Source organism: Oryctolagus cuniculus, chromosome 9, assembly GCF_051225735.1.
Source record: "Oryctolagus cuniculus isolate XC-2025 breed Fujian yellow rabbit chromosome 9, ASM5122573v1, whole genome shotgun sequence".
Classification (NCBI taxonomy): domain Eukaryota; kingdom Metazoa; phylum Chordata; class Mammalia; order Lagomorpha; family Leporidae; genus Oryctolagus; species Oryctolagus cuniculus.
This window is the reverse complement of record NC_142875.1, coordinates 119,137,295-119,624,843: the sequence shown is the minus strand read 5'-3', so window position 1 is coordinate 119,624,843 and position 487,549 is coordinate 119,137,295. Positions and strand designations below refer to the sequence as shown.

The following is a 487,549-nucleotide window of genomic DNA, read 5'->3' as shown; positions in this document are numbered from 1 at the left end:
ACACGCACACACACACACACACACACACCAATCAGGAAATCTTTTTCAAAAGTAGTTTAAGGTCCTTTCTCTGGGCCAGGTTCTACTGTACACTGTGGGGACACAGCATAAACTTGGAAGAAGCCCTACTCTCAAGATGCTTATCTTCTGTAAGGAGTAGATCATTAAAAAAAAAAAAATCAAACATTAAGAGATACACCAGGCACCAATATGAGCATCAAGAAGACACAAGAGGGGGAGGGAGTGGACAGTGACTGCAGAGCTGCCTTAGCTGGGGTGTTTGGCTCGAGTCTCTGAGGAGGAGGTATGGAGCTCCTTCATGAATGAGGCATCATGGTGTGCATAGGCTTAGAAGCATGGCAACGAGTCTGGATTTCATTCTAGACAGGCGATTTTCCCCAGGAGAGTCAGAGATTCTGACATGCTTTTGAAAAGCCCTTCTGATCACTGGATGAAGGATGGACCGGAAGGATCTAGGAAAGAGGCAGGGATGAGTGAGTATGGAGTGTTGTAGGTGGGAGGACAGCGTGGCAGCAGCGATGTGAGAAATGGCCAGTTGCAAAATATAATATGGTATTAGGCTAACCTAACTAATAACATGAGGAGACTCAAAAGTCTGTGGAAACATGGGATGAAGAAAGGGGCGGGAGTTGTGGCCAAGTGGGCAAAGCCGCTGCCTGTGCCTACTGGCACTGGCTTGTGTCCTGGCTGCTCCAGTTCCTGTCTGGCTCCCTGTTAATGGCCTAGGAACAGTAGCACAAGGTGGTCCAAGTGTCTGGGCCCCTGCCGCCCATGTGAATGAAGCTCCTGGCTCAGCCTCTGCCAGCTGTTGCAGCCATTTGGAGAGTGAAGCAGCAGATGGAAGACCTCTCTCTCTCTCTCTGTTTCCCACCTCTCTCCCTGTAACTCTAACTTTCAAAATAAATAAATAAAAATCTTTTAAAAAGATGGAATTCAGAACGTACTATAGTTTGATGATTTGTCTCCCAAACTCATGTGTTCATTTATTTATACACCAGAAAAGCAGAAGTTAATGGTACTAAGAGTGTGGAAATTTGACCCAATTATGGTGCTTAGGATATGGGCCTAGTAGGAGGAGCTTAGAGCCTTGAAGTATGCCCCTGGAAGGTAATTCCTAGGAGAGGGCTGGGGTAAAAGCTTCAATTGGGCTCGGCTGTTGTCTGATGGCTGGCTTGCCATGGTGATTCTTCTTGGCAGGTGCTCCACCATTCGCCATCCCCTGGCTCACGTGATGGCCTCACCAGTGGAGCCTGTCAAATCTTGGACCAGGGACACCCAAAATCATGAGTCCAAAAAGTCCTTTCCCTATAGGTAGCTTGCCTTAGTTATTTCTTTGAAGAGACAAAACACTAACTGAAAAGGTAGGTTTGCTTTGGTGCAAAGTAACTGAAATTCGTGTGTAATTTTTTCATGGTAGGCATTTCTTCATGAACTTTTTGAAGATCCCTTCTGTAGGAGTAAAAGACAGGAAGGTATATATGATAAAGCCTAGATTTGGGGCTAATCCACTGAATATCTGACAGTGGCATTTATTTAGAAGAGAAGGCTTAATGGCAAAATGATTTGGGGAGGGGAGAAGGAGAGACTGGATAAGGTTTTGACCACACTGCAGCATCTATGAGACACCAAGTGGCTGGATCCTAGAGCTCTCTGATACCTGCTGTGTTCCGGGAGACTGACTCAGATTAGATTTTCATAACAGTATAGAAACGAGCATTTCTGTGATGAATGACTTGGGGATCTTGGACTTCAGAGAGTGGCTGAGATAGTTTCAGAAATCAATCAAGATCGATTGATCAAGCAAGTCAGACTACAGGAAGTGTATAAGCTGGTCATTACTTGGCTTGCTTCCATTTAAACAGTTCAGTGATAATGTATATGATGTTAAAATGGCCTTAGCCTTCTCTTTTATTTTCATAAGGGTTTTATTTGATTTTCTTGATTTGTGAGAGGCAGACGGAGAGCTCTCATCTGCTGGTTCACTCCTCAGATGTCCCCAGTGAGCCCCTCTTTGAAGCTGGAAGCTGAGAACTTAAACCAGGTCAGCCACATAGGTGGTGGGAACCCAGCTCCTGCAGCCAGAGCCAGGAATCACACCCAGGCATGCAAGCACCTTAACCAGCAGACCAAACCCACCCCTCATGAAAGAATTTTTATAACCAGCTTTAAAATCCCTGTTTGTAAGCTCACATCTTGGAAAAATGATTTTGTCAAAGCTGATTCTGTACCCAAGAGTGCACCTCTGACAACAGCACCCAGGAGTTGTCTTCATGCACACAAATAGAACTGAATAAGTAATTGGGTTTTTTTTTTTTCATTAAAGAGGCCCAAAAGAAACCAAAATATCCTTAAGTGGTTACTTACCTTTTTTTCTTTTACCTACTAAAAAGATCAGATGCGACCACGCATGCAATCCACCACTATCTACATTTCAGCGACTCTCACCTTAATTCACTCCCATGGATTGAGTCTGTCCCTGGAAGCCTGTGCAAAGTTCACAAACACACACAGAAGACTCTAGTAAGTTCCCTCCAGTCCTACTGCCCATCCTTTGCCCATTTCCTTTGTCATTGGCCAGGGAGCAGAAGCGATGGCCAGACAAGCTGGCCAGGTGCATGAAATCACCTGGCTTCCTGGAGCCCTGGGCCGCCCATTGCCCCGGTAGCCACGCCCACGGGGTTTCCCCTTTACAGAAGTTGGGGCTCTTTCCGCTGAACTCTGACCCAGCTCTTTGCATTGTCACTTCCTTGGTGCTTAGGACACAAGCTCACTTGCCTCTCTTCTTGGAAACAGCCTCCCACAGTTCTCCAGTGATTCCCTCCCTCGCTCCCCCCCCCCCCCCCATTAAGTTCTCGGCCCTCTCACTTCCCTTTATAGTCAATGAGTAATTGGTAAATCCTGGTCATTCTTCCCAGCATGCCTGTGCCTTCAAGGCATCTGTCCCCACCAGTGGTCTAGCCCCAGCTCTGGGGGCAGCCTGCTCTATTCGTCCCACACCTCGCCTTCCTTACTTGTCATTTCTCCTGCATCGATGACACTGACTCTGCCCCAGTTTGCTCTCCACACTCAGCCTTGGGGGCCTTGTATCGTGAGGTAAGTGTCTGTTCCCACTCCGGTTTGTATCTGACCCTTTGCCGGTTAGGGTCCGTGTCCGTTCATTTTTGAATCCTCTGTCACTCCTAACTCAGGACAGCAGAGTAGATGTTTACCAGTTTGTTGTGTGAATTGAGTTCATGGACCAGCTAAATTTCTCCCCTTTCCAGGGAATGGAGTTCCAATACCACAACCCACCTGGGTCCTGTTTTTGTAGTCTGTCATTACGCCATGTCTACATTAGGCAAATCTGGTTTTATTTTTTCACATAACCATATATTCCTTCCTATTATTGTGTAATAATAAAACATCATGTAAGTGTTTTCCCAATTTTACTGTCACCTGACAGAGACGGATTGGGAAGCTCTTCCGGGAACTGTTGCAGTATGTGACACACAGAAATTGTTCAATACATGTATGTTGAATGAAAAAAATGAGGGGCCGGCGCCATGGCTCACTTGGTTAAGCCTCCGCCTGCGGCGCCAGCATCCCATATGGGCGCCGGGTTCTAGTCCCAGTTGCTCCTCTTCCAGTCTAGCGCTCTGCTGTGGCCCGGGCAGTGGAGGATGGCCCAGGTGCTTGGGCGCCTGCACCTGTGTGAGAGACCAGGAGGAGGTGCGTGGCTCCTGGCTTTGGATCGACGCAGTGCACTGGCCGTAGCAGCCATTTGGGGAATGAACCAACAGAAGGAAGACCTTTCTCTCTGTCTTTCTATCACTGTTTAAATCTGCCTGTCTTTAAAAAAAAAAAAAAAAAAAAAAAAAAAGAGTAAATGAATGAATGACTTAAACATTAATGATGGCTGGTGCTGCAGCTTAATAGGCTAATCCTCCGCCTGCGGCGCTGGCACCCCAGGTTCTAGTCCCGGTTGGGGCGCCAGATTCTGTCCCGGTTGCTCCTCTTCCAGTCCAGTTCTGTGCTGTGGCCTGGGAGTGCAGTGGAGGATGGCCCAAGTGCTTGGGCCCTGCACCTGGATGGGAGACCAGGAGAAGCACCTGGCTCCTGGCTTTGGATCAGCGTGGTACGCTGGCCGCAGCGCACCAGCCGCAGTGGCCATTTGGGGGTGAACCAATGGAAAAGGAAGACCTTTCTTTCTGTCTCTCTCTCTCACTGTCTAACTTTGCCTGTCCAAAAAAAAAAAAAAAAAAATTAATGAACACACTCCTATCTCTTTATCCACCAGTTCAGACTACTAATCCAGTAGGAATGAGTGCTTAAAGACATTACTTTTGCTTTTCTTCCACTTTCCAAATCAAACACATCATAGTATACTATTGTTTCTTGCTTTTCAATACTGGTTGAGCATGTCCAAACCATAAACATAAGATCCAAAATGTCCTAAAGTCCGAACCATTTCGAGAGCTGACAGAGGCTGCAAGTGGAAGACTCCAGCACCTGAAACTATGTGAGCCATTGCAGTCAAAGCACAGGTGCACTAAAAAGATTAGGTCAAATTGCCTTCAGGCTGTGCATAAGGCCTATATGAACTGTAAGTGAATTTCATGCTTGGCTTTGGGTCCTGGCTCCAAGATATCTCACTATGGATATGCAAATATTCCAAAGTCTCCCCAACCCCAAATCTAAAATCTGAAGCACTTCTGGTCCCACACATTTTAGATAAGGGATACTCAATCTGTATCTATTAACCCAGCTTGAGTGTAATGAAAGACTTCAACAATCCCCCTTCAAATACAGAGGTTAGCAAAGGTCAACTATAAATGATAAGAATAGTGTGCAGTTGCCACCGCCAAGTAAATCAATCTGATGGAGAGGTTGCTGTGTTCAGAAAACATGTGTGTGTGAACGTTTTCTCTCATTATTGGCAATTTCTCCATGTAATGTGTAAGACTATAAAATAGTAATGTGCTTTCTCTGTAAGTAGCTCATTAACACATTTATAAAATGCCAATTAAAATGAGGTAACTGAAAAATCTGTGGCAAACAGGAATAATGTAGCATTTAAATAATATTCACGGTATTTGTTTTCTCTTGATGTGCAGATACAGAGCTGGATGACAATTTTTCAGAGTCAGCAGAGGATTCAATTAGAAATCGCCATCATGGCTACTTCGGATGGAAAGCTGAATGCTCTGTGAGTAAGATCATCAACTCTGCTCGCTCCACAAGTAGCCAATTAGGAAAATAATTACAGGCAACACTGCCCCATTTTGTTTTCAAAACCATTGTTTAATTAATAAAGATATTAATATATTGTAAAGAGCAAAGAAGAGAGTGAGAAAGAGAGAGAGATCTTTCCTTTGCTGTTTTACTCCCCAAATGGTTGCAAAGGCCACGTCTGGGCCAGTCTGACTCCAGAATCCCACGTTCTGACCAGAACTCAGTGCAGGTCTCTCACGTGGGAGGCAGGGACCCACGCACTTGAACATCACTGCCTTCCAGAGTGCACGTTAGCAAGAAGCTGGAATTGGAAGCGGATCCAGGCCTGGAGCCCAGGCATGTTGACCTGGGATATGAGGACCCCAAGGGACATCTTAGCTGCTGTGCCCAGGGCCTGCCCAGTGTGTCCCCATTTAGATAAGAGCAGTTTGGATTATTAACCTTCCACTCTGTGAGGAGCATAATTGTGAGTTATGCCTAAATAGGTATGGGCAAATAAAGTTGAGAATTTAGATATTTTATATATATATGTTTTCATGTATTTATAATCATTAGTAGTTTAAAATTTTTGTGACTATTGGTATGTAGCCACGAGAGTTTTCTAATCCCTGATTGCTGATGGGCTGTATCATTATGCTAAAGCTGTAATTCATAACAGGAGTAGAAATCTGAGCCAGTCTATGCCTGTGATAAATGTGTGTATATTTCTAACAGGTGATTTTTTTCAGTTGAACTTGCGGTTTATTTCCATAGTTTGTATTAACTGACAGCATCAGATTTGCTTTCATAAAGATGAGAAAACACAAATGCTTGGATGTTTTCAATGATTGCTCCTTCATTTTCTGAAATCTTCAGGGTCTACCAGGATCTGTCTGAGGGTACTTCAAAAAGTTTGTGGAAATGCAAAATAAAGAGATAAGCATAATTTGGTGCAAAAGTATTTTCAAATCCATCCATAGTGTTCGCATAGTATGTGCTTTCTATGAGGTTTTTGAAGAAACCTTTGTATGCATGTATTTAAGAATATTTTTTGCACCAGATAAGCTTATCTTTTAATCCCCTTCTTGAAGAGAAGATTGGGGCAGGCAGGGAGAGAACGTCCTTGTGATGTCTGGCCAGCTGTTGGGCAGAGAGGGCATTTTTCTGACTAGTTTGGCCCAAAGAGAATTTTAATAAAAACCATTAGTATGCCCAGCTAAATCCTGCTCCATGGCACGTCGCTGAGCTGGGAAATGATCTAGAGACGCTTAATTGCTTTAGACACAAATATTTTTAAATCATCATACTGGTAACAAATCAATAACGTTAATATTCATATTGCTCCAAAAGGCACATCTACCCAATTCAGTCAGTCTCTCAGCCCATTCTTCTTTTGCTTGCATAACAAAGGCCAAATGTATTCTGTTCTGTGACTTGAGCTTCTGATGTCAGGTGGGGTTATGAGACTTGTCCAGAGGAAAGTTCCTCTCTTGAGATTCACAACCTGGAGGAGGAATCCCTGGAGCTTTCTACAAAATGCAAATGAACCTGAGGCCCACAGGGTAATGAGGCTACAGTGACAGCCCTTGTCACCGCACTCCTTCTAAGCTGCCAGTCAAGCGGCGGGCCCCGTGTGGCAGGAAAGGCGGCTGCTGGCCGTGCCAGTCAGGCTCCTTTGAGCCTATCCTGGTGGGGACAGTCACCTGAAGACTCAACCAAGCCCCTGGCTTCCGTCTTAGGGGTCAGCTCCCCAAACTGCTGTCGAGACCCAGGTTCCTGCTAGGAAATGCAAGAGGTGCAGCTCAAACAGAACTTGGGCAGGAATGTTTGTATTCTGTGAGTGAGGGGCGTGTGCAAGAAGACCCCCGAGAGCCCGTCCATGCTGGCACTTTGCTCACGGCCTCAGTTGGTTCCTTCAGAGCCTCTCCTCCCAGTAGACAGGAAGGATGAGGCATGAAAGAGTCTTCTCACCAGCCACAGCGCATCCTGTATTTAACTCCACTTCCTCCTCTGGGGCTTTCCTCCCATCAGGACTTGCGGCACAGGTGGGTCTCCCTTTAGGAGCCTTCGCTTCATGTCTTCCCAGGTGATCTAGGATGAGCATTCCTTACAACAGATGCCAGGTGCAGAGTACTGATGAACGAGCCAGGCATTGTTGTCATTTCAGAATTGGAGTCCAGAAGCCAAGGATGACAACTAGATCGGAGGTGGAGGTGGCAGGGATGGGGTGCAGGGAAGAGCCCCAGAGACCACACAGGGGAGGCAGTACACCCAGACCACAGCTCTTCTTAGCAGGAGTGCACCTGGGTTGCCTCCACAACCCATCGCGTCCCAAGTTGACACCGTGCTATAATATTAATATGTCGTGAACTGCAAAAGCCCAAATGTATCACTGAGAGTATTGTTGGTCCCCAAGATGGAGAGGGAGGACTTTGCAACTGTGCAACGCACAGATGTTCTCTTGAGCATGGCACGGACCCAGCCAACACATTATCTGTGTCCTTGCGTGCCCTGCCACTCTGGAACAGCGTGTGGTGGGGGGGGGAGGGGAAGGGGCCCCACAGAGACCCCAGGGAGCAATAAGGGTTGAGGACCTGCAGTGGAGGTGGCCTGTGCAGATGAGCAGGTGTGTGTCGGGGCACGGTGGCAGGGATGAGCCCCCCAGGCCTGCAGGTAATCAAAGTCTCCTATGCCTTTGGCTGGCTAGGAAAAAGGGCAGCGGGTGGTTCCTGAGCCCAGGCACCATCCCTGCGGCTGTCAGAACACTGCTTCCCCCCTCCTCCCTTTCCAGAACATGGGACCTCCCTAGGTACCTGCCTTTAGTGGAAAGAGTCTTAAAAGATAGTGTACCTTATGGTCACCGGGTGGAATGTTACGAATGTGTAAGTTTCACACTACCTCGGAGACCCTGATTCAGTCACTCTCTGATGGGATTCGAATGTATATTTTTAGATTTATTTATTTATTTGAAAGTCAGAGTTACACAGAGAGAGGAGAGGCAGAGAGCGAGAGAGCGAGATAGAGAATGCACAAGCACAGGCTTCCACCTGCTGGTTCACTCCCCCAAGTGGCTACAACAGCCAGCCAGGGCTGGGTCAGGCTAAAGCCTGGAGCCGGGAGCCTCATCTGGGTCTCCCATGTGGGTGCAGGCACCAAACCACTTGGGTCATGCTCTGCTGCCTCCCAGGCAAATTAGCAGGAAGGTAGATAGGAAGCAGAGTAGATAGGACTCCAACCAGCCACTCCAGGATGGGATGCCGGCATTTTACATGGCGCCACATTGCTGACCCCTGGAACAAATCCTTTGACAATGACTAGAGTTCCTGTGGTCCTGAGGGACTCTGACGAAAGGGACTGAGAGCCCGCCCAGGCCATCAGCCATGGTCTCTTCTGCCCCCTGGAAAATTCTGTCTTAAATTCTGGGTCTGCCGCCTCATGTGTGCCCTTGAGTAGACTTTAGACTCTCTGCCTCAATTTCTGCATCTGTACAACAGAGGGAATAAAAAAAATAAAACAGGGTGGTTGTGAAAATTAAGACGGTAGAGAGAGAGGCCATTTGTATGGCTGGTGGGGCCACGCTGGGACAGCGTTGGTCCTTTGTCCTGGCTGTGGTCCCCTGCCAGGTGCCAGGGCGCCAGCACCAGCTGCTGACCTGTCCTTATTCGGCCTCAGCCTCCCCACCCCCCAAGCTCACTGTATGCCCACCTCAACCCTCAAACGCTGTTGGAAGAAAAACTTGACTGCCACGTGATGGGTGAAAAAAGACTTAAAAACCATTGCGGTTTGTGAAGAATTTCCTATCATGCATATCGAGGCTTGGTGCCTAAAGTTTAAACAATGAATACATGTTATTGAATCTCACTGTTTCCAGGCAGCTGAAGTCTACATTTTAAAAACGAGATCTTTGGTGGCACCTAGTGGCCAAAGTGTCAATTACCAAGCCTTAAAAAAGACTGGAGGGGCGGGCAGTGGGCACAGCGGCTTGAGTTCCAGTTCTAACTGCTAGCTTCCTGCTAGTGTGCACCCTGGAAGCAGTAGGTCATAGCAGATGCACTTGGATCCCCCTCCCACCCATGTGGGAGACCCAGATTTAGTGTCTGGCTTCCAGCTTCAGCCTGGTTGTCCTAGGTGTTTGGGGGAATCAATCAGCAATATGGAGATCTCTCTCTCTCTCTCTCTCTCTCTGTGTGGCTTTGAAAGTAATTGACGGCAGCCTGTGTTGTGGCAAGCAGGCCAAGCTGCTGCCTGCAATGCCAGCATCTCATATGGGCACTGGTTCAGGTTCCCACTGTTCCACTTCAGATCCAGTTCGCTGCCAGTGAGCCTGGAAAAGCAGCAGAAGATGGCCCAAGGACCTGGGCTCCTGCACCCATGTGGGAGAGAAGCTCCTGGCTTTGATCCAACCATAGCCCTGGCTGTTGTGGCCACCTGGGGTAGTGAATCAGCAGATGGAAGATCTCTTACTCTCCCTCTCTCTCCCTGTAACTCTGCCTGTCAAAGTAAATCCGTAAGAAGATAATTAATTAAAAATACAGTAGATGAAGTAGTTTCCTTGGCATGCAAATAATACTGCATTTACTTAAGACTTTTGAGAGTGGTCCAATAAAGAAGCATGAAATGGTGCTGAATCAAGACCATCATTCATGATATGCGAACAAACTGAAGTTCTGTAGCACTATTTGTTTTTTAAAGATTTATTTTTTATTTATTTGAAAGAGAGAGGGAGAGACAGAGAGAGAGAGAGAGAGGTCTTCCATCTTCTGGTTCACTCCCCATGTGGCTGCAATGGACAGAGCTGAGCTGATTTGAAGCCAGGAGCCAGGAGCTAGGAGCTTCCTCTGGGTATCCCACGCAGGTACAGGGGCCCAAGGACTTGGTCCATCTTCTACTGTTTTCCCAGGCCATAGCAGAGAGCTGGATCAGAAGTGGAGCAGCTGGGACTCCAACCGGCACCCATAGAGGATAGCCACAGCACTGGCCCCAACGTAGAACTATATTTTTAGCAGTTGAACTTTTCCAACCAGTTCAAGTAGACAATAGCATGAGGTCATCCAAAGTGACATCCTTCTAAAAATGCTTTTTTTTTTTTTTCTGGAGAAAGTTGTTTGGATCAGCATGTGGCAGGCAAAGAGAAGGCCAGACACAGGAGAGTCTAACAGACTGTCAAGAGGTCATGGGAGAGGCAGGGCTCTGGCCCAGTGGTTGAAGCCACCATTGGGGACTCTGGTGTCTCAGGCCAGAGGACCTGGGTGTGAGTTCTGGCTCCACTCCTGATTCTGGCTACCTGATCACGTGTACCTCGGGAGGCAGCAGGGCATGGCTTGTCACTACGTGGGATACAGTTCCTGGTTCTAGCTTAGGCCTGGCCCAGCACCTGATTTACAGGTATTTGGAGGAACAAACCAGCAGCTGGGAGCTTTGTTTCCGAATACAATAAACAAATAGAAATATTTTATTTATTTGAAAGTATGGTTGGGGGCCCATGCTGTGGCGCAGCAGGTTAAAGCCCTGTCCTGAAGTGCCGGCATCCCATATAGGCGCTGGTTCTAGTCCCGGCTGCTCCTCTTCCGATCCAGCTCTCTGCTATGGCCTGGGAAAGCAGTAGAAAATGGCCCAGATCCATGGGCCCCTGCACCTGTGTGGGAGACCTGGAAGAAGCTCCTGGCTCCCGGCTTCAGATCAGCTCAGCTCCGGCTATTGCGGCCATCTGGGGAATGAACCAGAGGATGGAAGACCTCTCTCTCTGGCTCTACCTCTCTCTTTAACTCTTTCAAATAAATAAAATAATAAAAAAAAAAAAAAGAAAAGAGATGGTATAGTGGGAGAGAGAGTAGGTGGGAGAGAGAGGTTGGGATCTTCCATCTGCTGGTTGACTCCCCAGATGGCAGCAACAGCCAGGGCTGTATCAGGTAGAAGCCAGAACTCCACCTGGGTCTCCCACATGGGTGGCAGGGACCCAACCACTTGAACCATCCCCTGCCGCCTCTAGGGCTCATTATAGGGAGCTGGATCAAAAGCCAGTGGCTTTTTCAGAGTGAGTGCTTCAAAATCAGATGCTGGCCGGAGCCGCGGCTCTCTAGGCTAATCCTCTGCCTTGCGGCGCTGGCACACCAGGTTCTAGTCCCAGTCAGGGTGCTGGATTCTGTCCCGGTTGCCCCTCTTCCAGGCCAGCTCTCTGCTGTGGCCAGGGAGTGCAGTGGAGGATGGCCCAAGTGCTTGGGCCCTGCACCCCATGGGAGACCAGGAGAAGTACCTGGCTCCTGCCATCGGATCAGTGCATGGTGCGCTGGCTGCAGCGCACCAGCAGCGGCGGCCATTGGGGGGTGAACCAACGGCAAAGGAAGACCTTTCTCTCTGTCTCTCTCTCTCACTGTCCACTCTGCCTGTCCAAAAAAAAAAAAAAAAAAAAAAATCGGATGCTGGCTTTGCAAATGATAGCCTCACCTTCTGTGGCACACACTAGCACAAAGAAAACATTTTAAGACTTAAGGGTGCTGGCGCCGTGGCGCATTGGGTTACTCCTCCGCCTGCAGCGCCGGAATCCCATATGGGAACCGGATTCTGTCCCGGTTGCTCCTTTCCAGTCCAGCTCCCTGCTGTGGCCCGGGAAGGCAGTGGAGGATGGCCCAAGTGCTTCGGCCCCCGCATCCACGAGAGATCAGGAGAAAGCACCTGGGTCCTGGCTTCAGATCGGCACAGCTCCTGCTATAGCGGCAACTGGGGAGTGAACCAATGGAGGGAAGACCTTTCACTCTGTCTCTTCCTCTCATTGTCTGTAACTCTACCTCTCAAATAAATAAATAAAATCTTAAAAAATTTAAAAAAAAGACGACTTCAGAAGTCACACATGGCTCTGTAAATAACAGGAAATTATTAGCATGCTAAACTTGGCAAGTTAGGTAGAAGTCAATTAGCTAGTACCCATCTCAACGTGGTATAGAGTATTTTGTATATTCATTCATTTACTTTGAAAAACGTTTCTTGGTATCTTGGTTGAGAAGCAGACTGTGGAGCAAAGCTAGTGTGCAGGAAGGCAATTTAAAGGTGAGCTCTTGGAAGGAATCCTACCCGAAGGGCTGGGACTGGAGGGAAACTGGGGAGAAGCAGAGATGGACTCCTGTGCAGAGGAGCACTGAAGCCAGCATCGCCCCTCACTGCTGTCCCTCTGGGGGCAAGAGAGCAGAGTTTTTTCCTTTTGCATCCAAGGGAGGAAGCTTGGGTGAGTCAGTTCCAAAGAGGGCAGGCAGCTGAGGCTTTTGTGGACAGCACCCCCTACAGCTGGGGAGGAAGTACTACAGCCTCAATGGTGACCTGCAGGCCTATCAGTGTCCACTCTGCAAAGCAAAAGGGCAATGGCAACGCGACAGGCTTTCCATTGCGCCGGAACTTAAGGGTTCACAGCAAACAAATGACCGCTGAGAGCCGTGCTTAGGGCTGGGACGGAAGAGCAGACTATGACAACAGGGTCGGAGGGAAGAGAGGAAGAGAAATGTTCTCACCTCAGTCCGTTTTACTATCAGGGTAGCGGGCAGGAGGGATGCAGACGAGAATTCCGATGGCACAGAGGCACTGTTAAGTTTTCACATGGGGACAGGACGCACAGAGGAGACCACTGAAGCGGGGACAGCACAGATCGAGTTGAGAGGACATTGGTCATTCCAAGTCCACAAAGGGATCAAGCATTTGCTTTCAAAGGTCACCCCAGGGTGGTCCTACGCCTTGGGTCTCATCTCTTACCGTTTCCTTCTAGATGCTGTAGATCCTGTACGCAGTGGCCGGTTCCATTCTCCGAACACAACATGTTGACCTCATTCTTTGTATTCCCCTTTGACACCAGTGAGATTGGCTGTAGTCTTTAGGGTCCAGCTCCAATTTCACCTCCCCCAGAAAAGCTTTTCTGCCTTTGTGGGCCTTTCTCTACCATTATTCTCAAAACAAAGGACAGATTCCTTAGTTTAATGCACAAAGCCCTGTATGACCTGGTCTGTCTTCTTTTACCTCTTCAGACTCATCTGGTCCCCCTTCCCTGATACCCGTCTGCCAGCCTAGGTGGTAAACTTGTGGATTAATGACGTTTTTCTTTTCAGAAAATACCCTTGAGTCTGGAGCATGGTGAAGAGTTCATTGTTACGATGAGAAGAAGTAAACTGTGTACACAAATACAATTTCTGGTAGTTATACACCAAAGAATCATACTTGAATCAGGAGGGTTTGCTTTGCAAGTTCACTAATGCACTAAGTCTGCCTTGTTATCTGGGAGCCAGTCACCCCTCGAGCCTTAAATGCCCACATTTGCCATAAATGCATGCCCATCTCTTCTACAGGGCATAGAACTCCAGAATTGCAAGGGAAAATTAAAGGAGTCTATTATCCCCAGTTTATAGTCACATAAATTAGCATGGGGGCGTTGAGTGACTTGAAAAGCATCACCTAGCCCTTTAGCCACAAAGTTGAAACTAGAATCCAAGTGTGTTTATTGCTCGTAATAATAATGTACACTTAGAGGCCCTGTATGAGTCAGGTACTACTCTAAATATGTTACTCATGTTTTCTCATTTAATACTTTATTATCTTTAATTAGAGTAAGGAAGTTTCTCTTGTGACATTTCTGTCCATCTTTCACTACATGCATCTAACACCTTGCTACTAATTATTTCTTTAAAAAATTACCTTTTAGATAATTTAAGGATAAGAAACAAAGATATTATATTACTTATTAATGTATTTTCTTTTTAACTTTAAAAGTATTTTTAAAAATAGCTGGTAAATCTTTTTTCAAAAAAGATTTATTTACTTGAAAGGTAGAGTTACAGAGAGGCAGAGGCAGAGAGAGAGAGAGACAGAGACAGAGAGAGTCTTCCATCCACTGGTTCACTCTCACAGTGGCCACAATGGCTGGAGCTGAGCCAATCCAAACCTAGGAGCTAGGAACTTCCTCTGGGTCTCCCACGTGGGTCCAGGGGCCCAAGGACCTGGGCCATCTTTCACTGCTTTCCCAGGCCATAGCAGAGAACTGGATAGGAAGTGGAGCAGCCGGGTCTCGAACTGGCACCCATTTGGGATGCCAGCACTGCAGATGGAGACTTTACCTGCTATGTCACAGTGCCAGCCCTATAAACATTTTTAATTTTTAAAAGATTATTTATTTATTTTAGAGGCAGAGAGAGACAGACAGACAAAGGTCTTCCATCCACTGGTTCACTGGTTAATTCCCCAAATAGTTGGAATGGCTGGTGCCAGGCCGATCTGAAGCCAGGAGCTTCTTCTGGGTTTCCCACATAGGTGCAGGGGCATAAGTACTTGGGCCATCTTCTACTGCTTTCCTGGGCCATACAGAGAGCTGGACCAGAAGCAGTGCAGCCAGGACTTGAGCCAGTGCCCATAGGCACTGAAAGGCACAGAAACAAGAAGGGATCTTCCATCTGCTGGTTCACGTCCCAAATCATAGCAATGGCCAGGGGTGGGCCAGGTTAAGACCAGGGGCCAGGAATTCCATCCCGGTGTTCCCTGTGGGTGGCCAGGGCCCCAGTACTTGGGCCACCTGCTGCTTTCCAAAGCGCATTAGCAGGAAGTGGGGCAGGCGGCAGAGTAGCTGGGTCTCCAACTGCGCTCTCCATTGTTGGATATAGGCATCCCCAGTGGTAACTTGACTGCTCTGCCACACACCTGCCCTGTGTACTCTTTCCCTAAGGCTCTTCGTGTCAATTCAGGTTGTAACCCATAGCATTTTCTCTTCTCCTTGAAGAACTGAAGATTTTTTATCGGACAGGTTAGCTGGTGATGAAATCCCTCAGCTTGCCTGAGAAAGTCTTCTTTACTTTGGAAGGAAATATTTACTGGATATAGGTGTTTTTTTTTTTTTTTTTTTCTCCAACATTTCGAAGATTGCACTCTGCTCTTCTTGCTTAGTTTCGGAAGAGCGGTCTGCTATGATTCATATTTATTCCACTATTTTTTTTTTCTCTCTTGGTTCCTTCAAGGTTTTCTGACTTTGATTTCCTGCAGTTCGAATATGATATGCCTGGTTGTGGGATTTGGGTTTGAATCCTTTGATAGTTGGTGTTTCCTGGGATTCCTGGCTCTGTGGTTTGGCACCTGTCAATTTTGATTCTTTGCTATTGCCATGTCTAATATTTCTTCTAACTGCTTCTGCTGTAAGAGGGTGCTTGAAAATGTTAATGGGAAAATGGAATTAAGAGATAAGGCAGGATTTCCATGAACTTTTTGAAGACCTGCATATTCCCATTACGTTACACTTCTTGCTTATCTGTCGTGTCCTCAGTTTCTATTATTTACTTTGAAATTCTTTTAGTTTCCATCTCTCTACTGACCTTACCCAACTGTGGGGAGCAACTGAGACTAGACCTAAGTTACTGGAATTAAGACTTATTCTATGCATCTGCTCTCCCACAATATGGCGCTGAGACCAAACAGCCTCTACGCAGCTGCCTCATCAGTTTGACAAGCTGCAGGAGCTGATCCTGCTCCTGACTGGAGGAGAGCAGCATGCTCGGCGTGTGGATAGCAGAGTTGGGATTGGTGGAAGAGGACTATAAAGGAGGAGAGAGACAACATGCACCAGGAACATCTGAAGGAACACCTGTGAAGCCCCCGAGAGAGCCGGCCGGAGGTGTGCCGCTCCCCCGCGGAAGTGGGGAAAGTGGCAGGGGGAGCCGCCCTTCCACGGAGGTGGAGGGGTCGGTAGCCAACCTGGGAAGGACCAGCAGCAAACCCGGGAAGGGCCGAGCAGACAAAAGAACAGCGCAGGGTCCTGTGTCGTTCCTCCATGAAGAGGGGGAGTGACACCCAACTGTGTCTTGCATGGTGTTATTTTCCCATTACCATATCCCTTTACACCAAACCATAGCCTGTTACACTCTGCCTGATGACACTGACTGTGTGGTATCAGTCCAGACAGGTGTCTGCTCTCTCTCCAGGGTCTGCTTATTCTCGCCTTGGCTGCGTCTGATGATTTGTTGCTGCTGCTGTTGACCACAGATAAGTTACATGGGGTAAAGCTCCTGAGATGGTCAGGTTTTCAGTGTGAAGACAGATGTTAATCTTGCTGGGAGCTGGGCTGCATTTCGCCTTGTTCTGCAGCTCCACATTCCCCCAGTGTCCTTGTCTGTGGCTTTCAGTGCTCCTTGTTTCCTGTAGAGGAAGTCAGAGTCTTAACAGCTGTTTAGGCTACAACCCCGTTAGCAGGCCTGAGACTTGCTGGGAGATGGGCGCATGCCGGGCTCTGAGTAGGCCTGTGTCTTGGGAGGGTGCTCAGTGATGTTTCTGTCCCCCCTCCAGGGCCCACCTTCTTCCCACGCTCTCTGTTGTTTCCCCTGGCTACTTCCCTTGACACCTCCTCTCCTGACCGAGGGTTTTCACTCTAGCTGAGAGTGGGAAGTGGGCTGGGGTTGAGCAGAGTCCCCTTTCCAAGCCAGGGTGAAGTCTCACTATCGCCCTCTGGAGAGAAGGTCTTGTTCCTGGACAGTAATGAGCCCTTCCTTGGGGAGAACTTGGAAGTTTCACGGTGGCTCCTTTCCTTCTCCTGCCAGTGTCAGGAGTGAATTTTCTTGGGTCCTCAGACCCTCTCTGTGAGAACCTGTGTCATTCCTGTTGTCTACTCCACTCCCCTGTGATAGTGGGCAACAGCCTCTCATTCTTGGATTTGTTCACACTCAGCCTCCAGAAATCCATCAAAATGAGTAGTCAGGTGTCTGCATCGTTTGTCACGTGCAGGGACTTCTGCTCTGGTGCTACATGGGACTGCTTCCCACCGGTGTGGCCACTGGGCCTGTGGCTTCAGTCCTCCAACAGGTCCAAGTCAAGTCACTGTCTTCACTTTGTTCAGCCCCTCCTTCCCTCCCTCCTTTCCCTTTCTCTCTCTCTTATTTATTTATTTATTTGAGAGTCAGAGTTAGAGAAGGAGAGGCAGAGAGAGAGGTCCTCCATCTGCTGGTTCACTCTCCAGATGGCTGCAATGGCCAAAGCTGTGCCGATCCGAAGCCAGAGCTTTTTCTGGGTCTCCCACGTGGGTGCAGGGGCCCAAGGACTTGGGCCATCTTCCACTGCTTTCCCAGGCCATAGCAGAGAGCTCGATCGGAAGTGCAGCAGCTGGGACTTGAACTGGCACCCATATGGGATGCTGGCACTGCAGGAGGCGGCTTTACTCGCTGTGCCACAGCACCGGCCCCATGTTTATTTCTTGTTGTAAAGATGGGAGTAGCAACTTGCGTATCAGAGTTAACTGAGATTTCCCTCTGTGGGTGCACAGAGAACAGTGAGGCCTGAACTGTCTTCTCACACTTGGGTTTTGGGGTGGAAATGAAACCAGGACTCCAGGGTAACCTACACTCACCCCTGGTAATTACCCTGGGAGGCTTTCAGCAGAAGCTTTCTGAAAAATGAATGATTGACATTGACAAAGGTGAGACTTGAGAACACTCCAGTGGAAGCACTGTTGGAGAACACTCCGAAAAGCTTGATGGGAGTGGAGAAACCTGCAACAGTCGGTAGGAACTACGGTTGGAAATACCAGGGCGTGTACCACGTTGGCACGGGAGCATGTTTTATTCACGAGAAGACTGTGAGAAGGGTCACAGCACACACAGCGGTGCTGGGCCCTGGGCTGGCAGCACCACTCCAGACGTGGTGTCTGAACAGAGAGAGACAGGAAAGCTGGGGAGCTCCCCCATCTTCTTGGTGCAAAAATCAGGCATCTGCGAGGTGAAGCCCAGGGTCTGGCCGACTCCACGCAGAGGGACTGCAACCAAAACTCCCAGGACAGCAGTGGGCCTGCAGGTCAGGTCTGGAAGAACACGCACTGAGCTGAGAACTTTGGGGAGTGCATAAAGGAAGGGCGTGGGAAACATGAAGTCAGCGACTGGAACACCAGGAAGGTGAGAGTAAAACCGGGACAAGCTGTAAAGGAAATGAAAGTTGGAGGCGGTTCCTTTTCGGTCAGTTTCTGTCTGCTCTCTGGGGGCGACTCTGAGCTGAGCGGATCTGCCAAGTTCCGTGGAGGACTTCGGCTCAGAGCGCAGCGAGGCCAAGCAGCCTGCTCCTTGGCAGGGTTTCACAGGCACACTTCCTGTGGTGGCAGGAGATGCAAACGCTCCGTGGGAAATGGTCAGTGTTGATGAGACAGTGTCGACATCAGGTGGGGTGGTCCGTGTTGGCTCTAAAACCGTGACGTTGGCACCATCAGGACACAAAATTACCCCTTATCTCGGAGGCAACTCAGATGATTTACTCCACCTCCTTCATATCAACAGAGAAGCTTTGCAGTATGTGAACACACTGATATATGTATCTATGTGCTCCACGTACGTATATAAAATACACTCATAGGCCTCACACTTGGCACCCAGTGGCTTGCTTCTAAGATCACACGGCCAGCGTTTAATGGAAATAAGCAAACGCTTTGTAAAGTTCTTCTATAGCAACCAGGCAGTTTTCATCAAGTTTGTGAAATGTGATTTTATTAATTAATAGAAGGGCATGTCTTACTAGACACACTGTCCCCAAATAAATAAAATCCCAGCATTGTTGAAAGCACACAAACACACAGTTTTACAGGGTACAATACAAAGTCAATTCTGATGATGTCCTTACTGGCATTGACTAAAAATCTGAGAAAGACTAGATCAATCTCTAAATATTTCATTATCTCGCGGAAAGAGAAAAGGAGAGCACGATTATTTCATAGGTTTCTGGAATGATAATTGGAGAAGACTTCGCTTTTAAAAGGTAGTGAGATCACAAATCAAATCACACCTTCTGCAACATTACAACATGGACTGTACTGAATCAAAAATGAAAGCAAAGTGGCTGACAAAGGCTGTGTTCTTTCTTTCCCAACGTGGCACTAATTTCTATTTTTGGCATGAATTATTCACCTTTTCCATGAGTAGGAAAATGTGCTCGGCAAACTCGCGGATGGCGCCGCGGCCACCGTTGCTCTTGCAGATGTACGCGACGGTCTTCTGGGCGGCAGAGCAGGCGTCGGCAGGCACGGCGCTCAGGCCGGCCCTCTTCAGGCATTCTTCGTCAGACACCTCGTTGCCTAGGGGGAAACACGGGGCTGAGCATTCTGGGAGACGAAGACACTGGCAACTGCATCGTGCAAACAGCAGAAATAACTCTGGGTATCTGTGACCCAAGTCACTGCATCCTCAGAACCTCAAGGATTGGATGGAATAAAGCAAAACTATTTTAAATATAATGGAGGTCTAGAGTTTTTCCTAAGAATCTATAGGACAATGGACTATACTTTTCTGCTCGTGATACTTTTTGTTTATGATTATTAATAATGGCAATCAGAAATTCTATACATAAGCTACACATTGTTTAAATGCTTTATTAAGGCAAATTTCAAACATGTAAGAACCCCAAGTTCATCTGAATAATTATCAATGTTTTAGATAATTTACCTCTTTTTTTTTTTTTTATCCCCTACACCCTCATTTTCTGGAAGAGAGGGAGAGGAGGGAGTTCCAGGACATCATAGTTTACACAAAAACTCTGGCATTTATTTTTGGCAAATTTATAATTTTAAAAGGATGTAATATCATCAAATGCACAAAACTGACAATAATTCCTACTGTCATCTAATAACTTAATACATGTTTGCACACCTTCAATTATCTCAAATTGTCTTTTCAAGTCGATTTTTGAGTCAGCTGGAAACTCTGCTAAGTGCTTTACCCAGATTATTTTATTAAGCCCTATAATAGCCCCATGACAATAGGAGGGTACTTCAAAAACTTCATGGAAAATTCAATTAAAAGATTACTTTGATGTAAAAGAATCTGAAATGCCTGCATGGTTTTTGCTGATACACACTGAACGAATCCTCTGAAGACACTTCCTGGGAAGCCCTGACATCTCGCACTTAGCAGAGAGGAAAATGGCCTCCCCTGTCAGAAGTGGGCCGCCAGTGGTGCCGCCTGACTCGCAGCACACGCTGGCCAGTGCTCGGCTAGGCCACGCCCCTACCGCCTATCGGAGCAACCCCAGCAGGGCTGGCCCAGCGTAATGCTTGGTCAGCACCGTGACTTCCTGTTTCCGCAGAGTCGAGCCAACTTGGGGGAATTTTCTTTCTTATTTATCTAGAGAAAGAACGAAAGGAAGGGCAGGAAGAAACCCCTGATTCTCCTTACTGTAGCTGCATAAAAGGATACCAACCGAGGTAGGCTACTTCCTTCCAGCACAGGCCCATCTCTTTCCTCCATTCGTCTACCACGGCCAGCTTGTCGGAAACACTGACTTCCATTTTGCAATCCAGTTTTAAAGAAGACAGTGTCTGTTTTGAGCAGGCTCTCTCTGAGATGAGCCTCACCTAAAAAAGGAAAAAGCGAATCTTTCACAAGGAAATAATACCCTGTAAATAATCCAAGTCACAAATGAGGAGTCTGTGCTCTTCTGAAGGACAAATTCAGTAAAATCCACTGTCATCTTAGTATGATGATGCTTTAAGATGGACAGGATTAGATCTACAGGTGAGAAATACAACATACAGTGTCTGACCCTATCTAAGGTGGTTCTTCAGTTCTGTTCTTTTCTCTAGGAGTCGATAATCTCTCCCTTATACTTAGCAACCCAAATGTAAAATTTCTAGTGAATTATTATTACATTAGCTCTCATTTAAAAATACACTCAAAGTTAACAATACACTATATTGAAACTCAATCTTTCATTCCCAAGTATAAGCTCCATGTAAAAAATCTATAGAGGTGGGCGTTGTGGCACAGCTTCTAGGGGTGTCTGCATCCCACATTGGGGTGCCTGGCTGAGTCCCTGCAGTGCTTCTGATCCAGCTTCCTGCTGATGCTGACTCAGGGAGGCATAAAGTGATGACTCAAAGTGGCTGGGCCTTTGACACCGATGTGGGAGACCTGGATGGAGTTCCTGGCTCCTGGCTTCACCTGGCCCAGCCCTAGCTGTTGCAGGCATTTGTGGAGTGAACCAGAACTGTCTTTCTCTCTCTCTCTGTTGTTCTGCCTTTGAAATATAAATATAAATATATATATATACACACACACACATATATATATATGGATGTATTTATTTTATTTACTTGAAGACAGAGGTGTCTTACATCAGCTGACTCACTCCCCCAATGCCTGCAACAGCCAGGTTCTGGTTCAGGACAAAGCCAGGAGCTTGGAACTCCAGCTGAGTCTCCCAGGTGTGTTCTGGGGCCCAAGGACTTGAGCCATCTTCTGCTGCCTTCCCAGGTGCACGAGCAGGAAGCTGGAAAGGAAGTGGAGCAACAGGGACTAGAACCAACACTCATGAGATGCCGGGCTCACAGGTTGCAGCTTACCCTGCTGTAACAAAGTGCCAGCCTCAAAACTTAAAAAAAAAAAAAAAAAAAGCTGTAATATATTTGCCTTTCCAGGAATGTTGACACCTGTAACCTAAGAAATTTTTCTTGATACAAGATCCCCTGAGAAACATTAGAGAGCTCTTACTTAAAAGCACTATGTTTGTCCTTACTGAATAAACAAGAAACATTACTCACTAATTGACAAATTCCTGAGTTTACTCACCTAACAGTAAATCATATAAGAATTCTCTAGGGATATAAAGGCTACATTTCAGATACTCACAAAAGTTAATACAAACAATTTAAATTTCTTAATTCCTTGTATATTCTTGACTCTGAATCAGAATCTTATAACACGTGGCTACATTCAGGCAGCACGTACCTCGATCCCACTTTTCTTTAATAAACTTATCCCGATAGCATCTTTAACATCATAGGATATTATTTCTTTTTGGTCTCCTGATACATAAATGTGGCCATTGGTGAGACATCCATCAATATTGCAAACCAAAAGTTTTATCTCCTTAAGCTTCTCTTTGCCAAAATAGCCAAATCTAAAAGAAATCAAAATGGACCTGTGAGTGCGCATACAGTACTGACCGTGCCTTCTCACCAGGAAACTCCAGTGACCTCTCTGCAGTTATTTGAGACCTCACCCTTCAAGTTTACCTCATATCCTCTTCAACCTAGTGCTAGACTCAAACCCAGTGTGGCCTCCAATCAGACCCCACGTTTCTCAGCTTCCTGAACAAGCCACCTGAAGGTCTGTGTCTGTACATGTCTACAAAGAGCCTACGATGGGTGGAGTACCAGAAATCAGGACAATTAAACACAATCGACTAAAAACAGTGCCGGGCCCTCGTGCAAGGCCTCCAAGCCTTCTCTTTACCTTAATACTCTTTGCTCTGCAATAGGCCAGTCGATATCCACGTCAATATCCACACTGTGCTCAGCTCGCATTTCGTAGTATGCCATTTTTCCACCCTAAAGACGGTACAAAGGCCAGGCGTGAGCACTGTTTTAACATTCATTCACGTACATCAGAAACTGAATTACAATACAGAACAATGAATTCATTTCTACAGGACTAAGAAAACTGAATCACCCAGTAAAAACACCTGACATCCAACAAACAATTATGGAACGTAAAGCTCACACAAAACAACATTTTTTCCAAATTCTATCTATCCAGTATAAATCCCCTAATATTCTCAAAATAATTTTATATTTTCAGACAGACAAAGCAGAAATAATACCCACTGACTAGTATTCTACCCACAAGGGATTTTCCTGAAAATCCTTGAATTACATTGCCCTTTGTTTCTGGAAGTATACAGGTTTTCCAGAACTTCTGTTCCAGTTGGCAATGAACAAGACAGGAGAGGAGAAACAGGTGCAGCACCTACGGTACAGGTCACCTTGGTGCGCTAGCTCAGAGTGCACGGCAGTGGTTCAGGCTACAGGGGCAAAGGCAGGGTTAGCCTCTTCATTCCAGAGTTGGGGCTGAGAGGGGAGGCCTTTTCCTGGGACAGGAATGATCCGAGGGACCAGATCCGTTGCTGGAAAACATCATTTTGCAGACGGGCTGGTTTCTTCACAAGCTGTTCACCACGTGAAACATCACGTCTTTTGACACTTTAGGAAATGGTCAGACCACAGTCCCCGAGACCAGAGGAGGTGCATCCGCCGTGTGCAATCCAGTCCTCGTGAGCATTGGCGCTCGGCTACCCCGCCTGTCCGCTGTTGGCTGATACACTGACTCAGAAGACTGGAAAATTGCTTTCCTCTCCTCCTTGCAGCCTGAGTCACATCAGCATTTTCATTGCAGGGCGTGGGGATTTTCTCCTTTTTTAATGTTATCTTTTGAGTAATGCTGACAGTACCGTTTCCTAGCTGTTTCTGCCTGGAGTCAGTTTTCTCCTCTGTACACCACGGACGGGAGTGCACACTGGATTCAGCAGCTATGCAGCTTACATGACATAAGCTATGTCAAGTGTTTCACAGGGCCCTCGGAACCCATGACGTGCTAAGTAAGTAACAGCTGTAACTAAAATCATACTTATCTGGAAATCAAACTGTACACACAACAAGTTTAAAAGGATTTTGTAAAATGAAGGCACAAACCTGTAAGTAACCCATCTCTATCAAATGTCTTTTAGCAAAATAAAATGAGCCGTTTTCATATAATTCTCCATCCCAGTCTTGTCGACGAGGTCGTTTAGCTGGATTCAAATTCAGAGGCTCTGTCACTTCACGAACTAAAAGAAGCAGCTACAGTAAGTGCACACTGTTTTGAATACAGGGTTCATTTAGTAACTTTTGAAAAAGCAAGTAAAAATGAACCCGTGGTGGGTGTTTGGCCTGGTGGGTGGGTGAGATGCCATCCGGAATGCCCTCATCCTGTATGGCAGTGCCTGGGTTCAAGTGCAGCTCCACTCCCAATTCCAGCTTCCTGCTAACGTGCACCCTGCGAGGCAGCAGGAGATGGATCCTGACACCTGTGTGGGAAACCTGGGTGGGGATCTAGGCTTCTGACTACAGCCTGGCCTACCCGTGGCCATGGCGGGCATTGAAGGAGTGAAGGCATTTGGGCAGTGAACCAGCGGATGGGAGCTCATCTCATGTGGTCTCTCTCTGTCTCCATCTCCATGTCTCCCACATAAATTATATTTTTTAAAAGTGAGCTCAGAATGCAGAACATTTCTGTATTTAGATAAATAACTAAAAGGATATACTTTAAATGATAAAATCTCTATTTTGATGTTGTGTCTATGCTTTCCAAGAGCTAGTAACAGAAAAATATTTTATAAAGCAATTCAGAATAGTTAAGATTTAAACTAATTATATTACTGCGTTAGGAGGATGTCAAGGCAAGCTTAAAGTACTTTGGAAAGAACTGAACTGATTCAATAACAGACCCCTTGAATCTACTGCTCAATGTGTCTATAGAGATGTGTGTATTATTTGTTCCAGTGTGGTTGAGAAATCACTTTCAGAAAATTCTTACAGAAAACTGTATTTCTTCCCATTCAATTACTGCAGCTTTATGGAAATGCCTGTCAATTATACATTCTTACCAGTAGTTTAAAATATATAAAAATAATGCATCTTTTATTCATTTATTATGCTTGACAGGGAAGGCCCAGGAATATCAACGTCAATGCCTATGTCGTGCTGTAATAAACAATGTCTTTGGTGTTGGTTTATGGAGACTCCCTCGCCTTTGTACTGATTTTTCCCCAGATTTGTGGTGGGGGGAAGTGTGTGGGTACACAGAGGTGTGATGCGAGTTCACACACTGGTTATTCTTCAGCCTCTGAGCTCACTTCTAGCTGTCACTTCTGTATGTAAAGGTTTCTAGGAATGACCTCTATTTAGTCTCTCATCAAGCCATTCTGTTCTACCCGCCCGGTGTTCAGTACAGTTAAGACACTCAGCAAATCTGTCGCACTTTGCAGGCACTGGACAGGATGCAGTGAGCTCGGCTCGCTCCGCTCGGCTAGCGTGCGATCTAGGGGTGGAGACGGGCAACAGACCGCTCCAGTGGGGCTGTGAAGGGAAGCAGAGAGAAGGGCGAGTCCTGCCCGCACCAGTGGCTGCTTTCTCCCTGGAGGTACTTCTGGAGCACCAGGAGAGGCTGAGAGGCAGATCCCGCCGGGCACAGGCACAACGGCCCTGCTGGGGTGAGGAGAAAACTGAACAATCTTTAGTGACCTCGTGGACTTGGGTCACAGATTGTCACTGTAGGTTCCCCGCACACAGAGCAGAGCGAGTTCTGTGCACTCAAGGATCCCACCCCCGGGTTTCTGCTGAGTGTGCTGTAGCACGCGAGGCCCGGGGTGGGCTGGCAGCCAGGGTGGGATCCTCAGAGTCCTGCGGTGCGGGTGGTGCTGACAAGGGTGGGCTGGACGAGCATCAGCAATAGTCACGCGGCCTCTCTCAGGACAAGGGACCTACACTGAGAGGGGACCTGAAGTGAGCGCTTCAATCCACTCCAGATCCTAACTGGATCCAAGTGATCAGCCCCCGAAGGAGTACCTCCCTGAAGGAAACAAGGACTCGAGTCTTTATGTCAGGTGTACAATAGCATACGAGACACAAGCAGCGGCAGAAGGATGTGACTGGCAATCGAGAGACAAAGCCATCAAGGCACATGCACAAATGCATCCGATGCTGAGATTTATAATCCGAGACTTGTAAATAAGCATCACAAATGTGTTAAGTTAGAGGAAATGACTTGAAAATGGATGAAAGATGGCAGGACTTCAGCAGAGAATGGACTCTGCAAAAGAGAGATCTCAGATGCACACTACAGAACGGAAAAACAGCATCTCAAACAATTCCCTGGGTAACATTTAGTGTAATTTGAGGAGTGAGCCAGTGGATGGAAGATCTCTTTCTGCCTGTCAGAAAATGAAAAATACTGCTTTTAACATTTAACAGATCCTTCCTGCAGCTTACTTGAGATTTGGTGAATAAGTTCAAAATTTTTTAACTGCAGCTTAACATAGACCCTCAAAAACAAAACATGTTTACTGAATGACATCCGGAATAAATGCATTCATTGACAATTTATTGGTCTTGATAACAATTACATTCTGGAGTTCGGAAAATCATTATTTTCAAAATCATTGTTTTTCAGTCTAATTTCATCTTCCTGGTTTTCTTAATGGCTCTTTTATGAACCTTCTCCAGTGTCTCTGCATTTTCTTTTTGTTTAAAGATTGATTTATTTTATTTCAAAGTCAGAATTAGAGAAGGAAGGACACAGAGGGAGAGAGATCTTTCATTCGCTGGTTCACTCCCCAAATGGCCACAACAGCCAGGGCAGGGCCAGGCCGAAGCCAGGAGCTTCTTCTAGATCTCCCATATGGGTACAGGAGCCATCTTCGACTGCTTTTCCAGGCACATTAGCAGGGAGCTGGATGGGAAGTGGAGCAGCCGGGACTTGAACCAGTTCCCGTGTGGGATGCCAGCACTGGAGGCAGCGGCTTAACCCTCTACGCCACAATGCCAGAGCCTCCCTGTATTTTCTTTACCATCTTCTGTAAGACACACGCATTTGAGATAAGGCAGCTTTCCTATATGCAACAAACGTCAGTGCACCGGACAGAAACTCCACTGCTTTTCCCCAAATATGTTTCATTTGCCTATTTGTGAGTGATTCTATTCTTTATTATGTATTTGGCTAGTTATCTGTTTGGAAATCAGGCTCCTACTAACCCTATGGAATCCTTCTCATACAAATATCTCGGGTTACATATCTGAAGAAGTGATTGCACAGTTTCGTTTCTGAGGTTCTCCAGAACTCTCTGGTGGATGTCTTCTATTCTCACATGATCTTTGAGGAGTTTATCAAACAAGTCCAGAACAAGCACTAACTGTTTGATTTACAAAAACCTTTTCATCCATTCTTAAATCACGTCCTGTGATTCCTGTAGCCCCAACCCTCAGAGGCAAACAGAAACAGGGTGAGAAAGTTGCCTTGTCAAGAATAAAGCAATGCATGACTTTGGGATCACTGTCCTGTGTCAACCACAGGATTCAGAATGGATGATAAACGTTACTGCCTTCTGCTGTTAGGAAGTGAGTAGCCCCTTATGAGATGAATATCCCCTTATTTCACTCTGTTAACTCCTAACGAGTGTTTACATGTCAAAAGCATTGGCTGAATAAATGAGCTCAAATGAAGATTGGTAACAGATTACCTCCTTTCTGAATTTCACTCCATCGAAACTGATGGCGTCTCACAACAGAGAAAACAGAGTCGTATCCCTTTTCTCGAATCATTTCTGCCACTTTTTGAAGGTCGGTGGGATGTAAACATGGAGAAGTAGCTTGAATGTTTCCTACGATGTCAACCTCTTAAGAAGACCAAAGAAATAAGAAAGACAACAAAATGAAGTTTCTTGCCAGTCACAGTTAAGATCTTAATTTCAAGTGTTAAAAAGAGTCTTGTGAGATGGTACACAAAATTGGAAATTGCATAAAACTTTGAATAAGCTATTAATCAAACTCATACCATTGTGGTAATTAAGAAATTCTACGATGGCATCTAGTGAGGTAGAACTGTCTTTCGAGGTTTCAGAACTTCTTCGGTGAACTTGTGCACCAAACTGTTTGGCCACATTCTCAATTTCATCATGGTCTGTTGAAACCCATACACTGTTCAGATATTAAAAAAAAAAAAAGTTAACAGCCAAATCACCAGAAGAAACCACTAATGATAAGGGGGGGGGGGAGTCTGTAGCTTCCCTGTTTGAATGGTTTTTGTACCATTAACATCATGCCAAAGATCCAAAGTAATAAAAAATGTCAAGATACATTTTGTATGTAAATTCATGTCAGAATAAAAATGTAACTCTAGCTTATTACAGTTTTTTTTGTAGTGTATGGCTATTTACATAACTACTTTTTATGTAGCCCTTGAAAGTTTTACAAAATTTAAAAAAAGATACTGGATACTTTTAAGATTACCAATATGTTAAGTAAAATTGCACTAGAAGCTAAAGCCAAAGCAACTTCAAAAAGATCCTGCTTCTTATTCGCCATCCAAATCCAAAACTTTAACTACAGTATTTTAATATATTTGTTAAGGAAAAATAGACTTGCCTTGGACAAACTAAAGCTGCAAGGTTCCAGCTTAGAAGAGAGTTAAAGGTGCCTAAGTCTGGACTCAAAACAGTGAAATAATCCACCTCTTTTTTACAAGCAACGGACAATAGGTATATACACATTGGAACAACGAATCACCAAGTGACAGCCATAGTTAACGACATGCAGAACATGATTTGATTGGTTCTGGAGAGTTTAACTTCACATGCGATTAACCACAGCTTACTTACACAGCTGCCCATGTAAACTTTACACAATGATAACCAACAGTCTCTATTAAAGTTTGTCTGCCAAACCTCCACAAATTCGTACTGCCAGAAACAGAAGACATGACTATTACCTAGCCATGATGCTTCAACAGTGATATTATGTTGACCTACAGTCTGTTTATTTATCCCAGTAGTCAACATCTATTGTGGGCAAGAAGAACTGCAAGTTTCATGGGTCTAAGCTCATTTGTTAAGCAGAAAAGAAAGTGAGAAACTACAAAAAAGCTTCTAACATCTCTGAATTTCATTTATTGGTATTTGTCAGAAGGCTTAAATCAAGGGATAAAGTTGGAAATAACAACAACAAATTTTAAGGGAGCCTGGTAAACAAGATGAGCCACTGGCTGGGGCTCAGGAGCCTCTGGACATCTCCTTGTGTCAGTGTGTGAGGCAGAACACAGGAAGCCCCGTTTGCTTCCCTTTTGAAATGTGACAGAGTTTGGGGACAGATCTTTCTCTGGAGAAAGGTCACAGTAAATGCTATGTGGAGTGAAGTACTGATGCAAACCCAGTGTGTGTTTAAAACGGAGAGGTGAGCTGAGGATGATGTATGGTCATGAGAACATGGTAAAAAGCAATGAATAAAAGCAAAAGACATGGGTCTTTGACATCTAATTTATCTCATTAATTGAAGCAAATCACTAAAGTCATTTATTCACTGTCCTATTCTTTACTGCAATGAAAAATTCAACACTAGAGGGTTCTGTGATCTTTGTGAAGTGTTTGAAGGGTAAATAACAAGTAATAATAGACGTTTTGGAATAGGCCTGTTGGCTCGCTTTTCTTCCTTCCTCTCTTTTTTCAGTCATTCACAAAGTGTTCACTGAATGCCTAACTTGTCCCAGGAACTATTCCAGATGCTGTGATATAATGGCGTATACAATGCAGTCCATTTTCTTGGGCAACCCTTGCCCTTTGGATAGAGGCTGAGGTCAAAGCAGTGTTGTAGTTCCCTTTAAACATTAGAGGGAGAGAGGCCAGGAGCCGACTAAAGGACCACACTCCTCACAGTGCTTTCCATTTCACAAAGAACGTGTATGGTGCCTGCTGTCCAACATGGGCCCAGGCTGTACCTGCTAGGCGGATGTGTGGAACAGTGAGTGGTTAAAGAGCATGGGTTCCGTGGGAACAAGTTCAAAACCTGGCTCTACCACATACCAGTGCTACCACCCCAGAGAAACGCATCATCTCCCTGAGCCTCAATCTGCACTAAAATTTAGCTGCTGACGATAGTGGGCACCTCATATGGTTGTTGCGATGATTAAACATAAACTGCTTGTCACAGAATAAACGCTTAATAAATGCTATCTACTCAAAATACTAAGATAGAAATGTTAATAAAGAACATCTGCACTGTCCCTTTTAATCCTCACACTGAATCTGTCAAAAGGAAAACCAGAGTACTACTTCCAGATCTTTCAAGGTTCACTTGCCTAATTCGTCTGTATTACGTAAGGCAAGGACACTATGAATTCAAAAATGTGAAAACAGCATCCTCTTTGTGTGATTAAAATATAATGACCATCCCTTATTAAAGAGACTAAGTGAGTAGATAATTTCTTTAGGCTTGGGGAGCCATCAGATGAGAATCAGCAAGTGAACCAACAAGCCTAATGAAATTACAAATTAAGTGGAGTAAATGGCAAAGTCTAACCCCAATGGCTTTAGCCTCGAATGAAGTCATACTACATCCAACAGGAAGAACAGGAATATCAACCCCAGCGCCTGTGATGGGTATTTCAAATCACAAACTGCCATTTTAGGAATAATAACACAGCACAGGCCTTTCATGAATTATAAATGCATGCCCTAGAAATCAAACAAGAATTTGTCTGTTTTTCACAAGTATGTTATGCAAGATTTTAAAAATCAATTTATTCGGTCGGAGGTCTACTTTCACAACAGCGAGCCACTGTTGAAAATTAAGCTCTTAGAAAGGCAGCCCTTGCAAAAACTTTATTAAATGAAAACTAGTTGTTTCTTGACTGTAAATTATTTTCGTTATTAGGCAAAGACAGCTTGGATTCTGAGCAGGCCAGAAAAATATGCCTCAATTAAGTGAGGTCCTGGGTTTGAACAAAATAACCTCCAAGGTACTTTCAGGCCCTGGAAACACAAATCAGCTAGCTACAATTTTTTTCATTTCTCTCCTGAGAAAGGAGAGGGCTGGAGACTGGAAGAGTGCTCCCAAGTCCTGCTGTAGTCAGACAGAGTCAAAATCAAGTCAACAATTTTTGAAAACACAAGGCATACCAGGAGGAGTAAAACAGGAACCACCACCCTAAGTGGCAGCTGTGATGGCCCAAGTAATTGGGTCCCTGCCATTTGGTCGGAGTTCTGGATTGGGTTCCTGGCTCCTAGCTTCAGCCCCAGCCCAGCCGTGGTCATTGCAAGCATTTGGGGAGTGAACAGCAGATGGGAGTTCTCTCTTTCTCTGTTTCCCCAATATTTAAAAGCATGAGTTTAAATAGCACCTGGTTGTAAGATTTTTAGGTAGTACAGTAGGGGTCGTCTCAGGCCAAATCTAACCCTCACCTCTGCCTGCTTCTGTAATGTTTAATGCAATGCAGCCAAACTTATTTATGCATTGTTATGGCCACTTTGACAACATACCACTGCAGAGCTGAGATGCGGCTACCATACAACTTACTAGTGGTCTGCAAAGCCTAAAATATTTATTATTTACTGCTAAAGTAGAGACTAAAGACCTATTTCCATTCATTCTTCCATGCCAAAAGCATGCTGGTAATGGAAAGAATTTTGAAGATCATTACAATTTTCCCATCAAGATACTGTGGCTGAAGGAAGAGCTGAAGGTTTTATAAACCTCCGATACAGGGACAAATGACAATGAAGACTACAATGCAGCAGGCACTAGCTGAAGGGCTGAACACCTGTGATCTCACTTAACACCCTAAGCAAGCCTCAGGTAGACACTGAAGTCCATCTTACCCATGAGGAGAGTGAAGCGGAGAGGTTAAGTGATTTACTCAAGACTGCACCGTTAGTGCACGGCAAAGCTGACCCTGAAATCCAGTTTGACTGCAGGGTCTGCGATGTTACATACACAGCACTGGAAGGCACAGTGCATCTTCGCTGAGGCCATCAGTAAAGGCCTCATGGGAGGCTGATCCCTTCTTTAAACTCTCCAGGTCCCTAGAAGGAACGCCAGCTAGCAGGCAGCTGTGAGCCGTGAACAGAGTACAAGCACACTACCTCACAGCAGTGTGACTTAAAGAAGGCAAAGTTAGAACCACTAGGCCAGTTTGGCTAGTAAGGGGAACTATGCAGTTTTCTTCTAATCGCTAGGAAGTCGTATGGTAAGAGATGCCATAGTGGCTAGAAGTATAAACTGCTATCCCTAGGCTGAACTTACACTCCAGGCTAGATGCTACAGAGAAAACTAATCCTTGAGTCATTTCTTGATGGAGTTTTTGTAAAAGTACATTTTAATAAACAGAAAATAAGTAATATATATACATATTTCCCAATCGTTTTCCAGCAAAATCCCCAATGTCTGCTGGGTTTTGACTCTCAGAATCCACTCCCCGATACTTTTGGTAATGGAATGCCAATTTTCCTTTTGACAAACCCATCGTGCTTGCACGGTGGGTCCCACTGCTGGCTCCGGGAGTGGAAGATGTGGCTCAAAGGGACCAATGAAAAGCATTGCTGCTACCGTGACTGGTTCAAGAGTAAGCAGGGAACCCAAAGAGATGCCAGTGAGATTTGTTAAAGCTGTGCGAACAGCTCTTTCTGACTGCACTGCAACCTGGATGGATAGGAGGGAGTGCTGTTAAAGACTAACAAAGCCAGATGCTAAAGTGGTTAGGAGAGGCTGCACCCTGTAACTCCTGCAATAGGGAAGATTCCATTGTGGACTGGATCCAACAGTTCCAGAAAGTAAAAGCCTGAGACCTTCTAAAGGCTGGTGAGTTAGCCCATGATTGGTCACCTGGCTTTATCAACTGGTTGTTCTTCTGGTGGAAAAAGAAACTTGATGGCCGGGGCAATCCTGTAAATTGAAACAAGGAGCCCACCAAAGTTAGGGCCTTATCTTCTCTCAGGGCTGGGGAGGAGACTGGGACTCACCTCCAGAGTGTCTGTGTCTCCCAGATGCTGACCACATTAGAGGGAGGTGAACTTACATCTCAAAGGGCAGCCAAGGTGTCTGCAATTGCAAGCTTTCTAAAGTGACTGCTCTAAGAGGTGGCTGAGGGGCCTGTCTACGGCCAAGTTTATCTTGGAACAAACAGCAATGTCTTCTGGCAGCACTGAGGCTCCTAAGGCAGATATTTTAACGAGGAATGGGATCATCCTAGGGACAGGGCTTTAAGTTTCTAGAAGCCAGGCAACAGTTTGGTCAACTTTCTTGGTATGGACTGGTTGTTATGTGCCAGGGCAGTTCTTAGTACAATCAAATGCCTGGTGAGTGGTGATTCTAACCAGAACCAAACCGAGGACTCTGTGACAGCACACACCCACCCCTTACCCTGATTTATTTTTCTTAAAAAAATCTGTCACCACGTGCCATAGCATACATTTCCTGCCTCTACTATAATGCAGACTGCATAAGGCTAGGGACTGACCCCACTGCTACAACAGTAGCCTCTGGTTCAGGACACAGAGCAGTGCCTGCCACACACTAGGCAGTCAACAAGTATTTGCTGAACGAAAGAACCCGTTTTTTGTCCTTGAATTTGTACCTGGCACAAGCCTTACCCTCCTTTTGTGAAAGGTGTTTCTGGAAATTCTCAAGCAACCCAAGAATTGTCTTTGAGAGCTTTGTTTTAACCTGCTATGAACAGGACTATGATCTCAAGTTCATTTAACAAAATTGGGATTTTACTACATGACAATGGCCTGGATGCAGACGTCTCTCAGTCTCTGTTTTTCAGTCTGGATCCTTACTAAGGTGGCAAAAAATTCCAAACGTCCGTGCCTTCACGAGGACAAGAATCACATCCCATTCAGCTCAACATTCCCCTGCATGTGTACGGCGGAGACCAGGGTTCTGTGAATGCTGACGGAATGAAAACAAACTCCCAGTGCTGCCCTATCTCTCCTCCGCACGCTTCCCACCACTGACTTAGTGTTATCTTCTGGGTGCCAGCTCCTATTTGCCTGTCCATCCTTCCTTTAGGTTAAAACAGTCAGAAAAGTCATAAATTTTTATTTTTGGCATCTCCTTTTGAAACAAAACTGGTTATGTGGAAATCATTTTTACTCATATGAACAGGGGTAATGCACTATGGGTAATTAACGCGTTTCATAAACAGTCATCTCTTTAAAAAAATCACATCAAAATAAAAGTCTACAGAAACCAACAGATTCATTAGGTTGAGGCAACTGTGTGTTGTTAATGCATTCCTGGCAAAGAATTTTATCTCCTTTCTTTTATGAATGACATCAGCTTGTAACTCCCAAGCGATCTGACATGCGCCCATGCCTCTCCATGACGCGCTATAAAAACTGCCCTTCGGGCAGACAAAGTTAAAAGGGTATGGCAGGTGCATTCGCAAGCCTAGCGTCCAACAACCCGCTGTGCACCGCCCCGCTGTCTCCCACCTGTGACACACGTAGGGGGCTTCCTGGATTGTGCTGAGTCACAGGCAGACAGCTGGAGTCTTTTTTTTTTTTTTCCCCAAAGGTTAGGAAAGGATCTCCAAGCTGAGCTGAAACTAGCAAGCCCGGTCAGCAGGCTCCATTCAGGAACCTCCAGTTGCCCTCGCCGATCAGCCCCGAGCAGCAGGGGGGCCCCGAGGCCGGCCTAGACGAGTCCGCTCGGGACCCCGACGCCGCACGGGGGCCGGCCTGCAGGTGACAGGTGGCAAGGGGCCTCCGAGGCGCTCAAGGGCGGGGACTGCTTGGGGTCAACACTCGCCGCGGCTACCGAACCAGGAAGGGGCCGGAGCCGTTCGCCGCCCCGCGCTCAGCCCGGCCCCGGGCACCCCCAACCTTGCTGGCACGCCCCTTCCAGCAGCGCTCGGCCCCTGGCGGGCGCTGCAGGCCCCCGGGAGCCCCCTCTCCCGCGGCAGCCCGACTCGCGCTCCCGACCCCCGCCCAGGCCGCGCCGCCCACTCTCGCACATGCGCACCTCTGGAAGACCCCCGAGTCCAGCGCTGCACGCAGGACCCAGCCAATGAGCGGGACCCCCGCCAGGTGCTTAATGTTCTTCAGGGGGATGCCTTTGCTGCCGCCCCGGGCCAGCACTAGGGCCGCCAGGTGCGGGGGCTTCTCCACCCCTCGGCCCTGGCCGCCGCGGGAGTTGCGCTGCAGCTTCGGCGGCCGGCCCCGGGACGGCCGCCCCCGCGGATTGGAGACGGAGGTGGCGGCCCCCTTCTCCACCGAGTCCATCTTCCTCCCACGCCTTCTCCCCAGCTTCTCCACATCCGGGAGCTCGTCCCCCGCCACCTCAGCTCGGCGCCGCCCGATCCCCGCCCGGCCGCTCGCGCCGGCGGCTGCTCCTCGCTCCGCCCCCGTCGCCGCCCCCCCCGCGCGGCGCACGCCGGGAATTGTAGTCCACGGCCGCCTCGTCCGGGCAGAGCAGGTGCTCTCCTGGTGATCCCAGGTCAGAGCCCAGCCGGGGGAGTCCTGCGGCTTCGGGATTTCTGGGGGTGCTTGAAAATGTCTACAGATGTGTAAAATAAGCAAAAGAGGTCACTTATGTTTTGCTAAGGAACTTCCCTGATTAACAATCACAGTGGTGGGTTTCTTGCGGCCCACCCAGATGCACCCTAATAGGAGTCAGTATTCGGTTTTCACGTCGTTTTTGAAATGTGCGACTGTATCCTATGCTCCTGCCTAAGGTATTCTTCTCAAGACATTAGCTCATTCAAACGTCCTTCCGGCGCTTTAAACCCAGCATCTTTAGAAGCTCAATTCTCTGGGCCCAAACTGCTTTTGTCTCTGTACCTCATGTCTCCATCCCCAGCTACGCAGCCGCGCAAGACGCTTGGAAGTCAGCTATGCTGTTCCTCTGCGATGCAGTGCACACCTGTTGCCCTTTGATTTTTAATTTTTTTATCTGCTAAAAATATTTTCCTTGCAGGAATTCTTGGTGAGGCTGTTACCTATTTCTGTTACCTTGTGGTACCCAAGCCGGTCCAAGTTACCTCAGCCTTCTGAACACAGCTGTGGTCTCAGGACAGCCGGTTGGACTCCTTTCCAGAGATTCTTGGAAAGAAAGGCTCTTCCTCTTTCCGCGATTCTGGGTGCTGAGGCTCTCTGAACCTGATATCTCAGAGCAGGGGGCAGGAGGGTGCCGCTGGTCTCAAGGGGGCTGGGACACGGATGTGCACCCTGAGGTGAGCCTCCCTGCAGGACCCAGGCATGCAAGGAGAAGAGACGGCGATGCAGCCATGATTCACAGGCACACACAGACATCTCTCTTTTTTATAGCTTTTGAAGCGGGTCAGCGTAATGTGCGTTTTGATTTTCACCACTTTTGCAAGTTTGTATCTGGCAGTAGAAGTCCAGCAGGCATGGAAGGTAGTGTATAGCCTTCTCTTCTCAGTGCGGGTAAGGGCCTTTCCCAAGGGAGCAGAATAAGCCTTGTGTGTTGGGGTCCACGGAGAAGGAGAGAGACAGACAGACAGACAGAAACAAACAGGAAATACATGTCTTTGCCCATGAAGTCACTGAGGGCCCAGCTCTCCCTGGGGCCGGCTTTGGGTGATGGTGTTTCACACAGATATGGGGAAGGAGAAGGGTGAGTGGACACAGTGTGGGGCCTGGATAAGGGGGCCGGCACCGTGAACCACCCAGCACCGCAGGCCAGGGGCACATTCGCTCCTTCGATGGGGTCTTTGCAGGTGCGAAGTCATAGAGACGTGGACCGTGATCTTTTGGTAACCTGATGGGGGAAGGTGCCTGCTCCTTGGTGCACACCCAAACCTCCTCTCCTGCCTCCCCTGCAGCAAGAATCTTGGTTCCCACTAATATTACACCTCCTGTTCCCCACGCCTCACGGAGGAGGCGTAGTGGGGCCCTGCATACTTTGAGTCCTGAAGCACACTGGTGACCTCGAAGCTGGCGACAAAACAAGTTACACCACTGTTGCTTATCCAATGGAATTTCAGAAGTTGTCATAAATTCTGCAAGATGGCACACTCCCCCAGGGGAGGGACTGTTCCTTCTCTGTGCTCTTTCCGCCCAGAACAATGCATGGGTCATAGTACAAACCTTGTGAACGGCCTCTCACAGTGCCTTCCCAGCCTCTGCCCACACGTCCTTTTTATATATTGGCAATCCTGCAATAATAAAAAATTTTGTATCTGTTGTGTTGTTACTGCAGGATTTTTTGTTAGCCTTGACAATGGCGGATCCCCATCTTGGAGGAGGACGGAGGGTGGGAGGGAGGGACGGAGGAAGAGAAAGTGTTTGTGTGGAGAAAGAGAGAGAAGTAGAAATGGAGTGTATCAAGTTCAATCCAGGCAGTTCTTCTGTCTGGGATGGCTGTCTTAACCACTGTGCCAGAGCACTTGCCTGCTAGATGACTTTTTAAAAAAAAATGTATTTAAGGTCCACAAAGTTCATGTATTTCATCGATGCAGATTTTGGAACATAGTGATAATTCCACCCTGTCCTCCTTCCCAGCCCTGTCTCACCCTTCCTTCTCCTGCCTCTCCTGTTCCCTATCTTAATTTTTACAGTGATCTACTTGCAGTTTACTTTATATTCATAATATTAACTCTAGAACATTCTAGACTAAGAGACAGTAATGCAAAGGGCGCAGAGGAATGATAAAGTGGGAAACTTGCAGTAGGTTATTGTGGCAGAAGTCAGAAGATTCTGGTTGGACAGCGGAACTAGCTGAGAGTATAGGGTACCGCACTGGCCAGGTTATATCACATTGAAGGTTAATGAGCTCAGCTTTCTCAAGGAAGGTAGTGAGCTGAGTAGGATGTGACTCTCTTCATTCTTTCAGCATTGTCTCTTTGTGACTACTGGGTGTATCCCGATACACACTGAATATGAGGGAAGTGTTCAAAATCTGGATACGTCATAAACATATAGCTAAAGAGGTTCTCCAGCAGTCTCGGAGGGAGACCCAAGTGGTATTAAGATCTTTGATCTAACTGTTGCGAGCTGGGGGCTGATACTAACTGAGGTAGAAAAACTATCAGGGGCCAGCACTGTGGCACAGCAGGTTAAAGTCTTGGCCTGCAGCACCAGCATCCCATATCGGCACCAGTTGGAGTCCTGGCTGCACCATTTCCAATCCAGCTCCCTGCTAATATACCTGGGAAAGCAGCAGAGGATGGCCCAAGTGCCTGGGCCCTGGAACCCTTGTGGGAGACCTGGAAGAAGCCCCTAGCTCCTGGCTTCAGCCTTGTCTAGCCCCAAGCATTGTGGCCATTTGGGGAGAGATCCTGTGGATGGAAAATCTGTCTGTCTGTCTCTCTCTCTGTAAATCTGCCTTTGAAATAAATAAAAATAAATCTTTAAAGTAAAGAAAAGCTACCAGCTAAGTTTTGGAGACAAAATTAGGAATTCTGTTGTGAGAGTTTCATGTGTTGTTGCAGGGGTTCGTAGTCGATTCTTTGTCTCACAACGATGAAGAATTACAATGAGGACAATAAAAGATGGGTGAATAAAGCAACTGAAAGTAGGTTTTATTGAGAAACAAAGACTCCTGCTTGTCAGGAGGGATCCCCAAGGGCGGGGCCCGTCAAAGTCTGGCTATTGGGAGCTTCTGCAGGGACTGTATCCTATGATCAATTCTCCTTTTTTTTAAAAAAAAGATTTTATTTATTTATTTATTTATTTGAGAGGTAGAGTTACAGACAGTGAGGGGGAGAGACAGAGATAAAGCTCTTCCTTCCATTGATTCACTCCCCAAATGACCACAGTGGTAGGAGCTGCGCCAATTGGAAGCCAGGAGCCAGGAGCTTCCTCTGGGTCTCCCACATGGGTACAGGAGCCCAAGGACTTGGGTCATCTTCTACTGCTTTCCCAGGCCACAGCAGAGAGCTGGATTGGAAGAGGGGCAGCTGGGACAAGAACCGGTGCTTATATGGGATACCAGTGCCGCAGGCGGTGGATTGACCTACTGTACCATGGAGCCAGCCCCGATCAGTTCTTCCTTATAGCTACAGGATGTCAGGGTTCTGCTTTTTTTTTTTTTTTTTTTTAATGTCTCTTGCATAGCGGTCACAGTTCCTGACCAGTTAAGTAAACTTCACCATATCACCCACTTGGGAGATGTGAGTTGAGAGATATCGTTGACATGATTAGTTAAGATAGATTATGTCCACCTGTCAGTTGCTAAGCACGGAAGACATGCTGTGGTGTCTGGTGTTCTGGTGTGGTGCCAGAGTGTAGTTTCTCATAGGCTTCCCTACAGGTGTGGCACACACTGTGTTCTCTATCAGTGGGTGGCAGGTCTCACCACCAGTAAGGAACACCTGGTTCTTTATTCCCACAGGGACCCTTCCTAACTGCCTGTCAACCCTTCTCACTCCTTACACTGTGAGGCACCTGGTAGGCTCTCAAAGGGATACCCAAGTGGGCTGTTGGTTGTATTGACTAAGAGTTCATGGGAGAGGTGAGGCTATAAATAGATCTTTGCAGTCAAAGACATACGGGTATTATTCAAAGTCATAAGACGGTGGTAAATACAGAAGATTCCAGGGGAGATGCACTAGGAATGAAAAACTGATGGAAAAGAAGCCCCAAGACTGAGCCCTGGGGTCTCCACCACCTAAGGATTAAGGAACTGATGAGAAGTCCAGAGCAGAGACAGGTAGAATGCAAAAAAAAAAAAAAAAACCAACACCAAAACAAAACAAAAACAACAACAACAACAACAACAACAGAGAAAACCAGTATGGTAGATTGAGGTCTAAATAAATAGAACTACAATTAAATCAATGCTGTGATTATCATGTGGGAGGGAGAATGCATTGTTACGTGTCCTTGTATGCAGGATGTGACCCTTATGAAAAACAGGCCCCTGGCTTGTGGTGGTACAAACCGGACTGGAAGGAGGACATGGAAAGAGACAGTGAAGAGCCCAAGAAGAGACGGCTAAAGAGTTTTGCTCTTAAAATAGAGAGGAGAGGGAGAGCAGGTGCAAGGTTAAGTGGGGGACCACCAGAAGTGGGAAAAACGCTATCTTCCTATGTAGATTAAAACGATTCAGTAGAGAGGGGGAAATTAGTGATCCAGAAGAGGGGAAGGATTGTGGCAGTGATTTCCTTGGTCAGATCACAGGGTATATGATCTAAGTCAAGGTGGAAACACCAACTTTTGTTAATAAGAGAAGATGCATTTCATGGCCACAAAGCTGAGGATCTGGCCTTTCAAAGATTAGGTCAAGACAGTAGGCCAGAGGAGGTTCTGCTTGACACTGGAAGAACAAGACAATAACATAGAATGCTTCTGGAACAACCCTTGCAGTGGTCAGTTCATATGCGTACACCTTGCTGCTGTTGAGGGAGAAGGGTCATCTTCTCAATTGTAATTGTCATCACATTTAACATTCACCAAAAACTTCTGTGGCATTCTGATCCCTGGGTTTTTACACGTATTAACTCTTTTCATCCGCACAGCAACCTTAATTGCTGGAAATCAACCCCAGTTACAGACAAGAAAAGCCTGAGACAACGATGTTTAACACCTGTTCCAAACTGACCAGTTAGCTAATGGTCAAGATAAAATGTAAAGGTAGAGTCTTGAACTCTAGAAGTTGTGCTCCAAACTCTGAGAACTAGTCTTAAACAACTTAATACTTACAGTCTGGTTTGTTGGGGAGAGGAAAGAACTGAGACAGCCCCCCCTGACTCAGAACAGACAGGATCTGGTAAGAGAGGTCTTCAGAGCATGTTCTCTTCTCGTGGATACACCAGGTACTCAAGCACAATGGTGCAGATGATATGGAGACTGTAGGGTCAAGGCCAAGAGGGGTGCTCATGCTTGTATCAATTCTCCTTCCCAACTACCTCCTGAAAGGGGGCTGATGAAGAATTCCACTGTCTACCGCATACCTGCTGTAGCAGCCCTAGGCCGGAATAGGTGTTCCAGTTGGAACCCTCTGAGATGCAATGACACAGGGGGTGTAGTTTCAGATCAAAGGGTGGAGAGAGGGGGTAGTCTGAACACAGTTTTGTCTCCAGATGTTGCCTGGGGCAGAAGATAGCTGCTAGCCCAGTCACACAGAGCCTAATAGACAGGGGCCAGCCCCATTCCTGAAGGAATCCTCGGGAGAAGGAGGCTCCGGAAGGAGGGAGTTATCTAAAGGGGCTGTCACTAAGTTGCCCTGCACCTGCTGCACATAGAATGGGACTGGATATGCCTGTTGCTTTCAAGCATGTAGGTCTAAATAAAACCCAGGGATCAGAAGCCAGAAATACCAGAGTGCCCCAGTTAACACAATGTCTGTTTCTCCCACTGCCATAATGTGGGATGTGGGCAGGGTTCTGGAGATTTTTCCACGGATAAAAGGATTCTACAAGAAACAGTGTCTGCTTCACATGCCTTGTACCTAATGGCCTGTGTGTTCTCACTGACCTTGAGGCAAATTGCTTATATTCTAGAAGTGTACATTTTCTCATTCATCTCAGAAATATGATTCTAATATTGACCACAGCATAAGTTTGTTTTGAGAACTGAGTGACAATGCATCAAAAGCATTTAACACAGCAAATAGCATATAACAAGGGTACAATACATGGAGTTGTTAAAGTATCCTAGGTAACACCAATGATAATGGTTAATTTATGAGCAGGTACAAACTATCATACTTCATAAGAAGACAACAGAAGGTTTTGTTTTCAGCACAGTGCCTAGAGAGGCCCTTTGGGTAGAAAACATGGAAGCCATCATATGGATGAAATGGAATTGGAGCGCCTGAAGGTGTTCTCCATGCTCTGCTGTGGTCCATTGAAGCACCTGTGGCTCCCTGCCTACTGCTGTAGCCAGGCTCCCACAGGGCCTCTGTCGGGGCCGCTTCCGAGTTAGGGGAGTGCAGTCCTCAGGGTCCTGTCAAGCAGGTGGAATGGGACTGTGAATGCGGCAAAAGCAAGAACTCAGAAGTAGGAACGAGCAGGAGAAATGCAAGTCTCCTAAGAGTCCTGGGAGGGATGGGGAACATCCAACTATTTGTAATATCAGAGTTTGGGAAAGTTTTATTTAAACTGTGACGTGCGAGATAGACACAGTACGCTCAAGAACTTTGAGGACTTATTCTCAGCTGACAGCTTAGGTTACAACGATTAGTGTGATTCCAAAAGGAATTGTGTTTGTGAGTGGTTGGCAGAAATGGTGTTACATCCTGATGTCCTCAGTGGACTTTGTTTTCCTGAAGGCATTTAGGTTTTGCAGAAGGATCAGTTGAAATGCTAAGGCTTAGAACCTGTGAGTGCTACCTTCCGTGATAGGAGGGGCTTTGCAGGGGCAAGTAAGTGAGGGCTCTCCTCATGAAGAGCATCTCCATCCTGCTATATGAAGGTGGGGGCAATGTATTCACCAAGGTCTTTATAAGAGGGAGGCAGGAGGCCTGCAGTCAGATGGGGAGGTTGTTTGGAAACAGAAGCAAGAATCAGAAAATGCCACGCTTTTGGCTTTGAAAGACCCAGCAGGGGACCTGAAGCCAAGGGTTGCAGGACAAGGTAAGGTAATGAGCCTTTGAAGAAACAGAGGCTGCCCAGGCCTTGGTTTGAGCCCAGTGACAGTGGTGTTGGTCTTGTGACCTATAGGTCTATAGGAAAATGCACGTGAAGGGTTTGCAGCCCTGAACTTGGTGGTACTCTGTTGCAGCAGCGGTACACTGACGTGCAGTGGGGTTCTGAGTGTTTGGCAAAAGGTGAGAGAGTGGAGAGGGCGGTGTGGTGGCTGTCGACTGCCAGCCCATAGGGGCTGGTGTCCATCCTGGGAGAGGAGGAGCCGTCGATGGAAGACACAAGGTCTGTCATTGTGAAAGAGCTGGAGGGGTGAGGGCAGACACACCAGTGCTTAGGACTCGGAACGAGACAGCGTGACACAAAGCAGGGTGAGTGGAGAGCTGGCGTCGCTCGTAGACCATGAGACTTCTGCTCTGTGTGGAGAGAAGCTACGGAGGCCATGATGGCTGGGGGCTGGAGGCATGGCGAATTCAGGAGAAGCCCTGGCACCTGTGGGAGGGGACTCGTTTGGCCTCCGCAAAGACGGGAGCCAAACACTTGGATTAGAAGAGCATCTTAAGAGCAGCTTTAAGAATCTTGATAGCCAGCGCCGCGGCTCACTAGGCTAATCCTCCGCCTAGTGGCGCCGGCACACCGGGTTCTAGTCCCGGTTGGGGCGCCGGATTCTGTCCTGGTTGCCCCTCTTCCAGGCCAGCTCTCTGCTGTGGCCCGGGAGTGCAGTGGAGGATGGCCCAGGTGCTTGGGCCCTGCACCCCATGGGAGACCAGGAGAAGCACCTGGCTCCTGGCTCCTGCCATCGGATCAGCGCGGTGCGCCGGCCGCGGCGGCCATTGGAGGGTGAACCAACAGCAAAGGAAGACCTTTCTCTCTGTCTCTCTCTCTCACTGTCCACTCTGCCTGTCAAAAAATTAAAAAAAAAAAAAGAATCTTGATAGATACTGCGGATTGCTTTCCAGGATTAGTATCTGTGGTGGTGGAGGTGAGTGGTAGGCCTTTGCTGCAGGCCTTTCCAAGGTGGAGTGGCTTTAGACCACAAATTGAAAGCGTGAGGATGTATCCTGACCACTAGGTGGCCCCGTTCCCAGAGGCTGGAGAAGGTATTGATTTCTACACCCCAAGGGCTTTAACACATCCTAATGGTTTGACGGGGCAGTCACCTGGGGACTTGGAGGCTTTGGGTGTTTCTCTCTCTCTCTCAGGTTTATAGGGCTATATTAATAGAGGTACTCCTCCTTTTGCCTTTTTAAATTTTTGTTTTAATTTAAGGTATAAAAGTTTCATGAATTTTATATATACAGATTTAGGAACACAGTGATAATTCCTATGCTACCCTCCACCCACCACACTCCCATCCTTCTTCTATCTTCCTCTCCTATTCTTGATGTTAATTTTTACTAAGATCTATTTTCAGTTAACTTTATACTTGTAAGATTAGCCCTACATGGAGTAAAGAATTCAACAAATAATAGGAAAAAAATACTGTCCCTCAACTGTAGAGACATGGGCTGTAAGCAGTTATTGAATCTCAAAATGTCTATTTCACTATTATACATTGCCTTTTTTTTTTTTTGACAGGCAGAGTGGACAGTGAGAGAGAGAGAGAGACAAGAAAAAGGTCTTCCTTTACCGTTGGTTCACTCTCCAATGGCTGCCGCAGCCAGCGCACCACGCTGAACCGAAGCCAGTAGCCAGGTGCTTCCTCCTGATCTCCCATGCGGGTGCAGGGCTCAAGCACTTGGGCCATCCTCCACTGCCTTCCCGGGCCACAGCAGAGAGCTGGCCTGGAAGAGGGGCAACCGGGACAGAATCCGGGGTGCCGGCGCCGCAGGTTGAAGATTAGCCTAGTGAGCTATGGCGCCGGCCTATACATTGCTTTTTAGGTACTGTATTAGTTACCACAGGTCAGAGAAAACATGCGGTGTCTGTCTTTTTGGGACTGGCTTATTTCGCTAAGTATAATGGTTTCCAGTCTCATCCATTTTGTTATGAAAGACAGGATTTTTTTTTAGATCATTGAGTAGTATTCCATAGTGTCTACACACCATAATTTCTTCATTTAGTTATCAGTTGATGGACATCAGGGTTGATCCCATACCTTAGCGTTGTGAATTGAGCTGCAATAAACTGAAGGGTACAGATAACTCTTTCATATGCTGTTTGGACCAATTCCCGGGTCTCTCCTTTACTTTCGAGTGTTTGCTCACCTGTGCCATAAATAGGGCCCTCTTATCTATGAAGTCATACTAGATAACCTAAGAGGATTGCAATGAGGAGGAAAGAACAGCGTAGAAATTCTTTGACCAAAAATTTTCTTTCTCATCTTTAGAATGATGGAAGGAAAGGGTTTATAAGGACTTACCACTGTCTTTTATTTTGTGTGTTGCTGGCTACAGTACATTCACTCATCTCTTCAACATTTGTTGAAGGCCTATTCCGAGAAAAATTTGAACACTGTGGTGGGTTACATAAATCTAAAAAAAACACAGGTCCAGTTAAAAGGATGTTAAGGTTTCATGGGTGAAAATAGATCTGTAACTTAATAAATATGACATGCTAAAATATATACTATAAACTATCTTCAACCTCATACCTTCATATAGATTTCTTACTTCCATATGGGGTACATTATCTTTGATTCAACCAACATTTATAATACTTTTTTACATTAGGAAAATGAGTTTCCAAGAAGTGGCAAAAATGTACTCTTAAAACACATTTTTATTTATTTATTTATTTTTTTTTTTTTGACAGGCAGAGTGGACAGTGAGAGAGAGAGACAGAGAGAAAGGTCTTCCTTTGCCGCTGGTTCACCCTCCAATGGCCGCCGCTGCAGCCGGCGCACCGTGCTGATCCGATGGCAGGAGCCAGGATCCAGGTGCTTTTCCTGGTCTCCCATGGGGTGCAGGGCCCAAGCACCTGGGCCATCCTCCACTGCACTCCCTGGCCATAGCAGAGAGCTGGCCTGGAAGAGGGGCAACCGGGACAGAATCCGGCGCCCTGACCGGGACTAGAACCCGGTGTGCCGGCGCCGCAAGGTGGAGGATTAGCCTATTGAGCCACGGCGCCGGCTCACATTTTTATTTATTTTTTACAATTACTCTTTTTTTTTGAAAAGGCAGAGTTTCATCTATCTGCTAATTCATTCTCCAGGTGGTGTGGTGGCTGTCCACTGCCAGCCCATGGGGGCTGGTGTCCATCCTGGGAGAGGAGGAGCCGTCGATGGAAGACACAAGGTCTGTCATTGTGAAAGAGCTGGAGGGGTGAGGGCAGACACACCAGTGCTTAGGACTCGGAACGAGACAGCGTGACACAAAGCAGGGTGAGTGGAGAGCTGGCGTCGCTCGTAGACCACAAGACTTCTGCTCTGTGTGGAGAGAAGCTACGGAGGCCATGATGGCTGGGGGCTGGAGGCATGGTGAATTCAGGAGAAGCCCTGGCACCTGTGGGAGGGGACTCGTTTGGCCTCCGCAAAGACGGGAGCCGTGTTTCAGGGAAGGGTCAGTTCTTCCCGAGGAGGGAATGCGCATTTGTGTGATCCTTGCTGTTTCTTCATTTGGCCGAGACACTTGGATTAGAAGAGCATCTTAAGAGCAACTTTAAGAATCTTGATAGATACTGCGGATTGCTTTCTGTTTGTTTGAAAGGGAGAGCAATAGGGTATTATCTGACACCCTGTTGTCCCCAAGTGCCCATGGTTGTCAGGAGCCGGGCATTCCATGTGTGAAACAGGGGTCAAGCACTAGGACCATCTTTTGCCTTTCTAGACACCCTAGCAGGAACCTGGATCTGAAGTGAGGCAGTGGGGACTTAACCTGGCACTTTGATTTGGGGTGCTGGTGTCACAAGCCACGGCTTAACCTGCTGTACCACACTGCTGGCCCTTACTTACTTAATTTTGTCCAGAATGGGTGCACCAGTATAACAGAGGAGTAAAAGCAGCAGATAAGCTCGAAGATTGCAAAAGCAGCAAGCACCAGTGCCATGATCCTAAGCAGAGGCTGGGAAGATGGAAGGCCTCAGAGCTGGCCCAGAGCACTGGGCTGTTCAGGAAGGCTGGGGGAGAAGCATCTCCCGGATGCAGGTGTCTGGACAGAGGGGCCCAGGACGTCACACGCTGTGGCACTCCCAGTGCAATGTGGGGCACAGCCAAGTGACTTCTTAAGGTTCCCTGATCAGGTGTCTAAGCGGGGCGGGACATGAGAAGACAGGACGTTGTTCCCCACCTGGCTCGAGATCCCATCTTGTCCCATTCTTACTCCTCCTCCCTTTGCTTCCAACCCCAAGGTCCATGAAGCTGCCAGACCACTATGTTTGGGTCTCCCCAGCAGTGAGACAGCCCGACTTCGGTGCTGCCCCATGGGTCCATGGGGGAAAAGGGAACTGAGGGAGTTGATGCTTCCTCTGGCCTTGGACTCTTGGTTGTGCCGGTCATTAAGTGGCTAATGGCTTAAGTCATTTGGGGCAGCTGCTTTACTCGGCTGCTCTGACGTCTGGCCAGTCAGCTCTTGCTTCCCAGTTCATTGATCTCCTGATGCAGTGAAATGCATCTTAGCATTCTGATTGCCAGAATTCGGAGAGAATACATTGCTGTTGTTGAAACCACCACATGTGTTTAAAATGACAGCAGCTATAGGTAACTAACTCACCAGTGTTTTATTGAGCATTTTTGTGTCTGATCTCCAGTTTGCTTACATACCTTTGACTGATTCTGGTGTTCAACTAATAATAAGTGAATGGAAAGAATTAGGAAATTCTCCACTTTTTTAAATTTTTTTTATTTATTTTTATTTTTTTATTTTTTGACAGGCAGAGTGGACAGTGAGAGAGAGACAGAGAGAAAGGTCCTCCTTTGCCGTTGGTTTACCCTCCAATGGCCGCCGCGGCCAGCGCGCTGCGGCCGGCACACCGCGCTGATCCGATGGCAGGAGCCAGGTGCTTTTCCTGGTCTCCCATGGGGTGCAGGGCCCAAGCACCTGGGTCATCCTCCACTGCACTCCCTGGCCACAGCAGAGAGCTGGCCTGGAAGAGGGGCAACCGGGACAGAATCCGGCGCCCCAACCGAGACTAGAACCTGGTGTGCTGGCGCCGCTAGGCGGAGGATTAGCCTAGTGAGCCGCGGCGCCGGCCCACTTTTTTTCTTATTAAATAAATAATGAAGGATTGGATTCTTGAAGGATTCTTTCTGGAAACATTGAGCAGAGTTTATTGGTATAATCACCCATTCCTGGGATTTTCTTTGTGTAAAGGATTTAGTACAAATTCAATCTCAGATTTTTAACTATTTTTTCCATTTCTATAAGGTGAACACATTTCTTATGTTTCATATATAAAGACTGAAGGTCATAATGATTCTTTCCACCCTATCCTCTCTCCTACCCATGTTCCCACCCCTCCTCCTCCTTCCTTTGTTACTTTTTTCTTTTAATTTTTACAATGACCTACTTTCAAGATCAACCCAGATTTTCATTTCTTGAGTCGGTTTTGGTAGTGTCTTTGTAGGAATTTGTTTTTCTATGAGAGTTACAAATATGTTATTGAAGTTTTCTTAAAGGTGGGATTTTTAACAAATATTCTGTTTGCCTTTTGCTAATTACCTTTTCTGAAATCATTTTTAAGTTGATGATGTCAGTTTGAGTAGCCTTATTTTTATCTTCTACATTGCTCATTATGTTTTCAGCAGTATATATTCTTCCTTGTGCTTCTTCCAGCTCACTTTTGTTCTATGGATGATTTTGTGTCTTCCCATTTCTGATTTCTCCTAGTTGCTGTCTTTCTGGTTCCTCACTAAATCTTTGCTGGGTTGCTGGATGTGTGTTTTTCCTCCTTTTCATAGAGGCAGTTGCTTCATCAACATTTAAAAATTTCTGGTGATAGTTTTATTAAAGTTTAATGCAGTGGGGCCAGCCTTGTGGCACAGCAGGTGAAGCCACCATCTATTGCACTGGCATCTCATGGGCAGTGGTTCAAGTCCTGGCTGCTCCACTTCTGATCCAACCTCCTGCTAATGTGCCTGGGAAAGCAGCAGAGGTTGGCCCAATACCTGCATGTGCTTTCTAGTATTTGCTAGATTTGTTACCTTTTTTAAAAATCTAACAGCCATCCTAACGGGTATAGAGTGATCTCTCCTTGGAGTTTTGATCTGAATTTCCCAGATGATGAGTGATGTCAAACACCTTTTTATGTTTGTTTCCTTTGGAGAATTGTCTATTCAAACCCTTTGCTCTTCCAAAAACTCATTTTTTTCTAAAAGCCTTAAATATTTTAAATATTAACTCCTTATGAGATCCTTGGTTTGAAAATACTCTCTGCCCTTCGGTAGCTTGCCCTTTGATTCCTGAAGATTTTCCTTGGCTGTCGGGCTTTCTATTCTGATGTGGTCCTACCTGTCATTTTCTGGCTCTCTTGTCTGTGCTGTTGGTTCCAAATCCAATAAATCATTAACCACATCAATGTCAAGAGTCTATTTTCTTTGTAAAGTTTTATAATTCTATGTCTTACATTCAAGTTTTGAATTGATTTTGAGTTGATGCTTATGTGTGGTAGAAGATAGCAGTCCAATTTAATTCTTGTTCATATGGAAAATACCATTGGTTGAAGAGAATAACCTTCCCACATTGTGTGTGCTCGGAACTCTGAATAAAGATCAGGAGATGATGAGCAAAATTGGCCTAGTAAGCCTTTACCTGTCAATTACTTCAAAGGTAAATAGATTGATTTCACCAACCAACAGACCAAGAAATATCACATAGAGCAAAAAGAGAAAAAAAGCTCAAGATGGTGCTATATGCTAGCTATAGGAGAGTAATTTTGGCTTTAAGGACACACTTGGGACCAGATGGGGGATGGGCACAAACATTCTATGCACGTGGTAAACAAAAGAGCAAGACTGGCTATGTATCAGAGAAAAACAGACTTTAGTAAAAGCTGTCATAGGAGACAGAGAAGGTCATTATATAATGACAGTATCAGGAAGACATAGGTACATGTATTGTTACACTCTCTAACACCAGAGCATCTAAATATATAAAGCAAGTATTAATAGAACTACGGGAAGAACTAGCATTCGCCATGGGATCCTTGGTTACTGTGCTTGCAAAAATGAATAGATTATTCAGGCAGAAAGCCAATGAAGAAACATTGGACCTAAACCACACTTCAAATCAAATGAACTCAACAGACTTACACAGGAAACTTCATGCAATAGCAGCAGAATACATATTGTTCACATGGAATCTTCACTAGGAACAAACACGTGTTTGGCTATAAAATAAGTCTGAGAAAATGAAACAAAAAGAAATCCTACCAAGTAACTTTTCTTACAACTTTGGTATGAAATTAGAAGTCTTCTGTTAAAACAGAAGGAGGATGAAAAAATTCACAGGTGAGAATCAAGTAACAGTGTCACTGAATAAAAATCAGAAGGTAGTAAAAAATCCCTGAGATGAAGGAAAACTGAATGCACGACACACCAACACAGTACAGAGTTAAGTGGTACAAAGGGGGAAATGGCTAGGGTTAAATGCATACATCCTGAGAGAAGAAATCTATGAACCCAACTGTAAACCTCAAGGAACTAGAAAATAGAACTAAGCTCAAAGTTAGTAGAAGAAAGGAGGTGATAAAGTCAGAATGGAAACACTAAAACTATAGTAAAGGTAAAACAAAAAACTTGTTTTTCATTGATTTTCAAATAAATAAATATTTAAAAGAGTCACACAGAGAGGGAGCAAGAGGTCTTCCATCTGCTGATTCACTCCCCAATTGGCTACACAGGCCGGAACTACACTGATCCAAAGCCAAGAGCTTCTTCCAGGTCTTCCACACAGGTGCAGGGGCCCAAGGACTTGGGCCCTCTTCTACTGCCTTCCCAGGCCATAGCAGATTGCTGGATTGGAAGTGGAGCAGCTGGGTCTCTAACCAGTGCCCTTATGGGATGCTGGTGCTTCAGGCTAGGATATTACCAATTGTGGCATGGTGTTGGCCCCAACACACATTAGTGTTTTTCAAAAAACATCGTTGCGGGGGCCGGCGCCGTGGCTCACTTGGTTAATCCTCCGCCTGCAGTGCCAGCATCCCATATGGGAGCCAGGTTCTATTCCTGGTTGCTCCTCTTCGACTCCAGCTCTCTGCTGTGGCCCTGGAGGGCAGTGGAGGTTGGCCCAAGTGCTTGGGCCCTGCACCTGCATGGGAGACCAGGAAGAAGTGCCTGGCTCTTGGCTTTGGATCGGCGCAGTGCCAGCCGTGGCGGCCATTTGGGGGGTGAACCAATGGAAGGAAGACCTTTCTCTGTCTCTGTCTCCTTTCTTTCTGTGTCTCTCTCTCACTGTCTATATCTCTGCCTGTCAAATAAATAAATAAATAAATAATTGTTGTATTGGCTTCATAAAATACCAGAATAAACTCCAAATACTGGGACTTAATAACTATGAATGTTTTTTTCATGACACATGATCTCAAGATCTTCATCACCAAATTTTTATGATATAACTGGATATTAAAATTTTAAAGGTTACAAAATAAAAAGTAAACAAATTTAAACCCACTGGAGAATATAAAATGGAGGAAAATCTTAAACTTTAATCCCATTGCCAGGTGTTAATTTGCAGACAAGAAATTAAAGTATTAATTACCTGATGATCAAATATAGGAAATATCAACCAAATTTGCAAGTCTTGTTTGCTAAAAGTTTAAATAGAAATTAATTTATTCCAATATGTGATTAGTGAGACTATATAGAAGGTATATTCAGTATAAAGGTGAGAAAGTGCTTAGTCTAATAAGCTGATAGAAAGGTCAATTTTAATTCACGTGCTACCTAAATCACATTTTTTATTAATATTGAGTGACACACCAAATATATAGAAATCATAGTTCATTATGTTACATCCATCAACTTGCGGGGTTGCAGGGTTAAGAGCTTCAACCATTCCACTGAATAGTTTTTAAGAAATAGTGAAATTTACACATACTCTTGTATTTAAAAAAAAAGTTATAATGAAAGAAAAGGCTGTTGGTTTGCCAAACAACAAAATCTTAACAATCTTAACTCAGAATACTTTGATCCTTGCCAAAGCATTCAGAAAAAACTGCCCATGGCATTTCATACACGGTTGGCAGTCTTTGTCATTTCTTCTCTCTCTGTGGAAGAAACTCCGTGTGTCAGGGTTCTCCAGGGAAATAAAACTGATAGGAGATTGATTCCAGGAAGCAGCCCAGGCTTCCACAGAGGCAGAGAAGATCTGCTCTGTCAGCTGTGTGCTGGGGGCCCAGAAAGACTGGGGATTTCCTTCAAGTTCAAATCCAATGTCCTGGGAATCAGGAACCAATAACACAGAGAAGTCCCCTTCTGAGTGTTAAGGCCAGAGAACAAGAAGCACTGCTGTTTGAAAGGAAGATAAGATCTGAGCTCCAGCAGAGAGCAAATTGACTCTTCCTCTGCCTGTCTGCTGTGTTTTTGGACCCTCAATGTATTGAAATATGACCATTCTTATTGGTGAGGGCAGTCTCTCTCTTCTCGCTCCTCTGTTCTTGCATGTGCAGGGTTTTTATTTGTTTGAGAAACAGTTACAGAGATAGGCAGAGACAGAGAAAAAGGTCTTCCATCCTCTGGTTCACTTCTCAAATGGCTGCAATGGCTGGAGCTGCGCTGATCCAAAGCCAGGAGACAGGATCTTCTGGGTCTCCCACGTGGGTATAGGGTCCCAAGCAGTTGGGCCATCTTCCACTGCTTTTCCAGGCCATAGTAAAGAGCTGGATTGGAAGAGGAACAGCTGGGACTCAAACCAGCACCCATATGAGATGCTTGTGGTTCAGGCAGAGGCTTAGCCCACTATACCACCGTGCTGTTCCCCAAGGGCGGTGTTCCTTAGGCTTTCTATTCAAATTCTAAGTTGTTCTGGAAAACCCTCATAGACACATCCACAGTTAATGTTTTACCAGCTCTCTGGGTCTTCTATAGCTTGCTAAGAGCATATAAAATCAACTATTCACTGGGCATCCATCAGCATTTCTCATAGTTGATCTTCAAAGACAATACCATGGTCATAATCTGATTTCACGTGTTACAAATACTCTGAACATGAATGAGAATGTAGCGATATCCCAAGATTGAGAGAAATTAATCTTTGATTCTGTTACTTATATACAAGTACTACAAAGTAAAATTAATAATGCTTAATATTGGTATAAAGTCAATATACCTTGCTTACATGCTAAGGCAACAAGGGGGAAAGAAAATCAGAATATTATATATGTGTGTTAGATACATATATATAACTATAATAAACTAAGTACAGTTGCAGTTCTTGCTGGCCATGTGGTTCTAGTAGGAATTTGGAATTATTTTCTGCTATGCGTTCTGTATTTCCCTCGTCTGCAGTAAGTTCTCAGCTGGTTGGCGTTCTTTACCTGGTGAGGGACTCAAAGCATTGTTTCTGAAGGGTCTGGGACATTCCATAATCTCGCCTGGATTGTGTTGTAGTTTTTCATTGTTCTTAATCACATACCATTGTTCTTAATCTTATACCAAGATACTCTAAGGGATCTCCTGTACTCCAGAAGTAACCCTCTTTGCTTCCATAATGAGTAGTAGTTTAATCTTATCCTTTTTTTTTTTTTTTTTGACAGGCAGAATTAGACACTTAGAGAGACAGAAAGGTCTTTCTATTGGTTCAACCCCTAATGGCCGCTACGGCTGGCGCGCTGTGCTGATACGGAGCCAGGAGCCAGGTGCAGGGCCCAAGCACTTGGCCCATTCTCCACTGCCCTCCCAGGCCACAGCAGAGAGCTGGACTGGAAGAGGAGCAACTGGGACAGAATCTGGTGCCCCAACTGGGACTAGAACCCGGGGTGCTGGCGCCACAGGCAGAGGATTAGCCAAGTGAGCCGCGGTGCCGGCCTATCTCACCCTTGATCATCAGGATCAATGGCTCTAGGCAACACCATAAACCCTGTGCTTGACTGTTCATTCAGAGGAATGAGACTCCTTAAAGTAGCCAGTGAGCTCATAACTTCAATTTCATTGAAATGATTATGCCTCTTGATAACAGTCTCCTCTCTCTATAACTAAGACCTACAGGCCAGTAGAGTTCATTGTCATGGAAACAGGAAGCAAACCTTCTATTAGTGGGTCACAAGGAGTTTGATTAGGTCCACTCCCATGTCCACCCCTTCATTCCTGGAGCCATGAATCCTGGCTATTGTGGAAACAGCACTGCATATGGTATGATGGTTCATGACACGTACAGCTTTCTGGAGAAGCTTGGCTCAGCCCTGCAGAGTATTGCCAATGCCCAGTTCTTCTCACTGGCATGTTTTCTTTCATCATTGTTCTTCAGGGATGTCCTTGAGAGGGGCTATAGTCCTGCAGCTGTCCTCTTTTCTTTGGTGTCTGTATATCACAAAGAGCCATTTGCAAGCCAGACCTAAGCCTTTTCATCCATTCTCAACTGGTTGTAGAGAAGAAGCCAAAAGGGCACAGGTGCTGTCTGGCAGAGTAGCAGAGGAGGGATCATGGTGTTTGAATCACTTCTTACTGTAACTTATTTATTCCACCAGGGCCTTTCTGGGCGTGAACATAAGCATACCACTGGCATTTGATGCAGGAATGTTACTGTGTGTATTCAACTTCAAAGTGTGGTGGATCACATAACACCCAGCTCATGCTGGGAAGCTCAGATGACAAGTAAGTTGGTGGCTTATGATTAAGCACTGAGTCTCTACTAATGTTCGGTGGCACTTTCTAAACAAGGAGAGTAGTTATTTGTGGATGATGGCAGAGCATCCTTCCAAAGTCCTACTGGCCTGTGCTGTGATTCACCTGTCGGGGCCTGCCTAAGACTGCCGACGGTGAAAGTTACTGATAGCCATCAGGCACCATTAGCTCTGCTGGATGCCATGGCCCAAGCGGCAGAGCAGCTTGTCACAGTCTGGACCTGCAGCAGATCTCTTCCCATTCTGGGCCCTGTTCGAAACCAGCAGCTTTGCAAGCCACTCGGTAAATGGGAATAACACACTCAGGGAAGAGTGTGCTGCCTACCAAATCTGAAGAGGTTCCCTAGGCGTGGTCTCCCTTTCTGGGTTGTAGGTGAATCCAGATGAAACAACTTAACCTTCACCTTAGAGGGGGTCGATCACCATGTCCCATGTTACTAAACCCCTGGGGATTTCACTGAGCTTGAGGTCCCCTGAATTTTAGTCAGATTTAAGTCCCACCCTCTGACATGTTAATGTCTTGCCACTGTCTATAGTAGTTGCTGCCACCTGCTCATGAGGTCTGATCCCCACGCTGGCATTGGCTTCAGACCTGAGTGGTAGCTTGGTGGGGAAGAAGGCAATCAGGATCCCTATGAACTAATGAGGATGTAGGGCTGGAGTTGGCACATCGGCCTCCAGGAAAGTGTCCATTTTGTGGGCTTTGGGTTCTAGTACTAAACATATTTATTGTTGTAAAATTCTGGGTTGTTTCCATAACTTACCACATTGTAACTTGCCTGTTTGCTTTGAAGTTTTGTTAATTCAATCTACAGACATCTTAAAAAAAAAAAAAAATTGCAGGGCCGGCACCGTGGCTCACTTGGCTAATCCTCCACCTGCGGCGCCGGAATCCCAATTGGGTGCTAGGTTCTAGTCCCCGTTGCTCCTCTTCCAGTCCAGCTCTCTGCTGTGGCCCGGGAGGGCAGTACAGGATGGCCCGAGTGCTTGGGTACCTGCACCCGCATGGGAGACCAGAAAGAAGCACCTGGCTCCTGGCTTCGGATCGGCGTAGCTCCGGAAGTAGCGGCCATTTGGTAGGTGACCAATGGAAGGAAGACTTTTCTGTCGCTTCCTCTCACTGTCAGTGACTCTACCTGTCAAATAAATAAATAAAAAATCTTAAAAAAAAAATTGCAAAGGAGCCTTCCTTAGAGATAACCACACGATGTCATAATTGAATTATGTTCACATTTTGAATGGCATGACAGGTTTTCTAATTGATTTAGTTTACCTAATAAAGCAAAATTGTGCAGTTTCTTTTTTACCCATTTGGTATGTTTTTAATTGATCTTTCAAACATAAAAAATCTTCTGGCCTCACACCATTTGGTGTGGGTGTTATCTCTTAGTTTTTAGATGAACAAGGAATTTTCATCACAACTAACTTCTTTGGTAAATGTTTGTGACTTGAATATGGAAGCTCAGTAACCTGAAAAAGGATTTTTATTTTATTTAAAGATTGTTAGTTTGGGAACACAAGAGCATTCAAGAAGTGTGTTTTTAAACTTCAAGTGACGGAGTGGGCATTTGGCTTAGTGGTTAAAATCTGCAGGTCCCATATCAGAATGTCTGGGTTCAAGCTCTGGCACTGATCCCAGCTCTGGTTCCCTGCTAATGTGTAATGGCAGGTGGTGGGTCAAGGGGTTGGGTTCCTGTTACCCAAGTGGGTGATCTGGATAAGGTTCCTGGCTCCTAGCTTCACCTTGGCTCAGTCCTGGCTGTTCCAGGCATTTGAGTGTAAGTCAATAGATGAAAACTCTGCCCATCTCTTGCTAAAAATGAATATGTGTAAAAGGATCCCTTAGAATTTGCAGTAGAATAGCTTGTATCCTGGAGCATTTTATTAACTACATGTACATGTGTGAAATACATTTGGCATATGATTTATGGATATGTGTGCATATATATAAAACACATGATTTTGAATTGAATATTACAAGCGTTATAATGACAATGTTGGTAAGCAAGGCAATTTGATTTGTGTAACACACAGTTACAGGCAGACTGATTAGGAGTTTTTAGGTTTTAATCCCAACAATATTTATAAAGCTCATATGAATTTTATATAGAAGACACTGGCATAAGAGGCAGCTTTTTTCCTCAGGGAACCACTGAAGGTGGGTAGAGGAATGCGAGTACCAACAGAAAAGTTAGAAATTTTGGATGTGTAAGGGGAAACAGATTACGGTTGTCTCTCCATGTGTATCAGTGTATTCAGCCAACTGCAGATTTGAAAATGAATTTTTGTAGGAGTTGCATTTGTACTGAACATGCGGTTTTCTCGTCATGGTTCTCTAAACAATAGGACATCTAATTACAGAGCATTTACCTAATTACGTTGTATTAAGTATTGTAAGTAATCTAGAGAGGATGTAAAGCATAAAAGAGGAGAGTGGACATTGAGTGTGGTGGTTAAAATGCCATTTGGGATGCGTGCATCTCATATCAGCGTTCTGGGTTCAAGTCCTGGCTCCCCTACTGATTCCTAATTCCTGCTAATGCACACCGTGGCAGGCAGCAGGTGGTGGCTCAAGTACTTGAATTCCTGCACCCTTGAAGGAGGTCTGATTCAGTTCCAGGCTCCTGGCTATTGCAGGCCTTTGGAAAGTGAACCAGAAGATGGGAGATTGCTATCAAGTAAAAAAATTTCACAGATGTGTACATGGGTGGGTACGTAGGTTGTATGTTAATGCGATGACATTTTATATATGGATGTTGAATATCCATAGATGCTGTAGACATTGGTGTCCACAGGGGGCAGGTGTCCTGAATCCAGTTCATGGGAATGCCAAGGGACAATGGAACATCCAGTTCGGAGGGTCAGGAGAGGTGCCAAGGAGCAGATGATCTTTTCAAATGGCCCTGCAGAGGAACAACAGTGTTAACAGAGTGATGAATGGGCCAGGAAAACGTAGATTGGAAACCACCGGGGTTCCTGTTGTGGTCTCATCAGTACCTTTCTGTCCTTGATCCTCTTCCTACAAGGCCTATTTTTCTGTGCTTAGTAATGTGACACAGGTGAAGTTAAGACCTTGTTTTTCTTTGCAGCACAATGAAATAGTAATGTGGGCTGCAGAATGACATAAAAATGAAATCGACCAGGAACTTCTGTAATATGATTTTTTGTTTTCTTTGGGCCATTCTTGTTGCTATGATTCACAGTTGGTTGCATGAGGCCAAAGTTTGCCTATCACTGCACACCAGAGCCTGCATAAAACAGAATCAATGAATATTTACTGAATCGCTGAACAAGTACAGAGAAGGAAGAGAAGAAAGCATTGGGATGTTTGCATTGTAATTTCTTCATTGATTCTTTTAACCTCATGTCTTTAAATTTTAAAAAATTCTTACATTTATTTGGAAGGCAGACATATACACACCCCTGAGAAATCTCTATTTGCTGATTCATCCCCCTACCAAGCCCTCAACAGTGGGGACTGGGCGTCAACAGGAACCAGGAACTTCATTTGGGTCTGCGATGTGGGTGGTAGGGATCCAAATACTTGGGCCATCACTGGCTGCTTCCCAGGGTGCACATGAAGGGTAAACGACTGCAGAGCAGAGCCAGGACTTGAATCCAGGCACTGCAGGTGGAATGCAGGCATTCCAAGTGGTGGCTTAACTGCTATATCAAATGCTTGCCCCTAACCTCAAGTCTTTCAAATTTGCCACTGGTTATCCCATCAACTAGTTGCAGAATCAAGTGTTGATGGCTGTGATGACTGTCTTTGTATAGATGCCGAAGCTTGTCACACAGAGGAAAGGGGTGGTTGAGAACCTGACTGTATCGTGCATCTCCTATCAGAGTGCCTGGGGTCAAGTACTAACTTCATTCCTTTAGCCCTCTGCTAACGTCTGCTCTGCGAAGTCATAGGTGATGCCTCATGTTATTCAGCTGCTGTCATTCATGTGGGATACCTGGATTGTGCCTCTGGTCCCAGATTCTATCTGGCTCCTCCCTGGCCATGGTGGGCATTTGCGCAGTAAACCACAGGATGGTTCTTGACATATCTTAGTCAAGTTTGTCCATTAATTTTAGCAAATGAATAAAATATTTTTGGTTTATTCCAAAGGTATTATAAATAAGGGAAAGTATATAGAGGAAATGTTGAATACGATATTTTGTTTCAGCTCATAAATATGTGAATTGAATGATAATGTTTGGATTCCAGTCAGCTCATTGTCTATCAGAAATGAGAAGAGTATGTACAGCAGAGTTGTTAACTTTGGTCCCTGCTCTTTTCAGTGTTCAGTTTGCAATAGCTCTGCTTTGTGGATAGTTTCCTATGAAAAATGGCTTTCATTTTCTCATACTTAGCTTCATAGATCAGATTTTTCCTTCATTACAATGATGTCCTGTGGGAGGTTATGTGAGGATATTTTCTGCTTATTTCACAAACTCCATACAGCTTTGAGTTGGTGTTACCTTATTCCCTAGAATTGCTTTTCCAATTTAATTGTGCTTTATAAATATGTAGTTGAATCTACTAAGCCGGGTCTATTTAAGGAATCCTATTTATTCTGTCCTAGGCTCGTCTTCCTTCTGTAGGATACTACTTGATAGACGTGAATGTATGTATACGTGTAAGATACATATTTCTGCCTTTTCCTAGATACATGATAGTTTATACACACAACTTTCTATCTTGTTTAAGAGTATATCTTATGGATGATTTTATAACATAATGAATGTGAATGTTCAAAAAAATGATTATGGAAACACATAGGAAGTGAGATTTCAAATAAGATTGATGGCTAGGAAACTTTTGGAAAGTATGAGTGATCAACAAATGTTTCTGTTTGTATAACAGTTGTTTATTAAAACCATATTAATTGGTATAAAGTAACATTTTAAGCAAACAAATGCTATAACAGGACATCCATCTACCTATCTATACAAGTACTTCAGTGCACTTGGTACATTTTTTTTAAATAGGGTTTTTGGGTTGACGAGTAATGTGTTGTATTTTTTCCTTATTGAAAAAATGCAGTAGAATCTCTAAGTTAGTGCTGTCACATATAATGTCAGATTTCTGGAAAGTTCACTGATCTGAGGAAGATACCTTTCTTATTTCTTTACTGTCATTTTCCAGTATGAATGATAGTGTAACTTTGCTATCCAACAGTAGATGGCACTATAAGCATGTACTCATTTTGGGCCAAATTAATTTATAATAAACTGTAACACATAATTTGTATCTAATACTTAAAATTGTTTACCTAATGTTGCCAAAAAAGAATGGACCATTTCCTGTGGTCTATATACTATTTCTGATTTACTCAGAACCTCTATTGAAAATTTGCTTGAAATAATATCAGAACTGTTAAGGGTTGAGTGTGCGTTTGATAGAAACAGTGTTAGTGGTACCACAACAGTGAAGTGTACACTTCATTGTAATTCAGTGTCATGAGTAATTTTAGCAATTATTTATTTAGCACAATTATCCAACACGCAGCCCATGTTCCTTAGGTACCGGCAAATGAACAGTCATCCCCTGTTTGAAAGAGCCTTTAATATTTTAAGAAAGAAATCAAAGGAGCTTCCGTGTCAGCATTAGGAGTTTATTGGGCTTCCTTAAATTTATATCATGATTTTCAAACATTTATGTTGAGTTGTCGCTGGTGCTTTTTCAAAGTTACCGATGACCGCATGGTGGCTAAATCCAGTTTTCCATTCTCAGGCCTCATTTTTGTCTGATGTAGCAGAGGTGTTGTACACGGCCAACAGGTTCATCTTGACTCCTGATTAGCTCTTGGCTAACTTCTGTTTCTTAAGGGAGTGTGAGTATACTGTCTTGCTGATTTCATCCAGGTTTATGGCTTTAAATACAAGTGAAGTTTCCATTTAAACTGGAGTTCAAAAAAACGAAATTGTGCGGAGAGGAATTGCTGCCTTATTTCCAGGGTAGCCCAATGCAGAAAAAGAACACCAGTTGCTAATCAAGTTACCGTTGAATTCAACAAAATCGTGGCTTGTGTGTGGGTTCTGAGGACCATCTCCATGGCAACCATGCACGTTTAAAATATGCAGCCAGACCTCCTCTTTAAATTCCAGACATGTATCCCACTCCCTGTTTCCCAAGTCTACTTACATATTTACTACAAATTGGAAATGTGCCCAGATGTTTATCCACACCCAAACCTCCACCACCACGGTCTTACTTCTAGTAGCGTCCACTCCACATCCTTTCCCTGGCTAAGATGGGAAACATAGAAGGTGTTCCTGACTCCCTCATCTCCAACTGTCAGGAAGTCCTGTTGGCTGCACGTGTAACACGTACCCAGAACCTGTTAACATCTCCTACCCCTTCCACTGTCGCTGCCTTCCATCAAGTCTTGAATTGGTGCAGCAGCCTTCCAACCGTCTGTCAACGCCATTCTGACCGCCTGGCACCCCACTTTCATCAGAGCTAAGTGGTCTTGTCCAAATGGCAATGTATCTCATTCTGCTGCTGGGAACCTTGCGGCGACTCCATACTTCACTGAGTGAAAGTCAGTGCTTAGAGTACAGGCTGAGGCCGAACAAAGCGAGACCCTCATAGAGCTCAGCTCTTGCTTCTCTCCTCTGTCTCCACTGCAGCCACAGTGGCCTCTCTTGCTGTTCCTTCAACAAAGCAGCAGAGGGCCAGGCCTTGGATGCCATCGTGAAGACCCCATATCCCGTCTCAGCATGCCTGCTTAGAGTCCCTGCTCCTCTGCTCCAGTCCCCTTCCTGCTAATGCGCGCCCTGGGAGGTAGAGTGTGACAGTTCAAGTAGATGGCTCCCTGCCTCTCAGGGGGGACACCTGGGTAGAGTTTCAGCCTCCTGCCCTCGGCCTGGCCCAGCTCTGGCTCTTGCGGGAATGTGGGTGGTGAACCACCAGGGAGGATCTCTCTGCCTCTCTATGGGGGGCATGGAGGGGTAAAAACAAACAACAAGAATATCTTCATAGAAGAGCTCCTGTCACAGGACTCTCCCGGGAGTACCAGCTGCTCCCTCCTCCTCGGTCTGGCTCGCTCCCCTCCTTGTTCGCCTTACTTCACTTGCACTGAGGGGTGCATTGAAGCTTATGTTACTGCTCCTCTCTTTATCCCTGGCCCAGCATCCCATCTCTTAACCCACTCGGTTTTTTCCCCAAGGACGCATAATCCTTGATGTAATGGATCCATCAAATACGAAAGTCATTTTACAAGGTTGTGGAAAAATGGAGTTGAAAGTGCAAGAATTTTGAAATCTGTTCATCTTGTGGTTTTCCCATAATAAGCATTTATCACAAATTATTGAAGATCTTTCATATGTATTTATAAACACTTATATTTATTTTATATAAAGTTGTATAGATGAACTCTATGGTATACTTAAATGGTAGAAAGCACTAATTATTTAGTAATTATTTCCTGAATCAAAGTGTAAGTTGGACAGGAGCAGAGATTACGTGATTTTTGAATCCCTTCTCGATTGGTGCTTAAGAGTGCCCAGCACATTCTAAGTTCTCAATAAATGTTTGTTAAACGATGAATGAATAAATGAATGGTGGGCAGACTGTACACTGCAATCTTCAGCATTTAGGGTGTCTCAAGGTTATCAGTATTCATTTAGAAACTATCATTCATATCTTTAAGGATGACTCATGGTCAGTTTTTTCTCTTAAAGCTGATTGATGATGGGCACACTAGGATGACATTGGAAAATACTGCTTAAGTGGCCTAGTTAAAAATAGAATGCACATAATTTAAGGTATGATCATTAAGTGCTTAATATTTGACTATTTAATCTGTTGCATATATAGACTGCCCAGTGAGGAAGATAATGGCATTAATTGAGTGACAGACATATGATACTATGTCTTTTACATGTATATTAACATTTATTCTTTGCAGCTCTGTGGCATAGAAATGCTGATTTTGCAGATTTGGAGATGGTGGTTTGGGAACATAAAAGTATGTGAGCAGCATTGTGTGTTTTCTGGTAGCTCTGTCAGGGTTCAAACCCAGGTTTAATTCCTAAGTTCATGGTCTGTTCATGACACTCAACATCATCCTACCTCCACTGTTATTGTCTTTAAAATTACTTATTCTATTGGAAAGGCAAAAACACACAGAAAGATAGGGTGCAATTGTCTATCTGTGGGTTCATCATCCAGAAGCTAACAGCATGCTGAGCCAGGCCACTGCCTGGGTCAAGGGGTCGAGAACTCATTCTAGATCTTGCATGTGGGTGGCAAGGACTTGAGTACTTGGGGCATCATCTGTTGGCTCCCAGGTGTGTGTTAGCAGAAAGCTGGTATTGGAAGCTTGAACCCAGGCACTCCAATATGGGATGTGAGTGTCTCAAGTGAGTCTCAATTACCACACCCTCCAACCTACCTCTTCCTTACGTTTTAATGGGAAATATATTTAAATATTAAAAAAATTAATCTGCTGTACCAATAACGGGTATAAGAAAAATCAGGTAGCCGGGTGATTTTGAACATTGATAGTCCAGAAATACTTCAACCACTCTACTCATTTGCAATCTGAACCCTCATCCAGGCTTTATTTTATTTTATATAAAAGTGGATTAAAAAGAAGCACCGCTGATAGGTCCCCCACATATCCTAGATTTGGATAAACGAAGGCAAGCTGTCTCAAGTGCTACTGTACATTTCCATCATCCCTTCCCAAAGAATGAAGCAATTTCATCCATACAATCAAATCGTTCGGACCAGCACGTAATCAAACTAACCACTCGGATGGCCAGTTTAGACTTTATTTTGATTCCCATAAAAAATGAACCTATCTCCTGTCCTAAATTTGGATGGGGGGGGGGAATAGAATGAGTTTCTTTCTGAAGTGGACTCTTCTTCCGCTCCCAGACCCTGGCTGATAGGCTGAAAGGGCAAAGACATAGTGCAGGCAAAGGTCATGTGTTGTTTTGAACAAGAATGAAATCGCCTAAGCACACAGGGGCTCCCTCACCTGGACCCCTGCTGAGCTCAGGCCCACCCACAGCCCGATGCTCCCCACGCCCCTGTGGAGCAAACCCATTGGCAAAGCTGAAGCTTGGAGTCGCACAGAGTTCTTGGCGCTCTCATGCCCTGCTGTGTGTTGAGCGACTTTGTGGGACTGGGGATGTTCCGCAGTGTTCTTATTTTGGGGTCACATGTCTTGAGACAGCTGGGGAGTGTTAATGACCAGGCCTCCGCGCTCAGGTCTGCACGTCCACTCTCGTCTTCTCAGAACAAGGGAAACTTCCTGGGATGTGGTTCTCACAACACAAAGGAGACACTAAAGCCTCGGAATAATCCTCAGTGGGAGAGGAGCTATTTTTCCATTTGGCTCAGGACCAAGTGCTGAAAAAACGTGAAACCATTGATTACACATTTCTCCTTGTGGCCAAAGAGTAGGAATTATACAAACACACAGGAAGAACTTATTATGTTTTTCCCACATTCTTTCTTTTCCCCAGATATATTGTTTAAATTTGAAAAGTCCTATGAAGATCCCGTGGGACTGAGGCTTCCCACATGAACGACTTTCTTGCATATAAAGAGATGCAATTCTGGCAGTGGAGGGACCGCTGTAAGGTTATGTAACAAACCCCCAGAAGTCCCTCCACGCCTTTCCGTGAGGCAGGGAAGAAGGAATTGTACATTCCAGTCCCAATGAGTCGATGACAGATGGCTCTCTGTGATGTTCAGGTTGGCATCCTCTTTGTGCCATTCCTGCCCAGGTCAACACGAAGGTCTAGTGAGACCAGGGAACCAGCAACAAGGACTTGAGAGATGGGGCAGTGCCAGGCACACCAACACCCGCGTGTTGAGATCGGTAGTCGTGGAGCTAAGCTTCCAAGGCACGTTACATGCAGGCTTGGCCATGAACTTCACAGTCTAGCAGATTGGGCCAGATTTTTTCACCAGGTGCCCCACAAACCAGAAGCAAGGATCATACCCAGGCATGGGCATCGTAGTGCAGTGAGCTATGCTGCCACTTGTAAATGCCAGGGTCCCACACTGGACAAAGGTTGGAGTCCTGGCTACCCTGGTTCCAATCCAGCTTCCTAGTAATGTTCTGAGGAGGAAGTGGGGCATGGCCCAAGGACTTGAGTCCCTGGCAGTCATGTAGGAGACAAGAACGGAGCTCCTTGTTTGAGCCAGTCCTCACTTAAGTTGTTGTAGATATTTGGGGAATGAACCAGCAGATGAAAGGTCTCTCTTTCTCTGTCTCTCTCAATGGCTCTTCCTTTCTCTGCCTCTGCAACTCTGCCTTTCAAATCAAAATAAATAAATCTTAATGCATGTTACAATATAAAACTAAATGTTATACATGCACACATGTAAACCGACATGTTTCACCTGTGTACAGATCCGTATAAAATCACATGTTACATACATATATGTGGGTTATTCAAAAATTTATGCAAAATTGACTAAAATGTTTGTTTTGGTGGAAAAACCTGAAATCCATGCCACTTTTTCATAATACACATTTTCTATGAACTTGTAGAAGACTGTGTGTGTGTATGAGTGTCTGCCTCTGTGCAGGTGTTTGTGTAATCATTGAAAAGCTGGAAAATCTCAAATCACTTGGTGCCTGTCCTGGATTAGCAGTGTTTTTAATACCTTCTCGTGCTGACAGGAGAATACTGGAAAAAAGCTCAGTTTCTGCTCTCTGGTTTATAAGATGTATTTAGCTGGAGCTTCCTGGGTTTATGTCTCGTTTCACGGCTTCCATAGCATTTGGAGGGAAAAGAAACTGCTTTTGAGGTCCTGTAGCTAAGACCACCTGTATGATTCCAAGGCATAGGGAAAGCAACCATTTATTGTCATCTTAATAACAGTGATGATATTGATCCTTTGGTACAGTTCTGTGTTTTTCCTCCCAGAGATTGCTCCGTGCTATTTACATTAAGGTAAGAATGTCCTTTTCTAGGTGGTACAACTGCCATGGGCCATGGCTGCAGACTTGCCAAAAGAGCTGCTTCACATGTGGTAGCCTTGAATTCCTGGTGGTAGTTCCCAAGGGTCCTGGCGCTGCTCTGACTCCTGGTTTCTTACCACCCAGCTCCTTGTCTTTGATCCTCTGAGCTGTACCAGTAGCTTTCCGGTAGCCAACGTTGCCTGTTGCTGCGATTGTTGTAGTTTTTGCTGCAGAGTTGCTAGCTAAACCAGGTGTCCTCGTCTCCTGTCCAGCTTGGCATTGATCTCACAGCTTGATTTTCTACTTCAGTGTTGTTGTTCATGGGAGCAGTGCAGTCCTCTGCCTGGGTTTGCTAGAGCTCCCCTTTTACGTCTGCCTCCTGCAAGGGTCTGTTCAGGCGGTGAATGAGCAGTGTGTGTAGAATGGATTCTGCTTGGTTCTTGATCGGGTCTGAAAGCTATGTAGTGACAGCAACCTCTCTCTCTGCCTAGCCCATCCCATGTGACGTGTAATTCACACTCCTCTTTAAATGCCCATGTGCCTTCAAAAACCTAAACGTGCATCTAAAGACTCAAAACTGGTAGGCTAGCAATGACAGAAAAGTGTTCAAACGTACTGCCTTTGTCAACCTTACCAATGAGTTTCTTCTGCTGTGATGTTTACATTAACCACAGTTAATGCCACATCTTGGAAGAGGGAGGAAGCCGCCAAGCCACCACTTGCTAGTGTTGGGATGAGCTGCAGGAAATTAGTGTTTCGGTCCACATGGGCTACTGTGAGTAGAGTGGTCCTCACACAGGTCACAGAGGAGGGTCTAAATGCTTTAGCTGCAGAGGCTTTCACCATGTGTTGTATGATGGAAATCTGCAATGATTTCTGTTTCAGTGTTTGGTAATGGGCTTTAGTAATTCGGCAGATACCATTTAGGCAAATGATGGGTTCTGAAAGGTAAAATGATACAGCCATTGCAAAATGAAATCCTTAGTTTTTTTTTTTTTTTTTTTTTTTGACAGGCAGAGTGGACAGTGAGAGAGAGAGACAGAGAGAGAAAGGTCTTCCTTTGCCGTTGGTTCACCCTCCAATGGCCACCGCTGCAGCCGGCGCACCGCGCTGATCCGATGGCAGGAGCCAGGATCCAGGTGCTTTTTCCTGGTCTCCCATGGGGTGCAGGGCCCAAGCACCTGGGCCATCCTCCACTGCACTCCCTGGCCACAGCAGAGAGCTGGCCTGGAAGAGGGGCAACCGGGACAGAATCCGGCACCCCGACCGGGACTAGAACCCGGTGTGCCGGCGCCGCAAGGTGGAGGATTAGCCTATTGAGCCACGGCGCCGGCCTTGAAATCCTTAGTTTCTAATGACCAGAAAAGCTCATTGAGCACATGCAATCTGAAGCAAACACTTGTTGACATTTACCATCACTGCCTGCATGGAAATCAAATAACACGATCTATTGAAGGAGCATCAGCAACTGCTTCAAAACAGCATCATTATTTTAAGAGTAATGCCCGAAGGCAATCGTTTGACAAAATCAGCTGTAATGTTCATTTATGCTACTTGTTCAGCTCAAATAACTTATTAGTTTTTCATCCTGTTTTTGATTTTGCCGATTGCCTTGTACATGCCTGAAAAGAGAAACAATATTAGATGCTAACAATCTTTCTAAAGTAAATGATTTATTTATTAACAGAAATGAAAAGAACATTCATATGAGGCATAAGAGACATTAAACCTTAATAATCTGATGTATGCTAAGTATTTAACAAATAAATAGGTATTTAAAATGCAATGGGGATTCCTTGTTTTTTTTTTTTTTTCTTTTTCCTTTTGCCAATCCTATTTTATTGACTTGAAAATTAAAAATTACACACTGAAAGATCTTAAGTTCTTTTTCTTAGAAATTAAGATTCTCAACATGCAAATTAATTCCTAATTTAATCACTTTGTGGGTTCCTTTATGTATTTTTTTTTGCCAGTCATTGAGCAAAGAATTAAGATAGAATTTGTCTTTAAGGATTGTATCCAGGCTTGTTTTCATTCCTAGTTCCAAAAAAGTCTTATTCTCTCTTGCTCTCTTATACGTAACGTCAGACTTTAAATTATAAATTGGATCTTAATGAACTAAGTTGAATAGGACTATGTTGGACAATTTTCCTGTGAATTTAGTCAGAAAATGGCTAAAGTTTATAATTAACAGATAATTACATGATTAATGGCTCATGGTTCTTCCTGTATTATCTACTTAAACCCCCTGACAAAGCTTCATCAAGATTTCTTACTTGCAGGAATATTAGCGAGTTAGGCTAGCCTAATGACGAAGTGGCCTACAGTACCTAATAAACAAAAGCAAATTTAATGACATGTAAAGGCATGGAAGCATTAGAGGAAAGCAACCAAGGGAAAGAGAATGGCGTTAGGGCACAAAGGGAAAAATGTAGGTTTTAACAGAAATCAAAGATTGCGGTGTGGCCACATTGTTCCCCAGTACCCTCAACGAAATAGAAAACTGAGAACCCAAAGGGAACTGCTAAGATTCTAAGGAGTAACACCAAAACCCTACAGTTTGGAGAGAAGCTGGCAAAGGAGGGGAGAAGATGGGGCGAGCACAGTGCCCATGAATACATCAAGTAAGGTCAAGAGCGACTTCCCCTGCAGCCCATCGGATGCCCTCAGGGAGCTTCCATGGACCGAAACTAAGATGGAGCAAGGGAGTGACAGTTCCAACAGGTCCCATGCTGTCTGATGGATGTTGTGTGACAGAGGATAACTGACTGCATCTTGGAAGACACCATGGGACCTAGGTGCTTAGCAAACATTACGTTGAGCTCCAGCTGGGTTCCTCTCCTTCCTCTTCACTCTCTCCTTCAGTGACAACAAGCATATAGACCATCTGCTACTGCATTTGCAGATAACAGGGGCAGGGGTGGTGTGGGATAACTGGGAAGTGTACTTTTACTCCCTCCCAAGAAAAATTGCGAAACTAATTGCTTACGGAAATGTCCCTCGAGTGGACAAAGCGTTGGGGTTGGCTTCTGAAACCATTTCACATAGCCACATGACCAAAGGAAGAATTTTGACATTCATTTTCCAAGTGTGTCAATACAACATGGCTGTGTTTTCCTAATCCCAAAGAGTATTAACACTGTTTCCCACAGTAGCTTTGACTTTTCTGATGTTTCATTCTAATCAAATTGTCATTATCATCCTTCTTGAGTAATGAGACATTCCCACAGTAGCAAAAACTGATGATTTTTTCAGATGGAGAAAGTACGGAAACAAATGAGTGGGAGAAGACAAACCAACAACTCGAACATTCTTGATACTGGAGAGGGAAGAACCTTGGCCAATTAACATGAACTTTACTTGGTGGAGAAGAAAGTGAGAGGAAGAAGGATGTATTCCTCATGGCTGCTTCCTGGGAGCTGAAAGAAAGGAAGCAAAAAACAAAAGACCACCAGCAATTCGGTTGTTGTCAGTACATCCTCAACTCATTCTTTCTCATTGCCCTTCTGTCAATGGAAGGAGCCTTTCAGATGAAGACTTTGTTACTAGTGGGTCTTTCTAGCAAAAGCACTATGTCAAGACAAATGGCTTTTTCTTAACAGTCCTAGTAGAGGATGAAGCTAGATGTCAAAAACGATTGGACAATAACCAGTGTTCTCCTCCTGGCCTTTCTCTTTGCTGCTGTAGCGATTTAAAGACTAAACCTGTGGGTAGTTTCCATCTCCACTGATGTAAATTCTTACCCATTTCTGTCACCAAAAGAAGAACAGAAAGGGGCAGTGGCCTCAGAACTAGGTGTCAATATGTTCTTTTTCTACAGGTTCTTTGTATAAACAAATACATCCGCAGGCCCATCCATGTGGGACTTACGGCTTCTTTAAAAACCACTTGATGATAATGCACCCTAAATAAGTGTGCTACACCAAAGGCAAATGAATAGTTTAGAAAATGCTTCCTCTGTAAATGTTCTGAGATGTTGACTGCAACTCAACAGTCGGAGAATGATGATTTTTGAAATTGGAGGGATAGGCATATGGTATAGTGGTTAAGACCCTGCTTGGGCCATGGGCATCCCATATCAGTGCCTGGGTTTGAATCCTAGATCTAATTCTGATTCCAGATTCCTGCTAATACACACCTCAGTAAGCAGTGAGGGGTGCCGCAAATACTTGGGTCCCTGCCACCCACGTGGCAGACTCAGATTGAATTCTGAGTTCATCACTTGGACCTGGCCCAGTCCTGGGTGTTGCAGGCATCTGGTGAATGAACCAGTAGATTTCTCTGCCTCTATTCTACCAATTCTCCCTCCCCCTCCTCCCTACCTCATGTCTCTGTGTCTCTGCCCTTCAAATAAATAAAAATAAATAATTAAAAAATAAAGAAAAAAATTCAAAAGATAAAAACTTTATTTCTCTTATTTGACGTGCAATTTCTCTTAATTATATTCCTTCATTTATCTATTGACAGATATCAGGTGTCGCTCCCCCATTTCGCGGAGGAACGACACTAAACCCTGCGCTGTTCTTTTGTCTACTCGGATCTTTCCAGGTTTGCTGCTGGTCCTTCCCAGGTTGGCTGGCAACCCCTCCACCTCCGTGGAGGGGCAGTTCCCCCTGCCACTTTCTCCACTTCCGCGGGGGAGCGGCACACCGCCGGCCGGCTCTCTCAGGGGCTGCTCAGATGTTATTCGGATGTTCCTGGTGCACGTTGTCTCTCTCCTCCTTTATAGTCCTCTTCCACCAATCCCAACTCTGCTACCCACACGCCGAGCACGCTGCTCTCCTCCAATCAGGAGCAGCTCCTGCAGTTTATTGGTCGAACTGGAGGCAGCTGCGTAGAAGCTGTTTACTCCTCTCCCAGCACCATATTGTGGGAGAGCAGATGCATAGAATAAGTCTTAATTCCAGTAACTTAGTCTAGTCTGAGTTGCTCCCCACAATCAGGGACTGTTAATTTCTGTTAGACACTGAGTATATATAAAGAGTGCTGAATGAGACAGAGTCTTTGAGCTCATGGAACTTCAAGTCTGCTAAGAGAAATGAAAATCAAATTGTCATGCAAATAACTATATAATTAACATTTGATAATTTCAATTCTAGATGTGTGAAATTTATTTGTATTGGTAGCTGTGCGTCTGAGATAAAATTAATTAAAATCTATTTCTACCTCATGTAGTATGGACCATCACTATTCCTTATTTTAAATTTAGGACAATGATATTCACCATGTATTTTTTAAAGATTTATTTATTTATTTGTAAGAGTTACACAGAGAGAGAAGGAGAGGCAGAGAGAGAGAAAAGTCTTCCATCTGCTGGCTCACTCCCCAGTTGGCCGCAACGGCTGGGGCTGTGCTGATCTGAGGTCAGGAGCTTCTTCCTGGTCTCCCATGTGGGTGCAGGGGCCCAAGGACTTGGACCATCTTCCACTGCTTTTCCAGGTCATGGCAGAGAGCTGGATTGGAAGTGGAGCAGCTAGCACTTGAACCAACGCCCGTATGGGATGCTGGCACTGAAGGCGGCAGCTTTATCTGCTACACCACAGTACTGGCCCCGGACCATCACTTTTCTTACCTGTCTAGTACCATCATGTTTGTATCATCCCCTTAAGTCTGTTGAAGTTTTAATTAGTGTATCTCAGGAGAATGCTCTCCCTCAGTCCACATCATGCCCCTTCCTTATGATTTGGCTCTCTCAGAATCCAGCTGCCTGTGGCTTACCACAGAATCTCCCAATACGTGTTGGCCAGGTCCTGCAGCTTCTTTGGGTGTAGAGTCCCTTTTCTTCCTCATCAGGGTGTGTCAGCTGGATCATTGCCCTATTGGCCATGAGTACAAGTGGCAGCAGGTCCTGACTGTGGCTCATACCCCATTGCAGGGGACGATCTTTGCACTGCCTTCCAGTAAAGGGGGATGTCAGACTTGAATAGGGAGGAGTAAGCACTTCTGAGGCTCACAAGACAATGGAGTGTGGTTACTCAGGAATTTGAGATGTCCTGGGTCTCTGTGTTAGGATTCCATTCTTTGCCATCCAGGGCCTGATCCTGGCCGCACAGAAGGCATAGTTGCAGCAGTGGGAGTTAAACTACTCTTATTATGTGCCGGCCTTGGTCTTCAACTTGTACTGACTACAAACTAGACCATATCAGAATCTCCTGTAAGCTGCAAGGGGAGTCCTCTGGCTTACAGATCTAACTTTTAGTGGACAATATCTTTCATCCACTAATACTTGTCCAAAATACGACCCAAGTTTGACATCCGATTTTCCTTTCCACGTGGTTATTGCTTAACCTATGCTTCTCAAATGCCAGAGAGACCACACAGGCTCGTTAACTTTCACCAAAATGTTGTTTCTCTTTATTAATACTGAAAATTTTAAAAGCAGCATGGATGCATTATAAGAACTATTTATGATGGGCCGGCGCCGCGGCTCACTAGGCTAATCCTCCACCTAGCGGTGCTGGCACACTGGGTTCCAGTCCTGGTCGGGGCGCTGGATTCTGTCCTGGTTGCCCCTCTTCCAGGCCAGCTCTCTGCTGTGGCCCGGGAGTGCAGTGGAGGATGGCCCAAGTGCTTGGGCCCTGCACCCCATGGGAGACCAGGAGAAGCACCTGGCTCCTGCCATCGGATCAGCGCAGTGCGCCTGCCGCAGCGGCCATTGGAGGGTGAACCAACGGCAAAGGAAGACCTTTCTCTCTGTCTCTCTCTCTCACTATCCACTCTGCCTGTCAAAAAAAAAAAAAAAAAAAAAAAAAAAAAAAAAAAAAAAAAAAAACCAAAAAACAAAAAAACACAACTATTTATAACTCAACCCCCAGTGCTAAAGTCCTCCTTACCAGATGACTGGTAGGTAATCCAGCTCCAAACTGGATTTCTGAAACAAATTTTATCGTGGTTAGTTCCCAAGAAGTCTTCTGGAGATGGTGGAGCAGGAAGTCGAGTAGGAAAAGCTCTTGGGATAATTCTCTATGGAAGGGAGACTGGGCACAGTGATAAACTGTGCTGTGCCATCGTCCCAGCAAAGGCCTCAAGTGACCCCGTGTGGACCTCTGAAACTGGCATGGCTCCAAGGAAGGGGGGCTAGGCTTCTGTGCCTCCGAGGCAGCCAGTCAGTGCACATGGCTACGCTGAGAAGGAAGGGTGACCTTGGGAAAGGAAGGGCTCTTCAATAGAGGCACCCATCAAAAACTCAGATGTGGGGCTGTTTCCTGGGAGTACTTCCAGCATTTCTGGAGATACATCCTTAACTCATGAAGGGTATAAGGGTGGTACATCATTTCTATTGATTACAGAGTGAGAAGCTTCTGGACATAACCCATTTCATAAAGGAATCTGGGCAGAGGCACTGGAGTAGCTGGGGATACCTCCAGTATGCTCCCTGCTGAACCAGGCTCCATCTCCAGCTCCTCTGCTGTAATTTCCTCATAATGGCAAAACAGTGTCTGTGTCCAAGAACTGATCTCCTCTTAGACTAGAACATCCATAGTGATCTGCTAATGATCACCTCAAGGATCCTTAAGGAGCTGCTATGTAGCACAGCCAGTTAAGCTGCTGCCTGCAATGCAGCATCCCATATTGGGGCACGGGTTCAAGTCCTGGATGCTCCGTTTCCAATCAGGCTTCCTGCTAATGCACCCGAGACAGTAGCAGAAGATGGCCCAAGTACTTGAGCTATTATCATCCACACGGGAGACCCAGATGGAGTTCTGAGCTCCTAGTGGACATTTGAAGAGTGAACCAGCAGTTAGAAGATCTCTGTTCTTCCCTCTGTCTGTCACTTTGCCTTTCAAATAAATAATAAAATCCTTTTTTTTTTTGTAAGAAAACGAATGCTTAAACAGTTTTCAGTCCTGGGAAAGGAAGAACTCTTGCATCCACCTTCTTCCTTCAATCTGCCTTGCCTTCTTTTCTGGTTGGCAGCTTTTTTTGTGGCACGTTTGAAGTCTCTTCGCTCTGAGTTGTGGCATAGGTCCGTTGTCAGTGTACCAGGCTTGCCGTGTGACCCGTACGTCGCATTTTGGAATTTAGAACTCCATTCAGCAAGTCTGACTCTGAAACCAAGAATCAGTAGATGATAAACAAAAGAAATCCAATTTGGCAATCAGCTGAGAGGGAACATTATGGTTCCCTATTGCTCTGAAATCCACTGTCCCACAGGAAGGAAAATCACATAGAATCAGTTTAAATGAAATGAACACACTTGTGCTTCAAGTTTTCTTAGTTGTGTAGTTGCTCCAATAGAAATGCTGCATACTTAACATACATATGTACTGGCCAATACACTTAAATTTAAACAAACCTTTTTACCTCTGCACTGTTTTCTATGTGCATTGTCATCCTCTGTCCCATTGGTATAAAGAGCATCCCACATGCCCTTCAGTCAGGATTAATTAGGTACAGTGTATTCCAAATAAACCAGGTAAAACACCTGCCAAAATTTGTAAGGCTACACGCAGAAAGAAATCATGTTGAAAATGAAGTTTCCATTTGCAAAATGAAGGGTCCATTGAGAGAAAACATCAGGGAATTTGGATATGATGGAAATAGGATGACTTAAAGCAGATTTCTTGAATACATGGATGTAAGATTAAAGAATAAGATACATTAGCCTCAGGGAAAGAGATAAAACTTTGACCAGATGAGAGAAGGAAATGGAGAGGGTATACTGAGATCTTAGAACAAGTTGGTTTCTAAGAAAAACATCTTCCCTACTTGCTGTTTCTAGATATTATTATTTGAGAATGAGGAAGGGAAAGCAAACTTTAATCTGCTTTTTCACTCCCCCCACATGCCCACAATGGGCAGGGCTAAAGCTGGGATTCGGAAATACCATCCAGGTCTTCCATGTGGGTGACAGGAACACCATTATGCTGCCTCTCGGGATCCTGCATCAGCAGGAAGCTGGCGTCAGATACGGAACTCAAATACTCCACTATGAGATGATGGCCATCTTAACTGGTGTCTTAACCACTACACATTTGTCCAGCCAACTCTTCCTGCTCTTTGAGTGGTGAATTGAAATCCCAGGTCTGTTTGCAAGTACTGAAGAGTGGATAGTAACCATTTTCTGGACTCCTGAAAGTGGCCTAGGAGACCATGAGCCTTGCAGAGAAGTTCTTTGTGAAATCCTGAACCTTGAAGGTGGATTAGCTGTGACTGAGTGAGGTCATTGGACTGGTGGGCTTGAGGGTGCTCCTACATAGTCACAATATCAGCTCTGTCCCAAACCTGATCTACGCAAACACATACACAGCACATCCTCAGATATCAGAAAGAAACATTTCCCAGTCCATCTTAGATGAACCGTTATCTAATATCTGCTTCTATTCCAATGGCCAGAAATAGCCACAGGCCACACCCAGCTGTGCAGGAGATGTAGCCTTTAACTGAACAGTTTGCCATGTTGAATAAAACCAGGGCTATTTTGAGAGAGAAAGGGAGAGTGGATATTAGTGTGCATAAGAACAACCTCTGCCATAAATAACCTTTACAATTACATGATTTTTTTTAACTCTTCTTTTTTTTAAACTTTTATTTAATGAATATAAATTTGCAAAGTACAGCTTATGGATTACAATGGCTCCCCACCACCCCATAACGTCTCTCCCACCCGCAACCCTCCCCTTTCCCACTCCCTCTCCCCTTCCATTCACATCATGATTCATTTTTGATTCTCTTTATATACAGAAGATCAGTTTAGCATACATTAAGTAAAGATTTCAACAGTTTGCTCCCACACAGAAACATAAAATGAAAAATACTGTTTGAGTACTAGTTATAGCATTAAATCTCAATGTACAGCACACTAAGGACAAAGATCCTACATGAGGAGTAAGTGCACAGTGACTCCTGTTGTTGACTTAACCAATTGACACTCTTGTTTATGGCCTCAGGAATCACCCTAGGCTCTTGTCATGAGCTGCCAAGGCTATGGAAGCCCCCTGAGTTCACCGACTCTGATCATATTTAGACAAGGCCATGGTCAAAGTGGAAGTTCTCTCCTCCCTTCAGAGAAAGGTACCTACTTCTTTGATGACTGGTTCTTTCCACAGGGATCTCACTCATGGAGATCTTTCATTTAGGTTTTTTTTTTTTTTTTCCCCCAGAGTGTCTTGGCTTTCCATGCCTGAAATAGTCTCATGGGCTTTTCAGCCGGATCCGCATGCCTTAAGGGCTGATTCTGAGGCCAGAGTGCTGTTTAGGACATCTGCCATTCTATGGGTCTGCTGTGTATTTCACTTCCCATGTTGGATCGTTCTCTCCCTTTTTTATTCTATCAGCTAGTATTTGCAGACACTATTCTTGTTGATGTGATCCCTTTGGTTCTTAGTCCTATCATTATGATCAATTGTGAACAGAAATTGATCACTGGGACTAGTGAGATGGCATTGGTACATGCCACCTCGATGGGATTGAATTCGAATCCCCTGGTATGTTTCTAACTCTACCATTTGAAGTAAGTGAGCTTGAGCATGTCCCGAATTGCACATCTCTTCCCTCTCTTATTCCCACTCTTATATTTACCAGTGATCACTTTTCAGTTAGGTTTCAGCACTTAAGAAGAATTGTGTATTGATTACAGTATTCAACCAAAAGTATTAAGTAGAACAAACAAACAAAAAATACTAAGAGGGATAACATATCAAGTTGCTCATCAACAGCCAGGGTGAGGGCTGATCAAGTCACCGTTTCTCCTAGTGTTCATTTCACTTTAACAGGTTTCCTTTTTGGTGCTCAGTTAGTTGTCACCTATCAGGGAGAACAAGTGGTATTTGTCCCTTTGGGATTGGCTTATTTCACTCAGCATAGTGTTTTCCAAATTCCTAACAGGGATCACTTTTCAGTTAAAATTTAAACACTTAAGAATAATTGTGTGTTAATTACAGAGTTCAACCAATGGTACTAGAACAAAAAAATACTAAAATGGATAAAGTATTACATTGTACATCAACCGTCAGGACAAGAGCTGATCAAGTCACTATTTCTCATAGTGTCAATTTCACTTCAACAAGTTTTCCCTTTGGTGCTCAGTTAGTTGTTGCCAATCAGGGAGAACATATGATATTTGTCCCTTTGGGACTGGCTTAATTCACTCAGCGTGATGTTTTCCAAATTCCTCCATTTTGTTGCAAATGACCGGATTTCATTGTTTTTGACTGCTGTATAGTATTCGATAGAGTACATGTCCCATAATTTCTTTATCCAGTCTACTGTTCTTGGGCATTTGGGTTGATTCCAGGTCTTAGCTATTGTGCATCTTTACAGCTGTAGAAGATCTATTCTTGAGTATATAAAGCCTGAATAAGTACATTCTTGTGAAGCTGAGTGTAATTGGAAGTGTGATGGTGGCTTTTGGTGGGAGAGGCTGGAGGATGGGACTGCATTACTGTCCAAGGAAGGTCTAGCTTTTGAGTGTTGGATTGGAAAGTGGTTTTTGATTGCTAATAATTGCAACTAGCCAAGTGAATAGGAGCAGTTCATGCATGAACAAACAAGAAGTATGTATCATGAATCAAGATTTGTTATTAAAGCAATATTGAATTTTATGATTCTTTAAAAACTGATTCTAAAATTCATTTGAGGGACAAAATGCATGGGAAAGCTAAAAAAATGGAAAAAAGAATACAGGGGAAAAGTTGACTGTTGGATTTTTTTTTACAGCACTTTAATTAAACAGTTTGCTTTTTGGAAGGAGAGATCAGATCCTACTCATAAATCCAGTGTCACAGGTTCATGAGTGAGAGCCGTTACATATTGTATGGGGTTGGAGTTGGAAGGGATTCAGCATTCACCCTTCTGTGTGAAGGAGAGATGATTATTGTTACGCGTGTTCTGCTACTTTTCCCATGACTTATCTAGGGACGTGTAGGTGTAGGTGTGTGTGTGTGTGTGTGTGTGTGTGTGTGTGTAACGTTATGTCATTATCACCTGCTGCAGCGGTTGTTGGTTGCCTGGTTTAACCTCTATCCTTTCTCTGTCTGCCTTGACCTTGCTGGGAAGCCTCAATGCAGTGGAAGTGGAGCCTGCAGCTCCTGGGAAATTTTCAGAGCAGACAGCTGCTGCAGGCCCTTTGGCCTTGCCACTTCCTTCCTGCTGCTGCAGATGCAGACGTGGGGAATGGAGTTGTAAACAGGGTGAGTGGGCGCGCTCCGGGAGTCTGTGGTGTCAGGCCTGGCCGTGCCCTCTGACCTTCCTGAAACCCTGGTACATTTAACCTTCCTCAGTAGGGTCTCTGTTACATGCGCTAAACTCAGTCTTAATGAAGACACTGTCCACATCTTGGTTGCATGCCAAGCGATTTGAAGAAGCAGCCACAGGATCTTGGGAGCAGAATTCCAGGCAGAATGCACTGTTTTTATTAAATTCTGGTGGCGAAGATACTTTGTCCCATGCATTGGAAAGCATGGTGTCCCTAAGACACACATTCATTGTATTTTACTATTACATTCTTACACAAAGGGAAATTACTTCTTTGAAACTAATCCCTTTCACCCTGAGAAATTTAGAGCTTCTTAGACTAGCACCAAAAAGAAAAAGAAATTGTATTTAGAAATATAAAATGGTATATTACAAACCAAAATTGTCTGGGATGAATTAGTATGATAGTTAAATTTTTAATCCAGAAAGCTTGTCTGATGACAGACACAGAAAACTATGCCATCCCTAAGTGTTTGTACTTCAGCAATGTTTTTGAAATTTTGTGTTATTTAGTGCAAGAAACAATCTTGTCTGATTTTTTTCTATATGGATTACTATCCTGAAAGGTGGGAATCCTCCATTATACTTGTTATCTTGTCTATCTTTCCATACATTCTTGTGATGAAACTGATAATACATTGTCATACTGTAAACCAGTTGTCCATGTGAGTTAACCCACCTGCCAGAACTTTGGCTAGTCCTCAAAGGAGTTTTTATAAATAATAGAAGGCTAAGAATAGGTTGTTTGCCTCCATTTAGAGCAGCATCAAGAGTCTCATTAAACATTATTTAAACATGCAGTGCATGACCAGAATAGAAATTACCAGAGGTGTTTTCTTCCTTGGGGACAGAAGAAACAGAAATGCCTTTTTCCTTTATTTCCCTTCCCCAACTCCAATAGACATCCACTTATGTGATGGATAAGACATTTTAACTTTTTTTTTTTTTTTTTTTTTTTACAGGCAGAGTTAGAGAGAGACAGAGAGAAAGGTCTGTCTTTATCCATTGGTTCACCTCTGAAGTGGCCACTACGGCCAGCGTGTTGCAGCCGGCACGCTGCGCCCATCCAAAGCCAGGAGCCAGGTGTTTTCTTCCTGGTCTCCCATACAGGTGCAGGGCCCAAGGACCTGGGCCATCCTCCACTGCACTCCCGGGCCACAGCAGAGAGTTGGACAGGAAGAGGAGCAACCGGGACCAAATCTGGCGCCCCGACCGGGACTAGAACCTGGGGTGCTGGCACTGCAGGCAGAGGATTAGCCTAGTGAGCCGTGGCGCCGGCTCATATGTGCATTCTTAACTTTTTTTTTTTTTTTTTTTTTTTTTTTTTTTTTTTTGACAGGCAGAGTGGACAGTGAGAGAGAGACAGAGAGAGAGAAAGGTCTTCCTTTGCCGCTGGTTCACCCTCCAATGGCCGCCGCTGCAGCCGGCGCACCGCGCTGATCCTGGCAGGAGCCAGGAGCCAGGTGCTTTTTCCTGGTCTCCCATGGGGTGCAGGGCCCAAGCACCTGGGCCATCCTCCACTGCACTCCCTGGCCATAGCAGAGAGCTGGCCTGGAAGAGGGGCAACCGGGACAGAATCCGGCGCCCCAACCGGGACTAGAACCCGGTGTGCCGGCGCCGCAAGGTGGAGGATTAGCCTATTGAGCCACGGCGCCGGCTTTTTTAACTTTTTTTTTTTTTTTTTTTTTTTTTTTTTTCATATGTGCATTCTTAACCTGACTTTGACTTTGGCTGACAGAGGGGACACTAAGGGTCTTATTTCCTCTCCTTTGCCCTCTGAGGATGGATCTACTTTCGCCACATGGGTTTTTCTGAGCTTTGTATAGTCACAAAGAAGGTGGAAGGGGCAGGACAAATACTGTGAAAGAGGAATGGGAGAAACGGATGGAAAGCAAGGATGAGGCTCTGTATCAACTTCACAGTGTTTGTGAATTACAAGTGTAGACACTGAGTTATTTTGAACGTACTGTTTGGTAGCTGGATTGTGTAATTGTGAACTATCATTCTTAGAGTTTAATAAGGTCATGGACATAAACCTCCTTACCCTTTAGAGAAGTCCCTGTGAATTAAACCCATATTTCTTCACTACTGACAATCCATGGATAAAAGATAATTTCAGGATCTCTCTACTGGGGATTCTGTCATGGCTCTCTAGAGCATTTGCGTATTAGCTGAGGCGATTTTCTCAAAAGATACTTCATGCACATTGTAACATTAATAAAATGATTCTTAGAAATATCGATTTCATCTTTTGAGTAGTACAAGACCTCTGGTGCCGGGAAGTTGATTTCTCTTCCTGTCACTGGTGCTTCAAACGGAAAGTCCTGTTCCAAATCTGAAGCCAGTGAGGGAGGAAAGTGAGGGGATGGGGGAGATTGAAATGCTTCGTTTCAACCTGAGGGTCTGAGCCAATAGCCTGGGACTCAGAGTGAAACGGGGACAACTGGAAGATGGAGCTGCTTGCAACTGAGGGGGCTCGGGAGGAGATGGGGGAAGTAAGGCCAGGCCTGGGGGCGTGTGGTGAGTGGTGAGGGTCCTGCCCGGCATGCCTACATTCTGTGTCGGAGGTCCTCAGTTTCGTTCTGGCTCTGCTGGCCAGTCCAGGTTCCTTCTAATGAGCACCCTGGGAGGCAGCAGGTGATGGCTCAAGTAGCTGGGTCCCCTGTGACCCATGTGGGAGACCTGGATTGAGTTCCAAGCTCCTGGCTTCAGCCTGGCCCAGTCCTGGCTGTTGTGGGCATTTGAGAAGTGAACCAGCAGATGGACACTCACTCTATCTTGTTTTCTCCCTGCCTTTCAGATAAATAAAGTAAATGAACAAATAAATTTAAAAAAACAGAGACTGGAAGTAAGTGGCGAAATGTTTAGAGGAGAGTTCAGGTTAATGTGCATTGTATAAAACAAGCTTTGCTGCAGCTGTCACCAGCACTGAAGGATCATGGGATTCATGGAAGTTCGGCAGCTCTAGCCTGTGGCAAAAGCACAAGGGCACAATGTCCAGGATTGCTGCGATGCTGGAAACCGCGGAGTGGCTTCCTTCTAAGTGTATTTGATCGACAAAACTCATTCTTTGAAAGAATATAAAAGGTATTAGACAATAATTGCACTTTGTAAAGTTAACTAAGTAATACCATTTTATGATAAGATGTTTAAAAAAATTGTAGGGTCACTATAAAAGGCACATCTTAAGTTTAAAATGTGTATTTAATAATTTATTTTCCACTCTGTATTCCAAAGCCTACTCCGTAGGAGACTGGTGCGCTTGCTCCTGCAGCAATGAACTAGCAGAGTACTACCTATGATGTGCAGAGATATATTTAATGTGTGGATATTATAATCCTTTCTGTAGTTACTTTTTCTATTAGGTACTTTGTAGCTTTTTTTTTCTTTTAGATAGTTTCATGAATATCTAGTATCTTAATTCAGCACTAGGGGGAGCAACAATGCAGAAGAAAAGTTATGAAAATGTGAATTTCACAATAATTAGAGAAATACCCAAAATCTTAAACATTCGGAGAGAATGGCCGAGAAGCAGGTAGGGTATCTGATAGGCGGCGAGCGTGAGTGACTTCTCTAAGTCCCCCGTGAAACACCGGCTAAGTGAGGGTGGTCAGTGGAAGCTGCTGATGACGCTTGGGAACACTTGAAGTCTTTTGAGGGAGCTTGTTCTAAGCCTGGGACTTGAGGTCTATAATTCAACAGCATCAGGTGACTAGGGCCCATCGCTCAGCAGGAATTTGCTGCCAGACTTGCCAATCAGCAGAGAGAAATCAAGAATAGTTCTCGTCCACACACATGACAATATTGACCTGGATTCTATCAGACACCTGAAAACAAAAGACTTTTAGAATGAATGATAATCATATAATGCAGAGAGAACATGCCATGTTGTTTTACCCTAGGAACATTTTTGGGAAGGGGTTGTTTTGGAAAAGTTCAAGAACATTTAAATGAAAGTCAAAGAAGTATGGGAAAATTGCAATACTGGGGAGAGAAAAATAGGAACATGTCCTCGTGCTTCATACAGGTTTTCACTGGACTCTGCCCCTAAAAAAGTAAGGAGTTCCTACCACATTCCTCAAATCAGGAAACAGGCTCAGATAATTAACTAGCTGATAACTACAACACATTTAATATTAAATACCAGAATTGATATAAATCATGGGGAACTTTGTTTTGATTGAATACAAATATTCAAAAGTGTGTATTAAAGAGAAGCTTGTAATTTTTGGCTTCTGATCTCTAGAAGAAAAATTAAGCATTCAAAAGAGAATTATTTATTGGGACCAGTGTTGTCACAGTAGGTTAAGCCTCCACCTGCGATGCTGGCATTCTCGATGAGCACTGGTTCTAGTCCCAGTTGCTCTACTTTTGATGCAGCTCCCTCTTACTGCACCCGAGAAAGCAGCAAAGATGGCCCAAGGACTTGGGCCCTTGCACCCATGTGGGACATTCAGGTGGCGCTCTGGACTCCTGGCTTTAGCTTGGTCATCACCCAGTGGGGAAGCATAGGTCATATGATTCTTGACTTGGATTAAACACTGTGGTAGCTCTAACGTTAACTTACTTGAACTGAGTTAATAAATACAAGGTTTTATTTTTAGAAGTTGCTGGTCCCTTAATCAAGTCCTTATAGTTCTTTGTGCCAATGCAGACAGTGTTGATGTCACTTTGGACAGTTTTGTGATGGGAACCTGTTGATGTGGACAAGGGGATGAGTTATGTTAACTCGGGTCCTCTCCTGCTTCCCTGGTGTTATCACCAGAGGAGACATGGGCAGTTTATGGCTGAGAACACAGAATGCTGGGAATTTACCTTTTAAGCATGAAGAATGTCTCTTGTTTCTGCTCCTGCAGTGTGACACACTCCGCCATTGGTTTATACTCTCTGATGAGTTACCCCTGTTACTGCTGTTGTGTTGTTTCACCTTTAAAATATAACAGTGCTTCTTCCCATCAAGTTGTTATTTTGTCTGCTACCAGTATCACCACATTAGCAGATGCTAACCCTATCATTCTCTTTGTGGATTTTTTTTTTTTTTTGCATCTTGTGTTTTACTTTATGTTCTTTGCTCTATTCCCATTGGATAAATAATGTTTTTTAAAAAGTTGCCTTTAAGAATTGAAAATGAATCTTGATGTGAATGGAATGGGAGAGGGAGCGGGAGATGGGAGGGGTGTGAGTGGGAGGGAAATTATGGTGGGGGAGGGAAGCCATTGTAATCCATTAACTGTACTTTGGAAATTTATATTTACTAAATAAATAAATTTTTAAAAAGTTGCCTTTAATCTTTTATTATTATAGGGTAAAAATGCCTTCTTTTTATGCATTAAGTAGTTTATATCTTTACTTTTGTTTCAAGCAATATTAAGTTGATAAAACTTAGTTTGTACTTCTCTACATTCAATTCATGTCATTGCTTCTAAAATTCATCTTGTTTAAGCTTTCACATCCCCTCAACTAAGCATTTCTGCTGTGGAGTTTGCTTTGGTTTTTGTTCGTTGTGTTTTTTTAGTCAATGAGAATTTAATTAAGCCCACATTTGCTTACCCATTTCATGGTTGCTGTATTCTACATTGTTGTGTCTCAGAACTTCCTTTTGAAGTCAGTTCCTTTTTTCAGTAAAAATTTGCTAAAAAAATCTTACAGGCATTGTCTGAAAATGTATTTTTTTTGGGGGGGCAGGCAGAGTTAGACAGTGAGAAAGAGAGAGAGAAAGATCTTCCTTCTGTTGGTTCACTCCCCTAATGGCCGCTACGGCCAGCGCACTGCGCCAATCCGAAGCCAGGAGCCAGGTACTTCTTCCCGTCTCCCATGCGGGCGCAGGGCCCAAGCACTTGGGCCATCTTCCACTGCCCTCCTGGGCCACAGCAGAGAGCTGGCCTGGAAGAGGAGCAACCGGGACTAGTACCTGGTGCCCAAACCGGGACTAGAACCTGGGGTGCTGGTGCCACAGGCGGAGGATTAGCCAAGTGAGCCATGGCGCTGGCCGAAAATGTCTTTATTTTATCCTCATTGAATGATATTTTAGTTTATGTTGCCTGTAATTTTCTACTCTAAAACATATGTATTATATTTTGCAAAGGCTGACAACATCACCCCTCCTCCCACATACATACAGGCAGACATTGGAGATATATATTCTATCTGTTGGTTCACTTTCTAAATGTCCACAATAGCCAGGGCTGGACCAAGCTGAAGCTGGGAGCCTGGAACTCAGTCCAGGTCTCCCATATGGGTGGCAGGGGCCCAACTACTTGGAGTCATTACCTTATGCTTCCCGTGGTGTGCGTTAGCCGGAAGCTGGAATCAGAGCAGAGTTGGGGCTGCAACCCGGGCATACCGGTGTGGACCGTGGGCATCCCCAGGAGTGTCTTAATGGCTGTGCCAAACGCTTGTCCCTATTTTTTTCCTTTGAGAATGTTGTATTGTCCTCTGGACCTTGTCATTGCCAATGACAGCACCTTCTGGCACTCTCGCCTTTGTTTCTTTGTACATGGTCTGTTTCTCATGTGGTTGCTTTTAGGATGTTCTCTCTACATTTGTGCAATGTCTCTGACAGACATGAAAGCTTGTTTTTCCTATGTAAGAATTGTGCTGCTTCCTGTCTTTGCTGATATCTGTGAACCACTGGAGATGTTGCTTCAGATTTTCTCTGTTCACACCTCTCTGCCATCTTCTTGGGAACAATCCAATGTGTGTCAGATATTACCATGTGTCCCTGTATCTCCTAAATTTGTTTTACCTTGTATATCTAGTTTTCTCCTCTGTATCCTGGATAATTTATATATTCCATCAAGTTGTCTTTCTGCTACATGAAGTTATTGGTTACAATAATATTTTAGTTATTGTTTTGGTAGACTGTTTCCTGGTGAGTTTTGTCATTTTTTCCTAGAGCATTTGTAGAGGTGCTTGTTTATTTTCCAGTGGTAATTCCCTGGGCATGTGTTGGGTCCTTTCCTTATCAGCGGACTCGGGAGACGAGGACTCAGGGATGGTGTTTGCTGAGGAAGTGTGAGTGGAGTGGGGGAAGCAGGACACTGTAGTGTAGGAAGCCAGGCAGGTGTGTGAGCCCAGGTGAAATCCCACAGACAGCGCGCTCAGCCTGATCCTGCAGGGGAGTCTGAAGGTTGGTTATGCCTCAGAGTTGTTAATGTGGAGGCAAGGGAGCTCGTGAAGTGTGTGGGGTGGCAGGATGTGTTTTGGAGGGTAGTTCTCTGACAAAGGAGATTCACGAGGTGCTGGTTGTTGGATTGGAAAGCACATCAAGGAGGGAACCCTGCACCTTGTCCCCTAAAAATGGCCCCAGGAGATCTGGGTAATGGACTTGACATTGACATTATCTGCCACCATGCCTCCCTGGTATGATTTTGCATTTGAATTTGCCAGGGGGATTCTGATACCATGTTGGTTTTTATGTCAACTGAAAAATGCAGGCTAGTTTCCCACTTAAAACTTACTGTTGGCCGGCGCCGCGGCTCACTAGGCTAATCCTCCGCCTTGCGGCGCCGGCACACCGGGTTCTAGTCCCGGTCGGGGCGCCGGATCTGTCCCGGTTGCCCCTCTTCCAGGCCAGTTCTCTGCTGTGGCCAGGGAGTGCAGTGGAGGATGCCCAAGTGCTTGGGTCCTGCACCCCATGGGAGACCAGGATAAGTACCTGGCTCCTGCCATCAGATCAGCGCGGTGTGCCGGCCACGGTGCGCTGGCCGCGGCAGCCATTGGAGGGTGAACCAATGGAAAAGGAAGACCTTTCTCTCTCTCTCTCTCACTGTCCACTCTGCCTGTCAAAAACAAAAAACAAAAAACAAAAGACAACTTACTGTTAACCAAGTTACAAGTCAAAGTGAGATTGCAGGTAAGGTCCTGGGTTGCTGAGTCAATTTTTTCCTTTCTTTCATTTAAAAATATATATTTGATAAGTAGAGAGACAGAGACACACATAGGTAGAGATCAAGATCTTCCACCCCAGCTCAAACCTGGTTTCCCTTGTGAGTGGCAGGAACTCAGCTGCTTGAGTCATCACCACTGGCCCCCAGGATGTGCATTTAGCAGGATGCCGGAAACTGGAGCAGAGCTCAGACTCAAACCCAGGCACTCTAAGATGGGATGTGAGTGTCCTAACCACTATGCCAAATGCCCACCCCCATAGGAATCTTCATCTCTCGCCCTACAGCCTAATGAAATGATGTCTTTATCCTGTACTTAATGTTTCCTCAGGGGCCTGCATTGTGGTGTAGCAGGTTAAGCTGCCACCTGGATGCCAGCGTCCTATATGAGCACTGGTTCAAGTCCCGGGTGCTCCTTGCTAATGTGCCTGGGAAAGCAGGGGGAGATGGCCCAAGTGCTTTAACTTCTGCCACCCAGGTGACCTGGGTAGCGTTCCTGGCTCCATCTGGCAAGTGAACCAGTAGAAGGAAGATCCCTCTCTCTGCTTCTCTCTCTCTCTCTCTCTCTCTCTCTCTCTGTAACTCTGCTTTTTAAATAAATAAGCAAATCTCTTTAAAATAGTTTGCAATTTTGGGTGGACACAGGTTCAGACATTGCTTGGGGCTCACACGTTCCATATCAGAGCATAGTTCTAATTCTGACTCTGCTTCTGACCCAGCTTCTTGCTAACTCATACCTCATGAGGCAGCAGGTAAGGACTTTAAGTTGTTGGGTCCCTGCCACCCATGTGGGGTATCTGGAACGAGTTCTGGGTTCCTGTCTTTGGTCTGGCCCAATTCAGACTGTTGTAGGCATTTGGGGAGTGAACCAGTGGATGGATATGAAAATAAATTTTAAAAAGTTCTCAATTTTGATCGAACCTTTTTTACCTCCTATCTTTTCTACCTCTCCTTTTCAGATCCTCCCAGAAATATTTTTAAATCGAATTTATTCTGGCTTTAATTCTCTTATAGTCTCTGCTTAGCTTATATCAGTCCTTTTGTCTTAGTGCTGTTGTTGAACTAAATGTTTCAGTGATGCTCAGCTTTGCAATGGTAGAAGTTGAAGAAATATGTGTGGAGTTAACTATTCATTGAATTAAGTGCGAATTCTGAACTTCATGTGATCCATTGTTCAATTTACCTGACATTTAAATGATAGTTGATGTCATTGGCACTCCCATGGTTTTGCTATATTTAGTGACAGTCACTATAACCAAAAGTGTTCAATGCCATTAACACCAAAACAATGAGCTCCCTCTCTGTTAGAAAAAGCTCAGGGAGTGACCCTACATTTTTCTTTTCTTTCTTTTTTTTTTTTTTTAGATCTTATTTAGTTATTTGAGAGTTACAGAGAAAAACAGAGATGGAGAGGGAGAGAGAGAGAGAGGTGTTTCCATCTGCTGGTTCACTCAGCAAATAGCTGCAATGGCCAGAACTGTGCTGATCCAAAGCCAGGAGACAGGAGCTGCATGTGGGTGCAGGGGCTCAAGGACTTGGCCATCCTTTGCTGCTTTACCAGGCACATTAGCAGGGAGCAGGATCGGAAGTAGAGCAGCCAGGACTCAAACCGGTGCCCATATGCAATGCCGGTGCTGCAGGCCAGGGCTTAACCCGCTGCTCCACAGTGCCAGCCCCAACCCTAGAGGTTTTCACATTGGTCTGATGAGAGATTTGGCTATGTCTGTGTAAGTTCTCTTCGTATTAATCCTTTGGTTTTCTGCTAACTTAATCCTTCCATGTTGGATCTCCTGTCTCTCCCCTCTTTCCGATGAGGTGGTTTTGTTTGTTTTGGTGGGAAGGAGTTCAGGTTCAAAGTTACAGTGACATTCCTGTCCTTCTCCTCTGAGTTTGGACACTGGCAATCTTATGAAACCTAGATGGTGTGGCTGTGGAGGTCAGTGATGGAGGAAAGCTGGGGAGAGGGTACAGAGAGCGCGGGCAGATCAAAGAGTTCTGGGAAGTGGAGTGGAGAGAAGTGGATATCCTCAAGAAGGCTAAGCAGGAAGCACACATCAGCACCACCAGCAGAAGAGGAGGTGAACCAATCTGTGCTCTCTGGCCCACAGATGTGCTTCCCTTCACTAGCACGAGAGTTAGTAGGGAAGCTCTTTGCTTTTTTTCCTAGAAAATAATAAATGATTCCTAAAATAGTCGAAGGAAATGCTGAAATGCTGCTTTGCTCAGTTTTCATTTTATCCCAAAGAAACTGGAAATTTCCATCTACTGAATAAGTGACCAGAATTCTGATTTTTTTTATCCTGTAAGGCTAGCATGAAGTGTTGACATAATTCTACCCTTCCAAACAGCTAGTGAAAATTAACTTGTCCAGTTTGTTAACAGCCCACATACAGCTGTATGAGAAATGTAGGGTCCCAGCAATGGAGCATTTTCTTAAAAAAGATTGATTCATGTGCTTGCAAGGCAGATTCACAGAGAGGGAAAACCAGAAAGAGATCTTCCATTCCCAGCAAGTAAAACTTTGAACAGGTGATTCACATGCTACCAGCAGGATTGCTAGTGAACTCTTCAAGCTACAGTTCCAAAATAGGAAGCATGATTTTGTCATTCTTTTTTTTTTATTATTTATTTATTTATTTTTTTTAAACTTTTATTTAATGCATATAAATTTCCAAAGTACGACTTATGGATTACAATGGCTTCCCCCCCATACCGTCCCTCCCACCCACAACCCTCCCCTTTCCCACTCCCTCTCCCCTTCCATTCACATCAAGATTCATTTTCGATTATCTTAATATACAGAAGATCAGCTTAGTACACATTAAGTATGGATTTCAACAGTTTGCTCCCACACAGAAACATAAAGTGGAAAATAATAGATGATTTTTTTTAAATGATGATGAAATCAGATCAGACCTATTGTCATGTTTAATCCCAGTGAGAGTCAAGTTGGGAATTGATAATTTTTTTTTTTTACAGAGGATCAGTTTAGTATGCATTAAGTAAGGATTTCAACAGTTTGCACCCCCATAGAAACACAAAGTGAAATATATTGTTTGAGTACTCGTTATAGCATTAAATCTCAATGTACAGCACATTAAGGATAGAGATCCTACATGAGGAGTAAGTGCACAGTGACTCCTGTTGTTGACTTTACCAATTGACACTCCTGTCTATGGCATCAGTAATCTCCCTATGCTCCAGTCATGAGTTTCCAAGGCTATGGAAGCCCTCTGAGTTCTCCGACTCTTATCTTGTTTAGACAAGGTCATAGTCAAAGTGGAGGTTCTCTCCTCCCTTCAGAGAAAGGTACCTCCTTCTTTGATGACCTGTTCTTTCCACTGGGATCTCACTCGCAGAGATCTTTTGCCAGAGTGTCTTGGCTTAAATACAAGTAGTTGAACTAAAAACACTATTAGTGTGACTGTTCCCATAATAGAATCAAATAGTTAGAAACCTCAAGAGTATTTCTAAGGACTGTAATATGCTGATTATGCCTAATTTGAGCAAAAATCTTGCATCAATAGTAGGTTATGGGACCCACCATTCTTTCAGGATGAATTCTGTAACTATTGTTGAAGACAGAGCAAGATTTTTTTGGGAATAACTGTTCATCCTTTAGGTAGTAGTTACATTCAGGTTTTTGTAGGGGAAGTTAAGCAATTGTGCTATAAAAGTGATCAGCTTTTTCAATTTCTTTCTGATAATAATTTCCCAATCCCTAGGAATTGGAGGAAGTGGTTATTTTTAAATCTTCACATGAACATGAAATACCTATGTATTGTATTGGAATTAGCTCTTCCATTTCTTTGATCATAGACCATGGTTAATATATTGATCTTCAGACGCCTGAACCCATTGCCTTTGCCTACAGTGTTTAGATTCCCATTATCAGATCTTCCCTATCTGCTCACCCTTCCAGCCTCTCATTATTACTTCTTCAGATTCATACTGATTGTATATATGTGTGTTCCTGTATACATATGTTTGTGTATACACAAACATACATACATATGTGTACATATATATTTTACTTATGAGTAAAAGCATGTCGCACTTGACTTTTTGTGACTTACTTCACTTAGCATAATAATTGAAACAAACCCTGAAGTAAAGGTAGCAGGTGTCTCAGCCTGCGCTTATGAGTCTTGACCATCCTAAGTTTTAGAATAGCTGCATAAATTGAGAAGATCAAGGCTGGGGTCAGAATGGAAAGGCTCTGTTTTTCTACCACGAAAGAACTTGCTCTACGGAAAGAGAAAAACACAGGACAGAAGTTTTTCAAATCCAATGTGTTATTGCAGAAGAGAGAGCATTTGCATTTGTCACTCAGGTTACTGAGCAGTCTAGCCAGCCTCAGTCTGAGAGTAAGGAAGTTGTACTTTGAAAGTCAGCAAAGTCACAGCAAGTTGTTATTCTCCAGCCTTTATGAGACACTGAATCCTTCTGGGAAAAATGGTGTCAGTGATACAGGGACAGAATATTGGCAGCATTGACAGTAGCTCATTGTTGATATGTGTGATGGTAGAGTGCTGGTTTCAGTGCCTTCTTTTCTTGGTGTTTACATCAGAGCCCCTGACTAGAAAGCAGAGCCCTTGGTCTTGGGCTACTTGGCATCACCTTTATGACTGCATGTAGGCAGTGACACTTTTAATGGGCACAGCGGTATAAATGACACCCTTAAGTTGGGTACAATTACACGCATTGTCATGGTGATGTAGACCACAAGATAAGGGAATTTACAGTATAGGTTCCCCCATGGAAATCAACAGAATGCTATTAGAACTCATGTGAAATACCTGCTGGATATAATTTAATTTATTTGGGAAGAACTTCTGCAGAATATTTATTGAGGAGTAAGTAGGATTGCAGATGTATTCTCTTCAAAAATTGTTTTTGTAATCTTTTTAAAATCAAAAATACTGTGACTCAGGAGATGTTGGTTATATACAGCTTGCTAGAAAAAGTTCATGGCAAATAGAGTTTTAAAAATAAATTAACTTTGGTACAAAAGAAAAAATGTGTTCACACACACACACACACACACACGTATAAGATTTGAGAGATGGGGCGAGGAAATGGGAGAGAGGGAAGGAGAGAAGGAGCTATCTCATCTGCTTGTTTACTTCCCAAATGCCCGTGGTTCTGGCCAGAGCCAGGAACTCAGTACAGATACTTCCCATGGGTGAACCCAATTATTTAAGGCATCACTGCTGTCTTCCAGGGTCTGAACTGGTGGGAAGCTAGGGTCAGGAGCCCGAGCCAGGAATCAAACCCAAGTACTCTGATGTAGGATGCCTACATCGTAACTGCTAAGCCAAACACGCACTCTTTTCTCAGCTTTTGAACGGAAGTCAAGCTCTTCTTAGCATGACCCTGCAGCCAGTGACTGAGCAGAACGATGCTACAAGGGGCCATAGCAAGGGCTTGACTGTGGGCAGTCTTTGCTCTGGAGCTCGCTGCCCGCTTGGCAGAAACTTGGTCAGGTCTATGTCATAGTTTGACTGCTCCCAGTCCTCCTTCCTCTTTCCTTTCGGGATGTTGCTCCCAGTAAACCTTTTGCACTCTTAACTGACCATGGCATCTACTTCTTAGTGAGTCCAGCAGAAAGGATGTTATCGGTTGAGAAGATTTGTCTCCCCAAAACTTATGCAGCTGTTTAAATTCTGATTTTTAATGTCACTGGTTGATGAATGAAGGGTGGAAATTTGATCTAATTCTGAGTGCTAGGAGGTGGGGCCAATAGGAGGTCTTTAGGTCATGGGTGGCATGTCCTCAGCAGGTGATTCACAAAAGAGGTTGACTATTATTGGAGTTCACTTTTAGCCTACATTCTCTCTCCTTCCTGGCTCACAAGTGATTGTGCCTCTGCACATACCTGTACATTAGACACCACACTGCGGGGACACTTGATCCTGTAACCTCCAGCTGTAAGCTGAAATAAACCTTTGATTTACTAAAGAAGCTCCTCTCAGGTTTTTTAGTTGAGGCAACAAAAAGCAGACAAGGACAAAAAGATAGCCCATACTGTCCTCATTCCCCCCAGGTCTGTGTTGGAATGTTCTACGCAACGTGAATCCTTCTGCCCTGAAACCCTTGTTCTTAATTGTTTCTCACATAGACAATCAAGTTGGTACTGAGAAAAGAGACCCAGTTTTGGATTTAGACTGCTGTGGGTTTGAGTCCCAATTCAGCCTTACACAACGAATATGAAATTGGACCAAGTGTTGGTTTCCTTTGAGCTGAATATTTTTCACCCTTCCAGTTTGGGGCTGAGGTAGAAACTGATGCCTCATTCAATAGAAAGATAGATGCTTAGACTTGATATGCAAGACAATTAAGCATACTCCTCCTTGATCCTGTGACATATGTCCCATTTCGTGTTTTTCATGGGCTGCATGGATTTATGGTTCTATATCCTTTAAGTTTTTCTTGTCCTTTATAAGAAAAACTTACCACCAACATGTATTAAATGAATGAACCATTATGCTTTCCTCTTGTAATTGTAAACACATTTCATGCCCTGTTAAATCTGCTTGCAAACTTTGCCCTTTCGCCAGTGCCTTTCTGGCTGCACTGTGCTCCTTCGTGGTACACTCTGGGCTGCTGCTGAGAGATGGCCTCCTTTACCGCCCTCCAGCCCGGCCATCCTGATGATCTTCCTGGACCACATATGATACTGGGATATTTTCCAGTATTTACAACATCTAGGCAATTGCCATTGGCTTGTGCCTGGAGGTAGAGGGAAAGATAGTCCATGGGGCAATAGCTGAAAGTCACAGTAATCTCTGATTGCAATTTTGCCACGCATCATCACATGTAGGAAACCTTCTCGAAAGACATCTGGAAGGAGTACCTCAAAGATGTTAGGAAATTAATCAAAGCAAATTTGGAAAACAGCAACCAGAAAGAGTAAAAGCCCTTTATGAGAGGAGCTCCAGGACAAATCGGTTACATCTTAGCTGATTTCAAAAAGTGCCAGTGCTTTACTTGCAGGAACACTAATCCCGATGGCCTGGTTGCTCTTGGTGGACTATTCAAAGATGGTCTTACCTTGTGAGGGGCATTGTGCATTGCTTTTAGGGTGGTTTAGAATCTGTTACAATGCCACTGCTTGTGATCCATATAACACCAGGACCCAAACAAATAGGACTGATGTTATCTTGAGCTCTTGATTTATTTTGATATTGATTTAAACTAGAGACATTGTTTTCAAGAAAAAATATGTAATTGTCTAATAGCAAAAATGCATTTAAACCCATTTGAGACAGTGGCTCTTGGCTTAATACATATTTCAGCTAAGTCCGTCTTGGTAGTATTTCTGGAGAATCTAGAGTGTTGCTGATTACTATTAGAAAGTGTAAGACTGTTTTCAGATAAGTGCTTCAGTGAAAACTACTGCTGGGAGTGGAATATCAAAACTCTTCATTCTAACTTGAAGTAAAGGGAAAGACAATGTTCAACCAAAAAGGAAACCTCCTGAAGTGAAATGGACAATATGAGAAACAGTGACTTGATCAGCATAGCCCTGACTGTTAATGAACAACTTAATACATTATCCCTCTTAGTATTTTTTTGTCTGTTCTACTTAATATGACTGTTTTAATTCTGTAATTATCACACAGTTATTCTTAAGTGTTGAAAATTAACTGAAATGTGATCCCTGTTAAACATAAGAGTGGGAATAAGAGAGGGAAGAGATGTATAATTTGGGACATGCTCAAGCTGACTTGCCCCAAATGGTAGAGTTAGAAACATACCAGGGGATTCCAATTCAATCTCATCAAGGTGGCATGTACCAATGCCATCTCACTATTCCAAGTGATCAATTTCAGTTCACAATTGATCATAATGAAAGGACTAAGAGTCAAAGGGAGCACATAAACAAGTCTGGTACCTGCTAACACTAACCGATAGAATAAATAAAGGGGAGAGTGATCCAACATGGGAAGCGAGATACTCAGCAGACTCATAGAATGGCAGATGTCCTAAATAGCACTCTGGCCTCAGAATCAGCCCTAAAGGCATTTGGATCTGGCTGAAAAGCCCATGAGAGTATTTCAGGCATGGAAAGCCAAGACACTCTGGAAAAAAGATCTCTGTGAGTGAGATCCCAGTGGAAAGAACAGGTCTTCAAAGAAGGAGGTACCTTTCTCTGAAGGGAGGAGAGAACCTCCACTTTGACTATGACCTTGTCTAAACAAGATAAGAATCGGAGAACTCAGAGGGCTTCCATAGCCTTGGAAACTCATGACTGGTGCATAGGGAGATTACTGATGCCATAGACAGGAGTGTCAATTGGTAAAGTCAACAACAGGAGTCACTGTGCACTTACTCCTCATGTAGGATCTCTGTCCTTAATGTGCTGTACATTGAAATTTAATGCTATAACGAGTACTCAAACAATATATTTCACTTTGTGTTTCTATGGGGGTGCAAACTGTTGAAATCTTTAGTTAATGCATACTAAACTGATCTTCTGTAAAAAAAAAAAAAAAGAAATTATCAATTCCCAACTTGACTCTCACTGGGATTAAACATGACAATAGGTCTGATCTGATTTCATCATCATTTAAAAAAATCATCTATTATTTTTCACTTTATGTTTCTGTGTGGGAGCAAACTGTTGAAATCCTTACTTAATGTATACTAAGCTGATCTTCTGTATATTAAGAGAATCGAAAATGAATCTTGATGTGAATGGAAGGGGAGAGGGAGTGGGAAAGGGGAGGGTTGTGGGTGGGAGGGACGGTATGGGGGGGAAGCCATTGTAATCCATAAGTCGTACTTTGGAAATTTATATTCATTAAATAAAAGTTAAAAAAAAGACAATGTTCAGAGTGGTTACAACATTTGAAGCGGATCTTTTCCAAGAATGAGCTTATGGTATTGTACCAGAAATAACTGTAGTTAGTTGCAAGTCTGTCCCAAAATGATGTTTCTAAGATTTATTTATTTTTCTGAGAGGCAGAGAGATGGGGAGTAGGCATCCTGTCTGCTGATTCACTCCTCAAATTCCCATAATGCCAAGTGTCAAAGTCTGCAGCTGAGAACTGAATCTAAGTCACTCATATGGGTAGCACAAACTCCATCACTTGAGTCATCACCATTGCCTCACAGGAAACTGGAGTCAGAGCTAGAACCAGGTATCAAACTCAGGCACTCTGATATGGGACATGGGCATCCCTACTGATGTGTTACCTGCTAAGCTAAATTCCCTCCTCTGAACTGGGTTCTTTTATGTGACATCAGCTACAAACCTAAATAGTGAACTCTGGAACAGAGTACACATTTGACACACAAAATGTTGTATAACTTCCTGTCCTTTGGCTAAGTGTTTTTATTGTAATTACTTCTGTTTTCCAATGAGGCAAGGTATGAGATATCGGCTTTTATAATTAATAGGTCAATTTTTACATGTGGATTTGTCTGTTGTACCACTTGCTGTGTTTTGAACAGACACTCCACTCAATTTAACTTCATATTTGTCTTTGTGTGTGTGTGTGTGTTTGGAACAACTACTTTATTTTTTTAATTTTTATTTAATGAATATAAATTTCCAAAGTACAGCTTATGGATTACAATGGCTTCCCCCCACCATAACTTCCCTCCCACCTGCAACCCTCCCCTTTCCCACTCCCTCTCCCCTTCCATTCACATCAAGATTCATTTTCAATTCTCTTTATATACAGAAGATCCGTTTAGCATACATTAACTAAAGATTTCAACAGTTTGCTCCCACACAGAAACATAAAGTGAAAAATACTGTTTGAGTTTTAGTTATAGCATTAAATCTCAGTGTACAGCACACTAAGGACAGAGATCCTACATGAGGAGTAAGTGCACAGTGACTCCTGTTGTTGACTTAACCAATTGACACTCTTGTTTATGGCCTCAGGAATCACCCTAGGCTCTTGTCATGAGCTGCCAAGGCTATGGAAGCCCCCTGAGTTCACCGACTCTGATCATATTTAGACAAGGCCATGGTCAAAGTGGAAGTTCTCTCCTCCCTTCAGAGAAAGGTACCTCCTTCTTTGATGACCGGTTCTTTCCACTGGGATCTCACTCGCGGAGATCTTTCATTTAGGTTTTTTTTTTTTCCCCCAGAGTGTCTTGGCTTTCCATGCCTGAAATACTCTCATGGGCTTTTCAGCCGGATCTGCATGCCTTAAGGGCTGATTCTGAGGCCAGAGTGCTGTTTAGGACTTTAATATAGTTACTTAAAGTGTTTTCCTTGGTGCTATTTCATAGAAACAAAAAATATGGGGAAGAATGAAAAGAGGAGATTTGTAGAAAATGTTTTTAAAAAATTTTTTTTAATTTTTGATCAATGTTTAATGGGTTTAGTGTGATTTGAAGATACAATCCTAAGAACATAATGATATTCTCTCCTCCCTCCCTCCCTCTGCTTCTTCTCTCCCACCATCTTGCCTTATCCTTTTCTTTTTTGTTTTGTTAATGAGATAACATATTTCAAAATGAAATTACAGTAAAAAGGTTTAATACTTCACCAAATAAGAAGTTTAACAGGTAAAAAGCAACAAGACCCTAGTTTAGTGGGATTATAGATCATGGTTCTAAATAATTTAATGGGAAAAATGACTGTTTCACTCATATACAGTAAAGTCATTGCAGATCATTAGAACTATTGTAATAGAATATTCTCAATTGATTTGACAAACTTATAAAACAAAGTTATTAAATATTTATTTGTGAGGGTTAGAGAGGGAGGGATAGACAGAGATCTTCCATCTGCCAGTTCACTCTCCAAATGGCTGCAACACCTGGAACTGGGCCAGATCAAAGCCAGGATCCAGGAGCTCTGTCCAGGTCTCCCATGTGGGTGCAGGGCCTAAGCACCTGGGCCATCTTCCACTGCTTTCCCAGGCAGATTAGTTGGAAGCTGGATCAGAAGTGGAACAGCTGAGACTCAGCTCCATGCCCATATGGGATGCCAGCATTGCAGGCTGCAGCTTAACCCACAGCGCTACAATGCCAACCTCAAAACAAAGTTTTACAAAACTGAATTTGCAGCAAAACTTACACACACATTAATTTCTTTTCTCTCTCTCTCTCTTTTTTTTTTTTTTTAATTTTAGCTCCCATCCCTATGTAAGGATAACATGCTGTTTTCGTCTTTCTGGGTCCAGATTATTTGACTAAATATGATAGCCTCAATTGCATCCATTTTGCTGCAAATGGTAGATGTTCATTCTTTTAACAGCTGAATAATATTGCAGTGTGTGTATGTACCACATTTTCTTTATCCATTCATCTGATGGTGGACACCTTGGTTGGTTTGGCTATAGTGAACAGTGCTGCTATAAACTTGGTGGTACAGGTATCTCTTTGATAGATTGTGCTCAAGTCTTTTGGGTATATACGCAGTAGTGAGATGTCTGGATCATATGGTAAGTCTATTTCTAGGTTTTTTTTTTTAATTTATTTGACAGATAGAGTTAGACAGTGAGAGAGACAGAGAGAAAAGTCTTCTTCTGTTGGTTCACCCCCGTAATGGCCGCTACGGCCGGTACACTGCGCCAATCCAAAGCCAGGAGCCAGGTACTTCTTCCTGTCTCCCATGTGGGTGAAGGGGCCCAAACACCTGGGCCATCCTCCACTGCCCTTCTGGGCCACAGCAGAGAGCTAGACTGGAAGAGGAGCAACCGGGACTACAACTGGGCGCCCATACGGGATGCTGGCGCCACAGGCGGAGGATTAACCTAGTGCACCATGGCGCTGGCCCCTATTTCTAGGTTTTTAACAAACCTCCACACTATTTTCCACACAGGCTTCGCTAATCTTCATTCCTACCAATAGCGTATAAGTGTTCCCCTTTGTCCACATCCTCATCAGCATTTCTTACTGTTTTAGGTTTTAGCCAGTCTTTTTTTTTAAAAAAAAAAAAAAACTTTTATTTAGTAAATATAATTTTCCAAAGTACAGTTTATGGATTACAATGGCTCCCCACCTCCATAGCTTCCCTCCCATCTCCCACTCCCTCTCCCATTCCATTCACATCAAGATTCATTTGCAATTATCTTTATATATAGAAGATCGATTTAGTATATGTATATATATATATATATTTTTTTTTTTTTTGAGAGGCAGAGTGGACAGTGAGAGAGAGAGACAGAGAGAAAGGTCTTTCTTTGCCATTGGTTTACCCTCCAATGGCCGCCGTGGCCGGCGCGCTGTGGCTGGCGCACTGCACTGATCCGATGGCAGGATGGCAGGAGCCAGGTACTTATCCTGGTCTCCCATGGGGTGCAGGGCCCAAGTACTCGGGCCATCCTCCACTGCACTCCCGGGCCACAGCAGAGAGCTGGCCTGGAAGAGGGGCAACCGGGACAGAATCCGGCGCCCTGACTGGGACTAGAACCCGGTGTGCCGGCGCCGCAAGGTGGAGGATTATCCTAGTGAGCCACGGCGCCGGCCCGATTTAGTATATATTAAGTAAAAATTTCATCAGTTTGCACCCACACAGAAACACACAGTGTAAAATACTATTTCAGTACTAGTTATAGCATTACTTCACATTGGACAACACATTAAGGACAGATCCCACATGAGAAGTAAGTACACAGTGACTCCTGTTGTTGACTTAACAATTTGACACTCTTGTTTATGGCATCAGAAATCTCCCTAGGCTCTAGTCATGAGTTGCCAAGGCTATGGAAGCCTCTTGAGTTTGCTGACTTTGATATTTAGACAAGGTCAGAGTCAAAGTGGAAGTTCTCAAGTTCTCTCCTCCCTTCAGAGAAAGGTACCTCCTCCTTTGATGGCCCATTCTTTCTACTGCAATCTCACTCATGGAGATCTTTCATTTAGGGTTTGTTGTTGTTGTTGTTGTTGGTTTTTTTTTTTTTTTTTGTCAGAGTGTCTTGACTTTCCATGCCTAAAATACTCTCATGGGCTCTTCAGCCAGATCCGAATGCCCTAAGGGCTGATTCTGAGGCCACAGTGCTGTTGAGGACATCTGCCAGTCTATGAGTCTGCTGTGAATCCTGCTTCCCATGTTGGATCGTTCTCTCCCTTTTTTATTCTATCAGTTAGTATTTGCAGACACTATTCTTGTTTGTGTGATCCCTTTGACTCTTAGTCCTATCATTATGATCAATTGTGAACAGAAATTGATCACTTGGACTAGTGAGATGGTATTGGTACATGCCACCTTGATGGGATTGAATTGGAATCCCCTGGCACATTTCTAACTCCACCATTTGGGGCAAGTCCAATTGAGCATGTCCCAAATTGTACATCTCCTCCCTCTCTTATTCCCACTCTTATATTTAACAGGGATCACTTTTCAGTTAAATTTCAATACCTAAGAATAAATGTGTGTTGATTACAGAGTTCAACCAATAGTATTAACTAGAACAAAAAAAATACTAAAAGGGATAAAGTATTATATTGTACATCAACAATCAGGACAAGAGCTGATCAAGTCACTGTTTCTCATAGTTTCCCTTTCACTTCAACAGGTTTCCTTTTTGGTGATCAGTTAGTTGTCACTGATCAGGGAGAACATATGATATTTGTCCCTTTGGGAGTGGCTTAATTCACTCAGCATGATGTTTTCCAGATTCCTCCATTTTGTTGCAAATGACCGGATTTCATTGTTTTTGACTGCTGTATAGTATTCTATAGCAATTCTGACAGTGGTGAGGTGTTACCTCATTGTGGTATTGATTTGCATTTCCCTGAAGGCTAGTGATGTTGAACATTGTTTCATAAATTTGTTGGCCATTTGCATCTCTTCTTTTGAGAACTGTCTTTTGAGGTCCTTTGCTCATTTCTCAACTGGATTGTTTGAGTTTTTAAGTTGCTTATATATTTGGGATACTAATCCTTTGTTGGATACGTGGTTTGCAAATATTTTTCCCATTCTGTTGGGTGTTGCTTCATGCTATTGATCATTTCCTTTGCTGTGCAAAAGCTTCTGAGTTTGATATAGTCCCATTTGTTTAGTCTTGCTTTTATTGCCTGTGCTTTGGGAGTCTTGTCTGAAAAGTTGTCCTTTACACCAATGTCTTGGAGTGTTTCCTCTCCATTTTCTTCCAGCAACTTCATAGTTTCAGGTCTTAAATTTAAGCTTTGCCAGCACCATTTGTTGAAAAGATTATCCATATTCCACTGTATTACTTGAGGACTTTGCCTGGTAAAAAATAAGTTTTTGGTATGTATGTGGATTAATTTCTGGACTCTATTCTGATCCATTTCTCTATGGGTTAGTTTTTATGCAGGTACCAAGCTGTTTTAATTACTACAGTTTTGTAGCATCCTTTGAAATGAGGTATTGTGATGCCTCCAGCTTGGTTTGTCTTGCTCAGGACTGCTTTGACTATTTGGGGACTTTTTTGATTCCATATGAGTTTTAGGATTGTTTTTTTCCAACTCTTTGAAGAATGCCATTGGTATTTTGATGGAGATTGCATCAAATCTGTAAATTGCTATAGGTTATGTAGACATTTTGATTATATGGATTCTTCAAATCTATGAGCAAGGAATATTTCCATTTTTTGTGTCTGATTTCTTTGATCAATGCTTGGTAATTTTTGTTGCAGAGATCTTTACCTTCTTTGGTTAAATTTATTCCTAAACATTTGATTTTTTGGTGACTATTGTGAATGGGATTTCTTTCTTGCTTTCTCTTTCTATAAATTCTTCATTAGTATACAAAAAAGATACTTTTTAATGTTTATTTTGTAATCTGCAACTTTAATGAATTGGTTTATCAATTCTAACAGCTTTTTAGTGGAGTATTTAGGTTTTTACATGTACAACATCATGTCATCTGCTAACATGGATAATTTGACTTCCTCTTTCCAGTTTTGATGTCCTTTATTTCTTTCTCTTCCCTAATTGCTGTTGCTAAAACTTTGAATACTTAATTGAAAAAAAGTGGCAAAGGTGGACATCATTTTCTTATTACAGAACTGAGGGAAGTGCTTTCAGTTTTGCCCCATCCAGTTTGATATTGGCTATTAGTTTGTGTCATATAACCTTATAATTTTGAGGAATGTACCTTGTATACCTAATTTGTGGAGGGCTTTTTTTTTTTTTAAATCATGAAAGGGTGTTGAATCTTATCAAATGCTTTCTCTGCATTTATTGAGTTGACCATAAGGTTTTTCTTCTTCATTCTATTGATGTGATTTTGACATTTATTGATTTGCAATTGTTGAACCAGTCTTGTATTTCTGGGGTAAATCCAACTTGATTGTGATGTATGATCTTGCTGATCTTTTGGATTTGATTTGATAGTATTTTGTTGATTTTTGCATCTGTGTTCATAAAGGATATAGGCCTGTAGTTTTTTTTTTTATGTTGTGTCTTTGGTTTTGGCATTGAAGAATTGCTGGCCTCATTAAAAGTTTGGCAGAATTCAATCCTGTTCAATATTTTAGAATAGTTTGAAGAGTACTGCAGTTACTTCCTCTTTGAATGTTTTGTAGAATTCAGTAGTAAAGCCATCAGTTCCCAAACTTTACTTGATGGAAGACTTTGGATTACTGCTTCAGTCCCATTGCTTTTTATGGATCTGTGTACATTGTCTATATCTTCTTGATATAATCTTGATAGGTTATATGAATCCAGGGATTTATTTATTTCTTCAAAGTTTTCCATTAGCATACAGTTCTTCATAGTAGTTTTTTATGATCCTTTGTATTTCCATGGTGTCAGTTGTAATCTCATTTTTTCATCTCTAATTCTGAATTTTTCCTTTATTTTCTTTGTCTTGCTAGAGGTTTATCAATTTTGTTTATCTTTTTTTAAAGAAAGCTTTTATTAATAAATATAAATTTCATAGCGACAGCTTTTGGAATATAGTGGTTCCTCCCCCCATACCCGCCTTCCTACTTCCATTCCCGTCCCACCTCCTACTCCCATTCCTGTCCCACCTCCTACTCCCTCCCCCATATCATTCTTCACTAAGATTGATTTTTTAATTATCTTTTCATATAGAAGATCAACTCTGTACTAAGTTTTCAACAGCTTGTACCCACACAGACACAAAGTATAAAGTACTGTTTGAAGACAAGTTTTACCATTAATTCTCACAGTACAACTCATTAAAGACAGAGGTTCTCCATGGGGAGCAAGTGCACAGTGACTCCTGTTGTTGTTTTAACAATTGACACTCTTACTTATGACGTCGGTGATCACCCGAGACTTTTGTCATGAGCTGTCAAGGCTATGGACACATTTGGGGTCCACAAGCTCCAACCTTATTTAGACAAGGCCATAGTCAAAGTGCAAGTTCTCTCTTCCCTTCATAGAAAGGTACCTCCTTCATTGATGGCCCCTTCATTCCACTGGGATCTCACTCACAAGGATCTTTCCTGTAGGCCATTTAATTGCTGCAGTGTCTTGGCTTTCCATTCCTGAAATGCTCTCATGGGCTTTTTAGACAGATCTGAATGACTGAAGGGCTGATTCTGAGGCCAGAGTGCTGTTTAGAGCACTTGTCATTCCATGAGTCTGCTGTGTGATCTGCATCCCATGTTGGATCATTCTCTCCTTTTTTAATTCTTTGTATTGTTATTAGCAGACACTAGGTCTTATTTATGTGATACTTTTGACATTTATTCCTATATTTATGATCAGTTATGCACTTAAAATAATCACTTTAACTAGAACAATGGCATTAGTACCTGCCAACTTAATGGGATTGTTGTCCCATGGCAAGTTTTTAGCTTTACCCTTAGGTGTAAGGTTCTAGGAGTATGTGCTGAACTGTGTATCTCCTCCCTCTCTTATTTTCACTCTTATTTTTTACAGGGATCAATTTTCAATTGGATTTAAACACTTAAGAATACTTCTGTGTTAATTAAAGAGTTCATCCAATAGTATTAAGTAGAAAAAGAAAATACTAAAAAGAATAACATAGTAAGCTGTTCCTCAATAGTCAGGACAAAGGCTGATCAAGTCATTGCTTCCCATAGTGTCAGTTTGGCTTCTACGGGTTTCCTTTTAGGTGCTTAGTTACTTTTCACAGATCAGGGAGAACATATGGTGTTTGTCCCTTTGGGACTGGCTTATTTCACTCAGTATGATGTTTTCCAGATTCCTCCAAATCCCAAATTATGGGATTTCTTTTTTATTGCTGTGTAGTATTCCACAGAGTACATATCCCATAATTTGTTTATCCAGTCTTCTGTTGATGGGCATTTAGGTTGATTCCATGTCTTAGCTATTGTGAATTGAGGTGTAATAAACATGAAGGTGCAGATAGTTCTTTTATTTGCCTATTTAATTTCCCTTGGGTAAATTCTGAAGAGTAGGATGGCTTGGTCGTATGGTAGGGCTATATTCATATTTCTGAGGTATTTCCAAACTTCTTTGATAGTGGCTTTGCCAGTTTGTATTTCAACCAACAGTGGATTACTGTGCCTTTTCCCCCACATCCTCACCAGCATCTTTGTTTGTTGATTTCTGTATGAAAACCATTCTAAATGGGGTGGGGTGAAACCTCATTGCGGTTTTGATTTGCATTTCCCTGGTGGCTAGTGATCCTGAACATTTTTTTTCATGTGTCTGAAATCCATTTGGATTTTCTCTTTTGAAAAATGTCTGTTTAAGTCCTTGAGCCATCTCTTAACTGGGTTGTTTGTTTCATTGTTGTGGACTTTCTTGATCTCTTTGTAGATTCTGGTTATTAATCCTTCATCAGTTGCATAGTTTGCAAATAATTTCTCCCATTCTGTCGGTTGCCTCTTCACTTTCCTGACTGTTTTGCTCTACAGAAACTTCTCAGTTTGATGTGATCCCAGTTGTTGACTTTGGCTTTGTCTGCCTGTGCCTCTGGGGTCTTTTCCAAGAAGTCTTTGCCTATGCCAAAATCTTTCAGGGTTTCTCTGATGTTCTCTAATAATTTGATGGTGTTGGGTAGTAGATTTAGTTCTTTAATCCATACTGAGTAGTTTTTTGTGTAAGGTGTAAGCTAGGGGTCTTGCTTCATACTTCTGCATGAGGAAATCCAGTTTTCCCAGCACCATTTGTTGAATAGACTCTCCTTGCTCCAGGAATTGATCAATCCTATATAAAGTTCCATGCACTGCTGAAAAGAGTTCTACAACTGTAGAATGGAAGTTCTGCAGATATCTGTTAGGGTCATTTGATCTATAGTGTCAATTAAGTTTGCTGTTTCCTTGTGGATTTTCTGTCTGGTGATCTGTCCATGCTGAAAGTGGAATATTGAAGTCCCCCAATACTATTGTATTGGAGTCTAAGTCTCCCTTTAAATCCCTTAACATTTCTTTTAAATATCCAAATGCCCTGTAATTAGGTGCATATACATTTACAATAGTTACATCTTCCTGTTGAATTGATCCCTTAATCATTATATAGTGCCCTTGTGTGTCTCTTTTTTCAGTTTCTGTGTTGAAGTCTATTTTGTTTTAAGATGGCTACACCAGCTCTTTTTTTTGGTTTCTGTTGGCATGGAATATCTTTTTCCATTCTTTAACTTTCAGTCAGCATGCATCTTTGTTGGTGAGATGTGTTTCTTGTAGGCAGGAAATAGATGAGTTTTGTTTTTAAATCCATTCAGCCAGTCTGTGTCTTTTAACTGGGAGTTGAGACCATTTACACTCAATGTGACTATTGATAAGTAATGACTTTGCCCTGCCATTTTCCCAAAGATATTCCTAATTTATACTTGAATTTCCTTTGATCATTACTGATTTTCTTCCTTTACCTTCTTTCATAATGTTGACCATGTTTCTGTGTGCAACACATTCTTAATCATCTATATACTTTCCTGTGCTCTGTCTTGTAAGTCTTATATTCTCTTCTCCCTCACCTATTCTGTTTTTAAAGCTCTCCACTGCATTTTTAAAATTTTTTTCTATTGAATTCTTCATTTCATTTTGATTTATCTTTAACATTTCAATTTCATGTTCTGTAGAATTCTTTGACATTTTGATTCCTCTTTAAGATCTCAATTTCATGGGAGAAATTTTCTTTCATGTCCTGCATGGATTTCAGTAGTTCATGCATTTACCTTTGATTGCTTCTGTGTAATCTGATCAATTTTTTGAGTTCCATTTCTTGGGTTTCTTCTATCTCATCGTCTTAGCAATCTAGTATTGAAGTGTTGCTTCTTTTGGGAGCATCATGTTGTCTTCCTTATCCTTGTTTCTTGGATTGGTGTATTTGTTTGGTATTTGTGGAGGTACATGTTGGCTGCTTCTTGTTCCTCTTCCTCCTCTTCCTTCTCCTCCTCCTCCTCTCCTCCTCCTTTTCTCCCCTCCTCCTCCTCTCCTCCTCTTCTCCTCTCCTCCTCCTCTTCTCCTCTCCTCCTCTCCTCCTCTCTTTCTCCTGTGGCAGCTTTTATTGTTGTACTATGACACTATAGCTATGTGGAATGTCTGCTTTCAGTGACTCTCCAGTATGCCTAACATGACAGATCCAGGTTTGGCATGGTAAATCTTTCTCTTTTTTAATCAGAAGGGAGGTATATTCTGCTCAGCTGAGCTCTTCTCCTCAATGGATCCAGTCCCTGAGCACTGGTCCCACTGGGTATAACATTCGTCTGCTCTGCCCCAAGGTCCACACCAAGGACCTGTTCAGTCCTCAGTGTAAGTTCAGATTCCACGGCAGTTTCTCTCACCAGGTAACCCCGAGCTTGTGGAGTCTACTGAGTCTGCTCAGAGCCCCAGCCACACTATGATCCCTTCCACACGCCCTCAATTTTTTTCATAGTTCTGGTTCAGAAGCTTCACTCAGTCACAAGTCCTAGCCCCCTGGTATTTCTCCCCACCAGAGTCAGGATTCTCCACTTGGCTGACTGCCGAGTGCAAACATGAGCTGGCACAGGTGTACATATGTCCCAAATGGCACCCGCTCTATTGGCTTGTCACAGTACACCTTTGTGAAGTGATTGGAGAGAGAGAAATGTGTCTGTCCTATTCTTTTTTTTTTCCTCCTCTAGTTTGGCTGGTACACTTTTTCCCATGGGGCTTCAAGCCTCGTTCCCTCTAGGCTGTTCCTGCTGCTTTTTTGACAGTGGCTTGGGCTGCTGCAGTCTGGTCTCACCTCACTTTCCAGTGCTGGTGCATAGGCTCTCAGCTGTTTGAGTCCCGAGCCATGGGTGCCCACGCCCTCCACATAGGTCTACCATGTCCCTCTAATTTCAGTAGAGTTTCCTCTGACATTTTTTTCCCTAACTCTTCCCTGAGACTACATTATCTCCATTTTTTAAAACTGTTTTCTCCTAGGCTAGAGAAGGAAGCTTGCTCCCTACTCTGCCATCTTGGAACTCTTGTTATCTTTTCAAAAAAGCCAACTTCTTGTTTTAATCTTTTGTATATTTTTTTTAGTTTCAATTTCATTATGTCTGCTCTCATCTTTATTATTTCTTGCCTCCTGTTGATTCTGGATTTGGTTAGTTCTTGTTCTAAGTCTTCAGGCTGTATAATTAGATCTTTAATTTGAAGGATTTCTCCTTTTTTACTATAAGCACTTAATGCTGTAGGCTTCCCTCTTAACACTGCTTTTGCTGTATCACACAGATTTTGAGATGTTGCATTTTCATTTATTTCCAGAAAGTTTTTGATTTCCTTTTTAATTGCTTCAATGACTTCATTGATTGTAGCATGTTGTTTAATTCCAAGTATTTGTGAGTGTTCTTGTTGATTTCTTGTTTTATTCCTTTATTCTCTGAGAAGATGCATGGTGTGATTTCAGTGTTTTTAAATTTTCGGAAATTGATTTGTGGCCTAATAAGTGCTTTATCCTAGAAAATGTTCCATGTGCTGATCACAAAAATGTGTATTTCGTAGTTGTTGGATGGAGTGTCCTGTAAATGTCTGTTAGGTCGATTTGCTCCATAGTGTATTTCTAGTATAATGTATTTTATTTATTTTTCTTTTGGGGTCTGAATGACCTGTCCATTGGTGAGAGCAGGGTGTTGAAGTCACCTACTATTATTGTATTGGAGTCTAACTTTCCTTTAGGCCTAATAGTATTTTCTGAATACATCTGGGTGGTCTTGTTTTGGGTGCATATATGTTTATGATGTCTTCTTGCTGAATTGAGCCTGTTTTCAAAATATAATTTTCTTTATCTCTTTTTACAGTTTTTTACTTAAACTCTGTTTTATCTGATATCAAGATAGCTATGCTTGTTTGCTTTTGGTTTCCATTTGCCTGGTATACATTTTCTCCAACCCTTCACTTTCAGTTTGTGTGTATTTCTGTGAAGTGAGTTGCAGGCAGCATGTAGTGGGGTCCTGATTTTTTTTTAATCCATTCAGCCAGCTTAAGCCTTTGGTGAGTTTAATCCATTCACATTCAAAGTTAGTAGACCTGCCATTTTGTTGATTGGATAATGATGCTATTTGCTGTGCTAGTGAACTTGCTGTCATGTATTTTCCTGATGCTTACCTTGAATGCAGGATGCCTTTCAGAATTTCTTATGAGGCTGATTTGGTGGTGGTGAATTCTGTTTCTGCTTATCTGGAAGATAATTATTTTTTTTCTTCACTTTTAAAGGATAGTTTCACTGGATTTAATATTCTTGGTTGGAATTTTTTTTCTTTTAAGACTTCGAATATATCATCCCACTCTCTCCTGTCCTGTAGGGCTTTGGCAGAGAAGTCTGATGTTAATCTAGCTGGTTTTCCTTTATATGTGGCTTGTCACTTTTCTCTTGGTGTCTTCAGGAGCATATCCTTGTCATTAACTTTTGATAATTTGATGACAATATGCATTGGAGAAGATATTTTTTGGTTGAGTCTGCTTGGGGTTCTTTGAGCTTCTTGTATTTGGATACCCATGTGTCTCTCAAGACCTAGGAAATTTGCAACAATTACTTCATTTAGCAGGTTTTCAATGCCTTTTTTCTTTTATTTCCCAGGAATGCCTATCGAATGAATATTTGGTTATCTAATGGTATCCCATAGTTGGCATAGGTTTTCTTCATTGTTTTTAATCCTTTTTATTTTTATCTGATTAGGCTGTTTCAAAATTCTTGTCCTTGAGGTCAGAAATTCTTTCTTCCTCTTGGTCTGTTCTGCTATTAAAGCCCTCAATCATTTTTTTTTTTTTTAGCTCACTGATTCATGATTTCATCTCCAGAATCTCTATTTGATTGTTTTAAAACGATTTATTTATTTATTTAAACGTTAGAGTTATACGGAGAGAGAAGGAGAGTCAGAGTGAGGTCTTCCATCTGCTGGTTCACTCCCTAATTGGCTGCAGCAGCTGGAGCTTTTTCCAGGTCTCCCACGTAGATGCAGAGGCCAAAGGACTTGAACCATCTTCTACTGCTTTCCCAGGCCATGGCAGAGAAGTGGAGAAGCCAGGACTCAATCCGTTGCCCATATGGGATGCTGGCGCTGCAGGTGGCTGCTTTAACCACTATGCCACAGTGCTGGCCCCTATTTAATCTTTCTTAATGAGTCCTATTTGATTAGTAATATTTCCATTCATGCCACTCATTGGTTTCCTCATTTCTTTCATCTGTCCACTTGCATCTTGTTGAGTTTCCTTAAAATCAAATTACTTTGAAATCTGTATCTGTGATTTCCTACATGTCCTTCAGTTCAGGATCTAATTCTGGAGGATCCCACATCTCTACATTGATATCTGACCATCTGTTGTATTCATTCCTTCTTTATGGGTAGGTTTTATTGTCAAAGAGTTTATGGTTTAGCAGGAATGCCAGGTATCATTTGGCTGGTTGCTTTGCCTTTGGTTCTAGGTGAATCTTGACTGTACTCAGGAGTACAGTCTCTTGAGTGATCTCTTTTGTCTTAATAAGTCAGCTGTGTCAATAAGTGACACAGTGGACTAGTTGGCTGCAGTACATAGGGATAGAAGTGTGGTTTTGTGATGAATAAGGGTTTCCTTGGGTGTGTATCTTTGATCTGCTGAGAGTTCTGTCAGTCTCTCTGGTGAAAGTGATAGCCAGGACTGTGTTCTTGGTGGTAAGGGGGACAGAGGTGGCTGCCCTTTGTCCTAAAGGCAAGCCCAAGTTCTGTGGGTATTTGTGGCACCAACTGCTTTGGTTCTAGGACTGTGTGATACAGACGGACCCTTCCTCAGGTCCTGCTAGGAGAGTATTACTGTTGCTCTGGCTTAGGATACCAATAGCCCTATAATACCAACTGGTCCCTGTTCTAGTCCTACAGGGTGACTATAAGGTATACAGGAGATTTTACTCGGGAAGGTGTGAGTTCAGAGAGGGTGGAATACAAGATATTGTATCCACTATGTTATTGTATCCAATACAAGTTATTGTATCCACTATGGGTGGATTCCAGTGGCACTAAGAAAGTTATAAAGAATTGTCAGTCATGGTGCTGCAGGGCATAGCGGGGTCATCACCCAGATCTCCCAAAGTGAGAGTGGATTTTTTTTATGGGCTGCTTCTGGTGTTCGCTCACAGCAGCTAAGGTGAATCCCGCTTGCTCACACACAGTGTATGAGTGTAGCTCTGGGGCTAATGCCCCAAGGCTCCCACAGCTGCTGGATGCAGGGGATCTGCCCTCTGTACCACACACTGCCCAGACTCTGTGTGATGCTGATAGAACAGAGCTGTGCTGTGCAACTTTGTGCTGCCAAGTGTGGTGCTTTACAGGCTTGGGGAGGGGAAGGAAGCAAGCTGGCTCCCTTGTTCCTACCTGGGCAATCCCTCAGTCCCCAGTCACTCTCCAGGCTGACGTCAGTGGGTGTCTATGGAACTTCCTCTCAGCTACAACTGTGAGCAGTAGGGCAGCTGGTTGTGCTGTGTGGCTGGCTGCAGTGGTGTCTCTGTCTTGTCTCCTCTTATCCCACAGGGTTTTCATTGTTTTTTTTTTTTTCATTTCTTTATTGAAAATTTCCATAGGTCAATCAGATCCTTGAAAATGGAATTCTTCCCTTGCTCTCTTCATATCCCAGAGCAGCTCACATTAGTGTGGCCATACCCTCTTCAGCCATCTTGGATCCTGATGTGGAAAATCTTTTAAGTAAATTTATTTTTTTAAAATGCTTTTCACTTTGCTGGCCAAGTTTAGACTAATGAGGTCATGACTAGAGAATAAATACAGGAAAACTGCAACCAAATGGAACCTGGCCTAAATATGGTTACACATTCCTAAATTATATTTTGAGAAGGGATCTTTGCAATGTGGTAAGTATGTATAATAAATAATCACCGAACAATATGAATGTCTTATAATTTTATGGTGATGCGCAGTTTGCCAAGGGCTTTAGCTTTCTCATTTTAATGTTGTATGAAAATACCCAAAAGGCTAAACAGTTCTTTTCAGAGTTTCCAGTCTTCCTTTTCTGCAACAGAAACATAGAAGACTGAAAAGAAATGTATAACAGGAATGTTAAAGTGAGTCTGGCTCAAGACATTAGGGTGGCTAATCTCAGAGATACCATATATCCATGGGACAGTCCTGCCCCAATTTCTGGGTAGGAGTGCAACTCAAGAGAAATAAAGTGAAAAAGACAACAAGATGAAATAGGCACAAGGAAGATGAGTGTTTGGTGCAGCCGTTGAGACACTACTTGAGATGGCCACCTCCCCTGTCAGTGTCTGGGTTCAAGTCCCAGCTGGGTTCCTGATTCAGGCTTCCTGATGATGCCCATTTGGGAAAGCAGCAGATGATGCCTCAAGAACTTGGGTTCCTGAATCCCAGGTGGGTGACCTGGATTGAACTCCTGGCTCCTGGATTCCACCTGGCGCAGCCCTGACTGTTGTGGGTGTTTGGAGAGTAAATCAACAGATAGGAACTCTGTCTCTCTGCCTTTCAAAAAAATAAAACAAGCACACGAATGGGAGTGTAGAGATAGTCCTTCCCAAACAGTACCCCTTGGTCCAGCCACTCGCCCTTCAGATTTCTCAAGTGTATTGTAACGTTTGCCCACTTTGTCTCTGAAACTGCTGAAGACGTGCGCTAAGGACATCAGCTGGCCTCCAGAAATCCCCTCTCACATTGTGCGGGTGAGGAGAACACTTCTTCCAGCTCTTCACCTTTGGGAGAGCTCTATTTAAAGTCTTCTCTTCAGAATCCCCTCCAGAAATCATTCTCTACTCATTTTTCTTATTTGTTTCCTTGTGGTCAAGGAGACTGTAAATGAACTAATTAGTTTTGGGCACCTCGATTTCGTTCTGCCTCATTGCGATACCCCATATCTGTTTGTCTTAGTGAAAACTTCAGTTGAGATAGTCCACTACAAGTGAATTTTTGAAAAAACAGTGGTAAACATGCACTGCTTACATGGATGAGTGTGTATCAGGAAGATTTCCCACCCCAAAATTCATCCTTGCTTTTAAATGCGTGGTTTCACATCTCATGAGATCATCACTCAACATTCAGAGTGACTATTTCTATATGAACTAATATATGACAAAACTTAGGAAAAAATTCACTGATGAGCAGCATCTAGGTGCCAACCCTAGACAAAACAAAATGTATTCCAAATATTTTTTAAACATTTAAAAGTCACATTCAACAGTCATGTGAAAAAAAAAAGTGGGGGGCGGACTAAGGCAACAGCAACACAGGAGCTCTTCCTTATATATTTTTTTTTGACTTTGAGTTGTTCCTTTGTCTTGGACACAGCCAAATTATGTCTTCTGGCCTCATTCACAGAGAAGCATAACTGTGTGTCTAGCTCACCCCAGTGGAATACCTGTCGCGTCAGGGACGTGGTGTCTGGGGAGCGTGTGTGCCTACTTCATACTCTTCCCTGTGCTTACATGGATGCCACACTCCTAACCCCAACGTTCTGGTGTAATTCATTGATATTTTGAGATTCGATGATGGCTTATAGCCCTTATCTCTACTGGTGAAGAATAGTGGTTATTTTTTTTTTTATTCATAACATTTGTTGAACTCTTTACTTAGCGTAGGGTTAACTTTATAAGTATAAAGAAAACTGAAAATAGATCTTTGTGAAAAAGGAGAAAGGGGATAAGAGAGGGAGGAGGAAGAAGGGTGGGAATGTGAGGGTGGGGGGTGGGAAGTGCCACTGTGTTCCTAAATCTGTAAATGTGAAATATGTATACTTTCAATAATGGAAAAGTAAAATTAAAAAAGTAGAATCTCAAAAAAACCCAAAACTTCATAGGCGGTATAACCTCTGCGTCAAACTTTGCGAATTCCCAAGTGATTGTAATGTGCACAAAGCTTGGGAACCATTGTCCCAAGGGAGAGCAGAGCTGACCACTGGAGGAAACCTGAGGCCTTGAGTCATCCCAAGGAGGAAAGCCATCTGTCCCTCAGCAACAGAAGCCTTGAGTTATAGTGGAAATGAAAACATAAGGCTTTGGTTTTTTTTTTTTTTTGAGAGAGTATCACCCTACTTAATAAATGAACATATTTATTTTTTTGAAGCAGAGTGTGTGGGAAAAGGCACACTGGAGGTTACAGTGCAAGTGCTAACTCACGTGCGACTGTTTGCATTGCCTTTGTGTCTGAAATGCTGTCTCTGTATTAATGTAGAGTTGAATGAAGGAAGGTGCTTTAGCTATTTAAGGTAGTGCGTTCTTAGTAAAGTATCAAAAGGAAATTCAATACTAGAAAGTAGATGTGTAACAGATGCATGTATAAGCTTCTATCAAAGAAATGATAATGTTCACCTGTTAGGTGGACATATATTGACTTTACACTAAAATTCAAGATCTTTATTATTACCAAAGCACTGACTCTTCAGTCTCTCTCTCTCTTTTTTAAGAATTATTTATGTATTTGAAAAGCAGAGTTACAAGGAGAGAGAGGGGGAGAGCTCTTCCATCTGCTGTTTCACTTTCCCAATGGCCGGAGCTGGGCCAACCTGAAACCAGGAGCCAGGAGCGTCTTCCAGGTCTCCCACGTGGGTGCAGGGACCCAAGGACTTTGGGCATCTTCTGTTGTTTCCCCAGACACATTAGTAAAGAGCTGGATCAGAGGTAGAGACGCTTTGGCACTAAAACTGGGGCCCATGTGGGATGCTGGCACTCTGGGTGGCGGCTTTTATGCAAGGTTGCACGGCATCTTTATGTGTCTTTTTACCTCTCTCTCCCTTGTACCAAGCCTCAGCCACTGCCCTTCATTGCTGCTTTAATGACATGGAGCCCCTGTTATCACAGGGCCTTTGCACAAGTTCTCTTGGCATAGTGTGTGACTATCTTCCCCAAGTCCTCTTACCTTTCACCTAGATTATTCCTTCTTACTTTCCAAGCTACAGTTGAAATGCCATCTCCATAAGAAAACTTTGCCAGTTGGATCTGATCTTGCAAGATTACAGTCTCATTGCACACTTTATCCTCGTGGTACTTACTATAATTTTAATTTTTAAAATGTTGTTATTAATGGTTTTCTTCCCTGTTAAAAATTGTAGGAAGATAAGAACTCTGTTATTGAATGCTATTTTCTCCTATCACCCTTGAGGCAGTTAGTAGCCTTCCAAACATTTGTGGAAAGAATAAACTCACCCAAGTCTTAATATTTTTCTTTAAAGAAATAAATGCTTTGTTTGTGGCTGGAAGAACTGAAAACATTATCCTGTTGATTTTCATCAAGATGTGATAGACTGGACTTTCTCTGACTTCAGATGGTTGTGTGTTTTCCAAAATGAATCATTGAAAAGGGAAGTGCACTCTTGAAACGGTTCACATTTGCAACAGAACGAAAAATTGTTACTACGTGACTGAGCAGTGTAATTTTCAGTGCTTATCTAAGCTTATTAAATGCCCTCAGGACCTATTTCCCAGATTAGCCTCTGTGATCTGCTATTCCAGGAACAACGTCATTTTTTGTTGTTGTTTATTTTGACTTTAACCTTAAGTCCTTTTATAGCATTTCCTTAGGAAGTCCATCTGTATTCACATCCTCAGTAGGAACTTTTGAATATTCAGTATTAAATACATGTGTATTTATCTGTCTTTGCAGATTCAATGGAGACATGACAATGGGAATGTAAATCTTATTTGAGTTTTCTGTTCTGTATAAATATTATGAATATCTTTCGTTTCTACCAACTGTGATCATTGGGGAAGCTTCTCCAGTTCGTACAGCTAGACTCACATAACTATAGTATGATTCAGAATAAAGTTCACTGCTTTGGAACAATTTACTGGAATGGACATTTGTCCTAGTGGTTAAGATGCTACTAGGGACACCTGCATCCTGTATCCGAATGCCTGATTTCGAGTCTTGCCTCCACTCCTCATTTCAGCTTCCTTCTAATGCACGTCATGGGAGGCAGTAGGCAACCGCTCAAGTAACTGGGTCCCTGCCACCGCTGTGGGCGTTCTGAATTGAGCTCCTACTTCCTCGCTTCGACGCCAGCCTGACCCTAGATGTTGTGGAGAGTGAACTAGCAGATGGTAACTCTCAGTCTGTCTATTTTTCTTTTCTTTTCTTTTCTTTTCTTTTCTTTTCTTTTCTTTTCTTTTCTTTTCTTTTCTTTTCTTTCTTTCTTTTCTTTTCTTTTCTTTTCTTTTCTTTTTTTTTTTTTTAAGATTTGCTTATTCACTTCAGAGGCAGAGTTAGGGAGAGAAGGAGAGACAGAGAGGTCTTCCGTCTACTGGTTCACTTCCCAAATGGCTACAACTGCCATAGCTGAGCCGATCCAAAGCCAGGAGCTTCTACTGGGTCTCCCATGTGAGTGCAGGGTTCCAGGAACTTGGGCCTCCTCTGCTGCTGTCCCAGGCACACTAGCAGGGAGCTGGATTGGAAGTGGAGCAGCTGGGACTCAAACCTGCACTGATACAGGATGCTGGTGACGCAGGTGGAGGCTTAACCTACTATGCCATGGTGCCAGCCCCTTCTGTCTTTCAAGCAAATAAAAATAATAAAACCAATATACTGGGATCAGAGTGCTATTGGACTCAAGCCCACTAGTATCCTGCCTGATAATTTCTCCAGAAACACTGCTAAGGGCCATTCATATCCATGGTTCCCACGACTGCGATCTGCACTGTTATTTAAAAGAGACTTGCGGGAAGGGGAGTATCCACTTCTCCATGGAAGTTGCTGTGGGTCTGTGGGAGCCAATACAGTGTGCAATATGGTAGGAGACCGCTTGATGGGAGTCCACTGGCTTTCTTGTTGTTGTCGCTATCCTGTGGGGTGGTTTATGCTTTGTATTGGAAGGGAGAAAAGGAGTTGCAGCCATGAAGATGGCTGCCTTCCAGTCTGTCTTGATGGGTGAGGAGTCTGCTGCCTGGAAGCCGATCGGAGACTGCATGGGGAAGTACTGTAAATCCATGTATTTTTTTTTTTAAGATTTTTTATTTATTTGAAAGGTAAATTTACAGAGAGGGAAAAGCAGAATCTCTGTCCACTGGTCCACTCCCCCCCAAACGGTCACAATGTCCAGGGTTGGGCAAGGGTGAAGCCAGGAGCCAGAAACTCCATCTAGGTCTCCCATGTGGGTGGCAGGGGCCCAAGGACTGGGTCTTCTGCTGATTTCCCAGGCACAGTAGCAGGGAGCTGAATGGGAAATGTAGCAGCCTGGACTCTAATGGATGCTCATTTGGGATGCTGGCAGAGGAGACTGTGGCTTAACCACCTGCACCACAGCACCAGCCCCTGCAAATCCACGCTGATGGTGGTGCAGCAATTCCAAAAAGAAAGGGTGAAGTGTCACTTTAATTTCTGCCATGAGTGGCTGACACTACTAGCCCTGTATTTGAATGATGCAGAAAATGAAGCATCTGAGAAGAACTGTGACACAGGACAGAATTCAGAGGTAGAAAACCACCAAAGATTATTGAGGCAGATGGATGAGCCAAAGTGAGGATACTTGAGTAGTTGGAGCAGGGGTGCATCAGGTAGGTATGTAGTAGAATTTGGTATGAGGTAAACTTTGGTGAGTAATTTAAATGGCAGAGTGACAACACTAATGGTCATGGGAGTTTTGTGTGTGGTAGACCTGTAATTGTAGATGCATTTTAGAAAAACTAATACATATGTATAAAATGGTTCATTTGGCTGGAGATTAATTATAAGATTGATCCAATAATCAGTGAGAATCTAAGGTAGGGAAGGGAGGTTGGGGACAAAGGAAAGGGAGAGAGCTGGAGGCAAGGCTTTGCTGAGTGCAATACAAATGATTTAATAATTGTGAATGGGACTGGCACTGTAGTGCAGTGGGTTAAAACCCTGGATTGCAGTGCAGGCATTCCATATGGGCACTGATTTGAGTCCTGGCTCCTCTACTTCCAATCCAGCTCCCTGCTAGTGTGTCTGGGAAAGCAGCAGAGGATGGACCAAGGCCTTGGGACCCTGAACAAATGTGGGAGACCTGGAGGAAACTCCTGGCTCTCGATCAGCTCAGCTGCAGACATTGTGGACTTTCGGGGAGTGAACCAGTGGGTGGAAGATCTCTCTCTCTCTCTCTCTCTCTCTGTCTCCCTCTTGGTGTAACTGTTTCAAATAAACAAAATATTTTTTTTCAAAATTATCTATTTACTTTATCATACACATAAAATAATCTTAAAATTGCAGTATGAATGAAGACTATAGATTATATTTTGTGCAGTAAAGAAAATTCTTTGGTTGATGTAGTCTTCATTCAAATAAACAAAATATTTTAAAAAATAACTGTGAGAATGGAGAGAGGAAAGGTCAGAAAAAAATGAGCGTGGATTCAAGACTAACAGCCAGCAAGGCCTGAAGTTTGAGTTACCAGTGCAAATAAAGAGAGAAGTTGGGAGGTGGAACTAGTCGATGAGTGGGAAAGATGCAGAGGGAAAGAAGAGCTATACTCTGGATAGTTAAAAATTTTGTGTTTCCTGCAGGGTACTCCAATACTATAAACTTTTTATTTTAATTAAATATTTATTGTATAAAGTACTTGAAAGTCAGAGGAGAGGATGTTCTTGTTGGCCAAGTCATTACATAGCAGAGTATCAAGCGGTAAGCAGCAGCACGTATGTGTCCCTGTCTGCGGTCTTTTATGAAGTCAGCAGAATTTAGTCATGGGGCTCTGCCCTAGTGACCCAATACAATCCAGTTACCTCCCAAGTGTCCCACCCTTGAACACCATGATTGGATGAAATTTCTTTTTCTAACATGAACATAAAACTATAGGGATCAAACCTTTTACACGTGGGCCTTTGGGAAAGTCTGTATCCCAACTATTATCCTAAATGTAGCAAATACAGTAGGGAATCCTTGTGGCTCCACACATAAGAAGGTTTTCTACTCTCTTAGCTCCTTCTCCAACCAAATTATATGCCATATGGTGTCATGTCCTCAAAATTTCAATTTTTGCTTAAGTTATTGATACATGATGATGGCGGCTTTAGTTTTCAACTTCACAGAGTCTGGACGAAGAAAGTACTGAAATGATCTGCAGAACAAATTGAAGCATTAACCACGTATTCAGTCAAAAGCTGGTGTTTGACTGTCAAGATGGTGATATCCCTAGTGGATGGCCAACTGTGTATAGAAACGAAGATCAAAGCTAAGTTACGTCTACCTTGATCCAAGACCTGCACTAGGCACCATGACTCAGCACCATCACCTGCATTTAAAAGTATTTCTGGAAGTTATCCAGGTAAATATGCAGATATGAGGCCATTATGCCACCATGGTTGTAAATTGGGGTGTGAACATTAGAGAACTGACACAGCAGAGTAAGCATGAAATATATCCTGGTGCATTGATTTGAGCTCAAGACAAAAAGACGCATTTTTTTCCCACACTCAAGGCAACCTTGATAGATTTAGTCATCAATGGATATTTATTACATTTAGGCAGAATGTCAGATGCTAGGAAATTCTGATTAGAAAACAAACACGTTTCTTCAGTGAGGATGATGGTGAATTATAGGCCAAAGTGTGAATTCTACATGTGTTTTTAAACTGAAAAACAGGATGACAAGAAATTTAGATCTGAGGTGTACTTGTTGGGGTTAAAGTGCTAAGTCCATGGAGGCGTACATTCCTCCTCAAATGTTGGGGAGGGAGACATACGGGAGGTGGAGATGTGTTAGTGCAGCCTGCATAGTTGTATTTACCGAGCAGATGCAGTAGTGCTGTCGTCCCTGCTCTGCCGTGGAGCTGCCTGGCTGAGCGCTTGGCTGCTGTTAGTGAATGAATACCATCTTCACTGAAACCAGTGATGGATTCCCGACTCAGACAGTGCTCTTGGCTTGTGGCCTCTGAGCACTGGCAGCGCAAGAATGACTTTTTTTAAAGGATATATTTATTTATTTATTTTGTGGTGGAGTTACAGGTAGGAAGAGAGAGAGACAGAGATCTTCCATCCACTGGTTCACTTTCCAAATGGTCACAATGGCTGGAGTTGGGCCAGACCAAAGCCAGGAACCAGGAGCTCATTCTGGTCTCCCATTTGGGTGCAAGGCCCCAGGTACTTGGGCCATCCTCTGCTGCTCTCCTAGGCACACGGACAGGGAGCTGGATAAGAAGTGGAACAGCCAGGAAGTGAACTGGTGCCTATAGGGGATGCTGGTGCTGCAGGCGGCAGCTTAACCTACTATTGCCACAGCACCAACCCTGAGAATGGTCTTTTTTTTCATTTGTTTGTTTTTCCTGATGAAAGTATGTTTATTTTCCTTTTATTTATTTATTCATGTAAAGAGAACAGATTTTATATATTTTGTATATACAGGTTTAAGAACATGATGATACTTCTTGCCCTCCCTTCCTCTTTCCCAGTCTTCATCTTCCTTCTTTTTCTTTCAATTTTTGCAGTGACATACTTTGAATTTATTTATAATCATAAGCTTGTGTTAGGAGTTCAAGTAGAAAGTTGGAAGGGGTTGCGGAAATATCTTTTTATCCATTTGCTTCTCCTATACCCTGAATCTAAGGCCTGGTTGGCTACACAGAAAACTGCCTTAAATACTCAGTTTAATTTTACAAGCTGTGTATGACATGCATGGTATAAAAAAGCACATATGCACAAAATACACACCTGGAGTTTTATATAGACCTAGATGAATCTAGGAAAGTGTCAAAAGTAGTGTTAAAATTCTTTAAATATCTTTTCTAAAATTTGGGCAATTATACTAGCAAGCATCAATGAGAAGTTACTTTTAGAATTCTTCCTATAAATTCTTAAACATTTGAATGTGTTAGAGGAAAGTCCAGTTCTGATGAAAAGAACTGAAAATTTTATGAAGGAAAAAGTAATTACATAATTTTTGTTGCTAATTAGTTTAATAGTATGTTTAACAGACTATGTGAGAAATATTTGTAAATAGCATATCAAGAATCAGTGTTCCAGTTGCAGTACCTAAGGTAGTTTAGTTTTTTTATTCATGTAATTAACACCCTTGAAATGTTTATCTTAACATTTCTGATGAAATACTATCAAAGACTCCAAATGTAGATCATGTAATGCAAATAACACCCACACTTTAAAAAACCTAGATTCATTTATTTTTATTAGAAGTGAAAATTGGTTCACTATTTTTAGTCTGAATAAATAAAAATGTGCAGTTTATTGAGGTATTTGATTTACCACCAACATTTGATATAACTGACAAAAGTGTAAATAACAGTGGGAATATTCATATTTTCTAAAAATCACTGTCCTTAGTACATTTGAAGAATGCAGAGGTCAGCCTAGCTTCCTTTATTTTACAAATATTTTAAATCCCCTTGTTTGTTACTTGTGCAAGTTCATTATTCGTGATGCACCCACAATGGGTTGACAGTAGCTCCCTCTGATGAGGAATTGAACAGGTAAGCTGCAGAGAGTTCAAAATTGATTTATGTTTCTTTCACAGCTGGTGTTTAAGACCTTAACTTGAAGCAAATGATCTTCAAAGCAATGCCACTGAATGCAGCCAGTGCATGGCTCATTCTACCTGTGAAGTCTAACAGTTGAAATAGATTCCGCAGCTGTTATCTCTAAACATCTTTTAAGCCTGGCTGGAAGAAGTTGCCTTTACTGTGCACATTCAAGGGGCCGTGTACATGACTTTTACTACTTGACGTCATTTACATGGAAGGTTCTCTCACTCCCCTCTTGTGCTGTCCCACCATGTCAATACTGAACTTGTGACAAGAAGTGAACGTCCTATCTGGATTTTCCCAAGTCAAAGAAACCAATGCTCGTGAAGCCATAATCACTAAGATTGACAGAAAACCAACGAACAGACCATGTGGCCGTACTCTAGGTACAAAATCAGTGGGCACTTGGATGCTGTTGCTTTCCGATGCCTTACTGTTCACGGAGCGGCACCTGAACGTTGGTCAGTATGGTCCTTGGGCACCCTCCAGTTGCAGGAGCCTACGCTCCAAAGCACAGACACCTGGACACATGGAACGCGGTTCCTTGCTGACCCACAGCGATATACTTCCACATTCTGTTCCTTTCTGAATCCCTTGGCCTTTCTTAAACCATAGCAAATCAAATCTAAGGAAGGACAATTGGGGGGAAACTCAGATTCCACTTGAACTCTTTCATATTCATTGATTTTCTAGATAATGCAGTAGATATTAAAACAACAGGGTTGAAGAAGACATATTTGCAGAGCTCAAGAGATTTGTATTTACTTATATGTTTTTATAATTGAGAAAAATGAATAAATATAATACAACATGTGTCTTAGAAAAAGACTGAGACTGAGACACATGTTGTAATGTATAACTGATACAAATGACAGAAGTGTAAATAACAGTGGGAATATTCATATTTTCTAAAAATCACTGTCCTTAGTACATTTGAAGAATGTTGAGGTCAGCCTAGCTTCCTTTATTTTACAAATATTTTAAATCCCTTTGTTTGTTACTTGTGCAAGTTCATTATTTGTGATGCACACACAATGGGTTGACAGTAGCTTCCTCTGATGAGGAATTGAACAGGTAAGCTCAATTCCATGGCCCACCCTCAGCTGTTGTGGTCATTTGGAATGTCAACTAGTAGACGGAAGGGTCCTTTTTTGTTTCTTTTTCTTTCTACATTTCAGATAAATATTTTCTCAAAAACCATAGGCTATTTAAACTAGCACAAGGAGAAACCAAAAATCTGAGTATTGACTTTTCTAATAAAGAAAATATGTTGTTAAATAAAAGCAGTTCTCCATGGAAAACTCCAGGCCCACATGAGTTCAACACTGAATTCTAACCAAAATTTAAAGAATAAATAATATATATATTTTTTGACAGGCAGAGTGGACAGTGAGAGAGACAGAAAAAGACAAGAGAACTGGTCTGAATTCATTTTATGAGGTCAGCAAAATTCCGATATTAAACCAAAAACAGAGTCCATAAACTCCCCCCCGAAACAACAGAAAAAAATAGACAGATGTCCTTCATTAAGAAATATGTAAACATTCTAAATAATACATTTGTAAGTTGAATCTGAAGATAGATAAATATTGCATGACCTTGGGAAATTTATCCCTGAATTTAAATGGTTTAACAACTTATCTTGGTTTATTAAGAGGATAAAGGAGAAAAATGTGATCTGAACAATAGACGCAGAAAAAACACTTGACAAAATTCAACCTTCACTCATAATAATAATTTCTTTCAGCAAACTCTGAATAGCAGGAAATGCCCATGATCTGATACAGATGGTCTATTCAAAGCCTGCACATGACTTACATTTTTTGACAAAGACTAAGTCCTTTCACACTCAGACTGAGACTAAGTCAATGAAGATCACCTTTATTCTTTCTGTTTAACACCCTACTGGACATGCTCACGGGTGCAATAAGGTAAAAAAAAAAAAAAAAAGTCATAGGATACAGATATGGAAGAAAGAAGTAAGGCTTCAATTAAAAGTGACATGATCATGAACATAAATCTTTACAGAAGTACTAGCATTTATAAATAAACTTAGCAATGTTGCCAGATACAAAGACATTTCTATAGAACATTAGTGAACAATTAGAAAATGATTTTAAAAATCATTCACAGTAGCATCAAATCATAAAATGTTAGGATTGATTTAGTGGCCTGTATGTAAGATCTATTCATTGAAAAATTCAAAATTTATTTGACAGATAAAAGAAGACTTTGATTAAATGGAGAGGTATGGTGTGCGCATGGATTGGGAAGATGTAATGTTAAGATTCCAGTTTTCTACAAGTTGACTTGTAGATTCAATACAGCCACAATCAAATTTTCAGTAGAATTTTGTATAAATTAAAGGCTAATGTTAAAATTTATAAGAAAATAAAAGGTTCATTGAGCAGTTCAAATAATCTTGAACATGAAGATAAGATCTGTAAAATCAGACTATGATTTCAAGACTTACTATAAAGTGATAAAGACAAAAGACTAGCGGGGATAAGCAGAATAGAATGTGAAGTTTAAGAGTAAATCTACACTATGGTCAAGTTATTTATTTATTTTTTGACATGCAGAGTGGACAGTGAGAGACAGAGAGAAAAATCTTCCTTTTCCGTTGGTTTACCCACCCCCTCACCCCCCCCAATGGTCTCTGCGGCTGGCGCACTGCTTTGATCCGAAGCCAGGAGCCAGGTGCTTATCCTGGTCTCCCATATGGGTGCTGAGCCCAAGGACTTGGGCCATCCTCCACTGCCTTCTTGGGCCACAGCAGAGAGCTGGACAGGAAGAGGAGCGACCGGGACTAGAACCCGGTGTACCGGCGCTGCAGGCAGAGGACTGCAGCCTATTGAGCCACGGCGCCAGCCTGGTCAAGTTATTTTTGATAGAGATGGTAAGGTAATTCAATGGGGAAAAGTTAAATTTGTCCATTTAAAAAAAACTCCAGTCTTTATCATACAAAAAAAGTGAACTCAGAGAAACTGATAAAGCTAACTTCAGAATAAATTATATGACCATGTATTTCTAGAAATAGATGTAGGAGAAACTATTTGTGATGGTGAGATAGACAAAGATTTCTTAGGAAAGTTAATGCATTAATTATGAAAGAAATGGAAATTGGTAATTGGACTCGATCAGAATTAAAACATTTTAAAGACACCAACAGTAAAATGAAAATGCAAGTCATTAGCAGGCAAGGAATATTTTGAGTATATATGGCTGGCAAATGGTATATTCAAAATATAGGAAGAAAGTTACAATTCAGTAATACAAAGATAAAGGTAACCTATGAAACAAAATGACCAGAAGCCTGAACAGACACTTCACAAAAGAAGTGTGTTAGTTTTCTAATGTTTTGTAATATATTGCCATAAACTGAGGGGATGTATGAGAATACCCACTGATTATGTCTTGGTTCTTCAGATTGGAAGTCAGGTGGGCCAGACTGGGTGCTTTGCTTAGGGTCTCTGAAGCAAAAATCAAAATGTTGACCACTGTAAGTTCTTACTAGTAGGGTTCATTTTCGAGTTGGAAAATCCACTTTTAAGTTCATTCAGGTTGCTTCTTGTGGTTATAGGAATGAAGTCCCAATTTTCTATCAGTTGGCTGTTCAGGGACCATGGTTGGGTTCCTGAGGCCACTCTGAATTCCTTGCTCTTGGTCCTCTTAAACCTCAGATCAAATATTCATGCATGTTCACATTTCACTTTCTCTTCTACCAGTAGCCTGAGAAAACCCTGCTTGTATAGTGTTCATGTATTTACATTAGGCCTATCTGAATAATCTATCTTATTTTCAGCTTTGAGGTATAGTTGGCAAAATTGTGTAGGTGGGCATTGAGCCCGTAGCAGTCAAGATGCTGCTTGTGTTACTCATATATTATATATTATATTAATTATTAGATCTTATCAGAATTGCAGCTCTGCTCCTGATTGATGCTTCCTGCTAGTCACACTCTGGGTCCATGTCACCTACACGGGAGACCTGGATTAAGTTCCTAGCTTTTGTGTTTGGCCTGGCCCAGCTGTTGCAGGCATTTGGGAATGCACCAGTAGATAGGAGATTGTAATTCATCTGTCTCTCTGCCTTTCAGATAAATTAAATAAATATAAAAGCATACATATTTTACATGTACAGCACAATGATTTGAATGGTGACCCTATTCAAGCTATTTAATGCCTCTATCGCCTCACATAGTTACTTTATTTTAATCCTTATGGTGAGAACACTCAAGATCTATATTCAGCAAATTTCAAGTTTACTATATGGTATTATCAACTGTGGTCATCATGCTGTAGGGTATGTCCTCAAAATTTATTCACCTTAAAACTGAAGGTGTGTAACATTTGAGCAACCTCTGTCCTTCCCACCCCTCTACACCTTAGCCACCAAACTCTGCTCTCAGTTTCTCTGAATTTCACTTTTTTCTTCTTGGATTTAACATAGTGTCTGTTTAGATGTCATACATTATCTATCTGTCTTTGGCTTTTTTTAATTAGGATTTCTTTTTTATCTTTGAATAATATTCCATTGTGTGTACATATAACATTATATAATATCATGCCTAAATAAATACTTACTAACCTAATAGTTTAATAAAATAAATATTATAATTCAGTGATTAAATATGTAATGTTACAAATAGGCCACATTCTCATTATCCATTTGTCTGTCAGTGGACACTGAAGTTGCTTCTATAGCTTGATCATTGTAGATAGTGTTGCAGTGAACATGAGAATGCAGGTATTGTCTCTCCATGACACTGATTTTTTGTTTCCTTTGGATTTATACTCAAAAATGAGATTGCTGGATTATGTGATAGTTCTATTTTTAATTTTTCAAGGGTGCTCCACACTGGTCCATAATGACTGTTCTAGTATTTTTCCACTAACAGTGCTGAAGAAGTCCCTTTCTGCACAAATATTTTCACTAATTCTGTAAGGTACATCTTGATCTTGTTGACTGTTTAACTTTTTTGTGCAGAAGATTTTTAGTTTGATGTTGTCTTACTTGTTTTTGGTTTTGTTGCCTGTGCTTTTGGTGATAATAGAAAAAAACCATTGCCAAAATCAACGTTAAGAAGACTCTCCTCTGTTTTCTTGAAGTATTTTTATCGTTTCATATCTAGCATTTAGAATTCAATACACTTTGAACTTACTTTTTGTCTATGTGTGACATTGGGGCCTAGTGTTAGTTTTTTGAATATGGGCATCTAGTGTTACCAACACCATTTATTAGATAAACTTCCCCTGTTGTGTGATCTTACACCTTTGTTGGAGGTCCTTTGACTGGAAACATTTTGGTTTATTCCTGGACTCTGTTCCATTGACGCATGTCTGTCCATATGCCAGAACTATATTCTTTACGATAATTTTGCAATTTGCCTGGAAGTCATGAAATGTGATGCCTCTAGCTTTGTTGTTCTTTCTAAAGATTGCTTTGGCTATGGGGTTCTTTAGTAATTCCATGTGAATATTAGAATTTTCTCAATATTTATAAGACACATGCAGCCCTGGTCTTCAAGCAACACAAAACCACATCCCCTGAGGGTGTGTTGAGCAATGTCTTATAGCAGCCATGGCTGTGGGCTACTTGAGAGTACCCTCTGCAGCAGACTGGTCTACTCAGGGCCAATAAGCACTGCAGGCTGTCTGCTGTGGATGGTGCTGAGGTCCTCAGTGGCTAAGCCTGCTGGGATCCTGCAAGGAGCCAGCTGCTGTGGACTGAGGTCATCCACGGTGTAGCTGATTCGGATAGCTCCTGCCCTTCTTGGTTCCCAGCCATCTGTAAACATTGCTAAGCCAAAATTCCTGGGGGCTCCTTCTGTGTAGTTATTCTCCTTTATTTTGTTAGTGCATGGTTGTCCAGTTGTTTTTTTTTTTTAAATTAATTTTTATTTGAAAGGCAGATTTACAGAATGACAGGGAAAGAGAGATCTTCCATTTGCTGGTTCATTCCCCAAATGGTCACAAGGGCTGGAGCGGGGCCAGTGTGAAGCCAGGAATCAACAGTTTATTCTGTGTCTTCCACATGTGTGGCAGGGGCCCAAGGACTTGGGTCATCTTATACTTCTTTCCCAGGCACATTAGCAGAGAGCTGCATTGGAAGTGGAGCAGTCAGGCCTTGAACTGGTGTCCATATAGGGTGCTGGTGTTACAGGTGCTGGCTTTATCTGCTATACCACAATGCCAGCCTCCCAATTGTTGTTTTTTATGGGGGATAGGTTGTAGTTATTATCCTTTTTGTGATCCACTGTGTTGATGCTACAAGTTCTTACTTGGATTTCTGAGATCTCTCAGGTCTATGTTTATAGGTGGATAGTTGTCTCTCTATATTTTTTTTTAGTCTGGGGAAAATAAGGCTAGTTCCTTCTACCAGCTTGTCGAAGTCACTCCTAATCTGCCTGTTTTAAAGTCAACTAATTAGTAACCCTAATATCACCTTCAAAATCTCTTTGCCATTTAAAGATAATTACTATCATGACAATAAAGCATCACAAAGCTCACGTAAATCATGTTAGAGTTCTGACTTCCATAAGAAGATAAATGGATTTCAGTAAGCACATGAAAATCTATGCTCAGAATCATTAGTCACAAAGCAACTTCAAATTAAAAGCATATTCCAGAACTTGTTCATATCCAGTAGAAGGACTAAAATAAAAAAATCAAAACGCTAAATATTGGCAAGATAATGGAACTAAAATTGTTAAATATTTGTAGAATAAATGTAAAATGCTTTTATAACTTTGGAGAATATTTTCATAATTTCTGCAAAGTTAGGTGTATAATTGCCACATGACCTAGCAAATCCACTGGTTGGCACTTAATCAATACAAAGGGAAAAGCTATATGTACAAAACTGTTCACTGTTTCACCACCCCGAAAGCTGAAAGAATCAAATGTTTACAGACAAGTGAGTCACAAACAGATTATTATATTATTCATGTAATGAAATTTTTCATCATCAAAGAATAAGCCATCAATACATACAACACCATGGACCAATCTCAAAGGGATGTTTAGCCAAAAAGCCACACATAAAAGAGTATGTACTGTATGATTCCATGGATGTAGCATTTGTGAACTAATCTTTAGTGATAGATATCCCGTCAGTGGTTGCCCTAGATGGTGATAGTTAGATTGACTAGTCAAAGAATTTCCTAGGGAGACATAAATATTCTATAACTTTTTGTAAATAATGGGTATGCCAGAATACCTTTAATTTTGTGCATACAATGTGTCATTTTATGTAAATTACAGTTAAAATATTGACTTTAATATATATATTTATACTTACAATAAACATATATGTTTCTGACAGGAGGAAGGATACTTCATCTTCATAGTTATTATTCTGGAATTTAGAGGTGATAATGGAGACAAAATAAAAATTATATTTTAAATTGGGAAAGAAGTGGATCACTATATACAGATAGTGACAGTAACGTGGTGACAGTACTGGGATTATTATTATTTTTTTTGACAGGCAGAGTTAGAAAGGTCTTCCTTCCATTGGTTCATTTCCCAAATGGCCACCACGGCCGGCGTGCTGCGCCGATCTGAAGCCAGGAGCCAGGTGTTTCTCCTGGTCTCCTATGCAGGTGCAGGGCCCAAGCACTTGGGTCATCCTCCACTGCCTTCCTAAGCCACGGCAGAGAGCTGGAGTAGAAGAGCAACAACCTGGACAGAATCCGGCACCCCAACCGGTACTAGAATCCCGGTGTGCCGGCGCTGCAGGTGGAGGATTAGCCAAGTGAGCTGTGGCGCCGGCCATTACTGGGATTATTGAGAAACGTTAGTAAACTATCTGGATGTAAGATAAATAAATCATGTACTAGAAAATATATGTAAGTAATACGTTTTTAACAATACAAAATGTGAAAACAGAAATTTGTGTGATAAACCTTTACAATAAATATATAGTTCTATAAAAGTTAGCAGTAACATGAAAACATGAAATTTCTTTGTAAATTGGTTTCTAGATTTCATGAAATTCCAATGAAATCTCCAAAAGAGAATAACTAACAAAATTTTGCAAAGAGTAAAAATAGGACTGGCACTACCAGGTTAAAATATAATTTAAAGCTATAGTAATCAAATAAGTGTAATAATTTTAATAGAATAAAAAAATTGAAAACCAGGTCAGTCAAGCTGACTAGGGAGGTCAGAAAAGATCTTTCTATGAAATCAGAATGTCGGTGGGATAAAGGTGGCATTGCAAGCCAGGTTAGAAGGAAAGGGTTATTCAGGGAAAGCTGTTGGTGTCATGAATAAAATATTAACTGAAATTCTCATCCATGACACATGCCAAAGTAAATTTCCAAACCAAACAACAGCAGCAAAGACCCTTAAAAAATGAAGGTTAATATTTATTAACCAAAACATTGGAATACGTGACAATAATAAAAAGCTGTTGATTTACCTACAAATAAGTTTCCTGTAGCGGAATGTTCATTGAGGGCAGAGACCTTGAGGGCTGCCACCACGACCCTCTGTGTCTAGCGCATGATGCACACTTTAATACATAAAGGATGAATGCAAACGTCTGTATTCTCTAAAGGCAGCATCCCTAGAATTTTAATGACTAATTGAGAAAAGATTTGTCACATACGATGCAGCATTAACATCCTTGTTAAAAGTTAACACAAATGATAAGAAACTTCATTAAGACCTGTTACGTGGTCAAGTATGAACAAACTCACCTAGGGGAAGTACAGAGAAGAATGTTGGGAAATGTTGAGTATTAATGACGGAATTCCATGTTATCTGTCAAATTACAGAATTAAATGTAATACATCATCTCATACAGTTAAGGGGAGTTAATACAAACTTTTTAGAAAAGTAACTTTTACATACTCTATCCACAGCCTTAAAAATATTTAGCCTGTTTGAACACGTGATTACTTTTCAAAGGATTTGTATTAAATTTCCTGCCATAAAGATAAAATTAAGCAGAGAAGTCCACCATAGGATCAAAATTTGGCAGCTACATGTCCAACAATAAGAAAATGGATTTTACATGATATAGTCACACCATGGAATACTATGCAGCCATTTAAAACATTTCTATTAAGGATCTAAAAACCACCTGAAAATAATTATTTTAAAAGGCACTATGAGGAGACGAATTATGTTGTGATACCAGCAATATTAAAATAGACGCGGGAGACACGGAGTGAAGCTACCAGGCTGAGGCGTGTGCGAAGGGGCAGTGATGCTCTGACTGCACTGATGGCCTCGCTGGGCACCACGTGCAGCCCATGACGCCTCAGGGGACGGATGAAGGGAGCTGGTGCACCTGGAAGTTGGGGGACTTGGCCAGTCATTCGCGAGGGCCAGTGTTTGATGTCAGTGAGGCTGCCTCCCTACTCTGCGACATTAACCGACCTTTGCTTAAAATACAACACCATGTTTTCAGTAGCTTCATGGCTGGGGGGGGAGGGGGGCTCGCTGGTCTCCCTTATAATTTTTTATGTGTTGCAAAGTTTGTACAATAAGCATTTTTAAAAATCATAAATGACCTTAATAATAGTCATTCTTTAAAAAATCTCTAATTTTATTTTGTGTGGTCACAATGAGAGTGCATGTTGTGGGACACTGCGCCCCCTGTTTCCAGCCCTCACTCTCACCCCCAGAAGCCCTGGGAACCTCTACTCCCCATTCTGCTTCCCTGGGGTCTCCCAGGCTTCCAGCTCCAAGGCCAGGTCCCCCTTCTTGTAGCCCCTCTGTCTGCCCTCAGGCGCCTGCGTCGTTCACAGCCCCAGGATGCAGTCTGGGAGACCCCTCCTTTCCCCCCCGCTTCCGGGGCCCCTAGTGGCCACGGGTTCAAACCCCAGGCACGGAAGGAGGCCTGGCATTGTAACGGGAACACAGAGCTCTTTCCAGAATGAGGCGCCCGCCGGGAAATCCCCTGGGTCTGCGCCCAAGACAGGGTCTCCGCAGCCGGGAAGCCGGGGTTCCCGTTCGGGGTCTGTCCATAGGGGTCGTGCGTGGAGGCTCGGAGGAGCCCCCGAACTGTGGACCCTCCCCTGTCAGATCACCCTTGCTGAAAACGGTACAAATTTCACGCCTTCTCAGTCCTGGCCCTTGGCTTTGATCAAAGAGAATGGCTAAGAACACCGGTCAGGGCTGGCATCCTGGGCTGGCCACGGAGCTCCTGCCGGGTCATCTATTTTTAAATGCGTTATGCGGAGAGTTGGGGGTGTCTTAGGCCGGCGGGAGGTGTAGGGGAGTGGCCAGCAAAGGGGGCACAGTTGGTGCTGCCCTGGGAACCGAGGGCCGCTTTCGGGGAGCGGCCGGCAGGACGCACCAAGTCTCCCCGGCGTGGCGTGAGCCTGCCTGGCTGCTGCGAGCCCTTGGCGTGCAGCCGCCGCCCCTCTTCGGAGCTCGGGTCCGCTCTGGGGGGCCGCAGCGAACCCCTTGAACCCGCTTCCTTATGTGGCCAATACAAGGGCGCTTGGAGAGCGCGGGGGAAAAAATGTCCGGGCGAGTACCTTGCGTGTTTGGACGTTTGCAGCCCCGACTCCCTCAGTCCTGCACTTCGAGTCTCAGTGCCTGCGCACGCTCGGGGCCGCACCATCCCCTGGGGGTCGGTTCCGGTTCGGGAAGCTGGGCCCTGCGGCGCTGGGGAGGGTCCCTGGTCGCGGGCGTTGCGCACGGGGCTTCTGCCCAGTTTCCTGCCTCGCGCAGTCCTCGTGTCCGCCCCAGCCCAGAGCGGTTTGTGCAATTTGGAAACTCGATAGGAGGCAGCAGCTGATCTCCCACTACCCTAAAAATAATCCGCTCCGGCGCCCTGCGCGTTCCGGCTAGCGGTGGAAAGCGCTGTTCTGCGAGTGAGTGAGTCCGTGTCTTTTCATTAAATACCGCTAAAAAGGTTTCAGGAGTGGCTGTGAGCCGTGGATTTCGCTCGAACATCGCGGCTAGCCCAGGCGCCGGCGGCGCAAAGCTCCTTCCCCCCTTGGCTATTTCTGGGGGGACCGGACAGGGCCTGGCCGGGGAGACGGGGCTTGGAGTCAGGTTTCCAGTTGGACTTCCAAAACTCCGCGGGCTCCGGCTGGAAGAGGACTGGAACCACCGGGAGGTGTTACTCCCTGGATTGCGGTTCCTGTATTCACGAAGTGGGTTTCTATCTCCTTGATCCCTGTTGCTGTTTGCTTTTGTAGGAGTTCTGCGTCCTTTGACAACTTAAGACGGGGTAGGAGGTCGATGTTTGGAAGGTTCCACAAGAGCGTCCGCAGGGGTCTGAAGCATTGTCAAGGTGTTGCCCCAGGTATTTATCCGAATTTTGCTTAATTTGTTCGGTTTGGGATTTCTAAACAGTTCCCCTTGCAGCGTCGGTCTATTTTAAGGAAACCTTTTGGTGTGCTAGAGCTTTACAGCCCCTGAAGAGAGAGAGGGTGGATTCAGTTCAGGCACTAAATCAGAAGTAAGTGAGCATTTTCGCTTGCGAATTTCCTACTTGGAATTATCACAGCTGGACATCTAGTCCTGATTTTGTGAGCCACGACTGGACTGAGTAGCTTCAAAGTTACTGTAGCGTTTGTAAAGATCGGCACCCTGAAAATGCTCTAGATGAAATCCTGACGTGTAAAATGCCGCTCTTCTGTCCTATAGCATAATGCAGGCAATCTCTAAATAACTACAGAATGAATTGTCGCGGGCGTGTGTGTGAGAATGAGCGCTTTCATGCTGCACTTGGCGTGTTCCCGTGAAAGTAGTCTAAGTTCTCTGGTTCAGCTCTTCTGTCAGAACTGACACTTTGAGCAGTAAATGGGATAGTGGTAGCTTTCATTTCACTTTGCTTCTGAAAGAGGAGTTGGCAAAAAGCAGTGGTGTACCGGACCTGATTTCAAATTTTCATATATTCTTAGAATTAAATCAGCTATTGATCATTGCTTCTTACAAAGAAGCCAACAGAACTGGCAGGTCAATGATTATGTTCATCAACTCTATCTGGATTTTCTAAGTGCTAAGCAGTGTGGAACGTCACAGAATGCATTTGAATGAATAAGGAATAGGGTGCTGATGGCACTGCTCTCGTCATGAAATCCTAAGTCAGATCATCAAGAAATATTTTCACTTCATGTTTTCTGTTCTGTAGACCACCCCTATGAGTAGAGTTTCACTTTTCTCTTTGTCTTTGAAGTTAATTCAGTCAAGGTCTCCAACCTTACTGACTGTCATAAACACTATAACACACCTCTGTGGGTTTACCCTGAGAGTGGACAGTGTTACAGTCTTCCTGTCTGGTCTCTTCTCCCGCTTCCTGGGCCTCTGTCACTGCTCAGTTGAACCACGTGGCTCTAGAAGGGGCTGGGCTGAAGGATGTCACATGATGGAATGCAGCCAATAAGAACAGTGATTGATCATGTTCCCAAAGCATTGCCAATTTACCTTGGGTTCTGGGAGGGAAACAGTGGTAACTGGAAATTCAAGAATTAGTTAGAAATTCAGGTTGAATAAACACAATGATTATCAAGTAAGGTCACCTCCATTGGGTTTTAAGATGGGCTGGCTTTAGTCCGTGTCTCTGGAGGTTGGCATCGATGAGAGAGGAAAGCTAAGGGTCAGGTGGAAAGGACAAAGAGGAGGTGGAAGAAAAGTTACAAGGACACCTGTGGTCAGGAGTAGGGACAGGGTAGGGGCTGGAGGAGATATGAACTGAGAGATTCTGAAAGAGAATTCATTCTAAAGCTCTTTCACTTAGGCGTGGGGTTACAGAGAGAGGAACTGGAGGGCTCCACACAGAAAGGTCAGGAAGTGGAAGGGCCAGCTGCCTGGCTGGATTGGTTTGCCCTGTGTGTAGGTGATAGGTTGGTTGCACTGTATCCCATAAAAGTGTACAGTATTGCATGTTAAGAATTCATAAAAATTTGCTTTAAAAAAGAGTGGACTCAAAGTTGCCTTTTATCATTTCTATTAATTAATGGAAATAGTCCTTAAAATTCCATTGCTAGCTGTATTTTTAATTTCAGTCATTTATTAGGTATAGAGTGTGTGTGTGTGTGTGTGTGTGTGTATGTGTTCTTGATTTCTGGTTTATTCCCCAAATGCCCACAACAGTCAAGACTTGGCCTGGCCAAAGCCAGGAGCGAGGAACTCAATCCAAGTCCCCCATGTGGGTAGCAGGAATCCAAGTACTTGAGCTGTCATCACTGCTTTCTGGGGTCTGCATTAACAGGAATCTGGTATCAGAAGCTGTAAAAAGAAATTGAACTCAGGTACTCCATTGTGGAATGTGAATGTAACACATACCTCTAACTATTATTTTTTAATTTTTTTTCTGACTTCAGGAGAAATGCATCTAATATACAAATATGAATTGGTAACTTCCATTTGACAGTTATTTTAAAATTGCAAGTTCTTTTCAATTATTTTATCTAACTTAGAGTCTTTATGGCAGTTCATAAGGATTTACCAAGTATATGACTTCATCTTGGGTTTCATAAAACTATAACGTTTATTTTTTAAAAAAGATAAGATCTCAACTATAGACAGTATATCAATGATTTATCAAAAAAGGGTTTATCAGAAATAATGCCCTGGGTGGATTCCATATAAGCATTCCAGCATTTCAGACTTAAATACACAGGTTCTGCTGCTAGTTGTGTGTCCATGTAATGTTATGTAGCACCTTCGCTGGAAATTTAATTCTGCGATAATTTAACCTACTATAGTCAATGATTTCTAACACTCTGTTTTTTTCCAGGAGAACTTTTGCTCGTGCCCATTGTTTAATCATCAATGAAAGGAAAGAGACAAAAGGTACTAAGTGAGTTAACAGGATTTTCTGCGAGCCTTTAAATGAGCTAACTCAGAATTCAGAGTGACATGAATGTAGGAAAAAAATCCAACAAAGTCTAGTGAGATTAAACTGACAGTGCTATTCGATGGAATAGGAGTAGGTATTTGCTTTAAAAACCAGCTTGGGGGTTGCCTGATGCAGTGGAAAGAACATAGTTTGTAAGTTAGACACATGGGTGCAGATCCCACCTTCTCTTCTGCTTGGCAAAATACTGAACTGATCTGAACCTCTGAACTCTGTGCTGTGAATTGCAAATAACACACTAACCTTAGGTGTTTTTTCTGAGGACAAACGGTAATGCATACAGTGTGTCCAGAATGTAGCAGGTGCTAGATGAGTAGTAGGCATTGTTGAGGTTTTCTGAATGCTAAAGCTCTTGCTGGCATTTCCTGATGGTATCTGATGAGGGAGACCCTTGCTGCTCTCCCATGTGGTCAGCACAGCAGGGAGAGGGATCCATTCAAAATCTAAGTCAGAGCACACAGCTCACAACCAGAGGCTCCATTTCACTCAGAGGAGCCGAAGTTGCAGCTATGACCTGCAGAGCACTGTGCGATCTTGTCTGCTGTTTGCTCTCTAACTCGTCTACTTCTCCTCTAACATATACAGATTTCCAATAGAAAGATACTTTCAAAACTTGCGTAGAGTGCATTTCATTGAACAATGTCTCTGACTGTGAGACCTTGATAATTTCATTAACTTGTCACTTGAGTTACATTTAACTTAATATTTGAAGTTAGCATTCTTTTTTTTTTTTTGATGTATTTATTTGTGACCAGCACTGTGGCATCATAGGTTAATCCTCCACTTGTGGTGCTAATGTCCCTAATGGATGCCAGTTTGATTCCCAGCTGCTCCACTTCCAATCTAACTCTCTGCTGATGGCCCTCGGAAAGCAGTAGAAGGTGGCCCAAGTTCTTAGGCCCCTGTGCCTGTGTGGGAGACCCAGAAGAAGCTCCTGGCTTCATATTAGCCCAGCTCTGGCCATTGCTGCCATTTGCAGAGTAAACTAGTGGATGCAAGATCTCTGTATCTCCCTCTGTCTGTAACTCTGACTCAGAAATAAATAAATAAATCTTAAAAAAAAAAGATTTGTTTTAAAGGCAGAGTACAGGGAGGAGGAGGAGGAAGAGGGAGGGAGGGTGGGGGACCAAGAGAGGGAGAGAGAAAGAAGCTTCCATCTGTTGGTTCACTCCCCAAATGGCTACAACATCCAGGGCTGAGTCAAGCTGAAGCCAAGGAGCCAGAAGCTTCATCCAGGCCTCCCGTGTGGGTGCAGGGGCCCAAAGACTTGGGCCATCTTCCACTGCCTTCCCAGGCACATTAGTAGGCAGCTGCATCAAAAGTGGAGCAGCTGGATCTTGAACCAGCACCCATACAGGATGCCAGGATTGCAAGTGGAGGCATACATGATGCCAGCCCCAAGGTTAGCATTCTTCAGAGAAAGTGTGACCATGTTGGTCCCTGTGTATTACTGTTTACTGCAGTTAATGAAATATTTCAGTACGTGTTTCTCAGTAAGTGAACATAGGCAAAGACTTGCTGTTGCACCATTTTGTGTTCTCAGCCATTGGTTTATGTTTTCTCCTCCTCTTTCTTGCACATCACAATTTTGCTTCTTTGACATCACTTTAGTCAGACTTCATTTTTTTTTTTTTTTGACAGGCAGAGTGGACAGTGAGAGAGAGAGACAGAGAGAAAGGTCTTCCTTTGCCGTTGGTTCACCCTCCAATGGCCACCACGGCCGGTGCGCCGCGCTGATCCGATGGAAGGAGCCAGGTACTTCTCCTGGTCTCCCATGGGGTGCAGGGCCCAAGGACTTGGGCCATCCTCCACTGCACTCCCTGGCCACAGCAGAGAGCTGGCCTGGAAGAGGGGCAACCGGGACAGAATCCGGCGCCCTGACTGGGACTAGAACCCGGTGTGCCGGCGCCGCAAGGCGGAGGATTAGCCTAGTGAGCAGCGGCGCCAGCCCAGACTTCATTTTGAAATATCAGTTTAGGTAGATATTAGTTGTATATTTTCCCAAGTAAAATAAATGACTTGCTTTTAAAAAAAAAGCTATGGAAAAGACAACCTTACAGATGGTATAGGTCTTTATAAGAAACTACCAAGTTGCTTTGGCATGAAGTTTTCTGCTTCCTCATTGTGAAATTAAGGGGGATTAATTTTTGCTATCATTTCTATTTAAGGCCATACTTTCATGAAAGAGAGTTTAATAACAAGATGATCTTTCTTTCCATTTTCTCTCTCTTCCAGAGTAAACCACATAAGAAGAAATGAGCCTTTCATTTTGTGGTAATAACATTTCTTCGTATAATATCTACGATGGTGTATTACAAAATCCCTGCTTTGTGGATGCCCTCAACCTGGTCCCACATGTCTTCCTGTTGTTTATCACTTTTCCAATATTATTTATTGGTAAGTAATCTAATGTCTTATATTTTATTACTTACTATTTATACGTCTTATTAGTGGCTGAGACTTAAAACAATGTTAATTCCTCCAACATGAAAGCTAATGTGTAAGAAATGAGTAAGCGAGTATTTTGTGTTTTCCAATTATGTATTTCTGGCATGTGATGTTCTGTAGGTACAGCAGTGGTTACGTGCTTCTGAGAGAATGGCCCTTGGGTAGCAACAGTAGTTTTTGTTTGTTTTAAAGAGGGAGAAAGACAATTCCATGAGATAGAGTATTTGCTTGGACTCAGTAGAGGGAGTAGAAAGTGGGTGAAGCAGAACACTTGGCTGCAGGGGCTGGTACAGTGGGCAGATGTCTCAAAGTCAAGAGGAGGGGCTGCACCGTGTGGGAAGCCTATATTTGCAGGCAAAAGATCAAACTACTTTGACCATTAATCCCCTAGAGAAATAACTTCTTGGGGCTCGTGGGGCTTACATAGAGAGTGACACCATTGGGCACTGGAAAGATGTGGAGCATGCAAGTTAAAGTAGGCATGATGGGCTGTGCTTTTGCTAGAAGGAATCCCCCTGCAAACATCTGGAAAGGGGTTAGTAATACAGTATCTTCTGTTACCTGACAGTTTACTGTATCCAATTTTTTAGGGCAATTGTGTAAAATTTCCCTTCCATAAAACAAAGAACCCTTAACTTAAAAATTACAGAATGTTTTTGATTTGTGAAATTGTGAAGATTGATATAATAAATGTGTATTAAACCTTTCTTGCATCTAAGACAATATAATAGTAAGAATAAAAAGGGATTCTGTATAATTTCCTAGTCTTGTTACTGGCCCCACATTCTACATTAGAATCCAGGAGGGAACCACTATTTTGAATTATTTGGTGTTTAATATTCTGTGCATGATTTTGTCCATAAAAATCAGAAAACTAATATATATAAACAAGCTATATAATGAATATTTTGGCCATAATTTAAATATTGAGAAAAATTTATATGTTTTAATTTATCTATTTAACAAATTTAATTGAGTGAGGGTGGTATCATGTGTTACCATATCCTACCAGAGATGAAAGGATTTGGTAATGCTTAGTGTATAGTAATTTATGTTAAACAAAAGTATAGACACTAAAGATGTGAGGACCAGAATGACCATTTGTAGAAACACTAGTTGTTATTTATGTCATTATTTTTAAGGCATTGAGAATATCCTTTGGCCAAAACTGACTGTTTTAAAGCCTTTAATTTTACAATCAATAATTCATTTTTAACTGAAATTTTCAGTGAATCACTCCTTTTTGACATCTGATCAGCTTCCTGAGAGTTAAGTCGTTCCTTTCTGGGGTCCCTGGCATCAAGGGTATTTGAATAGAGTGGAACTGGAGTGAACACTGCTGAGGGAGATAGACTATTTGCCCACTATTCCTGGACAATGTTGGCTCCTTGAGTTAGGAGAGATCAGAAGTAAATCTCAAGGAAGTGTTAGGTACTAGGAAAACTACAAAGTTACAAAAAAAAAACTTGGTCTTTGTATAGTATAAATTCTGGTAGCTGTATTCAATGTAGGGGACCTTCCAATGATGAAATACATTTGGAAACAACTAGGACCTGAATCGGCTTTCTTTTCAAGGAATGCTTCAGGGTGTTCTCTTCTGTCCATATGGAAATTCTTTGTGGCACTATTTCAAACACTAACCATCATTCATTCTTGAAGCATGCAGAGGCTTCTTTAAAGTAGAAAAAAAAGGGGGGGAAAAAAGTGAGTTCCTTTCCTAACACACCATATACAAGTTGGTGTTAACCCTACCTGCAGTTTTGAAAGGAAAACACTAAAAAGTATCCTGCATTGTTGCTACAGTGATACCCTAAAGATGAACCTAAAATGTACTCTCTCCTTTTCAAAGATTTATTTATTTGTTTGAAGGCAGAATTACACAGAGACACCGCAGCTGCTAGTTCACTCCACAAATGGCTTTAACAGCTGAAACCAGGAGCCTGGAACTTCCTCTGGGTCTCCCATATGGGTGGCAGGGGCCCAGGCACTTGGACCATCTTGGGCTGTCCTCCCAGGCACATTAGCATGGAGCTGGATTGGATGTGAAGCAGCCCGGGCTAGAACTGGTGTTGTATGCAATGCCAGTTTGCTTGTGGCAGCTTACCTTACTGAGCTATGATGCTGTCCCCCCGCCCCCCGCAATGTTCCTGATCAAGTTCAGAACTCATATCACTGAACAAAACTTGAGCTTGCTTTGAGAAAGATGGCAGTTCCTCTTGCTGACTGGTGCTGGCCCAGTCATAGGCAAGCATTTTTGTCCTAGGATACACGGATGACTCAATGTGGATGCACTGATGAGTTCTGTGTTTCATTTTGAAAAATTTAAGACACCAAATTTCTTTTGTCATTATAATTATTAACATTTCCTTTTGAGTGAATTGGAAGGCTATCAGTATGAGCTTCTGATAATGTGGGATAAAACCATGTGGTCCACAGAAGCATGATAAATGTTTAAGTTATGGGAGATGCTAATCACTCTGATTTGATCATTATGCATTGTATACTTGCATGAAATTATCACACTATACTCCCAAAATATGCACAATTATTATATATCATTAAAAATAATGAATAGACTTAATACTGTGTTGGGAAACAAAGCAGAAAAAATGTATATATTTTCACTCAGAGTGGGTGTTATTTCTGAACAACGCAACAAATACTGTTGTTAGCCTGGGGAATTTTGTAAAAAATAATTGCAATTGCTATTTTAAAAATATAATGAAAATAGACCAGAATCTCTGTTGCTACCATAGAACACACTAAGATTTCAGAAACCCCAGGAAAGCTTATCATAGTGTAAATTATTTCCATCATGAGAAAATTGTCCCTTTGTTTCTCTCCTTTTGACTTTGACTTTTTTTTTTTTCCAGGGTGGGGAAGCCAAAGTTCAAAAGTCCAAATTCATCACAACACATGGCTTCATTTTCCTGGACATAACCTGAGATGGATTCTTACTTTTGCGCTCCTGTTTGTGCACGTCTGTGAGATAGCCGAAGGCATTGTTTCAGATTCGTAAGTGGCTTGGCCTGCATGGTGTCCTTAAAGTGGACCAGTGGGTACATTATTACGGACAGTAGCCGAGAGTACACAAGATCAGGTGTAACTTCTGAAGCATAACTCATTAGAAATAACAATTATTACTCATTTTACCTGATAATCATGTGTTTTGTTGATCTTTTTGTGTTGCTCCATAATTTCTCTGATTACACAGGTTTGGATTCCTGGGACTTGTACTCATTTAAGTTACCTTATATTTCTGTGTTCCCTGTTCCAAGGAACCCTTGCAGGACATTATTCCTCTCTTTAAAAACTTTGATGTTTATTGCAGCTTTGAAAAGTGATTAAATAGAAAAATTATCAGTGTTGATGTATAGGTCTAATACGTGTAGCTCTATGTTAACATATTAATTAGTTTTCAGTTGATTTTTGTTTATTTATAAATGCTTCCATGTATTTCAAAAATGAGCAAAAGCAAATGAAATAGGCTTTAGGGAAGTTTGGGTTCTTGTAAGAATATATTCACAAATTGAGATAAGACATGAAATGATTTTAAAATGAGGATTCTTTATGAAATTCATGTTTTTGAAGGAATCTTGTTATCAAAGAAGAAAGTTTGTATTGGACAGTCAGAGTACAATGAATTATATTTATGAACTTAAACTTTATCTGGGGGTAATTCTTTATCCAACAGTAAGAGAAAATTATGTAGTGAGTAACTTTTTATCATGAAATTATGCTAAATGATACACCTTTCATTGAAGAACTTACATGAAAAGGCCTTAAAAATTTTATGAATTTTTAAAAAATTTTGCTCTTATCTCATAGAACCTCCCTGACATCTGTTTATGTTTTTCTGTTGCAATTAACAAGGAATGAAACTTGTAAGCTACTGTCATGGAGCCAACTATTTTGTAATGTTCTACAGCAGTTCCTTGCCGATATGGACATGTCTTAATTTCTGATAAAAAGAAAAATCAGAATCATTAATATGTGTTATCCCTCCACGTATTTAGAAACTTAATTGGCTGTTATCTTATTGATAACTGTTTAAAACCTTTTGGTGTATTTGCATTAACATAGCCAATTCTAGTCTTAATTAATTTACTTCCCTTCACATACAGGCTGACTGTATACTCGCATGCTTCTGTGTGTATGTGGGAAGTGGAAGTTAGATCAGTCCAATAGTTCTCAACAACTTGACATTCTGACATCGCGTGAGCAAGAAGGACTGTTTCCGTCCTCGTGGTTGATGGGTAGATTGAGTCAGACAGAAAACATGCTCTGAACTAACAATGATGTGCTAATGGCAAAGGCTTGTTTTATAACAGTAGTGATATAAGGGGCCCATCCTAAAAACAGATAGGCAAAAATATAACCCTGAACTTGTGCTGTTCCACTTTTCAGCTACAAGCTTCTTCATCTTATTCTTTTTTATCTGAGATTCTCAAAAGTCATCTTTCAGTTGCTTCTAAACCAAATATTTAGTGTTTCTCTCTCTCTCTGGAAATTGCTCCTACAAGAAACACTTTGAATTTTTTTTTTTTTTTTTTTTTTTTTTTTTTTTTTTTTGGACAGGCAGAGTTAGAGACAGAGAGAAAAGTCTTCCTTTTCCGTTGGTTCACTCCCCAAATGGCCGCTATGGCCAGTGCGCTGTGCCAATCCGAAGCCAGGAGCCAGGTGCTTCCTCCTGGTCTCCCACGCGGGTGCAGGGGCTCAAGCACCTGGCCATTCTCCACTGCCTTCCCGGGCCACAGCAGCGAGCTGGACTGGAAGAGGAGCAACGGGGACAGAATCCGGTACCCCAACCAGGACTAGAACCCGGGGTGCTGGTGCACAGGCAGAGGATTAGCCTAGTGAGCCGCAGTGCCAGCCTAAACACTTTGAATTTTAAGGATACCTTAATGGACACCTTTTTGTCTTTGTCATAATGACCCAGGTTGTCATTCCTCCCTTCTTGCCTTTTTTTTTTTTCTTTGAATATTTATTTGAAAGTCAGAGTTGGAGGTGGGTTCTATTTTTCCATCTACTAGTTCACTCTCCCAGATGGCTGTAATGGCTGGGGCTGGGTCAGGCTGGAGCCAGGATCTTAATCCAGGTCTCTCACTTGGACACAAGGGACCAAACACTTGGGCCATCCTCTGCTGCCCTTCTAAGGCCATTAGCAGGAGCTGGATTGGAAGTGGTGTAGCCACCATTGCAGACAGTGGCTTTACCTGCTAGGCCATAGCTGTAGCCCCCCTTATTTCTTACAGCAAGATCTTTATGAACTACTCTTGACTGAAAATATAATAAATGCTCATTAAAATTAGTGAAACAATGCAAGGTGTTCCTAATTGACTATTTGATTTGTTTTTTAGCAACACAGCATTTAAAGCTATTTTTTTTCTTTTTGGAACATCTTGGTCTTCAACTGTTTTATGTAAGCAGGATTCTCCTTTGTATTTATTAGCCATTTGTGACTCCAGCTTTAAGATAGGAATCACTTTCAGCTTGCTCTATGGCTTAAGTTAATTATTATTAGAGCATTCAGTTTGCAAAGTGATTACTTTGAATAATTTATTATATTTAATATATATTAGAATATTTCATAAACATACCCACACACTTTGTAGGTAGCAAAATTTGAGTTTGTTGATTACATTATCAAAGTCTTATGTGTTGATTTTTTCCATTCCTTTTAATATATTCTAAAAGCAGTGTATTAAAATCTGTACTGTGTTTTTGTTTGGATTGTTTCATCTTCTGTTTAGTAAATTATTTTTTCACCTAAGTGATGTAATGCTCTTGAATTTCCTTTCTAGCCTCTGATTAAAGATTTTCTGCTATAATAGGATTTGTTTTAAAAAGTTCATGGAGGAGTGGGTGTTCAGCCTGGTAGTTAACATTGCACATCTTATACTGGAGTACCATAGTTCAGTTCCCGTCTCCCACTCCAGCCTCCAGTTTTCTGTTAATGCAGACCCTGGGAGGCAGCAGTGATAGCTCAAGTAATTGAGTTCCTGGTATCAATGTGGGGGAGGCCTGCATTGGATTCCTGGCTCCCAGCTTCAGCCTGGCCCAGCTGTAACCACTGTGAACAAAGAGCTCTCTCTCCATCCCCCGTATCCAAAATAAAAATGTAAATAAGTTATTTTAAAGTTTGTGGAAAATGTTATTTACATGATAAGTTTATTTTGATATAAAATTTTTCAAAATCTACACATAATTTTCTGATACTTTCTCCATAAACTTTTTGAAGACCCCTTGTATGTATGTGTTCCTACCAAGCCATTGAGGCCTGCCAATCATACTCTAAAAAGAGCATAACCTAAGGAAATATTAAGGTTGAGTGATCATTCAAAATATGTGCAGTTGGCTGGCACCACAGCTCAATAGGCTAATCCTGCGCCTGCGGCGCCGGCACACCGGGTTCTAGTCCTGGTCGGGGTGCCAGATTCTGTCCCGGTTGCCCCTCTTCCAGGCCAGCTCTCTGCTGTGGCCAGGGAGTGCAGTGGAGGATGGCCCAAGTGCTTGGGCCCTGCACCCCATGGGAGACCAGGAGAAGCACCTGGCTCTTGGCTTCAGATCAGTGCAGCGCCGGCCTCAGCGCCCATTGGAGGGTGAACCAATGGCAAAAAAGGAAGACCTTTCTCTCTGTCTCTCTCTCACTGTCCACTCTGCCTGTCAAAAGAAAAAAAAATGTGCAATGTTGCAAATGAAGAAGTAACAAAGAAGTCTTAATAAAAATATAAGCCTGGTTAAAAGCTATGTGTAATCCCTAATAAAGAATGACAGAATGAATAAGATCTTAAAATAGATGCTGTTATCTTAATTCTTTGTTTCTGCTTTGTTTAGTGATATTTTGTCATTGCTTTCTAACTCATTGATTTAATTATGATGATGTTTTTTAGGACTGATTTATTTGAAAGGCAGAGTTAGAGAGGGAACAACAGAGAGAGAGAGAGAGAGAGAGAGAGAGAGATCTTCCATCCTCTGGTTCACACAATAAATGGCCACAATGGGCAGGCCTGGGTCAGGCTGAAGCCAGGAGCCAGGAGCTTCATCTGGATCTCCCATGTGAGTGCAGTGGTCCAAAGACCTAGGCCATCTTCTGTTGCTTTCCAAGGCACATTAGCAGGGAGCTGGATGGAAAGTGGAGCAGTAGGAACTTGAACTGGGTCCCCTACGTGATGCCAGTGTCACAGGTGGTGGCTTAACTCTTAGGCCACAACACTAGCCCCATGATGATTTATTAGTCTATTTAAGTTTATAAATTTGCTTATGAGTATGATTGTGATCACATTTTAGAAGCTTGTGTAGGGAGTATGCTCATTTTTGAATTTCATAAATATTTGGTAAGTGATTTTAAATTTTTTAATTAGATAATTCGAGAGTATTAGAACCATACCCTAATTTACTTTTTAAAATTTACTTATTTTCATTGCATTTAATAGGTGGGGGTAGAAGGAGAGATGCATCCCCCATCTGCTGGTCTGTTCCCCAAATGCCCACAACAGCATGAGCAGGGCCAGGTCAAAGCCAGGAGGCCGGAACTCCATCTGGGTCTCCCTGAGTCGGTGACAGGAACTTGTGCTATCACTTGCTGCCTCCCAGGGTGCACATTAGCGGGAAGATGATTTGGCAGTATTGGGCCGGGACTTGAATCAACAACTGTGTCTAGGATCCTGGCATGCCACGTGACCAAGCACATGGATCACGTTTCCTAATTACTGATGAAGCACTGTGTTCTACCTTTTTTTGACTCTTCTGAGCTATTTCGGGGAAGTGGTGGGTGGTGTTTTATCATAGTAGTTTGATATTTTCATTGTCGTGTCTTTATGGAGGATTGCAAATGATATCACTGATCATATTGTAAATGTCTGCAGTTAACTCTTAGTCTCCTTTGCATGGTTTTTGACACTTTGACAAATAGTAATAACTGAAACTTTTATGCTTCCCCTCAATCTGCTCATCCTGTTAGAAATACTGTCTGATCACACAGCTATTTACCATTTTATTGTCTACCTCTCCTTTGTTATCACCTTTATATACCAACACAGTTAAAGTCCTGTCCATCTTAAGAAAAAAATGTATTTTTTCCTCTGGGTTACTGCTGCCAAAACTTAGGTCAGGCCTTCAAAATCTGTCACCTGACTTATAACCAGAGTTTCCTAATTTCTTTCTCTCCTTCTATTTCTCCCCTCTTCCCCCTCCACAAATCCACACATTACTTAACTCTATCATCCCCATGAGTACCAGTACCATCTCTTTAAAACACAGACCATCCATATCCCTTACTGGTTAAAGTATTCTAATGTTTTGCAAGGTGAGAATCCAACCCCTTGCCTTGGCATAGAAAGCCTTTTATAATATTTCCCATATCAATCCATTTTCTGCTACTGTAACAAGTCCCTGAGGCTAGATAACCTAGAGAGAAAAGAGGTTTACTTTCATAGTTCTGGTTCAAGTACATCGTGCTGGCATTGGCATGGCTTGGTGTGTTGTTTTGTTGTTGCATCCCGGAACCTAACACAGGGTCTGGATGAGTAGATACAAATGCATGGAATGAATGCAATGGAGAAGTATGGAGTGGGTACTCAGCCTAGCAGTTAAGATGTCTGCCTTCTACATTGGAGTACCTGGGTGTGATTCCCAAGGCTTCCTCCTGGTTCCAGGGAGGCAGCAGTGATGGCTGGAGTAGTTGGCTACCTGCCACCATCATGATAACCTATATTGTGTCTGGCTCTCAGCTGCCACTCTAGCCCAGCCCCAGCCATCATGGACCTTTGGAGAGTAAACCAGTGAACGGGAGCTTTCTCTTTTCTGGCTCTCTTTCTGTCCGATAAATTTTGAAAAATAAAAAAAATTGAGGGGATAGTGCTGTGGCATAGCAGGTAAAGCTGCTCTTTGCAGCGCTGGTATCCTACATGAGCACTGGTTGAGACCAGCTGTCAGATCCAGCTCTCTGCTAATGTGCCTGGGAAAGCAACTGAAGATAGCCCAAGTCCTTAGGCCTCTGCACCCAAGTGGGAGACCTGGAAGAAGCTCCTGGCTCCTGGCTTTGGATCAGTGCAATTCCAACTAATGAAGCCATTTGAGGAGTGAATCAGCTGATGGAAGACCTCTGTCTGTCTCTCTGTGTCTCTGCCTCTCCCTCTCTGTATCTATGCCTTTCAAATAAATAAATTTTCAAAAAAATCAAGTATAAAAAAATCAAAAAAATTTGAGAAAACACTGAAGGCCATAAAAATCTAGGAAAACTGTCAAAGGAATAAACATTCTTTACACGTGAGTTTAAATTCAGATTTACCTACCTTCCCTTGCTTTAATTATTAAATTATTCAGCATTTTGCTCTGCTAAAATAATGATATTTCATTTCTATAATGATAGCTATGTATTTTTGTCATAAGCATTTTAAGATATTGTTCAGCCGTGTTTATCCAGGCCTCTGTGTTTGGATAAATCCATTTAATCAGAATTCCATCACCCAATCAATTCTTCCCTTACATATTGTCTTAGCGAACTATTGCCTGCTATGTTTTGAATGTCTTACCGCTGAGAGAGTTTTAATAAACACAATGAAAACCAAATGAGAAATGGGGAACCATCACCTTTGCACACTGCCCTTGTCTTGCTTTTCCAGACGGAGGGAGTCCAGGCATCTGCACCTCTTCATGCCTGCCGTGATGGGATTTGTTGCTACGACAACATCGATAGTCTATTACCATAATATTGAAACGTCCAACTTTCCCAAGTTACTTTTAGGTAAGTATGATTAATTTTTTTTTAAAAAGACTATTCTATTTTCTTTTGCTGAAGAGAGAGTTCTGCCAGAGTGGGTAGAGAGTGGAAAGCACAGGAGAATTAAAAGAACTGACTTTTCTACAGTCGCCTCTTACAGGTGGAGTCAAAGATAAGCTGAGGTCTAGGCTGTGAAAATTCCACTGCCCCAGGACATCTGCTGTCAGATAAATGACCCTCGTGAGGTATCTCGAGATATCGGAGTGTGGCGGGAAGCAGATGGAGGGAGTGTGTTGACTGGGGGCTCCCAGATGTATACCCAAGTGAAGGCCAGTGTTGTCGCAGGAGCCTCCCTTGCCTCCCCGTCCAGAGGAATTGGAGGTTAGGTGTTCCTAACCTCACTTTTGCCTTCGGTTAGAATAACATCACTCATCTGAGCAGTTATGTTCAGTAACTTGGCCAGTCCTTGTTTCCTGGGTGTACACTTCCCTCATGAGAGCTGCAGTTACAGTGTCAGACATGGATCAGGGTGGCCTTCGAGGGCACGTGAACCTGCTAAAATTCTAGGCAGAATGACGTGTTTGCGTGAATGGCTGCTTTCAACTTTCTAAGGTTCAGCTTTCATTTGCTGGGTTTCTTAAAAATTTTATTTATTTTCATGTATTTCAAGGACAGACCAAGATAGAGTCAGCCAGAGATCATTGATCTGTTGTTGGTTTGTTCCCCAAATGCCCACAACTACTGAGACGGGCCAGACTAGAGCCAGGAGCCCAGAATTCAGTGTGGGTCTCCCACCAGGAAGCTGGACTTGGGAGTGGAGCCAGGACTCCAGGCCTGGGCCTTCTGATCTGGGATGCAGGTGACCTAAACAGCATCTTCCTGTGTGAAACACCTGCCTTTACTTGATTGCTTCGTGATAGAAATGAAATGGACTACTGATGAAAATTAGGAAGTAATCAAAGCATACAAGCAGGATTTTGTTTATTTGTGTACAGGACATTGAAATTTAAAGTGAGTGCCATATTATATGATTAGAGAAAAGCAATCTAATAAAACATATATTAATTTGAAAGACATAGTGAAATCTGAATTATTCTAAGAGAAAAATCTCCAGTACAAAGTGGCAGGCAGACATCATCATACAAATCAAAATCTGTCAGAAAGACTGAAAATTTCCAAGTAGTGACTGCCAAAAAGAAATGTATTGGATTTAATAAGGTAGATATACATTCCTGAAAAATTGATAATTTATGTAATTAGAAAGGACATTCTCATCTTAATTTCAAACTTAGGTTTTGGCTGTCGTTGTTATGTAGATACAAGACAGAGTGCAAAATTTGATCATTTGGCTAGAAGGATTTATAAAGATGAAAGATAGTCTAAGTTTTTGGAGGGAAAAATTGGCTCTGAAAAAGTTACTCGTGTTTTGAGATCACAAGCTAGTAAGTTTGTCCCAATGTTTTATTATGAAAATGACCAAATGCACAATTGTGTTAATATCCTTTCCCTCTTGTTTTTATTTTTATTTTTTAAAAAACTATTTATTTGAAAGGCAGAGTTACAGGGAGGCAAAGGCAGAGAGAGAGACAAAGTCTTCCATCTGCTGGTTCACTTCCCAAATGGCCAGAATTGCCAGAGCTTAGCTGATCCGAAGCCAGGAGTCTGGGGCTTCTTTTTGGGTCTCCCAAGCAGGTCAGGGGTCCAAGCACCTGGGCCATCATCTTCTGCTTTCCCAGGCCATTAGAGAGCTGGATCAGAAGTGGAGCATCCAGGACAAGAACCAGCGTCCAAATGGGATGCTGGCACTGCAAGTGTCGGCTTTACCTGCTACCACCACAGCACCGGCCCCCTTCCTTTTCTTTTCTAAAAAGATTTATTTATTTACTTATTTGAAAAGCAGTGTTACAGAGAGAAAACTGTTCACTGGCCCACTTCCTAAATGATTGCAATGGCCAGGGCTGGACCCGGCCAAAGCCAGGAGCCAGGTACCTCCTCTGGTGCTCTCACAAGGGTGGTAGAGGCCCAAGGACTTAGGCCATCTCCGCTGCCCTCCCAGGTGCGTTAGCAGGGCACTGGATTGGAAGTAGAGAAGCCAGGATTTGAACCGGTGCCCATGTGGGATGCTGGCTCTGCAGGTGGTGGTTTAACCCTACATGCCACAGTGCCAACCCTTCCTTTCCATCTTCGAGGCATCCATCAATCCATATTAGTTTTGCTGCATTTCAAATTAGGTTTCTTTACCTGAATAATTCTTCATGCATACTATTCACTACAGTTAAAAATTTTTGTGAGATTTACACACTTAAAGTACAGAAATCTCAATTTGTTAAGTCCATTACACCTGTAGAACTCTGTCACAACATTGCCATTGTCCCCACAAGTTTTCCTAGACTCCTTCCCAGTCAGTCTCCACTTTCAACTCCTGTTTGCATCCATCACTGATTAGGTTTGCGAGTTCTAGAACTTTGTATAAATTGACTCAAAAGTACACACTGTTTAAAGGAAGACTTTTTTCTCTCAGATTAATCTTTGGAGGTTCATTCATAATGTAGCATCAATTAGTATTTTGTTGTCATCATTGTTAGATGATATTCCAGGGCACAAATATCTCACAGCTTTCCAGTCTCTTGTTTGATAGACACTTGCATTATTTCCAGATTTTGGCTACCATTAAAAAAAAAAGCTACTTGTATAAATATTCATATACAAATCTATTTGTAGATATATATATTTCTCTTAGTAAACACTTAGGATTGGAAATTCTAGGTCATGAATTAGATAGGTATAGTTTAAGTATTTGTAAGAAACCAACAGAGTTTGCCCCAAAATTACTGTGCCCTTTTGCATGCTCACTAACAATAGGAGGGAGATTCATTATTTCAGATATTCAGCAGTGTTTGATGATCTTGGTCTTTCTAATTTAGCCACACTGATGGGTGCATTCCAGTAACACCTTGCGGTTTTAATTTGTGTTTTCCTAATGACTAATGATGCTGAATACTTTTTGATGAGTTTATTGATCATTTGTCATCTTTATGGATTGGCTACTTGTTGTTTTTGTGAAGTGTTTATTCATATTTGTTGCCCATTTTTAATGGCATTTCATTTTCATTATTGAGCTTTAGGAATATTTTACACACTAGTATCCCATCAGATAAATATTTTCTTCCCAGTCTGGGGCATGCATGTCCAGTGGTTTAACAGGACCCTTTCATGATTTTTGACCTGTTTTAAACCAGTTGTGTATACAGTGCAAGGTAGATCACAATATTCTTCCCCCCTGGCCAAAAGGACGTCCTTGTGTTGGGCAGACTTTATATTTCCTATCAGATTGTTTTGATACTTCTGTAGAAAAATGAGATCAAATGACCATTTAAATGGGATCTATTTCCTGACCCTGTTTTCAGTTCCTTTGGTTTATACCACTACCATTCTGTCTTGATCACTATCTCTTTTGAAGATCCTTGAAGTCTTCTATTATAATTCATACATTTTCCCTTTATGTTATGGTTCTCAGTATAGAGGTCTCACATATCTTGTTAAAAAATTTTACCAATGCTTTATCCATTGCTATAGTAGATGGAGTTCTGTTTCAAATTTCATTTTTCTAGTTGTGTCCTTTTTTAAGTTCTTTGTAAATTGGTTTTTCTTTAAGGAAAATTTCCCATCCATTAGTTTTTCAGGATCACATCAAATGCTTGATAATTACTACAATTTGATTGTTTTGGTCACTATATAAAGCACAATTGATTTTGTATATTGATCTTGGATCTTACAAGCCTTGGGAATGTAGGTACTGCTTCTTTGCCTTGCTCTGTAGGGTTGTTGATTTCTCTATATAAACAGACATGTTATCTGCAAATAGAGACAGCTTTTTTCTTTTCAATCATTTTTATAGTACTTCTTTTCTTGCCATGTTGCCCTAGTTAGGACTTCTAGAAAAATGTCAAATAGGCTTTGTAAGAGCAAAATCCTTGCCCACTTCCGGATTTTAGGGGGAAATTATTAGTCTTTCATTATTAATTATATGGTAGCTAGGGATTTTTCATACTTGGTGAGTATTCCTTAGAACTATCTCAGGATATTTTTAAAAATCATGAATACATGTTGAATGTTAACAATTTTTCTGCATCTATTGAGGAAAATTTGTAGTTTGATAAATTGGAATAGTATGTCTGCTAGATTGTATTTGTTAAATCTCAGTTTATGTAGTGAAGGATATTGGTCTGTGATTTTTGTGTCATGTCTTTGTCAGGTTTTTTTTACATGTTGGATTATCCTAGTTTTATAAATGCTCTTTCTCTGTTTTCTCAAAGACTTTGTGCAGATTAGTTTTATTTCTTCCTTAAATGTTGAAAAGAATTTCACCAGTAAAGTAATTTTGGCATGAATTTATTTCTTTATTATATTATTTATTTGTTAGATTATTTATTTCTTTATTAGGTAGAGACTGTATTTCTTTTTAGTTCAGTTTTGGTAAGTTACAGTTTTCAAGCAATTTTCTATTTCACCTAAATTTATGAATATATTGTCATAAAGTTGTTTATGATATTGCCTGATTATCCTTTTAAAGGATGTAGGAAGTGGAAGATAGTTCCTCTTCCATTCCTGACATAGTAATTAATGTTCTTGATGTCTTCATAAATCCAGGTAGAGAGTTAATCATTTGTTGATATCTTTTTCAATCAAATTTAAGGCTCAACCTTGTTGACTTAATTGAGTTTATTCATTTTCTGTGTTACTGCTTTTTATTATCTCTCTGCTGTTTTCATCCTTTGTCTATTGAATTGTCTTTCTTTTCCTAGATTTTAAAGTGGAAATGAAGGTCATTGATTTTGGATCTTTTTTTTCCAGAAATACATATCCAAAACTATAGAGCTAGCCTCTGAATCTTTTTTGAGTTCAATTTTTTAATTTTTTTAAAAAAGGATTTATTTATTTGAAATATATAGGTCTCACACATGGGTGCAGGAGCCCAAGCCCTTGGTCATCTTCAACTGCTTTCCCAGGCACATTAGCAGGGAGTTGGATCAGAAACTGAGCAGCAGAAACATGAATAAGTGCCCATATAGGATGCTGGAGCTGCAGGCAGTGGCTTTACTTACTACACCACATTGCTGGCCCCAATTCTTTGAATTTTTAAATATGCAGTATTTTCATTAGAATTTAGCTAAAATATTTTCTATTTCCCTTACTGATTGTTTTAATGTGGATTATTGGAAATATGGTATCTCACTATGTGGATCCACCCAGAGGCTGCCTCCATTGTCTCTGTGCTTGGTTCATCCCTCTATGATCGTCCCATCCTGGTAAAGGTGGGCCTGTGCCTTGCTTCTAGCAATGCAGTCTGGCAAGGATGAAGGTCCCCAGTCAGTGGAGTGTGTTGAGACTGTAGCCCCATTCAGCACCTGCGTAGGAGCCTGATGAGACCCTGATCAGTGAAGCCGGAGGACCCACTGGAATCCTTACCCACTGAACTTGTGAGATAATACATTTGTGCTGCCTCCTCAACCCCCTACCCCCACCACCCATTTATTTCAGAGAGAGAGAGTAAGAGAGAGAGAGAGAGAGAGAGAGAGAGAGAGAGAGAGCCCTTCTATTGATTTGTTCTCCTAAATGTTTGCAACCAACCTGGAATGGGATGGGCTCATCCAGGGAGCTGAGATCTCAGTCAGGGTCTCCCATGTGGTAGCGAGGACATAAATATTTTGACCTATCACCTGCTGCCTCCCAGGGTACACATGAGCAAGAAGTTGGAATCAGCGACTTCAAACCTAGGCACTCCCATGCGGTACTCTAGGCTAAGCATCTACCCCTGTTTATGCTGTTTTTAGTTCTTAAGTATATTATAACTTGGTAATCTGTCACATAAAGCCAACAGATTTACTTCTCTTCTCTTTTAAAATTTAATTTCATTTTGATCTGACAACATAGTTTATATTTTTTTATTATAAATGTGTTGCTCTTTGTTTTCTGAGTGAGCATATAGTCTGTACTAGTACTACATGAATATAACAAGATATATATTCTGAAGATATTACATGTATTTTCATAATGTCAAATATCAATTTTTTATAAATATCAAATCATAAGGGGCTGATAATGTTCAGATCTTCAAAGTCTTTACTAGCTGTATATATATTTTTATTTTGCATCATTCTGAAAATTTTAACCTTTCATCATTATTAAATTTTTGTGTTTTCTAAATTTAATTTTTAATGATTTGAATGAGAGAGTCAACAGAGATTTCCCATCTGTTAGTTTGTTCCCCAAATGCCAGCAACAGTTGACTCCGGGCCAAACTGAATCCAGGAACCAGGAACTCAGTCTGGGTCTCCCAGATGAGGGACAAACTATTTGAGCCATCACCAGAGCCTCCCAGGATGCATCAGGAAGCTGGAATTGAAAAACCCTGGACCAGAATCCAGGCATTCCAGTATGGATGCACAATAGCTATATTAAACATCCACCCATACTTTCATCACTATTAAGTCTTTCTTATTTCTGATTTTTCTGTCTTGAAGTCTGCTTTGCCTGATACAAATTTAAGTGCTTCTGATTTTTTAGGCTTACTATTTTCATTGTATATCTTTTTCTATCCAGTTGTTTTCAATTTATTATCTCTTTATGAAGGATATTTCATAAAGCTTATGGGAATTGGAATTATAAGATGTTTATTTTGTTCTGAAATTCCTGCATATATTTTCTGTAATATTCAATATCCATGAACTTCCTAATGAAAAAATGTGTGTGATTTCAGAAACTTTGCATCAAAATAAACTTTTATTTTAATTCCATTTTCCATGTACTATTGGAAGGAACCCCATATCTGAGGTACATCTTTTTAGATAACAGTTGATTTGGTATTTTTTCCTAAATCAATGTGAAAAAAATCTTTTATATTTTTAGTTAAAACAAAGTGTATGTTGAGTTCATATGCCAGTGTTTGATACTTTTTTTTTCTGTAGTGAAGAGTTGTTTGGTTTTCTGTTTTTTTTTGTATACTTTTTTCTTTTTAAATTATAATTATTTTACCTATAAATCTTTTATTTAAGGTATACAAACTGCATGTTTTTCATATATATAAATTTAGGAACATAGTGATTCTTCTCACCCTACCCTCCCTCACACCCACACTCACATACTTCTTATTCCACTTTCTACTAGTCCCATTTTTATTTGTTACAAAGATCTATTTTTAATTAACTTTATACACATAAGATTAACTCTACACTAAGTAAAGAGTTCAACAAATAGTTTGAAAAAAAAAAAAAAGACTGTTCTTCAACAGTCAAGACAAGGGCTCTTCAAAGTCATCACATTTTGAAGTGTCAATTTTACTTCTGTAAATAACCTTTTAGGTATTATATTCGTTACCACAGATCAGGGGGAACATATGGTATTTCTCTTTTTTGGACTGGCTTATTTCACTAAATATATTTTCCATTTGAATTCATTTTGTTGTAAGTGACAGGATTTAATTTATTTTTTACCACTGTGTAGTATTCCATGGTGTACATATCTCATAATTTCTTTATACAGTCTTAAGTTGATAGAAATCTGGGTTGACTCCATATCTTAGCGCTTATGAATTGAGATGCAATAAACATAGGGATACAGGTAACTCTTTCATATGCTGATTTTATTTCCTTTGGGAAAATTCCCAACAGTAGAATAGCTGGGTCACACGGTAGGTCTATATTCACACTTTTGAGGTTTTTCCATAATGTCTTCCACAGTAGCGGTTCCAGTTTACATTCCCATCAACGGTGAATTTCTCCACACATCCTCACCAACATTTGTTGTTTGTTGATTTCTAATGAAAGCTATTCTTTTTTTTTTAAAAGATTAATTTATTTTTATTTGAAAGGCAGAGAGAGAGAGAGAGATTGAGAGATTGAGATTCCATGTGCTTGTTCACTCCCCAAATGGCTGCAAAGGCCAGAGATGGGTCAGTCCAAAGCCAGGGGCCAAAGCCTCATCCAGCTCTCCCATATGGGTGCAGGGACCCAAGGGCTTGGGCTATCTTCTGTTGTTTTCCCAGGTGCATCATAGGGAGCTGCATCAAAAGTGGACTTGTACCAGGGAGAACTGTACCAGCACCCAAATGGGATGCCAGCACTGCAGGTGGCAGCTTTACCTGCTAAGCCACAGTGCCAGACCCCATGAAAGCCCTCCTAACTGGGGTTATATAAAACCTCATTGTGATTTTGATTTGTGTTTCCCTGATGGTTAGTGATCCTGAGCATTTCTTCATGTGTCTGTAGGCCATTTGAATTTCCTCTTTTGGAAAATGGCTGGAAAATGGAAATTCCCATTTCTTAACTGCATTGTTTGTTTTGTTGTTGAGTTTCTTGAGCTCTTTATAGATTCTAAATATTATTTATAACATAAATAATATCTCCCATTCTGTCAGTTGACTGTTCACTTTGCTGAGAGTTTCTTTTGCAGCACAGAAGCTTCTCAAGTTGATGTGATCTTGTTAGTGAATTTTTGCTTTGATTGCCTGTGCTTCTGGGGTGTTTTCCAAGAAATCTTTGCCTATGCCATGGTCTTGCAGGGTTTCCTCCAACGTTCTCTAAAATTTGTTGGTATCAGATCACAGATTTAGGTCTTTGATTCATTTTCAGTGGAATTTTGTGTAAGGTATAAGGTAGGGTCTTGCTTCATACTTCCACATTTAGAGATCCAGTTTTCTCAGCACCATTTGTTTAAGAGAATGTCCTTGCTCCAGGGGTTTATTTTAGCTACTTTGTCAAAGACAAGTTGGTTGTAGATGAGTGGATTGATTTCTGGAGTTTCTATTGTGTTCCATTGGTCTATCTATCTCTTTGTTGCTAGCACCAAGCTCTTTTGATTATAACTGCCTTGTAGTATGTCTTGAAATCTGGAATTGTGTTGCCTTCAGCTTTGTTTTTGTTTTATAAGATTGCTTTAGATATTTAGGGTCTCCTGTGTTTCCATATGAATTGCAGCATTTTTTCTAGATCTGAGATTGTCCTTGGCATTTTGTTTGGCATCTCATGAATCTGTATATTGCTATCAGTAGTATGAACATTTTGATGATATTGATTCTTCTAATCGATGAACATGGAAGATTTTTCCATTTTTTGTGTCTTTTTCTTTCTTTAATGTTTTGTGATTTTCATTGTAGAGATCTTTGACATCATTGGGTAATTTATTCTGAGATCCTTGATTTTTGTTGTAGCTACTGTGAATGGGATTGATCTTAGAAGTTGTTTCTCAGCCATGGCATTGTCTGTGTATACAAGGCCTGTTTTTCGTTTGTTAATTGTATATCCTGCCACTTTATCAAACTATTTTATGATTTCCAACAGTCTCTTAGTGGAATCTTTTGAATCCCCTTTACATAGTATCATGTCATCTGCAAATAGGGGGAGTTTGACTAACTCCTTCCCAATTTATATCCCCTTGATTTCTCTTTCTTGTCTAATGGCTCTGGCTAGAAAATCCAGGACTATACTGAATAGTGATGATGAGAGTGGGCATCCTTGTCTGGTTCTGGATCTTAGTGGGAATGCTTCCAACTTTTCCCCATTCAGTAAGATGTGGGCTGTAGGTGTGTCATAAATTGCTTTGATTATGTTGAGGAATGGTTCTTCTATACCCAATTTGCTTAAAGTTTTCATCATGAAAGGATGTTGTATTTATTAAATGCTTTCTCTGAATCTATTGAGATAATTATATGGTTTTTGTTCTTCAGGTTTTTTTAATGTGATGTATCACATTTATTTACAAATGTTGAAGTATCCCTGCATAACAGAGATAAATATCCCATGATCCCCATGGATGATCTGTCAGATTTATTATTGGATTCGATTGGCTAGTATTTTGTTGAAGATTTTTGCATCTATATTCATCAGGCAAAATAGTTCTATTTCTGTGTTGTATCTTTTTCTGGTTTAGGAATTGAGGTGATGCTGGTATCTTAGAAGGAGTTTGGAAGGATTCCTTCCCTTTCAGTTGTTTTGAATTGCTTGAGAAGAATTGTCTGGTAGCTATCTGGTAGAATTCAGCAGTGAAGCCATTCACTCCTGGGCTTTTCTTTGTTGGGAGGGTCTTTATTACAGATTCAAGCTCTGTCTTGGTTATTGGTCTGTTAGGTTTACTATGTCTTCATGTTTCCAGAAATCTATCCATTTCTTCTAGGTTATTTGATTCATTGGCATACAGCTCTTTGTAGTAATTCCTGATCGTGTTTTTATTTCTGTGCTATCTATTGTTACATACATTCCCTTTTTCATCTCTGATTTTATTGATTTGGGTCTTCTCCTTTTTTCTTTGGTTAGTTGGGCCAATAGTATATCAGTTTTGTTTATTCTTTCAAAAAACAGCCCTTTGTTTTGGTAATATTTTGTTTTTCTTGGTTTTAATTTTGTTTATTCTCTAATTTTAATTTTCTTTTCTATCACTAATTTTGGATTTGGTTTGTTGTTATTTTTCTAGGTCCTTGAGATGCACTGATAGATTATTCATTTGGTGCCCTTTCAATTTCTTGATATAGGCACAAATTGCTGTAATTGCTTCCCTCTTAACAATGCTTGTGCTATATCGCATAAGCTTTGATATATTGTATTGTCTTCCAGAACTTTTTTGATTTCTCCTTTGATTTCTTCTGTTCATTAAGGAGCATGTTGTTCAGACTCCATGTGTTTGCATATGTTTTACAGATTCTTGAGTTGTTGATTTCCAGCTTTTTCCCATTGTGGTCCAAGGAGATGCATGACATGATTTCAGTTTATTGAATTTGCTGAGACTTGCTTTATGGCCTATCATGTGGTCTATCCTTGAGAAAGTTGCGTGCACTGGTGAGAAGAATGTGTCTCCTGCAACTGTAGGATGAAAAGTTCTGTAGATAGCCATTCGGTCCACTTGGTGTATACTGTCAAATCTCTTGTTTCTTTGCTGATGTTCTATCTGGTTCATCTGGCCATTGCTGAAAATGTAGCATTAAGGTCCCCCATTATTGTTTAATTGGAATCTATGTCTCTCTTTAGATCCATTACCATTTTTTTAAATAGCCAGGCACCCTATAATTGGGTGCATATAAGTTTATTATAGTCACATCTTCCTATTGAATTGATCCCTTAATCATTACATAGTTCCCTTCTTTGTCATGTAACAGTTTTGTGTTAAAGTCTATTTTAAGTTTTGTGTTTAAGTCTATATCAAGATGGTTACACCAGCTCTTTTTTTTGGTTTCTGTTAGCATGGAATATCTTTTTTCTATCATTTTACTTTCTGTTTGTGTGCATCTTTGGTGGTGAGATGTATTTCTGTAGGCAGCAAATAGATAGGTCTTGTATTCACTCAGTAAGTCTGTGTATTTAGATGAGAGAATTTAGGCCATTTACATTCATGGTTATTATTAATGAGTAATGGCTTGTTACTGCCTTTTCTCCATAAATATTCCTACTATTTACTTTGGATGTCTTTTATACTTTTACTGGGAGATTTTCTTTCTTCACATTTTTTCATAATGATGACTCTGTTTCTGTGTGTAGCACATCCTTAAGCATCTTTTGTAAGGCTGGACACATGAAAAAATTTTTGAATTTATGTTTGTTATGGAAGGTATTTATTTTACCTTCATTCATACAATGAGAGATTTTCAGGGTATGGTATTCTAAGTTGTCAGTTTTTTTCTTTTAAGACTTGGAATATATCTCACCATTCTCTCCTAGCCTTTAGGGTTTCTGATGAAAAGTCAACTGTGAGTCTAATTTGAGATTCTCCAGAAGTAATCTGGCATTTTTCTCCTGCACATTTTAGAATCTTTGATGTATATTTTACTGTTGAGAGTTTGACAACAATGTGTCGTGGTGAAGATCTTTTCTGGTCATGTCTATTAAGAGTTCTCTGTGCTTCCTGTACTTGGGTGTCCCTTTCTTTATCCAAATTAGTGAATTTTTCTGTGAGTATTTCACTAAAAAAGCCTTCTAATTCATTCTCTTTTTGCTCCTTCAGGAACTTCTAAGACCTAAATGTTGGGCCATTTGATTGTATCCTGTAAATCTCTAATACTGCTTTTAATTTTTCTAATTTCTTCTTTCTCTTCTTCTTCCTCCTCCTCCTCCTTCTTTTTCTTTCTCTTCTTTTTCTTTTTTGGTTTGACAATAAAATTTCCAAAGATTTGTCTTGCAGTGCAGATATTCTTTCTTCTGCCTCATTGAGTCTGTTAAGGCTTTCCACCACATTTTTTATTTGTTCTATTAAATTCTTCATTTCTAATACTTTATTTTGGTTTCTCTTTAAAATCTCAATTTCATGGGAAAAAATCTCATTCATGTCATGTATGGATTTCTTTAAATCATGGAATTGCTTCTGAGTAATCCTATGATTACTCTTTTGATTCCCATTTTAACAGTCTCTTCATTTTTACATCTAGTATTAAAGTATTTTGTTCTATTGGGGGCATCATGTTGTCTTATTCTTGTTTCTTGAATTTCTGCACTTATTTTTAGGCATTTGTGGAGATATTTGTTGGTATTTTTTACTGCTATGGCTCTTACCTTGAGACTGTGCCTTTCTGGCTTAGTGGAGTGTCTGTTCTTTGAAGGAATACCCAGAGGCGTATACTGGGTGTGGTGAGGGAGCTCTGTTCAGTGATCCAGGGTGTGGGGAGTATTCAAGTGACACCCAATTTGGGCTTGGTAGATCTTTATTTTTATTAGAGGGGAGTGTTTGATCAGCTCTGTTGGTGTAGTCTTACCCTTACCTCCTCTTCTCTAAGGCAACCAATGCTGGGGTGCTAGCCCCAGTGGGTGCAATATTCATCCACATTGCCACATGAAACACTCTAATGATCTATGTAGTCCTCATTGTGAGCACAGATCCCAATGCACTGACCCACCCCAGGTCATCAGCGAGCCCCAAGTGTGTGGAGCCCCCTATAGTGACTGCCCAGAGACCCAGTCATACTCTGTACCCTCCCACACAGCCACAGTGTTTCCACAGTTCTAGTGCACAAGGCTTCCATCCACAGGGTGCTGAGTATCTATTCCACCCTGCCAGTCCATCCTATCCACAGAGAGGCAGAGACGTTCCCAGAGCCAGTTGCCTGTGAGTACTCCACCCATGCAGCCTGAGCCCCAGAGCTTGTGATGTGCTGGGAGGCTGGTGGCACCTCATAGTCCTACGTGGACACCCGCTCCCTGTCAGTCCTCCTAGCCAGACTCAGGCTTCTCTGCTGGTTGCTGGGCATGTGGACACAAGTTGGCATAGCTGTTTCGCATGTCCAGAATGGAGCCTTCCCTCTCTCAGCCAGTTGCAGGCCGTCATTGTTGTGGGACTGGGGAGAGAGAAACCTGCCTCTTTTTTTTCTCTAGGTTGGCAAGTTCATTGTTCCCCCCAGGGCTGGGGCAAATTCAGGCCAGGCTCTCCTGTCTCGCAGCCATAGCACCAGTGGCTTGTGCTGCTGCAGTCTTCTCTAACCTCACTCTCCAAAGCTGGTTTGGGACTCTTGGCTTCAGGGGTCTGTGTTGTGTCTGTGCTGCATGTCCACAACCTCCATACAGAGCCATAGCATCCCGCTAACTTGAGTGGAGTTTCCATTGCAGTTTTCTCCTTAATTTTTCCCTGAGATTGTACTGTCTCTGCTTTTTTCTTTTTTCTTTTTTAAACTATCTCCCCCCTAGCCTAGAGCAGTAAGCTTCCTCCCTATTCTACCATCTTGGAATCTGGTACTTTTTTTAACTAAGGAAACTCTGTTCACCTTTAACCTTTTGTCTCTGATAGGGTTATCCAAACAGGATTTTCTTATTTATATGTGTTTCAGAGTTCTTCTTTATTAGTCCATATTCATCCAGTCTACTTTGAACTTTGGATAAAGTTCCTCACTAGAAGATTTCTAGGAAAATCTCGTGTTTGCTGCACAATGCTGGCTGTGGTTGTGAGATGGTATAGATCCCTGCCTTTGTACTCTGACTGCCTGGCTGGCATCTAACTTGACTTGGTAGCATCACTGTTGTCTGTGCTGTGCAGATGGAATGAGAGAAGGCTCATTTGTTGTATGCATGTTGCTCTGTGAAGCAGAAATCCTGCTCCATCACAACAAACATTCCATGACAATTGCAGGGTGATTCTGACATATGCCCTGGGGAGCTGACACACATTTAGCTACTGGAGACATCACAAAAATATCAACTTGTGAAATCTTCAAGTAATCAGGGCTCTTAAAAAACCAAGACCAGAACAGAAACCCCACCCCATTTTTTAAAAAGATTTATTTATTTATTCGAGTGGGAGAGTTACAGACACAGAGAGAAAGGTCTTCCATCTACAGATCCACTCCCCAAAATGGCCGCATGGCAGGGGCTTGGCCAATCTGAAACCAGGAGCCAGTAATTTCTTCTGGGTCTCTCACATGGGTGCAGGGGCCCAGGCACTTGGGCAATCCTCTGTTGCTTTTCCGGAACATTAGCAGGGAGCTAGATTGGAAGTGGGGCAGTTGGGACACAAACTGAAGCCCATATGTGATGCCAGTGTTACAGGTAGAGGTGTAGCTTACTATGCCACAGCGCTGGCCCTGAGAAACTCGCTCTTAAAATTGACAGAGTCGCACGTAAATCTGAGAAGTGTAGATCGCTCTCATTACATGTTTCCTTATATCTTCCTGTCTGTCTCACACAATTGGAGAGAAAAAACCCAGTATTTTAAAGTTAATACTCTTTTGATTCAAAACTCCAGAAGTACACTCAAATATGTTATTTTCTAGTCAAATAAAATTATGTGCAAATAGAGTACTTAAAATTGCCTTGTTATTAAAAATTGCTGTATTTATATTGACTTGTTAGTGAAATTTGTAAAAATATCAGGGAAAGATTACATGTTATTCTTTCATTTTCTTTAATTTTATTTTCCCAGCCTTGTTCTTGTATTGGGTGATGGCTTTTATTACAAAAACAATAAAACTGGTCAAGTACTGGCAGTCTGGTTGGGGGGTGTCAGACCTGCGCTTCTGCATCACGGGCATCATGGTCATCTTGAATGGGCTGCTGATGGCAGTGGAGATCAATGTCATTCGGATCAGAGTAGGTATCTAATAATCTTTTGTTTGATTGGATGAATTTAGGACCCCAACATTAAAGATCAGGCAACCAGAAGTCATTGGTACTTCAAAGACTGAGCAAATGTATGTGATTTAAATGTGTAAATCTAAAGTAGAATTAATATGAGAAGTCTCAATGTGCCCCTAGAATCTATTCATTCACAAATAATAGTTGAGTGTTTCTTCAGTGCCAAGTGCATGCTTGGTGTATGTTACAGATTAACCTGTTTCTCTCAGGAAGTCCATCATTCACACTTGTTCCTGATCATACCTAAGTTAAGCCAAATAATGCATCTCCAGAAGCTTAGGACTGAAAAGAAGATAATGTAATCCAGTGTGCTCATTTTACTGATGAAGAAACTATAGAGCTGGCTTTAGTTGTAGGTCCAGAGTAGTATGGTCAAGTTCCATACATGGTTTGTGGTCACAGAACCACTATGCTTTTTACCACATCACGCTGTCAGTCATGTTGTATGAGATATTAGTGAGTGACTTTTCAGTATTCATTTTTTACAGCAGACAACTTGAGTTTGCTGCAGGTGTGCTAAAATAAAAGCCACAGTGAGTGCAGAGAACAGTCTTTTAGCATCAGTGAAGCACACATTAACAGCAACTCAGCAATGACATTGTTAATGTGTTTAAAAATCTAAAGAATGTCAATCTTGACTTACTTGTTACTCTACCAGAGGATATTATAAAGATTAATTCTCAATAAATACTAACTTTGAAAAGGTCAGTTGATTATTTTAACTTTGGCCCCGTGTGTGTTAAATGTGAAAAGCTAGTGTTTAACTAGTTTATCTAGTTAACTAGTCACAACAAAAGGGGGATATTTCAAAAAATATTTCAGGAGGGGATGGAAGGAGGGATTAAAATGCAAATTTTGACGGCCTGAAATGAAAATATGGTAAAGACTGGAATTTTATTTTTAATACGTGGGGAAAGAATTAGACTAATATGGTGGAACTGTCTTGCCACAGAGATACGTATTCTTCATGAATCCTCAGAAAGTAAAGCCTCCCGAAGACCTCCAGGATCTGGGCGTGAGATTTCTTCAACCGTTTGTGAATTTACTGTCCAAAGCCACATACTGGTGGATGAACACACTGATTATATCTGCTCATAAGAAGCCCATTGATCTGAAGGCAATTGGGAAATTGCCAATAGCCATGAGAGCAGTAACAAATTATGTTTGCCTGAAGGATGCCTATGAAGAACAAAAGGTAACTGAGTGTGTGTCTTCCCTATCCATAGCTTTAATGGGTCTATTACGTATAGAGGTACCAAGCTCAAATAATTTCTGTCATTCAAGAACAAATTTCCTCTGTCTTACCTAGTAGTTTTGACTCCCATTCATTGGGCTGTTGAGGAAAGACTTAAAGAGCCAGTGAGGTAGAATTAGGTTATTTTGCATTTGGAGAGTAAGAATTAAACTCAATGATAGTGTGTATATTCCATATTACTATTAAAAAATACATGGCATTTTTATTAAGTATTTTCTCAAGCATCATGTTAATACTTAAGTTATATATAGGTTATTCAGATCATACTCACTCTTTGTTAAATAAAAGGATTTTAAGTAAAAACTTTAAAATAAAATTTTTTAAGTCAAAGTTTTAAATAAAAGAATTATTTCCTTATCTGAAGGACAGAGAGAGGCAGAGAGAGAGTGAGAGTGAGAGCTTTTTACCCCTTGGTTCACTCTCCAAATGGCTACAGTGACCAGGGCTTGATCAGGCCAAAGTCAGGAGCCTGGAACTCTGTTTGGGTCACCTACATAGATGGCAGAGGCTCATGAATGATCTTCCACTACTTTCCCAGTCACATTAGCAGGGTGCTTGATCAGAAGTAGAGCATTTGGAACTTGAACCAGTGCTCATATAGGATGCTGGCGGCTCAGGCAGTTTGCTTAATCCTCTGAGGCACAATGCCGGCCATGATACTGACTTTTAAAAATTAAAATTCTTAATTACTGACAAAAATTTGGATAGTATAGTTTAAAATTGGGAGTCTAAATTTTAAGTGCAAGGGTGGCATCTACCTACTCTATGTGTCATCCCATTTACCTTCTTTAATCTTTTGAAGATTTATTTGAGAGAGTTAGAGAAAGAGAGATCTTCCTTCCACTGGTTCACTCCCAAATGATTGCAGTGGCCAGAGCTGGGCTAATCCAAAGTCCGGAGCCAAGAGCTTCTTTGGGATCTCCCACGTAGGTGCAGAGGCCTAAGGACTTGGGCCATCTTCCGCTGCTTTCCCAGGCCATTAGTGGGGAACTGGATCAGAAGTGGAGCCACTGGAACTTGAAGCAGCGCCCAAATGGGATGCTGGCACCATAGGCAGGGACTTAACCTACTATGCTATGGTGCCGGCCCCATCCTGTTTACTTTCTAAAATTGGTTTCCTCTGGTACTTTCTTTGAATGTTAATTATTACTTTGAAAGCTTCAAAGATAAAAATGTGGAAATTTTCAGTTTGTCTTACTATTATTTTGGAATGTCACAGTATTAGATGTGTTTTGTATTGCAGTTATCTTCAAATCCCAGAAGACTTAAAAAATTTTAGTATTCACTACTACCCTGGAGAGAAAGTAGGGTATGGTGAATAAGTTACAAGTTTTTGGCTATTGTAAGTCAAGATCAACAAAGCATTTATGGTAAATGATGACACTGACTTTTGTTTTGTGGTAGACGTGAGTGTTATGAAATTAATATTGCCGGAAATGAGTACTATGAATGAACCTGAGTCATTTCTCTGGTTTCACCTCTGGGAAAAACATTGCATCATATTTTAAAAACTTCTCTGCTGAAGTAAAAATTTGCAGTATGGTGTAGGCATAGCTTTAATTTTCTTAGTGCTTTTAACAACATAGATCAGGGCTGGCGCCGCAGCTCACTAGGCTAATCCTCTGCCTGCGGCGCCGGCACACCGGGTTCTAGTCCCGGTCGGGGTGCCGGATTCTGTGCCGGTTGTCCCTCTTCCAGGCCAGCTCTCTGCTGTGGCCAGGGAGTGCAGTGGAGGATGGCCCAAGTGCTTGGGCCCTGCACCCCATGGGAGACCAGGAGAAGCACCTGGCTCCTGCCATCGGATCAGCGCGGTGTGCCGGCCGCAGCGCGCTGGCCGCGGCGGCCATTGGAGGGTGAACCAACGGCAAAAGGAAGACCTTTCTGTCTGTCTGTCTCTCTCTCTCACTGTCCACTCTGCCTCTCAAAAAAAAAAAAAAAAAAAAAAGAACAACAACAACAACATAGATCAGGTTGAATTTGGTACAGTAATGTCTTTTGTCAGTAAACTTTAGAAAATAACAGTCCTCTAACAGAAAATACATTATGAAGCACAACTGAGGTCCATCCCATTGAATTGGTTTATTTGTTGCAAAGAAAAATTTTATCCACCTCGTCCCCAAATTTTAATGATGGATATTATCCAGGTTTTGAGATCTGTACAGTTAACAGCTGTAAAGATGTGAAGCCATGAGTTAATTGAAGCATTTTAGGCATCCTTTATTTTGCCTTTCTTTTAGGAATACCTAGCAAACACAAAGTTACCGTAGTTTTTGGAAAGTGTTGACTACCATTCACAGAGATGGAAAAACTGGTAGGAAAAATAATTTGAGGTTGGGAAGATTCAGTTTGTTTAGGTTGTAATAGTCTGGTAGATAAACCTCTGGTGATATACATACTTCAGAAAATTTGGCTGGTGTGTCTATAACTTTAACTTCTACTGTTGTTCCCTCATTAAAGATTAACAGATGGTATTATTTAATGTCTATGAGAGACACAAATTTTCCAAGCCAAAAGAAATTAAAACTGTACATAGTTTTAAGTCTTTGGCATCATCTTTTGACAATTAAAAATAATAGAATCTCAGAAATTCTGACCTGTTTTTATTCTGTTGACTTCATTGAAATGCATTTAATACCAACTCTTAGTTACAATGAAAGAATATATAGAATTGTGTATTCTATACTGAAAAGGACTCATTAAAATTTCTCTAAACTTTAAGTTGTCATTTTATTTATGTATGTATTTACTTGAAAGGGGAAGAGGGAGGGAGAGAGGGAGAGTTATTGATTGATTATTCATCCACTAGTTGACTCCCCAAATGTCCACAACAGTTGGGCTGTGCCAGTCTGAAGTTGGGAGACAAGAAATCCTGCTGGGTCTCCCATAGAAGGTAGCAGAAATGAGTGTATTTGAGCTGTTAGTGCACAGCCAGCATATATCAGCTAGCTAGGTTAAAAGTGGGGCAGGGATGCACACCCAGGCACTCTGATATGAATTGTGGGAATCCTCACCCTAGACCCAAACACTTGCCTCTCTACGCTTTCAAAGTATTTTCAGGACTCTTGTAAGGAATTTGCATAGTTGCTGATATTAGTTGCTGCCATAGAAGATTTTACTTTGGTTTATCTGGTTTCACTTTCAGAAAAAAGCAGCAGATCATCCAAACCGGACTCCATCTATATGGCTTGCCATGTACAGAGCTTTTGGACGGCCGATTCTGCTTAGCAGCACATTTCGGTATCTGGCTGACTTACTGGGATTTGCCGGGCCGCTCTGTATTTCTGGAATAGTTCAGCGTGTAAATGAAACCCAAAATGGAACAAATAACACAACCGGAGTAAGTTTGTGATACTTGTCAAAGGAAGCATGTTACTGGCAGATTTTGGTGTAATGGTCACTTTCCATTAATACGTTCCTGTGAGTAGCTTAAGCAGTCTTACTGACAGTTTGAATGCTTATGTTAGGACAAAAATAATCATTTTTCTTGTATAGAAAGTCATGTGTCTATGTATTCACTGAAGGTAGCTGACCAACAAAATTATTTTGGGGATTCAATGCCCATAAATATTTGGTGAACCTCTGTATGCCAGAAATTATGGACAGAAATCTTGCATTCTTTGGATCTTCATAGCAATCTTTTAAAGAATTTTCAGCATGAGGAATGGTTGAGGCATATATTTAGAGGCCCATGACCAATGATATTAAAATATGATTTATAATATTGTACATTTCTTTTTTCATATAATAAAATTCATTAATCTCTTTGCTAATGAATAAAGCAAATAGTGATATATTTTATTATGCATTATATTGTTATTTGGGAGATATATGGTATATATTTTCACCTAAAAAGTTATGAGTTTAATGCTTTTTAAAAAAGGATTTTTTTTTTGTTTATTTGAAAGGCAGACTTGCAGAGAAATGGAGGCAGAGAGAGAGAGAGAGGTCTTCCATGTGCTGGTTCATTGCCCTAATGGCTACAATGGCCAGAGCTGGGCTCATCTGAAGCCAGGCGCCTAGAGCTTCTTTGGGGTCTCCCATGTGGGTGCAGGGACTCAAGGACTTGGGCCATCTTTTATAGATTTTCCAGGCCATAGCAAGGAGCTGCATTGGAAGTAGAGCAGCCAGGACTTGAAGCAGGTGCTGGCATTGCAGGAGGTGGCTTTACCTGCTAAGCCATAGCGCCACCCAAGTTATATGTTTAGATTACATTTATAACAATAAATGTATAGTATATAATTCAGTCAAATTTGTTATGAATATGTAACCTTTCATTTTCCATTCTTAAGAAGGTCTGGATCATGAACATTCTAGTTTAAAATAATTTATTTCCCTAGTTTCGTAGATACTAACTCTCGTTCAGATTGATTAACTCTCACTTTATATTCCTTCAATCTGATTGTCATGCTCATCTTTCCATCTGTTTAAATTTTGTGCATTATCATAGCCTATGTTAAATGCTGCCTCGGCAGCAAAGCCATTTTCTGATTATCCTACTTGAAATTTGCTTCTCCTCAGTATTTGCCTAACACTTGATTAACTTTAGGTGGATACTTTCTACATCTGCCGTCTTCATAATAAACCATGTTACTCACGGATCAGTTCATCTTTTTGGGTTGTGAGTTCTTTGAACAGAATGATTGAACTATTCACATTTGTACCTACAATTCTCAGCCTGGATTCTTGCACATATTCGTGTTTAATTACTATTGAAGTGAACCACATATTTTCACTGCTGAATGCACTTGCCATTTTTGGCCTTGCTACCCTAATTAGATACATATCTAAATTCTGCAGAGTACTGCCACCATCCTTGTCTCTTACACATATTGACCATGTGTTTTTCTGAGACACGGTAGAACTTGTGGCTTTATATGTATCTCCATGACACAAGTGTGAGGGACTAGAGGTAGAGGCTGAACTTTTGATGTAGAAAATGAGGAGTATCCGAATGGCCATAATGTGCTTAGTTGATTGTTACCTTTGCTTGCTTCTAACAAACATGTTTCCATATAAAACCATCATTAGAAACAAAGATGAAGGGATTTTACATATCTATGATTAATTTAGTCACATTCCTACTAAAATGAACTTTCCTAAGTTGTGTTTGGTTACTGGAAGAGTCACATGGGTAAAGTCAGTAATCTGATATTTTATACTTTGTAACTTACTTCACTAATATAAATTATGATACGGAAGAACTGGGAAAAGTCAACTTGTAGAATTATTCTGAAGTAGTAAGGTTGTGGAACTTGTATTTTATTTTCATTGATTTTACTGACAGCTCTCAGTTTTGTGGTTCCTAGTTCTACATTACAGTCTAAACTAAATTCTACTTTTTATTTTTCCTGCTTCTCATTTAGCTTAGATAGAATATGAAGCATTTTCCAAAAGTTCATGGAAAATGTGTTATAAAAATCTCTGCATAGATGTCAGTGTTTTTCAGCCAGATGGATTTCTTTTCTAAATTTCAGTTTCCCCTGAACTTCTCAATTATCTTTTCTTTGCAGGACAATGTATGCAAATTTTTAAAAATATGCATTGACCCCTTTTCTACAAAAGACATTCTAGCCATCTTAAGTCATTGGGGATTTTATTCATCACTACTTTTTTGTATTTGTGTACATTCTAGGGGAAAGCCAAAATTGCCTGTTGTGGCTCATTCTACTTACATTATGATGACTTTGAGTATTTATATGTGAATACCATATAGCTTTATTTAATGTAGACTATAGACTTGGTATACGAAAAGACTTGCTTAAATTTGTCTCTTTTTTTTTCTTTTGGGACAAGATTTCAGAAATTCTCTCATCCAAGGAATTTCTCGAAAATGCTTATGTTCTTGCAGTTCTTCTCTTCTTGGCTCTTATTCTGCAAAGGACGTTTTTGCAGGCTTCCTACTACGTAACCATAGAGACTGGCATCAACCTCCGCGGAGCTCTGTTGGTAGGTGCAAGCTTTGATTGGTCTTTGTGTCTCAAAAAGTCCATATCTGATCCAGGGAAAGGAACAGTAGTAGCTTCACTTTTTCACTTTTGCTTTTTCATTCCACTTGGGCTTTGATATTACAACAGCAACATTTGCAGGATGGAAGAAATACAGAGCTAATTAGAGTATTAACTTAAAAATAACATAACATGTTAAGAAAAAAATATTTAATTCTTGTATTTACTCATCCCTGATTCTGTTTGTTATTGAGCTTATGTTTAAAGTTGAATATATATTTTGATGATATTTCTAGAAAAAGGTATCTAATTGAGGACTAACAGTACACTAAAAAAGTAGACTTTGAAGGTGGGTATACAGGACTTTGTTATTTTTCAAAAAGTTTAAAACGTCTTCGATGAAAATAATTATAGTGCTGATGTTAAGTTTTAAAGTGTGTCTTGTTTTTTTTTTTTTGCAGGCCATGATATACAATAAAATACTCAGGCTCTCTACATCTAACTTATCCATGGGTGAGATGACCCTGGGACAGATCAACAATTTGGTTGCCATTGAAACCAATCAACTCATGTGGTTCTTGTTCCTGTGCCCCAATCTGTGGGCCATGCCTGTTCAGGTAGATCATGATAACTAAGATTCTCATTTGCAGAGGGGAAAAAAAAAAAAAATGAAGAGCAAGACAATTAGCTCAGTACTGGCATACTCTTTGAATGTGCTAATGTTATATTTGTTTTACAGACAGGTAAGCTGAGACTCATCAATACATTAAGAAAGTACAGTTAGGAATTTTTGCTCTACTGTTCCATTGCACAGTACTTAATCTCTGAAAGCATTATTTCTGTAATTATAAAATTGGAATAATGATAGTATCTGCTTTGTAGAGTTGTGGAAATTGTCAAGATTTAATGCCAGTATGTGTAAAGCATTTGCAACAATGTCTAGCATTCTGTGGTGATTGCTCCTAGTTGGTATTACTGTGTAAATTCTTCCAAGTCACAGAGCCAAGATTTGGCCCCTTTCATTTTGACAGACTCTCTTACAGCTTTGCTAAGATGGAGCGATGGATTTAATCTACTCCATAGCATTAATAGCTAGTATGTTATAAAATATCAGGCTTTTTAGGTGTTAGGAACACTGACAAACCAGAGGACTATTTAGATTTCTTTTTTGTAAAACAGCATTTTAGTAAAGACATGTGGTTAATCCCCTACCTCCAACTGGGTAAAAATGGCAAAAGAAATGGATTCTGGTTTTTTTTTTTTTTTTTTTTTTTTTGCTGTCGTCTTAAATATTTTTCGCCATCTGAAGCTTTGCATTCTGTAGATGGAGCTTAAACTGTAGACGTATTTTTTTTTAAAAGATTTTTATTTATTTATTTGAGAAGTAGAGTTACAGACGGTGAGAGGGAGAGACAAGAGAAAGGTCTTTGATCCGCAGGTTCACTCCCCAAATGGCCACAATGGCTGGAGCTGCACTGATCTGAAGCCAGGAGCCAGGAGCTTCCTCTGGGTCTCCCACGTGGGCGCAGGGGTCCAAGGACTTGGGTCATCCTCCACTGCTTTCCCAGGTCACAGCAGAGAGCTGAATCGGAAGAAGAGCAGCCGGGACTAGAACCGGTGCCTATATGGGATGCCGGCGCCGCAGGCGGAGGATCAACCCACTGTGCCATGCACTGGCCCTGTAGACATATTTTTGACAGAATCTGTCACCTATGTACCTGGGTACTACATTTATTAACAGTGTATAAAATAATAAAAGAGATATGCTAGTTTTTTAACTTTTCGTCTCATTTTTAAAGTGGAAGGAGGAGCCAAGTAGTGTAGTGCTTGGCACAAAAGTAAAATGAAGATATGTTTTGTTTTATCAAAATGTACTTATGGTAGTCCATTAAATAGCTGCCTGTGTTGTATAAATAAGTGCACTGAGAATCCCACAATGCACTGAATGACTGCTTTTGTGAGTGAATTCAGGGGAGACTTTGTTTAGATGAGAATTCCTAGTGTACCTAATTCACTTGCTAGCAAGCCTGTGTCCTTGCCACCAGAAAGCAGTTATGTTCTCATGGCATAGAGTATGTGCTTAAACTGTGTAGCCACAATTCACGAACTGAGCTTTTGAGCCATGATAAATTGAGCTCTAGGAAAAAAAAATATTTCCATGCTAGCAAAATCAATTCTTGAGTCTTTAAAGGAATACAAGGAAAGTGTCAAACCAAGGAGAATAGCCATATGGTTTAGGCTTGGATTTTGGTAAATAAGTATAAAAAGGGAAGTGAGACAGGGAGGTATTGCAACTTTGGGTTCTTACCAGTTCCAGTGAAGCCTTGCCTTCTTGGCATGACGTGATGATTGGATTCCAGATAATTCTACCAGTCAACAACCAGGCATCCTTGAAGTTAGGATAATTCAAAGAGAAAATGGAAGGTTGAGTGATAGCATTTTCCAGAAAAAATGCTCTGCCATTTAAAACATATTAAGTCTGCTTTAGAAGGTCAGGAGCATCATGGGCGCAGCCTGCAACTTCATCCAGTAAATAGATTTGACACCAGTTGCGCAGCTCATCATACTAAAAATAAATTCCTAGTGCTTAGCCTTCCTCAAATAAAAAATAGTTAGAACCCAGCTGTCACAGTTGAGTTGACTTCCAAATAAACTTAATAATTAAGAGGTACTACATTTCCATTAAAAATATGTCCTTTGCTGCAGCGGCTCCCACAGTCTCATTCGTGCCCATGTGTTTCTCTTGCTAGATCATCATGGGAGTGATTCTGCTCTACAATTTACTTGGATCCAGCGCATTGGTTGGTGCAGCTGTCATTGTACTCCTTGCACCAATGCAGTACTTCATTGCCACAAAGTTGGCAGAAGCTCAGAAGAGCACTCTTGTAAGTGACATCTCTTGGAAACTTGATGAGGAAGATACAGTCATGCTATTTCATTTTTCTAATATAGGAAGTTCCTACATACCACTCAGGACAATTTGGAAGTCATTGTATTTCATGTTAATCCTTAGGCAGTGAATGTGTGTTTCTTATGTTGCAAAAATAATTTATAGAAGTGGATTGGAAATGTAAGACTTGACAGTCTGAGAATTAAAATACCCGATTCACAATTTCTGCTGTTTTTAAGCGCAGTAAGGTGATGAGACTAGGGATCTCCTTCAGTCTCTTGTGGACAGAATACAGTTGAGTATAGTTGGAGGCCACTGTATGTCAGTTACTGATATGGAAGAAATGGATCAAGAGCTGAGGGAGGGGCCAGAGATGGAATGTCCCCAGGGGACTTAAGCCATGTGATGATCTACAGAGTGACATTGACATGTGTCCTCGGCAGCTGCTGTGACTCAATGTGTTCATGGTCAACTTGACAAGCCAGGAAGAGCCGAGTTTTTGACCCTTTCTGGCTTCAATTTGCCATGAAATCATTTTATTTGAGCAAGAATTGGCTTCTTTTAAAGAAGTACTTGCAAATAACAAATTGTTGACAGCATGTTTAGAAATAAAGGTTGATTAAATACGAGCAAGAATGTGTGTAAATCAGGCGTAAAATGCAGAGATGTTGCCACTGATGGAATGGTCTCTCCAGTTGGTCTTTCCACTGTGACAGTGAGTTGTCAGTCACACATTGGCTTTTATCACGTTTTTCTCTGCTGCTTCGAATGAGGCTGCTCCTCGTTGCTGCCTGAGCCAGCTCTGCTTTGTACTCCAACAGACAAGTACAGGAAGGTGTGGAAAAGGGGCACAAGTGGAGAGGCAAATGTCTTCAAACATCTGTCTCTCATTTAGCCATTCAGGCCATATTCATTCACTCACCCAACCATCACCTGATAGACACTTAAGACCTTGAAAAGTCAAAAAGATGGAAAAAAGAAAAGAAAGAACCGAGGCAGTTTCTACTTTTGCATTCCCCTTTCTCTTTGTGGCCCCCGCATTGCCCTTGTGATATTTAATGGATCATATTGTTCCTTGCTAGTAAGAACTTAAAAGAAATGTGTTAAAATCTCGTGAAGTTCAAGGTAATAGTCTTGATTTCAGCAACTGTATTATGAAACTACAGTGTGACTGCACACAATACTTTACTCTCATGTTCCCAGATCAGGAGCCAGCTAACTCTACTTAAATTTACATTTTTTTTCTTTTTCTAAGTATGATTGGTCATGCTGAGGAGAGAATAAAATGATTTGGATGTTAGGAGCCATTGTAGGTTCTCTATCATTTCCTTATATTATGTCCATACTATATCTGCTGACTTTATTCAAGGAAATCGTGGGAAATGAAAGATTCTAAAGCATAGCAACGTAGATACAACAGCTTTTAGAAGGAAATAAGTTTTGAGGCCATCTAATTAAAATCTTCACTTCAATACACTTGTTTTTGTTTATTTGAAAGAGAGATAAGGAGGGAGGGGGAGAGCTCTTAAGTCTTCTGATTCGCTTCCCAAATGCCAGCAACAACTGGGGCTGGGCCAGGCTGACCCAGGCTGAAGCCAAGAGCCTAGAACTCAGTCTGAGTCTTCCACATGGGTGACAGGGACCCAAACACATGAGCCATCACTTGCTGCCTCCCAGGGGCACATCAGCAGGAAGCTGGAATTGGAAGCAGAGCCGGGATCTCAGCACAGGCACTCTGATATGGGATGTAGGTAGCCCTGCTGGCAGCTTAACTGCTGTACCAAATGCCTTGACCTTCAACTTTTCATTTTAAAGTAGAGGGGTGGAGAGTTGACAAGGTGCAGCCAGTTAAGCTTCTGCTTGGGATGCCACAACTCACACAGGAGTCCTGGTTCTCCTGGCTACCCTGCTTCTGATCCATCTTCATGATAATACATCCTAGCAGGCAGCAGATGATGGCCCTAGTGCTTGGGCCCCTGCCATTCACAAGGTACCTGGGTGGAGTTCTGGACTCCTGGCTTCTGCCTGACCCAGCCCTGGCTGTTGTGGACATTTGGGGTGTAAACCATTGTATGGGAGATGTCTCTCTCTGTTGCTTTGCCTTTCAAGTAGATGCAAATAAATAGATAAACATAAAAAAGTTGATGGAAGCACAAAGAATTTACTTCTCCTAGGAATTTCATTGCCAGTAGAATTGAGCCTATCAGAAATCAAGATCTCCTCAATTCCTGTCCATGAACCACTCCTGCCTTTCTGACTTACCTGGATATAGTTTGAATTTTTATGTTTTCTTCATTTTTACAGGACTACTCTACTGAAAGACTGAAAAAAACAAATGAAATATTGAAAGGCATCAAACTTCTCAAGTTGTATGCCTGGGAGCACATTTTCTGTAAGAGTGTAGAAGAAACACGAGTGAAAGAGCTTTCCAGTCTCAAAGCGTTTGCCCTGTACACATCACTTTCCAGTAAGTTCTGCAGCTCTAAGGACAGGCAGTGTCAGCAGTAACCAACAAACACACAATTTATTCAGTTTAGATTGTGATCAGTGAGATGTTCTAGCCACTAAAGGAGGGCTATTTATTTCCTACACGTGCATTCTTCAATAGCCAGTACCCATGTGAGGTTAATGTTTAAAGACCGGGAAAAACACAGGTCTAAAGTCAAGTAGGCCTGAATTTGCTTCCTTACAAAGTGCATCTCTATGGTCTTGTGACTTTGAAAAAAAATCCTTGATTTTGTCATCTGTAAGATGAAGATGGTAATGATTTTATACCTGTAATTGAAACACTTATCAGTTACAGTTAGGCTGGGTAGCTGGTTTCACTGTACATTTTTTTTTTTTTTTGGTCTCCAGTATTTTAATTTTGGAAAATGTAGATGGTTACAGAAATTGTATCAGAAAAGTAATTGCCAACATTCATTGTACATTTTCTTTAAATTGATTTGACTACATTACTATTGATTTTATCCCAAAGACCCTGTAAAATTACCTGCAGTGTTTTTAACTGTCTTTTTGAGAGCACATATTAGAGTATTTAAAAAAGTTTGTGAAAAATGGAATTAAGTCAGCGCCGCAGCTCAACAGGCTAATCCTCCACCTAGCGGTGCCGGCACACCGGGTTCTAGTCCCGGTCAGGGTGCTGGATTCTGTCCTGGTTGCCCCTCTTCCAGGCCAGCTCTCTGCTGTGGCCCGGGTGTGCAGTGGAGGATGGCCCAAGTGCTTGGGCCCTGCACCCCATGGGAGACCAGGAGAAGCACCTGGCTCCTGCCTTCAGATTAGCGCGGTGCGCCACCCGCGGCGACCACTGGAGTGTGAGCCAACAGCAAAGGAAGACTTTTCTCTCTGTCTCTCTCTCACTGTCCACTCTGCCTGTCAAAAAAAAAAAAAAAAGAAAAGAAAAAAGAAAGAAAGAAAAGAACAAAAAGGAGTTAAAAGTGTGAGTTTATTTTTATGCAAAACAGTTTTGAAATCCATGCATAGTTTTTTGTAATATGCATTTCCCATGTATTACTAAAAGATTTTTTTGCTCCAAAATCAACTACATTTAATTCCATTTTTCATTGACTTTTTGACCCTCCGTTGTGTTTTCTTAAACATTGTACAGGAAGTGCTGCTCTTGAAAATTGAGGGGAAACATCATTTGCAGGTGAAAGAAGCAAAACTCCCTTCTTATAAACCCTACTTTCTAACACATTTCAAGAATTTTTGAATACTAAGTGTTGTTATTTTCAACTCTAGTTTTTGAAAACAATTATTATAGAAATACTGCTGGTTTTTCTCCCCCTCAGGGAGTACTTTTCCCCTGAGTACTCTCAAGGATGATGAGTTTGTTAGTTACTGCACATGAACTTAGCCTAAGTACTTCCACTAATATTTGTTTATCAATTTTGTGTGTCAGTTTTGCTTATCTCTCTTCTAATACCTTCAGTAACTTATCATTTGGGATGTATGTATATTTTCTCTTGAATCATAAACCTCTTTGGATCTTAGAGATGATAATTTATTTTGTGACATAGGCTACAGAAGCTAATATTTTCTCTAAATCTATCTCTTCTAGCCCTAATGGTTGATGTACCAGAATTAGGAAATTTTATTGTCCAGCTGGGCACTACTGCTAGTGTGCCATCAAAATGCTACAAGGCAGGATGATTTAGATCCACTTGCTCATATGAAGGGATCTTTCATAGAGAAGTTCATTTTGGCACAAGAAATTGGGAGAGCCATGCTTACTTGTATAGTAGTACCCTAAGCTGTGGCCCCTTCCATATGCCTTTTTCTGCAGTGGGCTGAAATTCCCATGGGGAAGATGGATGCAGCCATATTGTAATGTAATGATCATGACAATAATAGCAATAACAACAACAGTGGAAATACAGAGGGTATTCAGCAAAGAAGCTTTCATACGTCATCTCATTTAATCCTCACAACAGCGCAGTGATTTAGATTCTATTACAAACTCCAGTTTATAAGTTAAGAGACTGAAGTATTAATAATTGAAGTAACTTAAAGTTCCTCCAAGTCATCCAGGTACTAGATGGCAGAGGTAGAATTTTGTTTTATGCTGAAATTTTATGTCTTTGAAAGGCAAGGAAGGAAGGAGGGACGGAGAGAGAGACAGAGTCAGAGAGCGAGAGAAAGAGAAACACACTCCCATCTGTTGGTTTACTCCCCAAATGCCTACAGCAGTCAGGGCTAGGGTAGGCTTAAGTCAAGAGCCGGAACTCAGTCCAAGTCTCCTACATGGTGATAGGTGTTATATCTTAATGTTAGCCATTGCAAAGCACACCGGACACCGGAGTAAGGGAACGCCCTACAGACCGGAGTGAAGGGGCGGCGAAGGAAAAAGGGAGACTATAAGAGAGAGAGACAGAGAGGAGAGGAGCTAGCAAGGAGAGAAGATAGAGCAGAGAAGAGGAGAGAGGAGAGCAGAGCCAAGAGAGAAGAACCAAGAACCAAGAGACCAGAGGAGGAGGCTTGAGAGAGGAACTGAGAGAGAGCAGGAGAGAAGGGCCAAGAGCCAAGAGCCCAGAGGAGGAGGCTAGAGAGAGGAACCAAGAGAGAGCAGGAGAGAAGGGCCAAGAGAGCACATGTTCAGGAACAGGCCCTTTTAAAACTTTGCCTGAGGGTGGGCAGGGAAGCAGGAGCAGCGAATCCCATTAGGATGGGGGTGGAGCCTGGCTCAGGTAGCTGGGCCATGTGGCCACCTGGCTACAACTGCGCCAGTTTCCTAACAGATAGGGACTCAAGTACTTGAGCTGTCACCTTTACCTCCCAGAGTGATTTACTGGAAGCTGGAATCAGAAGCAGAACTGAGATTTGAACCCTGGCACTCTTAGAGAAGATGTGAGTGTCCTAAGTGGCATCCTAACCACTGAGCCAATTGAGTGACCCCTAGAGATCAGCTATTAACCCAGCTTGTCTGTCTCCAGAGTAAGACTTCGGTTAGTTTTTGAAGTTGAGATGTAAGAGGAGCAAGGGCAGACATAGTCTTAACAATAAGGTACCATAAAGATAAAAATCCATGTGTTCACAATAGGAAGCAGGAATTGTGAGTCATTGACCACAGAAAGCAAAATGATTTCGTCAAAGACGGTGTTCTTGATGGTTGAGAGCTTGAACCATGGGAGTTGAATAGTGCTGGCTGCAAATCCCAGTCCTGCTGCTTTGTAGTAGTGTGGCCTTGTGCCAAATACTTATATCCTTCTAACCTCAATTTCTTCATCTGTAATATGGAATAACAGTAATGCCTCCCAAGGAGGATTCCAGTAAAGATTAAAGTGGTTAGGAATGACACAAACGTTTATTGAGTACACACTACATTCCAGGAACTATGTCAATTACTTCATACTTATGATCTTGTTTAAAGCTTCTGGCTAATGGGCTAGTGCCCAGTAACCTCTATTCCTCAATTTCCTCCTTTAAAAACTGGTACATCAGTAACATTTTGATCCCAGAATCCACTGAGGAAGTGCGACATTGCTAACAAATATCAGAATAATAGTATTTGTACAGCACTATGCAGAGACTCTCTCTCACAGGAGGAAGGGGGTGAAAGAGGACTGTGCACCATAGTAGTTAACTCTCAGATCCTCGAGGGCAAGCTGACCAGGAGGTTCCGCAGCCCGTCAGCTGTCCACCTTGCTCAGTGACTTGGGAAAGTCTCAAGTTCCTCCTCATTAATGTAGAATGTATTAATAGTACTTTGGGAAATTAAATAAGGTAATGTTTTTTACGTGGTATCTACAAATTTCATAAAGCAAAGTCAGAACAAATCATATAGAATTGAAGATCCATTTCTATTTTTATAGTTGTACTTTCTACTTGAGATAATATTTGAAGGGAAAAGAAATTTTTAAAAATCGTTTTCTAGTCTTCATTGCCAAATGGTGATGAACTGTTTATGAGTTCAATTCATGGGTTAAGGCAGAAAGACTCGATTTTATTTTTCTCTCTCCATTTTGATAGAGTTGTATAAGGAGAAATAGAAAGAACTTGAGGCTTTTGAACCAGCAAGTTGTAGGTATTAATCCAACCATTATCATTTGCTACTTTGGAATATTGTACATTACCCACCTAGGAACATGGTCTTTTTTTTTTTTTTTTTTGACAGGCAGAGTTAGACAGAGAGAAAGGTCTTCTTTTTCCATTGGTTCAACCCCCCAAATGGCCGCTATGGCCGGCACGCTGTGCCGATCCGAAGCCAGGAGCCAGGTGCTTCCTCCTGTCTCCCATGCGGGTGCAGGGCCCAAGGACTTAGGCCATCCTCCACTGCCTTCCCGGGCCACAGCAGAGAGCTGGACTGGAATAGGAGCAACTGGAACAGAATCCAGCGCCCCAACCAGGACTAGAACCCGGGGTGCCGGCGCCACAGGTGGAGGATTAGCCTAGTGAACCGTGGCGCCAGCCCATTACCCATCTAAGTGGATTCCTCCTTACTGTGTGGAGTGTTGCAATCATTGTATATGAGAATGTGTATAAAATTCTATACTTCAGTAATTACAAGCTGTTGAGTGGGAGTTGAACAAGGTGGTGGCACAGGCTGGGGAGCCAGGCTGCAGGGTTTGAATGCCAGTTGTGTGGCCTTGAAATTCCCGTTCTCCATCTTTTTTAATAAGCTAGTGAGAATATGTATTTCCTGGTACAGATTGCTATATAAATGCCTTCTAATTAAATGGCAGGAGTAGTTATTTTTCATCAAGAGGAGATTGCTTAAAGATGTAGAATATAGATAAATTAGAATGATAAGAGTGTAAAAAAAACACACACTCTTAGAAAATAACCAAAGGAGAAACTCTGGGGCGGAAATGTGGCTGCTCATCTATGTGACACTCAGATCAGTTTGGGTTCCTAGCCCTGTGCTAGAATTGATGTTTGATAACTGAATCACATGTGGACCTGCACGACCTGATGCTGTTCCGTGTGCCGAGGTGAGGGTACTCGCTGAGGGGGGACGATTTTGAAAGCCTGGCTCTGTGGTGCCAAGAAACCAAGGCCCCAGTGCTTACTTTGTCAGGACCTGGCTCCAAGGATTATTTTATCTGGATGTTGTTTGTAACATTTAACAAGAAAAAAAAAACCCTAATTTTTCCATGAAGAAAAAACCAGTTTCCAGTGAAGATTGATCCGTATGTGGATCCCATATGACTGTGGAGGAGATACAAGTGGGACATTTTTCTAGACCGCAGACAAAATGTGATTTAACCCACTTTGTTCTGTCTTCAAGGAAAGTTAAAGTAACAATAGACGATTAGCTGAAGTTTCTGAAAATGTCTCCGTGGCTCTGCGAAACTAACATATTTATTTCTTTCCACAGTCTTCATGAACGCAGCAATTCCCATAGCAGCTGTCCTTGCCGTAAGACACGTTTTCTTACTTTTAGAAACAGAACCAAATCACTGTCTATAAATGCTTTATGGGCTAGGATGTGTGGGTGGCAGTGTATGTTGCCTCACTTCTGCCACTTGCCTCTCTGTGGTCTCCATCATGATAGTTCTAATCCATGCTTGCTTCATGGAGAGCCTTTGGAGGTTGGGATCCAGATACTTCTTTGTTGTAGGTGGCTACTTCCAGCACTGGGATGTGTAGCAGCATCCCTGGCTTCTACCTACTCAAGCCAGTAGCACACTCAGTCATGACAATCAAAAATATTCCCCGACATTGCCAAATATCCCCAGGAGGGCAGAATTAACAACGGTTCAGAACTAACCTGGTTCCTAGTCATTCAGACAACAGGATGGGCTCAATCAACGACCAGAAAGTGTAAAGTAATTACGTTACCTTTCACACTAAAACGGCAAGCCTTGCAGCTGGTATTATTTTTAGAAAATGAATATGTCTTCCCTGGACACCAATGCTGTAATTATAGTAAAGATCTATGACTGAGACCCTAAAGCAGCAGACCGTTCTCTCTTCCCATAGAACACTTAGTATTGGTCAGAAAGAGCCTGATTACTTGTTAAGAACTTCGGGTTTTCCATCCACTTATTGCCTTTACTCAGTCATTTGTCAGAAGTCAATTTCCTGCTCTGTTCATGGAATCTGTTCTGTCTCACAAGTCTGCTGGGCTGGCATGTAAGCCAGTAAGAGCTCACCCAGAACAAGGACTGTCTTAGGATGTCTTGGATAAAACAGCTGTGTTCATAGTTGTAATAGATGTACTGGCATGATACGTTGGGTTTGTAAACCTGAATAGAAGGCCAGGTGTCGCTTTCTCTAATGACTCTCTTCCCGTGCACAGACGTTTGTGACCCATGCCTATGCCAGCGGGAATAACCTGCAGCCTGCTGAGGCCTTTGCTTCGCTGTCTCTGTTTCATATCCTGGTCACACCACTCTTCCTGCTGTCCACGGTGGTCAGATTTGCAGTCAAAGCCATCATCAGGTATGCACTGAACTATCTGGAATTGTCTATGGATTGGTCATGGAAATAATGCATAATCAAAGTAGTGAATTTGAAAAAAAGTATGTAAAAGATCATTAAAGTCACTGTGTAGAAATAATCTGTTAAAATTTTGATATACTACCTCCCTTTTACTTCATTTAAAAATTATTTTAAATTTATGTAGCTTTTGACTCCTTGTTTCACTTGTTTTTATTATTTCCTCCTCATTAACATCTTACAATACATGATGTTTACTGGCTATGTGATTGGCCATTATCAGCAGTATTCTAATTTATTTAATGATTACCTTTTTATTAGATACTTAGAATGTTTGTTTTCTCCCTAATATACCTAACATTGAAGCAAAGTCCTTTTTTTATCTTTGAACTTTTCTCTGATGACTTTCTAGATTTTGTTTCTAGAAGTGAAGATACTGGTTCCAGAAGAATGCACATCTTTAAGGCTCTTGATGAATATGGCTACATTGCTTTTCACTGATACTGTGGTCAGTCAAGGGATATACATTTTTAAATACGTTTTTATGAATATGGCCATAATGTTTTTCAGTGGAACAGTACCCATTAAAATGTGCATCAGTAATGAATGAAAGTGTTCGTATCAAATGCATTTTCTGTTTTAATTTTAACTCAGCCAAAAAATAAAAAATAATCCAGGTTCATAGTCTCTGCAAATGGAAACATTGGCAAGATGTAGTATGTTGCTCATTTCAATATATATGCCTCTGTAGTGTTTCTAACAAGTGTAGATTTTTCTTAAAATACCCCATAATGTCTAACTACTAAAAATAGGTGTTGGTAAGGTGTTTGATGTAGCAACTAAGATGCCAGTTATGAGTGCCTGAGTTTGAATCCTGTCCGGTCCTAACTCCAGCTTTCTGCTAATGCAGATCCTGGGAAGCAATGGTGATTGGATTCCTGCCACCCACACAGGAGCATAGATTGATTGCCCTGGGCCTTGGGGACTTTGGGCAGTAAAGAAGCAGATTGGGGACACTGCTCCTCTCTCTGCCTCTCAAATAAGTGAATACAAATATTAAAAAATAGATATGATATAACATCTATATATTATATAGATTATATATCCATATACTATTATATATCTATATATTAATATATTTTATTATATTATATAATAATAACCATTTCCCCATCACATTTAGTAACACCAGGACATTGAAAAATATTGTGGGGAAAAATGGAACTAAAAAATGGTTTATTTTGATGTAAAAAATAAATTTACTCGAAATATCAGATGTATTTTGAAGTCCATGCATATCTGTGTCTTTGAAACGTTCATGGAAAATGCATCTTAAGAGAAAATTACACCAATTTCAAAATGATTTTGCCTCCAAATAAATTCACCTTTTAATTCATAAACTTCATGGACTTTTTGAAGCGCTTTTCTATCATTTAAACAAGTATGTTACCAAGCTGCTTTACACTGTACTGTATATACCATATTCTTTCATGTCCTAGACTGTCTTATAAACAAGGCCATTTTGAAGTAGTATTGGCTTTTGGCTACATGGTCTGCATAAACCTTATAAAATCGCAGCATGTTTCATAGGCAGCCATTATTACCTTTATATCTAATATTTGAAAGAAACGCCAACATGTTTCAATAATGAGGGAAAATTGAGGCCAAAAATATATGAAGTAAAGTGTTGCCATTGACAGCAACATAAGGTTTTTTACAATGAGAGAATTTTCCCTGTGTCTAAGTATCACTGAGAAAACTTGTCTTCAATGTTCCGGTTGGAGGCAACAGCTCACATTGGCTTTACCAATGGCTTAATACCAAAAAAAAAAAAAAAACATTAAAAAGCATATGAATTATCTTACATAAATCCAGTTCTGATAGGATAGATAGTATCCTAATACAGTTTCTGTCTGATTCCCTAAAGCATGTCATTGTCATTACTAACCAGCTTGCAAAAGTTGAGGCCCTCCAGTCTCATCTGGCCACGTTTTCTTTTCTTATTGTCCTGCCTTTGGAAACTGCTGTTCAAATACCGAGTTTTGAAGCACTGCTTCCAAATTAGGCAGTGCCCTGGAAGGGAAGCTACTCTAAACAGTAAAGTTGATAAATGACTGGAGTCTGCTATTTTGGTCCTTATTTTCATGTTCTCCACTTAACGACTGTCCCTTTTGTGGTAGCACTTTCAATTGGAATTTGACTTCGCACTCTCAACGGAGACAGAATGCGGTTGATAACTTAGAACAGATAACTCCTCTGATATCAAGATGTTAGCACAGGGCAAAAGGACAGTAACAGTTGATTTGAAACAAGCAGACATCCAAGAGTGGTCCCCAATCCACAATGATTAGTTCTGTTCTGATAGATCCTAGGATGGTTGAGGGTAAATAATATCCCCTCCATGTGTCCGGTTAGCACCCTGTCTTCCATGCGTCTCAGGGAAAATGCATTTGCTACTTTGATAGTGACCTAATTGCAGGCTCTGCTCCACATTTTCCAAGCCCTAGGCTTAGCATAGCTGGTTTCTGTAAAATGAGTTTCAAAGGTAGATTTGTGGCTCCTACAGCGGTGGCTGGTCAACAGCAGCGGCCATCCCTTCTGCGTCGTGTGCCAGTTCCGGGAACCCATGGGAGTGTTTTCCCAGTGTTGATGGGGCTCTGTGTTCTCTGTGCCTGGGAACCCATGACCAGGCTGTGATGCCAGTTGGCCCACAGCGAGTTGAGCAGGCTGTTTATAATTGGAGACTTTGGTCATCTGATTTTGAAACCTCCTCTTTGGCGCTGAGAAAGTTCTAAATTTGTCCCTGCCCTCTTTTTTTCTTTTTAAAAACATCTCTTTATTTTCATTTTTTGTTTGAAAGACAGAGAGACAAATAGAGATCTTCCATCCACTGGTTCATTCCTGCAGTGTTCACAACAGCCAGGGCTGGGCCAGGCCAAGGCAAGGAGCCTGGAACTCCATTTAGGTTTACCAAGTGGGTGGCAGTGATTCCAGTACCTGAATCAGAATGCATTGCCTCCCAGGGTGCACATGAGCAGGAAACTTGATGGAGAACAGAGGAGCCAGGACTCAAACCAAGCAATCAGTATGGGATGTGGGTGTCCCATGTGGCATCTTAGCACTGCTGTGCCAAATGCCAGCTCTTCCCTATACTCCTAAATACACTCATTTTTTTTGGTGGGTTAGAAAGGACTGCCGTGTACTCCCAAATTTGTATCACACATGCGTGTGAGGGACTTGTACACTTCTCCACTGGAGGAAAATTCTATGCCATGTGAAATTCTCTGTCCAGGAAAAGGCTATGCTTCCTTTTAAAAAGACTTAGCTGGTTATCCACTGTTGCATTCACAGCATTCAGTGGGTTGGACCACTTGTAACATGGGAGAAAGAAGTACGTTGTCTCCTTCTAAGTCTAGTACTGTGTGGAGAAAGTGAAGAAAAGTCACTGTTACTGAAAACATTAAATTGAATAAGAAGGATTTTTTTCTGGCCTCATATCTCCACTTTGGATTATTCATAAAGAAATAGCTTGTGTGTCTTTTCTGTAAGATACCATGTTGAATTATTTAGAAGTAATTTGAGTTTAGGTAGCTGATATTTGAGGTATAATACAATGTGTGTCGAAAGGCATTATTTGCCAAGGAAAAAGAGTGTGTAACTAATCCCTCACTCTCTTGGGAAATTTCTTTGTGTCCTCTCCTGTGGACCTCTTGGAGGAGTGCGTGCTTGGCTATTTCCACTGCATTACCTGCAGGCAAATAAATTGTCTCTGCTATCTATCATCACACCTACTCACCCTCAGGCCTGATTTCTATATTTCAATTCACAAAATGTCTTTGTTCCTACCAAAAAACATGGCACTACCAGGAACAAAATCGGCTATTTCCAATTAATACAACACCTCTCCAAGGTACTTGGGCTGTCTAGACACCCAAAGTGAAATTTGAGAAGTGGAAAAAGAACACATAAACTTAAATCTTAACATGTTTGTGATTAATCTAAACAAATGGGAAATTCACAAGATACTGAGCAAACAGAAACTTGATCAGGATCAGAGATAGTTGCTTTTAACCCCTAGCCCTGTAATACTCATTGTTCAACCTCTAGCCTGTTACTCCATGTCACTACAGCTCAGCTTCCTCTCGTGAAAAAAGGACACAAGTAATAACATCTGCTTATGATGGCTAAGAAAATTAAATGAGATGATACATAAAACTGCATAGCCAGGCTGGTGCCGCGGCTCACTAGGCTAATCCTCCGCCTAGCGGCGCCAGCACACCAGGTTCTAGTCCCGGTCAGGGCGCCAGATTCTGTCCCGGTTGCCCCTCTTCCAGGCCAGCCCTCTGCTGTGGCCAGGGAGTGCAGTGGAGGATGGCCCAGGTGCTTGGGCCCTGCACCCGCATGGGAGACCAGGAAAAGCACCTGGCTCCTGGCTCCTGCCATCGGATCAGCTCGGTGCGCCGGCCGCAGCACACCGACCGCGGCGGCCATTGGAGAGTGAACCAACGGCAAAGGAAGACCTTTCTCTCTGTCTCTCTCTCTCACTGTACACTCTGCCTGTAAAAAACAAAAACAAAAACAAAAACAACTGCATAGCCTATTGCCTAAGTATGCCTTTTATCATTATCTATTTTAGTAATTTATCCTCACTTTATGCATCCCTGTTCCATGCCTCAGGTAATCTTCTGTAGGTCTACATTTATTTTATTTATTTATTAAACCTCAGTTACACTGCTAGACATTAGGGATTGCAAAGGTAGACGTAGGCCTGCATAGATCCACACTCTAGTTGGAGAGATCAGGAAGGGAAATGAATTACAACGTGGTGTGTGCCATGCTGGGAGGATGCTATCCACAAAATGCCACAGCCCATGGATGAGGACGCTGGAAGCTTATTGAGAGACTTGGGAGACTGCCTGGCCAGTGAAGGTTTGAGGGAGGTAGTTCTCCTTCGTATTTATTAAAGAAAAGGCAGTGCTTGGCCCATTGGAAGAAAAGGTGAATTGGAGAGAGCAGTATGTTCAAGGGAAAGGGATGAGTCCATAGGTAAAAATCTTTGTATTGTAAGGAGAATAGAATTCTATGTAGTTGGAGAAAAGACTCTGAGGTAGAAAGTATCCTGGGATGAAGCTGAGCAATATAACCCTAACTAACTGTTGTTTAAAAGAATATTTATTAATTTGAAAGGCAGAAGGCACATGGAAGGGGAGAGAGAGGTCTTTCATCTGCTGATTGACTTGCCAAATGCCTGCAACAGCAGAGGCTATGCCAGGCTGATGCCAAGAGCTACGAACTCAATCCAGGTCTCTGCTGTGGGTGACTGGGACTCCTGCCCATGAGTCATACCTGCTGCCCCTCCCCCATCCCCCGGATGTGCACTAGCAGAAAGTTGTATGGGGAATGGAGCCGGATGGATCTTGAACCCAGGCTTTCCAATCTAATAAGTAAAGATGTAGAGCGGCAAAGGGGCACCATTTTTATTTTAAGGAGAGAATTGTTGCATGAATAGATACACATTTTAAAATCATAACCGTGGCAACATAGTGGAGATTATCTCATCCTTGGTCTGAATTTGTACATTTTCCATAACCATTTTGACTGTGTGATTTCTGAAAGGACTTTGTATGAACAGGAAATGTTTGTATTCTCTATCCATTCACCAGGCATTATTTTTATATTTCTAGTGTGGTGCCTTTCAGGGTTGAATGATCAGACTTGGCTAGCAAAGGTTCAGAGAGCACAGAAACCAAAGCTCTTATTTAAACAGTCATCTCTTTAAGTTGTTAGTCCAATTTGGAAGCTAATAGACTGCCCCAGTAGATTTTATCTACCTTTATGTTTCTGTGGCATGTAAGACCAAAGGCCTTGAAGATCATGGGCAACAGACATAATTAAATTTATTTTCCTTTATTATGTTAGCATGTCACAGAAACAATCTGGCAAGACCTATCTGGGGGCACTGAACTTAACTACAGGCTCAAATAAAATGAAGGAAAAAACCCTCTACTATGAATATCTACTTTGTGGTTTCTCATCAAGAACAATACTTCCACTGTCACTCATGTTGCCAATACCCACAGTGTGTTTGCTCCCAGCATCCTACCCCGCATAAGGGAGCATTTCTTTGCATTTGCAATGTCACAGAATTTTCTTAAGGAAATTCTGCAGACTTTACCTGTAAGAAGATGTTTTCAAACCATGTTATTGTTTTGTTTTTAGTCATTTACATTTTATTCATTGATACTTTTGCTCCTGATTTGAAACAAGAATGGAAAGGGTGGATTGCTAAGAAGTCACGTGCACTGCCTACGGAGACCACAAATATAGGCAAGCCATTGTTCTGGAGCAGAGCCTTGTAAACCATCGTGTCTATATGAGCACCTCTGCATGTTGTTAAAACATATATTTTGATTGATATTTTGGAGTAGGGCCCAAGGCTCTCTGTTTCTAATAAACTCCCAGGTGACTCTTGCAGCTGAATCTCAGCCAATTCTTTGAGTAGCAAGAGTCTAGAGGGCCCTCTTACTGGTTCAGAAACTACCTAAGTGGGATGCTACAGTGGTCAGTGGCCCCAGATCTGAGTAGTGTATGCTAAATTATTTTAGGTGGGTTACTTAACTTCTCTGTACATCCTTTCCCTTCATTTGTAAAATTATAATAATAAAACTTATTTCCCTCATTGGTATTATTTTTAACCACTTTATTCCAGGTTCCTATCCAACTCTGCTATCTTTGATAAGGAGTATACTTGCAAAGGAGAAAAATTGCAAAGGGAATGCCATGTAATTTAGGATGACAGATTGTCTTGGTATTCCTGAGCTTTTACGATTTTAGCACTGAAAGGCTTATGTCCCAAGAAACCCTCAGTCCTGGGCAATTCTGGATGCTTGGTTATCCCAACTAACTTCCCAGTTGGTCTTGAAAAATGACTCTTGGGGGCTGGTATTGTGGTGTAGTGGATTAAGACACTGCTTGTGATGCTTGTATCCCATATCAGGCACCAGTTTGGGTTCCAGCTATCCCACTTTCATTTCAACTCCCTGCAAATATACCTGGGAAAGGAGTCAAGTGCTTGGTCCCTGCCATCCACTTGGAAGACTCAAAGGGGTTGGAGCCGTGCTCTCTCCCTCCCTCTCCCTCCCTCTCTCTCCCTCTCTCTCCCTCTCTCTCCCTCTCTCTCCCTCTCCCTCCCTCTCTCTCCCTCTCTCTCCCTCTCCCTTTCACTCTCCCTATCTCTGTCTCATGTGTGTGTGTGTGTGTGTGTGTGTGTGTGTAACCTTCAAATAAATTAATCTTAAAAAAAAAAAAGGCTCTGGGAGGCAAATATTCACCATAATAATGAATGAGGGAAGTGCTTATTCCTTTAGTTAATTCTTGGTTGGTTGGCGGTGGTTCTGCTGTTAAACCTTATTCTGTGTTTGCATTTTGCAGTGTTCAAAAGCTCAATGAGTTTCTCTTGAGTGATGAAATTGGTGATGACAGTTGGCGAACTGGTGAAGCTTCTCTTCCTTTTGAGTCCTGTAAGAAACACACCGGAGTTGTAAGTGCTCTTGCTCATTATGGGAGCCGTGAATAGAGGACAGTCTGAACAGAATGCATGTTTAATAGGGTTGGAATCAGAAGAAACCGTAAGCTTTATTTTTGAACCCACATGGAGAAAAGTTGCTTGCTGCATCTACAGCAAACTTCACAAGTCTAAAATCCATAAACACATGTGTAAGGCTGATTCTGATACATTATGAAAGAATTATCCCCCAAAACGGATAATGCATGTTCAGTGGAAAAAAAAATTAAGTTGTTTCTTCAGGCTTTATGTAAAAATAATACAAAGCAAGTTTACTGCTCCTTCACCATAGTTCAGTTACATTACACTTTTTGGTTTTAAAATGTACCAGCTGATGTATTATGTCTTTTTTTTAAAAAAAGATTTATTTATTGGGCCGGTGCCGTGGCTCACTTGGTTAATCCTCCGCCTGTGGCATCGGCATCCCTTATGGGCGCCGGGTTCTAGTCCCGGTTGCTCCTCTTCCAGTCCAGCTCTCTGCTGTGGCCCGGGAAGGCAGTGGAGGATGGCCCAAGTGCTTGGGTGCCTGCACCCGCATGGGAGACTGGGAGGAAGCACCTGGCTCCTGGCTTCAGATTGGCACTGTGCCGGCTGTAGCAGCTATTAGGGGAGTGAACCAACGGAAGGAAGACCTTTCCCTCTGTTTCTCTTTCACTGTCTATAACTCTACCTGTCAAATAAATTTAAAAAAAAGGATTTACTTATTTATTTGAAAGTCAAAATTACACAGAGAGAGGTCTTCCATCCGCTGGTTCACTCCCCAGTTGGCCACAACGGCTGGGGCTGCACTGATTCTAAGTTACGAGCCAGGAGCTTCTTCCAGGTCTGCCACGTGGGTGCAAGGATCCAAGGACTTGGCCACTTTCTACTGCTTTCCCAGGCCATAGCAGAGAGCTGGATCAGCAGTGGAGCAGCCGAGACTCGAACTGGAGCCCAAATGGGATGCTGGCACTGCAGGCGGCGGCTTTACCTGCTACGCCACACCACCGGCTCTGTATTATGTTTTTGATCCACCTGTCCTTATTATTATCCGTCCTTATTTTGTTGTGATTGCACATATTTAGTTTGCCACCTCTGTGGCTTGAATAAAGCCGTGAGATTAGAAATGAGCAGAGCTAGAATTAACACCTGAATCTGAAAGTTGTAGACCATTCCATTCATCCATGACACAAACATTTACTCCTTATCTGCATGAAGTCTGGAAACATGGTCAGTATTATTTTATCATGTGTTATGTGGTATATGATAGACCATTCATTTTGTATTTCCTGGTGTTTCCTGACATATTGGCTACTCTATACTTTGTACCAAATCCCTGGGATGTGGCTATGAACAAGGCACATGAGATCCTTCCTCTCATGGAGTTTGTTTTCTTAAGATAGGAGTCAGGTGCAAAAAAAGTTAAAAAAAAATGTATTACAGTACATTTTAGGTACTCTGTTAGTTACTCCAGATCAGGGAAGACAAGTGATATTTGTCCTTTTGAGACTGGTTTATTTCACTAAGTATAATGGTTTCCAGTTGCATCCAATTTGTTGCAAATAGACATTTTAAGATTTGATGATTGTTTACAGACCTTGTCTCTTCTTTTGAGGAACAGTTACATTTTTTTCTTCCTGCTGCGTTGTGAACTTTTTACTTAGTATAGGGTTAAACTTATGAGTATTAAACTGAAAATATATTTTGGGAATAGGAGAGGGAGGAGGAAGAAGGGTTGGAGAGTGGGCGGCAGGGAAGGTGGAGCAGGAAATTTCACTGTGTTCCTGAATTTATGTGAAATACCTGAAACTTGTATAACAAATAAACTTTTAAAAAATAAAGATAATTTCACCGCATGAAGAAGACACAAGAGGGTATTGGAGAATGCATGCGAAGCTTAAAGCAGGGCGGCCATTGCCCAGAGGTTCCCTCTGAAGAGCGGCCTTTGAGCTGAGCCACGAATGAAGAGATGGTGTACATTGTGCAAAGACCTGAGAGAAGCACACTTGAGGCAGGGGAACTAGAGCTGTGACGACCCCGAGGTGGGAAGTCCTTTGATGTATTTGAGGGACAGAGGGGCATCATGACTGGAACCTGGCAAGGAAGGGGACTATGAGGTGGGGTACTAACAGTGACGAGGGTCTTGTAGGACACATGGGAAAAGTTTGGATTTTCTTGACCTGCAGCAGCAAACCATTGGAAGACTTTAAAGTATGAATTAATGTAATTTTGTTTATTTTTTTCAAATTGTTTTGGCTACTGTGGAGAGAAAAGTTAATGGGGACAAAGAGTGTACCAGGTCAATCAGTAAAGAGGTCATTATGATCATGTAGATGGGAAATCATGATGGTTAGAATTAGTGTTTGTTATGGGTGCAATAGACTTTGTGAACACCTGATCAGATTCAGTGTACATTTTGAAGTTACGCTAATAAAAACTTGGAATAGTTTGTATGAAGGAGATGAGGGAAAAAGAATTCAAGGAAGAGTTGTGGGTTGGTTGTTGGCGTAACTCTTGGGTGGATGGGTTAGCTGTGAACTGAAATAGGGAGGCTGAGAAGTGAGTAGATTGGTAGTTAGGGTAAATCGAGGTATATTTAGCACATGATAAATTTGAGATACTTAGTGACATCAAAGAAGAGACAATGGCAATGGAAATGTAAATTTAAGAGTCATTGGCCATTAGATTATTATTTACATCAGTGGAACTGTGACTGTCCTGGAATCCATATCTGAAAAAGTCCAAGGAAATTCTTTAAAATTAGCGTGCATCTTTCTAGCAGTAATGTAGAAAGATGCACATTCCAAAATGAGTCATGTAATAAGTTAATATTAGTTGTTCATGTTACTATTAGAGAATGATATGTGATCCAACAAAAATGCACATACAATCTTCTAACTGAAATTGATTGGAACTTGGAAAGCCTTACCAGGAAGTCAGTCTATATCAAATTTTTCATCACATCATGTTTTAAACTACTAAAAATAGTTAAACCAAACACTTGGCTATATTTAAACTACTGTTTTCTTTTGATTTTCTGGAGTTATGTTTTTTTACTCTCAGTTAAGTTGTTTTATTAAGCAGGTGTGGTTGTGTCTGAGAAAGAAATACCACCCAAACTTCTACACACTGGAGTAACAGTGTCTTACCATGCTGGCTTGCTATTGTGTGGGTAGGGACCTAAAGGCAAGAATATATTAAAGACTGTCTATATTTTTAGACAGCCAGAAAATCAAATATTTTATTAGAACCAGCCTTGTCACACGTTAGCAGATTCTGGACTACCAAAGAACACATGAGATCATCTTTCAGAGATGTGTGGATGACCAGAGTGACCTCAAGAAAGGAGATGCAGGAGGTCAAGTTCATGGAGTTAGAGAAATCTGAAAAATATTTCATACGAAATAAGGGATAGCAGAAAAATTGAACTGAGAAAAGGTTTTTGGAAGGAAAAATGGATCCCCTTCAAATGCATCCAATATATTCAGGGTTATTGAAACCAGACTGGACTTGTGATGTCTTTTAGGGTCATTCATCACTGCTGATGGGCCAAACCACAAACGACAAACTTTTTTAGATGGAGTGAAAAATGCTGTGTGTTTGAAAATAACACTCATGGAAACTGCTTCTTGAGATGCTATGTATTTTGTAAAAGCTTAGAGTTAAGTGGTTTGGCTGTAGCATCTCCATGGAGAATTAGTGACATTCTAGAGCCAACATCTCTTCAAATTACATCTGTGGAGCTCTAGCTCAAACCTCTGTCAACACATCTCTTCTTCCCACCCTCTCCTCTATTCAGTGAAGAGCATGAGGTCATTCCTTTTGGACCTCTGGGTAAAACTGCTATAGAATTAGACTCTAGAATATAGTGAATTTTTTATGTGTAGGTGTAGACCTGTTCTGTGGAAGATATACCTATCCCCAAGAACCGAAGCTTTCCACAGCATCTCATGTAGGGTACTTCTAAGGATGTCTGAGTGCTGTGAGAAGTACAAAGAACACATACTGTCTGTTTTTTAAGGTAGAATGTGTTTTGCATTTTCTATGTGATAGAACCACTGCTAATACTTTTTTTCCTGTTTTCTGATTGACTTTTAAAAATCTGTGCATTTAGGTGTGTGGAGCTTAGGAATGTACTATTCAATAGTTTTTATTTCCTTTTGATATCCCAATTGTTAGAAATTAGAAAAGCAATTTCCTATTTGGATTAAATTATTAATGATTCAAGGACATTCCTAATTTCCATAGTAGATCTCTTGTGAATTTTTAAAAAAGCTAAACCTTCAATTCCAGACCCCCTCCCAAAAGTTTTATAATTCTAGAATCCCTTTTGCTTTTCTAGGGTGTTTAGCAGTTTTAAAATGCATCAGTATTTAGCCTTCAAAATTTCTCTAATGTATTTAGGACAGACAGATAATTATGTTGAAATAGTTATTCACTAGGTTCCTAAACAAATTCTGATTATATTTTTTACAAATTAGAGGTGTAGAGAGCTAAATTTTCTTTTCTTTTTAAAAATTTATTTGAAAGGCAGAGCGACCGAGGCAGAGAGGGTAAGGAGGGAGAGAGAGAGAGAGACAGAGACACCAAGAGATATCTTCCATTTTCTGGTTTACTCCCTTGATGGCCACAATGGCCAGGACCATGCCAGGCTGAAGCTAGGAGCCAGCAGCTTCATCCTGTTCTCCCAAATGAGTGGCAGAGGCCCAAGCACTTGGGCCACGCTTTGCTGCCTCCTAGGAGCATTCTCAGGAAACGGAGTAGTAGCTGGGATTCAAACTCGTGCTTCAATGTGAGATGCTTATGTCGCAAGCAGCATCTTAACGCACTGCACCACAACGCCAGCCTGCAGAGCTAAAGTTTCTGTATTCACCTTCAAAATGTATCCCTCCATTCTATGTGGAATTAGACTCAAAGTTAGAGAATGACAAATTTCTAGTTATAGTCTAACTTCACTTCAAATATGTGAACAGTTGGCATCCTGTTTATGATGGATGAGTTAGTCTGTTGACAAAGAATAGAATTAGGACACAAGATAGAATCAATCATTCTGTAATACTTAATGATGTACATCATTGGGGAGAAAATCATAGATGTTGATGTGCTTGTTAACCTACAGTAGATTCTTGAGTGATGTGTAGCTTAATATGATTTCGATGAATGTATCATGTTCAAAAATGCTCATAACTCAGAAGATGATCAATAATGACTGCTGGAATGTTTATATATCCTCTCACTTAACAAGTGAGTTAACCTGGTCATCTTTTGACAGGACATAGATTTTTTAAAAATAGTTCATGATTTTCAAAAGTGGAGGAGCCCAGAATCAAACCAGGCACTTCATATATGATGTGAGCATACTCAGTGGCATCTTAACCGTTGCACCAGATGCCCACGGTTGTTTTTTTTTTTTTCTTTTACTACTTGGATATATTCCCTTATATCACTGGAAAAAGCATATACAAAGTCTAGTTTTGGAATTAGTACTTTAATTTCCATCATTTGGAAGTGGCATGTCTTCCTATTTTCATTTTTCTTAAGAGATGTGTGAATTAGCTTTAAAACTGTAACAATATTTGTTTCATTGTGTACCTTTTCTTTGGAGAAACCATTGAGACGATTCAAATACTACATCTACTTTAACTTTACAGTTTGTTCTTGGAATTCAAGCGGAGAATTAACAATGTGTGTTGATGTTCTCTAAAATCAATTTGTCTCATAAAGCTTCAACTTGCTTTCTTTTCTTGGAATGCAGCAACCGAAAACTATAAACAGGAAGCAGCCTGGAAGATATCACCTGGACAGCTACGAGCAGTCCACACGACGTCTGCGTCCCATGGAGACAGAAGATATTGCGATAAAGGTTACTTTCTTCTGGATTCTTAGATGGGTCGAAATAGGGATGGCATTAGTTTATCCTGAAGTTCTGCCGAAGAAGCCTAAATTGTGTCTTCAATGTCACTTTACAGTGGTGCTTAATTCTTACAACATTTAAAAAACATTCTGATGGGTTTATCATTCTCGGTTCTTCCTCATCTCCCCACCACAGTTTTTGCTCCAGCACTATGAATTTTTCCTCTGATTCTTTGTTAGAAGCTGAGATCCAACTAAGGATTTCCCCAAGTCCACTTAGGTTGATCTATTAGGTAAATGGATTTATAGAGAACACCAATGCTATAAATCCAATTTTTAAGGAAATAGATATTAGTTATTTTGAACCTAGAAAAGCTTAGACCAATGCATTCACTGAGCTTCCAAATAACTGCCTTTGATCTCATTTCAAACTTGATGTACATGGTCTTGATACTTGCAGAAGCCAAGGCCTCTGGACATGAATGCCACCATTAAGAAACTAGCCATTGTAGAAAAATGAGCTACAGTGTCTACTCCAGGCTCCTTAACTCCCCTGCATGCCATGGCCCAATCAGAGGGAAAAGAAGACTTGGTGGTATATGTATAGTAGAGCCAAGAGCTACTTTTAATTCTCTCCTTGGTACCTGACACAATGCCTGTCCCACACTAGCCATGTCACAATTGAGCAGACTTTTTATTGGATGGAATAAGTTAGTGCTAACCCTACCACTGCTGGTAACTGGATATATGAACTTTGGACAAATTGATTTCCCGTCCTGCATCATGGTTGGTAGATGTGTCATTTTAGTATGACCGTTTGGAGGATAAAATGATATAGCATATGTGAATTAAATGGGCTCTTGTGATCCTTAACTTTGGCTGTACATTAGCTTTTCAAATATGAAACCTAGGAACCATTTTTGAATAGGTCTAGGAGAGGGCATTTAGCTTAGTAACGAAGATATCCATGTCACACACTAGAGTGCCTAGGTTCAATTCCCTGCCTGTTTCTGGGTCCAGTTTGCTGCCATGCAGAGCCTGGGAGACAGAGATGATGGCTGAAGTGATTGGATTCCTGCCACTCATCTGGGAAACTTGCACTGAATTTCTGGCTCCTGGCTTTGGCCCCAGGTCCATCCATCTGCCATGGCAGGCATTTGGGGAGTGAACACCTCTCTGTACACGTGTGTGTGTGTGTGTGTGTGTGTGTGTACGCACACATGCGTGGCTCTTAAATATTCTAATAGTTCCCTAGGCAATTATAATGTGTGAACTGGTGTGAACTACCAGGCTGTGACAGTTTAAACAAGAGGCCAGAAAGCATCCTCTATGATGTTACTTCCTAAATAAGCCCAGGTTATATAGTAGTAACTATAAAAAAAGCGTAGTTCCTTAACATTCATACTTTATGATATAGTAGGAATCTAAAAATGTTTTCTGTATGTGCCTTTTTAAATTTATGTTTACTTGAAAGTTAAAAAAGACTATCATTTTTTCTCTAGCATTGACCCTTAAACACAAAACAAAATCAACACCTGCTTCTAAGTGGCCTCTAGCTTGCTGTGCCTTGGAATGGCCTCCACATTTCCAGGGTGACCTTCAATTCCAACTAATGCTTTATTTGTGGCGATAATTCCAAAGCTGTTAATGACATAGTTATCTTTTTAAAACATATATTTTACTGTGAAATAATCATGGTACATAAAACACATAATTATATTGCTGGCTCCTTTAGAAAACGTCTGCAACAACCACATTCTCTGCTCTCTTCTACCTTTCTCCTGGGATATAATTGCCACCCGATTTTAAGATTTTTATTTTTTAAAAAAAGAATATCCATTGGTTCACTCCCTAAAGGCCTTCAATGCCTGAGGCTGGGCTGGGCTGGGGCTCAATGCAGGCCTCCCAACTGGGTGGCAGGAGCCCAATTACTTGAGTTCTACTTGTGCACCTCCTGTTTAGTATCTGAGCTGGAAATCCACTAATGCACCATTGCTCCATTTGCACAGCTGCCCCCGCTTCACACTTGGTCACTACTGGAAATTGCTCCTCCCCCGAGATCTTATTCCATTATGAGAGTGGGTCACTGATGACACAACCCTGATCGCCTGGCTTTCTCAGGCATCTGCCTTCATGGTCACTGTTGGTTTTAACCTTCTTGAAAACTCCAGTATCTTGAGTCCCTTCTTTTTCTCCCTATCCTCCAGCCTTCAGCAGATCAGCCTTGTGTGTTCTATGACTGGGCTGCTGAGTGGTGTGGAGAAAATGACCCAATGGTGAGGGTTGGCATACCCACAGATGTATCATCTCCGACCTCAGCTGACCTTTACCAGTTCTTGGCAACACCTCTGCTTGCCTCTCATTGTCATTATTTTCCATCACCCGTAGTAGCTGTCCCACCACCAGCAGTCTCTTCCTGCCTTCAGTGTCCCCTTTAACCTCCTCTTTCTGTGGATAACCATGGTTCCTATTCGCTGAAGACTTTGAAGCCCTTTCTCAATGCCATGCTGACCCTCTTCCAAACTCAACTATTCTTTGACTCCTTCATCCTCTCTGGGATCCTTAGCCTCTCAGGCTGAAAATTTCTGCCAGTGTCATTTGCCTTTTAGCCACAGTATCTTAAGCCTCTGCCCTGGCCAGCTGTGTTCATGACTTCCAACAATATATTTTATGGTTTCCTGATCTTGGGCCTGTTCTCACTGTAGCTCTTTATGCAGCAATGGCTTTACTGATATTCAAAATCTAGCAAAAAAGGCATTTGCTTCCAGAAAGTTTTTAACTTAGCCTAAAAAAACTGATCTCCCTTCCGAGCTGCTGTAGTATGTATTGTCTGTTTTCTCCATCTATTTTGGTACTTTGCCAACACTGTCTGTTCTTGTACTTACCTTTAACAGTGGGATGCAGTCCAGAAAATGTGTCATGCCATGAGTCACTTTTGTCTGATTGTAGTAAGATCATAGAGCGGCCGGCGCCGTGGCTCAACAGGCTAATCCTCCGCCTTGCGGCACCGGCACACCGGGTTCTAGTCCCAGTCGGGGTGCCGGATTCTGTCCTGGTTGCCCCTCTTCCAGGCCAACTCTCTGCTGTGGCCCGGGAGTGCAGTGGAGGATGGCCCAGGTGCTTGGGCCCTGCACCCCATGGGAGACCAGGAGAAGCACTTGGCTCCTGCCTTCGGATCAGTGTGATGCGCCAGCCGTGGCGGCCATTGGAGGGTGAACCAACGGCAAAGGAAGACCTTTCTCTCTGTCTCTCTCTCACTGTCCACTCTGCATGTCAAAAAAAAAAAAATCATAGAGCTTACACAAACAGAGAGGCTGGATGCCATGAGGCTATATAATCCTGAGAGGCCGCTGTTGGGTGTGTGATCTGTCATTGACCAAAGCATTGGTATGTGGCACATGACTGTCCTTCTTTGTGTGGTTTACTGACTCAAGTGATTGCCAACTCCAGGGAAATGGGGGATGATGGATCATCCTTTCTTTGTAGTCTACACAAATCCCAGCACAATGCCTCACAGGGAGTAGGCAGACATTTGTAAAGCAATTGCTAATTCTGCCCTTTCATGCCACTCTCTTCCCATGCCTAACTATGAGATGGAAATTGCTAAATACTAGGCCATACCTTTTACAAGCTAGAGAAAGCCTACATACATGTAAGAACACAGTCTCACTTTTTCAAGCAGAGTGTTTTACTCTTTAAGTTGTTCATTCAATGGACGGCTTTCTAAGGGGTGTATTTAGTTACAATATAGATGTCATCAATCCATCCTACAAAATTCCTAAATAATAATGAGCTTAGTTCATCATTTGTGGTTTTGAAATGAAATGTTAACTTTTGAGGAAAATATATCTTTATATACTTCTGGTTTTTCAAGCCCCTTCCCTCCCTGTATCAGTGTCTATTCCATCCTCCTAGTTGTTGGGTTCTGCTTTCCCTCTTTTCATTTATCATTTTTGTAAGTCTTTTTTTTTTTTTGACAGGCAGAGTTAGAGACAGAGACAGAGAGAAAGGTCTTCCTTCCGTTGATTCACCCTACAAATGGCTGCTATGGCCAGTGCGCTGCACTGACCCGAAGCCAGGAGCCAGGTGCTTCCTCTTGGTCTCCCATGCAGGTGCAGGGCCCAAGCACTTGGGCCATCCTCCACTACCTGCCCAGACCACAGCAGAAAAATGGACTGGAAGAGGAGCAACTGGGACAGAGCTGGCACCCCAATCAGGACTAGAACCTGGAGTACCACGCCATAGGCGGAGGATTAGCCTAGTGAGCCATGGCGCTGGCCGGTTTTTGTAAGTCTTAAGACTGTCAAGGGCTGGATGGTTGGTGCAGTGGTGAAGACACTGCTTGGGACATCCAGACCCCATATCAGAGTGCCGGAGTCTCAGTCTTGCCTCCACTTCCTATCCAGCTTCCTGCTAAAATACTGAGAGGTAGCAAGTGATAGTCCTGCCCCCAAGTGGGAGACGTGGATGGGATTCCAGGCTCCTGACTGCGGTCTGGCCCACTGATGGCTGTTGTGGGCATTTGGGAAGTGCACCAGTGGATGGAAGTTTCTGTCTCTCTTTTTCTCTCTTTCTCTCTCTGTGTGTGTCTATTTCTTTGCCTTTCAAATAGTGAAAATCCATGTTTAAAAAGCTGTCAAGTCCACTTGAAGCCCATTAAAAGAATACATTGCTTGGGAGGTAGCGTCTATGACCTTGACTGAAGGCTGACATTCATGCCAGCACAAGTGTTGCTGTGCCTCTGTTTTATTTTTCTCTCCCCTTCATTCTTTCTTTTACCTTCAATGAACAGTGATAAATCTACACATTTAGGAAACTCATTCATTACAGAACCAACCTTCTTGCTTAACAAAGTTATTTTATTGGATTAAGTTAATAGTTATTTCAGTTTTTTACTCGTACCACCAGGATTCTGGAAGTTGTGAAATGCTAATCAATGAAGCAGTAAACAGCTATCAGTGTTGGGATATCAGTGGGAAAGATTTGAGATGACTACTTTTGAAGTGGGCCCATAGATAACTGATACAGACTGGGAAGGATTGCTATGATTTTTGCATTGCTCATAATAGCACTAATGAAAGACAGTCCTTTCACTTCCATTCTTTTTCAGTTTTCATGTATAACACTAAATAGTTATAATTCTAAAGGAGAAGTTCACTGCTGTGTGTTATACCTTGCACTGAAAAGCTTGCCGTACTTTATTTATTAATTTATTTATTTGACAGGAAGAGTTAGACAGAGAGAGACAGCAGAGACAAAGGTCTTCCTTCCATTGGTTCACCCCCCCAAATGGCCACTACGTCCAGCGCACCAGGCTGATCCAAAGCCAGGAGCCAGGTGTTTCCTCCTGGTCTCCCATGGAGTGCAGGGCCCAAGCACTTGGGCCATCCTCCACTGCACTCCCTGGCCACAGCAGAGAGCTGGCCTGGAAGAGGAGCAACCAGGACAGAACCGGCGCCCCAACTGGGACTAGAACCCAGGGTGCTGGTGCTGCATGTGGAGGATTAGCCTAGTGAGCCGTCGCCCCAGTCTGCCGTACTTTAAAAAGAAAATTTATTTGAATCAGAATTATTCTCTAATACCACATGCATGATTTAGTTTCTGTAATTTTCTTCTAGGTTACAAATGGCTGCTTTTCGTGGGGCAGTGGTGCAGCTACTTTATCCAACATAGACATCCGGATCCCAACAGGTCAGAATCATTTCTATTGCAATCTTTTAATTGTTAATTGTCATAACCATAGTTTTCCAAGATAATAGAACCTAACAAAAGGAAAAAATAGCTTTGTAAAGACATAAACTTTAGTTATCGTTATTGATTTGCCACATATTGTTCATGAGCCACTGTGTCACTGTCGGGATTGCTGGAAGTGTTCAGGTTGGCCTTTCTGTGCCTTGGCACAAGTTATTTGCCATCCACTTGGTGATCTGTGCCATTTAAATAATCGGGTAGTTGATTTCTCATTTTGTTTGAGAAAGGTTTTGCAAAAAGAGTATATGATGAAATGATTTTCTCTTCCTGAATACTGATGAAGCTTTTAAGATACATAAAGCTGAAATACAAGGTAACTTTATGTATTTATTGATTTTCCTGGTTATTTTAAAGTTTTACTGAGATATAGATTGATGTACCACAAATTGTATCTATTGAATGTTTATATTTTGATGAGTTTGAGCATATGCGTGCCTTCCAAATAACACTACAACAATCAAGGTAATAAATGTACAACCATTTCTAAAGATTTCTTTGAATTCCTCTTATGTGAGAAAAACGTTTAACATGAGATACATCCTGAACATATTTTAAAGTACATAATTGTTTATACTGTAGGTATAATGCCAAATGACAGGTCCTTAGAACTTGCTCATCTTAAGTGGGATTTTTTTTACCCATTAATTCAACTCCTCAATTCTCCTTCCTTCATTCGCTGAAACCACCTTTCTATTTTCTGTGTCTATGAGTTTATTTTAGGTTCTTCATATAAGTGGAATCATACAGTATTTTTCCCTCCGTGACTGGTTTATATCACATAGCATGATATCCTTTGGGTTTATGCATATCGTTGTCCATGGAGGGCTGTCCTTTTTAAAGGCAGGGTGGGGTGTTCCATTATAGGGATATACCACTTTATTTTTATCCATTCATCTGTCAATAGATATTGGATTGTTTCTTTATCTCTGCTATTGTGAATAATGCTACATTGGAAAAGAGAGTATAGATATCTATTAGAGAGCCTGGATATAAAATTCTTTTGTATGGATACCCAAAAGTGGGATTTCTGGCTCATTTGGTAGTTGCGGCTTCAATTTTTTGAGGAAATTCCATAAGGTTTTCTATAATGGCTGCATCATTCTCCATTCTTAGCAACACTGTTGAAGGGTTTCAATTTTGCCACATTCTCACCAATTATCTATTTTTTTTATCATGACTGTATTAACAGGCATAAAGTGGTATTTCACTGTGTTTTTAACTACATTGCCATTATGATTAGTGCACTTTTTAATGTATCTGATAGCAATTTGTACATCTTCTTCAGAGAATTAGCTATTCAAGTCCTTTGCCATTTTTGAGTTGTTTGTTGTTGCTGTTTTTGCTATCAAAATTATTACATATTTTGAACATTAACCGTATATGAGATAAGTGGTTTGCAAATAGTTTTACAAAGAGAGAAAGCTTCCATCTGGTGTTTCACTCTCCAAACGGTTGCAATGGCTGGGGCTGAGCCAGACCAGAGCCAGGAGCCAGGAACTCTAACTAGAGTCTCCCATGTGGGTGGCAGGGGCCAAAGTACTTGGACCATTTCCTGCTACTTTCTTAGGCCTATTTAGCAGGGAGCAGGATTGGAAACAGAGAAGCCAGGATGAAGTGGTGCTCCAATCTATTGTATAGTATGGAGTAAAATTTAATCTTTTTCATATAAATATCCAATTTTCCTAATACTCTTTCTTGAAGAGACTATGCTTTTCCCATGTGTGATCATGATACCCTTATCAAAGATGAGTTGACTATAAATGAACCATTTTATTTCTTATCTCTCTGTAATGTTCTATTGGTTCATGAGTACCTTACCTAGTAAGGTACTATACTGTACTCTCAGTGTAGCTTTGTAATAAATTTTAAAATCACGTGTGTGATAACTCTGTGTTTATTCTTGCTCAAGATCGCTTTGGTTATTTTGGTTCACTTGGGTTTCCATATGGATTTTAGTAATTTTTCTATTTCTGTAATATTTTTTTTTTTTTGACAGGCAGAGTGGACAGTGAGATAGAGAGAGACAGAGAGAAAGGTCTTCCTTTGCCTTTGGTTCACCCTCCAATGGCACCGCGCTGATCCGAAGCCAGGAGCCAGGTGCTTCTCCTGGTCTCCCATGGGGTGCAGGGCCCAAGCACTTGGGACATCCTCCACTGCACTCCCTGGCCACAGCAGAGAGCTGGCCTGGAAGAGGGGCAACCGGGACAGAATCCGGCGCCCCAACCGGGACTAGAACCCGGTGTGCCGGTGCCGCAAGGCGGAGGATTAGCCTAGTGAGCCACGGCGCCGGCCTCTATTTCTATAATATTAAACATTGGGGTTTTAATAGGTATTATCTTAAATCTGCAGATCACACTGGGTAGTATGGGAATTTTTAACAATATTAGTTCTTCCAGTCCATGAGCACAAGGTTCCTTTCCATTTATTTGTGTCTGCTTTAATTTCTTTCATCAATGTCTTATAGTTTTCAGCATTCAAATCTTTCATCTCTTTGTTAAGTTTATTCATAAATATTTGTATATTAAAAATTCAAAATTGAAATTAAGGAACCAATGCAATCTAGAATAGCATGAAAAAAGAACAAAATATTTGAAATAAATTTTATTTAAAAATCTGAGTAATTGGATAGAAATGTTATTTTGAACTACCCTGTTGGTCAGTAGGTTGGAATTTTATATTATACATGCAAGTTGAAGTGAGAAATTTTTTTCTTAAATATTTATTTATTTATGTGAAATACAGAATTAGAGAGTGAGAGTGAGTTCTTCCATCTGCTGGTTCACTTTCCAAATGAGTGCAATAGCTGGAGTTGGGTCAGTCCTAAGCCAGGACCCTGGAGCTTCTTCAGCATCTCCCATATGGGCACAGGGGTCCAAAGACTTGGGCCATTTTCTGCTGCTTCTCTGGGCTCATTAGCAGAGAGCTGGATCTGAAATGGAGCGGCTGGGATTCAAACCAGCTGGTGCTGCAGGTGGTGGCTTTACTTGCTATGCCACAGCGCTGGCCCTGAAGAAATTGAAAAATTGAAAAGAATGTCTTATGGAAAGAGAGGAGGAAGGAAAGAAGAGTAGAAAAAAAGGACTATCATTATGTTCTTAGGCTATATCTACAAATCTTACTGAATCTGTTAAAAATCAATTAAAATAAAATTTAAAAACAGAGAGGAATCTTTTTTTCCCAAAGAAACTTTTTATTTGATGAGTACAAATTTAATAAGTACAACTTTAGGATTATAGTGATTCTTCCCACCATACCTGCCTCAGGAATATCTTAATGCCTTATCCCAAATAACTTTCATGTTAATATTCTATTTTAGTCAAAATTGTCTTTTTCTCCTGGGTGAGTTGAATAATAAAAAATTGAACAATAAAAAAGTTAAAACTATGTTCTAGACAAGATTTACATTGTTCTAATGTTGACTATTCTCAGTTTTAAAAATAATAAAAATAATAAATGATTTCCTAAGTTTTGTCATTTTTTCTCTCTGTGTTCAAAAAGACCTATGTATCAAGAAAAGGAGCTGTCTAGAGTACCTTATTGCTGCAGACCCCAAACTGGGCAACTGACATCAAATATTAGGCCTTTCTAAGTTGGTTTTGCGTTGTTTTATTTCAGTGAGAGAATCCCATCTCCTCCTGTTAATATCTCTTGTTTCATCTGTCTAGGTCAGTTAACCATGATCGTGGGTCAAGTGGGATGTGGGAAGTCCTCGCTTCTCCTTGCCATCCTTGGTGAGATGCAGACCCTGGATGGGAAAGTTCACTGGAGCAAGTAGGTAGAGTTTTAATTAACTTCTGATGCTAATTATCTGGTCATTTTCCAAGGAAACACTTAGAGCAATAGATTCCCATGTGATGAGTCTGAGTACCTCTTAGATATGAGGGCAGCTTTTTTTTTCTCTTTAAATTAGTGTAAGTCTTACATGTCATAAATTTTAAGAACTATGAAACAGTTTATTTGAGTGGTTTATGATAGTGTTAACCAGCATGTTGCTGAGATAAAAGTACAGTTGTACTATAGAGTTAGATTTTTCAAACTTAAATGGGTAACACAAATAAATAACTTAAAAATTCACTGCATAATTAGTTTATTTTAAAAAATCAATTAGTTAACTTTTACAAGACAAAGAGACAGGCAGAGATCTCCCATCTACTGGTAAATTCTCTAACTGCCCAAACAGCCAGTACTTAGTCAGGAGCTGGGAACTCAATCTAGGTGTCTCATGTCAGTGCCAGGGACCCAAGTACTTGGGCCATGACCTATGACCGCCAGAAGAGTGCATCAGCAGGAAGCTGGAATCGGGAGAGGAGCTGAACTGTAACTCCAGCACTCCAGTATGGCACGCAGACATCCCGAGAGGCATCGTAAGCACTATGCCAAATGCCTGCCCCCTAAAAAAGTTATGGAGAACTTGCATTATGTAATGCTTGAATGCAAAAAGATCCTAATGGTTCAAGATTCAGGAGAAGAAATATCAAATGACATTTTCCAAGCTCTTCCTAAGATTCTGAAAAAATCGCCTATTTCTCTTTGTGTCTATTGTAAGCTATGCACTAGAAGTCAATAATTAGAGATGGTCAGGTCAGCCTCGTGTGTTGTGCAATTCTGCATACATGGCAAAGGGAGTATCTAGTATGCTGCTTTTTCTAGCTATGGGAATGGCTGCTTTGTGTTCTTTAGAGCATATTGCCACAATAAAGTGATTCTGAGCCATAATAGTATACAATTGAGTAATAAGGAATAAATTGCATTTTTTTAGTTATGCCAACCTACTAGCCCCATGAACAATTTAATGAGTCAAGTGGTTATAGCTTATCTTAGAAATTGAACTGCAGACTTGTGATCCTCAAGTAGATGTGACTTTACCTGTGGAGAACATTTGGCAATGTCTGGAGACATTTTTGGTTGCTGTGTAGGGAAACTGGGTTGTTACTGACCTAGTTGATATATGCCACAGATGCTTCCTCCAATGCACAGGACAGCTCCCCACAAAAAGAAATTATTTTTCCTGAAGTGTCAGATGTGCTAAGGTTGGGAGATCTTTTTCTAGACCTACAGATTTTTTTTCATTGAATGTTAGTTATTTTGCTTTTGTTGGAAATGCAGAGAGTGAGAGAGAGAAGGGGAGAAGAGAGTGTGAGTGTGAGAATGAGAGTGAAAGTGAGAGGTCACCCATCCACTGATTCACTCCCAAATGCCTTCAACAGCCAGGGCACATTCAAGCCAAAGGCAGGAGCCAGGAGCTCTAACCAGGTCTCCCGTATGTATGCCAGAGAACCAACTACGTTAGCTGCCACCTGCTGCTTCCCAGGGTGCTCATTAGCAGGAAGATGGGAATGGGAGTGGAGCTAGGACTCAAACCTCCGCCCTCCCATATAGGATGAAGGCATTCCAAGCAGCATCTCAAGTGCTGCACCAAATGCTCACCCCTGAAGTTATTCTTGACTCTCACCTTCCACCTTGCATCGTGAGTGTCGTCATGACTCAGTCTACTGTTTATGTATACAGACATCTCTCAAGAATGACGACTATTTGTAGGCCTTTTAAGGGTAGACTGTATATTAAACTCCAGTTAAATGAAGTGAATATTGGATGTGTAAATTTTAGCTGGAATTGGTAGAACTATGCATCCATAGTTCTGAGAAAAGTGGAGTGCACTTTGCAGCCCTCCTGTTGGACACATCTACCAAGGATGAAGAATGAAGAGCCTGTTCAGTGCTGTTCCCGTGGAGTGGGCAGTGACTGCTGTCTCCCTCTGCTTCATAGCAGGTGTCTGCTCATCACATATGGCAGACTTTGACTTTGTCTACACTGCCATTAGCACCTTCAACCTGGAAAAAGTGGATCTGGTGGAGTTTATACTGTTTTATAGAACCAAAATTGAACCATCTGCATTTTGTTTAACAGAGAGAAGACATGAAAGACACTGACAGGAAACCTTGGGATTTTGGTTTCATACCTCCTGGAAGTTGTCCTAATCCAATCTTCTCCAGCGTTATTTATTTAAGTACTTAGAAGCTCCACTTGGGCCAAAATGACTCCTAGTATTATTACTTATCATTCCCTTAATGGATAAATGAATGAGATTTCTGAATTTCACAAAACTAAGTTATTTATTTCCTTGCTTTTCTAACCATATATGCCGTTAATATCATGTGTTATTTCATAAAGGTTGCAACTTCTTTAAAATTACATAGTTTAGTAAAGCTTAAAAAATAAAGGTAAAGAAATCAATAAGCAAAATAATGTTTGAATAGTGATCTGAGAAGTTAATAGAAACGCATGCCCGGGAGAACTACATAATTAAACAGCATGGGTCACAGATTCCTCTCTGAGCTTCATGGAAGCAAGGCACAGAGTGTGGACCAAGATGAAAGCATATTTTACTCATTAGAGATTAGGATTTTTTTCTTTTTGGAAAGAATAGGAAAGAAATCCCTCCCATGTGCCATAATTTTTTTTAAAAGCCAGTGAAAGATTATATAATTCCCAACATCCCCGATATTCCTAAAATGTATTCAAAAGCCAATCCCATGTGTCCATGTTACAAACAAAAAATGAGAGCATACTATTATTTAGTAAACGTTCTTGGAGGATTCAGAGGGCCAGTTGGAGTGGGATAGGTACTTTTGAAATGCGTAGCCCAAGCATGGAGCTCTTCATCTCACAGATCCAGGAATGAGATTCAGCACATTTGGAAGAATGGGATCATTTTATATGTTCAGTATGTTAACTGGGGATATGGGTAATTTGTTTCTTAATGTTTTTATTTTTTCCATTCAAAAAACATGTATTGAATGAAACTTTTGAGTAACTCATTTTTGCCTAAGACTGAACTAAAGTATGGAGGATTTAGAAGTGGGCAAGACCAAGGCCCTGACCAAGTCTAGCACATGGCCTGTAAACAAGTAATTAACAGCAAAGCTGGATAATATTAGCTTGTGATTCATGCTGTGATGACAATAACAAAATGGCCAAATGGTAGAAGATGGAGGATAAAGAACCCTTTGCAGTTTATTTAAGGAAAAAAAAAAAAGGAGGAGTTAACATTTGAGCTGAGCCGTGAATGATTCTGTGGGGCCAGCCCAGCCAAGAGAGTGTGTGCAGGAGCTGGCAAGTGCGGAATGAACTCCTGTGGGAGGATCAGAAAGGAGACCATGATGGTTTGTGGGTAGTGACAGAAAGGCAGGTACGACCTGAGGTTAGCTGAAGAGGAAGGCAAGTGGGATGGGGATGACAGGGAGTGAAGGTTTTGTTCTTAGTGGGAAGCCATTAAAGAAGTTGAAGTAGAGGGGCGCTTTGTGTTTTGAGAAGATACGATCTACAATTTGTAAAGATGATTCTGACTGCTGTCTGAATAAAGAATTGTAGAGTCTCGAAGGGAAGTGAAGAGGCAGTTCAGGAGTTAATTTCACAAGTCCACTTGAGAAATTAAAGTAGCTTTAATTACGGTAGCTGTGGAAATGGATTAAAGTGAATGGAATCAGCCTATATCTTGGAGCAGCCAAAGCCAATAAGATGAAGATGTGATAAGGGAGTTAATATAATGGAGCACTTTTAAAATCTTTATAATTTCAAAATCATCTTCTGTGAACATTGGTTCCAATTGACAATAACTGCATCTTTTCAAAAAAATACTTGGGGTGGGCATTTAACATAGAGGTTAAGATGGCATTCAGGATGCCCATATCCTGTATAAGAGAGTCTCAGTTCTGTGTCCAAACCAACTTTCTGCTAGTACACACACTGGGAGGTAGCAGATGTTGGCTCAATACCTGGTTCCTTGCCACCCATGTGGGAGACCCAGATGGTGTTCTTGGCTCCTGGTTCCACCTAGCTCAGCCCTGGCCGTGGTGGACCTTTGGGGAGTAAACCAGTGGATTGAAGATCTGTTCTCTCTGTCTTGATCTCTCAGCCTTTCAAATAAACGTAAATAAATACTTTTAAGAAATGTTTGTATTGGCTCCAACCAATAAACAAGTGAAAAACTAAGCCATTAAGAAATTGAATTAGTTGATGTCAGTTCGTTTTGTTTAATTAAAAGAATTACATCATTTTCTTGCATGGTATCCTTAATATGTGATCAAAATATTTTTAGATCAAGATTGTTCAGAGAATACTGACCTTCTGTTAAAAAGTTATTTGTAATTACTTTTTGCATTCCAGAGAAAAAACTATGTGCCCAGTCTAATTAGCAAAGGCATGTAAATATTAATTAAAGCAAATCTATTTTAGAAATTGTCTATATTTATGGGTTGATGATGTTCCAATATTGAGAAGTTCTTCATTTCAGCATATTGAATTCTTTGGTACATTTTTAAAGCTCAAAATAAAATAAAGCAAAAACAATAAAAGTTATGGGAAGGCACCAAGTGCCTTGCTGTCATTCTTCAGCCACTGCCTGTACTCACATCACTGGTTACATAAACTTTATTTTTAAATGTGTCCTCATAAACTGGCATGAGCAAAATCCAGAAAAGTCCTCTGACCTATTGCAGGAAGAACTGTTTGCTTTGGGAAGGGGAGAGGGCATTGCTGTTCATCCAGAACACATCTACATGGTAGAGCCTGGTATACGAGGACACTGATAGACATTGACTAGGGAATTGCTAATGTTGACCTAGCCTACATGTTGTAGCCCAGACATGAAAAGGAGAAGAGAACTGAAATGTTCTTCAAAATGGTCAGAATGCCAATTTTCACATCAATCTTGTATCTAAAAAGTTCTGCCTAACTCAAGTGGTCTGTTCCTGGTTGTCAAAGTTCTTGAGAGAAACAATAACTTTGTCTGATATGTTACAAGCCAGAATTAAAATGCCTTAACTGATGGGTGGTTCCAGTGAGAGGTCCAGGAATGTGTGGGAACTGCAGTGCCCATGTGAGAAATGGCTGTCATTTATCTTTGGCTCATTTCTTTCCCTGTCCCTCTCACCCATGCCATCAACCAGCCTACTCTTCAGGCCTCATCTTTCCTGATGTATCTTCTACCATCCTGGTAAAATCAGCTGTATGCCAGTGGCCCAATTATTTGAAGACAGATGACTTGAGTTGTTCCTTTTCATGTGACTTAGCTTGGAATAAGGAAAAAGAACACATTGAGTCAGTTTTTCTGGATCAGATGTAATATAGCATGTTTGTGTTGACATCTAGCTTCCCTTATTCCAAATATGGTTCCTGATCTAAGCTTGCAAAGATCACTTTTTCTCATTCCCTAATGTATCTACCATAATACTTGGAAGTTACAGTTAGAGGAAAATACACACAAAATCAAGAAGGCTTCGGAAGTGGAATCTTAGTCTGCTTCCCAGAAGGGGAACCATCTGTCCGCTTTCCTTTCTCTTGTTGCCCTCAGTGCTGTGCACTACCACACTGAGTGGTGGAGGAAGAGTGTGGATCAGGTGGTTTTTGTGTAATCAACTAAAGTCTGGTATAGGAGTTCAGAGTTCAAATTTCTTTAATGCTAAAGAGAAAATATAACCTTGCATGATGCAGTTGGTTATGCTGTGAGAGTTGGAGTATGTAATCTTAGGAAGTTGAGGACTGTTAGGTTACTCATGGAAAATCTTAGTGAAAGAGTAGTTTAGCTTTTCATTTGCTCATGGAAGATGACTATCTACATAGATCTGTATCTGTTTCCTTTATTCTTCTGAAACTAATGCATTTGTAGTGTATTTGCTCTTCAAGAAGAATATGCTTAAACCCTTGAAGGAGGTAGCCTCAGAAGTAAATATTCCCCATATGCTGTCCTGTTTTTGCAAGACCAGACCTCATTAATTAATCCGTCTCTCTTACAAATGTCTTTATCTGTTTGTTGCACTCCATACTCCATTACCCTCCATTTTCAAAAAAAGTGGACAACCTCAGAAACTACGGGAACATTTCTCTTTTTAAATGAGTAGTTCACACCCCCCACACACCCTCCTTCCTTTTCTTTAATTCTGTGATTGCAGTCTGGGTGAAAAGTTCTCACTCATAGCTGCCTAAGTGCTAAATCCCTGTGATTAGTTCTCAATCCTAATTAACTTCTACATAGGTTTGGAAACTGTTCACCACTGATGATGCCCTAAAACTAATTCATTTCTTGGTTTCCATGACTGATAACTTTTTCAATCATTTATTGAAAAATCTTGATATCATACCTTTTACATGCAACCATTGCATTAGTTGTTGGGGAATAAATAAGAGAACAAGGAAATCTAGTCTGATATTTTCATGAAGTTTGCTGGTGAGCAGGGTCAAGATTATGAAGAGGTAAGAAAATAGTTTCACAATTAATTATTTGATTATTTTTATCAACACCAGAAAAGAGAAATATAGGGTTTCCATAGGAACAAATTGCAGGTGGCTCGAGTCTGTGGGTCCACAAAGGCCTCAGGGGGTGGTGAACAAATAAATGATAATTGAGCTTTCATTTTAAGGTTAAGCTCAAATGAATGAGTCAGAAAGTCAAAAGTTGCAGAAGTGGAGATGGAAGGTGGGAAAGAACGTTGTAATTCTCCTTTAATCTCTCTGACTGCTCTTGCGAGTCTACTAGAGGATTTCTCTGCTTTACTTATCCCTTAACTGTTTTTGACTCCTACTACTCTCTAAGCACCAGAAATGCCTCCAGTGTACTTTTATGGCCAGTATTGTTCTTCTGCGGATTGAACAGCTCCTCCAGAAAGTCTTGTGCATACTGTACACTCAACGTTTCTCTGCATTTCCAGAACCTGTTGCTCTCCTGTATCATGGCAGGAGTGTATTTCCATCCCCTGAAACTAGTTGGTGGGTGCTCAGGTCATAGCTCCAAAATTCAACCCTTGACACTTTTCTCTCCATTATCCTCAAAACCCAACCAACAATATCTATTCTGATTTCTTAGGCGTGTCCTAATAATTCTGTCTTTTTTAATGTCACTGATTGAGGTATTTAGCACTCATGTAGACTACTCTACCAGGACCTTCATTCTTCTGCATATTGTTGCCAGACCTACCTTTCTGACATGAAAACCTAACTACTTGCATCTTTGATGTAATTTTTGAATTGGCTGACCTTTGCAAGCTACATCAAAGACTTTAGTGATCTGGTCCCCATTTAATTCTTTAAGTATAGGTCCCCGTTTAATTCTTTAAGTGCATCTCCTGCTGTTCCACCACCTCTAACACTGTGACCCTGTAACCCTGAGCTGCAGGGGGTTCTCCCACGCACACATTCCCTTGTAATGCCTTTCCCCAGCTGGGTGGCCTCACTCTTTCTTCTAGAACCAACTCAGAGGCTATCTCTTTGCAAAAGCCTTCTCTTACTCTCTTGAATCTTAAATGTACCTTCTCTGCTGGTTCCTCTATACCTTGTGAGCTTTCTAATAGGGATTGTTCTCTTTACTCAACAGTGAGATCATAAAGCCAAATCAAGCAGTTCTTTTTTTCTTTTTCTGATTCACACTTAATCCAGCCCCCAGCTTTTCTATTTGTAGATAAACAGAATTCCCTATCAGTCTATCAGTCAATCTCATCTGAACCCATGGCCATCTGGTTTCTACCCCTACCACTCCACTTAAACTGTTCTTGCCAAAGCCATGAATGACGTCCAGGTTATTAAATTCCTCAGATGCTTTTTGGTCTTTATCTGACCACGTGACCCTTTTGCCCTTTCTTCCTCAGAAGGCCCCCTTGCTTAGTTTCTAGTAAAACTCAAAGTCCAGTATACCAAAGTCCTTGGTATCTAAGATACACATCATGAAGAAAAATCACTCCAAAGTCTTCATTTCCCAGCTGTCTCTTCTGAGCTTTCAATTTAGATTCCTGGTCATGGTCACTTTGATATTCCTTGGGCAGCTCCAACAGAATGTGTCTGATGCTGAGTTCACTGTCTTCTAGAGTATGTACGTCCTGTGTTCCATTTCTTTCACTCTCGTCTTCTGAATCCCCTCTGCTCTGGTCAGTCACACAGTTCTGGCTATCCTTGTGTCTCTTTATTTTCATTCATTCCCAGTTTCCCTAATCAGGGCACTGCCTTCTTATCCCCATAACTCTTGTAGTGTCCGGTGGTCTCTGCATCCCCTCCAGCCTTGCTCTCTCCAATCCTTTGTTTTGTTCTGTGATTACAGTGGCATCTCATTTTCAGTGTTTCTAGGATTCTGGAGAGAAGTTCAAGCTCTGTAAAAAGGTTCATGACCTCACTCATAATCCCCCTGTGCCTACTTTTGAAATTCATCATATCCTTTTCTTCACTCTCTATCCCCATATTTCAGCCATGCTGAATTTATGTCAGATCCTGTATAACAAGGTGACTTCATGGCCTTCCAATTTGCATCTTCTCTGGTATAAAGTACTCTTGGATTTTTCTTCATCTAGCTTACTTTTTTTAAAAAAGGGATTAATTTGAAAGTCAGAGTTAAAGAGACAGAGAAGAAGTGCAGAGATTTTCCGTCATCTGATTCACTTCAAAAATGGCCACAACAACAAGGATAGGACAGGCTGAAGTCAGGAGCCTGAAGTCAGGACTCAGATCTCCTATGAAGTTACAGGAACCCAAGCACTTGGGTCATCTGCTGCTGCTTTCCCAGGCACATCAGCAGGGAGCTGGATTGGAAGTGAAACAGCTGGGATGCCAGTGTCCCAGATGGCAGCTGAACCAACCATGCCACAACCCCTGCCCCTGCGATTGACTCTGGCAGCAGTTCCACTGCTGACCCTGATGTGCCACAGGTGGCATGGGTGTTCTGTATGTTTAAAACAACCTCACTTATCTTAGTGCTTACTCCCTTGTCTGGTTCTTAAAAGGTTGAAAGCAGCATGAAAGAATGGAGGGATGATCTTCCTTGTTCTTTGTATCACTAGTATTTTCTCTAAGAGGTGATTGATAAATATTTTTCAATTGATATTGAACGAATATCATTTAATCAATTGTTATTGAATAGACACCTTCCAAATTCTATCCCCACCTGGCACTGACATTTTTAGATATCTACTCCTCATTTCTACATGGATGGCCAGTATACAATGAAGCCATTGTTTGCCGTATACACCTGCTCTTCCCCATTTTGGCTCTCTCTCCTTTGACTCACTAAAACTGTTAAGTTCATTTATTGTCTTTTTGCCACTAAAAGAAGTAAAGGTTGTATTTCTTGTTATGTAAAGCACATTCTATGGCAAATATCACTTGGGAAATTGTGTACCTCATAATTTTTATGAGTGACTTAAAATTGGGGAATAATTGTTACTGAGAGGGAATTTTAGCTTGAGGTTGTTTTTTGCAGCCTCTGTCAATCATCCCAAGCTGTAGCTAGCAATGAGCAATAGTGAAAATAATCCTTAGTAACTCTAAACCAAATAGCACTAGGTAATAAGTAAATTTTCTCCACAAAAGCATACAACTCTTTCCAAAGTAAAAATAGATCTATTTCTGGAGTCCCTATAAGATTTAATTAGGTGTATGTATGGCTACTGAATTCTTGTCTTTTAAAATGCAATTCTGTTGTATCTAAATTATTTTAAAAAAAAGGAAAAAATGGATCTTCAGATGGTTTCCCCCATAACATGGAGGTAACGAAATGTAATTAGTCAAACTCTACTTCTTACGTAAGTCATACAGTCAATAGATGATTAAACTCAGATGTCACCATTACCACACGTACTGAAGACCCAACTAAGTTTGTGTACCTTTTGTATTCAGACCTCAAAAAATATATCTTCTGTTCATGCCTTAGGTTGGTTAACCAGAAATTTAAATAGATTAGATTAAAATATTAAAGGTAGGGAGATTTTGGAAATAACGAATCCTTAGGAAGCTAGGAAACTACATTCTAGAGAAAGTACCTAATACCACGGTTAGTTACAGCAGAGGTGGGACTAGAACCAAAGTTGTTGTATGAATGAAAACCGGGTTTGAAAGATAACAGTACTGTTTTTTGGAAGCTTACTAAGTGATTATTTCTTGGCAGATGAAAACGCAAAGAATAATATTTAGTTTGTCTTTGAAGTTAATATCAAAAATGATTTGGAAAATGTAGCTGTTGAAAATGTCCAGTGTTTATCTCTTACCTGATATGTACACACATTCATTCCATATTATTCGTAATTAATGAACATTGTTTGCCATACTTGCAGTGTAAATGAATCTGAGCCTTCTTTTGAAGCAACCAGAAGGTATTATTTCTATTTTAACCTGAGTTTAATAAATAACTTCCTTCCCTCCAGACTTTAATCTCCTATTCCTAGTCATCATTTTCATGATATTCAATTTATTAAAATGTACTAGCATATTTCCCATAGCAGTGGTTCGCAACTTTTGCAGGCTGCTGGAAGAATTATTTGCCAAACAAAATGGCTCATTGTATCGACTTCCATGAGCCACACATGTCTTAACTTTGCCTAGGGTTAGGGATTCCACAAAATAAAAATGTAAGAATTATATATTATACATTATAAAGGTTTTTTTTAAAGTTAATGGAAATGCATACTCCAAAGACATTTTGCATGGATTTCAAACATTTTTATTGCATCTAAAATAAACTTGCCTTTTAATTCTGTTTTTCCCCCACACACTTTTTGAAGACCTTCTGTATTGATTGTGAGTTATGCAATGATGGAATCTGCCTGTGAGGTGGGGATGGAGAACTCAGTACTTTATCTACAAAAAAAAAAAAAAAAAAAAAAAAAAAAGTAATGAAACAACAAAAACAAAACACATGACCATGACGCCCAGGAGGAATGTGAAGCAGAACTGTCAGGGGTTGGGAACCACTGTTTGACTGCACACGTGATTATCCAAGAGATAATCTGTGCATATTCTGTGCTACCCTGTCTCTGTTTCAGGATGATCATTGAGCATTGCTAACAATTCTCTCCTACTATCTTAATCTTTTTAACATTAATTCCTTAATTAGTATTTACAGATCCTGAACTAACTGTGAAAATCTGACTTCTAAGCTGACCTGCCCTCCCCCACCCCACCCACATCATCCTCTCTGTCTTCAGTTTACCTGTATTTTCCTAATCGCTGAAGATCGCAGTCTGATATATGGACATCTGGTAGAACTTGCAAGCCAAAAAAATGGAGGGGGGAGAGGAAGTTATCATTTTTAAGAAATAAACTATTTCGATATGTTTTGAAATACATTTATCATGAATTTATCATATTTAAATTATTTTTAAGATTATAGTTATTTTTAAGGAGAAACTTATGATTAATAGTTCAGACCTTCAAATACTTTTTGAACCCAACAAAATTTGATGTTATACACTGTGTGACTTTTTGATTAAATTCTAATCCTTTTCATTTAAGTGGCATATTTAACCATTTCGTAATCAGGTTGGTGGTCTTTAAACTAGTCCCTTTTGGAAGTTTTCCATTTCTCTATTTGAGATATGTCATCAACTGTTATTTTCCATAGTTATACTAAAGTACACACCCAGCACAGCAACTTTGCCTAATTCCAGTGTATTTTTTTCTTTTTTGGTCTACAGTAGGAACAGGTACTCAGTGGCCTATGCAGCCCAAAAACCCTGGCTATTAAACGCCACAGTAGAAGAAAATATCACCTTTGGAAGTCCTTTCAACAAACAGAGGTAACTTTGAGCATATACAATGTGGAACTGAACGGCACCTATTTCTGATCCATGGATTTGGTCCATTGTTTTGGAACCTTTACGTCTGCAGCTCTCTTCCCTGCTCACCCCACTTTAATGCCCATCACTAAACGTTTTTTGTTTTCATTCTTGATGTCTTCAGAGGCAGGGAAAGGCAGATACATAGGGTATTGTTATTCATGGGATTACTCTCCAGATGCCTTCCATGGGCCATGCTGAAGCCTGGAGCTGGGACCTGAGACCGGGTTTCCCATAGGAGTGGCAGGGACTACTTAAGCCATCCCTACTGTCTCCCCAGGTCTGCATTAGCAGGAAGCTGGAGTCAGGAGCTAGATGTGACCCCAGGCATTCTCATAGGGGATGCGGGCATCCCAAAGGGTGCCTTAATCCCTGTTCTAAATGCCTGCCCTCACCAAGGGTTTTTGAATCAACAAAGCATATAGTATGGGAAGAAGAACTTGGATTGCATGGGATCGTTTGCAGAGTGGGCACAGGCAGAAAGGGAGTTCTGAAATCAGGTCACAAGAGGGGGCCCAGTGGGATTTAATTGTGTGCGTTCTGGGGCAGCACTCCTGACGTTAGAGACAAGCATAGCAAGGCAAGCCCGCTAATCTGGAAGTAAAATCTCTTGGTAGTTTATTCTGAGTTGGGAGCGAGGAGACCGCTAGGAGTGAGTCAGAATAATGATCCAGGCATGTGGTGGTTCTTGCTGCCCTTGGGGTGACAGCAGAAATGTAAAGGAATGTTGAGGAAGGAAAACATTCTGGAGTAAGAGAGAGAGGACAGATAAGAATAGGAAGGAGTCAAGGATAACTCGAGTATTTCAAGTCCAGGTGACAAAGGAAACAGAAATACCTGGTATTTCTTCCCGGTCCCTTCAATTCCTACGCTTCCCTGTGCTCATACTTCCCATGCATCTGATTCCCACTGCCAGCCTCGATCAAGTTGAGTACCATCAGCCATCATCATCTTCCACGTCCCCCTCCTTCATGTGTGATCGAGTGCAAGGACACCTATGTTATGTGTTACCCAGAATGAGCCTACTGTGGTCTGTCACCTCCCGGAGAGGTCTCTACCTCCTGGAGTTCCTTCCGGAGATGACTCCACATCCTGGAGTTCCTTTTTTTTTTTTTTTTATTTGACAAGTAGAGATACAGACAGTGAAGAGAGACAGAGAGAAAGGTCTTCCTTCTATTGGTTCACTCCGCTATGGCCAGCACTGTGCTGATCTGAAGCCAGGAGCCAGGTGCTTCCTCCTGGTCTCCCATGCGGGTACAGGGGCCCAAGCACTTGGGCCATCCTCCACTGCCCTTTTGGGCCACAGCAGAGAGCTGGAGTGGGAGAGGAGTAACTGGGACTAAAACCCGGCGCCCATATGGGATGCCGGTGCTACAGGCAGAGGATTAAGCAAGTGAGCCGTGGCGCCAGCCCTCCTGGAGTTCCTTAAGCTGCCCTTGTCCTCATTTTTCTCCCTGGAAAATTACTCCTCACCTTGCTGGATGCAGATTTGCCTGCCCTGCAACTTCCCTGAGTGTCCTTCAGTGCTTCTGTATTTTGGGAGAACTTTGTACCCACCTCTCACTAGAGCACCTCCAAAGGCATGTTTTTTTTTTTTTTTTTAATCAGTCTTCTCCACATACTAGCATTTTCCTAAGAATTTTAAATTTACAGATAACATTGTATGTATTTATCATGTCTAACAGGCTGCCTCAAAGCCAATATACATAGTAGAGTATCTAAATTAGCATCACCTCATATGGCTATCATTTTTGCAGTGAGAAGAGTGGCAACTCTTATCTGTATTTCTTTGTATCTGCATACCTCGCGTTATATTCTAAGTTGCCCAGGAAACATGTTTTTAGCCCTCAAGATACTGCATCTGGAGCTCAGTTTATGGGCAGTGTCTTAGTAGGTGTCTAAAAATTCAAAATCCTTTCTTCCGAAGGTACAAAGCTGTCACAGATGCCTGTTCTTTGCAACCAGATATTGACTTACTACCATTTGGAGACCAAACTGAAATTGGAGAGAGGGTAAGCTATGTACAGTTTAAGTAAGCATTGAACACAAGTCTAGAAAACTCTGTGGTCCATGCCATTAGAAATTCTGAGAGCTTAGTAGTTGAAGCTTGTGCCTAGTGACAAGTTCCAGAAATGCAACTGGAGACCTTTGATGTAACTCTCTATGAAGTATTTATTGAATAACTATTGCCTCCTTAACAGTGTGCTTGTCACTTGGGAGTTGTCAAGGAAAGTAAAATGTAGTCCCTGACTTTGATGTAAATATATATTATGCTTACCGTACTTGATTGGGAAACTGATGTGGCTTCCAGCAAATTCTTCCACTCTTGTCAGCACCTATTTATTCTTATTAAGGTATTCCTTTTTTCTTCATATGAACAGGTTTTTACATTGATGTCAAACTACTCTGACCAGCTGGAAAAGGTTTTTACCTGTGATTTTTTATTAAAATAATAATTTTTTTAAAGATTTTATTTATTTACTTGAGAGGTAGAGTTACAGACAGAGGGAGAGACAGAGAAAGGTCTTCCATTTTGTGCTTCACTCTGCAATGGTCACAACAGCCGGAGCTGGGCCGATCTGAAGCCAGGAGCTTCTTCCCAGTCTCCTATATGGGTTCAGGATCCTAATCACTTAGGCCATCTTGCACTGCTTTCCCAGGCCATAGCAGAGAGCTGGATTGGAAAAGCAGCAGCTGGGACATGAACTGGCACCTATATGTTATGCCACAGCACCACAGGTCACAAAATAATGGTTATACCTTTTTTTTAACTCTAATAGGTGTTAATTACTGGGGAAAATCATTATATGCATTATCTGTTTCCACAAGAAATATATTATGTGTTATTATAAGTGTTGTTATTATGAGTGTTACTACAAATGTATTATTAGTATTCTTAATATCTGCGTATTACAGCCAAGGAGACTATGGCTGAAAAAAGGTAACAAACATGACCAACTGTAGAGTAGATGGTGGAGCCAAGATTAGTCTGACTGTATAGTCTTGTTTTTTTTCCTATTTAAAAAAAAAGTATTTTAAAGGAAGATAGTGAGAAAGAAATAGACAACAATCTTCTGTCCATTGGTTCACTTCCCAAATAGCCACAATAGCCAGGGCTGGGCCAGCCCCAGCCAGGAGCCCAGAACCCTGTCCTTGGTCCCCGCTGTGGCTGGCAGGGACTCAAGCACTTGGCCATTATCTGCTGCCTCAGCACAGCCAGGACCCGAACCTGTCACTACAATATGGGATGTGGGAATCCCAAGCAATGACTTAACCACTGCACCAAACATGTGCTCCACGTAGACTTTGTTCTTCATCGCTATTCCTCTTTGCAGCATAGTATAGTTCAAGAGGATGAGATCAACTTCTCTGAGGCCCAGTGTCCATATACATAAAATGAGAAGAACACTTATGTAGTGAAATTGCTGTGAATAATAAAGGAGATAAGAAGATTAAAGCCATTGACTCAAGGTTGACACATACTAAATGCTTAAGTACAACTTCTTAAAGTAATAACTACTACTAGTTCATTATAAGAGCACCTTGTATAGTTCTGTTTAGCATAACTTGCAATATCAAATTTAAGAGGTTTGTATTAAGTAAACTGCACACACAGTTCTGGAACTAGAAGTCTTGAAATTGCTCACAGCTGTATAGCACTCACCAGATGTTTTGCTTATTAATACCTCTGTATAGCAGGGTAGAGTTCTCTGTCCCACTGAAAGGTGGATTAATGTTATCAGCCCAAAACACTCTTGGTATAATTAGAATATTGACCAATAGATTGTTTTCATTTTCTCTTACCAATGTTATGTTTAAATAATAAATTACCAGCAATTGTTATTTTAAAGACATCGGTATTTTAAAGCTATTTTTTAAATAAATAGATTATTTACTAGTGGAAAAAATAGCTGACTTGGGTGCTTCTTCCCTAGGGCATCAACCTGAGTGGGGGCCAGAGGCAGAGAATCTGTGTGGCACGAGCTCTCTATCAAAACACCAACATTGTCTTCTTGGTAAGAACGTTCTTGACTTTCATTCTGACTTCATTTTTCCCTGTGGACTAATGAGTCCTTAAAAAGACATGTCAATCAATTCAAGGACATGTGGTTTAACTTGTAGAATCAGAGAATTTCTTGGGAAAACAGATTAGTAGCAGATCCACAGTAAAAAATTCAGTCAGAACTCCAGATTGGTGTCCAAGAGGCTGAGGTATTCTGTGTGCTTGCTTAGCTGAGTTTTTTCTTCCTTTCTTTGCTTCATTTTCTTTTTTTCTTTTTGAGAGGCAGAAAGACAAAGAGACAGATAGATGTTCTACCCACTGGCTGTCTCCACAGATGCCCACACAGCCAAAAATGGGCCAGTCTGAAGCCTGCAGCTGTGAACTCAATCCAGGTCTTCTATGTGGGTGATAGAGACACAACTACTTGAGCAATCATCCGCTACCTTCCAGGGTGCACTTAATCAGGAAGCTGGAATCAGGAATGTAGCTGTGGCTTGAATCCAGGTACTCTGGTATCAGCTGCAAGCATCCCACGTGGCATCTTAACCACTATATCAAATACCTGTCCTAGTGGAGTTTCTTGGCCAGGCGGATTGTTAATGTGGGTGTGTGGATGGTGTTGGATTGACAGGGCAAGATCACAGATTTTTTTTTTTTTTTTTTGACAGGCAGAGTAGACAGGGAGAGAGACAGACAGGGAGAAAGGTCTTCCTTTACTGTTGGTTCACCCTCCAGTGGCCGCTGCAGCTGGCATGCTGCATCTGGTGCACTGCAGCCGGCGCACCGCGCTGATCCAAAACCAGGAGCCAGGTGCTTCTCCTGGTCTCCCATGCGGGTGCAGGGCCCAAGGACTTGGGCCATCCTTCACTGCACTCCTGGGCCACAGCAGAGAGCTGGCCTGGAAGAGGAGCAACCGGGACAGAATCCGGCGCCCCGACCAGGACTAGAACCTCGTGTGCCAGTGCCGCAGGCAGTGAATTAGCCTATTGAGCCACGGCACCGGCCTGATCACAGATCTTTTGATTTATATTTATATCCGTGATGCTTCCTGAAGCTGCAGAAGTCTTGGTCCTAGCCTAGACGTAGTGACTGATAATCTGAAAGAGAGGTATCCAGAATCCATGTGTTCATAAAGCCCCTTTGATTATTTTCATGACTATCCTGGGTTAATGCCTTGGCTCTACCTGTGGATTCACAAATAACATTTGATAATAATGTTGATTGTGATTTTGCCTTATTTTGGTAAGGGATAGCCTAAATAACCTAGCTTACAAATCGACACTGTATGAAAGACCATCAGGGTATATAAATACCTCCTCCCCTGCCTTCTCCTTCTGTGAAACTATTAACCATTTATAAATCTGGTTCCAGACATCCATTTGAGTCTCCACTCCATCTAATAGGCAGAATTACTTCAGAAGGGAGGTTGATTTGGGAGTATCCCACTAAGTTCAGATCTATAACTGGGCACGGTGGAAGAATTTGGACATACTAGAAACTCATTTCAGGTTAATGTCTCTAAGAGTATGTGTCTCCAAAGCACACCAGATAAGGCATGGCAGGGGAGAGGCATTCGGTGCAGGGATTAAAATGCCACTTGAGATGCCTGCAAGGCTTATCAGAGTGCCTGGCTTCCAGTCCTGCCTCTGCTTCTGACTCCAGCTTCCTTACAAAGCACACCCAAGAGGAGGCAGATGATGGCTTAAGTAGTCATATCCTTTCCACTCATGTTGAAGACAGGGATTACATTTCTAGCTCCTGACTTCAGCCTGACTCAAGTCCAGCCATTGAAGACCTTTGGAGAGGTACCTTTCCCTGAAGGGAGGAGAGAACTTCCACTTTGATTATGGCCTTGTCTAAATAAGATTGGAGTTGGTGAACTCAAGAGGTTTCCATAGCCTTGGCAACTCATGACAAGAGCTTCAGGTGATTACTGACGTCATAAGTCAGAGTGTCAATTGTTAAATCAACAATGGGAGTCACTGTGCACCTGCTCCCCATGTCAGACCTCTGTCCTTAATGTGTTGTACTATGTGAATTAATGGTAAAACTACTACTCAAACAGTACTGTATACTTTGTATGGCTGTGTGGGTGCGAACTATTGAAATCTTTTAAATACTAAGTAGATTTTCTGTATATAAAGATAATTGAAAATGAATCACGATGGAGAATGGGATGGGAGAGGGAGTGGGAGATGGGATGGTTGTGGGTGGGAGGGAGGTTACAGGGGGAAAAAGCCACTATAATCCAGAAGTTGTACTTTGGAAATTTATATTTATTAAATAAAAGTTTAAAAAAAGTAAAAAAAGAAGACCTTTAGGAGAGTGAATCAGAGAATCAGAACATTTTCTCTGTGTGTGTCTCTCTCAGCCTTTCAAATAAGTAAACATACTTTTAAAAAATTTAGAAATCCATAGCAAGATCTAGAAGTAATCTGTGTAACTAGAAATCTTTCCCATAGCAGATGGACTCACAATTAGAAATGACTTCTGCAACCTTGAGGACTACGTGACCAGGGACTAGGGACTCTGGAAGGGACCAAGGTCCACTGCCCTGGGTGTGCTTTTCTATGCCAGTCCATCACACAGCTGCAATTTAATCATCCCAGTGTACATTAATGTAAAAATTATGACGTTCAAACAAGTCATAGTGTTAACTTGTTGTGGATTCCTTCTTGTTCACTACAGTTTTCATTTCAGCACATCTAACAGCTTTTTGATGCTCCTGTCTTAACACACTTACCTTGAAGGCAGCCTTTTTCTTGTTGGACAGAGTATAAGTTTCCTATTGCTATTAGAACCATAATTAATGACTTCAACATACATTTATTATCTTACAGATCTGTAGACTAAATATTCAATGAAGTATCAGCAGAGCTGTGTTTCCTTTTGGGAGTTATAAAGAAGAATCAATTTTCTTGCCTTTTCTAACTTCTAGAGGCTTCCAGGGTTCTTGTCTCATGGCCACCTTCCCCTATCTGCAAACTCAGCAATGTGATGTCCCCATGGCCATTCCTATAGTCACCTCTGCCTATCTTCACAGCTCGGAGGGTTCTCTGCTTAAAAAGATTCATGGAATTATTTTGGGTCCATCCAGGACATCTCCCTATCTCAAAGTCTTTAATCAGATCAGAATCATATCTGCAAAGTCCCTCTTGGCATGTAAGGAAGCAAGTCACAGATTCTTAGGGTTAGGGCATAGGCATCTTTGCAGGCCATTGTTCTGCTTTGCACAGACAGCTCTTCTTATTGGAAAGTTACGGGATTAAAATTTGCTTCTGTGTATTTTCCTCATTCTAATGTAGCTACAAATATACAGCCATAGTTCTGTATTTTAATATTATTGTTAAAAATTAATTCACATTTCTCTAGGCTAAGTAAGATTAGTATCTACAAATCTTGCACAAATGACACAATTTGTATAACTTTTCTTAATCCTGGTTGCAGTAGTGTTTGTCAGAGTCCCTTTGAAAAAGTATGTGCTCAGTGCGCTCTGATCAGACAGATAACCTTAAAACTATTGGACCCCATAACCTAAATATTATACTTACTTCATGGCAACTTCAAATAGAAAAATGTTTTGACAGCAATGGAATGCTATTGGTATGTTTTAACAATTCTTCAAAACTGATAATATCATATGCTTCTATGCTTAAAAATACACAAAGCACTCTGAACCACGAGGTTTTCCATTTGATTCTCAGGACGGTGCTATGAAGGTGGATGGTGTCCTCATGTTAGCAAACAAGAATAGAGAGGTCAAGCATCTCACTTAAGAAGTAATGACTAGTGAAATGTAGAATCTGCCTCTTTCTATGGTGTTTGCCATCAGCTAAAATTCTCTGGCATTTTCTGAAATGATTAAGTTACTATCTGTGTTGTCCTTTAATATCCTTTCTTTTTCCCTCCTCTTCCTCCCTCTCTTCCCTCTCTTTTACTGCCTGCCTCTCCTCTTCCTCCTCTTTCTCCTTCCCTCCCTCTATCCTCCCCTCCTTCCTTCCTTTTTTCCATCCATGAGTATTTAATGACGTCCCAAGTGTCCATCTTCCATACTTGATGGACGAAACAAAGGAAAATGGCTTTAATGTGATGAATGTTTAAGGCTTTTGCTTGTACACATAGTCATAATTCTTTGGCTTTACATTTTACTGCAAATAAGCTTTATCTTGCCATCAAAGCCAAATGAAGAGATCTTCATGATGTATCAAGAATATTCATTGCTTTTGAAACTTTAAGGCATCTTTAAGTGTATTATGTATATCAGTGAATATATTAATAAGAAGTTATTTCCAGAAATACATCCATACAAAGAATGTAGTCATTGAATGTATAAGAGAATTCATTAATGAAGACTATATATATATGAAAAAAATGTTCTTTGTTATTGACAGTTAATCATACCTCTTTGTGGGGTATAGTGATTTGGGGACATAGATGAAGTCATGATACTCAGGTTTTCCATCATCTCAAGCATTAATCTATTTATTTATCTCTCCCACCTCTCTATCTATTTGAAAGGTAGAGGGACAAAGAGATGGGGGTGGCTGCAGGGAGAGAGGCAGAGATCAATCCTCCATCCCCGAGTTCATTCCCAAAATGGTCACTACAGCTGGGCGACACCAAAGCCAGAAGCCATCAACTCCTTGTGGGCCTTCCATGTGAATGGTAGGATCCCAAGTACTGGGACCATCTGCTGCCTTCCTAGTAGTTTAGCAGAAAGCTGGTTCAGAGTTGAGGTGGGCACACTCATAGAGAGGCACACTGATAGAGAAATGCAGGCTTCCCAAGCAGAGGCTTACCCTGCTGTTGGATCAAACTGTAGTCATTTACTCACAGCTAAATAAATAATAAATTCTTTAAATGAAGAACTGGTCATTTCTTGAATTGGCCATTTAGCAAATTACCTTGCCTTTTTTTTAAGGAAATATTGTCGCACAATGTTAATGTACAAACTGAATCTTGAGCCGTGATTCTTAACCAGTCAAGCTTCAGTTTTGATTAAGTTCTATACGTTTCACTCTAACACAATGATGCCTCCCCCAGGGAGATCCAGGCATAGTTATGCTAGCAACCGTTATTGATGACTTTATATGGCATAGGCATTTTTCTAACCCCTGATGCACTTAATTCTTGAAAGTATAGGAGGCTTGGTGTTGCTGCAGCCATCATCATTGTCATTACTGCTCTTCATAGATGACGATCCTGAGGCTCAGTGTGTGGCTTATCCAAGGTGACAGGGACAGTGATTGTGGAGCAGGCTATCAAAGCTGTGGGGCCTGATTCCATAGCTTGTGTTCTTAACCAGCATGTTCTTCCTTAGTAAGATTCCTGAAGGGTGCTAGACTCTCACTGTGGTACAGTGAAGGGATACTCACACTATGAATCCCCTACAGCTATAGTTATGAGAAATGAAGAATAAACACACCTTTTTAAAAAATGAAGATTGATTTATTTACTTTTGGAAGGCAGAGGGAGAGAGAGAGAGACAGACAAATTGACTGACTGACTCTTGGATCTGCTTGTTTGCTCCCCAAATAGCTGGAATAACCAGTGTTGGGCCAGGCTGAAGCCAGGATCCTGGAATTCTATCCAGCTCTTCCACATGGATAGCAGGGGCCAGAGCACTTGGGCCATCACTCCCTGCCTTCTTGGTGCATTAGTAGGAAGCTGGATTGGAAGCAGACCAGCCTGGACTCGAACCAGTGCCCCATTGTGGGACGCTGGTCTTGCAAGCATCAGCTTAACCACAAAACAATACTTCTGAAATATTTTACTGTAAAAATGTAAATGTAAAAATAATTTAGAGACTTTCACTGCATTGTTTCTGTTGGATCTTTGCAGAAATATGTTCATCCTGTGTTTTAAATCTTTAATCTTGCATCTGAGAAGCAGAGAAACACACACACGTATACATACAGAGAGCAGGGAAGAGGGAAAGACAAAGATAGAAAGAAAGAAAAAGACCTCCCATTTGCTGGCTCACTCTCCATGTGCCAGTAATGATTGGAATTGGGCCAGGCTGAAGTTAGGAGATAGGAATTCAATCCAAGTGTCCTGTATGGGTGACAGGGATCCAACTACTTGAGCCATCTGTTATGCATTCTTTTTGTTGTATATTTTTAACTAATTTTTATTAATATAAAGTGAAGATGTTTTGTGTATTTTATATTTACAGATGTAGGAGCACATTGATACTTCCCACTCTGCCCTCTTTCCTGCCCATGCTCTCACCATCCATCTTCCTTCATTTCTTATGTTTTAATTTTTACAATGAAATAACTTCAGTTTATTTTATAATCATAAGATTAATCCTCTACCAAGTAAATAATTCAATAAAAGGTGAAAAAAGCACTGTTCCACAACAGTAAAGCCAAGAGCTATAAACAATAATCAATTCTCAAAATGTTCATTTTGTAAATATGTTACATTTTTTTGGTATTCTATTAGTTACCACAGATCAGAGAAAATATGGTATTTGTCTTTTAGGGAATGGCTTATTTCACTAAGGATATTGGTTTCCAGCTGCATCCATTTTGTTGTGAAAGACAGGATTTCATTCTTTTTTATGGCTGAATAGTATTCCACCATGTATATATTCCACATTTTCTTTATCCAGTGATCAGCTGAGGGACTTCTGGATTGAATCTTGTTTTAGCTATAGTGAATGTAACTGCTGTAAACAGGGAGGTATCGATAACTCTTTCATATGCTGACTTCATTTCACTTGGGTAAATTCCCAAGAGTGGGATGGCTGAGTCATATGGCAGATCAATCAAATTTTTGAGGAATCTCCATACAGTCTTCCATAATGGTTATACTAGTTTACATTCCCGCCAATAGGGTACCTTTTCTGCATATCCTTACCAGCATTTGTTATCTTTTGACTTTTAGAGAAAGCCATTCTAACTGGAGTGAGGTGAAATTCCACTGTGATTTTTAATTGTATTTCCCTAATGGCTAGTGAGCTTGACCATTTCTTCATGTGTCTCTTGGTCATTTGTTTTTCATCTTTGAAAAATGTCTGTTCATGCCCTTTGCTGTTTTAAAACTGGATTGTTTATTTTGTTGTTACTGAGTTTTTTGACCTCCTTATATATTCTGGATATTAATCCTTTTTCAGATGTATAGTTTGCAGATTTTTTTTTTCCATTCTTTTGGTTGCCTTTTTATTTTCTTGAGTGTTTGCTTTGTAGTGCAGAATCTACTTAGCTTGATGTAATCCCATTTCTCTACTTCTACTTTATTGCCTGTACTTTTAGGGTCTTTTCCAAGATGTTGTTGCCTATATCAGTGTCTTAATGTGTTTCCCCTGTTTTCCTGTAGTAATAGGGTGATTTGGGGTCTTAAGTTTAGATACTTTTCCCATTATGAGTTGATTTTTGTATAAGATGTAAGGTAGGGTTTTTTTTGTTTTGTTTTTGTTTTTGTTTTTTGACAAGTAGAGTTACAGACAGAGAGAGAGAGACAGAGAGAAAGGTCTTCCTTCCATTGGTTCACTCCACAAATGGCTGCTACGTCCGGCGCTGTGCCGATCCGAAGCCAGGAGCCAGGTGCCTCTTACTGGTCTCCCATGCTGGTGCAGAGCCCAAGCACTTGGGCCATCCTCCACTGCCTGCCCAGGCCACAGCAGAGAGCTGGACTGGAAGAGGAGCAACCGAGATTAGAACCCGGCACCCATATGGGATGCTGGCGGTGCCACAGGCAGAGGATTAACCAAGTGAGCCATGGCAACGGCCCAGGGATGTTGTTTTATACTTCACACAGAGATCCAGTTTTCCCAACAACATTTGTTGAAGAGTCTTTGCTTTCTCTATGGTGTGATTTTAGCTTGTTTGTCAAAGAGTAATTGGTTGTAGGTGGGTGGATTAATATCTGGGTTCTCTCATCTGTTGCATTGGTCGTTGCACATGTTGTCTTTTGTGCCAGTACCAGGCTGTTTTGATAATTACTGCCTTGTAACATCTCTTGAAATCTGGAATTGTGATGCCTCTGGTTTTGTCTTTATTGTTTAAGGTTGCTTTGGCTTTTGGGATTCTCTTGTGCTTCCATATAAAGTTTAGTTCTTTTTTTCTAGATCCAAGAAAATTTTGGTTGGGATCAGATTGAATCTGTAGATTGCTTTACATAGTGTGGGCATTTTTATGATAATAATTCTTCATGAACATAGAAGATTTTTCCAATTTTTTCATCTTCTGTTTCTTTCTTTAACATTTTTTTAATTTTCATTGTTAGATCTTTCATCCCCTTGGTTAAATTTATCCCAAGGTATTCAAAATTTTTATAGCTATTGTGAATGGAACTGATCTTACAAGTTCTTTCTCAGCCATGACATTGTTTGTGTATACAAAAACCATTGATTTTTGTGTGTTCATTTTATATCTGGAAAGCTTTTTGGATCCCCTATGTGTAGAATCATGTCATCTGCAAACAGGGATAATTTGACTTCCTCATTCCAATTTGTATCCCTTTGTTTTTTTTTTCCCCAATGGCTCTGGCTAAAACTTACAGAACTATATTGAATAGCAGTGGTGAAAGTGAACATCCCTGTCTGGTTCTGTATTTTAGTGGAAATGCTTCCAGCTTTTCCCCACTCAATATGGTACTGGCTATGGTTTGTCATAGATAGCCTTGACATAGACCAATATCCCTGGTGAACACAGATGCAAAAGTGCTCAACAAAATACTGGCTAACTGAATACAGCAGCACATCCAAAAACTATATCCACCTGGAGCAAGTGGGATTCATTCCAGCAATGCTGGGCTGGCTCAACATATGCAAATCAGTAAATGTGATATAACACATTGATGAAGAATAAAAACCATAGGAGTTTCTCAAATAGATGCAGAGAAAGCTTTTGATGAAATACAACGTCCTTTCGTAATTTAAAAAAAGTGAAACAAATTAAGTATAGAAGAATGTTGCTGCTAAACCAACCATTAGGCTACCCTTGTGATACTGGCCCAATTTTATAAAGTCACTGTTTCGCTATGAACTAAATCTTGGTAATTATGATCTTGGTGCATTATTGTAGATAAAAGTGCAGACATCTTTGTCAACATAATCCTTGTATCAGTGATATTTTTTTTCACTTCTTTGGAAATTTTACTTCATCCCATTCAGGCTTGAACTTTTATTTTTAAGTATTTCTGAAGTTCCATCATATACACATGTACAGAGTAAGATATGTGTGTATATGTATGTATAATGACAATTATTTTATCAACTATTAAATTATCCAGAATAACTCATTTAATAGTTTAAATAAATGAGATAACTGGAAGCATGTCTCTGTTTTTAAATGTATTTTTGCAAAAGACACCTGATGATACTAATTATATCACCCATATATTCATAACTATGATATTGAGTAGACTGATTTTTAAAAGACTGATTCTTATTATCATTTAGAATCACCCCTTAACTGTCTAAATACTTCGCTAATTTTTTCATTTCTCCTAAATGCTATTATAAAGACACATTGCCTATAGTTTCTTTGTGGGTAGAGATTGATGGAGAGTCAAAAAATGACTGAACTCATCTTATCCCTATCAACAATGGCCACCTGCATGTTTTTATACTGACTTTCAAATATCAGCTTCTATTTCAATAGAAACTGCTTCTATTTTCCCTTGTCCAGATACTCAACCAATGCAAGGTAACTGTACAGAAACTTTTGTGGTCATTTGTTTAGAAAAGTTCTCAAAATTACAGTTTCCAAATATCTCAGTATGCAATCTGTGTGTGGTTGAATGAGAATCTAGCTGCTACGACTTTCTTGAACCCATTAGGAAAAACAGAAACTTTGCAATCACATATATGCAGGAGTCACAAACAAGTGTGATGAAGAAGACATTGATGCACTTCACTTTCACGAAGGCAGTCACTCCTCCCCATTCTTTACCAGAAAATGATACCGTGTTGCACGAGGTTGTCCCTTCTGCAGTCCCTCCAATCCTCTCACTCCCGCTGATTCTGGTGCTTCCAGCAGGGTCTGAGCTGCTACACCATCCTCCCTGCAGGTCACTTGGCTTTCCCATTCATCATTTTGAGGAAACACTCCAGTGTGAGTTTCCTGCAGTAGTCTCTGGTTTTCTCCGTCAGAATCCCAATATGTAATTTGATGCCTCATGAGAAAAGTTCAAGAAGTTCATGGAAAATGGAATTAAAAGATAAATTTATTTTTTGGTGCAAAAAATATTGGAATCCATGCATAGGTTTCTCATAATACACATTTCCAGGAATGTTTTAAAGGCCCTTCCTATGTGTGGATTTCAAGATTTCTTTGCATCAAAATAAGGATGTTTTAATTCTTTTACTGTTATATGTTGAATTACTCTCATATATGTCATTATAGAAATAAGATATATAAAAATTACCTATGGAAATCTCACCACTTCAGAGTCAAATAACCATTCTCTAAATCTTTTTATTTCTTGGTGTACTGAAATTTCCTTTATTCCAAACATAATTGGCATAAGTACAATCTTGGGTATGTTATTTTTGTAGGTAATAATATTAAAAGTGTTCATTAGGTCCCTGATAGAAATGAATTACCGCACTCAATCCCGACAACATGCCTAATAATGTTACATTGTGATCTAATCAATATTATCTGTACCTATTTTTATTATCTAGAATTCAATGACTCCCATTATCTTTACTTTCTTTCTTTGAACCTATTGTTATGGCTTACTGAGTATTGTTGGTTTGTGAATTTAAAGAATCTCCAGGAATTCAAACCATTTTCAATATTGTTAGTTGCCTTTTAAATAATTTTTAAAGAGGAAGAAACAATTCATCTTTAAGCTAATTCTCTTTCCTACAACTTGAAGTTGTACAGAGTCCATTTTATGTATACGTAAATTGGGGTGATTTGTGCTGAGCTATGTGTCTCTCTACTCCAGAAGAAGCGAGTGACACGAAGAGTGTGAAATGCCTTTATCTTGTTCTCTTTCACCGTTCACAGGATGATCCCTTCTCTGCCCTGGACATCCACTTAAGTGATCACCTCATGCAGGAGGGGATTTTGAAATTTCTTCAGGATGACAAAAGGACACTCGTTCTTGTGACTCACAAATTGCAATACCTGACCCATGCTGACTGGGTAAGTGGAGAGGAAAGCTTTGATCACGTTTCTGTTGTCACCCTATACATCCTCAAATGTAGAAACAGTAACAAATGCTTTGTAAAGTAATTCATTTGGCCCAGCAAGGCGTTGTGCCCCATTTCTGCTAATATATGCTCTTCCTAGATCATAGCTATGAAGGATGGAAGCGTACTCCGAGAGGGAACTTTGAAGGACATTCAAACCAAAGATGTGGAGCTCTACGAACACTGGAAAACACTCATGAACCGTCAGGATCAGGAATTAGAGAAGGTGAATGTTCGTGGTTTGAAGGAGTCCAGCCTGTGCTAAATAATCACCAAGAATGCTTTCAGAGTTTCACGTCTAATGCTTGGTAGTAGAGTGGTCCTCATCGGAAGTGCAGAACAATTTTATTTTGAGATAGCATTGACGATCAGGCTCCTCAGAACCCATGGTCCTAGTGTGATCTTTTGGATGAAGTACTGCTGGGCTTCCACAGGATTCTTAAATGAATCTGACCAATATTGGCAATATTATGTTCCTCTAAAACGGCAGGCAAACTATTTGCTGAAGTGTCATGTTTCCTCATTTTTGCCTATTTCTAACTTATTTTTCTCATCTGTAATATGAGAATTTTTTTTTTTTTTGCTCTTTGCCTACCTAACAAGAGGGTCATGGACAAGACCAGCATCAAGCAAATTTTGAAAGACTGAAGAGCTGTAGTTGTGAAGTTAGAATTCATGTATCAGATAGGGTGGAGGGTAAAAGCAGGAAATCAGAAAGAAGGAAAGATAGAATTTCACATTTGTTCAGCTGTTTGTAGAGTACATAAATTGTTTTTTTTTACACAGTCTTACTTAGTTCTTTGAAAATCCATTAGAAATAAGCAAAGAAAATATCTCACTTTTACAGATGAGTAAACAGAGTTACTTAAGTAACTTAAGCTTTGACTGAAGTTGCACAATACCTCTGATAAATGGTACCATGGAATTTCAACCCAGGTCTACATCCAGTGTTATCCCAGTGTAATGCTATTGCATTGAATGAGGTGATAACAGAGTTGGAAACTGGATGGAGTATGACTGGTGGTTAAGAGATGAAATGGTAAATTTTCAAAATGTTTGTTCTTGAGTTCAGATAAGAAAGAGACCAAAACTTGGTATTCCTGGCCAGGAGCAAGCATTATAAAATGAAATGTTTGTGTCAGCAAATTTCTAAAAAAAAAAAAAAAATTAGGAAATTAGAGTATCCTGTTTTAGAGAGAGAAAAAAGGATCTATGTTTCCATAGAGAGAGAAAGATTGAAAAGCCAAACATATCCAGGAATATCTATATCGTCTGTGGCGATCTTAAAAGCAAACCACACCAAGAAAAAAGATAGATGAAAAAAATCTGTGAGTAGTGTAGGACAAATCAGAGAACTGTTCAAAGGAGGCTGTTTGGCAAAAAAAAAAAAAAAAAAAAAGGCATTACAAGGTACATTCAGCAAGTGCCCACTGAGGAATTGTGCTATGAGAAGCTTGATTATAAACATACTGGAGAAGGCTCCAAATGACATTTTTTTCAGTGATCTAAATGCCAGGGACAAAAGAATATGATGTAAGCTTAAGGAATGGGACAATTTATGGTTTACTTTGGAAAGAAAATCTGGAAAAAAAATGAGAGCTGTTGGCTCAATATTATAGTAATACCGTTAAGCAAGCCAGGAAGAAAGTCCATTAAGTTGTATTTAGAAATGAAGTGATCACTTGAGATAGCATAGCTCTATAATTAAAGACACATTCCTGGGTTGTAAATCAACAGAAGGAGATATAGAGCAACTTAGGGTATGGACAGGGTAAGTCAGTTGTGAGGTAGAATGGAGCCAGAAGAAACCAGAATGAATCTAGCACCTGCTATGAATTCGTTTCTGGGGATGGAAGGAGTTACTGACACCTGTCACAAAGAAGGCACCAGATTTCATCTGCAGCCAGGGAGTCGCACTGTGGGAGTAAGAATACTTAGAGGGAAGTCTCTAAAAATTGTTTTTTAAGAGGTAAAGTTGGGGGAGGAAGGAGAGAGAAGGAGGGAGAAATCTTACCTGCTGACATGGCTAAGCCAGACCTGGAGCCAGGAAAGCAATCCAGGTTTTCCACGTGGGTAGCAGAAACCTAGTGACTTGAGCCGTCATCCCTGACTCCAAGGGTCTGCATTAGCAGGAAACTGCAGTCGGGAGCCAGAGCTGGGATTCCAACCTAGGTGCTATGATGTGGGAAATGGGCGTCTGGATGAGCATCGTCATGGCTAGACCAGATGCTCACACCTGTTGTGGACGTTTTTGTAGAGACACATTCTTGTTCAGTTTATCTTGACAGGACAGGGTGTTTACCTCCCAATCAGGGCCATTTCTGCCTCCTGGAGAACACACAGCTGCATCAGCTGAGAGCTGACTGTCCTACTTGGTGCAAGGGATGCCCCGGGCTTGAGTGGGTAGGGGAAGGAATGCTGCCCCACTTCCTGCAGTACAGAGCGCGCCTCCACAGCACCCAGGCATCCGGCTCCATGTCACTAGCACCAAGGCCAGGAGAGCCCGGCTTTGAGCCAGAACAGTGAAGGAGGAGGATGAACACTGAAGAGCTCCCAGACCTCCTGTGTCAGGGCTTTGGAGAGAACTGTCACTTTAGGGGTTAAGGAATAGGTGGGGAAAGTATGTTTAAAAAAAGGATAATAACAGGGGCCAGCATTGTGGTGCAGCTGGTTAGGCCTCTGCTCGGGACTAGGATATGTCACATCTGAGTGCCATTTTGAGTCCCAGCTCTTCCACTTCTGATCCAGCTGCCTGCTAAAACACCTGGGAAGGCAGATGACCCTGCCAGCTACATGGGGACCCAGGTGGGGTTCCCAGCTCATGGCTTCAGTCTGGCCCCACCCTAGCTGTTGCAGCCATTGGGGAGTGAACCAGTGGATGAAAGATTCTCTCTCTCTGTCTGTCTCTGTCTCTCCCTCTCTGTCACTCTGCCTTTCTCTTAAATAAATAGTTTTTTTAAAAGATTTATTTATTTATTTGAAAGGCAGAGTTACACAGAGAGAGGAGAGACAGAGAGAGAAAGGTCTTCCATCCGATGGTTCATTCCCCAGATGGCTGCAAATGCCAGAGTGCCAATCCGAAGCCAGAAGCTAGGAGCTTCCTCTAGGTCTCCCACATGGGTGCAGGGGCCCAAGGACTTGGGCCATCTTGTACTGCTTTCTCAGGCCACAGCAGAGAGCTGGATGGGAAGAGTAACAGCAGGGACTAGAACCGGCGCCCATATGGAATGCTGGCGCTTCAGGCCAGGGCATTAACCCACTGCACCACAGCGCTGGCCCCAAATAAATAGTTTTTAAAAAGAGACAGTAATGGAAAACTGCAGATAAAGAGATACCATTTTTAGCTGATTTAAATATTAAGGATTGTAGTTTGAGTGACATTAACCATAAATTTTGCAATGTTATTCAGCAGAATAAACCAGTATTGTATTGTTGTATGCTCTGCACTCCTCTGCCTTCACCTTGGCCTGGCCTGGGAAATACGTATTGGATAAATGGAACTAAGTTTGTATTTATTTAATTAAATATAAACACAATGTAAAATACCTGACTTATAATGGGGTTAATAGAGCATTTATGTTTAAGAAATATTGCTTTAAAGATTTCTACTCCCTCACCCCCCACCACCAAAAAAAAGTCTCCATAATGTTAAATTTTTCACTTACGGCTGGTGCCATGGCTCACTAGGCTAATCCTCCGCCTGTGGCGCTGGGACACTGGGTTCTAGTCCCAGTCGGGGCACCGAATTCTGTCCCAGTTGCTTCTCTTCCTGTCCAGCTCTCTGCTGTGGCCCGGGAGTGCAGTGGAGGATGGCCCAAGTCCTTGGGCCCTGCACCCGCATGGAAGACCAAGAGAAGCACCTGGCTCCTGGCTTCGGATCAGCACAGGTGCGCTGGCCACAGCGCGCTGGCTGCAGCGGCCATTACGGGGGTGAACCAGCTGAACAAGGAAGACCTTTCTCTCTGTCTCTCTCTCTCTCACTGTCCACTCTACATGTAAAAAAAAAAAATTCACTTACACAGCATGGGCAGTTGAACCAGAACCAAATCTCTTTTTCATCCTATTACATGATACACAAAATGGATCCTTTCTTAATTTCCTGTTTTATGTAGTCTCCTTCACTAAAGTTTTCCTGTCCTTAGACAGTATTAAAGACTTGTGTGAAATGGTCTCTGCAAAATGCTGTTCAGGAATCATTTTTACTTTTACCTTTACAACCAAGGATCTGGAAGGAAAAGAGCCTTCTAGAATAGCAGGTCTCCTAAATCACACATGGTGTATGAGGCACAAACCAAAAAGCCAACCAGCCACCGAACTCACTACCTAGGGACTGATCACCAAAGCTGTATTAGTTTATTGATGTAACAGTCAAACTGTGGCTTTATGGAATTTTTTTGCATTGGCAAGCGTGGGAAGCTCCCAATTTACCATAGATTCCAAAAGCTTGTGGGTCAGTGGCTTGGAACACCAGTGCATTTCCCCATGGAGGCGAGTGATGGTTAGTTTTCCAGCTTGGCCTGGAGAACTTCATTTAGTCCACAGTGCAACTGCACTGATGCTACTGCTCCAGTTCTGAGGTCAGGAGGGGACCGAGGTGCTGGGAGCCAGGGCCTGGAGAAAACCAGAGGCTTGGGTAGGCGACAAGTCTGCAGCATCCCTTAAGTCTTTGAGGCTAGTTCTTGCCATGTTTCCCTTCTCTGTCAGCACTAGAGGGTGCTTCAGAAACTTCATGGACAGGAATTAAAAAACAATCTATTTTAGGGAAAAAATATTTTTGAAATCCATGCATACGAGGATTAGTCAAAACTTCATGCAAGTGCATATTGTAAAAATCTATACATGGTTTTCAAAACTGTTTTTGCACCAAAATAGACCAATCTTCTAATTCCATTTCTCCAGGAACTTTTCATGGCCCCTTGTATTTCCTGGTCCTGGAGGTTTCTCCAACACTGTTAGGTACCCACCCAAGTATTGTTAATTGCCTCTTCTCTTTAGAGAATTCCATTCAATTTTTTTTTTGATTTATTTACTTATTTGAAAAGCAGAGTTATGGGGTTGGGGGATCTTCCATCCTCTGGTTCTCTCCCCAGATTGTTGCAATGGCCAGAGCTGGGCTGAGCCAGGAGCTTCTTCTGGGTGGCCCATGCAGGTGCAGGGGCCCAAGGACTTCGGCCATCTGCTGCTGCTTTCCCAGGCCATAGCAGGGAGCTGGATCAGAAGTGGAGCAGGCAGGACTTGAACTCGTGTCCATATGGGATGCTGGCACTGCAGGCAGCCATTTAACCTGCTACACCACAACTCTGGCCACCATTCAAATCTTACTGCGGTCCTTTTCTCAGCTCCCTTAAGTGAGATGCTAAAGAACTGCAGTGTGATTTAAACATTCATAATCATAGTAGATGAGTGATAGAAGTTTAACAAACCCAGAACTCTGTGTTTCTCAAAAAATTATCTATGTGTTTACTAAGACACAGAGAGTGGGAGAGTGAGATAGAGCTCTCATCTGCTGTTTGAGTCTCCAAATGCCCACCACAGCTAGGGCTGAGCCAGGTCAAATCTGGAAGCTGGAAACTCACTCCCTGGAATCGTCACCATTGCCTGTGTGGTGCATCTGTGTGCATTTTTAAAGGAAGGTATCTGTTACCATAAATGAATACTTAGTTAGAAATTATAAAGAATATCTGAAAGTGACATGAGAATAAAAGAAGTAGGGTTGAGAGAACTATGGGTTAGGGTTGGGGGAGATATCTTCCTGTCCCTGAGGTCACCCATGTCACCGGGTTTTTGGTTTTCCTGGCTTCTTCCTGCCTTTACACCTCTGAGCACTGAAGCATTTCCCACACGCCTAAAGCCCTGTCCCCACAATTGCTCCTGCAACAGGATTTGTAGATCTCTGGAGTGAGCAGAGTGTCCTTCATCCTGGTAAAGATAACTAACCGCTTGTACATGAGGCTCATCTACTGTTAGCTCAAAACCCTCCTATGGCTATGAGTATCTTCAATGACAGCGTATTTCCTGTAGGATATGGAAGCCGACCAAACCACGTTAGAGAGGAAAACTCTCCGAAGAGCCATGTATTCAAGAGAGGCCAAAGCCCAAATGGAGGATGAAGATGAAGGTAGATCTTTTCCATGTATCTGAAACATTCTAATGGGATTGTACGAGGTTTTATTGACAATACAATTCTTTCAATAGCTTCATGAGTTTCACGTCTACATTTGCAGTCAATTTGATCTGGAAATCAATAATCTCATCCAGGCATAAATTTTATATGTATTTTTTCATTCATTTATTCTTCACCTATTTTAAAAATTGTTTTTGAGGTTTGCCCTACTAAAAGCACTTAAACTTTTCAGCACTAATACTTACATTTCCATCAGTCTGAAAGTGGTGGTATTTTCTTTTGGGGGAATGATAAAAATTCAGCCTACCTGGTGGCCACTTGGAGTTTCAACACGTTTTTCTGTATGTAGAGGAAGAGGAGGAGGAAGATGAAGATGATAACATGTCCACTGTGATGAGGCTCAGGACTAAAATGCCCTGGAAAACCTGTTGGCGATACCTCACTTCCGGCGGATTCTTCTTGCTCTTCCTGATGATTTTCTCTAAGCTTCTGAAGCATTCAGTGATTGTGGCCATAGACTATTGGCTGGCCACATGGACGTCAGAGTACAGTATAAACAATACTGGGAAAGCTGACCAGGTACGATGCGCTTAGTTATGTTTTTAACCCATCAAGTAACTGTGGAGATTAACGGTGGCATTCTCTTACCTTGTTAGATACTAGCAGTGAAAATAGTCAGGACACTTCTTTGATAATTCTGTAAATAATTGGAGCAGGACCTGAAATAGAATAAACTGTCAATATGTTAAAAATGGTATCTATTATTTTATTTTGAAAAGTTTATCCTAAGAAACATTTAAAGGTAATATTTGGATTGGGATTAAAAGGAATCACATCCATGTTTTATACATGTTATAGATATGTTATACACAAATGTCTACCCATATAGGGCTCTTTTGTTATTGTTCTAATAGTATTTGATATTTAAGTAACTGCTCTACAACACAGAGAGCCAAGAATATGCCCCAAACCTGACAGCAAACAGTGTCCCTTCACTTGTCTGGAGGCAAACCTAGAACACAGTGGAGGAAGTGAAGTAGGGTCTTGGATACTGCCAAGGTCTCCAAGAGCTGTACCTCTGCAAGATAAGGAAGTTAGCAATGTCCTCTGACTTTGAGGCTTGGTTTTCTAGGAAGAAAAAAACTCAATCGGTAATTTCCTATGTGCTTTTCGATTGCTTCGCAGACCTACTATGTGGCTGGATTTAGCATACTTTGTGGTGCAGGCATTTTCCTTTGCCTTGTTACATCTCTCACTGTAGAATGGATGGGTCTCACTGCGGCCAAAAACCTTCACCACAATCTCCTCAACAAGATAATTCTTGGACCAATAAGGTAAAAAGTAGTTATTTCGCTCTCCCACACACAAAATCATGGAAACGTGCATTTTTAAAATTGCAGTCAAATGTGCAAGTTTGAAGAATTTGTTTGGTTCTTGAGAAAATAAATAAGGACCTTCTCATTTCTGTGACTCTAAACTGTCCATTAGCAGTGCTCAGGGTCCAGATAGTTGAGGATTATCATACATCTCAGTTTCATTATTGCCTAGGTTTTTTGATACCACACCTCTGGGACTGATTCTCAATCGATTTTCAGCTGATACCAACATCATTGATCAGGTGAGTTCCTGAGTTACTTCAAAATTCACAAATTGTTCAATATAAACTAAATATAGGTGTTTTAAGACAAAGCATGGTTTCTCTTACTAATAGAGGATTGCTGAAATTTAAATGAAAGCCTGTTTGCTTTCATATCAATGGATTCATGAAAACGATTACTTAAGAGAAAAACCGTTATTCAAACTAATTTGTGTATGTAGAAGAGGATACTTAAGAATCAGCATGAAGTAAAGAGAAATAGTAAAGAATGAATCAACATTTAAAGTTTTTGATTATAAAAAGAAATTATTTTGATTAGTGTGTATCTCCATCCACAGTATCAAGTTCACAAAACTTGAGTAAAATCCATTCAGAATATCTCCCAGAATAAAAGGTTGGGTCCTGAAGCTTTAGATGAAGCAGTGTTGGTAGAGAATCCCAAGAATGCTCCATTTAATCTCAGATCCTTAGCTCTCCAGAGGTTTGTCTTGAAAATGAAGACAGGAAACTCTGAAATTGGATCCCGTGAGAGCAGAACCCGCAGGACAGTTGAGAAAGAAAAACCTGTCACATCTAGCTTTGGCCTTTTCTGACTTGCCAGAGTGGTGTTGGGAACACATAAATTACCTCCAGTTTAGAAAATGAATGCTTTTGATATCCGCAGCTGACTAAAGAACACGGGAAGAAATTATGATATTTTCACAGGACTGGTGTTAGGTCACACTGCCCCTAAAATAAATTTAAAGAACTATATATTGCAAGAGCCAAAACAGTCATTATTTAGCAGTTGATAGGATTTCTATCCAGAGAATTCAAAACAAACAGTAAAATTGAAATCCAGTTAGAAAGTTCAGGAGAATATGTTCAAAAAACCCATCTTGTGAAAATTGTTAATTTCCACTCTGCCAATTAACAAATTGAGTGAAAAATAAATTTCATTATTAACAGTAAACACTACAGAAACAGAAATAAACCTAATACTATAAAAAGATAACCAATAATCTCAAAAGTCAGAAGAATGCTACACAGCGAATTTACCTATAAGATATCCAAAAATATTATTTTATTAATATACTCTGTTTCTCATAGAAGATGAGTATATCAATAAAGAGAATGGAGAAATCAAAAGCAATATGATACAGAAATTTAACATAGGGTGAAAGCATATTGCATGATAAAAAAATAATTTTTCAAGCAAACACATTGACAATTAGCTATCCATAACATAAAAAACAAATACAAAGTAAAGATGACCATATAAAAACAACAACATAGAAATTAAATTGTAGGAGAATAATGTTAGAAACTTGAGGTGCAGAAGGTCTTCCTAAGCAAGGCACAGAACTTCAGGAACAACAAGGGAAAAGGCTAACAGAAATGACCATATGGAATGTTAAGCTTTGAGCTAAAAACACCAAGGACAAGTTTAAAATGTAGAAGAAAGACAATAATCATAATATATAAACAGCAGCCAAAAATCAATAAGGAAAAGATAAGTGATCTGATCAAAAACATCAAAAGGATATGAACAAGCAATTACAGAAAATTAATTTAAATATCTTACAGTCCAGGAATATATGTATAGATTCTTTTTAAATAGTATGCAGCTACTAAAAAGATACAGATTTGTATCTGCTGACATAGGAAGATATGTAGTCTGTATTGTTCAGTAAAGTCAAAGAAGCACATGAAAGAATGAGATTTCTAGTACAGTCATTTATATACAATGCTTAAGAAAAATGGAGATACAGCTAGGTAAGTAATTAATGACACGTTGGCTGATAAACAAATATACTAAACTAAGGGCAATGAATGAAGAATTACTTACAATGAATATATTTGTATACCACTTTTATAATTAACTACATAGCTTAAGATTAATTTTCTGATAAGTTTTTTTTTTTGCATCCTAACAATGTTTGATGTGAGCTAAAATATATTTTCCTTTCAAACCACCTTTTCAATAGCATATCCCTCCAACTCTGGAATCTCTGACTCGCTCAACACTGCTCTGCCTGTCCGCCATTGGGATGATATCCTATGCTACTCCTGTGTTCCTGGTTGCTCTCGTGCCCCTTGGAGTTGCCTTTTATTTTATCCAGAAATACTTCCGAGTTGCTTCTAAGTATGTAAAACAGTGTTCTATGCCTTTTCAACCCCCTAGCTATTGATTCATTGTGAACTGCATTTGCTATAGTGTTTTCTCAAGGTAACATGTGGAATTTAGAAAGGCAACCTACTTTTAACATGGTGAAGCCAATCATTGGAAGATTTCTTATAATCATCGGGTAGTTGCTTGTGTGGGCCTTCCATAGCCCTGGATGTACATTAACATGCAGAATGACTTATTGGATTTTGAGTCCAAAGACCATGACAAGTTTATCATTTCATGGTCCTTTCTCTGAATGTGACATTGGCAGACAACTTAGAAAATCAAACATAGTCCCAAAGAGTAAGTGACTGATTAAATATTAATATATTCCACAAGTGAGAAAAAAAAGGGTTAAACTTCTATAGCTCCTTAAAATACATTGTGTGAAATATTAATAGAAGTAAAAATGATTGAATAGCTAAATCAGAGTGATTTTTACACAGTTAGATAATCTTGAATGTCTGATAGTAGTGCTGTAATTTTCAGAGTTGCAAAGTGTCAGATTGGACCATATTGTGTGTGACCTTAATTATCCAAGCAGATAAATAAAAGGTAGACATGAATTTTAGGTTCGTTTGTTAATATTGAATGTGTCATTTGCTAAGATGTTGAAGAGTTATTTAATACAAGTTTGAAATTTTCAGTTCAACTTTGAAGCTCTCCTATACCTAATACAGTAAGTTTTATGTCATTGCAAGAATCACTTTATTTCAACAAATGCTTAATAAGCATTGTGTTACAAAATAATGTGCTAAGCCACATGACAGATGAAAAGATCAATGCTACAAGAACCTGTTCTCAAGAAGCTAACAGTCTCTTGGGAGAATAAAACATGTAAAACAATCCTACTGTACATATTCAGTGCTAGAATTAGAACACAGATGCTGGGTTGATTCAGAGACATGAATGGAGTGTAGGGAAGATGGCGGAAAGTAGGGGAATGTAAGAACAGGGAAGGCTTACAATTAGGAATCTCTGAATTGATTATGTAACATTTCATAATTTTACAGTATGGTTGTATTTTCCTCAGGATTATGAATTAGAGTCCTTCCAGTGTCAGGGACTCACATTTGATCTGAGCCAAAAGACCAAGAAGCAGTAAATGTCAGGATCCGTATTAAATCTGGAGTGTTTCTTTATCCTCGTCTTCATCTTCTTCTTGTTGCAAATTCAGAACAAAAAGGAGAAGCTGCCCATCAATTAACTTCTTCATTTTTGTCTATTATATTACTACTGATATTGCTGCTGGCTAGAGAGGCAGAGACATTCCAAGTTATTTCAGTACTGCTGGCTATTTCCAAACCTACCCTTGCCTTCTCATCCCTAATAGCAAACAGTCGTATCTTATATCCGTCACATACTCATTTACCCTTGAGTGATAAAAACTGAGGACAATGCTTGGGTAAATATCCTTGTCTGTTACAATTTGGAAATTGTGAATTCTGCTCATTAGCAAGAATAAGCTGTGAGTATTGGTAGTGTGTAAAATATGAAGGAGAGAATTGTTTTTTGAAGAGTTCACGTTGATAATGGATTGTACATCAGTCTTGTTTGAAGTCCTCTGAAAGTTAACAGATATGATTCTACTATTAAATCTGATAGAGAAGAGGAACTTTTTTAATGTTGAGGCCCTTCAGCACACCCCATGGTAAAAAGCTCAGGCAGCTTAACTGATAGTTTTGTATACATCAAGGAGAATTTAATTGGGGATCTAGCTACAAGAAAAATGCCTTGGAATTGTAATATCTGTCGATATGTGTCTCCTTACAGGAATACAAGATCAAGCTGTGCTCTCACCTTTTTGGTTTCACCAAACACAGTTCTGTAAACAGAGGTTCCTCCTTCCTCATTTTTTTTCCTTCACCACAAACCTCAATCTAGTAACCACCTGTTGCTTGTGTTGGACTTACAAGTAGTTGATGTGATGTTTAAAAACAAGACACTCCACATTCCTTCCTGTTCGTTCTCCCGTTTCCTTATTTCCTTCCCTCCCCAAGCTCAACATCTGCAACTTCTGAAATAAGTGAATTTGTTTTAGAAACCCCAGGTTGAAAACACTTTGCATTTGCCTTGTGGAACTACGCAGGCAGTTCAAAGTGGCCTGAGATACTTACTGAAGATGACGTAACAGTTTTTCAGTTCAATTGACCCTGGCAGGTAAATGGCAGTTCTGTTTCTCTAATTCTTTTAAGGCCAGAGACTAGAGATGTGTAGGGGAAAAAAAAAAGAAAATAAAAAAGGATGCTTTGAAACGTGATAGAGCTTTCACTTCTATAAATGGTAGCTCATAGGGCTTAAAGAAAAGTTGTCATGAGTATGCATCTTTATCAAAAGAATCAAATGCAGGTATTTCCATTCACTTAGGATGGCATATGTATGCAGATCCTTGGAATAAAATGTAAATGGAAGCTCCTTGAAGGCAGGGATTCATAATCACTGAAGCCAAAGTCAAACTCATAACCTTGTTTCTAAATTTACCCATTCTGTCTGTACCCACCCTGAGACACAGCACAGTTATCCTTCAAGTCTGCCAGGCTAGTAGCAACCAAAGCGTATCTGACACTGACCTGTTATGATGATAAATTAATCCTTGTAGTTTATAAAGCTGTTTCTGGTATACTGTCTCACAATCTCCTCTTTCAGATCTCAACAACATTACACTGTAATTCAGAATTTTAAAACTATTGCTTCTTATATCATCCTAACTGGTGCTTACCTGTTCTCTTTCATCTTTTGCTTTATCTCTCAAGTTATGCTGACTGAGCACAGCTCTGATAACTTTTAGTCTTCGGTGATTTTTTACCCCGCAGCCCATTAAGGGCCCTCTACAGCCAGTCCCACCTCCAAAAGGCTGTTCTTTTAAATGGCCTTTTCCCACTACAGTACTCCCACAAGTTTCTGGACACCAGCTACATTGAACTTGTGGGGTTATTGTTACCCATTAGCCAGAATTCTTATCTTTTGGTCCATTTCACCGGAGCCTTCATCATGCCTAAGTTTTGGTCTAAGTTCTATTTGCTCAAAGATAATACCACCAATTTCCTATGTACACACTTATAGCTTATTTCTCTGTGTTCCTATAGCAGTGTACTTTAGCTGACAGGGGTGGGGAATTTCTGACCAATGGAACGTATAAGGCACATGGCATCATTTGGTCTTCCCCTGCCAAGGAAACCGCAGGCTAATTTTTAATTTCATAATTTTGTATGGCCAGTGAATAATGTTACTAATAGCCAAATGGTCTTTGGCACAAAAAAGGTTCCCCACCTGTGCAAGTTTAGCAGTTACACAAGGCTGAACCTATATTCCTTACATGCCCATCTTTTTCTTCTCTAGATTGTAAGCTTGGAAAGATTTTGTTACCGGAGTGCTAAGGGAAAGTAATTATAGAGGCCATTACAATACACCATGGCAAAGCAACCTTCATTTAGAATGAACCTGGTGCTCTTTGAACCTGTATGCGTTGAAGTTTATTTTTGCCCGTCTCTCTCCAGGGACCTCCAGGAACTTGATGACAGCACCCAACTTCCACTGCTTTGTCACTTCTCAGAGACGGCTGAAGGACTCACCACCATCAGGGCCTTCCGGTCAGTACACGTGCCTTCATTTTGCTGGTTAGATAGTTATATCATCAACAAATATTTATCTGAAAATAAGTGACAATTGCTACCATTTTTTGGATGCCCTCTGTACCTGTGTTCTAAACTAGGAGCAAGAAAACATGGTCATAAATGACCAAAGTTTCAGTCTAACCATCTGAAATGTCAACAAGAGAAAAAGAAGATGAAACAACATTTTGGAAAAGTGCTAGCCCTATGACTTAGATTATATTTTAAAATCCCCTAGCCTCAGTTTGCTCATCTGTGAAATAGGAAAGTCAATCTTCGTCATCGAAAATGACTAATTGAGCTAATGCATGTAAAGGGTTAAACAAAATGACTATTGAAGAAGCGCTCAATAAACAAAGTAAAGTAAATGTATACATAGTAATACTAACCAAATAAATAGTTACTGCAAAGTTATTTTGGAATTTAATCTGTTTTTTAATATTTGTAAACAGAGTCAAAACCTAAGCTTTAGATCAGGAGTGTTTTATTACCCTTCAAGCAATTATGTATCCCTGTTTTCCTGTTCAAGTATGAACAGAAAAACAGGTGGTATTACTGAATATTTCATTTAATCTAGAAAAATAACCAGTTAAAGTGTTAATATCTTTCTATAATCATAATTGCAAGTGTGTATTGATAATTGGAAGTTTTTCTAACTTAACATATTTTAAAAACTTAAAATTGAGTCAGAGAATAAAATATAAGGATACAATTACCTAGAACATTATGTATACAGAATCTGTACAGAAACCTTTGTAAATGTCATCATGAAGCATTTGTCATCTCTGCACCTGGATGTTTTCCCTGTTTTCTTTTAGGAATGTCAAGGCTATCCGTTGCCATTCAATGTACATATTAAGATAAAATTTATATTCTAGGAGTAGGCATAATGACCAGAAATCTTAACAACTATATGATACTAAAGATTAATTTTTTTCAACACAACAAATCTTTTCAAGATAATGTATTTAGGAAAGTCTTATTTGGGCATTGAATACATGCCTGCTGTGGCTATACAGGACAAAGCTGCTTATTTCCACTCCAGCTAAAGGTGACTTCTTCCGCCCCCTCCTTCCTGCCAGGTCGCCCATTGACTTCTTTTGTGGCATTTACATCTGAGTATTTTTATCTCTTTTATATTACTTACATGTTTGTTACTTGCTCCTTCCAATGAGACCGTTGGCCCTTTAAGAGCAGACTGTTTCTCACTATTTTGTCACCAGTATCTGGGAAAATGTCTGGCACTAAGTAAGTGCTCAAGAAATATATACTGACTACCTAGCTAGCCTGGACTCTGTTCTACAGTGCCGACAGCCTAGTAGGAAAGAAAATTCCACAGAAAAAATGGCAATGTACTGAGCTATTTCCTCTAATGTATATATCACAAGAAACAACAATATTAGAAAGCAGGGTAGCATGAACTCTCCAAGGAGTCAGAAGATAATTATTGAAGAACAGATCTTGAATGAAGAAGAGTTGAGAAGGTAAAGGATTAAGTATTCAAAGTAGAAGTCATAGATGCGCAGAAGCATGAAGATGGCCATTTTATAGCGCAATCCAAAGAATATGGTATTGTGGGAATATAAGGTAGGTACAAAGAAAGTGGCTATCAGGACAAAGCTTGAAAACATCAACAGGGGCCAGAACAAAAGGGATATGGGTATAAGTTCCTTTAAAGAAGTCGAACTTTATTTTTTCTATGTAGGGATTCACTGAGGATTTTTTTTACAGGAAAATGACATGATTGGAGTCCTGATCAAGGGAATTCAGTGTACATTGATAGTTGAATTAGGAGGGGTTGAGGCTAAAGGCAAGAATGTGCCAAGAGGCAGGTGCAGTGATCCAGGTGAGACTACAGATGAATGCTGAAGCAGGAACTAAAGACCTGGAGAAAACATGCAAGTTTTGGGATTGTTTAGGAAGTAAGACCAATGAGATTTAAAGACCAATGGGAAGTCAGGAGGAAGGGTGGGAGAAGCTGAAGATGACTCTTTCTGGGTTTCTGACTTTTATGAGTAAACACAGCTTTCCAAGTTAGGAAGTTGAAGATACAGATTACTGGGAAGGAATATGATGAGATTGGTCATCAACAGATGGAAGTTCTGATGAGATACACAGTTGGGAATTTTGGGGACCCAGTTGGGCATATGGATCTGATATCTAAGATTTCTCTCAAGGCAAAAGGTAAGTTTGGGTGTCATTCTCTTAGGATTATTAGTTTCTTAAAGGGCCTGGATTTGCTTGCCAAGGGAAAGAGGGTACACTCAGAAGAGCTTGGACAAAGTTTTCAGATTACCAGCACTTTATGAGCAAGCAGACAGAAAAGATCCCATGGAAAACACAATCTTCCAGGTTCTCCCAATTTAAAGAAAGTTGATCTACTCAGGTTTATGCTTCAGAGTAAGACAGGTTGTATTACAAGTCCCTCGAAATCCCCCTTTATATCTGGATAACCAGTGCTTATCATTGCTAAAATATCAGTCCGTGGTTATCATCCCACTGTGAGAAGTCTTCCTTGAATGTCACAGTGGAGATGCCCTTCTTAAGATCTCCAGGGTCACCTGTATTCTAGACTTAACACATGGTGTCAGAATCACTGGCTTGTGTGTTTGCCTTCCTTCACAAGACTAGGAGCTCCTTAGCAGCTGGTAGCTACCTCCTACCTTTATCTGCAGAACATAAGTGGACTCAGGCATACAGTGGATGTTCAGACGTTTTGTGAATGAATTGAAAACTGCTCAACTACTCAGCCTGTTGCTTCCTGCTAACACCTCTGTGACTGCTTTGTTTCACCTTCTGCACCATGCTTCCAGTGCTCCTCATTTGGGAAGCCTGTTGGAAGTCTGTTGTCTAGCCAACGTCATCAGAAAAGGAGAAAGGTTGTTGTGGACTTTGTCATGAATCCTCTTGACCTTCTCCTGACCCTAGCTAACCATAACGTAGGTCAGACTGATGCTATCAAATCCAAACCAATGCCCTGGAAAGAAGGATGATTCAAGCCTTAGCAGCCTTGATCTTTTGATTACTATTTTAGCAAGTTGATCTCCACAAAGCCCAACAATCATATGAGTGAGAAGTTAGCCATGGTAAACATCAAATCCACTGAGGTCTCCTCTCATGCCATGTATCTACTCTTACACAAGTATGAGAGGCCAGCATCTGGGCATTTTGGCTCCTTGGTGACTATCAGATGCCCTTAAGTAGTTACCTGGCATTTTTGATATCCCGTCATATGAATTATATCTTCTAGTAAGCAAACACTTTAATATCTCTACCTAGATCAAACACAGAGCGAGAAGGACTACAGGTCTGTCTGTAGGCAACATCTTTGGAATGGACCTTAATTCAGGCTTGTCTTCCTCCTCCCTAGATTAGATTATAATAACGTGATAGTGACAAATGTTACCACTTAGCAGGGCAGACCTTGTATTCCCACCAGGGAGAGGAATTCAAGTCAGTTGAGAAAATAAACCATCTAAGAACTAGGCAAAGAATCAGGATTCTGGTATTGTTGAAACTAAACAAATGAGCATTTTTATGAAGAAATTGAATTATCACTGGTAGTAGAAACATAAAATAGCTTAATTGAAAAGGACTTAAAAGTGTCCATTGGATATGACCGCCATGAAGCAATTGGTGATGTTAGCAAGAGCAGTAATGGTAAAGTGGAGAGGACTGAGGTCAGAATTCAGAGCACTGAAGAATTAACTAGAAATTGGAATATGCAAATAGCAAGGAAAGGGCTCAGTGTTTTTACTGTAATTTTTAAGAGGGCAATGGGGTAGACACTTCTAAAGACTGAGGGAAGAAGTGGAGATAGGGGCAGGATGTGACAATTCATGGAGCAGATTTTCGTGTAGGATTAGCTGGGATGCATTCAAGTGCCCAAGTGGAGAGACCAGTGCAGCTTGATCAGGAGGAATTGACTCACAGCTCCTCCATGAAGCGTAGGGAAGGGAAGGATGCAAATGGACTCAGGAAAGCTGGCAGGTAGAGCAGCAGCCAGTGGGTGGATTCAACAGCCAACAGCCTCTGTCTTCTCCTTGGAGGGCCACATGAGGTCATCTCTCAGAATGACAGGGATAAGAATTGCTAGAGCATCTTGAAGGGAATGAGGGTTTAGGCTGAAAGTGGAAATTAACCCAGGGTCAAGGTTCAGATTTTCCAGTTACCTTCTTCACTGGACACATGGGTAGAATTTTGCATTATTATTCCAAGTTTTATGTTAGGAAAATTATCAGTAGCTGTAACAAGAACAAAAATACTACATCAAGATCCAATGCTTGACATACAGTTGGAAGAAACAAAAGATGGCTCAGCTTCTATGTAGAACTACCTATGGGGTGGGTGCTGTGGCACAGCTGGTAAAGCTGCTGCCTGTGGCACTGGCATCTCATATGGGCACCGGTTTGAATCCTGGGTGCTCCACTTCCGATCCAGCTCCCCACTAATGTGTGTGGGAAAGCAGCCGAGGATGGCCCAAGTCCTTGGGTCCTTGCTCTGATGTGGGAGACATGGAAGAAGCTCAGCCATTTGGGGAGTGAACCAGCAGATTGATGACCTCTCTGCCTCTGCCTCTCTCTAACTCTGCCTTTCCAATAAATAAAAAAAAATTTAAAAATAAAAATAACAAATAGAATTATTTGCATCCAGATGTAGCTTTTCCAGAGTTCATATTTAAAGTAAATTATCATAAATACCATAAATAATAGCACTTTATTTTTTAAAGAACTATTTTTTTGAAAATCAGAGTTACACAGAGAGAGAAGGAGAGGAGAGAGAGAGGTTTTCCATCTGCTGGTTCACTCCCCAGTTGGCTGCAATGGCTGGAGCTGTGCAGATCCGAAGCCAGGAGCCAGAAGCTTCTTCCAGGTCTCCCACATGGGTTTAGGGGCCCAAGGACTTGGGCCATCTTCTACTGCTTTCCTAGGCCATAGCAAAGAGCTGGATCAGAAGTGGAGTATCCAGGACCTAAACCGGCGCCCATAGGGGATGCCGGCACTGCAGGCAACAGCTTTACCCGCTATACCACAGCACTGGCCCCAAATAGCAGCATTTCCTAAAATCAAAAACAGTCTTGAAACTGTGGGAATGGCCCTGCTGTCATAGATAGAATTCTAGACTCTTTACATTTGGTACTTGTGCTCAGACCATGTTCTTTTCCGTCCATCTGTTCCTTTCTTCCAAGCTACCCAGAGTCCCCAGAGCCCTGAGCCCTTTCGGAAAGTTAATATTTACTGATGAGACTCCGTTTCCTCCCCGCGTCCAGGGTTCATGGTGTACTCACATGAAGCCGTGAACTCCCTCAAGTAGTTGACCACAAAGCTTCACAGTTAAATTCGACTGGGATTCCTGTGACCTTTCCTATTTTTATTTTTTTGTCTGACAGAATAAAGGTCTAAGAATGTTCAGAAGATGAGCTGGATGCGGATGAAAAGATACAGACTGAGTGTGTCAAAGTTTCCATTAGGAAAACACAAGGTTTCTTGCCAAATAGAAACACACAGAAAGAATGTTCGCTGCATTTCACCCCTCCCTCTCCCTGCTGCTCCACATCATTGCCAGCTCCATTTACAAACCCTTTAAGAGCTTATCTGAAAGACTATCCCAAAGGGAAGGGAGAGCAAAGAGGAGTCCAGGCAAGGCACTGTTTCAGGATCCAGTGTGTGGGCGTCCACTGGCTGTGGTCCAGCTGGCCCCATCTCCAGTCTCTCCCATACCTGAGTGCTCTAAGGACAGGGGTCTGTCTCGAGCCCCCTAAACATGTTGGGCTTTCTCACTTTTGTGCATTTGCTCATGTTTTTCCCACTACATAGAATGCTTGGGTCACTTGAAAAATTGAGTTCCTCCCTTAAAACCTCACTCGGACTATCCTCCCTATCCTCATCCCACCCTCTGCTCTGTTCTCCCTTTTCCACTGACTTCTCTGGGTCACTGAAAGCCATGCCCTGCCTTCACGTGCATGCGCCACTGCATGCATAGGGTCGTTAGCACTCAATCCTGTGCTGCACCACGCCGTCCTTGCTTGTTAATACAAAGAGCTTCCTTCCTTCCCCAGACAGTGGGCTCCTCAAGTGACGAGGTTACATCGTGTTCCTCTGTGTAGCCCCAGGGTCTAGCATGACATCTCGCTTGTAGCTGATACTTTGTAAATGTTTCTGAATTAATGAATAAAAATCTCCTTAACCTTTACCTACTGAGTCCAGAAAGAATGAGTCTTTCATGTGCATACCGCAGTTCATGTCTGCTGTCTCAGGAAATCCAGCAGATCCTTCCTGCCTGTTGGTTAATCACTATATTCTTCCCTAAAAGAATCTGGAGGGAAGCAAGCTCCTTGGATATCTTAGTGTCACCCCAAAGCATTGTCTCTCAGCACAGGTCCTATGTGCGTGGCATTTGGGCCAAGGCTGCACACTTCCAAGTGACATCATTATTTGGATCTGACTGCTGATCCTTCGATAATTGTAGATGATCAGATGTTGCTGCTGTCTGAAGAAATTATTTCTCTGACTTGGAATATTGGAATGATCCCATTTCTTGGATAAATATCAAGTATCTGCTTTATGCTGGCCGGTATGGATTGCTTCAGTGGCCATGTGCACAGCCTACCTAGGACTTCTTCACTCTCTGACTCAAGGATGGTTTATCCTGAAGTTTTGCAATTTTATTTGAAGATGTGAGGGGATTGGAACAGTCTTTTCAACTAGGAGTCACTTCTTGTCTGTCACTGAAACTTGGCCATTCCTTATAAGCATAACTGATTGATGGCAGAGTCTATATGAGACAAACCATGGCCACAAGGAGAGAATAATCCATATTTTGATTCAGCATTTCCCCAATATTCAAACTAGCTATCTTGATTAAATTAGCCAGGTTTCCATTGTTTCTGGTATTCTGGGGGTAGTAATCAAGCAATGAAAGAAGACTATTTTGGGGGATTTAGAAAAAAAAATGACACTATTTGTCATGAGCTGCTGTGAGATGGTAACCCACATATTCAAATATACAGGCTTTTATTAACAGCTTCTCTTAAAAATAAGTTACGCAGAATTGATTCTGATGATGTTGAACATGAAGAATGAACTTATTTTTTCAGGGATTAGTGTTCAAATTGTATGTATCCTAGAACCCCTTGGACCATGAGTTCCTTTTGTGCAGTGACCATCCTTACAAACTGGGAGCTTTTCGACTATAGATATCTTAGAAGAGCAGTTGACATCTACAAAGCTCTCTATCCTGAATTTCTTGCCACCCCAATTTCCATCTTTGGTTGTCAGAAACACCAAGCAAAAAGAGAATTTTAAAAGAATATCTTTGCCACTGCCCTATGCGAAGTTTCCTGTCCTCCCCAATTCTCCTCCAGCACCTCCCACCCAGTTCTTAACTCTGTCACTTGGGAAAGTAAAATAAATGTCATATAAATCAGGTAAAGTCTGCTGCACATTGCACTTCTGTGCAACTCACGCTGCTGATTGAAAGGTGACTGCAATGTTAGCCGTGCTTCTTTTCATAGCTACCATAATGATGTGGAAATTTATGAAATAATATTTAATAGACCTTGTTGTCAGGAAGACTCCTTTTCCTAGTAGGGATGTGAGAAAGGAAAGAAACACTTGACCCCGGCTTCTCTGCTAAGAATGCAGCAGAACAGTAGCAGCTGCTCTTTATTTCGAGGGAGGAGTCCATTTCAGCCCATCAGTTTGTCACTATTTGTTGAGTAAATAGCGTAGTAGCAAGTGTGACTGGTTTTTATTACTTCTTGTGTTGTGTGGCTAACATCATCATACTTTTGTTTTCTGCAGGCATGAAGCCAGATTTAAGCAACGTATGCTGGAACTGACGGACACAAACAACATTGCCTACTTATTTCTCTCAGCTGCCAACAGATGGCTGGAGGTCAGGACGGTACGTTCATTTCAGGATTTCGAAATGGAAACCAAGCAGAGAAGGGGCCTGCTGCGAAGAGGCTGGGAGTTGTAAAAATTAGTCTTCCACTGGGATCCAGCACTAGCTTCGCATTTGCTGGCCTTTTAAATAGATCAGGTTTGTTTAGGTCACGGATGAAGTCTGTCATAATGTTTTAGCTAATGGCAAGACAAATAGCCAGAAAAGCAGAAATTCATTCTGTGTTCATTAGTCTGTAGACTACATAAGTTAATGGAATGGCAAATATTTGTATAACTTCAGGTTTTTTCTCCAAAGAGCAAATTTGACTAGTGAACAGATGTACTCATTTTCTCCACTGAGCTGGACAGACCTGAGAGAGAGCACACAACTTTTGGTGTTCTAAGCCAGTGGAGGATCACATTAGCACAAAAGGAAAAAAAAAGTGCTTGATCATCTATTGCTTCCTCCATTCCGTATGATAGAGAACAAGCTGTGACACTGTGTGGACTAGGTCTAACATGTGCGTTGCTGTGATTCATAGTTTGTCAGTGATAAAATAACAATATGTACTTATTGAGGGTATTATATTTAAAAATAATATCAGTCCTCTAGTACTACAATTTATAAATGCATTCAAGAAATGCCTTTTGAATGGTTGAATGAAAGAATGAATGAATGGAAATAGTACCTGTCCTACTGAGTGGGTCGTAAGTCAACCAGCCAGACTGAAGTTGGAGGCAGATGAGCTAGAGGTCCTACAAGGGAAGGAATAAATTTTTCTGGGGCAGATGTTGTGGTGCAGAGGTAAGGTACCACCTTCAATGCCCACATTCCCTATCAGAGTGCTGGTTCCAGTCCTGGATGCTCCACTTCTGATCCAGTTCCCTGCTAATGCACTTGGGAAAGCAGTGGGAGTTGCCCACCTCCACCTCTACTCCCCATGTGGGATACCTGTATGGCATTCCAAGCTCCTGGCTTTGGCCTGGCCCAGCCCTGGTCTTTGCAGTCCTTTGGAGGGTGAAACAAAAGTTAAGTCATTGATTAGTGGAAACAGAATGATATGGAGCCTTGGACACCCTTGTGAGTCTTAATTAGGATTTCTCACTAGGTTGTTGAGATTCAAAGCTCACGAGAATTGGGGATTTATCCTCATGGTTACAGCACCAGTTAAGATGCCTACATCCCACATCAGAGTGTCTGGACTGAATGCCTGGCTGCAGTTCCTGAGGCCAGTTTCCTGTTCATGCAGACCTGGGAGGCATCCGTAGTGGCTACGGTACTTGGGGTCCTGCCACCCAGCATGGGAGACCTAGATGAAGCTCCTGGCTCCAAGCTTTGACTAACAAGGATGGGTTTTATGCATCATTTGGGGAGTAAACCAGCAAATAGAAAAGGATCTCCATCCATCCATCTCTCTCTCTCTCTCTCTCTCTCTCTCTCTCTCTCTCCCCCTCCCTCCCCCAAATAAAATTTTTTTAAAATAAATAAATCATGGGCATGGAATTGAATGATAATTTTATTTTGGTGCCAAAATGTGTTGAAATATCTGCATAATTTTTTTCATAGTAGGTATTTTCCATGAACCTTTTGAAGACCCTTAATGTACATAGATCTCAAAAATTTTTTGTACCAAAATAAACTTACCCTCTAATTAATTCCATTTACAATCACATTTCAGAGTACCCTCATATAAGTGATTATGTAAAATTTTTTCAGCAATACACCATAATTATATTTCACAAATTATTGAGATACGCATGTGCAGCACGCATCTTCAAGCAAACCACATGTTCTGTCTGCGTAGCCAGAAGACAAAGATTGTGGAGGCCCGTGACTGCCAAGAAAGGGCAGGTCAGGAAACATTAGGGAGGAAAAGCAGCCAAACTGAGAGGGATTTCATTGAGTTTGTCCCAAAACGTTCACACACACACACACACACACACACACATGGGAAAAAGCAATTGATTCTGCCTACCTAGAAAGGAATTCTAGTTCCACCTGCTGAGAACCAAAGGAGATACTGACACTCTAAAAACAATGCCTTTTGTGCTGTTGCTTTATAATACCTTTCTCGTGACCTCTTCTCTTTGCTTTCTGTGTTTTGTCATCCTCCCAAGATTTGATGTATAGTCTTATGACTAACAGCCCCCTTTGACTCCATTTAAAAGCTAATAGAAAAAGTTGAGCAGTTGTTTGCTCCTATTTTGGAGGGTTCATGTTAAGTTGTGGTAAGAAACTTTGATTGGCTTTCTGCAAAAATGCCAGGCATGTCTGCTGACCAAGCCAAGGTTCAAAGTCCTTTGTGTATGGTTTGTCTCTGTCGCTTGCACTTATGTGGCAGTAAACTCATAGAGATACACACACACACACACACACACACATCCCTCTCAACAGTCCCAGAAATCCAACATAGGACCTCTTGCATTCACTCTCATTGTATTGTGAGTCCATAGACTTTTCATTAAGTTAGGTACGTTTAAATACAAACGCTGTAATCCAAGAATGTATGCCATAGCAGGAGTGCTGAATAAATTAAGGAGATAACTCCTACTGGGAAATACTCTACCTTCCCAATTGTACGTGTAGCAGTGACCTCATTATTACCGTGCTTCTGAGGCTGCATCCACAGCACTGCAGCCACACTCTGCATTATGTTGAGCTATAGAGCCTTGGGGACTAGGGTGTGAACTGTTGTCTGAATCTCACAGCTGCACATACTCTGCCTTATCAGTCATTTGTTAAAAAGTAAGTAGGGGGACATCTATCTGGTCCAGGAAATCTGCATTGATGTTATCTGAAGCTGTAACATAGCCCCCTCCTCTCTCTGGCCTGTGCCATATTTCTCAGTGAATTAACACCCCACATCTGCTAAGAGCAGAACCAGGACTGGAGTGGTATAAGGAGGGTCACTGCCTTGGTCATCATTTCAAAGAGGCAGCAAGCAGGATTTCCTAATGCAGATCCAGGGATTTCACCAAGTCTTAAATCCTGAACTCGCAGCCTTCGTGGTAAAAGGAGGAAACTTGAAGGCATGGCTTTCTGTGGCCACTTTGCTTTCGCTGACTAACTGTGCAATGATGTCTTGTTACTCACAGAAAAGCCCAGGAGAGGGACAGGAGGGAAGCCAGAGCAGGAACACCTAGTGCGGTGTTTGGAAGGGCCCTGAGCCACTTCCAACTGTGGTTTATCGTTTGAGTGGGGGCTCTCCTCCTTGGTCCATTGGTGTTCAGTAATCCATTCTTTATCTGCATAGGCAGCTTTTCTATAGAACATCAGCCTCGCATACTGCATGCATCTCATACTCATTCTGAATTGAGGGAAAAAAATAAAGGTTGTAAGGCGCTCACATCTCGAAAGCACAGGATAAAAGGATTTGGCTGGTAGGGATGCAGCGAGAGCGTGGCCACCCGGCTTGCTCTGGCAGCACAAGGGACTGTTTGTCCTCAGGGTGCCGAGGGCAGCGGGCCATGGCTGTGTGCAATGTGTCACTGCAGCCTGCTCTCGGGTGCTGTTCGCACGCTGTGCTTCAGCGCACAGTGTTTGCTCTGCACTAACCAATTCCAGTTCTTTGGCATTGGTGTTGCCATTTGCAAAAATTGTGTAACTTTATCTAAAGGCCGTCTTTCCAAGGCTTTGTCTTGCTGTGTGGTGAAAGGATAAAAGAAAATTCACATCAGGAAGCCAAAAAAAAAAAAAAAAAAAAACCTGACAAAGAGGCCTCAGAGTCAACAGGCTCAAGACAAAATGCTCTTGGGGATGAGCTTGTGACAGCCCTGCTTTGTGAAACAGTACGCTTCCGCCAGAGCCAGGTGTGCACTGGTCATCATTTGCAAGCCCTCATAGATTCTCCAGGGCACTCAAAGGTGCCACCGAGGTACACCCCTGAGGGTTACATGAAAGACAAACACCAGTTGCTATTAACTCTTTTTTTTATTCTGTTTTTAAAAATTATTTGAAAGAGAGAGGTAGAGACAGAGGGAAGGAGGGAGAGAGGGAAAGAGAGAGAGAGAGGTCTTCCATCCACTGGTTCACTTCCCAAATGGCTGCAACAGCCCAAGCTGATCCGATCTGAAGCCAGGAGCTTCTTCTGGGTCTCCCACATGGGTGCAGGGGTCCAAGGACTTCAGCCATTCTCCATTGTTCCTCCAGGCGCATTAGCAGGGAGCTGGATCGGAAGTGGAGCAGCCAAGACTCAAACCAGCACCCATGCTATTGAATCTTCAGTAGTCTGATTCATAGAGAATTACAACTTTGATTAGAATTCCACACACAGACAAATGGAACTGAATGGCTAGAAATCTGACAGCAGCCCTTCAGGAGGGAACTGTTGAATGTGCCAAATCGGTGTATGTTAGACTTCAGCCTTGTTGGAGAAGATGCCTCGTGGTCGGGCTCCTGTGAGAGTGGTTAAGTCATAGTGCAGGTGCTTCTGTGATTCTGTTGAATCTCTCATTGCAGTCTGATTTCTCACAGAATAGGTTGTTGGGATGTGTAACGCCCTAGCAGTAGGATGGAGGCTGTTTGAGACCCCTATGACTTTCCTGTTTTTCCTTTGTTCTTGTACTGCTTTTAAGCCACTTTGCTGTTCACATATTGGCAGAGAGTGGGAAGAAAGTGTAACTGAAGTCCTTGCATTGAATGGTATAGGAAGTGGAAAATGGAGAGCTAATAGAAGCTTTGATATTCTCTATCAATTTCACATTTCTACGTGATTATACCCTTTCAATGGAAGTAATTGGAATTTGCTATTAAATTTCTTGAAGCACACTGTGCACAAAGTTCTCTCCCTATGCAAGATAAAAGTCTGATCATATACTTGCAAAAACATTCCAGTTCCTTAGAAAAACTTATTTTTGAGCAGTGGTAATAATCCAGCATAATTAATCTAGTATAATTAAAAGACATGAATAGCACTTTTTTTAAAAAGAAACAGGTGTACAAATGTGTTTGTGGTAGGTAAAATAACTATTATAGATATTAAACTAGCTTGAAAACTGGTATATGTATTTGAATTAACTATTTCTCAAGTCCTGATGTTTTTATTATAAATTATACCTCAAAAAGCTATGGTAGCTTCTTTTGTTGAAGTGTCAGAAGGATTATCTCAATAACATTATAGGTGACTTTGAATATATTTTTAGTTACTGGACCATGATAAAGTATAATGACCATATTGAAAATTTTACAAGTATTTTTTTTTAAAGATTGGCTTATTTGAAAGAGTCGGAGGGAGTTACAGGGACAGATGTTCCATCCTCTGGCTCACTCCCTAGGTGGCCACAATGGCAGGCATTGAGCCAGCCTCCCACATGGGTGGTAGGGGCCAAACGCTTTGGCCATGTTCCTCTGCTTTTCCCATGCACATTGGAAGTAGAGCAGCCAGGACACGAACGGGCACCCCTGTGGTGGTGCTATCTCTACATCACCATGCCTGCCCCTCTTACAAGTAGGTTTGAAAACATGAATCACATGAAAGAAGCCCCCCAAAATACACTGACTGCTTGTTGGTCAGCCTCTCCCTTTGTTCCTGTCATCGGCACTTCTTTTTGTGTGTCTTTGCAGCTCTTTCGCCAGGATTTGATGACTTACCTGCTACCAGAATTATTTAAACCAATAGAAAGTAGTTGAAAGTATTATTTAATTAAATCTACCATTTGGTTCTATATAATGTGACTCCTTGAATCCAATACAGAATACACATTTCCCTAATAAGCTAAATGATAGAGAAAGTATTCAATGTCTCATGTTCCCCATATTACATTGGTACCAGGACTGCCACTTAATTTGCACTTATTTAGATGCAGTGGTAATGATGATGGCTTTGCTTCAGTGTCCCAGATGTGACCTTGTTGTATTTTAGTGCTGTTCAAATCTGCTGTTTGTTGAGGAAAATGCAGCAATGTAGCATTTTATGGGTTTCCCCCACACAATTGAAATAGTAAAAAAAAAAAAAAAATGGAATTGAATGATGAAGTTCACGGCTTAGGTAAGAGTGTAAGAGTGCTGTTCACTTTAGAAAAGACAAACCCCTGACTTTTATATATAGCAAGGCATTTAAAAAGACAGTCATATTACAGTTCTAAATGGGGGATTAATTGGTCATAAAAGCCAGTGCTGGACTTCCCACTTTATCAAATATGCATCCTTATATTCTCTTGCCATGTTCAGCTCTTAAAATCTGGACAGGAGATTGGTGGAGAGCTAAATGATTCATAGGCATCCTAAAGGCAAAGTCAGGAGAAGTCCTAATTTAGAAGATTCTTGGCTCATAGGAAAACTCAGTGAATGTTTTATGAGAGGGTGACTTTATCCAGTCACTTACTCCATAAAGAATCCCTGGACCCGTACAGTGGACTTGGCTCACATCATTCCTGTTACGAGATCACAGTGGTCAGAATTCAAAGACTCTGTCCTTGTGGAAGTGGATGCATAACGAACATGGAACGAATGACAAAGAACAGTGCAGGTAACACTAAGGGCTTTGAGGAAAAGCAAACAGGAAAAATGGGACGGAGGAAAGCTCCCTGGCTGGGATTAGAAGCCAAGAGGCCACGGTAAGGAGGCGATTTTGAGTTGCATTTCAATGTTGAGAAGGAACTGAAGCCAGGCATCCGAGACCTGGGGACTGCATTTTAGGCTGTCAGTGGCAAACAGAAGCTGATTTGTTACCAGAACAGGAAACAGGCCGCTGTGACTGCAGTGGAATGAAGAACCAGGAATGGAATCTCAGATACGGTCAGCATCGGGCAGGGTCTGGAATCCACACACTGTGTCATATGAGGCTTTGTCATCTGTCTGCGTTTGAACTTACTGTAAATGCAGTAGGAACACGTTGATGATTGTAGTCAGGGAAGTTATATGACTTGATACTTTTAAAAGAATGTATGAATGATGCTGCTTTTCCCAATGAAGTCAACTGGCAGAAAGCAAAGAATAGATATTCATTTTTCAGACTGTCTTGCTTCAAACCCTTAATGTATACATAACTCAAACTTCTCAGAAGCCCAATGACATTTTTTTATATCAAGCAAGGAACAGTTTGGTGGAAGAATCTCTTGGTTTTAATTTTACTTTCTGTAATTTATTACAAAAGCTTTTTTTTGGTTAATATTTTTTCCTATTTAGAGAAATATTTAATTGAAAGAGAAAGGGCAAAAGAGATCTCATTCATTCACAATTCAACACCTCAAATCCCTGCAATAGCTAGAACTGGGCAAGGCAGAAGCTAGGAGCCCGGAACTCAAAATAGGTCTCCCATGTGTTAGCAGGGACCCAAGTCTATGAGCCATTACCTGCTGCTTCCTAGGATAAATGCGAGCAGATTGAGGGGATGAGTGTTTAGCCCAGTGACTGAGATACCAGCATCCTGCATTAGAGAGTACCTTGGGCTTGGTTCCCAAGTGCCTGGCTCCTGACTTCAGCTTCCTGCTAATGCACACTCTGGCAGGTGACAGTAATGGCTCAATTAATTTAGTTCTTACCTGCCCCGTGGGGGACCTGGATGGAGTTCTGGGCTCTTGACTTCAGTCTGACCTTATCCTGGCCCGTTGCATGCATTTTAGGGGGTGAGCCAAAAGATGAGAACTCTCTCCCCCTGGATGTGTGTCTGCATCTCTCTCTGTCTGCCTCTCAAATAAATAAATAAAAAATTTCTAAGTAACTGGCATTTGTAAACCATAAAAGCATAGTCCAGACTAGTTAGATTCTATATCCATTTAGTTATTGCTACAACTAAAGCAGAAAAGAGGAAGACTTAGCAGGGTGGGATGTGAGAAGTTGTTAACAAATGGATATACCAGAACAAGCCGTCAAAGAAGGATTTACTACCTCTGGAATTTATTGCCTCGGGGGATTTACTTTCCATGGTTTCTTTATTCTTTGTAAAGATTATGGGAATCAATATACAAGTAACTTTTAGTTTCTGACCTTTGATGTTTTATGATGCACACAGATTTTAAAGCTTACGTCAAACATTTGAAAATCACCCAAGGGGCAAAAAAAAAAAAAAAAGACATCCTGATTTGGGGAGATGGGGAAATTTAACTGGCATTTTACATTTTTTATTGCTTTCAAAATCTCGGTGAATTAGGTATCACTTCTGTTTTTCCAACGAAGAAATCGAGCCTCAGAGGGGTTTACATTACTTGTGTAATCTCACTAGCCAGTAATGGGTAAAGCAAGCATTCAAATCCAGATTCTGATTCCAAGGCTGTGCTCACTGATTGCTATCCAACAGTTTGATCTTTGGAGCTGTTTTCAAAAGAAGCAGTAATGTGCACATGTGAGCTGATCTGAGAAATTTCGTTGACTTCAGCATGTTAAACTCTATTGCTGTCACTAAAGTCTTGAAGTCCAGTTGCTAGGGTTTTTGATTTGTTTTGTAATTGTTGTTTGAGGGACCAGCACTATCTAGCTAGAGAAGGAGTTGACCAATGGGATAGAATGAGATAATTGTGGAAGTATCCTTGCCTGCAATCCTTCCTGCTTCTGGGACAAGTACTACATCCGAATGAGAAGCTGTTAGGATTTCTTCATCATGCAGTCTGTATTGCCTTACTATAACAAAATAGCTGAGGCTGGGATGCTCTAGGGCCCCCTCTGGCAGTGGCCTTTCTGTTGGCAGAGTCTCACGGTGGCACAGCATCACACTGCATGAGACAGAAAGTGTGCATGTGTGTGTCTTCTGGTTTCTCTGCCTCTTATAAAGCCACTACTATTCAATCATAGGGGCTCCACCCCGATGACATCCGATCATGTTCATCTCCCAAAAGCCTCACCTCTGAACAGCGTAGTTTGGTTTCCACCCTCCTAAAGCTTCATGATGGAGTTATATGTCAATCCGTGAGCCCTCAGGGGACACATTGAAACCATATCCCTAACCCTTCAAGAACGAGAGCTAAGAATATTGGGAAATGGAAAAAGAACAAGGTGTTAAAAAATGAACAGATGTCCCTTGTCTTTCGTTGGAGTCTGTGGCTGACATCAATGAATTTTTAAGTTTGCAAAAGAGTTTATCATTGAGCAATGGAAAATTCAGATAATCTGACATGTCCATACTTCTAATTGATGAGCAAATATAATTCTTCGTGTTTACATGGAATCTGTAGATTTTATGTCCCAGACCCTGAGCCCAGATAGTTGACAAAGAGTTCAGATACAAATCCTAACAAATTAATCACAGGCAGATTTCTGCAAGGACTTCACTATAGTCCACAGGGGACCTATCATAATCCCAACATGAGCGCACATGAAATCTAAGTTAGAAAACCAGGTCCAAGAGTAACTGCTTGGCTGGCCACACAGTGCAGTAGAAATTAAAAACAGACAGAAAACTGTATGTGTGATCCTTGTCATGCCACGAACTGCCGCCTGTCTTTGGGTGTAAGTACTGTACCTTCCTCTGGGCACAGATCGTCATGTATATATGGAGACTATATTATTCCCTGTTCCCGCCTAGTGTTGTGAGGGATTAGTCTCCACATCCTTGGTATCTTTTCTGTGAAATTTACACAATTCCGGGACACACGTGGAGTGACCCATGTCCTCTGAGTGGTCAGCTCTCTAAGTAGATTGAGATATTTGGTTTCAGAATGTGGGAATAATATTTTCACACTTTCTCCTCTTTAGGATTATCTGGGAGCTTGTATTGTCCTCACTGCCTCAATCGCATCCATTAGCGGGTCTTCCAATTCTGGATTGGTGGGCCTGGGTCTGCTGTATGCACTCACGGTAGGTATGGGTGAAAAATACCTGTCTTCGTGCACTGTTGGAGGTGCTTTCTATAGCTCCTATCAACTGTCTTGCATGAAATGTTAGAGAGGTTTGAGACTCATAGTGAGATGATAGTAAATACCAATAAATAACAGTAAACTTAGATCCAAACCTAGCCTTTTAGGAAAGCTTAGGTTCATCTCTGTCAACCAATTTTTAAACACTCTTTCTACTTTCCAAATGCCCACAGAAGCCAGAGCTGGGCCAAGTCAAAGCCAGAAGTCTGGACCCGAATTCAGGTCTCCCACATGGGTGGCAGGCACTCAAATGCTTGAACCTTCATCTGCTGGCCCCTCAGAGTGTGCATTAACAGGAAGCTGAGTGGGAAGCAGAGGAGCCAGGATGTGAACCAGGCATGGCCATAGGGGATGCAGGTGTCCCAAGTGGCATCTTAACTGCTGTGCCAAATGCCTACCCAAGGAAATACGAATTTAAAAGAGATAGATACAGACATAAATATGGGAAAATTAAGGACAGTTCAAAGAACGGTAACATTGAAGACCCCTGAAGAAGGACAGACACTGTGCTGCCATATCTCATGAAATGTTCTGGACTTAGATAACTGGTAGAACTTAAGAATTGTTCACATGACGCATGTTAACTACCCAAGTTACCCTATTCTCCAAATATCCAGTCATTATGAAAAGTTCTTACTTCCAAATGTGTTATATATCTATTTTTGTCCCCTGACACAGATAACCAACTACCTGAACTGGGTGGTGAGGAACTTGGCTGATCTGGAAGTCCAGATGGGTGCAGTGAAAAAAGTGAACAGCTTCTTGACTATGGAGTCCGAGAACTATGAGGGCACCATGGGTATGGCTCTGAGTCTCACCTGGTTCCATTGAAATGTTCATGTCAATCAAATGGTTGTTCTTGGTTTTGTTTTCCACTTTCTTATCTAGAGGGCTTCCTCTCATCTTGGCTGTGCATATGTACACCTGAAAACAATTCAACTCTTCTGGCCTAAAACATCTTGGCTAGAACCAGAGTCCAGAGAGATATTATTTAATAATATTTAAAGAGTTAGGAAAATAGTAGGGCTTTATCAAATTAGTTGCCAGCCTAAGACTGTGAACTATCATCTTTTCTTTCTCAAGCCCTTATAAATGTAGATGTCAAGAAATTTGAATCTTAAAGTATGGCCTGGGGTTCTCAGCTTATTGGAATTAAAATGGCAGGAAATTCAAGACTGAGGATGGAATGGTCTTTATTAAGTGCAAATCTCAAGGTTAGAATGCTTTGCTTTGCCTAAATTCTGCAACAGTTATCTCATGATTCAAGGATAAAATCCAGGTAATTTAGCTAGGACCACTAGATCCTTCATTCACAGCCCTTGCCCACATACCCGGTATCATTTCTCATCATCCATCCATCCATACTGGCACAATGACCATGCTAGACTGTCCTCTCATCTTTGTTCTTTTAAAACAGTTTTCCCTCTCTCTCATCCCTCACAATCCATGTCAGGCACCATCTTCTCTCGGGATCCTCTGAAACACTCAGGTTACCGCAACGCCTCGAGTCCAGCCCCATCCGATGGCTCTTCATGTACTACAGTGGCTACTGACTGGCTTGTACGCTGCTACAAGGATGCAGCAAGCAGCTCCAGTTAGCGCTTTTATCTCCATATTCTTAGCACCTTGCAGAGTACCTCACATGTGGAAAGCCCAACTGACTGGACAAACAAATCAATTCACAAATGAACTACCTCTGTTCACCTTGAATACAACTGAGTGCTGGAATGCTAAAGATGTGCTAGTTCATGTTCCAAACATGCGCACACACACACACACACACACACATGCGCACAACTGCTTTAAAAGTTCTTAACCAAAAGGCATTTACTTGAATGTAATTTAAATGTTAACTCAAGAATTACATGCAATATTACTTTAAATTTTTAAAATTATATAGAAATGTACATGTATAAATGTGTGTTTCCATATCTGTTATCTTTCTTCTATCAATCTATTTATGAGTCTGTCTTTTTCACATACCCCACCCAGATCCTTCTCAAGTTCCCGAACATTGGCCACAAGAAGGGGAGATCAAGATTCATGATTTGTGTGTCAGATATGAAAATAATCTGAAACCTGTTCTTAAACATGTCAAGGCTTACATCAAACCTGGGCAAAAGGTATGGAATTCACTATCATTGGATGTGTTTTATGCATAAAACTTCTGATGGATCCCAGGCCATTTTCACTGAAGCTCTTTAAGGTTAGTCAATTCTACTGCCATCTAAGGTCTTCAAATAAAGTAGGTAAAGTCTCACCAGGCTCTCACAAGATCCCTTGCATTATAAAGGTCAAATTGTCTGAAGAAAAGGTAGAGACAGGATCTGTGTACAGTTTGTGTTCTCTAAGTCATGTTGTGATTCATTAACCTCCCATAAAGATCCAAAAAGTCTACACTAGACTGGCTTTCTTTAAGATTTATTTTACTTATTTGAAAGACAGTTACAGAGAGAGGTAGAGACAGGGAGAGAGAGAGAGGTCTTCCATCTGCTGGTTCACTCCCCAAATGGCTGCAATGGCCAGAGCTGGGCTGATCCAAAGCCAGGAGCTTTTTTTAGGTCTCCCATGAGGGTGCAGGGGCCCAAGGACTTGGGCCATCATATGCTGTTTTCCAAGGCCATAGCAGAGAGCTGGAGTGGAAGTGGAGCAACTGGGACTTGAACCTGTGCCCATATGGGGTGCTGGGGCTTTTAACACACTGTGGCACAGTGCCTGCCCCACTGACTTGTTTTGAAAACTTTCTGGTTTCAGGCCCATGGCCATCCCAGACATCCCACGAGTACCATTGCATTCATTCCACCTCTAGCCCTACAATGACTTCTTTTAGTTATTGTCAACAGAAGAAATGAGTCTACAGACACACACTCATTCTATTTTTCATTATAAGCCAATGCTTTTAAGATACAGTAGACTTAATTATCAGTCCGAAAATATACTAAATGTAAACACTTAGGCCATGAAAGGAAAACAATACAACCACATAGAAAAGGAATAAGAATGAAATCACTGAAGATTTGATGAAGATTCTATATGTTTATCTTGATGATGATAATTCATTAAGGGAGACTTAAAAAAATGATTGTAATGTAACTTTTGAAATGTAGGTGTGGTTTTATGTTGGTTAAAATGCTTGTGCTCATTCTCTGTGCTTTGTCTGAGTTCCCCTCTTTCTGAGTCACTGTTGCTTTCATAGGTTGGTATATGTGGCCGCACTGGCAGTGGCAAGTCATCATTATCCCTGGCTTTCTTCAGAATGGTTGACATATTTGATGGTAAGATGTGAGCTATAATCTTTGGCAATTTTTCAAAACCAGTTTAGACCATGGGGTGCTTCACTTAAAAAATACGTCAACTTCCTTAATTGTGCAGAAATGAAAAGTATTTACAAGCACTATGTCTCTACACCTGGTTTAAGGCAGTTATCCCAAGTAAACAGGCCAGCGGTAAAGAAACAGCATAGAATTGGGGACATGAAATGATTAGGTCTAAAGTCAGGTCTGGAGATTATGGCTCAAGAATAAAAGGCACTGACCTTGCCCAGCAGAGGGTGGAGACTGGCATTTCTAGAGGAAATAAGAGAAGACGGCCTTGCTTCCCTCACACTATAAATAGATCTTCTTTCCAACAAAGGAAAAAACTACAAGGAGATCAGTAATCTGCATGGTAAATACTGGAGCATGATTCTTGACAACCATCTTCTTACTAATGTTTGATGGTCTTGAGTTTTTCCCAATGGGGCAACCTTCTCTGTAAAGTGCCAAGCTCATATTAACAATATCCCCAAATATTTATTCACCCACAAAACTGTTAGTATGATAGGTAAAAGCATAGAACTCACTGAATCTGTGTTTTAACAAAGCAAAGTCACATTATTTAGTCTATCAAGTATCCTATAAATAGGCCAGGACATAAGCCATCTTGAGAGTGGATTTAGCCATGAACTACAAAACCAGCAAAAGCAAGTAGTTAAAATTATTATCTGTGATGATGATGATTAGCACTTTCTATTTTTATTGCACTTGAGAGTTTATATTCTTTGACTTACTTGAAAGCTTTGTGAGATAAAGAGTTTAATTTTTCAACAGCAAAGCTGAACTATGGTAAGTGCACTGCTTTGCTGTTAGGATTCAGGAATAGGGTAACAGCTATCCGTGGGTTAGTACTTGGCTTTCCTGTGGCTAATAATAAAATACGTAACTTTTTATGGACATTCTACTGGACTGGCATTATAAGACAAATACATGATAAAAAGACAGCTGGAAAACTTTTCATCAAAAAAAAATTATGTGGTTATGACATTGGCTTAGTCCTCATGAGTTCAGAAACATGATTTCAGGCTGCATGTGAACTACCAATGACTTGTTCTCTGTTTTAAGAGATAATATACTTTCTGAAAGAGTTTAAGATTAATCACCCTTGCCTGCCGTTGAATCTAAACCCACCTGGGGAAGGACTGCAGCTGCCATTTTTAGCCTGGCTTGCTACCTGAGACAATACTCGGTGGCAGGGTATCATCTTTGCACAAAAATGAGATGTCAGATGAATCTGTCAAGTTGAAGAAAGAATAATGGGACTGCACACATCTTTATAGGGCTATACACAGTGTAGAGAAATGTGTTAAAATATGATATACATTGTAAGATTTCCTTTTTTATTTGCTAAGTACTCTTAAATCAATGCAGAAATGCATGACAGACAAAAATCCTGGTCATCAAAGAACTTATATTCTAGTTGGAGAGGGGATAATTGCAAAGATAAGTAAATGCAGATAGAATGTGAGGTTCTGATAGATCCCTGGAAGAAAAAATAATAATAAAACAGGGAAGGGGAGGATAAAGGAATTCTAGAAGGAACTCAAAAAGGAGCAAATGTAAACAACAAAACTGAAAACCCATTTAGGATATGTGCCTAAGAAATATAAACTCTCACTAACATGTATTTTTCTTTCTAAAATTTATTTTTTTATTTTAAAGACAAAGATATTCCACCCACGGTTCACACATCAAATGCCCACAATAGCCAGGGCTGTGCCGAACCTCAGCCTTAATCTTGGGGCTCAGTCTGAATCAACCACATGGGTGTCAGTGATTCAAGTACTTGAGCCATCATCTACTGCCTCCCGTGGTGCACATTAGCAAGAACCAGGATCAGAAGTTCAGTAGCCAAGACCTGAGCAGGGCACTGTGATATGGGACGTGAAATGGCATCCCCAGTGGTAACTTAGCAGCCGCACCAAACACACACCCCTAAAATGTGTATTTTCCTAGAGATGCATTATGACAGGTCTGATACTGAAATTGAAAACTCCATTTCTTCCTTGAAGCAGGAAAGAAGTTGTCATTTGTAACCAACAGAGATTTTATGTGATTTTACTACATGCCTGTCATTTTGGTTTCTCCTTACAGGAAAGATTGTCATTGATGGGATAGATATTTCCAAACTACCTTTACACACACTGAGGTCTAGACTTTCAATCATTCTGCAGGATCCAATACTATTCAGTGGTTCTATTAGGTAAGTGACAAATACAGCAAAAAAAACTTGGGATTTACTCTTTGGCCTTTAAGAAGGATTTATTTTAAGAATTGTTTTTCAAGTAGATAGGAAATAACACTATCAAGATAGTAAGATCAAATACTAAGGAACTTCAAAAGTTTGAGAAATGACATTCTGAGATTAGTCTATGTTGGTGCATACTTTGAAATTCATGCATACTTTTCCATAAAACATGTTCCTAGGAGCTTTCTGAAGACCCCTTATATTCTAATAATTGAGATTGGGAGACCCTAGAATTGCTAATGAACCCATAAAGCCTAATCCCTTAAATTTCCAGCTGTTTCTCCCTTTCAGTTTGATTCTACAGAAGCCACTATGTCTCTGAATCTGGATTTTGGGCCATTTCTGAGATATTCTATCCTATAGCCACCTGCCAAACTCTTGGTCTCTGGCCTGGCCTTGGCAGACATTCTGAGTAGACTCATCCTTTTACCTAACTCCAATCTCTGAGCTTTACTTTCAGTCCAAACCACTGTGGAGAAACTGCTCCAGTCTTTTCTAGTCCTGATTCTTAGTCTCCCTCCACCCCACCTCCACCAAAGAAAGAGGTCTCTACTGCTATTTGCTAAACTTTAAATATATGAAATCCATACATAGTTGTTTTTTCAAAATGTACATTCTTCATGAACCTTCTTAAGTATTCTTGTAGTATCTGATTAAATTCTCAAAGCTTTAAATTCTGTAGAAGTTCTGGCTTTATCAAGCTATTTACTAATACCATCGTTAATTCCTATCTTTGAGTATATTACTTGTGAATGTTACTGCTGTGGTTCATGCCATACACGGTACCTAAAAACAACGTAAATTGTCATGTAAATCAATATATTGTGAATCACTTCCACAGGAATATGTTAACAAGACATTGTTCACGTTATACCAAGCATAAAGAAGGAGTGGTTGGATTCAAGTAATGAAACTGACCCTATCTCATGTATATAAACTTCCCTATGGATGCAATCAAAACCATCTTTTTATGACATTAAGGTCATTCCTTCATTGATCAAGCATGAAATCACTGCCTATACTGTTCTAAGTGTTGAATGCACAGCAAGAACCAAAGAAAGAGAAACACAGAAGCAAATAAACATAGAAGTTCACCTATCTTTGTTCCCTAATTAAATGATTTTTCCTTACAGATTTAATTTAGATCCAGAGTGCAAATGCACAGATGACAGGCTCTGGGAAGCTCTAGAAATTGCTCAGCTGAAGAATATGGTCAAGTCTCTATCAGGAGGTCTAGGTATATTTTCCAAGTAATACACTGATCACTTTCTTCTGCAATGAGTTCTGCATATTTCTATCTACACTTCATGCTGAAATCACTGAATTCTAGTGCTTAGTCCCCTTGTGTTTCAATTAGTCTCTTAAAGGTCGATAGAACTTTTCAGAATTTAATGACTGCCCATGGGGTGGGAGAGGATGAGCAAATCCCATTCCTTGTGAGCACTTGAGAATACTCCAGTTAATTCCTGTATCTGCTTTGTCTTCTCCTGCTGTAGGGACAGGCCACTGTAATCTGAATTCCTTGCATTCATTGCTGCTCGGCTCACAGACTACACACTTACTCTCAGGAGGTGGAGGAGTCCCTTGCAGGATGGCTAAGGTTGAGAGCTCTATGTGCCATTCAGGAAAAGGCCATTTCTCCTCGGTGGGAGCCACTGTCCACGCTGTCAGGAAATCATTTTCCTATTGTTGATATGGCACAGTTGTTAGTTTACTTGGGACAGTGGCCTACTCAAGCATATTACATCCATACCATATTCAATTTCTTAAAAACCTCTACTACAAAGTAGCAATTCATCTCTCTGGACCCTAGAGAAGGATATTAAATGAAAATTATAAAAAAAAATCTCCAAGGTCTTACTGTACTCAAAATGCTTGAAAACAGTTTATATCCCATCAGGAGGCAATTCACTATCTGTTGTCAAAAATAGGATGATCCAGGGTCATCTTAATTTTCCCAAAGTCTTGCTTATCCAGGAGGAAGTCCTTGTACCACTGTTACACACAACATATTTGTTCCTGCTTTCCCCAAGGAAAGGGGCAGCAGCATTACCTTAGTGACATCCTTGATTCTTCCTCTGGTTTAGATGCAGTTGTCACTGAAGGTGGGGAGAACTTCAGCGTTGGGCAGAGACAGCTGTTCTGCCTCGCTAGGGCCTTTGTCCGCAAGAGCAGCATTCTCATCATGGATGAAGCGACGGCTTCCATCGACATGGCCACAGTGAGTGCATAGTCTGTACTGTACACATTGGTAGGCTGGGGAGATATGCATGGCAATTACTACTTCCACTTCCCTGATGTGATCCTGAATCTTTAGTTCTATTGTTTTGAGTGAGTTCTCAACTCTCCTTGATCAAACCATTGAGAAATGATACATGCTTTAAAGGAGTTCCCATTACTAATAATCAAAAAGTAAATTTGCCATCACTTTTCTTCTCTCCTTATTTTAATCTCTTTGTAAGTTCAGGCCTGCAGAAATATTCTAAGGAAGGTAAAATTCCCAAATTATTTTTAACTGTTAGTTGGAAAATAATAATTGCATGTGTTTGTGGGTTTGTAGTAGGATGTTGTGATCCATGTAAACACTGTAGAAAGTCCATTAAGTCAGTCATCATATCTATCACATCAGTGATTTGTCATTTTTTTTTTTTTGCAGCAAGAACATCTAAAACCCATTTTAGCAACTTGGAAAGTGTAATCCATTATTATTGACTATGTCACCATGAAGTCCAATATATCACTAAAACTGTTGGCTATTATCAAAAGGCAAAGCTCAGAAGCACTGGCAGATACAAGAGTGTAGATTAGTATGGCTGTTGTGGAAATTAGTGAGAGGCTTTTCAAAAATCTGCAAATACAGTTTCCATATGATCTGGCATTCTCGCCTCGTTATTTATCACAAGGAATTTAAGTCAGTATTTCACAGAGATAACCTGCAGCTCCATGTTCATTGCATTGCTATTAACAAAAGCCAAGATATAAAATCAACCAAAGTGACCATAAATGAATGAATGGATAAAATGTGGTGTACACACATACCATGGGATACTATACAGTTTTTTAAAATATGGAAATCCTGTCATGTACAACAGTATGAATGAAACTGGAGGGCATTAGGCTAAGCAAAATAAATTTCTAAGGCAAGCAAGAAGGACGTCAGTTGTAAGTTGATCCCAGAAACAGGATAGAAAGATGGCTCTTGAGGCAAGGGGCTGGATGAGAAAGGAGAACATTCATCAGTTTCCATTAGGTTGAAGGAACAAGTTTTAATGATATGTTGCACTGCATTTAAGCATCACTCTTTGAAAAATGTTCAAGACAGTCAAATTTCAGGGCTCAGTTGATCAGAGTCCTGCACCATATTCTAGTATGATGCTATAAAAGTTCTAGAATACAGTATGTAAATCTTTAATCAGTTTTAATGATGACCAAAAGCAACCATTTACAAAAGCAATCTGAAGAAGGTGGATTTGCTAGGATTAATAATGAGCTTTGTGTTTTCACGATAAAAAGCCAGAAACTTTGCCCGTTCAAAGAAATTATTTAAAAGTGTCACGTATGTCCAAGACAACCTCGTCTGGAGAAAATGTCATGTTAAGATGCAAATTGTGTATGGGTTAACAATGTTATTCTTTTTTTTTTTTTTTTTTTTTTTTGGACAGGCAGAGTGGACAGTGAGAGAGAGAGACAGAGAGAAAGGTCTTCCTTTGCCGTTGGTTCACCCTCCAATGGCCACCGCGGCCGGCGCGCTGCGGCCGGCGCACCTCGCTGATCCGATGGCAGGAGCCAGGAGCCAGGTGCTTTTCCTGGTTTCCCATGGGGTGCAGGGCCCAAGCACCTGGGCCATCCTCCACTGCACTCCCTGGCCACAGCAGAGGGCTGGCCTGGAAGAGGGGCAACCGGGACAGAATCCGGCGCCCCGACCGGGACTAGAACCCGGTGTGCCGGCGCCGCTAGGCGGAGGATTAGCCTAGTGAGCCGCGGCGCCGGCCAACAATGTTATTCTTTTAAAAGTTAATTTGAAGTTAAAAGTTTGCCATCAGAAAGCTAAGGACAAAAAAATGATACCCACACACATACTCGACATTCTGTCAAACTATCCAACCAAAGTGAATTAAGTCCAAGATAGTGAAGAGACTATTATAACTGAGATACTAATTTGACATCATTTTTCCTATTAAGAATTCTAATCAAGGTGCCTATGCGAAGTAATATAATTTAAATCAACATAATTTAAAGCAATCAAATGGTTTCTCATCAAGCCATTTTATCAAGTAAGTGGAAGTGCATCAAGATTAATGTTAATTACAAAGATTTAGCAATCCTGGGGTTATTGTAAGGATAATCCTGCTGGGGCACAGGGAGCAGAGAGACAGATTATTAATTAACTGGCACTGAACCATTTGGAAGAAAGAAAGAACATCACATTAAGACTTAACTAATGCAGTTTTCTCTAGGAAAGAGATGGAAATTTTACCCAGAATATCTTTTAAAATATATTTTTAAAAAAATGTGCTAGGAATAAAAATGGGTCCTGCCTGAAATGTTCTTTATTGGATCAAAATCCAAATTTTTGGCCTGGGTTTGTTTTGCCCTTTTTGGACTCAAAGGTTAATACCTTGGGTTTTGTTGATTTTTGAGTATTTGTAGTATAGTGGAAGTGAACAGTTTTAAAGATTACATTAGTCATTTAAGCAGCAGAGAGAGACTGGGAGAGAGAGAGAGAGAGAGAGCTCCAATGCACTGTTTCATTCCCCAGATGCCTGAAGCTGTCAGAGCTTGACCAGAGCTGAAGCAAGGTACTCAGGCCAGGTCTCTAATATGGGTGGCAGGGACCGAAGTAGCTGAGCCCTCAGTGTTAACCCGCCTGGGTCTGCAGGAAGTTGGCAGTCAGAAGCCAGAGCCGGAAATTGAACCCAAGCACCCTGCTGTGGGTGTGGACATCTTCAGTGCTAGGCTAAATGCTCACTTTGGCAAGTCAACATTTTGATGTTCAAATGCTTTGTTTCCTCTTTTGGGTTCCCTGGTGCAAAATCTTAGTGACTCCATGCTGATCACTGAGTTTTATTTGCACTTTGAGGACACCGATCAACTCCAACATGAGCTTGCCGCTAGGGACTGCTCCCTCTGTCTTCCACTGAAGATTCGGGAGTGAGAGTACTCAGAAGGGATTTGACATGTTTGAGGGACACAATGTTGTGGCCAGAGGAAAGTAGTCCCAAGAAGGTTGACGCTTGATTGATTTTTTTGGCAGGAAAACATTTTACAGAAAGTGGTGATGACAGCCTTTGCAGACCGCACCGTGGTCACCATAGCTGTAAGTATGGGAGCCAGGAGTGGTGTACTCCACTTTGCTGATTGTTCTAAGATCCTATAATCTTTATGCTGGAGCACTTAAAATATATCTGTTGAATTACCTATTTCTCTGCTAGTATTTCCATGTCTGTACAAAAAGGAAACACAAGCATATTTTGAAAGCCTTGTTCTTTTTCCAACTATCTGCTCTACCTAACTCCCTCAATTCCAGTCAGACATCCGAAATCTAAGGGTTCCAGTAGGTCATGCACCAGGTACAGAAGATAGTTCATATGGAATAATTCTCTTCAGTTTTCTGATGGTCTAATGAACTCAAGTGCAAAATTTCTCGATTATCAATTCTGCTACTATCTATACTTTTTTTTTTTTAAAGAAGACTGAGATATCTCACAGCAGCAGGTACTTTCTTTTAGATGGCCCCAACCTAATGGAACAATTGCTTAAATCCCTGTAATTCATGTCACAATTGACTTAAAATAGGCAATGGTGTCCTGTCTCTTCCTCTTTGTAGAGAGATGAATTCTTGCTCACCTTAGATTGATGCTGAACTAATTTTTAATGGAGCCCTTGCTCATCCTTCCTCCTACTGATTCTCTTCTCTCCATTTCTCTCTCCAGCACCGTGTCTCTTCTATTGTGGATGCAGACCTTGTTTTAGTCTTTTCTGAGGGTATTTTAGTGGAGTGTGACACTGGTCCAAACTTGCTCACCCATAAGAATGGACTTTTTTCCACTCTGGTGATGACCAACAAGTAGACCGCCGTGATCTACTCTGCCAAGTATCCCATTCTCTGGTAGTTATCTTAGTGGCATCCCCTCCCTAAGGCCCTGCTAATGCTGTGATTGATGGGGAGGGCCAGGGTGAGGGAACTAACTGCAGGGTGTTCTTACACAAATCAGCTCAGTGGGGTGCTCCCCTTATGCCTAATACTGAATGGTAAAGCTGCTTTCAAATGTATACGTGCATGAGGTTATTTATGAAAGTAGAGAATGGGTTTACCTCCCCCTTAAGGACCAGTTTCATTGTTTCTTGAGGATGTTTTGTAGGCATCCTTAACCAACCATAGCCATTCCTTACCTGCCCTGAGGAATGCACCGTTTGATTTAAATAATTACTTAACTGTTAAGAGTTGTATACCATGTGCTTGCTATGGTTGCATTGTCTGGTAAGTGCTGTGTGGCAGAAAGAGCACCCTTTAAAGTGCAACATAGTCATGATAGCAGAAAAAGATGTCTGATCAATGCCCACCTTCTGAAAACTGTGCCCATTCTCCCGGTGAACTCTGTGGTTCCTCTAGCCTGGAGGACAGTCATCAAAATAAGTCATTTCAATAAGGCATAAATGATTTAAGGATTGAGAAAATTGACTAATTTGAAAAATAGTTCTCTAATAGTTCCAAGAATTTTGTCAATGTAGAAGAAAGTGAGATATGTTGGATAATAGAGAACTTTCTATTGCCCCTACCTGACTTTGGAGAGAGGGAGAAAGCAGACCCTTCCCTACTCCAAAGACTGATTTTCTTTACTCTGCATGAAGCATGGAGTGCTTGGGTGGTCTTAGTGTGCATCTAAAAGATTATTTGAGCACCATTTATATTTTTGATCAAAAAATTATACCCTCTTACCCGATTTCTGCTCTACTTTCACCGAGTACTTTTCCATTGTCTTCTGCACCTTTCGCTCACCCATTCTTTATTTCAAGACTACCAGGGTGAAGGTGGCCACTAGGACATCTAGAATTCCCCTGTTCACACCATCCAGTGGTGAGGGAAGAAGCATGGTAGGATTCTTCTGAATCGCAAAACTCCTCCTCCTCCTAACAGGCTCATAGAAAGAAGGACCACTATACACTTGCACTCCTTGTAGAGCCATCCTCAGCTCTGTTAAGAGTGATTATTTTTCCCTTGTAGTCTAAAAGTTGTTGTTTTACTTTTGTCAACTTCTGCTGAAAACTGTGAAATGTCTTTAAAAGATCATTTCTCCAGCTTCTACAAAGAAGCCCTCACACACCACAGCAGCCCATGGTCTTCATTCTTAATGAAATTTTAAAAATACTCCAGATGAACTAATCTCATTAACACAGTTACAACTGACACCATACTTTAAAAAAAAAAAAAACTGTATTAGTGTGGAATAAACACCAACCGTATTTCTGTTAGCCAAGATTTTTCCCCAATATTTTTAGACTATCAAGGCAATATTCATAATGCTGCAGTTAGAGACAGAGGCCGAATTCTGTTTTCCAAGGTATGATAGGGTTGTAAAAGATTTAATAACTTCTTGAAGGGAAAATGCACAATACCTATTAAATAGTCTGGTAAGTATAGTTTATATTTTTCTAAAAGCTAATCATTTTCCTCTCTTCTGATATTTCCTAAATCAGTATCAAGTGTTCCCACCATTCAGCTTGTCTATGGGGGCCGAAATAGTGGTGCAGGTTGTGGGCTGCACGATTGTTGAGCTCCATCTGTGTCTCTTTGCCCCTGAGCCAGGACTGCTTGCTTTTCTGAGAGCATCAACACCAAAACTGCCCCATGGACAGGGCCCAGCATGATGCAGGCCTTAGCCTCTGGGGACAGCTCAGGTTGCACTTAGGAACTTTATGTAGCACAATAGATGCATGTCTAGGTTTGGAACTCTGGAGAGGGACTCCCATCAGCATGCTAATATTTCAATGTGCGGGGTCTAGGTCCAGTATAGCAACCCTCTCTTCTCATACTGAACACTCAAGATGTGAGCAGTCCAAATGAAGAAGTGTTTTAACATGCATACTGGATTTCAAAGACAGTGCTAATAGAAGAATGTAAAAGAGCTCATGAATAATTACTATATTGGTTCCATGTCAAAATCAAAACATTTTTGATAGATTGGGTTATAGTATATTATGAACACATTTTCACCTGTTTCTTAAACTTTCAAATATGGTTCCTAGAAAATTTGAAGTTACACATGGCTCACATTGTATTTCAATTAGACAGTGCTAATCTTAAGAGTAGAAAAAGGCCTGCCACAGATTTTACTGTTCTAACTTATAAAAGGAATGCCAGTTGATGTCTACTCCCTCTTTGTGTGTGTCACACAGGGGCAGAACTGTTTTAACAAAGATCTCATTTGATCCTCTCCACCAGTCTGTTGAGGCAGGGACACTTTTTACCACCCACGGTTAAATGTGAAATGGGAAGCGTGGAATGTTAGATCTTTAGCTGCAGGCTGTAGAACCCACGGGCAGGCCAGCCCAAGTCCGAGTCCCGTCTTACTTAAGAGCCTCCACTGTTAACCCGAAGGTTAATCATGACAGGCGAGTGCTCCTTTTAGGTACCAGGTCCCCCCAGTGAGAGAATTTAGTCAAGGGGGGGACTGTCTCCTATTTTGAAGTTAGTGAACCTGACTCTAATGCTGGTGCTATTCCTTGTTTGCAATGTGATCTCTTGTTTTTGCCTTATCTCTGGAAACCCAAATGGTTTCTCCTATATAGTAGAGAGCAACAGTACCCACAGTCTGGTATGTGTGTGGAGCACTTTGTATTTGGCGTATGTTCAACAAGTGGTTGGTTTTATTAGTAATTACTAACAGCAAAGCATCTCTCTAAGGGTACCATGCACAAATAAAGAACAGGTGCATGGCAGAGATCTCAAGACTGCGATGGCATGGGCATGTTTTAAAGTGCTGGATAATCCATATACTGCTGCATGTTGGGATGGACTTCTCCATGTTATATTTCCAGAACTGAACTGCTTTCCAAGGTTCTGCAATTGGAATTTACCAACTCACACAAATTCTCCACTAAGATATGTGGGAACAAAATACAACCCGACTGGTTTCTGATGACCTCTCTTAGCATTTACATATTTGACAAACAGTTATTAACCTCTTTACACTTAAGTTTGTGTGGAAATGACAACACTGCTATGTTAACTATATTCAAGATAATACAGCTCACTTACTATCTAGCCATACTGGCCAGTTGTAAAAGTATGTAAACAAATGACACTTCAGATAAAAAAAAAGGGGGGAGGGGTTGGGTTTCCTGCCTCTCAAGGCACATCATGAATAATCCAGGAAATGGTCTAGAAAGTAATAATTCTGGCTTCGGCTTGCAGTCTGAACTCTAACAATGCCCTGTATTCTTTGCACTTACAGCACCGGGTTCACACCATTCTGACAGCAGACCTGGTGATTGTGATGAAGCGAGGAAATATCCTAGAATATGACACGCCGGAAAGCCTCCTGGCTCGGGAGGATGGAGTATTTGCCTCTTTTGTTCGTGCAGACATGTGAAGGGTTCTTAAAACGAGGCGTGCGTGTACAACCACGCTGTCATAACCTATTTGTGGATTATATAAGCTTGACCCTCATAAAATAGCATCTTAAATATTTACAAATTTTGTACAAGCAAATAAGTTGATATTTCTCTGTCCTATTCTTTAAAATGGTTTTCCAGAAGTATTACTGTTGAAAATGTTCATTATTGATGTTTCTCTACAATAGCAGTTGTATTACAACATGTAAGCTATTCTAGGTGGTGACTCTAGGAAAATCTGTTGCATCTGTGTGTCCAGATGAGGTGACTGTGCCTTCACCTGAATCCAAATACTTCTGAAAAGTTCCACAGAGATGGACAAAAATGGTTCATGGCATGTAGATAATTGGAAAACATAGTGTTTCCTGAAAGTTAAACTTAGAACAGGATCAATACCCATTAATGCAATCTTAAAAATACTTTATAAAAATTGAACCAATCTCCTAAAATACTGCTGCCGTGAAATGTTTTATAAGGCTGCATAGGCATAATGCTTGTTACAAGTTATGCCACATTCTCTCACAGAGAAATGAGTTTTTCCCCATAGTGATAATGAGTTATGATATTTTAAACTGATATTTCTACATAGCCACTAAACTGAAAATCATGGTTGGCTAGGGCTCATAACTTTCGGTTACTTGAGTAAATGTTTGTTTACAAAACTAAATTGACTGAATAAAGTCAAGGATGATGACTTTACATAATTAACCACTTAGTACATTATATATATTGTTGAAGATAAAAGTTCACCTTGAAATAATATTTAATATATAGGTACTTATACTTAACCAAATTTTGTTTGATTAATCAAATCAATTTTACTATTTTCAATTTTAAATACTTATTATAAATGCATAATGCTTTATTATCAAATCACAGGGTTACTGATATCATTGAATGCAAAAATACTTATCTGAAAGGCTCGACTTTTTACTGTTCCTCATGATTCACTGAGAGTTTGCTTAGCTCCAGATTAGAATCCTAAGACTTGTCTGAGTATCTGGTATTTGAGATCTGGGACCATGTCGTCTTTGTGCTCCTAGCACTAAATATAAATGCTCAGCCCACAGTCACCCTTCATAAATATAGTTGGCTGATCCATGGATTAGTTTTACTGCTAGCCATGTACCTATAACCGTGGGTTATTCTCTACTGTCCTGTGTTGTGTGTATTCTATTTATTCTCTAGTATGTATGAATGTTTTTATTCGACAACAAATGTGTTTATTCTATACGATATATGAAAACATACTGGATTGCTATTACCTAATAAATTACTCTGTTTGCACAGTTAAAAGGGTGGTTATTCCATTGCATATCAACCAGGACTAAGCCATAGATCTAACTCAACACCACTTGCCAGCCAATGTCTGGTCTTACTTTGATGATTTTGTTTCATGTTTACCAGAGTCATGCACGTCATTACTTTCATAGATATAGGCTCTAGGGAATTGTCCTGTAAATGCAGTAACTAAGTAAATAATTTTTTAGCATCTCTAATTACACAACTAGATATCTGGACTTTTCCCCAAACTTTACTGATCAGCTATGGTAGTCTTCCAGTATAGCTTTTGTCACACATTCTTTGATGTTCTTTGATTTACAATGCTATGATAATTCCCTTATTCACCCATTATCTACGCTTAAATGCAATTACCTAAGCTTAACCTCTTAGCCTAAGAAATATTAGGTGGGGCCAGTCCTGGGGTGCAGCAGGTTAAGCTACAATTTGCAGTGCTGGCATCCCATACAGGCACGAGTTCAAGTCCCGGCTGCTCCACTTCCCATTCAGCTCCCTGCTAATGTGCTTGGCAAACACTCAAGAATGGTCCACATCTGTGGGCCCCTACCCCTATGTGGGAGACCCTGAAGAAATTCCTGGCTTCAGCCTGGCCCAGCACTGACTGTTGCAGCCATTTCAGGAGTAAACCAGAGGATGGAAGATGTCTTTATCTCTCAGCCAAGGAGATGTATCCTGTAACTTGTGTTTCATTGTTTTCTTTAGTGACTGTGTACTATTTACATCAGTTTTTCTCAAGTGATAATAGGTTTCTCCTAGAACAAACTCTCCAATCAAAGTTTCAATCTGTATTTCCAGTTGAGAGCCATAATTAACCAAGTTGAGAGAACATCAATGCACTGCAGTTATTAGGCTGCTTCCTTTTTTTATGGTCCATGCTATGTATAAAAAAAAAAAAAACTGACAGTCTGACAGTGACTTGAACATGAGTCCTGTTGTTGCTGACACCACCCCCCACTGCTAAGATGCGCCTCTCAGTCAATGGACAAGGTGCCTCAGGTCATTAGAAAGGGAACCTTGCTTGGTGAACTGAGTCTAAGCTCAGAATATCCAGAGGGACCTGGTGAAGTGTTTTCTTGTTCTGTCAGTTACTCCGCAAAAAGTGATCTAAGGATAAAGGTTGTTGACAGAGATTAAAAGCCTTGTTTTTCCATATCTGAATTAAAGAATATTGTATAAATGATTCAACAGCTAAGTTTCAGTTCATATCACCATGTTTATCTATATATACAAACGTGGTGGGTGTGCTGAGGTTTTTCCTACTGATTTTGCACGCTATGGAAGAGAGGACAATTACCTGTTATGATGATTCTCCTTCTCACCTTCACATTTTAAAACATTATTTATTTGATGGACACAGACAGATTCACTCCCCAAATTCTTAAAACAGCAATGCCAAAGTCTGGAGCCAACAATACTAACCCATTCTCCCACGTGGGTGGCAGGGACCCAACTACTTGAACCCTCACCTGCTATCTCCCAGAGTGTGCATTAGCAGGAAGCCAGGATCAGGAGCAGATCTAAGACCCAAACCTAGGCACACTGATTTAGGATGCACACACCTCAAGCCCCTTCTTAACTACTGTGCAAGCACCTGCCCCCACTTTCACATTTTTCCTGCAGGTGTCAGCACTGAAAAATGCATGTTGATATAGTCCATCTACGTATCTAGTACATGAGATTTAAATTTTTTATGCACAGTAGCAAATTGCCCTTAGCCATTTTACTAAGGTCAACAATGCCCTACATCCAAAATAACAAAGATCAATGAAGCCCTAACAAATTAATTAAGTTAATTGGCTCTAAGAGAAAAGCATTCTGTGACTCAGTGTCACCAATCACCATGAACCATCTCCAATTACTCCTTAGTAATGACCAATTTTTAGACTGCTACTTTTATTACTTAACCTGCCCATTGAAGGTGTGAACAGTGCAACTTGGATACAATAGTTTAGTGCTACTTTATTCCCATTTTTCTTTAACAAATGGCTACTTGTTGCTATTCATATACCTTATCCATTATCCTTAGGTAAAAGGTTATTGAACTTGAATATTATCTAAGCCAAGTGGATTTGGGCCAACTATTCCATATGTGAGGATTTGCTCTTTGACTCATAGTAGTTTGGGCTTTGTTCCAATACTACTCAAATAATTTCAAAATTCCTTATCTCTTTCAGACACCCAGAATGTTCATCAATCCTTTGAACTTAGACATAAACAGAATTCCCAGTTATTTGAACCCACGGAAGTATATAGTTTCCTTTCTTTTATAGGTTACGACCTATCCATCATCCCTCACGTACACATGCATGGGTGCACATACACATACACAGTCACACTGTACTCTAACTTGCAGTCTTAAAGAAGCATACAGCTGCTATGAATATTTACAACACATTAACAAAGCAGAGGTAACTCAATTGCAGGTAGTCGGAATGGATGGCATAAAGAGAAAAGTTCTTACACTCAACAATCTGTCTTTTCCAGATTTAAAGCACCTAAGACATTTTACATCTAGGTAGATCATAAGAAGTGTTTCCAGTCATGATTCAGTCCCATGCCCCTTTTTCAATACTTTCCAGATAGCACCAATAACACTTTGTTGTGTTATGGTGAACAGAATGTTTAGTCCAATGAAAGGGCAGTAGTAATTACTGTCATGAAAGGTGGAGACTGAGGCAACTAGAGACGGTGGTTGTCTCCTTACTAGGTAATACCGCAGGAAAATAGACCTTGATTATTTCACGGTGATTATTTGCTGATTATTACTCAAAGGTACCACATAGCAGAGAAAGTATGATTCAAGGAGATGCCTGGACAGTATAGTATATAGCCATAGTTTTGTATATTAAATGCAGTATTCAGAAATAAATACTGGACTTGGTGTGCAGAGAACCTGAGGTGAAATGATTTACCTTGCTTTGAATTCTGACTCAAAAGGCTGCACTTTTAAACAGCAGGGCAGGTTATGAGAAAGATCCAGGTGCTCTAGAATCTAAGAAAAGCAGATTCATTAGGTAAGGGGAAAAGCGAAGACTAGAACAAGTCAAGGGATCTAGCTAAGTAGAGTGCACTCCCTCAATCCCATCTCTCTGTATCCAGGATCTCAGTTTCTGGCAGTCCCATTTTCACCTCTGCATTTAGCCTTTATGAACCATTCCAAGCCCTGAGACTAAATCTTCTAGCTCCTCTTCCCACAACTATCTCCATTGCTCAGGTTGTTTATTTCAGTATAACAAACAAGGAATCTATCTTACCCAAATTATTGGTTCATCTTCTAACTAACCAGAAAACTGGGCACTATCACTTTGGATTAAGGGTCTATTTCTTCTCTGAAAGGCTGCAACCAGGCGGCACATGCCAATTAAAAATACACTTATAGAGGCCGGTGCCGCGGCTCAATAGGCTAATCCTCCACCTTGCGGCGCGGGCACACCGGGTTCTAGTCTGGTCGGGGCACCGGATTCTGTCCCGGTTGCCCCTCTTCCAGGCCAGCTCTCTGCTGTGGCCAGGGAAGGCAGTGGAGGATGGCCCAAGTGCTTGGGCCCTGCACCCACATGGGAGACCAGGAGGAAGCACCTGGCTCCTGCCTTTGGATCAGCGCGATGCGCCGGCCATAGTGTGCCGGTCACGATGGCCATTGGAGGGTGAACCAATGGCAAAAGGAAGACCTTTCTCTCTGTCTCTCTCTCACTGTCCACTCTGCCTGTCAAAGATTAAAAAAAAATTTAAAAAAATACACTTATAGAACATGTAGAGGGTAGTTCCAAGATGGCAGAGTAGGGAGTGAGCATACAGCTCCAATCCAGGAGAAGATAGTTTAAAAAAAGTTGAGAGAGTGTAGTCTCAGGGAAGAGCCAGAGAGAAAACAGCAAAGGAAACTCTACTGAAATTAGAGGGACATGGTGGACCCACGTGGAAGGCATGGATGTCCACAGCTTTGGACTCCAACAGCCAAGAGCCTAACCAGCAACTGAGAGGCTATGCACCAGCGCTGGAAAGTGAGGTGAGAGCAGACCCACAGCATCCCAAGCCACTGGCAGTAAAGCTGCAGAAGAGCTGAGAGGGAACCTGGCTTGCAGCCCTGTGGGGGATAGTGCACCTGTGAAACTAGAGGAGAAAAAAAAAAAGGATGGCACGTTTCTCTTTCCTGATCACTTCACAACAGCATCCTGTAAGAAGCTGGTAGAGTGGCACCATTTTTTTTTTTTTTTTTTTTTGACAGAGTAGACAGAGAGAGAGAGAGAGAAAGGTCTTCCTTTTGCTGTTAGTGCACCCTCCAATGGCCGCCGCGGTCGGCGCGCTGCGGCCGGCGTACTGCACTGATCCGATGGCAGGAGCCAGGTGCTTCTCCTGGTCTCCCATGGAATGCAGGGCCCAAGTACTTGGGCTATCCTCCACTGCACTCCCTGGCCACAGCAGAGAGCTGGCCTGGAAGAGGGGCCACCGGGACAGAATCCGGTGCCCTGACCGGGACTAGAACCTGGTGTGCCAGCGCTGCAAGGTGGAGGATTAGCCTAGTGAGCCACAGCGCTGGCCAAGTGGGCACCATTTTGGACATACCTAACAGCTGTACCAGCTAGTTTCCATGCCCAGCAACCAGCCAAAAGGACGAGCGGAGACTCCTGACTCTGGTAGGGAGAACTACTGGGGCTAGGAGCTTGTGACTGTGTGAGGCTTCTATACCCAGACTGTGAAAAAAACTGAGGGTGTGTGGGAGGATTCACAGTGTGGCTGCGACTCACAGTGTGGCTGCAACTTTGGAATCTCCCACATGCTCAGGGCTTCCCCGTTACCAGGTGAGAGACATTTCTGGGAAATCTAAACTTGATGCCGGGGACTGCATAGATCCTTTGTGTGGTCCTTGGGACAGAGTGGACGAATATCATACCCACTAGAGCTAGCGCTCGGGTACTGGTCTCCTTTGAGGAGAGGAGCTCAGCTGAGCAGAAAACAAATTCCCGGCCGGTGCCACGGCTCAATAGGCTAATCCTCCACCTTGCGGCGCTGGCACACCGGGTTCTAGTCCCAGTTGGGGCACCAGATTCTGTCCCGGTTGCCCCTCTTCCAGGCCAGCTCTCTGCTGTGGCCAGGGAGTACAGTGGAGGATGGCCCAAGTGCTTGGGTCCTGCACCCCATGGGAGACCAGGGTAAGCACCCGGCTCCTGGCTTCAGATCAGCGTGGTGCGCCAGCCGCAGCGCGCCAGCCGCAGTGGCCATTAGAGAGTGAACCAACGGCATAGGAAGAGCTTTCTCTCTGTCTCTCTCTCTCACTGTCCACTCTGCCTGTGCAAAAAAAAAAAAAAAAAAAAAAAAAAAAAGATTTACCACACACCAAACCTGGGTGTGTCACCTTAGGCATGCCTTTAACCCTGGAGAACTGAACAGAACTCCCTGGCCACACCCACTACAAGCCTCTACATATTCATTGAAAGCAGACATTCCACTTATCTACAGAGCCATAGTACAAAGATAAAATCTGCCACAAGGAAAAAGAAAAACAAAAACAAGCATTTCCACAAATGCCAACAAATAATAAATGCACCAATTCAAGAAACAAGAATAAGGAAGACAACAGAACACACCCAAAATCACACAACACTTCAATACTAGATTGTGAAGATGATAAGATGGAAGAAATGCAAGAAGTAGAATTCAAAAAAATTGATCATAAGATTACATAGAAGTAATCAGAAGCAAATGCACAAACAACTGAAATCCATAAAGGACATGAAAGATAGTTTCTCCCATGAAATTGAGATCTTAAAGAGAAATCATAATGAAATGAAGAATTCAATAGAACAAATAAAAATGCAGTGGAGAGCCTTAACAACAAAATTGGTGAAGCAGAAGAAAGAATATCAGACTTGGAAGACAAAGCACAGGAAATTATACAGTCAAACCAAATACAAGAAGAGTAAATTAGAAAACTAAAAAACTCTTGGGAATCTACAGGATAGTATTAAATGACCCAAAATATGAGTTCTAGGATTTCCTGAAGGCGTGGAGAGAGAGAGAAAGGTTTAGAATGCCTTTTTAGTGAAATAAAAACAGAAAACTTCCCTAATTTGGAGAAAGAAAGGGACATCCAAGTACAGGAAGCACACACGACTCCTAATAGACATGACCAGAAAGATCCTCGCCATGACTTGTTGTAATCAAACTCACCACAGTAAAACATGAAGAGAAGATTCTAAAATGTCCGCAAGAGAAACACCAGGTTACTTTCAGAGATTCTCCAATTAGACTCAAAGCAACTTCTCATCAGAAATCCTATAGATTAGGAGAGAATGGTGAGATATAGTCCAAGTCTTAAGAGAAAAGAATTGTCATTCCAGAATATTATACCCTGCAAAACTCTCATTTATGAAGGAAGGTGCAATAAAGACCTTCCTTAACAGACATTGAAAGAATTTGTCACTACCCATTGAGCCCTCCAAAAGATGCTTAAGGATGTGTTGCACTCAGAAACACAGAAACATGGTCATCACTATGAAAGAATGTAAAGGAATAAAATTTCTTAGTAAAAGTTGAAAGGAAAATCAAAGTAAAAAACAGGAATGTTTTTGGAAAAATGGCAGGCAAAGTCATTACATATCAATAGTAACCTTGAATATAAATGGCCTCAACTCCCCAGTTAAAATACAGAGACTAGCTAAATGGATTAAAAAAAAAAAAAAAACCATCCATTTGCTGCCTACAAGAAACACATATTACCAACACAGATGTATACAGACTGAAAGTGAAAGGATGCAAAAAGATTTCCATGTCAACATAAAGCAAAAAAAAAAAAAAAAAAAAAAAAAGAGCTGGTGTAGCCATCTTATTATCAAACAGCATAGACTTTAACACAAAAACTGTTAAAAGAGATAAAAAGGGCCACTATGTAATGATTAAGGGATCAATTCAACAGGAAGATGTAACTATTATAAACGTATACACACCTAGTTACAGAGCACCTGGCTATTTAAAAGAAATGTTAAAGGATTTAAGGGAGACTTAGACTCCAATACAATAGATACAATAGCAATGGGGGACTTCAATACTCCACTTTCAGCAATGGACAAATCAACCAAACAGAAAATCAGCAAAGAAATAGCAGATTTAAATGACACCATGGACCAAAAGGACCTAACAGATATCTACAGTACTTTTCATCCTACAGTTGCAGAATACACATTCTTCTAAGCATTTCATGGAGCTTTATCTAGGATTGACCACATATTAGGCCATAAAGCAAGTCTCAGCAAATTCAAAAAAACCAAAATCATACCATGCATCTTCTCAGACCACAATGGAATGAAGCTAGAAATCAGCAACTCAGGAATCTCTAGAGCATATGCAAACATATGGATACTAAAAAATATGCTCCTGAATGAACAGTGGGTCATAGAAGAAATCAAAAGAGAAATCAAAAAATTTCTGGAAGCAAGATGACAATACAACATATCAAAACGTAAGGGATACAGCAAAAGCACTGGTAAAGAAAAGTTTATAACAAGAGGGGCCTACATCAAGAAACTGGAAAAGCATAAATAAATGAGCTATCAATGCATCACAAGGATCTAGAAAAACTACTGCAAACCAAACCCAAAGCTAGTAGAAGAGAAATAATTAAAATAACAGAAGAAATCAACAAAAATGTATTAAAAAATACAAAAGATCAGCAAGATGAAGAGCTGGTTTTTTCAAAAAATAAACAAAATTGACACACCAATGGCCCAACTAACCACAAAAAGGAGAGAGAAGACCTAATTCAATAAAATTAGAGATGAAAAAGGGAATTTAACAACAGATACCACAGAAATAAAAAGAATCATCAGAAATTACTACAAAGAGCTGTATGCTAAAACTAGAAGAAATGGATATATTCCTGGGCAATACAACCTACCTAAATTGAGCCATGAAGACTTAGAAAACCTATATGGTACATGTACCAATGCCATCTCACTAGTCCAAGTGATCAATTTCAGTTCGCAATTGATCATAATGAAAGGACTAAGAGTCAAAGGGAGCACATAAGCAAGTCTAGTACCTGCTAACACTAACCGATAGAATAAATAAAGGGGAGAGTGATCCAACATGGGAAGTGAGATACTCAGCAGACTCATAGAATGGCAGATGCCCTAAATAGCACTCTGGCCTCAGAATCAGCCCTAAAGGCATTCAGATCTGGCTGAAAAGCCCATGAGAGTATTTCAGGCATGGAAAGCCAAGACACTCTGGCAAAAGATCTCTGTGAGTGAGATCTCAGTGGAAAGAACAGGTCTTCAAAGAAGGAGGTACCTTTCTCTGAAGGGAGGAGAGAACCTTCACTTTGACTATGACCTTGTCTAAACAAGATAAGAGTCGGAGAACTCAAGGGGCTTCCATAGCCTTGGAAACTCATGACTGGAGCATAGGGAGATTACTGATGCCATAGACAGGAGTGTCAATTTGTAAAGTCAACAACAGGAGTCACTGTGCACTTACTCCTCATGTAGGATCTCTGTCCTTAATGTGCTGTGCATTGAGATTTAATGCTATAACGAATACTCAAATAATATATTTCACTTTGTGTTTCTATGGGGGTGCAAACTGTTGAAATCTTTACTTAATGCATACTAAACTGATCCTCTGTAAAAAAAAAAAAAAAGAAAAGAAAAGAAAAGAAAAGAAACTATCAACTCCCAACTTGACTCTCACTGGGATTAAACATGACAATAGGTCTGATCTGATTTCATCATCATTAAAAAAAATCATCTATTATTTTTCACTTTATGTTTCTGTGTGGGAGCAAACTGTTGAAATCCTTACTTAATGTATACTAAGCTGATCTTCTGTATATTAAGATAATCGAAAATGAATCTTGATGTGAATGGAAGGGGAGAGGGAGTGGGAAAGGGGAGGGTTGTGGGTGGGAGGGACGGTATGGGGGGGAAGCCATAGTAATCCATTATTCGTACTTTGGAAACGTATATTCATTAAATAAAAGTTTAAAAAAAAAAAAAAAAAAAAAAAGAAAACCTATATGGACCCATAACCAAGATGGAAATACAATCATTAATAAAAGCCCTCCTAAAACAAAGAAAAGCCCAGGCCCAGGTGGCTTCACTGCTGAATTCTCCCAGACATTTAAAGAAATAACTCCAATTCTTTTCAAGTTATTCAAACAATTGAAAGGGAGGGAATCCTCCCAAATTCTTTCTGTGAAGCCAGCATCACCTTAATTCCTAAACCTAAAAAAGATACAACAGAGAAAGAATTACAGACTAAGTTCCCTGATGAACACAGACACAAAATTCAACAAAATTCTATCTAATCGAATCCAACAACATGTCAGAAAAATCATCTACCCAGACCAAGTAGATTTTATCCATGGTATGCAGGGATTGTTCAACATTTGCAAATCAATGTGATATATCACATTAACAAACTGCTGAACAAAAATCATATGATTATCTCAATAGGTGCAGAGAAAGCATTTGATAAAATACAACACCCTTTCATGAGGAAAACTAGAAGCAAACTGAGTATAGAAGGAACATTCCTCAACACAATCAAGGCAATTTATGACAAATCCATGGCCAGCATCATATTGAATGGGGAAAAGTGGGAAGCATTTCCACTGTGATCTGGTACCAGACAAAGATGCAGCTATTCACCACTGCTATTGAATATAGTCCTGGAAGTTGTAGCCAGGGCCATTAGTCAAGAAAAAGAAATCAAAGGGATACAAATTGGGAAAGTGGAAGTCAAACTGTTCCTATTTGCAGATGACGTGATTCTATATTTAGGGGAGCTACACGAAGAGTGTGTTGGAACTTGTAGAAAAGTTTGGTAAAGTAGCAGGATATAAAATCAATACACAAAAATCAACAACGTTTGTATACCCAGACAATGCCATATCTGAGATCAACCCCATTCACAATAGCTACAAAAAAATCAAATACTTTGGAATACACTTAACCAAGGGTGTCAAAGATCTCTATGATAAGAATTACAAAACATTAAAGAAAGAAATAGAAGAAGATATTTTTAAAAATGGAAAAATCTTCCATGTTCATGGAATAGAAGAATCAATATCATCAAAATGTCCATTCTTCTGAAAGAAGTTTACAGATTCAGTGTGATACCAATCAAAATACCAAAGACATTCTTCTGAGATCTGGAAAAAATGATGCTGAAATTCATATGGTGGCTGGTGCTGTAGCGTAGCGGGTAAAGCCACCGCCTTCAGTGCTGGCATCCCATAAGGGTGCCAGTTCGAGTCCCAGCTACTGCACTTCTGATCCAGCTCTCTGCTATGGCCTGGCAAATGGTCCAAGTCTTTGGGCCCCTGCACCTGCGTGGGAGACCTACAAGAAGCTCCAGGCTCCTGTCTTCAAATTGGCACAGCTCTGGACATTGTGGCCGATTGTGGAATGAACCAGCAGATGGAAGACCTCTCTCTCTCTCTCTCTCTCTCTGCCTCTCCTCCTCTCTCTGTGTAACTCTAACTTTCAAATAAATAAATAAATATCTTTTTAAAAAAATAAATTCATATGGATGTACTGTAGACCATGAATAGCTAAAGAAATCTTATACAACAAAAACAAAGCTGGAGGCATCACAATACCATATTTCAAGACATACTACAAGGCAGTTATAATTAAAACAGCTTGGTATTGGTATAAAAATAGATGGATAGACCAATGGAAGACAACAGAATAACCAGAATTCAATCCAAACATCTACAGCCAACTTATATTTAACAAACCAATCCTGGAAACCAATCCCTGGAAAAAAAGACAGTCTATTCAAAAAAGTGTGCTGGGGAAACTAGATATATGTGAGCAGAAGTGTGAGACAAGACCCTTACCTTATACTTTATTCAAAAATCAACTCAGAATGGATCAAGGATCTAAATCTACAAACTGATATCATTAAATTGCTATAGGAAAGCATCAGGGAAAATGCAAAACATTGACATGGGCAAAGATGTCTTGGAAAACACCCCAGAAACATAGGCAATTAAAGCAAAAATAGAAAAATGGGACTACATCAACCTAAGAAGCTTCTGCACTACAAAGCAAGTACTCCACAAAGAGACAACTGACAGAACATGAGAAAATATTTCCAAAGTATGCAGCTGATAAAGGATTAATGTCCAGATTCTATAAAGAGCTCAGGAAACTCAACAACAACAAAACAATCCAGTCAAATGGGAGAAGGACATGAAGAGACATTCTTCAAAGGATGAAATTCAAATGGCCAACAGACACATGAAAAAATGCTCAGGATCACTAGCCATCAGGGAAATGCAAATCAAAACTACAGTGATGTTTCACCTCACCCCAGTTAGAATGACTATCATCCAAAAATCAGAAAAGAATAAATGCTGGTAAGGATGTGAGGAGAAAAGATACCCTAATCCACTGTTGGAGGGAATGTAAACTAGTACAACCATTATGGAAGACAGTATGGAGATTCCTCAGGGATCTGAAAATAGATCTACCATATGACCCAGCCATCCCACTCTTGGGAATTTACCCAAAGGAAATGAAATCAGTGTATAAAAGAGTTATCTGTACCCCCATGTTTATTGCAGCTCAGTTCACAACAGCTAAGATATGGAATCAACCCAGATGTCCATTAACTGATGACCGGATAATTAAAATGTGCTATGTGTGTGTGTATACATATATACATATACATATACATACATACATATCTATATATATATATATATATAGAGAGAGAGAGAGAGAGAGAGAATGGAGTACTACTCAGCCATAAAAAATAGTGAAATTCTGTCTTTTGCAACAAAGTGGATGCAACTGGAAACCATTATGTTTAGTGAAATAAGCCTGTCTCAAAAGGACAAATATATGTTTTCTCTGACTTATGGAATGTAGAATACAAAAAAATCTATAGGAATGAAAATGGTCAGTTTGGGATATGATTGTCATTTTTAACTTGGTTTTATATGCCTATGGAACTACGGTCTTCCTGCTTCTTACTTGCTGAATATTATGATTAGTAGCAAGTTAAGCCCATGAATATAGAGTGAACTAAAATTATGTCCTTGCAAAAACTGATGAAGAGTGGGAAAGAAAGGAGGGGATTTGAGGGGAGCAGGGGAATGAGGGAAGTATGGTTGTCTTCCTGGTACTGTACCTATGGAATGCATGTAATAGGTCCTCTTTATAATAATTAAAATTTAACAAGAAGAAATTTGTATGCTGAGAAGCTATTCCAATCTGCAGAGTGACACCAAAGCAATACATCAAAACCAGGAGTCTCAGACACAGGGTGATGAGACTGGCTAGCTACTGATTATTTTCCTTTGCGAAGAAAAAATAATGGGAGGATGGAAAACCATTCTCTATCACTTAAGTACTAAAGTGGACTGGTTGAGTAAGACCTTTGGCCATTTTTCTCATGTTCCCCCACCCTATGTAACTCCAAGAGGAAGAGAAAGTCCAAAGAAGATGTGATTTCTTTTAAAACAACAAAACAAAATCCCTGCTATAAGTAATCACCTCCAAATACTGACTTTTTAAGACTAACTTTTATTTCCCTATGGAAATGACTACATAACACACAGGCTATGAAAGATTTTCTCACAAACGCCCATTGAAAGCAAGGGGTGACACCCATCTAGAACTGCATTATCCTATCCATTGTAGGATCCCCAACACATGCAGCAGCTGCAGGCATACTTTACTTCTGGTTATCTACTGATCCCAGATACTTTAAAGTACCAGGCACTTGGCCTAGGCACTGAGTTTCCCATGTACATGGCAAATAAGAAAGAGAAGATGGCAAAAAGAGAAAGATGCAGTGATTTGGAGTGACAAGTTTTCACCTGAAAGTAGGAGCTTCTCTTTTTTGTTCCCACTGTGTGAACTTCTAGCATATAGTCAGTGCACTAAAATGCTATATTGGAAACACACGGCATCTGGGCTTTTGGCCAAAAAATGTAGGGAAAAAATTAGCAAGCCTAATACTTCATGAGAAATTCTTGGCTTACATAATATTTTAATAACGTTTAGCTACATGTGCCAATAAAGCAGAGAGATGACATAATGATTTATGACTTAAATATCATATCATCTCTGAAATGTCTAGTATCATCCTGTATCAAACAGCACAAGAGAAGTAAAATCACTGGGAAAAGAAGAGAGAAGCAATCAGTTCAGATGTTAATAGCATGCATATTGGATAAACCACCACAGAAAAATTTTGCTATAAAGATCATGGTTAACATACTTGGATACTGAGCAGATAGGCTATGATTCTTACCAGTATAATCTCATTTAATTGCAAAAAAATTCTATGAGGTAAATAGAATAATCTCATTTTAAGGATTGATTATCAGAGAGGCTAACTTGCCAGAGATTTAGTGAAACTGAGATGCAAATTCAGGTGATAAGACTTCAAAGCCTATGCTGTTAGTAGTATACTATATTAGGCTCAAGATTAAATTCATGAGTTGATTAATGCATTTTGGGAATAAATGATTTATATGATAACTGATATATAATTTTAAAATATACAAATTTATGGAGGAAACCAGTGAAAAAGAAATGGACCAGAAATTAGAAGACCCCAGTCCTAGTCCTGGTTCTTTCATATACTGGATACATGGCCTTGGATTTACTATTTAAACACTAAGTCCCCATTTCCTCATTTGCAAAAAGGAAAACTAAAATACATAACTGTCCTGTTGTTCTCATTGAGTTTTTGTTCATCTCAAATGAAATGATGGTGAAAGGACTGTATGACATGGGAAGCACCATCTAGCATGAAATATTGATACTGAGAACCTAAAACCTTTGCCACATATTAGTGGGTTCTATCTGGGATTGTTTAAAATCATTTAAAAAATGTACATCTTAACACTTCTTGGCCTTGTGGCAAAGATCAAGTATAGTAAAAAAGAAAAAAAAAGTGCATTTTTTCCTCTGAATCCAAATGGATATTCCATGTCTGTGATGGTGACATCATATAAAATGACATCAATTTTGATGAAATATTATATAAAATTGATTCTAGAATATTGATATCCCTGAAGATCTGGAAAGCAAAAGTGCTTAATTAGTCTTAGAGGGCCTCAACCTTGAGTCTCTAGGGAGAAAAAAAATAAACTTACATTCAAAATATAAAATTACATGAGATAATGCACCACCAATATGAGAATCACAAGACACAATGAACAGAAATACCAGCACAAGAACAAGAAATAATAGTAAAACCACCTGTAAGAGAATTTAAAGTATTCATGTCTTCCAATCATCATGCGAAAATGTGCTCAAAGTCATCCTTCATCAGGAATCAAATAAAAACTGCCTACATGGCTAAAACAACAGACTGACAATTCAAGCGCGCAAAGTTTGGGATTCTCACAGGCTGCTAAAGGGAATGTAAATGGCACAGCCAGGATGGAAACTGGCATTTTCTACTGAGGCTAAATATGTGCCTACACCAGGAACCAACAATTCCATTCCCGGGCATACATCCAAGAACTGAATTTATGCATTCAAGAAATGAAAGGCTCTGTCTACAAAAGGACTGACACATAAATGTTCATTGCAGCTTTATTCATAGGCATCAAAAAAAAAAACTAAACTAAACTAAAAAAGCTCTGACCATGGCCATCAGTAGAATGGATAAATGGCATCATATCTACACAATGAAAACTATGAGTGGTATATTAAGGAAACATGGCCAACCTCACACTGTGTTGAGTGAAGGGTAGACAATAAAGAAAAATACCTGCTGTTATGATTGCGCATATAAAACACTCAACAACCTCAACAACCAAAAAGCAAACTGCTGATGAAGTACATCACACACAAGTGAGCCCGGGTAAGCAGAGGTTAGTCTGGAAAGGGGCAGGAGGGAATCTATTGTAACAGAATGCTTTATACCATGTTTTAATTTGTGCCCTGTCTGGTCATTATGCAACGAACCTTCAGAAGTTCATGGAAAATGTGTTTTATGGAGAAAAAAAGCTGCATGGATTTAAAAAAAAAATTTGCACCAAAATAAACTTTTCTTTCAATTGCATTTTCCATAAGCTTAAAATTGTTTTTCCAAAATAAATGTGTATTTATTTGAGGGGTGAGGAAGAGAAACTCAGGTAGACCTATTGGCTCCCAGAGTCTCCAATGGAAAGAAGCTAGAATGGGGAACAGAGCTAAGACCTTAGCGGAGGCACGCCAACATGGAATGTGTGTGTCCTGACTGCTGTGCCAAATGCCCAATCCCTTGTGAACATATATTTTTAAAGGATCATAAATTTATAACAACCCAATAGAACTTATCAGAAGAAAATAAAAATTCTAACTAAAAATTTAGTTGACAGATTACACAGCAATTAAGCTCAAATGATTCCAATTCTTCCCATCTGAGATAGGTCTAGAAGGTAGCACAGAACAGCAGGTAGCATATACATAAAAATCAGGACCGGCATTGTGGTACAGTGAGTTAAAATGCTGGCTGCAAAGCTAGCATCTCATGTAAGTGCCAGTGCAAGTCCCAGGTGCTCCACTTCAGATCCAGCACCCAGCTAATGCACCTGGGAAAGCAGCAGTTGATAGCCTAAGTGCTTAGGCCCTGCCACCCATGTGGGAGACCTGCTTAGAGTTCCGGGTTCCTGGGTTCAGCCTGACTCTACCCTGTCTGTTGTGGCCATTTGGGGAGTGAACCAGCTGGGGAAAGATCTTTCTGTTTCTCCCTCTCTCTCTTTAACTCTGCCTTTCAAATCAATCATTCTGTCTGTCTGTCTATCTATTTGAACAAAGAGAATGTGAGGAGAAAATGAGAAGGTCCCAGTGGGAGGGGAGAGAAATGGTTGAAAAGTGTTCAGAGAGCCAGGAAGTCATTCCTAAAAATTTCGGACTCAGATGATTTCAAAGTTATTGCAAACTTTCAAAGAAAAGGTAATCCTTAGTGCACTTAAATTACTCCAATCCAGGGAGAAAGAATATACATCAATTCTTTTTTATAAGGAGTCATAACATTTATCAGAAAATGAGGCTGGGATAACAAAAATAATAATACACACCTATATCACTTACAAATATTGATGGAAAACTAAAAGGGATAAAGTATTACATTGTACATCAACAGTCAGAACAAGGGCTGATCAAGTCACTGTTTTCTCAGAGTGTCCATTTCACTTCAACAGGTTTCCCCTTTGGTGCTCAGTTAGTTGTCGCCGATCAGGGAGAACATGATATTTGTCCCTTTGGGACTGGCTTAATTCACTCAGCATAATGTTTTCCAGATTCCTCCATCTTGTTGCAAATGACCGGATTTCGTTGTTTTTGACTGCTGTATAGTATTCTACAGAGTACATGTCCCATAATTTCTTTATCCAGTCTACTGTTGATGGGCACTTGGGTTGGTTCCAGGTCTTAGCTATTGTGAATTGAGCTGCAATAAACATTAATGTGCAGACAGCTTTTTGGTTTGCCAATTTAATTTCCTTTGGGTAAATTCCAAGGAGTGGGATGGCTGGGTTGTATGGTAGGGTTATATTCAGGTTTCTGAGGAATCTCCAGACTGACTTCCATAGTGGCTTAACCAGTTTGCATTCCCACCAACAGTGGGTTAGTGTCCCTTTTTCCCCACATCCTCTCCAGCATCTGTTGTTGGTAGATTTCTGTATGTGAGCCATTCTCACCGGGGTGAGGTGAAACCTCATTGTGGTTTTGATTTGCATTTCCCTGATTGCTAGTGATCTTGAACATTTTTTCATGTGCCTGTTGGCCATTTGGATTTCCTCTTTTGAAAAATGTCTATTGAGGTCCTTGACCCATCTCTTAAGTGGGTTGTCGCCCTTGATCTGACTGTTGATGTACAATGTAATACTTTATCCCTTTTAGTATTTTTTTTGTTCTAGTACTATTGAACTCTGTAATTAACACACAATTATTCTTAGGTGTTTAAATTTTAACAGAAAAGTGATCCCTGTTAAATATAAGAGTGGGAATAAGAGAGGGAGGAGATGTACAATTTGAGACATGCTCAATCGGACTTGCCCCAAATGGTGGAGTTAGAAATGTGCCAGGGTATTCCAATACAGTCCCATCAAGATGGCATGTACCAATGCCATCTCACTAGTCCAAGTGATCAATTTCAGTTCACAATTGATCACACTGATAGGTCTAAGAGTCAAAGGGATCACACAAAGAAGACTAGTGTCTGCTAATATTAACTGATAGAATCAAAAAGGGAGAGAACGATCCAACATGGGAAGCTGGATACACAGCAGACTCATAGAATGGCAGATGTCCTAAACAGCACCCTGGCCTCAGAATCAGCCCTTAAGGCATTCAGATCTGGCTGAAGAGCCCATGAGAGTATTTTAGGCATGGAAAGCCAAGACACTCTGGAAAAAAAAAAAAAAAAGGACCTAAATGAAAGATCTCTGCGAGTGAGATCCCAGTGGAAAAAATGGGCCATCAAAGGAGGTACCTTTCTCTCAAGGGAGGAGAGAACTTCCACTTTGACTATGACCCTGTCAGAATAAGATCGAAGTCGGCAAACTCAAAAGGCTTCCATAGCCTTGGCAACTCATGACTAGAGCCTAGGGTGATTACTGACGCCATAAACAAGAGTGTCAAATTGTTAAGTCAACAATAGGAGTCACTGTGTACTTACTTCTCATGTGGGATCTGTCCTTAATATGTTGTCCAATGTGAAATAATGCTATAACTAGTACTGAAACAGTATTTTACACTGTGTGTTTCTGTGTGGGTGCAAACTGATGAAATCTTTACTTAATATATACTAAATCAATCTTCTGTATATAAAGATAATTGAAAATGAATCTTGATGTGAATGGAATGGGAGAGGGAGCGGGAGATGGGAGGGGTGCGAGTGGGAGGGAAATTATGGGGGGAAAGCCATTGTAATCTATAAACTGTACTTTGGAAATTTATATTTACTAAATAAAAGTTAAAAAAATATTGATGGAAAACTAAAAAAATTAACAAAAACAGTCCAGCATTAATTAAAAATAAAATGTTCACCATGACCAAGTAGAGTTTACCTCAGGAATGTAAAACAACCTCAACATTTTAAATCTAGTGATTTGCTTCAACATATTAATTGACTAAAGAAGAGGAAAATCATTTTAATAGATGCCAGTAAAGGCACTTTATAAAGTTCATCATCTATCATTGATAAAAAATAGAAAAGTAGAAAAGACATACTACCTTAAAAAGACAAATGCATCAATGAAACATTCAAGAACTATTTTATTAAAATCACTAGGAAGAAAACAAGCATACCTGTTATCACCATTCTTATTTACCATTGGCTTAAACATATCAACAAATGCTGGCTAAAAAAAAAAAAAAAAGAACAAATAGAACACAAAATATTAAGGAAGTGGCATCACAGTTATAATTATTTTATTTTTAACCTTTCTCCCCCCATAACTTCCCTCCCACTCGCACCCCTCCCATCTCCCGCTCCCTCTCCCATTCCATTCACATCAAGATTCATTTTCAATTATCTTTATATACAGAAGATCGATTTGGTATATATTATAATTATTTTAGAAACCATTCTATTTTAGGTACCTGGGACATGTGCTCAATTCCTTACAAACTCAATGCTCTGTATCTACACACCTCTGAAACATGGATGTTGGTGTCTCCGTTTCACAGAAGATACTGCAGCTCAGAAATATTAAGGGATACTGTTCCAAGCTTCCAGTCAAGCAAATGGTACAACTGGTATTTGATCCCCAATCTTTCTGACTGTAAAGTTCTGTGAATTTAAACAGAAGGTTCTGGTACATCTCATGCATCTCCCACAATTCCTGCAGTTTCTTTTTTTTAAAACATTGACTTTCAAATACATAGTAAATTTCTGTAGGTTTACAGAGAGATTATTTTATTAACCCATTTATTCTTGTAATAGGTAAGATAATATGATGTTTTAAATTAGCAACAAATCTTAAATGTTTAATTTCAGTGTGAACCTGTTTAGAAAAACAGGACTTAGTGAAAGCGTTTCTGGCACAAATAATTTTTACTCAAGGAAAATCTAGATCTTTAACAGCTGGCCGGGGTCGGGGAGGCGGTAAGCCTGTGTGTGCTTGAGCCCAACAGGTCTAAACAGCACTTTCAAACATTCAGCTTTGTTAATCCCTTAGACTGCTGGCGTTTGAGAAAGGTGGCAATAAGGAGCCACTCTACAGAGAGTGCTGGGAAATGTCAGGTCTCCCTTTCCAAAAATCACATGAGTCACTGGTTTTGCAAAAGCCAGTGACGTGAGAGCCCAGCACTGGATCCGGACATCCTTGAAAGCGACTCTCTCCCTGAGAGCTTCCGAAACCCTGTGGAGAGCTCCCTATAGGAAGACAGATCGCAGGCAGTGCACTTGCCTTTCTTGGTAACTGGAATATCAAATCATAATTTCAGAGCCTGGAAAGACTAGCAGTGACAGTTGGCTATTCTTTGTCTCCTCCTGGGAGAAGTCCTACCAGCTGTATTTACGACTAGCATTTTGTAGCCTACCAGTGGGAAATAATGACATGGGTACGCCGTCTTCTACTGAAGAAATCATTTTTCTCCCAGAGACACTGTGACAATAAAACATGTATGCTGATTCCTGGAGCCTCGGTTCAGTACCAGTACCTGGGTTGACTGCCTCTCCATCCCCAGTGTCCTGATTAAATCCAGGAGTTGAGATGCCGGTACACTTATGATTAGAAAAACTCTAAAGACTGGTAAGATCTCCAAAGTAGTACCATAACATTTTATTACCATGTGGTTTTTTTTTCTTTCTTAGCCTTGGATTAAAAAGAGAACGAAGGGGTAGGTGTTTGGCACAGCTGCTAAGATGCCACTTAAGGCATCTGCATCTCATATCAGAGGGCGTAGTTTAAGCCTCAGCTTGGCTTCTGATTCTACCTTCCTGCTAAAAATGTATTCTGGGAAGGCAGCAAAATATGGCTCCAGTATTTGGGACCCTGATTGAATTCCTGGCTCCTGACTTCAGCCTGGTGCAGCCCTGGCTATTGCAGGCATTTGGAGAATGAATCAGTGCTTGGAAGATTCTCCCCTGCCCCCTACTTTTCAAATAAAATGAAGAAAAATATTTAAAAGAAGTTATGTAACAGCTAAAGGACTCAGTGGATTATGCCACCCTATCCTCCTCATTCCCTATCTCTAAATCTTTTTGATCACCAAATCAGATCTAATATATTAACAGGAGCTGACATTTATCAAGTTCTTATTACATGACAAGTACTATCTTGAACTCTTTTCATAGATTATCTCATATTGTTCTATTAGTTTGTTTTCTGTTGCTATAACAAAATGCTTGAATCTGGATACATTATAAAGAAATGAGACTGCTTTGGCTAATAATTTTGGAGGCTAAAAGTACAAGAGCAGGTGATCCCATAGTTTGTTCCCTAGTGTGGCCCTCTTGTCGCATGTTAGAAAGATTACATGGCAAGACAGAAAAACTGGAGAGATCAAGGGGTCAGGCTTGTTTTCTTGATAATAACCCACTCTCTTGGAAACTGATTCCAAGGACCAGCATTAATCCTTCCAAAGGTGATGCCCCCAACGACCTCCTCATCTTCTCTCACCTTCTGAGAGGCCCCTCCTCTTAATGGTTCCATCACCTGTCATACCACCACACTGGAGACCAAACTCCGAGCATATGCACCCCTTGGGGACACATTCAGGCCCTAATCAAATCAGAGTACCTTCATAATAATTCTGTGAAGTTCTCAGACGTGGGTAGACAACAGAGTCTCCAGCTAACTTTTCAATGTGCTTTACTTTATTAGAAGTATTCATACTATCTCCCTAGTGATATTTTAATTTCTAGGCCAAAGATTTTACACTTTATCTTTGCTCAACAAGATCCTGGAGAGGCAAAACACTATTACCAAATGTTTGCCACTAATGCACATGCCAAACATGGGTGCACACCTATCCTTCTGACATATTGTCCAGGGGAAAAAAATCTGGTCACTGGGATCGGCTGTCCTGAGCTTGTCATAGCTTTCTATGCACCAGGCAAGTGATTTCAGATAAGTCATTTGCTGTCCTCCAATCAACTCCCGTGTAAGACGAAGAAAATGACTGCATTCTCAGGCAGCTGCCTCACTGATCTTCATAACCAGTACTGGACAGACTCAGTCATTATTCGTCAGGCAAAAGGAGAGATGGGGACGGGCGTGCACTGTCCACTTTCCCACCTCCTCTGCTTTTGTTCTTTTCCATCTGCAGTATCGATTTTGCTACTGTCCTTCAAACACTTCCAGCTATTTCCTGCCTGCAAGATTTTACACTCGACCTTGGGCTACCTGAAGTACTATCCCCAGTTGATGACCTGGCTGACACTTTATTCAAATTTCACCCTCTTAAAGAGGCCTCTTCTGAACTCTTATCTAAAACTACCTACCCCGGCCCCAGTTACTTTCAATCCTTATACTCGTTTTCTTTATAAATCCCTACTTATAATTACATAACATATTACTCGTCTACTTGTTTGCTGTTTCCTCCCTAGGAATGCCTTCTATCAGGGATTTTATGTTGCTCTTCTAGGCACAAATTGAAGGGAGTGATTGCCAGTAATGCTCCCCCTTCCAGACCTTGCTAATTCACCTGTGAGCTGGCTTAAATCTGGGTTGTGCATACAAACTGAATGGATATCTTTGAAGAAATGAGATGATTATTTTTGTTCATAAATAGATCTCTATCTCAAAAAGAAATGCTCTCTGAACTCATTGGAACGATAACTAACAAGAGTTATACTGCCATTCCTGTTTCAAGATAACTCCAAAAAAGTGAGTTTATAACATGCTGTTTTGATTACTAGTTTATGTAACAGTTTTATTAAGCTTATTCCAAAGCAATATGTTCCAAAGTGGTTTATATGAGGACACTAATAAAGCAGCATACCAAGCTAAGAGACCAACCAATATCTGGGCTGCTAACATGAATCGTTTCCATTGTCATTTTGAAGACTCTCCAAATTCTCAAGTTTAATATGGCTCAGGAAATCCACGAGTTCAAAATTCCTAAGTCAAAGACAAAGTCGCCAAATGCAAGGACTTCAATCCTTGATCCCAGGAGTGGTTTCAAGGACTTCACTGGTTTGTATGTAGCAATCAACACAACAGAAAATTGGGTATACGATCAGCCTGCTATTTTCTTCATTTGTCTGAAGGAGCCTAATAAGCCCTTTTTTCTTAGAAGGAAAACTGCAGATACTTCCACATTCCCCAATAAAATGCTCCTAGGATCTAAAGAGAACCTGACAGGTTTTACTCACAAGTGAACAGGTATCTGAATTGCTTCCCAGCTCTGTAAATTTTTTTGATATGTAAACATGAGCAGGTTCTCGCAGGATTCCTGAATACTGTAACTGGTGTTTTGGTGCAGCGGGTTGAGCCACTACTTGCAATGCCAGCATCCCCATGTTGGAGTGCCAGTTCAAGTACTGGCTGCTCGGCTTCCAGTCCAACCCTCTGCTAATGCAGCTCACAGAGCTGCAAAGGGTGGCCTAGGGACTTGAGCTGCTGCCACTCTTAAAGGAGAACAGGATCGAGTTCCTGGCTCCTGCTCAGGCTGGACCAGCCCTGGCTGTTGTGGTCATCTGAGGATTAAGCTAGCGTTTGGATGATCTCTCTCTCTCTCTCCCTCTCTCTCTGTTACTCTCTGCTTTTCAAATAAATAAATAAATCTTCTAAAGAAGAGAATTCCTGAATGATCAAGAAAGTCATAATGATTAAACAAAATGAGTTCAGTTCTAAACTTATTTCTAGTTTCCTCCAAGAGTATGGCATGTATAAGTCTTCACTACTGAAAAAACAATTAAGAAAATCATTGAGCAGTAAAGAAAACACATGTAACCTTTCCTGGACAACAGCAAAATAGTGATTAAATACATAGATCAATAAAATAAGCCTTAAATAAAAAAATATGCTCTTGAAAAATTGATTTTTTTCTTGGCCAGTTTCTCACCAGAGGTCAATTTGAATGTTCACTGTTTGCATGAAAATATAAAAAAGGAAGATCAAAAGGGGAGCAGAGATCAATCCATCACAAATACTTCTTGAGCAGCTACTTTGTGTCCAGAAAAATCAGGTGAACAGAGAAGTATGTCTCCATTAAGATCAAGACCAAGTTGTAGAGACACAGCCAGCAAATGCCAGTCAAGTTTAGTTATCGTTGACTTGGAGTTGTTCTGGAAATTGCTGGGCAAGGGAGGCAGGAACAGTTTGAAGGAAGCAGGATCAAAAGGTAAATAGAGCGGGGAGAGGGGATGAGCAAGGATGTCTTCGTAGACAAGGACAGCCATAAACTTCCAGAATTCCATACTTGACCTTTCCTATCTTGGTTCTGAGAAATGGCTGCCAAACCATGAAGGGAAGGGAGATGAGGCAGCAAATGCACGACAGAGAGAAACACCATGCATCAAGAACTCATCTGTCTGCCCTTCATTTAGCCTCGTTATTGAGCACCTACCAACAGAAGCTAGGAATGGTTTGAGACAAACTGTTAAGGAAAAATGTCAGCAGGGAATGGAAAGAGAAAAGAAAATCAATATTTTGGTAGACTACTGATATTTTTTTTTTTTTTTAAAAAAAGAGGCATTTATTTGAAAGGCAGAGTGCTGGGGTGGCAACGAGACACAGATCTTCCATATACTGGTTCACTCCCCAAATACCCACAACAGCTAGGGCTGGGCTAGGCGAAGCCAGGAGCCAGGAATTCCACCCAGATCTTCCATGTGGGTGCAGGGATTCAAGCACTTTGACCATCACCCACTGCCTTCCCAGGTGCACTAGTAATAAGCGAGATGGGAAGCCGAGGATCCAAGACTCAAATATGACGTGTGGATATCTCAAAAGGTGGCTTAACCTGCTGTGCCACAACACTTGCCCTTGTACAATTTTTATAGCACACATTCTTCACCTTTTTAAAATGGCCACTATTTATTTTTAGACACCCATTTGTCAAAAATTTACTAATTTCTTAAAATTTGACCTTTATAGGTGCTCCTATTTTGAATTAATCAATTTATATTTTAATTTCAAAACAAGTCAAATTTTAAGCTGAAAATGCGTATTTGGAAGGATATACCATATTTGAAGGATACACTTCACAATGCTTGCAGAAATGGGGATTAAAAGATGGGTTTAGTTTCATGCAAAAGCATTTTAAAGCCATGCATTTGTGGGGCCTTCAAAAAGTCCACTGTAAATGTGAGTCATGAAAATGCCCATGGATTTTAATTCCCTTTTCCATGAACTTGTTGAAGTATCCTCCTATCTCGCACTGGGAAAAAAATGGAGTACACAATATGTATTATAGCAAAAGAACAGCATTGTCATGATTCAGCCAAGATTTATTGCAACTATGCTCATAAATTTGCAGCAGTTTGCTTCTTCTCATTCCATCTTTCTTACTATTTCTCTGTCACCACCATAAATATCAGTTGCCTCTGACTCCTCTCCCTCCCAATATTGACTCTACATAATATTCTTTTTACATAGATTTGTATGTTGCCTGCTGACATAACCTGTTAGCCAAGGCTTCATTCTTTGTGTAATAGTTTCAGTGCACCCTTCCGCCAGCCATAGAATTTTGGAGCTCAAGGGACTGGAAAGGCATCCCTGAAAGCCACTATATCATATCCTCTGCTTCTTGATAAATCCTCCTAAAACAAGCTCTTATTTTTTATTGTCTGATCAATTTTTTTTAATTTATTTATTTGAAAAGCACAGTGACAGAGAAAGATCTTCCATCCACTGGTCAACTCTCAAATGTCTGCAACAGCCAGAGCTGGGCCAACTGCAAGCCCCGAGCCCTGCCAAGCCTGGACTTCCATCCAGGTGTATCACGTCAGTGGGTCAGACCCAGGCAGCTGAGCTATGTCCCAGCTCTCTGCTATGTCCCATTAGCAGGCAGCTGCTTTGCAAGCCAAGACTCAAATCCAAGACTCGAACCCAGGCACTCTGCTATGCAACGTGGATGTCCCAAAGCAGGGTCTTAACTGCTGAACCAAATGCTTGCCCCCTCTTTCAATCTTTCCACACCTCACCATTACTGTTGAAAGCAGTCCGGGTCCCTTGGCAAACCTTTTAAGCTATCTTATTCTATCTACATTTTGTTTCCGGATCCCAACATGCTTTCCCAAACTTGTTTTCCATTCATTGATTGAAAAATATTTTTTGAGCACCTCTGTACAGTGCTCCATACCCTCGAGCAGTTCTTCGCATGGGGATAGGCTTAGGTAGGACAGGAATATGAATAAGTCATTATGTTTTAAGAACGGTGGTGACAGAGCCTGCTTAGCAGAGTCCTGGATTCCAGTGCCCAATCCCACATGGCTTCAGCAATGCTGATTAAATTAATCATCTTTCTAACATACGGCCCACTCTTACCATACTCCTGGACTGTGCTCATGCCATTTCCTCTCTGTGGAATGTTTTTCCTCTGATTTTCTCTATACTCCAAATATATCTAATCAGATGTCCAATAATCCACAGTATTTCTTTAGTCTGAGTCTTAAATGTCTCTAATTTGAACTCTCATTTTGTTGTATTTACTTTCAATTTCTAATCATTCTTGCGTGCATTAAATTATCAATGTCTTTTATAATTAACTTTCTTTAGCATCAGCAATAATCATTTACATATTTATATATTTCTAGATATGCAAACCTAAAAAATTAACTTTACAAAATAGGTGTCTGAGTTAAAATAATGGATAATAAATTGTACAGCAAACTTAATTGTAAAATAAAAGTGCAAGGGATCAACTTCACAAACAGATATTCACACACTACTGCAAAAACTAACGAGAGTACATAAAAGCAACCAGTAACAGACCAGGTTCCCTAGGCATGAAGGGGTTAAGCACATCTCTCCACAAGGGGGAAAAACTATCCATCTGCCTTCATTAAATACTAATTTTAGGATTTCTGGTCATTACACACAGTGTTTATGCTCCATACACTTTTGGCCTTGAATCTTGGAAAATGCATGATATTTTCAAGAATTCAAGTATCCATTAACTCAAGTGCCAAAAGCACGACGCAGTTCGACCTGTAGGAGAAAGCCCATTCATTTGTCTCCGCTGGCTCGTTTGCAACAAGCTATGGGAAGTTAACCGCCCTATGCTCATTCCTGCGCACCACTGGCCTGTCTTATCCATCAGACACTCCAGACAAGAACGCGAAGCCACAGGCTGTCAGGGGGCAGCCCATTGCTGCAGCCCGCAGGGCCGGGTCAGTGCTCCAGTGTTGACAGCGGTCCTGATTGGGGTAACATTTCTTCATTGGACGAGAACACCAGTCCTTTTCTGGTTTTTTTTTTTTTTTTTTTTTGGTCGTGGTAGTTGTGTGTGTTAATTCCCTGAGAAGTGGCTGAAGCTTCAGGACACCAACCACCGGCACCGTTCCTTTTCGACGGAAATTTAACACCAGTTTCACTGTGTGTGCTGTACACAGCTTGAACGCCTCGCAAGAATATCTTTGCATCTCTCTCTTACTCTCGCTTAATTCAGCCTGAAATAGCCCAGCTATCTGCCCAGGTTACAAAATAAAGTGAAAATAAAAATACAGATCGCCTTACGTCAGCTATCTTGGACTGCACAGCTCTCCCCCTCGCGCAGAGCCTTTTAAAGCCTGCGGTGTCCCGCGAGCGCAGGGGGTCGCGGCTACTGGGAACCCAGCGCGCACGGCGGGCCCCGCCCTCCCCGGGCCGCCCCTCCCCCGGCCCGGGCCCTCCCGCCCCTACCCCTGGCGCACATCAGAGCCCTCGCGGGGAAGGCTGATTTTGAGGAGCATCCCTCCCAAGCTCCGTGCCCCCAAAACGTCGGCTGCAGCCAGCAGGGGCCCAGGGCGCAGCGCTGAGCCGGGGGAGGGGAAAGGGGGGTCCACACCCACCCACCCACCCCTTCCTCCAGCCCTCCCCGCGCGCGGACTCCCCGTGCACCTTTAGTTTTATCGCTCTGCAGCTTGGGACCAGCGGCGCCCGGATCCGTGCCTCCGGCGCTGGGGCCCCGGCTTCCCGCGCGGCGCCGGCATGGGAGCGCCGTGGAGCCGCCCGCGGTGCGCCCGCGGGAGCCGCGAGGGGCAGCGGCCGCGCGCGGGGCTCGCAGTCTGTAAGTCTCGGCGCGCCTCCGGGGCACGGGAGGGGGAGGCTGCCCGCGTCCCCGCCAAAGGCTGAACACGCCAAGCACCGCGGCGCTGCCTTGACCCCGCCACAGCCCGCAGCCCACGGCGCTGCGGGTTTGCGCGCAGATCGGGTTTGCCCCGTTCGTTGCAAAGAAGTTTGGAGTGTGGCGGGACTCCACGGGCAACTTTTTCGTGCGTTTTTGGAAACGCAGCTCGCCCTTCCTTCCCCTTGCAAACTATTCTTCGTTATGTTCGAGTTGCGTAGCGCACTGAATGTGATTGTGTGAGGTTGCACTTAACGAGTTCCTAAGACGCACGAGGCCACGCGGCCTCTGCTGTTGTAAAAACAGGGGAAGAATTTTCTCCCTCTTTACTTGTACTATTGCTCCATCTGTCAATGCTCCAGTACCCAGCTGGTCTCGGTTTTCCTCCTCCGCGCCGCGCGCAGGTGCCTCTGAACTCACCGGCAGATGCGGTTAATCGGTTAATGGCAAAGAATTATTTTAGCGCTTGCTGCCTCCAGGCTGCCTCCTGCTTTATTGAACGGAGCCTGTGCCCCCCAAGTGTGTTCGGAATGACGACATCGAAACAATCGTCCCGATTCAGATCAGATAGCTTTTCTGCGAGCCCAGAACCTAACCAAGCGCAGCCAGACGCGGTTTTTTTGTTTGTTTTGGCTTGTCCCCGAGTACGACTACAGAGGTGAGCAACTGACGTTCGGGGGGTTCTTTTTTCCAGTGTTTAATCCACATTTCCCTCTGCAGGAGGACGGGTCCCCAGGGCAGCAGAGGCTGGGCAGAGACAGGTGGATAGGCTGGCTATGCTGACGGGACCATGTTGGCCCGAAAGAGCATCATCCCGGAGGAGTATGTGCTGGCGCGCATCGCCGCGGAAAACCTGCGCAAGCCGCGCATCCGCGACCGCCTGCCCAAAGCGCGCTTCATCGCCAAGAGCGGGGCCTGCAACCTGGCGCACAAGAACATTCGCGAGCAGGGGCGCTTCCTGCAGGATATCTTCACCACCCTGGTGGACCTCAAGTGGCGCCACACGCTGGTCATCTTCACCATGTCCTTCCTCTGCAGCTGGCTGCTCTTCGCCATCATGTGGTGGCTGGTGGCCTTTGCCCACGGCGACATCTACGCCTACATGGAAAAGGGCGGCATGGAGAAGAGTGCTTTGGAGTCCACAGTGTGTGTCACCAACGTCAGGTGGGAGCGCGCGGGGGGAGAGGCTGGGGTTGAAAGTGAGGCAGCAGCAAAATGTTAGGATGCCCTTCCTCTTAGCATCCTGTTATTTTGCTGGAAAAAAAAAAAGATCAAGGGTTTCTTTTAGATCCTTCAGAAACAAAAAAGCAACATGACAGGGAGAAAAGCCACAGCCAACACATTGCAAATCTTTCTAAGTGTAGCTTTGTGGATGAAGAGTCCCTGAAAGTGTGACACTTCCATTCTTGGCGCTGGCCCGAGTGCTACACCTCGTATTCAACAACTGTAGGTTAATGAATTCCACAGCACCCCTTACTCCAAGAAGGCACTCATTCAGTTTCAGTTTGAAGAAGCTGTGCATTGTTCCAGTGTCAGTGGTAATAATCTGGTTATCAAAAAAAAAAAAATCACTGTGTGACTGTTGGTACTATTTTTCCATGAATTCTCTCATGCATAAGTGTTTTCAAAAATTAGAAAATGGAGAAGGCAATGTGGGGGGGGTGTCCTGGATTTTAAAAATCTACTAAAAATTTAATAACTGAAATAAATATAAGCTCTTCTTTATCAAGATCATCTTAACAGAGCTGATTGAATTTTAAAACCCAGTGAAGGCAAAGTTAAGATTCAGAGTAAGATCGTATTAATTTTTAATGAAACTTAGTCCCAAATTTTCATGGAAGAGGTTATCTGGAAATAAATTAATGTTGTGGTCTTCTTTCAAAGTTGTAAGAGAACAAGACAGTCTTCTATTACCTAACTTTGGCTTCTTCCTTGATCATTAAGTATTTCAAGAAGTGCTAAGGTACATTTTATTTTAGTGATTGCCCTCTCAATTCTCGCATGGTCTAAGCGGATTTAGTTGGACTGTTTGTTTTGTTGAAAGACAGAGATAATTTATATCAATTGCAAAAAAAAAAAAGTTCTCTTAGAAGCAAAAAGGTAGAAATAATACAGGAAAAATTTCCAGGGCATATTCTGAATAAATTTCCCAATTCAAAGCATGCACAAAGCAAAGGACCTTGAACAGGACTGCACTGCCAGGAAACTGTAAAGAATGAGACTTTTCATGACCCTGAAGTCCTAGGAGACCTGCTTTGCGCTGCTTTGCACTGCAAGAAGCAAAGCAGAGTGAGCTTGTGCACTGTTTCCTTTGCTCTGTGGCTGCAGTGCCTGCCCTGGAGGGAGGGAAGCAGTAGTCGTATTCACAGAGCCCAACCACAGACTCCAGCTGAGATTTTGAGGACAGAAAATGATATTGAATGGACCCATTACTTTTACCACCAGTAGATATTATTTTCTTTTCTCAAATTTGTCAACAATTTTGGCCTCAAAGTTAAATGTAGGCGAAAAATACAGGTGATCATTAGCATACTAGTTTTAGAACAAAGCACTATTTCAGAAGTATTTGGAGGTCAGTTGTCGTGGTCTATAATACTGTGTTTTTCTTTTGAAAACCTATACAGATAATGTAAATCATTCTCATAGCAAAAAATATTTTAATAAATACATAGCAGATATTGATAAAAAAGGTGCATGCAATAATAAAAACTTTGAAAATAAATGACAGATTTTATTCACAGGACAAATATATCACCTTTTCCCAGGAAAAAGAAATTAGACAATTTTAAATATAGAGATTATGAAAAGTGATAGCCTTTCAATGTTTTTTAGACGAATTTCAGAGTGTACTGGTTATTAAAAGCTGTTTACTGCTACTTCCTATTTTTCAAACAAGATGCATTCTGAAGCACATTCTGTTTCCTGTAGCATTTCAGTTGGTGTCAACAGACGTCATGTCAAAAATACAATGGGAAAAAGTTGATTTTCTCAGCAGAATAATTTTAACATTTTAAATTGCACTTTTTACTCAATTGTTTGACTTTCTAAGGTTTCTTAATTATTTTAGTGTTATGGTACTATTTAAACTTTAATCTCTACATAGCTTAATCAGAACAAACCAGCCATAACAATTTTTTTTTCCTGAAAGTATAGACACAGAGAAATCTTTATTCACTCCCAAAGGGATCTCAAAGGATGATTAATAGTAATTCTTACTCTTTGCCTTTCCTTTATTTTCATAAGTTCAATGTCCAACCACAGTATCAAAATTGAAAGCAATGTTTTTCAATGGATATTCATCCGTGTTTCCTAACAAGTTTGGCCATTCTTATTTTATAATGACTCACTTTCTCCTCTGTATAGATGCCGTTCTAACATGAGTCAGAAAATAGAGCAACGCATTTCCTCCTTCTCATTATTCAACCTAGCTTTCTCTGTCACAGAACCAAGGAGCAGCTACTTAATTTTCGTTCTTGAGATTGCTTTGCATAAAATGCTGGATCTTGCAGGTTATGTAAGGTTTAGAATTGAATTTTTTCCATAAAATAAATGATATGCAAAATATGGCAGGTGAATGGTCTCTCGAAGCATTAGAACAAGACATCTGGGGCTGTTCTTCAGTAAAGCATGAATGTGTTATTGGAGACTGTATCGTATCCATGCCCCTCATCTGTGGGTCATTCCTGTTCTTTACCATGGTTCTGGATCATATCATTTATCTTATTGTGTTTAGCTGGTGCAAAAAAAAGCAATTATTCTATTTTTTTCAATGAATTCTTTTTGCCACACAAGAGGAAAAAGTTAACTTTTGCACTCCACTTAACAGCTAGCAAAGAGTCATCGGTATATACATGCCTACCCCTCTTGGGTTCCTGTTGAATTGCACTCTGTATGCCAAGGACTCCAAAGTTTTCCCACCTTGCTCACTTATTGTGCCTGGCTAATGCATGGTTTATATTTACAAAATGAGAGAAGTTTGAAATGGGGGTTAATTGCAACGATAAGGCTCATATTGTTTCTAGGAAGAAGCCACAGGAATACTGGATATGCAGTTAAATGAGTAAATTCATAACCACCAAACATGTTGACTCTCAACCAGCAGCTTCAGAATGATTTAAGAGCTTTTCAAGGGTCTTTACAAAGTCCAACCTGAGCCTTGTGAATCAACACCTATTCACTAGGATATGGAGATACACAGTTTGCAGACACATCCCAAGAAAATCCCGACACTTTCTGGCTCATTCACTTTGCCCCTTTCAGAGCAGTAGGCAGGAATGGAAAGGACTCAAGCTCGTCATCATTACAAGATCTTTACCCAGTTATTTACTGAGCTTTGATTCAAATTCTTCCTATAATAGCTTCAATATTCTCTACATCACTTAGAGAACAAAATGAGATATCTCTAAAAACCTATTATTTTGAAATAGTAAGGCATACTTTTACATTTAAAATCCTATTTTTCAGAACTGATGTGTTTTGCACCCATCCTCACTGTATTTTATACTGTATAAGGTACGCAAGTGTTAGCTATTGAATAGGAATTTAAAGGTTATGAATGCCTTCTATAAGATTCACGTCTCTTAAACACAGAAATGCCAGCAATACTAAGTACCTGGTACCAAGTTTTATCAAGTAAACTATGCCTTGTGAAATAGAGTGTTTGACAAAGTAAAATATGCCTACAAACATATAGGTATGTTTATTAGGTTAAGCTTTTACAGAACTAGACATATCTCTGTAGACCTGGAAAGCATGGATAGACTTGCCCCCAAGAAGGCTGGAGGTCGAGACAGACATCTGGAGAGAGGCCATGTTTGTGCTGAGAATTAGGAATCTGTCAAGTAAGGTAGTCTTCCTAAAACATTAGGTAGCCTTTAGAGGAAGAAAACCAGTTTGTCTCAGGATGTGAGCCATTACTGAAGATGTGACCTGATGGCATTGTGTCTGGTGTCCTCCCATGCAGGTCTTTCACCTCGGCTTTCCTGTTCTCCATTGAAGTTCAAGTGACTATTGGCTTCGGAGGGAGAATGATGACCGAGGAGTGCCCTCTGGCCATCACAGTGCTAATTCTGCAGAACATCGTGGGTTTGATCATCAACGCAGTCATGCTGGGCTGCATCTTCATGAAGACAGCTCAGGCTCACCGGAGGGCAGAGACTCTGATCTTCAGCCGCCACGCCGTGATCGCCGTCCGAAATGGCAAGCTGTGCTTCATGTTCCGGGTGGGTGACCTGCGCAAGAGCATGATCATCAGCGCCTCGGTGCGCATCCAGGTGGTCAGGAAGACGACCACCCCCGAGGGGGAGGTGGTGCCCATCCACCAGCTCGACATCCCCGTGGATAACCCCATTGAGAGCAACAACATTTTCCTCGTGGCCCCATTGATCATCTGCCACGTGATTGATAAGCGCAGCCCCCTCTATGACATCTCCGCCACTGACCTCGCCAACCAAGACCTGGAGGTCATAGTGATCCTGGAAGGAGTGGTCGAAACTACGGGCATTACCACCCAAGCGCGAACCTCCTACATAGCCGAGGAGATCCAGTGGGGCCACCGCTTCGTGTCTATCGTGACCGAGGAGGAAGGAGTATATTCTGTGGATTACTCCAAATTCGGCAACACCATGAAAGTGGCTGCCCCACGGTGCAGTGCCCGCGAGCTGGATGAGAAGCCATCCATCCTGATCCAGACCCTCCAGAAGAGCGAACTGTCCCATCAGAATTCTCTGCGGAAGCGCAATTCCATGCGGAGGAACAACTCCATGAGGAGGAACAACTCCATCCGAAGGAACAACTCTTCCCTCATTGTGCCAAAGGTGCAATTTATGACCCCCGAAGGAAATCAGAACACCTCAGAATCATGACGGTGAAGGAACCCAAGACGTCCCACATTTCCATAGTTTATGCCAACCACTGTCGGGCGGACGGAGCCAGAACACAACCATGTGTCCAGCATTTTAATACACTGATGTTCATATTCAAGAAGCAGCACCTTCTGTATTACTAAAGCAATAACACACAAGTCAGAAAGAGTCATGGCTTACACGTGTTTCCTTTGTGCACAAGTGGCAGTGATGTGTGTGACAGATGTGTAGGAAGTGGGAGGAAGTCATCTCTCTTAATCTGAAACACCAGGATTAACACTAGTAGTAGTAGATCTTGAATCTGGCCAAGGAATGGATCTGTTTGAAAAATGCTTACTTTGGTGGAACCACAAGTCTCCTTCTATTTTGTACTCTGGAAGTACAAATGGAATAGGAGGAATAAAGCTAGAACTATGTTCACACCCTTTATATATTAACCTTCTCCTTCCTCCATGGAAATACACCTGCTAAGAATCGCAGTGTCTGTTTTTCAGCAGATTCACCTCATCTACTTGGTTTTTCACAGTGACTTTTGCAGGTTTCCTGGTCCACTTCATAACAGCCTCTGGGGGCAGAACTGAGGGAGCAATCTTTGGAGAAGAGCCAGATTCTGCCTCATTGAGGATTGAGTTCCCCACAGTGACAGTCACTTCTTTCAGCTTCTCACTTAAGAGCCAACCCCCACAAGGAAATATTGTACTGCATATTTGATTAAAAATCTTTCTTTGTACTAATTGCAGTTCTGTGGTTCCTCTTTCACAAAGTCATCTCAAGATAAAATTCTCAAAAATAGCATATTTAAAGGCAGGGGAATGAGTTGTCATTTGGTGGTAATACACACTTCCGGTATTTCTCATTCTATGATCCATTGCTCTAGGAGTAATTCTATTTTGTTTTAATTTCATGTCAGGTTTTAATTGTCCTCTTGGATTTTCTTTTATGTGTTTCTTTAAAAAAAATATTTGAAAGGCAGAGTTACAGAGAGGGAGAGAGAGACAAAGTGATCTTCCATCTATTCATTCACTCTATGTCTTCAATGGCTGGAGCTGAGCCAGGTCAAAGCCAGGAGCCTGGAACGCCCATCTGTGTCTCCACATGGGTGGAAGGGATCCAAGCACTTGGGCCATCTTCCATTGCCTTCCTAGGCACATAAATATGGAGCTAGATCAGAAGTGCGGCAGCTGGGGCTTGAACCAACCCTCATATGGGATGGTGGCATAGCAGGTGGTGGCCTAACCATTTGTGCCAAAATGCTGGCCCCATATCTTCTTGATTTTTCTATGTGAGCCAGACATATGACCATCTTGTAAAATTGAATTTTCCATCTTCCATCTTAAAATTACATTTTGTTACCAGTAATCTCTCAATTTAGGTTTGGCATACATAGATTTAGCTTGAAATATTCTATCAAAGCTTAGTTAATTACCCTTAACTCCTGCTTCTTTAAAAAGGTATGAGTAAGTAGAGAGAAATAGTAAGTTAATAAGGTGTGTATAGTTTCATTCTTATATTTTGTACAGCTACATCATAAAGTTGAGCTACTGTGTAGCCTTTTACAGAGATTTGTTTTTTTTTTCATTTATTAACATTGAAATAAGCAGATAATCACAAATGCATTCAGATCCTATCTTAAAAGAGTCATGATTTTAACCAGGTGAATGGAAATTGTTTACCGGGTCATCAAGGTAATCATTCCTAGCAAAAGTTCTACCCACACCCTGAACTCCAGACTCAAAGATCAAACAGGTATGAGAGGCTTGACTTGGATATCTAGCAAGCGTTTAAAATGGGTCTCAAACCAAATATCTCATTTCCACTCACAAAGTTTGCCTCTTCTTCCCAGTCTTTGGATCACTCAGGCCACTACCTAGCAGTCACATTGGCACTTCCCTCCTATTAGGTATCACATCTAATAGCAAAATCTCTAGGTCCTGCGTTCCAAATACATTCAGGGCATGGCCAATTCTCTCCACCCCCAGCACTTTCTTCGCAGTTCAGGCACAGTCACTCATCACCCAGAATACATGGATACAGCTATACTAATCATTAGGATAGTGAAACATTTCTGAACAGTTTGTTAAGAAAATCTCCCCTAACAAGGCTTAGCCCAACAGTGACTACAGAGGTAGATGTTAGACCTCCTAGCAGTTTTAGAACAGTTGAGGGTTCCTGCCTCCCCCAGCCCATGCAGATGAGCAGACCTATAAGGCAGGTAGTTGCCACAGCAGCGGTCAGAGCATGCGCAGTGCCTGCCTGCTGCTCAGCAGGAACCAAATATTTATGGAAGGGACTGGCAATTTAGGACACAGCCAGTAGGGCTGCTATGCAGGATTTCTGGGTCCAGGTAACAGAATTCCCAATGCCAGTCACAAAGCTAACTATGGAGTATACACAGTTCCCCCAGTTGCCTTTCATCTGCAACAAAAGGCTGCGTGCCAAGAACCATCAAATTTATTGGGAAGTCATTGGAAGGGCTTGATGGGGCTTCCCATGCCCACTCAAGGCTCAGACAGAAACGAGAATCCTTTTAGCTAATCACAGGTACAAATTCTGAAAATCTCTAAGTGTTTCAGAGAGTGCTAACTGATTTTTGTTTCTGTTTATGCTAAAATATATTTTACCAGGCAAGCAGTTTTGAAAACCACATAGCTGAGTTTCAGAAAATAAGAATGACTCTGTCTCTGTATTTATGGGTGTATAGTTTTGATTTATACATTAAGCTTAAATAGTTGGTATTCTTTGGGTTATCTACTTCTACTTTAGCCTTCATACAGCAGCCACAGAGTTAAGTTGTAAATCAGATTACATGATGCCTCTTCTTAAAAGTCTCCTGTGGCTTTCAATTTTTCTCAAAATGAAAACCAAATTCCTTACCATGGCTCAGTATCCTCCCTATCTCACTGTTACCATGATTCCTCCCAGTCCACCCCACCCTTTACCACACAGGCCTTTCTCTCTTTTTTTAAAAGATTTATTTATTTGAAAGATGGAGTTAGAGACAGAGAGATGGAGATCTTCCATTTGCTGGGTCATGCTCCAAATGGGTGCAGTGGCTGGGGCTAGACCAGGCCAAAGCCATGCTTCTACAACTCCATCTGCATCTCCCACATGGGTAGCAGGAGCCCAAAGTCTTGGACCATCCTCTGCTGCTGCATTCCCAGGTGCATCAGCAGGGAGACAGATCAGAAGTGGAGCGGTCAAGACTCAAACCAGTGCCCATAAGGGATGCTGGTGTAGCAGGTTGTGGCTTAACCCATTGATTTTAGGAAATGCTTTTATTTGGGGCCAGTGCTGTGCCATAGTGGGTAAAGCTGCCACCTGCTGTGCCAGCATCCCATATGGACACTGGTTCGAGTTCTGGCTGCTCCACTTCTGATCCAGCTGTCTGCTGCATCCTGGGAAAGCAGTAAAAGATGGCCCAAGTCCTTGGGCCCTTGAACCCACATGCAAGACCCAGAAGAGGCACCTGGCTCCTAGCTTCAGATCTGTGCAGCTCTGGCCATTGTGGTCAATTGGGGAGAGAACCAGCAGATAGAAGATTCTCTCTGTCTGTCTGTCTCTCTCTCTCTGCTTTTCCTTCTCTGTGTAACTCTGACTTTCAAATAAATAAATCTTAAAAAAAAAAAAAAAAAAAACAAAAAAAAAAAAACAAAAAAACAAAAAAACAAGGAAACAGTCTCTGGAGTTGAAGTTGTGGTGCAGGGAGTTAAGCTGCCACTTGTGACACTGGCATCCCATAATCCATATGCAAATGTCTGTTCCAGTAGCTAGTCCACTTCCCATCCAGCTTCCTGCTCATGTGGCTGGGAGAGCAGCAGAAGATGGTCCAAGACGTGCTCCTGGCTTTGGCCTGAACCAAAAAAGAAGCCTGGAACCCAATTTGGATCTCCCGTGTGAGTGGCAGGGACTGGAGTACTTGAACCATCGTCTGCTGCAGAGGATGCACATTAGCACAAAGCTGTGTGGAAAGCAGAGCTAGGACTCAAACCAGGCACTGCTATGGAGAATTCAGGTATCGCAAGCTGAAACAAACACCTGCCCCCAAATTACTTCATTATGTCTCAGTTTTCCCAAATACAAAATCTTCATTGTAAACTGCTTCTGAGGATGCAGTTCACAGGTATGAAGGACTTCAAAGACTTCACTTTATTTCCCAGGGACAAAGGCTTAAAGTACAATATCGCCTTGAAATACATTCAATGCCATATTTTTGTTCTCCCAAACAGTGATAAAAGACCTTTGCAACATGACTCTCATCTCTCAAAAACTCTGCAGCAGAGACCTTACGCCTGCCCACTACAAGCTTTTCTGGATTCTTTGCCACTTGCTTACCTTCAAATATTATCACATATAAAATGCAACAATGTGTAAAGGGAGACAGTTTGCATACAAAGCAGATTTCTGGTTTCACATGCTAATCATGTACTCATTCACTTCGTTATATACAGGGAATCTCAGCCACAGCTGCCATTTACCAGCAGGCGAAAATAAACAGCTATATTTATTTTATTTAAGGAGGAGCAGAACTTGATAGAGGATGGGCCCATTCTGCTCCCAAGTAAACAGAAAGGGAAAGCGTCCAGTGAGGAAACGGGCCAGCATTGTGGAAGGGGCACTGCCCTCTCAAAATCCAAGCTGAGCCCATCACTGAGCAGGCGCAGGCAGACGAGACGACCCAGGACTGCTGCACGTGTGGATTTGCTGTGAGGTGAGTAAGAAAGCGAATACTGCACACCTTTAACGTTATCATCTTTCCCCCACTATACCAAATCCCAACAGCACAGTTCTAATCTATACTTTCTTTTTGCACTGCAGCTCAAGACTCTGAGGAAAAAATACTCTTGTTCCTGCCCAGAGACTGATCCAACGATCTCTGGCCAAATGTTCTGACGTATGATTTTTTCTCAGAACCCACAGGGTCCCAATGGCTTAACCAAATGGCCTTAGTTTCCAAAGAAAGTCCAACCGCCTGAGACAAAGTGGGTCACTTAGTGAACACCAAGCAGCACATTTCTCCTCCAATGGCAGGAATACTTCTGTTGTGCTTGGTTAATAATTAGGCATTCATGAAGCAAATGTTTTCTCTTTGATAATAAATCAATCACAGATAAAGAAGAATGAAAATAGATCTCCATCTCCTGGGGCTCCCACCCCCAGCTATTATTTTCAGCTTGTGGAAGGTAGAGGCAGCACTGAACTGAGTGTCTCCAAGGACCAGCTCATTAAAGTAACCACAACGAATCCTACAGGCTAAGAGGAAACCCAAGGGCCAAGCTCTTCCCATGATCTTTATGCTCGATTCTCATCCATGGTGAAGGGACTTTCCCCACAGACCTGGGGAGCATGTGACTAATTACACCCCTAGAAAATTTACTGTAGACTCAAGTTCCTGAGAACCTTCATCAGTCTTTTGACTTCAAATCAACATCTCACTGGAGCCCAATTTCATTTTAGAAAATTTACATCCTCATGACTTCTCTTTTTCAAGAGGTAGCCCAGTTCTCAGGGAGATTTTCTTGGCAACATCCTATGACATCCCTCATTCACTCCAGTACTCTCTGGGGTAATTTAAGCTATTGCATTACACAGGGTTTATTTTAATGACTTAAAAGAAACAAAGAAAATAAGACTAAATTTCAACATACTACTGTATGACATCAGTGTGTCTTGAAAAAGTGAACAATAAAATAGTTGTCCATCAAACTGAAGTTAAGATAGTCTTTTCACAGATACTCTTGGATTAACAGATAGCTCAAAAGGTTACAATTTTTCCCTCTTGACTGTTGATTTCTCTAAGAAAAGAAAACCCAGGTTCCATAGTTTCATTCCAACACAACTTTTATTTTCTAATCCCATCCCCACACCTTACATGCTTCAAGGTCATTGAACACTTCACTTTCAGCCTCCCATAGAAGTCTGTAAGTTGCAATTTCTGTGCATACCAAAGCCATTGGCTTTAACAAATTTTTCTCAAATCCCTACTTACATTACTTATTTAGCACCACAATGTGGGCATCTATTTATTTTTTTTAAATAACCGGTTTTATATAACTCTATATAACATTTCTCCCCATTAGTCTGTGAATATTTTCCCCTAAACTACTTAGCCTAGATGGTGATAGCAGCTGAATAGTAATGCTCTCCAAATCCATGCCTTCTTTACTGTACAGCATGAGAATTTTAGCTGGGCACATGACCATTCAGGAAGTGCACATACCCCCAGCTGTACCTGTAAACTGCTGATACACCTCACTGTGGCCAGCCGCCTAACTTTACATCAATGCATTTGAACAGAAGCCAATGGACCACTTGGAATATTTTACTTTAAAAACTCTGTGCTTTTGTGTCTCTACTTTTTCCCCTTCTATGGAATAGACACATACATGATGGAGATCCAAGTTTGGACAGGCTGATGAAGACAAAAATCTGTGGAATGAAAAAATGTGCAATATCCTGACTGCTTACCTAGACAGTTACCTAAGAGAGAATTCAACATCCATTTTGGTTTAATGACTGTTGTTTCTCTAAGGTTTAATTTTTTTTCCCTACCTAGATAGCTAAAATCAACGGTTCTATTCTTTGGTTGCTGTTTCCATTTTTAGTTACTGTAATACAGCTTTGTCGTTACCCTAATACTATGCTAAATTAGAATAGATGTAAATATTTAATTTTCATATTCTAGAAAATCTCATGTCTATAATTTATTATCAACCCTGACCAGTCAATAAGATAAATGCTAATCCCCAAATAAAAAATTGCAAAGGACATGAAAAAGCACATCGTGGAAAATAGAAACTCCCAAACCAACACACATATCCCAAAGTATTCAGTTTCACTACTGATCAAAAAACGCACATTGAAACTACAATGCAATGTCATTATACTTATATTCCACCAGAATGATTAAACTGGGAATAATAAAGGCAAGTGTTGAAAAGGATAAAGAGCAACTGGAACTCAAATATTCTCCAAGGGGCAGATCCTGTCACCCTAACTACTTAGAAAAATTAGCATGGTTTTATGAAAGAAAATATAACAAACCCCATGACACAGCAATTCCACTTTAGGTGTGTTCTTAAAAGAATGTGCTGGGACCAGCACTTTGGCTTAGCAGGTAAAGCTGCTGCCTGCAGTGCTGGCATCCCATATGGGAGCTGGTTCAAGTCACAGTTGCTCCACTTCTGATCCAGCTCTCTGCTATGGCCTGGGAAAGCAGTAGAAGATGGCTCAAGTCCTTGGGCCCCTGCATAGGAGACCCAGAAGAAGCTCCTAACTCCTGGCTTTGGATCAGCACAGCTCTGGTCATTGCAGCCATCTGGTGTAGCTCTGGCCACTGTGATCATCTGGGGAGTGAACCAGCAGATGGAAGACCTCTCTTTTTTAGAAATCTTTTATTGAATAAATATAAATTTCATAGGACCAGCTTTTTGAATATAGCAGTTCTTCTCCCATACCCGTCCCACCTCCTACTCCCTCTCCCATCCCATTCTTAAGATTCATTTTTAATTATCTTTATATACAGAAGATCAGCTCTATACTAAGTAAAGATTTCAACAGTTTGCACCCACACAGATATACAAAGTATAAAATACTGTTTGAAGATAGTTTTACTGTTAATTCTCATAGTACAACTCATTAAAGACAGAGGTCCTACATGGGGAGCAAGTGCACAGTGACTCCTGTTGTTGATTTAACAATTGATAAACTTATTTATGACATCAGTGATCACCTGAGGCTCTTGTCATGAGCTGCCAAGCTTGGAAGCCTCTCGAGTCCACAGCCTCTGACATTATTTAGACAGTGCCATAATCAAAGTAGAAGTTCCCTCCTCCCTTCAGAGAAAAGTACTCCTTCTTTGACAATCCCTTCATTCTACCAGGATCTCACTCAGAGATCTTTCACATAGGTCATTTTTTGGCCACAGTGTCTTGGCTTTCCATGCCTGAAATGCTCTCATGGGCTCTTTAGCCAGATCTGAATGCCTTAAGGGCTGATTCTGAGGCCAGAGTGCTGTTTAGGGCATTTGTCATTCTATGAGTCTGCTGTGTGGCCCGCTTCCTATGTTGAATCGTTCTCTCCTTTTTAATTCTATCTATTGTTATTAGCAGACATTTAGACCTCTCTCTCTCTCTGCCTCTGTTCTCTATAACTCTACCTTTCAAATAAATAAATAAATCTTTTTTAAAAAAAGCATGCATAGGTTTAGTGTTACTATTGCCCAATCTGGAAATAACCCAAAAGGCCACCTATAATAAAATAAATGTATAAATTATAGATATATACATATACAATATATATGTATATATTGTAATACTATAGAACAATGGGATTTAGTAAGCAAATATTTGCAATCTTATTGCTATATATCACAAACATAGTATCAAGCAAATCTAAACAGTCTTGGAAAAGCTTTTCTTTTCTATCCATACTTCTAATCACCATTAAGGGTGGACATTAACCAGGCTGTGGCAATAATAAATTATGAAGCATACTGATGACATTAAGAGGTTATTGTTGATTTTTATATATGATGGAATAATTACAGTGTGTATGGTACCTGAGTTTTCTCCAAAAATAACCAGAGAAGGATGTAGGGAAGTAAGTGGAGGTAAGACAGAAAAAATAATTGGCAATTATTGAGGTGAGGGATGAATACAAAGAGTTCATAATGCTATCCCCTTCATTTTTTTATATATTTGAAATTTTATCTAATAAAAGGTTAAGCAGAGAAAACAGTCACACTTTTCCCCCCAGTGAAATACAACTGGCTTTCATGGTGATTTGCAATAGGAATTCAGGGACAGAATAATTTTATTTGAGTAATCACACAGAAAATCTTTTATTTGGATCTGATAAGTCCTCCCATGTTTCCTGCACACTTATTTCTTAGTGATAGTTACCATATTTAGCATTTCAGCATTCCAGATTCAGCTTCCACATGTGTTTCTTTGTACACTGCCTACATTAGGTAGCACATTTCCTTTTTATGATTTACTTGAAAGATAAAGTAAAAGAAGAGAGGGAGACACAAACACACATCTGGGGTAGGGGGCAATCTGGAGACAAACAAAAAAGAGAGGGAGAGAGGGAGAACTAAGCGTGAGCTTTTCTATTTGCTGGTTCATCCCCAAACTGCCTGAAACTGCCATGGCTCTGCAAGGCTGGAGCCAGGAATTCTATCTTGTCTCCCATATGTGTTGGAGGGACCCACATTCTTGAGCCACCTTCTATTATTTTCCCAGGCACCTTTGCAGAAAGCTGTGGAAGCCAGGATGTGAATCGGCATTCCGAAATGGTATGCTGGCATTGCAAGCTGCCTCTTAACCTGCTAGGCCACAAAGCTGGTTCTATGAAGCACATTTCTATAACTACTGCAATGCTCTCAACCATTTATTTCCATTCTTAAAACCAGCTTACCCTTTCTTCCCTAAGATATGTTCATTCAATGCCAAGACCAAAGATGTGCTAGAAATCCCTTTTGCCCAACTGAAGTTCCACCTAAAATAGATGTATCATAAATGGATTAATTTTCTTTAGTGATTTTTTAAAAGAATAATTATTGCCTATCTCAAATTAGGCTCCTTGGAGAATGCCAGAATTTTAATCTGTCAAGAAGAGCATATCAACATAGGTAATTCCAAAACACAAATTGTGAACAAATTTAAGTAACATCAAAAGCTGCTCTCAACCGAGACACTCCTCGTTTTTTCCCCTCTGTGACACTGTGGTAGCCCAGAGCACAAAGCCTCCTCACCTCCCTAGAAGCCTCAAGCGTGAGCCAGCCAGTGACTCAACAACTGACAGTCACTCTGTCCACAGAGCAGTACCCGTCTGCCAGAATCCTGGGTGTTCCTGTAGCACAGCCTGCTCTTGTGCTCCCAGTCCCTCTATCTCTGAAAGTTATGTCCTGCCTTTTGTTGAATAATGACCAGTTTTGCTGCTCTTTTCCCTCATGTGAATGGATCTGAGTAATGGGACAAGTCTTCAAAAAAGCTTACGAAAAATGCATACGATTTAAAAATAAAGCTTTATGCAGATTATAAAATATATTTATAATACACTTATCTTTTTTAAAAAAAAGATTCATTTTCATTTCATTCAAAGAGAGACAGACTAAGATCTCCCACCTACTGGTTCACTCCCCAAGTGCTTAAAACAGCTAGGGCTGGGTCAGGCCAAAGATAGGAGCCAAGAACTCCATCCGAGTCCCCCGTGTGGATGGTGGGGACCCAAGTACTTGAGTCAGCACTTGTTGTCATCACATCAGCAGGAAGCTGGATCAGAAATGGAGGGGTCACGACTCAAACCAGGCTTTCTGATATGGGATACAGGTGCCCCAGCTTAAACACTACACCAAACACCAGACCCTGTCTTATTTTATTGTAGAGGCAGGGGGTAGGGGAAGTACAGAGAGTAGGGGAGAGAAGGGGGGGGGGGAGTTAGTTAGTTAGTTAGTAAGTTCCCACTGGCTGATTCACTCCCCCATGATGGGTAGGGCTCAACCAGGTCAAAACCAAGGGCCAGGAACTCCAACCTGTGTCTTCACATGAGTGGCAGGAATGCACTTGTTGCCTCGCAGAGTCCACTTTAGCGGAGCAGAGCCAGGACTGGAACCCAGGCACTTTGATATGGGATGTGAGCATTCCAATCAGCAACTTAACTGCTGGGCAAAGCACCAGCTTCAAACTTGTCCTTTTATACTATTCTTCTATAGGCTTTTTGATGTACCCTTGTATATCTCATCTCCGATTGGTTTTTCCAGCAATTCTATGCCATCTTCTTTAGCTTTTCTAAAAATTCCTCAGTATTTCTTACACACTGATGAAAAAAAAAAAAAAACATTGTTGTTTACTGGAGCTGCAGTAAATGAAGCATAGTTTAGCATTTTTGAGCTAGAAATCCAATTCAGCCTCATGCTCACTTTCCTAATGATTCCCTGATTCTAACCAGCTTTAAGTCTCCTTGTGCCTCCATTGGCTCTGCTGTAAAGGAGAGTAAAATCCAAAAAGATAGCCTCTGTCTCCTTTGCTGCCTTAAAAATACTCAACTCTAAACTATTTATGTTTTTCTTGAAATTGGGCACATGGCTTGGGGAGGAAGAGGGATTTTAGGAAGTGATGATGAGGTAGTAGTGATCACCATTTTTGGTGGAAGAGGGGCCCCTGTTTCATCATTCTCCTGTGTAGTCACCAGCAGGTATTCCATGGACCAAGGTACATGGGGGAACCAAGATTGCTGTAGCAGGAACTTAGTGGTAAAGTTTTACTTTATAAGGGAAGGGCTGTGCCTTAAGAAGCCACAGCAGGAAGACAGAGGAGAAAGAAAACACTGCAAGTAAGGACAAAAATGTACAGGAAAAAGCAGCAGCCACAACCCTGGGAATGGGAGAGGGGAAAGGTGAGGAGGGAAGGAGAGGGAAGGGGAGGAGACATGAGGAGAGGGGAGGAGAGATGAGAGAAAGGAGAAAGGGAGAGGAGAGGGGAGGAGAGGGGGAAAGGGAGGGACAAAGGAGAAAGGGAGAGGAGATCAGAAGGGAGGGGAGGGGAGTGGGAAGGGAGAGGGGAGGGGAGAATCGGACAGGAGGAGGAAAGGGGAATGGAGAAGAGAGGAAAGGGGGAGGGGAGGGGAGAGGGGGGGGAGATGAGACAAAGTTGTAATTCACAGAGGAAGGACACTGAGGGCTGTGTCTCAAGAAGCAGCAGCACTGAGAAGCTTGGAGAAAGCATTTCAATAATTTTTGTGGGGGAAGGGGAGGGGAGGGGAGAACTTGTGGTTGCATGAGGCTTGAGCTAGCAACCGTGGTGTCTTGTAGGTTTTACGGCTGCACAGTCATGCAGAATATAAAGCAGTGTGCTACGTTCTAATGAAGTCTCCCAGACAGTCAAATGTGAAGAGTTCCTGTGAAAGGGACCTCAGGACAAAAAGAAAATAAGAAGATAACCAAGCTGAATATGTATGTTATTCTGAGCTGAAGAAGGGGTGAGGTCCTTTTCCCCTAACAGTCACAGTAGTTATTGCAGGAGGCTTTTGGAAAATCTAGACCAAATCCATTGGTTCCTCCCTCTTCATTGGTTCTTTATTGCCTACTCTGTTAAAGATCGTTTTTCTTTGACCTTTGTCAATGTAGGAACACAACTATGCCACCCTTGCTGCTGCTAAAATAATCATAGTAGCAGTCATAAGGACAATAGTTAAGATTCATTAGTACTTAATGTTCAGACACTGTGCTGAACTGTAGTTCTCACTAAATCTTCCAAACTGTATATATACACAGTCACACACTGCTTACAGACAGGGCTGAGGTCTGAGAAATGCATCATTGGGTGGTTTCATCATCATGTGAACACAGCTGAGTGAACTCATTACACAAACCTAGATGATGTAGCCTATACACACTTAGGCTGCATTGTGTGCATATATGGTATAGATTACTGCTCCAGAGCCATAAAGAACAAACCAACATGAGCTTAAAATAAGCATAGGAAAAATGATGCAATCAAAGCATAGGTAAATGAGAGATGTGTGAGGCTGTTGCTGATGTAACACAGCATACTGCACTACAATCAACTTCTAAAATTTTATTTCTTTTATTTGAAGGGCAGAGACACAGAGGGGAGGAGGAAAAATAGGAGGAGAAAGCAGAGAGAAGAGCAAAGAGATAGAGCTATCTTCCATCTGCTGATTCACTTCCTATATGCCACAACAGCCACATCTGGGTCAGGCTAAAGGCTGGGAGCCTAGAACTCCATCTGAGTCTCCCATGTGGGTGGCAGAGATCTAAGCACTTGGATTATCAACTGCTGCCACCTAGGGTATACATTAGCAGAAAACTCCAACTAGGGACGGAGCCAGGACTCCAACCCAGGCACTTTCATCAGTACAAAGAACATATTCTAATACATCAGTAATGACAGAATAGTACCATAAATACATAAACCAGTAGCAGTCATGTATTATCCCTTTGAAATGTTATATACTACACATAATTGTATTGATGCACTTTTTTTTTACTACTGTCAACCAGCATCACCACAAACACCTAAGTAATGCATGGCCTATGATGCTACCGTGGCTACAATATCACAAGTCACAGGGATTTTTCAGCTTCATTATTATCTTATAGGACCACCACTGTACATGTGGTCTGTCACCAACCCAGACACCATTACACAGTGCATGACTGTATAGATTTGATAAAACTACAAGATAGCAACACAAAAATTAGAATCTCCGCAGGCTGTGGACTATCCAAATTGCTCAAAGAGCATAAGGAGGTATATATATTGGCCAGTAAATCCAGTCAGTGGCAACTAAAGTAATAAAATATACACATAAAACAGAATGGGGAAAACAGCAGAAATAAAATTAATCACATTGACTAAAAGAAATTAGTTGGAAATTAGTGGATTCCAGCATGGAATATGGTCTTGAATATATGTTCATTTTAGGTAAAGTCACCAAATTCAACTCTAAATCACATAGTTTCTTAGACCCCATATACCTATATGGGATGACTTTTATTCTAAAAAAAAAGTAAAAAATAGGTTCATTGCTTTTATAATGATGTGATTTATATGACTACTTTTTATAATTCTTCATTAGTACCACTATCACTAAATAAATTCTTATGTCAGTAACTAGCTTCACAGGGAGAATTTACCCTAGCCATCAAGATGCCCACATCCCACATCAGAGTGCCTGTGCTCAGCTCCAAGCCCAGCTTCCAACAATGTGTTCCCTGGGAGGTATCCAATGATGAAGCCACCGATGTGAGACCCCTGTGAATTCCCGGCGGCTGGCTCTGACCTCGGCCGTCCCTGCCATTGCAGGCATTTGGAGAATGGCCCTGTTGCTGGGGATGTCTCAGTCTCTCCCCCACTTCTCTGTCTCTCAAATGCATTTTCTAAAACATTAGTTCCACAAAAGAATGGGGCCATCAAAGAAGGAGGTACCTTTCTCTCAAGGGAGGAGAGAACTTCCACTTTGACTATGACCCTGTCAGAATAAGATCGAAGTCGGCGAACTCAAAAGGCTTCCATAGCCTTGGCAACTCATGACTAGAGCCTAGGGAGATTACTGACGCCATAAACAAGAGTGTCAAATTGTTAAGTCAACAACAGGAGTCACTGTGTACTTACTTCTCATGTGGGATCTGTCCTTAATGTGTTGTCCAATGTGAAGTAATGCTATAACTAGTACTGAAACAGTATTTTACACTTTGTGTTTCTGTGTGGGTACAAACTGATGAAATCTTTACTTAATATATACTGAATTGATCTTCTGTATATAAAGATAATTGAAAATGAATCTTGATGTGAATGGAATGGGAGAGGGAGCAGGAGATGGGAGGGGTGTGAGTGGGAGGAAAGTTATGGGGCGGGGGGGAGCCATTGTAATCCATTAACTGTACTTTGAAAATTTATATTTACTAAATAAAAAATAAAAGTCTAAAAAAAAACATTAGTTCCACAAAGACATTCTTTAAGCCCTAAAACCAAAAGAATTATGAATTCATATGTTAAGCCTTAGTGTTATTTTTTGTTGTATTTCTTGACTTTTAAATTTACCAACTGTATCTTCAACTACTTTTGGCACTTCAATTACTTGTATAGAGGAACAGAACAAAATTTCAATGCTAAAGAAAACTAGTTTAAGAGATCATGGAAAGCAAAAATGTCACAAGGCCAAACCTGCCAAGGGCCATATGAGCTGTACAAACCAAAGACACATGAAGATTTCAGGATGAGAATAACTTTTAGCCATCAAGACCACAGGAAGAATGGGAGGATTTTGAAAGAACCTGGAGGTAACAATTTCAATAGACAGAGTGTACAAATAGGCAACCAAAGCAGAAAAAATGCAATGATTCATTAATTCTTTCTCACCTTCCCTCTCACATAAATCAGTAAGTCTTTTTATTTAAGAAAAGATAAAGGCTATGTGCTCATTGGGAAGACTGTTTGGAAAATCATGGTAGAAAGAGAGACATGAGGGGCTGGCACTGTGGTGCAGCAGGCTGAGTAGTCCCTGGGGATGCAGACATCACTTATGGGCAGAGGTTCAAGTCCCGGCTGCTCCACTTCTGATCCAGCTCCCTGCTAACACACCTGGAAAAGCAGCGGGAAGATGGACCAAGTGCTTGGGCCCCTGCAGCCTCATGGAATTCCTGGCTTCTGGCTTTAGCCTGGCCCAGCCCAGGTCATTGCAGCCATTTGGGGAGTGAACCAGTGGTGGAAGACTGATCTCTCTCTCCCCCGCACCCTCAAACTCTGCCTTTCAAATAAATAAATAAATCTTAAAGGAGAGACAATAAAAGGACTTAAGCAGAGATCACTGCCTTTACTTCATGTGTATTTAAAGCTCGGTCTGGAAGTAGTTGGCCAAGTAGAAAAGAAATCTTCTTTCTCTAGAACAGCAATAGGGACTAAAATTTAGTCTCAATAAAGAAGCTCAATGAGTGGAGGAAAAGAGAGGAATCCAGAAGTAGACTCAGATCACACTAAAGAAAATTTTTAGTGTTGCATTGTGGGTCTGAATTTAATTTAGGAGAGAGAAAGCCCTTGAACTTTTTAAAGGATCACAGTTTCATTTTTATGAAACTAACTTCATTAGCACCATGTTGGAAGGATCAGAAAAAGGGGAGCCATGAAATCAGATTGAGAATAATTACAGTAAACTAGGTACCAGGTAATGAGGACTTGGACTGGAATAAGAGTCTATGAAGACAAAGATGGATAGGACGTTGTACTGGAACAAAACTATGAAAAATGTAAACTGCTACATAGGAAGCAAGCAAGGGACAATGAGAGATTTAAAAAAGCAACCATCGAGGCTGGCACTATGGCCTTAGTGGGTAAGGCCACCGCCTGCAGTGCTGCCATCCCACATGGGCAGTTCAGGTCCCAGCTGTTCTACTTCTGATCTAGCTCTCTGCTATGGCCTGGGAAAGCAGGAGAAGATGGCTGAAGTCCTTGAACACCTATAGCCATGTCAGAGACCCAGGAAAGGCTCCTGGCTCCTGGCTTTAGATTGGCACAGGACCAGCTGTTGCGGCCATCTGGGGAGTAAACCAGCAGATGGAAGACTGCCCTCCCTCCCTTCCTCCCTCCCTCTCTCTCTTTCCCTCACTCTCTTCCCCCCCTCGCTTCTCCACCTCTGCCTCTCTGTAGCTCTGCCTACCCAATAAATAAATACTTTTTAAAAAAGCAACTGTAATTTGATACTGGGTTTCATCATCCAAAGATTCAGGATGAAAGGGGCTGGTGCTGTGGCACAGCAGATTAATGCCCTGGCCTGAAGTGCTGGCATCCATATGGGCGCCAGCTCGAGACCCGGCTGCTCCACTTCCCATCCAGCTCTCTGCTATGGCCTGGGAAAGCAGTAGAAGATGGCCCAAGTCCTTGAACCCCTGGTTCCTGGTTCTAGATCAGCACAGCTCCAGCCATTGCGGCCATCTGGGGAGTCAACCAGTGGATGGAAGACCTCTCTCTCCCTCTCCCTCTCTTCCTCCCTCTCTCTTCCTCCCTCTCTCTTTCTTTCTCTCTCTTTCTTTCTCTCTCTTTCTCTCTTTCTCCCTCTCTCTCTCTCTCTCCCTGCCTCTCCTCTGTGTAATTCTGACTTTCAAATAAATAAATAAATCTTAAAAAAAAAATATTCAGGATGGGGATCAGACTATTAAGAAATACAGCAAATTGGGGTTTTGATAGGCTAAGCATTATCTCCAACAGAATTCTTGCAGCAGGAGTTGAGTTAGAGTAATTGTGTGTGTGTGTGTGTGTGTGTGTGTGTGTGTGTATGCATGCTGGTGCATGAGACAGAGAAAGAAAGCAGGTGGGAGGTGGGGGCGGCAGGGTGAGCCATGTAAACGACACAGGTGAAACTGCAGAAATCGATGGCCTGCTGGTGGGAAGGAGAAGACAAAGAACACCAAGTAGCCCCAGGGAGAAAAATTTCTAAACTTCACAGGAATGGAGGATGAAAATGTCTCTAACAAGTCATCAGAAAGCCAGGAGCAATAGATCACAAAATCCCTAAACGGAATACAAATTGGAAAGGAGAAAGTCAAATTATCCCTGTCTGCAGATGACATGATTCAGTAGATAAGGGAACCAAAGACTCCACTAAGAAATGATTGGAACTCAGAAGAGTTTGGTAAAATTGCAGAATATAAAATTAATACACAAAAATCAAAATCCTTCATATACACAGACAGTATCACGACTGAGAAAGAACTTGTAAGATCAATCCCCTTCACAATAACTATAAAACCTATTTTAAATACCTTGGAATAAATTCAACCAAGGAAGTGAAAGATCTCTACAATGAAAATTATAAAACAGTAAAGAAATAAACAGAAAGAGACACAAAAAATCTAAAAATCTCCCATGTTTGTGGGTTGAGAGAATTAATCACCAAAATGTCCATACTACCCAAAACAATTTACAGATTTGGTGTGACCCCAATCAAAATACCAATGACATTCTTCTCAGATCTAGAAAAACAGATGCTAAAATTGATATGGAAATACAAGAGACCATGAGTAACTAAAGCAATCTTAAAACAAAACAAAAAAAAAAAAAACAGATGTGGCTTACTAGGTAAAGCCACTACCTGCAGTGCCTGCATCCCATATGGGCAGCAGTTCGATTCCTAGCTGCTCCATTTCTGATCCATCTCCCTACTGATGTGCCTGGGAAAGCAGCACAGGATGGTCCAAGTCCTTGAGCCCCTGCACCCACATGAGGGACCCACAGGAAGTTTCAGGGCCTCTCAGGTTGGCCCAGCTCAGCCAATGCAGCCATTTGGAAGATCTCTCTTTCTCTCTTTGCCTCTGCCTCTGCCTCTCTCTAACTCTACCTTTCAAATAAATAAATCTTTAAAAAAATGAGCAAATCCTGAGGCATCAAAATACTGGATTTCAAAACATATTACATGGGACCGTGATGTGGTATAGCAGATAAAGCCACCACCTGCAGTACCAGCATCCCATATGGGTGCCAGTTCGAGTCCCGGCTGCTCCACTTCTGATCCAGCTCTCTGCTATGGCCTGGGAAAGCAGCAGAAGATGAGCCAGGTCCTCAGGCCCTTGCACCCTCATGGGAGACCAGGAGAAGGCTCCTGGCTCCTGGCTTCAGATCAGTACAGTTACAGACATTGTGGCCAACTAGGGAGTGAACCATCTGATAGAAGACCTCTCTCCTCCCCACCCCACCCCCACCTCTCCTTGCTCTGTGTAACTCTGCCTTTCAAATAAATAAATAAATCTTTAAAAAATAAACTTTTGCACTGCAAAACAAACACTTAAAGAGGCAACCAAAAGAATGTGAGAAAATATGCAGTTGATAAAGGATCAATATCCAGAATCTATAAAGAGCTCAAGAAATGCAACAACAGCAATAGCGAACAATCCAGTTAAGAAATGGGAAAAGGATTTGAACAGGCGTTTTTCAAAAGAAGAAATTCAAATGGCCAACAGACACATCAAACCATGCTAAGGATCACTAGCCAACAGGGAAATGCTATCAAAACAGTGAGGTTTCATCTCACCCCTGTTACAATGGCTCTCATATAGAAATCCAAAAATAATAAATACTGCCAAGGATGTAGGGAAAAGGTACCCCAATCTACTGTTGGTGGGAATGTAAACTAGTACAGCTCTTATGAAAGACAGTATAGAGATTCTTCAGAAAGCTAAAAATATATCTAACATACCACCCAGCAATTCCACTCCTTGGAATTTATCCAAACAAAATTAAATCAGCAAATGAAAGTTTTCTGTACCCCCATGTTTATTGCAGCTCAATTCACAATAGCTAAGATGAGAAATCAACACAAATGTCAAACAACTGCTGACTAGATTAAAAAATGTGGTACAAATATGCTACAGAATATTATTCAGCCATAAAAAAGAAAAGAATCATGTTTTTTCCAACAAAATGGATGTAACTAGAAACCCTCATTTTATTTATTTTTATTTTTTGACAGGCAGAGTGGACAGTGAGAGAGAGAGACAGGGAGAAAGGTCTTCCTTTTCCATTGGTTCACCCTGCAATGGCTGCCACGGCCGGCGTGCTGAGTCCAGCGCACCGCGCTGATCCGATGGCAGGAGCCAGGTGCTTCTCCTGGTCTCCCATGCAGGTGCAGGGCCCAAGCACCTGGGCCATCCTCCACTGCACTCCTGGGCCACAGCAGAGAGCTGGCCTGGAAGAGGGGCAACCGGGACAGAATCCGGCGCCCCGACCGGGACTAGAACCCAGTGTGCCGGCGCCGCAAGGCGGAGGATTAGCCTAGTGAACCACGGCACCAGCCCACATAATGATACATTTTTATACTTTATTATTTACCACAGATCAGGGGAAACATTTTTCTTTTAGGGACTGGCTCATTTCACTAAATATAAGGGTTTCAGGCCGGCGCCACGGCTCAATAGGCTAATCCTCCACCTAGCGGCGCCGGCACACCGGGTTCTAGTCCTGGTCGGGGCGCCAGATTCTGTCCCAGTTGCCCCTCTTCCAGGCCAGCTCTCTGCTGTGGCCAAGGAGTGCAGTGGAGGATGGCCCAAGTACTTGGGCCCTGCACCCCATCGGAGACCAGGAGAAGCACCTGGCTCCTGCCATCGGATCAGCGCGGTGTGCCGGCTGCAGCGCCGGCCGCAGCGCCGGCCGCGGCAGCCATTGGAGGATGAACCAACAGCAAAGGAAGACCTTTCTCTCGCTCTCTCTCACTGTCCACTCTGCCTGTCAAAAAATAAAATAATAATAAAAGTATCATTATTTGCATTTAAATCTGCATAAAATTATTCCTGAGTAAACTGTTGAGAAGAAATGGCCTAAAATCTAAACAAACATCACACAGGAAATATTTAGATATTATGTTGTCATTGGTTCTATTTCATTGAGAGAAATTATGAATGACTAACTGACCAAAACACTGTACATGGGTCAAATGGTCATTTACACCTTTAATTATTGTCAATGGTCACTGTCCATATTCCCAGTAAATGAGGTTCTTTTGACTTGTTTAACTTATTTGGTGAAGTATTAAGTCTTTTTACTGTAATATATATTTAAAATGTTATCTCAAAAACTAAGGAAAAAGAATGAGAAGGGTAGAAGGAAGGGGAGTGGGAGGGAGAACATCACTATGTTCTTAGACTTGTATCCATGCATCATATTGAATCTGTTAAAATTAAAATTAAATAAAAAATTTCCCACAGAGTAGGTGTGATCTACAGCATTTAACTGACAGATACTATTGGGAAGATAAAAAAATCTTTAAGTCATGTGGCCATTTTCCAATCATAGCTGAAGTTGATTCAATATCTTGATATGACTCAGGTTATACAAACCTGAAAAGCGTTCTAGGCGAGCTTCATCAGAGTCTACTTTTATGGACAAACTTATGCCAAACATTGGGGAACTGCCTTGTTGAACTAACTGGGCAAAGGTAGTTCTTAGTGTCTCTTGGGTATTGCTGCATTTTTCTCACAATTTAGAGACCTAAACCCTCTTTTTAAGGCAGCTTCCAGGTTCCAGAGCTTCAAACTCCTTTTTTGCTATGCTCATGTGTAACTCAGTGAGTGAAGAACCTAAACTTGGTGGTGGTATACACATGAATAGACACATTTTTCTCCAAGCATTATCCTAAATACATCATGTGGAATTTCCCTTACTGGTTGGTTACAACATCGCTGACTTCTTGGGCAACTTCCAAAAGCTTTTTATAACTAAAAATTATAATCATGTATCAAATGGAAAACTTGTACTCTTCTATCATGGAAAAGCTTGTGGCCTAAAAGTTTGGGACTGAAAGGTCTATGGAGATGGAGCAAGTGTGGGCTGTTTTCATCCTCTCCCTCCCTCACCTTGTACAAGTGCTAGGATACCTCTTCCTTCTTCCTTCTTGACACCTTGGGTTTGGGAGACAAGAGAGAATAAGAGATGGTAGAAATACCATATGTTCTCCCTGATCGGTGACAACTAACTGAGCACCAAAAAGGAAACCTGTTAAAGTGAAATGAACACTAGGAGAAACGGTGACTTGATCAGCCCTCACCCTGACTGTTGATGAGCAGCTTAATATGTTATCCCTCTTAGTATTTTTTTTGTTTGTTCTACTTAATACTTTTGGTTGAATACTATAATCAATACACAGTTATTCTCAAGTGTTGAAACTTAACTGAAAAGTGATCACTGTTAAATATAAGAGTGGGAATAAGAGAGGGAAGAGATGTGCAACTCGGGACATGCTCAAGCTGACTTACCTCAAACGGTAGAGTTAGAAACATACCAGGGAGCCGGCGCCGTGGCTCAATAGGCTAATCCTCCACCTTGCGGCGCCGGCACACCGGGTTCAAGTCCCGGTCGGGGCACCGGATTCTGTCCCGGTTGCCCCTCTTCCAGGCCAGCTCTCTGCTATGGCCAGGGAGTGCAGTGGAGGATGGCCCAGGTGCTTGGGCCCTGCACCCCATGGGAGACCAGGAAAAGCACCTGGATCCTGGCTCCTGCCATCGGATCAGCGCGGTGCGCCGGCTGCAGCGGCGGCCATTGGAGGGTGAACCAACGGCAAAGGAAGACCTTTCTCTCTCTGTCTCTCTCTCTCACTGTCCACTCTGCCTATCAAAAAAAATAAAAATAAAAAAAAAAAAAAAGAAAAAGAAACATACCAGGGGATTCCAATTCAATCCCATCAAGGTGGCATGTACCAATGCCATCTCACTAGTCCCGGTGATTAATTTCTATTCACAATTGATCATAATGATAGGACTAAGAGCCAAAGGGAGCACATAAACAAGACTAGTGTCTGCAAATACTAGCTAATAGAATCAAAAAGGGAGAGAACAATCCAACATGGGAAGCAAGATACACAGCAGACCCATAGAATGGCAGATGTCCTAAACAGCACTCTGGCCTCAGAATCAGCCCTTAAGGCACGCGGATCTGGCTGAAAAGCCCATGAGAGTATTACAGGCATGGAAAGCCAAAATACTCTGGCAAAACAAACAAACAAACAAAAAAACCTAAATGAAAGATCTCCACGAGTGAGATCCCAGTGAAAAGAACAGGTCATCAAAGGAGGTACCTTTCTCTGAAGGGAGGAGAGAACTTCCACTCTGACTACGACCTTGTCTAAATATGATCAGAGTTGGTGAACTCAAAAGACTTCCATAGCCTTGGCAGCTCATGACAAGAGCCTAGGGTGATTACTGATGCCATAAACAAGAGTGTCAATTTGTTAAGTCAACAACAGGAGTCACTGTGCACTTACTCCTCATGTAGGATCTCTGTCCTTAATGTGCTGTACATTGTGATTTAATGCTATAACTAGTACTCAAACAGTATTTTTCACTTTGTGTTTCTATGTGGGTGCAAACTGTTGAAATCTTTACTTAATATATGCTAAACTGATCTTCTGTATATAAAGAGAATTGAAAATGAATCTGGATGTGAATGGAAGGGGGGAGGGAGAGGGAAAGGGGAGGGTTGCGGGTGGGAGGGAAGTTATGGTGGGGGGGAAGCCATTGTAATCCATAAGCTGTACTTTGGAAATTTATATTCATTAAATAAAAGTTAAAAAATTATTTTCTTAGGGAAAAAAATGAAAATATCTCCCATAACTAATGTCCAATATGTCCCCACCTATTGCTAGTGGCCTCTGCTGATGTTATGATCTCAACAAATAATCTGTGTATGCATATTTTCAAGGGGTGATTTAGCAGCGTCATTACATTATTGAGCACCTTACTGAAGTGCTTCTCTATTTATCCTTTCCTAATAGCCACACCTTCAGTATCTCTGTACCGATTTCCCATTTTATCTATTGCTATATAACAAAGGAACATAGCATAATGGCTCTCAATAGCATCTATGTATTATCACACAATTTCTGATGTTCAGAAATCCAGACATGGCTAAGCTGTGACTTTTGCTTCTCAGACTCTAACAAGTGCCTACTCAGGTTTCTGATAAAGCTTCAACAGTATCTGAACATTTTTTTAACTTTTATTTAATGAATATAAATTTCCGAAGTACAGCTTATGGATTACAATGGCTTCCCCCCCCATAACTTCCCTCCCACCTGCAACCCTCCGCTTTCCTGCTCCCTCTCCCCTTCCATTCACATCCAGATTCATTTTCGATTCTCTTTATATACAGAAGATCAGTGTGGGGAGCAAACCGGACTAGACTGAGTTACTGGAATTAAGACTTATTCTATGCATCTGCTCTCCCACAATATGGCGCTGGGAGAGAAGTAAACAGCTTCCGCACAGCTGCCTCCAGTTCAACCAATAAACTGTAGGACTTGCTCCTGATTGGAGAAGAGCAGCGTACTCGGCGTGTGGGCAGCCGAGTTAGGATTGGCGGAGGAGGACTATAAAGGAGGAGAGAGACGGCATGCACCAGGAACATCTAAGGGGAACATCTAAGGGGAACGCCTGTGCAGCCCCCAGAGAGCCGGCCGGCGGTGTGCCGCTCCCCTGCGGAAGTGGGGAAAGCGGCCAGGGGGAACCGCCCTTCCACGGAGGTGGAAGGGACAGTAGCCAACCCGGGAAGAACCAGCAGCAAACCCGGGGAGGGCCGAGCAGACGAAAGAACAGCGCAGGGTCCTGTGTCGTTCCTCCACGAAGAGGGGGAGCGACAGATCAGTTTAGCATATATTAAGTAAAGATTTCAACAGTTTGCACCCACATAGAAACACAAAGTGAAAAATACTGTTTGAGTACTAGTTATAGCATTAAATCACAATGTACAGCACATTAAGGACAGAGATCCTACATGAGGAGTAAGTGCACAGTGACTCCTGTTGTTGACTTAACAAATTGACACTCTTGTTTATGGCATCAGTAATCACCCTAGGCTCTTGTCATGAGCTGCCAAGGCTATGGAAGTCTTTTGAGTTCACCGACTCTGATCATATTTAGACAAGGTCGTAGTCAAAGTGGAAGTTCTCTCCTCCCTTCAGAGAAAGATACCTCCAGTATCTGAACATTTGGGAAAGGATTTGTTTCTGAGCTCATGTGGTGGTGTGCAGGATCCATTTCTTTGGGATCTATTGGACAGAGGGCTTCAGTTTCTAGCTGATTGCTTGGCCAGATACCATCCACAGTTCCTTGCCACATGGGCCTCTCAACATGACTGCTTGTTTCAACAGACAGCACAAGCTGAGAAGGCAGTGGACAGAGTGAGCGTGACCTTAGCGAGGGAGCCCTGAAGAGGTACTCCATCATATTCTATTGGCTACACCTTCAGCATATTTTATTCTATTGGCTGGAAGAGAGTCACAGCATGTAGGTAACTGTAAGCAAAGATCACGGGGGGCTATGTTGGATCCGGTCTGTGTTAGCCTCCTTTGAGTCAGCCTGGACCTGCCCCAGGCTCTTGCCCCATCCTCCATCACCTCTGTTGCTACACTTGGAGCCTCAGAACCAAAGTCCACTTTCACAACCTTCCACAGCCACAGGGAATCTTTCTGGGCTGGGAGTTGCCCCCATTTTCCCAGGGACACTACACTACAATCTCTTCTCTCTGTTGTCACAATGAAGTCAGCTAGTCTCCTGCGTTTGGAATCCTCCAAATGAAAGACACTAGACTTCATATTCATATAGGCCTTGCAGAGTCTAGAATACAAAAGTAAAGATGTGTCCAAAAGTGGTCCACCTGTTCCCTCTGAGAGGACCTGGGAAACATTCATGTACAACACCAGGCAGCAGTTCCCCTATTGTGCAGGTACCTCTGGACTTTATGAATGATTCTCTTGGAGCTTGTCTCCCTGAGCTGCAGGAAAAGCCACGGAACTTCCCAGTTAGCTGATGCCATCTAACTTCAACTACTCCCCCTCTTTTCTCAGTCTTCTTGTGTGGGTATCAAAAGGGCAGGAAGGTTTGAGGCTCTGGCCAATCTGGCCATCAGAGGTAGATTCTGAATGCCATAGGGTTATGGACAAAGAGGCTATAGAGTTTCCATCACTCAGCAGGACACAGGGGCATCTAGTACTTTTTCACCCCAGAACTGACCCCTAGTTGGCAATTCTGGAACAAAAGAAAAAAGTTCTTCTAAGCATCCTCTTAAACATGCAGGACTAAGAACACCAGGTGGGGAGTTCCTGTACCATTAATCTGTGATCAGAACCTTGTAGCCAACCCGCATGCTAACACAGACTGCAACCAGGTACAACCCTGGTTGCACTTCATCTACATCCCATTATATTCCTTCCTTTCCTTTAGTTAGCATTTAAAAAACATTCCTTTTATCCATTCTCTTCATGAGATTTACGTTTTGCCCTCTCAGTTCTTTCCTCCCTATCCTGCACCTTCTCATTCTATATTCGTCACAATGACATATGAAATTACTTGAGGGTATTCATGGAAAATGGCATTAAAATTAAGTGTATTTTGGTGCAAAAATTGAGACCGGTGCATATGGTTTTCATAATGTGCATTTTCATGAAGATCCTTCCTAAGCATGGATTCCAATTTTTTGCACTAAAATAGACTTACTTTTCAAAATGATTTTTGCAATTTTTAGTTTTTAAGATAAGTTTTAATGGATATATATAAAAACTGTACATATTTATAGGGTACTCTATGATGTTTCTTATAAATATACTTTGTATATTTACCCTGATTGGAAATTCTATTTATCTGTTCTAAGATTCAATATTTCTTTATGTTGCAAACATCTAAAGTCCTATCTTCTGGTTTTATATTTTAATAGAGAAATATATCATGTAATAACATTATTGATAGTTACTCTACTATGTACTAGAACCCCCAGACTTGCTCCCATCTAGTTATAGCCTACTACCTGTTCATCAACCTTTTCTCATCCCTCCTTCCCCCTACACTTATTTTTTAATTCAATTTTCCATGACCTTTTTGAAGTATCCTCATACATAGCATGTAACACACAATAAAATTCCAACCCTACATGAGCAGATTGCTAAGGTATTTAAAAAAAAAAAAAAAAAGAACCTCCTTGAAATTCTGTCTCAACGCTGTGAGTCATCAATGAGCTGTGCTTCTTAGTCTCGTAAGCGTGGAAATCAGAGTGCTCAAGCAACGCTTCCAGAAAGTTCTTGCCTCTCCTGTTGCGATGTTCAGTGACCCTTGTTGGGGTGAGAGGGCAATTAATTGAGTCTTCCAGAATTAGAAAAGAAACTTCTCTTCTGTGTCTGCCAAGAATGGGACTCCATTTTGGTGAATAACAAGTTTGCATTAATTCAACATTTGGATGCAGCCCAAAGTCAGTTGCAGTAAATCTTGATAACTACTGCTTGTTTCAGGCTACAGCCAGGCAGTTTGTTTATTTTAAAGGCTTGCTGGTTGGGTTACTCCCCTGGGAAAATGACCTTGTTTTCATCTCAGGCCCAAGGGAAGCTTCTTGCACTGTGGAATTTTATTCTAGAATGTGTCTGCAGAGACCGAATCTGCAGCCCCTACTCAGCTAGCTTCATTGTACTCACTTCTTCAACAAAACTTTTCATTTTTTTTTTTAATAAAAGGAAAAGGACTGAGAAGTTTTAACCCTCTCTCATCCTCCCACTGCCCAATCTGAAATCACAGTTGGAAACCACTTCAGACCACTTTTCTTTGGGTGCCCCAGAGGTGACAGAACTTCAAACCCCCATAACCTAAGAGGAAACTCAGGCGACTGCAAGACTCCCGAGTGTGAAGTCGGCACAGTGGGATGAACAGAGAGCAGGTCTGGATTGACTTTATGTGAATGTGGAACCAGTCGTCCCTCTAGAATTACTTCCCATTAACTCTTTATCTCCTCCCCAGGAGACTTAAAATGCTAACCAGGCATTTTAAGTTTACTTATTTTCATTTTATTAGAGAGACAGAGAGAGACAGGGAGGAAGGCAGGGAGGGAGGGAAAGGGGAAAGAAGGGGAGAGGGATACAGTGAGAGATTTTAGCCTGGGCTGAGCCAGACCAAAGCCAGGGTTTCAGAACTTCAGAACTCAATCCAGGTCTCCCATGTGAGTGGCAAGGGCTCAAGTCCTGGAGTCACTGCTGTCACCCAGGGTGCCCATTAGCAGGAAACTGAACTGGAAGGGAAACCAGGACACAGACCAGGCACTATGATATGGGATGTGGGCTTCCCAAAGGGTAACCTAACTGTTGCATCAAACAACTTCCCCTAAGCAGGCACTGGTAATGTTTACCTTTGGCTAAGAATCTGGCCTCTTGGGGCTGGTGCTGTAATGTAATAGGTAAAGCCACTTCCTAAAATGTTGGCATCCCATAAGGGCAACAGTTCAAGTCCCGGCTGCCCCACTTCTGATCCAGCTCCCTGCTAATGCACCTGGCAAAGCAGCAGAGGATGGCCCAAGTGCTTGGGCCCCTATACCCACATGGGAGATCCAGAAGACGCTCCTGCTTCCTGGCTTTGGCCTGGCCCAGCCTTGGCTGTTGCAGCCATTTGGAGAGTGAACCAGTAGATGGAAGATGGCCCAAGTGCTTGGGCCACTGCACTCCTGTGGGAGACCTGGAAACAGTTCCCAGCTCCTGGACTTGGTCTGGCCCAGCCTTGGTTGTTGTGGCTATCTGGGGAGTGAACCAGTAGATGGGAGATTCTCTCTCTCTCTCTCTCTCTCTCTTTCAAATAAATAAATAAATCTTTCAGAAAAAGAGAAAACCTGGCCCCCTCCATGGATGCTGGTGCTGTGGAGCAGATTAAGCTGCCACCTGCAGTGCCAGCATCCCATATGGGTGCGGGTTCAAGTCCCAGTTGCTGCACTTCCAATCTAGCTGCCCACTAATGTGCCTGGGAAAGCTGCAGAGGATGGTCTAAGTGCTTGGATCCCTGCATACAAGTGAGAAGCCTGGAAGAAGCTCCTGGCTCCTGGCTCCTGGCTCCTGGATTCAGCTTACTGGGCTATTTGCAACCATTTGAGGGATGAACCAGCAGATGGAAGATTAATCTCTCTCTCTCTCTAATTCTGCTTAAAATAAATATTTTTTAAAAAGAATCTGGCATCTACTGCACATACTTATAATGTGTAAATATCCTTCAAGGTGATTGCACTGTATAATATCTCAACCATTAAAGCAATTCTGTGCATTTGTTTATTGTATGATTTCCTCTTAGACACCTAGGTGAGAAAGGGACACAGCAGAAAAAGAACCCTGTGGCTGGAGGGGACACCACAGGGACACTACTGGAGCAGATGGCCCTGTGCTCCTTGAAGGCTTAGGAGAGTGACAAAAACATGGCTGTAAGCCACAATCTCACTGTCCCTGGAAATCCTTGTGTCTACAGAGTAGAGGAGGGAAAGGAAAGGTAAGGGGAAAAAGTGAAAAGGAAGAAAAGTGAGTAAGACAACAGTAAGGATAAGATTAGGCTGAAGGACAGCCTTCGGGCTGTAGAGCTTACACATTGCGAATGAAAGCTCTGCTTCGGACAGCCATCCCTCTACTCTTAGTCTAGAGTCTCGTTCTCGGTCTGAGGCCGGGTGAACACTGCTTTGACCAGGGTGTTTACTCAAGGTATAGTCAGCTGTCAGTAGCTTGCCTGCAAATATCCTGCAAACAGGCTTCTTGGGGAAGACCTCATGATGGCTCGATTTATGTGTCAAATGATGCAGCTGAGGCTGAAAAAGATGCCACCAGTGCAACACAAAGTCTGCCCAGGACATCAGACCAGCGGTGTTTCCACTGCTGCTCTGAGTTCCAGGGCAGCAGTCGGGAAGGGGGAACACAGAGTAAGAGGCCGCCCCACGAAGCTCTATGCCCGGATTCCACAGACCAATTTCCGTATTCGTCTTCAGATATCCCAGACACAATCTCTTAAAAAGCAAATAAACAAAACTCGCAGATCTACATGGGAAAAAGGATGTGCTAGTGCACCATTCTTCTTAAAAATTCACTTGAGACATTTTCACTGAAATGACAAGGGGGGGGCTTCAGCTGGGGCACAAGGTCAAGTCCAATCTTCTCATGACCAACAAGGAAACTTACCAGGGGGTGACCCACACAAAAAATACAGCACCTCCCCAACTTGTTGGAGCAGGCCAGGAGGAAGGTGGTATTTTCTTGGCAAGTCAGATTTTCAAAAACGAGGGTTGCTCTATCTCACGTTCAATATACACAGCGCTCAGTGTTTATTAATGTTAAGGCATTAATAAAAACAGCATGTTAGGAAAATAGCTTCCTTAGAGAGCTCCCCAAATTTTCTCAGGGCCTGAGAAAACTATTCAGTGCCCTACCATTTGTCAACTGACAACAGAGATATTAAGTAAATTTTGGCAAGCATCTAAGAACCAGAATCTCTTGCTTGGACCATGCTTGCATCTGCTTATAAAGTAATACAAGAAAAAACAACAGACATGTTTCCAATTCCTAACACTTGGATCACAAAAGCCCCCTTAGAAGAATGCTGGCATTTAAAAAACTGCTTAAAACATACTTTGCAGTTTTAACTTTAGTGCAAGAGAGGTTTTCCAAAACGGATAGGAAGAATCCTAGATAAGAAGAATCAGAAGTACTGACTAGCAAGTTTACTTAGAGTGTAAGAGTCATAAAGAAAACAGACAAAGGGACTCAGAAGATACTATGCTAACCTACCACCGTTAATATAGATGGAAGTGCCCAAGACAAAGATCAAGAATAAGAGGTGAGAAGGTTTTCAGTTGTGTGAGTTATTCAATTTTAGGAAAAAATAACAGTGGTATTTAGCTTAGCAGTTAAGTGGCTACTTGGGGTGAGGTACAGCGCTGTGGCTTAGTAGGCCAAACTTCCGCCTGTGGTGCCAGCATCTCATGTGGGTGCCAGTATCTCATACGGTGCCAGTTCATGACCTGGCTACTCCTCTTCCAATCCAGCTCTCTTCTATGGCCTTGGAAAGCACTGTAATATAGCCCAAGTGCTTGGGACCCTGTCCCCATGTAGGAGACCCAGAAGAAGCTCCTGGCTTCAGCTTAGCCTAGCTCCAGCCATTGCGGCCATTTGAGGAATGAACCAGCCAATGGAAGACCAGTCTCTCCCTCTTTCTGTAACTCTACCTCTCAAATAAATAAATTAACGACACTACTTGGGACACCTGCCTCCAGTATCAGACCACATCCAACTGCAGCTTTGTGATAATCCATACTGTGGAAGGCAGCAGGTGATAGATCAAGTGATTGGGTCCCTGCCACCCACACAAGAGAAACAGATTTGAGTTCCAGGCTCTGTGTTTCAGTCTGACTCAGCACTGGCTGTTGCTGGCGTTTGGGAAGTTAATAAGAGGACCCAAGATTTCTCTGTCAATGTTTCTGACTTTTGGATCAATAAAAATAGAGATAAAAATTACTTATAATAGGAATTTACAAAACAGATAAATTCACTTGACAAATGATAGCCCCAGAGCGACAGCAGAAAGATGCCATAGTAGGAAGCTTCAGAAAACCTGTTAACAAAATAAAGACCAAAAAAGCTCTGTGAATACTCTAGAGACCAGGGGTGAAGCTACAGAGACTAAGCTAATGCAAAACTAATAGACATACTGAAAAAAAAATGATGGGAAGTTGACATGTTTTGTATATCCACCTGTGTCCCAGCCCAATAATGCATAGCACCAGCATAGCTATGCTGGGAGGCAATACCCAGTACTGATACTCTTTGTCTTGTGTTGCAAACTTAAAATGGACCCCGAATCGAATATTCTGGATTGTGTGAGGCCTGTACAAGGGACTAATTTCCATCTCCCATCACTCCATGCAGTGACAGGACCAGCAGTGCAATATGGAACAAGGTCCAAGTCTTCCCCTGCACAAAACCAGTAGGCAAACACTGGAAGGATGTGGTTGTTTTTCGAAAATGATCAAATGTCAGCAAAAGATTATAATGAATAAAAAGATCTTACCATATGGCACAGCCAAAAGAGCAAAATACAACTCCAGAAACCATCCCTAAAGAAATGCAGATCTATGAGTTGCCTGATAAAGAATTTAAAGCAACTGTCATGAATAATGTTCAAAGGTATGAAACTAAATGAAATCAATAAAATTGTGCATGAACAAAATTAGAGTATCAATAGAGTTAGGAATCATTGAAAATAACCAAATATAAGCTCTGAAGCTTAAAACTACAACAATTGAAGTGAAAAATTCACTTGAGAAGAAATTATCAGTGACCTTGACGTCAGCTCATTTGAAATCATCAGGCAAGAAGAAAAAAAAATGAAGAAAAGTGAAGAGCACCATTATTGAATTTGCATCATTAACTCCTGTGAAGTTAACAGAATTTCATCAAGGAGCCAATCTCTGTGTTACAGGAATCTCAGAAAGCTAAGAGAGAAAAAGCAAATAGTGCTTATTTAAAGAAATATAAGCTGAAATATTTCCCACATCCAAGGAAAGAAATGTGCACATAAATTCAAGAATATCAAAAAACTGAAACTAAAATAAATCCAAGACACAAACCATATCTTACTCAGATTGTATAAAGTCAAAGAAAATGGAAGATTTTGAAAGCAGTAAGAAAAGAACTGACCCCTTGTTTACTAGGAGGCTTCTGGTGGATGGCTTGGCACGAAACTTGCAGGCCAGCCAGATTGAATCATATATTCAAATTGCTGAGAGAAAAAAAATCTGTCAATTAAGAATATTATAAAACAAAACTAGGGCCTGGTGTTATGGTATAGCAGGTAAAGCCACCGCCTGCAAGGCTGGCATCCCATCTGTGCACCTGATGGAGCCCTGGCTGCTCTACTTCTGATTCGGCTCCCTGCGAATGGACTTAGGAAAACAGAAAATGGCCCAAGCAATCGGGCTGCTGCACCCACATGGGAGACACAGAACAAGTCCCTGACTTCAGTCCAACCTGGATCTGGCTCTCGTGGCCATTTCGGGAGTGAACCAGTGTATGGAAGATCTTGCCCACTCTGTCTCTCTGCCTTTCAAATAAATATATGTTAAAACAACAACAAAAAAAAACTGTACTCCAAAAATATGAAGAAATAAATGCTTTTCCAAATCAGCTGAAGCTGAGGGAGTTCATTGCCACTAGACACACTCCAAGAAATGTAAAGGAAGCCCTTCATGTTGAAACAGAACGATGAGAGCAGCATGAAGCCATATCGACATATGAAACTGATTTACTAAAGATAAAAGCTTGGGGGAGCCGGTGCTGTGGCACAGTGGGCTAAGCCTCCACCTGCAGTGCCAGCATCCCATTTGGGCACTGATTCATTTCCCAGCTGCTCCTCTTCTGATTCAGCTCTCTGCTGTGGCCTGGCAAAGCAATCGAAGATGGCCCAAGCATTTGGGCCTCTGCACCTGTGTGGGAGACCTGAAAGAAGCTCCTGCCTCATGCCTTCAGATTGGCACAGCTCCTGCAGTTGTGGCTATTTAGGGAGTGAACCAGCAGATGGAAGCCCTTTCTCTCTGTCTGTCTCTCTCTATAACTCTACCTCTCAAATAAATACATCTTTTAAAAAAGATAAATGCCTAAGCAAATATAATAACCTTTATTATGGTAATTGTGATGCATAGGATTTAAACAAAAAACTATCATGTCTATTAATGGGTACATAATGTATAAAGATATCTAAATCTTATACATTATAACATCAATAACCTTAAACATCAATAACATGAAGTTGGGGAGCATGGATTTTTATGTAATTGAAACCAACTTGTTTCAGTGTAAAATGGCGTATTTTAACTTTATGATGTTTCATGTAATTAAAATAGAAATCACAAAAATGTCTACAAAATATACATACAAGGAAACTAAAATGAATGAAAGCATGTTATTACCAAAAAAATAAAATCCGTAATGGACAGAAGTTGTGTAATAGGTTAGCTTGCTGCTTGGGTGACAGCATCCCGTACTGGAGTACTGGGATGCGGTCTTGCTTCTGCTTCCCACCGAGCCTCCTGGTAACATACACGCTGTGAAGCTGCAGATGAGAGTTCAAGCACTTGAAGGCCTGTCTTCTTTGTGGGAGACCCAGATGGAGTTCTGGTTCCTGGCTCTGACCTCACCCATTTGGGGAGTGAACCAGTAGATGAAAACGCTCTCTCGCTCACACCCTCTTTTTTCCCTATTACTCTACCTTTCAAGTGAATTTAAAAAAAAATCAAAGAAACACAAAGTAAGGTAGTAAGACAACAAAGGGGGAACAAAAAAGATGTAAGACAGAAAACAATTAAAGTAGCAATATTGAAATGTTCCCTATTAGTAATTACTTTAAATGTAAATGAATCAAATTCATTTTACCTGGAGACGCACACACACACACACACACACACACCAGAATCCAACAGCATGTTCTCTACCAGACTCTGATTCTAAGAATACACATAGGTTGAAATTGAAAGGATAGAAAAGCATAACACATACAAATGGAAACCAAAAGAGAATAGGGGTGGCTATATTAATATCAGACAAAATGAACTTTTTCTAGTAGTAAGCATGCAGTTTAATGAGGAAAGTATGCACATGCCAGACCAGGCAGGCCTCTCAGTTAAAAACAGAGTCACTGTAATAGACTTTAGCTCAGAAACTAACAAATATATTATATAATGATGCAAGTGTTCATTTGTCAAGATTATGTACTAACTTGAATAATTATGCATTGAACCTCAGAGTTCCTAAATACATTTGACAGAATTGAAAGGAGAAATGGTATCACAATGATAGTAGGAGACTTCACTACCATACATGCAATATTAGATAAAACAATCAGATAATCACTAAGGAAATAGAGGATTTGACTAGCACTTTAGACCAACTGTTTCTTAAAGACAATATTTGAAACACTCTATCCCAAACAGTAGAACTTATGTTTTTCTGAAGTGTACCTGGAACATTTTCCAGGATAGATCTCATGCTATCCCCCGAAAGTAGTCTTAAAAAATTTAGAAAGGTTGAAATTATACTAAGTATCTTCTTCAGTCATAACAGAATTAAACTATAAATCAGTAACAGTGAAAAAAGAAAAGTACGTAAATATGAAGAAACTGAACAGCAAACTGATAGATTACCACTAGGTCTAAAAGAAGCCAGACAGGAAATTAGAAAATATCTTAAGACAGATGAAAATGAAAGCATAACATGCCAAAATTTGTGGGATAAAGTGAAAACAGTGCTAAGAGGAAGTTTATAGCTTCCTCGTATAAATGTGTACATTAAAAAGAAAAAACGTATCAAATGGACAATCTAACTCAAGAAACCATAAAAGAACAATCTAAGCCCAAAACCTAGAAGGAAACAGAGTAAAAATTAGAGCAGAGTTGAATGTTACAGTTACTAGAAACCTAGTAGAAAAGAAAGCAACAAACTAAGAGTATTTTTTGAAAAAAATTAGCAAATACACAAACCCTGAGCCATAGTAACTAAGAAAAAAGAAGACCTGAAATCAGAAGTAAGAGGAGACATTGCAATCACTACTACATAAATAAGGACTTCAAAGGAATATGGTGGACAATTTTATAACAAATACATAACCTAGAAAAAATGAACACATTCCTAGAAACACACAACCTACCAGGACAATCATGAAGTAATAAAAATCTCCACAGACCAATAACTAAAAAGGAGACTGATAAGTCCAAAACCTTCCAACAAAGAAAAGCCAAGAACCAGATGTTTTTACTGGAGATTCTACCAAGTATTTATTTTTAAAATACAAATTCTCCTGAAGCTGTTCCAAAAAGTTGAAAAGGAGAAAACACTTCCAAACTAATCAGGAGTCCAACACTACCTTGATGCTCAAAATAAAGATGTTACAAGAAAACTGCAAACTAGTTTTTCTTATGAATATTGATGCAAAAATCTTGAACAAACTATAGCAAACTGACTTCAACAGCTCATTAAAAGCATTATGATCAAGCAGGATTTATTCCTGGAATGTAAAGATGTTTCAAAATATCAAAATCCATCAAGATAATACACTGCATTAGCAAAAGGACTAGAAAACACAATCCACATGATCCTCTCAATTATAACATGAAAGACCCTTTCATGTCAAAAGTACTCAACAGTCTAAGAATAGAAAGGAACTATCTCAAGCACACAGCCAACATCACTTTCAAGGAGAAAGAACAAAAGCCTTCTTGGCTCTTGATAATTCTATTCAGCATAGTAGCCAAAGTCCTAGCTAAAGCAATTAGGCAAATGAGTAACAAGAAAGGAAAACAAAAATCTTAAGATTCTGCAAAAGACTGTTAGAACTAATAAATGAGTTCAACAAAGTTGCAGGGTATGTATTTACTCACAAATGAGTTTTATTTCCATATTCTAGCAATAAGAAATCCAACATCAAAATTCAGAAAATAAGTCCATATGCAATAGCATAAAAAAGGAATATTTAAGAACAAAATTAACTAAGAGGTAATGGTGGGATAACAAGGTAAAGAGGAAATTGGAAAATCTAGTGATAGATAAAAAGCAGCTGAAAAATCAGAACTGACTCTGTAAAGACTCTCAGCTTTTATATTAATCAACTTTTCATTACTATAGTGAGATACTTCACCTAGGCAACTATTAGACTAATATCTCTGATGAATATTGAGCATGAGTGTTTAGCCTAGCGTTTGAGATCCCACATCCCACATCCGAGTGCCAAGGTTCAATTCTCATCTCTAGCTCCTTGCTCCAGCTTTCTAACCAATGCAGACCCCAGGAAGCAGCAGGTGATGGCTCAAGTAATCCAGTTTTTGCCTCTACACGGGAGACCTAGATTGTTGCTCCTGGATGCCGGCTTTGGCTCTGGCCCAGTTCCAGCCCTTGTGGGCATTTCAGGAATAAACCCACAGACTGGAGAGCTCTCTGTCTCTCTAACTCTCTCCCTCTTCCCCTATCAAAAAAATTTTTAAAAAGCAAAGAAAAAAATATTAACTCAGGTCACAGTTTGGAGATTCAAGCCCAAGACTAGACAGCCCCATTGATTTGATCTCTGGAGACAGTGTGCTTGCTAGCAGTCCTGAAGCCTGACAGAGCATCAGATAAGAAGCATGCTTGTCTGTCTTTATCTGTGTGACCCCTTACAAAGCTACCAGGTTTCAGTTATGACACTCCACTCCTGTGCTCTAAACCAGTCTCATCACTTCCCAAAGGCATCACCACTAGACATCATAACTAGACATCATCATAAGTTCCCACTGTCCGACAACTACCTACTTCTGACTCTGGAGTTTAAAATCTTGCCTGAGTTTGGATGTCAAAGAATATTCAGACCAGACCACTTTTCTATTATCTTCCATCCAGGATACGTTCTCTGCCATTCTGCTGGAGCTATTGTCATACACTGAGGCTAAAGGAATCCCTACTTCTCTTTCTGGAAGTCTCAGAATATGGTCATTCCAAGTATAGCATAAAAGGCTTATTTTCCTGTGCTAGGGGATTCCAATACAATCCCATCAAGGTGGCATGTACCAATGCCATCTCACTAGTCCAAGTGATCAATTTCAGTTCACAATTGATCACACTGATAGGTCTAAGAGTCAAAGGGATCACACAAAGAAGACTAGTGTCTGCTAATACTAATTGATAGAATAAAATAGGGAGAGAACGATCCAACATGGTGTGGGGAGCAACTGGGAGCAACTCGGACTAGACTAAGTTACTGGAATTAAGACTTATTCTATGCATCTGCTCTCCCACATTATGGTGCTGAGAAGGGAGTAACAGCTTCTACACAGCTGCCTCCAGTTCAACCAATAAACTGTAGGACCTGCTCCTGATTGGAGGAGAGCAGCGTACTCGGCGTGTGGGTAGCAGAGTTGGGATTGGTGGAAGAGGACTATAAAGGAGGAGAGAGACAACATGCACCAGGAACATCTATCTGAAGGAACATCTGTGCAGCCCCCGAGAGAGCTGGCCGGCGGTGTGCCACTCCCCTGCGGAAGTAGGGAAGGTGGCAGGGGGCCCGCCCCTCCACGGAGGTGGAAGGGACGGCAGCCAACCCAGGAAGAACCAGCAGCAAACCCGGGGAGGGCCGAGCAGACAAAAGAACAGCGCAGGGTCCTGTGTCGTTCCTCCACGAAGACGGGGAGCGACACATGGGAAGCAAGATACACAGCAGACTTAGAATGGCAGATGTCCTAAACAGCACTCTGGCCTCAGAATCAGCCCTTAAGGCATTCGGATCTGGCTGAAGAGCCCATGAGAGTATTTTAGGCATGGAAAGCCAAGACACTCTAGGGAAAAAAAAAAAGGACCTAAATGAAAGATCTCTGCAAGTGAGATCCCAGTAGAAAGAATGGGCCATCAAAGGAGGAGGTACCTTTCTCTCAAGGGAGGAGAGAACTTCCACTTTGACTATGACCTTGTCTGAATAAGATCAAAGTTGGTGAACTCAAAAGGCTTCCATAGCCTTGGCAACTCATGACTAGAGCCTAGGGAGATTACTGACGCCATAAACAAGAGTGTCAAATTGTTAAGTCAACAACAGGAATCACTGTGTACTTACTCCTCATGTAAGATCTCTGTCCTTAATGTGTTGTCCAATGTGAAGTAATGCTATAACTAGTACTGAAACAGTATTTTACACTTTATGTTCTGTGTGGGTGCAAACTGATGAAATCTTTACTTAATGTATACTAAACCGATCTTCTGTATATGAAGATAATTGAAAATGAATCTTGATGTGAATGGAATGGGAGAGGGAGCGGGAGATGGGAGGGGTGCGAGTGGGAGGTAAGTTATGGGGGGGGGAGCCATTGTAATCCATAAACTGTACTTTGGAAATTTATATTTACTAAATAGAAGTTTTTAAAAAAGTCTTATTTTCCAACAAATGCTAATTTCCTTAGAGATTAAACTTTACAGTATTAAGCACACTGCCTTATAATTTAAGTGGCTCATGAAATGTAGGCAATGCTGTTGGTGCACTGCCCAGATGCCTGTCCCTGAGAGAGGGTACTTGCCTGCCATGTACCAGAGAACTCATAGCTACACTTTTCTCCCAGAATTCCCACGGGCTGGCAGGAGCTGCTTTGTATGGAAATGGCTGGGAATTTACAACCTCCCTCCATCAGGGTAGCCTGTTTCTGAAGATTGAATCATCCCAGGCTACAAAAGCCCAGCCACCTTGTCTCAATTTGGGACAACATTTTATACTTTACAGCTCCCATATGTGGTGGATGAGGCTGGACTTTCACTTAAGTCCACTTTTGTCTGGCTTTGTTTCTCCCTCTATTCTGCTTCCCCCAGTTTTTCACAGGTTTCTCTCCTGAGAGCACTCCCCCAATAAACATCTTACTAACGAATCCTAGCACTGGGCTCTGTTCTAGGGAATCAAATTCAATATATGCAGAAAATGTAATTTTCTATAAATAAGCCTGGGAACTTAATAAAGCATATAGCTCTTTTTATAGGAAAATGCATTTCAAATTCAAAACACCAAGTTATCAACACATTTCTTGGAAAATAAACCTGTCTATGCACCTAAGAACAGCTATTTATTAAAAAACTGTTTTTCCAGATGGTTCTATAAAATAGACTGAATATATACATTTGCAGAGAAATAACTGGAGACTTTTGCTTCTTGGTAATAACAAACTAACTCAGAACTACCCTCTTACTGATGGAAAATGAGAATTAGGCAAATCATTTTTTAAAATTAGGCTTGAAACAATCAGAGAACTAAGTTGAAAGTCAAGAATCCCAAGAAGAAGTCCATGGAAAGATGTAGGCTCAGAGAGGTGATCTAGAATTTGGGGTCACTTTCTCTCTTCTGCCAACTCGATGAAGGTGTTCCCAAAATGAGCAGCAATTACAATAGCATCTGAGGATGCACTCCAGAGCCTGTTAAAGCTAAGAACTCATGTGAACCTCCAGAGAGTAAAGACTAACCAAAACTAGACACACCATCCCAGAGGGCAACTCAACTGCAAACACTTTCAACATTAAAAACTGGAGCAATATGATCTTGCCTTGCTAGTTACCAGAGCAACTTTCAGAATACGAATAAGTCTTTCCTAGAGGAAGATAACTTCATCCTAGGCCTCAAGTTATTGCAATAAGTTATTGCAATAAGCAACTGCAAAGGCAAGTTGTCCCTATTAGTTTGGGCCTCCTATTTTTTTTTATCTAGCTACCTCTAAAAGGCGCCATCTACTAATATCTCATTGGGAGAAATGGTTTCAACATAGGAATTTTGGCAGGACACAAACAGTTCATAAATGAAGGTCTGACAGAAAAAGGAATCAGACACAATGGAAGATAAAATTATGTGACACAAGTCAGAAACAACAGACACTAGAAATGGATCTGCAACATCTCCAGACAATGGAGTGGTCAGAAAGGCACTTAAAAATAAGGATACTCAAAAAAATAAATAAATAAGGATACTCATTATCTTCAAGAACATTCAAGAACAAAAAATGTAGCAATGAATTGGAAATGGATATATACAATAGCAGATAAGACCTCAATGGATAGAACAATAGCAGCAGGTAAAAAATTGGGAGGGGAGAATTACTGAATTGAAAAGGAGATCAGAAAAAAAAATCTATAATTAAGCACGCAAGGACAAGCATATAGAAATTCTAGAAGAGATTGTAAAAGTTATACAGAAGAGATTAAGAGTCTAACAATAATAATATACTTGTACTTGAAGTCCCAGAGAGACAGGAAAGGGAGAAAATAGTCAAAAGCATTATGTGAAAAGATAATATGGGGCCAGCACTGTGGCATAGCGGTTTGGGCCGCCGCCTGCAGTGCCGGCATCCCATATGGGCGCTGGTTCAAGACCTGGCTGCTGCACTTCCGATCCAGCTGTCTACTGTGGCCTGGGAAAGCAGTAGAAGATGGCTCAAGTCCTTGGGCCCCTGCACCCACATGGGAGACCCAGAAGAAGCTCCTGGCTCCTGGCTTCAAATCAGCTCATCTCCAGCTGTTGTGGCCAATTGGGGAGTGAACTAGTGGATGGAAGACCCCTCCGCCTCCCTCCCTCCCTCCCTCTCTCCCTCTGCCTCTCCTTCTCTCTGTGTAACTCTTTCAAATAAATAAATAAATCTTTAAAAAGATAATAGCTGAAACTACCTCAAAATTAACAAAACCATGACTCCAGATTTCCTTTTAAAAATGCAACCTAGAGGGGCTGGCACTGTGGCTCAGCATGTGAAAGCCCTGGCCTGAAGGGCCGGCATTCCATGTGGGCACTGGTTCGAGTCCCAGCTGCTCCATTTCTAAACCAGCTCCCTGCTAATGTTCCTGAGAAAGCAGTAGAGGACGGACGACCCATGTCCTTGGGGCCCTGCAATCACATGGGAGACCCAGAAGAAGCTCAGCTCCAGCCACTGCAGCCATCTGGGGAGTGAATCAGTAGATAGAAGACCTCTCTTTGTCTCTACCTTTCTCTGTAACTCTTTCAAATAAACAAAATAAATCTTTAAAAATAATGCAGCCTAGAGCAGTGGATGATGGCCCAAGTACTTGGGTCCCTGTCACTCATGTGAGAGACCTGGAAGAAGTTCTAGGCTCTTGGCTTCAGCCTGCCCCAGTCCCAATTGTTGAGGCCTTTTGGGGAGTAAACCAATGGATAAAAACTAGCTCACTCACTCTCTCCCCCACCACTCTCTGTCACTCTGCCTTTCAAACAAATAGATAATTTTAAAAATGCAACCTCAACTTTAACTTACTAAACATAAATGTGAAATTTAAAAATACTTTTAGAAATGTTACTTACATAAAATTCTGTAGAGTACTGTATTTTTTATATAGTATCTACAAAATTCTACATATATAATTTTTTTAGAATGTTATCCACAGGAAAAAGTTACCCAAACCACTGTTGGTGGAAAGGTAAACTGGTAAAGCCACTATGGAAGACAGTATGGAAGTATCTCAGAAATCTGAATATAGACCTTCCAAATGACCCAGCCATCCCATGCCTGGGAATTTACCCAAAGAAAATGAAATCAGCATATCAGAGAGTTATCTGCACCCCCATGTTTATTGCAGCTCAATTCGCAATAGCTAGGACATTCAATCAACCCAAATGCTCCTCAACTGAAGACTGCATAAAGAAATTATGGGATATTTACACTATGGAATACTACAGAATAAAAAAATGAAATCCGGTCATTTACAACAAAATAGATGAAACTGGAAAACATCATACTTAGTGAAATAAGCTAGTCCCACAGGGACAAATACCACATGTTCTCCCTGACCTGTGTTAACTAATAGGGCACCTAAAAGGCAATCTGTAGATGTGAAATTGACACTTTAAGAAGCAATGACTTTGAACAGCCCTTGTGTCTTGACTATTGAGGAACACTTATATATATATATATATATATATATATACACACACACACACATACTATTTGTTGAACTCTTTATACATATGTTTAACTATGTTAAGTAAATTCAATTGAAAATAGATCTCAGTAAAAAATCAAAGTGGGAGTTTGAGAGGGAGGAGGGAGGAGGAAGAAGGGTTCAGTGTATAGGTGGGAAGGTGGGCATGGTGGGAAGAATCACCATGTTCCTAAAGTTGTAATTATGAAGTATATGATGTTCATAACTGTAAAGCTATATATAGTTCTATATACATTCCTATGGACTTACCTCTAAGGGTACAGTTTAAATAGGTCTGATCTGATTTCATCATCATTTAAAAAATCATCTATTATTTTTCACTTTATGTTTTTGTGTGGGAGCAAACTGTTGAAATCTTTACTTAATGTATGCTAAACTGATCTTCTATATATGAAGAGAATCAAAAGTGAATCCTCATGTGAGTGGAAGGGGAGAGGGGGTGGGAAGGGGGAGGGTTGCGGGTGGGAGGGACGTTGTGGGGGGGAAGCCATTGTAGTCCATAGGCCGTACTTTGGAAATTTATATTCATTAAATAAAAGTTAAAAAAAAAAAACTTGCCATGGAACCCAAATCTCCTTAAGCTGGGTGGTATAAATACCATATTAAGTGTTAAAGTGATCATATGGATAGGATTAAAGGTTTGGTAATAATAATAGGTAGAATTAAAAAGGAGTGAATTATGGGGCCAGCACTGTGGCATAGCAGATAAAGCTGCCACCTGCAGTGCTGGCATCCCATATGGGCGCTGGTTCAAGTGCCAGCTGCTCCATTTCCATTCCAGCTCTTTGCTATGGCCTGGAAAAGCAGTGGAGGATAGCCCAAGTCCTTGGGCCCCTGCACCCACATGGGAGACCCAGAGGAAGCTCCTGGCTTTGGATCAGCGTACCACCAGACATTGCGGCCATCTGAGGAGTAAACCAACAGTGGAAGACCTCTCTCTCGCTCTTTGCCTCTCTATAATTCTGCCGTTCAAATAAAAATAAATAAATATTTAGAAAAAAAGAGCGAATGCTCTAACATGGGAAGCAGTCCACACGACAGACTGACAGAATGACAATCACTTTAAATAATACTCTGACCTCAAAATCAGCCCTTCAGACATTCCAGTTTGGCTGAGAGCACGTCAGGCACAGAAAGCCAAGACACTGTGGCAAAAAAATGTCCTACATGAAGGACATAGGTGTGTGAGTCGCCAGTGCAAAGAAGTGGCCATCTAAGGATGTATGTTTCTCTGAATGGCGTAATTTCCACTTTATTTATGGCCTTGTCTAAATACTGAGGGAGGCTCATGCCATGAGCCTCAGGTGAACACTGATGTCATACATAAGAGTATTAATTGTCAAAGTTAGTTAGTCACTGTGCACTAACTTCCCATGTAGGACCTCTGTCCTCAAAGAGTTGTATTATAACTATGTCTAAGTGCTCACAAAAGATGTATCATTCTTGGGTGCCTCTTTAAAGTCAATTAAGTTTCTAAAAAAGTCAAATTAAAAAAAAATGTTATCCGCAGAATAAAACAAAACATATTGGACGCACTAGAGAAATTATTTGTCATCCCAGATATTTAAATTATAATTCTAAATTATCTACTAAGAGCGAAATACCCTACAAAGTTCATCACACAATAATCAGCATAGAAAATGTTATTTTTTAAAAAAAATAGCTTTAACTCATAACAAATGCCCGTTATAATACATTAGTTATGATTTATTCATTATTCTCCCTCTTAGCCGTTATAGTCCCCAATGGTAATGTTTCTCAACCTTAACAAGTTGCTGGAATACTGTGGAATCACTGAGCCAAGCAGGGTTTTTCTGGCAGCAAGGAGAGAACATGGAAGAAAACCAGCAGATCAAATCTGTGACTACAATCCATTGGTCCCTAAATGACTGTGGTATGGGATCAATAGTTGTTTCTATTCAAGTGAAGGTAAAGATCAGAACGCCAGGGTTTATGTGATACCCCAATAAATCTTTTTAAAAATCTGTATCTGATCTTCAAAACCACTATTAAATAATTATAGGAAGTTTATAATCCAAGTTAGGAAAGCAGAAAACTTGAAACCAGCTCATAAACATTTCAGTGACCTAATAGGGATTATTTTCACCTACAGATATTGATCAGACTCCAGAAGAAGACAGAGTAGTCAGCCAAGTTACTATCCTCACATGACCTATCCTGGCCATTTGTATTTTCTGTGCTCTACTGTAGTCCAAATCAAGTGCCTTATGTTTAAGTAGGAGGCTAATTCACTAAGTGAATTAAATGAACTGCCTTCCATAATGCAATGAGGAAAAAAAAAAGAAAAAACCCTAAAGCCATTTTTTTTCCTGGGACATTTATTTCCAATACTGAAAAAATGCAGTTGTAATCAAAGTTTCTTCAACCAAAAGAAAATAGTCTACCCATATTTCCACTATCATAGCACATTTCATTCTGCACAATAGGAGATAATTTTCTTTTTGCATCAGATTTCATGGCCATATTTTCAGCTGGAGCCAAGTTTTGTGTTTTTGTTGTTGTTTGTTTGTTTGTTTGTTTGACAGGCAGAGCAGACAATGAGAGACAGAGACAAAGAGAAAGGTCTTCCTTTGCTGTTGGTTCACCCTCCAATGGCCGCTTCGGCCGGTGCGCTGCGGCCGGCCCACCGCGCTGATCCGATGCAGGAGCCAGGTACTTCTCCTGGTCTCCCATGGGGTGCAGGGCCCAAGCACTTGGGCCATCCTCCACTACACTCCCGGGCCACAGCAGAGAGCTGGCCTGGAAGAGGGGCAACCGGGACAGAATCCGGCGCCCCGACCAGGACTGAACCCGGTGTGCCGGCGCCGCAAGGCAGAGGATTAGCCTAGTGAGCCGCGGCGCCGGCTGCCAAGTTTTCAAGAATGAAGTACAGCAACTAGAAAGTATACAATGATAACTATAGAAAACTAATGATAGCTTTTAATTTGGATTAAATAAAACTTCAACTTCTTTACTGAATATATGTTCAGTAATCACCTACAGAAAGGCAAGACAGGAGATAAAAAGATTAAGATAGGCTGGCGCTGTGGCATCGAGGTTAAAGCTGCTACCTGCAATGCTGGCATCCCATACGGTTGCCAGTTAGAGCCCCAGCTGCTCCACTTCAGATCTAGCTCCCCGCTAGAGGTCTGGGAAAGCAGTTGAGGATGGCCCAAGTACTTGAGCCTCTGTAGCCACATGGGAGACAGAGAAAAAAGCTCCTGGGGCCAGTGCTGCGGCGTAGCGGGTAAAGCTGCCGCCTGCGGTGCCGGCATCCTCTCTGGGCGCCGGTTCGAGTCCATGCTGCTCCACTTACAATCCAGCTCTGTGCTATCCTGAGAAAGCAGCACAAGATGGCCCAAGTCCTTGGGCCCCTGCATCCACATAGGAGACCCGGAAGAAGCTCCTGGCTCCAGATTGGCACAACTCTGGCTGTTGTGGACAACTGGGGAGTGAACCAGCGGATGGAAGACCTCCTCTATCTCTGCCTCCCTCTCTCTCTCTCTCTGCCTCCCTCCCTCCCTCTCTCTCTCTCTCTCTCTCTGCCTCTCCTTCTCTGTGTAACTCTGATTTTCAAATAAAAATAAATAAATCCTTAAAAAAAAAAAAAACTCCTGGCTTCAGACCCATCCCAGTGATTTGGGGGAGTGAACCAGTGGATGGAAGATCTCTGTCTCTCTCCCCTCTTCCCCCATCTCTCTTTAACTCTGACTTTCAGTAAAATAAATAAACCTTTAAAAAAAAAAAAGATGAAGACGCAGGGGCAGACTTTTTGCCTAGTGGTTAAGTCACCAGTTACAATGCCCATGCCACTCCTGCTCCTGAATCCAGCTTCCTGCTAATGCAGATCTGCTAAGGTAGTGATGATGATGCACCCGAGTTCCTGCCTCCCAGGACTGAGTTCCTAGCTTCTGGCTGCAGCTCTGCCCAATGCCAGCTCTTGCAGCCATTTAGGGAGTGAGCCAGCAGACAGAGCTGTTAATCTTTATCTTTCTGCCTCTAAATTTTTAAAAAAGATGCCTCAGAAATAAATGTGTTTAAGTATTTATTTAGTTGTTTTATTTGACAGGCAGAGTGACAGAGAGGGATAGAAAGATCTTCCTTCTGTTGGTTTACTACCCATTTGGGTCAGACCAAAGCCACGAGCCAGGAACTCCATTCCAGTCTCCCAGATAGGGGGCAGGGACTCAGCACCTGAGCCGGCACCTGCTGCCTTCACAGGTACATTAGCAGACAGCTGTGTTGGAAGCAGAGCAGCCAGGACTTGAACTGGCCCTCCAATATGGGATGTGGCCACACCAAGCAGCAAGCAGCTTAACAAGCAGTACCATGATGCCCACCCCAAGTCCATGTTTATTCTTTTACATGAGCTTATGTGAAGGGACTTCAGAAAGGTCATGGACAATTGAATTAAAAGGTAAACTTACTCTAGTACAAAATATTTTTTATATGAGGAATATAAGAGGTGTCCCCAAAAAGTTCATGGGAAATGTGTACCAGTGAACTGTGCATGGATCTCCAAATATTTTACACAAAAATAAACTTGTATTTTAACTCCATTTTTGTGTGAGTTTTTCTAAAGATTCTCCTTGTACTCTACAGGTAGACATCCATGTAATTCATAACAGCAGAACTGGTTAATAAGTTATTCTCTATTTGCCTTTCAAACAAATAAAAAAATTTATAAAAATAGTAGCAGAGCTCCTTACCTTTGAAAACAAATGAATAATTTCCAATTCCAAACTGTACACAAAACTGAGTTGTGCAACCATTGATGAAAACAGTTCTTGTTCGTAGAACAGAGAACACATTATGCAGGAATAACCCAGATACTCTTCATTCAGTAGAGACAGCAATTTCTTATCCCCAAATGTCTGTACCATAAGAACTCAATTTGTTGAAATCTAGTTGATAAGAAAATGCTTCTTAAAGCCCTCCAAACCAATTATAGCATTTTCAAAAACATTCTGTTGTAAAATATGGCTCTCACTGGAGCTCACACTTGGTTATTTTGAGAGGCTAGGATTTTGTAAAACTCTGTATGTAAACTTCATAATTGTGCTCTTATTGACAAAAACATGGAAACAACCAACTGTACCACATGGAAGACTGTCTAGACAAGAATGCTAAGGGGTTATGACTGAAATAATTTATTATTTGCTAAGAGCCAACAGAGTGCTTAGAATTGGGCAAGCCAGCCAGGGAACAGGATCCCAGCCATCAGACTCACAGCTGAAGCCAGACACACAAACAACCAAATCATAAATCACAACAGCTGAGAAATTGGTGTGAATTTCACAGGCTCGAATTTTGGTGTTGATTTGCCTTAGCAATACAAAATTAAGAGATGCCAGAAATAATCCCCGTAAAGAATGTGGATACATGTTACTAATCCAGTGCCAGAGTCAGCTACCTGATAGAACTTTATGAAGCCGATTTTTGACATCTGGCCATCATGAGAATACATATTTAGCAGAAGCACTGATCAAACATTTTATCACATGATGTTATGCAAAGCGAATTAGGATTTAGGAGTCCTACTTCCATCTTCAGGTACACACATGCCATGTCTCCCACTTCCCATTCCTCCTTCCTACCATTGCTGGTCTTGTTTAATGATTAGGAATAACAAACCAATAGGATTCTCATCCCTATGTTTTCCTCCTTGGGTAAATTTTGTATTCAATCATATGGATTTAAATGTCATCCTGGTCCAACAAACCAGAAAATAAGAAATCTCAATTATTTTTCTTGTTGTCACCTTTCCAGTAAGTGCTCAAAGCCTTAATTAATAATCAGCTTTGAAAAACTTACACAAAGGTACAATTAGCAAATATCTTGTTTTCTACCTGTAGCAGAAATTATGTGGAGACTTTGATTCGCACAACATCTCTGTTCTCTCACCTATAATGTGAGAATATGTACAGGGTTTCTGTGACAATTAAATATACACATATGTATGAGATAACCTTAGCAAATATTCAATAATAGTATTACCTAACACTGTGTTTAAGTAATACAGTGTTTCCAGATATACAAGTTTAGCATGTTAGAAAGGTAGAATGAAAAACAGCCAACAGATAACTTATTTTAGAATTATTTACATTAAGACTCCAAGGAAGGTAAAGTATTTGCTTTGTCTATTTGTTTTTGGAGAATTAAAGCATAAGAATAAAGTGGGATAGAGCCCCCGAAATATGTTTTTTTTCCATATGCAAGCCCTTTCATATAAATGCCAGGGACAGCCAAAGTAACCATTAAGATGTCCCCTATCCCACACCACAGTGCCTGTATTTGCTTCCCAGGTATCTGGTCCCTGACACCAGCTTCCTGCTAATTCAAACTCTGCCTGGGAGGCAGCAATAATGGCTCAAGTGATCCCTGCCACCCATATGAGAGTCCTCAACTGAGTCCTGGCTCCTGGCTTTGGTCCTACACAGAGAACAATCATGAGCATTTGGGGAGTGACTCTGTCTCCCTGCCTGACTCTGTCCTTCAAATGACTTTTTTAGGAATTAAAAAGTAAGAATACAAAGGCCATAGCTGTTAAAGCTGTTAAACTGCATGCAGGTTTAGGGTAGTGTTTTGAGAGTGGAGAAAAATAGTAAGGCCGGCTCCGTGGCTCACTAGGCTAATCCTCCACCTGCAGCACCGGCACACCGGGTTCTAGTCCCGGTCAGGGCGCCGGATTCTGTCCCAGTTATTCCTCTTCCAGTCCAGCTCTCTGCTGTGGCCCAGGAGTGCAGTGGAGGATGGCCCAAGTGCTTGGGCCCTGCACCTGCATGGGAGACCAGGAGGAGGGAGCTGGCTCCTGGCTTCGGATCGCCACAGCGCACCGGCTGTAGCAGCCATTTAGGGGGTGAACCAACGGAAAAAGGAAGACCTTTCTCTCTGTCTCTCTAACTCTGCCTGTCAAAAAAAAAAAAAAAAAGGAAAAGGAAAAATAGTAAATGTGAGGTCACCCCTGCCCAGGTAACTTCTGGATGTCCAACCAAGAGCAAGAATCTACATACACACTTAGAATAAGGACCAGGGGAGGTGCTTGGCCCAGCACTTAAGTCACCACTTGGGATGCCTGCATCCTAACTTGGAGTGCCAGGTTCCAGCCCTGGCTCCTCCACTTTCCATCCAGCTTCCTTCCAATACACACCCTGGGAGCTATCAGGTGATGGCTCAAGTATTTAGGCCCCTGTTACCCATCTGAGAGACAGTAATGGAGTGCAGGTTCCTGCTTCAGCCAGGTGCATCCTAGCTGTTACCACCATTTGGGACATCAACAAAAGGAAAAATGTCTCTGCCTCCCTGTCTGGTGCACTAATGCTTGCTCTCTCTCCAAAGCAAAAATAAATTTTAAAAAGGTACTGGTAAGATCATGTTTTATAAAAGGTACTACTCCACCTCATTTTTTACCCATCAAAGGTCCCAGTATCAAGACTAAAAAAGAGAGTAAGGTGTACCTAGTACACATACACAGTGTAATCCCCGCACCAGACACTTAGCATAGCAGTCTATTTAGATTGCAAAGGATTCTGTTGGGAATCAATTTTACTTTCCAAGGGCCTATTGGGAACTTACTATCTGCCAGAGACTCTTCTAGTGCTAGGATTACAAACAAAGGCAAAGTAACAAACACAAGTTAAGACAACATTCCATGTAATGCTTACTTTGTCAGAGAACACCAAAATCAGGCAACACAGTAAGTCAATCTTCTAGCCTACTTGAAGGTGGGGTGTGCTCTGGAGTATAAAGTAGGGAAGAGAGGAACAGGGAAGAAATAATGGGACAGTGAACGACCCAATTTTGAACATCTAGACCAGGAAAGCCTCATTGAAAATGTGGTATTTGAATGAAATATGTAACATATCAAAGACTTAATGTAGTAAACCACGTGTGCTCTAAGAAACACTTCAAAAAGTTGTAAGAACAGGTGCAAACCACCTATACCAGTCTTGGCAGGCAGCATTTTCCCAAGGACACTTACTTGAAGAGAAGGAAATGCGAGTTAGACTAAGTAGGATGAGTTTCTTCTTTGGGGGGTGGGGAATGCTTAGGAGATGAGCGATTTTTCTCTTTTTGGCGATGAGGGCGGATGTACCCACTGTGGTGGTGATACAGGTCTGCAGCACGAGGCAGCATGATGATCACTCAAGCTACTGTGGTATTTACTCGGGGGTGTGCCTCTGAGTCCTTGGTCCTATCCTACACACTCAGCGTGGCTTTGATTTTGTCCTTTCCAATTACCAACTCCTTGGCTCAGCAATGAACGCACTCTCTCCTCCAGCAGCTCTAAGGGCGTCTCTCTCGGATCACGGGCTCTGACGCACCGCATTCCCATCATTGGCAGAGCGGCAACCTCCTTTGCATGTCATTCCATTCCCATCATTTCTTATGACCCGTTCTGCAGGCTCCACAGTTCTGGTGATGCCATTTTACAAGGGCCCATGGCACCGATCGGTCATTCTACTCTACAGGACAAAAATAGCACTTGGGTTCTACATTTTCCTATCAGGGCAAAGTCATTTTGCATTCCATGCAGATTCTACAATCTACTGAGTTGAATCAGGAGCAGCTGTTCAGAACTACCTAAGTGCTCACCTTGTGTATTTCACAAGATAGAGAAGGCAATTCAGAGAAAATCCAAACAGTGTAGGCATGCTCATTAGAATGGTGCACGCAAGCCTCGTCTACTCATGCTTTGTGAGTTACAGTTCATTTTCACTGGCTCACGTAAACGCTCAAGTCTGTGAAATTTAGTAGTGCGAACAGTGCCAGGCTAAAAGTAGACTGGAAAGAATTTGCTAACATATACAGCTGCAGTCATCTGTGAGACTGCAACAAGCTACGGGTTAGTCAGTCGCTGATTCCTGCACCCTTCCACCATCGTTTCCTGCAGTCATCCTGAAGATGCTCTTTCCCAACCCCGGGCCAGATCTTGGGCAATGCACCCTGAAGTCTAATTTACTGAACACTCACTGTGTGTGTAGACCCTGAAGAAAGTATATCAGTGTACTAGCTGGTCGTCTCTGACAGTGTTAAATAGTTTCCCAAGGTCCTCCTTCTAATGCACTGCTAAACTAGGCTATCTCGCAGAGGGGTGGGCATTTGGTGCCTCATTTGGTGCTTGGGACTCCAGCACACAGTATCAGAGTTTCTGGGTTCAAGGCCCAGCTCTGCTCCCAATTACAGCTTCCTGCAAATGGACACTATGGGTGGAGGGCCAGCAAGTGATGGCTCAACTACTTGAGTCCTCACCACCCACATGGGAGACCTGGACGGAACTCTCACCTCCAAGTTTCAGCCTGGCCCAGCCCTGGCTGTTGTGAACCAACAAATGGGAGATCTCTCTCCATCTATCTTCCTCTATTTCTCTAGCTCTCTGCCTTTAAAAAAAAAATGGAGGAAAAATAGAATTAAAAGAGTAGTTTAGGAGCTAGTGTTGGGGCACAGAGAGTTAACTATTGTTGGCATCCCACTGGGGCACAAATTCATGTCCTGGCTGTTCCACTTCTGATAGAGATCCCAGCTAATGGCCGGCGCCGCGGCTCACTAGGCTAATCCTCCGCCTAGCGGCGCCAGCACACCGGGTTCTAGTCCCGGTCGGGGCGCCAGATTCTGTCCCGGTTGCCCCTCTTCCAGGCCAGCCCTCTGCTGTGGCCAGGGAGTGCAGTGGAGGATGGCCCAGGTGCTTGGGCCCTGCACCCCATGGAAGACCAGGAAAAGCACCTGGCTCCTGGCTCCTGCCACCGGATCAGCGCGGTGCGCCGGCCGCAGTGCGCTGGCCGCGGTGGCCATTGGAGGGTGAACCAACGGCAAAGGAAGACCTTTCTCTCTGTCTCTCTCTCTCTCACTGTCCACTCTGCCTGTCCAAAAAAAAAAAAATAAATAAAAAATAAAAAAAGAAAAAAAAGAAAAAAAAAGAGATCCCAGCTAATGGCCTGGGACAAGCAGAAGACAGCTTCAGTGTTTAGGCCCCTGCCACTCACACAAGAAACTGAGATGAAGTTCTTCAGCTTGACCATGCCTCTGCTGTTGCAGCCTTCTTGGGAGTGAACCAGCAGATGGAAGTTCCTTCTCTCTCCCTCTCCCTCTCCAGCTCTAACTTTCAAATAAATAAATCTTTAAAAAATGAAAAATTTTCATATAGTTAGTTAATAGCTGTTTGCTCTTTCGCTCAGAGTACTTCCTGCTGTCTTCCTTCATCTAGCCCTTGCCCTGAGACTAACCCTACCAGCAAGCTTTCTCCCCCATTCCCAAATAAAGATCAGCCCTGGGCAGCAGAAACCCCTGTTCCAGCTCAGTAGCTCATACTACTCCTGATTTGTCAGAATAAAACATTTTTTTTAAAGATAAGTTTATTTTGGTTTAAAAATAATTTGAAGTCCACACATAGTTGTTTCACAATAGACATTTTCCATGAACCTTTTGAAGATCTAGCCTATGTCTCCTTCTGCTCTTGGTAACGATAACATAATTCTAGAGGGTGAGGAGTGGGAACACACCTTGCTAAATACTTTGTTTTTGGTCATCCCTTGTAACTAGAGCTGGCCACGTGATCCATGGTCTACAGTATGTAAATGAAATCCTGCAAGGGATTTCTGGAAATGATTTTGTTTTCCCAATAAATTGGAACAAGTTGGATCAAAATCTTGCCTTCTTCACTCCTTTCTCAAATGTAGACAAAATATTGGCAGAATATAGCTCCCATCTTAAGATCATAGAAAAAAATCTAAAACAAACAAATAATGAAGCCCACAGAGATCTTGGCAATGATTCTGAAGTGCTGGAACCACACCGACCAACTACCTCCAGGCATTTTGCTATGAATCAAAACTAAGTCTTTACTTATTTACGCTGTCGTTGGTGCTGTGTTTTCTAACGTGTGGATACACACATTGGTGGCTGACTCACACCCTTTCAGCACTTATCCTGGGATGCATTCTCTTCCACCTGGTCTACACCTGTATCCCCAGCACTTAGCATCAACCAAGGATTTAAAGATCACACAAACTGTGAATCAATGTTCATCTTGGTCCTCCAAGGCCAGTTGTTTCCATGCATTCCCTAAAATACAATGTTTTCCTTTCTCATCTTTTTTCACCCCCTTTTTTATCTGTGTACTCATTTGTTTCCTATCCTAAATTTTTCGTTCTTTCCTCAAAAAGAAAGTGCTCTGCATATACTAGGAATTGGTAACAGAAAAGAACTGTTAAATAAAATGCAATAAATCAAAATGTAACTTAGACATGTTGAATTTTGTGAGCTACTTCAATATTTGCTTACAAGCTGAGTGTGTATTTTTAAAGAGTTATTTATTAATTGAAAGGCAGAGTTATGGGGAGTGGGCAGGGAAATAAAAAGAGTAAGAGAGAGAGAACAAAAGATATTCCATCTGCTGGTTCACTCCCCAAATGGCCTCAAGATCCAGGTCTATGCCAGGCCAAAAGCAGGAGCCTAGAACTCCACCCAGGTCTTCCACATGTGTGGCAGAGGCCCAAAAACTTGAGCCACCTTCTGTTGTTTTCCCAGAAGCATTTGCAGGAAACTAGAATGGAAGTGCAATAGTGGGGACTACAACTGGTACTCTTACAGGATGCCTGTATTGCAGGCAGCAGTTAAACTCATTGCCCCACACCAGCTCTGAGTGTATTTTCCTGAATATGAAGAGTATACCAGTTATATAAAATGTTTGTTACCATCAAGTAGTAGGCCAAAATTAAAAATCATGTAGTGATCTCTGTCTACCACTATCACCCACTGATTTAAGCAATGTTATGATTTGGTTTTAGGCAAATTCCAGTTTGGATAGGGGACTGCATTCAGTCTACTGTAAACAAAACAGTATTTCCCAAAGTTGCTGGAGCTGCCCCTGAAACAAACCACCTGGACGTGTCTTGATGACATCCATAAAGGAATAAAATTACTGCGAAATAAAAGTGGTGATCAACGGCGTGCAAAGTGTGGTTCCCTAACCATCAGCATCTACATCAACAGGGAACCTCTTAGGAATGGAAATTCTGAGACACCAGGAATCTGCATGTTCATGAGAATTTTAGATGACCGTGACAGTGCAAATCTTCAAAAGCCAAGACATCTGCTACAGTAAGTTAGAAACACCTGCTGAAGCACTCTGACTGGGTTAACAATGATAGAAGGAAGAGGATAGTGAAGTTTCTGAGGATATCTGGAGGTTGAAACAAAGAAAATGTGGAGCAAGGAGAGAGAAGCAAGCATGAGCATCCTGGCGACACTTTTGATGCCCACCCCTTCCCATCTTCCCAAAATGCCTCATCAAGTCCACAAAGGACAAAGCTGCTCTACGTGGCTTCCAGGAGTAAAGTGTGTTCCTGTGTAGACACTGGTGAAGGGGCTGAGCTCTGGGTACAGACCAACAGGGGACAGGAGAAATTGCACTAACCGAAGGGACAGGGACAGCCCCTGTGACCTGGGGATTGTACTTGGCATTTCGCCCAAGTTCTCCTAAAGAACATTTGACAAGACGTCTACGTGTGTTGTAGACACTCACTTCCTCCTGTCCCTCCATTCTGACACCCAGACCTAAGTGCGCCCTGACCCTCTGCACACACACACACACACACCCACACACACCACTTGCCAGACTCGGAGACATCTCCACCCCATTGCTTCAGGACTTCCCTAACTGTGCACTTTGATCAGCCTCACTTCTTGTGCTCAGGTCTCGAGGCCACATCCTGATATTGTTTTCTCTCTGCTCTCCCAACAGATTCGCCTTGCTTCCCGGAAATGCATTTCCTGTTATCTTTAGGCAGTCTTTGCAGGCAAGTAAGTTCCTTTACAGCTGGGGCTGAAATCCTTCACACGCTGTAGCACGTGCTTGGCATCTCACCCTTCCATGTAACATGAAAGTTTCAGTCTTGCACGTAGTCCTGATGCACAGCAATTAACCCGGGAGCTCCTTTATGCAAGGAATTCAGTGTTCATCTTCGTGTTTCCGATGACTAGGAGGAGTGCCTGGCACGTAGTAGACATTCACTAAGTGTGTGATGTAGTCATTAACAGCATTATCAACTATGTGGACCTTTTCAAGGCCTCAACTTCTCTGATGCCTCTACTGGGCAGAGTCCCTTGGATCCCTGGGTACTCTCTCCAGACCACTCCACTCCTTTGCTGACTCCTTGGGTTGGCCAATGTAGAGGTGTTAGGAGATCAGAGGGGAAGGAGGGAAGGAGATCATTCTCCCTGGGTGGCCAGCTTGTGTAGGCTGTGTCCCTTGAATGAAAGTCCCTCTTCCTTTCAAGGCCAACTCCTGACTGTATACTTCCCCATTTTTGTCAACTGCCTTTGTCCTCATTCCCTTGAAAGAAAAGATGGTAATAGCTCTGCCGGCATGGGCCACCTTGAATGTACTATCCTTTGTGGACGTTTTCTATCCTGCCTCAACCTTAGAAGTAGACCCATTATTAAACCATCTTGGAATTATACTAATATGAAAATGCCATCTCATGTTTGCTGTTGAACATTAAATCTTACAATGGCCAAATATAGAAATATTGGAAAATCATAGTAACTTTAAATATTTACCACCAATGGGGTTGTTCTCAATACCAGCTATTTTTATTTAAATACTCTACTTTGAGTATGTGTGAAGTATACTGTTTTACATTTGGGGAGCTCTACAGCTCACTCTATGCCTAGTCTCATGTTGAGGTGGGGCACAAGGACCTTGAGCCAAACTGCACCTGTCTGTAAGAGACCCTGAGAAAGCCAGAATTCCTGCACTTGACCTAATGCATGCAGAGAGCTCAGACAACACACAAATACTCACACACTCATCGGGCATATTCCATTTGGTTCTCACAAGCCTAGAACAGTTGTTCCTGTGAGTATGATATCCTTGACTTACTACTTAGGCTTTTTGACTTGTCAGCATATTTACATTTTAAACCATTCTTTCCAACACAAAACCACTTGTGGAACTCAACTTTGGTAATCTCTGACTTTGAAAGAGCCCTTTCAGTGGATCTGATGGGAAGCCAGGGTGGAGCCCCAGTCTGTAGTAAAAGGCAGTAGGCTTAGCGTTCCACATTTAATCATAATTGTTTAACCCCGCAGCTCAGGGTTGCAGGTGACGCACATCCTTGTCTTCACATTCTAGAAAAGCGGTGAAGGCAATCACCCCATGACTCCGAGACTCCCCAGGGTGGTAGAGACGCTGCTGCTAGGCCGCTCGGTGCAGCTTGCCCATACTCTGACCCGCACTGTCCTCCCCTGTAAAAGCAGCATTGGAGCAGACCATCTCTACAACCCTTTCCAAATCTGGAGTTTCTCGACCTGGTGTCACTACAGAGAACAACAATCTGTATTTTTTTTAAAGATTTATTTTATTTATTTGAAAGACAGAGTTACAGAGAAGTAGAGACAGAGAGAGAGAGAGGTCTTCCATCTGCTGGTTCACTCCCCAGATGGCCGCAATGGCCGGAGCTGTGCCAGTCTGAAGCCAGGAGCCAGGAGCTTCTTCCAGGTCTCCCACGCAGGGGCAGGGGCCCAAGGACTTGGGCCATCTTGTGCTGCTTTCCCAGGCCATAGCAGAGAGCTGGATTGGAAGAGGAGCAGCTGGGACTAGAACTGGTACACATATGGGGTGCTGGCACTGCAGGCCAGGGCTTTAACCTGCTATGCCACAGCGCCGGCCTGTATTTCTTTTCAAAATCCAGTCTTTCAAAATGTTTAAAATTTTTATTTTATTTATTTGTGAGGCAGAGAAACAAAGAAATTTCCCATCTACTAGTTTACTCCTCAAATGTCTGCAACACATAGCGCTAGGCCTAACCAAAGCCATGAGCCAGGAACTCAATCCAGTTCCCCCACATGGGTAGCAGGGACCCAAGTACTTGAGCCATCACTTGTTCCTTCCAAGGGTGCACATTAGCAGAAAACTATAATCAGAAGCAGAGCCAGGACTCAAACCCAGGTACTGATGTTGAATCTCAGGCATTTTTAAAAATATATATTAATAATTGTACATATTTATGGAATATGGTATACTTCAATACATGTATACAGTTGTACTTATAAAATCAGAGAAGTCATTTTCCATCTTTGACATTTGCTTATAATTAGTTTTGGAGTTCCTTTATTATACTTGCTCATAAAATACACAATAGTTTGTTGTGAACTTGTTATTTCACTATATTCTTAATAACATTTCTTTGATGGAACTCTGATTTGCTATTTGTTACCTAAATCCCTCTATCAACCCTGAACTTGTCCCCTCCTCTAGTAATTACTACTCTGTATTCAGATGGAGTATTTGCGTTTATGTAGTATTCTCTTTCATGTAGTATTTCTCTTTCTCTGTCTGGCTTATTTCACTTGAAATGATGCCCTCCAGTACTATTCATTTTGCTGCAAATGACAAGATTTCATTTTCGTGAATAATATTCCATTGTGTATATACACCACATTTTCTTTTTCTATTCATCCAATGATGGACATTTGGAGAATTCTGTATCTTGGTTATTTTGAATAGTGTCACAACAAACAGTGGTGCAGGTTCCTTTTGATATAATGATTTCACATCTTTTGGATAAATGTCCAGTAGTGGAACTGCTGGATCATATAGAACTTCTATTTCTAGTGTCCATGGTTAAAAAATTAAGTATGAGAAAACCTCAAAAATACATGGAAAGGTAATGAAAATGTTAATTTGGTGAAAACATTGAAATCCATGCAGTTTTTTCATAATACACATTTCATAAATTACATGAACTTTTGGAAGATTCTTCATACGCATATTTCATCTTCATATTTCAAATTCTTTTGTTAGGACAGGCTCAAGGTGCAGCATGTCGAGCTGCTGCTTGGAATGCCCACAGGCCTATTACACTGCCACTGGTTTGACTCCTGGCTACTCCTGCTAGCACATCTCACGAGGCAGCAGATGACCGTTCAAATGCTTTGATGCCTGCCACCCACTTTGACACCTGGATGGAGTTCTGATGTCTTGTGGCCATTTGGAGAGTGAACCAGTGATGGAAGCGTTCTACCCTCCTCCCCCTACCCCATAATTTCATCTTTCAAATAAAATACATCATTAAAAAATGATGTAATATTTTTTATGAAGGGTATGACAACAGCCTTTTAAAAATTCACCTAAGTTTTGAAGCGCCTGCTCTCTGAATCTCAACCTCCGGCATTCACTACTGCATGTTCTCTGTACAGATGTACATGATGGCCTGCATTGACTTTGGCATGCCTTACTTTGTCTATGCCCAAGAAGAGTAACAAACACAAAGAGTTAATGTGACTTGACACATACCACACCATTAATGAGAAAGCAAGAAATACCAGGATATCGACTGCTGCAGAGGATAAATTGATGTAAATTTGTAGTTCTTAAAAATTAACAAATTCCTTTTTCCCAGAGTCCTTAATATAATGCTTTTAAAAGTTCTGTGCTCTCTGATTCAAGTGGCGAACTTAAAGAGCTGGTGTCGTAGCATAGGGCATTAAGCCATCACCGGCATCCCACATGGGTGCTGGTTCAAGTCCTGGCTGCTTCACTTCTGATACTAATTGCTAATGGCCAGGAAAAGCAGCAGAAGATAGCCCATGTGCTTGTGCCCCTGCCACCCATGTGGGAGACCTGGGTGAAGCTCCTGGCTCCATGCTTTGGCCTGGCCCAGTTCCAGCCTATGCAGCCATTTAGGCAGTGAACCAGTGCATGGAAAAAAATCAATTCGTGTGTGTGTGTTTGTGTATTTTTGTGTCTAACTCTGCCTTTCAAATAATCAAATCTATTTTTAAAAATAAAGTGATGAGTGTGTTGCTGAATTTCCTACCGCAGTCAGATTGTAAGCTCACACCAACTCCCAGTTAGATTCAGAGGACCGACAGCTCTTCTGGCTCTTTCTCTTTGGCGCACTCAGCAGAGCAGGGCCTTGCAGTCCAGCCTCGTCGCCGTCTCATGATGATGAATCATTCATCTGCCAAGAATATGCTAGTTTGAGTAGATAACAAGTGATTTTGCAAAATTCGAGGTTTTGGAAATTTAAGAAGAAAATTAAAAGGCATTAAATCATCTTTCTCCTTCTGGTAACCTATCACTGCCCAGGCTCATTTTGTCAAAACCCAACCCCTAAAAATAAGCCACTTACATTCCTCTGAGAGCCTGTTTAATTTACAGCCTAGAGAGATGTGCTAGGACTAAGAGAACTGTGCCAAGAAACAGCTTAACCGGGTTACTGTTAACTGACCTGAAATTTTCTGGGCCTTTTACGAGACTTGAAATCTTAAAAACTGGATTTATACATGTTTATTACCTAATAGCCAGGAAAATCAAAGTGAAAGAAATTCAGGAGATCTTTGGAGTGACACCATGCCATTCAAGATGCCTTGGGAGGGCCTGCTTCCCCCAGAGCGCTGGATTTTCTGGGAGGGTTACACCATGTTGTCATTAGCTCCCCACCACCAGAAGGCCACTTTTGGAATCCTGCAGACTTGCTCCCTGTGGTTCCTCCTCACTAGATTCCCATTCAGAACATAAGAAGCAACAACTGGTCACCATCTCATTTAAAAAGTACTATTTCGGTTACTAAGTCTTTGTCCTAGTAATGGTCGGGTCTTAAACAACTTTGAACCCTAGTGGCGCAATCTAGCTTTTCTATTTTGTTCTCCAACTTCCTGCCAGGCTCATTATCAGAGGAAGTTAAATGTGTCCTTGCACATTTCATATCCTGAGTAAACAAAATATCAGAAAAACTGCCCAAAATTTTCCAATACCAATTTTTCTCCTATTAGGGATTCTTTTTCACACATTATCATTAACTCCTCTCAGAGTGTGACTGACTTGTGACTGACCCTGATTAAAGTGAATCTTAGTCATAAACAGCAGTACCAACAACTTATTGAGCACATGCCAGCCTCACAGTTGATGCCATTGGCAGTTATCTCAATGGCCCTACAAGGACAGAGTCTAAGGCCTTCCCATCCTGGGCATGCCTGATCTTGTCTAAAAGGAGAGGAAGGGAGGTTTTGTCAAAAACAACACAACTACAATTCACTTCCATGGCTGATGCACACTCCATGCTGCGACTTTAACCACTGAACAACACAGCCACCTCAGAGTGAAGCAACAAGGCAGTCAGAGAACCAAGTTCCTCTCTTGTTCCAGACTGATTGTATCATACAACAATTTTAATCAAGGAGCCATGAACCTGACTTCACCCTGGCAAAAGCGTCACACGGTACATGCAGACATTCACAGTTGCTTTGTTGTTTTGTGATCTTACATACATATATATACATACAATAATATAACATATAAAGACACGTATGGCAAAGTATACAGAAGAATTCTGTGCCAAAGGAATATACGTAAACACTTACAGGTGAAGTGTAACAATGTTTTTAGTGGAGAAACTCATTTATTAAGGACACTCTCCCAAGAACATTCAAGTCCATCACCAGTTGCAAAGTACATATTTTGATCTCATTTTACAAATGAAGAGGCTAAAGTTAAGGAGCTGGCGCTAGACCATTTGGCTATTAAAGCTGTCACCTAAATTAAGGCACCATTTAAATTTTCATATTGGCAACCATGTTTTTGTTTTGTGTGTAAGGGAGGTAGCAAAGTGTAATGAAGAGGAAATAATGGAATACACCTAACAGGTGTACTCAGGTGTGTAGAGCAGGCGGGCACCTCAGTGAAGAACCGAGAGCCCGGTTTGCCTTCTGACGGCAGTTGACGTGGGTGTTGGGTGTGGGCACTGTGTGGCCCCCCAAACACACCCTTTCCAGGATATTGCTGGGCCAAGGCCTTTCTTAGTGAGGAACCACTCCCTGAGTTTGGTGAAGGGCCGATGAGATTCTCCTAAGCTGCCCTTGGGGAGAGGGCTGGGCCCCACCCAGCCAGGATATTCAACAACAGTAAGCTTTCTTTTTTTTTTTTATTTTTTATTTATTTATTTATTTTTTTTTTTTTGACAGGCAGAGTGGACAGTGAGAGAGAGAGACAGAGAGAAAGGTCTTCCTTTGCCGTTGGTTCACCCTCCAATGGCCACCGCGGCCGGCGCGCTGCGGCCGGCGCGCTGCGGCCGGCGCACCGCGCTGATCCGATGGCAGGAGCCAGGAGCCAGGTGCTTTTCCTGGTCTCCCATGGGGTGCAGGGCCCAAGCACCCGGGCCATCCTCCACTGCACTCTCTGGCCACAGCAGAGGGCTGGCCTGGAAGAGGGGCAACCGGGACAGAATCCGGCGCCCCGACCGGGACTAGAACCCGGTGTGCCGGCGCCGCTAGGCGGAGGATTAGCCTAGTGAGCCGCGGCGCCGGCCCAACAGTAAGCTTTCTGATATCTAAGTGCCGATTTGTTACTACAATTCATTTAACCACACAGAAATTCCCATTTTTCTTCTGCTGCTGCACACACACAGGCTGATGTCTACCTAGCTCCCTTAACAATATCGTCCCGAGAGTAGACTGGAAGCCCTGTCTCGGGACCATCTACAGCTGGACGGCTTGCACTCTGCTACGAAGTGGACGAGAGCATTGAGGACACATGGTCCGAAGAGAAGCACCAAGAGTATGGAAGCTACACGGCCAAGGAAGGCAATAGCCAGGCTTTCCATGACCAAAGGCTAAGCCAAAAATGTCAACCTTTTATATCCTGGTCCTGGAGTTGTCTGGCCTTACCCGAGAAATGATGAACATGGTTTGGTACCTGTCCAGTTTGGCATGACACAGCTGCCTCTTTGGACAGCAGTTAGCACGGCTGCTTGCCTGCCTCTTTTCATGAAAGCCTTTAACTGGGCCACAGCTGTGTCCTGTTCTTTGCCAAGGGAGGGGGCTCTGTTTTTTGCTCCCTCTTGAGAGCCTGACATGGGAGCTTTTCTATTTCCCTAGGAATACCTAGGAACCCATAACCTGTTGGAGCAATGTCAGAGCTGTCTTCAGGTTTTAGGAATAGGAATTGCTGCATGGCTCATATCCTCTCTGGGGCCAGTCTTCCTTCCCTGGGGGTGAGGAGGAACCCGAACTCCTTTACTTTCTGACAGCTCACTTGTGCTTCTTTTGTCTGTCCTGGATACCTGGATACATTCTATTGGGAAGTTCAGAATACCAGTCAAATGCTCCAAACTGGAGACTCAGATGGGGGAACAAATACCAAGTCACTACACACAGGATTATTTTTGTACCTTCCTCAAGAGACAGGTTTTGAAGTCCTCCACAAGGGGGCTGTCTACATAGGTGAGGGCTGTCTGAAAATCCTTGAGTGGCAGGACTCTGCAGGTAGCTGTCACTTTACACCCTGTTTCCTACCAATTTAAAGGTAACTAGAAACTGACAGGAGGGGTGTTAAGGCCTGGCCGGGTATGTCTGAGGCCTCAGACTTATCTAGCTCTTCACATGGGATCCTGGAAGAGACTACAAGAGAGGTGTGACCCTCCTTAGGGAATAAACCACATTGACTCCCAATACCTGGTTGGACTGGAAGGAGAGTTGGCCCAAAAAGGAGGTCATTACAGAATAGGAAGCTTCTCAAAAAGGGTATTTACAGTCTTATGTGCAACTGTCCCCTCAATATTGATGGTTATTTTGAAGCTGGGCAGAGCAAATGGCTTTTTCAGAATCTGGGGTTCTGGACCGGCGCCGTGGCTCAATAGGCTAATCCTCCGCCTGCAGCACTGGCACCCCAGGTTCTAGTCCCAGTCGGGGCACTGGATTCTGTCCTGGTTGCTCCTCTTCCAGTCCAGCTCTCTGCTGTGGCCCAGGAGGGCAGTGGAGGATGGCCCAAGTGCTTGGGCCCTGCACCCACATGGGAGACCAGGAGAGGCACCTGGCTCCTGGCTTCAGATCAGCGTGGTGCACTGGCCATAGCAGCCACTGGAGGGTGAACCAGTGGAAGGAAGACCTTTCTCTCTGTCTGTCTCTCTCACTGTCCACTCTGCCTGTCAAAAAAAAAAAAAAAAAAAAAAAAAAAAAAAAAAAAAAAAAGGAGCCAGAATCTGGGGTTCTGACCTGGGGGTCCTTTGACCCCAGGGCAGTTCCATTTCCAGTGACTCAGTTCCTGGCAGAACTGGCAGGGCTCTGAGGAAGCCGGCTTCCATGACAACAGCTGTTTGCCCAATGTCCTGACTGTACACAACCGAAGCAGATGCTGTCTGGGAGTGGTCTGACCTTGCTGAGTCTCCTTCAAGTCAGACCACTGTGTCAAGAAGCTGTTAATTGGCTTGACACCAGTCCTTACACTGCCGCTACTCTCTAGCTCACTCCTCTTCTTCTGGTCTCTGTTGAAGTAGACTGTGGGGACCAACTTCAGGATCTCAGCCAAGGGATGCTCCATCCCATCTCCAATCTTGGAAGCTTTCTTTTAATACTGGGGTGGCCTGAGCTAGAAATCTCTGGTCATGGGCATGTTCTGAATCCATTTTTCCCTCTTAGGACAGTATTAAAAAGGAAAACTACGTCCATCCAAGTAAGGTCAAACACACTAGTCATCTTCTACCATCACTAAATCTTCAGGTCCTCAATGAGGCTGCCTATGTCCCTTTACATCCCATTCATCTCATTTAAACCTGCATTTTAAAGGCAATTTATTCTGGTGGAGCCCTTGGGTCCACTCCAATTGCTTCTGTCCTTGGGGCTGAGGCAGAGAGGCAGCTAGCTGGACAGGGAATGGAGGATAAAGGGGCTTCTGGCTGCCCATAGAGGTGCTATCCTCTGACAACAGTTCTTATGACACTCTCTCACATGGACTCTCGGTGGTAGATCAAGTTCAGCTTGCAGTGTACAGAGTTTGTGATTTTCTTAGTGCCATAAAGCCCTGCATATAAGGGATTTCTGTCCATTTACCATGTTTACAGCAGAACAGATCTAGTTGTCAAGTGGTACCATAATCTAAAGTCCTGTTTTCTGGCCTGGCTCCCTTCTCCTAATTGATATTGTGGCCAGGTAGGGTTGTAAAGGGAAATTAGTTTTTTCTTCTTTAAAGTCTGATTTGAGACTACACCCTACTTGAGAGTCCCATGGAATACCGAGTTAACTTCCCATCTGGAATAGAGCAGAAATGAAGCAACACATCAGGCCTCCCTCATTGCTGGGCCTGACTCCCCATGCTTCCAGATTCAACCAGTGCTCACCACACGGCCTGACTTAGAGAAGTTGTGGAAGACATCTCTGCCATCCTTAGGCTTCTGGGTTTTTACCATGTAGCTGGTGTGCTATGGGCCTGTGTTGCCAGGCTTAACTAGTATTACCATGTAACCTGTTACTTTATACTAGAGTTTAGCACACAACTCCAAATTCAGTTTTTGGATTCTCTAGTAAATTCCCTTGGCTTCTGGATTACTACCATGTAGTCTGGGAATATTAGAGCCTGCTGGGCTCCCAGAACTGGCTATCCAGTATTCACTACATAACCATCTCCAGTCATCTCTAAGTCTCTTTTGGAATCCCTTCTCCCACTTGGCTGGATCTCCTTTTGATCCCAGTTTTGACCCGGCAATGTCTGGCTAGTCAATGCTAGCTTGACTGAGACTCTGTCAGTCCTCCTTTAAAGATAAAGAATCTGATGTGTAAGTTGTCTTGGGCAGAACAACAGTCCTCTTTTATTACTGTTTTCCTACCTTCAGATGGCTGTGGCCCTGCAGCTGGGATGACACACACTCAAGTGCCTAAAGCATGCCTGCTGGCTAACTTCCTCACTGAAGTGTGGCTCTCCTGCCCAAAGGACCCCCAGTGGATGCACTGCCCCAACTGCAGATGTGGGATTTTGGCCCCTAGTGCCAAGATATCTAGGTGCCTGGAAGGGATGGGGAGGGTGGCAAACAAGGATGGGAGTGCAATGGGGAAGAGCAGCCAGCTCCCTGTCTCAGTACCAACTGGGCCCTGGTCCTCAACACCATGTAGCAACACAAGGCACAGAGGATGGTATTAACTCTCAGTTTGTGTCCTATTGACTAACTCCAGTGTGTAAAACATCAGACCTTTATGTACTCACAGCCAATGTGCCATCATTTTATAACCTTACAGTGCATGTTACATAATTTGAATTAACTCAAACAACTATTATTTCATCAAGTTAAGTGTCTTTGAGAGTTCCAGGAATCCAACTGGAAGCCCCAAAGTCAGAAGACTCAGTTTATATTTTTAAGTCTAAAGCAGTGTCAGAGGTTCAAATCATTTGATAAAAATTAAAATAGGCTGATAATAAACATTTAACCTGAGCATTTTAACCAAACCTGTGGGCCAGTTCTCATCAGAATTACAAGACTATCTCAATCATCAAAAATAAATAACATTAACTCCTTTCAGGCTTGGTTCTCCCAATCAAGGTTCAATAATGGCGACAGAACAACCCACAAAATCTTCCCCAAGGTGCCTAAGATTCTCGTTTTTTAGATCAGTTACAACAGCACACAAACACACACACACACACACACACACAAACACACACACACCCAATTAAAAGCATTAGTACATGGCCTCAGCATCATTAAGCCTAGAAAACATTTACAAACAGAACTATAGAACCAACCACATTTTGTTAAAAGACCTAGCTCCATAAATATAATCACCAATATTTCCAGAGACTTAAAAATCAAATGACAAAAAGACTTGAAATAGGTGTTCACAATAACAGCCATTTATAACACTTGAGAAGGTGTAGCAGAGACTCAAACCTTTAACCTTTCAGGCCTCAAGACCTACAATGGAGGGCAGTGGTGACCAGAGAGCTCCGAGTTTAACAAGTTTAACAAGACACATATCGGCCCCAAGCGTAAGAGAGAGGGATCTTACACAGGTGGGCAGAGACGCTTCTGTAATTTAGGGAGCAAGAAGATGGAAACCATTTGGGTCAGAGGGACCAAGAGTCTAGAAGAACCTAGGAGGGAGTTGGAACGCATGGCCCTGCAAGGGTCTAGTAGGTAGGTAAAAATAGCAGGTGAGAGTCTGCGAGACAGCAAGTTGCCTCAGCCTCTTGCTGGCTCCAATAGACAGAGCAGGGAAAGGCCAGGGTGCCTCTGTCTCCACGAAATGCTGGCCAAGCAACTTTGGATGCCACCAGGCACGGCAGGAAAAGACATAAAGGCTACACACGGAGCATTCCTCAGGGCAAGGGTGCTTGGGACTTACCACTGCCCTCGTTCTTGTCCCATTCGTGGTGGTCCAACGTGTTACCTGGGCTCAGCGTCACACAGATTCTTGTCTTCACGTAGGAAAGAACTCAGACGGGACATGCGGGGTTGTGGTGAGTGAGGCAGCGGGGTTTAGCGCAGAGAAATACTGAAGAGAGCACACCTGACAGGCCAGGCGGGCATCTCAGTAGAGAACCGCAAGCCAATCGCCAACCTACTTACCGTGATGACCTCGCGACTCGGCTGATTGCCAACAGCTGTTTTGGTTACTGCCCTGGAAGTTGTTTTCATTTCCTGCTCCCCATTTACATAGAAATAGCTTTGGAAAAAAAGTCTGCCTTTCAGCCAAGATCAGTTTGTCCTACTTAATGCTCACCAAATGGTAGAGCGTAGGGCTGACTTGGTCGCAGTGCTTCCCAGACGTGGCTGACATTAATATCATGTAAGGATCTTAAAAGTCTGCTTATGCTCTGCTCCTACCTCCATACACTGAGATCTAATTGGGATGGCCTGCAAACTAGGAATTCAGGTGTTTTAAAACTCCCCAGGTAATTCCCATGTGCACTATAATCTGGGAACTTCCAGGAATTGTCTAATCTTCTCTTGGGCTGAGTCCCCCCAGCCCCCAGTTCCTGCCGTCAGCCTGTATTTCTCACCATCCCTGCTTATTCCAGTCATCTGAGGGTCTCCAGGACCTCCACATTCCTTGCAGATGTCTGCAATGGTCACTCCTGGATAATTACTGCCATAGTTCTCTGCCGTTCCAATGTCCAGGGGCACAATCCTTCCACTATTTTGCCCTTTCAAATGCTGCTTCCTTCTCTGAATTGTGGTTGTTGTTCACTCTGCCTGAGTCACCACTCGTATGGTCAGACCACCAATAACTGCACCATTCCTCGACTTCAAGTTCATGGTACCACATCCTATCTTTCTAGCTCATTTGCGTTTTTCCCCCTACTCTAACAGTTACCCAACTTCGCATGGACCTACAGTGATTCCACCACTACCTCATTGATCCATACTTACATCACACACTCACCCCCTTATTTAACTTAGATTCTAGAATTCATCACTTAATCATGCCCTTCCATAGACTCCAGCCTGCCTTGCCCATTACCTATTCCATGGTAGCCCTTTGGCAAAACTTCGGACCTCACTAATACCACTCTATGTCAAAGGAGAACAGAACTGGGGGAAAATGCGACCAACCATGATCATGTCTATGGCCATTAACTCAACTGGGCCCTTAGTCCTGCCAGGCAATTCTATTCATTTCTCTAATCTATTCACTCGCTCACTTACCTAGCTCCTCATTCTGAGTTGATGACCCTGATTCTCATTCTACTGGAAAATATGATTCCACCTGGAGGAAATATTCATGTGAGTCTCCCACAAGGCCCTACAGCATCTTCATCTGTGTTCTCATTTTCCTTCTTCCCTCCTCTTCTGAGGAAGAACTCTCTGGGTTTGCCTGTACTACCACCTCTTGCACACCGGATTTTCTCTCTCTATCTCTTCCTCTCTCATTTCCATCAGCCTAATAATGTACTAGAATAGTTCCTATTTAAAGAAAACTATCTTTTCCTGACCCAATAACACCAGGCAGCCACTAGTACCTCAGTCCCTGATGGTCTTTACTGAAACCCTTATTCTCTCCATTCGCTCCCCAGTTGCATTATTTCCCTGAACGTCCTATTTTTTCTCTTGAACCCACTCTACTGGGGCTCATCCCTGTTTGAAAACTGTTCTTCTCAGGGTCCCAAGTGAGCAAATCCAAAGCTCAATTCTTAGCCTTCCTCTCACTTGACCTCAGTGGCATTTGAGACAGAGTATCTCTCCTCCCATCTTCAATCAACTCTTCAGTTGGTTTCCCAGATGCCACATCACCCCAGTTCCCTTCCTGCCAAGTTTCCAGGATTGTCTTCTCGGACTTTTTACTGGTTCTTTCTCATCATCCCACACTTGACATTGGGGATCATTGGACCTCTTTCTACATTATTCTCAAGTCCTCACAGTCATTCTCACAGCTTATACTTTCTTTCTTTTTTTTTTTTTTTTTTTTTTTTTTTTTTTTGGCAGGCAGAGTGGACAGTGAGAGAGAGAGACAGAGAGAAAGGACTTCCTTTGCCGTTGGTTCACCCTCCAATGGCCACCGCGGCCAGCGCACTGCAGCCGGCGCACCGCACTGATCCGATGGCAGGAGCCGGGTACTTATCCTGGTCTCCCATGGGGTGCAGGGCCCAAGTGCTTGGGCCATCCTCCACTGCACTCCCTGGCCACAGCAGAGAGCTGGCCTGGAAGAGGGGCAACTGGGACAGAATCCGGCACCCGACCGGGACAAGAACCCGGTGTGCTGGCACCGCAAGGCGGAGGATTAGCTTAGTGAGCCGCGGTGCCGGCCACAGCTTATAATTTCTATGCCAAAATAATTTCCCAACTTTTCATCTTTATTCAGGTTACTTCCTCAAACTCATCCCAAGTAGAAACATACTTCAGGAAGCTCCTGAAAAAAATTGAATAAATAACCATTTACTCTTAGTGCCCAAAATTGTTGAAATCCGTGTAGTTTTTTTTTCATAATATACAGACAACCTCATATACAAGGATTCCAAATATGTTTGTTTCCCACATTATATTTCAATTCATTTTCCACCAACTCTTTGAAGTACCCTCATATCTAATTGCCTATTCAATGTGATTGCTTGGATACTCATAAACATCAAACTGTGTAGGTTCAAAACTAAACTCTTGGCAGTCACAGTTGCATAGCCTTGAGACCCACCTTGCTGTGCCTAGACTCACAAGGTCCAAGGACAGAAGATGCAGGCATGCAGACATGCAGGCCATCACAAATGAGAAGAAAGATGAGACAGAGATCCAAGCAGAGTCTTGAAGCTTATCAACCAACAGGTGAGACATGAGCATCAGCTGCTGCTCTAGGATTTGCTTCCCATGTATTCACCTATTCAAAGAAGCTTTTCCCCCTCTTTTTTGTACATCACTATTACTGATTTGTTAAGCTGAAAACAATAGCTATGACAGGATAAAAATAGCCAATCCATACTGCTGTTCCTTTTGTCCTTCTCATAACAATTGCTTTGAACAAAAGCCATGGAGTCATTCTTAGCTTTTTCTTTCTCACTTCATATCCATCATCAAATCCTTGTGGGTACCCTCCATTCAACCACTTCTTACCTGCTCTCCTGCTGTCACCTTGGCTGTCACTCACCTGGTTACAGGATGGGCTTTAAATGAGCTATTGCTCCCATCATGATTTCCCTACAGTTTACTCTCCACACACAGGTGGACATTTCTCTTTAAAAGAAAAATCTATCGTATCCTCCCTCAACTCTCTACCTCGTAGTGACTGGCTGTCTCATTTAGAGTAGCAGGAAAGTTATTACATGGGTCTAGAAGGTCCTCTGATAGTTACGCTTTTGCTCTCTCTGACAGCACCTTTTGCCATGCTGCTCAATATCCTCTAACCTCCCTGATCTCCTGGCTGTTCCTCAGATGTAAGGCTATTGCAAAATATTCATGGGAAATTGAAATTAAAAGATGACTTTATATCTGGAGCAAGCAAGTTTTGAAACCCATGCATATGACCGGTCCTCAAAGATTTCATACAAAATGTTTGTTATGAAAAAAAAATTATTCATGGATTTCAAATATTGTTGCACCAATATAAACTCTTTTAATTCTATTTTTCCACAAAGCACATGAAGTATCCTCTTATAACCCCAAAACTCCACCTTATTTCTACTTCCTGTCACCTTGGTCTGGATTCTTTTCTCACAGATCCAAGGACTTTCAGCTTTACTTTCTCCAGGTATACTCAGGTGTTCATGTCACAGAAAGCATTTCTCTGATCACTTTATCAGGAAAATTTGCTTGCCTTTTTATTTTCTGAGAGGCAGATAAAGAGAAGCAGACAGTGGTGTCCCATCCTCTGGTTTGCTCCTCAAATGCCTGCAACGTCTGGGGTTGAAGTAGGGTCAGAGACAGGAGCTGGGAACTCAATCCAGGTCTCCCTAGAGGATGGCAGGGACCCAAATACTTGAGCCATCACCACCACCTCCCAGAGTCTGCATTAGCAGGAATTCAGAGCAGGGACTTGAACCCAAAGCAACCAGATATGGGATGTGGGCATCTTAACTGCTAAATTGACTTCTATCTTGTCTTTGTAAAATCACCTATTGGGGTAGGCATTCAGTGCAGCAGATAAATGCTGCTTGGGATGCCTGCCTGCATCCCATAGCAGTGATCCTGGGCTTGAGTGTTGACTCCACTCTTGATTTCCACCTTCCTTCCTGCTAATGTGTACCCTGGAAGGTAGAGGTTATGGCTCAAGAGGCTGAATGTCTACCAATGACATGAGAGTTCTGCATTGAGTTCTTAGTACCTGGCTTTGGCCTGGCCCAGTCTGGTCTGTGGCAGGCATTTGGAGAGTAAACCAGCAGATGGGATATCTCTCCATATATTCATCTATATCTATCTATCTATCTTATCATCTATCTATGGATACATTTTCAAGTTAAAGAACAGTAATGATAAAATTAAGTCACTTATTCTTACAGTCATATCACAAGTAATCAATTTTTCTAGAAAGGGACAGATGGTATATATTTCAGTTGATGAGGGCCTATGGTCTCTGCCACAACTATTCAACTCTGCTGTCATAATGCACAGATAACACTCAATGTAAACAAATAGGGAGTGGTTCAAATTTGATCTTTGAGCCAGAGTTGGTTGTATTTATTTATTTTTCCTAAAGCGGTTCTCTAGAACATAAACACTTGATGGCAAAGATTTTCTATTTAGGAGTAGATGGTCAATTAACAGACATTGTAGATTGTCAGTTAACATTCTTGAATAAATATTAAACATTGATTTCATGAATATATTTTTTGTCTCATTTGGGTAATGACTGAATCTCTGTGGTTTTCTACTATGGATTGTTCAGTACCAAATGGTAATATTGTTTGTCACTCCAGATTCAATTACGAACATCTGGGTATGAATTTCAGTAGTTTACACCATGAAAATTTATTGTTGAAGAAAGAAAAAAAAAACAACTAATAGACATTGGTAGATTTTTGGCATAGTGGGTAAAGCTGCCACCTGTGATGCCAGCGTCATATATCAGTGCCAGTTTGTATCCCGGATGCTCCATTCTGATCCAGCTCCCTGTTAATTGCCTGGGAAAAGCAGCAGAAGATGGCCCAAGTGTTGGGGCCCTGATACCCATTTGAGAGACCTGGATAAAGCTCCTGGCTTCTGGCTTCAGTGTGATCCAGTGCTGGCTATTGTAGCCATCTGGGGAGCCAACTAGCAAATGAAAGAGATCTCTTGATCTCTCTCTCTCTCTCTTTCTCTTTCAAATAAAATAAATACATCTTTAAGAATAATGAAATAATATTCTGCTTGTTTTGTGGTTAGTCACATTAGTATTATTGTTAGGATATTTATACTGCATTTTCCAAAGAAACAAAAATTGAGCTGAACATGAATCAAATTGGATAATAACCTAATCTATGTTTAATGTTTTGAAATAAAGTAAAATTAAATATTTAAGATAACAGGCCGGCGCCGCGGCTCACTAGGCTAATCCTCCGCCTAGCGGCGCCGGCACACCGGGTTCTAGTCCCGGTTGGGGTGCCGGATTGTGTCCCGGTTGCCCCTCTTCCAGGCCAGCTCTCTGCTGTGGCCAGGGAGTGCAGTGGAGGATGGCCCAGGTGCTTGGGCCCTGCACCCCATGGGAGACCAGGAAAAGCACCTGGCTCCTGGCTCCTGCCACCAGATCAGCGCGGTGCGCCGGCCACAGCACGCTGGCCGTGGCGGCCATTGGAGGGTGAACCAACGGCAAAGGAAGACCTTTCTCTCTGTCTCTCTCTCTCACTATCCACTCTGCCTGTCAAAAAAAAAAAAAAAAAAAAAGATAACAACTCATTTCTTTGGGGGAAGTTGTTTTCCCTTTAAGCAATGAAAACGGTCATTTCAAAAACCACAGAAGCTCCACATTCATGCAGCCTTGCAAATACATGAGAATTCTTCATAAAACTCTGTAAAATGGAATTAAAGAAGAGTTTATTTTGCTGTGAAAAAATGGAAATCCATGCTTAGTTTCTTATAATGTGTGTCTTACATGAGCTTTTTGAAGTACCCTCATATTGCTGTTTCCAGTGTAAGACTGTCACAAAGATCCAGAATTCTTCTTCCATGCTATTCTAAAATTGTTAACTCAAAAATAGATGGGTGCAGGCACTTGATCTAGTGGTTAAGAGGCCAATGAAGACACCTGTATCCCATCCTGGAGAGTCTAAACATTGGAGTACCTGGATTCTAGTTCCAGCTCTAGCTCCTAACTACAGTTTCCTGTTAATGTACATTCTGGGAGGCAACAGTGACAGCTCAAGTAATTAGGTTCCTGCCACTCATGAAGGAGATATTGTTTGTGTTCCTGGCTCCTGTCTTTGGCCTGGGCTTGCACCTGGCTGTTATGGGTCTTTGGGGGAGTGAGCCAGTAGATGAGAGATCTCTCTCTACTCGTCTCTCTTTTTATCTCTCTCTCTGCTCCTCAAGTAATTTAAAATGATAATATAAGTAAATAATTTTAGGGGCTGATGCTGTGGCATAGAAGGTTAAACCTCCACATGCAGTGCTGGCATCCCACATGGGCACTGGTTCAAGTCCTGGCTGCTCCACTTCTGATCCAGCTCCCTGTTAATGTGATCCCTGTTAATGTGCACCAGAGGATGGCATAAGTACTTAGGCCCCTGTTGTCAGGTGGGAGAACCTGAAGAAGCTCCTGGCTGGTCCTAGACATTGCGGCAATTTGGGGAGTGAACTAGAGAATAGAAATGCACTCTCTCTCTTTCTCTGTATCCTTTTTTAAAAAAATTAAAAAGTTGAAAAATCTTATGATTCTCATCAACTCTCTTAATAGCATTTGACTGTTACCAGGATATATTCAAGCCAAAGTGACAGTGTGTATAATTTCCTCATTTAGCTTTTAATTCACATAAAAACTTTTCAACTTTACAGCTTATATTGAAATAAGCCCTTCCTCCATCTAGCTGATCCCATCTCTTACCAGCTCATAAATTACATGTTAAAAGCATCATCTTCATTCTCTTAGAAGAAACCCTCTCAGGTAAGTATTGAGGTTTCTTCTTTTCTTAACCATCATAGAAAACACAGGAAACATTCAAGGACTGTGACGCCCGAGACACAAAATGCTTGTGCACGCCACACCTTCCTACCATTTGCAGCCACCATCGCTTAGATATGTTTGATTTGTGACTAGATCATGACTGTGATAAGAACATAAAATAAGAACCAGGAAAAAGTTCCAAGGTTTCTTTTTAAAATCGTTGATCAAAAGCCAAATAAATAGAGAAAGGGGGAGAATTATCCACATTAATTGTTTCTTTTTCATCTAAGATGTTGCTCCCCATGAGAGTTTTAGAAAATAAGGCTCTGTTTCTTGCACTTATTCTGAACATACAAATCCTCTATTTAGATCTTGAATTGCCACCTAATATTTTTCTCAAAACAAAAGCACACTGGATCTACAATGCTTGTTTGTAAAGGAAGATAAACAGATTTCATTCAGATGTTTGTGAAAACAAACACAGACACTGACATCTGAGAAGGAAGGTTTATGGGGGGGAGGGGGCGGAAAGAGAGAAAGGACAGTTCTGGGAGACTTCAAATCCCAAAGGAAGAAAAAGACACATCTCACTTAGCAAGAACTCCCACCGGAACAAGATACAGGCACTGGAGAAAAAAACGAAAGAAAGAAAAGAAAAAAGGAAGGACGGAAGGAAGGAAGAATCTGAACAATAGATAAAGAGGTTTAGATGAGCAAAAACAATTTTTTGTTGTAGTTTATGTAACAGCCTTACAAGTAGATTTTAGGGCATTTTCCAGGAATAAATTTGTAAGCCTCCTTTAATATGGAAACTGTTTAAGCTGTTTACTTCATTGTTTTCATAAACATGACTTTAACAGACACTAATGTGCTAAAATGTTTCAGGATTAAAATATTTGCTTGAGATTTACTGATGTGCCCGTTTCGAGGAGAGGATGCAGATAGCAAAATAGGAGACTTGGAAGCCACATCAAGCTCTTTTTCCTTAAAACTCAAGTGCAAGTTGCCACTAGCTAAACACCCCGTTTCTCGGCCACGTGGACCAAGGCGCAGCCCCAGAGCTGGTGCCCCTCCAGCATGGGAGGAGTGTGAGTCCCCCTGGAAAGAATACACTGGATGCTGTAAAAACTGTATTGTGACTGCCTCAAAGACTTTAAGGCTTAGTGCAATTCTATGCAAAATCCCTAACAGATAGTTTTAACTTGGCAGGTACATTTAAACTTTCATGAGATGAAATGCACAAGAAAAATCAATGCATTTTTGTAAAGAACAAACAGTAACATGAGGAATTTGTCCTCCCAGATGTTCACATTCGCTGGAACGCTCTATAACTAAGACTGTGGAACTAGAATAAAAGTGAACAGATCAATGGATTATAAAAGAAAACTGAAGGAGACACTGTTACATAGGTAACAGGGTACGATCCATGCATGGGCAGTAAAAACATACACAGTACATTTTTAAATATACGGTAACTAGAAAAAAATAGTTTTTCAATAAATGAGCCCAGGAAATCAGTCAGTTGAGAGAAAAATCAAGAAATTCCGAGTGTAGTGTAAGGATAAATATTAAATTAAATATTCAAAATGAAAGGCAGAAAGCTAGGAGAAAATGTAACTAGGCATTTTTCAATGCTCTGGAAGAAATTAAGCTTTCAGGAATAGAGAAACACAGCAAGGAAAAAATATTAATTTCATTATTTTCAACTGTTATCAAGAAATACCATTATCAAAATTAAATTAAAAATAGCTCTGAGAAATATGGATTTAGATATGTAACAAGTTCTTATGAACTGGAAAGCCACGCATAACATAACAATAAAACTGGGGGAGAAGTCCAAAGGAACAGTTTAAAGAGAAAAGATTTAAATGTCTGTTAAGCTTATGAAGCTTATGGTCTCCTTAATAAACAAAGCATGTAATCAAAAATCTTAAGCAAGAGCTGGCGTTGTGGCATAGCAAACTGAGCTGCTGCTTCAGACACCTGCACTCATATCTGAGTGTCAGCTGCCCTGCTTCCGATCCAGCTTCCTGCTGCTGATGTCTCCTGTCACTGAGTCCCTGCCATTCACGTGCTGCTGACATAGAATGAAGAGAGTGCTAAGACACTGACGTTTGGTTGGAATTATAAATCGGTAGAACTCTCTGGGAAAAAAAAGGTACTTATCAAATTTTGATTGATAATGAAAATCGGGTAAACAACTCGATTGTCCAATAATTGGTGAATAGTTAAATAAAAGAGGGTTTATTAAGATTATTTTACATAAAATCCATACAAGGTTATTTGAAAAAAGAAAAAGCAGTGTGAAAGCCATATATAGCGTGAACCCAGCATAAAATCACACTCACAAATTCACACATTTTCATAGTGGAGGCAACAAAGGAAAATATCTCCTTGCAATTTTTTATCAGTTCAGATTTGCTGTATTATTTTGATATGTCTCAGAATGTCTGCAAGGGATGAGTGTTACTGTTTTTCGAGACTGAAAGTAACATAGGTGTGCAGGCACCAGGCTATACCTAAACTTCAACAGAATTGTGGCTTCATGCCTCTAACTGCACACAGAATCCTTGGGCAGGGCACAGTGAGGTGGCAAAATACAGAATAGTTTGTAACTGTGGATCCCGAGGCGTTGTGGATGAGAGCAGTTAAGGGACAGCCCCTGGACTGGGTCTTGAAGGAAGAGAAGAATTTGAAACGAGATAAGTGGAAATACTTGGGAGCAGATAATCAGAACTGGACATGACGTAGCCCAGAGACAAAAACAACACATGTCTGGCAATGCATTTCCTGTTCTCAATCTTTCCAGTGAATCTTTTAAAGTCATAAGAGAGCTGGAAAATCAACACATTTGTACCTATTAAACAGAATGCTTGAAAACTTGCATTTTCTTAGAGATTCTATAATAGTGGATCCCTTGAAGCAAAGAGGTAAACCTCGTTTCACAAAGGGACCAGGGAGTGATCTAAGTGTTCGAACAGTCTGAAATCTTTTCACAACTGCAGATGGGCAACAAGTCTGCCATGGGACTACTGGGAACTCCTTAGAGAGAAGCAGAAGTGCTCGCCACTGAATCGTGGCGGTGCTGAGGGCTCGAATACGTGCTGTGCAGGAAAGACAAAACTTTCCCATGACCTGAGGAGACTCCGCAGAGTGACCGCAGATGGTTTATACCAGAAAAGCTGGGAAAATTATATGAAGCCCTGTGAAAAATCTTCATTTGGAAAAAAAAATCAGAGGAAGCAAATAAATACAAGGTCACTAGAAAACTCCAAATGGGAGAAGGCTCTCTGAGAGTTTAACATATGGACTTCCTAACTCACAAAGGTCTGGAGAGAAGCTGAGGACCAAAGTGAGTTCCAAAGCCTGGAGTTTTATTGTCCCATTGTTACACACTAAAGATTTATGGAGCCTCTCCCGTCCATGCTTCGAGTGTGCTCAGATACGACTGCTCTCACCAAACCATTCTATAAAGCAGCGGGCCAGATTGGCTGGCAGAACACTGAGTGAGTGGCTGCTGACCAGGTCTCTAACTAGACGGGTAGGGACGGGTATCTAACTAGACCTTAGGGAAATGCCATGTCACACTTAACCTTGCAAGGCACACCCTTTCATTGTCTGCAATGTGAAGACAGAGTTTCGGAGCACAGGGATGCTTGCTTTTCAAGCCACTTGGAAAGATCGCTCCTCACTAGCACTGTCGAAAGGTCAAAGCAGACAATGCAGCCGATTCCACCGTAATTCTAGTGTTGGGGGAGTGTTGAATGGTCCCCAGTGTCAGAGATGCTTCAGGGTTGTACCTGGAAACCTCCCAGCCAGCCCCACCCACTTTGCAGGGACAAAACCTGATGATGTCCCTGCAAAGTATCAGGTTGACATGAGCAATGCTTTACTTATAAAACAAATAATGATTTCAGGTAAATGATCTCTGTGAGATAGATAACATTTTATAGATTTAAAAAATCAAGGTGTAGAAAAACTAAGTAACAGGGTCTTACACTGTGGCATAGCAGATTAAGCCACTACCTATCGCACCCGTATCTGATATGGACCCCAGTTTGAGTTCCAGCTGTTCCGCTTCTGATCCAGCTCCCTGCTAATGTGCCTGGGAAAGCAATAGAGGATGGCCTAAGTGCTTGGGCCCCTTGACCCACATGGGAGACCTGAGAGAAGCACCTGGCTCCTGGCTTCAGCAGCCGTTTGGAGAATGAACCAATGGATGGAAGATTCTCTCTCTCTCTCTCTCTCTCACTCTTGCTCTCACTCTCTCCCTCATTCCCTCCCTCCCTCTTTCCTTTTCTCCCTCCCTTCCTCCTTCTCTCTTTCTCTAACTCTGCCTTTCAACTAACTAAATAAATACTTAAAAACAATAAATAAAATTTAAAAATAATTTTTAAGGCCGGCGCCGTGGCTCACTAGGCTAATCCTCCGCCTTGCGGCACCGGCACACCGGGTTCTAGTCCCGGTCGGGGCGCCGGATTCTGTCCCGGTTGCCCCTCTTCCAGGCCAGCCCTCTGCTGTAGCCAGGGAGTGCAGTGGAGGATGGCCCAGGTGCTTGGGCCCTGCACCCCATGGGAGACCAGGAAAAAGCACCTGGCTCCTGGCTCCTGCCATCGGATCAGCGCGGTGCGCCGGCCGCAGCGCGCCGGCCGCGACGGCCATTGGAGGGTGAACCAACGGCAAAGGAAGACCTTTCTCTCTGTCTCTCTCTCTCTCACTGTCCACTCTGCCTGTAAAAAAAAAAAAAAAAAAAAAAAAATTTAAGCGCATTGCAGCTAGAATTCAAACCTAGGCAACCTGGCAGAATGAACTTGGCAAGGTGCTCTAGAATGTGCTAATTCAAGTCGCAAACTGTTCTAGAAGGGGCACAAACTGTTCCAGAAGGGGCACAGCCCACCTCTGGCCCTCACAGCACTTGATAATTCCCTTAGTGCAGAATGATGTGTTTTCCTGACAGTGTTCTTTTCTGGCAGAGAAAAGAATTTGGAATCCTCACCCTACCCCCCAGGGAACCATGTACATAACCCTTGTATTTAAATATGTTCCATAATTTTTAAATTACTTGGTCTGATTCCTCAGATTTCACAATGCTGACTTATCAATATTTCATTATTTGTATTAAGACATGCAGGAATGCATAAATACATCAATCCTGTAAAGACATTGTGAGCAGACTCATTATTTAACTATGTGGATTGGGTTCTTCAAATGGAATTGCTATTTGTTCTGACCCAGACTGTCATAAAATACAGAATGGATGAAGGAGAAAAATTGTAGCTTCAAGTGGTAATTTAGTTTTACCGGTAAGTGTTGGGTGAATGTATAGTATGTGGATATAAATGAACTACTAAAAATAATGGATCAGAAAAAGTTATGGCCTCCTATCAGCTATTCCTGTAGGGAAACTACAGCAGTGAAGTTTCAAGTATGCCTTTGTGTTGGTAAACTTGTACTTACTTACTGACACAAGTTCATAGAGTCCGAATCAGACTAACTGAAAAGCAAGTGATGAACTGGCACTTTTGTGAGAGCAAACTTGGCCTCTGCCATTCTGACCTAGAGCAGTGGGGAAACTCCACACAGAAATTAAAGAGTTGCTTAATCTCGCTTCTCTACCTCTATTGTGGGAAATGGTTCTGCTGCAGCTGTATGCAGGCCAGGAATGATAAGATATTGGACGCTTCTGACGGTGGTGGTGAAAGAGATTACATCCTCCAGCCCACACTTCCCTAAGCACATTTTCTGCTGGGTCAAGCTGTTGGCCATTACGTTTGCATCTCAGCTCAGCATGCCAGGATGCCGGTGCTCTGCTCCAGACACCAGCTTCCCACTAAGACACACCCTGGAAGGCAGCAAGTGCAGGCTCAATTAGCTGGGTCTCTGCCATCCATGTGGGAGACCCAGGTTGAGTCTTGGCTCCTACTCCCAACAGTTGCAGACATCTGAAGAGTGAACCAGTGGATGGAAACTCTGTCTGTCTGTCTCTTGCACTTGCTCTGCCTCTCAAATAAGTAAAAATAAAAACAAAAAGATCTTTGCAAATACATTTTTTACTTAGAAAAATATGGTTAATGCTGTGGGGAAAGGAGAACCACTTTCAACAGCTAGGCTATCAGGGGAGAGTTTGAGCACACTCTGGCATCAGATAGGTGGGCCTTTGTGAAATGGGTAGAATTTAGACAACGGAGAAGAAGGTGTGAGAAGGCAGGTGAAGGAGGGTTGAAGGTCCTAGTTCTTGTCTCTGATACATAAAAGAATCCAAGGACAAGATGTAGACAAAGGTTAGCAGGAGAATAGATTTTATTAGCAAAGCAAAAGTACACATGCAATAGACCATGTGGATTCCCTCCAGAGTGAACTGAACTCCAGAGGTTTAGGATTATCCCTTTATGCAGTCTGGAAGCATAGTGGGCAGTGCTTCGTGTGGAATTTTCCAGGAAAGCATGAAGATTTCCAGGAATTTGGTGGCTGCCGATTTTCTGGCCTTTTTAGGAAGCCTCAGAAGTGTCATGGTGTTAGGTGCATGATGGAAGTAGGAGTGTCAGCCATGGTAATTTTACATTTACATAGAGTGCTATTATAATAAGCTAAAGGACATCAAAGGGACATGGTCAGCAGCCATGTTGGATATTTCCAGTGGCACTGGTTCTGGGCAGTAATTTTGCTACAATAGCAATTTCTGGTTGCCAGCCATGTAGAGGAGTTTTAGAAACAAGCCTGGGGGTAGGATGTGTTGAAATATTTCTTCCTGCTCTTTCTCTGATCCCTGTCTCCTTACCTACAACATAGAAAGAACTCATTCATCCATACATCTATTCATTCATCCAAGAACCAAATGTAGTAAATGAGCCTTTAAAAATATCCTAGTTGGAATAAACAGACCATAGGACAACATTTGGGGGATATCTAGGGAATTCAAATTCCTGACCAGATATTTCTTGGGATTAAGAAATCTTAGCTAACTACTTTTAGGTGTGATAATGATATTATGCTTATGTTTTAAAAAGGTAAAGAAAGTCTATCTTTTTACAATATACTGAATTATGTCTTGATAGAATGACACATCATCTTGCACTTGATTTGAAATAATCCTGTGTGTGTGCATTGGAGGGAATAGGTTAGAGAAGTATAAATAAAATAAAATAAAATAAAATAAAATAAAATAAAATAAGTCATGGATTGGCAAATGTTGAAGCTTAGTGTTGGACACACAGAATTCATTATACTGTTTTCTCTATTAGGTACATGTTTATAGTATCCCATAATGAAATATGCTGATGAAGAACTATTATTTTAATGCCTACCATGTCCTTAGAAAGTGGAGATGTAAACGGAAGGATACATTGCCTCCTATCAAGGAGCCTGTGATCTGGTGGGGGAAATAAACACATGAAATCAACAAGTGTATTACAACTGCCTGCTGTGCTAGCAGGATGGACTAAATGGCATGGGAGCAGCAATTCTGCCTGAATCGGTCAGGGCCAACTTAGAAGAGGAAGAAAGCTTTTGTTATCTCACTATAGGAATGAAGAACAGTAAGTGAGGAGGTAGGAGTAAGTCTGACTACAACAGAGCAGCGTGAGGGATGTGTTTTGGGTGATGGATATGATTTTGCATCAAGAGTGTAGTGGTGGTTATATAAATCCACCTAATAGCCAGTTGCTTTAAAGAACATTGAAATGCATTGCATAAAAATTAAGATTTTTTAAAAAATCCTTACTAGTGACAACAAATGTATCAAGTGCCTAAAAATATACCTAGCAAAAGAAGAGCAAGTCTATGAGGTAAAAAATATAAAACTTACTGAAAAACATTAGGGAAGATTTAAGTTCATGGAAAGATATGCTAAATGATTGGGAACACTCAACATGATAAAGATGTCAGATGTTACCAAATTGATGTAAATAATTGAAGCTTTTCTAATAAAGTTATTGGTAGGTTTTGGAGGTTTTTTTTCTTATTTGATAAGATGATGCTAAATATATATATAAAATGTTATATATATATATGAAAGAGCTAAAAATAGCCAATTGCTTTTGCAGAGGAACAGGAGAAACAAATTTATTCTACCTGAAAACAAAGCAATACAAAGCAATTACAACTAAGTCTTTGCTGTTGGTGCAGCGCTAAATAAATAAGCTAATGAAACAATATGGTAAGTTCCAGAGCTCACTTACATAAACTTGAATTTTATCTAAGTAAGGATTGCTTTCAGAGGAGAAAGTGTATATAGTCAATAAATAGTGTAAAGAGAAGAACTTTGGATCATTATTAATCTTGATATGCAAAGAACCTAGCACAAAAAAATTAATTTGTAAAAGAACAAAGTTAGAGAGAACTTACATTGTCTGACTTCAAGACTTACGTAAAGCTGCAACAATTAGGAGACAAGTAAATCAATGGTACAGAACTGAATCCAGAAAGATACACACACACACAAATATTTATATATATATATAAATATATATATAGGATCCAGGTCCCTGCTAATGTGTATAAAAATACAAAACCAAAAATGACCTTCAACTCATATTTTGCATCATGTAAAATGGAGAATAGTCCAGAATGCAGAATGTGAAACTAAAACTATAACTCTTCTAGACAACAAATATAGGAGAAAACTTGTGACCTTGATTTAGGCAATAATGTAATAGATATGATACCAAATGAATAATCCATAATACAACTTGATAAATTATACTTCATCAGAATTAAAAATTTGTGTTTTTTCACATATCCTCTTAATAGAATGAAAACACAAGCCACAGACTGATGGGAAATATTTGCAGATCAGAGGAAAGACTTGGATCCAGAATATTTAAAAAGAAAGAAAGAAAGAAAGAAAGAAAGAAAGAAAGAAAGAAAGAAGGAAGGAAGGAAGGAAGGAAGGAAGGAAGGAAGGAAGGAAGGAAGGAAGGAAGGAAGGAAGGAAGGAAGGAAGGAAGGAAGGGAAGAAAAAAACACAAAACCTCAAACTCAGAAATAAGAATACCAGTACAATGGGATGATCACTCCCACGATTAGGTTAAATTGTGAGAGACTCCATTACAGCAGAATTCTGCTGGGCTTGGTGAAGTAAACTTTCTGGTCCCCATGTTTGTTGGCTTTTATTTGAGATGCAGAGGGACAGATAGAGCTCCCATTGCTGGTTCACACCAAGAAACAAGGACTCAATCCCCGTTACTTGTGCCCTCATCTGCTGCCTCCCAGGAAGGTGGAGCTGGCCATTGACCTCAGATACTCCCATGTGGGACACAGGTGTTTCAATCACACCTTAACCACCAGGCCAAATGCCTGCCCTTTTCATATTTTGAGAGGACCACATGGCTAGAATCTGGGTGTTGAAACAACCCCTTGCTGATAGCAAGCAAATAGGGATCTTGGTCCTACAAGCACAAGGCACTGAATTCTGAGAACTTGAGGTCTCCTGTGAGATCAGAGCCATGGCTGACAATGTGATTTCAGTCTGGGGAGACCCTGAGCAGAGAAAACATGCTTGGATTCCTGACTCACAGGAATGGTCAGCTAATAAATTTGTGCTGCTTTATTTAAGCCACTAAGTTTGAGATGCAGGACCAGCGCTGTGACGTGGCGGATAAAGCCGTCACCTGCCCTGCCAGCATCGGGTGCTGGATCGAATCCCGCTGCTCCATTTCTGATCCAGCTCCCTGCTAATGCACCTGGGAAAGCACTGGAAGATAGCCCAAGTGCTAGGGCGCCTGCACCCACAAGGCAGACTGGGAGGAAGCTCCTGACTCGTGGCTTCAGATGAGCCCAGTTCCAGCCATTGTGGCCATTTGGGGAGTGAGCCAGGCCTCTGCCTGTAACTATGCATTTCAAATTATGCAATCATAGAAAACTAATACAGGAAATGATTTAATAAGTTTTCACATAAGTATATATGTGGAAAGTAATAAACAAAATCAAGGAGTTGGCATTTGTCCTAGTGGTTAAGTTAATGGATAAAATGTCCACATTCCATATCAGAATTCTTAGTTCAGAACCTGGCTCCAACTCCAAAATCCAGCTTCCTGTCCTTGCACATTCTGGGAGGCAATCATCATAGTGCAAGAAGTCGGGCTCCTGCCATCCATATAGAAGACCTGGGTTGAGTTCCCAGCTCCTGGCTCCTAGCTTTGCCCTGGCTCATTCCAGTCCTGGCCATTGTAGACATCTGGGGAGTAACCATATGGATCTCTATCTGTCTCTCCCTCTCTATATATCATTCTGCCTTTCAAATAAAAATAAAATAAATATTTTTTAAAAAAGCAACTGTTCCCCAAAATGGTTGAACAACTTTACATTCTCAGCAGAAATGTATCAGTTTTTAAGTTGCTTCACGAATTCAACAACACTGAACATGGTCAGTTTTTAAAACTTTAGGCATTTTAGTAGATGTGTACACCTATATGTGTAGCTTTAATTCCAGATCTCTAAGGGATATTAACATTGACCATCTGTCATATGTTTATATCTTCTGTCCACATTTTTACTTACATTATTTTGGGGCCAGCATTGTGGCACAGTGGGTTAAACTGCCACCCATAATGCCTACAGCCCATTTGAGTCCCAGGTCAAGGCCTGGCTGCTCCACTTCAGACACAGCTCCCTGCTGATGCACCTGGGAAAGCAGCAGTAGACAATTCAAGTGCTTGGGCCCTGCCACCCTTGTGGGAGACCTGGATGGAGTTCCAGGCTCCTTGCTTCAGCCTGGCCCAGCTTCTGCTGTTGTGGTCATTTGGGGAGTGAACCAGAGGATGGAAGATCTCTCTGTCTGTCTCTCCCTCTCTATATATAACTCTGTCTTTCAAACAAATATGGTAAATCTTTAAAAACTATTTTTAAAAAAAATAATTGGGTTGTTTTATACAAGTATTCACAGGTCCCCTCAATACTCCAGGGAAGGTACCTTGCTCTACTAGGGCTGCTGCATCAAGTGGGTGTTGTACACAGCAGTTCTGAGGCCCGGAAGTGGAGGATCGAGGAACCAGCACAGTGAGTCTCTGGTAAAGACTCCCATTCTGACTTGCAGACAGCTGCCTTCTCACTGGGTCATCACATGGTCTTTTCTTGAGTGTCTGCATGTGGAAGGAAAGAGCAACATTTCTTTCTTTCCTCTTACAAGGCCACTAATCTCACTGTGAGGATTCCACCCTCGTGACCTGACCTAATTCTAAATACCTCCCCAAATATCCAACCCCAAAGACCATCCCGTGAGAGTTAGTTGGTTAGGGCTTCAACATAAAAGGTTGTAGGGCCACAAACATTCTGCCTACAACAGAGAGGGTGGGTCCTGAGGGGCGGGAGCCTTGGGGGCCATCATGGGATTCCTTCCACCACTGTGCACTTCAGATCTGTGCACTTTATTTCACAAAACAATCATTACTCCCCAGATGGAAAGTTCTCTAACTTCACCACTTCAAAGTTAGGAAGCTATTGCACATTCTACAACAAAGCAGCCCAAAGGTTTTATTGAACAAATATGATTTGATTGTGTAGGTTGGCCAAATTGCCATGTGGTTTCTCAGTTCCCAATACCGCAAATGTCCCCAAGGAAATTCTTAAAATACAAATTATTCCTTCAGGATGCCAAAATTTCATGGGAACATTATCTTCTATTTGAAAAATAAAGTTTAAAACTATTTGAAAATAAAGTATCAATAAGTATGCTGAAGCTGTAGGATGGGTTGCGAATGCAGACATGTGTGCCATTCCTGGCAGTAAGGACTGTGAAGCCAGATTCATGGACGCTCCCAGAAATATGGGACAGAGTTTGGAGCTTCTTGATGGATACTCAACGTAGAAGCTCTTTTAAGGCGCAGGCTTCAGGCCAGCGCCGTGGCTCACTTGGTTAATCCTCCACTTGTGGCGCCGGCATCCCATATGGGCACCGGGTTCTAGTCCCGGTTGCTCCTCTTCCAGTCCAGCTCTCTGCTGTGGCCTGGGAGGGCAGTGGAGTGCTTGGGCCCTGCACCGCATGGGACAACAGGAAGAAGCTCCTGGCTCCTGGCTTCAGATTGGCGCAGCACCGATCGTAGTGGCCATTTGGGGAGTGAACCAACAGAAGGAAGACCTTTCCCTCTGTCTCTCTCTCACTGTCTATAACTCTACCTGTCAAATAATAATAATAAAAAAAAAGACACAGGCTTCGACACAACCTTGTGCATCAACCAACCCTGTCACGGAACATGATTTCAAAGCTGACCTGTTAATTATCTCTTATATTCTTCACTAAATTAGAGTAATTGGTAGTGCTGCTTTTTGTTCAGTTAAAGAAAGAACCTTAATTTCTTTAGCCCCATTAGCTGAAACTTCTCCCTCCTCTCATTTCATAAATTTGCTGAGTTCCGAGCATGTACTGTGTAGGTGGATACCTGTGGAGGTGTTTGAAAGTGCTGGAAGACACCTAACAACCACGCATGACCTTTTCCTCATTAGCTGGTCATTAAGCAAACTCCAGACAAAAGGGAGGCTCGAAAGTGGCTGCTTATACAGTGAACTTTGGGGAGCAGGAAATGTGGATGACAGAGCTTTGCCTCTGCAACGTGAACTAGAATCAGCCTACACTTATCCTGGGTGTGGGGAAAAAGAGAAGGAAGGGGGACCAGCACTGAGCAGGTTAAAGCTCTGGCATTCAGTGCCAGCATCCCATATGGACGCCTGTTCAAGCCCCAGCTGCTCCACTTCTGATCCAGCTCCCTGCTAGGCTGGGAAAGCAATAAAAGAAGGTCCAAGTCCTTCTTTGGGACCCTGTATCCATGTGGAAGACCCAGAAGAAGCTCCTGGCTCCTGGTTTCAGGTCAGCCCAGTTCCAGCTGTGGCAGCATTTTGGGGAGTGAACCAGCAGGTGGAATACCTCTCTCTCTCTGTCTCTACTCCTCTCTGTAACTCTGTCTTTCAAATAAATAAAATAAACCTTTAAGAGAGAGAGAGAAGGAAGGCAGTGAGAGAGAGAGAGGCAAAGGGGAAAGGGAAATAGGAGGGAAGGAAGAAGGGAGACAGAGAGGGAGGGAGGCCAGGGGACCACCCCTTTCCTAAGTGTTATGTGTGTGTGTGTCCTGACTTCAGAAGGTGCCCCTCGTGACCAGCCCCAGCTCATAGATGAGGATAACACACACACCCACATCCGTACACGTGCTTTATCCAAGTGCACAAGCAAATCCAGACTGATCAAGAGACTTACAATGCTGCTTTTCTCTTTCATGGTTGATGTTTCACTGGTAACACCTCTGTTCCCCGGTTCATAGCTGCATTCTGAGAAGCTGACTGAAAATTGTCCTTTTCAGCCGGGGCCGTGGCTCACTTGGCCAATCCTCTGCCTGTGGCACCGGCATCCCGGGTTCTAGTCCTGGTTGGGGCGCCAGTTCTGTCCCGGTTGCTCCTCTTCCAGTCCAGCTCTCTGCTGTGGCCCGGGAATGTAATGGAGGATGGCCCAGGTCCTTGGGCCCTGCACCCACATGGGACACCAGGAGGAAGCACCTGGCTCCTGGCTTCGGATTGGTGCAGCACACCAGCCGCAGGAGCCATTTTGGGGGTGAACCAACAGAACGAAGACTTTTATCTTCGTCTCTCTTTCTCTCACTGTCTAACTCTGCCTGTCAAAAAAAAAAAAAGAAAAGAAAAAAGAAAATTGTCCTTTTCAGCTATAGCTAAAAATCAGATCAACAAAGCACTACAAGCTTTTGAAAAATGATCCAGATAAACCTCATTAATTAAAAATACAAGGAACCAATAAGACAACACAAAATAAAATCCATTTCATGCTGTTATTTCCAGTCTTTTGAATTTCGTGTTTAAATATTTCATTTAAAAATCACTTCACCAAGCTACATGTAAAGAATTATGTCCAAGTAATCTCTTTGTTCAGCTTAACTGCAGAGTTTTTCTGTTTGGTTTCCTTTAATTTGAGAGGCAGAGGCAGAGGAGACTGACAGAGACAGAGCTCCTAGCTGCTGGTTTATTCCTCAAATATTATAGTAGCCTATGCTGGGCCAAGCCAAATCCAGGAGCCTAGAACTCAATCCAGGTCTCTCAGGTGGGTGACAGGGACCCAGCCACTCGAGCCATCCCTGCTGCCTCCCAGGGTGCGCATCAACAGGAAGCTGGACTCGGGAGCAGAATCAGAATGAAACCTAGGCAATCTGGCATGGAACAGAGCTACCCCAAGCAGCACCTTGCCCGCTAGGCCAAATACGTGCTCCCTGTTTCCCTGTTTCCATAGTTATTTTTCAAAAAAAAAATTAAAACAAGGAAAAATCATGCTTTTGCCAAAGTGAAATGTGTACTCTGAATATAGGACAGTCTGGGGAGAAGGAGGAACAATGACTGAATGGAATAGAGAGCAGGTTCATGTGAATCTGTGCTGTGTGAGGGCCCCTCTGCCATTGGAAAACGCAGCCCCGACCCTTCATGGGGATGCACCTATGATGTGATGGGGATTGCCATGACAGGTGATTTTTGAAATCCCATGTATACAACCTATTCCACAAACCCAAAAGACATTCCTCTCCCCACTCCCACACAGAGACATGGATGACAATGGTATTCCAACTTTCACGTAAGATTACAGTATTCCCTATACTTCCCTCAATTCACCTTCTCCCACATGCTTTTCCTTGATGGAACTATGAATCCAGCCTGCTGGCTTGTCATGGGAAATAGTGAGGGAGCTCTAGACATCGTTTCTATTCCACAGCTATTGTGTCATTTCTAGAACAACATGAAGTCGGAGGAGGATAATTAATATTAATAACAAGGTGGATAAATGAATGAATAGGTTATTACTGCCATCTGGTGGCAAAGACACAAAAACAAAGGTGACAACATTTGCACCAGATCAGAATAAAATTAGTTTTTAGAATATGTTGTGTCATAAAATCCAATGAACCTGTTCACATATTTAATTTAAAAATTAGTGCAAAATACTTACAGTTACTGATTTGACGTGGAGCAGTTGGAATTTGAGCTGCTATAACTCATTTTTTCTCAGTATGCAGCAGTCTAGCACAAGGATATGTCAAAGTGTTTGTGGAAAAATGGAATCAAAAGGTAAGTTTACTTTGGTGCAAAAGCATTTTTGCATTGCGTGCATAGTGTTTTCAGAAACCACATTTCTTATGCGTTCTTTAAAGACCCCCTGAATTGTCCCCAGATTTCAGAACCAAGGACCATGGAAAGGGCTTGATGCTCATTGCATCCATTTCACCCTCCCGTGGATCTCTGCTCCCGAAACTCTTACTCTAGAACTGAAAGCTGAAAGCATGCTGGGAAGGGGTGTGGCATTCAAAGTGGATACCTCACCATCTATCAGCACCTATCAGGTTCTTAAGGGGAACAAAACTGTCAACATAATTACGTCAGGCAAACTTCAGAATATCCTTGCTTTGAAAATGTGAATTTGCAAAGGAACCCATTGTCAGTGGACAAGGGGATTCCACAGACCCCCAACCACCTCTGCTATGAAACTGAAGCTTCTATCACCCACTTAGCAATGTGATCTCTCTTTACAAGCCATGCAAATGATGTATAAGAAATCCATTTTTATCATGTTCACAACTTATCTCTGCCTTCAAATGTTCACACTTTCTTTTCTTCCTTTTTTTGTAAAAAAATATTTATTTATTTATTTACTTATTTATTTATTTGAAACTCAGAGGTACAGAGAAAGAGGAAGAGAGACACGGAGAGACCTTCCATCTACTGGTTCACTTGCCCTGTGGCCACAATGAGGCCAGGAGCCAGGAGCCTCATCCAGGTCTCCCACGTGGGTGGCAGGGGCCCAAGTACTTCATCTTCCACTGCTTTTCCCAGGCCATTAGCAGGGAGCTGGCTTGGAAGTGGAGCAGCCAGGTCACAAATCAGTGCCCATGTGGGATGCTATAGTCTCAGGTGGTGGCTTTACCAGCTACACTACAACACCGGCTCCTTTTAAATTCCTAGGACCTTGCCAAACTTCAAACTTTACCACCATGAACATGCTTCAAAGATGTTCTACCACACGTTATTATTTTGGAGGTTGTATCCTACGTGTCAGGCACTGCTTTAAGCTTTTCATGCACACGTGGCTATTTCCAGATTCTCAGAAAAGCCTGAGAAATTACTATCTCTTTTTAAGAGTGAACGAAACTTGGCTCAAAATAGTAAATAACCTACCCAAGTGTACACCCAGAGTGAATGGAGAAACCAGGTTTGGAAGCAAGCTCAATCTAAGTTAAAGATTGAACTGATTCTGTCCCTCCTAATCATTCTGTAACTCTTCAGTGCTAGCACATGTGCACAAAACTTGAATGCAGTAACAGCTTTGTGTAACTGATACAATGAATGATACCTTTGCATTTGGTAACACTAATGGCACCTATATATTCTTATATCCATTTCCTATGCAATTGGGTCCATTTCCCTTATGAGGGCATGCATGATTCGAGATTAGAAATAATACCTGACATTTCCTTGTAGCAACTTCAATGAACTCACCAGTGGTATGATCTCTTGGTTAAGGATGTGGGTTCTGGGGCCAGCATGTGGCACAGCAGATAAAGCTGCTGCCTGTGATGCTGGCATCCCATATGGGTGCCAGTTTGTATCCCATTTGCTCCACTTCCAATCAAGCTCCCTTCTACAAGCCTGGGAAAAGCAGCAGCAGAAGACCTGAGTGCCTGGGCCCCTGCCACCCAAGTGGGAGACCCGGAAAAAGCTCTGGCTCCCGGCTTCAGCCTGGCCCAGCCCCAGCCGTTGTGGCCTTTGGGAGCAGTGACCCAGCAGATGGCAGATCTCTATCTTTTTCTCTGTCTCTCCTCCTCTGTCTGTAACTCCTTCAAATAAATAGATGTCTTTTTAAAAAAAAAAAAAAAAAGAGATGAGATAATCAATGAATCAACATAAGATCTTAGCTGGCATCATGCCCGTTCCATGTTACTCACTCACTAAAGGTTAGTTTTTACTGCTTTTGCCTCTTCTCCACACTGGATGTCCCATGCACACTGTTGAGGAACTGTTTCCAGGGACACAGCTGTGCTTTCTTGAAAGGAATAGAAAAGGGCTCTTATTCATCTTCAGAATTCAGTGCTGGATGATTCTCAATGGAACGCTGAATAGCGGGACCAGCCTGGTCAGATGGGCTGTAGAATCAATCACGTGAAACCTGGAGACAGCCACTTTAGATCCCGGAAAAGCAGAGGTCACCGTGATCCTGGGTTCTCCAGGCTGGCAGTGAACGTGGCCACTTTCTCAGTCTGCTCCTAGAGGGCTTCCAACGACCGCCACATTCCCCGACAACCCCATCAGCCTCAGTAATGAACTCTGCTCCCCCAGCTTCGGCTTCATCTGAGATTCTTCCCTGACATAAAAACACACAAAGGATATAGCAAACCCCAAACATCATGGCCAGAGTAAAGCTTACACTTTCTGCTTCTGAGTTTTGGCAGGTCAATGAGAAGTAAATTAGCATCCACTGAGAGAGAATTTTAATCCTTCTTGAAGATAACCAAAAAGTTTTTATATTAAACTACACTTATTTTCATTTTATTTGATAGGTGGAGGGGGTTTATCTTCTGTCTGCTGGTTCACTCCCCAAATATCAGCAACAACCAGAATCAGGCAAGGCCAAAACAGGAGCCAGGAACACATAGGTGACAGGGACACAAATACTTGGGACATCACCTACTGCCCTCCAGGATACACACCAGGAGGAAGCAATAATTGGAAGTGGAGTCAGGGCTCAACTCCAAGCATTCTGGTATGGGATGTTGGCATCACAAGTGGCCTTTAAAAATATTTATTTATCTATTTGAAAAACAGAGTTACAGAAGAGAGAGAGATAGAGAGAAAGGTCTTCCATCTGCTGATTCACTCCCCAAAGGCCTCAACAGCCGGAGCTGGATCAGTCCAAAACCAGGAGCCAGGAGCTTCTTCTGGGTCTCCCACACAGGTACAGGAGCCCAAGCAGTTGGGCCATCTTCTACTGCTTTCCCAGGCCATAGCAGAGATCTGGATTGGAAGAGGAGCAGCTGACTGGCACTCACATGGGTTGCCAGCACTGCAGACAGGATCTTTACCCACTGTTCCACAGCGCCAGCCCCCTCCCAAGTGGTCTTAACCACTAAACCAAACACCCACCCCTAAAAGTGGTTTTAAGAAAAGGAACATTTATCCCTCACCATAGAAAATAACAAGAGCTTCCCCCAAACTACTGTTTAAAAGGGTGAGAGAGATCATTTCTCAAACCACCTGCATTGCCATGGGCATGCATACCCTAAGAACCCCCACCCCTGCCATGGCTAGCAAAGGGTTAGGTTACATACCTCAGAATGGCCCACTAAGGCTTGAAAAACATATAAAATCCTACTTCTAGCAAAATATCTCAAAGATACACTGGGCAAAAACAAAAACCCATCTGCTCAAGCTTTCATTCGCTATTATTTATAATGTCAAAAGACTAGAAAAAACTCAGATATCCTTCAGGAGAGGACTAGTCCATTAAAATGTATATTTTTGATCAAATACACTGATGATATAAAAATGGAATGAGGGACACATCCATGTATTTCTATGGATTATTAATAATCAAAACAAAGAGAAACTTGCATACTTATATAGTATGCTGCCATTCATCTAAAAACAAGGTATATGTGCACGTATGTGTGTTTTACTTACATTACAAAAATCAGTGGAGGGGCTTACACTGTGGTGCAGCAGGCTAAGCCGCCACCTGCAGTGCCAGCATCCTATATGGACACCAATTCGAGTCCCAGCTGCCCCTCTTCCGATCCAGCTCTCTGCTAATGCTCCTGGAAAAGCAGGGGAAGATGGCCTAAGCCCTTTGGCCCCTGCACCCACATGGGAGACCCAGAAGAAGCTTCTGGCTCCTGGCTTCATTTAGGCTCAGCTCTGGCCATTGTGGCCATTTAGGGAATGAAGTAGAAAATGGAAGACCTTTCTGTCTCTACCTCTCTATATAACTCTGTCTTTCAAATAAATAAAATAAATCTTAAAAAAATTAATGGAAGGATGAATCAAAAATATTTTAAATATTTAAGCAGTCTAAAGGAGAAAGTACAATGCAACAAACAGAGACAGACTCTAGTCTTCTTTAAATATAATTCATGTTACAGTCTGAATTGTGAACCTTGTGACTAATTTAATTTAAATACTTTGTACATATATAAATATGTCTATTAATTATTTTGATAGTACAAGTATTTTTTCAAAGACAATAACTTTTCCTCACATTCTTAATGGCATGTAGTATAAGGACAAAAAACACAGACATTTTGTTTTCATAAGACAAATCATTGGTGATAGTGATACTGTCCTGCTGAGACACTGACTGCATCATATGGAATAAAGTAAATAAATAAGTACATTTCAGTCATTAACAAACAGGGGTTTCAGCATGGAAGACAGGAGATAAAAATGTAAGGTTCATTAAATGAAGTGACATTTCTGTCTCCCTGAATATTAATTGGAAACATCGGTATGAAAAATGAGGAATTTTATCTTTACAAATAGTGATTTTTCAGAAACAGTCTAAAAATAATGATCAGCTCAGCAATCATAAGCACTCTTAATTCCCAGACTGTGGTTTCTAAATATCATTTTTTTCTGCACTGAACCTTGATTTCTTGGGGAAATGGCTGATCTGGGGAAGAGATTTGCAAAATAAATTTGAACTAGTTTATCGGCTCAGAAAGCAAGAAAGACTGGCAGAATCACATCCAAAAGACTCAGGGGCCATCGTGAAGACATTCTCATAGCCCTAAAGGTAGACATAGCATCAGCAGGAGGAGTAAGTGTCATCACATCACATATGTGTAATCAGTGATTCAAACCCATTGTCTATCTTTGGAAGATGACAGAGAACCAAGTCAGCATTTTTAAAACTAGTAAATAAAGGAAAATCATCAAAGTTTATTTTTATTTTTTACAAACATTATACCTCAGAGGAGCTAAATGATTAATGTTATGAGATGGCTTGGTTATATTCCAGCTAATAAATTAAAAAGGAATGATAGAATATTCTAATATCACTGTTTTATAGCCTCTAATGAATTGATAGGGCTTCTAAAATCACAAAAAAAGAATCAACAGGAAATCTATGCCTCTCTAGAGAAGTGCAAAAAACTATCAAGAATTCTTGCAAAAAAAATAATTAAACCCAAATCTAAAGACTCTAATTACCAATCCAACAAAATTATAGAAATATATAAAATCATATGGTAGGTTTGCAATCAGCAAAACTGGACAGCTAAAAACAAGAAAAGGGGAGGGAGGGGAGAATGGCTGCAGACTAGGGAGGTTGCTTTCCCATACTGGAATCCTGGGGACAAACATACTCCATGTCTGCATTTAGGGTCAGCCAGAGAAATGTGGTTTAAAAATAAACAGAAGATAAAGGGCACCTTGCAACAGGCAGGTAGTAAGCCGGGGGTAGTTATATATAATTTGTAGCCATTCCACACACTTTGGCAAGAGCCAATAGTTTCCAAGGGCAAGAATAGCTCCCCATGTGATCTCTGGCTGTTTGGAGAGGGGAATGTGCCTGGCACAGCAGAGGGAGAGCATCCCAGAAGAGTGAGAAGCAAGGACATATTTTTTAAAGGCCACTTGTGATGCCAACATCCCATACCAGAGTGCTTGGGGATGAGCCCTGACTCCACTTCCATGCTAGCATTGAGTCCAAGGGCCCAAAGTTATGGGATGTGGGGCTCAGACATCAGCGATGGCCACCATTTCGCTGCTTTTTAAAGAGCAAGAAACTATGAACACCACACAGCATTCATCTCATTCAAAAGTCCACTTTCCTGTTTTAAAGATTGATTTGAAAGGCAGAGCAACAGAAAGAGTAGAGACACACAGAGATCTCCACCTGCTACTTCACTTCCCGAATGTCCACAAGGGCCTGCGTCTCCTGTATGAGTGGCAGCAGCCAATGAATGTTGGCCACCTTCCACTTCCTTCCCAGGTGCACCAGCACAAAGCTGGCTGGGAAATGAAGCAGCCAGGACTCAAGTCAGCACTCCAATGGGAGATGCTGGCTTCCCAAGTGGCAGCTTAACCTTCTGTACCACAAAGCACAGTTATTGCATAATTAACTGAATAATTACAACACTAAAGTAAGCAGAAAGGAAACTTAAAATATCAGTTTCACTCTTCTGTTACTAAAACAGGCTAGGGGTGGGTGTTGTGCAGTGAGTTAAGCTGCCATGTGGGATACCTGCATCCTGTGTCAGAGAGTGCCTAGCACGAAATCCTGCCTCTGCTTCCAATCCAGCTTCCTGCTAATGCACACTTTGTAAGATTGCAGCGATGGCTCATGGACTTGGGCTGCTGCCACCCACATGGGAGACCCAGATTGGGTTCCTGGCTCTTGGCTGCAGCCTGGCCCAGACCTGGCTGTTGTAGGCATTTGTAGAGTAAACAAGAGAGAATTGAAAGTCTCTCTCTCTCCCTCTCTGTTGTTTTTCCTTTCTGAAAAATAAAAATTAAAAATGAGCAAAAACATAATTATTTACATAAACATTTTTCCTGTATAATATAGCCATTTTTAATTTTTTGGTTGGGTGTGTCGCTCCCCCTCTTCGTGGAGGAGCAACACAGGACCCTGCGCTGTTCTTTCTGTCTGCTCGGCCCTCCCCGGGTTTGCTGCTGGTTCTTCCCGGGTTGGCTACTGTCCCTTCCACCTCCGTGGAAGGGCAGTTCCCCCTGGCCACATTCCCCACTTCCGCAGGGGAGCGGCACACCGCCGGCCGGCTCTCTCGGGGGCTGCACAGGTGTTCCCCTTAGATGTTCCCGGTGCATGCCGTCTCTCTCCTCCTTTATAGTCCTCCTCCGCCAATCCCAACTCGGCTGCCCACACGCCTAGTACGCTGCTCTCCTCCAATCAGTAGCAAGTCCTACAGTTTATTGGTTGAACTGGAGGCAGCTGTGCGGAAGCTGTTTACTTCTCTCCCAGCGCCATATTGTGGGAGAGCAGATGCACAGAATAAGTCTTAATTCCAGTAACTCAGTCCAGTCCGAGCCGCTCCCCACAGGGTGTAAGTGTGGTTTTAAAAAAAAGTACACTGTAGAAAAGCGGATGTTCTTTCCACTCCTTGTCACCCCAAAGCAACCAGCGAAGCCTATTGCTTGAATCTGTTTTGGAAAATATGCAGCACACGGATGAGAAGAGCTGACAGCTTATGACAGAAACTGCTGGCACACTGGCTGTATGTTTGAGACCAAAACCTGACTGGTCAGTAAACAACCCAAGTAGAGGCACAGGAATTTTCACATTGTATAACCTTATTTCACAAACTCAGCACCCAGTTGTAAGCTATTGCTCTTTTTAATTAATGTATAGGTCAAGGTGTCCATGTGTCCCTTTGGATATAGAGCCATCTGGTCCTTCTGGATGACTGAATAAAATTTCATTATGTGGCTGGATAGTGCCAGTCCTGGACAGATACACATCTTTATTGTGGCAAAACTCGAGCACAGTCTTTCTCTTACTAAAAGTGGAAACGCCTCTCACATGATACATCGTACACAGAGGCTCAGGACACCACCAGTTTCCTCTCCAAAGACAGTGGCCTGCTCTCCCTCTCATCAGTAATACACAAATCCATTTTGTTCCGTCTGCCATGCCCAACACAATGCAATATCGAAGTTCTAGGGATCAGCACTCTGGTGCAGAGGGTAAAGCTGCTACCTGCCATACCATCATCCTATATGGGCACCTGTGCAAGTCCTGGCTGCTCCGCTTCCAATCCAGCTCTCTGCTGTGGCCTGGGAAAGCAGTAGAAGATGGTTCAAGTGCTTGGGCCCCCGCACCACCATGAAAAGACCTGGAAGATGCTCCTCACTCTTGGATTTGGATCGGCCCAGCTCCAGCCATTGCAGTCATCTGGGGAGTGAATCAGCAGATGGAAGACCTCTCTCTCTCTTTCTGCCTCTGCTTCTGCCTCTCTGTAACTCTGCCTTTCAAATAAATAAATCTTTAAAAAAAAAAAAAGTCAAAGTTCTGTACTGGGGCCAGTGCAATGACGCAGTAGGGTAGACGCACAGCATACAAACGTTGGAGTGCAAGTTCAAGTCCTGGCTGCTCTGCTTTTGATTCAGCTTCCTGCTAACACACCTGGGAAAGCAGCAGATGATGCCTCAAGTGCATAGGCCCCTGCCACCCACAAGTGAGACCATAATAGAGTTCCTTACTGCTGGCTTCAGTCTGGTTCAGACTTGGTTGCTGTGGCCATTAGGGGAGTGAACCAGTAGATGGAAAATCAATCAATCAATATCTCTCTCTCTCTCTCTCTCTCTCTCTCTCTGTCACGTCACCTTTCAAATAAATACATCTTGGAGAAAAATAGGTTCTGTGCAGTTAACATTCCACAGTGTGAAAGGAATCACTTGTTTACCAAATGAAGACCAGAAATTCATTTCTCACAGTTCTGGAGATTGGGAGTCCAGGATAGACGCATCACCAGGTTCTGGGTCCACTGAGGGAAGGCATGGTCCTTGCTTCCAAGATGGCGCCTTGCTCCCACTCACTCCCTGGCGTTTTGAAAAGGAGCAGCACCAGGAGTTAAGCATTATAAATTCTTATCACTGTATTTCCCAGAAACACGTCCCTCAGAGAGCTGTTACACCTTAACGTGGGCCTTTGGCTGAGAGATGACTTAGTGAAGTGATGCAAACAACACACGGCCTGGTGAGGTGGGCCAGCCTTGACCACCCAGCCAGGCAGGGACTGGAGCCCTGGGTTCCGTCCTGGGACCCACGGCCCAGCACTCCTCCTACTGCTACACACAGAGGGCAGTGCTGAAACATGAAACGCTGTCTTTCAGTTCTCACCTTAGTTTTATTCTAGGCAATATTTGCTTTCCAGAATGTTCCTAATCACTGATTATTTTTTTATAAGGAGCTGATCTGTAAGGGAGAAAAAAGATGTATTTCATTATAGATAGTTCACTCAGATTCAAATCAAGAGGGAATGGCTTTATTTTTTTAAAATGACCTGAAGAAATGCCTTTTTCCCCCTGTTTCACAGCTTATCACAGCTCTACATATTATTAAAAGCCCACTGCACTCTAGATCTGGTTATATAATTAACACTAAGCAACCAGAGATGACTCTTTTCTTTTTTATTTTTTTAAAGATGTATTTATTTACATGAAAGTCAGAGTTACACAGAGAGAGGAAAGGCGGGTGGGGGGGGAGAGAGGGGGAGAGAGAGGAGAGAGGACTTTTTTTTATTTTATTTTATTTAATGAACATAAATTTCCAAAGTACAGCTTATGGATTACAATAGCTCCCCCCCCCCATAACTTCCCTCCCATCCACAACACTCCCCTCTCCCACTCCCCCTCCCCTCCCATTCACATCAAGATTAATTTTCAATTATCTTTATATACAGAAGATCAATTTAGCATATATTAAGTAAAGATTTCAACAGTTTGCACCCACACAGAAACACAAAGTGTAAAATACTATTTGAGTACTAGTTATAGCATTAATTAAATACCTAAGAGTAATTGTGTATTAATTACAGAGTTCAACCAATAGTTTTAAGTAGAACATAAAAAATACTAAAAGGGTAAAGTATTAAGTTCTTTTTTTCTTTTTTTTGTTTGTTATATAGCTTTTTTTTTGTTTAATAAATGTGAATTTACAAAGTGCAACTTTTGTATTGTTGTGGCTTCCCCCCCACCTCCCTCCCTCCCGTGGCCCTCCCCCCTCCCACTCCCTCTCCCATCCTGCCCTTCATCGAGTTTCATTTTCAATTACCTTCATATACTGAAGATCAACTTAGTATACACTAAGCAAGGATTTCAACAGGCTGTACTCACACAACCGCATAAGGTATAGGGTATTGTTCGACTAGTAGTGTTGTTTTTAAGTTTCATAGTAAAACACATTAAGGACAGAGATCCTACGTGGGGAGCATGTACCCAGTGACTCCCGTTGTTGATTTAACAATTGGCACTCTTATTTATGACGTCATCAATCACACAAGACTCTTGCTATGAGCTGTCTAGGCTATGGAAGCCCCTTGAGTTCACCGACTCTGAACTTGTTTAGTCAAGGCCGTATCACAGTGGAGGTTCCTTCCTCCCTTCAGAGAAAGGCACCTGAGAGAGGTCTTTTCATCCACTGGTTCACTCCCCAATTGGCTGCAACTGCTGGAGCTGCGCCAATCTGAAGCCAGGAGCCAGGAGCTTCTTCCAGGTCTCCCACACGGGTGTAGGGGCCATCTTCTACTGCTTTCCCAGGTCACAGTAGAGAGCTGGACCGGAAGTGGAGCAGCCAGGACATGAATCAGTGCCCATATGGGATGCCGGCACTGGAGACAGCGGCTCTACCCGCTACGCCACAGCACGCCCCCAGAGATGACTCTTTTCAATGTTTCCTATTTTCCCTCATGATAGGACATAGGTTATGTCTGTATGAAATCGAACTGAGAAAATATTGTAAAATATTTAATATTAATGTAATCCATTTTTTTTCAGGAATGTGAATAGAAGAGTCCATAGTAAAACAATATTACAGGTTGATTTGTATCATGATCACTTGTGTGTGTCCTGCCGGAAGCTGTGTTTTTCAGAGATCTGAAAGCCCAGGAAGTGATTTTGTAACTGACAAAGAGCCATTCCTCACGTGATCTCATTCACTCTCACAAGTCACCATTCCATTTAACACGCCCTCCCCATGTCCTTGACACAACGAGTTTATTAAAACTGGACAACCAGAAAAGCAACCGAACACAAGCCAACATATACTTTCATTCTGAGAGAAGCATCACGCAGATGCTTATAAATCGTCACTTCCCATCGCATTCCGTTCAGAATCCCAAAGGACTGTGTTGGGCCACCTTTGCCCACACACCTCTGCATTTTTTCTGCCCGCAAAGTCAAGCAGACCTTCCTCACAACCAATCTGCTTGCTAAATACTGTGAAAGCTTCTAAACCTTCCATCCTCATGCCATTTCTTCTGCTGAAAGGCCTGTGTGTGTCTTCTTCCTCAGGATGGTTAGCGTTCATGATCATATTGACTGCTTTTCCTTTTCAGGATCTCCAGGCTGATGCCTTCACTTGCAGGATCAATCCACTCTACCTGCCATAGGTGGAGCTGCCTGCTGCAACCAGGCACGTGCCATCCACTGCACCAACTCTTCCACTGTCACCACATGTGTGGGCTTAACAGCTGAAGTCACCTTTTTAGAACAGTTCTGATTGTTGAGTGAATCTCATGTTTGGACTCAAGTCATGAGTTTTATTTTATTATTATTATTTATTTTATTTATTTGAAAGGCAGAATTATGGAGCGGGGGATGTCTTCCATTCTCTGGCTCACTCCACAAAAGGCCACAATGGCCAGAGCTGGGCTGATATGAAACCAAGAGCCAGAAGCTTCATCCAAGTCTCCCATGTGGGTGCAGAGGTTCAAGAACTTGTGCCATCATCTACTGCCTTCCCAGGCACATTAGCAGGGACCTGGACCAAAAGTGGAGCATCAGAGACCAAAACCGGAGCCCATATGGGATGCTGGTGCTGCAGATGGTAGCTTAACCCACCATGCCACAATACCAGCCCTGAGTCAGGAATTTTAAAAGGGGAGAAAGGATAATGATACAGTTGAAGATTCATGGGTAGAAACTGTACCTGGACCTGGACAGAGATTTCAAGATCCCTTACACCCAGAGTTGATGACTAAGCACAGTTAGGCTGGTCCAAGAGTCCTGGGAACAGAATATCTTAGGTCACTACTCAAGGTAACAGGCTAACAAGAGCTTCCATTCCAGAAAGCACGGAGGAGCTCACAGTTCAAAGCTGCTCTGTGCCTTTGTCCACTCAACGTTATTGGTCTTTTCTTGTGACTATACCTGGCTCAGACAAACCATTACGAATAGTTTTTAGATATACTGAGCTCACAAGAGACAAAAGGTGTTAGGAGGTCTAGATTGTGCCAGATGACAAGAATTCGAGGGCAACTGCTCTATACAATGGGACCACAGGGCTTAAGGGACATGTGCGGTATATGAGAGAGCAGCTATGCCCTTGCAGAGACCAAGAAGGTGATACACAATAACATGAAATACTTACACCCTGCACTTCCAGTTAGCAGTTTTTTTTGTTTGTTTGTTTTTTTTTTTTTTTTGTCATTGATTCTGGGGAGCAAGACAGGAGCTGATATTTTAAAGACACCATCTGGGGCCAGCGCTGTGGTGTAGCAGGTAAAGCCACCACCTGCAGTGCCGACATCCCATATGGGCACTGATTCGGGTCCTGATTGCTCCACTTCCGATCCAGCTCTCTACTATGGCCTGGGAAAGCAGTACAAAATGGCCCAAGTCCTTGGGCCTCTGCACCCACGTGGGAGACCTGGAAGAAGCTCCTGGCTCCTGGCTTCAGATTGGCACAGCTCCGGCCATTCTGGCCATCTGGGGAGTGAACCAGCAGATGGAAGATCTCTTTCTCTCTCTTTCTGCCTCTGCCTCTCTGTAACTCTAACTTTCAAATAAATAAATAAATCTTTAAAAAATTTAAAAATGAAGATACCACCTAATTGGGGCACGGGTTTGGCACAGGAGTCAAGTTGCCACTTGGGACACCTGCATGCCTTATCTGAGTGCTTGGTTCAGTTCCTCTGCTAAAGTGTATCCTGGGAGGCAACAGATGGTACTCCAAGTACTTTGGCAGCTGCCTTCCATGTGGGAGACCAGCTCCTGGCTTTGGCCTGGCCTAGCTCTGGGTGTTATGAGTATCTGTGACCTAGAATAAGTAAATGAAAGATTCTCTCTCTTTCTTTCTCTTCTGTCTTTCAAATCAATAAAATTAAATGATGTTTAAAAATAAGAAAACACTAGCAGCAGCCTTCTTGTACCTCATCACTATCTCAGAGATACATCTTCATTGAAAATGCGTCATCTCAGGGCTCCCCCATCAATGCCTGTCTGTGCCTGCACAATGGCTCTACAGAAGCAACAGAAAATAAAAAGATTAAGATTCCAAATGAATTCTCCAATTTAATTCCTGATTTAAATCCATTGCTTTTTAATTTAATAATCATGATTTTTATCAATAACTATAATTTGCTAAATGGATACTATGTCTCTGATCTTCAGAATGTTCCAACGTATAGATTATATAACTGAGCTTTAGAAGATTATGCCAATCTACCTAAAACCACGAAGGTACCTAGTGGCAGAGCACTGCTTGAGCCCCACTATCTCAGTCTAAACCTACCCTCTCATGAGCTCTGCCATCTAACGAGAAGACAAAAACACCAATAAGTTTAACTTTATGAGGAGTAATAATAAATGATCAGACACTGACTGGCAGCACTACTGCTGAAGTTTCCTGTTCCCTTGGCCTGTAGTCATGACTGATTTCATGAGAAGGACAAAGATAAATGAAGTCAAGGGCTGGCGATTGGCACAGCCAGTTAAGCGGCCACCTGCAACATTGGCATCCCATATTGGAGATCTGGCTAGAGTCCTGGCTGCGCCACTCCTGATCCATCTTCCTGCTAGTGCACTGGGAAAGCAGTGGAAGAGGCCTGAGCACCTGGGCACTTGCCACCCACATGGGAGACCAGGATGGAGTTCCAGGCTCCTGGAGTTGGCATGGCCCAGCCCCGTCGTTGTGGCCATATGGGGAGTGGGCCAACAGATGGGATATCTTTCTGTGTCTCTCTATCAATCTTCCTTGCAAATAAACAAAACAAATATTAATAAATAATAAAGTCAAATACAAAAACATTGGAAGCTGTTAGTTAACATTGTGTAGGCATTTACAGAAATGTTCCAGTAGGTGGCAGTGTTGAAGAAGACTGCTGGTAACCACAACTTCACAACTGCTATCGTTAGAAAGAAACTGGTTCACAAACAAACGTTAGAACTTTGGCCTAAGCTTGCATTTCCATTTATTTTATTATTTGTTGTCCTTGTAAAGGTCCAGGAGCTAGAGAGTTACCATTTCCAGATAACTGTTTAGATTTCAACCTTCAACTTGCAGATCCAGAACACTAGATTTTAATAAATAGCCATACATCTGGTTAATCTTATTTTGGGAATGTTGAGTAAGATCCTTGAAATTGTTCCAAATACCAATTCCATTCCTGGAGTTTCATTGTCTAAGCTATAGAGTGGTGTTTAAACAGCCCTCATTTTGCATTGTGTCTTCAATACCTAAGCAATATGTGGATCCAGGATCAGGCTCTGTGGACACAGCACAGGAACCTCTCAGAACACTGAGATTATGTGCTTTGCCTAGAAGAAAATACAACTTTGTCGCATTTCCCTAATGATTGAGGCCCTTTACAAACTGCTCCAAATTCATCATCTTCCTTTACTTTGCCACATTCATCTCCCAGTTCACACTAAGAAACTATGTACAGGATCTGGTTTCTCTTCCTGTGGTTTCAGTTAACTAGGGTCAAATTTGATTTGAAAATATTAAATGGAAAGTTCCTGAAATAAACAACTCATAAATATGGAACTATGCCCCCTCCTGAGTATGTGATGAAACCTCTTTAAAAAAAAAAAGATTTATTTTATTTATTCGAAAGGCAGAGTTACAGAAAGAGGTAGAGACACAGAGAGAGGTCTTCCATCCACTGGTTCACTCCCCAGATGGCTGCAATGGCTGGATCTGGGCCAATCCGAAGCCAGGAGCTCGGGGCTTCTTCCCAGTTTCCCACGTGGGTACAGGGGTCCAAGCACTTGGGCCATCTTCTACTGCTGGATTGGAAGTAGAGCAGCTGGACTAGAACCATCGTCCACATGGGTGTCAGCACTTCAGGCCAGGGCTTTAGCCTGCTGCGCCACAGCGCCAGCCCCCAGTGATGAAATCTCACACATTCTGCTCCTTCCAGTCACGCATCATCCGCTAGTCCAGCATATCCAATATATATACACCACCACCCGACAGTCACTTAGCTGGGTTAGCAGATCAGCTGTCCCAGTATCATAGTGCTTGTGTTCAAATCACCCTTGTTTTACTTAGTAAATAGCCACAAAGTCCAACAGGAGTGATGCTGACAACTCCAGTATATTACCATAACTAAAAATGCAAAAGCACAGTAAGATGCTTTGAGACAAAGACAGAGACAGAGAGAGAGAGAGAGAGAGAGAGAGAGAGAGATCACATCCAATAACTTTTATTACATTACCAGGATATTCCAAAAGTTTGTGAAAATGTAATTAAAAGATCAATTTATTTCGGTACAAAATCTTTGAAATGCATGCATGCTCATATCAATATTATCAGATTTTATTATTAGTTATTGGTAATATCTTACTGTGCTTCATTTATAAATTAAATTTTATCCTAGGCATGTATATATAGGGAAAAACATAGTACCTCTAGGGTGTGGTACTATCTGCAGCTTCCAACATCCACTGAGGGGGCGACTGTACCTTCTGTGATCACCGCTGTTGCCTGCACCTCCACACTCTATTCTCATTCTTCCTATAAAGAAAATTTTTTTTGCTTGACCCTTTCTCAGTCTGCATACCCACCATTCTGGAAAACACTCCCCACGTCACCTCTCCAGGCACCACTCCTTGGCTGCATTCCTCTGTGACATTTTCACTGTGCATTTTCAGAGCCCTTAGGGAGCCAATTTCTCCATAAGAATTCATATTTACTGTATGTTTATCCTGCAATTGTTTAGTTCAATTTTTATTCAACGTATGTTAAAACTCTCACCTGAGAAGTTTGCACACCCATGGGATCAGCATTGTGGCACAGCAGGTTAAGCCCCTGCCTGTGGTGTCAGCATCCCGTATAGGTGCCGGCTGGAGTCCTGGTGGCTTCACTTCCCATCCAGCTCCCTGCTAATGTGTCTGGGAAATGCTTAGGCCCTGCACCCATGTGGGAAACCTGGAACAAGCTCTGGCCTCCTGCTTTCAGCCTGCCTCCTGGCCCAGCCCTGGCCAATGTGGCCATTTGGGGAGTGAACAAGTGGAAGGAGGATTTCACTCACTCTCTTTCACACAAGCTCTCTCTCTCTCTCTCTCTCTCTCTCTCTCTCTCTGTGTGTGTGTGTGTGTGTGTGTGTGTGTGTATCTCCTCCTCTCTAACTCTGCTTTTCAAATAAATAAAAAACAAATCTTTTTAAAACATAAAGAAGCTTACACATCCAAAGAGTCATCTGTGGTCATTTCTGTTTCTCTTGTTAAATAACTAGAATCCACATTCCACTTAGAATTGGGGTTTCCTCCAAAGAGGGTCATTTAGGTTTGCAAGGGACTTTGAATCTAACGTGCATAATATTTACAACTTGATTTTTCTGTTTTGATGCTTTTAGCACAATCCTGTTCCTGCAATATAATAAACATACAGAAAAGGATATAAATCACAGGCAAACAGGTGATAATCTTTCAAAAGTTAAGTACTGTACAGCTGAAACCTGGAGCTCCAGAGTGAATATGATCAGTGCCCAAGAGCCCTATCTTGACCCTTTCAGGTCAGAACCCTTCACATCCACTCTGTTGCTTCCAACACCACAGATATACTTCTAATTCTAAATGAGTAAGTCATGCTGCTTACTCATAACACGTAGAAGTGTAAATACATCGACAGTAAGCACACTCATAACAGTGATTGTACTGGTCAGAGTGCTAAGGACTCCACCTTCGTTGGTTTATGTGATTCACACAACCACCCTGTGGGTTTTGTCCTCTCCCATTTTCTGGGTATTTTTTTTAATAAGGAATCCGAATGTTAGACATGATAGCAGTTTATTAAGGCCACACAGCCAGTGAGTGGAAGAATTGAAATTCAAGATGCAGTTTTCTTTCTCCAATGTTCTAGTTCTTAATCACAATGCTATAAATAAAGAAAAATACTTTTCCAAGATAAATATAGTCAATGAAATATAGTCAACAAAGCTTTAGAAGGAGAAAGAAAATTAATAGGATATTTATCATAAAAACAGGAAAGCAGGAAGGGAGGATTTTACCAGAGAAGAAAGAGCCTCAGTTCTTTAAGAAAATCCTCAAGAGACATTCAGCATGGTGGTTAAGATGTTCTTGGGATGCCCACACTCCATTTCAGAGCCCTGACTCTGCTTCCAATTCCAGTTAATCTCAGAACGTGCACCCTGAGAGGCAGCAGCTGATGGATCCAGTACTTGGGTCCCTGTCACCCACTTGGGAGACTTGAGTTCCTAGCTCCTGGCCTCAGACTGACTCAGCCCACGGTGCTGTGGGCTTATGGAAAATGAACCAGTAAATAGCAGATATTCTCTCTCTCCCTCTCCCTCTCTCCACCCCTTCCTCCCTGCTTCCCTCCCTCCTTCCCTTTTCCTTTCAGTCAAGTAAAAGTAAGTAAGCAAAACGCTTTTTAAATGAAAATCCAGGGGTCGGTGCCGTGGCTCACTTGGTTAATCCTCCACCTGTGGCGCCGGCATCCCATATGGGCAACAGGTTCTAGTCCCAGTTGCCCCTCTTCCAGTCCAGCTCTCTGCTGTGGCCCGGGAGAGCAGTGGAGGATGGCCCAGGTGCTTGGGCCCTACACCCGCATGGGAGACCAGGAGGAAGCACCTGGCTCCTGGCTTCAGATCAGCGCAGCTCTGGCTGTAGTAGCCATTTAGGGGGTGAACCAACGGAAGGAAGACCTTTCTCTCTGTCTCTCTCTCTTTCACTGTCTAACTCTACCTGTCAAATAAATAAAAATCCATTACATTTTCCTTTCTGTTTGGTATCTTTTCAAAGTAAATCCACTCAGTGTATTATTTTCTTCCTGTCAATGTCTTTGACAGACATGTGGTCATAATAAGACTGAAATGTTCTGACATAACTAACTAGCTGTCTAAAGGAGAGATGGAAGAATTAATTAATTTAGGGGATGTCCATGCCTATTATTTGTCACAGATGATGCATTTGTATCTCACACACTGTACCTGTCCTATGTCAGAGCGCTAGTTTGAGTCTCAGCTACTCCGCTTCCAATTCAGCTTCCTGTTAAGGTGAATCCTACGAGGCAGCAGTTGAAAGCTCAGGTACCAGCTCCTGCCACACACCTGAGAGATCCAGATGGAGTTCCAGGGTCCCAGCTTCAGCTTGGCCCCAACTGCTGCATGCAATTTGGGAAGTAAACCATTGCACCGTCTCTCTCTCTCTCTCTCTCTCTCTCTCTCTCTCTCTCTCTTTCAAATAAATAAACAGATCTTTAAAAACTATTTATAATGAAAAAAGTATCCAGGTGCTGAGTGAATGAGAGAGACAGAGAGAGAGATCTTCTTGGAAAACACTGACAGCATGTCTGGAGTCTTTCTTACCCAATGCCCATGTACATGTATGCACAATTTCATCTAAAAACTCGGGGCTTGTGTGGATTCCAAAGTTAGCAAAGATTCAGAAGCTTAGGCCAATGGATATGATTTTAGGCAGTGTAAAAGGGAATCTAAAACTTTTCAGAAAATGTGGAATACAAGGCAGCTTCCGAAAGTCTGCATTACAGGGCCCAGCACTGTGGCCTAGCAGGTTAAGTTGCCACCTGCAAGGCCAGAATCCCATATGGGCAATGATTCAAGTTCCTAGTTGCTCTACTTCCAGTCCTGCTCCCTGCTAATGCACTTGGGAGTATAGTAGAAGATGGCCCAAGTACCTGTTCCCATGTGGGAGACCTAGAAGTAGTTAAGGGCTCCTGGTTTTGGACCAGCCCAGATCTGGCTGTTGTGACCACTTGGAGAGTGAACCAGAGGTTGGAAGACCTCTCTGTCTCTCCTCTCTCTCTCTCTCTCTCTCTCTCTGTAACTCTGCCTTTCAAATAAATAAATAAAATACTTTTTTAAAAAATCTGTGTTATATTCTATTTTGATTTTCCATGAACCTTTTTGGTGCTCCCTCATATAAGGAGCATAGGACATTTCCTGGTTGAATACACATACACACACCCCATCTGAAATTAAGAAAGGTGATGCATCCAAAGACATTATTAACTACCTCCCACTTCATGTCCTGACAACTCAAACTAATTGGCTCTCCACACAGCTCCTAGCTCTCAGAACTGTTTTTGCATGAATAAGTACACAGATTAATATAATCCATAATGCCCTAGGTATTTAATTTCATGTGGCCTAAAGTTCAGAAACCCTTGAACTTGTTTTCAGGAGAACGTGAAATAATATCGCCACTTTTAAACAGGCTAGTTGCAAAGGAGCAATCACTCATGAATAAATTACCTTTTCTCTCTCACTTTCAGCAAAGTCTGCTTTGAAAGAGAAGGGAGCTGCTTCTATGGGTATGTTTACAAGTGCAAAGTTTTAGTAAGTGAACATTTGTAATAAGTGCTTCCTAACTTTTTTCAATGCACTTTTAATTTTAGGGATACAGATATATGGCATAAAATTTAAAAGTTTGCAAAAGATAGGCAACAAAAAAACAGTATCTTCCCACCTGTTCCCAGGTGCCTGTTCCCTTCCCAGGAGCAACCCACCATCAGCAGTATTTATAAACCTTCCATGGGAAGATTTCATTATATTTTTAACAATATATTTATTTATATTCCTTTGAAAAGCAAGAAGAGAAAGAAAGAGAAAAGGAAACAGGTCTTCCATCTACTGGTTCTCTCCACAGATGTCTGCAGGGCTGGGCGAGACCAAAGCCAGGCACTGAGAACTCAATCCAGTTCTCCCATGAAGATGACAGGGACCCAAATGCTTGAGCTGTGACTTCCTGCCTCCCAAGGTCTGCATTAGTAGGAGGGTGGAATTGGAAGTAGAGCCAGGAATTGAATCCAAGATCTCGTTATGGGATGTGGGCATCCTGAGCAGCGTGCTTTGCTGTTGTTGTTGTAAAGATTTACTTTATTTATTTGAAAGGCAGAAAAGAGAGAGGAGAGACAAAGAGAAGATCTTCTGTCCACCAGTTTATGCCCCCAAATGTGTGCAACGGCCCGTGCTAGGGCAGGCTGAAACCAGGAGCCTGGAAAGCCATCAGGGTTCTCCACCTGGATAGCAGGGACACAAGCACATGGGTCATCTTCCACTGCCTTCCCAAGTACATTAGCAGAGAGCTGGGCTGGAAGTGGATCAGCCAGAACTCAAACCGATATTCCTATGGGATGCTGGCATTGCAGGCGGTAACTTAACCCACTATGCCACAACACCGATCCCCTCAGGAGCATCGTAACTGCTGTGCCAAAAACCTGGTCCTCATTATATTTCAAGGCATACAATCAGGAAGAAAAACTTGCTTGTAGCTAAAATATTCTTGATCTTTGATGGCTACTAAAAGTAAGAAAGAGTTTTCTCTGGAGCGCTTCTTGGAGGACAGGCTCTGATTGCGGTGCCTGGAAGGTTACCAAGAACATCTATGCAGGAGGTAGCTGGAAACAGAGCTTCGGGAGAGAGGTCTGAGCAGCAGGCTGAGATCCAGGGCAGGAAGCCGTTGATGCCATCAGAGTGATATAATTGCCCATACACACAGATACAGGGGGTGGGATGTTGGCCTCACACTGAGTCCTACCTATATTAAGGAAAGATGCAAGAAGAAAAACTAACATACTAAATCCAGGAAGGATAAGTGAGGGAGGCATTACAGCAAGTTTCCAAACATCAAAGTAAGAGCTAATTTTGTACCCTGGAGCCTCTACATCCCACTGCCATGCACCAAGAAGGCAACTCTGTGGGAAGATGAAAAGCAAGGGATCCCAGAAAGTGTTGGTAGTGTGGCAGGAGATGCAAAAAAGAAAATAAAAAAGAGTACTCCTCAAATATCTATTAATGGTGACTGTGTCTCCAGAGTGGGGGATTCTAACAGCAATGACGCTGATTCTTGTTCTGCCCTTTTGCAGGTTTGGAGCTTAGTGCAGTTGTGAGGCTAAGACATGCCTGAATATGACCTTCCCTCCTCGGCTGGTGGAACATTCGAAGTGGAGACACCAGTCTCAGGTTGCCTGGTATGTAAACCATCCGCTTGAGCTTAGGAAGATTTTGGAAGCCCTGTGACAGTTACTGCCCAGTGTAACATAACCTGTGCTTAGAAAGAGGGACCATGCAATGGGGGAAGCTAAAGAACAATAGAAAAGGAGCAAGAGGAGCGGGAGCAGGAGAGCCATCAAAGTCTGACACTTCTGTGTTTTTGTATAGTCATTCACCCATCCATTTGAGTGAGAAATTAAACCACTGTGAGGATACAGTGTGAGAAGTCCTGGCTGTGAGCAGATAACCAGTTAGCATAACAGCTGGGTTACAGGCACCTGAAAGTTCTGAGGCAAACACGATGTTAGGGGTCCAAACAGTTGAAGCAAATGCTGATTGTAATCCCATAGTACTCAGCCAATAGGGAACTGGGGAAGGAACCTGCATGCTGGGAAATAAATACCTTGTTGTAAACTACCCCCAGGCATTCTGGCCCACCAGGCACCTTTCTTGCAAGATCATTACCAAAGTCTCACTTTTGCTGCACTTCCTCAGTTTGAGTTCAACCTTTGAGTGGACAGGCCGGGCTATTTCTCACATCTTGGAGGTTCGTCCAGGATGTCTGTGCCTGCGTGGGGTGGGACTCCAGCAGAGGGAGAGATGCATCCCACCCAATTTGGGGTGGCTTGTACTGTCTGGTTGTTCCATCTCCCCACAGAAACCACAGAAAACTCAAGACTGTTACTTGGAAGATCGAGGACATGACACAGAAAACACAAAGCAGGCACTACGGCAACCAGGCAACCTCATGCATGAGACAAAGTAGAAAAAAATGGGCTTTAAGAACTGTCTTGGTGGTCGGGAATGTTTGGAGGTTGAGTGTGTATGACTGAGACGTATTCTAGATATGAAATGAATGTGGGGTCCTGGTCCACGGTTTCATTCTCCCAAGAGGGAAATGGCTGGAGACAGACAAAGTGGGTCCTGAGATGGGCAAGAAACTTTCATTACGGGGGAGGGAGCTCACAGGAGCTCGAGAAAGCTCCATTACAGTAGATGGAGCTCACAGGGAAACTCAGACACAGAGAGAGGCCGAAATGGGCAGTCAGAATTCTAAGCCTAGGGAAGCGAGTGTGGAAGAAGCCCCCTGTGACACTCCCCTGTGCAGACCATTGGAGAGAATGCTGGGTCCTCAGGGGGATGCCCCTCAGACCAAGAACAAAATAAAGCAAAGATAGATTAAGTACTTGTTTTATATGGCCTAAAGACCCGATTCATGAATCCTCAGTCTTCTGGCCCAAGTTAGGCTCACAGGAAGATTGGACTTATTAGGCTCTACGTTTCTAAAAGATGCTAAGAGGTTAATTTTGTAATTAAGAGTTGGCCTGAGACCATGAAGAAATTACCAAAGGTTGATGGGTGGAATGAGAAATAAATTGAGGAACTATTAAGGGAAGCACAGAAAGTTTTCGTGAGAAGGAAGAGGAAAAACAAAAACAAACAGCAAAAATCATGATTTTCACTATAGAAGTAGTTAAAAATAGAGATTTGGTGAAAATCTCCCCTGAAAAAATGAGGAAAGTCCAAAATTCAACAAATGGCTAGCAGGAAAATACAGAGGGGAGTTCCTAAAACTGTAAGTGGATGTTACAAGTGTGGAAATATAGAATATTTCAAGAGAGAAGGCCCCCAGTGGAAGAATGTACCCAAGGCAGGAATTAATGTCCTGGGTTGAAACCCGATTGTGAGATTACATTCAAGATTAGGAGTAGGCCGGCACCTTGGCTCACTAGGCTAATCCTCCACCTGTGGCGCTGGTGCCCCGGGTTCTAGTCCCGGTTGGGGCACTGGATTCTGTCCCAGTTGCTCCTCTTCCAGTCTAGCTCTCTGCTGTGGCCCAGGAAGGCAGTGGAGGATGGCCCAAGTGCTTGGGCCCTGCACCCACATGGGAGACCAGGAGGAAGCACCTGGCTCCTGGCTTTGGATCGGCACAGCGCGCCAGCCGTAGCAGCCATTTGGGGAGTGAACCAACAGAAGGAAGACCTTTCTCTTTCTCTCTCTCTCTCTCTCTCTCTCTCTCTCTCTCTGTCTAACTCTGCTTGTCGTCCCCCCCCAAAAAAAAAGGATTAGGAGTAGATGAGGGGCAAATAAAAGTACTAATGGGTATCCTAACTGAGGAAGAGGAGAAAAAGATTGGGTAAGAGAGAGTAACACAACAGGATTAAAAATTGCACCCTTACAAATTAAACTCAGGAGATGAGATCCCAGATGGCTGAATATGGAAAAGTCATGCTGATTCTGACCACAGGAAGAGAGCAGAAGAAAAGAGAAGGAACTGCATTCCCAGGTCACGGTTCTGGAGAAGTTTGCAGGGGAAATTCTACAAAAAGAAGAGCGACACCAGCAGAGGAGACAGTGCAATCACGCAGCAGCAAGCCAGCTACTGCTATAACCCCCACCACTGCTGCCTGGAGGGGACGCCATCTTTTTTGGAGCCAGGCATCTGGCAACAAGCAGGGAAGAAACTCCATCTTAGTAAGGCATGTAGAGACTGCTGCAGCCCTGCGTGACCAGGGGATTTGATTGGAGGGGTAAATCTGCAGTCCCCACTGATTTTGAATCCAGCCTGGAGGGTTGGTGTGGGGCAGGAAACACAGTTAGGCTCTTGAAGCACTCCCCTCCCCTCTCTCTATCAGGGCACCCAGACTCAACTCGTCAAGGCAGACCACCAGCCAACCTGTGTTGGTTAGGCAGATGGCTCTGGGAACACGATGGCTCTTTCCATGGATGGGGGAGGCTTGTGAAGCTGAGAATAGATCCCCTGCCCCCTGTGATTATGGGAAACCTGTAACTGTGGGAATTCTGTGAATGTAAATTAGAGCATGCAGTAGGGTGTGTTTGGGTCTTGGGCAATCACTGTCTGTGGCTTTGGAGGCTCAGGATTCCATGCTCACACTGAGAAGTGCACAGTTCCTTTGTGCCAATTACACACCTGCATGGGTGAGGTGCCCAGGCACTGTGGGTTCACCCTGGATGGTTCACCCTGGCAGAGAGGAGCTAAGGCTGGGAACACACTAATCGATGTGATCATATCCTCCACGCTGCTGATGATAGAGGAAATCTACCATGCTCAACAAGGGTGTCACTCTGGACGTTTGCCCCCCCCCCCCGCACCTCAATCACTGGTAGGAACTCCATGGTCCCACCCAGCATACACCTGTGGATATCCACGGAAGGAACAGACACTCCACTAAGCCACGGAGGCATATTTCAGAGATAAAAGCCGACAGAAGAAAAATCCAAGGAGTGTTTCCACAAATGCCTAAAAATAAACATAGAAATAAAAGAAACATGGACAAGGAAAACAACACTTCCCCAAAAGGAACACGACACTTCAATATTAGAATGTGGAGATGAAGAGGTTAATGAAATGCCTGAAAAAGAATTCAATAGAATGATCATGAAATTACTCAAAACACAGAAAAACAAATACATGAGTTAAAGAGATCCGTACTCAGGGCCAGCATTGTGGTATAATAGGTAAAGCTACTGCCTGCCATTCTGCCAGCCCTTATGAGCACCAGCTCATGTCCTAGCTGCTCCATTTCCAATCCAGTTCCCTAGAAACGGCCTGGAAAACCAGCAGAAGATGTCCCAGGTACTTGGGCCCCTGCTACCCATGTGAGAGACCCAGAAGAAGCTCTAGGCTCCTGGCTTCAGCCTGGCCCAGCCCTGCTTGCTGTAGTCATCTGCACAGTAAACCAGGGGACAAAAGACATATCTCTGTCTTTCCACCTCTGTATAACTCTATCTTTCAAATAAATACAAAATAAACAAACAAATCTTTAAGAATAAAAATAAATCCACACAAGATGGATGCATGAAAAATTCTGCTGGGAAATACTGAAATCAAATTGAAATATTAGAAATGAATAATTCAACATGTCAAATAAAAAATTCAGTGGAAAGCCTTAACAACAACCTTGGTAAAGCAGAAGAAAGAATATCTGAGTTAGAAGACAAATCTTTGGAAATATCTCAGACAAAAAATAAAAATATAGAAAAAACAAAAATTGTGTTTGAGATTCATGGGATACTAGCAAAACACTAAAGATATGACTCTTAGGAGTTCCTGAAGATGTGTAAATAGAGAATGGATTAGGAGACCTATTCAGTGAAATAATGGCAGAAAATTTCCCTAATTTGGAGAAACATACGGACATCCTAGAACAGGAAGCACAAGAACTCCTAATAGACAGGACCAGAAAAGATCTTCACTATAACACCTTGTAGTCTAACCATTAAAAGTAAAAAACATAAAGAAAAGATTCTAAAATGTGCATGGGAGAAACCGCAGATTAACTTCAAAGGATCTCTAGTTAAACTGGCAGATGATATATCATCAAAAACCCTACAGGCTCAGAGAGAATAAAGACATAGTCCAAGTCCTAAAAGAAAAAATGTCAACCCAGAATACTGTATTTCATTTATAAATGAAGGTGAAATAAACACCTTCCAAAACAAACAGAAATTGAAAGAATTTCTCACTACTCATCTAGCCTTGTACATGATACTTAAGGAATGGCCACACAGAGAAACAGAGAAAGATAGTATCATCAAAGAATGTGAAGGCAGAAAATCTCCAAATAAAAATATAAAGGAAATCCAAAACAGACAATAGCAATATTTATGGAAAACTGGCATGACCAAGTAATTACTTACCAATAATATCCTTGAACATAAATGGCCTAAATTCTGTAATTAAAAGATACAGACTGGATGAATGGATTTAAAAAAACAAAAATCCATCTTTTTGCTTCCTACAAGAAACACACCTCATCAACAAAGATATACATAGACCGAAGTGAAAGGATAGAAAAGTTATTCCATGATAACGTAAATAAAAAGTGAGCAGAAGTAGCCATTCATACAAAACAGGCTTTAACACAGAAACTTTTAAAAGAGACAAAGAAGGATTTGATGCAATCATTAAGGAATAAATTGAGCAAAAAGCTGTGAAGCTATGAGCTTAGTAAATGCATATGGATCCAATGCTAGGGTATCTGGCTATTGAAAACAAATTTTAATGGGAGACATAGGGCTCAAGGGAGACATAGGCTCCAATGCAATATAATGAAGGACTTCAACACCCTACTTTCATCAATGGACAAATCAACTAGACAAAAAAAAAATCAACAAAGAAACAACAGAGCTAATCTACACTTTGACCAAATGGATCTAATTGGTATCTACAGAACATTTCATCCCACAGCTGAAGAATACACATTTTTTCATCAGTGCATAGAACATTCTCTAGGATAGAACATATGCTAGGCCATAAAACAAAAAAAATTGAAATAGTATTATGCCTGTTTTCTGACCACAATGGAATGAAGCTGGAAATTAACTATGTTAAGAAATTCTACAAAATTTGCAAACACCATGTGGACTGAAAAACATGATTCTGAAAACAGGGGGCCATACAAGAAATCAAAATGAAAATTAAAAAAATTTCCGTAGATGACTGAAGATGACAACACAAAATATCAAAACTTGTGGGGTGCAGAAAAAGCAGTGTTAAGAGGAAAGTTTATAGCAATTAGTGCATATATCAGGAAATTGGAAAGGCATCAAATAAATGATCTAATGATGCACCTCAAAAACCTGGAAAAGCAAGAACAAACCAAAACCAAAAGCAATAGGAGGAAATAAATAATTAAAATTAAAGAATAAGGGGTCAGTGATGTGGCTTAGCAGGTAAAGCCAGTTGCCTGCAGTACCAGCATCCCATATGGCCACAGGTTTAAGTCCCGGATGCTCCACTTCTGATCCAGCACTCTGCTATGCCCTGGGAAAGCAATAGAAGATGGCCTAAGTCCTTGGGCCCTTGAACCCATGTGGGAGACCCAGAAGAAGCTCCTGGCTCCTGGCTTCAGATCGGCACAGCTCTGGCCATTGCAGCCATCTGGGATATGAACCAGCAGATGGAAGACCTCTCCTCTCCTCTCCTCTCCTCTCCTCTCCTCTCCTCTCCTCTCCTCTCCTCTTCTCTTCTCTTCTCTCTCTCTCTCTCTCTCTCTCTCTCTCTCTCTCTCTTTCTATCTCTGCTTCTCTGTAACTCTGCCTTTCAATTAAATAAAAAAATCTTTAAAAAAATAAAAAGTAAACAAAATTGAAACTATGATATAAAAGATCAGTGAAATGAAGGGCAGGTTTTTTTGTTTGTTTGGAACACTAAGCAAAATTGATACACCATTGGGAGAAGACCCAAATTACTAAAATCAGAAAAGAAAAAGGAGATGTTACAAATAAAAATACAAAAGTAAAAAAATCATTAAGGAATTACTCCAAATAGCTAAATGCCAACAAATTAGAAAATCGAGAAGAAATGAATAGATTCCTGAACACACAAAATCTACCAAAATTGAGTCATGAAGACACAGAAAACCTAAACAGACCAATAATCAAGATGGAAATTGAATCAGTAATAAAGACCCTCCCAAAAAAGAAAAGTCCAGGACCAGATGGTTTCACTGCTGAATTCTATCAAACTTTTAAAAAACAAGTAATTCCAATTCTTCTCAAACTACTCAAAACAATTGATTGGGAAGGAATCCTCCCAACTCCTTCTATGAAGCCAGCATCACCTTAATTCCAAAAACAGAAAAATATACAACAAAGAGGACTGTAGACCAATATCACTGATGAACATACATTCAAAAATTCTCAACAAAATGCTAGCTAATCGAATCCAACAACACATCAGAAAGATCATTCACCCTGATCAAGTAGGATTTATCCCTGCTGTGTAGGGATAGCTCAACATACACAAATCAATAAATGTGATATTAACATTAACATAACGAAGGCTGAAACCATCTGATTATATTAATAGATGCAGAGAAAGCATTTGATAAAATACAGCATCCTTTCATGACAAAAACCTTCAGCAAATTGTGTATAGAAGGAACATTCCTCAACACAATCAAGGAAATATGAGAAAAACCCACAGCCAGCATCATATTGAACAGAGAAAAGTTGGAAGCATTTCCACTAAGATTTTGAACCAGATAAGGATGCCCACTCCCATCTTTGCTATTCATTATTGTTCTGGAAGTTGTATCCAGGGCTGTTAGTCAAGAAAGAGACATCAAAAAGATACAAATTAGAAAGGAGGAAATCCAATTATCCTGTTGGCAGATTATATGATCCTATAAATAGAGGAACCAAAAGACTCCACAAAGAGATTATTGAAACTCACAAGAGAGTTTGGCAAAGTTGCAGAATATAAAATCAACACACTAAAAATCAATAGCCTTTGTATGCACAAACAGTGCCACGGCTAAGAAAGAACTTGTAAGATCGGTCCCATTCTATTGGTTTGAGTCCCAGCTGCTCTACTTCTGATCCAGCTCTCTGCTACGGCCTGGAAAAGTAGTAGAAGATGGCTCAAGTCCTTGGGCTCCTGCACCCATGTGGGAGACCCAGAAGTAAAGAACCTCCTGGTTCCTGGGTTTGGATCAACCCAGCTCCAGCTGTTGTGGCCATTTGGGGAGTAAATCAGCAGATGGATTATCTCTCTGCCTCTCTCTCTCTGCCTCTCTATAACTCTGCCTCTCAAATAAATAAATAAATCTTTAAAAAAGATCAATCTCATTCATAATAGCTACAAAAATGTAAATATCTTGGAATAAATTTAACCAAGGATATAAAAGATCTCTACAATGAAGATTACAAAACATGAAAGAAATAAATAGAAGAAGACAACAAAATATGGAAAAAAATCTTTCATGTTTGTGGATTGGAAGAATTAATATCACTGAAATGCCTACACTACTGATAGTAATTTAGAGGATCAATGCTATCCCAATCAAAATAAAGGACATTCTTCTCAGATCTAGAAAAAAAAGCTGCTAAAATTCATATGAAAATACAAGAGACCACTAATAACTAATGCAATCTTAAACAACAAAAATAAAGCCAGAGTTAACACAATGCCAGATTTCAGGACACACTACAGAGCAGTTATAATCAAAGCAGCCTGGTACTGGCACAAAAACAGATAAGTAGACCAATGGAACAGAATAAGAACCCCAGAAATCAATCCAAAAATCTACAACCAACTAGTCCTTGACAAAGGAGGTAAAATCAATCCCTGGAGAAAGGGCAGTCTCTTCAACAAATGATGCTGAGAAAATTGGACCTCCACATGCTGAAGTATGAACCAAGACCATATACAAAAATAAACTCTAAATGGATCAAGGATCTAAATTTATGACCTGATACCATTGGATCACTAGAGAATATGGAGGAAACTCTGCAATAAATTTGTATAGGCAAAGAGTTATTGGAAAAGACTCCAGAAGCATGGGAAATAAATGCAAAAATAGATAAATTGAATTATATCAATATAAGAAGTTTCTGCACTGCAAAGGAAACATTCAACAAAGTGAAGAAGCAATCAACAGAATGGAGAAACTATTTGTAAACCATGCAAGATCTATGAAGAGCTCAAGAAACTCAACAACAAAATAAACAAACCAGTTAAGAAATGAGCAAAGGACATGAACAAGCATTTTCAAAGGGTTAAATGCAAATAGCCAATAGATACATGAAAAAAATGCTCAGGATCACTATCTATCAGAGAATTGCTAACAAAAACCACAATGATATTTCACCTTACCCCAGTTAAGATGGATATCATCCAAAAATAATAAATGCTAGTGAGGATGTGGGGGCAAAGTACCCTAATCCCTGCTGGTGGGAATGTAAACTAGTACAGCCACTGCAGAAGACAGTATGGCTATTCCTCAGAAATCTCAAAATAGATCTAACCCAGACATCCACTCCTGGAAATTTACCCAAGTGAAATTAGCATATGAAAGAGCTATCTGTATAGCCATGATTTTTGCAGTTCAAATCACAATAGCTAAGAAACGGAATCAACGCACTTGCCATCAACTGATGACTGGATAAAGGAAATGTGGTATATATACACCATGGATACTACTCAACCATTAAAAAGATGAAATCCTGTCTGTTGCAACAAAATGGATTTAAAAAAGATGGATACAGGAAGCCACTATACTTAATGAAATAAGCCAGTATCTAAAAGTAAAATATCATAGGCTTTCTCTGATATGTGGTAGTTAATACAGAATACAGGAGAAGCATAAGAATGACATAGATATCTTTTGATTTAATTATTTTTAGTCCTTGTTTATACTCCTGTGGAACTGTGGTCTCTCTACTTTTTACTTGTTGACTATTATGGTTAGTAGTGAATTATGCCTGTGATTATAAAGTGGATTTAAATTATGCTTTTGCAAAAATTAAAGAAAAAAGGAAAGAAAAAGGAGGATCAGGAAGGCAAATATAGTTATCTTCTTAGAACTGTATGAAATACAAGAAATCTATTCTCTTTATATAATTTAAAAATTAAAAATAAAAAGTAAGTAAATAAAACAAATTAAACTCAAATGACTAGGAGAGCTGGTTGGAGAAAACAATACCCCATATCTATGTCAGAGAAGAAGGGTTTTCAATCAGTAATAGAGGAGCTAATCAGAAATTGATTGCTAGAACCTTGCATGTCACCATAAAATACCCCAATTTCCCCAGAGAAGAAAATTGATGGGTTCTATAGACTAGTACAGAACTTAATAGCTATAAATCAAATTGTCCAGGCCTTCCACCCCATTGTAGCAAATCCTTACACTCTCCTTCATAAAATCCCATATGATCACAAATGATTTAGTGTGGTGGATTTTAAAGATGCATTTTGGGTTTGTCTATTAGACCAGGGAAAAAGAGATCTTTTTGCTTTTGAATTAGAAAATCCTGAAAATGGAAGGAAACAACCATACTGCTGGACTATGCTACCACAAGTCTTTACAAAATCCCCAAATCTATTCCACCAAGTGTTAGAAAAAGCTGTGGAAGAGTTCCAGCCTTCCACAGAGACTCAATTACTGCCAAATGTAGATGATCATCTAATCTTAGGAAAGAAGAGGAATAAAATGCCAGAGACCACTCTAAACTTGCTTAACTTTTTGAAAAAGGAGGAGTATAAGACTCTAAAACTAAACCACAATTTGTAGAAAAAGAGGTAAAATACATGGGACACTTAATTAGTGAAGGGAAGCAAAAAATCAACCCAAGAAGGTAGTATATACATGAATTCCAAATATGCCTATTTTTGGTACGTGCTTTTGGAAAATCTGGAAGAGAAGGACTTTATAAACAGTAGAGGGAATGAATTGGTACATGGGGTATAGTAAAACAAGGTCTAGCAAAACTCTTACTTCCAACAGAAGTGGCTATCATTCATGTAAATGGTCATCAAAGGGGAAATTCTATGGAAGTTACAGGAGACAGACTTGCAGATGTAGCTGCTAAGCAAGTCTCCCTAGAAGAAAGAATTAAATTATTCTGTCTAATTTCACATATCCTTAGAGCAAGGTCCTGAGGTTCCAGTTTATTAAAGAGGAAAGAGAGGAACTACAAATAGGGGCCACTCAAACTGAAGATGGATAATGGGTGCTCCCTGATTGGAGAGAAATGATGAGAAAACCCACGAAGATGGAATTAATGTTCGTATTATATAAAGGGAGCCACTGGTGTCCCCAAGGTAGGTTTGATGCAACACTTAGAGACTATGAGTTTGTGGAAATCTATACCATTGCTAAGCAGGAATGTGGAGATTGTATAACATGTTGGAGGACAAATGAAGTAACTGGAAAACAAACTACAGGAGAATAGACCTCCTGGGTTAAGACCATTTCAGAGTATTCAGGTAGACTTTACAGAAATGTCTAAGGTAGGAAGACTAGACTACTTGCTAATGACAGTGGATCACTTTTCCAGCTGATGGAAATTTTCTCTTTTACACTGCTGGAAATGTCATCAAAATAATATTAGAACAAATTGTACCTAGATTTGGCCATGTAGAGAAAACTGATTCAGACAACAGGAGTTATTTTATATTAACCATACTGAAGGAGGTTATGGAAAGCTTCAGTATCAAATGGGACTACCACACTCCCTGACACCTCGCCTTTCAGGAAACTTAGAAAGGATGAATTCAACCCTTCAAAAGCAGATCACTAAATTAATCTTGGAGACTAACCTGTCTTGGACCAAACACCTCTAGGAGCACTCTTTTTATTTTATTTTTATTTGATAGAAAGCTTTTATTTAATAAATATAAATTGCATAGGTACAACTTTTGGATTATAGCAGTTCTTCCCCCCAAACCCACCCTCCCACCCCAAAACCATCCCACCTCCTACTCCCTCCCCTATCCCATTCTTCGTTAAGATTCATTTTTAATTATCTTTATATACAGAAGATTAACTCTATACTAAGTAAATATTTCAACAGTTTGCACCCACACAGACACACAATATATAAAATACTGTTTTAAAACTAGTTTTACTATTAATTTTCATAGTATAACTCATTAAGGACAGAGGACCTACATGGGGAGCAAGTGCACAGTGACTCCTGTTATTGATTTAACAGTTGACACTCTTATTTATGACGTCAGTGATCACCCGAGGTTCTTGCCATGAGCTGCCAAGGCTATGGAAGCCTCTTGAGTCCACAAAATCCAACATTATTTAGACAAGGCCATAGTCAAAGTGGAAGTTCTCTCCTCCCTTCAGAGAAAGGTACCTCCTTCTTTGATGGCCCCTTCTTTCCACTGGGATCTCACTCACAGAGATCTTTCATGTAGGTCATTTTTTGCCACAGTGTCTTGGCTTTCTATGCCTGAAACAGGAGCACTCTTGGGATTAGAACAGCTCCCAATAGGGAGGTGGGGTTGTCCCCCTATGAATTGCTATGTGGGCTCCCTTACTCTGGCAGACTACAGACCTCCCTACCATGGAAACCCAAGATCGGTTTCTAAGGAACTATGTGTTGGCCATTTCCTCTACTATATCATCCCTAAGATTTAAAGGATTCCTAGCCCAGACTCTGCCTCTCAAGTTCTCAGTTCATCACGTTCAACCTGGTGACTTAGTGTTGAATGCGATCCGAAGGGAAGAGAAGCTCCAAGCATGCTGGGAGGGCCCATACAAAGTGCTCCTGACTACTCAGACAGTCGTACAAACAGCAGAGGAAGCATGGACTCACTATACTCTGGTTAAAGGACTGGTCAGCAAGACCCAAAGATGGGTAAAAGACCAGCAGGGAGGGTGTAGATAACTGAAGAGCCCTTAAATGTGACTCAGAAAAGTTTAACTATGGTTGGCTAAGTTAAGTAAAGAACTGTGAGAGGGAGGAGAACAGCTGGGACATCTGTACTACAGGCACAGAGATAGGCATGCCCGGGTAGAATGGGTCAAATTTTCAGTACAAGCCCTTGCCTCAGGCACAGGTAGCTCCATTTCCCCTAAGACGGATACTGATGCTGATGTGTGCTGGCTTCAGGTCAGGACAAGGAGACAAGGGAAAACAAGACTTGCAAGAGCCTGTTGTTGGTTCTCCCGGCACTGCCAAGGTCATGCTCCAGGACAATGCCCTCTTTCTCCTTAGGGAATGTCAACTATTCCTCTTGCCCCTCTAGGCAGGGTACTGAGTTCAAGAAACCCCTGGGAGGACTGTCAACTTGTACATGCATCTTGAATGCTACCGGCGAGCCTGACAATGCTAATTACCCAGCCTTCCTTGTACCCTGGGCTGATGTCTGGTGGTATTGTGGAAAGAGGAACCTCCACATCCTATTACTGTCCAGGACTTGTGCTTTAGTTCAGTTGGCCACTCCCTTCACCCTTGGCATTCCACAAAACACCTGAAGTTAAACAAAGGTCATGAAATAAAAATGAAAATGAGGCCAAATTTTTTAAAAGAGAAGGGATTGTGAGAAGTACACATGTGGTTCATTTTCAAAGTAAGATGTGTAGCTGTGAGCAGACAACTAGTTAGCATAACAATTAGGTACATGCACCTGAAAGTTTGTAGGCAATTCTTATGCCATGCAGAAGGAAGACCCTGGAACAAAACAGCCGGAAACACTATCAACAGTGTAGCTGCTGGAGGGTGTCACACCACCCCAGACAGGCTTCTCAGCCTGCACAGGTGCAGACCCTGCAGCCTATGGTGCCCTGGAACATTTAAGAGGAGCTTCCCGTTCCTGGGGTTAAGATTTCAGGAATTTTAGGCCGAGGACTATTAGCCCTTTCTTGGTTGCAGTTATATTACTGGGTGAGATAGTTTTGCTGCTCTCGGGTCTTTTTATTTGCTTGGCTAGTTAGCAGGACTCAAATCTGCCTCCCTGATGTGGGGTCTGGAGAAAGTGCTGTAGATCAAGCAGGAAAAGATGGTGAGGCAGGTTCTGCCTGGAGGAGCCTGGAATCAGGCCATCGATAGCGAAGTTTGGTAGAGTGGATGTCAGTGCCGGATTTCCTCATTCAACGGACCTCTCGTTTATGAAACCCTCCGACATTTAAGTTCTGTGTGTGCTCTTGTCTCTTTAGTTCTGCATGCACTGGGTTGTATGACTTGCAGTTTCCAGCTCTGTGACCCTTCTGAGTCCGAGTGACTAAGGCTTAAACGGTTCTCCTCAGAAAACCCAGACTGTCAAAAATATGATCATTGTCATGGTTGAAACCTAATGTGAAAGCACAGGGTGGGGTAGAAACAAACACAGCAGAGGATTTGCGCTTGGCAGGAAGGGAAGGGGTGGGGGACAGGGCAAGAGGAGACTTGATTATGGGGCAGTTGGGTGTGTTATAAGGCATATCCTGCACGCACTTTATCTAACTTCAGCTGCACAACAATCCACAGCTATTGTCATATCTATTTTATAGATGAGAAAGTGCACATTGTGCACTCACCAAGACACAGCAGGTGCAGCAGAAGCCCAGAGTCAAAGCCAAATGCTCTGAATGACAGCCCTCTCTTGTGGTCCTCACTCTTACTGCTGTATTTGCTTATCACCATGACCAAAATGCTTGGCATTGAGCTCTGTGTGCTTTCTTAAAGGGGTGGGGTAAACGAGGAAGACCAGGGAGCCAGAGGTAAGCTGTGGGACTCTTGGTAAGTTTGGAACAGTCTTCAGAATGTGTACTTTGCAAACTGTATCAAAGTCACTTGAAAATTTGGGGCTGGTGCTGTGGCACAGCATGCCATGCCACTGCTGGTGACACCAACATCCCAAATAGGAGCATGGGTTGGAGTCTTGGCTACCAATCCAGTACCATGTTAATGCACCCTGAAAAGGAGCAGAAGATGGCCCAATTGTTTGGGGCCCCACCAGGCTCCTGGATTCAGTCTAACCCAGCCCTGGGGTTTGCAGCCATTTGCAAACAAGCAGATGGAAGATTGTATGTGTGTGTGTGTGTGTGTGTAAGCGTGTTTGTCTCCTCTGTCTGTGTTACTCTAAATTTCATATAAAGTAAATCTTAAAAAAATGTATGTAAAAATATGTAGATGCTCCAACTGTATCCCAATACCCACTGAATCAGAATCTTTCTCTGTAGAATGTTTGAAGAATATTGGTTTTCAAGAGTGACACTAATACTTATAGTATTTAAAATATTCCACCACTGTTTTCTAAAACAATGACTGCAGTATAGTTTAAAAGTAAATTCCAAATCTTCCAAAATGCCACTAACTACACAATACCATGAACATTGGCTTGCATCTCACCATTCTGAAGTACACACTTTTTTTTTAAAAGATTTATTTATTAATTTGAAAGGCAGAGTTACAGAGAGGCAAAGAGAGATCTTCCATCTGCTGGATCACTCCCCAGTTGGCTGCAATGGCCAGGGCTGGGCTGATCCAAAGCCAGGAGCCAGGAGCTTCTTCCATGCCTTCCACATGGATGCAGGGGCCCCAGGACTTGGACCATCTTTTACTGCTTTCCCAGACCATAGCAGAGAGCTGGATGGGAAGTAGAGCAACTGGGACTTGAACTGGTGCCCATATGGGATGCTGGCACTGCAGGTGGTGGCTTTACCCACTGTGCCACAGCATTGGCTCCTGAAGTACACACTTTAATTGAAGAGTGGGAAATAGAGATGTATCCTAGATACTCAATTATAAAAAGAGGATCTGGGCCGGCGCCGCGGTTCACTAGGCTAATCCTCTGCCTGTGGCGCTGGCACCCCAGGTTCTAGTCCTGGTTGCAGTGCCAGATTCTGTCCCGGTTGCTCCTCCTCCAGTCCAGCTCTCTGCTGTGGCCCGGGAGTGCAGTGGAGGATGGCCCAGGTCCTTGGGCCCTGGGAGACTAGGAGAAAGCACCCGGCTCCTGGCTTCGGATTGGCACAGCGTCGGCAGTAGCGGCCACTTGGGGGGTGAACCAACGGAAAAAGGAAGACCTTTCTCTCTCTCTCTCTCTCTCTCTCTCTCTCTCTCTCTAACTTTACCTGTCAAAAAAAATAAAAATTAAAAAAAAATAAAAAGAGGATCTGGGATAGGGTTAAAGAATGCAGACATCAAAAAGCCAAAAAGCAAACTGGTTATTCCAAATTTAAATTTTCCTTGTAAGGTAGGAACAAGGAAACAGAACAATAGAAAAAGAACTAATTAATTAACATCAGGTTATCATTTTTATTTGAAAGTCAGAGTTACACACATACAGAGAGAGAGAGAGAGAGAGTCCCCCATTCAATGGTTCACTCCCCAGCTGGCCACAATGGCCAGAGCGGCGCCGACCTGAAGCCAGGAGCCAGGAGCTTCTTCCAGGTCTGCCCAAGGATTTGGACCATCTTCCACTGCTTTCCCAGGCCACAGCAGAGAGCTGGATGGGAAGTAGAGCAGCCAGGTCTTGAACCAACGCCCATATGGGATGTTGACACTTCAGGCCAGGGTGTTAACCTGCTGCACCACAGTGGCAGCCCCTCAGGTTATCTTTTACTGTAAGCATTAAAGTGAAGGAAACTGCATTATCATGGCAGTTGGAGCTGATCTGTTTGAGAAACTTGTTTGTTATCTCTTTAATCTTGATTTCTCAGAAGGTTAAATAACAACTCACTTTGGGTTTGGTAATGTGGGGGTAAAAGAACCCAGTCCAAAACAATGGCCTCCTATAATTTTTATTTGATAGGCACCACAAAACGAGGGTACTTCAAAAAGTTCTTGGGAAGGGGCCAGTACTGTGGCACAGTGAGTGAGTCCCAGCATCTCCACTTCAGATCCAGCTCCCTGCTAACATGCCTGGAAAAGCAGTGGAGGATGTCCCAAATGCTTGGGCCCTACAGTCACGTGGGAGACCCAGGAGAAGCTTCCGGCTCCTGGCATTAGATAGACCCAGCTATGGCCATTGAGGCCATTTGGGGAGCAAACCAGCAGATAAAAAGTCTCTCTGCCTTGCTCAAATAAGTTAATGAATCTTTAAAAAAAAAGTTCTTGGAAAATGTAGTTAAAAGATGAATTATCTTTAGTGCAAGAAAAAAAATGAAGTCCATGCATAATTTTTTATAATATGCACTTTCCATGAACTCTTTGAAGACTTTTCATAGAATAAATGAGACCAGACTTGACAAAGTCAATAACTAGAAAACTAAATATAATAGAACAACAGCTTTTAGACATTGGAAAACAGAAACAAGACTGTGATCCTTGAGTTGTGGGACAGAAGAGCCTCAGAGTTCACTTGATTTGGGGTAGGCATCTGGCATAGCAATTAAATCATCACTTGGGGACCCACATCTTGTACTGGTGTGCCTGGGTTCAAGTCCTGGCTGTATTCCTGATTCTAGCTCCATGCTAAGGTGCCTGAGAGGCAGCAGGTAGTGGCTCAAGTACCTGGGTCCCTGCCACCCATGTGGGAGACTAAGATCCTGGTTCCTGGCTTCATCCTGGCCTAGTCTCAGCTGTTGCAGGCATTTGGGGGAGTGAATCAACAGACTGAAAGATCTCCCTCCATCTTTCTCTCTTTCTCTCTCTCTCTCTCTCCATTTAAAATAAATAAAAGAATTGCCTTTCTTCCTGGAAGCACCTGTTGAGGCATGTTGCTGGTATGAACTCAGGCAGAGTAATCCAGTCTCACTGAGTGACTGAGTTGGAAGTTTAGAGTGGAGTGCAGGCAAATTCAGGCAGCTGGAATGTGTGGGTTGCACATAAAATATGAGGAGCTGTAAAATGAATGATTTTCAGAACTCAAATTGCATTTGGAGATATTCAGATTGCATCAGCCAATGTGTAGAAATCTGTTAAAGACCCAGGGCTTCAGCAAATACCCTGGCAATGTAACACTGCGGTAATAGGTGGAAAACAGAGAGTAAGACCACTCTAACCTGCTCTAACAGCTGAATGTCAAGCTTCATTAGGATCAGGTTGATCTACAAGCAACTCGAATGCTTGCCAAGCAAAATTCAACACTACAGAATGCAGCAACACCCAGATATTCCACATTCAGAAAACATATACATATATTTTCCCACCTCATTTTATAAGACCAGCATTAGCCTGATAGAAAAAATCACCAGAGAAGGTACAAAAGAACTATAGACTAACATGTTAAAGACCTAAAATGCAAAATTTCTCAACAAAATGTTAACAAATGAAATCTAACAATAGAGTAAAAGGATACCACCACATGACCAAGAATTTATCCCAATAATGCAAAGTTATTTTAATCGTGGAAGATAAATCAATGTAATAAAGGATAAGCTCTAGGTAATCATCTTAACATGTGCAGATAAAACATTTCCCAAATTCAAGGTGGGTGTTTGGTGCAGTAGCTCAGGAGCTGGTGGGGACTTTTACATCCCCTATCAGAGTGCCCAGCTTTGAGTCCCAGCTACTCCACTTCTAAAACAGCTTCCTGCTAATGCACATCCTACAGGCAGCAGGTGATGGGTCAAGAATGCCAATTCAAGTCCTAGCTGCTCTACTTCCTATCCAGCTCCCTGCTAATGGCCTGGAAAAAGCAGTGGCAGATGTCCCAATGACTTGAGCCCCTGGCTCCCATGTGGGAGACCTGGGTGAAGCTTCTGCCTCCTGGCTTTGACCTGGAGCCATCTGGGGGGTGAATCAGTAGATGAACGGTCTCTCTCTCTCCCTCTGTTTCCTCCTCTCTCTGTAACTCTGAATTTCAAATAAATTAATTAATCTCTTCAAAAAATATAAAACTTAGTGCTGTTCCTCTAAAATTGGAAACAAGAGATAGAAATCTACGTTCCTTACTTATGCTCAATAAAAATGACAGAACAAAACACACATTTAAAAGGCATCAAAACAAGTCAGATTTTTGAAGTTACACCTGGAGTCACATAGGACTATATGACTGTACAAGTGAAAAATGGACTTGGGCTCCAAAGAGCAAGTCCAGATCCACATAGGTGGGGGAAAGGTAAGAGAGTTCAGTCAACCCCCAAGAGACTATATCCCCATGCGCAACTCTCCTCTTGTGATGGCTCATTTCAGGTGTCAAGTTGATGAAATTAAAGAATACCTAGAAATGTGGCAGAGCATTAGGTCGTGTGTCCGTGAGTCTGAGTGGACCAGGTGGGGAGGTCTGCTCTCAGTGTGGGTGCACCATTCAATCAGCCGGGGCCAGGAGAGAACAAAACAGAGAGAAAGCAAGTGGTTTCTATTTATCCCCCAGAACTAAGGTACACCCTTCCTCTCCTGTCCCTGGACAGCAGAACCCTAGGCTGCCTGGCTTTGTACTCCAAGGCTTTCTTACACCTTTGGCCTGAGACTAAGAGTTATTTCATCAACTTTTGGGCCCTGAGGCTTTAGAACTTGCACTGAGCCACATTCCTGGCATCCCGGGATCTCCAGCTTGCAGATGGCCTGTTATACTCTCCTTAATCAGGTGAGCCAATTCCCCTAATAAATCCTCTCTCTCTCTGTCTCTCTCTCTCCCTCTGTCTCTCTCTCTCTCTGTCTCTCTCTCTCTCACACACACACACACACACATACACACACACATCCTAGTGGCTCTGTCTTTGGAGAACTCTGTCTAATACACCCCTAAAAACAACTGAGAGGCCGTGGCTCACTAGGCTAATCCTCCGCCTGTGGCGCCAGCACACGGGGTTCTAGTCCCGGTCGGGGCGCCGGATTCTGTCCCGGTTGCCCCTCTTCCAGTCCAGCTCTCTGCTGTGGCCCAGGAGAGCAGTGGAGGATGGCCCAAGTGCTCGGGCCCTGCACCCGCATGAGAGACCAGGAGGAAGCACCCAGTTCCTGGCTTCAAATTGGCGCAGCGCCCACTGTGGCAGCCATTAGTAAACCAACGGAAGGAAGACCTTTCTCTCTGTCTCTCTCTCTAACTCTGCCTGTCAAAAAATAAAAAATAAAAATAAATAAATAAAAACAACTGAGAGAGGGAAGGGTGAATGGCCTAGCAGCTGAGGCACCATGTTCCACATCCCCTGGGTTCAGATCCCAGTTCCACATGTGGCCATCTTCCTGCTAATGTGGACCCTGGGAGACAGTGGTAATAGCTCAGGAGTGGGGTTTCTGCCACTCACATGGGAGACCTGGATGGAGTTCCCTGCTCCTGGATTCAGCTCCAGCATAGCCCTGGTCATTGCAGATATTTGGGGAGAGAACAAGTGAATGGGAGTTTCTCTATCTCTGCCTCTTAAATAATTACATAAAAACTTTCAAGAAAAAAAATTTAATGGGACTGGAAATAAGGACCTCTGGGGACCAGCTTAGACAGGGGAGGAGCAGAACAATACCATTTGATGCTGGCTCTGGGGCTCTTTGTCATTTAATTAAACTTGTTTCTGACAGGATTCAAGGTTGGTAGGCACCTTCCCAAGGTCAGAAGAGAAAGGGAGGCATCCGCCCTGGGAATGAAACGTGGCTGTTGTCTGCTTGCCTGTGAATGTTAGCTGTAGTTATTATCTACTTCTAGGTAACCACTTCAGGTTCTGTTTGCCAGTGCGGAGCAGTGGTGTTAACCCTTGACACACAGCTTACAGCTCAGTATGTGCATGGAAAAAAAATCATCAGTAACTATGTATGCATGCTCAGTATTGTATCAATTCCTCTGGCCACCATGTAACATTAGAATATACAATCAAAAGTATACATGTAGCCAAACAAAGGAGACAAAGAAGCTAAAGCCATACATAAGGCGGAAAAAAGCTCAGGCTTTGGGATAAGAAATTCCACCCAGGCCTTATGCCCAGGTAAGTAACAAAAGACTACTTCCTGTTAAAAGGCCTGGGTGTCTCTGTACACGAATCCTGCTACCCAACAGAGGGCTTGCACCTTGCAGCACAGCGTGGCTGTCATGCGGACTTTCCATGTTTCCTGTAAAGCAAGTAGCCCAAGAAGAACCAGCTCGACCCAGGGGAAGACAGGACCCACCAGGAATGAAGCCATGACCTGCAGTCCTGCCACCAGGAGACACCGAGCGCCAGCCAGGACAGACTCGCAGTGCGCTGCGGACCCACCCGCATCGCCAACATGTCTCTACTCTCACAGGACGGAGCTGATGGCTGTTGACACTGAACCTTGAACAGCACTGTGACTTCAGAAGCTAATGAAAGCTGAAACTGTCCAGCAACCAGATATAATTCCTCACGGTCCACTTACAGATATCAAAGAGACAAAAGAGGTTTTTCTCTTTTGCTGCTTGCTGTGGCAAAAGACAGCAAAAGGGGAAAGGAAACAACTAGGAAAGTTATGAAACAAAATTCAACTTTATTAGTTAAGATCAACAATAAAGTAGATTTTTTTAAAATGTGAGGTAGAAATCCCTTAGTCCTGGGAGCAAGACTGATTTCTAGGTTCTTGCCAGTTTGTGTGCATGTTTGTATGTGTGTGTGTTGACCGTATCCTTTTAGTGATAACCCAGTACCTTCTATATAGCACGGTGGTTAAGAGTTCTAGTCTGAGATCTTACTCTTTGGTTTGAATCTTTGCATCACCACGTAGGGGATTTATGGCCTTAGCCAATAGTTGACCTCTTGTTATTTCAAATTCCCCATCTGCCCATAAGGGAGAGTACTGGCACTTGGATAAAAGGATTCTTATGAGAATTAAACACATTATCAATAAGAAGATACATCAAACAGCTTATGGAAAATGGAATTATGGCATAAGTGCAAAGTGTTGAAATTCATTAACAACCTTCAAAAAGTTTGTGGAAAGGTATCTAATTAAAAATCTGTGCACAGATTTCAACAATTTTGTACCTAAATAAATTCATCTTTTAAATTGATTTTATAAGAATGTTTCAAACTATCTTCTAATGTTAATATGGGTAAGATATTTGGCACACAGTAGTCACTCAGTAAATTTAATGATTTTTACCAAATTTCAAACTAGTGAGAAAAGAAATTTATCATGTATATTATTCTTGAAATGATCTTAGAGATTCAACATTTCAAGCAAGAAAATATAATTTGCTGAAAGCAAAACAATGTTTATATTAATCGTAAATAATTTGGCTCTTAACAAGGACTTATTAAGTTTTTATTGTTCAGCTACAAAAAGTCACCTATATCATTTAAGATATTGGAGACAGAAAGAATACATATTAAAATATTAATGATGGGGCTGATGTGGTGCAGTTGGTTAAGCCACTACCTGCAACACCAACATCCCAAAGGAGTCTCAGCTGCTCCATTTCTGATTCAGCACCCGAGAAAGAAGCGGAAGATGGCCTGCATGCTTGGGCCCCAGCCACCCATTTGAGAGATACAGATGAAGTTCTGTCTCCATAACTCTGCTTTTCAAATAAATAAATAAACCTAAAAATGTGAATGGTGGGGTAGACACTTGGCAAAGTGGTTAAGATGTGGCTTAGAACAGCATTATCGCATATTGGAGTGCTTGGGTTCAACTCCTGGGTCTGCCCCCAATTCCAGTTTCCTGTTGCTGTGTACCCTAGGAGTCAGTGTGTGATAGCTTAAGTAGCTGAGTCCTTGCCACACACTCAGGAGATGCAAACTGAATTCCTGACTTCTTACCCTGTCGTGGCTATTGCAAGCATTTGAGAGGGAGCTAGGTGATGGGAGCCCTCGATCTTTCAAATAAAAAGAAATAATGTTAATGGCAATTACCTCTAGGAAACAGGACTGAGGTATAGGGAAATCAAAGATTCGACTCTCATACATTTCCGTATCTTTTCAATTATTTATAAAAATCATGGATTAGACTATTTATAGGATAACATTAAGAGAGTTAAAAGGAAATGCCAAGACAATACCATTTTATTAGCCAGAAATTGGTTCATGTCGTCTTCTGCCTCTGGTTTTACAATGTTTCTGTGACCTCATTAGGTTGTCACCTTTAGTCCTTAAACATTGTTAGATGACCGACTCAAGGTCAACAGCATGAGTACAATATTGACTATGCAGCTAAGATTATAGTGAGTTATCTAAAGTACCTGGCATGGGACCTCACACATAGCAGTTGTCAATGAATGCTAGCTTCTTCAGTCCTATTCCACGGGGGCACCCACTTTTCATTTAATGAGCACCCTCAGGATTCTGGATAGTGGGTGTTTCTTTCAGTTCACATCTCTGTTTTTCTAGCAGATTTTTTTTTCTCGGTTTACTTTTATTTCTTTATTTGGCTAAGATCAGAAAAAAAAAAAACCAAGGAGGCACTCGTGGAAGGGCTGGCTTAGGTTTAAATGCAGGTGCCTGCAGTACTGCTGATGGCTTTGCTCAGGAAGTACTGATGAGCCTTAGGAGAGCAGTGTAAACACGGCTGCCAGAAAATGGCTCTTAGCAACTGGTTAAGCTGTCTGAGGGCTACCCCGGGTGATGGCAGCAGGAAATGCCTTGGTGGCCCATAAGAACGCTGCCAAAGTTACATTTTAACTGTCCTGAACAAGGAGGAACTGAAATACAGCACACAACCCACCACCACTGAGCCTGAGGCAAATGTTCTCTGCAACATTCTCTGCGCTGAAAGTCCACAGACACTATCTAAAAACCTGGGCAGTGCTTGACACAGTTTTTAAGTATTTTTAAAAATATTTTCTAGGTGAAAAAATAATCTGTACACAGTTTCTTCAATACGAGGAAATATGTATTTTTACATAAAAATACAAATATGTATTTTTAAAAACCACACAACTGCATATAAAAACAGGTGAAATCCAATAAGGTCCTTAGGTTATCTTAGTTGTGTTCCAAGGGCAACTCTCTGATTGCAGTAAGCACAGCACCCAAGTTGTTCCTCTTGAGGGAGCTGGGTGGTGCGTACATGGGAATTCTCTGAATAATATTTGCAACTTTTAGAGTCTGAAATTTTTGTAAGAATTTTTAAATTTCCCTTACCTTTATAATCTGAGTGTGTTGAAACAATAATGAGATAATAATTAAAATATAGGCAAAAGAACAAATCATCAAGGGCCCCTTCTGTGGTCAGTGATTTGCTTACGTGAAAAAGCCCAGAAACGAGGCTGGCTCAAGTTTGTCTGGATGCAGGGGCTCAAAAGCCATCACCCTGCTTCTCTCTTACTGTCTCTTGATTCTTATCTCCTGTGGTTGGCTCCAGTTTCAGGCAGCTTTTTCCCTCAAGAAGCTCCAATGCACTTAAGAAGAGGAAAGGGTGAGAGACAAAGAGAAGAATTCACGGCTTTCAGAAGGAAGACCAGTGGTCACTAAGTAAAGAAAACATTGTACACCCTATTAGATGAGCAGCAAAGGACACATTTCAAAAACAAAGAAAGAAAAAAAAGCAAATGTAAAGGTATCTTAAGTAGACATCACCAGTACACAAAATTTAGAACAAAATACCAATTTCATCTGACAAATTGACAAGAATAAAACATTAATGGGACCCAGCATTGTAGCACAGCAAATTAAGCCCCCACTTGCAACACCAGTATCCCATATCAGAATGCCAGAGGCTAAGCCACCACTCACAATGCCAGTATCCCATATCACAGAGCCAGTTTGAGCCCTGGCTTCTCTACTTCTGATCCAGCTTCCTGCTCAGACACCCTGGGAGGCAGAAGATGATGACTAAAGTGCTTGGGCCCCTGGCACCCATATTGGAGACTTTGATGCCATTCCTGGCTCCTGGCTTCAGCTAGGCCCAGCCTTGGCTGTTGCAGCCATTTGGAAAGAGAGTCCATGGATGGAAGATAGCCCTCTGTCTCTCTCTCTGACTTTCAAGCACATGAATATATACATCTTAAAAGAACTTTAAAGGTACTCAATATGATGAGAATGTAGTAAGACCGATGTGGCCAGGGAAGCTTAAGAGGAGAAAATTCTAGAAAATGTACTCATGGCTTTTGACTCATGTTTCTGTGAATGTGAAATAGATGGTATCAGAGGACTCCACACAATGGAGACCTTTGCAATGCCCAGAAAGCATGAGACACGGACACTTCTGTTCCCAGAAGCAGTACCTGGGCCACGTCAGCACAGCTGCGCACACAGCAGTGGATCTGCCTGCTGAGCAGCTCGGCTGAGCTCACCTGTCTGGAAGTTCAGTTTCACACTAGAACTAGGAACTAGTATAATTCACTCTGTAGGAATGTTTTCTTCCTGGGAGGGTGCACCCTGACTATGCCAATGCTGCCTGAAGTGTATTTAATAATTTACTGTTTCACTTATTTCAAAGAGACTTTCCATGTGATGGTTAATTCCTCAAATGCCTGTGATAGCCAGGGCTGGGCCAAGCCAAAGCCAGGAGTTTAGAACTCAATCCAGCTCTCCTAAGTGGCTGGCAGGGACCCAAGTACTTGAGCCATTCCCTGCTGCATTCAAGGGTGCACATTAGCAGGAAGCTGGATTGGGAGTGGAGGCAAGACTCGAACTCAGGCACTCTTATATGGAATGTGGGTATCCCAAGGGGAGTCTCAACCATGGCTCCAAATGCCCAATCCTGGAGTGTGTTTTAAAGACTCATCATCTTCCCCAAAAAGAGACAGCAAGAAGACATTGTTTTTCCCATGGGAAATACTTGGGGGAATATTTATCCACTCATGTTTTCTCAGACAGTCCTAAAACCACCTTATAAGAACAAAAGCAATAAAAATCCATGCACATTAATTGCATTGAGCCCAAGAATCTGTTGCCAACAACATAACTTGTACAGGTCTCTTATTTGTGCACATTAGGGGCTTGATGCTGCTTAGCACAAACTAGCCTGTATCCAATAAGACATCACTATGAGCAAATCCAAAAATACTATATGTACCCATAGAAGGCACTCCATATCACAACTATCCAATGAATAACTAGACAACTAAAATCCAATTATTTTGCTTTTTTGATTTATCACGTCTTTCACTCTCGTCTTTCCTCACTGGTACTGGTGTATTATTTGTTTTCTGATACCAAAACAAAATACCTGAGGCTGGATAAGGTATAAACAAAAGGGGCTTGTTTATCTCAAAGCTGTGGACGCTGAGAGTCCACCCAGCATGTGCTGACTTTTGCTTGACTATATCACATCACAGCAGATACCATCAAAGTAGAGGTATGTGAAAGACAGAGAGATCACAGGGTGAGTCCAGAAGCCAGAAAGAGACAGGGATCCCAGGAGAACTGCATTAATCCCTTCTGAGGGTGCCCCTCCCATGGATTTAAAGATCTCCTGCTAGTACCCCCTTACCTCTTAAACGTACCCCACCTGTTAGTACCATGTTAGTTAATGCATGAACTCTTGGCAGACACACTGAGAGAACAGGCAAACCATAGCATTTGGTTTCTCTCCCTGGCCCCCTTTTCTCCCTATATTTAGAGAAACCTACCAAGGTTCTTCAATCACAAGCATCTATTGCTACTACAGTAACACCTCACTTAGCTACAACTCAGTTTCCAGGAAGCCAACTCTCCCAAATAGTCCCAAGTACTGGAAATAAGGAAACTAGCAAAGAGAAATGGTATAAAAGAGGCCATGAACCAATAGATGTTTCTCAAATCCTAAAGAGAGGGTTCATTTGCTCATGCTGGGTCTCAAGAGTTAATAAGTATCTACTGGGAGACACAAAAGTAACTTCTCAATGATACAATGTTACTTGGAGACAAGAGGTTGAATAAAATCCCTTCAAGGAATTTGCAGTTCTAATTACATTGGCTGCTCTGCCTGTTTGTCCACAGATGGTTAAAAGCAACAAAATAGAGGAAAACAATCCCTCACACTCAGAGAGAGGCAAGATCAAAGCTATGTTTGGTTCCCTTCCTAACTCATGGAGTAACCTGAGGCCAGCCACTGAGTATTCATTTGGATTAGGTTATCTGCAAAGGCCTCACTCCCTTCTGCAACTCAGTGACTGGTCCTCCAACAGCAAGACCCAACATTCTGAAGGCACCAGAGCTGAACAGAACACAGCACACTGCAGTCATCCACCATGGAAGCCAACCAGTGCACCCCTGCAGTAGACTATACAAAAGTGCATCTTAAAACAGTTCACAGACACAGTAATTATATGTTATTACCCTTGCCTTCCTCACCCTGTCGTTTTTGGCTCATTTGTTTGCTTACTACCTATAATCCCCTGCTACAATATGTACTCCACATTGACAGGATCCCCCAAACTGTGCCTGTCACATAGGAAAGTTCTCAAATATTTTTAAAAGAAATAATATCTTGATAAATATTGCTATTTGCACTTAGTTTTATATTTAAACTCCTGGGAATTATTTGCTTTCTCTTAAAGTTAATTGGTTCAGCCTGTAATTTTCTAGTATAAATTCCCTTTTACTTGGATTCCTCATTTTCTTTCTTTTTCAATGAGTTGGGACATGGCTTCCTAACGATTTCTTAGACTGGAGTCATATGGGAAGTATACTGTCTGAATCACTGTCTACATAAAATTGACTTTCATATTTGAAAGATAAGTTGCCTGGTGTACACCTCTCAAAAATGCTTGGAGGCAGGGCTGGTACCGGCGCAGCAGTTACGTCCCCCGCATTCCATAGTGAACCCCCCCCCCCCCCCCCCCGGATTCCCGTCTGCCTCTCGCTCCCATGAGAAACCCAGGTGGAGTTCTCTGCCTTTGGGTTCTGCCTGGCCCAGCCTAGCCCGAGATGCCAGCCTTTGGGGCCTGAACCATAGGATGGAAGATCTCTGTCTCTCTGCCTATCAGATAAAATCAGCGCCGTATTCAGGTAGCAGGCACTGAGCTGGGAGGTGAAGACAGAGATGAATGGCATCATCACCTGCTCTGGAAATAACAGAGAAACCGCATTTCACTTTATGGCCCCATCATGTCCCCTTGAGGGCAAGGCTTGACCTTGAGCCCATGGCGATTTCTAGAGGAACTTGAATAAGCAGGAACAAGACCTCCCTGGATTTACCAGGCAACTCAAAAAATAAAAATAAAAAAAATCAATGTGTGATTAGTTGAATTAAGGTTAAAAAAAAAAAAACTAGCCATTGTTTCATCACGTGAACTTTAGAACGGAGGCGATCAAAATCCAGCTGCCTTTTAAAGAAATGTTCAGAAGCATCCGGCACCGCTCCATGGAAACAGGCACCGTATCCCAGCTGAGAAGGGCGGCCCTGCACCGGAAGCCGGGATGCAAAACAGAAACGCATTCCTATCCAGACATCGCTGAACGCCCCGAAGAGCCGGCGACGGGCCAGGTCTCAGAAATAACCGGGCCTCGGCGTCGGAGAAGAGAGCAGATCGGGGACTCGGGCAGAAGGTGACCCCACGCGGAGCGGGGGAGGGCAGGGCGCGCACACTGGAGCCCTTGTCCTTGAAGGCGATTGAGCGAGCCGGGGGGAGGGGCTCGCGTTTCCAATCACAATAGAGAAACCTAAGAGGCTGCGGGCCGCGCGGGCCCCGCCTCCGCCTCCCTCGCTGCGGCTCTGCACTCGGGACGAGCACCGCAGACATTGTCTCCTCCGCCCGACTCCGGCCGTGCGCGCCTCGCAGCTCCTGCGCCCGCCCGCCCGGTAGGTTTCCGCTCTGCACCCGGAGCCCCGGCGCCCCCCAGGCCAGCCGGGTGGGGACCTCGGGGAGTCACGAAGTGGCAGCCCGGAGGATAGGACCGAGAAGCACATCCGCCCTCTGGGGCCTTAGCCGCGAGCATCCGGCCTCGGTTCTGGCTCGGCCTCGCCGTCTCTAGGGGAGTGGGGCGCCCCAGGTCGGCGGACGGGAGCCCCTGGCTGCCTCCTCGCCGCCGCAGGGCCCAAGCTCGGGTTCTACCAGGGCAGGGACTTGTTGCATGTGCCCCCAGAACTGCGCTCCGCGTGCCCTGGGTGGGTTCGTGGCTGCCACATCACCCTCCCCGGCGCTGCAGGCGGGAGCCGGGACACGTGCCCAGGGAGCTAGGGGAGGGAGAAGGCACCGTGGGCCCGAGAAGGCCGGAAAGTCTTGAACCTGGGTGTCGCGCCGCTGGTTAGAGGTGCCCCGTGCCCTCCGGGACGAGGGCTTTGGGAGCCCGGGCCATTCCCGGGAGTTCCGCACCGCCGCTCTCGGGCCTCTCTTCTTGACTGATGCTCATGTACTTTGCTTACTGTGCCAGCTTTGGGTGTTGGGAGTAGAGCAAGGGCAGGCGTGCCCTTAGAGCCCAGGTCCGCGGAGATCTGCGGCGCTGGCGCCCAGAGGAAGAGGTGGCTGTGGGCGGCCGGCACTGCCCGCGGCCATGCGGGCCCGGGTAGTGGGGGAGGGGGAGCTGGCCCCGACTAAGGGGCGGAACTGGGGGCAAACCTGGATTTTTAGAAGGTTCATCTCTCTTCTAGAGCCACAGGGTTGGGGCCTGGTTTTACCCCGTTTGTGGTTTTGCTTGGCCCAGGGCTGCCTAGGAAGCAAACCATTTTCTTCTTATTGCTTACGTAACTCCAATAAGTGAAAGAAAAAGTGCTTTTCTTCTGAAAGATCTGAGAGAAATCTACAGTGGTTGGAGCCTCTCCACTGTAGTTTCTGAAACTCCCAAAAGTAAAACTTAAGACCCGTCAGAGCGACCCTGTGTATACAGCAACTGTACCAGGAATTCTGCTGGGGCCCCTAGGTCCCTAAGGAATCTTAGACAAGCTAAGAAAAATAAGCTTAAATGGAGGAAAACAGTGTGTGTGCGTCTGAGCTCATCAAGGGAGCAGCATTCCTGTGATGCCGCTCAGCCCAGGACATGCCCGAATCTCGTGTTATGGAGGCATTTGCAAACCCTACACCTGCCTTTGCTCTTTAGCATCCACTGGGAATCTGTACATGTGATCGCTAAAGGCAGAACAGTCCCTCCGTTTAATTCTTTCATATTAGGGGAAATAGTTTTTTTTTTTTTTTTTTAAGGAAAACTTGACCATTTTGCTTAAATATGGATTAATACTAGATCCAAGCTTAGTTGACATAGCTAGACATAAGCTTTTTATAGGTGCAATGGAAACACATCAGCTAGCTAAAGTATAAATACTTAGGACTTTTAACTAGCAAATGAATAGTTAATACAATGGTTAATACAATGGTTAAAACTTGTGAAGTACTCAGATTAAGAAAAGAATCCTGATTCCAGTGGGCTCCATGGAGTTCTTGCCTGGTTAAATCCTCCATTAAGGGATCACAGGACTCTTGAAGATTATGTTCTGTGCTCTAGGACATCATTGGGTTGGTTTTAAATTGTGTTTCAGTTCAAAATTGCAACAGTGACAGGTTAAGGATGGCCGCCCTCATTTTCCACGTGTGACTGTATGTATGTTTCGATTCTTTCCTTGCAGTGCACAATGGCAACCCTTAAGGAGAAACTCATTGCGCCAGTCGCAGACAACGAGGCAGCAGTCCCCAACAATAAGATCACTGTAGTGGGTGTTGGACAAGTCGGGATGGCCTGCGCTATTAGCATTCTGGGAAAGGTAAGTTTTAAGAACAGGCATGAAAGACAATTTCAGGGGTGAACATTTTGGGCAACAGTTACAACATGACTTGACACATGCGCATACCATAGATTGTCCACTCCGCTTCCAGTCCAGCTTCCTGCTAATGTGCACCCTGGGTGGCAGCAGAAGGAGTTCCGGGTTCCTGCCATGCAGGCATCTTTAAAAGACTTTTTTTCCCCTTGAACAATTTGAAGTAAGTTGCAGACATCATGACACTTGAGCTGGCATCTCCCTGGGTGACCACAGCAGAACCACTATGAGTAGGGAACCTAACATTGTTGTTTTACTGTTATATAATACATACTGTGTGTACTGAAAATTCTCCACGTGGTCAATGAATGCCTTTTGATGGCTGTTTTCACTTCTAAGATCATATAGTGTATACACTTGGCATATCTCCTACTCATCTTTAATCTGGAGCTGTTACTCAATTTTTCCTTGTCTCTCGTATTACTGATAGTTTCGCATTTTCTAGGTCAGTGTTGTTGCCTGTCCCTCACTTCACATGTGTCAGCTGTTTGTGTGTAATTAAGCTGAGGTTGAATTTTGGGGGTGGGTCAGGACTAGGTCCTTGGTGCATCTCACCAGGAGGTCTGAGATGTTCAGTTTGCCTGGTTACTGATGGTGCTGAATGTAACCCCCTGACTACAGTGGTGACTGCAGGACTTGTACACTGCAGTGGTCCCCATGCCCCTTTCCTTTTAATATCTATTGTGGACAGTGCTTTTTGAGATTGTGGTAATATCTTATTATCCATCTCGAACCTTCATCCGGTAGTTTTATTTTGAAATAATTTCAATCTCTGAGAAAATTTCTAAGATTAGTAAAAAAAAAATTTTAAATTCATATACAAGGTTACTTCAGAAAGTTTATTTTAAAAATGGAATTAAAAGAGATGTTTACTTTGCTGCCAAAACTTTTTTTGAAAACCATGCATGGCTTTTTCATAGTATGCATTTTGCACAAACTTTCTGAAGACCTTGTATGTGAGGATTTCAAAAATTTCTTGCACCAAAATATACCCATCTTTTAATTCTAATTCCAAGAACCTTCTGAGATACTCTATAACTCCTCCCAGATTTGACAGTTCGCAACATTTTGTTATACCCTCCCATACCTACATACTTATGACTTTTCTGAACCATCTGGACCACTTTTCACTCTGCGCTCTTCAGAGTACATTCTCTGCATGTAAGCCATCTTCCTGCCAGATCAGTGCAGTTATCAGCTCGGGAGCCGTGACACCTGATACCACACTTCGGTCAGTTTTGACTGATTGCCCTGGATGGCTCTGTGCACTTCTGCCTTGCCTCGCACCATCTCCTTGTAGTTCACGCTTAGTTAGCTGACCCTAGTTCCCAAGGACTTTTGAGGAAAGAAGCCCTTCTCCTGTTTACCTTACTGAATCAATTCCTTGCAGCACATGGGTATTTATATTCTGGGTAAAAACTGTCCGAAGACTCCTGGACAAGCATATTTCTGTTTGTAATGCAAAGAGTTCTCAGCCTTTATGGAGAAAGTTATCAAAGAAAGTAATTAAATGTGCAGGTCAGTGAAAATGTTACTCTTTTGCATTTTTTCAAGATAGTTTTAATAGTGATCTAAGAGAGCTGCTTCCCCAGTGATAGGAAATTTAATCACAGTGTAGTGTGCACTGTTTCTGCCCATAAAAGCAAAAGTATTCCAGCTTAATGTTTCTTTTAAAAAATACATATTAAGTACCATATTAAGTAAAATGCTTCATTTTAGACAACCATAAAAACTGTTGGGCTGGGCATTCAGTCTGGTTAAAGATGCCTGCATCCCACTTCAAAGTGTGAAATTCAACACCTTGCTCCAGCTACCGCCTCCAGCTTCCTGCTAATGCAGACCGCTGGGCTCTTGCCACCCATATGGGAGACCTGGACTGTGCCTAGCTTCCAGCTTTGGTGGGGCCCAGTCCTGCCACTGTGTGCATGTGGGGAGTCCACTGAGAAAGGGGAGCACTCTCTGCAATCCTCTCCCTCCCTGTCTCTCTGCTACTCAAAGTTTTTTAAAAAGAGACAGATGGAAATTATTCATGTCTTTGTTTTTAAACAGGGTAACTGAGGCTAGAGAGATTAAGGAGCTATACATGTATTAATGAAATATTGAAGATTTTTCTTTTCTTCTGTTTATTCCAATATTGGACTTTTTAAGAAACTGAATTTGCACTGTTGTGAATCTGCAGAAATATTCGATGGTTGTTTTAATCATAAATTTAAAATGATCTTCAATGTCCTAAACAGCACTCTGGCCTCAGAATCTGCCCTTAAGGCATGCGGATCTGGCTAAAAAGCCCATGAGAGTTTGGAAGGCAGGGAAAGCCAAGACACTATGGCAAAAAAAATAAAATAAAATAAAAAAATAAAAAAAAATAAAAATAAATTACCTAAATGAAAGATCTCTGTAAGTGAGATCCCAGAGGAAAGAAGGGGCCATCAAAGAAGGAGGTACCTTTCTCTGAAGGGAGGAGAGAACTTCCACTTTGACTATGGCCTTGTCTAAATAAGATTGGAGTTGGTGAACTCAAGAGGCTCCCATGGCCTTGGCAGCTCATGACAAGAGCCTTGGATGATTATTGACATCATAAATAAGAGTGTCAATTGTTAAATAAACAACAGGAGTCACTATGCACTTACTCCTCATGTAGGATCTCTGTCCTTAATGTGTTGTACTATGCGAATTAACAGTAAAACTACTACTCAAACAATACTCTATACTTTGTGTGTCTGTGTGGGTGCACTCTATTGAAATCTTTACTTAGTATATACTAAGTGGATCTTCTGTATATAAAGGTAATTGAAAATGAATCTTGATGAAGAATGAGATGGGAGAGGGAATGGGAGATGGGATGGTTGTGGGTGGGAGGGAGGTTTTGTGGGGGAAAAGGTGCTATAATCCAAAAGTTGTACTTTGGAAATTTATATTTATTAAATAAAAGTTGAAAAAAAAGAAAAAGAAAAAAATGATCTTCAGGAATAATTTAATTAGGACTGTGTGGAGTTACATAAAACCTTAGCTGAACTCGGCTGCTTGAGAGAGAGGCCTCTGCTGCTGACGCAGGTGGAATCTTCCTCACTAGCTGCCATGATTCTATTTTTGATCAAATGTTCCTTTCTCTCTCTTTTACGAAGTAGAATGCAGTGTTCCAGAAATGTTTTGGAGATTGTTTAAATAGTTTTGAGCTTTTGCTTTTTGCTTGCTTGTTTTTCAATTTATTTGAGAAGCAGTGAGAGACAGACACAGGCAGACACACAGCTCCTGTATGGTGGTCCATTCCCCAGGTGCCTGCTTCAGACAGGGTTGGGCCTGGGGACAGAGCCAGGAGCCTGGAACCCAACCCAGGTCTCCCAGCTGGGTGGCAGGAGTTTTGAGCCTTCACTTGCTGCCTCCCAGTATCTGTGTTAGCAGGAAGCTGGATTCAGGAAGCAGGGCTGGGGATCAAACCCAGATCCTCTCTGTGGGATGTAGGCATCTTAACTGGCTTCCTAACTGCATGGCCAGATGCCACTCTGAAGAATATTTTTGGAAGCGTCAATACAGAGTAAGAAAGACCGCCTCCAGAAAGAACATTTCCTAATTTGAAAGGTTGCAGTCTTAATGTTTATGGGTAAACACTGAATGATTTCCAAAGTCTTAGTGTTTGGCAAGGATTAGAAACCCCACTAGTTTTGCAGAGCAAGGCATATATTGTGCCCTCTCTGTCATTCATCCCTCCCCCAAGCCTGCTGGGACACTGTCATCTATAGTATGACATGGCTCAGGGCGGGCGGGACTTCTAACAGCCATGCAGCTTGGTTCTGAGCCAGAGCTGTTGCACTTTACACAGGTACCAGTGGTCTTGCCCCCCGGAGGGGCGTGAAATGACAGCATCAGAGCCGGGAGGGGGCTGGGGATGTGCACTGCTTTGCCACACTCAGGAAGGCGACTGAGGCTCCACAGGACAACTCCCATGGTGCTGACAGCTTGGTGTCCTCTGCCCTGCCCACTCTCCCCAGCCCCGCTGCCTACAGTGGTGAGCGTTCCTTAAAGCGTGCCTCTCCCACCTACAACTTCCCAGTGTTCTCACAGCACACATACACTGGACACATGTAAGGGTGCTTCAGAGTGTGTGGGACAAGCGTCTTTGGGTGCGAAACAGTTTTGAAATCCATGTGCAGTTTTTTCATCACATGCATTTTTCATGAATTTTTGGAAGACCAGACCCCTTGTAGTCTCAGAGTTCTCCCTGCTGGTGTCTCAGAGCAAGGCATTGAGCGCACAACTCCAGGGGGCGCCATTCACACAGTGGCAGCTCTGACTTCATCTCTTCCTGTTTCACCCTTTCTTCCAAACACCAAGCTCATTTCTGCTTATGCCTTTCGCATGCTTTTCCTTCCATCTGGAATGTTCTTCCTAGACCACAGGATGACTCCCTGCTGTCTCTAAGGGGTTACTGAGAGGGCCTCTGTAGGCTGGGCTGCTCTGGCTGTGCCATATAAAGTCAGCTTCGCAGTGGCTCTGCCTTACAGTCCTGATAACCCTTCCACCATTTGCAACCCAATTGTTTGTCCAACTCCCAGTCCCTTCCTTAGACATTCCAGGAGAACAGACTATGGAATTCCTTCATGACTGTTTTCCTGATAAGAATAATGGCTGGCACAGTCATAATGAATAGGTCTTTGATGAGTTCATGGAAAATGCATATTATTAAAAGAAAGCATGGATTTTCAAAGTTTTCCTGTAAAATATATTTTTTAATTTCATTTTTCTAGAAACTTTGTAATTACTGTCATGTATTAAGTAAATGAATATTGCTGCTACTTATTTATGAACTGCACTTACATTTTGTCAAATTTGGATCAGATTTTGCTTTTTCCTGGCTTTTGCCCCAGTGCCAGTCACAGGCTCTGTGTGTCAGCTGCCAGCAGGAGGATCTGAGCATCAATCTCACCATGTAGTCAGGGCCACGCAGTTTCCACAGCTTCACAAACCCTTAGGTGGGAATCCAGCTGCCTTTGGTTTGAGTGTCTCTCCTTGCTTCAGGTAACCATAGCCACTTTAAAGAGCAGTGTAATTACAGATAATATTGTAGAGTAGTTTTTGCAATGCAGGACTTGCCTTAAAATTAGGATGTAATTAAATTTTTGTCCTTGCACAATGATTGACACACTAAAAGCACAGATGGGCCCTAATAGTACTTTTGAAATTTTTTAAAAATTATTTTCATTTTATTTAAAAGGCAGATTGACAGAGTGAGAAAGAAACAGATCTTTCATCTGCTGGTTCACTCTCCAATCCAAAAGCCAGGACTGAGCCAGGCTAAAAAGCCAGGAGCCTGAAACTCCACCCAGGTCTCTTCCATGGGTGGCAGGAACCTAGTACTTGAGTCAGCACCAGGTACCTCCCAGAGTCCGCATCAGCGGGAAGCTGCGTCCGAAGTGGAGCAGTGAGGACTTGGCGTCCAGCAGTATCATAGGAATACAGACTTCCCAAATGGTGACGTAACTGCTGTACCACAAGCCTGCCCTGCAAATAGTATTTCATAGTAGGGTAGAAGTGCTCCCCTACTTTGAAAAATATATTCTATTTACTTATTTGCTGGAAAGGCAGAGTGACAGAAAGGGACAGAGAGAGAGAGAGAAGACTCTGGTTCACTCCTTAAATGGCCACAACAGCCAGGTCTGGGCCAGGATAAAGCCAGGAGCCTTGAACTGCATCTAGGTCTGCCACATGGCTGGCTTGGACCCAAGTGCTTGAGCCATCACCTGCTGCCTCCCAAGGTGCACATCAGCAGGAATCTAGATCAGAAGCAGAGCAGCCAGGGCTCGAACTGGCACCATTGAAATGGGATACTGGTGTTGCAAGCAGTGACTTAACCTGCTGTGCCACATACAGACCTCAGAAGTGGCACATTAGAGGGTGGAAAAAGCAAATTATTAAATAAGTAGTGTTTGGCCATTTGTTAATTAGTTGGAAACTTGTTACAACACCCCCTCCCCCCCAAATTGCACCTATCAAATATTAAGGCATTGGCAGCAGTGGTTTGCTGACTAAGAGGAACAAAGGGAAAACATGTGGTTGCAGTTGGTCCACGCAAGGCTTTCAGTTGCAAGACATTTTTGTGATGTGTTCAACAAGATTGCACCAGTGGCATTCTTAGCTTCTAGCTGACCTTCCTCCTAAATGAGGTCACCGTTGTTACAGTTATTCTAAACCTTGCTGTTTCAAACAACTTTAAATCTACTTACAGCTGGAGTCGAATGCAGAGATGGTCAATTGATAAGGTAATAAAGAATATGAAGACAGAGGGAGATTTTTTTTAAATAAACAACAGTATTGCTTAGTCACACAACTGCTATTTGCCTGCCTCTCACCTTGGAGTACATTCAGTTGTGCAGATCCAGCTAAATTCAGCACCACAATTATTTTGTGGTAAGCGTTGGATCTCTTCCTTCCTCTTCAGCTGGGTGTACACCTCTCAGCCACTCCCCTACGCCCACCGAAACAGAGAGACAGGATCTGAGACCCTGTGACATCCTCTTCTATTTAAGCGCTAAATTGTTTCACCCCGTTGACTTCAGAGGCACACATGTGAGGTTACTAAAATAAGAACGCTGTTCCTCGTGGCCAGTGCCTTGACGGAATGATGCAGCTATTATTAAGGGATACTGTGTTCCTTGAGGACTTATTCACAAATGAGGATTTTGTGTGGTTTGTCAGAGGCCACAATGAACAAAATGGTTTCAAAAGTATTGAAACGTGTTGAACTAAAACTGGATACAAATTAATGCTAGTATTTGATGTAATCATTTGGTGCCCATGGAGCATTCGTTTCAGGATTTCTGCAGATACCAACATCCACAGATGCTCAAGCTTATATAGCATTGTGTGGTATTAGTATATGACCTACACAGTCCTCTTCTATAGTGTTCTTAAAGAAAAAAAAGGTCATCTGTTTGAGAGAGAGAGAGAAAAGCACTCATCTGATTCATTCCCCAAATGCTTGCAGTGGCCGGGACTGGGCACGTGCTCAAACCTGGAACTGGGAATTCAGTCCAGCTCTCCCACATAGATGGCAGGAGCCCAACAACTTCAGTCATCACCTACTGCTTCCCAGGTTGCCCATTAGCAGCAAACTAGAATGAGGAGCAGAGCCAGACTCTAATGCAGGCAACGTGTATGCTTTAAATCATCTCTAGATTACAGTGTAAATGCTATGTAAGTTGTTATGCCATATTGTTTAGGGAAGAATGACAGCATAAGCAGTATTTTTTGCTTGAGTATTTTTTTTTTTTTTTTGATCTGAGATTATTTGTATTCATGGATGTGGAACACAAAGTTCCAAAAGACTGGGAATGAGAAAATATTTTCTAAGTAATCCCCCAACTCACAATGTGGACATTTCATAAGTTGGCAAGTGCTGTATGTAATTCAGTTGCTTAGAACTATGAACACCTTGCATCATAAAGAGGCTTCAGTCCAGAGACCCTCACAAACAAGCCTGGGTAACCCACTTCTTGAGGCCAGCCAGCTGCTCAGATATTAAGAGCAGGGGCCAAGTTCATTCACAGTCCTACAGCGAGAGGGTTGCTTTCTCTTCAAGCTAAGTAGGTCAAGTTTTTCTTATTAGCTGTCTCACCTCCCAGCTGCTTCTCCCTCTGCTGGCCTGTTCCTTCTGTACCTTAAACATTGAACTGTTTCCTGAACCCCAAGTACCTACCTCTTCCCCATCAACACCTGTGCAACTGACCAGATATAAGCATCTTTAAATGGGGTCCAGTATTGATACATCCATTTCAGCTGATTATCTTGCTAAAAACAGTAAAGGTTCGTGACCACATGGTTTATGAATTATGAGTTCCCCTAGCACATGGAATTTCAAGCTGAAAGACTGTTTAGATGCATCTAGAATGATTGCTCCCCTGCCTCAATTTTACAAGATCAAGAACTCAATAAAGAATATACATGATTACCGAATGGGTGAATCTTCCCTTTTTTGGCTATTTATGTAGAGATTCAGAGAAAATAAAATTATAATACCAGATCAAGATTAAATACAAGGCTACTTCAAAAAGTTCATACAACTTTTATCTTTTCATTCCCTCACAAACTTCAAAGTACCCTCACAGCATATTGATTGATTTAGAGTTTGTTTTGGATGAGGGGGTAGAGAATGACAGTTGAAACGGAAAACAATAGAATGCTGAGACTGGGCGTTTCAGAAGCACAAGTTCAGCTTGACCCTACGTAGGAAAATCTGCCGAACCTGAGCTTCCTTCCACAAGCCCCTCTTCCTTTCCTCGCCAAGACATCGGGGTTGATCAGAGCTTACCTGAGGACTCCAAGTTTCAACCAGGTCTTCAGGTCTAAAGTGCACTTGCATTCTTGGAGATCTAAACCAAATCTGCTCTCCCAAATCCCCTGCCAATTGGGAGTAACCTCAGGGGTGGCCACACTGCCCAGGGTTGTCTCTGGGTCTCGGTCAGCTCTTTGGCCATCCCCATCCCTTCATGTGAAGACTTGTGTGCCCTGGGTCTATCCTTGAGCTATGAGAGTTTCCAGGGGATCTTCAAATCTACATCTTATTACAGCACAGATTATTATTATTATTATATATTTATTTTTTTGAAAGGCATAGTGACAGATCAATCTTCCATTCACTGGTTCAGTCCCCAAATGGCCACAACAGCCACAGCTGGGCCAGACCAAATGCAGGAGCCCGGAACTCCATGCAGTCTCCCATGTAGCTGGTGGGGACCTCAGTACATGTGCCATCTTCCACTGCTTTCTGAGACACAGTAGCAGGGAGTGGGATTGAAAGTGGAGCAGCTGGGACTCGAAAGGGTGTTCATATGGGAAGCTGGCATTGCAGATGGCAGCATGTCCTGCTGAGTCACAACTTAAAGGCCCCTTAAAGCACCATCTGGGCGGTGCTAACTGCATCCTAGGTGAGTGCCTAATCCCTAGTAACGTTCATGAGTTCTTTAGAGTCTGGCGTGTGGCTGTTTAAATGGTCTGTTTAGGTTCGATGGTGAGCTAAGATGTGCCAGGTTGGCTTCGGGTGCTAATCTCTGGGGTTTTCTTCCTGTTTGTAGTCTCTGGCTGATGAGCTTGCTCTTGTGGATGTCCTGGAAGATAAGCTCAAAGGAGAGATGATGGATCTGCAGCACGGGAGCTTGTTTCTCCAGACACCCAAAATTGTGGCAGATAAAGGTACTGATCTCACACCCCAAGGGAGCTAATATTCAGTTGATTTGTGTTTTCATGGCAAAAAAAAAAAAAAAAAAAAACCCAGAACTCTCCATTTCAAATGCTTCTTATAGTATAATAGATTTTTTAACTAGGCAAAGTTGAATTCTTAGAATGGTTACTATAATAATTGCTAATAAAATATTCGTGATTTGGTTCTGAGTTTTTTTCAAATACTGCAAAGTTTTCATCTAGTTTTAAAAAAAAATTTCCCTTTTCTCTTTGTTAATGTTGCATTCCCTTGCTAATGGACAGTCAAAAGGAGAGGATAATCACTGATATATCACGAAGAGAAAATAGCAAGTTGTATTTACAGCTTGTTTGCCTAGTTGTACCACTTTTCTCCTGTGAGAATTTCTTGACACAGATTTTCAGATCATTCTGCTGAGATATGCGCCCAGCAAATTGACATTTTCTCTCTGGCAGTCTATGTAGGAAATGAGCAGGTATTCCATGCTCCCCACTGCCATGTTAGTTATCTTAATTCTTTAACAGATTTCTGTTTATGTACCTCGGCCTGTGTGCTGAAGCCTCTTGCCAGGCCCACACAGATCTTCACAGCTTGAACACAACCTCCATTTCCAGCCATCATGATTTCCTCCACTGCTTCATTCCTTGACGTGAAACCAGTCCTCCCATCCTCGTGCATCTCCTGCTGCCCCCAGTACATCTTCAAGGACAAACTTAGTTGCCACTCCCCTTAACTTTTTCCCACCCACCTCCCCATAGCTGATGCTTAATAACTTTTTAGGATATTGTATCATAATACTTTGTTCCTGTGTGTCTGAGAATACAACTGTTTCAAACTGCCCCCTATGTTTTCTACAAAGTAACTCGAGTGCCTTGAGGAAGCTACTAGACACTGCTTACTAAATTAGCAGCATTCCAGGTACAGTGGGAAGCATTTTGCCGGTAGGATCTCATCTTCATTTCCACAACAACCCTCAAATGTGCAAGTACTATTATTACTTCCACCACCTGGGAGAGGAGCATGAAGAAGTGTTCATTACTGTGGGAGGCACGTTTCAACACAGTTGGATTATGTGGCTCATCCACAGCTGCTGAGTCTGATGATCACCTCTAGATTGTAACTTCTAAATGTTTTCAAAAAGATTACACTTTGAAAAACAAATGAACATCTCTAGAGAAAGTTGTACTGCTTAAGTGTGAATAAGGCTCTTAAAATATCAAATATTTGGCATCCAAGTGTCAATTTCTAGCCCAAAAGAAACACTTTGGTGCCTTCCTTCCCTGTCATAGATTTTGTTAACATGATATGCCTAAGAGCAGCTTCTGGTTGGTTTGTTGTTGGGAGCCCACCTGTTGAACTTCGGGCTCACTGTTCCTGCTTCATGTTGTTAATGACAACCCATGGAGCTTGTTAGTCTGAAACATAATTCAGGATAACCTTTATGTCCTTGGTGGACTTTACCGTTGAATTGATCCAGTGTAGCTCCAGGAGGAAAAAAGGAGCCACAGAAACACTGTACTTCTAAACCACATGATACCAAAATCTTGTTCTCATGTGAGTGCGCAAAGCTTCTGCAGGGCCAGGCTCCAGAGCAGTCCGTATGGGCGTCCTAGTAAAAGCACCTGTTCCCCACTCTGCCTCTCTTTCCAGACTACTCCGTGACGGCCAATTCTAAGATCGTGGTGGTGACCGCGGGAGTCCGCCAGCAGGAGGGGGAGAGCCGTCTCAACCTGGTGCAGAGAAACGTGAATGTCTTCAAGTTCATTATTCCCCAGATTGTCAAGTACAGTCCCAACTGCATCATCATCGTGGTTTCCAACCCAGGTACTATCCTGTTTTGTCTCAGTTCCAAGTTCAATGTTTTGGAGTTTCTGTTGCTCTGGACTTGAAACCTGTTCTGGTTTTCACTAACAGAAGCAGTCTGTGTGTCTTCTGTTGTTAGCTTCAGCAGGGTGCTGTTTGCAAAACAAGTGGCACCGTCCCAGACCAAATGTTCAAAAATGAGAGAAGCATTTTATATAGTGCAGTTTCTTCTCTTGTGCTTTATCTGGGTTTGTCATGGAGTCGAAAGTCTTCTAAAGTTTTTTAAAAAGATTATTCTGGAAATGAAGGACATGAAGGCAATGAAATGTTTCCAGGTTGCTTCAGTGTGTAAGAAACATTTGAATCTATCTGACCTTGCATTTTCTGGGGGTCTTTTCTGGTGTCATCTCCAAATTCTTCAGGATTAAGTCAGATTGAAAATGAAGAGTTTAAGAAAAAAAAAAAAAAGAATGTTCTTAACCTGTTAAGTCCCGGGTTTTCAATTCTGTGACTACTTTAATGATTTAATATTTCAAAATTACCATAAGTGTTATGTTTATTGTTCAGCTTAAATTTTACAGGTGTCTTATATATTAGCCTGATACGACATAATGGGTTAGATCAGTTCTGCTTTGAAGATCAACTGTATTAATGGACAAATACTTGTTAACACCAAATATTGTGACTTAAAAACTGCTTTTCTTGTGAAATACATCTGTAAAATAAACATCAGAACTTCTGACTAGAAATAATGCTACTGTTTTAGCCTTTTTAAATAAAAACTGGGGTGGGCACAGCAGGTTAAGCCTAGCTGGGACCCCCCCCCCCTCCCATATCAGAGTGCTACTCTGCTTTTGATCCAGCTTCCTGCTAATGATGGCCAAAGTACTTGAGTCCCTGCTACCCACTTGGGAGGTGCAGGTGAAATTCCTGGCTCATGGCTTCTGCCTGGACTAGACCTGGCAATTGAAGCCATTTGGGAAGTGAACCAGTGGATAAAATCTTTTTGTCACTCTGCCTTTCAAATTAATAATTATTTTTTAAAAAAATAAAAATTATATGAGGTTGTTGCTTTGAACTAACCTCCTGCATGGAGGTTAATAGTCACAGTGAAGGCTAATAGGCACAGTGAAGTCACTCCTGCTAATGTTTACATCACCCCAAAACTGTTTTCTGACCTTCAGAGAAGTCAGGATTAGAGAGATAACAGCCAAGTTTCCCAAACAGGCCAGTTTCAGTTGGCTCGATAAAGACATTCCCTCTGCTTTAATCCTTACACAAAAGAAGTCACCTGATGTTCATCAGTTTTCTATTGTTTTTTCCCACTTGTAAGGAAAGTAACTTTGAAATCGCCAGTCTCATTTTGTTCTTTTGTTTCTGCTTCCTTCAGCTTTTCTCCGTGTAGGAAGCCAGCATTTTCACTCATCGCGTTAGAACGTTTATTCTATTTTTTCTACTGTTTTCTGAATTTTCAATGTTTGAAAAGCAGACACACAGATGCACACAATTTTCCTTCTGCTGATATCACTCCTCAGATGCCCTCAAAGCCAGTGCTGAATCAGGCCAAAGCCAGGAGCCCAAAGCTCAAAATCAGTCTTCCACTTGGGTGGCAGGGCCCTGACTGCTTGAGCCGCCACTGCTGCCTCGCAGGGTACACACTAGCAAGAAGCTGGAATCAGGGGCAGAGCCAGTAGTTGAACTCAGACACCCTGAGTGGGATGTGGGCACCCAGATGGCCTCTTAACATCTAGCTTTTTATGCTCTTCTCCACTGATTCTATTAGATGGAATAAACTGTTGCTTGCTTGGTTCTAGAATCGAAAATACAGCCAATTTGGATCTGATAATTTCATAGTGTTCTCCTTTGACTGCCTAAACAGTTAAAATTCACTCTGTCCCACATTGCTTTTGACTATATAATTTGTCATCAAACTTAGTGCATGTTGGTGAGCATGTTGTGTCTGTGGATAAAATAAGAAAATCGGTTCTCTCATACTGCATGGACAGCCTGCGACTAGGAGCCAGGCAAGTCCTGCCAGCTGAGTATTGACAGTTCAGAGCAGGAAGAAATAAATGATTTCAGTCATATTCCCGATAAACCTAGACTGGTGTGTCCAAAATACTCCAATCTCATATATGAAGCTTCTTCCATCTGTTGCGGGTATGTCTAGGACAGGATTACCACCTAGTATGCACAATGGTGCTGCATCGGTTCCTCAGGCACACTTATCACTAACGATACAGCTTTCTTGATATAGCATCGAAGTCTAATTCTCCAGCAAGGCTCTTATACTGAATCCAAAACATTCTGGAAATACCACAGAGAATGTGCAGGTGGAGGCTGCTGGATTTACCTCCTGCTCCTTCTCTTCCTGTCTGCCCCTTTTCCTGCTTTTTACAGCTTAGCTGGTACTGGCTGTGCTCCTGTCTGAACCCGCACAAGTTTTGCCTCTATGCGGTTTTGATGCTGTTCCACACAGGAACAAAAGTTCTGTTATGGATGCCCTTTGATTAAATAGAGCATTTTAAAGCCAGCTGTTAATCATTATTTTGGGATCATTTCTTATGCCCAGGGAAGCCCATCAGTAGCTTTTTGGATTACGACAACATTCATTAGAATCATGGGATATTAGGGTTCATAGAATCTTAAGAGATGATGTGATTTAACCTCTTTTTCTATGAATGTCAAGTTAATGAATCTGCAAGGTTCATATGTATTCTTTCAAGTAACGATGTAAATATAAATCATGATTCATGGTATATTTGATGTTTTACATTCTCTGTATACCTGAGGCTTAAAAGTTTGTTCTTTTCTCACCCTTGTCACCTCTATGAAAAATGGAAGTATTTACATCTTTTTGGAGTTATCTCATTTGTGGAATGGGGAAGTAGGATAAGGGGAAGCCAGGGTGCCCACCCTGTTGATCGTATGGCAGTTGAAGTCAGCTTCGCTTTACTCACCTCTGTTTTTTCTTTAAAATGTTTAGTGGACATTCTTACATACGTGACCTGGAAACTAAGTGGACTGCCCAAGCACCGTGTGATTGGAAGTGGGTGCAATCTGGATTCTGCTAGATTTCGCTATCTCATGGCTGAAAAGCTTGGCATTCATCCCAGCAGCTGCCATGGATGGATTTTGGGAGAACATGGAGACTCAAGTGGTAAGAAACAGAACCTACTGTGGAGCGTGGCATTGGTCTTGCCAATACAATATACTTGGATATACTTCAGAAAAGTTGCAGTAATAGTATAGTTAGTTCTCATGTTGTATTCCCATTTGCTCTCTTTCTCTTACCTGCCATCTCGCTTCATTCTGATACATTAAGCAGAAATCACAGTCATCTTGCCCGTTTTCTCCATTCAGTGTGTATTTCCTTAAAAAAAAAAAAAAAAGGTTTTTGGTGTAGCCACAGCACATTTAACACTAAGTCAGGGACTAACCCTGATACCATATTAGCTAACCCAGAGTCCATAGGCACAGTTCTCCCGCATGTCATGTCCTCTGAAGCTTTTTCCCGATTCAGGATCCGTTCTGGAATTACGTATCACTTCCAGTTGTATCTCCTGTAGTCTAGAACAGCTCCTCAGGCCTCTTGTCATTTCTGTAATCATCTGAGTGACTTGGTAGACTGGCCATTAGTTTGGATTTGTCTGGGTACTTCCCAGCGATCAGTTTGAGACAATACACGTTTGAACACATGCCACAGATGGGACTCTTGTGGCATTGAATCAGGAGATGCATCACAGCCCAACTCCTATCCAGCGCTTACTTTCTCCTTCCTGTATCCTTTTCCCTACAACATCTGCATTTTTTTCTGTTCCCATATTGAGCTGGGCTATCTATGCAGGTTTCACAGTTTGCATCAAAGACTTGGCAGGAGTTGTGGTCTAAACGGGTTCTATTTGGCCATGAACAGCTTTGCCTTTCAGAAGTGTTTTAGTCACACTGCACTTTGCCCCTGCTCTTGCTTACATTTCCTGAGTCTATAATGCTCTCTAGAAGTCCATAAAACACACATAACTTAGGCAACAAGGTCTAGCCCAAATGACTGGTTTTTGTTGTTCTTTCTCATGTTCTTTATTACATTTTGTCAGACTGTATTTGGGTATAATTATAGCATGTTTGAGCCTTATTCCAGGATTTGACTTTTTCTTCATTATAGGAAAAAGGTCTTATGTTAGAAACAATGATCAGAGGCCAGTATTGTGGTGCAGTGGCTTAAGACACTTCCTGCAATACATATTAGGGTGCCAATTCATCTCCCAGGTGCACTGCTTCCAATTCAGCTCCCTGTTACTGTACTTGGGAAAGCAGTGGATGATGGCCCAAGTGCACAGGCCCCAACCACCAACATGAGACTAGGATGGAGTTTCTGGCTCCCAGGTTCAGCCTGGCCCAGCCCTGGCTGTTTCGGGCATTCAAAGCAAATGTTTAGGGTAGTCCCAAAGTAACCCCTTGTGATTTCACAAACCTAGAGAGAAGTAAAGAATTTCACATTCTCAGTAACTATGTCTCAATACTTCTGTTTTGTACTAAAATTGTTGGGAGTGAAGAGGTCAGATGTATCGCTCTTTGAAGGCAATGTCAGCCTTTCGGGAACTCTGGAAGTTACTAGTCATTGGAGTGGTTCCAGTTTGTATTCAGTAACTTATGTCTGATATGAAATCTGAACAGAGAGAAAAACATGATTTTTTTTTAAGGAGTAGCTTTAGAAATATCTAGAATGTTTGTCATTTATTTTTCCAGTGGCTGTCTGGAGTGGAGTGAATGTGGCAGGTGTTTCTCTCCAGGAACTGAATCCAGAGATGGGAACAGACAATGATAGTGAAAACTGGAAGGAGGTGCACAAGATGGTGGTGGAAAGGTGAGTGGGCTCAGATGATCAGTGCATCTCTCCTTAGATCAACATCATAAATGGTTTCCATTGCTGCCTGCTCAGATCATTCTTGATGTAGTTAAGTCTGCCGCTGTTATCTTTGAAGACAGGAAAGACTCATTCAGACTAGTCAAACCCGCTGTGCCAGTCCTGCCGGGGAAAGCAAATGTTTTCTTTCTAGAGCAAGTCTAGGGTAGAGGTAACGGAAGAAAACATGAAGCAAACAAATGAGAAGGACCTTCACACTGGGCCCTAAACAAATAAAGTGGAGTCCCTCAGAAAGGTAAACCCAGACCCTGGTAAATACGTCCTTGGTGACTGGCTGCTCAAAGTGTGTGGGCTGCTCTGTAATGACCTTTCCACAGTCAACTAAAAATGTCTCTCTTCTCCTCCCTGTCAGTTTTTTGAAACTTTCTGATCACCAACTATTGTGTCCTTCTATGACCTTCATGTTTATCTGAGTGAAATGTCATTTTGGACTGGAGTAAAGAATATGGATTTGGATTCAGATGATGCTCCTGCATCATCTTCGACAAGTCATGCAACCCTTAAGATGAAGCTCCGTTTTCTTCTCTGTATAGTATTATGGCCATAAACTTACTCAGATTAAAGCCTGCACACGTCACACATGTATCACTGATAAGCATTTAGTAAGTGTTAGAACACTTTTGTAGTAAGACAGGTGTCTTAAATATGGAACCATTTTGTCTCTTCAACTTTCTTGACTTTTTTCAGGATTTGACCTGTGTATGTGTGTGTGTTTGTGTGTATATAATTTGAAAGAGCAACAGAGAGAGACAGATCTTCCCACCACTAGTTCACTCTCCAAATGGCCACAGCTGCTAGGTCTGGACTAGGCCAAACAAAGCCAGGAACCAGGAACTTCATCTTGATGAACAGTCCTGCTGGAACACAATACCAGCCCTGAGAAAAATAAGCTTTAAAAATTGAAAGAGGGGCCAGCATTGTGGTACAATGCGCTAAGCCACCACCTGCAATACCAGCATCCTATGTGGGCACCAGTTCAAGTCCTTGCTGCTCCACTCCATGTTAATACGTGTTGGAAAGCAGTGGAAGGTGGCTTAAGTGCTTAGGCTTGGCCCATCCCCAGCTGTTGGGGCCATCTGGGGAGTGAGCTAATGGATGGAAGATCTCTTTCTGTGTAACTCTTTTTTTTTTTTTTTATGCATTTCAAAGGCAAACAAGAAAAGTTTAAAGCATCCTTAGAATTTCAGTTAACATTATCCCTGTGCTTACCCAGACTATATTCCTTGCCTAGAGTCTTCTGGTCAATGCTATAGGGTATTAATTCCTCATTTCCTGGTGCTCAGTGAGTTATTCCTGCTACTTCTCAAGTACCAGTGCCTTTCTGGGGTTTTAGGTATACAATTTGTGCCCAGAAAATCACCAGTATTGTTATCATCACTTTTAAATTAATTGATCATATTTTAGGTGACAATGGCAAATGAGACTTCACAATCAAGATGTGTTTTGTCATTTTCCTTTCATTATTTGTTGACTTTGTAATATCAGTATGGCTACAAATAAATCATGTTTTATGATTAAGTTGCATTGATGGGAAAATGTGTGCTTTTAGCAATATACCTTTATAAATATTCACTTCTAGAATAAGGTATTTAGCAAATACCTTATCAAACATTTATCAAAACATTTATATAGAGCCCTGTACAATTTTAAACATTTTATGACATTATTTTATGCATATTAATTTATTTAACACAGCAAACTTATGAAATAGACACTGTTATCTCCTTTTTAAAGAGGATGCTGAGACAAGAAATGTTAAATAATATGCCCATGGTTACCGTTAGTAAGAGACACAGCAGCAGTCCATAACTGCTGAGACTGATGTCAGTGATCTGTTATGACTGTTTTTTTCCTCAGTGCCTATGAAGTCATCAAGCTAAAAGGGTACACTAACTGGGCTATTGGATTAAGTGTGGCTGATCTCATTGAATCCATGCTGAAAAATCTCTCCAGGATTCACCCAGTGTCCACAATGGTGAAGGTAAGACAAACTAGCACAAAATAGAGGTTGATTTCTTACAGATTAATAAAAAAGATAAAACACAGTCCCAGTCCAAAGTTATTTGTGTATTTCAGAGTTTTATGTAAGCGTTTTTCCTTCTCCTCAGAAATCTAGGACAGTAAGAGCATAAAACCTGTAGATGCTAAGACATCTAATAATTTTTTAAGATTTGCACAATATGGCAAATTTAATTCTAGCTCTGAATCTTTGAGCACATTTAAAAAATCTATGCCCATTTGAATAAATACAAGACTTTCACTTAAAACTGGTGTATTAGACTATAGGTTGCCTTTCATGTAGCAATTGCTGCCTAAGCACATTTCATTTAATTAAAAGATATGGAGCCCACACACAAAATATTTAAATAGAAATTATTTTTAAGCAAAAAAATCTTATTAAAGCACTGCATAAGACAGTTGACTCATTTTCTTCAAGTCAATGTCAGGGGAATAGAAGTAAGTGGGAAAAGAAACATGTGGATACATTTAGGAAGTATTGGGAGATAAAAGAAGGTACAGATATTTGTATTAGAATACTGTAGAAAAATCTAGAAAAAGTATGGCAAAAATCAAGTTACTGCTGAGTTTTAGGGTGCATATTCAGGAATTTGTTCATTTTTACGTATGAACAAAAATTTTCAGGGTTGACAAGTTTTAAATATATTTAGTGTGTTATGCAGTGGGTAAATTTGCTACTTGCAACACTGTTACCCCTATCAGAGTGCCAATATAAAAAACGAACTTGTGAGGCCGGTGCTTTGGTACATTGGGTTAAGCCACCATCTGCAAATGTCAGCAACCCATATTGCCACTAGTTCGTGTCCTGGAAGGACCACTTCCAATCCAGCTCCCTGCTAATGTGCCTGGGATAGCAGCAGAAGGTGGCCCAAGTCCTTGGGCCCTTGCACCCATATGGGAGACACAGGAGAAGTTCGTGGCTTTGTCCTGGCCCAGCCCCAGCTGTTGCAGCCATTTGGGGAGAGAACCAGCACATGGAAGATCTCTAGCTCTCATTCTCTCTGTAGCTAGCTCTGCCTTTCAAATAAATAAATAAATAAAGTAACTTGCTTAATATAATGAAGTAATCTGACTGACTATATATTTAAAATAACCGGGAATAAGTTATGCTATACAAACCAGTCAAGTATTTTTGAGATAATACTATTTTTTTTCAGCAACACAGGCGTTGTAGGAATCTTACCCCCAGTACCTGGGACCTTGTAGGTTAACTACCACCTGAAGTTTTTTCCTTAACTAAAAATCTCTAAGAAACTTTGGGTTTTGTGAAAAGTAGTCCACTGAGAGCCACAACTGAAGGCAATTTAATATGAAGACATGAGTTTATGAGGTTTTGTTAAAGTATCTAAGACAAGAGCAATGTTCAATAAAACACATTGAATCAAATTCAGTAGTATACTTCTCACTTTCTTCCAAGTATCTAGGATTGTCATGTGTGCTTACTTACATAGTTTATGTATTAAATCAACACATAAATAGTGGGAAAATGTGGACCTGATCAATTCTGGAAGTTAGAGAATGAGTTAGTGTGCATCAAATGTTCTATGCTCGGTTCACAGGGAGGACCTTCGATGGTTCTTCTCTGGGGATTAGTGTCTAAAGCTCTGTTTGCTGCTCCTGCAGGGCATGTATGGCATTGAGAACGAAGTCTTCCTGAGCCTTCCGTGCATCCTCAATGCCCGGGGATTAACCAGCGTCATCAACCAGAAGCTCAAGGACGATGAGGTTGCCCAGCTCAAGAAAAGTGCAGACACCTTGTGGGACATCCAGAAGGACCTCAAAGACCTGTGACTCGCGAGTGCTAGGCTGTAGAAACCAAAGCTCTAATGTGATTAGTCCTGAGCCCACAGCGCTCATGCCCGGGTGTGGGGCCCTGTTTGCTTTTCCTCCTCCTTACTAGGTGAATTTGGGGCTCAGACTCCAAGCGCAGCCTGGCTTAATGCTTACAAAAATGAGCTCTTGAACAAATAAAAGTAACTATTGTAGTGTGCCTCTGTTTCACAAGAGATTTCATCATTTTCCTGGCATATCATGAAGCATCACTAATTGCCACACCAGCCACGTTCCACCTTCTGGGCATATCCCTCAAGGCCATGTGTAACCTGTGCCGTGATTTTGTTGTCCCGAGTGACAACTGCAGAAGTGTAATCAAAGTCAGCGTGTATGACGAGGAGGTCCATTTTAATTCTCTAGAAGGAAGAGCTTCTAATACACAACTTTCTCAGCTGGTGCCGCGGCTCACTAGGCTAATCCTCTGCCTGCGGCGCCAGAACCCCAAGTTCAGGTCACGGTCGGGGCGCTGGATTCTGTCCCGGTTGCCCCTCTTCCAGTCCAGCTCTCTGCTGTGGCCCGGGAGTGCAGTGGAGGATGGCCCAAGTCCTTGGGCCCTGCGCCCGTATGGGAGAGACCAGGAGAAGCACCTGGTTCCTGGCTTCGGATAGGCGTGGTGCACCGGCCTTAGCGGCCATTTGTGGGGGGTGAATCAACAGGAAAAAAGGAAGACCTTTCTCTCTTTCTCACTGTCCACTCTGCCTGTCCAAAAAAAAAAAAAAAGATACAACTTTCTAAAATTGAGATTAACTTTGTAAAACTTAGTTCTGTTTGATAGTGAAAGGTAAAAAAGTGTAGCCTGATTTATCCAGATCCAAACTCCTAGGAGTCCGTGTAATATAGGAATCTGGAGGAGGGCTTAAGGCAGACATCCTTTAATGCACAATTTCCAATGTACATGTAGTATCTAGCAGTTTATGAAGTGTTAAAAACATGGATATTGGTGTCTCACAAACCTGGGTTTGAGAGCTTCTCTATTATCCATCACCCACCTGTGTTTTTGTCAAGTAGTGACTTTACCACTCCTAAGCTTCCATTTCCTCACCTGCAGATGGTACCTCATATGTATGGGTTAAGTAAATGAGGAAGTTACATAAAACACTTAGCACAAAGTTCGAGCATAATAGTTGTGAACATTTAAGTAGTCTTACTCTTCCAAATGCTCAAGTCATCCCAACTAGACCGTAAAGTAGCATTGCTTAACCTTGGCACCTTTGACACTTCGGACCAGATGATTCTGTGTTGTGGGGGATTGCACTGTGCACCGCAGATTGTGCCATAACCACTGTGACGTCAACACAATAGATGGCTGTCACACACCCCTCCCAAGTGTGATATCAAAAAATCCTGCAGATATTTCTGTATGTCCCCTGGGGACGTACAGAAAATCCACCCAGACTGAGAACCACTGCCCCAAGTATTTGACTCCTCATCTCACAGGTGTGGAGACAGACCAGAGATGCCTAACGGGCACAGGCACTAACAGCAAGGATTCAACCCAAACAAGGCAGCTTCTAAAACCTCACTCTTCAGCACAGGGCACAAAATTGCAGCAAATGTTAGTGACTGCCACACTTCCATAGCTTTGCAAAGTAACATCAACTGTTCATTAAATTCAGGTCTAGAGTCTTTATAGATCAGACTGGTTAATTAAATGGCAGGAAAAAAAAATTTCTTGCCTGGAATAAGTCAGAAGACCCAACAAACTGGAGGTAAAATATAAACTTGTATATCAAGTGCCAATCTACATCAGATTCTGCGAAGAATGGTATTTGGGAACAGCAAAGCATTGCTATAGAAATACATGTTATAGTACACTGGGAACATTCAAAGAGGATGAGCTAGGGGGATGAAGAGGATCCTCTTATTGTGAAACAATCACTAGCCTTCATAATTTATAGCCTGGAAGATGTTAAACTGAGGCTGAACAAATGTCTTTATACAAACACTGTATAACAGTGGCCTCTGCAAGGTTGTGGTTCTGGCACAGTGACTGTCGGGCAATCCAGCAGGAAAAGCCTTCCGTCAACCTTGCAGTGTTGTTTTTGGTTGGGATTGACGCAATGACTCTATTTTGATTCTGCTTTCACATTCTCTTCATGCAAATGATGAATGTTCCTCTTTCATGCGGACTTCTTAGAAATTGCTTTTGAAAATGCCATAGAAAATACAATCAAAGAGATATAGTTTATGAAAAGCAAAGCAGATTGAGACAAGCATTGTTAAGCTGCCACACTGAGATGCCTGCATCCCCTATCAGGGTACATGGGTGTAAATCTCACCTCTGCACCCAATTCAGCTTCCTGCTAATGTGCACCCTTGGGGGCAGCAGATGACGACTCAAGTACTCGAGTCCCTTTCCAGCATCTGGGTTTGACCTGGCCCAGCCCTGGCTGTCGCAGGCATTTTGGGAGTGATCTAGCAACTGGATGAGCTCTCATTCAAATAAGTAAATAAGCAAAATCAAAGCAAATTGCTATTAAATGAGGAGAAAATTCATAAGAAAGGTAAATTCAAAATATACAACTATACCATTTTTAATTTAGGAAAGTGAAAATCCAAATGTTTGATAATACATTCTATTAACTGCAAAAAGGAAACTTAAATGTTGCAGCAAAGAGCATGAATTAGTGTAACTCATGAAAACAGGAGATTTGCAGTATCCGTCAAATTGCAAAGACATAAGCCTCTTGACTTGGAAGTTCCACTTGTGGGAAGGATGTTCTACTCTAGTCAGGCCATGTGGCCTATCACAGCAAAAGATAGAGCAGAGTTGAAATTATAGCAATAGGACAGTGTTACATAGAGCATCTCTACGCATTCAATGGAAGAGAATACTGTTCCATTGTATAGCAAGAGTAAGCAGGCTCTCTACCTATCAATACAGAAAGCTGTATCAGTGCAAACAGTGCAGGAGCATGAAGGAAGAAAAGGCCATTTTCTATGCGCTTACATGTCCAGGGAGAAACTAGAGGCTACACAGCAGCCTACGTAGATGTCAGGGTCAGCGGACGGTGGTTCAAGGAATGGACAATGCTGAGGTTAAGTGCTTAAAAGGAAGCACGTTAAGGTCTAACTTCTGTGTTTTATGGCTTTGACACAGGTGGACAGATTGGTAAATTGTTGCATAAATGTTTCAAATTCCTCTCAATACATGAGGGCAGTGACATTCAAATTGTCTAAAATTCTAATATTGCCTTTTTGTTTCATGTTTTTTAGCTTCCTCTGCTTTAAAAAAATGACATTCTGGGGCTGGCGCTGTGGTGCACTAGGTTAATCCTCCGCCTGCGGCGCCTGTATCCCAAATAGGCACCGGGGCCGGGTTCTAGTCCGGGTTGCTCCTCTTCCAGTCCAACTCTCCGCTGTGGCCCGGGAAGACAGTGGAGGATGGCCCAAGTCCTTGGGCCCTGCACCCGCATTGGAGACCAGGAGAAAGCACCTGGCGCCTGGCTTCGGATCAGTGCAGCACTGGCCGTAGCAGCCATTTGGGGGGTGAACCAATGGATGGAAGACCTTTCTCTCTGTCTCTCTCTCTCTCTCTCTCTCTCACTGTCTGTAACTCTACCTGTCAAATAAATAAATTAAAAAATCTTAAAAAAAAAAAAAAAGACATTCTTTTACGAAGTGTACCTCCATTGTGGATGTTCTAGTGCTGAGTTTTTCCTCCCAATATTCTTGTTCAGATCACCAAGTGAAGTGACCTGTGCCAATCTAGCTAACCAGGTCTCAATCAGCTCCAGATTGCCAAGGAGAATGCAAGGAACTGGGAACTCCAGAGGCAGAATTTGGGCAAGGCATTCTTTTAGCCGGAGGGATGATCAGCCTTCCCACGCTAGGCACCTACACAACCTCCACACCCGCTTAGTGATGAGACAGATTCGCACACACCCATAGTCCCTAAGGATTGCATCCCACATCATTTGGGGACTGCAATGGCTCACTTATATGCACACTAATTCCCTCATAAGTGCAACATAAATTTGGCATTTTCAAAATATACGAAACCTTTATCTAGGGTAGTTACAAACACGGAAAAAATGTACATTGGCATGTGATATCAGCATCATGGAACAAAGAGGTAGACAATCAGTTAATCCTGCTATGTGGACTTTGAAGATGCAACCTAATCTCACACAGCCTTGAACTTCCACAGACCTCCTATGACATTCCTTCAGTTTCTCTTTGCATCTTACCTTTTGCACCAAGAACACATTCATGCGCTTATAGCTTTCTTACTAAAAAGTTGTAAACCCTCGAAGTATCAGCATAATCTTTAAGCCCGGAAGACAAAACATTTAAGTATCCCCTTTAGTAAACCAGGGACTTTATGCTGCTTTCCCCTAATGCTTAGAAGGCTCCTTTCTGTCCAGATTTTTAATTTTGAAGCTTGATTGACAGCATACAATCCACAGTTTATCAATTGTTAGGAAATCTTCCGCCATTAGAATCCAGCAATGCGTTTCCTCGATCACTGGTTGTAAACACTTTTCCCCTTACCTTTATTTGCTCCTTTTCTACTCCTAATCCTAAACCTAATCTCATAATCAGATCCCAGCCCAGGAGATTAACTCTTACTGCAGGTGCCTATAAAAATGACCTCTCAATCTGTCCTGGTCCTAGTCTGATTAGCATTTTCTTTTTTAAATATTCTACTCCTAACATGGTCCATTTTTACCCGGATAATTCTGTACCTTTTAGCTACTGTGTCAGGGAAGAATGGGCCACTCCAGTATCAGCCAAAAAGGTTATCTGTTCCTCTTCAGGTCCCAAGAATTGGGCTGATTGGCTAAACGCAGCGAGAATTCCAGAGGTAGCCTCATTTTAAATTTTGACTTCAATACTTAAAAGGGGAATATTGCTAAAGCCAGTTTCTCCCTGCCACCTTGGCACTTTGTGAAGTAGGTATATGTACAATAGGGAAGCTCTCTAAATCCCTTTTCTTGATAGTTTTGCATGTAAACTTGCAGGTGCTGTGGGGTCAGCCTCCCTGCATTCTTTAGGCCCTGACTCCTCTTCTCAGACCCCTTCTTGGTGCATGCAAAGTAGAGGCAGACACCATCATTTTCCTCCACTTTTAAGAAAATGGGAATGGGAGTCAACAGGATGGGATTTGAGTTTTTCAGCTGGTGGAGAGAATCGTCTCTTTCCCTCTGGGAAGAAAAGGCTCCACCACGTACAACTCCACCTGCCATCCCCAGTCCTCATCTGAGCCAGACCTAGGCCAGAACACTGAAGGCTTTAAAATCAGATATTTGGAGGCTGCCTTCTACAGTGCCGGCATCCCATACGGGCGCCAGTTTGAGTCCTGGCTGCTCTGCTTCCCATCCAGCTCTCTGCTATGGCCTGAGAAAGCAGTAGAGATGGCCCAAGTTCTTGGGCCCCTGTACCCACATGGGAGACCTGGAAGAAGCTCCTGGCTTCAGATTGGTGAAGCTCTGGCCATTGCGGCCACCTGAGAAGTGAACCAGCAGGTGGAAGACCTCTCGCTCTTTCTCTCTGCCTCTGCCTCTCTGTAACTCTGCCTTTCAAATAAATAAAACAAATTTGGATGTTTTGGGCCACATGAAATACACACTTCATCCAGAAAAACACAAACATGTATGCAACCCTGACACAGGCACACCAATATAACACCCAGACACAGACGTATGCACATGCCAACACCATGGGGTGCCCCCCCAGGACCCCAGCATTCTCCCACAAAGGACTTTCCAGGGGCAGAGAGTGTTTTTTTTTTTCTTTTAATACTTGAAAGGCAGAGTTACACAAAGATCTTCCTTCTGCTAGTTCACTCCCCAATGTCTGCAACAACTGGGGCAGGGCCAGGTAGAAGCCAGGAACCTCTTCTGGTTTTCCCACATGGGTGTAGGGCCCCAAGCACTTGGGCCTTCTTCCACGGCTTTTCCCAGGCCATCAGCAGGGAATTGGATCAGATGTGGAACAGCTGGGACTTGAACCTGCACCCTTAAGGGATGTTGTCACTGCAGGCTGAGGCTTTAACCCACTGTACCACAGTGTAGCCTACACAGAGGGCTTTTTGAGCTTCCTCCTCCCCAGGCCTAGAACTTTCCCATTTTCAGCTACACACACTCAACCATCCTAATGTTGATTTGCCGGAGGACAGAAGTATCGATTGAGACTATGCATGCTTCGTAGCATGGCTACTTCTCAGCCACACACACTTTGACTCCCAAAAACGCCCAGCACCAAGGCAGTAATTATACTCCAGTTGTTTCCTACCTTGGCTCGTGAACGAGGCTGCCTGGTTGCCACAGTCCCTGCTTGTTCTTTTCTCTGTCGCTTCTGCTGTCTTCCAAATACCAGTCTTGGCTTTTCTGTGGCTTCTGCAGTGAGAGGAGGCACCCAGAGAGAGCAGGGCTGAAACTGGGTGGTACGCACCTCCCCTCTACCTGAGCTCCCACTCCACACAGGCACAAAGATCCCAGATGAGCTTCCAAGTGGTGAGAAACAGCCTCACCTGACCACCTAAAGATGGCGTGCAGCAAGAGTGAGACTCTATTCATGATCTTGCAAGATCGGTGCCTGGGGGGCCAGCACACCTGGGGCAGCTTGCAGCAAAGTGTTTATTTCCTAGCACACAGATTCCTCACTCACTGAGTAACTACCAGGTTACAGTTTTCCCAGCATTTGCTTCAGCTGTTTTTTTTTTTTTTTAAATATTTGTTTGAAAGGCAGAGTTACAGAGAGGCAGAGGCAAAGACAGACACAGAGTGGTCTTCCATCCACTGGCTCCCTCCCCAGATGGCCGCAATGGCTGCAGCTGCACTGATCCGAAGCCAGCTGTCAGCAGTTTCTTCCGGGTCTCCCACGTGGGTTCAGGGGCCCAATGCGTTGTGCCATCCTCTGCTGCTTTCCCAGGCCATAGCAGAGAGCTGGATTGGAATCGGAGCAGATGGGACTAGCACCGGCGCCCATATGGGATGCTGGAGCTGCAGGTGGCGGCTTTACCTGCTACGCACAGAGTTGGCTGCTGCCTCAGCTGTTTTGGTTGCTGACATGCTGTTTGCCTAAGGACTTTCAGATGCATTTAGCCTGCTAGCTAGTTGTCTACTCAGAGCAACACATCTTTGAAAATGAATCTAATGTTTACTTCTCAGAGCTGGAATATGACTTAGGTCTAACAATTCTGTTTCCCTTTTCAAGCCAGTGGAACTGCATCTGAGTAGACACTGTGTGTGTTTCAGGGAAATGTGAGTCTAGCTTTGAGACCTGCATTTTTTTAAGGTTTTAATTTTATTTATTTGAAAGACAGAATGACAGAAGAGAAAAACATCTTCCTCTGCTAGTTCACCCTGCAGTGGGCACAACGGCAGAGGTTGGGCCAGGCTAAGGCAGGAGCCTGGAACTCCACGGGCTCCCTGCATGGGTTGCAGAGGCCCAAGTATTTGAATCATCCTCTGCTACCTTCCCAGGTACATTAGCAACAGGCTGGATCCGAAGTGGAGCAGCCAGGACGCCAAGTGGCATTCTGATAGGGGATGCCGGAATCAGACAGCAGCTTAGCTCACTGTGCCACAACACTGGCCCCAACCCATGTTGGCTTATTTCAAGATTATTACTTGAAGTTAGTAATGGAAGAACCATCATTATTCTCTTTAAGTATCCTGCATGAATTTATCAGCGCTCAGATAACAGCAGACAAACATCACAAACTCAAAACCAATAGATTTAGCTGCAAGTCCTATGGAGGAAAAATGAACTCTTGCATCCCTAGAAGACATCCTCACAAGTGATATGGAGGCAAAACACATCCTTGAGTCAATCTTATTTTGAGAAAACTAAGACATTGCAATACTAGGCATTAGAGAAGAATAGACGAATAGATGAAGTGGGTAAAAAGAACTAGATAGGAAATGTAGGAACCCTAAAGCTCAAAAGGGTTAACTAATACAGGAAGTTTTTCTCCCAAGGGAAGCAGAAATAGTCAGAAGGTGATGACAACCAACTTCCCAAGGCAGCTCTTGTTTGCTCTACTGGCATAGTATCTGGTTGCCCACATTACAATACTCTAATGCTTGCCAGGCTCATTCTCCCAGCAGTGAGGAAGCCGAGTGAGTGCCTGGGAGCTGTCACTCCCACCTGACAGCTGGTGCTTTCAATTCACATTGAACTCTTGACGGTTCATTGCTAATCAGCTACCTAACTCTAGGAACAATGCACGGGGTATTTTTAACAGCAGACAAAAATAACACACATACAAGGGTATTTCAAGAAGTTTGTGGAAAAACAGAACTAAAGGATAAGTTTGGGGTGTACATTTGGTGCAGCAGTTAAGCCAACATTTGGGATGCCTACCTGTCTCATCAGAGTGCCCGGGTTTGAGTCCTGATTCTAGCTTCTTGTGACTGCTGCCCTGGGAGGCAACAAATGATGGCTCAAGTACTTGGGTTCCTGCCACCCATGAGAGAAACCTGGGTTAAGATTCCAGCCTTTGGCTTCAGCCTGGCCCAGCTATGGCTGTTAGCTATGGCTCACTTTCTGTCTGTCTGGCTGACACACTCTCTCTCTCTCTCTCTCTCTCTCTCTCTCTCTCTCTCTCATTCTGCCATTTAAATAAAAATAGAAATAGGGAACTGAAAGAAAGGCAGAGATCATAAAGGAAGGCCAGAAAGGATGTGGCAGTGAACAACCCTGTGTTCTGCAGATCCTCTAAATCACGTGAAAGGTTTTAGGCTTAGGATTCTCAGTCTAGGAGAATTTGGAGGCAGTTGAGTAGTTTAAACACCTGGGTCGGATGGAATCGCAAGTACACGTTTCTGGCAGCACTCTTGTCCTCAAGTGGCAAGAGGGGAACCATGGAACCCTTGCCAGGGTCAGGCACGAAGTAACCATGACTCAGACCAGCAGCTTTCTGGAGATCTAAGGTTAACTTAACGAGACCTGAGTGAACTAAGAAGTGATTAGGCTACAGTGGTTAGAAGTGTAGATTCTAGAGTCAGTCTGCCCGGTATAAACCACAGTGCTACCCCTTGTCAGTTTTGTGGCTTTGAACCAGCCCCTTAACCTTAGCCTTGTTTTTGTCATCTGCAAAATAGGCATAGGATTGGCAGCTTCCCTCTCAGTGTTCCTGTGAGGACTAAGTAATTTACACATAAACTATCCAGCACACTGCCTGGTGCATGCGAATAGTCTAGAAATGTTTGGTGCTTGGAGGAATATGAGGACACGGGAACATAGGTAGAGAAGGAGTTAAAAGAGGTTCCCAGAAATGACGTCGTTTGCAAACGTGGCTGAAGTTAGCTTAGAATGACTTGCAAGGGCATCCACTTGTCACGCTGCAGGATGGTGACAGTCTGCAGGAAGGGACTGTGTTCTCACCCAGTGGGAAAAGCGTTTCTCAGGTCAGACCTCAGTGAGAAAAATCACTCCCACTCCAAAAAAAGTATTAAAAACAAAAGAACACCAAATTCTGCAAAACACCAAAGGGCAAAATCCCATGTAGCCACCCACACACCACAGAACACTACTTTTTAAAATTGTTTCAACGATTATTTGAGAGAGAGGGACAGAGTGAGAGAGTGCTCTTATTGTATGGCTCACTTCTCAAATGTCTGCAACAGCTGGAACCAAAGCCAGGAACTCCATCCAGGTCTCCCACGAGGGTGGCAGGAACCCGATGACTGAGCCATCACCGCTGCCTCCCGGAGTCTGCATTGGCAGGAAACAGGAGTCAGGAGCCAGAGCTGGGAATTGAACCCAGGCACTCTAATGTGGGAATGCGAGCCTCAAAAACACCAGGCCAAGTGCCCACTAAGCACCAATATTAAAGCACCGTAAGAGCCTACCTGTGAACAGCACGAAATTGTCAACAACCCCTTGGGGATGCTGTTGAGACACGCTCATTCATCCATTCTTTCAGCAGATATTTGTGGATTGCTGATCATTTGTCAGATAATGTTCTAGGTGGAGGGATACCAGGTGACCAAGACAGCTAGAATTCCTACTTTCTGGGGCCAACACTGTGGCTCAGCAGGTTAAAGCTTCAACCTGCAGTGCTGGCATTCCATATGGACACTGGTTCGAGTCCTGGCTGCTCCACTTCCTATCCAGCTCCCTGCTAATGCTCCTAGGAAAGCAGTGGAGGATGACCCAAGTTTTTAGGCCCCTGTCACCCATGTGGGAGACCCAGAAGAAGCTCCTGGCTTCGTCCTGGCCCATTCCTGGCTGTTGCCAGCAGTTAGAAGATCTCTCTCTCTCTCTCTCTCCCTTCCTCCCTCCCTCCCTCCCCCTGTCTCTTTCTGTCTGTTTCAACTTCTTTCTCCCTCTATAATCCTGCCTTTCAAATAAATAAATCTTTTTTTAAAAAAAGAATTCCTACCTCCTAAGTATTCATATGGAAGATTGATGTTTAAAAGGAAAGGGGAAAAAGAGGAAACCTTGGACAGGTATTTGTTCAGGAGCTGAAGTCAATACTTTATGCCTGGCATCTCGTATTGGCACGCCTAGTGTGAGTCCCTGGTCCTCAGCTTCCTATCAGTTTCCTGTAATGCACATTCCAGGAGGCAGCCAGTGATGGCTCAAGTACCCAGGTGGAGTTCCCAGTTCCTGGCTTCCTCCCTGGCCCAGTCCTGGCTGCATAGAGCGTTTGGAGAGTGAGCCATTGCGTAGAAGGTTTCTCTCTCTCTCTCTCCTTTCTCTCTCTCTCTCCTTTCTCTCTCTCTCTCTCCTTTCTCTCTCTCTCTCTCCTTTCTCTCTCTCTCTTTCTTTTTCTCTTTCAAGTTAAATGAAAAAAAAAAAGAAAAAGAAAACCCAAGGAAATATTTAAAATAATGTTTTACATCTGAAATTAATACATTATAAGAATAAAAATAATTACTGGAATAACAAATAAGAGAAAAGTAAGAAAAACTGCCAGACATGATAATGGGTAAATTTCAGAGGTCAATAGCCTGTATTAAATATAAGAATATTTACACTAAAGATAGTCTCGTTAACGTCAGAGAAATATTATGATGTTCCTCTTTATTATTTGAAAATGTTTGCTACACTCAGGTTATGCAATCAAACAAAAATAAAATGTACTATAAGCACCAAGAAAAAGTTACTATTTTGAGATGATGACCTACCTACAAATCCAAGAAATGCCATTAAAAATCTATCAGTATTAGAGAGACTGAAACAGCTTTCCATTTACAGCGAGAAACTCAAAACTGAAATAGAAAACCATCTCATTTTACATAAAACATTAATGGAAAAGACTCAAAATGTGTGTAATAAAATAGGTAAGATAAAGAAGTTGTGGGACTGGTGTTGTGGCTCCCACATAGGAGCACTGGTTTGAGCCCAGGCTGCTCTGCTTCTGATCTAGCTCCCTGCTAATGTACCTGGGAAAGCAGTGGGAAAGGCCCAAGCACTTGGGTCCCTGCACTGTGTGAGAGACTCAGATGGAGTTCCAGATCCCTATCTTCTGCCTGGCCCAACCCCTGCTGTTGGAACCACTGGGGAGTGAACAAGCAGATGGAAGATCTCTTTCTCTCTCTGATTCTTCCTGCTGAATATCACTTGTTCAAATAAATAAATCCTTTATTAGAAAAAAGTTAAGTGAAATATGAAGAAAACAAATATTTTGTATTCTTATATAAAGCATAGCGGCCAGCGCCGCAGCTCAATAGGTTAATCCTCCGCCTTGCGGCGCCAGCACACCAGGTTCTAGTCCCGGTTGGGGCACCGGATTCTGTCCCGGTTGCTCCTCTTCCAGGCCACCTCTCTGCTGTGGCCAGGGAGTGCAGTGGAGGATGGCCCAAGTGCTTGGGCCCTGCACCCCATGGGAGACCAGGAGAAGCACCTGGCTCCTGGCTTCAGATCAGCGCGGTGCACCAGCTGCAGCACGCCGGCCATGGCAGCCATTGGAGGGTGAACCAACGGCAAAGGGTGAACCAACGGCAAAGGAAGACCTTTCTCTCTGTCTCTCTCTCTCACTGTCCACTCTGCCTGTCAAAAATAAAAATAAATAAATAAATAAATAAAGTCCTGCTTATATAAAGCACAGATGGTTTATACTGGGCATTACTTATATATATACTTGAGTTGCATAGCAGGGTCTGAAAAATTGATGTTTGATTTATGTTCACGTGGGGTGGGAGGACTGCTTGTTCTGGTGGTGCTGAACGTTTCCAAGTACAGCAGAAGAGATGAGGCACTACGTACAAGAGCAACATCACCAGTTTTCTCTTAAAATGACTACTGCAGCAGGTGGGTGGAAAATGAAGGGTGTATTGTGTGTGTGCATGTATGTGTATGGATGAGCAAAGAGTGTGGAGTGCGGGAAGGCTACTGAGGAGAAGTAAGAAATCCATGCTGATATGTCGCAGGTGACCTCAGAGGTGACGGTGGCTTGGACCACAGTGGTGGCAGAGGGGAAATGGGGTCCTTTAAGATATATGAAAACTTAAGAAAAAAAGTGATAAAACTGAGGGCTTGTGGTAAACTCTGACCATTTCCAGATGCAGAATGGAAAATTGTGAAGTACTAGTAAAAGTCTGTGACACGAGGTAACCGTGCCCAGGAGGGAGTGGCATGAGACAGGTTGCCCGAAAAGCCTTGGGAAAAGCATCAAGAAAACCTTGGCATCTCGTAAACAAGGGTGATCCCACAAGCATGAGGGAAGGTTTTCTCCCATTCCTTTCTCAGTAAGGGCTTTCAGCAGTTCCTTGTAAAGAAGAAACTAAAAAGTAACAATGGAACCACCACTTGTGCTTTGCTGTGTGGCTTATGCTGGAGTTGGCTATTGAGAGATTTTCATGTTATTCATGGTGCAATGTGAATTCAATCATTCTTCCCTAACCAATCTTCCCCCACTGACCCTGCTGTCTTGAGAAAGTCTTAAATTAATGAACCTTTCAGAGTTGACCACGCACCCAACATCTCAACAGGGCTCTGAGGGATGTGTTGACAAGAGTCACTTCCTTCCTACCTGAGTGCCCAGGCAGGCTTAAGGAGGCCAGTTCTCCACAGGATGCCTCCCACACACGTCACTTTGACATACAATTACCATCGCCAAGAAGAGTAAATGTCTGGCTATTGCAACCTTCTGGAACTCTCCCAACACCCAAGAAGAAAGAGAAAGGAACAGATGTTTAGAACAGATAATAACTTCCCCTTCCTGTTACTTTGCAAACTGCCGAAGGAGGCGAAAATTTTGCTTTGGGTAGTGTTATTTGAGTGAAAGTGAGTTTCTAATATTTTACACAAATAAAACAGAATTCCTAGCGCCATGCACATTTTCACAAACTGGCACACACACCACTGTGTGCCTCATAAGGCCCTGAGTGTGAGGCATTGTGATAGGTCTTCAACTACTACATTTTAAAAACCTAAAAAGCTATTCTTTGTTATTTGTAGCACTCACCCCATTTCCAACTATGTTTTTTTTTCTCTTATTTTCAAAGTATCTGGATATTGAAAAAATTCTTAACTAAAGTAGTTTGAGATCAAATAAACATGAAAAACTACATGGGAGGCCTTACATTTTTCCACAAGTGATCTTGCAGACCTGGATGGCCTCTTCCTCAACCAAGGCCTGGTTAGAATCGCAGCAAAACTGATAGAAGGACTGCCTTGCAGACACGCCGTATCCTTGGACTTGAATCCAGAATTTAAAGACTCACGCATCAGTTTTAATGGTGCAGCTCTAGCCTTCTGTCTCGGTGTGTTCGCTCATCTTTCCCCTGAAGGCGAGAACTTGTAGGCTAATTGCTCCAGACTCATTTTTTGTTTGTTTAACTTATGCATCTGTATCTATGCTTATATCCAAGTCTGTATCTATATATTCAATGGTTACATTGATTTTCTTAAAAATTTACTGGGAAATTGGAGAGACTTACATTGACATCACAGAACAAAATAAGTATCAAGGAAACCCAAAATGTGGTTGTCTTCAGCTGGATGGCTTGCTCTCTCTAGACAGATGCCATTCCTCTGCCTTCTATCTTCCCCAAAATCTCATTCTTTCACCTCTTTATTCACAGTCTTGTACACTCTACTTAGCAAAAGAAGAATTTAAAATAAAACCAAAGCTGCTCATGCAAAAGAAAAAAAAAAAAAGATTCTACTCCAAAAAGCAAGTTCTGAGTGTCCGAGTGAGATTCCATTGATGTTGTCACTAGAATAATCTGGTCAAATAAACCCCCTCTCAACATTCTCACGATAATCTGCTCAAATCAAACCCCCTCTCAACATTCTCATGATAATCGGTGGGCATCCTCAGCTTGGGCTGTGAGTGTCACTGAAGATTCACTCTTCTGCCTTTGGCCACTTCCCGATCAGCAACTCCTGTGAAAACAAAACAAACACCAGCATCCCGAGAGCCCTGCGTTTCTAGAGATCTGGCAGTGACGGCAAATGAACGAGGTCTCTCCGTGAATACTGAAAGGGCTGCGGTGAAATCCAAAGGACAGATGTCACCCGGTTCTGCTGTTGGTTGCCCGGAAGGCACACAAATGGAATCTAAAGTGGCCAGATCTTCTGGTTTTTCAAGAAAAAATAGAAATCTAAAGTTTCATGTGATATTTCTCTTCTGTGCAAAACAATTACACCTTTTGTGGCAGCACTGTGAATACCAAGCAAAACACAGGGCACCAAATCATGGCGTGCACCTTGAAGGCTGAACTCTCTGGAGCTCTGCTTCGTGTTGTCTGCCCTACATACCTTCATCACTCTTCCTGAGATCGCTTCCCTTCCGTGACTTCTGTTTCTGACCGGGTTCCAGATCTCTTGCCTGAGGTTCTGAGTAGGCAGAACATGTAACTTCCTACTGGGCATATAGCTGATACCTCAGATTCACTGTGTCTAAAACTGAGATCTTTATCTAATCTCTCAAACAAATCTATCCTGGCTCCAGTATACACAGCAAGACCACCACTTAGTACACTCTGTGGCCATCCACTTAGTACATTACATGGCTACTGCTCAGTACACAGCATGCCCATCTACTCTGTATATTGTTTGGTCATCTACTCCATTATCCAAACTAGAAACCTGGACATTCACCCTGACTTCTCCATGACCAGTCAAGTGCACATCCTGTCAACACTTGAATCTATCCCATTACCCACTTCTCTCTACTCCCACTGTCACCATCTCTGACTTAGACACATGGGAGTCATTTTTCCTGATGCTGGGCCCTATAGACAACAGCCAAGGCAGAAATTCTTGCACAAACATACATGCCAACCCTTGAACACATCAAGCCCAGTGAGGAGTCAGACTCTGAGAGCAACTGTAGGCAAATAAGACTTCTAGCTCCTCCTCCTTCTGGGACATCCTTTCTCCTCATTGAGCAGATTAATCTTGGGCTGTGTAAGTTCTCTTTCAGTCTTTTTTCTTTTTGTCTCACAGATACAATCCACTTTTGAGGAGTTAAAAGTTTATATAGCATCTCAAAGTGTTACCAATGCACCATCTTACATTTCATCCCTCCCTAAATGGGTAGTTCCAGCTTTTTTCTGTCACACAACGGTGTCTATTTTGTAGTTATTCACTGGCTTATCATTTCTGTAGTTTGCCTGTACCACGTGAGCATTAAAGCATGTAAAAATAACATAATGCAAATATTATCATGTTTTACCCTTGTTATTAGGATAAATTTACAGTTCAAACATCACTTATCGCTTCCATGTCTCTGGATCTAAGCATACAAATCTTTTAAATCACTGACTTTGCCACATGCCCATCAGCTTTGCATGAGCTAGTTTCTCTGCCTTCACTCCTTTATGCTCCTCCCTTATTTTTATCTTTGATATCAATTTCAGTATCCTTGTTTCAGAGAGGTTGTTGTTAGTATTCTAGATTGGGGTAATTCTATTGCCACACAGCGTGTATCTCATGCATCCTCTCAAAGCTCCTTCATTACCTGCTGGACACCTGCTTTCCTGTTAGAATGTAAACTTCATGAGGACAAGGATCCTGACCACAGAACCTGACATATTGCATTTAATTCTCCACTTGAATACAGTTTCTGTACTCACAACGACACATAATAATAAACCAGAAGCAATGTTGGCAGAGAAATTAAATATAAAGGTACTTTTAAAAGTTTGAGGAAAAATGAAATTGATGTAAGTTGGTTTGGCACAAATTTTTTTGAAAACTACCCATCATTTTTGCGTAATACACATTTTGCAGTAACTTTTTGAGGACCTCTTGTATGGATGGATTTCAAAGAATTTTGGTACCAAAATCAGCATTTTAAAATTCCATTTTCGGCCGGCACCACGGCTCACTAGGTTAATCCTCCGCCTTGCGGCGCCGGCACACCGGGTTCTAGTCCCGGTAGGGGCACCGGATTCTGTCCAGGTTGCCCCTCTTCCAGGCCAGCTCTCTGCTGTGGCCAGGGAGTGCAGTGGAGGATGGCCCAAGTGCTTGGGCCCTGCACCCCATGGGAGACCAGGAGAAGCACCTGGCTCCTGCCATCGGATCAGCGCGGTGCGCTGGCCGCAGCGCGCCGGCCGCGGTGGCCATTGGAGGGTGAACCAACGACAAAGGAAGACCTTTCTCTCTGTCTCTCTCTCTCACTGTCCACTCTGCCTGTCAAAAAAAAAATTCCATTTTCCAGGAACGTGTTTGAAGTACCCTCATATTTAAGGATGCCACATTGGGAAGCAAAGGAATTCTCCCTAACCTTGACAAGAAAAGGCTGAATGCTTTCATTCCTGCTTTGACAAGATTGAGAAGAAAATAGGCTATCCACGGAAAAGAAAAAGTTTTCTATGCTAGAATGTGCAACTGAGATACAGGCTCTATAACCATAGCTTCCAAGCTTCCTCTCTTGCCTTCATAATATTTCATTTTTGTAGAGCTAGCTCCCTTGCTTCTTCCAATGACTTTCATTATAACCAAAATGGAATCCAAATTCTCAACCAAATTCTCTGCAGTCTGTTCTCTGACTTCCTCTGACCTCATTCCCCCAGATGTGCCCTCATTCATTGTCCTTAGAGCTCTTGGCACATTGGTCTTCTTTCCGTGCCTTTAAGGATTGGAGGTTTTGCTCTAGCTTCTCCCGGATTTTACGGTGTTACCACTTTCTCATTATGGATGTCTAAATTCGCATGCTATTTCATCAAAGGGTTTTTTTTTTTAAAGATTTATTTTACTTATTTTGAAAGGCAGAGAGAGAGAGAGAGAGGAGATTAAGAGACACAGAGAGAGGTCTTCCACTCACTGGTTCACTCCCCAAATGGTGGCAATGGGCCAGGCCACGGCCTGGAGCTGGGATTCAGGGGCCCCAACACTTGGGCCATCTTCTGTGGCCTTCTCAGGCACATTAGCAGAGAGCTAGATTGAAGTGGAGCAGCTGGGACTCGAACTGGTGCCTATATGGGATGCAGGCACTGCAGGCGGCTATTTAACCTGCTATGTTAGAGTGCCGCCCCCATAGGAGTCTTTATTGACCTCCCCAGCCAAAACACTCAGTTCTTCTTCCTCCTCCTCCTCCTCCTCTTCTTCTTCTTCCTCCTCCTCCTCCTCCTCCTCTTCTTCTTCTTCTTCTTCTTCTTCTTCTTTTGACAGGCAGAGTTAGACAGTGAGAAAGAGAGAGAGAGAGAAAGGTCTTCCTTTTTCCCTTGGTTCACCCCCCAATGGCCTCCAGGGCCGGTGCGCTGTGACGATCCGAAGCCAGGAGCCAGGTGCTTCTCCTGGTCTCCCATGGGGTGCAGGGCCCAAGCACTTGAGCCATCCTCCACTGCACTCCCGGGCCACAGCAGAGAGCTGGACTGGAAGAGGAGCAACCGAAACAGAACCGGCGCCCCAACCGGGACTAGAACCTGGGGTGCCAGCGCTGCAGGTGGAGGATTAGCCTAGTGAGCCACGGTGCCAGCCCAAAACACTCACTTCTATCTCATGATACCCTCTAATATTTCTTAAAGACTTCCAAGAAGATTCCAAATGCCACAGTGAATGTGTGATATTCTAAATGTATCTAGTGACCTCTGCTGGAATATTTACTAAGGAAATCAAACACAAGTCTTCATTTTGTTTAATTACATTCTCATCTCTGTTCATTCAATGACATAATATTAGTGTGAGTCCAAAGTTAGGGGCCAGGGACTTTTGAGAGTGTCTCTCTCACCTTGAAGAAACCCCAAACTCTGGATTGCTACCCTCTTTGTGCTCCCAGCTTTATGCTTATCAGTGGAACGAAAGGGTACTTCAGTAAGTCTGTGGGGAAATGAAATTAAGAGCTGGGTTTAACACAAATGTAAGAGGGGGGGAATTTAGGGATTTCAGAAGCATAGAAGTGCTCCTGACCTTTCTCTAAATCTTGTGCAAATGACTGCTTTTCTCTGTATATCTATGTGAAAGGAGAGAATTCGCCCAGATAACCTGGATGGGTGGCAATGCATTCCTTGAACATACTTCATATAGTTATATTTATTTCACTTCTCTTGACTCAAGGAGAAATTTTGAAAATGACCTTCACCACGAAAAGGCAAATATTGGCCAATAATGTCCTCATGTTGAGAATGAAGGGATCAAGAGTTACCACCGCCTGCTACATGGGAGGTGCTGGGTTGCATTGGGAGTGCTGGTTCTTGACAAACACCAAATGGGAACCAAAGACAAGGCATTTATTTCATAGAAATCAAAATAGGGGCTGGCATCGTGGTGTAGCTGGCAAAGCTGCCGCCCGCAACCACATCCCATATGGGTGCTGGGTGCTGGTTTGTGTCCCGGCTGCTCCATTCTTTTTAAAGATTTTATTTACTTTTTATTTATTTATTTCTTTTATGAAATGAAGAGTTACAGAGGAAGAGAGGTGGGGAGAGGGGAGAGAGAGAGAGAGAGAGACAGAGACAGAGACAGAGACAGAGAGACAGAGAGATCTTCCAATTTTCCATCCTCTGGTTCACTATCCAAATGTTTGCAATGGCTGGGGCTGGGCCAGGACAAAGCCAGGAGCCAGGAGCTTCATCTGGGTTTCCCATGTGTGTGCAGGAGCTCAATCACTTTGGCCATCTTCTGCAGCTTTCTCAGGTGCATTAGGACTTGAATTGGTGTCCATAAGGGTCGCAGACGGCGGCTTAACCCCTTAAGCCACAACGCCAGTCCTGCTGCTCCACTTATGATACAGCTACTTGCTAATGGCCAGGGAAAAGCAGCCGAGGATGGTCCAAGACTTTGGACCCTTGCACCTAAGTGTTGGCCTGGCTCAAACCTGGCCATTGTGGCCATTTGGGTAGTTAAACAAAGGATGAAGAGCTCTCTCTGGCTCTCCCTCTCTCTCTGTAACTCTTTTAAATAAATCTTTAAAAAATCAAATAACAAGAATGGGAATGTGTGAGACAATCATGTTGTAAACTGCTTCACTCAGCTCTAAGGTTGCACAGCTGTTTACTGACCACTTGGACTTAACTCACCACCACATACTTGGTACCTGGCACATAGTGTAAATGGGTAAATCAGCATTAGAGTGTAAGTTGAGTAATGAGAATCACCTGTTGTGTGGCCTCCTGTTCAGCACTGGAAGACTAGACCTCAGAGTTGGTGATACTACACACTGCGAATTTTCAAAGCTCTGTCATCTTCCTGTCATCCCACTCTCACTTCTTGTCAACATGTCCTTCTGTTTTGTTTCATTGGAATTTGTATTTGCAGGACCTGCCGAGGTTATGTCAACAAGCAAATAATTTTGTAAAGGCATTGAGATTTGTCACTCTGCTACTTTAGTACTTGTTTTTATTTTTGATTAACTATATCACTTTTTCCTCACAACTCAAATGAAGGAATAATAAACTGGGTACTTAAATTTATGTTTTAGACATAGAAAAGAATCATACATGTTGGTGAATCAGGGAAGATATGTTTAGTGTATTTAATTCACATAGATTTATTAGTATCACATAATTAATTATGGTTTTATCTGTCTTAAGTAATTAAGATAGGCTCAAGTTGATAGCACCAGCCATATAGAAAATAGCTAAAGATGAAATAAAAGGTTCTGAGAGTATTAACAAACCATTCCATGACAATTCTGCTTATAACTATAACGTGAAGAACATTTTGTGTGTTTCACTTCTGTTGCTATATAGTACACTAATGTAAAAATATTGGTTGTTGAAATTTATATTTATTAAATAAAAGTTTAAAAAAATTGGTTGTTGGCTAAATCCGCATAGTAAGATGGTTCAAAATTAAGCATATTTGTGAATGTCCTCACTCCTCTTAGGAATAACATTGTGTGTGTGTGTGTGTGTGTGTATGTGCGTGCACGTAAATACATTGGTGAATTTTATGGTACTTCAAAAAGTTTATGGAAAGTGGAATTAAAAGCTAAGTTTATTTTGGTGCAAAAAAATATCAGTCCGTTCATAAAAGCAGTCCTCAGAAAGTTCATGAAAAGTGTGTATTATGACAAAACTGCAATGGATTTCAATTCGTTTTTGCCAAAATAAACTTACCTCTTTTTTTACATTGTGTTTTTATTTATTTGGAAGGCAGAGTGACAGAGAGAATGAGAGGTCTTCCATCCACTGGTTCACTCTCCAAATGGCCGCAATGGTTGGAACAGGGACAGACTACATCCAAGAGCCAGGAACTCTAGTCTCTCAGGTGGCTGGCAG

General features: G+C 42.0%; 4 protein-coding genes and 3 long non-coding RNA genes across 39 annotated transcripts; 3 read left to right on the top strand and 4 right to left on the bottom strand.

The window, feature by feature from the left end:
- Nucleotides 1-18,664: 18,664 nt before the first annotated feature.
- CMAS (cytidine monophosphate N-acetylneuraminic acid synthetase) lies at nt 18,665-34,807 on the bottom strand. The gene is made up of 8 exons (XM_002712718.6): nt 34,517-34,807; nt 27,558-27,700; nt 27,244-27,399; nt 23,660-23,793; nt 22,425-22,519; nt 21,918-22,089; nt 20,392-20,545; nt 18,665-19,270 (listed from the first exon to the last, which is right to left on the bottom strand). Exons 1-8 carry the CDS (start codon nt 34,774-34,776, stop codon nt 19,080-19,082), a joined length of 1,305 nt encoding a protein of 434 aa, XP_002712764.1. The 5' UTR covers nt 34,777-34,807; the 3' UTR covers nt 18,665-19,079.
- Nucleotides 34,808-71,882: 37,075 nt separating this feature from the next.
- Nucleotides 71,883-129,184, bottom strand: LOC138843880 (uncharacterized). Of its 8 annotated transcripts, none has more exons than XR_016213550.1 (4): nt 128,954-129,184; nt 127,163-127,226; nt 125,758-125,814; nt 71,883-72,723 (listed from the first exon to the last, which is right to left on the bottom strand). It is a non-coding gene; the product is annotated as an uncharacterized LOC138843880 (long non-coding RNA). The 8 variants fall into 8 exon arrangements; XR_016213554.1 differs by lacking the exon at nt 71,883-72,723 and adding an exon at nt 81,083-81,797; XR_016213553.1 differs by lacking the exon at nt 71,883-72,723 and adding an exon at nt 95,441-109,037.
- On the top strand, nt 129,083-276,046 carry ABCC9 (ATP binding cassette subfamily C member 9). 9 transcript variants are annotated; one of them, XM_008259331.5, is made up of 42 exons: nt 129,086-129,292; nt 129,623-129,729; nt 132,169-132,224; nt 134,524-134,685; nt 137,610-137,751; nt 144,363-144,484; nt 159,347-159,513; nt 160,511-160,753; nt 163,956-164,150; nt 166,607-166,759; nt 167,220-167,375; nt 169,509-169,643; nt 171,953-172,115; nt 177,465-177,505; nt 178,389-178,531; nt 185,960-186,068; nt 191,827-191,934; nt 197,543-197,615; nt 201,341-201,446; nt 211,763-211,801; nt 213,122-213,223; nt 215,190-215,274; nt 217,198-217,278; nt 228,233-228,370; nt 228,518-228,643; nt 234,439-234,535; nt 234,891-235,120; nt 235,727-235,875; nt 236,090-236,159; nt 238,106-238,263; nt 241,785-241,877; nt 249,701-249,803; nt 259,413-259,514; nt 260,252-260,372; nt 261,566-261,696; nt 262,770-262,848; nt 264,982-265,090; nt 266,269-266,372; nt 267,223-267,356; nt 270,390-270,452; nt 271,069-271,244; nt 274,591-276,046. In XM_008259331.5, exons 4-41 carry the CDS (start codon nt 134,544-134,546, stop codon nt 271,204-271,206), a joined length of 4,650 nt encoding a protein of 1,549 aa, XP_008257553.3. In that variant the 5' UTR covers nt 129,086-129,292; nt 129,623-129,729; nt 132,169-132,224; nt 134,524-134,543; the 3' UTR covers nt 271,207-271,244; nt 274,591-276,046.
- On the bottom strand, nt 200,639-374,680 carry LOC108176990 (uncharacterized). 13 transcript variants are annotated; one of them, XR_016213537.1, is made up of 10 exons: nt 374,463-374,680; nt 367,172-367,315; nt 294,661-294,799; nt 294,316-294,368; nt 267,189-267,391; nt 235,190-235,260; nt 215,541-216,687; nt 212,638-212,692; nt 212,173-212,285; nt 200,639-200,681 (listed from the first exon to the last, which is right to left on the bottom strand). It is a non-coding gene; the product is annotated as an uncharacterized LOC108176990 (long non-coding RNA). The 13 variants fall into 13 exon arrangements; XR_016213540.1 differs by lacking the exons at nt 200,639-200,681; nt 212,173-212,285; nt 212,638-212,692; nt 215,541-216,687; nt 235,190-235,260 and adding an exon at nt 253,697-254,013; XR_016213541.1 differs by lacking the exons at nt 200,639-200,681; nt 212,173-212,285; nt 212,638-212,692; ... (1 more) ...; nt 235,190-235,260; nt 267,189-267,391 and adding an exon at nt 253,697-254,013.
- Nucleotides 299,632-309,826, top strand: KCNJ8 (potassium inwardly rectifying channel subfamily J member 8). Of its 2 annotated transcripts, XM_008259337.5 has the most exons (3): nt 299,632-303,171; nt 303,949-304,392; nt 308,192-309,826. In XM_008259337.5, the coding sequence occupies exons 2-3, from the start codon at nt 304,019-304,021 to the stop codon at nt 309,090-309,092; spliced, it is 1,275 nt and encodes a 424-aa protein (XP_008257559.1). In that variant the 5' UTR covers nt 299,632-303,171; nt 303,949-304,018; the 3' UTR covers nt 309,093-309,826.
- A 70,481-nt stretch (nt 374,681-445,161) lies between the features above and the next one.
- LDHB (lactate dehydrogenase B) lies at nt 445,162-467,133 on the top strand. Of its 2 annotated transcripts, XM_008259339.5 has the most exons (8): nt 445,162-445,257; nt 447,016-447,150; nt 456,273-456,390; nt 458,048-458,221; nt 461,187-461,360; nt 462,947-463,064; nt 464,982-465,105; nt 466,767-467,133. In XM_008259339.5, the coding sequence occupies exons 2-8, from the start codon at nt 447,022-447,024 to the stop codon at nt 466,932-466,934; spliced, it is 1,005 nt and encodes a 334-aa protein (XP_008257561.1). In that variant the 5' UTR covers nt 445,162-445,257; nt 447,016-447,021; the 3' UTR covers nt 466,935-467,133.
- On the bottom strand, nt 447,073-474,525 carry LOC149124739 (uncharacterized). 4 transcript variants are annotated; one of them, XR_016213534.1, is made up of 3 exons: nt 473,214-474,438; nt 461,495-461,573; nt 447,073-447,406 (listed from the first exon to the last, which is right to left on the bottom strand). It is a non-coding gene; the product is annotated as an uncharacterized LOC149124739 (long non-coding RNA). The 4 variants fall into 4 exon arrangements; XR_016213532.1 differs by lacking the exon at nt 447,073-447,406 and adding an exon at nt 458,228-458,616 and having other exon boundaries at nt 473,214-474,420; XR_016213533.1 differs by lacking the exon at nt 447,073-447,406 and adding an exon at nt 458,228-458,496 and having other exon boundaries at nt 473,214-474,413.
- Between the last annotated feature and the right edge of the window lie 13,024 nt (nt 474,526-487,549).

Coding starts and splice junctions, on each gene's coding strand:
- CMAS (XM_002712718.6), bottom strand. CDS start 34,776: ATGGACTCGGTGGAGAAGGGGGCCGCCACCTCCGTCTCCAATCCGCGG. Junction 23,794..27,243: donor GAGTGAAATTCAGAAAGGAG/GTAATCTGTTAC, acceptor TGCTTCTTTTAG/TTCGTGAAGTGACAGAGCCT. Junction 20,546..21,917: donor TAAAGAAAAGTGGGATCGAG/GTACGTGCTGCC, acceptor TTCCTTTTTTAG/GTGAGGCTCATCTCAGAGAG.
- ABCC9 (XM_089303254.1), top strand. CDS start 134,544: ATGAGCCTTTCATTTTGTGGTAATAACATTTCTTCGTATAATATCTAC. Junction 159,514..160,510: donor TCAATGTCATTCGGATCAGA/GTAGGTATCTAA, acceptor GTCTTGCCACAG/AGATACGTATTCTTCATGAA. Junction 169,644..171,952: donor AAGCTCAGAAGAGCACTCTT/GTAAGTGACATC, acceptor TCATTTTTACAG/GACTACTCTACTGAAAGACT.
- KCNJ8 (XM_008259337.5), top strand. CDS start 304,019: ATGTTGGCCCGAAAGAGCATCATCCCGGAGGAGTATGTGCTGGCGCGC. Junction 304,393..308,191: donor GTGTGTGTCACCAACGTCAG/GTGGGAGCGCGC, acceptor CCTCCCATGCAG/GTCTTTCACCTCGGCTTTCC.
- LDHB (XM_008259339.5), top strand. CDS start 447,022: ATGGCAACCCTTAAGGAGAAACTCATTGCGCCAGTCGCAGACAACGAG. Junction 447,151..456,272: donor CTATTAGCATTCTGGGAAAG/GTAAGTTTTAAG, acceptor TCCTGTTTGTAG/TCTCTGGCTGATGAGCTTGC. Junction 463,065..464,981: donor CACAAGATGGTGGTGGAAAG/GTGAGTGGGCTC, acceptor TTTTTTCCTCAG/TGCCTATGAAGTCATCAAGC.